This window comes from Schistocerca piceifrons, chromosome 3 (assembly GCF_021461385.2).
Source record: "Schistocerca piceifrons isolate TAMUIC-IGC-003096 chromosome 3, iqSchPice1.1, whole genome shotgun sequence".
In the NCBI taxonomy this organism is placed as follows: domain Eukaryota; kingdom Metazoa; phylum Arthropoda; class Insecta; order Orthoptera; family Acrididae; genus Schistocerca; species Schistocerca piceifrons.
In genome coordinates, this window is record NC_060140.1 from 745,740,590 (window position 1) to 746,317,305 (window position 576,716).

The 576,716-nt window shown below is 41.1% G+C and overlaps 1 protein-coding gene across 1 annotated transcript; it reads right to left on the bottom strand.

Moving 5' to 3' along the window:
• Nucleotides 1-31,196: 31,196 nt before the first annotated feature.
• On the bottom strand, nucleotides 31,197-417,011 carry LOC124789366. The gene is made up of 12 exons (XM_047256693.1): nucleotides 416,960-417,011; nucleotides 341,576-342,857; nucleotides 239,679-239,873; nucleotides 166,090-166,169; nucleotides 151,428-151,602; nucleotides 110,435-110,624; nucleotides 94,781-94,957; nucleotides 76,380-76,642; nucleotides 72,368-72,418; nucleotides 61,978-62,158; nucleotides 45,179-45,465; nucleotides 31,197-31,921 (listed from the first exon to the last, which is right to left on the bottom strand). The coding sequence occupies exons 1-12, from the start codon at nucleotides 416,961-416,963 to the stop codon at nucleotides 31,819-31,821; spliced, it is 2,988 nt and encodes a 995-aa protein (XP_047112649.1). The 5' UTR covers nucleotides 416,964-417,011; the 3' UTR covers nucleotides 31,197-31,818.
• Nucleotides 417,012-576,716: the final 159,705 nt, after the last annotated feature.

The window sequence follows — 576,716 nt, forward strand, 5'->3', positions numbered from 1 at the left end:
TCGTAAAGGAAAAATAACAAATATGGATAAATACAGGGGTAACATGTGCAGCACAGTATTTTAATATTCTGCTAGGCACTCCATCATATCTGTGAGACTCCTTAGTCTTCAGTGATTTAATTATTGACTCAATCTCCCCCTTGTCTGTATCACAGAGGAGTATTTCAGACATCAATCTCAGAAAGGCATTTACCAAGAGAGTTAATGATTCCCTGTAGAAACTAAATTTTTATTTAATTCACCAGCAATGGCCAGAAAATGATTGTTAAATATTGTACATATATTTGATTTATCAGGAACATAAATATTTTTAGTATGAGCTGACCTTATGTCGTCAACCTTGTGCTGCTGACCAGACACTTCCTTCACAACTGACGATATGGTTTTAATTTTATCCCGTGCATTAGCTATTCTGTTTGAATACCACATATCCTCTGCCTCCCTAATAACATTTTTAAGCACCTTACAGTACTGTTTATAATGGGCTACTGTAGCTTGATTGTGACTACTTCTAACATTTTGATATAATTCCCACTTTGTTCTACATGATATCTTTATCCCAGTAGTCAGCCACCTAGGCTGCCTTTTACTTCTAGTACCCCATTTAGAACGTTCTAATGGGCAGCAACTCTCTAAGAGCATGAGAAATGTGTTAAAGAAAGCATTATATTTGTCATCTATGTTATCAGCACTATAAACATCCTACCACTCTTGTTCCTTGATGATGTTTAAAAGAACTCTCTATTGCTGTTGGATTAACTTTCCTATATAGTTTGTAATTATATGTGAAAAATATTTGAGTACAAAAGCCTTTTAGTGTTAAAATTTGTGCATCATGGTCTGGAATGCCATTCACCCCTTTACTAACAGAATGCCTGTCTAGTAATGAAGAATGAATAAAAATATTGTCTATGGCTAAGCTACTGTTCCCCTGCTCCCTACCTAGTTGGAAAAAATACAGTCTGCATCAGATCATAAGAGTTTAGCTCTGCCAACATCCTTTTTCTTGCACCATCATATACAAAACTTATATTGAAGTCACATATAACTAATTTCTGGTACTTCCTATAAAGTGAATCAAGAACCCTCTCTAGCCTGAGCAGAAATGCTTTGAAGTCAGAGTTAGAGGACCTATAAACAACAACAATTAGAAGTTTAATTTCACTAAATTGATCTGTCCCTGCACAACATTCAAATATCTGTTCACTGCAGTGCCATTATGCATCTATGGACTCAAATCAAATACTGTTTCTTTACATATATGGCCAATCCCCCAGCCTGCAAGGAACTCCTTGAAAAACAGCCAGCTAATCTATATCCTGGTAAAGGAAGTCTCTGAAGTGTCAAATTATTTAAGCTCTGATATACCAATAATTTCAGACTCAACATGTATAAGCAGTTCACTAACTTTATCTCGAATATCTCTTATATTTTGATGAAATATGCCACCCCAATGCCCTAAAATCCCCCACTGCTAACGTTCCAGAACTTCTAAAACCCCGTACCCTGTCTCACCATCATTCCCCAAATCCTTTAACATGCAAACTAACCTTACATCCAAGGAAAGAACCGCAATCCCCCACTTAAAAACTGACCCTAACCTTATAATCCTACCTGCTGATAAAGGTTCCAGCACTGCTGTTTTGAATCAAAAGGACTACCTGATGCGAGGACTCTTCCAGCTGTCAGATCCATCCACCTACAAACCCTGCCATAGTGATCCCATTCCAGAAATCCAGCAGACTCTCCAATCTCTCCTCAAATCCTTGGGCCCATCTCAGGACCTCTCCCCAAAGTCTCCCTATCCCTCCCTCCCCTCCCCCCCCCTCTTTCTCTCCCCTCACTTCTACCACTCTCTGCACTCGTACCTTCTACATGCTTCCTAAAAGCCATTATCCCAATCACCCAGGCTGCCCCATTGTGGCCATTTACTGTACCCTCACTGAGAGAATCTCTGCTCTCATAGACTGACACCTTTAGCCTATTACCCACAACCTACACTCCTATACTAAAGATACCAACCATTTCCTCCACCGACTCTCCACAGTTCCTGTTCCTTTACCACATGGTGCCCTGCTAATCACTATTGATGCCACCTCCCTTTACACAACATCCCTAATGCCCAAGGCCATACTGCTATTGAACACTATGTTTCCCAATGCCTGGTGGATTCCAAACCTACAACCTTCTTACTAATCGCCATGACCAACTATGTTCTCACCCACAATTACTTCTCCTTTGAAGGCATCACATATAACAAATCTGGGGTAGAGCTATGGGCACCTGCATACTGCCATCCTATGCCAACCTATTCATGGGCCCTCAAGATGAATCCTTCCTGAACTCCGGAATCCCAAACCCTTCACCTGGTTACATCTTCATGATCTGTTTCTAGAGAGACGGTACTCTATCCACATTCCTCTAGAACCTCAACACTGTATCTCCCATTTGCTTCACCTGGTCCTATTCAACCCAACAAGTCACCTTCCTCGATGTTGATCTCCACTTCAAAGATGGCCACATCAGTACCTCATCCATATCAGACTTACCAACCACCAGCAATTCCTCCACTTCAACAGCTGCCAGCCATTCCACACGAAGAAGTCGCTTCCATACAGCCTAGTCATCCATGCCATCACACCTGTAGTGATGACCAAGGGTCTCACTGAGGCCTTTACAGACTGAAATTACCCTCTCAAACTTGTACAAAAACAGATCTCCCATGCTTTATCTCTCCAATCACCACCTCCCAATGTCCGACCATCCCCTCATGACTCAGTTTCATCCATGACTTCTGCTCCCAACCCCTTGCCTCATGGCTCATATCTCTGTAATAGACCTAGATGCAAGACTTGTCTCACACATCCTCCCATCACAACCATCTATTCCGGTCTGGTCACAAGCATCACCTATCCCGTCAAAGGCAGGGCTACCTGTGAAACCAGTTGTGTGATGTACAAGCTAAGCTGCAACCACTGTGCTGCATTCTATGTGGGCATGATAACCAATAACCTGTCTGTCCACATGAATAGCCACTAACAAACTGTGACCAAGGAACAGCTGGACCATCCCATTGCTGAGCACTGTGGCCAACACAACATTTTTCATTTCAATGACTGCTCTATAGCCTGTGCCATCTGTATCCTTTCCACTGATAGCACTTTTTCTGAAATGTGCAGGTGGGAACTCTCCCTGCCGTATATCCCACATTCCCGTAACCCTCCTGGCCTCAACCTTCATTAGTCTATGTCCTTAGCCTCTAGCCCCTTCTCTGTTCCCATTCCGGTACTACACAGTCCTCTATTCCACCAACACATCGACAGTCTTTTTATCTCTCTCCTTTCCCGCTAACCCTCCAGTGTCCTCCATCTAACCTCCTGACTGCACCTAGTTGCTGTACCCTCTATCCACCTCATCCTTGTATGCTCCCACTAGCAGCACTTTATTGTCCTCCACTCCTACCCTGCTATCCCTCCCCTCCCCATCCCAGCCTCCTCCTTAACCCCCACCTGGTTGCATCTCCCATCCCATGGTCGAAAGCTCATATTTTGACAGTCTTTTTGTTGTGCCAATCTGCAACTTAGCATCTCTGCTATATGGTTAGTAGCAATTCTCCTTTTCATAATATATTTTCATTAAGGAATAAATATATTGAGAAGGTGTAGTTATTATTTGAATAGGTTTCAGCATGCTATTCTTGAATTTGTACCAGAAATGAGTCTTATTACATACTTTTGTACTCTAAAAACTTTTCTCATTTTGTGGAGTTACTTCACAATACGATACCATATGACATAACAGAGTAAAAGTAAGCAAAGTATACACACTTCATACTACATTTATATCCTCATTGTCATGTATTCCAACGAGGCGTAATTATGCTATTGAAATTTATTGTGGCTAAATCTCCCTGAAAACACCCTTAAAATCATGGTCAGCATTGGCTGTCTCCCTTAAAATCACATTCGAAAGTTAGTCGTCCTGTGTATATCTATGCCATACATGTTAACAAACATCGTCTACACTTTGCTGGTAAGACCACTTTCTTTTTTGATATAATATCCTACAAGTTGAATTATTCAGGGCTATCAGTCCCATTTTGGTAGTGTGCTGCTGTGTGGCACTGCCTCCTGCAATACCAAATGTTCTGTTAAAACTAGAGTCGTCTAAGGCATATATACTCCTGTCTTCCAACCTCATGATGTGAAATGCAATTTGCTTCTAAAGATTAGATAGTATTCAATCATAGCAATAGAATCAGATGCATAACATATATTTCCCCATTGTTTACAGTCAAATAATTAAAACTATAGGCAGACAGAGCCCAGTTCATAATCTTTTCTCTTTCTTGATTATCTGGAAGGTGCACATTTAGACCAGTCAAACTTGTGTGTGTTCTTATTACACCAGTTGACTAACTGCAGAATGCCAGTAGTGCTATACATATGTTTTATATTCAAAAGGAGCCAATTCTAATTTGGAAATATTCATAATTTTGATGGTATTGTGGAGAACAACATACTAGATTGTGAAACAAATGTGTTTCTTCAGCTATAATATGAGACTTATACATCATAATACTTGGGTTGTCTAAGACTATAGACATGTATGTGAAGCCATTGCAACAGTCCCAGCAGTCACTCCATTTAATAACCCATCTTAATGTCAGCCAGTTCCACTTTGTAACAAGAGTGTACTTGTTTTTTTAAATAATCCACTGTAGTGATTGTTAACCATTAAACCATGGGATGCTGACAGGTGATCACTGGCTGTTAGATAGTGTCACCGGCAAGTCAGTGGCAGCAGCATAACCCACTGCAAGGTGGCAAAGTTGGGTACGCCCAGTTAAGTGTGATGTACCTTGGCAGGATTCCCGTGGACCATGGTGTAGATACCCCTGCATTGTTGGCCATCTCTGATGAACTCACTTTAGCACCTGAAAGTGTGTGTGTCTCTAATACAGTGTAAACTATGCAGAATATCCAAAACACCAACTTATCTTCTATGTCCATCATGCCCCAAGTATCATGTAAACTAATATGCATATAGTAAACAGCATCAAATAAATGACTTTTATACATGTATGCCACTCTCCTCCCAAATCTCACATTTTCATGTTGGAAGCAGTGAATTTTCAACCACTGAGATCAAAGGAAACAAATTTCTAAAATTGTGATAACTGACTTAAAATCACACAAACACTGAGCAATGTAGTATTTGTTGCTAGTCTAAGTCATGGAGATGAATTTATTAAAATATGTCTGGTCATCTGGTCATTTGGTATTACAACCTAGCTAGTGGGGAGAGGGGTGGGGGTTACTTTTTCTATGAATTCATTTGAATCTCCATTGTGGTATTGTAATGGAAGTAACCTACTTTTTGCTTTATAATCTAGCACACCCCCCATGAACCATGGACCTTGCCGTTGGTGGGGAGGCTTGCGTGCCTCAGAGATACAGATAGCCGTACCGTAGGTGCAACCACAACGGAGGGGTATCTGTTGAGAGGCCAGACAAACGTGTGGTTCCTGAAGAGGGGCAGCAGCCTTTTCAGTAGTTGCAAGGGCAACAGTCTGGATGATTGACTGATCTGGCCTTGTAACAGTAACCAAAACGGCCTTGCTGTGCTGGTACTGCGAACGGCTGAAAGCAAGGGGAAACTACAGCCGTAATTTTTCCCGAGGGCATGCAGCTTTACTGTATGATTCAATGATGATGGCGTCCTCTTGGGTAAAATATTCCGGAGGTAAAATAGTCCCCCATTCGGATCTCCGGGCGGGGACTACTCAAGAGGATGTCGTTATCAGGAGAAAGAAAACTGGCGTTCTACGGATCGGAGCGTGGAATGTCAGATCCCTTAATAGGGCAGGTAGGTTAGAAAATTTAAAAAGGGAAATGGATAGGTTGAAGTTAGATATAGTGGGAATTAGTGAAGTTCGGTGGCAGGAGGAACAAGACTTCTGGTCAGGTGACTACAGGGTTATAAACACAAAATCAAATAGGGGTAATGCAGGAGTAGGTTTAATAATGAATAGGAAAATAGGAATGCAGGTAAGCTATTACAAACAACATAGTGAACACATTATTGTGGCCAAGATAGATACGAATCCCACACCTACTACAGTAGTACAAGTTTATATGCCAACTAGCTCTGCAGATGACAAAGAAATTGAAGAAATGTATGATGAAATAAAAGAAATTATTCAGATTGTGAAGGGAGACGAAAATTTAATAGTCATGGGTGACTGGAATTCGAGTGTAGGAAAAGGGAGAGAAGGAAACATAGTAGGTGAATATGGATTGGAGCTAAGAAATGAAAGAGGAAGCCACCTTGTAGAATTTTGCACAGAGCATGACTTAATCAAAGCTAACACTTGGTTTAAGAAACATGAAAGAAGGTTGTATACATGGAAGAACCCTGGCGATACTAAAAGGTATCAGATAGATTATATAATGGTAAGACAGAGATTTAGGAACCAGGTTTTAAATTGTACGACATTTCCAGGGGCAGATGTGGACTCTGACCACAATCTATTGGTTATGACCTGTAGATTAAAACTGAAGAAACTGCAAAAAGGTGGGAATTTAAGGAGATGGGACCTGGATAAATTGAAAGAACCAGAGGTAGTACAGAGTTTCAGGGAGAGCATAAGGGAACACCTGACAGGAATGGGGGAAAGAAATAGAGTAGAAGAAGAATGGGTAGCTTTGAGGGATGAAGTAGCGAAGGCAGCAGAGGATCAAGTAGGTAAAAAGACGAGGGCTAGTAGAAATCCTTGGGTAACAGAAGAAATATTGAATTTAATTGATGAAAGGAGAAAATATAAAAATGCAGTAAATGAAGCAGGCAAAAAGGAATACAAACGTCTCAAAAATGAGATCGACAGGAAGTGCAAAATGGCTAAGCAGGGATGGCTAGAGGACAAATGTAAGGATGTAGAGGCCTATCTCACTAGGGGTAAGATAGATACTGCCTACAGGAAAATTAGAGAGACCTTTGGAGATGAGAGAACGACTTGTATGAATATCAAGAGCTCAGATGGAAACCCAGTTCTAAGCAAAGAAGGGAAAGCAGAAAGATGGAAGAAGTATATAGAGGGTCTATACAAGGGTGATGTACTTGAGGACAATATTATGGAAATGGAAGAGGATGTAGATGAAGATGAAATGGGAGATATGATACTGCGTGAAGAGTTTGACAGAGCACTGAAAGACCTGAGTCGAAACAAGGGCCCCGGAGTAGACAACATTCCACTGGAACTACTGACGGTCTCGGGAGAGCCAGTCCTGACAAAACTCTACCATCTGGTGAGCAAGATGTATGAAACAGGCGAAATACCCTCAGACTTCAAGAAGAATATAATAATTCCAATCCCAAAGAAAGCAGGTGTTGACAGATGTGAAAATTACCGAACTATCAGTTTAATAAGTCACAGCTGCAAAATACTAACACGAATTCTTTACAGATGGATGGAAAAACTAGTAGAAGCTGACCTCGGGGAAGATCAGTTTGGATTCCGTAGAAACACTGGAACACGTGAGGCAATACTCACCTTACGACTAATCTTAGAAGAAAGATTAAGGAAAGGCAAACCTACGTTTCTAGCATTTGTAGACTTAGAGAAAGCTTTTGACAATGTTGACTGGAATACTCTCTTTCAAATTCTAAAGGTAGCAGGGGTAAAATACAGGGAGCGAAAGGCTATTTACAATTTGTACAGAAACCAGATGGCAGTTATAAGAGTCGAGGGACATGAAAGGGAAGCAGTGGTTGGGAAGGGAGTAAGACAGGGTTGCAGCCTCTCCCCGATGTTGTTCAATCTGTATATTGAGCAAGCAGTAAAGGAAACAAAAGAAGAATTTGGAGTAGGTATTAAAATTCACGGAGAAGAAATAAAAACTTTGAGGTTCGCCGATGACATTGTAATTCTGTCAGAGACAGCAAAGGACTTGGAAGAGCAGTTAAATGGAATGGACAGTGTCTTGAAAGGAGGATATAAGATGAAAATCAACAAAAGCAAAACAAGGATAATGGAATGTAATCTAATTAAGTCGGGTGATGCTGAGGGAATTCGATTAGGAAATGAGACACTTAAAGTAGTAAAGGAGTTTTGCTATTTGGGGAGCAAAATAACTGATGATGGTCGAAGTAGAGAGGATATAAAATGTAGACTGGCAATGGCAAGGAAAGCGTTTCTGAAGAAGAGAGATTTGTTAACATCGAGTATAGATTTAAGTGTCAGGGAGTCATTTCTGAAAGTATTTGTATGGAGTGTAGCCATGTATGGAAGTGAAACATGGACGATAAATAGTTTGGACAAGAAGAGAATAGAAGCTTTCGAAATGTGGTGCTACAGAAGAATGCTTAAGATTAGATGGGTAGATCACATAACTAATGAGGAAGTATTGAATAGGATTGGGGAGAAGAGAAGTTTGTGGCACAACTTGACCAGAAGAAGGGATCGGTTGGTAGGACATGTTCTGAGGCATCAAGGGATCACCAATTTAGTATTGGAGGGCAGTGTGGAGGGTAAAAATCGTAGAGGGAGACCAATAGATGAATACGCTAAGCAGATTCAGAAGGATGTAGGTTGCAGTAGGTACTGGGAGATGAAAAAGCTTGCACAGGATAGAGTAGCATGGAGAGCTGCATCAAACCAGTCTCAGGACTGAAGACCACAACAGCAACAATCTAGCACAGTATCAGCTGAGCTATAATGGTCATACATCTTTATATTCCTTACAACAGCATTTTACCTCTCCACAGGTGGGTAGTGGCCTAAGAGGAAAGTGACTACAGTGCAGTAATCAATATCAAGTTTCATTATTCACTCATCAACCATATTTTTCCATACATTCCATATTTTTAAATAATTTGCACATTTTTTCCATATTCTATGCGTAACTGTGCAGGAAGCTTTATGCTCTCATTGCTTACCCTAAAAGGTTTTTTCACCATCCAACAGTGATTCAGATTTCCGCACCAAGCCGGAAATTCTACTAAGTCTCTACACAAGATCACTTCTTCCTGTTCTTCCAAATTTCCACCCAGAAAAATAAAGCCTTCCATCAACGCACAATGCTGACTGCCAAAGTCAACCCTTATATACACTAAAGCACACATGGACTGTGATCAAGTGCTGATGTTAGGTGTTGTAAAAATGTAGCTTAAGGTGTATCTAATTAATGAAAATACAGTTCAGAACAGCGATCAACCACAGCTACCAACAGTTTATTATAGATCATCTACCTAATGTTTATTATATACACTGATGGAACTGACTTCATCCTACTGTAAACACCTAGCACAACTGAATGTGTTGAATTCTCCAATGGCTACACGAGAAGAATGGGTGGATCCACTCATGTAATGTACAGGATAGTGTCCAGAGGTGGATCCACTCATTACAACCTGAATAGTGTTGGATGTGGTTCCATCAGTGTTAAGTCCAGATACAGTGCAGAGGTGGATGTGGATGCATTACATCCAGAATCTGTTACATCCAGAATAGTGTTCAGAGGTGTATCTACCCATGTTATGTCCACGGTAAAATTTGGAGGCTGGTCCACCACAAACATTCTTCAACATGTACATGCAGAGCCAAGGAAAAATACGGAAATTACATAAAATTTGGACAATGTGGTTGATGAGTGAATAACAAACCTTGATACTGATAAACACAATGGAATCACTTTCCTCTTAGGCTACTACCAGCCAGTGGAGAGATAAAACACATCTTTACGAGCTATAAAGATGTGCAGAAGTTATAGTTCAGGTGGCAAGGTCCTAGATTATAAAGCAAAAATTAGCTTACCTCCATTGAAATACTGCAACAGATTCAAATTAATGCGTACAAATAACAGATTACCATCTCCCTAAATAGCTACATTGTGATGACTGTACACATTTTGTTTACATTAATCTCCATGGCTTCAATTAGAATTAATATTATTGCTCAGTACTTTCCTAATTTTAAGTCAGTTATAATGATTATAGGCTTTTTTATTGTTGTTCTCTCTGGCAGTAAACTAGTGGTGGAAAATCCACTGCTTTTGACATTAAAATGACACAGTTCAACATAAAATTGACTGATTTTTGAGTAGAGTGATTGCACTTTTGTGTTTAAACAGAAATAATGGAATTGATGGTGTTTACTATACACAGATCACTTTACATGGTACTTTGGACATGAGTGACTTATAAGATGAGTTAGTATTTTGGGTATTTTGCATGGTTTATATTGCATGAGAGATACACATTCACAGATTCCGAGGTCAGTTCCTCAGAGATAGCAAATAATGTGAGGATGTCTCCAACATGGTCTACACAAATACCACCATAACAGATCACTCGTACTTGCACCCACAAAAGCACACTGCTATGCAGTGGGTCTTGCTGCTGCCCCTAACTTGCCCCAGCCACCCATGTTGAAATGATGAGCACCAGCCAGGATACCACGATTTAATGTTTAACAATAATTGCGGTGCTTTATTTAACAAACATATACACTCTTGGTACAGAGCGGAACTGCTCAATATTGAATAGGTGCTCTGTTGTTGTTGTTGTTGTTGTCTTCAGTCCTGAGACTGGTTTGATGCAGCTCTCCATGCTACTCTATCCTGTGCAAGCTTCTTCATCTGCAACCTACATCCTTCTGAATCTGCTTGGTGTATTCATCTCTTGGTCTCCCTCTACGATTTTTACCCTCCATGCTGCCCTCCTATGCTAAATTTGTGATCTCTTGATGCCTCAGAACATGTCCTACCAACTGGTCACTTCTTCTTGTCAAGTTGTGCCACAAACTCCTCTTCTTCCCAATTCTATTCAATACCTCCTCATTAGTTATGTGATCTACCCGTCTAATCTTCAGCATTCTTCTGTAGCGCCACATTTCAAAAGCTTCTATTCTCTTCTTGTCCAAACTATTTATCGTCCATGTTTTGCTTCCATACATGGCTACACTCCATACAAATACTTTCAGAAACAACTTCCTGACACTTAAATCTATACTCGATGTTAACAAATTTCTCTTCTTCAGAAACGATTTCCTTGCCATTGCCAGTCTACATTTGATATCCTCTCTACTTCGACCATCATCAGTTATTTTGCTCCCCAAATAGCATAACTCCTTTACTACTTTAAGTGTCTCAATTCCTAATCTAATTCCCTCAGCATCACCCGACTTAATTTGACTACATTCCATTATCCTCATTTTGCTTTTGTTGATGTTCAACTTATATCCTCCTTTCAAGACACTGTCCATTCCGTTCAACTGCTCTTCCAAGTCCTTTGCTGTCTCTGACAGAATTACAATGTCATCGGCGAACCTCAACGTTTTTATTTCTTCTCCATGGACTTTAATACCCACTCCGAATTTTTCTTTTGTTTCCTTTACTGCTTACTCAATATACAGATTGAATAACATCGGGGAGAGGCTACAACCCTATCTCACTCCCTTCCCAACCACCGCTTCCCTTTCATGCCCCTCGACTCTTATAACTGCCATCTGGTCTCTGCACAAATTGTAAATAGCCTTTCGCTCCCTGTATTTAACCCCTGCCATGTTTAGAATTTGAAAGATAGTATTCCAGTCAAAATTGTCTAAAGCTTTCTCTAAGTCTACAAATGCTAGAAATGTAGGTTTGCCTATCCTTAATCTATTTTCTAAGATAAGTTGTAGGGTCAGTATTGCCTCACGTGTTCCAACATTTCTGCGGAATCCAAACTGATCTTCGCCGAGGTCGGCTTCTACCAGTTTTTCCATTCGTCTGTAAAGAATTCGCGTTAGTATTTTGCAGCTGTGACTTATTAAACTGATAGTTTGGTAATTTTCACATCTGTCAACACCTGCTTTCTTTGGGATTGAAATTATTATATTCTTCTTGAAGTCTGAGGGTATTTCACCTGTCTCATACATCTTGCTCACCAGATGGTAGAGTTTTGTCAGGACTGGCTCTCCCAAGGCCATCAGTAGTTCCAACAGAATGTTGTCTACTCCCGGAGCCTTGTTTTCACTCAGGTCATTCAGTGCTCTGTCAAACTCTTCACGCAGTATTGTATCTCTCATTTCATCTTTATCTACATCCTCTTCCATTTCCATAATATTGTCCTCAAGTACATCGCCCTTGTATAGAACCTCTATATACTTCTTCCACCTTCTTTGCTTAGAACTGGGTTTCCATCTGAGCTCTTGATATTCATACAAGTGGCCCTCTTTTCTCCAAAGGTCTCTTTAATTTTCCTGTAGGCAGTATCTATCTTGCCCCTAGTGAGGTAAGCCTCTACATCCTTACATTTGTCCTCTAGCCATCCCTGCTTAGTCATTTTGCACTTCCTGTCGAACTCATTTTTGAGACATTTGTATTCCTTTTTGCCTGTTTCACTTACTGCGTTTCTATATTTTCTCCTTTCATCAATTAAATTCAATATTTCTTCTGTTACCCAAGGATTTCTACTAGCCCTCGTCTTTTTACCTACTTGATCCTCTGCTGCCTTCACTACTTCATCCCTCAGAGCTACCCATTCTTCTTATGCTGTATTTCTTTCCCCCATTCCTGTCAATTGTTCCCTTATGCTCTCCCTGAAACTCTGTACAACCTCTGGTTTAGTCAGTTTATCCAGGTCCCATCTCCTTAAATTTCCACCTTTTTGTAGTTTCTTCAGTTTTAATCTACAGGTCATAACCAATAGATTGTGGTCAGAGCCCACATCTGCCCCTGGAAATGTCTTACAATTTAAAACCTGGTTCCTAAATCTCTGTCTTACCATTATATAATCTATCCGATACCTTCTGGTATCTCCAGGATTCTTCCATGTATACAACCTTCTTCTATGATTCTTGAACCAAGTGTTAGCTATGATTAAGTTATGCTCTGTGCAAAATTCTACCAGACGGCTTCCTCTTTCATTTCTCCCCCCCCTCCCCTCCCCCCAATCCGTATTCACCTACTATGTTTCCTTCTCTCCCTTTTCCTACTCTCGAATTCCAGTCACCCATGACTATTAAATTTTTGTCTCCCTTCACTACCTGAATAATTTCTTTTATCTCATCATACATTTCATCTATTTCGTCATCATATGCAGAGCTAGTTGGCATATAAACTTGTACTACTGTAGTAGGCACGGGCTTCGTGTCTAACTTGGCCACAATAATGAGTTCACTATGCTGTTTGTAGTAGCTTACCCGCATTCCTATTTTCCTATTCATTATTAAACCTACTCCTGCATTACCCCTATTTGATTTTGTATTTATAACCCTGTATTCACCTGACCAAAAGTCTTGTTCCTCCTGCCACTGAACTTCACTAATTCCCACTATATCTAACTTCAACCTATCCATTTCCCTTTTTAAATTTTCTAATCTACCTGCCCGATTAAGGGATCTGACATTCCACACTCCGATCCGTAGAACGCCAGTTTTCTTTCTCCTGATAACGACAACCTCTTGAGTAGTCCCCACCCGGAGATCCGAATGGGGGACTATTTTACCTCTGGACTATTTTACCTCCGGAATATTTTACCCAAGAGGACGCCATTATCATTTAACCATACGGTAAAGCTGCATGCCCTTGGGAAAAATTACGGCTGTAGTTTCCCCTTGCTTTCAGCTGTTCACAGTACCAGCAGAGCAAGGCCGTTTTGGTTAGTGTTGCAAGGCCAGATCAGTCAATCATCTAGACTGTTGCCTCTGCAACTGCTGAAAAGGCTGCTGCCCCTCTTCAGGAACCACACGTTTGTCTGGCCTCTCAACAGATACCCCTCTGTTGTGGTTGCACCTACGGTACGGCCATCTGTATTGCTGAGGCACGCAAGCCTCCCCACCAACGGCAAGGTCCATGGTTCAATGAGTCAAATACCTGGACTGTTGTGAAAGCTTGATGTAAATGACTTTCACCTTAGATGACAAGTATTATATGTACGTGCCTTATTATTAAAACTGGAGCAACATATATTTTTCTAATCCGTGACATTGTTGTCCACAATACCATCGAAAACATGGATACTGCTGAATTAGGACTGGCTCCTTTCAAGTATATATGTAGCACTACTGTCATTCTGCAATTAGGCTACTGGTTAACAAGAACACAAAAAAATTTGACTAATGTAGATGTACACTATCCAGATAATCAAGACAGAGAAAAGTTTATCGGCTCTGTTCTGTGTGACTAAAGTTCTAATTATTTGCCTGTAAACTATGTGGAGTTTGTTAATACAGATGACATAAGTATTATAAATAAATGTTATATTAAATATTATGAAAAGGGTAGATTGCTACTCACCATGCAGTAGAAATGTTGAGTCACAGATAGGTACAACAAAAAGGTCATTAAACAAGGAAGATTTTGGCCTCCCTCTGAATTATAAAAACACACATACACACACACACGTGACCACTGTGTGTGTCGGCTGCTGAGAGACAGCAGTCATGTCTGCGAGAGTTCTGTGTGTGTGTGTGTGTGTGTGTGTGTGTGTGTGTGTGTGTGTGTGTGAGAGAGAGAGAGAGAGAGAGAGAGAGAGAGAGAGAGAGAGAGAGAGAGAGAATGTGGCAGAGGCACTTGCTCCAATGGAGAAGCACAAACTGTTATTGTAAAAATAAGATGCTATTGATTGCAAATGTGCAGGCATGGTTCACTTCAAACACTGTGTGTTTCTGGATGTATGTGGGTTTTACAAAATATCAACATTTACGGTAAATGACAATGGAATATAATCATATGTTGAAGTGCTCACAGAAATCAGTGGACGTTTATTATATTAAAGGATATATGAAAAATTTCTCTATAAACATGCACTCCTATTTGAATGAGCTTAAGAAGAATGTTTACATTGTTTCTAAATGTGTCAGACTGGACACTGTGCATCTTGCACCGGAAAACCTTTTGCAAAGTTAAGAACTGATGGAATAACTACATTTTGGGATTCATTAGGGAAAGTTGCAAACTTAAAGTTTTATGCAGAAATTTGACAAGTTCGTGGAACAGAAGAGCTGCCAACATAAACCAATGAAGACAATGAATGTTTTCAAAATAGTGCTATACAGGAAATAAGTGGCAAAAATCAACATCATGTGAATGCTCTTGGCTAGAAGAATTGCAAGAAGGAATACAGATAATTGGTGAAGGTATGAAAGAGATTCTGCAGGAAAAAAGGTAGATACCTATTAGAATTCAACAATATATCTGCTTTTTATCTGTCAAATTAGTTGTTGGAGAAAGATGATAAGGATGTACTTTTAAATTATAAGGAAAAAAATGAAGGTAAGCATTATTAAAACTACACCAAGCAAACCTAAAAAAAGAGTCGTTTTCTGTGTGTAAATGCACGTACAAAAATTAATAAAGTTTTTGTAACCACATATTTGCCTTCTTATTGCTACCTTTTCAAAAGAAAAAAAGCCCTAAAAAGGCTCTTATGTATGGTGATCTACAAGTGCCTTTTGTCTCATTACACTGCTAAGTAGTTGGATGTCCATTCCTAGAGTCATGTGAAATTGTATGACTAGCCTCTGCAAAATACACTCCTGGAAATGTAAAAAAGAACACATTGACACCGGTGTGTCAGACCCACCATACTTGCTCCGGACACTGCGAGAGGGCTGTACAAGCAATGATCACATGCACGGCACAGCGGACACACCAGGAACCGCGGTGTTGGCCGTCGAATGGCGCTAGCTGCGCAACATTTGTGCACCGCCGCCGTCAGTGTCAGCCAGTTTGCCGTGGCATACGGAGCTCCATCGCAGTCTTTAACACTGGTAGCATGCCGCGACAGTGTGGATGTGAACCGTATGTGCAGTTGACGGACTTTGAGCGAGGGTGTATAGTGGGCATGCGGGAGGCCGGGTGGACGTACCGCCGAATTGCTCAACACGTGGGGCGTGAGGTCTCCACAGTACATCGATGTTGTCGCCAGTGGTCGGCGGAAGGTGCACGTGCCCGTCGACCTGGGACCGGACCGCAGTGACGCAAGGATGCACGCCAAGACCTTAGGATCCTACGCAGTGCCGTAGGGGACCGCACTGCCACTTCCCAGCAAATTAGGGACACTGTTGCTCCTGGGGTATCGGCGAGGACCATTCGCAACCGTCTCCATGAAGCTGGGCTACGGTCCCGCACACCATTAGGCCGTCTTCCGCTCACGCCCCAACATCGTGCAGCCCGCCTCCAGTGGTGTCGCGACACGCGTGAATGGAGGGACGAATGGAGACGTGTCGTCTTCAACGATGAGAGACGCTTCTGCCTTGGTGCCAATGATGGTCGTATGTGTGTTTGGCGCCGTGCAGGTGAGCGCCACAATCAGGACTGCATATGACCGAGGCACACAGGGCCAACACCCGGCATCATGGTGTGGGGAGCGATCTCCTACACTGGCCGCACACCACTGGTGATCGTCGAGGGGACACTGAATAGTGCACGGTACATCCAAACCGTCATCGAACCCATCGTTCTACCATTCCTAGACCGGCAAGGGAACTTGCTGTTCCAACAGGACAATGCACGTCCGCATGTATCCCGTGCCACCCAACGTGCTCTAGAAGGTGTAAGTCAGCTACCCTGGCCAGCAAGATCTCCGGATCTGTCCCCCATTGAGCATGTTTGGGACTGGATGAAGCGTCGTCTCACGCGGTCTGCACGTCCAGCACGAACGCTGGTCCAACTGAGGCGCCAGGTGGAAATGGCATGGCAAGCCATTCCACAGGACTACAGCCAGCATCTCTACGATCGTCTCCATGGGAGAATAGCAGCCTGCATTGCTGCGAAAGGTGGATATACACTGTACTAGTGCCGACATTGTGCATGCTCTGTTGCCTGTGTCTATGTGCCTGTGGTTCTGTCAGTGTGATCATGTGATGTATCTGACCCCAGGAATGTGTCAATAAAGTTTCCCCTTCCTGGGACAATGAATTCACGGTGTTCTTATTTCAATTTCCAGGAGTGTGTGTCGTGGTAATAATAGCAGTTATTCTATACGAGTAACAACAAGCGATAGAAAGAGAAAACTAGCATTTATTATCAAAGGTGCAGCAGGAAGGCTTATTTGGTCATTGCTCTGGATAAATATTGCTGTGCCTCCCACAAATGTTCTCGCCATTAACAAACTATTGTCTCTGAGATATACAGCACTTCTCTTTCTGTATTTGGTACACCTCAATTCACCAATAACCAAGAGTGCATCAAAATTTCATACAGCATGTTGACATGTGTGACATCCAAGTAACTACAGGAAAGTAGTCTATTAAAAAGAGTGGAGCATTATAAGATGTTATAATAAGAAATGCGAAGGTTATATATGATGAATACATGTAGGGAGGCACTGTGTAAGGAAGATCCAATTGGGAAGCTGAGATGAATAGATTAGTGCTTTGCTATGTAGGAGAGCTGGTTAGTCTTCACGTTTTTAATGTTCCTGTTAACATACACCAATTAAATGAATACTGAATGACCACATAAAATATTTTTGCATGACTGAACACAAATCAATGCTTTCTGTTAACACCTGGTATCATATTTAAGATGTGTGAGCATTAACTTTTTTGGTCGACTCCAACTACAACCTGCAAAATACAAAATTGTGGATATATACCACACAACCTGTGGGTGATGACATGTGAACACTGTGGCTCTGCAGGTTACAGCTTGCTGGGTGTTACCTATCATGTGTAGGTGATTTTTGAAGGCTGATGGCTACTGTGACAGAGGGCACCCCAGAGGTCTTATCCCCCCAGTGGTGTTATGTATCAGATGGGTGGGTGTTCAACAGTTGGAAGTCTCACATTCACTTTGCCAGTGTGCCAAAGAATGGCCATTCTCCATCTTATTTGCACTCCAGTAGCATAACTAGCATTTTAGCAGGGGGAAGTGACTTCGGCAGCAATTCTGAGGTGGCTCAGAATGATGCACACAGACAGTGCACAGGCTGCGTGCACTTACTGAATGGATAATGGAAGATATTTATTGTTCGTTTTAAATAATGTGCATTCCTCTACCATTCTTATCCAATGCCAGTGGTGGTGGTGGTGGTAACTGCATAAACGGGGGACACTGTTTAAGGTGTAATATTTAACACAAAATACTTGTCTGTAGAAATAATACTACCACTCGGATTTTCCTGCCGTTGTTTACAAGTCTACTGTACTCTTACAGTTTCTACCTGCTCTAAGACATCCCATTAGTGATGTCATTGTTTTTAACACACTAGTAATGTAGGGGGTAAGATTCTTACAGTAAAACTCAGTCTTGGTATCTATCAATAGTTTATTTGTTTAAATAATGCAGTGTGGTAATTGTTAAAATTACAAGTTTTACATGTGGTCTTTGGGTAACAATTTTGAAAAATGTTTATCTGTAATACTGGGAGTGGGGGGATGCAATCAGTCAAAAATGTAAGGTATTACCACAAAATAGTGAATAGCAGTGGAAGATGGTCATATATTGAAGTGCTTACACAAAATGCCAGGACATCATTAAACTATAGTAATTCGGCCAACAGGACAACACACCCCTTTGAATTTCCCACAACTTTTAGGCACACACCGTAATGTCAAAAAGTCATAGGTAACTTATCTTCATGAATTACGATAATATTTACTGCCATTTTTAAGCAGTCTAAGTTTGCTGCTCATTCTTCGTGTTATGATCCTTTCATGGCCGTACAGACATCAACTGACAAGACTCATGTAATTGGCCTAGAGAGAGAAGGGGAAAAGGGGGTAATCTATTTCTCTGCCCTTTTTACGTCTTCCTATCGGGCTGGATCAATGAGGGGAGATTGATCTCAATTTTGGTCTAAGAACTGGCACAGTGGGTGGGTGATCTTCATTTTCCCATCATTTTTGTGTCATACAACTGACCCACAAGCATAAGCAGTGGAAAAGAGGGTGGGGTGTCCTGTCTTGACCCATGATAGGTGTCAGTTTACATCATGGCCTTGAACATACCACATGCATTTGACTACAAGGCGTGGGCTGGGTATCATGTTACAGCGTGACCTTCAGAGCAGATTGTTATGTGACATCATGTTGGTACCTACACCCTACTATTACGCTATTGCAAAACCCTCACTGGAAGCAGTCACATCCATAAAATATCTATGAGTATGTGTACAGAAAAATTTAAAGTGGAATGACCAACATAGAACAAATTGCAAGTAATGCAGATGCCACAAAAATTACCTGGAAGAAACCCCAGAAACTGTAATCCTTCCACAAAAAGAGGTTGCTTCCAAAATCTTGGTTTATCAAATACTTTAACATTGCTTGTCAGTGTGGGATCAGTATCAGCTAGAATTGGCACAGGAAATAGATAAGATTCAAAGCAGAGCAGTACACATTGTTAGAGGTTTATTTAGTAAATGCGGATATGCGATGGAGACGCTCAGCCAGGTCCAGTGGCAGACACTACAAGAGAGGCACCTGCACCATAATGTGATTTGCTGTTGAAATTCTAAGAGTCAACCCATATCCTGCTACCTCCCATGCATATTTCACAAAAAAAAAAGAAAGACAACAAACATAATATCAGCAAGATTCATGGTCATATGGAAGCTTACCATCCATCTTCTTTCTGAAGTAAATTCACAACTGAAACAAGAGAAGAGGAAAATGACAGTGCTACATGAAGTACCATCTGCTACACACTGTAAGGTGACATACAGTGCACCTGGTGTGCATGGTACATTGATTTCTCACTTTCACCAAAGACTTCAGGAAACTTCTCTGCCTCCTGTATTGTGAGTCGAGGAGATATTGCTCCAGTGCTGACAGTTTAACCCTGCTGGAGTTACAGTCCAGAATGCTGCTTTAAATAGATAAAAATATAGGTATATGTGTTGACAGATGGTCTGTGACACCACTTTGAAGTATAATATCCTTTAATATCTCCATAATAAATGAGACTTCCACAGACACAGTCCCATTTTCGTATGATACTTCTATACGTTATGACTTTTCATGTGCCAAGTCAGTGATACACACTCAAATGCATCTAAACAAGAGAATGGGATCCTTAAAGATGTGGTTCTGTATTTTCATTTATAGTAAATATCTTTAATTCTTGTATGATGTTTACATTTCTTATTTTGTCTCTAGGGGTATATCCAGACATTCTTCTCTGAAATATCATTTACAGTGTTCTGGTAATTCCCTTCTCTTCCAACATTCAATACTTGTGTGCACTTACTCTGTCAGCACCTGGGTGTGCACCTGTGGCCCTCTAGGAGTGAGTTTGGGACCTCAGTGCTCTTATAGGCACAACGCCACAGGCAGACATTATGAACCTTTCAGCAGTTTTCATTTTACAGCCACCTGCTCATTTCTTTTTGAGTGCACCTTATAGAAAACTGCTACTCATAATTATACTAAATAACAGAGCTCTTAATTTTATCACCAGCATAGCCAATGGCAGAATTCTTTTATAATAAAAACAATCTATGCTCCTAATCAGGAGGCAGCTGTAGACAGCAAGTGTTTAAACTTTAACTCCAACAATGAATAATTAAATAACAGCTTTATTTGTGTGTGTGTTTTTTAATCTGACTAACTTATGATTAAATAAAGCACTCCTAGAAGTGATGGTTTTAGACACTGCCTGCTGTTTCGTCCAAATAAAGTGTCTAAAAAGACCCTAAGCCTATTCAACCATTTGACTATAATTCCGACTCTTGTAGAGGCCATCTTGATTGCCCTTCTGGATCTAGGCAAGGGTCATACCTTCACAAAGAACTGTTTTTCGTATTGCTCTCGCCTATTTACAAAGGAGAGTGTTGAACATATAGTTAAATGGCCCATCACGTAGACACATGAATAACAAAAACTGATCAACTGGTTCCATTATGGATTTATAAAATATTCCTCATCCCCTGATAACCTTACCAGATTTGAAGTGGTTGTTCAAGAGGATTTCTTTTGTAAGCGGCATCTCATGGGGATATTTCTTGACAATGAAAGTGTCTGCAACTTAACGCTGAGGTACAATATCCTGAACCTATTTTAAGTATTTTGTAACATCCCTCAGGATCAATTAGTTGCCTCCTCCAAGAGTGCGAATAGTGATTTTTAGAGTGCGTTGCACGAGTCTTCATTATGGACAGCATAAGAAAGGCTGGACATGCTGTTTACAGACCTCTATCCACTGTGTTTACAAAAGAAAATTCAATATTGTAGTTGTGTATAGTATATCAGTGGCCATCAGTAAATGTTTTATAAACTATTACAACAACTGCACTTTCTGTATTTGTGTGTCATGTGTAAAGGAACTTAATAATTTTTTCTTATTGTTAAATGTATAGATAATTATTTGACTCTCACACCAAAGATCTACTTAAAAAGTATTTAACACTGACTGACAAAAGAAGCTTTACACTCTTCATTTATTAAGTTTTAGTATTAGTTACCTTTTGTTGTTCTCATGTCTTCGTGATAAGCTGTGCTGTGCAGTTACTAGTCAAATTGTGCTAAATAATGAAAGCAACTTCTGAAACAGAATGACTTTCTCACTTACGATACCATGGATCCCAGCTCCTTAACTCTGGAAGATTATTTTTATTTTTATTTTGTATGGAGAATTTAGATGGAGGTGATGATCCTCACAATGGCGCTGCTCAACAATAGAGGTACATGAATGTGTTCTTTCTCTTCGAGGCCACCAATGTCAATTTCAATAGAAAGGTCATATTTGCTGCGACATTCAAAACCTGCACTCTTTCTTTTCATTTAATTATGAAGTCCAATTATTTTCTTTCTTAGATGAATAAATGGATTTTAACCACACTTCTTTTTGCTCAGGCCTCAGGGAATGATAGTACTTAGAATGTACGTGCCTCTATCCTGATCGTACGTTCACACACAACTGCATGTGTATTGATGTAACTAAACTTATGACCCTTACAGTATTAATTTTTATTTTGAACCACTCACTCATGAATGTACGTGCCCTTTTATTTTGTGTTGTCAGTTGGGTGTATTCTTTAATAACTTTACTTTTAATATTCAGTGGCTTCGTTTCCACAATTGACCTTTGCCTGTGTTGCAACAATGCTTCACACAAAATATTTATTATGTGACATTCATACGAATTATCATTTCAAAATTAAAACACCGGCTGACTAAGAGTCTAACAGGGCGATTACACATGTCATCAAGGTAACCATCAGATATTCTGTATTAGTGACAGAATCAAGGAACATGAAACTGAACACAATTCAGCAAATATTCTATTTTAGAGAGACTTCTAAACTGTACATAATTATAATTCACAGTGAAGGTACTTTCGTTCTTGTATCGTGTTGCAAGATCAGCAGCTAACCATGTCACAGAACAATTACACGAACATTCATAAAAGTTATCACCGGCTTTTCTGCAGAAACCATTGTTAACTACTAACAGTAGAAATGATTATCTGGACCGTGACTTTCACATGATCGAGGAGCTAGTAAATGAACAGTGCAATTGAACAGCATGATGTGGCTGAAGTGCTAACTACATCTTACATCTGCTTCATTATTAAAACAGTCTGAACAGTGCAGCCAGGTCCTCCTTACATGTATGCTTCCCCAACCTGCAATTAAATAAGCAATTGCAGGACATGAGTCATAGTTGGTGGTTGCAGCAAGAAGAAAAAAGTGCCAAGTCAACCAAAGGTACATGTGATTGAGGCATATTGTCATTCTGATCCATGTGCCTGTGTATGTAACTATGTGAGAAACTATGTTTAGAGGGATGCAGACATTACCTTTTGTAAATCCTCCCTCCCAGGCCACTTACACTATTTCACAGCTAGGGCCTTTGTGGTCACTTTCTGCTTTGTTGCAGGACAGGCCTGTTGTTATCTGGTTGAGAAGACAGTTTCAGAATAACCTTGTTCAAAAATCTTGTGGTAAGCATAACATTAATCTAAGACAGACACATTTAATTTATTTTTTATAAATAACACATATTCCTCTAAATGGAAATGAAACATAGCTTAGTCCACAGCTCGTGGTCTAGTGGTTAGTGTTGCTGCCTCTGGATCACGGGGTCTCAGGTTTGATTCCCAGCCAGGTTCGGGATTTTCTCCGCCCAGGGACTGGGTGTTTGTGTAGTTCTCATCATTTCCTCATAATTCAGAATAATGGAGAGACTGGACAGTGAACAGATTGGGAATTTGTACAGGAGCTGACAATCATGTCATTGAGCACCCCACAAACCAATAGTCATCACTGTCATCAACATAACTTAACCTGTTACAAAGAAGAAAGATCCACAACCATCCAGTGATTACTGGACAATCAACGTTTTATGCACTGTATACGACTGTGAAACACTAATTAAGATAACTAATGAGATGGAATTTGCCATACACAGCTGTAATGCCTTGATGTTGACGTTTCTAGCCTTCAGCAAAGCATTTGATTCCATCAGCATTTTTTACTAGTAGAGGAAATATATTCCTGCTGTGCTCTGTGATAATTTCTCATTGATGATGAATGTGGTTGTTCTTTGGACTCCAACTTCTATATGTTGGAATTCAAAGGTTTCCTTCAGTAGATGGCATCAGCTGCAACATGGAATGAATAAACAATAATAAATTTAACTTTGTGATGTAAATGAAAAGTACATTTCAATCCATCAACTATGAAAGCTTCATAAACAGATACGTAGTGATTTTCACTGAGATAAACTCACACTGCAGCATTCTTCTTCAGCACGTGAATGTAGAATTGTGCACAGAATCACCTAAGTGAAAAATCCCTGCAATACACACCTTTATTCATAGATAAAAGCCATTTAGGAAATTTCCCTAGTGTGCAATCACATGTACAAGTCCATGTGCTGATTTAAACTATTCATGTTGCTTCTGCATAATCTTTCATTGATTGCATCAATACCCATTTGCATTGTGATATATTGTGAAATTTTGAACATTCGTGAGTGCCGTGATAAACCCTTACTGTTACCATCAATTGTAGGCTTAAACTAAATTCCTCTCTTCTGAAACTTGAGAACAGTAGGCCTGTCCTCATTCAAAACAATCATTCTCTAATTTCATTGTACAATTAAATGAGAAATAGGTTAGTCTGAGAATTTTCAGATGCTTCAAAACTATATTTTCATAAGTTTCCGGTATGAGTGTTCTGGATATAAAATTTATTTTGTAGAAAATCAGCATTTGTGGCTCACAGTTCAGTCAAAGAGAAGCTAACGTTGTCCTTTGCATAGTCTATGAGCAATTTGTAGCAAATTTCCATTTGTGATTTAGATACTGAAGCAAATTTTCTAACTAACATTTGTGTTACATATACTTTTCTGTTAAAGTAGAACAGCCCCATACATTATCTGCATTTATCATAAATTAACTCCGTTTTTGAGTTTGATAACAAATATAATTAACATGTAAACATTTCATGGAACTACCAATTTTTACCACTGGTTTTTGTGTTGCCTTAATAGAAATGTTGTTTTGTGTACTTGCTTCAATTCTTATAGGGAATTAGCAACTTTTTAGCTCAGCAGATTAAAAGACAACCAGCGGGTTTAATTTAAAGTTATTTGTTAAGTTCCTTGTAATACACTGCACCAAAAAAAATGCAGCCTCATTGTGAATGCTGTTCTCAAACACAGAACGAGTTGGTTGATGTTCATAAGCAGCTGGAAATCGCTCTGACTACTGTCAAACAATTGGCAGATGCTGCAAATTGATGTGTTGGAAGAGCTCCTGAGAGTCATGTACCTATGATACCTCTACCAGAGGTACCTCAAGTTGTGTCCTCCCCTGTGGATCCTGTCTTCTCTGCAGAAAATACAGGATCTGTCATTACACGTCCACTTGATTGTGAGTGGCGTGGCAATAGTAGATCTAGCTGTCTGGTGTTGTATCGATCCACCTAACTAACAAGTTTGAGATGATGTTTTTCACTGTAACTGAAACTGAGCCAGTGGGACTCACTTTACCCGTGTCTCCCTAAATACCGTATTTACTCGAATCTAAGCCGCACCTGAAAAATGAGACTCGAAAATGAAGGGAAAAAAATTTTCCTGAATCTATGCCGCACGTGAAATTTGAGACTCGAAATTCAAGGGGATAGAGAAGTTTTAGGCCGCACCTCCAAATCGAAACAAAGTTGGTCCATTGTAATATGAGACAATTTAGGTCAGATGAATGATGATACAGCTACTGTTGTTTGGTTCGAGTCGTAAGCTTAGCAGTTAAGCTTTATCAGGTAGCCATTGCTATGCGTCAGGTGCTCCGTTCGTATTTATACGGGTATCCTTCCTTTTTCGCATGCTTCATCTGGTTTGAATTGATTGCTTATTTTTCTTTGATCTGATAAGTGCCGTTCTCTTTGTTATAGGTGTTTACATCACTCGAAGCTGAAAATGCATTACTGTACTGTGTCGTGCATTGTTTGTCGCATTCTGATAATGAGTGTTTACGACCTGTCGCCGCTCGCGGCATGACCTGCTTTTGTGCGCGCTACTGCCGCTTACAATTAAAAAGAGAGAGGAATCGTCTCATTGGCGAAACGATGGCAAGAGACTGCTATTTGCTGTTACTTACACTGCTGCTTTCTTTGATAATGATCAACAAGAACCAAATAATAGACTGCGTATGATAGAAGATGTTCTGAATGAGAGTTTAGCGAAAATTTTTCTCTGTTCGAAAATCTTTGCATACGCCTCTTTAGTACATTACATTCTGCACGGAACTTAGAGACATCTTAGATTTAAAAATCTAGTCAGTTGCCGTGCTTCATTTCTGACTGTATCACTATTAGGCATAAGAATAATACGAATATAAATATGACATGATATGTATATTCTTCAGCGTTTGCTGTTGTCTGACTCTAGTTTTGTAGTTTATTAAGCAGAAAGGATTTAAATGAGATAGCAGCAAACACGAAAGGATACATGGCAAAATGTTTATATTCGTATTATTCTTATGGTAAAGAGAATACTGCATGTGATTCACAATTCATAAAAGTTCCTATTAGCAACCATCTCTTCTCACAGGTAGGAAAAAATTCAGAACGTAGTGTTGGCCATATTGACAAACATCCCGAACAGTCTTGCTAGTCGGATTTTCGTAGTACATTGAAATGCTACTACATTCGAAGATGAACAATACGGAATTTGTCTTTACTTCGTTGGATAATGTATGAAAATGCAGTGGTTGAAACTTGGGGCGGAGAAAAAAGCTGGTCTTCCACTTTTTTTTTTTTTAATTTATTTACTGACGCAGAGGTTTTGGCACCAGTATTTATCTTTGTGCCTGCAAAGCATGCCTGTGTAGCGCTGCATCTATTCAACGGCATGAGTTAGTTGTGGCGGCACCTACCAACATTTTTGAGAACTTCCGCTTACTTTGCACTCGATTCTAAGCCGCACGCAGTTTTTTGGATTACAAAAACTGGAAAAAAAGTGCAGCTTAGATTCGAGTAAATACGGTAAGTCAGGTGTGCACTACACATCAGAGGCTGTTGCTCAGGTAGCTGACGGTGTGTGGTATGTACATTAGATTAGGTGACACTCTGTCCAATCCATAACAATAGCTGTAGAGGAAACACAGAAGTATCGGTGTAAGATCGAAAGAAATGCATCCCTCAGGTTAAAGTATTAAAACCCTAATGATTAACTGCTAAAGCATTCGCAACAAAGTGCCAGTGTTTGAAGAGCTCATGAAACACTGTAAACCTCACATAATATTAGGTATAGAAGGCTGGTTGAAACCAAAAATTGAAAGCAGTGAGATTTTTGGGTAAAATTTAAGTGTATATCTAAAGGATAGGCAAATGGGAAATGAAGGTGGTGTATTTGCTGCGGTAGGCAGGAACTCATATCCATAGAGATAGAAATTGAAGCTGCATGTGAGACTGTTTGGGAAAGACGCGATATCAGGGGTGGGTGTAAAATGTAGCTGGATTCTCCTCCACCCACCACACTCATCTCCTGATGTAGCCAAAAACATTAGAGAAAACCTCAGTTCACTTGTACACATGTTCTTCAAGCATACTGTAATCATCAGTGAAGACTTTGATCATCTAACAGTTAACTGGTTGTGATAAGACAGCCTCTGGAATTTTACTAATTGCCTTCTCTGAAAATTACCTAGAACAGGATGGAAATATATTGGATCTACTGGTAACAAATAGACATCACCTCTTGCTACATCTACATGGATACTCTGCAAATCACATTTAAGTGCCTGGCAGAGGATTCATCGAACCACCTTCACAATTCTCTATTATTCCAATCTCGTACAGTGCATGGGTAGAATGAACACCTATATCTTTCCATACGAGCTCTGATTTCGCTTATTTTATCTTTGTGATCATTCCTCCCTATGTAAGTTGGTGTCAACAAAATATTTTCACATTCGGAGGAAAAAGTTGGTGATTGGAATTTCGTGAGAAGATTCCGTTGCAACAAAAAACGCCTTTCTTTTAATGGTGTCCATCCCAAATCCTGTATCATTTCTGTGACACTCTGTCTCATATTCCGCGATAATACAAAACGTGCTGCCTTTGTTTTAACTTTTTTGATGTACTCCGTCAGTCCTATCTGGTAAGGATCCCACACCGCGCAACAGTATTCTAAAAGAGGACGGACAAGCGTAGTGTAGGCAGTCTCCTTAGTAGGTCTGTTACATTTTCTAAGTGTCCTGCCAATGAAACACAGTCTTTGGTTAGCCTTCCCCACAACATTTTCTGTGTGTTCCTTCGAATTTAAATTGATCGTAATTGTAATTCCTAGGTATTTAGTTGAATTTATGGCTTTTAGATTGGACTGATTTATCGTGTAACCAAAGTTCAATGCGTTGTTTTTAGGACTCGTGTGGATGACCTCACATTTTTCGTTATTCAGGGTCAACTGTCACTTTCTGCACCATTCAGGTATTTTTTCTAAATCTTTTGCAGTTTGTTTTGATCTTCTGATGACTTTATTAGTCAATAAATGACAGCATCATCTGCAAACAACCAAAGATGGCTGCTCAGATTGTCTCCCAAATCGTTTATATAGATAAGGAACAGCAAAGGGCCTATAACACTTCCTTGGGGAACGACAGAAATCACTTCTGTTTTACTCGATGACTTTCCATCAATTAAATGAACTGTGACCACTCTGACAGGAAATCACAGATCCAGTCACATAACTGAGACGATATTCCATAAGCACGCAATTTCACTACGAGCCGCATCTTTGAGGATGTCCACATCAAAATCGTGTAATGGTTGTGGCAACAATGATTACCAAAGTACAAAGGACAACTAAAACAAGCAGAATGATACATATGTTCAGTAAACTAGATAAAAGTCAGTAGTGTCCTATCTCACTGAGGAACTTGAAACTTTCACCACAGGGCAGGAGCATGTAGATGAACTCTGGTTCAAGTTTAAAAGAATAGTTGATCATGCACTGGATAAATATGTACCCAGTACAACAGTTCATAATGGGAGAGAACCTCCATGATATCTAGTCACTGTAAAGAAACTTCTTAAGAAACAGAGATTCCTGCATAATAAGTGTAAAACAAAGCATAGAGCTATAGATAAGATAGAGAGATGCTGATTGAAACACATTTGGGTATCAAGAGCAATGTGTGATGCCTTCAATGACTACCAGAGCAGAATAGTGTCAAGTGAACCTTCACAGTACCCATGAAACTCTGGTCATATGTAAAGGCTTTTAGCAGCACCAAAGTTACTGTCCAGTCCCTAGTGAATGACGCAGGAAACGAAATTGAGGGTACCAAAGCAAAGGTGAAATGCTTAACTCCATTTCCAAATGTTCCTTTGCAAAGGAAAACTCAGGAGAATTGCTTCAATTTAATCCTCACACTACTGAAAAGATGATGAAATGAGTATCAGTGTCAGTGCTGTTGACAAACAGCTGAAATCATTAAAACTGAACAAAGCTCTAGACCCTGATGGAATCCCTGTCAGATTCTATACTGAATTTGCAGCTGAGTCAGCCACTCTTCTAATATAATCTATCACAGATCCCTTGGGGGGGGGGGGGGGGGGGGAACAACAAAACAACAACTGTGCCCAGTTTTTGGAAAATGGCACATCTACTACCCTTCTAAAAGAAGGGTAGTACATGTGATTTTCAAAACTACCGAACAATATCCTTGACATCGATTCATTGTAGAGCCTTTGAACATATTCCGAGCTCAAACATAATGAGGTATTTTGAACAGAATGACTTCCTTGGTGCCATCCAGCACGGATGTCGAAAACATTGATCATATGAAACCCAACTCACACTTTTCTCACATGACATCTGAAAGCTTCAGATTAAGGCAACCAGGTAGTTGGAGTATTTGTTGATTTCTGAAAAGTAACTGACTCAGTACAGCAGCTACAGCTATGCTTACTATCAAAAGCACAAACATACGGGGTACCAAGTGAAATTTGTGACTGGATTGAGGACTTTTTGGTATGGAGGACACAGCATGTTATCGTGGAGGGAGAGTCATCATCAGTTGTAGAAGTAGCTTCGGGTGCACCCTCGGGAAGTGTGTTGGAACCCTTGCTGTTCACGTTTTATATTAATGATCTGGCAGACAATATTAATAATAAAATCTGGCTTTTTGCAAATGATGCCGTTATCTATAATGAAGTACTGGCAGAAAGAAGTTGCATAAATATTCAGTCAGATCTTGATTAGATTTCAATGTGGTGTACAGATTTGCTCTAAATGTTCAAAAATGTAAAATTTTGCACTTTGCACAACAAAAATATGTTATGTCCTAATACTATGATATCAATGGGTCACAGTTGTAATCTGCCACCTTATACAAACACCTGGGTGTAACACTTTGTAGGGATACGAAATGGAATGATTACATAGGTTGAGTCGTAGGTAAAGCAGGTGGTAGACTTTGGTTTATTGGTAGAACACCAGGGAAGTGCTATCAGTCTACAAAGGAAATTGTTTACAAATCACTCACATGACAGGTTATACAATATTGCTCAAGTATATGGGAGCCATACTGGATAGGACTTACAGGTGATATTGGACTTAGACAGAGGTGGGCAGCACTAAAGGTCATATGTCTGAATTTGTGGGAGAGTGTCTCAGAGATACTGAAAGAACTGAACTGGCAGACTCTTGAAGATTGATGTAATCATGATAAAGTCCATTGATAAAGTTTCAAGAATCAGCCTTAAATAATGACTCTAGGAATGTACTAACCCCCCCCCCCCCCCCCTCAAGTATCACTTGCACAGGGATCACAAGGATAAGATTAAGCATTCAAACAATCATTCTTCCCTTGTTCTGTACATGAATGGAACGGAAGAAACTCTACTAATTGGTATAACTAGATATACCCTCTGCCATTCACAGTACAGATGTTGATGTAGATCTCATTAATGCTGTTACCGGTATGTAAAAAACCATTTCTATGCTGAAGACCTCCAGCTTTGCATGGGTGGCAGTCCTGAAGATATCAATACTGTAATTTCACACAGTTACCAGTTGTGTTCAGTACTGAGATGAGCTCAGAACCTGAGCCTAATATTAAAGATGAGAAATTATCTCCTGCTTTTAGTGTCTCATCAGAAGATGATCAGTTCTGAATTTTGTCAAGACTTATTGAGTATTCTGTTGGCAGTGCTATAATATCATATCACCAATCTGTGAAGAACTTTGATACACCTTTGAATGACAACCTCAGCTGGGTAAAAATCCCTGTTGCCACATCTAGGAAGTATTATGCTTCACTAATCCTTCTTAAATTACGGGAACAAATTTTGATACGACTGTTTAATAGGAATTATGCAATCAATCATTTCTTGAACATCTACAACTTTGATATAATCCAGCACAGAAAGAGAAGCAAGAACTCTTAGCAACTGAGTAACTTATTACAGGTACTCATGTCTGTTACATCTGCACATCCATCTGTTTGACTAGGTCCTGCACATCACTCTGTTTGACTGTGTCAGTATTTCATGTCATTTGATATACCAAATTTGAGTAGGGAAGTTACACAGAAACTTAACTCAAGGAATGCACAGCAAGACAGGCCAAAGGAATCAAGACAGGACAAAGGAATCAGTTATACATTTCCATCTTCGATTATGAAAAACCATTTTTTTCTTGTTCATAAAACTTTAACAACATATGGAGATAAGTTTTATGACTGAGGCGTTAACACACAAATAAATATAATTTACTTTCATAATAAATAAACTTAAAATGTTACACGACACTGGTATTTCAACAGGAAATTATAAAACACTTTTGGAGCCATACTTAAAATTTTTCTTTGTGTGAGTGAAACATAGCTACATAAAATTCAAACTTACCAAATAAAACTCAAACTTGTTACATCAGTTTCAACATAAGCACCATACAACTGAAGAAAAAATAAGACTGTAGGCTAGAAAGTACTGCAACTGTTTAGAGAGTGTTAGATCTCTGTGCTTATTATTCAGAGCAACTACCAAATGAACAATGAAGCACATTAAAAAAATCTCAGAGTGATATTTCACACACAGCTCACCACTAATTGAGCATTAAGCCACAAGTCCTTGAATAACTTAGGTAGTTATTTACAATGCATACATACATAGAAAATAAATATATTTAAATTATGACTAATGACAGATTATTCAAATACAAAATATACAAAATATTTGTACCTCTTAATTTTTTGTTTAATAATTCACAGTACCCCACAAAAGTGGAACCTTTTTTCATAACAAATGTCAAAAAACTGATTTATGACATCTTAGATAAGACTTGGAACAGCTTAGTATTTAAAAATAGTATGAATTTTGCTGTCTTAGGAACATGACATCATCTTTTATTTTAAAGAAACTTACTTAACCACTTCATCAGAACACTCTGTGATCACTAAGTTCTCTTAATTTTTTTAAAACAGTATCACTCAGCTTGGTCCTTGTGAGAATTAGTATGTCAACATGACACAATTTTTCACTGCAAACAGAAAAACAGGATATTTAACATGAACATATCTCTCATCTACAAAATCATCTTATCAATATGATTTTTCCTCTTTCAGTCAGCATCAGTTACAAATTTTAACATCACAACACTTAAAAATAAAACCTATTTCACAATACTATGCAGAATACCATGATTATTAATGTTGCAGCAGTACTATAGCTGCCATGTTGGAGGAAGACAATTTGTGATGTTCCTCTTATATTGGACAACATTTTATTGGCTAATTTTAATGTTTTATTGGGGTGCTGCAGTTAATAAGAGCAACTCACTTTCTTGAGCGGGACTACAGAGTGCTATATTGTCAAGTAAGGAGTAGTTCCCATGACCAGAACACAGGCAGTGATAAAATATTCACCATACGGCACCAGAGTACCCTTTTGTGTGAGTCATGATGTGCAAGCTGGGAGAGTGAATCCTAGTCTGAGACCGTAACACCTGGTACCCTCAGACATTTAGGTGTAAAGCTAAGACGTTTTTGTCATTGAATATTTATTATTAAAAGCCACTTTGAGCATATTAAATGCTAGGGGAAGCCTAAGCATCATTAAAACTGCACTGCTTCTGTGTCAATACATAGTAAACTACTTATATCGGAAAAGAAAAAGAATTTTTAACCCCTCGACAACATCCAAATAGCCCCAAAGTTATACAAAATGTACCTGAGATTTCTGATGCATGCTAAGCTGGTCAGTTGAATTCAGGGTTCAATTCAGTCCTAATCTCTGTGCAACCCATGCTCTCAATTCTTCATAATTTTGAAGTTATCTATGTTAACAGTGTCAGTGTTAACTATTTTAGAATGTCATCAATAAATGCACTGTAGTGGCATCAATAAATGCACTGTAGTGGCATCAATAAATGCACTGTAGTGGCATCAATAAATGCACTGTAGTGGCATCAATAAATGCACTGTAGTGGCATCAATAAATGCACTGTAGTGGCATCAATAAATGAACTGTAGTGGCATCAATAAATGAACTGTAGTGGCATCAATAAATGCACTGTAATGGCATCCCAGAATTCATTTGGAGTTGATTAGGTACCTGCATTTCCACTAACAACCACACAGATAGACTGTATGCAACTTTGAAAGAACCCAATAGCATTGCAAGAACTGCTTCAAGGGACTACATCAGTGAGAAAATGACACATGAAAGGTGGGGACGAGTTCTAAGCACTGGGTCTCTAAGTTGATCCAGGAAAGGTTAACTTAACTTTTGCAGTCTTACATGGGAAGGAGTGACTTTTATACAAGTTTAGTACCATTCTTGCTGTGTGGCATCTCTATGCTGAGAATAATTTGTTCAAAAACCAGTATTGTGTATAGGAGATGCAAACTGACATTCATTGATTCAGAATACCAGTACTGCAAACTAATAAGAGGAACAGTGTCAAAATTTAGTATAGATTTAGAATTGTGCTGGAAGTGAACTGTGAACTAAGAGTGACTGTAATTGTGGGTAGTAATGTGGTTGGTTGGTTGACTGATTGATTGATTCGGGGGGAGGAGACCAATGAGGGAGGTTATCAAACCCATTGGATTAGAAAAGGATGGGGAAGAAAGTCAGCCATGCTCTTGCAAAGTAACCATCACAGCATTTGCCTTAAGCGATTTAGGGAAATCACGAAAAAGCCAGAAATGGGTCTCAACTGTTGTCCGCCCGTATGCGAGTCCAGTGTAATGTGAGGTGGTATTATGCACATCACAGAGTGCAAAAAATATGCATAGCAGAATGTAATAACTTAATGTTGCAGAAACATTGAATCTGTGTCCCAGGATTATAAAAATTTTGTGAGTTAAATATAATGAATTATCATCAGAAAGACAATATGAGAAGGAAGAAGGAATATAGTGGCAGCAGACATGGTGAGGCTAGTGATGCATTCACAGGAAGAAACATCATGCTTGGAAAACATGTGGAAAGCAATTCAGTACACAGTGGAAGATGTAAGGGTGTACGCTTGAGATGCACACTCAAAGTCCAGAGTTCGGCACATGGAAGAGGTGCATGCACATCCTGCAACCAGTAACATCATTAAGAAGGCAAGTGAGCTTAAACAAAGAAGCAATGTCTCTCATTAGTTATAAGAAGAGGTTAATAATTAGTAGTAATTAAATATTGTGGTGTATGTTGCTCGAGATGACCTAAAATGAAAAGGCAGAGCATGGTAAGTGATTTAGCAGAAAGTGAACAGCCAGAAATGGTTCAAGAAATTTTAGGCTACATGCCAGACTCTGTTTAAGAAAGAACTCAGGCAGTAAGTAAATGGGGTGAAACTAATGAGAGTAAAAGTGTAAACTTTAATATGCAAGAAATGTTACAAGCAAAATAGAAGCACCTAAAAAGAAACCCAAAAAAAGTGGAGACAGCTATCACTGAAAAAAAAAAAAAAAATAGATCAATATCTCCTAGCATACTAACAGCAAATTAGAAGAATCTGCTAAGGCTACTAACAAAAAGTTTGGTGTCATAAGGAAAAATTCATGGAGAATAATGACAAAATGGAGGTTACTGTAATTAAAAAGATACCAACAGTTATTATGAATTCTAGCAAAGAATTTAAAGAAATGAATGAAAGAATTACAAGTTCCAATATTATGAGAAGGAAAGTTGCCACTCACCCAATAGCGGAGATGCTGAGTCACAAACAGGCACAACAAAAAGATTCTCACAAATAAAACACTTTCGGCTATTGGCCTCCAAAACACACACACACACACACACACACACACACACACACACACACACACACACCACTGCAGTCTCAGGCAACTGAAACCACACTGCGAGCAGCAGCACTAGTGCATGATGAGAGTGGTGACTGGGTGAGAGTAAGGAGGCCTGGTTACACACAACAGGCGAGAGAGAATTGCTTAGCACGCAGGTTTGTGTTAGACGGAGACTTTCATAGAGTGCAAGACAGAGGTATAGCGTCAGCTGTACTGCATTTTACAACTTCGCCTAAGTCTGCCGCAACAACACGTAACTCTGTTGTATGAACACCTAAGGGGCGAGTACGACAGATGAATCAGCAGTGTAAGTGGAACGAATGCGTTCATTACAAACGAGCATGATGTCAGGACATCGCTCGTGCTTCCTTTAAATACGCCAGTGTTGATAGCAACAAGGCACTCGCACTCGCAGTTAGACTTGCAGTTAGATGTGTACTGGGTCGCTGCGAAGCGCTCAGCTCGGTGATCGACGTGTGAACCTTTATTAAGGAGATGTTGCAGTAAGGATGGCCGATCCAGCAGCAGACGTGAGGGGACAATAACAGCTCTGGTCCTCTCTGCAGCCGCTGTCAATCATCAGCCCAGGATTAGCAGAAATTGTGGCAGACTCGCTTGCTGCCAATGCTGACCACATCAGTGAGCCATTGTCGAGATCGTGTGGGGCCAGGCCCTGTGCATCTGCCGTCACAACCGGGTGAGCCATCGACGCTGGGGGACTGCAGCCCGTTCCGCCCGTCCACTGCGGACGAGCCACCAAGGGGAGCAGGGAAGAAGACGGGGTGGGATAGAGTACACTCCGCACTACGAGAACGCTTCTGGTGCCGACAGCGCCGGGACTCCAACCCGGAGCCTTCCACGCGCAGCAGCTTGCTGTCCACAGCTGAGCCGCCACCCAGCCCCATTCCTCCACTACGTCACAGCACGCAGCGCTGCGCTAGCAAGACTGTGCGGCCCGGATCTGGTGTCATCGCTACGAGTCAGCGAGGACTCGGGGAAGGTCGTTGATATCACCAAGCCACATTGTACTCAGCAGGAAAAAAGGTGTTATGAATTAATAATGTTTCTTTGGCCTTTCTGACACTTCTACAGCCATTTCCTAGCATCCTGACAACTGTAGAGGTCAGAGCTCGGCCATCCAGTCCACCGTAGGCGACCGGGGCGCCTACAGCTGCAATGGGAACAGGGAAGTGACTGGATGGGTGAGCACAGTGACTAATGAACGTTGAGGCCGGGAGGGTTATGAGAACGTAGGATGTATTGCAGGGAAAGTTCCCACCAGCACAATTCAGAAAAGCTGGTGTTGGTGGGAAGGATCTATATTGCACAGGCTATGTAGCAGTCACTGAAATGAAGCATGGTCCACTTGTTTCTTGGCCACAGTGTGTCGGTGGCCATTTTTGCGGACAGACATCTTGTTGGTTTTCATGCCTACAGGTAATGCAGCACAGTGGTTGCAGCTTAGTTTGTAGACCACATGACTGGTTTCACAGGTAGCCCTGCCATTGATGCGATAGGTGACGTTAGTGACCAGACTGGAGTAGGTGGTGGTGGGAGGATGTATGGGACAAGTCTTGCAGCTAGATCTATTCTGGGGTATGGGACAAGTCTTGCAGCTAGATCTATTCTGGGGTATGGGCCAAGAGGTAAGGGACTGGGAGCAGGGGTTTTGTGAGGATGGACGAGTATACTTTGTAGGTTCGGTGGATGGCAGATTACCATTGTGGAAGGGGTGGGAAAAATAGTGGGCAGGATGTTTCTCATTTCAGGGCATGACAAGAGGTAATCAAAACACTGGCAGAGAATGTAAATCAATTACTCCAGTCCTGGGTGGTACTGAGATATGAGGGGAATGCTCCTATGTGGCCGGACGGTGGGACTTTGGGAGGTGGTGAGAGACTGGAAAGATAAGGCATGGGAGGTTTGTTTTTGTACAAGGTTGAGAGGATAATTACAGTCAGTGAAGGCTTCAGCGAGACCCTTGGTATATTTCACGACAGACTGCATGTCACTGCAGATGCGACGACCATGGGTAGCTAGGCTGTACGGAAGGGACTTCTTGGTATGGAACGGGTGGCAGCTGTCAAAGTGGAAGTATTGCTGGTGGTCAGTAGGTTTGATATGGACAGAGGTACTAATGTAGCTAACTTTGAGGTGGAGGTCAACATCTAGGAAGTTGGCTTGTTGGGTTGAGTAGGACCAGGTGAAGTAAATGGGGGAGTAGTAGTTCAGGTCTGGAAAAATGTGGATAGGGTGTCCTCAACTTTGATCCAGATATCAAAGATGTCATCAATGAATCTGAACTACGAGAAGGGTTAGGATTATGGGGTTTTATGATGGATTTCTCTAGATGGCCCATGACTAGGTTGGCATATGATGGTGCCATGCAGGTGTCCATAGCTGTACCCTGGGTTGGTTTGTAGGTAACACCTTCAAAGGAGAAGTAATTGTGGGTGACGATGTAATTGGTCATAGCGACTAGGAAGCAGGTTGTTCGTTTGGAATCTGTCAGGTATTGAGAAGAGTAGTGTTCAATAGTGATAACGCCATGGGCATTTGAAATGTTATTGTAGAGGCAGGTGGCATCAATAGTGCTGAGCAGGGCACCATGTGGTAAAGGGACAGGAACAGTAGAAAGTCCATGGAGGGGATGATTGGTATCTTTTATATAGCAGGGTAGGTTCCGGGTAATAAGTTGAAGGTGTTGGTCTACGAGAGCAGATATTCTCTCAGTGGGGGCACAGTAACTGGCCACAATGGGGCATCCTGGGTGGTTAGATTTATGAACTTTGGGAAGCACATAGAAGGTAGGAGTGTGGGTATTGGAAGGGGTGAGTAGAGAGATGGACTCTGGGGAGAGGTTCTGGGATGGGCCTAAGGATTTAAGTAGTGACTGGAGATCCTGCTGGATTACTAGAGCATGTCACTGTTGGTGGAAGTATCAGACAGCTGGCAGAGTCCTTCAGCCAGGTAATCCTTGCCGTTCAAAACAACAGTGGTGGAGCCTTTGTCCACAGGTTGTGATCAGTTTTTAGATGGTGGACTGCAGGTCGTTCTGCGGATGCAACATTAGTCTGTGAGTTGAGGGATTTGGGCAAGGTTTGAGGTTAAGAAATTCTGGAAAGTTAACAGAGGTGATCTGTGGGCAGTGGGGTGGATCATAGTTGGATGTAGTGAACTGAGTTAGGCAAGGTTCAATATTGATCTTTGGTTGAGTCCGAGTGGTAGGGTTGGTGGCGAAAAAGTGTTTCTACTGTACGGATCAGGAGGAGGAAGAAAGGTCTTCAACAAGTCCTGCATGATTGAATTTTGGGAATGGGGCAAACGGCGAGGCCTTTGGAAAGGAGTGATATTTCTGTGGCCTTTCCATGACTGTGTTGCAGGTCTGTTTAGGTTCTGCATTCTGTGTGGTGGTGGTGGGAGGGGTAAGTGTAGTGGGTCTATGAGGCAGGGTTTGTCAGTTATGAGGGGACGTGGGGGAGGTTTGGATGTCGTTGTAGAGGTGGTGGACAGTGGTACTCCAAGGTGGGAGTAGGAAGTGAGCAGGGTGGAGAGCTTTTTGAGATGGTATTGTGCATGTTGCTAAAGTTCCTGCAGGGCAAGACTTTAAATGTGTGTTATGGGTTCCAGGAATATGAGATTGCAGATAGAGAGAAGGTACTGCAGGGAGATTTGGGCATTATTGATATTGTTTTGCAGGACTATGTTGGGGTCAGCTAAAGATTGGCAGAATCTGAACAGGTGGGGTTCATTGTGGAAGGAGGGGTGGCAGATAGAGATGGGTACTTTGATGTTATGGCCATTAGGGGGGATTCCTTGCGTCAAGCAACAATGCAGGAACAGTATGTGGGACTGGCATCTGGCTAGGGATAAGGAAATTTTTTTGTATTGCTGGAGATGGAAGAAGCAAGCATCCACGGTGGTGGAAAAATGTGAAAAATTATGCAAATAATGTAGATTTATGTACAAACATTTTGCATTAATACACCCAAATACGTGTTAAAATTCACAAAAAGCACAAAATGGATGCAAAAGGGGGGAAGAAGATGAAATCTGCAGGAGAAAGTGTGAGGGGTGGGCAGGGGTTCGTAGGACGAGATACAATATCGCATGGCACCAGAAAGGTGTGGGAGTTGACACGCAAATGTATGGGACATGACACAGGGAAAGTGGTCAATTTGAAAGTATAGAATTAATTATATCGGTGGGAGTAATGTGGGACATAAGATGCTGCAACAAGAATCAGCGTGGTCTTGTAGCCATCTGTTGTGCGCAGCTGAGACAGTTGATACAGACTGGCTTGTAAGTAGAGTGTGCAGTGCAGTTTGTAAGGTGACAAGAGAAATGCAGGAAAGAATAGAAGGAGGATGGACACTGAGTATAGCGATGCAAAAGAAATTGGTAACAAAGGAAAACAGCATACCAAGAAGTCCCTTCCGTACAGCCTACCACCCACAGTCGTCGCACATGCAGTGATGAGCAATCCCTCTCAAAATATACCGAGGGTCTCACTGAAGACTCCATTGACCATAATTATCTCCCCAACCTTGTACAAAAACAAATCTCCTGTGCCTTATCTTTCCAGTCTATCACAGCCTCCCAAAGTCCCACAATCCCGATCGTAGAAGAGCATTACCCTTGTAACTCAGTACCACCCAGGACTGGAGCAACTGAATTACATTCTCCACCAGGGTTTTGATTACCTCTCATCGTTGCCATCCACCGAACGTATGCGATATACTCGTCCATCCTTAAACAACCCCTGCTCCCAATCTCTTACCTCACGGCTCATACCCCTGTAATAGACCTAGATTCAAGACCTGTCCCATACATCCTCCCACCACCACCACCACCACCACCACCACCACCACCACCACCACCACCCCCCCCCCCCCTCCCACCCCCCATTCCAGTCCCTAACATCACCTATCACATCAAAGGCAGGACTACCTGTGAAACCAGTCATGTGGTTTAGAAACTAAATTGCAACCACTGTACTGCATGAATGGCCACAGACCAACTGTGACCAAGAAACAAGTAGACCATCCTTCATTTCAATGACTGCTTTACAGCTTGTGCCATATGGATCCTTCCCATCAACACCAGCTTTCCTGGACTGCACATGTGGGAACTTTTCCTGCAATGAAACCTACATTCCCATAAACCTCCTGGCCTCACCTTTGTTAGTCACTGTCCTCACCAATCCAGCCCCTTCCCTGTTCCCATTCCAGCAATAAGGAGCCATCATTCCACCACCACATCCAGACTTTTTTTTCTCTTTCTTTCCGCTACTTCCCCTGCCCCAGGCTCCTCCTTACTCCCACCCAGCCACCACTCCCATCATGCACCGGTGCTGCTGCTTGCTGCGTGGTTTCAGTTGTCTGAGACTGCATTCATGTGTGTGAGTTGCGTTTGCATGAGCCAAAAGCTTAAACTGTGAGCGTCTTTTTGCTGTGCCTATTGGCGCTCAACACCTCCACTATTTGGTGTGTGGCAGCATCCTGGATTTTCCATTGTTTGATTTTTGCCCGACAGCTTTTCTTCGATCCTAACCCAGTGATGTTTTACTTTGCTATTATTTTCTTTTGCCTCACTATACTCAATGTCCGTCCTCTTTCTCTTTTTTCCTGCATTTCTCTTGTTGCCTTACAAACTGCACTGCACACACTACTTATGAGCAACACTGTATCAACTGTATCGGCTACGCACAACAGATAGCTACACAACCACACTGATTGTTGGTGCAGCATCTTATGTCCCTCATTTCTACCACCAATATAATTAATCCTATACTTTCAAACTGATCACTCTTCCAGTGTCATTTCCTGTACACACACACACACACACACACACACACACACACACACACACACACACACACTCTCTCTCTCTCTCTCTCTCTCTCTCTCTCTCTCTCTCTTTCTCCATTCTATGCCAGTTTGCACCCCCTAATTCCACCATCCAGTCCCATCTGTCATCCATCATCCCCTTATTCACACTTATCCACCCTCAGACCTGCTATCCACAGTGAAGATATTCTTTACGTTGACCCTTGTGACTTCTCACCAATTTTAGTGAGTTTTTGCCTTTCACTATTGTCGACTCCCTCAGATTTCATCATGTTTGCCCCTTTTTGCATCCATTTTATCCTTTTCATGAATTTTTCACATGTATTTGGGTGTACTTTTGTGAAATTTTTCGGACATAATTCTACATTATTTACATATACTTTTGCATTTTTTCCACCACCATGGATCCTTGCTCCTTCCATCTGTGTCAATACAGAAAAGTTTCCTTATCCCCAGCCACATCCCAGTCCCACATACTGTTCCTGCGTTGTTGCTAGGTTCAAGGAATCCTCACTAATGGCCATAACATCAAATTACCTATCTCTGTCTGCAACCCCTCCTTCCGCAATGACCCCCACCTGTTCAGATTCCGCAAATCCTTAGCTCATCCCAACATAGTCCTGTAAAAACAAATCAATCAAGCCCAAACCTCCATGCAGTACCTTCACTCTATCTGCAAAATCCCTGCTATGCAATCCCAATTTCCTGGAACCCTAACACACATTTAAACTCTTGCCCTGCAGGAACTTCAGCAACATGCACAATGCCACCTCAAAAAGCTCCCCACCCTGCTCACTTCCTACCCCCACCTTGGAGTACCACTGTCCACCACCTCTACAACAACATCCAAACCACCTCCGCATCACCTCATACCTGACAAACACTTTCTCTCAGAGCTACTACACTTATCCCACCCTCCAAAACTCCCTCCCACCACCATACAGAATCAATAACCTAAACAGACCCACAACACAGTCATGAACCTTTCCTCCAGATGCCTTAGCCCCACAGAAATATCAATCCTTTCCAAAAGCCTCACATTTTGCCCCACGCCCAAATCCAATAGTGCAGGACTTGTTAATGATCTTCTTTCCTTCTCCCGGTCCCTACAGTGGAAACACTTTTTCGCCACCAACCCTAACACTCAGACTCAACCAAAGACCAATATTGAACCTTGCCCAACTCAGTTCACTTCTGTGTCCAACCGTGATCCACCTCCACTGCTCCCAAACCACCCCATTAACTTTCCAGAATTTCTTAACCTCGAACTTGCCTCACCATCATTACCCAAATCCCTCAACTCACAGACTAACCTCACATCGGCAAAACAAGTCGCAGTCTCCCACCTAATAACTGATCATGACCTTATAATCCTACCTGTGGGCAAAGCCTCTACCACTGTTGTTCTGAACCGCAAGGATTACCTGGTGGAAGGACTCTGCCAGCTGTCTGATACTTCCACCTACAAACCTTGTCATGGTAACACCATTGTAGTAATCCAGCGGGATCTCCAGTCACTACTCAAATCCTTAGGCCCATCCCAAAACCTCTCCCCAGAGTCCATCTCTCTACTCACCCCTATCACTCCTCGCACTCGTACCTTCTGCGTGCTTCCTTAAAGTCCATAAACCTAACCACCCAGGATGCCCCATTGTGGCCAGTTACTGTACGCCCACTGAAAGAATCTCTACTCTCGTAGACCAACACATTCAACCTATTACCGGGAACCCACCCATTCTCCACTGCCCCTGTCCCTTTACCACATGGTGTCCTCCTTCCTAGTTGCCATGGCCAACTATATCCTCACCCACAATTACTTCTCCTTTGAAGGCATTACCTATAAACTAAGCCGGGGTATGGCTATGGACACCCACATGGCACCATCCTATGCCAAACTATTCATGGGCCATCTAGAGGAATCCTTCCTAAAAACTCGGAATCCTAAACCCCTCACCTGGTTCAGATTCATTGATGACATCTTTGCTATCTGGATCAAAGGTGAGGACACCCTATCCTCATTCCTCCAGAACCTCAACAACTTCTCCCCCATTTGCTTCACCAGGTCCTCATCAACCCAATAGCCCACCTCCCTAGATGTTGACCTCCACCTCAAAGATGGCTCCATCGGTACCTCTGTCCATATCAAACCCACTAACCACCAGCAATACCTCCACTTCAACAGCTGCCACCCATTTCCAAGCAGTCGCTTCTGTACAGCCTAGTTACCCATGGTCGTCGCATCTGCAGTGACATGCAGTCCCTCTTTAAATATACCGAGGGTCTCACTGAAGCCTTCACTTACTGTAATTATCCTCCCAACCTTGTACAAAAACAAACCACCTGTGCTGTATCTTTCCAGTCTCTCACCACCTCCCAAAGTCCCACTGTGGCCACAGAGGAGCATTATCCTCGTAACTCAGTACCACCGAGGACTGTAGCAATTGAATTACATTCTCGTCCAGTATTTTGATTATCTCTTGTCATGCCCTGAAATGAGAAATGTCCTGCCCACTGTCCTTCCCATCCCTCCCACAGTAGTATTCCGCCATCCACTGAACCTACAAAATATACTCGTCCATCCTAACACAACCCCTGCTCCCAGTCCCTTACCTGATGACCCATACCCCTGTAATAGACCTAGATGCAAGACTTGTCCCATACATCCTCCCACCATCACCTACTCCAGTCCGGTCACTAACATCACCTATCGCACGAAAGGCAGTGCTACCTGTGCAACCAGTCATGTGGTCTACAAGCTAAGCTGCAACCACAGCACCGTATTCCATGTAGGTACAACAACCAATAAGCTGTCTGTCCGCATGACTGGTCACCAACAAACTGTGACCAAGAAACAAGTGAACGACCCTGTTGCTGAACACGCTCCCAAACTTGATATCCTTCATTTCAATGAATGCTTCACAGCCTGTGCTACATGGATCCTTCCCATCAACACCAGCTTTCCTGAAATGTGTGGGTGGGAACTTTCCCTGCAATATATCCTACGTTCCTGTAACCCTCTGGTACCAACCTTTGTAAGTCACTGTCCTCACCCATCCAGTCACTTCCCTGTTCATGTTCAAGCACTACACAGCCATAATTCCACTGTCACACCCAGTATTTTCATTGGGGTGGGGTGGGGGATAGGTAGAGGGGGTGGGTGTGAGGGGGTGGGGGAGATGGAGAGGGATGGTGTGGGAGCAGGTGAGGGGGTGTGGGAGAGAATCATAGATAGAAATTAAAGAGGACTGTCAACCTGTAGTAAGTGCTGAGATTAATGGTACTGAGGCTTTTTGAGGAGATAATAAGCTAAAGAGATGTACCAGTATTACCGGTGCAGGGAGTCTAGGTTGAGAATAGTATTGAAGGTTAGTGCCATGGTGGTACCAGATGATGGACTGGTCTTGTCTACGTACAAATCTCTTTGTAAACCACACAGCTATTACAGATTTTGAATAGGGTAATATGACAATGATTGTACATGGTGCAAAGAATGAGATAAGATTTGTTCACAGTGCTAGTCCTCACAAAGTAGTACAGGGTAAATGCTACCTAAAGGTGAAACCAGTAAGAATGAAACAGCCTCACAAAAAGAAAAAGAAATAGTCAGAACAAGGTTGAAACTGAAATTTCAAATGATAAGATAAAGTGAATAATGTTAAAGTAATTAACCAAACTTGAGAAGGGTAGTTAGAGACTTTGCTTTTGATATCTAAAAAGGTGTTTCCAAACAAACCAGGTTCAATAAAAGGCGGGCCTTTCAAATTTGATGCCAAACCCAGCCAACCACGTAATTTAAACTCTGTCCAATACATTTCGCAAAATGGATGCTACCTTTGACCTTTGAAGGGAGGGAGGGGATCAGGAGAGATGTGAAAGATCTTTTTCTAAATAACTAATTAGCTCTGATCAACATTGTCACAAAGAAGACATCAATTTATCTTTGATTAGTACTGAACATGATGTCCATATTCACACTGGTGACATTGTCATTGATTTTGTGAATACTGAAGCTCAGAAAGTAGGTTTTCTGCAAATGTTTTTGTTATTTATAAAACTGAATGACAGAATTGTGTGTTTTGTGTGTGATGATAAATGAAACTTCTCCAAAATGTTTGTGTGTGGATCCAAAAACAAAATTAACATCCCCAATTTTTTAATACTAGGAGTGGATTAGCTAGTTGGCTTAACTTCATCATCTGGGGGCAACAAGGTAGTGCTAAAACCATGGCGACAGGTAGGCTACGTCCATTTCTTTTATAGACTATCAGACTCATCTGGTGCAGTGGACAATAGTGAGTACTGTGCTGTTAAATTTATGTTCCTCTTGTAAGAAGGGAAGTAAGAAAGCCCAATATATTCATGTCTCCCCGCATCTTCGACAGATAGGTCCTTCTAACCCTGAAGTGTGAGTAACCTGCTCTTCCTCTTTAACCTTCCCCAGCTTATCCCTCTCTCCTTACCAAGGAAGAGACAAATAGCTCTGCAAGCTAATCCCCTGTGTTACTTCAGTGTGCACCCATCGGCAGTAGCTAACATTTTGCCTCCTGAAGGTCAAAGATAGCCAGCTATTCAGCTTATCTTTTTTTTCTTTTTGGTGAATTCTCTTTCTGATACAGTTACGTAGTTTATCTGTTTAGTTATACTTACACATCAATAGGATAAATAGGAACATTCTTCCAGTTTCTTAGTGCAGTCCCCTTCTCAGGTGTGTATTTACTGTACACATAAACAGTGTCGAGAGCATCTCTTTCAGGTGCATGCCGAACTTTCATCTCTATTTTTTTGTAGATTAGGCTTTCTACCTGAGCATCTGTTAGAAGTCCAGTTTTCCGTATCATTTCTTTTGCATTTGAAACAAAAGATTTTAACAGTAATCTCTGAATTTCACTCTCATCTTTTGTTTGATTTCTTATTGACTGCATGCGTTCAGCAACCTGGGAACACAACATTACCATTAACGAACACAATACTCTAATAGTAATTATAATGCTTATTGGATATGCTGACAATGTACAGTGTATAGCTCAAGTCAAATTTGTTTATAAATGGAGAAATTATACAATACTACATCTAATAACTTGCATTAGGTAAACTATAATTACATACATCATAAGTCCTATGCCTACATCACATGACATCACAATTTTGCTTACGTCATTTATGCAACATTATATATACTTTCAGGGAATTTTGTTGTTAATGTAAACTATATTACATATTACACACAGTGTTATACTACAATCTGGCTTACACTTTATTGCATAAAATATCACATATTACAGAAAAACTTTATCAAAAATGTTTCATATATTTTTTTAAAAAATTTTTACATTTACAAGACTCCTTATAGGGCTTTTGATCCGCAACAACTTGCTTTTGCTTCAAATTTCATAGCGGTGTGTGCGAGATCATGGAAGCTACCCATAAAGGCATATACCAAATAGGGTGAATATCTTAAGTGCTTTAAACACCCACCCGGATTCACTCCATTGTGGGTTGCTGTCATTCTTATTTTTCTTTCCTGCAATTTGAATAGTCTGTTTTTATTTGTTTCAGAGGGGCTCCCCACAGAATTATACCAGAGCTTAATGCAGACTGACTTAGCATAAGGTATGTCATTTTCCTAATATTTGTGTTTTACATAGCTGGGTTTGTGCAGAGTATATAGATTTGTGCTGACCTTCATTTACACTTTCCTAAATTATCATGCCAATAGATTTTGTGTATACAGAGTTTTCTGGTAAGTAATTATCAATGCAAATGTTAATATCTATGTTTTACCAAGTCTTTTAGTCTGAAATTTAAACAAGGTGTTTTAATAATATTGCGTAAATTTATTTCTGAAAACCTTAATTATTTCCAAAATGCCTTTTACTTCTAGATTTTTCAGTCCTTATAGCGTCCCCACTGCCAAATTTTTATCATGTAGCCGTAAAATAATAATTTCTCTGTGTAGGTTTAGATTGCAAAGAAATAATTTATGACAGAATGATCTAAAGAGACGACAAGTTACACTCTTTTGTTAATTTTTTAGTCGACCTTTCTTCTTCGCTTGTCTTGAATGTGTCTAGAGGGGCATCTTGTGTGTGCTGACAAATGTAAGCATATTTGTATGAGTTAAACATATAATATAACTATTTAATATTATTGTGCACTTTTAATTTGTAAGAGGTGATCCCGATTTCATGTCCGCCTTCCTTGAATTAACCTGCATTCAAGTAATTTACAGCTCAACAATCGCATCGGCCGATGCAGCCAACGACGCCATTACGTGGCGATATTAACTTATGAAAAATTAGCGGAAGCGGAAAACTCGCCCGCTATTAGCATAATATTAATTTTTCTCCACAGCCGCACGAAGTTGCAGAAATACTTAGCTTTAAGATTCTTATTTTCAGTAGCATAGCCGAGACCCAGAGCCAGGACTCTGACTACAATACAATGGTTAACGGAGGTAAGAAAATACTCTCGCGCGTGTGTGGGCCGCAATAGTAATTAATAACTAAAGATCTTTTGCTTTAACGTCAACTGACTAGCCGAGGAAATTTATATGAAAAGTTTATTACATTGTTCAACTTAAATATCATTTTTATGAAGGCCCACCACGTAAGTCGGCAACAATCAAAAAATAATAATAACAATAATAATATATACATTAAATTACAACGGCCGACGGACGCGAGATTGGCGCCGCAACTTTGGGGCCTGATTAATATGATTCTATTGTAATGAATGTAATTATGTATGTGTCTAATTGTTGTAAAATATTAATGCTTGTATGAATTCTTTTACATGTACAACAACAAAACCACACCCTGAGGAGATCTGGAGAAGAAAAAGTGTAGAAAAGAAAAAGGATTGCGAGAAAGAAAAATAAGTAAGATAAGGCCTATTGTGCAAGCATCCTGTGTAGCTCTGTGCGGAATATCGAACCCATGTGCACATGAGATACCTTCGGTGTTTTGTGTATTTATGTGTTTATTTTTGGAGGGATAATTATTCGTTTTGTGTATTTATGTGTTTATTTTTGGAGGGGATAATTAATCGTGTGTGTACCAGTGTTAAAGATTCGTCAGTGGCTTAAAGTGAATTTAGTATGGGTAAGATAGGACAACCTAAAGCATCCGTACCAAAAGAACAAAATTCTGTTAATATGGAAAGTGAGGATCATTTGCAATACGTAAACGAATCCCAAGCCACCGCCTCGGATAACATAATTTCCGGAGCGGGGGGCGAGGATCTGTGGACGGTGAATGACGCTCCACAGCAGAATGGGAATAGAGTAACAACTCCACTGCCTGGGCAGGGGGGCCAATCGAGTGCTAGATTAAGCGGGGCACCAGTATGCTCACCGATTGCAGACCCATTTGCAGAATTTCTGCACAGGTTAGAAGAAAGAGATAGGGAAAGAGATCAGAAACTGGCTCAGATGCTCCATGAGCAAGAGCAACAAAGAGAACTGAAAGAAAGGGAAAAGGAAAGAATGTCAGAACAGAGGGAAAAACAAAGAGACGAAAAACTGGCTCAGATGTTGCATGAGCAGGAGAAAAAATTAATGCAAAAGCTCATTGAGCAAGAGCAGCGCAGTGAAGCAAAACTTGACAGTATCCAAAGCGAACTAGCCGAGATGCGGGATGCGTGCAAAGAAATACCCGATCTTGCGCAAAGCTTAGCCGGCGAAATGCAAAAATTACAGATATCGCAGGCTAGGCTTGAAGATAATGTCCAGACTTTAACCAACCGCGTAGATAATGTGGAGATAGATGCACGGAAAAGTATTGACGCATATTTGGAAGTGCAAGCTCAAAAAGTAGAAAAAGAATTAAATGAATGGCTAGAAGTAAAGGATCGCGAGATATCTGCAAAGATTGAAAGCGACGTAAAAACAGCTGTAGAACAAGCGACTGCGGCCGCGAGTGTAAATATTGACGCCAGCGCTGCCGCACTACATGCCGAATTAACACAGATTAAGTCCCGTGTGACTGCGGAGTTGCCAAATTGGCAACAGGAGGTCGCGCGGGGACTGTCTGCGTTGGAAAGCAATGTAAACAGTGGTGGACAGATCATGAATCCGACTCCACGTACTGATTACTATAATAACGCTGACGGTAGGCAGGGTGCGAGTGCGCAACCGCAACCTAATGCGAATTATGAGCACGAACAACACGCGATACCGTGCAGCGCACATCACGAAGTGATGAATGTCCCAGAATGTAGCAATCAGATGTGCAAAAAAGAGGACAATGTAATAAAACACAGGACATTCCAACCCTTCAATAGCGAAAAACGAAATGTCCACCCTGTTGTATTTATTAAGAGCTTCAGGAATGTGTTTCCCAGGACATGGACGGAAAGACAAAGAATACAGTTCGTGGTCTCCTTTATTCAAGGTGACGCGGCACTGTGGGCCACCGACGTGTCCGAAAAATGTCTAACGATGCAACAGTTTGAAGGTGCATTCTTGCAAAAATTCTGGTCCGATAGCGTCCAAGAAAGACTACGAAAGGAGTTGTACAGTCCAGAAATGTACAATCCTAAGATGGGAACGTTACGCAAATATTTCGAAAAGTATATAAACAAAACCAGGTACTGGGACGAGCCAATGTCCGATCGTGATATAATCAGATTAATAAAAATGAAGTTGCCCAGTGAAATTAAAAGATATTTCATCAATGTGCCGGAATACGATATAGAACAATTCATGGAAATAGTGGATTCTGTTGACTTATTGATCGAAGATATGAAAACCGAAAACAAGTGGAACCATGCAGGCTGTAATCAACAAAAAGCCGATTACAATAGCAGCTACAGTAATGGTAGTAACTTAGAACCAAATGGTAACGGGAATAGGCAAGAGCACCGGCAACAGAATCGAGGCACAAACAATGGCAATGGTTATAACGGCAATGGTTATAATCGTGAAAATCGAAAGAGACATCATGATGGACGCATGAGTAATGGCGGAACAACCGAAACCAGTGGCGTGGTCGTAACGAACCGACACCACAGTGGCAACAAAACACAGTGCCACAATGGAACGCCAACCCAGGTCCGTCACAGAACATGTCAGGGAGTTACAACCGACCACCACAAAACCAGAGCCATACACAATATCAAAATACACCATCGGGGAGGCAGGGCGGCCAACTCAGCAGTAGCAACAACAACAACCAGAACCACAATGTGAGGTTAGTGGAAGTGACAGACAACTGTCAACACACTAATGCTCATCCGTTAAACTAAAGACAGCCACAATACGCTCTCCGTTGTTGGCTGCAGGATGGTGTAGTGAGGGCACATTCACGGATGACAGCCATAAACTTTGTATGCTGAGATACAATGAAGGAACAAAAATAGAAAAGGAACTTGTAGACATACCGCAGACATGTAACCGAACCGACAAAAGTGTTGTGCAGGCTATATTGCAAGCAGATATGTATGGAGCACCAATACACATAATAGTCGATACCGGTGCGTCAACCAATGTCATGAGTGCAAATTTTTACAAGTACTTGAGTGAAAATAATAGAATACCAGTATTGCCAGTGAAGAATTGTCGTGTAACAGGTGCAATAGGTGCACGATCTCGTATCATAAAGCACCAGGTGCAAGTCGAGTTTACGGTAGGAAATGAAGCAATGAAAAGCTCGTTCCTAGTAGTTAAGGGATTAGGTGTTGCTTGCATCCTGGGGATGGAATTTTTACGCCAGAGGGACGCAAAAATCGACCTCTTGTGTGGGGAAGTAAGCCTTATGAATGAGGACAGACGTGTAATTTTGCCGTTGTTGAGGACACGGGAAGTGCACGGTAAATATTGCCGGAGCTTTCAAACGAGATTCGAAGGAATACAGGTAATGAATTTATATTCTGACTTAAGTACAAGACAAGCATGTTATAAGGAGTTTATTACTGAAGACAGAGAGGAAAAAAGGAAACTGATAGCCATGAAAGTTAGGGAGTCAGAACATTTGACTGAAGCACAACAAAACGAATTGACTCAGCTACTTACAGATTATGAGAATGTGTTTTCGGAAAAACCCGGTGTTATCGAGGGCTACACCTATAACATCGAAGTGGTACCTCACGATACCTTCTGTCACGCAAACTACACCATCTCGTGGTCAAAGAAGGAGGCAGTTACGAAGGAAACAAGAAAAATACTTACAAATACTTAAAGAAGTTCGCTCAGTAGAGCAACGTTTACATTTGTGTGTAGTAGGTTAAGTTTATAGTGTATTTTTTGTGTGTGTAAATGTTCCGATTTTAGTGTAACATTTAAAGACAATGAGGCACACAAGATTAGTGCGATTCAATTTTGTAGATGTTAAGGAATAATAGTATTTTTAAACAATTGCATTTTGAAAAAAAAGTGAACGTAGATTTAAGAATATTTTAAAAATTTCATGTTGAAAAAAAGCTAAAAAAAAAAAAATTAATTAAAAAAATTTCAATAGCATTTAATGACGAAAGAATTTTTCATTAGTGTGTCATGAATATTTTTGAACTGTAGTAGTAACGCAACTTATGAAATTTAATATTATAGTGTATATGTTGTTCTATGTATTTATGTCTATACCGATTTTGAAATATGCTCAATCATAATTTACTAAACAACATGAGTGCAGGGTGTACATCACCCAAGGTACCTCATGTGTTGTGGACAAAGTACAAAGCAAATCAGTAAACGCGACTACCGCTAAGCACTGTTAAAATATATTGCCATCTGCTAAGGCAGAGATTTGCACGAATTTGTAGTGTAAACAAAAGTCACAAATCTAACATTAATCTAGGAACTTGCACGCTAGGCCTAGATTATAAAATGTCTACAATAATGCGAGAGGCAAAGTTTTGTAAAGTCGAGCCTGGCTCTGGAGAGCAAGTACGCAATGAGTGGGCAGACATGACATGGGGACTTACCTCAGATGAGACGGAAATACAATTGTATAGTCAAAAAATCTGAAGGCAAGTACGACTCTAAGTGGAAAATAAAAAGAGATAATTAGTGCGAGAGACTGGTAAAATCCAGCACTAACCAAAATCCAGTTCAGACTGAATGAAATACATTAGTGTTTGTGAACTAATCGAAACAGTTACTTTAAGCAGTGTGAAAAACTGTGAAGGTGAAACTGTGATATGGACAGTGAAGTGCTAGTATTGAACGTTCAACAGCGGTGAGGACGCCAAACGCCAATATTACGCACGAAAAACTGTGAATTTGCTTATAAATGTGAACTGTTAACGTGAAGTGAACCCACAGTCAATATTTTTGGGACAGACTGTAATTTCAGTGAGTACAACAATGCGAGATTGGAATGCGATGCGTGGACTGTTGCAAAACAGCGACCGCAGAAACGGCGAATGTTTGTGCTAAACTCATACTGGGACACTCACCAGTGCCTGCGAGTGCGGCGAAAACATAAATAATTGTATCAAGACAAAAACTGACGTGTAATGGAAACAGTATTGCATCAAAACCGCATTCACGGGAGAAGGTCCATGTCATGTATTCTGCAAGACAGTGCTAGCTTGACACTTGGAAACTGGCGAAAACTTAACAACAACTGCCGCACTAATAAATGCTCCTTCCCACTAGCGTAACCATCTGCAGCGGGAAACAAATATTACGTTGGTTGTGTGTGTGTTTCATGTACTACGTCGGAGATGCGTAGCAGAGCTGACTCCTGCCAGCAAGAGCGGGAGGCGAATATCATCCCACTCCGCCACGGTCGGGCGAGACAGAAGCGCATCGCCAACCGTGCAGCCGATCAGCTGATTCTGACATTCCGCGACGGCGAGACACACGCTGGCGTCGAGCGGGCGTTGACCTCTCCGCAGCCGCCGCGAACGCCGAGCACCGAACACACCAACCGACGCCGTCGCGAGCCAAACGTCGCGGCGTAGTTCATCAACGACACCGCAATCAATTGTTTTAATGACCTCATTTTTTGCATAGTGCAACAAAAATATTTGTATGCACATCCTGTACTCCAATGACATTCCAGAAACAATTAAGTGAAAGTGACCAAAGCAGTTAGTCTGTCGCTCCGCGCTTGGTTTTCCCCAGGTTTCCCTACGGCCGCGCCAAATGGGGAGCGAACAGTTGACACCCCTGGGACTTCAAATATTCCGGACTAACTCGTGGTTGTATACCTTGAACTTCATCTGTATTACACTTTGTGTGCAACGCACCTCAGTAATTACAACATACGATGTGACATATGTAAACTGTGAAAGAAAAATCTGCGTGTGGACACTGTGGACATGAAAGTGGAAATATTTGTGTCAAAAAACACGAACATTTTTTATGACACAAACATTTCGGGGGGCAATATAGCGTCCCCACTGCCAAATTTTTATCATGTAGCTGTAAAATAATAATTTCTCTGTGTAGGTTTAGATTGCAAAGAAATAATTTATGACAGAATGATCTAAAGAGACGACAAGTTACACTCTTTTGTTAATTTTTTAGTCGACCTTTCTTCTTCGCTTGTCTTGAATGTGTCTAGAGGGACATCTTGTGTGTGCTGACAAATGTAAGCATATTTGTATGAGTTAAACATATAATATAACTATTTAATATTATTGTGCACTTTTAATTTGTAAGAGGTGATCCCGATTTCATGTCCGCCTTCCTTGAATTAACCTGCATTCAAGTAATTTACAGCTCAACAATCGCAGCGGCCGATGCAGCCAACGACGCCATTACGTGGCGATATTAACTTATGAAAAATTAGCGGAAGCGGAAAACTTGCCCGCTATTAGCATAATATTAATTTTTCTCCACAGCCGCACGAAGTTGCAGAAATACTTAGCTTTAAGATTCTTATTTTCAGTAGCATAGCCGAGACCCAGAGCCAGGACTCTTGACTACAATACAATGGTTAACGGAGGTAAGAAAATACTCTCGCGCGTGTGTGGGCCGCAATAGTAATTAATAACTAAAGATCTTTTGCTTTAACGTCAACTGACTAGCCGAGGAAATTTATATGAAAAGTTTATTACATTGTTCAACTTAAATATCATTTTTATGAAGGCCCACCACGTAAGTCGGCAACAATCAAAAAATAATAATAACAATAATAATATATACATTAAATTACGACGGACGCGAGATCCTTTAACAGTTGAGTTTTATCATCTGCATAACTAACAATAATGTTAGAATTAACCGTGTTTGGCATGTGACTTGTGTATAGCATCAAGAGTAATGGACCAAGTATAGTTCCTTGCAGCACAGAGAAATGTATTATTCTTATTTAAGATCTCTCCTGCTGTTTTTATAGCTTCTGTACATTGGCTCCTGTTTTATGAAACATAACAAGGTATAGGATTTCCTCTTGCCCCATGCACAACTAACGTTATGCTAATGTTTTATGGCCCACACAACCAAACACCTTTGAGATACCCATTAATAGTCCTACACTTTTTCTATTTCATGTCTAAGTTGTTTATGACATCCTCGATGAGGCTGTAGTTCCTTGCTACAGTGGCAGTAAAGGAATATAAGCCATACACATACAGCTGGTATAAGCAGTGATTTATTACCATGTGTAGAGCTTACCTAAACATGACTGGGGCAGTCCAAGTCTGAGGACAGACTTATTCCAAAGAGACTCCACAAAATATACTGCTGTTGGGAAGCAGAGATGTATTTTTCACTCGTGAGAGAGTGATTAGCTGAGTCCCCACAGAGCAGTTCATGTTCAAAGATGAATCATTTCCTTTGAGAATTAGACAGTTTCTGTGAGAAGAAATGCAGATGTTGGTTGTAATTGTGCAGTAAGTCCTCCCAGAATGACAGCAAGCTCTGTATTTCCCTTTTTCAATTTCTCATTCACAGAATTTTTCAAAAGACTACTCTATCACAACAAGAGAGCTCTTCTTCACTAAAGCACCTCCCTTCGCTCCCACATTCTGTTAATCCGTAATTTCATACCAGCCTCATCCATCCATCCATCCATCCATCCAACCCTAATCATGTAGTTGAACACCACCAACTGGCAGTATTTCGGACCATGTTTTGCACTTGAAAATGATCACTGGATAAAGTTTGGTACCGTAAGCACAACATGAAATGACAATAGTGTAGTGCATTTTTTCATGCCGACTTTTTTTATAGTTACAGTTTTAGCACACTTCATGGCAACAGTTCTGTTACTCGGTGCCTCAAAGGTCAGAGGAATTTCATCCACATTCGATAATTGGCTTAGTTCCATGTTGGGTTTCTTTGATGTTGAATAATAAAGCGATTAAAAGATAATATTTTCTCTTCATACTCTTGTGGCATTTTCTGAGATATTTTGCTTTTGGTTCACACCCTAAGTCATGACACTTCATAAACCTGTAGCACCAACCAAGTCCACCCTTAAAGCCTGTCATGTTCCACTGTAGCGCTGACTTACAAGCACGTATTTAAATCACTTTTGTGTTAATTCAAGTGCCACTTTGACAGTGTCCTTGGATCTATTTCAATACGTCATCGTGTAGTTTTGGCCATTTTGCATTCAGTCCTCTATATGCACATTTAGTTGTTTTTTTCAGTTTTTTTTACAAGCCCGTCATTGGTGGATGGCTGAAATGCTGCTCAGCTGCTCTGTTTTCATGTTCTTCAGCATAGGATGCTATTACTTTCAATTTACAGCCTGCATCACATGAATAGATTTTGCTTTTAACTACTAATAAAAATATTGTATTGTTACTGATAACACAAATCACTTTCAGTTCAACTTTACTAGCCCAGTAGACTGCAATGATGCAGCATAGGCTAGACAATGTTCTGGGTTTGTGATTGCAGGGCAGGAGGGAGACAGTGTTAGCAAACTTGTGAATCTCTGCAACTCATGTTCGCCACATTGGTGCACTACTGCCGCCCGTTGAATCCTTTGTTGCCAGGTAGGGATAGGTTCTCTGCAGCTTCAAATATATGGCCATTTCTAAGACTGTCGGGAATTTTAAATCAAACACTGGACATTTTTATATTAATTTTGAGCATAAGACACACCTAAATTTTTGAGACAACTTTTTGAAGAAAAAAAGTGTGTCTTTTAGTCCGTAAAATATGGTGTCTCGCCAAGATATGCAGAACAGAAGGGCAGTTCGAACAGGGTGCAATCAATAAGGTGCTGACAAGTTTGGGCTGTGTTTTAAAGCCACAGGGCATGAAGAGAAATTCAAAAAAGGCCAAATCGCATAACAACAGAGGCCTCTGGAATGTCCTCCTCCCTCTCAGGAATTTGTAATTATGCTTTCTTGCAATCTACCACACTGGAGATTGATGTGCCTGCAAGAGAGTGTGCAAAGTCTTGCACATTGGGAATTAGATAACTGTCAATTATGGTGTGCAAGTTAATAGCTCTTTAATACCCATATAAATGTCAAGTACCGTCTTTCTTTTAAGACCAGTTTAATGGGTGATGCCCATGCACTATGAGAGGGGTGGACAATTGCTCATTTTAATAGTTCATCTATGGCAGCCTTTGCAGCATGTAGTTTTTGGGAGAAGGTGTCGAGCAGGTGGACCTGAGGTGGTGACGATTCAATGTACAGTTCTGTTACAGACAGCACTGAGCAGAAGGGGTGGAGGGAAATATGAGGCAGGCTTGTCAGTTGCACTGGTGGGTTCATGCACAGTATCTTATAACAGCCCTTCACTAACCTTGGCATGATATCCAGTGGGCTGGTTGAGTCAGTCTGCAAGGTGCACAATGGCACTGTCAGGAGAGAGAATAGCGTCAATGGCTCATGGGTTGAACCTGATATAGACGGGGGTGCATGACAATGATATAAGCTGGTGAGATCATGCCATGCATCTTTCAGTGCAATAGCAACTGTAGCAATATGTTGCAAAGGTGGTTGTTTTTATGCCACATACAAGTGTTGGAGAGGCACATGTTAAAATAATGACTCATCAAGAATAGTAAGACTCAGAGAGGTGCTCATGAGGATTGATGGTGAGAGGGCCATCAGAGATCGACACAGATCCAGTTGAGGGGAGTTTTCACTGATGACGCCGATGATGGGTTGACCACTGTCCTGATGAAGTAAAACTCAGCGAACCAGGTCTGGTAGTGTAGTAAGAAGTTTGCACCAAGGATGGGTTCTGTGACATTAGTGATAAGGAAGGCCCACGGTAATGGGTTGTCAGAACCCAGATTGACATTGACGGTAGTTGGGTTGTACACAGCGACTGTAATGTCATTTGCCTTGTGAAGTAGAATGTGCGCTGTGACAGCAAGACAGGGTGTGCCTGTCAGGGGTGAAGTACTGACATCAGTGCCTGTATCAACAAGTAGGTAGTTTTGTGCTGTGCAGTCAAACAGGCAGGGGTGATAGCTGGAAGGTCTTGTCTGTGATGACTACGTTCTGTGCATGAAGGCAGCTTGACTGATGAGAGTTACCCAGTGCACCTGCTGCAGACTGCTGTTGGAGTTTTGCAACACACATGATAGCTGACAGTTATGAACCACATTCCTGAACTGAGAGTGAAACTACCAGGAGAGAGGGAGAGAGAGAGAGAGAGAGAGAGAGAGAGAGAGAGAGAGAGAGAGAGAGAGAGTGCGCGCGCGCGGGTGTGTGTGTGTGTGTGTGTGTGTGTGTGTGTGTGTGTGTGTGTGTGTCCTTCATGGTGACTGGTGCTGGAAATTCAGGTGGAGTCAGGTGAACTCTGTTGGCCTTGGCAGTGTCATAGCGAGTTGCGTGGTGAGGTGGTTGTGAGGCAGTGATTTGTGCACTTGTAGCTGGATAACTGATGCTTTGTCAGTGCTGGCTGAAGTAATGTATTCTATCAGTGAGCCATAATTTCACACCAAGGGGTTCCTGTTCATGCACAGAGTTGCACCTGTGAGGGTAGTTTAATGACCCACTAAGTTCCCAGAGCCTAGTCAGGCACTAGGTTTGTATCCATCAGGGTTCTGAGGTAGTGCCATAGTTGTAAAGGAGTGCTGTCAACCACTGGCTTCCTCATTAATAACTTGTCTGAGTTGCTGTTCTGATGTCTATGAAACTCTGGAGCAGCAGAGATTTGGCTGTATCATACTTGTTTGCTGTGGTTGGTGTGAAAGTAAGTGACTAATCAAATCCACCTGGTCCCCAAGGTAGTTCAGGAGAGTGGCAAATTTTGCACCGTCATCAATTATCCTATGTGCTGTCATGAATGCACTTACTGATGGTAGACTGCTTTGCAGGTGGATTGGCATGGAATGGTTGAAGCTTTAATGTTGAATAGACAAGTTGTCCCAAGGTTGTAGACGTGGAGTAGGCTGGTGTGTAAGTGGAACCAGTGTACTGAAACTCGCACCATAGGTACAGCAGCACATTCCAAGCCAAACAGACTGATATTCCAAAGCAAGGCCACACAATACACTGTTGCCAAGAGCCAGAATGTAATTTTTCACTCGAAGCAGCGGTGCTGTTAGTCCAGTCCCCACTTGATCTACGATTGCGTCTACAGTACACTGGTCTTTCTGGAACGCAAATAGGCTTTAACTTACTACCCCATGTTTCATCAGGAATGCAGTGGGTCTCTCTGTTCCGTTCATTCACATATTTTTGATATAACTGGCAGAACAGGTACAGTTCTATAATTTTCTGGTTTGTATTCATGAACCTTTTTATGCAATAGTTTTATGGAAGGAGAAGTGCTTTGAATAGAGAGTAAAATTTTTAGTGCACCAATAATATCTCTGTTTGTACCAAGCAGCTAAGTTAGATTCTCTCTGGTACCATACATTCACTTCTTGTACAGTGCCTGAGTTAATGTTGTGTGTATTTACAAAGCTGTAAATAAATATGTTCTAGCTCAGTATTTCTATATGCATCTTATTTATTGAGGCTAATGTACCCTAAACTGGTGACACTGAGAAGAAAAATGGATCCTAAAAAGGCACCTCTCTCTTATGTCATTACAAACTGGAAATACACTTACTCACAGCATGGCTGAGGAAGGGGACTGAATAAGTTACTGGAAAATTATGCAAGACTTCCAGAAATGCAAAATGGTAGCAGACACTGAGTATGAGCAGGAACAATAAAAACATTGTCACCTCATCCAAACCATTATATATCTCCAGAATATATTTTAGAAAATCTTTCACAGTTAAGGGTACCACACCCTGCCTATCTAATCCATGTTAATTTAAGCAAGTATTTGACCCATGTCTGAAAAAACTATTTGATGCAGGACCCTAATATTTTCGCTGTATGTTACATGATGCTAATAGAGTCAACTGTACTAAAATCTACTTTATCCATTTTATAGTTTTTAAGAAATACTTTTTTAAATTTATTAACAAAAAATATTAACTTTTTTTCTGCAGAAAATATTTTATGTGAACTTCCTAACGGGGTAATCCTAATGAATGTAGTACCAGAGGTGGCTTTTTATGTTATGCAGAGTCTCTGAAAATTTCATTCAGTTATCTATGATAATTTCTGATATAATGGGGCATATGTACTGAAAATTTTAATTTGCGAGAAACTGACTTTAAAGAAAAAAATTTTTGAAATTTGTTACTTACAGTTAATTAAAACTAGCCTGCTTCATAAGATGGCCATTCTTTGGCCTCTATCAGGTCTTCCAGCTTCTTTTTCACCTTCCTGGATGTTTGACTTGCTTTCTTGGCCATATTAGATGCAGACCTGTCTGCATTGGCTATCCTCATTTTATCGCAATGCTGCAGCCCAGTGATCATATTTTCACCAGGATTAATTCCCAGATTTTTCAGTACCCAACACTTTCCAACATTACCACAATTGAATGTAATAACAGCATCATGAACTCCTAATTTCATTGTATGCCTACAAATACAGTTTTAGGAAGGTGGTTCCAAATTATGCTATTGAAACGTTCATTTGGGTTGTGTGTCTCCCCATGCAGACATTTCCTTAGAAGGTCAGGATGAGCCAAGTCTCTGAAAATAGATTTAATTGCTGTAATAACAGCAGCAGGAAGAGAATGCTGGTGAGAATAAGATTCTCTAATTGCCTGAGCCCTATTGTATTTGCACCACGAATTTTCCCCTGATAGACACAATCCATGACATGGCTTATCAGTGGAGGACGTTAGGTATAGGCTTAACTTGCAGGAGCTTCTATATAAATAGCCATGAAAGAGGTGAGTATATTTGTAAACAAGCACTGCAAACTTAAGTATAACAACTACTCGCAATCACACTTGAACAAAACTAACCGCGTGTTTGAAAGCGTGTTGTTTACAAACAGCTGAAACAAAAGAGTACCGCCCATTGCATTTGAAGGATAGCCAACACATTCTGGAGTAAAAAAATCCCTAACATGCAATGTAGGGGATATGAAGATCTAAAATACATGCAGAAAAGTAGGTGACAGAAAAGTGGATGTGGCACATAAACACACGTGGTAGGAAAATGCTCTTTAAATGTTTGAAAAATTTTTTTTTCAGCAAAATCCTTTTCAGAGTACTTAAATAAAATCTTAATCTATCGAAATACGATGAAAAGCGAAAATCGATTTTTTTCGACCTGAACCACGGTGTGGTCCCCTTAAATGATAATTGCCTGGTTTCACAATCTAAGATAAATGCCGTAAGAGAAGAGAAAGGAAAGTACTAATCCTAAAAAATCTACTGGGTATTGCAAAGTGCAAATCTCCAACCGATTTATGGATACCAGAACAGCACTATGGCATCAAGCACAAGAAGTCGCACCACATCAAGAACTGTCATCCAGAAGCCTACAACAGTTCACTCAACAATGTGCAGCCAGTTTCCTGTTTGCCGATGATGACCTACAAGCACAGCACCTATCTTCCTTCACCAAAGGTGATGAGTGAGGTCAACAAACTGTACACCGCAGTTATAATACTGTCACCGTATCATCTCACTAGGTGATCCTTCGAGCTTCACAAACCACAACCACACTAGTCTGTACAACTGATAAGATGTCAAGTTCACTGCCAGTTCCCCTACGTTCCTGGAGCTCTGCTCTACAGCGAGCGAGGGGGGGGGGGGTGAGGGGGGGGGGGGGGAGTGAGGGAGGTGGCTGTGTGGGAGCAGGAGTGCTTCGAGTATAGTGTAGACACTGTGGTGGATATTATGCTAAGTAGCTAAGTTTAAGTTAATCTCTCATTGGTATCTACCACATTCACTTTGATTCACTTTGTGCAGTGTGTGAGGTAATGTTGTGTATATATATATTTATCAAATTGTAAATAAATCTCGTTCTGGTTCAGCATTTCTATATTCAAGTTATTTATTGTAACTAACAGCCCACACTTTAATTTTGCTGTATTGAAGAAATTTCTAAACATGATATGATGATTAATCATGTAAGATTTTTCTGGGTGTCCTTTATTATGATGAAATAATTTATGCCTATTTTTAAAGCATCATGCTCTGACAGTGCTGTCTCTAAAACAGCACTTTTGTATTGAGAGGCATACAGATGTGTATTCAGGAGTTTGTAGTTGTACATGTTGGACTTACTGTTGCCATGTTTAAGACATTTGCTTTCATTGTTTTAATAAGATCCCATACTGTTTTTTGAATTTTTCAGTGAATGTATGTTTAGACTGCCTAATTCTACACATTTACAGTTTTTGCTGAATCTGATATACAAAAGGTCTCCTACTTCTCAGGAAAGTGTCTACACATCCATTTGGCAGTCTGCAGACTACTAAAATTTATTTTCTGTCTTATTGCTTTTTCTTAATTTTCAATTTTATATTTTTTTCATTAGTCAGGACTATGTATACAGTTTCTGCTTATCTTATTATGGATTAACATTGCCACTCTCTCATTTTCCATATCACTTCTGTATGAGCTAGTTGTTATACAATCTGCTATGGGAAGATTAAATATTTCTAGCTAATTTAGTTCGTGTTCTGCAAAGCTAGAATATCTGGAGTTAGCTTATTTACTATTATTTCTAATTGGTTTACATTATTTTTCTTGCACTGCATACTCTGGTGAATTATTTTTATATTTGTTTGGCCTAGTACTTTGTCAGTAATTTTCCTCTGGGACTTTTGGATTCTGATTGTGGCCTAAAGTAAGTTTGTCTTGGCTCTTCCTATGACACCATCAAGAAATGTGTGTTTCCTTTTCTGAGGAATTTTCATTGCTTACATCTACAGCAAATTTTACAGATTTCTCCGTGGGACTTACTTGTTTCTCTTAATGAAGAATGGGAGTTGCGAACTTTTTGTCTTATCTGAAATTTGTCACATTTTTGATAATTAAGTAAACCTACAGAAAACCTGTTCTTACCTTGTCTATTTATATGCAACACATCCATCTCACATATACAATTAATTTTAATTCAGAAACTTTAACTCACTTCCATTGGAGCATGCAATACCAGACAGTAACTGAAATAATATATTTGAATGTACTTTCACACTTGAAAAATTCGGTATCCCGTTGTTCATGTGAAATTTATGACACATAATATTTCTTGGTGTAAAATTATTACCTCTGCTGGTGTTATATGTTTTAGACAGACAAATTCGTATATTTTTCTTTCACATATATCAGCAAGCAGTCTTCTTGAGGTTTCCAAGTATTCATCATGGCTGTATAACAAATTATAAAATATGCTGTCGTTCAAAGTCACAAATGCTCTTGCATCCTTATGTATCTCTGATAGTTTGTACCTGAAAGAATAAAAGGCATTATTATTATTATTATTATTATTATTATTATTTACTTTCTCAGACGTTAAGTCCGGTTAAAAATGGAAAGTGACGCGGACCTTGATCAAGGTATTTTATACAACATTTACACCATTTACTGCACTCTATAATAACACTACAGTCCCTCGGGAAACTGTGAGAGCACAGAATTGACAGAAATCATAAAATGTGAAAGTAAAATGTTGAATTTACTCAGTAACAAAATATGCTGAAATTCTGCCAAAAGTACTCACATCAGATAGGCAAGGAAATCATGTACAATAAACATTATTGCCATCTATTGGATAAACAGCAAGCTACAAAGTTTGGTGTGAGATGATTCAAGAGGTTAACACTGAACTGATGAAAATGTCATTTACAGTATATTGAAATGCTATTTCTTGGGTGAAGAGCAAGCAGTGAGGAGTGGTTACAGTCTGGCAGTAGTGATGCAATCACGAATACCTTACTCTTCACCACTGCTAAATGATAAACTGTTTTATAGCAGCCATTGCAGTCAAATGGTTAACAGCAAAATTCTTTGTTCATCACAGCCATCATAAAGACTACCTAGAGTGAAGCTGCTGTAGAGTTCTCAGTTGCAGAAATTCTTGGCTACATAAGTTGACACAGTAGATTTGGATAATAATACTATTACCTTAATACTTGATCTAAAAAGGGTGCCATTATCTTGCCTGAAACTATTAACGAGTGAAACAACTACAGAGCAGAATTTAAGCAAGCAACTATTCTTACTAATGGAAAAAATACTGTTTCTTCCCAAAAAGAAAAAGAAAACAATGACACTTGTGAAACAATTTTTGTTACATTTATTTTTGATGTTTTAAAACTTTGTATTTTGCTTTATAAAACCGAAAATACCTGCTAAATTTGTCTAGAAAACTTGTCTCAGGAGGGGTTGGAGAGGAACCAGAATTATTTGGTACACATGGAACAAACTGGCAACAGAGAAAAACATCCTGCTCTGATAAGGTGAACTTTACATTCACAAGAAGCTTTTATTTTGTAATGTAGTTGATTTGTTTAGTGTAAAATATACTGTATTTAGTGTAAAAACTGTACAGCTTCTCATGATCTCAAAGAAGTTGTCAGTTTAATTTTCCACCAGAAATAACACTGGAGTTAGTGTTATACAAACTGAAAGCAGTCTGTTGTACTGCTGATGTACAAGTATTCATCAATAAGCAATGCTCCACTTTTTCTCGAAGGATAGTTTTTTTTTCATGAATTAAATACATCATATTGCTCCTAAATTATTTGACTGTACATCACTGTCTTCAATGAAGTCTTCATTAAATTATATGGCCTTATGCCATGTGAATGGAAGAGCCTGTATGCCATCCTGGTACCACTCTACTGGTCTGCATCTCAGTGAACTTTTTGTTGCACCAATAACTCCCCCATCATTGCTATAGTCCTTTCCATGGAGCTCATCCTTCAGTGGGCTGAAGAGGGAGAAATCAGAAAGTGCGAGATCCAGGCTGTAGAGCAGGTGAGAAGGAATGCACATCTAAATTTGTAGTCTCCTCTTGGGTGTGCAGTCTCTTTTGTGGCCTTGTGTTATCATGGAGAAAGAAATGGCCATTTGCATTTTTGTGGTCACAAACAAACTGTAAACTTTTCTTCAATTTCCTAGAGTCTCACAATAGATTTCGAAGTTAATTATTTGACCATGAGAGAGACATCGAACAGAAAACCCCTTCAGGGCCTCGATGACTGTAATCACAATGTTATCAGTTGAGTGTACTGTTGCGAACTTCTTCATGAAAGGAGACGTTGTGTGGTGCCACTTGAAACAGGACATCCTCCTCTAGCATTAGTTTTCCTCAACAGTAGTTGTCGATAGCAGTATTATTTTTTGAATTGTGGACAGGTCAATATTATCTCAATTGCTTTTCTGAAAACTTATACACAGTATGTTACATTTCAAGCTAAAATGTATGAAAAGGAATTACTTTATAAAATATTTTAGTCTCTATAATCAATAAGTACTAATTCTGGATGTACAGTTGAAATTACTTTTTTAGAAACATTTGAATTTATTGGCACACTTAAAATTACTGTTCTTAATTATACAATCTTGTACAGTTTACTATGTTTATTTCTGGATTCATTTATGAAATAATGATCAAAATTAATAATGTAGCAGAAACCAATAGAAATTCATTCGTTAAGAAAATTTGTAAACCCTTTGGAATATTGTCATTTAGCAGAGGGTGGGAGTCATAAGCTTGCCTCTGATGTGATCGGATGTATTTTTGTATTCTTGTGTGAACAATATAGTTTCAGCTTTGTTAATGTGAAAAATCAAACTACTGTATGACGTACTAAAATGTGAAAAATATATTTACGTAGAAATTCAAACCAACCATGAGGACTTGATGTGAGATTTTCAGCTTCAAGAATCAGATCCTAGACAAGAATAACTTGAGCCATCTCAGTATGACAAGCTAAGTAAACCTGAAAGTTTATTGTAGTCTTTGCTCCCCTCAATTCTTGACAGAAGACTTTGCTTACTAATTACCTGGACTGGACATTTTTAATGTGGACAATAGACGTAATCAGGAAGAAGGGATGAGACTACACACTCCAATCAATGCTTCATTTCAAGCTCAAAGACGTAAATCCAGCATTTCACAGGAAATCATCATCATCAGACTCTTAACAGGCAATCAATTTGCCACAGATGGCCCTTCTTTCCTCTTTCTGCTCTTCAGCTAGGCTTCAAGAAACTGAGTAAGCACAAACCTCTGAATATACTATGCGGTGGACAATTGTGTCAGGCACTACCGACAGATTTCAAAGTGAGCACTGAGTTGTTAGATTGTTTTCCGATCAGTCACTTTGAATAAGAGTGTCCACATTTTGAAATACTGCAGGAATCACAACAGTATCGCCAGCCCAGTTCTGACATATTTCCTCTCCTTGCTCTGTTCATGACAGATGATTCGCTGAATGGTTTACAGTACTTTGAATTCACTGCCCAGTGTCTGTAGACATTCTATAAATACCTGTGAATATTTATAATGGTTTGCTTTTCTACCAAAAGAAATTCAATAAATACTCTAAGTTGTAGATGCCATTCTGAAGGCCAGTTAAAGCACTGCCACCCACTGTAAGTCACTGAAAACATACGAGATGAAGTGAAAATACTTAAGCAAGTCACAAACCAAATTACAATTTCTTTGAACAGCAATTGGCTGAGAAGGAAATATGCTGCCACTACTTATTGAACATCCCTTGCATGTATAAATGTGCAATCAGTTAGCAATTCTTTGAGACTGAAACAATTATTTGGTTACCATGAGAGCAGTAGAATATGTCAACTTCAAAATATTCAGGGTATCAGAATTCAACACACACACACACACACACACACACACACACACACACACACACACACACACACACACACTCGCGCGCACGCCACTACTTTCATATGTATGCAAGGAGAAAATCTGTTACTTTCAGAAATGCCACTTTTCCTCCTACAATACTCAGCTGTTGTCTCTATTTAATATTTCAAACAAGCATTTATTTAACTCTATACAGACCAGTATCAGCTGTCAATATACTGGAAAAGTCAGGAACTATAACAGTAATATTAGAGTTCTGCAGAATTTACATTCCTGAGTGCAAGTATTCCGATAAATTTCAGAAGGAGTGGCTCAAGAGATATTCTTTCACTTTGTTTTTGAATATTTAGGATTTTCAATTTCCTGCCTGATGTCCATTGCCAACCTGTTTTAGACTTCTACATCAAGATGTGGAGGAGGCTCTGAACGCACTGGGTGTAGCTGGTTGTAAACTGTTGCTCATGTTGACGGAAATGTTGCTTGGTCTTCTGAGGTCACACTCGTTTGCTTCTGTCTGCCAGCTGCATTTGAGAAGGAAGACTGCATGACATGTGGTGTGAAAGGTTCACCTCACCATCTGCAGCATTATGGCCAGAGAAGATCACTATTACCACTACCCCTTTGTGGTTGGCAGATAATGACTCAGATGTTTGTTGGTTTGAGGGATGTAAGAAGTCTTTATAGAAGTATTCCTTCTGTCCTTTCTGGTCTACCGGTTGTGTAGCAGGTGATTTTGCCACTGTAGGTGAAGATTTGGTGGCTTGTTTCACAGATGGAGGAGGAGGAGATAGAGATGCTACTGTGATACTGGGGGATTTGACAACTGCAGGGCTGAATGTGAGGTCACAAGTCTGTGTAGTTACGTCCTTCATCGAGCAAGGTGTAGCAAGAACAGTACTGTAAGAGCCATATGGTAAAACAGAGGGCTTTCGACTAGCCAACAGCTAGTGAGCGACAGGGAAAGGCATTTTTCCTTCAGCTGGATCTTCTGGATGGCCCCTCCCATCGAGATACACGGGACATTCTTGGGATGAGGCAGCATGGTCGCCATTGCAGTTGGTACAGCAGGGAGGAGGAGGAGGTAGGCAATCACCCTATGAGCATTCCTGCCACAAATAACACATTTGGCCATGTTTTGGCAGGACATTCCAGTGTGGTTGTAATGTTGACACTGGTAACAGTGCATTGGGTATGGAATGTACAGTCAGGATGTGATGACTTCATAATCTGCTTTGATCTTTGATGGAAACACTATACTATCAAATGAGGGAAAGAGAGTATGCAGGCATGAAGGATGCATCAACCTTTTTCTACACCCAACGGAATGCAGTGATGCCCTGATCAGAGAGCTAAGTTTGGATTTCTCCCTTGGTCAGACCATCAAACAGCCTAGTGTAAATAACACCACACAAAGAATTCAGCATTGGATGGGCCTTGACACTAACAGGATAGTTGTGGAGGAGCAAAGCTGCAAGCAGTTGTTTGCTTTTGGAGACCATTTGTGATTTTCAAGCCAAAGTGCCGTTACATAAATGAGAGCAGGATTTTACAGGGCCTGCAATTGCATCAACACTTTTCAGAATAGTAACTGGACTAACTGTTGCAAAGGAATGACTGTCTTCCCTACGTGATGTCATGAGGAACTGAGGTGCAGCTGGGAGCTTCTTGGAATCTTTAGCCTCATTTCATTTATGTTTAGGAAACAATAGTCCGAGATGGTGATGGGCTGATTGTGAGAAAATCTGCCACGAGTTCAATGGTGCACTCCTTCCAACTGGAGACCCACTCAGAGGGGGTGGGGGCTCACCCAACTTGTGATTGTTGAAACCTCCCAAACTTCAGACAGAGAGGCCAATTGGCAGTTTGGGACAGTCGCTGGTCAGGCAATCACCTCTCCCTGGGTCTGGCCCAAAACAGGGGGTATGTGCGAATCCTACCCACCAACCTGGGGCTGGGAATTATGCATTACCCAGTCACCTGTCAGACACATGGGCTAGCCTCCAGAAGTGCACAGGAAGGACATGTTCCCCAAGCATGAATTCACCAAAGAGTGGTGAGCCCCCCCCCCCCCCCCTCTCTCTCTCTCTCTCTCTCTCTCTCTCTCTCTCTCTCTCTCTCTCTCTCTCTCTCTCTCTGTGTGTGTGTGTGTGTGTGTGTGTGTGTGTGTGTGTGTGTGTGTGTGTGTGCGTGTGTGTGTGTGTGTGTGTGTGTTCTTCTGAAATCTTGTTTATGTTTTCTGTGGATTCCCTAAATTACTGAGGCAAATTGTGGGATGGTTCCGACTCCAAGGCCACAGTCATCTATCTATCTATCTATCCATTCATCCAATCCTTGGTAAATTAGACCTAGAAGAATGTAAATGCCTACGAATCATTTTTTATCCTTGTTCTTAATTTCAGTTCTATGAAATGCTCAATATCCTTGTACATTTAGAAAGTATTTTTGCCCAGCAAAAAATCACAGAGGACCAGGAGCAATTTACATTGATGGTCAGTAATTTGCACCAAGGAGCAACTGTCATTTCTCAAGATGGTGTTTATCATTCATTGCACCGAGTCCCCAAAACAAAAGCTTAAGCAGGTCCTGTATTATGAGCGAAGAGGTGAAAAACTCCATCAGAATTCTGGAGACACAATCTATAGTGGAAGTTAGTGTGGTCTTTTAAGAGTGGCTACTCCACACCTGGCAACAGCAGTTGCTTCTACAGGTGCAATTAACCCAGACAGTGCACGCGTAGCAGCCCTTTGATAAATTGTTGCGGGTAGCCAATCATGTCCACAGCACATTAGACTTGGCAGTTATAGCGGCTGCAGCACCAGCAGATGCTGACGGTAAATGTCACAGTCAGGCACAAAAGGCCTCAGAAGAATGCTGATGTTGTTGCGCACTGGAGGCATTTCAGTGAATGCTGAGTAAGACCACATCTCAACAAGATTTACAAACTATACCGCAAAAGATGGCTGGCTGACTGCAGGCATTCGAGCTTCAAATAGGTTGAGACAAATGGCAATGAGCACAACATTCTACTAATCTGCCAGGACTGCGGACAAGCTCAAGATCCTGCATTGACCATCTGCTGGTGTTTTAGGCAGTTTGGGCCACAGGCTTGAAGTGCATGAGGCTGAGTGATTACCAGAATGGTAATAGTGCTTTGCAATAGGCACCATGGACCATGGCATCATCGGTATATGAAACTTTTACTAGTAGTAGTTCCTGAACCACAGTGCAATATTGACATACCTGTGAAGAATACACAACCACCTGTCTTTGCAAATCAATTGGTCATTCAACAGAAACATGTGGGAAAATCAATTGGTTGCACATTGCTGACAGACGATCTGGGTTAGTATTTCTGGTGGTCACTCATTCATAAGTCAACAACCTGCCACGCATTGCTAGATGGACCTTCTGTGTTTTGTGGGTGCAGATTGAATTTCAGCATTGATTTGAATGACACATTTTCTCATGGTAATGGCTGGTTAACAGTAGCAGTTGTACGTGGTGGGAGTGGTGTCCCAAACGTTTCTGGATTGGAAAGCTTCGTCGACAGAGACATCATAGCCTACAAAACGTATCATGTTACCAAAAATGCTAATAAAGACTTCGGCAAATCAGCATATATGTCCCCTTCACCTTTTGTCCTGTATACCCGTAAGAGAGCTAAAATTAATGTAAATGAAAGTGTATTTATTTGGTGTAAAGGAAAAGGTGTTTGTGAATACATTAAATTCATTGGAGATTGTACACTGTATTTTCATAAATAAAGTTATTGATTGAGGTGACACATTGATCTGTATACAGATATGCAACCGACTTGGATTCCCTGGAGCCACTGCAGCTGTTAGGCATCAATAATACTAGTATGAGGACACTAGGTTGCATGGAACTGGCAACCGAGATGTGGTTCGCTACTCCTTCCAAGTGGATATTTGTAGTGGTATAAATTTCCCAACCTATCTTAGGAGCAAATTTCCCTGCACATTTTGCACTGCCTGTGGACTTGTCTAAGGCCTGGCTGAGAAGTCAATCCAAATGGCTCTGAGCACTATGGGACTTAACATCTATGGTCATCAGTCCCCAAGAACTTAGAACTACTTAAACCTAACTAACCTATGGACATCACACAACACCCAATCATCATGAGGCAGAGAAAATCCCTGACCCCACTGGGAATCGAACCCGCGAACCCGGGTGCGGGAAGCGAGAATGCTACCGCATGACCACGAGCTGCGGACGAAGTCAATCCAACAGTAGGAAAGTCTGTGGGGTTTTGAAGTTGGTAGGATGGTAGGACATTTCATGTCAGCAATATACATCAACAACCTGTTCTACAGGTATCGACGCTGCTGCAGGGCTTAAAGCACAATACTTTAAACAACTTACATACTATACCTGGACCACCAGTTGAACGGTGTGTCTATAGAAGTGCACCAGATAAAATTCTGGAAATTAAAACTGTTTTTGAAGAGATTGCATTCTGGTAGCCTACAGCATTCAGGTAACACCATGGCATCTCCACTACATATTGTCAGGAAGAAAGGTGGTACCTGGCATCCTTACAGGGGTCACTGAGGATTAAATGCCAGTACCATTCCAGACAAATCTCCTATTCCACATATTCAAGATTTCACTTATGCTTTGGGTGATACAACAGTTTTTGCAGACCTGGATTGCCACAAGGCCTGAAACCTGATTCCTTTAGCACCTATGGACGTTCCAAAGACAGCAGTGATCACATCTTTCAGCCTTTTGTTCTTGAGCATGCATTTTTGACTTAAAGGTGTGGTGCAGAGCTGGCAAGGGTTTATTGACAAAATGCTGCAGGGATTGCTGTTTCATTTTGTGTATCTCGATGACATTTTGGTATGCTCTGCTGATGCACAATTACATGCCAACATTTGGATGATGTACAGCAAAGGTTCCAAGACTACAATGTGGTACTGAAGTAAGACAAATTCATGGTGGGTAAAAGTGAAGTGACTTTCCTCAGTTATAGAGTTTCATGTGATATAATCACTCCACTGTCAGAAAAGTTGACTTCGTTGTGAGAGATGCCACTTCATGTGTTTCGTGCAGTTCCAATCTCCTAAGCAAGTGGTGCAGTTGCAGTCCTGAAGAATGACAACCTCTCTAAGGCACAAAAGGCAGATTATCAGCTGAAAGACTTACTGATGTATCAGTCTGTGAGTCTGTGACACCAGCAGGTTGAAGTACCTGGTTGTGGTGTCAAGTTGTGGTGCAATACCTCTTGGCAGGCACCACGACCCTATATCACACAAAAATTTTGCAAGATAACGTTTGACAGTGTGCACAATCTGGCACACTTAGGGATGAACACCATTGTTAAGGTAACATAACATTTGGCATTTTTTGCAAATGCATTCATCACATACTAGTTGGTGTGCTTCAGCTATTCCCTTCACATTGTGATAGATCAGGGCAGGCAGTTTGAGTCCAGCCCATCCAGCAAGCTGGCTAAACTGAGCAGATTCCAATACCGCCACACGACCAATTACCAACCATCCAGCAATGGTATGGTGGATAGGTAGGAAGAGGTAGCATCACATGCTGAAAGCAGTCCTCATTTGCCACCGGGAAAGTTGTACTGTTGGTATTGGTGTTGGTGTTGTAAACAGCTTATAAGGCTGATATCAGTCCTTCAGTGGCTGAGATGGTATATGGAGAGCCATAAGGATCATAGTGGAGTTTCTCACCTCTGCACTGCTCTTGGACCCAACAGAGAGACACTTTTTGGTATAGGGGATTTGGAATAACATGGCAAACATTTGATAAGCACTGGCTGTGCATCACAGTTACACCATGTTTTCTTGCACAAGACCCTAACAGACTGTTCGCATATCATGCTGTGCACTGATTCCGTGCAGACACCTCTTCAGCCTCCATATACAGGACCCAACCAAGTTTTGTGGCAACATAAACACATATTTGAGATTCTGCAAAATGGGAAGGCTAGTGACGTATCAGTGGAAAGACTGAACCCAATATGGGAAATTCAGACAACGAGGCGAGTAATGCGATGGAGAACAGGGACAACATTTCCACAACCATGCAACCAGCAGATGATAAACCTAGTCCTGGGCAATTCATGCTGGTCTCACAGGCACCTGTTCTACTTGCCAAGTCTTTGCAGCTGAAGACTGTCTGCACAAAAGCTGGCAAAGTTATAAAATTCAAGCACCCCTATGTTCCTAATATTCTCCACTTTAAGGAGAGTGCTTTATGGGAAAAGACATATCCCCAAGTGAAGTTCAATAGACACTCTTTGGAATATGCAGACAGTGAGCAGTAATTGTTCTTTGATTGCATTGTCATTCTGAGTGCTTTCTGTTGAGGACAAAGTCATGATATCTCATATGTAGGTACTGCAATTTGATTACTACTACTACAACTACTACTACTACTACTACTACTGAAGGGGGCATGGCAAGAGCCATAACAGAACAAGAGCAAGAAACAAAGAAAAAAATTAATAAAAAGTTAAAAGAAATGGAGGAATTATGAGAAGATGCTTTAGTGAATGTGTGGTCTAGTGAATCTGACAAAGAAACAGCAGATCAGAAATTAGAGACAGAAGTAGACATTAGAAAAATTTAAGGGAAATTGATCAGAGGCCTGAATGACAACCAACAAGATAAGCCTTTGCTGATTCATGTAGTGTATGTCAATGCTTGGTTTATCAGCGTTCCTTATAAGAATGCTTACAAATCTACTGAAATCAAACCATTTTCTGTTGACCTCTCATATACAAAAAGCCACACAGTAGCCAAACAGCATACTAGAAAATAGAGCTCACCCATTATGTGTGTATCCAACTCTGTCAGCTTCTCTGAATGCATCCAGCAACCTAATGACAAATTAGAACTGTTACACTTAATTTATTACATTTTCAATTTAGCACATTGAAACAGTATACTCTAAGTTCTACTAGATTTTGATTTTATAAAAACAGCATTATTTCTAAAAAAAATTAATCCCTGTAAGTAAGGCTTGCTCTTACTCACTCGCAAATGTCAATAAATTAGATATGTGTAATGTAATTTAACTGCAAAGGAGTCAATGGGTAAAAGGAGAATGACATCTTTGAATTCATACTACTCCATTTATTCATACATACTCCATAAATGCCATCATAGCTGAGGTCTTCAGGAATGTAGGTTAACAGGTAGAAGCAGTCATTGACAGCTACTACTATAAAGAATACTAACAACCAACTACGAATACTGTTATCTACTTAGATTCTTAACTTTAATCATTATTTCTAAATTAATTTTTTCAAAGTATTATGTATCAAGATATTAAGTGTATTAGTAGAAAAGGAGTTATTTTCATAACTTTTATGTTTTGACCTACTACTGCATACATCTAAATAACTTTACAGGTTTCTGATAGATCTATGAGCAGTCTATGCACAGGAAAAGCTGAAAGCTGAGATCTATTTAATATGAATATTAGAATTAAACAGAACTTATATTCCGGAGTTCAAATATTGTGAAAAATTATAGGACGAGTGGCTGATTTCTTTTTGTGTCATCAGTCTTCTGACTGACGAGGTGGTCGAGACATTGCAGCTCGTGCCTCTTTAATTTCAACTGTCTGAACATCATCCGGAAATACTGAAGAATGGGATACAACTCATCAGTTTTGACTGATAACACTGTATGTAAACCACAGAGGATATATGACAAAACACTTGAAAGCATAAACCAGAAACAAAGAAATGTAGGACAGAGAACAGAGATCACAGACGTACATCAAGTAAACCCATATTTGTAATGTAACCATATAATGTAACAAAACAATGAAAAATTGAAATATGTCACAGAGAACAGAGATTGTACATGTTCATTACAGAAACGCATAATTATAAAAGAACCTTCTGTAAAGAAAAAAAACAATAAGAAGAGAAAATGATTTATCGAAGTGCATAAAATAAATGAAAATGGGACAGACCTGGGAATTAGTGGGTTTCTGGTGGGCACAACCTAAAAAGAGAACTACAAACATAGCCACAATTTATCACACAACATAAAAAATATGACAAATCAGACATTGATATCCTGTTCTTCAACTGAGGAAGAGGATTCTCATGTTACTGATGAAGGAAAAAGTGACCAACCTGACATTGGTATTGCCAATGCTGAAAACAACAACATACCTAACATTGGTGTCCTGTTTTTCAGATGAGTTATGTAGGCCAGCTGAAGAATAGGACACTAGTGTTACCAACAGTGAAAGGAACAGCATACCTAACATTAGTATCTTGTACTTTAGTTAAACTATGTAGGACAGCTGACGGACATGATTGTAGTACTAGCCACACTGAACAAAACATATGATCTAACATTGGTATCTTGTTCTCTCGTAGATCTATAAATTACCTATTGTGGACAAAACTACTAATCTTACATAGGTATCCTGTACTTCAGTTGATCTATATAGGTGAGCCAAAAAATAGGATACTAGTATTACCCATAACAAAAAGAACAACAAACCTGACACTGATATCCTATTCGTTATCCATGGTGGATACATTAGTAAATTAAAATATGTACACCGATTCCTTAAAATAACGACCAACAACAAAATCGATACATAATTTCTTTCTTTCTTTTAATGACACAGTTATTTATCTATATTTATGGTTTTATGCTTTGCTTCCCAAGATAACAGATTTATTATCTATGGTTGAGAAGTAAACAAATTATCATCTATGACTTAAATATGACATCATTGGTCAAAGCCAATGAGTTTCATCCCATTCTTCAATTCACCCAATCCAATGTGGGAAGAAGTTTTTGGAGAAGACACACAGGATGTTTGGACTGGTTTCAAGCATACTCAATTGACATTTTGTCCAGAGATGTTGCAGGTAATTCCATCAAGTTGATTCATGCTTCATTGAAGAAGGTTTTCAGAAGGTCAGTGCACTGTGTTCATTAACAATCAGCTTGAAACATGGATCCATCACCTAAATATTGGCTCTTGGACTGGACAGCATGTTGGAGGGTCCTACAAAACACCTCAAATTACTCTTGATACTGATGGGAGGCATCCAAAATTCATCCAGAATACTGGCTGAAAATATGCCTGACCCACTTCCCTGGTGAACACATGAGGTGGCATGCCTGAAATGTACATTGGTACCAAGCCAACTTCACACTCTTCTACAACAATCATCAGACAAATCTGGCACCCATCTGTGAACAGAAACTGGCAACATTAATCTAGGTATCCTTCCAGGTGTTCCCTTGCTGACCCTCTCTGTGCACAATGACACTGGGCGTTTGTGCAATTGTTAAAAAAAAAAAAACTTAGAAGTTAAACAGATTATATGGGTCAGTTCTGTAGCAGCTGCGTTGACACAGCCCTTCCAGTTGCCTCTAACAATGCAACACACAGTTCTGTTGCATTTTTCTCAGGTACCTATGAGCCATAATTTACTGGAATCAGCCGTAAGTTTGAATTTTTGATGATCATTTTAAGGCAAATATTCAGCTTTTCATCTCTCACCATAGCAGCTGAATGTTTGAATGACATTGCTACATTGTATACCAACTTGCAAGCAGCTTCCTGTGCTAGCAACCCTCCTTGCCATAAAGAGATCTATGCCCACTTGGTCTATGCTTGAAAAGAGCCTTCAATACATGTCAACAGATTGAACAATCTACTCAAATCACGTTGTTCCATTCACAACTGGAAACATGGTGCACCCTAATGTGTCCCATTCACAACTGAAAACACACTGCACTCTAATGAACTGCACTGAGATTGCATGTTTACGTTTACTGCTTGCTAATCTCATAGCATGAACTATCATGTTTTGGAAGAGCACAAAAAAGGTGCATTCACAAAAAGTAACATTATGAGGAATCATAAATGGGGCTTCCAACATGTTATCCAGTTCCTACAGGCGGTACAAAAGTTCTGAATAATATGCACAAAATGAGACTGAAGTTCTGTAAGTGCTAGACTCAATCAATTCATGCTGTCTGCCTTATAAATCACAGGTAATTAATGTATAATTCATTTCCAGTAGCCATACTTATGGACTATAATTATTTTGAACCATCACTGTATGTATAGCTTGTCCATTTACTTTGTGAGATCACGATACAATGCTGATGTTTCATAATGTTAATGTGTTACTAGTGTCATCCTGAAAGTGGCACAAGTTATTAATTGGATGACTCTGCTGAATGCCAGTCTCTTAAAGGACCGCTAAATGTGGTCATGTACATAAAATGTTTTGTGACAACTTCAAAAAGACATTTCACTCATGTTTCTACCTTTTTACTTTGTTTCATTTTTCAGTGAAGTGATTATTCAAAATTCACTTCACATTCTTTGTTCTTTTTCATTCAACTAACTTAATTCACAATTAAGTAGTGGCCTTCAGAAATTTCTGTCTTTTACCTTCATAAGGGAGAGAGACTGCTTGGTGCCACAAAACAGGCAGCCTGTCACAGTCATTAAAATGACTGTGCAAACATTTCACTTAAGATGGACATTTACAACCATCAGATATCTCTCCTAAAAGTTAATGCTAGAAGATAAATATATTAAGCATATTAAAAAAATAAATATATTAAGCATATTAAGCAGTGACTTCAAAGAACATACGCATAGCAGGAGAGAAAGATAGATAGATAGATAGATAGGGAGAGAGAGAGAGAGAGAGAGAGAGAGAGAGAGAGAGAGAGAGAGAGAGAGAGAAATCAGGAATTTCACTGATATAAAACAGGTATTATCAAACTGTTGGTGCAATTTTAGCATAGAATGGTCTTGATTTAATTGTTTGTACTTACATTTCTTCTAAGCTGAGAACAACTCTGTGCTGATATGCAAAGTAATGCAGTTCTGATCGAGCTTGGAACATAGCAAAGACAGTAATGGCCTCCTTGTCTCTGATTATTATGTGAGCACGTTCATCACCTTCCACAAATCCAACTCTACAAAATTCAAAGAGACGTTTGCTTTGAAATGCTACTGGCACACCAAGCTGCGCTGCATCTCTTGCGAGGTATTCCCATTTGTCGACATCAATGTCATTAGTTTTATTTGATATTATCTGTCAACAAAATATACATTTAATAGTTCTTTATTTTCATAAAAGTTAAAAAAAAACTACTGTCTACTTTGTTATTCAACATGAAATGTAAGTCATTTACAAAAAAGCATCTGTGTTATTAAGTAAAGATTCAAGGTTACTGCATTATCTGCAGAGTAACAGCAAAAATATATTTAGAATTCTTAAATATTAACAGACTGAGATACTTCATTTAAAAGCAGAATTTATGCAACAACTGGAAGAAGTACAATCCGAGACTGAAGAAGTAGCCTGTCCAATGTATCCAGAAACACAGCTGCCAGTTACATTGAAAAATTAATTCTGCCAATTAAAGTAAGCGCATATAAAATAATGTGATGTAATACAAAGAATGACAAATGCGGAAACAGACAGTTCACTTTCAGGCTATACAAATTAAAATTTACAAGTAGCAAGTATTATCAATAAACTGCTTGTTAAATGTGGCAAAGTAAATGTATCCAAATGATTGTAAAGATAATGCAATACTCCTTGCATACATATTTTTCTGCATCCATGTGTGCAAGTGCACGTGCTGCAGGTTTCTGTAATTCTGTATTTGAAACTCTGTAATGGAGCCAGTGTGTCCAAGAGCATGGTTATCTCAGACAGATCAAAGTTCTTAGGAATGGATTCATCTGCAATATGGTTAATCACAATGATAATGTGATCCAATCACTCCTTAGACATACACAACGACCTGTGCCTCTACCCTTCATTCGATGCCTGCGAAACCTTACATTTCAGCAGGATAATGCACAACCGCGTGTTGCAAGTCCTGTACGGGCCTTTCTGGATAGAGAAAATGTTTGACTGCTGCCCTGGACAGCACATTCTCCAGATCTCTCACCAACTGAAAACGTCTGATGATATGTGGCCAAGCAACTGGCTCGCCACAATATGCCAGTCACTACTCTTGATGAACTGTGGTACCTTGTTGAAGCTGCATGCGGAGCTGTACCTGTACATGCCATCCAAGCTCTGTTTGACTCAATGCCCAGGTGTGTCAAGGCAAATCTATTCTGCAGTGTCTGAAAACTCTAGAGGGACTTATTTATATTGCTATCCACCTGAGTGATCTCATAATTTATGATGGTGATTTCAAAATAAAACATAGCGATTGTTTTATCTGGTGATTTTGAACCTACTTTTTTAGGTCTGATCTTATAGCAGGAGGCAGATTTTCCAACATGTAGGCAACTGTACACAATACAAAAATTAGATTTGTTTCAGAAATTTGGTGATGAGCAACTTACTAACTCATATTTATTTTACAGAAATATTACACGTTAATATCAAGAGCTCAGATGGAAATGTATCTTTACTAAATCAAGTACCAGGTGCAAAAGAAGGTGTAAACCTGAATTATTGAGTGTGGAAAATCATTTTGAAGCAGCAGCTATACAGTTGTATGAAATACAGAGAAAAGTCATAGTCACAGCAATATACAGACCACCTACTGGGAATACAGACATATTCATTAATCAATTAGAAGCACTGCTTAACATTCTTTTTACTGAAAGAGCCACTGTAGTTGTCTGTGGTGTTTTCAACATACACCTTACGAATGAAAGTAGGATAAAAAATCAATTCTTAAATCTATTATGTAGTTTTAATCTGTTTCCACACATACATGAATCCACAAGAATAACATATAATACAAGCAGTCTTATAGATAATATATTTCGAAATGTACAATCCACAGGAGTAGAAGTAACAAATAATGATTTGGGATTATCAGACCATAATGGTCCTGTCCTCAAAATTCCATCAAGGCCATTGCAAGAAAAAAAAAAGTGTACTCATGTATAAAAGAAAATTTGCCCCTGAAAACTGTAGAATTTACACATATCCTAACTAGAGAGTGCTGGGCAGAAGTGCTGTCCCTAACAAATATAAATGATGCATATAACACTTTTTCTTCAATTTTTATGGGATGTTTCAAAATGTGCTTTCCAAAGAAGCTGTCAAGACTCACATCACGTCACAATACAAAGCCAAGTTCTTGGACCACAGTTGGCATCAAAACTTCTTGTGGAACTCTAAAGAAACTAAATTCAAAATTGAAGGTATCTATAGATCCACACTTCATAGAATATAGTATATCAAAACGTAATTACCAAGGTAAAATTTATGAGTAACGACAACTTAATAAGACAGTCTGATAACAAATCAAAAGCCATTTGGGGCACTGTGAAAAGTGAAACAGGAAAGAGAGACAAAGGCCAGGATATCATTCTCAAAAACACAGAAAATGCCAATATTAAAAAAACAAGATTTGCCAAATTACATCAACAATTATTTCATAAGTGCAACAGTTTCATTAAGCTCTAAATTTACAACCCAAGAAAAAAGCTGAATTTCCAAAAGCTGCATGTAGCTGAGGATAAATCCAACAGATGAACATGAAGTGTTCAAAGTAATAAAAAGCTTGAAACCTAAAATGTCAGCAGGAGGTGCCTGTTTATATCATAACAAGGACAGCTGCACAAATTGCAAGGCCCTTGGCATAAATAGCCAACTGATCATTTAGTGAAGGAGTGTTTCCAGAAAGTATGAAAATGTCAAAAGTGAAGCCATTATTCAAAAACGACGACAAGCATAAGGTAGAAAACTATTGGTCAATATCCCTCTTTCCAGCATTTTCCAAAATAATAGAAAAATTAATGAAGTACAGAATCAACAAATATCTAAATGACCATAAGTTACTAAATAGAAATCAGCATTGCTTCCAGGGTGATAAAAATACAGAAACAGTACTAATGTGCTACATTGAACAAATAATCAAAACTCTAGAAAAAGACAACAGTGTAGTAGGAATAAATTTAGGTGGCTCCAAAGCATTTGACACTGTCAATCATGGCATTCTTTTAGAAAAACTGGAAGCATTAAGTATTCATGGTACAGGGAAAAAGGAGTTTGAAACATATCTACACACATTGCAGGACTGATGTCAGATTACTCCAACTACAAAATAAATTTAGTATCAGATGCAAGAAAAGTAGAAATAGGAGCACTGCAAGGCAGTATTCTAAGTCCCTTACTGTTCCTTGTCTACATAAATGACTTCCACACCTCAGGTACAGCAGCCACCAAGGCCATACTACTCGCAGATGACACTAGTGTGACAATAGGTGCACCGAAGCAAATGCTGCAAACAACTATTGATCAAGTAATAAAGAATGTCCACACTTGGTTCAATGCAAACCGGTTGACATTAAATGCAAATAAAACAAATTGTATGCAGTTTAGGAAAATATGCCAAAATGTAAATCTTGATCAGCTGTTGGGTGACAAGGTCATAGGCAGAGTGACATCAACAAAATTGCTGGGGATTCATGTAGATGAAAATCTTAATTTTAATGATCATGTCATGAAACTCATGCAGAAAATTTACTCAGCCTGCTTTGCTCTTAGAATTATTGCAAATGTTTTTACTGCAGAGGGTGCCAGGATGGCGTATTTTGGCTATTTTCTGTCTCTTGCAACATACGGAATAATATTTTGGGGTTCCACCACTTCCCGTCTAAAACAAATCTTTCTGTTACAGAAGAGGGCTATCCGAATAACAACTCACAGTCATCCATAGACACAATGCAAACCCTCATTCAACAAGCTTAAAGTTCTAATAATACCTTCCTTGTATATATATACAAATGTGTTTTATATGTTAGGGCCCCACCTTACAGATTTTCAGACAAATGCCAACTAGCATAACTACAATACTCAAAATAGCACAGCACTCAATACTCAGCGAACAAAAAGTGCACGCAAGAAAGCATGCACGCACACACAAAGGCATGTGAGCCATATTGGTAAGAAACTCTACTATATACTGCCAGCCAACATCAGAAAGTTAAGATGAAAACAGATTTAAAGTAGAATTTAAAGAATTTCTACTTGAACAATATTTTTATAAAGTAAATGACTATTTAGGCCAATAAATAATTCTGATAATGATTATATTAACGCCAAACTGAAAATCTTTACTGAATTATTGTAGTGAGTATAAGGGCTTCCTGTTTAGGGTACACAAAAGTAAAGCCTTAGGGAAAACAGACTATGCAGTTACAATACTGTTAGCATACATGTATAAAAAGTTGTATTATTGTGTCTTGTATGACCAAGTATTATTCTTTGTACATTTTTTTGCACAACTTTGTATTCTTTGTACTACTTAGTGTAAATCTGTCTATGATCCTTTTCACAAATTGTTTCCCATAAATTTACATGTACTTTTGGACAACATCCATACAATACTTATTGTTTACAGATGGTTAAATAAATAAATAAATAAATAATAAATAAGACATAAATAAAACATAAATAAATAATACAAGGCTGATGTACTTGAGGGCAATATTTTGGAAATGGAAGAGGACGTAGATGAAGATGAAATGAGAAATATGATACTGCATGAAGAATTTGATAGAGCACTGAAAGACCCAAGTTGAGACAAGGCCCAGGGAGTAGACAACATTCCATTAGATTTACCGATAGCCTTGGGAGAGCCAGCCCTGACAAAACTCTACCATCTGGTGGGCAAAAGTACAAGACAGGCGACATACCCTCAGACTTCAAGAAGAATATAATAATTCCAATCCCAAAGAAAGCAGGTGGTGACAGATGTGAAAATTACTGAACTATCAGTTTAATAAGTAATGACTACAAAATACTAACACGAATTCGTTACAGACGAATGGAAAAACTGGTAGAAGCTGACCTCAGGGAAGATCAGTTTGGATTCCGCAGAAATGTTGGAACACGTGAGGCAATACTGATCCTTATCTTAGTAGATAGATTAAGGAAAGGCAAACCTATGTATCTAGCATTTGTAGACTTGGAGAAAGCTTTTGAAAATGTTGATAGGAATATTCACTTTCAAATTCTGAAGGTGGCAGGGGTCAAATACAGGGAGCGAAAGGCTATTTACAATTTGTACAGAAACCAGATGGCAGTTATAAGAGTCGTGGGGCATGAAAGGGAAGCAGTAGTTGATAAGGGAGTGACACAGGGTATAGCCTATCCCCGAAGTTACACAATCTGTATACTGAGCAAGCAGTAAAGGAAACAAAAGAAAAATTCGGAGTAGGCATCAAAATCCATGGAGAAGAAATAAAATCTTTGAGGTTCCCCAATGACATTGTAATTCTGTCAGAGACAGCAAAGCACCTGGAACAGCAGTTGAACGGAATGGACAGTGTCTTGAAAGGACGATATAGGATGAACATCAACAAAAGCAAAATGAGGATAACGGTATGCAGTCAAATTGATGCTGAGGGAATTAGATTAGGAAATGAGACAAAGTAATAGACAAGTTTTGCTATTTGGGGAACAAAATAACTGATGATGATCGAAATAGAGAGGATATAAAATGTATACTGGCAATGGCAAGGAAAGTGTTTATGGCCAAGAGATATTTGTTAACATTGAGTATAGATTTCAGTGTCAGGAGGTGTTTTCTAAAAGTATTTGTATGGAGTGTAGCCATTTATGGAAGTGAAACATGGACGATAAATAGTTTGGACAAGAAGAGAAACGTGGTGCTACAGAAGAATGCTGTAGATTAGATGGGTAGATCACATAACTAATGAGGAGGTATTGAATAGAATTGGGGGGGAGGAGGAATTTGTGGCACAACTTGACTAGAAGAGGGGATCGGTTGGTAGGACATGTTCTGAGGCATCAAGAGATCACCAATTTAGTATGGGAGGGAAGTGTGGAGGGTAAAAATTGTTGAGGGAGACCTAGGCATGAATACACTAAACAGATTCAGAAGGATGTAGGTTGCGGAGATGAAGAAGCATGTACAGGACAGAGTACAATGGAGAGCTGCGTCAAACCAGTCTCTGAACTGAAGACCACAACAACAATGTTGTTTTGTCTCTACACTGTTCGTGTTATGATAATGCATTCCATAAAGGAGTAAAAAGTTAGAGATTGTCATCCAACTGATGTTATTTAATTTGAGCAGTCCAGTTCCACACATTGAGTGCAACCAAGGTTGTTCAAATTTCAGAGGTCTGATAATAACCATCTTCAGTATTTGCTCAACTATGATGACTGATGATTAGCTTCTCTCAACTATCATATGCTCTGATAATAGTGGCTTGCTATGAATTGTGTACAAATGTTAATTCATTGACTCTCCAGTTGTCAATTGGTAGAATTCTCAAGACTTGTTAGGGTGCTAATGCTGTATCTCAAATATTTACTAACTTTTATGATCAAACAATACAGTGGTGAGTGAAAAAAAAATCATATGTATAGTAGCACTACACAACATTACTGAACGCATTAATCACTTCGCTTTGGTAATCCTTATTCAATTCTTCCATCATCCATTGATCCATCCACTCCTGTGTTTGTTTGTTTACCATTTTCTGTAAATCACATTGTAAAGGAGAAAACTTAGGGATGTAGAATGTGTGTTACTTTTATGTGTATCAATCAGTCATAAAACTGAAGTCCCATTTATCATGTGGCTGCATTGCTTGATGCAGACGGCATTTACTCCCTATACATTCCTTGTTACCCTACATAATTCTAAATGTAGAGTGGAACTTTCTTCCTGATCTCCTCCTCCAATATGACTCAACCTCCACATTACAATGCAGCTTGAAAGTATCTAAATCTACAATACATCGATGACTAAACTACTTCAGTTACTCTTATTACATAATGTCCATTTTAGTTCAGCTCTAGGCATTTTTCTTTCTTTTTATGCTAATTTGTGATGGACAGTATTTATCAATATGAATTTTCAAAGGAGGCAATGTCAACAAAATGAACACTTTCATTTTTTTTTGGACTTATAATGTGTGACAGTAATGTCATGTGATACAGTGAATAGAGGTTCATTACCAACTTTTATACATTTAAAGGATTTACTATCAATGCTGGAAAGTGTAGTACTTGTATGGATGCTGTCATTCTGTTTTCATAATATTTTTAAAAGATGTGCATGTTTACTAATGACAACAAATAGGAAAGGTATTACACAAATTTTAAAACAATTAACTCCTTTGGTTGTTGTACTCGACACGATTTTCAATTTTGGAGACAGCAAATCATTAAAATTCATATTCTGATTGTTCATTTATTATTGTTTTCTGGTATGTTCTTCAGTCAAGAGCTCTACATTACAAAAAAGATCACAGTAACAACATAATGTTGTCACTATTCACGATTGTCAAATGTATATTTTTTTGAGCAGTTTTGTATAGTATAAACAGCTTCATAAGATGTGTGTATTTTATTGCAATATTTATCAAACATATTGTATCTCACCAGGCAAGTTACATACAAGATTTTTCTGTGTGCTTTGACAGTTTAACGATTAAGTTCCTTTCACATTTTTGTATTTAAGAGGTGTAGTCTTGCATTTTAGTAACTGTAAAGTGTAAATTTGTGTGGTCTGTATTGGAGTTGTTATTTGTCTCTTTTGAAAGACCAGCAACTGCTTGTTACAACTCAGTCAGGCTCCAGACTCCTATGGTGATATTTCAGAAGAATAACAAGTTACATATTTAGATTTCTCTCTGTCTTTCATAGTTTAATTCTTAAGTTAGTAGTACTAGTATTGATAGGGTGTTTGCGCGTTTTGTTTAGGTGTAGGACAAGCTGGTCACAGTTTGTGCACAGCCGAAAATGCTTTTGGCCATGGTCAGCCACCTGCAGGCTGCTGCCTTGTGGTGTAGCAATTGCAGATAATCTGGCACATTGCACAGGACACTTAGGTGTCGTTCATTTCACCCATGGGCTCTATCCTCACCCCAGCTGGAGTGATGGATTGTAGCACGTTCATGTTGCTCAAGGTGGAGGTCAGTATGGAGGCTGGCCATCTGGTCTTGACCATTCACCCTGTGAGTGGACAGACCTTCAGCAGGGTCCAAGCAGGCATGTGGGGGACAGGGGTCACTAGTTATTGGGAGCTCCAATGTTAGGCATGTTATGGGGCCCCTTCAGGAAATTGCATTCTGCACTGTAAAGAAGTCCAATGTGTGCTCGGTATGTCTGTCAGAAAGGCCTCATCTGAAAAGCAGTGGAGGCTTGATATCAAGGGTGCAGGGCACAGTTGCCTGCAAGCTGTGGCTCGCATTGGTACCAGTAATGTCTGTCACTTTAGTTGTGAGGCCACCCTCAGTTTGTATGGGCAACTGGCAGAAGTGGTGAAGACTACTCGCCTTGTTCATGGGGTGCAAACAGAGCTCACAAGTTGCAGCATTGTGCTCAGAGTTGATTGAGGTCCTTAGGTTCGGAGAAAAGAGGAGGGTCTCAACCAAAGGCTCCATCGATTCTTTGACAGTCACGGCTCCAGATTTAAGGGCCTGTGTTATGGGGTGGAGAATTGTATGACACCCCTTGATAGGTCTGAGGTTTACTAAACAAAGGAAGCAGATACACAGGTACCAGAGTTCTTGTGGAGTACACATGGGGCTTTTCTAGGCTAGGCAGTGGTTGGAGGTCCACTGAAGTCAATACACAATGAGCAAAATTGGACCACATACAAAGTAAACACACTTTGATTGCCAAAATTTTAATAGTAAACTGTATTGTTAGTGAACATCCTTAATTTACTGCCACCCAGGAAAATTATCATTCTCCAATTATTCTCAGATCCAAAGAGATCTGGCAGCAACATAAAGTAAAAAGCTACGAAATATTTAGTGAGACATGGAATGTATATCAAGAGGATAGATTAGATTCCGCAGGAGGGGGAGTGTTCACTACAGTTGACAAAAATAGTATGACTATTTGGGTTGAAATTGAGTCTAACTGTGAAGTTGTAAATAACTAGCCTCAGTGAACTCCAATTAATTACTGGACATTTTTACCAGCCATATGATTTTGATGTGTCAGTTTTGGAATCAGTGAAAGCAAGCTTTTGCTCAGTAATGCAGAAATACATAGGTCATGAAATACTAGTTGGAGGCGACATTAACCTACTGATTGTAAGCATCTGTGGATTCATTTCACGTCTTGTGAAGTAGTTTTGGAACAAGTTTTCCAAAAACTTGTTTTAAGCAGCTAGTTCGGCAGCCTGTATGAAATGGAAATGTTTTACAACTTGTATCAACAAACAGGAATGAGCTTATTGACAGTGCCAGTATAAACATGGATACTAGGGATCATGATAAAGTGACAATGGTTACTGGAGTTATTAAATCCATCAAGAAGGCTAGAAGAGTATTTTTACTTGAAAGAGAAGATAAGCGGTTGTTAGCATCCCACTTAGACAAGGAACAGACATTATTTATTTCCAATATGATCAAATTACGGGCTAACTTTAAATTGATTGTAAACCTTGCTCTCGATAAGTATGTGCTGAGTAACTGGATAAAAGACCCAATGTGGTTTAAAAAAATTGCAAAATTCTGAGGAAGCAGAGCCTATCGCACTCTCAATTCAAAAAATAATACACAAATGCCGACAGCCAAAAGGTAGTAGACATAAGTACGTTTGAATAAGATTCATGCCCAAATCAGACAACTTCCATCATCATACCACAGTAAAAGATCTTACCAAGAACACAAGAAAATTCTTGGCCCACGTAAAATCACTAAGTGGGTTGAAGGCTCCTACCCAGTCATGCACTGACTAGTCTGGTGTGCAACAGAGGACAACAAAAGGAAAGTTGAAGTTTTAAATTTCATGTATTAGAAATTATTCATGAAGGAGGACTGTATAAACATACAGTCATTTGACAATTGCACAGACTCCCAAATGAAAGACATAGAACAGGCATCTCTGGTGTAGAGAAGCAACTGAAGGAGTTGAAAACAAGGAAGTCATTAGATCTGAATGGAAACCTTATTTGGTTTTACAGAGAGTGCTCTACAGCATCAGTTTATTACTTAGCTTGCATTTATCATGAACCTCTCTTATTCTCTACATACACAAATGACCTGATGGACACGGTGAGCAGCAATCTGCAGCTGTTTGCTGCTGCTGATGCTGTGTATTGGTAAAGTGTCATTGTCAAATGATTGCAAGAGGATACAAGATGACTTAGACAAAATTTCTAGATGGTATGATGAACGGCAGCCTGTTCTAAATGTCGAAAAATTTAAGTTAATGGAGATGAGTAGAAAAAGCAAACCCATAAAGTCCAGATAGGACATTAGTAGTGTGCTGCTTGACAAAGTTATGTCAATTAAATATCTGTGTGTAACATTGCAAAGCAATATGAACTGGAATGAACACATGACAGTGCTAGGAAAGGCAAATGGTTGACTTTGGTTTATTGGGAGATTTTTAGGAAATTGTAGCTTATCTACAAAGAAGACTGCATATAGAAAATTACTGCAACACGTTCTTGAGTAGTGCTCAAGTTTTTGGGGTCCCCTCCAGGTCAGATTAAAGGAAGACATTGAAGCAAGGCAGAGGAGTGCTGATAGATTTGTTATGGTAGGTTTGATCTGTATGCAAGTATTACAGAAATGTTCCGTGAACTCTAATGCGAATAACTGAAAGAGGGATGATATACTTTTTGTGAGACACTGTTCAGAAAATTTAGAGAACCAGCATTTGAAGATGACTGCAGAATGATTCTGCTGCTGACAAGTATGTTGTGTAAGGACTACAAAGGTAAGAGAAATTGGTGCTTGTATGGAGGTTTATAGACAGTTGTTTTTCCCTCACTATTTTTGAGTAGAATGGGAAAGGAAATGACTATTAGTGGTAAAAGGTACCCTCCATCATGCACCATATGGTTGCTTGCGAAGTATATATGTAGATTTACATGTAGAAGACACAAAGAAATCATAAAAATAAGCAACAGAACTGTTCAACAAGTTTGTAATTGGCATAGAAAGGGAGAATTATGATTTGCTAAAACTTACTTCATATTATGCCTCACATGAAAGAACATCTGTGTTTACTTCCATGAGAATGGAATTTGAATGCTTATTGTAGTTCATGTATATTGTGAGAGCGAAACCTTACAGCAACTGCACAGAATTATCTCTGTGTGAAGTGAGGTTATACCTTAGAGTATGCAAGAGTAGGCATAATATGCCAACATTACAGATTTGTTTTTCTTCCCCAGAATGTATCGGGTGATAGAAGTGACTTCAAACAAAGCACGATTACAGTCGAACAGAAATTTCACATTTATTGTATGTACCCACGTTAGTCATGTTCTTGTGAAGTGAACATGCCAAAGAAGAACTAATTGTTGTTGAAGTAGATATAAGAAGTTAACTTATACAGACTACCACACTTTTTTACATTAAGTATACAAATAAACTGTCACAGAGTTCAAATAATGTATAATTCTTCATTGCAGTTCAGGCACAAAGACGAGTAACAGAATGATCCGTCAAGAATGACACGATATAGTTTTACTGGTTGTAGTAGTGTCCAAAGAATAAATGCATAACATTTACTATGACCATTTAAGTGCCACATTATGAACCATGATTCACCACTATATATAATCTCTTTCCACTAGCGGAACACACTGTTTGCACTATTACAATAAAATCAACTCATTTTTATTTTATTGGAGTGGTGTAAAAATACTGTGGGGTAGCGGAAATATATTTTACACATGGTGTGCGAATCAATTGGTTGTGTGACGGCCTGATGAGTATCAGGTATTTAAATGATTTGGATGTGTAGATCTGTGTGTGAAATTTGTTGGAGATTGTGTAATAGCCTGGGGCTGTTTACCATGGCACGGCTTGAATCCTTACTGTATCAAGATCACAAGCACCATTCAACAATGATTTGCTGAAGTTCAGGTAGATTTGCTGGACAGGCCTGCAACAATCCTTGAATTGACCCACACTCAATATCTTTTGGATAAACTTCCTGGCAGATTAAAACTGTATGGGATCCTGAGACTGTGGTGACTACCACACACGTCAATCGCAGCCGACGCGTAAAATTCGTGCCAACCACAGAGATTATTCTCCACAGTTCGCACGGGAGTCACAGAGATGAGAGCCGTTGACTGCGACTCTCATACCTACCTTTTTACTCTTTGTTGTTGATTCTATTTTATGTGTTCTCTTACTTGACAACCTGTTATATGTGATGAAATAAAAAGAAACTTGAGTTCAGACTCCGTTAGTTTCCAATTTCTAACTGTGTTTGCGTGGGTACACACCTACTTACGCAACATTGGTGACCCCGACTGCAAAACAAACAGCAGATACGGATATGGACACGGCAGCAGTATCAAGATTAGCGGTTCGCTTACCCCCCTCCCCCTTTTGGCCACACAACCCATCTGAAGTTCAGGATATCATAACAGCTCCTCCGACAGAGAATGCATATGAATGGTTAAAGACTGAACTGATACGATGCTTAGCCATTTCTCAAGAAGATAGAATCCGGCAAGTATTGACGCAAGAAGAAATCGGTGACCGAAAACCTTCGCAGTTCCTGCGCCATCTCCACAGCAAGGTGGACCCCGGCACGATTCCAGACAGCCTTCTGCGTACCCTGTGGAGTTCCCGCCTGCTACCGCAGGTAAAAGCAGTCATCGCCACGCAGAACAAGATGCCACTGGACGCGGTAGCAGAACTCGCCGACCGCATACTCGAAGCGATCACACCAAACTCACAGGTCAGTGTTGTAGACATTCCTGTCAGTGTAGCAGCTGCATCTACTACAGTGTCTCGGGCGAATTATGATGCACTAACCACCAAGGTCGATCTCCTATGCATACAGCTCTCGAACCTAATGTCGAATGGCATCATTGTCAATTAGAGAAGTCGTAGCCAACGACGACATGGAAGTTGTTCTGCATTGCAATCTACAGCCAACAACAGACAGACCATTTGTTGGTATGGAGAGCAAGCACGTAAATGCATTAGCCCATGCTCTTTCTCCAAATCGGAGCAGAAAGTGGCAGTAGACACTACCTCCTACCTTCCTGCATCTCGACGCCTTTTTATAACAGATCGTGCGTCAGGCAGGAAGTTTTTAATCGACACCAGTTCAGACCTCAGTATACTACCAAGACAGTCCTTGCATTGTTGCCAGCTGCACACTGCATTTAACTTACCCGCCGCCAACAATTCGCAGATTTCAACATACGGATTACAACAAGAGAATCTGAACTTGGGACTCCATAGAGACTTTAAATGGAATTTCACGGTAGCAGACGTCACAGAAGCAATACTACCGGAGCTGATTTCTTATCACACTTCAGACTTTTGCCAGACATGGCCAATGCTTGCCTGATAGACAGTCTCACCAATCTATCAACGGCTTGTTATTATTGTGACACAGATTGTACCAGTATTAAATTAATTCAAATGGCAGACACAGAGTACCGCGCAATCCTAGCGGATTTTCCTGAATTAACGAAACCGCCAGGGGCACCGCAGAAAGTGTTGCATGATACAGTACACTACATAAAAACCACGGATGGCCCGCCTGTGTCATGTCGACCTAGGAGACTAGCACCGGAACGCCTCGCTATAGCTAAAGAGGAATTCGAGCTAATGCTTAAAGAAGGATTTATATGCCCGTCATCCAGTCCATGGGCGTCGGCCTTACACCTCGTACCAAAAAAAGGTGGAGCCTGGCGTCCGTGTGGCGACTACAGAGCACTGAACGCCAGAACTATTCCGGATCGTTATCCTGTACCTTTGTTAATGGACTACAATCACGCGCTGCACGGAGCCACAGTCTTTAGTGTGCTAGATTGCGCAAAGGCCTATACACAAATTCCTGTAGCGGTAGAAGACGTACCAAAGACTGCCATAACAACACCCTTTGGATTGCTTGAAAGTAATTTCATGACGTTTGGTCTGCGAAATGCCGCACAGACATGGCAACGTTTTCTGGATTCTGTATTACGAAGATTTCCCTTCTGTTTTGCCTACCTGGATGACGTTCTCATATATTCCGCAAACAATGAACAGCACAAGCAGCATTTAAAAGAAGTACTCCAACACTTAGAGAAGTTTGGAATAGTGTTAAATACAGCAAAATGCCTGTTTGGCCAACCTGAAGTGGAATTTCTAGGTCATCGCATATCTGCTACAGGTTCAGCACCCTTACCCAGAAAAGTTGAGGCTATTCTACACATGCCCAAGCCTACTACGGTCAAAGAATTAAGAAGATACCTAGACATGTTAAATTTTTACAGAAGGCATCTACCAAAGACAGCTGAACAGCAGGCACCATTAAACGCATTATTAGCTGGCCCAAAGGTTCGCAGCAATGCAACCATACAATGCAATGAGGAATCTGATGCAGCATTCGAAGTGACACGTCAGAGCCTGGCTCAGGCCGCACTGCTGGCACATTCTAAACTAGAAGCACCTTTGGCGCTGGTGGCGGACGCTAGCCAGTTTGGTGTTGGTGCAGCCCTGCAACAATTGGTGGATGGCGCATGGCAACCTCTGGCATACTATTCGCACAAGTTGTCGCCAATACAACAACGCTGGAGTGCTTATGATAGAGAACTTTTGGCTATATATTTAGCAATCAAACACTTCAGACCACAAGTTGAAGTGCATGACTTCACAATTTTTATGGATCATAAGCCCTTGACTTACGCATTCAACAAGAACACTGACAAATGCTCTCTAAGGCAGTATTCTCAATTGGAGTTCATAAGCCAATTCAGCACAGACTTGTGCCACATCTCAGGTTTAACTAATGTGGTAGCTGATTGTTTGCCACGAGTATCCAGTATAACAGAGCCTGTAACTATGGCAGAACTAGCGCAAGTCCAGCAGGAAGATGATGAGCTAAATACCCTGTTGAGTGACGACAAGATGGCGTTGAAGTTACAGCTAGATGACGTGCCCGGGGAAGACGTATGACTACATTGTGACTTACAACATGGTCGATTACGCCCTTAGGTTCCAATCACACATCGCAGAAGAGTGTTTGATTGTCTCCACGGCCTATGTCACCCCGGTGTTCGAGCAACTACCAGACTGGTGTCCAAAAGATTTGTATGGCCAGGAATAGACTGTGATTGCCGTAACTGGACTAGATCTTGCCCACACTGTCAGCTATGCAAAGTAAGCAGACACGTGCACCCTCCAATCTGACAATTCCCGGATGTCAAGGCATGCTTCTCGCACATACATTTGGACGTCGTAGGACCTCTTCCACCATCAGATGGTAATTGATACCTGCTAACAATCATTGACAGGTATACACGCTGGCCAGAAGCAATACCTACCAACAACATCTTGGCGAAAACTCTGGCAATGGCATTCATGTCAACTTGGATATCTAGGTTTGGCTGCCCACTCCATGTAACAACTGATAGAGGACAACAGTTTGAATCAGAACTATTCGCTCAGTTAGCAAGATTCTGCGGGTACTGCCATCACCGCACCACCGCCTACCATCCGGCAAGCAACAGGATGGTAGAAAGATGGCACCGTACCTTAAAAGCAGCCTTCATGTGCCACAATACTAAATGGACGGAAGCATTACCCATTGTACTGTTAGGTCTTAGGATGATCTTTAAACCTGATATGGACGCCTCCCCGGCAGAGGTGGTCTATGGCGAAACAATACGTCTACCCGGAGAGTTCGCTGACAACTCAGTGGTACCGAACGCAGATGACCAGTCAGAATATTTACAAGGATTGAGAGAAATGATCAAGAAAATCAAACCTGCAAAAGCATCCAGACGTGGAGTCCTGGTTACATTCATGCACAACGATTTAAAAACTTGCACGCATGTATTGTTACGCACAGATGGCGTCAAACCACCACTACAACCGCCATACGCTGGACCTCATCTTGTGATACGCAGAGATGCGCACACTCTAGGCATAGTACTGAATGGGAAACAGGCCACCATATCGCTAAGTAGAGTGAAACCTGCTTATATGCTTCAAGACAGTCCGGCGATGTCAGTGTCGCGCAGCGATCCGCACAAGACAACAATGCAGAACCCCACTTCGCTACATCTGCAGTCAATAAAGCAGCAGCCTTGATGCACCACACGTTCTGGCAGACAAGTGCACTTCCCTGCCCGCTACAGAGAGGAACATCTGAGCTCCGCTCTCACCAAGGGGGCTCATGGGGCGACTACCGCACACGTCGATCGCAGCTGACGCGTAAAATTCGCGCCAACCACAGAGATTATTCTTCACAGTTCACACGGGACTCACAGAGAAGAGAGCGATCAACTGGGATTCTCAAACCTACCTTTTTACTCTTAGTTGTTGATTTTCTTTTATGTATTCTCTTACTTGACAACCTGTTATATGTGATGAAATAAAAAGAAACTTGAGTTCAGACTCCGTTAGTTTCCGATTTCTAACTGTGTTTGCGTGGGTACACACCTACTTACGCAACATGACTTACTGCAGCAGAACAATTGTTGCAGAGTGAAACAAAACCTATGCTGTGGCTATGACAGTCTCTGCAAATTCTAATTTCTCCGTAAGGTTAGGTTCAACAGCTGTAAAGTATTTTATAAAATACATTTTAACCATCAGCTGTTCATTTGTCCCATTAGTCATCTACTGGTTTCAGTTAATAACCACCATCCAGGATGTAGAGTACAAAAGATTATTTAAAAGCATCCCTTATTCCTTTGAAGCTGTACAGTACCGAAATTATCCAGTGAAATTGTACAAACACTTGACATAATTTGTCTCAGAATCCTTACAGTCATATCTCATCTCAAGTAGTCAGACATCACAAGGAAAAAGAAAAATTCTTCGTCTCTGGATTGCTAGTCATGCTATGTAGGTAGGAAAGCTTCTGTTGGGTTTTGAATATTGCAGCAAGGAACTGGAAGAGTTGAAGCTGTGAGGGCAGGTCATAAGCTGTGCACAGAGAATTCATTTAGTACAAGCATTGCCTGTGAAAGGTAAAAGCCAAGGTCCTAGTCCACTGTAGTTGTAACTTTGCCATCAGCCAGGTTACACTGGAGATTGAAAAATCCATTCTAGATCTTTTGGACGAGTTAGAATGTTGGAGGCATGCTAGATCATTTCACTCAAGAAACCAGTAACACCCATTCACTATGATTAAGGAAGAACAGAAAGAAATTCTGCTATCAGTTAATAAGAATATAATGGAAAGCTTTCCTACAGGTTAAGCCTGTAATGCTAACAATAATGGGTCCTGTAAAGAGATAGTTATAGGTCTGGCATCTTTTGAATGAGTGTCTGGGTTGAAACATATCTTGTATGAGAGGGCTTACTTTATTTTTTTATCATTTTATGAAGAAAAAAAATTAATCTGTAAGAGATTTATGTTCCAACATGTGTATGTATGTAACACAAATTAGAGAACAGATGTTAGACAGTACATACAATACACATTAAATAAACTCTAGTTCCATTCATTTTTCTGAGAAACAAAAGAAAGTGTAGGAAGCGTCAGTTTCTCTTTGTGCTGCTCACTACTGTTTTCACTGTCAAATGATTACAAGGTTCCTGTTTTACTGTCTGCATATTTTCTATTTTACTGAAAAACAATAATCCGTATATTTACAGTTAATGGTATCTGCATTTAATGTAGAAACCTTTCTCAGTAACTTATTGACTTTATGCTGATGATTTTGTGTGTTTGACACAGATGTATCATGGAGTTGTACAGTCACTGCTTGTAAGTGGAATGAGCAGTTGCTCACTGCATCTAGTCCTTTAGATATTGTATTCTCAGTAAGTCGGACCTGCAAACGTAGTTCACAAGGTTCGAATCACTATGCTTTACCACTTTTGAAGTGGAGTTCAAGATAGTATTTTCACTGTCAACAGACCTTCAATCAGTAATGAGGTACAATAGGTACCAGACCCTGATACATCAGTACATCATGATACCTAATGGTGAAGAATGTTAATGAATGTGATTCAGTACCACAGAAAACCTTATTACATCTTTATGTGTGAAATATCGTTATCCACATCATGCTGCTGCCCTTGCACCATGTCTTTTACAAGGTAAAACTTTTAACAGAATTTAAATATTTCTCTTACTTTTTTATCTGCCAGTAAGGAAACACACATTTCAGGAGACTTTTGGCATGATATTGTTTATTACAGAGAGATGCTATGATCAAAAGGGTAAACAGTGCAGAACATTAAACAATATAAATAAGAACTTTGTGTGTCAAGGAGAGGAAAAAAAAAAAAAAAAAACATTGAAAACATTTATCTTTCTGCTACATACCTCATATATAAAATACTTATCAGCACTCAATGACATAGGCTCACCCTCATTGAGTGGTTCTCCTTTGATCAGCTCTTTAATTAGTTTCTTCTTTGGGCTGTCTAAGCCAAACATTTTGAAGTCTTCATCAAAACGATTTGCTAGTTCATCAAATATTTCAAGTGTGCTAGTTTCATGCTGAAACAGAATTGGGTTTTATCTATTATAAAATGTCTGAAAATTTGTGACAGGAAAACAATGGCTTTGCTTTCATCACAAAAAAATGGCAGCTGACAGTCATATTTTTATTTATTTGATAAACCAAAAACTGAACAAATAAAAATTACTGCCAGCACCAACAGAAGATTTTGTATCAAAAATTAAAAAGATTGCTACTTACCATAAAGATGACATGTTAAGTCACAGATAGGCACAATTACACGACACTTACACAAAGCTTTCCCTGAAGCCTTCACCAGAAAAAGAGAAACACACACACCATTCATACACACAAGCAAGCACATAGCTCACGCAGACATGACCGCCAACTCCGGCAGCTCGGGGGAGAACGTAACTATCACATGGGATGGAAACAGCAATCAAGAGGGGTGGGGAAGGGATAGTTAGGTATAAGTGGGGGGAGTGGGGGGAGGGGGGGGGGGGAATGCTTTCTGCTGGAGTTTGCAGGGACTAGAATGCCAACTGGTGCAGCATCAGGTGGTTGTGGATCAGGGAGATGGGAAAAACAGATCAAAAAAGGAGTGGAGCTGGGAAAGATTGGTAGTGCATTGGCAGAGGGTGACAAAGAGGGTGGGAGATGAGAATGGGGAGGATATAATAGGACAGAGGGGGTGGAAACTGTTGAGTGGAGCGTGTAGGACAGTATGTTACTGTAGGTTGAGTTTGGGACAATATGAGAGCTAAGAAAGTGTTGTAAGGATAACTCCCAACTGTACAATTAAGAAAAGTTGGTGGTGGAGGGGGGGGGGGGGGGGGAGGGGCATTCAGATGGCTCAGGTAGTGAAGCAGCCATTTAAATCAAGCATGCAACGTTCAGCTGCATGCAACGTTCAGCTGCATGTAGTGCCATGGTGTAATCTAATTTGCTTTGGCCACAGTTTGGCAGTAGTCTTTCATGCTGGTGGACGGCTGGTTGGTAGTCATACCAACATAAAAATCTGTGCAGTGTTCTCAGCTGCAGTAATTGCAGCTGCTTTCACAGGTGGCTGATCCCTGATATGGAAGGATAAACCAGTGACAGGACTGGAACAGGAAGTGCTGGATGGGTGGATTGAGCAGGTCTTGCAGTTGGGTCTTCCACAGAGTTACAATCCTTACAATCCTTGGGGCAAGTGGTTGGGGTTGGGATTGAGATTGTGAGTGGCATAGGGATCGACTAAGATGCTTCCGAGGTTGCAATGCAACACTACTTTAGGATGGGTGGGAAGGATCTTGGATGGGATATCCCTCATCTCGGCATGATGGAAGGTCATCAGAGCCCTGGCAAGTGATGTGGTTCAGTTGTTCAACTCCTGGGTGGTGTTGTGTGATGAAGGGGCACTCCTTTGTGGCTGGTTCTTGGAGGTGATGGGTGGATTGTGGGTGTGAGGGGAAATAGTATGGGAGATCTGTTTGCAGACTAGATCTGGGGAATAGTGCCTGTCAGGCTAAAACCCAATCCCACATCCTATGTCTCATATGCTGCCTGAACCATATCCCCAAATGGCCTAAACATAAAAATTCTTCTCTCTGGATCCCATCCCGCCTTTCACAACAACCTCCACCTTTTTAGATTCTGCCAGTCCCTGCCCTAACAAAACTGGTACTGCAAAAACAAATCTCCATAGCACAGGCATCCCAGGACCACCTCTGCTCCCTCCACAAGATATTACCACTGTGCAATCCCTGCTTCACACATTACATATTTGAAATTGAATCCCTTGCTCTCCAGTACGTGGAGGAGCATTCCTGACACCACCTTCATAAGTTATCCAACTTGCTTACATCCCACTGGTGCCCTGCGGTACCACTATCCAACCCCTGTCCCCTGTCCTGGCCTAACAAAACTGGAACTGCAAAAACAAATCTCCATAGCACAGGCATCCCAGGACCACCTCTGTTCCCTCCACAAAATATTACTACTATGCAATCCCTGCTTCACACATTACATATTTGAAATTGAATCCCTTGCTCTCCAGTACCTGGAGGAGCATTCCTGACACCACCTTCATAAGTTATCCAACTTGCTTACATCCCACTGGTGCCCTGCAGTACCACTATCCAACCCCTGTCCTACCCACAGTGATCTTCCTTGTCCAACTCTCATAGCACTTAAATGCTGCCTAGCTGACCTTCATTTGCCACATCCTCCAAAGCTCCCTACCAGCACTCCACCAAATCCAGAGCCAAAACATTCCCATAATACTGTTGTCAATCCTTCCATCAAAACCCTCAGCTCCACAGAAGTTTCAGTCCTATCCAAAGACCTCACCTTTATCCCTATACCCAAATTTAAACATGCTGAACTTGTCAAAGATATACTATCCCTCTCCTGGTCCTGCAATGTAAGCACTTTCCTGCTGCCAATTATTTCAACCAAAACCAACCTAATTCCAACATTAAATCTTGCCTCTCCAGTTCATAGCACTATCCAACTGTGATCTCCCACCCCCTTCCAGCAATTCCTTACTTCTGACTTTGCTTCACTATCCTTCCCCATGTCCCTTTCTCAGAACACAAACTTTTCAGCAGAAGAAAGAATAGCCATACAGAACCTTAAAACAAATCCTGATCTAATCACCCTACCTGCAAACAAAGTTCCACCACTGTTGTTATGTATCGCAATGACTACCTGGCAGAAGGCCTCTGCTAATCATCTGACTCCTCCACCTGTAAACTCTTCCAGAGTGATCACATCCCAGAAAGTCAACACAATCTCCAATCCCTGCTTAAAGCCATAGGCCCTTCCCACAACCTCTCACATGATCCCATTTCCCTCCTCACACCTATGACACCCTGCCCCAAAATCCACAAATCCAAAAATCCTGGATGATCCATTGTGGCTGGTTATTGTGCCCCAACTGAAAGAATTTTTGTCCTCTATGACCAATACTTCCAACCAACTGCCCATAATCTAGCCTCCCATGTCGAAGATAGCACTTCCTTCATTGACTCCACCATCCACAGCCGTTTCCCTCTTGGATCCTACCCATCACTGTTGATGCCATCCCCTACACACCAACATCTCCCATGTCCTCCAAGTCTTTCATGTCAGCATGACTGAATAAAATCTTCTCGGTTTTCAAGCTGCATCAATTTGAATAAAATTTTCGATCTTTTGATGGCTAGCTTTGCCATCATTGTCAGGAGTAAAACTACTGACTGCCAGGGCAGGCACTATTTCCTGCTTATATAGCTACAATTACAGCCCCTGGCACCAATCAAAGAGGGCCAAAACAATGTGTGTGCAGAAGGTGAGTTGGGCAGCTCACAGCAGCTACGGCCTGCTGCGGGACTGAGTGACGTTGGATGGTATGAGAAGCTGGCGTCATGTTTGAAACTTCCACTCCCGCCTCCCTACAAGTGTTAAGCATCCATTGTAGCTTCCTTTTGACATCCAAAGCCTGCCCCCATGCCCTATTCAGTGTGTAACCCCAGTCTCTGTTGAAACTGTTGTTGTCCATTCTAATCTCAGCCACTTCTTTTATAATGGAGACCCAATATATTGACGCATGAGCTAAGACTGGCATGTTCTCAAACTGTATTTTATGTTCATTTTTGAGGCTGTGCACAGCTACAGTTGACTTTTCAAGTTCCCTTTGCTTGATATGTCTCTTATGCTCAGTACAATGCTCTGCAACTGTGTGAATTGTCTGGCCTATATAGATGCTGCCACACTCTCAAGGAACACTGTACACATGAAGAGCTATCTCGTCTTTAACAGAGTGCATCCTGTATCTTGAGGGTGGGCTGGAACACTGGTCTCAATCCATGTCTCCGCAGTACATGTCCTAACTTGCTGCTCATTGCCCCACAGTATGGCGGGAAAGCCGTCAGCTTGGCTGCTTCTGCTGATTCACAAAGCATCCTTCTTTGATGACACCCGAAAGCATTTGCAATGTCTCTTTTGCTGTAGCTATTCTCCCTGAATACGTGCCCAAGTGCTGCAATTCAGACTGCAGGCGGCAGTCATCAGAAATAACTTTAGCTCTGTGTAGTAATGTGTTCAGGACCGTTTTCTTGTGTACAGGGTGGTGAAAGCTACTGGTGTTCAAATATCAATCAGTGTGTGTTAGTTTCCTATACACTGAATGACCAAGCCAGCCTCCTGCCTTCCACTCAACTAAAACACCTGAGAATGGTAGCTTGCCCTCCTCCTCCATCTCGATGGTAAATTTAATGTTGGGTAGGACACCATTCACAAGATCCTTGAACTGCTGCAGTTTTTTTTTACCATCAGGCCATATCAGGAAGGTATCATTGACATACTAAGGAAGCACGACAGACAACACCACAAAGTTCAGAGCCTTCTCCTGAAAGTGCTCCATGAAGAAATTTGTGACTGCAGGAAACAATGGTGAGACCATGCTGTGCCATCCATCATGTCATAATATTTGTTATGGTACAAGAATTACGTTGTCAGAACATGACAGAACAACTTTGCAATTCCAGGTGGAAACCTTGGGGCCAAAAGATCCAGCGTGTCTTGTACTAGCACCACGTACATACTAACCATTATGTCATTTTGACCTATTTTCATTTTCCTAGAGCATTTCAACAAATGGTTGCAAGTTCACAACTTGCTGTTCACAATGATCCTGTTTTGGCGCTAATAATCCTGCAATATGTTTTGCCAGTCTCTAGATGGGTGAGCTGATTGCACTAACAGTGGGCCGAAGAGGAACATGGTCCTTACGTATCTTTGGCAGTCCATAAAGCCTGGGAAGTCTGGCAGCATGAGACAGTAATTTGTTCACCAATTCATCTGGTAAGCCAAATTCCTTTAATAATTTCTCTGTCTTCTTGACTACGGCCTGTCTCTGATCATGACTAAGCTTCCGGTATGCGTCATCATGTAATAAGTGTAGCATCTTCAGGCCTTCAGTGTTCAGAACCACAATGCATTTCCTTCGTCAGATGGCAAGACAACCAAGTCCTAGTTCTCATGCAATAAGCATAAGCCACATTGGTCCTCCCGACTAATATTTGATTCTGGTGGCTCAGATTTCGAAAATATATGGCTGGTGGTTAGTCTGACATCCTCAGCTGCATCATGCAGAGATGCCAAATGCACTGCTCTATTGCACTAATAATCTGCAAAATTGGCAGACATGGTGGGACTGTCACATAGCCATTGTTCAATCTTTGTTTGGAGAGATTAACAATTGTTCTGTTGACCTTATCATTATCCATGTCAGTTCCTCCACAAGTTAAGCAGTCAGACTTGTGACATTGCTTAGACATTGTCTTGCATAAACTAGCATGCTGTTGTGCTGCAGTGGCCACATCCACCCATTCCCAGTCAAATGGCAACAAAGTTGATGACAATCGAACAGGTTTGTGGCATTAAGATCAAGCTCATATCTTGTCTGCCATATCCACTGTCTCACAATGGCATGAATTGTCCTCTTCAAAATTCTGTACATTGCAGCAAAGCAAGGAATTACTTCCTTGTCCCAGTAGCATTGCAAAAATGCTAAATAATTCAGCAGATGTGATTTCTTTTTGTGCAGTTTTTCCAGCAGTCTCCCACTTGCTTGCCAACAAAGGAAATACCACCGGTGTTCTGAACACTGAAGGCTACCACCTGGAGGTGCTACATTTATTAGAAGATGATGCATACCAGAAGTTTAGTTGTGATCTGACACAGGCTATAGATAGGAAGGCAGGGAATTTATTAAAGGAATCTGGTTTACCAGATGAAGTAGTGAACAAATTAGTGCCTCACACCATCAGACCTCCCAGGCTTTATGGACTGCCTAAGATACATAAGGAACATGTTCCTCTTCGGCCCACTGTTAGTGCAATCAGCTCGCCCATCTAGAGACTGGCAAAACATATTGCACGATTATTAGTGCCAAAATTGGATCATTGTGAACACCAAGTTGTGAACTTGCAGCCATTTGTTGAAACGCTCAAGGAAAATGAAAATAGATCAAAATGACATAATGGTTAGTCTGTACGTGGTGCCACTTTATATGAGGGTGCCAGTACAAGACATGCTGGATCTTTTGGCCCAAAGGTTTCCACCTGGAATTGCAAAGTTGTTCTGTCATGTTCTAATGACAATGTACTTCTTGTACCATGACAAATATTATGAAATGACGGATGGCACAGCAATGGTCTCACCATTGTTTCCTGCAGTCACAAATTTCTTCATGGAGCACTTTCAGGAGCAGGCTCTGAAATCTGTGGTGTTGTGTCTGTCTTGCTTCCTTAGTATGTCAATGATACCTTCCTGATATGGCCTGATGGTAACAAAAAACTGCAGCAGTCCAAGGATCTTGTGAATGGTGTCCTACCCAACATTAAATTTACCATCGAGATGGAGAAGGATGGCAAGCTACCATTCTCAGATGTTTTAGTTGAGTGGAAGGCAGGAGGCTGGCTTGGTCATTCAGTGTATAGGGAACTGACACACACTGATTGATATTTGAACGCCAGTAGCTTTTACCACCCTGTACACAAGAAAACGGTCCTGAACACATTACTACACAGAGCTAAAGTTATTTCTGATGACTGCCACCTGCAGTCTGAATTGCAGCACTTGGGCACGTATTCAGGGAGAATAGCTACAGCAAAAGAGACATTGCAAATGCTTTCGGGTGTCATCAAAGGAGGATGCTTTGTGAATCAGCAGAAGCAGCCAAGCTGACGGCTTTCCCGCCATACTGTGGGGCAATGAACAGCAAGTTAGGACATGTACTGCGGAGACATGGATTGAGACCAGTGTTCCGGCCCACCCTCAAGATACAGGATGCACTCTGTTAAAGACGAGATAGCTCTTCATGTGTACAGTGTTCCTTGAGAGTGTGGCAGCATCTATATAGGCCACACAATTCACACAGTTGCAGAGCATAGTACTGAGCGTCAGAGAGACATCAAGCACGGGGAGCTTGAAAAGTCGACCGTAGCTGAGCATAGCCTCAAAAATGAACATAAAATACAGTTTGAAAACATGCCAGTCTTGGCTCATGTGTCAACATACTGGGTCTCCATTATAAAAGGAGTGGCTGAGATTAGAATGAACAGCAAGAATTTCAACAGAGACCAGGGTTACTCACTGAGTAAGGCATGGGTGCATGCTGTTGATGTCAAAAGGAAGCTACAACGGATGCTTAATACTTGTAGGGAGGCGGGAGTGGCAGTTTCAAAGGTGGCGCCTGCCCCTCATGCCGCCTAATGTTACTCAGTCCTTAGGTGGGCCATAGCTGCTACGAGCTGCCCAACTCACCTTCTGGGTATGCATTGTTTTGGCCCGCTCTGGTGCCAGGGGCCACAATTGTAGTTATATAAGCAGGAAATAGTGCCAGCCCCAGCAGTCAATAGTGTTAGTATTGACAACGATGGCGGAGCTAGCCATCGAAAGCTCAAAAATTTTATTCGAATTGATGTGGCTTGAAAGCCGAGAAGATTTTATTCATCCTTCATGTCCATGATCTTACCGCTATTGAACACTACCTCTACCAACTTCCTTCAGACTCCAGTCCCACTACCTCATCCCTCACACATCATTCTAACTTTATCCTAACCTACTACTATTCCTCCTTTGAAGGGACGTTATACAAACAAATCCACGGTACATCCATGGGCAGCCACATGGCACCCTCCTACGCCAACATGTTTATGCGGCATCTAAAGGAGACCTATGTAACTTCCCAAAACACCAAACCCCTAGTCTGGTTCAGGTTCATTGATGATATCTGCATGATCTGGACTCAGGGCCAAGACACCTTCACTTCATTCCTTCACAACCTCAATGTCTCTCCCATCTGCTTCAGCAGGTCCTCCTCAACCCAGCTGGCCACCTTTCTAGAAGTTGACATTTTCCTCTCTGATGGCTCCATTTGCACCTTTGTCCACATTAAACCCATCAACCACCAAAAGTACCTGCATTTTGACAGCTTTCATCCCTTTCACACCAAAAAATTGGTCCCAAGTAGCCTGGACACCAAGGGACAGCATATCTGCAGTGACAAAAACTCCCATGCCCAGTATGCTGAGGGTCTCACCAAGGTCTTTACATACAGGCACTACACTCCCCCCCCCCCTCCCCCTGCCCCCCATTCAGTCCACTAACGGATCTCCTGGGCCATTTCCCCTCACACCCCTAGTCTTCCCACAGCCTCCATGAACCAGCCACAAAGGAGTGTCCCCTTCATCACATAGTACCACCCTAGACTGGAATGCAGCACTAACACTTAGCCAATATGCACTGAAATTACCATAATATTTGTGGGAAAAGTATTATATGTCAACCTGAAATTGAAGCTACACTATGTACACACTCCCTGAAGTGGTGCTCCATTGCCCAACCTAACCTCCACAACATCATAGTTCTTCCCTATGCCACTCCCAGTCCCAACCCAAGTCTGTAGTGGCTGCACTTCAGTTTCTCTTTCAGTGTAGTGCAGTGCAAAGTAAGAGTTTTGTTGTGTGCATGCGAGTATCAGTATCGTTATTGTGCAGCTGTCAATCAGATTTCTGGGTCAGCCACCTGAGACGCTAATATCAGTGGTGAATATTCCGAGCCATTAGAGAGCTTTAGGATTTTTATGTGTGTTCTTGTGTTGCTCTTATCTTAGCAACGAGAGACAATTTTTAGTTCAGATACATTTTGTGTGTACAAAGATTGCTTACCGCCAAGCCATGCGCTTGCTATTTATTTGTAGATAATTCCTTAGGCAAATGCAATAAAGAGACAGTTCAGATATGCAATAATATGTCATTTCATGCATCTACAGGCTAGACAATGAACTGGTCAATGATGACTCTAGCAGTATGACCACAAGCCATTTTACATTCACATTACTCATTCGCATGTAAATATGGCTACACGTTGATCATCTACAATTTTTTTAGTACTGTTGTGAGGTAATAATTCCTACCCACCACTATTTCGTATTACAATAACAGACATTCTTCTATAGAATAGAAGGAGTTGCCAAAGAGAAACTTTTTTCATTTGTTTTCAAATTTTATTTTGCTGTCTGTCAGACATTTTATATCACTGGGTAAGTGATCAAAAAATTTGGCAGCAGCATTGTGCACCTCTTTTTGTGCTCAATATAACCTTAAAGTGGAGAAATGAAGGTCATGTTTTCTTATGATATAGTGATTGTGTACATCATTGTTCCTTTTGAATTGCAGCAGGTTATTTACAACAAACTTCATGATGGGCTAAATATATTGTGAGGCAGTAGTCAAAATACCAAGCACCTCAAGCAGATGTCGACAAGATGACTGCGTGTGAGAACCACATATTATTCTTAAAGCACATTTCTGAGCAATGGACACTTTCTTTCTTAAAGTTGATTTATCCCAGAACATTATTTCACATGACATTACTAAATGAAAATTTGCAAAATATATCAACTTCCTGATTTGTGTATCTCTCAGAGGTTTACAATGATTTGAGATGCAAATGTGGCTGAACTATGTTGTTTTAGGAGTTCCAAAATGTATTTTTCCAATTTAAATTCTCATTAATATGGATACCTATATTTTTGTGGCGTTTCCACCCTAGTTGTTATTTCCTTACTATGTGTTACACTTATCATTGATGTGGTAACTCTACAAACACAGAACTGAAAATGTTGTCTTTTTTTGAAACTGAGATTGAGGCCATTCACAGAAAACCATTCAGTAACACTTCAATCTTTATGATTTCTTCTGTTGCTATATGTATGTTTGGATGGATTACAATACTAGTGTCATGTGCAAAAATAACTAATTCTGCTTGTTTTATGTTAGGTAGAAAGTTGTTTACATATATGAGGAACAATAGTGGATATAAGGTTGAGCTCCCCCATCAGAAGAAACTCCAATACTTACATTGGTTGAGTTATTTCGTATAGCTTTCTGCTTTCTTTTAGTTAGGTATGACATTATCCACTGATTGACTAAAACACAAATTTCATAAAACATCCGGTTATTGAGGAGAATACTGTGATTCATGCAGTCAAATGCCTAAGATAGGTTGCAAAAAATACCAATTGGTAGTCTTTTGTTATTTAGTACTCCTGAAATTTGGTGATTGAATGTATAAATGGCATATTTAGTCGAGCAACTTTTCTGAAGTCCAGACTGTGATTTACTAAGGATGTTGTTGATTAGGTGGGATACTATTCTAGAATACATAACATTCTCGAAAATTTTGGAAAATGATGTCGGTAGTGAAATGGGTCAGTAGTTACTGACATCTCTCCTATCACCTTTTTTATAGAGTGGTTTACCAATGGCATATTTCAAACTCTCTGGAAAATTGCCCTCAGCTGGTAATTCACTACATATTCCAGAAAAGATAATGCTTATTGTATAGGAATTTCAGAAGCAGAAGTGGGAGAGGCCTCCATATGATTTTTCTCTTGAACTGTTTGTCCCCTATATTTTCTACTACATTAAAGAAATGATTATCAAACATATCTGCTATTTGTAACTGATGGCCAGTCATCCTGTCTCATTTTATTATACTCCATGTAGTCGTAAGTCTGTTGTCAGAAGCACTGATTTCTCACATAATGTGCATGTTACTTGATTTTTTAATAACTTATCTTCATAATTGTGAATACTTTTTGTAGTGTGCAACTATGGCACGATCTTTACTTGTTCTTATCAACCCATACAATTCCCTTTCCCTTTCAGAAGATACTTTAATCGCTTTACTGATCCATGGTGTACTACATGGCTATTTAATGTCCTTTCTGATTAGCTAATGTGGAAATTTATTTTCAAAAAGATGTGAATTTATCATGGAACAGATTAAATTTTATGTAAGTATTTGGCTCATAATAAATTTTTAAAAATGTTTCTCCTGGAACCAGTATTATTCTAATTAATTTGAACTGAGTATCTATACTCTAAGGCACTATTTCATTTATCATATCTGTGGATCATGATCAGAGACAATATTTGGTACGGGTATATAGTTGTTTTCTTGTTTTGAGGTGCATCAAAGAAAGTGTTGTCATTTAGGGTCCTACTGTCTTTAACCACCTATGTTAGAGAGTTAATTACTGGGATCAAATTTTAGAGTGCAAATAAGGTTTCCAGATGACTTTTCATATCAAAATCCCTTGGAAAAATCTACACTGCAATCACAACCTCTGGTTGCTGTCTGACAGAAAGCATAATAGCTCCATCCTGGATTTTCCATTGTTTGAGATAGCATAATAGGGAATCCACATTCCTCAAAACAGTTCAAAATTTCCCTGTGAGGATCTATACACAGTTACTATCAAAAGTGAACTTTTTTCAGTGTTAATTCACAAGCACATACTTCTCTGTGTGATCACTAGTAAATGTACTTGTGTCGATGTTTCTGAACTTGTATTCTGTCTCTGTGTAACAACTTGTTTCCCTATATTAGTTGTACATGAGTAAGATGTTATGGTGTGACCTTCTATCTTTAGCTTCTCCAATGCTTGGTTATTTGGAGCTCAAATAGGCACAGGATGTCTGTTTTCAGAGCTCTCCAAATCTTCCAAACAGACAAGATGCTCTTCTACCCTATTGGTCAATCCTGTAATATCCTGATGAAAAAAGCTAACCTTACTTTTCTGTGCATTCTTAAGCATTTTGTGGGTTCTTATGTTGTTTTACCTACTTTCACAACAGGGTGCCAAAATTCCTGACTCTAACCTAAGAAAGGTACCCTCCTGTCACCACTGACACCAAGGATCTTGCTTTGGATGTCAGTGTCCCTGTACATTTTCAGCAAGGCACTCAGCTAACCTATCTTTCCCACTATTTTTCAGGTGTAGGACATGTCTAGTATATCCCCATCTTGAAACTGTAGCAAAGGGTACTGCACTCATATGAGATTTCAGTTCAGTCACCAGCAGCCTGCTCAGCTGTGCTAACACAGCTCACAGCAGTGTTTACCCAGGGCCAGTCATGGCACTCTAGGAGCCCAAAAAAACTGACACTTTTGTGTAAAGTTTCTACTCCTTTTCCATCCAGGTCACCCCTAATGCCGTAATTTTTGTCTTTAGCCATGTTGTTTTCATTTAAGACTATTCCTTACATCCTCTGTCACTTGGCTTCACAAAACCTTGTCACCTGGTACCCTATTCCTAATTTGTCCAGTACAATCTGGTCTACAGCCCTGTCATTGCTACTACCAAGCAGCAAGGCTAATATCTTCCCCCATCTCTTTTGTTACCAACGTAAACTTAGTTCCTCTGCTTTAAGTCTGCTACACCCAACTGTGATCAACAGCTAAATGAGGGCTTTCCTCTTCTACTTCAGGTAAAAAGTGAAATTTACCCGATATTACAAGCTCATATGTGGTAGAAGAAGTTGGAGAGCTGTTTTCCTTCCACCCATTAGTTGTTACTTTTACTCAGTTCCAGTAATTTCCCCATCCACAAACTATCTGGTTCAAATTTCATGTGATCTAATTCAGCCTGAGGGACATAAATCTTTGCCTCCTACTTGGCAACTGTCTTGTCTTTTATTCAAAGCCTGCAGTTCCAAGGGAGATCCTCATTGAGTTCACCATTACATTCCCCAATACCATCATCCCAGTGGAATTTTAGCCCACAATACACACATGACTAGTAATACTGGACTCAAACTGACAATTATGGTAACTACTTCTAGATTACTTTTTATATGTACATAGGCAAAAAAAAGACAGACAAAAAAATCTTCTTACCAAGTGGCAGCAGAACACACACATAAAAGAAACTTATAATTAGGCAAGCTTTCAGAGCCAGTGGCTACTACTTGAGGCACAAGGGTTGAAGGGGAAGGAAGAGAGCTGAAGGAAAAGGACTGGAGAGGTCTAGAAAAAGGAGCAGATTTTGGGAAAGTCACCCAGAACTGTGGATCAGGGGAGACTTCCCGGATGGGATGACTAATTGTTGGGGACTGCATCGGATGAGATTTGAAAACCTGAGAGCTTAAAGGTGGAAGACAGGGTAGTATACAAGACAGAGATTACTGCTTAAACATCATGCATGAGTTAATAACAGTAAGAAGCTAATTGCATTGTATGTAACATAGTTGCACGGAGAGCAGCGAAAAATAGACAAATAAGACAATGAAATATGTAGAAAGCTAAAACAGGGTGGAGAAAAGAGTAGTTACTATGAAGAAATACTGAGACAGAAGAAATTAACATAAATTAAGGCAAGGTGGGTGGTGAGAACCAAGAACATGATGTAGCTCTAGTTCCCACCTGTAGGGTTCTGAGAAACTGGTGTCTGGGCGGAGAATCCTCATGGTGCATATGGTGAAACAGGCACCAAGGTCATGATTGTCATGTTGTAGAGCATGCTCTGCAACAGGATATTGTGTGTTGCCAGTATACATCCTCTGCCTATGCCCATTCATCCTAACTGATAATTTGGTGGTAGTCATGCTGATATAAAAGGGCAAACATGTTTACATAACAGCTGGTATATGATGTGTCATTTCACAAGTGGCTCTCCCTTTGATAGTAAAAGTTTTGCCAGTTACAGGACTACTATAGTTGGTTTGTAGGAGGGTACATAGGGCAAGTCTTGCATCAGGAATAGCCACAGGGATAGTACCTGAAGGGTAGGGAGAAGGGTACATACAGGAACAGTGCAGTGTTGACAAGAATATTGAAGATTTTGGGAGGGTGTCAAAAGGCTATTCTAGGTGTGGTGGGCAAAATCTCAGACAGAATGGATCTCATTTCAGGGCATGATTTTAGGGAGTCATGGCCTTGTTAAAGTGTGTTGCCAGTATTAATACATTCCAGACCAGGATAATACTGAGTGACCAGTGGTGTGCCCTAAAGTGATTTTTGGAGGGATCAGCAGTATCAGGATTGGATGTGATGGCCTGGGAAATCTGCTTTCGAACTTGGCTGGTGGGGTAATTACGTCCAGTGAAAGCTGAGGTGAAAATGGTGATGTATTGCTGTAAAGAGTCTGCATTGAAACAAATATGTTTGCCTCGAATGCCAAGGCCATATGGGCAAAGAAATGAGATGAACAGTTGGTATGGTACTAGGAGGTGCCATTAGATCGCAACTGTTATCAACTAAAAGCTTGCCGGCCGAAGTGGCCGTGCGGTTAAAGGCGCTGCAGTCTGGAACCGCAAGACCGCTATGGTCGCAGGTTTGAATCCTGCCTCGGGCATGGATGTTTGTGCTGTCCTTAGGTTAGTTAGGTTTAACTAGTTCTAAGTTCTAGGGGACTAATAACCTCAGCAGTTGAGTCCCATAGTGCTCAGAGCCATTTTTGAACTAAAAGCTTGCTGAACAACTACCAGAAAGCGTAGGAGGTGTAAATGTCATAAAATGTAGTTCAGTTTTCACATCCAATATCATCTTGTGATTAATAAAGTAGCGATGCACCTCTCCCAAAGTTACAACATAAATTTAAGGTGAATATTATCCGTCACAGCAATGAACACAAATGTCTTACAAAAACTTATCGGCTCGCTTGCACATTCATATTATTGAAGTCATTATTTTCTCTTGTGTTCTGGAGAGAGAAAATAAAGTGAAAGGATAACTGAGCTAGTGAGAGTTTTTGTTGCAACATGACAGACATTTTATGTTACTTCATCTTTTATTACAAATAATATTATATTTATAATAGTTATATAAACTCTAAAGGAATAAAGGATGATAGCTGGACAGCAGTGAAGAAACAGCAAGAGTCCAGAGCCTGCAGCAGTAGATGTTACAGTGTCAGAACAAGGTGGAGTGGAGTCAATGCTCTACATCAGAAGATGTGCTGGAGCTGGCAACAAGATAGCAAAATACACTATCAGATGGAGCACTAAAACGGAACACTATGTGTATGAATATTACATAAAATAGGCAACAGGCACAAATATGGACCAAAGGATAAATCTTCCTATAAATTTCCTGTATTAAATTTGTTTTTAATTAACAGAGAAGAAGAAAAATCATGAAACATCTGCCAATATGTTCTCGAGCTGGAAACAGCCTAGTGTTGTCTGTACATTATCAAAATTCTAATACTGCAATGTAGCGCTACATGAAGTTGGTCAAGACTCCAGTTTGGTCTAGGAAAAACAAATTTATGATGAAACTGTTATTAAACTTTGATTTTGTGTGTGTTAAGTTATTTGGTACTTAAGAGAAAATAGGTACCTTGAAATTATGCCAAATCACTATGATTTTGTGTGATATACATAACGGAGAGATGGTAGGGAAATTCATGAGAAATTGTACAGCTTTTTTCAGATCAAGAGGAAAGTCCATTTGGCTTTCTTGAAAAAACAGTATCTACCTCAGCAATTCTTTAGTGGCATCTGTACAGCCTACGCATAATGTAGTAGGACAGTTGTACAACTGACCATTAAGGTAGCTTTGCATATTGTCCACCTTAAGGATAACAACTAATAACTTTTCTTGCAAATCCTTGACAGCTTTATTAAGTAAATTGTTATTGGTACTATGAAAATTATTTATTTCAAGAAATTATTTAACTTTTGATAATAGATTACCTTCCATGATGGATCATAGTCACTAACAAAATGTTCCCATGTATGAGAAAATGGGCCATGACCCAGATCATGGCAGAGTCCTGCAATCTGAACACAAAGAGCTTCTTCTTCAGTTACAAGCCTCTCATTTGATGTATTGGTAGAATTCTGTTCTAATGCTTCAAGCATCCGACTTGCTAAGTAGCATACACTGAAACAGTTATACTGATTAGTAACAAAATATTGTACATTTCATTCTTTTTTTTATTCAGCCATATGAAACAAAAACACATTACAATTTCTATAGTTAAACGTATACAGCATCTGTCCCTTGTCACACATAGTTAAGTACAAATAAATAATTCTAATTTTATAATTTTTTTTGATCAACATTTTGTCAAAAGCAAATATGATGTAGAAAGAATACTATTTCTGTTCATTTCAGTCTAATTCATGAGGCAGAGGAGGAGAAGTAACAAAGAAAGCATGTTTAGCTATTTCTTAAAATGACTTAAATAACCACTCAAATCCGACATCAAGATAGTACATTTTTATTAGGAATCTTTTATGCCTCACATGAGTTACATGTCACAGACAGCGTAGTACATATCTCTGTGTTATAACAACTACTTCCATACTGCACAAACTAGACTATAGTATCAACATTTTTTTAAAAAAATCTTTTATTATTTCATATTTAAGAAAACTGAAAAAACAGAAAATTTAATTTTAGTGCCCATTAATATGTAAGTTTTGATTTTATTTTGACTGTTTTTGTTCTTTTTGTGTATTTCACATTTTGAATAAAACAATGGAAAGTACAGGTTGGAATATCAACAATGTTTTGAAAAAGATAGACTGCTACTTCCAGTAAAGATGATGTGTTGAGTTGCAGATGACATGTTGAGTTGCAGACAAGTATGAAAAAAAAGACTCTTACGTATGAGCTTTGGCCAAGGTCTTCTTTGGAAAGGAAAAACAAACACAAACAGGCACAAGCACACGCACAAAAGCAAGCACACTTCACACACATATGGATGATATTTCTGGCCACTCCAGCCAGGGGATGTAGTTGGGAGAACTTTGGGGATGTCATGGAGGCCTGAGGCTCTCTCTTGGAACTGCAAAATAGGCAATAGAAATAAAGTGAAAGAAGAGTAGAAAAGGAAGATCTTTGCCCTTCAGACACACATGGAAGTAGTGAGGAAAAAACTGGTGAGGATGAAGGAAGACAGATTGCAAGTGCCAGTTAGTAGGAAGGCAGAACAGAGGGGGACACAGTCAGAGTTTTGTTGTGCCTACCAATAACAGGTTCTAGCTATCACCATCAGAATTGAAGGGAATGGGAAAGGAGCACTGGTGCAGAGACACTGAAATACAGTGTACCTTGCTATCATAAAATGAATGTAAAAGCTGCTACTGCAGAACTACCTTCAAGGGTGAGGGGTCACATATTTAGAGCTGGAATGGCACTCATTTTAAAGCTGCTGAAGATCTGAACTCAAGTACTGTAGATAAAAATTTCGAATTGGCAGCTGCTGATACAACAACACCAGGTATCCATAAAAATTTAATCATTCTGTGCATGTACCATTCACCTAGTGGTAAGGTGAACACTTTCTTCAACAAATTAATTGAAGTCATGAAAAGGGTCACAGCCCCTGAGACTAAAATAATAATATAGGAAGGCATGAATATTAAAACAGGTTTTGGGGTTAAATTAGTAATAACTTCCTAAACACACTGAAAACTTCTGGCTTGGCACAAATGGTGAACACTGCCATTAGGATATCAAAAAGTTCAGTATTAGTATTAGAACATATACTTAGATATACAAATAGGGAAAACTGTATAGTATTTACAAGTCTTGAACTCCTTGGTCATTGTAGTCAGATAATAAAGCTAAAGACAGGCTTGGTAAAGTCCACAAAACTACATATCTACAAACAGATTTTTTCAGAATGCCAATTACATACTTTTCCTGGGCACTGGAAAAACTGACCTGAGATGAAGTGTAGTTACTAAGTTCTCTGAATTCTACACACGATTTAAATAAATTTTTAAGGAGGTATTTCTGAAAGTAGCCACTTTAACAGCAACAGCTAAGAAAAATAGGTGGATAACAATGGGTTTTAGAAAGTCCTCCCACAAACTTAAATTTCTCAGTTCTTTGCAAAAGCAGTACAATAACCCAAAATTCCCAAATTACTATCACAGTTATGGAAATATATACTGGACAGTACTGCTTGCAGCAAAAAATCGTCCAATGCAAAATACAGGGTGTCTCAAAATGAATATATGGGATTTTGCTACATTCAACCTACAATTACAAAAAATATATCAAATGAAAGAATAACTCAAATAGTTTTATTTGTATACCTGCATGCAAAGGGAGAAGTATGGATCAATCAAAAGTGACTGAATGTGCTGAATGAGGTAGAATCTTTCATCCGTAACCCCAAGAAATCAGTTCGGAAGGCTAGTCATGAATTAGCAGTGCCAGTGGCGTCTGTGTGGAGACTTAAGGAGCCTCTTACAATGTCCTTGTCATTTCCAATTATTACATGCTCTAAAGCCTACAGACTATGGTTTACGTAACAACTCTGCAAACGAACTTTGCTGCTCCATCTCTAGTGACATCGATGGCGACGGGACGTTAAACCCAGTCTTCCTTCGTTCCTTGTGAATGTTGCTCACATTGAACACTTGTAAGGAGTACTGTTTGAGCTTCTCTTTTATTTGACATATTATTTGTAATTATAAGTTAAATGTAATAAATACTACAAAGCCTTAAAACCTGTATATTTATTTCGAAACATCCTGCAATATACAATGCAGAAAATACATGTAGAACAGTCTGGTATGCCATAAAACATGAAACTGAAAGGATAAACAAGTACAGTACCATTTAAAAAAAAGAAAGATGAGTGTAGAATATTAAAAAATCTTCAGGAATTTGGAAATTTTGTAAATAAGTATTCTTCTGGTATTGCATAGAAGTTTCAACAAAATATTCTTAAAACACTTGTAGCAACTGCAAGGAATTACACTTCCGAAGGCCTACATAGACAACAAACTAATCTGCTTTCATGAATACGGAGTACGTAAAGTGTGCACAAGTTGTGCCCATAATAAAGAAAGGTACTGTGGAAATCACTGAAAACTACAAGTCAGTTTCATTATTGTCAGTGTTCTGAAAAACAAATGAATAAGTCATGAAAGAGACTAATGAGTTAAATGAGTAAGTCCAATCTTTTTAATGAAGCACTGCTTGGTCTCTGAAGTACAATATCAGCCAAAACATACACTCCTGGAAATTGAAATAGGAACACCGTGAATTCATTGTCCCAGGAAGGGGAAACTTTATTGACACATTCCTGGGGTCAAATACATCACATGATCACACTGACAGAACCACAGGCACATAGACACAGGCAACAGAGCATGCACAATGTCGGCACTAGTACAGTGTATATCCACCTTTCGCAGCAATGCAGGCTGCTATTCTCCCATGGAGACGATCGTAGAGATGCTGGATGTAGTCCTGTGGAACGGCTTGCCATGCCATTTCCACCTGGCGCCTCAGTTGGACCAGCATTCGTGCTGGACGTGCAGACCGCGTGAGACGACGCTTCATCCAGTCCCAAACATGCTCAATGGGGGACAGATCCGGAGATCTTGCTGGCCAGGGTAGTTGACTTACACCTTCTAGAGCACGTTGGGTGGTACGGGATACATGCGGACGTGCATTGTCCTGTTGGAACAGCAAGTTCCCTTGCCGGTCTAGGAATGGTAGAACGATGGGTTCGATGACGGTTTGGATGTACCGTACACTATTCAGTGTCCCCTCGACGATCACCAGTGGTGTACGGCCAGTGTAGGAGATCGCTCCCCACACCATGATGCCGGGTGTTGGCCCTGTGTGCCTCGGTCGTATGCAGTCCTGATTGTGGCGCTCACCTGCACGGCGCCAAACACGCATACGGCCATCATTGGCACCAAGGCAGAAGCGACTCTCATCGCTGAAGACGACACGTCTCCATTCGTCCCTCCATTCACGCCTGTCGCGACACCACTGGAGGCGGGCTGCACGATGTTGGGGCGTGAGCGGAAGACGGCCTAACGGTGTGCGGGACCGTAGCCCAGCTTCATGGAGACGGTTGCGAATGGTCCTCGCCGATACCCCAGGAGCAACAGTGTCCCTAATTTGCTGGGAAATGGCGGCGCGGTCCCCTACGGCACTGCGTAGGATCCTACGGTCTTGGCGTGCATCCGTGCGTCGCTGCGGTCCGGTCCCAGGTCGACAGGCACGTGCACCTTCCGCCGACCACTGGCGACAACATCGATGTACTGTGAAGTTGACCAGCAGAGTTGTAAGTATACATGTAGACAGGTTTGAGCTGAGATTTTCGGAGCTCTCTTTTAGCATCCAGGTTCATTAGACGCTTTTGCTCGAATTGTTCGATGCTCTTATGTACAGTTGATCGGCACTCCGATTGGCGCAATGCTAGCTCCTCCCAACGGTTGCTTGGAATGCCACAGGCTGCAAGGTGGCGTTTAATGGTGTCTTTATATCGCAGGTGTTGACCACCTTTCCTCCTCTTCCCGCACGAGAGCTGCGAGTAGAACACCGCTTTAGGTAGCCTACTGTCATCCATGCGTACTATGTGACCACTCCATCTCAGTTGATGTTTCATTATTAAAGCTTCAATACCAGCCAGTTTCACGCGGTGCAAAATCTCCGTGTTTGGGACATGGTCTTCCCATTTGATGCGCAGAATTGATTTCAGACATCAAAGATGAAATTTATCTAACTTCTTAATGTCAGCTTTGTAACAACACCAGGTTTCCGAGGCACAATTTTTGTTTGTAGTTTGAGATCATGTGATTTCCATACTCGGTCATTAAGGTTACCGAAGGCCGAGGCTGCGCTGGCTATACGTGCTGCGATTTCCGTTGTCAGGCTGTTGTCACTTCTAATTTGGCTTCCCAGGTATTTGAAATTTGACACATTTTGCACGGGTTTGTTATTTATCTCAATACTGGAGTCATCTGCATTAAGACCTCTAAGTAGCTGTTTGAGAACTTGCGTCTTAGTGATGCTAATGGCTAAGCCAAATCTTCTGCAGGAGGCATTTAGCAGATTTATGTAAGTCTGAAGAGTTTCGCAAGAATTAGCCATCATGCATACATCATCCGCGTAGAGAATCTCTAAGATGGATAGTTTGGTTACGTGACTTTTTGTTCTGAGGCGAGAGATGTTGAAGACACTTTTGTCTGTCCTTGTCTCGAGACTAATTTGATTACTACAGGCTTTGGTCATGTCTCTCATAACAACTGCGAAGTAAAGTGAGAAGAGTGTAGGAGCCAGAACAAAGCCTTGTTTTACACCACATGTCACGGGAAACTGTTCTGAGAGCTTGTCCTCATGGCGGATTTTTGCCATCATGTTTTCATGAAACTGCCGAATCAAACTGACAATTTTGTCAGGGCACCCAGTTTTCTTTAGTATGATCCAGAGAGCTTCCCGTGGGACATGATCAAAAGCTTTTTCCAGGTCTACAAAGCACATGAACAAAGGCCGATGTTGCTCTAAGCTTTTCTCTTGCATTTGTTTGACAACAAATATGGCACCCACTGTGCCTCTGTTTGGGCGAAAGCCACACTGGGTCTCTGGTAGCAGTTTTTCTGCAAAGTGTGTTAACCGGGTGTTAATTATGTGGGCAAGGACTTTTCCCGCTGCTGAGAGAAGAGAAATGCCCCTGCGGGAGCTGCAGTCTGATATGTCACCCTTGCCTTTATAGATATTGGAAATACAAGCATCTTTCCAGTCCTGTGGAATCATTTCATACTCCCAAATCCTTAAGATCAGAGCAAACAATGGTTTCTTGATGTTTGCCCCCCCCCCCTCCCCCCCATATTTATATAGCTCTGATGGCAAGTTATCTAATCCTGCTGTTTTGTCATTTTTCAGCTTAGCCAGTGCTGAAATGAATTCATCGTAGCAAGGGGCATCCGCAAGTTGTTCCTCAACTGGCAGGTCTTCAAGTGCTTCTATGTATGGAATATCAGTTGTCTGATGGTCGGGATTAAGAACGTCATTAAAATGTTCCGCCCACCGAGACAGGATGTCACTCTGTTGCGTCAGCCGACAACTTTTATCTTTGTTATAGACTGGTGCAATCTTCCCAACTCTTGGACCAAAGATAGTTTTCACGGACTCAAAGAATCTGCCCGTTTGGTGTGTGTCGGCATATAACTGTATTTCATTTGCTTTATTTGCCCACCAACTGTCTTTGAGAGCACGTACCTTCACTTTCAGATTGTAATGCGCTGCTCTATGCTTGTTATCATCAGGGGTGCGAAGAGAGGTTCTGAAATCATTAATTAGCTTTCTAATCTCTGAATCTGAGTCGTCAAACCAGTCCTGGTGCTTCTTCTGAGGCTTTCCCAAGACTTCTGAAGCACAGCCACGCAGTCTGCTAGTGTATGCACTCCACTGATCATCCACACGGGCAGATTCAGATATCAAAAGGCCATCGACACCAAATTTTTCATCCAGTTTTGCTCTCATAGTCTGATCATTGGCCAAGATTTTGCAGGACAATTTTGTTGGTATTTTTTGTGAAGCTCGGCGTGGTGCCTTCAAAGTTATCTTTAATTTGGACCTCACGAGTCAATGGTCTGTCCATCCCTGAGCGCCTCTCATTGCACGTGTGACCAGTACGTCACCAAGATCTTTTTTCCGTACTATCACATAATCCAGAAGGTGCCAGTGTTTAGATCGCGGATGCATCCATGTCGTTTTATATTTTTCAGGCAGACAAAAATATGTATTTGTCAGACAGAGTTCAAACTCGGCACATAGAGTTAGAAGATCCAAACCATTCGAGTTGCATCTTCCAATCCCATGGCAACCGAGGACTCCATTCCAAGCACTGAAATCATTCCCAACATGAGCATTAAAATCACCAAGTAACAGAAGTTTATCTGCAGAAGGAGTATGTCGGAGGTCTTGGTAGAACTTGTTCTTCTCTTCATCCGGAGATGGCAATGTAGGTGCGTATACATTGATCAAGTGAAGATATTTCTTGGATGCCAGGTGAAGTCTGAGTGTTATTATTCTGTCACTGATACTTTTTGGGAGTTATGTTAGTGAGCATGCCAATTTATTGCGTATGGCAAAGCCTACCCCACTTTCCGCCCTTTCAGTGGATGATTTTCCACTCCAGTAGTAGGTATAACCTCCGAGCGGTTCACATACCTGTCCAGATTCACTAAGATGTGTTTCACTTATGGCGGTAATGTCGATGTTATATCTAGTCAATTCCCTTGCGATAAGTCCTATCTTTCTCTCTGGGCACTGATTATGGTCGTTATCCTGTAAAGTACGGACGTTCCAGACTCCAACCATTAGATATTTAATAAGCAATAATTACACGTCTATTGTTTGAAACTGACAAAACAATATTTTACTCAAAATAATCTCCATTGCTATTTATATATTTTTCCCACCTCTCTGGCAGGCTATGGCTGTCACGCCAAAAAACAGCTCTGTTGAAGCAAACCAGTCAGCGAGCCATTTTTGTAGGAATTGAAGCATTGTTCAGCGAGAGTGTGACCCAGTGATGCAAATAGATGATAATCAGATGGATCCAAGCCTGGGAAATAAGCTGCATGCACTAGTATCTCCCAACTGAATGCCTCAATCATTTCCCTAATCTGTTTTGTTTTGTGTTATGGGGCGTTATCATGGAGCCATATGACTGTGTTGCCTTTTTCCATATTTAGGTCATTTTCCATGTAATGCTCAATTTAAATTGATCGTTTGTTTTTGGTAGAAATCAGAGTTAATGGTTTCATCAGGTTTTAGCAGCTCATAACAGATGACACCCTTTTGATACCACCAAACACAGAACATCGTCTTCTCTCCAAAGCAATTTGGTCTTTCAGAGGATTCATCCCCAATTTATAATTATTAGGATTCTCAAAACATTTCCATTTCTCATCACCTGTCACTGTTTGATGGAGAAACGACTTTCTTTTGAATCTGGCGAGCAGCATTTCACAAGTAGTCTATCAATTTGCTTGCTGTCTTTCATTCAGTTCATGCAGAACCCATGTTCCCACTTTGTGCACCTTTCCCATAGCTTTCAAATGGAGAGAAACTACTTTCTGCATCACATTTAATTATTCTGCACATTCCTATTGAGTTTGAGTATCACCTTCATCCAATAAGCCTGCAATTTGTTGTCTTCCAACTTTTTGGCGGTTTCTGGCACTTGTCATTTCTCACCTCAAAATCACCACGTTTAACATTTTGAACCTCTTGAAACAGTGTGTTTTCTCAAGAATATGTTTGCCAAAAGCTTTGACAAGCATTCGATATGACTCCACAGCAGTTTTTTTCAAATGATAATAGAAATACAATGGTGTCCTTAAATCTTAGTTCGTAGGCACAAAACTCAGCATGTTTACGGGTTTGAAACAGATACCAATATATGGAACTTGGGTTAATGTGTGTTGACATTCATTGTCAGCCATTACAGGAAGCAGATGGCACTATGGAAATTCTGGTTTCATACTTCCACACCTGGTACATTTCATGCAAGTACCATGAGATACGAGAAATTAGGACTCATATGGAGGCAGACACACAGTCATTTTTCCCTCACTGTGTTTGCAAGTGGAACGGGAAAGGTAATGACTAGTAGCGGAACAACGCACACTCATCGAGCACTGTATGATGGCTTATGGAGTATGGATGCAGATGTAGATGTAGATGTAGACGTAGGAAATACTATTACACCACAGGTGTTCATCAGCGTAGTGTATTAGGTTCAATATATACCAATGATTTTGTGGGCAATATAAGACATGGATATATAGTGTTTCTGCTGATGACAGCAACACCATAGTCATTCAGAACTCTTGAGAGAGAAAGCAAATGAAACCTTCAAGGATGTTAGAAATTGGACAGTACAGGATAAACAAACATTGAGCATATAGAAAACAAACGGCGTGCATTTCAGCACATTGCTGGGAAAAACTGTTGCTCTGAGTACAAATGATAAATCTATAGTTTGTGTGAGGTTGTTAGGTAAGATACTGACAAAAAGAACAATATATGCATCTTATCCTCTTAGTCTTGTGTGTTTTCTGCTGGAGTGTTCAATAAATTACTTTTGTTCTCTTGCATAATTATATGTACTGGTTTTATAGTGCTAAGCATACCCACAAGTGGTGACCATATAACAACAATGAACACCAAGCAGAGCATGAAATGAAGTGACAATGCTGGTAATAAAGGCCAACGTTCTACCAGGACAATCAGTAGGTGATTTGAACAGGGAAAATACAAATCTTCACCCTCAAACAGCTCCAATTGATGGAGATTCTCCAGTATTACTGGGCTGCATACATCCTATGAACATTTCATCCTTCAACTGCATCATTCCAACTGCACCACACAGCAGAGTGATGCTATTGCCTTATATGCTGCAGCAGCTGGACCTATGGTTCAAAATGATGGAACTTTCATTCACTGCTCATGACGTATGTGACAATGAAATGCAATTTATATTTACCATTGGCACATTGTTTGATTAAACTTTACTTTTATTGTTGGACATTACACTCATGTACATTGCATATATTAACACCTTACAGACAGTGCACTTAAATGAGTGAGTAAATTTCAAGAACTACACACACAGAAAGTTTTTGCCATTAAAACTGTCAAGATTTCCAACAATAGTTGCAATATGTCTTCACAGTTGGACATTGCTGACAAAAAGTACAATGATTTTCTAAATAACTATAAGGGGATGATGTTACAATACTGTCATGGTGTACCAGCAACAGATTCATCTGATGCAACTGGAGAGCAGCACCTTCCACTAGCAGAGCAGATCTTCATTATGCAAGGAAACAGAAAACAAAACTCTGACTCAGACAAGCTGGGTGGGCAATGGTAAGCACAGTAGTGTCAATAAAGGGACCCTGATTGGGTGTTGGTACTGTTGTGTATCAGCCACAGGCTGACTCTGTACACTGCCGGTATGACATCTCCACCCTATGGGTTTGCCTATCTGTCACCAGGAGGTGTCTTTCATTTGGTGACTATTTACCAATATCACACAGGCATCACATGTTATTGACACAATATGTAAACAAACAGTTTCATGATTCAACATTTGTTACAGACTCCACCAGGGGTCACCAGTCTTCCTTCCAAGCTGCATGCACACCAGCAAACTGGTGGCACTGCTATCCAAGAAGTAAGTACCATCCACACACCATGTGGTCATGCAGGTACTTCCGGCTGGTGGATACTTAAGGAAAGCACAACCTCCAGCAGGGCTATCAGTTGCTCACTTAGTTCTAGGCCAGGCACCAGACACACTATTAGCCCATCAACTGGAACTAACCAAGACCAGGCAGGATGCTCTGCTCTATACTGCACCATCTCCACATTGCTCCACATATCATGGCACCCACAGATTCCACCCTACAAACCACTAAGGATACGGTTTCCCTCTGAATTGCAAACACATCAGTAATTTTATTACTATTATTTTCAAGTGATCACAAATGAATGTACAGTTGTTACTGGAAACAACTTATTTGTGAAATTTTGCCATGAATAAAGTGTTCTTGACTTCTACCTTGTAATCATCATTTATAATGAATGGTATGCACCAAGAAAAAGGAAAAAAAAACATTGGTGGCAAGTCTGTTTCCTACATGTGTTAATGTGCAATTTGAAGACATCTTATCTCACCTTGTCTACCACAAATAACAGTGGTGGTGATTCTGTTTTCATGTTTATAGCTGTGTGCGCAAACAAAGCTAGAGTAGCATTCCTTCTTTGCTCACTTGTTCAAGCAGTGTTTGATGGCCAGAAAGAGGACTGGGTCACATATTGTCAACAGTTGGAATGCTCTTTCTGGTATACGCATACAAGGCACACAGCACAGCAGTCCCTTTATGGAATGTTTGGGTACAAAAGTCTTTCACTTATATTGTCAATTTTTCCCAGATCTTTGTCCGGATCACACCAACAATGAGTTATTGGTGGAACAGTTAGATAAGCATTTTTATAATGACAGTTGTTTTTGGACACACCAAATTGTACCAATTTTATGGTTAGTGACAGGCAGTGTTTCACACAGTGTTTGAGAGAGTGTGTTCATGAACAGTAATCATGGCTGGGCACCCAAGCTGGCCCCCTACAGACTGGTTGTTTGCAATGTTGTTTGTTTCTTGTTCATAGAACTGTGTGGCGGAAGTCCCTCTACTCTCACCGAGCCCTTGCAAGGGTCTTCTTTGGATGCCGACCCTTGTGGCATCCCTCCTGCCATCACTGGCCCTGTCACAGCCAGCCCTATCATGGCCAGTGTTATTGACTCAAGCTTCTGTAAGTGTTGTCATCACTGGTCTTATTACAGTTAGTTCTCTATACCTGCAGCAGCAGCAGCAGCAGCAGCACCACCCAGTGCTCCCCTCCCCCCCCCCCCCCCCCCCCACCAATTGGTCCATCAGCATTTTTCAACACCCCATTGGTCATCAGCATTGCTGTGCTCCTGGCATTGCATTGGTCAAAGTTCCAGGCTCCCAGTGCTATCACTGTGACTGCTGGTGCTTTCATGTACCACACCGGGTGAATGTTGGGTCACCAGGTCTGCATCCTGGAGTTGCTACACCACTCACGCTTGACTGCTGTCTACACACCCGTGTGTTCTCCTGCGTTCTCTTTTCACAGTGCTGTCCAGCTCTGCCAATCCTGGACAGCATCTGCTTCAGAACCTCTAGTCCTGGGTTCCTGGGACTGGATGACAGCTGCCACAAGCTCCCCATTCCGTAGACTTCCATGTCACGAGGGAGAAAGTCCATTCCAGTGGATGTCTGTTGGTTCCACACTCCCTCTATGGGTTTGCCACCACTCCTCACAGGAGTCAGGATGCAGGTTGTGTGGACTTCTCCATAAGAGGGAAGTGGTGTGCGGAAACTGGCAGCATTGCTATCGAGGAAATGAGTATTGTCTGCTCACCATGATTCAGGATGTACTCCCACCTGCTGGACACTTAAATGTCAAATAGAACTTCCAGCAGGATAGTCAGTTGCTCACTCAGCTCCAGGCCAGGTATCAGCTACACTCTTAAGTCACCAACTAGAACCTGCAGAGACCAGGTAGGATGCTCCACTCAATACTACACCATCTATGCACTGCTTCACATGGCATGGCCCCCCCATGGACATCATTCTATAAACCACTCAGGATGATCCTTGCCTCTGAATTGGCATCATGCAAGTGAACTTTGTTTCTGTTACTCTCAAGTGATCACAAATTGCCTTTCATTTGAAACTTTTGAAACTTCCTGGCAGATTAAAACTGGTGCCAGACCGAGACTCGAACTGGGGACCTTTGCCTTTCACGGGCAAGTGCTCTACCATCTGAGCTACCCAAGCATGATTCACACTCCATCCTCACAGCTTTACTTCTGCCATTACCTCATCTCCTACCTTCCAAACTACACAGAAGCTCACTTGTAAATAGAACTAGAACCCCTGGAAGAAAGGATATTGCAGAGACATGGCTTTGCCACAGCCTGGGGGATGTTTCCAGAATGAAATTTTCACTCTGCAGCAGAGTGTGCACTGATATGAAACTTCCTGGCAGATTAAAACTATGTGTGCAATGTCGTCAGTCACAATGCTCGGGCGTCCACTCTTCTCTTCATCATGAACAATTGTTCAGCCATTTTTAAACCGAATACACCATTTCTGGATGGACATTCACTCATTATGTTGTTTCCGTACACTTTGCACAGTTCATGATAAATTTCTATAGGTTTTAGGTTTTTTCCCAAAAAAAACCTTATCACAGAACGCACCTCACTACTGGCAGAATTTTCGGCTGCAGCAAACATTTCAAATTCGAATATCGAAAAAACCAGATGTGCAGAGACGCTCCCGCTGTCATGGATGGATGCCGACTGAGCTGCTAAGCATGCACATACCAAAATATACACGATTGGCGCATGCCTAGCGGCGTCAGATGGAAACGTTCCCTTCTTTCTTAATAGCCCTCATAAATTTGCTGAGCTGTAGTAATTCTTGGATATCAGCACTGTCTTTGGTTCTACTAGGACTACATGTGAGGGCAATGACAGGTACTGGCACCTCTTTGACTTTAATCATAGCTTTTTTACATATCAATAAGAGCTTTCTCAATAGGATTCATCAATCATCCTTCGAAAGTAAATAATGTATTTCTAAATTCTGTCATCTGACATCTCCTCACACAGCTACAAATATCTTTGGTCATAAAGACCTACACACTTGTTATCATGTAATATTGTGAACCGATTGAGATATAGTGCCGTTACAACCATTGCACACTGGCCCATATCTGATCTTGGGTCGTGGTACGAGATGAGCACACACTGAAAATCCTACAGAATGGTGAACTCACTACAGAGTCATTAGAGCCTGCCTATCTGTTACAAAGACTATACTTCAACTCTACATAATGACCATCCCCTATTGCCTAAACCAATTAATGCACTTAATATGGAGTGTGCACAATCACCAACAGAGCCTGCATCTTCTCTTGATGCTATTTCAGTTGCACACAATCTGTTACTGATTCATATCGGGGCTGGTAACGTAGTGCACTACAAATACCCTAAATACCCAGAGCTTTGCTTGACCAGGGTGGGGCACAGAATGGTGACAAAATTAGTCAGGGAGCTAAAATACAGTCACTGAGGGATACTAGTGATATCTTTGGATAGGTTAACCTTTGCTTTCAGTTCTCTTTGTTCTTCCCTGTGGTTGGTTGCTATTGAATTGTGCTCTGTTACACGTTTCCTGCTGAAATCTTTAGTAAACTACTTTTGTTCTCTTACATCAGTATAAGCACTATTTTTATTGTGGTTAATGTACTCACACATATGAAGGGTTCATTACAATTCAGTGATTTATGATGAAACATTGTGTTTTTTATGGTTATCTGCAACACCAATGCTGAAGTAAAGTCACAAGCTTTCATGTACACACTGCCACATCTGCTGGCACGTGTGATGGTGATGGTTCACATGGATACTGACATCATAGCCACAGTTGTTGATTGTTGTAAACACAACCAAATACACAAATGTGACTATCAGTGGTACATTCTATGTGTAATTAATATGGAAACCATTTTGACAGTGACAAATAAGCCCTAACTCACATTTGAGGATATGGAAATTCAAATCATTAAGGAAAAATCACTATCACTAATAGCAAAACAGAATAGTTTTAAAGTGTATAGTACAATCACCAAGGCACTGTGTCTGAAACTGAAGAATGGGACCATGAGAAGAACCTAACATGTTCCAGCAAACCAGATGTCACCCCCACACAGCACTCCCTTGCAACACCACTGAAAAAAAGCAAGAGGCAGCTATCTCACATTTTCTTCACCATTAGCAGGGGAGACTTTGTAGGAAATATCAGCCACAGTATGGTGTGAACTACAGTTAATCACATGCAATGTGATAAAACTAATGTAACTTTATTCACAGAGGAAACTATACATCCCATCATCTTTAACATTAATCTAGAACACAGTCTTCTCTTTCACTCTGTCCAAAGATGGTCCACTCTGTACTGGTCAGATACATTCAAGTCTCGCATGGAATGTCAATATCCTCACAGCTGACCACTTAGAGTTACACTGTGAGGAAGACAGTTTCTTTATGAAGAACCAAAGTGGTTGTGGCACACTATCTACCACCTGCAGAAACACTGCCCCTACCGCAGTGTTGCTCCTATCAGTCATGAGCGCAAGTTGTGCTTCAGGGTGAGGACGTGTTGAAGTAACAAATTGTGCTAAACAGTTCTTCATCCAATGGAATGCTTCTGTCATCTCTGCAGTCCACTCAACTTTCTAATTGATGTGTTTATCTTTGCCAGCCAAGACATTCATGAGAGGAGACTGCAATGCAATTGCATGGGGAAGCTGTCGCCAACAGAAGTTAAGGATTCCAAGAAATCAATGCAGATCATGAAAAGTTTCTGGCAGTGGAAGGTTTTTCACCATGTCCATGTGTTCCATATTTGATTTGATATGCAACCTAAACAAGTCACCTCTGTTTGTTGAAATTGTGACTGTTTCATTACTGACATCACCACTTTGCCACAGAACTTGTTCCAGATGATGCAAAAGTTCATCACAGGTGCTGAAGAATATGGGTATGTCATCAAAGTAGATGCAGCAGTACAGAAATTGACAGAGTAGTCCATCAATGGAACACTGACATGTTTGTGTGGTGTTCTTGAGGCCTTATGGCATGAAGAGATATTCTTCCACATCAAACGGAGAGGTTATCGCCATTTTCAGGATGTTGTCTAGGTACAATTGGCATTAGTAAATAAGCAAACTTACAGTCGGTAACAATGAATACTGCTGCACCGACAAGCACGTGCATACAGACCTGAATGTTAGGTATACAGTAACTGTAATGTAAGTTTCTGGAACAGAGTACTTTACAGTCTCCGTTAAGTTTGACGGAATTGTCTTCCTTAGGTATGAGCTTGATTTAGGAAGCTCACAGATTGTCTGAGGCTCAGACAATGCCTATTTGCAAAAATTTTTGTGTCATGGTTTTAGTAGCCCGCAAGCTTACAGGGCACAAATGGCAAGGTTATCAGGGGTGGAGGACTGTTGATGGTCAAAATTTGATGCACAGTTGCATCTCGAATCACGCATGTGTGAGCCAAAGTTGTTGTCAACGGCTGATGGTGTGCACTGTGCCAAGCTGACTGTTGTGTGCAGAATGTAGCTAGGTGGAGTGGGTGTGACTGGAAGTGGCACACCATGTGCTGCTGCTGACTATTGAGAGTGTAGATTGTGTAAGTGTTCGTGCACCAAGGTGAGCACTGCCTCTGTCTCCCTGTTGCAATGCTTGAGGTCTGTATTTTCGATGCACAGGGCCTGTGATTGTGTTTTGCAGTTGACGTATCATTGGTGTGTAGCAAGAATGTCATCTAACAACTGGACACATTTGTGAAGAGCATTGGAAGACGAGTTACTAGTGTAAGGCAGTCAGGCGGATGGAGGCCAATAGGTATAGACCGAGCAAAAACTCCCTTGATGTAATTCCTAGTAGCACGGTGCATCAGTGCTGGAAGTATCACATAGGATAAGTGCTCAAAGAACTGTAGAAAGCCCATGCCAACGCTTGGTTTGCAGACACCTGTTATGTAGAAAGTACAGGACCACTGTATGTTCAATGACGATAGCCCTGTACGCTCGTGAAGTAAGAGTGACAATATCGATTGTAAGTTTGATGTGCTGCTGTATGATAAGGAGCTGATGTCAGAGCATGTATCTGCTAGAAGATACTGTTGAGTAATAAGGTCAGGCATGAAGAAGCCTCCTTATACGGTTGTTGCGGAGGCAATGTGGATTCACACTATGTGTAGATGAGGTAGGTGACTTTACTTGTTGGACCAGGCCAAAGCACATATTTCCATTCAATGACGTCATTTGGGACCTCTAAAGGAGCATGACATTTGCAAGGGGCATGTCCAGATTGACTGTGGAGTCATCCAATCAATGACTGTGTGCCAGCTGCAATGGTAAGTGTCATTGCTCTACATTCCAGCTATCTGTTGCCAGCGAGGTGTGACGTCAATCTCGTTTTGTGTCAAACTGACCCAGCTAAAAACAATGTCATGTGGGGTGGCATCCTATCTGTCTAATATATGCTGCTGGCCTATCACCAAGGACATGTGTCTGCTAGCACGAGTTGCTTTTCTAGAGGTTCAGACTTGGGTGATCATTGCCAATTGGAATGTGGTTTGGCAGCTTGATTCGTAGGCACAAGAGTGCAATGGATAGTTGTGCAGAAGCAATAACAAAGTTGTGAGGGTGTGGTGTTGTGGAGATACTGCTCGAGATGATCTCCTGTAGCTGCTGTTCTGGGATTTGAAAAAGTCTCAGCAAAATAACAGCTTTTGCTGTGCTGCACTTGTTTGTGTGCAACAGTGACAGGATAAGTCACCAATTAGTTCATCCTGTCCTGCCAAATGGCAGAGCAAGTTAACACATGTTGAATGATCATCAAAAATTCTGACTGCTTTAAAAATGCCATCCACTCTCATGACCCACAAAGACAGCTGTGCAGGTTCGAACTGTGGTAAGTGAAGTTTGGGCTGAACCTCGTGAAGGGGGGGGAGGTGGGGGAGGGGTGAGGCTGAAGAGGTAATTTTGGCATTGTTTGGTATAGGAGGCAACATAGCTACCAACTGTTCATGGCACACAACTGGTTACGACATTGCCATAAGCCATAGCTTGTATCCAGTTCATGGCATGGGAGGCACGATAGACGTGAAGGTGGCATTACGATCTTCTTACAAACCTTTTTGGGTAAAAGCACTGTCTGTGGTATAGTTAGGCCTGTTATGTCTGTTGGTATATGGAGCGAACTGTCAGTGCACTCTGTTTTCACTATTGTATTTGCACAATGATGGCACTGCACATCCTGCACTGCAATCCTGTTGGTGCTGTAATCCAGATGCAGTATGATGGACCATGCACTGTGTAACAGTCACACTGACACGATGTAATAACACTGGACCAGATTAGGCGAAACAGCAAATTTACTGCAGATTTCAAGACAGACACAGGATCACCAGTGTAGGAAGTGTCAGCAATGGTGCAGTTGGAACTACTTCCAATGATACACAATACACTGAACCTAATGTAACTTTATTCACCAGAGCAACTATACATCTGTCCATCTCTAACATTAATCTAGAATGCATTGTTCTCTCTTTCACTCTGTCCAAAGATTGTCCACTCCATGCTGGCCAGAGATGTTAGAGACTTGTACAGAGGTCAGTATCTCCTCAACTTTATAGTGATACCACACATGGTTCCTTCAGCATAGATTCCACTCCACCAAAACCAAAGGGATTGAAGTTATATAATATTGGGGTAAGTGGAGAAATCAAAAGCAAAGTAGACGAAATACTGAGGGCCAGTCTATGGACCACAGCATCAGAAACAGCAGGCAACAATAATATAGCTATATCAGAGCAAGAAACAGTTACAGTTTTTTGTTCTGCACATAAATGTGGTTCATATGCTGTATCTGAGGAAAGTAAAGACAAGAGCTTGAGTGAAATAAATCGAATAAGCTCTTAGCTCGAATTACCATTCATTCATTCAATCACATTCCATAAACCCATCACGAAGGACAACATTTGGGGAACAAGTCAAGTTATAGATTAATGGACTGCTTCTGTGAAGTTACTATCAACACATTGTAACTAGTGGTAATCTACTCAGATAATTATTGTCATTTCTTCTAATTCAACTGATTTATGTGCATAACAGAGATGTTGAGTCACAGATAGGAACAAAAAAATAAAGCTTTTGGCCAGTAAGGAGACACACAGGCACACAAACCCAACTCGCACACAAACCCAACTCGCACACAAACCCAACTCGCACACAAACCCAACTCGCACACAAACCCAACTCGCACACAAACCCAACTCGCACACAAACCCAACTCGCACACAAACCCAACTCGCACACAAACCCAACTCGCACACACAACTGCAGTCTCTGGCAGCTGAAACCACACTGTGAGCAGCAGCACCAATGCACAATGGGAGTGGTGACAGGGTGGATGCAAGGAGGAGGCTGGGGGGGGGGGGAGGGGAGGTATAGTACGGTAGGGGTGGCTGACAGTGAAGTGCTGCAGGTTACACAGAGGGCATGGGAGAGGTGGAGTGGAGGTGGGGGGGTAGCAGAAAAGGAGAGAAGTAAAAAGACTGGATGCAATGGTGGAATGAGGGCTGTGTTGTGCCGGATGGGTGAGGACAGTGACTAATGAAGGTTGAATCTAGGAGGGTTATGGAAACATAGGACATATTGCAGGGAAAGTTCCCAGCTACACAATTCAGAAAAGCTGGTGATGGTGGGAAGGATACATATGGCACAGACTGTGAAGCAGTCATTGAAATGAAGCACACCATGTTTGGCAGTGTGCTCAGCAACAGTGTGGTCCACTTGTTTCTTGGCCACAGTTTGTCAGTGGCCATTCTTATGGACAGGCAGCTTGTTGGTTATCATTACCACACAGAATGCAGCACAGTGGTTGCAGATTAGCTTGTAGATTACATGACTGGTTTCACAGGGAGCCCTGCCTTTGATGGAATAGGTGATGTTTGTGACCAGACTGGAGTACGTGGTGGTGGGAGGATGTATGGACAGGTCTTGCATCTAAGTCTGTTATAGGTGTATGAGCCACGAGGTAAGGGATTGGGAGTGCGGGTTGTATAGGGATGGATGAGTATATTGTGTATGTTCAGTGGACACTGGAATACCACTGTGGGAGGAGTGGGAAGGATAGTGAGGAGGACATTTCTCATTTCAGGACACAGTGAGAGGTAGTTCAAACCATGGCGGAGAATGTAATTCAGTTGCTCCAGTCCCAGATGGTACTGAGTTACGAGGGGAATGCTCCTCTGTGGCCAGATGGTGGGGCTTTTGGAGGTGGTGGGAGACTGGAAAGAAAAGGCACAGGAGGTTTGTTTTTGTACAAGGTTGGGAGGATAACTACAGTCAGTTAAACTCTAGAAAATATGGTAATTGCTCATGACAACCAGGAACTAGAACAGGTGCATTCCACTAAATTCCTGGGGGTTCACATTGACAGTAGGTTTAACTGCGAACAGCATGTGTCCCTTAATCTAAAAAGGCTTTCATCAGCAACTTTTGCTCTAAGAATCATTACTCATTTTGGGAACATCAATATTTTAAAATCAGCTTACTTTGGATACTTTCATTCATTAATGAGTTATGGAATAATCTTATGGGGTAATTCCACAAACATCATGTAGAAAACTTTTCACACAGATAGGTATACTGACCACAACATGTCAGTACATATACTCTCTGATGAATGTAGTTAATAAAGACTATGCTCAGTATGAAACAAATTGTTCGTACCATAACTACAATACTAGAGGTAAAGATGATCTACATGTTGAACTAAAAAATTTATCACTTGCACAGAAGGGAGTAAAGTATGCTGCTATGACTTTTAATGCATTGCCTAATTATATTAAATGTACAAGAGAAAATGAAATGCTGTTCAAAGGTACGTTAAAAAAATACCTGCTTGACCATCCACTACTCCTTAAATGAAATCTTTTCCAGAAGTAATGCACTCCCTTAATAATAGATGTATTTAGCCTCATAGTTATTAGATGGACGATACAATATTATGTTAATGTTATAGTTATAATGTTATAGTTATAATGTTATAGTGTGAATTGCTATACTAGTTAAATGACAGCTTGTAAATGATAAAAAGTGATACTTATTAATATCTATATCATTGTATTATATTACAATTCTGTAGCATTAATTGTATTTGTACAATTGTATTGACATGTTCCACATCCACGCAAATTGCTCGCATGTATGGATCCATGGAATAAGCATACCAAATAAAAATAAAGAAATTCAGTGAGACCCTCAGTATATTTTGAGAGGTACTGCTCGCCACTGCAGATGTGACAACCATGGGTGGCTAAGCTGTATGGAAGGGGGTGTGTGTGTGTGTGTGTGTGTGTGTGTGTGTGTGTGTGTGTGTGTGTGTGTGTGTGTGTGTGTGTGTGTGTTGCTTTGAGGTTTTCGGGCGCTAAACAGAATGGTCATCAGCACCCAAACACATAGAAACAGGAACACATGCGGTGAAGGGACGAAGATGGACAGCGAACAAGGAGAATGGCTAAAAGACACAGACCTGACGCAGTTCCAAATCCTCACATACAGAGACAAAAAAGAGGAGAAGAAATGCACTAAAAAAAGGAAAGGAAACACAAGGAAAGAGAACAGAAATCGAAGTGAAACAAGTAGGTAAACGTGACTGGCAGACCTCTTACCTAAAACCTGGGTGAGCGAGTCACACAGCAGCACATTAAAATCCTCTCCCTAAAATCAGAGGCAACAAATTGGACAGGACACAAAACCGTAAGACCTTAACCACAGTTGCTGCATCGTCTTGCAAAATAGAGGGCAAATCCGGTGGCAAGGAAACCACCGCCCTCTGGTCAGAGAATAAAAGACAGTCAAGTAAAATGTGACGGACAGTAATCTGGACGCCACAAGCATTGCAGATTGGGGGGTCCTCCCACCGGAGTAAAAAACCATGCGTTAAGGGACTGTGCCCGATGCGGAGGTGAGTGAGGAGAACCTCATCCCACCTGCATGACTGGTAGGATGTATGCCATGGCCGCGTGGTGGCCTTGACCAGATGCAGCTTATTTTCACCAACTGCCAGCCACTCCTCTTCCCATTGACGCGTAACATGAAAACGCAAAAGGGAGGTAACAGCATGGAGGGGGACGGCACATTCAACAACGTGAGGGAGGGAACATGCATCTTTGGCAGCCACATCCGCCAGTTCGTTTCCCCTAATTCACACATGCCCCAGCACCCAGCAGAAAGAAACCTCCTTCCCCTGCCGTTTCAGGTGGAGTAGGGCATCTTGGATGTTCTGGATGACCGTATCTGCTGGGTACAAGTGTTGCATGGTCTGAAGGGCACTCGGGGAGTCAGAACAGATGAGAAACTTAAGACTGGGAACACATCTCATCTGCTCCAATGCCCGCTAGATCGCAAACAATTCGGCATCAAAGATGGTAAATGCGGCAGGAAGCCATAACTTGATGACTTGATCAGGGAAAACAACAGCACAACCAACAGAGTCCGCCCTGTTTAGAGCCATCCATAAATACTGGTACATGGTCGGGATGCTGGATTAAAATATCGTAAAATAAGGAGGTAACAACAAACGCAGGATTGCAGCTCCTCCAGTACTCTGACAAGTCTAAAAGGACCAGGGAGACAGGCGGGTAAAACCCTGGAGTTGGGGTGCCACACACTCCACACCAAGGGACTCAAGCAAATGCTTGGCACGAATCCCAAATGGTCTCGTTGCCCTGGGATGACTGGGAAAGAGACGTTCCATAGGCGGTCGGGCAACGGTAGGGTATGCAGGAGAGAGAGGACAGGTAAGGAATTGATGGAATTGACACACCCGTCGCACCATGAGAAGTTTCCGCCGGATGGCGAGCAGCAGTTCCCCTGCCTCAGCAAACAGGCTGGGGATAAGACTGGTACAGAAGGCACCAGTGGCCAGCCTGATACCATCATGGTGTACTGCGTCAAGAATCTTCAGATACGAAGGCCTCGCTGACCCATACACGATGTATCCATAATCAAGACGCGATCAGACGAAAGCCCTGTAAAACTGCAGCAGACACGCCCGATCTGCTCCCCAGGACCGATGGCTCAGACACTTCAAAATATTCAGTACCTTCAGGGCCCACACCTTGAGGTCTTTAAGGTGCAGCAACCACTACAACTTGGAATCAAAAGTGAGGCCCGGGAACCTCACAGTGTCGCTAAAAGGAAGAATGGTGTCCCACAGACGCAATTCAAGGGAGGTAAAAAGACGTCGAGAACTATTAAAATGAACACACACACATTTGTCTGCAGAAAAGGTAAAACCCGTCTTCGCAGTCCATGCCTCTAATTGCTTTATCATAAGCTGCAACTGCCGACTAGCAGTGACAAGACCAGAGGAAGAACAGAAAACAGCAAAATCGTCCACAAACAAGCAGCACTGTGCAGGACTCCTGATAGTGGACGTGATACTGTTAATGGTGATGGCAAAGAGGGTGACACTTACAATGCTTCCCTGAGGAACACCATTCTCCTGCACGTACAAATCAGATAGCACATTACCAACCCGATATCCAAAGAGGCGGTGGGAAAGAAAGGACCGAATGAAGATGGGGAGATGGCCACGAAAGTCCCACTGATGGAGTTGATTGAGGATAAGGCGGCGCCAAGTAGTGTCATACACCTTGTTAATGTCAAAGAATACACCAAGACAATGCTGGTTACATAGGAAGGCCTGCTGGATGGCCGCCTCAAGCAGGGTCAAGTTGTCTACAGTTGAACGACATCTCTGAAAGCCACACTGAGAGTGGCTAAGGAGCTGCCTGGTCTCAAGCAGCCAAACCAGGCAACAGTTGACCATACATTACAACATCTTCCCAACACAGCTCGTCAAAGCAATACTCCGATAACTACTGGGATGCATTCGGTCCTTCCCCGGTTTGAGGAGGGGAATCAAAATCACCTCCCTCCACGAGTCAGGGAACGTGTTGGATAACCATATCATATTAAAACAATTCAGGAGAACTTCCTTGGATGGCAGCAACAAGTGCTGCAGCATGCTGTACCAGATTTGACCATGACCGGGCGCAGTATCATGAGCCACAGACAGCGCCAAATCCAGTTCCCACACTGTGAAGGGACAGTTGTAGGGTTCACAATTTGGAGACCGGAAGTCCAAGTGACCCCTCTCGATGGCAGTGCAGTAGTGGCAGAAATCTGGATCACAGTTAATAGTGGCGGTAGATACCGCAAAATGCATGGCCAGTGTCTGGGCAATGTCTCTCGGTGCTGTGAGGAGACATCCCTGATGCAGCAATGCTGTGACAGGTAGTTGGCTGCGTTTCCCGGAAATCCTCCCGAAGGCTTCCCATACTTTCGTAGAACTAGTGGAGCATGTACAAATTCAACCATTTTAATGAGTATTTATGATTATAGAGAAGTTATTGTGTATGTTAACAGTGATTGCATAACATGCCTCCATAAACAGTCAACCCACTAAATTATACTGAATAACTGACTCACACAAAAGTTAATATCACTTGATCACTGATACAGCAAATGTCATCAGGTAAATACACTAAGTTCATCTTAAATAATTAATATGCAGTACAAAAATTAGTGGCCAACTTAAGTATTTTGGATCTCCTTAAATAAAAATCACCCAGTGAAACCTATTTGTTCACTAGGACTGTTTTCACTCAGTATTCACGTAAACACTCCTATTTTAGACGAAAACCAATGTAATTCTTAATAATTCATGTTACTTACTTATTTATGCAAATTAGACTATTCAATTGACAAACTTCTAAAAAACAGCCTTTTTGTAACAAAGAATTATTCTGTCAAGTCAACAAATCTGTGTCATTTTAATAACCTGTTAAATTATGTCACTCCATATAAATTAATAACTTCTCCGCACAAATTACGATAACAAATGTACAAGTGACTCATAAACTATATCTCTTTTTAGTAGTTCTTTGACAAGGTTATAAATACAAGCAGCAAGAAGGGTCGGGAGCGGAGTCTGAATGTCACTTTGGTAAAGTGTATGTGTGTTATTGTTCGAGGTGGATAAACATTGCAAAGAACATGTAAAAGAAGTGCTACTTTGTGTTGTGTCATTGTCTTTGGTGGACAGTGGAATTAAGATGGCCACCAGAGTAATAAATATTTGAAGTTTAAATATTTGTTGGTTTCGCTCATTATTTATCATCAAAGGCACATCAAAAACACGGGACCTCATCTTTTTACCCCTAGACAACCAGATTTAGAGCCAGCATTAGCATCGAGACACAGCAGCGATCCAGCAAGCAGCAGCGATTACCACAATGCATTTTAATGGCGCCAACCTAACATCAAGTGCTAACAAGCTCCATAAATGGGAGTGAAATAGTGCGATTATAGCAATATCTACGACTAGGCGACCATTATAAGCGGGAGATGGAGTTCAAGAATGATTGCCATGACCGTCGTTTGCTCTCTTTAATCACTCGCCGTGTCTTTGCCCTTGGCACCCGAAAGGCCGCAAGATTGTCAGCTGAGGGACGGCACTTGAAGCGGTGCAGAACTGCATGGAGGACTCGGATGGCTGAGTGGCACTCAGTGGTCCACCAAGGGACAGGACGTCTCTGGGAATGATCTGAGGACCTTGGGACCGACAATTCAGCAGCATGGGAGATCATGGCTGCAACATGGTCGACCCATTCATGGATGCTGGCACGGTTTTCCAAAACAGCTGAAAAGTGTCCAGTCAGTGCTGCAGAGGTGCCACCTGGGCGACACTGGTAATGCCACAGCCTCATCCAGGAGGCGAATCCAAAGGGGGAAGTGGTCACTAGAATGGAGGTCAGCAGCAACCTCCCACACAGCAGAATCCACGAGTTCTGGAGAGCAAAAGGAAAGGTCAATAGCTGACGACGACCCAGAAGCAGTACAGAAATGAGTGGGAGCACCAGAGTTGAGGATGCACAGTTCTTCGGACATCATGAGGCTTTCCAGAACGCGACCCCTGGGGCAAGTAGTCATAGAGCCCCATAAGACATTATGTGCATTGAAGTCCCCCAGAAGGAGAAATGGGCGGGGGAGTTGGCTAATAAGGTCTGTGAGAGCCTCAGAGTCTATTGCATCCTGAGGCGGTAAGTAAGCAGACTGTGAGCCTCCGGCCGACATCAATGTCCATCAGTTCCAATGACGACCCAAGGGAGATGTCAGACAGTACGATGGCCTCGTCACTGGACTGACCCTGACCAGTCTCCTCAGGTGGCAAAACCTTCACCTTCGGCATCTTTGTCTTGGGGGGCTTAGAATGCAGAACCTTGTCAACAGTTGGAGCTTTACTCGCCTGGGCAGAAGGCACCATATGGGGAGAAGCAGGAAGTACCCCAATGTCAGCAACCACAGCCTTGTCCGACGTTTTGGGGAGAGCTGCAGGTTGCAAAACAACCGCAGCAGCACAAGTGCACTGGCAAACGCAGGTATTAGTGCTGACACTAGCAACCTCCATTTGTGTAGCAACCTCCATTTGTGTAGCAACAGTGACCAACTGTACCGGTTTCTTCAGAGCGGAAGCAAAAGATGTTGTAAACACAGGAGGCTGCATGGCCTTAAAGAGCTTCTTTGCCTCACCATAGGGGATGCGCTTAGATGTTTTGATCTCCTGTATCTTCTGTTCCTCGAGATAGATGGGGCAGACCCGGCTCCAGACAGGGTGACTCCCAGAGCAATTCACGCACTTCACAGGCAATGAACAATCGGCTCCTTCATGGGCAGGCTGACCACATTTACCCCAAGTGGCTATCCCATTGCACCCCAACGTAGTATGCCCAAAGTGCCGACATTTAAAACAGCGCATTGGGTTGGGGAAATATGGCCGTACTGGCAAACTTAAGAAACCTGCTTTAACATGTTCTGGGAGTCTCGGGCAACTGAATATGAGAATAAACGAGTCGGATTTGACTAGGTCCCCACCGACTCGTTTCATAATATGCTGCACGTCAACAATACCTTCGTCAGCCCACTCAGATTTCAACTCTTCTTTGGGGATATCCACCAAGTCCCTACATGTCACAACACCCTTACTATAGTTCAAAGTGGGGTGGAGCTCGGTCTCGATAGCGTACTCTCCGAGACAGGTTGCTTTCCGAAGAGAAGTGACTTGACGGGAACTAGAAGTCTCAACTAACAGAGTCCCATTGCGCAGTCGCTTCACAGATTTCAGTGATCCTGCAATTCCCTCAAGACCCTTGTGGATGTAAAAGGGAGAAATCCTCTCAAAGCTACCCTCTTTCCGTTTGACAGTCAAAAACACATTCTGGTTATCAGCATGTGCTCTGTTATGACAGTCTGATAAATCTCTAGTAACACCAGGTGCTGGAGGACTCGCAGCATGAAGTCACTTTTTCGATGGGGTGTGTTTTCCTACCAGTGGCCCACCCAATCCACTGGTAGGGGGAAACGTAGAGGTTAAAGGGTCCATTGCAGCCCCACGAGCAGCTAGGGAACTAAAGGTCCACTCGGACAGAGCCCCGCGTGCCTGAGTAAGCCTTATACAAGTGGGGTGCGGCAGGTGCCCCAGAGGTTGCCCGTTTGCGACCGTTCCACCCCAACAGCCATGCATCTTATAGGCACACAGCACACCGTAAGATTGAGGGGTTTTTATAGAGGCTGACCTTCCTCGCAATCCAGGCGGTCAAGCCAAGATTACCATTCCCCGAAGCACACAACATTCCACCGCCGCACCATACGGTGGTCGCTGAAGCATGTCCGGGGTTTACGGTGACTGGCGGCGCTGACCAGTCCCCAGCTCAGGACCCTGGGGTCACCAAGCCCGTACTCAGCAAATGGAGGCTGTACAGAAGGGGCTTCCTAGTATGGAATGGGGGCAGCTGTCAAAGTGTAGGTATTGCTGGTGGTTAGTAGGTTTGATATTGACACAAGTACTGATGTAGCCAAAGATGTAAGACCTGTCCCATACATCCTGCCACCACCACCTACTCCTGTCTGATCACAAACATCACCTATCCCATCAAAGGCAGGACTACCTGTGAAACCAGTCATGTGACCTACAAGCTAAGCTGCAACCACTGAGCTGCATTCTATGTGGGCATGGCAACCAAAAAGCTATCTGTCCACATGAATAGCCACCGATAAACTGTGGCCAACAAACAAGTGGACCATCCTATTGCTGAGCACTCAGCCAAACATGACGTCCTTCATTTTAATGACTGTTTCACAGCCTGTGCCACATGGATCCTTCCAACCAACACCAGATTTTCTGAACTATGCAAGTGGGAACTTCACATGTAATACATCCTACATTCCCACAACCCTCCTGGCCTCAACCTTTGTTAGTCACTGTCCTCACCCACCAGCCGCTTTCTTGTTCCCATTCCACCATCGCACCCAGTCATTTTACTTCACTCCTTTTCTGTTACCCCCTCCCCTGCTCTTCTCCTAACCTGCAGCACTTCACTGTCTGCCACCCCTACCCTACTATCCCTCCTACCCACTTCCTTAACCGCACCTAGTTGCCACTCCCATCATACACTGGTGCTGCTGTTGCATTCGATCCTAGATTTTCCATTGTTTGATTTACATGTATATTCACATTTACGAAAAGACAGTTTACTTTGGGAAAAAAAACTGCTGCTCCCCCTCTTGTACAATTTGTTGTTGTCTTCAGTACTTAATACTACATACTGATGCAACTGTACACCAACCAGTATGAGCTGTCTATATATCAGTGAAGGTGAAGATGATTATGATTATGATTACGATGATGATGATGATGATGATGATTTGTTCATTTATTTGCTGTCCATATAACAATCAGTTTCTGGACACTGTCATAGATTTTAGTTCATATATATGAAGCTTTAGTTAACATACCTAAGTGCACGCATAGAGATAAATAGTGAAGGTCAGAAATAATTTTTTTGTCGCAAAAACAAACTTACACTCTATACACTGTTTTACATACAGACTTTACAACTTGAAATATAAATGCATGCATTGGCGTAGTGTGTGAAGATAAGAAATTATCGTTTTTGTGTTGCAAAAACAAACTTGTGCTATAGATACCATTTTACAAAGGAATATTACAACTTGAACTCTTCTACTGAATAACAGCTTTTCTCTATTACTAAATGCTGAAGTTTGTTCTTTGAAGTGTTTAAATTAGCTGTCTTGAGGTCACATGGAAGTTTTTCTTTTCAATTCTGTGAAAATTTACCATTCCCCATGTATTGTACCCATGCACACTCTCCTGTTTACCTTGGCAACCACTCTTATTGCCCTGTATTATGATGATGATGATGATGATGATGATGATTGGAGCTTATGGATGCTCAACGGTGAGGTTATCAGCACCCTTAAACTTATTAAAACAAATGAATGTGGCTAAAATTTCGAAAATTACGCACTTGAAATGACCGCACAATCAATTTTACATGCTCTAAGACAATGGAAAAAGAGTAAAAGGAGCTGTACATGAGATTAAAACACAAGTAAAATGACAAAGGAGCTAAAAGAAAAGCCCAAGGAAATGTCATGTCACTGGCTGAACACTTACAAAAGTTCTGAGTGAGCCAGTCACCACGTTAACACATTGAAACCATCTCCCTAAAATCTCAGGTAAATGTTGGACAATTCACAAAACTTTAAAACTAATTACATTCATCTGAACATTTCTTAAAAGAGAGGGCAGATCCATTGGCAAACTCACCATGGCCCACTGGTCAGAAAATAAAACACTTTCCAATAAAATGTGGCACACAATTATCTGTATGCCACAAGTACCACATATTGGAGGGCCCTCTCACTGGAGCAAGAGGCTATTTGTCCTAGGGCTGTGGCCTATACAAAGACTAGTAAGGAGGACATCATCCCGTCAATATGGTTGGAAGGAGGTACATCAAAGCTGTGTTAGGGCTTTACTAGACAGAGTTTACTGTCTGTCTTATCCAGCCACTCACCCCACCCACCAACACAAGACACTGGAGCTCAACTCAACAGTGACGTTACAGCATGCAGGAGGATGGCACACTGAAATGCCTGAGAATCACAACACCACCTTGGATGCTAGATTCACCCTTCTGTTCCCCACAAGTCCCATGCCCCTGGTACTCAGCAGAAAAATGCCTCCTTCCCCAGTCATTTAGTTGAAAGAGTGCATCCTGTCAATCTAGACTACTTTATCTGCTGGGCATTACAAACATTTCAGAGAGTTAAGGGCACTCAGAGAATTGGAATAGACAAGAAACTTAACAATGGAAGACTATCTCATCTGCTCTAGTGCCTGCAAGATCGCATATAATTCAGCATCAAACACAGTAAAATTTTGAGGCAGTCCAACCTTGAGGACATGAACCAGGAGAACAACAGAGCAACCCAACACTCCTCACATTTTAACCTATCCATAAAGAGAGCTACATAATTGTGGTGCCCAGATAAAATGTCAGAAAATATCATATGGTAAACAGAAGTAGGTGTGCACTCTCTCCTGTACTGCAACTAATCTAAAATTATTCCGGACCTCTCCAGTAACCAGGACAGCAGACGGTTAAAACCTTGAGTAACTCCAGCACACGCTGCATGCAGATACGAACCAGCATTGTGGCTCATCGATGGTTGGAGAGAAGACATTCTGGAGGTGGATGAGTAACAGTATGTTACGCATGTGAAGCAGAGCTGCAAGGAACTTTAATGCCTGACACGCCAGGACAAGCTGCTGCTGGATTTTAAGAGGCAGTTCCTTGGCCTCTGCACACAGACTGGGTATCGGACTGGTCCTATAAGCATCCGTGTCCAGCTGAATTCTCTCATGGTGGACAGCATCAACGATCTTCAAATAAGAAGACCTTGTTGACTCATGCACCAGAATTCCAGTCTCGAACACATGAAAGCCTCTAAAACTGGAACAGATGTGCTGTGTCCACTCCCTAAGACCTGTGGATAAGGCACTTCATGAAAACTGAAATTCCATCTTTGCAGCCCACTACTCTAACCTCCAAAAGGTAAGTTGCAAATGATGGCTCACTGTAGCCACACCAAAGGAGAAAAGAGAACAGCAAAATCATCCAGAAATAAGGAGCACTGTACAGGACTCCTTACCATAGATGTGGTACTGTTTACAGCTATGGCAAGGAGGGTAACACTTAAAAACACTGCCTCAATGGATACCATTCTCCTGCTCAAATCGATCTGACAGTGTGGCACCAACTCAAGTCCTAAAACACTACTGGAACAGGAAAAACTTTAAGAAGATGGGAAGGCAGCCAGAAAAGCCCCATTGATGCAGTTGCACGAGAATACTGTGTCTCCAAGTAGTGTCACATGCCTTACTGGTATCGAAGAAGATGCCAATACAGCAACGTTAACGTAGGAAAGGCTGCCAAGTAGCTGTCTCTGGCAGGTTCATCTTGTTAACAGTGGTCCAAAATCTCTGGAATCCACACTGAGAGTGGCTAAGAAGTTGCCAGATCAGACGACAGTTAACCATTCATCCCAGGGTCTTTCCTACATAGGTCATTAAGGTGATACTCCTATTACTACTGGGAGATGTGCAGTCTTTTCCTGGTTTCAGGAGATGTATGAGAATTGCCTCCCTCCAAGAGCTAGGGAAGTTGCCTGTCTGCCAGATACGATTGAAACATTTGAAAACAGTTTCCTCTGATGCCTCTGGCAAATGCCAAAGCATGCAGTACCACATTGGGTCATGACCAGGTGTAGTGTCACGAGTCTCCATCAGTGCTGAGTCCAGCTCCCACATGGAGAAAGGGGAATTGTAGGACTCAGAACTGTCATATCTGAAGTCCAACTTGCCCCTCTCTACAGTCGCACAATAGTGACAAAATGCTGGATCCTGGCTTGCATTGCCAGTAGTTTTTGCAAAATGTTCTGCTAGCAGCTGAGCTGGTGTTGTCTGGAGACACACCTGTATCAGTACTGCTGCTATTGGTAAATAACTGTGTTTATTGGTAATCTTCTGGGTGGCATCCCGTGCTTTTGTGGAACAAGTGGAATATTACAGAGTCCAGGAATGCTTGCCATGACCTTTTCTTGCTCTCCTTAATTACACGTCGACCCTTGGTTCCCATGACTCTAAAGGCTAAGAGGTTGTCTGCTGTAGGACTGCATTGAATCCGAAGTGTGTCCACCAAGGTACAGGTCACCTTCTAAGATGACCTGGGACTTTGGGATGGATTGTTTTTACTTCCTCTATCTTCCTTCTTTCAAGAAAGACACTGTAGTTCCTACTCCAGACAGCGTGATCCCTCAGAGCAGTTGACACACTTCACAGGATATGAACAACCAATTCCTTCATGGTTGGTGTTCCCACATTTGCCACAAGCGGCATTTCCCTTACCATCCAAAAGTAGTGTGCCCAAAGCACTCGCACTTAAAATGATGCACAGGGTTTGGGAAATAAGTCCGCATCCTGAGGCAAAAGAAACCTGCCTTGATATCCTCTGGAAGTTTTGTGCTGTTGAATGTAAGTATAAATGAGTCCAATTTCACTAAGTCACCATCCATCCTTTTCATTATATTCTGTACATCAACAATACCTTCTTGGCCCCACTTTCAGTTCTTCTCTGAGAATGCCAACGAGATCCCTGGAAGTCTTTACACACTTGCTGTAGTTCAAGGTGTTGTGCAGTTCTGTCTACTTCATACTCCTCAAGAAATCTATAGTTTTTTGGAGGTCAACTGCTTGCTGGGAATTATAAGTTCCCACTAGCAATGTTCCATTTTGCAAGCACTTGACTGACTTTAAAGAGCCATAAATCCCCTCTATGCTCTTTCAGAAGTGTGAAATCTTGTCAAAACTACCCTCTTTCTGCTCGATTATAAAAACCACATTCTGGCGAGCAGCTTGTGTCTGTTACTATAAATACCTCCATCTTCAATAAGTCCAGAATCAGGAGGATTGATTACACAAGCCCCCTTGTTTGGGTGTTGGTACCTACCAGCAGCCCACCCTTTCCACTGGGAGGAGGAAGAAGAACTTTGAGGGATGTATCCTGGTTCCACAAACAACTAGGAAAATTAAAGTCCACCTAGACAGAACCCTGCGTGCCTATGTAAGACTTATACAACTGAGATGTGGCAAGTTCCATAGAGCTTGCCCACTAATGACTGTTCCATCTCAACAGCCATGTATCTCATCAGTTTGCAGCACACCGTAACATTGGTGGGTTTATTGTAGAGGTTTTTACAATCCTCATGATCCAGACAGTCAAGCAAAGGTCCCCATTCCCTGTGACTCATGCTCCACCATTGTGCCACACAGTGGTCTCTGAAACGTGCCTAGAATCTACAATGATGGGACTAGTAGTCCTTACCAGTCCCCAGTTCGGGAACCCCAGGATCACCAAGCCCGTACTTGGCATATGAATACTGAGACCCTGAGTGCATTGTGAAGAAGAGATCATTTAGTATCAATATTAGGTTTATCTATAATTTGCATCTTTGAATCCAAATAGTCTAATCAAGTGTAGGAAGAGTGGCAAATGAGGTAGTTTTTTACTTTGTTATTCAATATCTAGGGATTTTCTATTCCCTGCCTTATGCTTACCAGCTAACTGTTACATACTTCTGTGCTAGAGTAAATAAAACTCTATCCTCAATCTTACATAGGTATGCATAGTATATGTGCAAATTTTGTTTAATTCTAGTATTCATGCTAACTTCTCTCTTGTCATTGACCAAAAATACCACTGAGTAGTAGGTGCAGTGAGGTGCAAGTGTACAAATGCTTTGGTACCTGCAAACAGTTCTGTAAAAACACAATACTCTTACTGTTCACATCTGTAGAATTAATATGTTTTTGAATTTTGCTGCATTGTCCCACAAGATTATACTATAGGGCAGTAATGAGTAGAGGTATGAAGTATGCCAGCCCTTCTGCAGATCAACAGTCAGAGAGAATATTTAAGTGCACTGCAGGAGAACTAAGCTTTTTGGTTAACTTATCCACATTCTGGTGGCACCTCAGTTAATCATCCACCCGTGTGTTCATTCATCTCTACTTCTGGTACCTGCAGGTCATTCTAATATGTTAGGGATTGCACAGCACGAGTCTTTGTAAGATTAAGTCAAACTGTTTGCAGTGAACCAGTTGTAAGCTTGTTCTATTATTCTCCTGGTTGTGTCTGGTATGAAAGTATTTGGACCTTTTATCAGTTGTCTCGTGTCATTAACAAAGGTACTCCAGTATGTGATCTATGTGTAATAGCTCCTCTATATAAAATTCAGTTGTTTCAGTGGCTTTTTTTATTTGCTATTTTACACGTAATGTATGTGCCCTGAATATACAAAATTACTAAATTCTTATCCACACCATGTCTCATGTATTTTATTACTCAGAATATCGTTTACAGACTTTTTACGACAATAGTGTAAATAGTTCGTGTAGAAAAAAAATATTTGGTGAAATATTCTAAATTTACTATTCACAAAAACCATTTTATCTTCAAAATTTGACCTTGCTGATAATTATCAATTTTAGGGTTGATATACCTTCAGAGTAAGTCCCCACTCTCCTCTTTCAAACAAATGTTTTGCTTTTTCTGAAAACTTAATGTTTAAAAAGTTGTACTTTCAGAATTCTCATATTCTGGAATGTTAATCTTGATCTTTTCACAATCTCATTGTTATGGTTTTGCAGACCCAGTTTTTCTGTTTCCAAGAATGAGTAACTTTTCTAGAAGAACATTTTAGTTTTTGAAATATTTAAGTTAGAAAATTCATTTTTCCAGAAAATTCTTGGCAGGCTTTGGAATTACCAATGCACACTAACATTTTCACCCAATAAAATAGTATAGATCTTTCTGCGACTTTTTGATTATACATTTTGTAGTCAATCGAGACAATTATATTGCTTATGGCATTCTTTCGCTTTTCGTGTTTTTTGTTAATACCTAAAATGAAATAGCTTTGTTTCTTAACTTTTTTTAAATTTCTGTACTAGATGCATCTTTATGTATGTGCCATACACAAAACCAGAGTCAGTCATTGCCCACCACTCAATATGTGACTGAACATCTATGTTAGTCATGATGCATAGTTACCATACTGGTCTTTGCCACTTTTAAAATTGTTTGAATCCATAGTTTGTGTTGTGAAACTTATATTAATACATTACAAGCAAGTTTATGACTTTAACCAAGTTAAGGAACAATAAATAGGGAGAGAATAGAAAGGTAAATTTGACAGTGTTGTGTACAGCTAATTAACAGCTATTTACAATACCAATTTATCATAGGAATAAGATTTATGAAGGTGAACATTCCAGATATTTAAGAGAGACAAAAACATGTCATTAACATTCCAAGACCAAGCACCAAACAGTGTGGTACACCATATTTAAAGCTTCTTGACTCTGAATTAAATCATATTCCTGTCGTATCATTTGCTAATGTGACATTCTGTATCCTAATGTTAAGATATGACCCCATCCATGGAAGGGAAAGACCTGTTATGCTATACAAGTTTAATTCCACGAACAGAATTTTATGAACTACACAATCATAAGCCTTGCAAAAACACAAGAAATGTCAACAGTGTGTTTGTTTGGTTTTACAAGAACTGACGACTTTGTCAGATCACGTATTTGCCTTCTCTGTAACGATACCTTTTTAGATGCCAAACTGGGTTTCTGTTGAATTATTATTCTCAGAAAGGTTGTGAAATATTCCTTTTCAAATTACATTCTCCAATTTTTTTGAGGAAAAAAAAAAAAAGGGAGGAAGGAGAGAGAGGGGTCTATAAGAGGTTACTTGATTGTCTCCAGTTTTACAAATGGGTATTACTGCTACAACTTTCCTGAGAACAATGATGATTGTCATAAACGCAGCAATTTACAGAGAAATTCAGAGTCACTCAGGTAACACTGGAACAAATTTATGATGCAAAACATTTTGTGTTATATGTAATATAAAGTAAGTGAATTGTGTATGAGAGAGTGCTGAAAAGTAATGCCTCATAATTTTTCTGTGAAAACTCTTAAAGCTTTTTTAATAAAACAAATGTTATTAACATTCTACATCTTCATTCTTCATGTATACATATTTATTTCTCAACATAGTCACCCTGGCAATGAATACATTTCTCCCAATGAGAGTACAGTTTGTTGATACCATCAATGCACTATGTTTGACTTTGTTGATGGGGCCACAACCTCACCTCTGCTTGCAACACTTCATCACTGTCAATTTGTAGTCCTTGAAGGTGTTCTTTGAGTTTTGGAAACAGATGAAAATCGGATGGGGCCAAGTCGGGACTGCATGAAAGATGATCAATGACAGCTAATGTAACGTGTTGGATTGTTGCAGATGTCACAGTCCTTGTGTGTGGCCTGGCAGTGTCATACTGAAGAGGAGGATGCTCCATGTGTGGACAAATCCTTCGAATTTGAAACTTGATTATAGCATGCTGTCTGCCACACACTGACATAGTTACATTACACACCACCATGTTACATGCTGCAATTTGGAGCCCTCTAGTGGCTGAGGGCTGTAAGTATGTAGACATGAAGAATGAAGGAATCAAGATTTAGAATGTCAATAACATTTGTTTCATTTAAAAAGCTTTAAGAGTTCACATATGAAAATCTGAAGGCATTATTTTTCAGCACACATTCATAATTTGACTGAAACCTACAGCAAAATAATGTGACATACAGAAGAGTACCAACAAGTAAGTGTTTGTGTGTTTGAAGTTACAAGAAATATTAATAATACTTGTAAACAATTTTAGAGGCTGTATGGACTTAATTTTAAAAGCAGGTAAAAACATGTACACCACAGCTACAACACAGAACATTTCCACTGATGAATCAGGTATGCCCTTGGGCTTCCCATTCTGAGATTGTCCTTTTGTTAGAATTTCTACCAGCCATGATCTGCACTGTGCTTAGGCCAACATCTGAAAATTTAGTGCCCTTCATCAATGTGGCATTAGACATTGCCAGATTAGGCAATATACAGCAGAAACTGCTTTTATCAACGTAGAAGATGTGTAAGTGCCATACCATAGAAAGAGGTTACTGAGGCAGCTGAAAAGTACTTAGGAACCCAAAATACAATACCATCAAGTGGACAGACATGTGCACAACTGCACCATTTACATTTTTCATAATGAAGTGGCAGCATACAATATGGTCCCATGCTGAGGGGCAGGAGTGAGTCAGTTTTGTTCAGTATCCATAGTGGGTGCTCATATTTGTGAGCTAATTATGACAAGTAGGCTCATACGGAATACAGTTATAATTGAATAATGATTTTATTCTGGATGTAAATGCACTGTCCAAACCCCTGTTTAAAGCCATATTTCAGGTGAGTTATTTGAGGTTACAGAATACCAGATGAGCAGCAGTATACATATGGTGCTGAAGTAAACTGAACACTAACATTTGAGAGCAAGTAACAATAATAAAGGAAATTCCTGGGTGGAGCAATACATAAAGCATGGGAAATGAAACCACTCACCTAAGCTTGGAGGATGAACACGTAACACAAAACATCATTCACACTAGCTTTTGAACACGAGATCTTTTTCTAGCAATAGTAAACACATTAACACATACAACTACACAGGCGTCCAAACACACACTCCCGTGGCACAAATTCATTTTGCCAGGGTCACAAGAGTGCATTTGGGTGTCTACATGGTTCTGTGTGTAAATGAGGATATTATTTCTTGAAAGAGAGCTAATACTTGAAGGCTAGGGTGAATACCATTTTCTGTTGTGTGTTTCTGTAATCCATGCACTGATCTGCTACAACTGAGTGGCTGTTTTTCCCAACTGATTTATCTGCCATCCAAAGACAATGCTCCCTGGTTATGGCTCAAATATATAAATTCTCAACTTGACATCAGGTGCTACGGTCAGTCAGAGATAACACATTAGAAGATAAGCAGCTATGTTCACAAAATCTGAGGCTTTCTTAGTTATCAGCTGTATCTGAAACAGCAAACTGGATACGTCTGTTCAGTACCTCAAAACACTTCCTGTGGTACTCTAGTGGAAACAGAAAACTAAAAGCTATGCTAGTTTGTACAGAAAGTCAGAGGATAAGTTGAGTTATATATTTTCTGAAAAGGAAAAGGAAAAGCAAAAGACCACACCGAAGTGCCACAGGTAAGTCAAAACACAAGCTATGTTAGATGTTTCTGCTAGGTGTTCATATTTGGTCAAAGTCCTGTATATGGATTGTGTGTGGGCACTCACCTGGACAAATTATTGAGAAACTAATCAGTAAGTACTAATCAATATGTGAAAAATTTAACTATGGAAAATATAATGACATAGCAATATGAATGAGGACAGATTGCCACTCACCAAAGAGAGCAGACAGGTACATGTAGAAGTATACTGTCACATATTTGTTGGCTACTGGACAACATCCTTCATCAGAGGAAGGGAAAAAAACGAACACAAACATTATTTTATCTTAACACTGTGGCCCCACTCAACTGAGCAGCAATCTCAGTTGGGCTATGTATAGAGGATACAGAAAAGGCATGGGGTGGAGAGGGGGAAGAATGGCTGGGTAGAGGTGGAAGGAGATGCTGTAATGCTGCCAATGAGAGAGTGCATGGGACTTGGAAGGGACAAGGTAGTGGGCTGCTAGGTGTAGCATTGGGAGTGTTGTCCTGTGGTGTAGGGGAGTGGGAGAATGGAGAAGAGAGAAACAGAGAAAGGGAAATAATTAGTGCATGTAGGTGAGCTGGGGGACATGTAAGGCTGGAGCAGGATCAGGGAAGGGGATAGAGGCAGTTGGAAGACCTGCACAATTCAGAAAAGCTGCTGTCACTGGGAAGGGTCTTGATGGCATAGGCTGTGAAGCCAAGTAAACAGTGTTGTACAGCATGCTTGGCAACTGAGTGGTCCAGCTATCCCAAGGCTAAAGTTTTGGCAGTGGCAATTTATGCAGACAGGCAGCTTATTGGTGGACATGCCCATGTAGAAAGCCACAGAGTGGTTGTAGCTAATTTGGTAGACCATATGACTGCTTTCACAAGTTTCCATGCCTTTAATGGGGTGTTAGGAAATGCCTGTGACAGGACGGGAGTAGATGGTAATAAGGTCAGATCTTGCCTCTATGCCCTTGATAGGGATATGGGCTGTGGGGCAGATTCCTATATGATATGGACTGAGAGTGAGGACACCCTATCCACATTCCTTCAAAACCTCAAGACCTTCCCCCATTCACTTCACCTGGTCCTTCACAGCCCAATGAGTTGTCACCTCACAGATGGCTCCATAAATACTTCTGTCCACTTCAAACATACGAAACACCAACATCTCTATTTCAAGATCTGCCACCAATTCCACACCATGTTACAACCTTGCCACCTGTAATTGTCACATCTACAGTCAGAAACAGTCCTTCTACAAGGATCTTGCTGAGAAGCAAGACTGAAATTATCCTCCCTACCTTATCCAGAAACCAATCATCTGCATCTTATCTCCCTAGTCACCTACTTTCCTCCACTTACCCATGGACTGGCCGTAGAAGAGCATCCCACTCATGACTCGGTACCACCCAGGACTTTTCCATTACCTGTTGTCATTCCTTGAAATAAGAAATATCCTCCCTACTATCTGCTCAACCCCTTCTGCACTGCTATTCCACCACCCACTCACACCACACAACATCCTTGTTTGACCATATTCCAGCTCTGTTCCCAACCATGCCCCATGGCTTATGTCCCAGTAAAAGACTAAATGCAAGACCTGTCTTTTACATCCTCTCACTACTCCAGTCCTGTCAGCCATTTCCTACCCCATCAAAGGCAGAGCCACCACTGAAAGCAACCATATAGTCTATGAATATATGTGCAACCCAGTGCAGCTTTCAAAAGAGCTCATGACTGCTAACAAACTGTATCTCGGTATAAATGGTCATGTTCTCTTGGTCATTCCCATGGACACCACCTTTTCTCCTTCTCCTCCTCCTCCTCCTCCTCCAATCTCCGATCTCCCCCCCCCCACCCCCACCCCCCCAATCCCCCACTGGTGTATGTGTGTGTGGGGGGGGTTTCTAGTATTAAATGTGTAAATGTGCCTATCTGTTGGTCAACACAACCTCCACTTGGTGAGTAACAATCTACTCTAATTCAAATTGTCATAAAGAAATATTTACGGTAAGATACGAGGGGGGGGGGGGGGGGACCCAAAAATAACCGGAATTTCTTTCTAGAAAGCATATACTTTATTGTTTTCAAATACAACCTTCATCTCCTTCAAAGTACTCTCCATTAGCATTAATACACTTTTCCACACATTCATTCCAGTGTCCAAAGCACCTTTTAAATTCGTCCTCTTTGATACCTGCTAGCACTTTCATGACATTGTGTTTCACATCTTCCACATCCGCAAAACGCTTCCCTCTCAAGTCTCTTTTCATCCTCTGGCATAGGAAGAAGTCCTAGGGTGCTAAATCTGGTGAACAGGGCATATGGGTCAAAGTGGTAGTCTTTGTTGAGGCCAAAAACTGGTGAATGCTAAGAGCCGTGTGCGGGGGAACGTTGTCGTGATGCAGGAACCACACGTCAGAATTCCACAAAGCTGGATGTTTTCACGACAAATTTTTGCAAAGCCATTTCATAACCTCCAAATAGAATTGTTGCTTTACTGTCTGGTTTTCAGGGACAAATTCAGAGTGTACGGTCCCTTTGACGTAAAAAAAAAAAAAAAAAAAAAAAAAAAAAAAAAAAGCCAGATCAACATTGTTTCCACATTCGATTTCACTTGTCGAGCTTTTTTTGGTCGAGGTGAGCCAGGTGACTTCCATTGTGATGACTGTTGTTTACTTTCTGAATCGTACTCATAGCACCACAACTCATCACCTGTAATGATTTTGTTGAAAAAATGTGGATCATCTTTGAACGCATCCATTATTTCGAGACAGGCTTGAACGCGACGATCCCCTTGATCGCCAGTAAGAAGCTTCGGCACAAATTTTGCTGCCACTCTTCGCATCCCAAAATCGATGGTCAAGATGCACTGAATTGAGCTCCAGGACAACCTGGACAAGTTCTCGAGTTGGTCGATTGTCCTGTGTTGATCTTCACTGATGAGATCACGGATTATGTTGATGTTGTCTTCATTTCGAGCAGTTGAAGGTCGACTGGAATTGGGCTGATCTTCAACCACTATTTCTCCCCTTTTAAATCGAGAAAGCCATTCATACACTTGCATTTTACTAAGAGCATGGTCTTTGTAGGCTGTCTGAATCATCGTAACAGTTTCTGCTGCGTTTTTGCTGAGCAAGAAACAAAACTTCACTGCCGCACGTTGTCCATAAGAACTAGCCATTTCCTCGTGTCACGTCTGCACTGTACGCACACTAAAAGAACTGCCAAAGAAACCACACTTCTCACTGTTGGGTGATGCCGCATGACAGAATGACTCAGCAGAGCTCTTACTGCAACCCTCTGGCGGCGCAACCTGCTACTACAAGTACACGATGTGCAGCATTACGATTCCGGTTACTTTTGGGTTTCCCCTCGTATATTACTGATATTCTGCTAGATGACCAGACACTGAAAGATCAACAGAACACTCTAGAATATTGGTAATAGATGTTTAACTATACTATCAGTATGTGTTCAGTACACCCACTTTGTGTAACGAAGGTAACCTAAAAAATTTATAATGCACATTGAACATAAAATAATAAAGTTAAAAACAGTGCTTTCTGTATTTTAACCTTTCATCTACTGCTGCAGCTGCTTGGAACTTACCCAAGGGAATGTTCAAAACGATTGTGGCCTGCACCTGGGTACACTAGATATGCGAGGCCCAACTGTTTTATGTTACGAAGCCTCTGGAACTCAAGTGTGTCAACAAGTTTGACACACAGTGGATGCAGCCACATTGATCCATGGACACAATCATGGAAGACTTTCCCTGGAATACCTGCAAATGAACCACTGTACTTCACCTGGAAATAACTTTTGCACTTACATCAAATAATACGAGGGCCGTTCAGAAAGTAACCTCCGGTTGATTTTAAAAAATACACCAAGTTAAATAAAAATATTTTAATATATACATCTTACAACTACATCTTTGCACTATTTTTCTACATAGTCTCCATAGCGATTGAGGCACTTATCGTATCTCTTCACAAGCTTTGAAATTCCTTCTGCATAAAAATCACCCGCTTGTGCCTGGAGCCAGCCTGTGACCGCATCTTTGAGCTCTTCGTCGTCATCAAACCGCTGTGACCCGAGCCATTTCTTCAAATGCATGAAGAGGTGATAATCATTTGGCGCCAGGTCTGGGCTATAAGGTGGATGGTTGATAACGTCCCACTTGAAGGACTCAAGAAGGGCCGTTGTTCTGCGAGCAGAGTGAGGACGGGCGTTATCGTGCAAAAAAACGATACCGGAAGTCAGCATACCACGGCGTTTGTTCTGTATAGCCCGTCGTAACTTTTTTATTGTTTCACAGTACACGTCTTGATTAATGGTCGTACCACGTTCCATGAATTCAACCAACAACACCCCTTTGGCATCCCAAAACACCGTTGCCATCAGTTTTCTGGCAGAAAAATCTTGCGATGCTTTTCTTGGTTTGGTAGGCGAATTTGAATGTGCCCACATCTTTGATTGTTCTTTTGTCTCAAGGTTCACGTACTTAATCCAGGTTTCGTCACCGGTCACGATTCTGTTTAACAATGGTTCTCCTTCGTCCTCATAACATGACAGAAAGTCTAATGCAGAGGCCATTCTTTGAGTTTTGTGGTGGTCGGTAAGAATTTTGGGCACCCATCGTGCACAGAACTTACGGTAACCCAATCTTGCTGTCACTATCTCGTACAAGAGAGTCTTAGAAATCTGTGGAAAATCAGTAGACAACTCCGACATTGAGAAACGTCGATTTTCACGAACTTTTGCATCAACTGTCTGAACGAGTTCGTCAGTCACCAATGATGGTCTACCACTCCTCTCTTCATCATGAACGTTTTCTCGTCCACTTTCAAATAAACGTACCCATTCACGGACAACTCCTTCACTCATAACTCTTGGTCCGTACACGGCACAAAGCTCACGATGAATAGCTGCTGCAGAATATCCTTTGGCTGTAAAAAACCTTATGACAGCACGCACTTCACATTTGGCGGGATTTTCTATTGCAGCACACATTTCAAACTGCCACAAAAACTAAACTAGCGCAGGTACGACGTTCACTCGACCACGGCTTGATGCCGACTGACCTGTTGAGTGCGTGAACGCACAGATGGCGTCGCTACTCCCCCCACAACCCGCACTGTGACCAATCGGAGGTTACTTTCTGAACCGCCCTCGTATATGCAATTTTCACTTTTCAAACTTAACCAGCCTCACTTTATGGTATGACTGTTAAAATATTGATTAGCTAGACTAACACATGTGTGATCATATTTTTTAATTTTGAGTGTAGCTGTTTTAATATAGCAACATAGTGACAGTGAAGTTAGTGGTCATTATTATTTCATGATTTTCCCCACAAGACTTCAATACCATATACACCAGGAACAGTCAGCACGTAGAATGCTGCTTTCTCGGAAACAGATAAAGATAAAGAAAATTCTGTAGTTCGTTCGAGATCGGTTTTAAGACCCAACCGATTTGCTTCATTTGCCTAAGCTGGAGAAAGTGTGTAATATTCAAACTCTGACACTGTACTGTAGGATAGTTACACTAAGATGATCCTTCTGTTGGATACACAAATGGTCACTAGCCCAAGGGCTATCCGAAGCACTTGAACCTACTTTTCTATCACCAACAGAACCCAATGTATAAGCCCAGTGAAAAACTCGTCTTTATGTGCGGAGTTTTGGAACGTATTAGGTAGAGCATGCTTGCAAATCGGTTTCAAGTTGTTGAGCCTGTGGTACAGTTCGCACTGTCAAACTCACCGGCTATGCTGTCACTGATGCTGTGCTGGCTGCAAGGGACGTGCCTTAATACAGAATCTTTGTGAATCACCAGTAGTATGAGCACATTCTGAGAAAATCTCTCACATCACAAATATTCTAAGGAGTCAGAAAATCTGTGACTGCTCTTATTTTCTCTGTATAGGGAATGCCTCCATCACCATTCACTAGTGGCACCAAGTTTTTATTTCTTGAGTGATGAAGAGGCACTTGTCTGTATTCAGACAGAGACCTGCAGTCTGAACATAGATCAACAAGGTTGTCAGGCAGCTTAGTCATTCTTCAAATATCTTCGAAAATATGACAATGTCACAAAGCCAAGTTGTCCATTTAAGACATTGAAGCAGGTTGGTGGAAGGTGGCTGGAGTGTTACACAGAGCAAACGGACTAACTTGAAGTCATAGAGGCCATGAGGAATTATGAAATTAGTCTTTTCTGGTCAGCCTTGTCAATCTTGATTTTCCAGTAGCCTGCCTGCACGCCCATGGTTAAGAAATACTGGGCTCCTTTTAATCAGTTGAGGGTCTAATGAATGCACAGCAATGGATAGACGTCTTTCTTCAAGAGTGTGTTTTGTCAGTAGTTGCTGCAGAACTGCCATGTATTGTCCTCCTCTACAACAAATGCCAGAGAGGACCAAGGACATACTGAAGCTTCAATGGCATCATCTTACAGCATCTTCTCTACTCCCTCCCAGATGGATTATCTTTTGTTCAGCCAGCGACACCTTACACAAGTTCTGGCTAATTAAAGGATGATCCTTAGTTCTGGCCTACCTTTTCTCCACACCTCATTTGAAAGCATCCAAAAATTGATGCAAGACAGCTAACACACTTTGTTGTTCTTCGGTCAAATCAGATCCTATTTGCTGTTTGATAGTAACTTCCACACCTGTACTGCATATGGTGGTAGCCATGCATGACTCTGTCGTTGATGCTAAGCTGCCCTTCCTTGACTGGTTCAGCTGTACATATGCAAGTATCTTTAGGGATGAGTTGTTACTACTCGTGACAACTAGTGATCAAAAGGTCTTGACCACCAGAAATGTTTAGGACTGTCACTGGCATGCAGATTTCTTTTGAGCACCTGAGTAGCTGTTAGAATTAACAAAATCTTCATAGTTGAACTGAGCATATCAATTGAAGACTGGAACTCACGTTATTGATGACAGTGGTACATCATCTTCAATGGCAAACAATCGCCCAGAGCAACATGTTACCTATGCCTGTTGGAATAGCTTTGTCAATTTGGAGCTCTTATCTTTCACAGTCAAACTGCTTGTGATGGCTGCAAGAAGTCCCATTACACTTAACATTATGGCTACAGTCTGTTAAAATGAAAATTCAATGGTCTGCATTCTGCCATTGATAATTATTCTTGCAATACATGTTGCTGTCAGCTGAGCGGATTTTTGAAAACTTTCCATTTAGCTGACAATTATAAGTATCTGGCATAATGGAAAATGACGCCCCTGAATTGACTAGCCCCCAGACTGATTGGCTGTCAATGAGATTTCCTAATGGTGACTGTAATCCATGGGGTATTTTCATTAGTGCTGGCTTCACCTTTTTCAGTTTTCCTGAATAAACAGCTGGTACATTTGTACAGTGACGGGTAACAGCCACAGCATCTTTGGGAGTGACCCTGTCCAGGATATGGTAATTGGCTTCATCCCACAGGTTGACTACAATTGCCTGCAGTTGACTAACGTAATTACGACTGTTGCATTAGATGACATTTTGTGGCATAATATTTGTCAACACTCATTCTCTCTCTCTGCAGTAGGGTACAACCTGTCCAGGGTGCTCACGGGGAAAATGTTTTGGAATGTTGTTCTCCATGTTCACTATATTTTCTGGGGGGCGTTGTACCTGGTGGAGGAGTCAGTCAGATGCTGGGTTATCATTTGACCATTGTGGCCTAAGTTTGAGTAGGCCAAGTGTGTACTTCATGGTGCATTTGACTAATGGTAGATACTGGTGTTGAAGATCAATAAACCTCTTCTTAGACATTATTTATTACCTCCTGATGTATCGAGCTGACATTTCTGGCTGCTGTACACTGCTTTCTCTTCCCCTACTGCCTGGCGTGAGAGAGAGATGAGCTCATGGTGGTCTCCCACAGCTGCTATACATTTGGCAGTCAGTCATACTCTTTCATTTGATATTTTTCTGTTGCATTTCCATGATTTGCTGGCACCACTTGGTGAATTCCTCTGTCGTACATCTATTCTACGACTGCTTGCATCAAGTGTGAGATTTTGTTAGCTTCTGACATTCATATGCATGGTGTGATACAGGGCCAAAAACATTCTGCATGTATATCTACATTGCTTTCCCATGACAATGGGCTCTGTTATTCAATTGTTTTTCCAATAAGCAGACTTGCTGCTGATTGTCACCAAACATTTCCTTCAGTTCAGCCTAGAATTTGCCCTGCTACTGAGCTTCTCTGCATTGTTCTCAAAACACTGCTGGGCTGTGCTGTGCGAGTAAAAGTACACATTTGCCAAACATTGTTTCATCCCACTTACTGTATTTGGTGACTCAGTCAAGTCCTTTCCACCATTTCACATGGTCCTGAGCAGTGTCTCCAGAAATTTCTGATGGATGCCTGATGTGCAATTGACTAACAGTTGTTTTGCAAGCCATCGTCTCCACTGGAAAAAAATCCCTGTGTTCTTCATCAAAAGCAGAGGCGAAGATACAGTCTCAAAATTTCTATCAAAGAAGTGAAGATTTGTACACACTCTCCAGCATTGCTTCAAGAAAAATCATTACTGAAAGTTACTGCTTTCTGGGAAGTGCTCTCTAAATGCTAGATCACAGAGAAAGCGACAAAAAGGGTCCTGAATTTTTGTTTAATATTTCAGTGGAGAACATCACAATAGTGGAGCATCAATGACAACCTGCAAGTCACCATTCTGAAACCCTGCTTGACTTTCACTGTTTAAGAGCATAATAATCCTCACTTACACCAGCACAAATTTTCAAAAAGTAACTATAGTGAAATCAACTATATATCCACAACAGCTGTTATTTTGTTTTCACAATATAATAATCTTCACTTACCACCACGATAACAGTCCCAAGCATATTTCACTTAAGCATGAATAAATCTATACAGAATTTTTAACTGTTCAACAAATTTATTATTATTATTCAACACACTTCCTGCTGAAACAACCAGAAAGGGAATAATGATTAATCATATCATAATATACACTTATAAATCATCAGATTACAGTACAAGAGACATGTCAAAAACTTATAATACATTTCACTTACATACAACTGAAGCTACTAAGATGGCACAGAACTCTTAAGTTAATATCTTTTTTTAATTATATGTATGGAGAAAGTTGCTACTCACCATATAGTGGAGATGCTGTGTCACATATAGGCACAACAACAAGGCTCTCACAGTTAAAGCTTTTGGCCATTGGCCTTCGTCAACAATAAACACACATCCGAGAGCGCACACTCACGCACCTGCACCACTGCAGTCTCAGGCAACTGAAACCAGTTCCAGCTGTCAGACTGCAGTCCTGTGTGAGTTGTGTTTGCCCGAGTGTGTGTATGTGTGTGTATTGTTGACAAAGGCCAATGGCCAAAAGCTTTAATTGTGAGAGGCTTTTTATTGTGCCTACCTGCGACTCAGCATCTCTGTTACGTGGTGAGCAGCAACTGTCCTCCTCATAATATTGTTATTTTCCATTCTTTGGTGTAAGGAGAAAGCACAGACATGAAAAAGCAATTTGTCTAATATTTTTAATGCCCTGCCATCTCAGTAAAATTAACTGTGACAAACAAAACTAAACACACATTTGCATCACACAGTGCAACATTTTCTTTCTTGCAGTTGGTTTTAACGGAAAACCTGTACAGTATTGTGAGTTGATTCTTTTTCAGTAGACCTAGCTAATGCCCATAATGTTTGTATCTTTCGGCCCGTTTAAGATTTTCATTCCCATATATTGGGGATTCTGAGGATGTAATTTTAAATGATGGACATTAAGCTTAAAATTATCTTTATTCCCCATGTCATGCAAATGATAACAATCATTTTCTGTGAATAATTCTGGATTGCTATATACTAACATCATTTCATACATGTAGAGGGAGAGTACTATTAAATAGTATTTTAAATAAAAGCTGATATGAATCACTTTGTAGGAATAGTTGTCCAGAGTGTGGTAGGAACTATTTCCAATCATACGCTTCATTTATGAGAGCAACTACACATACATACATACATACATACATACATCTTTAACATTATTCTAGAACATGGCTTATCAACTGGCCGGTTTTGAGTGCGAGTACTCGCGTCTGCTCAGGCACGTGCTCGCGAGTAGGTGCAAGGTCGCGGAGTAGGGAGGGAGGGGAAACGCGCGCGCACGTTTGGATAGGGCCGCAGCGTGCCTATTGAATTTGTGCTGACTGTGTAACATTTAAAGCACTACAATCAGCTCTAACAGTCACTTCGCTGGTTGAGAATCATGTCAAGTCGCCGTTGTGTAACCCCAACCATGCTTTCACAGTTCATCCCCCATTGGGAGGAACTGTATCTGTTTACAGAAAAAGATGATGTTGCAATATGTTTAGTATGTCACAAAACGCTGAATTCTTTTAGGAAATTTAATTTGCAGTGACATTATATGTCGTAGCACGCGAAAGACTACGGAAGTGGAAAATGTGATGGACCAGATCGTGCACAGGAAGTTATTAAACTTAAAAGGAAGCTATCCGAAGAAGATCTGGATGACGAAGAAAAATCAACTGAGGCAGCTCTCAGAGTGAGTTACAAAATTGCTTTGCTTTTAGCAAAATCCCTGCTCCCCATCACTGATGGCGATTTAATAAAAGAATGTTTGGTAGTTGCCGTGGAACATTTGTGTCCATCTCAAGTTGAACTGTTTCGGATTGTGCCATTATCTAACATGACCATTATGCGTCGCATACAGGACATGGCAGACGACATCCAGAGCCAGCTTGCAAATATCCTTAAAGATTTTATGGCGTATTCTCTATCTCTGGATGAAAGTGTTGATATCACAGGAACAGCGCAGCTTACCATATTTATTAGAGGTGTTAATAGAGATCTTCAGGTGAGGGAGGAGCTCCTCGATGTAGTAGCCATGAAGAACACTACAACCGGAGGTGATATTTTAAGTAGTGTTGAAGAAAGTGTTGAAAATATAGGATTGTCATGGAATTCTTTAGTTTCAGTGTCTACAGACGGTGCACCAGCGATGACAGGGAAAAAAAAAAAAAAAAAAAAAAAAAAAAAAAAAAAAAAAAAAAAAAAAAAAATCAGGTTTCGTCGCGCTGTTGAAGGAGAAAATGCAAAAACTGACCGTGCCGAATGAAACATGTGGCGTTCACTGGCTGATCCACCAGGAAAACTTATGTGCAAAGAGTATCACTCTAAAAAATGTGATGAGTGATGTTTTTCGTACAACCAATTATATAAGGAAGCATGGGCTACAACACAGGCAATTTAAAAGCTTTCTTGAGTATGTAGAAAGCCAGTATGGTAGCCTGCCTTATTACAGCGAGGTCCGTCCGCTGGCTTAGTCGTGGCGAATTATTAAATCGATTTTTTTGCCTATTAGACGAGATAAATATGTTCATGGAAATAAATAATATGCGTGTTCCTGAATTGAAAGAGCCTTCATGGAAATGTGATCTCGCGTTCTTAGCAGATTTAATTAGCCATCTGAATCTTTTGAACATTTCACTACAAGGTAAAGATCTGCTAATTACTCATTTCATAGATCGAATACGAGCTTTTAAAATGAAATTGACACTTTGGGTGAGTCAGCTGGAAACAGGAAATCTAGCTCATTTTCCTACATTATCATCCATGCAAGATGTTCACAAACACTGAACGTTATTCACATGCCCTTAAGGAAGAATTTGATCAACACTTTCAAGATCTGACAGCATTAGACAGTGATTTTGATCTGTTCTCCTCTCCATATTCAGCGAATATTGAAGAGATTTGTCCTGAGCTGCAACTAGAAATTATTGACCTGCAGTGTGACAGAGAATACAGAGACAAATTTCAGAACAAGAAAAACATTTTGGAATTCTACAGAGGCTTTCCTCAGGATAGATTTCCTCGTTTGCACAAACTGGCGGCTACAATAATATCAATGATCGGTTCCACGTATGTTTGTGAACAACTGTTCTCTGCAATGAAATGTAACAAGACGCGCCTGAGAAACGCATTGTCTGATCGAAATTTATACTGCACGCTGCGCTTACAATGCACAAGCATAATTACTCCGAACATAGACGCAATTGTAAAGGGCAAAAAGTACAAGATAACCGAGAACCCCACACTTCAGTGACACCTTTTATTGTGTAACAGTTCACAAATTAATACGAATGTAGAAGCATACACTAAGCTAATAAAATTATGTGGCACGTGTACATTATCCTTCATTTGTTTCATTTGTCGCAGTAATAATTCGTGAGTGATATCCCTGCAGGTGGCAGTGGATTTACATTGACTGGCGGCAGCTGTTGTGTGCCCCACGTGACTCTCCCCACTCTCTGCTCTGGTCCGGTAGTGGGGGTAGCATGCTCGCGCTGCTCCGTGCTCGTGCCTTGCTGCTCACAACTTGCTCCGCGAGCACGTATGTTGTGAAGCCCTGTTCTAGAACGTACTGTCTTTCACCGGGTCCAAAGTTTGTCCACTCCGTGCTGGGCAGAGACGTTCAACTCTCATGTAGAGGTCAATATCCCCACAGAGCTTTCTGCTAGGAGTACAGAGCACTGTGGCAAGTGTGTGTCGGCATACACAGATGCACTTTATCATCTGTATTGTGGTGGGCACTGAGTGAGGCATGACTGGACTGTTTCTCAGAGAAGTGATGCGCAGATGTGCGTGACAGAGTGCTGGGGCAGGCAAGCGTCTGAAGCACAAATGAGCCATTTCTCATGGTTCTGTATGGCTTTGTGATGTTGTACAAAGTGTGGGGTGTATCTGACATGGCTGTATTGCAACTCAGATGGTGCAATGGAAGGAGGCAGTCATGGTGGAAGCTCATCGAAGTCCTGGATATCTCTGGGTGTATCCAAGGGTGGGGTAGATGTGAGTGATGAGTGTTGGTCATCATTCTCATTAATCAGTGTGTTGACAGCTGGTTGAGTGGAGGCGGATTTATCCTGGAGTACCCAAGTGGGTTTAAGTTGGGTGAGTGAGACGGTCGTAGGTTTGCCATGCACTAGGGTGTTAAATTTCTTTGAACCACATTTAAGCACCCTGTTTGGGCCTGAATAAGAGGCTGCTGAACTGCTTGTACAAAATCATCTCACGTCATTACAAAGTTGCAGGAGACAAGATTCTTGCATATAAACACTTTTGGATTGAATGAGATGAGGGAGGCAGAATGTCAAAGTCCCAGACATGCTGCTGAAAATGATGCGCTAGCATAGGTAAGTACATCTGACTTGTCATGTCCACAGGCTGTGTGAAGTGTGCACACAAGACCAGTAGCTCTCTGTTGAACAACTCTGCCTGCAATGCTTGTAGGTCATTCTTGTAAACTGACTGAATGCCGAGCAGGGCCCACAGGAGTGCCTTGGCCCAGGAACTGCTGCGACATATCAGGACCACTTACATGGTCCTGTGCCACCTCCCAACAAGGCCATTACTTTGTGGATTATATGTGATAGTACACATGTGAGTGACCCCCACAGAGGCAACACAGGGTGTTGAAGAGGTACAATTCTAGTTGACAGCCCTGAGCAGTAGGTACTAGTTTGGGTATGGCAAAGGACGCAATTCAAACCACAACGAGTGCATGATCAGCTGTGATGTCACAGATGATTACAGCTTCTACCCATCATGACATCCTGTCAGGCACTGATAGGTGGCAATAAAATCCTTGTGACTGTCAGGGGTCTGACGATGTTGATGTGGACATTCTGAAACGGAGTCTTAGGCATGGGGAAGCATCCAAGGTGAGGCTATGCTTGTCAGCCTCTCTTACTACATTGGCATGCAAGCCGGCTTTGTGCCCAGTGATGACAGTCTTATTTGATACTGGCCCATATGAAGACCCAACATGGATGTGGTGCATGTCTATGAAGTGCTGTGCAATAAGGTCTAGATGTCTGTTGTCAGCATAGGCCGGTGTCCTGAGATGGTTTCTTGATGGCATCCACCAGCAGTTTGTGATCTGTGTACATGGTCACTTGGCAGACCTCTTCAAAGCATCTGACTGACACGTATACAGCAAGGAGTTCTCTAACAAAAGCTGACCACTTAGACTGTGAGGAAAATAGTTTCTTTGCAAAGAACCAAAGTGTTTGGGGCACTCCACCTACCACCTTCTGAAGCACTGCCCACTTCTGTCAGTCATGAGTGAGAGTTGTGCACCAGGATGAGCGTATTTCAAAATAAGAGCTCATACTAAACAGTTCTTCACCCAATTGAAAGCTTCTGTCAATTTCGCAGTCCACTTGACTTCCTTTTTCCCTGTGCTTATCTTTGTCAGCCAAAGAATTCATGAGAGAAGAATGCAATGTTGTTGCATGGAAAAGATGTCACCATTGGTAGTTAAGGATTCAAAGGAATCAACACAGGTCATTGAAAGTTTTTGGAAGTGGAAGTTTTTCACCACATCCAAGTGTTGAGTGTATGGCCTCAAATCATCATCTCCAGCTGCTGAGGTTCAGACTGTTTCATTAATTACAACACAGTCTTATTGTAGTGCAGCTAGAACTTCTTGTAGATGATGTGAATCCTCATCATGGATGCTGGAGGATATGAGTTTATCATTGAAATATGTGTAGTAATATGAAAATTGCTGGTGTAGTCTGTGAACAAAACATTGTCACATTTGTGTGGCATCCTTTAGTCCGTACAGCATGAAGAGATATTCTTACAGTTCAAATGGACTGAAGATGACTGTTTTCAGGATGTCACCTGGGCGCATTGGTATTTGTAAATATGCCTGCTTACACTCGATAACACTGAATACCATTGTGGCAGCAACAATGTGCATAAAGTTCTGGATGTTAGGAATAGGGAAACTATCATGAACTGTTCTAGAGCTGAGCACTCTATAGTCCCCATAAAGTCTGAAGGAATCCTGTTTCTTAGATATGAGCTAAATGTGGGAAGCTCACAGGCTGACATATGGTCGGACGATGCCCACTTCCTGAAGATCCTATACTGTGTTCTTAGTAGTCTGCAGGTTTTCAGATCTCAAATGTCAAGATTTGTGGTGAACAGGAAGACCATCAATGGACACAATTCACTGCATAGTTCCTTCTCACGCTGCATGCATATGAGCCCGAGTTCAGGAATTGGGCGGGTCTGTTTCACTGTTTACGAACATTGCACAGTGTGCTGTACGAACTTTGTGATTGTTGATGGCCACTATTGGCATGCACTGTGGTGAGGTGACTGCTGTGTGTGGAATGTGGCTGAGTGTAGGAGTCGTGGTTGGAGGTGGTGCACTGATGGGCAGTGAGAATGTCATCTAACAACTGGGCACACTTGCTGAGTGCATCAGAAGAGGAGTCGTTAGTGGTGAGGTGTTCAGGTGAAGCCGTCCCAGTAGCATGGTCAGAGTGGAAAGTCCCTTTATGTGATTCGCAGCAGCATAAAGCATCAATGGCATTTGTACGATGTCAGGTGAGCACTGGAAAACTCTATAAAGTCCATGCCAATGATTGGTTTACAGACACCAGTTATGTAGAAAGTCAAGGTATGTTCATCAACACATGAACAGTGCATGTAGTAGTTCCGTAGACTGGTAACTGCATGTTGTTCACTCAGTGAAGCAAGAGTGATGATGTCAATTTGAAGTTTCCAATGCTCCCCATTTGGGAATGAGGTGATGTCAGAACCCATACTGTTGTGTAATGAGGTGGGGAATAAAGAGGCTTCCTTGTGTGCCCATCATGGAGGTGACGTGGAGTTCGCACTATGTGCAAATGAGGTAAGCAACTTTGCTCACTGGAGCATGATGAAGCACCTTTTTCTGTCCATTGATGTTTGGGAACTTGCAAGGAGCAAGACATCTGCTAGAATCGTATCGAAATTTACTGTGGAACCAGCATATCAACTGCTGTGGTCTGGCTGTAACAGTACCTGTTTTATTGGTTAGTAGTGCAGGTTAGGTGGCATGTGATGGCACACAGTCAGCTGCTGAGACAAAGGGACATCACCGTTGTGTTACATCAAGCTGGTTCACCTGGGAATGGGTGGCATGCGAGATGTCCTTGGCGCATAATATGCAGGGTGGCATCCATCTGTCTGTCTAATAGATGTTAGTGGCCTATCACTGAGGGCACTTGATCTGCCAACACGAGTCTTTTCCTAGACGTTCAGATTCATATGCAATCATCACCCTGTGCAACACTGTTGGTAACTTGAAGATCTACAGCAGCCATAAGATCATATCTGGCATGAGAGTATGATCAACAGTTGTGCGGAGGTGATGCCAAAGTTGTGAAGGCACGTTGTCATGGAGATACTGTTGATAGACAATCTCCTGTAGCGGTTATTTCAGGGTTCGAGAAAGTCTCCACAGGAGAACTGTCTTCGCTATGCTGCACTTGTTTGTAGGTGGCAGCAACAGGATAAACTCACTGATTAGTTCTGCCTGTCCCAGCAGATGGCAGCATAGGTTAGTGTATTTAGAATCATCAACTAAAATTCCCTTTGCTTCAAAAATGCTGTTCACTGTCACAAACCACAAAGACAAGTGATTGGGATCAAATTGTCTTAGCTCGAGGTGCAGGGTGAACCTCAGAGGTGGTGATGACAGGTAATTGCAGCATTGCACAATAGAGGAGGCAATATTGCTACCAATTATTCATGATACACAACAGGTTGTGACACCGCAGTAAGCAGGTGCTTGTATGCCCTATGTGGTGTATGAGCTGTGGAAGTAGCATTACAATTATGTTGCAAATGTTGTTGGTTAAAAGAACCATCTGCGGTAGCATTGCCCTCAAAGACCAAGAGTAGATTCATTGTTGGCTTCCACTGTAGGGCATAGTTAGGCTGGTTCTATCTGTAGGTAAAAGGTGTGAATTGTCAGTGCACTTGGTTTTCACTGTTGGAATTGCACAGTAATGACACTGCACATCCTGCACTGTAATCATTTTGGTACTGCAATCCAGGTACAACATGATGGGCAGCGCATTGAGTAATGGCCACATTTTCATGACGTAATGCACTGGACCAGAGTACACAAAGTAGCAAATTTATTGCATGTTTCATGACAGACACAGCATCACCACTAAAGGAAGTATTGTCCACGGTACAGTAGGAACTACTGCTAGTCACACACAGTGTGATAAATGTAGTGTAACTTCATTCAAGAGAGTGCAACTATACATCTGTCAGCACAAAAATTAGTATAAGAACATGCTGTCTTTCCTTTCACTCTGTCAGAAGATTGTCCACTCTGTGCTGATCAGAGATGTTCAAATCTCGCTTGGAGACTGATACTTCAAAAATTCTGATGTGAAGCACACTTTTCTATTATGTGTTTCTGGAGTTTCAGTATTCATGATATGTTTCTAGTACTTCTCCAGGAAACAATGCCATATCTGATTATGGATTTAAAATAACTGTGGTATGCAATTTTCTGTGTGTCCACATCAGAGGCACTGGATAATACTTGCACTGCAAATGCAAAGCCGCATAATTTACCCGATTCATGTCTATATTTAGTCACAGAAATCCGAACATTTCCTCTCCTATGTCCTTTTTACAATTTACTTTTCCTGAAATTCTGAATGTTGGGTTCTGAATTGTACTGTGTGTGTTTTTACAGAGTTAAAGTGTTTAGATGCAACCTTGTTTCTAACCTAGCAAGTGTATTAATGTTGCAGTCATTGATTTTTTTCCCCGACTCTCGATTTTCAATTAGTACAGACACATCATCTGCTAACAAAACTGATGGGGTATTGACACTGATGGGCAAATCATTAACAAGAACAGGAAAGGAACTGGACTGAGAACAGAGCTTTGAGAAACACCTTCTGTCACTGATCTGAGTTCTGAATGATAATTTGTTGCATTCGAGGATGCCATTCCTCTTTGCATTCTGTTACATAGGTATGATGTAAACCGCTGTAGCACACTGCCCTCTGTCTCATACTTACCTAGTTTGTGAATTAGCAAGGTGTGGTTGATGAGAGTTTCAAAGGTGGCATTAAGCAACAACTAACAAGTGTGGGGAGGAGGGTGATCAATAGAAGTGGAATGGGTAGCTTTGAGAGGAGATATAGTGAAGGCAACATAAAAATATCATTATGTTCATGTAGTGTACCTGAACAGAGATGCCAGTTAATGTGTAACATGCCTTGATAACAGGGGACAACCCAATATAAACGAGTCTCTCAATAGTTTGTATAAATGTGCATTTGTTTTTGCAAATTAATATTTATCCCAATATTACATTAGAGAAAAAGGCATACACCCTAAAATTTTGTTGTCTTACCATTTGGAATTTTTGGCATCGGTGAAGCCCCGTAGTCACTTGCGTCGTCCGTGAAGTACTCCTCACTCAGCTGTGCTATGCTAGATAGAACAATAAACAACAGCATTGACTATGTGTAAACTATACTCATACATGGAAAATACAATGTTGATTAAAACTGCAATGCCAAGAACACCACAAATAACTGTACTGAACTTCAGAGCATATATTAGTTACATGACAGTACACTAACCAATAGATTTACAAAACCGGAAATGATCTGTTACTGAGAATTCACTATTGTGTGAAGTTCTTGTGCCCTGGAATTAGAACCTCTAAAGGCCCTGTGGCATGGAACTGAAGGGGGACACTTTATGATTCTCAGGAATCTCCTTCCACAAGGTTTTTACATGACACAACCATCTATCAACAGTTTCCAAATGCCTATATCCCAGACGTGTGCTCTGGGCAACATGTCAGGCCAATGTGCAGGACAAGAAAATAGCCACATCTTGTGCTTGTCTACTGGGCTGCTCAACATTACAGGCTACCAGATTGGGGCCACTTTTATACTGCTCATTTCATATTCTGCAATCACAACAAGACAATTGAAACACATATCATATGAAAACAACCCACTGTGTCACTCAGTATGTCAGCAAGGTGTTAACATATTCCTGGAGAATTGGGCTAATGCTGTGGATAAAGCTGCATGTTCTGTTACAAATGTGCAGCTGACATGGCAGTAATCCCATGCTGTGGTTGCAATGTGTGGGTAAGTACACACTCTTAACTGAATATGCTAGTAACACACATGCATCAATACAGTGAATTGTATGATGTAGTGTCACAATATGACAGGCTCACTTGCCACTGAACGTCAGCCCACTCCATTTGAACTCATGCCCATGTTGAAGCCATTCACTCTGACAACAATGAAAATACTGGAAGTAGGGCAGATGGACAGCTCCTCACAAAGTTAGCTTAGATAACACTGACAACACTGAGCTAAGGATGGAGTGGACACGCCACCTCTGCAATTTCAAACACTTCTTAACAGTACACTGTTTTACAAATTGAGGTTTCTCAAGCCAATCTCTCTGTATGTTGCAATTTTCACAAATGTTAATGTATTTAAAGTATCTCATGTATACATTTGCTTGTCAAGTCATTAGGCATCTGTACAATGTTTATCAGTAAGGCCAAAGGCAGCTGGCAACTTCATTTGGCAGGAAGGAAAAGATAGTGAATGACAGCTCAGTAATGAGCTGTACAGGTAGTTACTTTGTCCAAGATTACTAGCAAAAATATAATATGCCATATGCTATCTCAGTTATTCCACTGGTAGTAACAGTAACTTATTTGCAAATGCAGCTGTTCTGTGACACCAACAATTCAGAATATGACCAAAGTGCATTGCTAACTATCAGGGTATCACATAGAAACTGCAGTTGACATCATGTTGAATTTGTGTTTATTATACACAAGAATTAACAGTCATCACTTATATTTTGTTCACGAAGAAGGAAACAGATTTTATCTTTCCATCAACACCAGGAATGTGAGGAGAAGATGACAGCCAATTGTCCTTCCCATACTGGTCCAGTCTAAGTTAGATCAAAAACCTCCAGATTGATGTTCGTGTCAATTTCTCAAAGAAGTTCAATGACTTTGCAGTACAAAAGCAACATTACACTGTTAAATAGTTCCTAACAGGGTGAAGTGGGGTAAGTGTAACCACATTTTGGCATAGTTCAACTTTGACACCAAATTGCCAACTTGTTATTGAAGATATGATTTTGAAATTTTTCATGCTTAAAGTTTAACTTATTGACTTTTAAACAATCTACATTTTGTTTTTGAAAAAAGAAATTATATGGTCAATTAATTGTTTTCAAAATTTTGTGTTGTGAGGTTACACTTGCCCCATGGTTCGGGGCAAGTGTAACCCCGCATTGTTGTACCCATACAGAGCATTGTAAAAGAGACTTGGGGTAAGTGACCTGATTACCCAATTTTTACTGAACTTGAGGATTTTTAAATTATTAAAATATCTTAACTTTTACTCAGGATATGAACTTTTTTGCACACGCCTCTTTGTATATTATGAAATACACAGAAAATGTTGGCTAAACTAAAAAATAAGTGTTAGCTTAAACCATAAAACACTGAAACAGAATGCTTCATAGATGATTTATTTTTGTTTTAGGCCAGTAATTTATTAGTTTAAATTCTACAAAAGTAATATTTTTTCTTTAGTAGGCAATTTAACAAAAATAATAAAATATCTAGTATCAAGAGAAAAGAAAAATTCACTTTATAAGTTCACTTTCTATTATTTTTCATGGTAATTGAACTCAAGTTGTTGGCAATTTGTGTTTAACACTAAAGTGCCCTAATTCAACTTATTATATTAACACTTAGGCCCTAACTGTTATTTAGTCACTGAATCTTGTATGAATAAAATGTAACACTAAATGTCAGGTCTCCCCTGCGACTCAAAGTAGGCTCAGGCAGCACTGGAATGACGTCAGAGGATGGAACTTCCGTCTCATCTCTTCTATCAGGCCAGTAGAATGTGGTGCCATGCTTTGTCTTATTTTTACATCTGAGGAAAATCACTTCTGGATCTCCTAAATCACTGATTTTGGTAACATGGCCAATAAAATGAACCTTCTTACATTTTGTTGCAAAAGCTACCAGAACATAGTTTCCAACTGTAATTTTATCTTTGGCTTAAAAAAAGTTTGCCTCCTTTTCTTCTTCACAGTTTATCATTTCTTTCCTGAGATCGTCCAGTGTTATTATGGTCCCATTTTCTTCATCACCACAATCAGGACTGCATACGACCGAGGCACACAGGGCCAATACCCGGCATCATGGTGTGGGGAGCGATCTCCTACACTGGCCGTACACCACTGGTGATCGTCGAGGGGACACTGAATAGTGCACGGTACATCCAAACCGTCATCGAACCCATTGTTCTACCATTCCTAGACCGGCAAGGGAACTTGGTGTTCCAACAGGACAATGCACGTCCGCATGTATCCCGTGCCACCCAACGTGCTCTAGAAGGTGTAAGTCAACTACCCTGGCCAGCAAGATCTCCGGATCTGTCCCCCATTGAGCATGTTTGGGACTGGATGAAGCGTCGTCTCACGCGGTCTGCACGTCCAGCACGAACGCTGGTCCAACTGAGGCGCCAGGTGGAAATGGCATGGCAAGCCGTTCCACAGGACTACATCCAGCATCTCTACGATCGTCTCCATGGGAGAATAGCAGCCTGCATTGCTGCGAAAGGTGGATATACACTGTGCTAGTGCCGACATTGTGCATGCTCTGTTGCCTGTGTCTATGTGCCTGTGGTTCTGTCAGTGTGATCATGTGATGTATCTGACCCCAGGAATGTGTCAATAAAGTTTCCCCTTCCTGGGACAGTGAATTCACGGTGTTCTTATTTCAATTTCCAGGAGTGTATATATGAATTTACTGCCTTAAGGTATTCTTACACGGATCCTCTATTGAGTATGTTACAAGAAGGTTTTATGTGAGTTTCCACTGTAGGGAAGCATGTACAGTATAACCCCGTTTTATGTTCCCGAAATTAACGTTTTCCCAATGTTTACAACATTTTTTACCTCTACTGTCAAATTTTCTTTGTCTATAATGTTAATTTGCACCTGATTTTGTGTCGCCACATTGATAACTTTCTCGTGATTTCTGCATTACGAAACAATGTTCATGGAGTAAAAATTACAGAAAATGATGCTGGCATGATACTGGCCATCAAGTAGTGCTCACAAACATTATGTGGTTAAGTTTCTTGACACCACGGCACACAGGATTTGAACTGGTAAAAGTTGGAACATTTGGTACCGTATCTCCCTCCGCTGCGAAGCTCTACTCGGCTTCACTGAAGGGAGTATGTATGTTCGTTCAAATAAAGACATCAGGTTCGTTTAAGCAGCTGGTAGACTGCTACTTTCAAGTGCTAAGAACACGCTATAGTGCGCATGCACAGCTACGATGATGTAGAAATCTGTGTCTGGTCTTTCCACTGCCTAAACACTTCTAGCCCCCCTTTCTGGTTAGATTCCTGCGCATAGTGGTGGATAGGCAGAGCAACTAACAATGAAGTGTAAACTTGAAATAGCCGAATGTGCAACATGCAATAGCTCCAACATGACTGAAAAACACGCCACAAACAAAATACACGTCACGTGAAGTGTACCCCCACTAACTCCAGATGGCTAGGATTTTAACTGCTCCATGTGAATAAATATACCAGACAGTTGTACACACCAAAAATAACATTGGTAATTATTGCACAAACAGCTCTGTCCATGACCATGGAACAAGAGCTAGACTCAACTTACATTTACCAAGAAAAAATAAACATAAAACTCAAAACAACATTTTCTACCAAGGAATAAACCTTGGCAATAAATTACCGAAACAGACATAAAAAAATTGCAAAAATACACTTATTTAAAATGGCAGCTAAAAAGTACCTGTTAGGCAATACATTTTACATACTGAAGGATTACTTAGTTGAAACAGAGTAGGGGTTCATTCCATGTAACACCTTCACAACATGTTCTTTTTCCCTTCTTTTTTTCTTTTATAGAAAAACTTACTCCCAAACTATGCATAGCACAATACTAACACCCCTTCCTCTTTCTGAGCTCAATGTCTCACTTATTATAGAGGGATGCTGACTCAGTTTTTCAGGATAGCTAATTGGAAGTTGTCATACAGAAAATGACTAACATTTTGCGGCCCTGTCAGCAACTATATAAATATTATTAATAATTTTAATTTTAATAATCAATGGCCTCAGTTGCACCGTTTACCTAGAATTTACCTAGGTTTCAGTCGGGATAACCCAACCTTATTCAGAATAACAGTATCCACCGTTTGTCCATAGTGGACACCATCAAGCTAAAACTACAAATCCATAAATCGTCAGACTATAAAACTTATCTGGAACTGGCTCAGCCCCACTTCGCGACTGCAATGTGGCAGCCATAAGTGCTGTACTTGAACTCATGGCTGTCACATAGCGGTCGCTAAGTGTGGCCGAGGCAATTCTAGATAAGTTTTATAGTCTGACGATAATTTATGGATTTGTAGTTTTAGCTTGACGATGTCCACTATGGACAAACGGTAGTTACTGTTATTCTGAATAAGGTTGGGTTATCCCGACTGAAACCTAGGTAAATGGTGAAACTGAGGCTGTTGATTATTAAAATTAGTACAGAAAATGGCCCAGATATCACCAGAGTGTGAGTGTGAGTGTGTGTGTGTGTGTGTGTGTGTGTGTGTGTGTGTAGTCACTTTCGACTTTCACGGCGACCCATAATGATGCCATTCATTGGCTTGGCGTTTCAGTTTTGGCTCGTACGATGTGGCCCATGTCTCATCCAGTGTTACGATGTGGCATAAGAAAGCCTCTGCTTTGCACTCATAGTGCGTCTGAGCAGCATCATAAAGCATCCATTACTGCATTTCCGTCGAGTCATGCAGAACCCACCATGATGCAATTTTTCGCATGCGCAGGCGTTTCTTCAGGATATGAAGCAGTTCGCATGCGCTAATCCAGTTTCATGGGTGAGCTCACGAATCGTATGGCACGATCACAGTCCACTAACAAGGCAACAGCATGCACTACTACTTCAGAGATGCTAACCTACCCGACACATGACAGCCACAGTTTTCTGATCTTCGTTGAAGGCTTTTACCCAACATGCCACTGTTCTGTATTTGCAATGCCGATTCCCTGCACACCTCTGTAAGACCTTGATGACACTGTCGTGCTGCATGACCCCTGGCACATTCATTCTTGATCCAACCCTGTTGTTCCTGTTTTGAAAACATAGTGACACCATTACGTTAGACCACTTGCTCACCAGTGACTGTGTTTCCCTTGATTATGTGCCGCCGGTGACGTGGGACAGGCTTGTCCTATCAGCGACAATAGTAGATTCCATTGTACAGTGTCTCCACAGCAGTGTTGCCACTAAGTTCCAATCCTCGTACACCAAACGGGCACACTCCAAGTAACCGTAAGTGCGAAGAGGCACCTCGTATACGTGATTACAGCTCTGTGCGCATGTTCATCAAACAGTCTGGCAGCTGCTTAAAGGAACCTATCATGACTAATCACAACAATTTCCACGCTGTATCTACTACGCATATGCAGTTTTGCGATTTTTGTGTTCGTCGTGACAATTTTATCAAACTATATATTTAGCACGTTTCGACGTTGGGCCACTTGTAGCGCTAGTTGACACAACTCACTCACTTAGCGTTGCTCAAATGTTTTTCGCGTAAAGTATGTATTTTTTAATGTGTAACAAAGTGTCTCGAGAATTTATTCTTGCTTCAAGTGTAGTATTTACATGTGTATTTTTTTGTGACGTTACACAGACAGACAATATGAGTGACAGTTTGCGTGTGTGTGGTTTTGTACGTAACTGAGGAGGCATAGTACCTGGTAATCTCAAGAAGATGAGTGCAGTGCAAGAGATGCAGAACAAGGCAAATGCAAACACCACTCAAAATACTTATGCACATATTTTCAATTGACAACGAGAAAAAATTCTCGGAACGTGTTACGCTAAGCAAGGAAAAATACTTAACTGGTGCGGTGTTTCATTATTTAAATAATGAATGACAGTTGCAGGCTTTCCAGAAATAATGATTGTGATGTGTGAAGTTGAGTCAAACGTATCTACTTCGCAGACAGTTATCAATTCCTGTTACACCAGCAGCTTTTCTTAGACAATAAATAAGTCCCAGACAAGTATTTTAATGCTTATTATCTACATATATAAAGTGCGAAAATGCAAGAGGGCGTCACATACATAACTTTTACAGTTTAAAACATTATTTCCCACATTTCACATTTTCCTGTATTTTACACCATTTATTTGAAGTCCCTTGAAAAGCGTAAAAGTGGGTTTTCACTGTGATTACACAAATAGTTAAACTCTATCCGCATATAGCCTACTACACCATAACGAATCAACATGTCACACTGGTAACTTATAAAACATTACAATTTATACTTCTGTACAGACCCACTTTAGAACTCCAGGTTCACATTCTTCAAATTTCTGCTCTATAAAAAGTTTTACCTTTTAGCCATTTTATCACTACACTTAAATAAATTCAGGGTCACTGAATGCGCATTTTTAACTAGTATGTTAAAATATGAGACCAAGATATTTATAGCTGTTATGGACCTATGCTATCCTGGAATATGCCTTGTCAATTGCATGTTTATTTCTTGTGTTATGGTGGTGTATTGATATTCTAAAGTTAAAGTTATTCAGGTTTTTTTGTGTACACAAGGTAACTACACTTCCAATGAAAAATGCTTTGTGACATGTTACAGTGGGTCAAGTGGTAGGGGGCAGATGCCATGCAATCTTAGTTCTTTCTCGAGCACCACACGCATGCTGTGTTTCCTGTTTTGTAGGTACATGGAGCACTTTGTGAAGCATTGCTTGCTACACGCTCAATACACTGCCCTCCACCCCCTCACGCCATTGCAGTTTGTCAACCACACAAAGTAATTGTAATTGGAGTGTATAAAATAGGGACTGTCACAATATTCAATTCTTTGAATTAGTGTCTAAATGAGTCTTACAGTGTGAGTCCTGCAACATACATTACAGGCTTTTTTGCCATTTAAATACAATATTAGATGTAGATGAGTTTCTTATAGCAAAATTACATATGTCAGATGGGAATTTAAGACAGCCAAGTATGCATATTGTAGGAGAGTGAATACAATGTTTTCTGTTTTGCTAGTATTTATGCAGGCAACGTTTGTTAACGTGAAAAATGCACAGTTGCAGCGTGGTTCAGAATCCACATTAAACTGCTTGCTGGTCCCCCTATAACTGGATGGGTAAATTGGTTCAAAGGTGATTTATTTTTTATTTATTTATTTATCTCTTGTTCCAGTGATCCATGTTGTGACAGTATCACAGGATATGGAACGTGTCAATTTTACAAGCTTTTGGCCAGAATTTATGGTAATACATAAAACAAAACAAAAACAGTAAACAGTAACTTAGGTCCCACTACAAAAAAAATACATTTTAGATATAGATAGAGATCACAAAACAAAAAACAGTAAACAGTAGAGGTAGGTAATGGCATACCAGCTCCAACAGGACAATGGCTGGTAAAGCACTGTCGTGTTCAAAACAGTCTTCAGATTGATGACTGTTTTACTTTCTTGTATGTACCAGTAATGCATTAGCCTCAACCCAGGGGGTACATCTATCGATTACTACTGTTACATTCCATTACAACTCATGCAGATTGTTATTCTGAGCAGTTAATGTGGTGACCTCTGCAACGGTACAGTAGAGTCTCACGGGGAAATATCGAATATAGATCGTATATAATTAACAGTAATGATACAAGAACAAGGCCCTGCGGCACTCCTTATGTGTAAGGTAAAGGGCCAGATTTTTGCTATCTCCATGCACTGGTTCCTATTGCTTAGATATGACTGCAGTAGAATGAGGGCATTCTCCATGGAGGTAAGAATACCACCATGGCATTCTCCCTTGCTTCATAGTGCTGTAGCTTTCATAGCGATCCCCCTACCCACCAAAACGAATGCACAATAGTGAACAAGAATTCTCTCTCAAGTAAACGTTGGGCGAATAGCGAGTGGTGTTCTGTCGTACGTTGGTCGCATCCCCTGGTGTTCGCTTGTGATTCGCTGGTTGTCTGTTTTGAAACGAACCATCAGATGTTGACGCCCCAAGCGACCGCTTGTGTTGCTTGGGCCATGAATCGGTCCACCTGATGTCGAGATTTGAAGAGCTGATGATGATAAATCAGACTCATCTTTACCATTAATTTCGTTGCAAGACGAAGATGTAATAACATTAAAATTTGTTATGGCAACAGTTAATATAGAAATAACGACTGGTATTCTCGTTAATTTTTTTCGAAACATAAGTTTATTTAACCCCCGCTTTGCGTCTGATATGTCTGCAGTTACAAAGAGGGTAATTAATTTAAAATCGCTGTATTTCTCTTTAAGAAATCTCATTTACGAAGATGTACGAAAATTGTTATATAACATCCTTGAGCTACTACAATGTATGACAATCAGCCTGCAGAGACTCACGAAAGTCGTGGGCGAACAGCTGTTGTTGCACACATGGAGGTAAGACTTATTCTTACCTCCATGGTTGCACAACATATGCTTTCAGTTACAAAATCTTTGAACATTTGCTGAAACTACTGGAACGTGCACTTCCATATTTTTCTTTAGCTTCAAACGCGAATCTAAATAACCGACACAACAATACCGATATTTCACAAATGGACAATACATTCGATACAAATTTTCATTTTTGTTTGTTTCAATACCAGTAATAGTAAAAATTCACAACACCAAGTGATGTGACAAGGACAATAAGCAGCTGAAACAAATTTATTTTCATCATGTACAACATTTGTGAATGTAAATACAGCTTTTACTGTAATTATATTGTTAGCTTGTTGATGTTTTTAACACTGACCAGGTATTACAAATGCGCTAAAGAAAGTAATAGCAGAAAATGACGAGCATCTCTCAAAATTTCTAATTCACGTATGTGGCGAAAATGTTTTGCCCCTACTGACATGGAATCTCTGCACACCCCAGTAAGCAATTCTTATATTCCCAGATCCTGGTTGGAAGGCAGTAGTAGTCACCCAATCATAGTTTGTATTAACACTGGCTCGCACGATGAAATGGCTCTGAGCACTATGGGACTTAACATCTGTGGTCATCAGTCCCCTAGAACTTAGAACTACTTAAACCTAACTAACCTAAGGACATCACACACATCCATGCCCGAGGCAGGATTCGAACCTGCGACCGGCTCGCACGATGAATGACGGAAACTGTGTAAGGATAATTGATCATTTTATATCACATGATTTGCTATGAAATGTACAGTTCGGCTTTAGAAGTCGTGTAACAACTGAAAATGCTATATTATCTTTTCTCTGTGAGGTCCTGGGTGGGTTAAACAAAAGGTTCCGAACGCTAGGCATATTTTTTGATTTAACTATGGCGTTTGATTGTGTTGATCACAACATATTGCTCGAGAAATTGGACCATTATGGAATATGGGGAGTGGCTCACAGTTGGTTCAACTCTTACTTTAACAATAGACAGCAAAATGTCATTATCCACCATAGAGGTATACCTCCATGTTATCCACAATGTTGAGAATGGTACGGTCAAGCGGAATGGGAGGGGGGGGGGGGGCAGGGATCAATACTGGGGCCACTACTGCCCCTTGTTTATATAAATGAAATGCCTTCTAGTATGACGGGTAAATCTAAAATATTTGTTTGCTGACGACACTAGCTTGGTGGTAAAGGATGTTGTGTGCAGCACTGGCTCGGCTTCAAATATTGCAGTACATGACGCAAGTTCATGGCTTGTAGAAAATAAACTAATGCTAACTCACAGTAAAGCTCAGTTTTTACAGCTTCTTACACAGAATTCAACAAAACCTGACGTTTTAATTTCACAGAATGAGCATATGATTAGTCAAACTGATCACTTCAAATTTCTAGGTGTTCAGATAGATCGTAAACTGTCGTGGAAAGCCCACATTCAGGATCTTGTTCAGAGACTTAATGCTGCCACTGTTACTATTCGAACGGTATCTGAACGTTCGACAGGAAAGTTAGTCTACTTTGCTTATTTTCATTTGCTTATGTCGTATAGTATTATATTTTGGGGTAACTCTTCCCATTCTAAATGGACATTTTTGGCTCAGAAACGGGCGGTTCGGGCAATTATATATATACTGTCGTTCCTTGTTAACAATAGCTTATTCCCAAGAATAACACTCAGTTAATACTCAGCAGAAATGCAACCTGCATTTGGATCGGATTCGGACTTCCTTAACTCCTGGGCAGAAAGGTGTGGGAGTATACTGCTGCAGCCATTGTCAATAAGCTACGGTAACACAACAATACAAAAATCTTAGCAGTAACCCACGTGCTTTCAAAACCGAAACTGAAGAGTTTCCTCATCGTTCACTCCTCCTAAAGTTGACAAGTTCCTTGAAAACTTAAAACTGATTCTTATGTTAAACTGTTGACTGTGTTTACTTAAACTTACGGCCTGACTTTGCGGGTTCATAAACATTTTATTTTTATCTGTTATTACTTTTATGTTGTAATTTCATGTATTGACACGTTCCATGACCTTGGAGATTCGCTCCTCAATTAGGTCCTACGGAACTTGACGTGTAAATAAATAAAGTGGAGGAGCGGTGTGTAGACCATTAGCGTCACACACGCTTACAACAGTACAGCAAATCTGCTGTTGCAGAACACTGCTTTGGAACGGTCATCCTATGGAATATAACAAAGGTTTTGGCGTGCACTTCCAAGTATTGGGACAGTGTTATCAATGAATTAGTTGAGATTAAATTAGCAAGTTATCTTGCAAACAGAGAGGGAGCTTGTTGCTTAAATTGTGCCTGATATCCTGCTCTCTCTCTCTGGACAAACAACAGAGGGATAGAATTAATGCTACTTGCTCGTCCGATAGTACTTTAGATTCATTATCGATGACTTACGACATAGAGCATCTTTGGTTGTTTGGTGGCGGTGGCTGTTAACGGTGGAGGGAGGCAGGAAGGGAGGGGGAGAGATGGAGAGAGAGTGTGTCGTCTTGTGGTTCTTGGTCGGCGTACCCCACCTACTGAGGGTAAGAACATAATGCATCTACGACCTCACATACATTAAAAATTAGTAAACTCGAGTTACTTTCACTGTCATTTGTTTTTGAAATTGGACCTATCTTCCTTCTTTTGTACTTCTGAATAGCAAGCTACTATTCCCTCCAGCGCAGGCGGATGTTCATCTGACAAGAGCACGATACTTGTTATCTACATCCAGACTGGTGAATACGTTGCGCATCCTGTGCACATCGACAAGTTCAGCCTAGTTGCACATGAAGCAAGTGCGTGGCTGGCCTTCGTTTACACCGACAGACCTGTCTTCAAAACGTTCAAACGTGTGTGAAGTCTGATGGGACTTAACTGCTAAGGTCATCAGTCCCTAAGCTTACACACTACTTAACCTAAATTTTCCTAAAGACACACACACACACACACACACACACACACACACACACACACACCCATGCCCATGCCCATGCCCGAGGGAGGACTCGAACCTCCGCCGGGTTACATACAAGGAAATGTGTGTAGATATCTGCATTTTGATAATTCTGACACCGTTCTTCTTTTACTGTACATTTCCTTGCTGTTCATCCATCACTCGATGTATCAGTAAACTGTAGAATGCATTTCACTAATAATTTCACCGATTTCAAATGGTAATTCAAACCTTTTATGTGTCTTACGCCCATTCCTACGTTTTTAACTGTGGCGCAGCTGACGGCTATCATTGAGTGTCAGCAATTTTCTATAATTTTATTGCAATATTTTTGACTATTCGATCTTACAAATACACAATTCTAGAACAAGTCCAACTGACTTCGTTAACATCCTTACGTGCAAGTATGACTTTGTTGAACAGCCATGCAAAATTTAGTAGGCCAAAGCCCTAATAAAAGTTTTTAATGAAGGAGACTTTGGCTGCCCTGAGTCTCCCAATCGAGTTGCGCCAATGCAGTGACTCACATTGTTTTGACAACATTCAGACAATACAGCTGAACAGCAAACCTTTTCCAGCAACCGACAACAGCTCTCCAGCAGCTCCTCTGCAGTGCACTAACCGACGTCAGCGTGTAAACTTTTAGATGGCAGACCTCTCCCTAGTCCTGAATCGGTAAAAGTCTGTAAACGTCGGGAGGTTTCGGTAGGCACACAGTTTAGACTGCTGCCAACATTACGTAGCTGACTGTGTTGTACAAGATAGCCATTGTCGTCTGCTCCGTCATTGTTTTGCGGGTTTTTGTTGTGCAGTTGTGCTAAACATTATCAAAATGAGTGCAGAGGCAGTTGCTGGCCCATCTCGGGAGTCGCCAACAACCCGTACCGGTAGGCCTACGGTTAGAAGGAAACCAGTATTACGTAGCGATGCTCGCAAAATTATATTGCGTGTGATTGAATGCTACGAAAGGGAAAGTGAGCAGACAAAATTGCTTCACCCCATTTACAAATCTACAGTAACAGCTGCTACATACACAGGACAAAGCCTGCGTAGCATTGGAAGATGCTAACAGTTTTCCAATAATCATCCTGGCGCATCACCACAAACGCCTGGCAACAAAAGGTGAGGTTCCATTTCAGATATTTTGTTCGCGATCACTTTGAAGGAGCCCCCTATTTCGTCCGAATTACCTTATATTTCATTTCTCCTTGCTACCATATTGCTTTGTATGGAAACACCACTGATTACTGTATTATTTCGAAACACATTCATATTACTGTACATTGCAATCGGATGAATGGTTTTTGTGCGCATGGTAGACATATATATATATATATATATATATATATATATATATATATATATATATATATATATATATATGTGTGTGTGTGTGTGTGTGAGACGAGTTCAGTTTCGTTTAGGAACAATTTTTAAAGCGAGTTTTACTTCCAAGCCTTTCGTCTACTTTCGTGTAAGCATGACGCGCAATTTGTAGTGCCAGCACTGCAACTGCTAGGCGTGCCTTGTCTCCTTCCCCCCCCCCCCCCCCCCCCCCCCCCCACCTTAACGGCTCCTCTCCACTCGCCAGCCAATGCTTGCTTCCTCCTCTCCCCGCACTCCACTCACAACTCTGCCGTCTTACAGTTAACACACTAGAGATGGGCAAACTGAAACACGTAACTGTTTCGAAACAAATGAAACAGTACAATGTAATGTTTCGATACGCTGTTTCGAAACAGTTTGTGTTTTGTAATCTAATAAACGTACACAGTTTATCATCTTGACTGTCTACTGTGTAAGTATGACCACATGAACACAAATGAGGTGCGAGAGCGCTAATCTTATCGCAGAAAGTGTGAAATTATCACTTAGGCGTCTTGGCAGTTTCGTATTTCCTGCAGCAAATGCGTTGCTTTCGTGGCGTGTGACTTTCATACTTTTCAATCGGCTGAGGACAGCCATAGCTGAAGACAGAAGAGCCATAACGAACGGGACTGGAGGTGGGAGCAAACTGCAGAAACAACGGATATACTACTGGGATTCACTCATTATATTAGTATGGGTAATATACCCATCCTGTTAATTTCCATGCACACAAAGGGAATCATTGAGGATAATAGGCACGGTGACTAAAGACTCACAAATAACGCCAAATAATTCAAACAAATATCAAAATATAACAGAAAAAATTTTGTCTTTCAAGGTCTTTCGAACCGTTACAATAAATTCACCATGCTTCCTAGCCCTTCCTGTTCACCATTACACTATCAGTGATACGTCAAACAGATGGCTTGCAATTATACGTACATCAAATTTATGTATATGTCTAATAATTGCCACTCTACGCCTTTTTTTATTCAAACTGTTGTAGGCTTACTTGCGTTTCTTAATATGATTACTGCACATGAAAAGAGAAGCGTATGTTATCAAAAAGTGTAATTTAACTGAATGATTTTCACATATTTATTATTCTGAATGTGAATAGTTTGTGTTGTTTTATTGTTTGGTTAGTGTTTACAAAGCAGATGTTACGCCATTTCAGAATATGACAGTCAGCTAGAAACGAAGCTTTATTTTCGGATATCTTAAGCTTCATGCTATTGCTTGTCAAAAAGATTTCGACACTCTTGAAAGTGTTTCATGAAGTGGTATGTTAAATGTGTTTCAGTATCTGTGCCGAGCCCGAATCTCGTCCGACACGGAGGGGAATGAAACATCACTGTTTCGATACAATTAGTCCAAGCACGGGTGGACTGAAACAGCCTTATTTTGAAACAACGATACAGTTTTTGTTGTCTGGCTCGAGATCGAATCTGGTCCAGTTATCCGAGGCAGGGGCGGAATGAAACATCACTGTTTCGAAACAGTGAACCGTAGCCGTTCCGAAACACTGAAACAGTTCCACGTATCGATACACTGTATCGAAACATAGAAACAGTGACCAAGTCTATAACACACTGTAGTGAGGCTGCCACGTAAACACATCCGCGCTCTACCACAGCCGTAATTAAACTGCCGTTAGGCTATCTAGTGCGCCTGCCAACGGCCTTGCGTCGTTGAATACTGTGGTTCTCGTCACGGCACCGAAGTTAAGCAATGTCGGTTATAGCCAGTACTTTGATCGGTAACCGCGCGGGTGCACCGCATGCTGTTGGCAGCTTTCCCCCTGCCTTCACGACAAAGTGGGGAAGGGGTGATGGCGTAGAAGTTCTTGATCACAAGACTTTACGCCAATGTCCCTGATTAAATTCCATCTCTCTCCGCAGTGTATCACGGTGAGGGGCATGTGACACTGTTGATGATCATCCGTTCGTCGGAAGGGGATGTAAGCTCGGCGGCCATCTATGTGTTATTCCAGAGGATTTGGCTATGTGCAGCGACCAGGTTTCACCCTTTCCTTTATGTCATCATCATCATCATCATCATCATCATCATCCAAAGTAAACATGGCACCATACTCATCGAAGTCCCTACACTTATCAGACACACTTAAACAAACGCAACCCCTGCACTTCGCGAAGGAAACGTGCCATTGTGCGCAAAAACCTTTCCATTTATGGGGCTGAACCTGCCCTTTGGGTCTCCCAGCCAACAACGTCATACGACTTGAGATTAGTTTTTATCTAGCACGCCTCTAGACGTGAATGGAACGTTGTTACTGATAATTATTTTATTTATCAGGCTCTATGTGAGCCACAGCTACTAATCATGGATTGTAGTTGATGGAACGCCGATAATTAAAAAAAAAAAACTTTGTAAACAGAAGAAATCATAGAACTAATAACGCACGAAAAATATGAAACATACCTTCACCGAGGAGTCAAGCAACATATTGCTCCCTCCTACGTATATCTCGCGAAGAGACCATGAGGATAAAATCAGATTAGAGCCCACACAGAGGCATACAGACAATCCTTCTTTCCACGAACAATACGAGACTGGAATACAAGAGAGAACCGATAGAGGTACTCATGGTACCCTCCGCCACAAACCGTCAGGTGGCTTGCGGAGTATGGATGTAGATGTAGGAACACGATACAAATAAACAACATATGACAGAAGAATTCTTAACTACAGCAAGGAACTTTCGCGGAGACCACAATTCAAATTTCACGACTTGACGTTTATCGCTCATTTCTGTTCTGTTGGAAGCCTGTTTAACACGAAACCTGCTGTATACTCCAAAACTTTCTGTACAATCTTTTAGGAAGTGTTATCCATAAGCAAATCGTTCTTCCAGCTAGTGTTGGCTGAATCTATGTTACAGTTGGTTCTGAATGAGTCAGTATCGTAAACAATAAATTTCATAATGGGACATATGTACAATGGTTCAAATGGCTCAAAGCACTATGGAATTTAACAGCTGAGGTCACCAGTCCCCTAAACTTAGAACTACTTAAACCTAACTAACCTAACGACATCACACACGTCCATGCCCGAGGCAGGATTCGAACCTGCGACCGTAGCAGCCGCGTGGTTCCGGACTGAAGCGCCTAGAACCGCTCGGCCACCGCGGCCGGTCATATGTACAATGATGAGAGAGTTAGAATTCCAAGACACATGAGCAACGACCTACACGAAGTTTGAGAAATGACCGCCCTTTTCCGAGATAAGAATGGTCTTTGTTAGTTTCCCCAGAAGATGATACATAGGATATATGTTAGAGTGCAAGTAAGCAAAGCGTTTCAATGCAATGAGCAGTAGGGATCAATCTTATAGTGAAGATAACAGCATTCACTTTCTGCATAAAATTTTTAACGTTACACTTCTAAGAAAGCTTTTCATCTATCCTTAGACCTTTGAACGGTCGTCTTTACCGACAATGTGTCCACCTTGAGGCACTATAATTTCCGAATCAGAAACTCTATGCATTGAATTTTGCTGCAATTAAGTGTTAATCTATCCAAATAACTTATGGGAATGCGCCCTGAGTGAACGCACTGCATACCTCTCTGCTGTGAAGTCTGATTTTGACTGGATTGAACAGAAGCGAACGATCATCAGCGAACGGGTCTCCCTCGTGTAAACGGTACGTCCGCGTGTGTGCTATTTTGCTTGCAAATTAGCCTACTTTTGTTGTTGACCTGAGTTGTATGAGGAGCTATTGATTGGTCGGAAGAAAATGGAATGTGTAGACACAAAAATATCGATATTATACGTCCTTGTGGAATCCAAGCGATCCACAGCACAAATGTCGAAGAAAATATGATTGGTAAAAAATTACCAAAGCACTCAGAGGTCCAACTGTGGACGTGGGAAAGACAAATTCTATAGACGTACATTTAAGTGCGAATGAAGTGAATAAGCACTAGTGTTTTATTCCTTTTTATTGAAAAAAAAACAGCGCAGTACATTTTCTTGAAAGTAACAATATAGAAATATGTAGCTGTTATGCTGATAACAATCAAAAATATACGACAGACTTGATTATTAATTTCCATCATGATCATGGCTGCCTTGTCACTTTAGTTCGGATGTTTTGATGAAATAATCAAATAAATAAAAATCGGTTTCCCGCGATCATGCCTTCTCCACTCTAACAAACTGCACTCATGTTCATAAATTAAGGATAATTGCAGAATGTGGTGCCACACAACGTGACACTACACAAAACTGGCGCTAATAGTATAGGCACATAGGGAACACACGCGACACAGATCTGTAAGTCCACGGTATTGGTGATAAGTTGAGAAAACAGTCCCGAAACACATGTGCTACAAAACGCCACTGTTTCCTGCGCATGTACCCCGACATCAATATGGGATATGATCATGCACACGTACACAGGCCGCACAACGGGTTGGCATACTCTTTATCAGGTGGTCGAGCAGCTGCTGGGGTGTAGCCTCCCATTCTTGCACCAGTGCCTGTCGAAGCTCGGGTTTGAAGACGTGCAGCGATACGTCGACCGAGAGCATCCGAGACGCGCTCGATAGGGTTTAGGTCTGGAGAACAGGAAGGCCACTCCATTCGCCTGATATCTTTTGTTTCAAGGTACTCCTCCACGATGGTAGCTCGTTGGGGCCGTGCGTTATCATCCACCAGAAGGAAGGTGGGACCAACTGCACCTCTGAAAAGGCGGACATACTGGTGCAAAATGACGCCCCGATACACCTGACCTGTTACAGTTCCTCTGTCAAAGCCAAGCGGGGGTGTACGTGCACCTATCATAATCCCACCCCACACCATCAAACCATGACCTCCATACAGGTCCCTTTTAAGGACATTAAGGGGTTGGTATCTGGTTCCTGGTTCACGCCAATTGAAAACCCGCCGAGAATCACTGTTCAGACTATACCTGGACTCGTCCGTGACCATAACCTGGGACCACTATTCCAATGACCATGTACTGTGTTCTTGACACCAGGCTATACGGGCTCTCCTGTGACCAGTGGTCAGTGGAATGCACCTTGCAGGTCTCCGGGCGAATAAACCATGTCTGTTCAGTCGTCAGTAGACTGTGTGTCTGTAGACAACTGTTCCAGTGGGTGCAGTTAGGTCCCGGGCAGGGCTACCTGTAGTACTCCGTGGCCGTCTGCGGGCACTGATGGTGAGATATCAGTGTTCTTATGGTGTTGTACACTGTGGACGTCCCGTACTGTAGCGCCTGGACGAATGTAGGTCCCTCCCAGCTCAGACAAGACAAGTATATAGCGCTATTTGCTCACTGTCTGACTTTGGTCAAGTTCACGACACTGTGGTGCGTATGTTGTGAAAAAGCACGATACAATGTTCCTGCAACATAAAAATAAAATGTATCCCCTGTACGGGAATAACATGAATGGGATTTAGGAGAACAGATATGGCACAAGGACGACATCTGGAAGTTTGGGTTCTGGCCGTGAGTCGCGCTCGGATAGCCGAAGCAGTTAGACAGCTCGCGTAATGCGGGAAACCCGGGTTCGAGTTCGAATCCGGCAGAAATTTTCATTGTAATTCCGTTATACAGTTGGAGGTGGTTCACATTCTCAACTGCGAATACATTTCATGTATGCCAACTTTGAATGTAAGTTTTATTTTATTTCACACGTCTAGTTCCGTAGGACGATATTGAGGAACAGGTCTACAAGGTCATGGAACGTATAAATACATGAAACAACAACATAAAAGTAATAACAGATAAAATAAAATGTTTACGAACCCAAAAAAGACAAGCCAAAAGTTTATGTAAAAGCAATCAGCAATAAAACACAGGAATCAGCTTAATTTTTAAGGAACTTTAGAAGGAGTGACCCATGAGGAAACTCTTCAGTTTCGATTTGAAAGCGCGAGAATTACTGCTAAGATATTTGAACTCGAGTGGCAGCTTACTGAAAAAGCATGCAGCAGTGTACTGCACACGTTTCTGCACAAGAGTCAAGGAAGTGCACACCAAATGCAGATTGGATTTCTGTCTAGTATTAACTGAGTGAAAGTTGCTAATTCTTGGGAATAAGCTCCTGATGTTAACAAGAAACGACAGTAAAGAATATCTATTACATTGAGAGGCCAGTGTAAGAATACCCAGAATAGTGAACAGGGGTCGACCAGAGGTTCGTGAACTTTACCACTTATTGCACGAACCGCCCGTTTCTGAGCCAAAAATATTCTTTGAGAACGGGAAGAATTATCCCAAAATATAATACCTCACGACATATGCAAATAAAAACAGGCAAAGTAGACTACTTTTCGTCTCTGACTACCACTTACTTCAGGTACCGTTCTAATAGTAAAATTGGCAGCATTAAGTCTTTGAGCAAGATCCTGAACATGGGCTTTCCGCGACAGTTTACTGTCTGTCTGACAACTAGAAATTTGAACTGTTCAGTTTAACTAATCAAAGGCCCATTCAGAGAAATTAGAACGTCAGGTTTTGTTGAATTGTGTGTAAGAAGATGCAAAAACTGAGTCTTACTATGATTTAGCGTTAGTTTATTTTCTACAAGCCATGAACTTACGTCATGAACTGCCAATGTTACACACAACATCCTTCACTACAAAGCTAGTGTCATCAGCAAACAGAAATATTTTAGAATCACCTGTAATACTGGAGGACATATCATGGTGTGGCCCCAGTACTGATCCCTGGGGCACCCCCCATTTGACCATGCCCCACTCAGACCCCACATCATCATAGCCATTCTCAACATTGTGGATAATGACCTCCTGGTGCCTGTTGTTAAAGTAAGAAGTGAACCAACTGTGAGCTACTCCCCATATTGCATAATGGTCCAATTTCTGGAGCAATATTTTGTGATCAACACAATCAAACACCTTAGTTACACCAGAAAAAGATGCCTAGCTTTCGAAACCATTTGTTAATCCATAAAGTACGTTAAAGAAAATAAAGCATTTGTAGTTGTTAAGCCACTTCCAAAACTGGACTGGACACTTGATAACAGATTATGTGAAACGAAATGATCAATTATCCTAGCCTTTTCAGTAACTTTAGCGAACACTGATGGCATGGAAATAGGTCTAAAATTGTCTACATTATCTCTTTCTCCCCTTTTATAAAGTGGCTTTACTCCTGAGTACTTTAATCGTTCAGGAAACTGACACTTCTTAAAGAAAAAATTACAAATGTGGCCAATTAGAGGGCTAACATGGGCATCAGATAATACGAATTTAGGAGATCTCCCAGCATCCTATTTCTTGCACAATAGCATATAAAATTAATTCCGAAGTCACCACATATGACTAATTTTTGGCATTACCTATAAAGTGAACCAAGAACCCTCTCTAGCTTGAGCAGAAATGCTCTGAAGTCAGAGTTAGGGAACGATAAAAACAACAACAATTAGAAGTTCAGTTTCACTAAATTCAACTGCCCCTGCACAACACTCAACTGTTCACTTCAGTGCTGTGATACGTCTACGGACTCAAATGAAATAGTATTTATTTATTTACTTTTTATACATACTCGCCGCCCCCCCCCCCCCCTTCTCATGAACATGGACCTTGCCGTTGGTGGGGAGGCTTGCGTGCCTCAACGATACAGATAGCCGTACCGTGGGTGCAACCACAATGGAGGGGTATCTGTTGAGAGGCCAGACAAACGTATGGTTCCTGAAGAGGGGCAGCAGACTTTTCAGTAGTTGCAGGGGCAACAGTCAGGATGATTGATCTGACCCTTTAACACTAACCAAAACGGCCTTGCTGTTGTGGGACTGCGAACGGCTGAAAGCAAGGGGAAACTACAGCCGTAATGTTTCCCGAGGGCATGCAGCTTTACTGTATGATTAAATGATGATGGCGTCCTCTTGGGTAAAATATTCCGGAAGTAAAATAGTCCCCCATTCGGATCTCCGGGCGGAGACTACTCAAGAGGACATAGTTATCAGGAGAAAGAAAACTGGCGTTCTACGCATCGGAGCGTGGAATGTCAGATCCCTTAATCGGGCAGGTAGGTTAGAAAATTTAAAAAGGGAAATGGATAGGTTAAAGTTAGATATAGTGGGAATTAGTGAAGCTCGGTGGCAGAAGAAACAAGACTTTTGGTCAGGTGAATACAGGGTTATAAATACAAAATCAAATACGGGTAATGCAGGAGTAGGTTTAACAATGAATAAAAAAATAGGAGTGCGGGTAAGCTGCTACAAACAACATAGTGAACGCATTATTGTGGCCAAGATAGACACGAAGCTAACGCCTACTACAGTAGTATAAGTTTATATGCCAACTAGCTCTGCAGATGACGAAGAAATTGATGAAATGCATGATGAGATAAAAGAAATTAGTCAGGTAGTGAAGGGAGACGAAAATTTAATAGTCATGGGTGACTGGAATTCGAGAGTAGGAAAAGAGAGAGAAGGAAACATAGTAGGTGAATATGGATTGAGGCGAAGAAATGAAAGAGGAAGCCGCCTGGTAGAATTTTGTGCAGAGCATAACTTAATCATAGCTAACACTTGGTTCAAGAATCATGAAAGAAGCTGTATACATGGACGATCCCTGGAGATACTAAAAGGTTCAAATGGTTCAAATGGCTCTGAGTACTATGCGACTCAACTTCTGAGGTCATCAGTCGCCTAGAACTTAAAACTAATTAAACCTAACTAACCTAAGGACATCACACACATCCATGCCCGAGGCAGGATTCGAACCTGCGACCGTAGAGGTCACGCGGTTCCAGACTGAAGCGCCTAGAACCGCACGGCCACAACGTCCAGCTACTAAAAGGTATTAGATAGATTATATAATGGTAAGACAGAGATTTAGGAATCAGGTTTTAAATTGTAAGACATTTCCAGGGGCAGATGTGGACTGACCGCAATCTATTGGTTATGAACTGTAGATTAAAACTGAAGAAACTGAAAAAAGGTGGGAATTTGAGGAGATGTGACCTGGATAAACTGACTAAACCAGACGTTGTACAGAGTTTCAGGGAGAACGTAAGGGAACAAATGGCAGGAATGGGGGAAAGAAATACAGCAGAAGAAGAATGGGTAGCTTTGAGGGATGAAGTAGTGAAGGCAGCGGAGGATCAAGTAGGTAAAAAGATGAGGGCTAGTGGAAATCCTTGGGTAACAGAAGAGATACTGAATTTAATTGATGAAAGGAGAAAGTATAAAAATGCAGTAAGTGAAGCAGGCAAAAAGGAATACAAACGCCTCAAAAATGAGATCGACAGGAAGTGCAAAATGGCTAAGCAGGGATGGCTAGAGGACAAATGTAAGGATGTAGAGGCTTATCTCACAAGGGGTAAGATAGATACTGCCTACAGGAAAATTAAAGAGACCTTTGGAGAAAAGAGAGCCACTTGTATGAACATCAAGAGCTCAGATGGAAACCTAGTTCTAAGCAAAGAAGGGAAAGCAGAAAGGTGGACGGAGTATATAGAGGGTCTACACAGGGGCGATGTTATTGAGGACAATATTATGGAAATGGAAGAGGAGGTAGATGAAGATGAAACGGGAGACACGATACTGCGTGAAGAGTTTGACAGAGTACTGAAAGACCTGACTCGAAACAAGGCCCCCGGAGTAGAACCAGTGACAGCCTTGGAAGAACCAGTCCTGCCAAAACTTTACCATCTGGTGAGCAAGATGTATGAGACAGGCGAAATACCCTCAGACTTCAAGAAGAATATAATAATTCCAATCCCAAAGAAAGCAGGTGTTGACAGATGTGAAAATTACCGAACTATCAGTTTCATCAGTCACAGCTGAAAATACTAACGCGAATTCTTTACAGACGACTGGAAAAACTGACAGAAGCCGACCTCGGGGAAGATCAGTTTGGATTCCGTAGAAATATTGGAACACGTGAGGCAATACTGACCCTACGACTTATCTTAGAAGAAAGATTAAGGAAAGGCAAACCTACGTTTCTAGCATTTGTAGACTTGGAGAAAGCTTTTGACAATGTTGACTGGAATAATCTCTTTCAAATTCTGAAGGTGGCAGGGGTAAAATATAGGGAGCGAAAGGCTATTTACAATTTGTACAGAAACCAGATGGCAGTTATAAGAGTCGAGGGACATGAAAGGGAAGCAGGGGTTGGGAAAGGAGTGAGACAGGGTTGTAGCGTCTCCCTGATGTTATTCAATCTGTATATTGAGCAAGCAGTAAAGGAAACAAAAGAAAAGTTCGGAGTAGGTATTAAAACCCATGGAGAAGAAATAAAAACTTTGAGGTTCGCCGATGACATTGTAATTCTGTCAGAGACAGCAAAGGACTTGGAAGAGCAGTTGAACGGAATGGACAGTGTCTTGAAAGGAGGATACAAGATGAACATCAACAAAAGCAAAACGAGGATAATGGAATGTAGTCGAATTAAGTTGGGTGATGCTGAGGAAATTAGATTAGGAAATGAGACACTTAAAGTAGTAAAGGAGTTTTGCTATTTGGGGAGCAAAATAACTGATGATGGTCGAAGCAGAGAGGATATAAAATGTAGACTGGCAAGGGCAAGGAAAGCGTTTCTGAAGAAGAGAAATTTGTTAACATCGAGTATAGATTTGAGTGTCAGGAAGTCGTTTCTGAAAGTATTTGTATGGAGTGTAGCCATGTATGGAAGTGAAACAAGGACGATTAATAGTTTAGACAAGAAGAGAATAGAAGCTTTCGAAACGTGGTGCTACAGAAGAATGCTGAAGATTAGATGGGTAGATCACATAACTAATGAGGAGGTATTGAATAGAATTGGGGAGAAGAGGAGTTTGTGGCACAGCTTAAGTAGAAGAAGGGATCGGTTGGTAGGACATGTTCTGAGACATCAAGGGATCACCAATTTAGTACTGGAGGGCAGCGTGGAGGGTAAAAATCGTAGAGGAAGACCAAGAGATGAATACACTAAGCAGATTCAGAAGGATGTAGGTTGCAGTAGGTACTGGGAGATGATGAAGCTTGCACAGCATAGTGTAGCACGGAGAGCTGCATCAAACCAGTCTCAGGACTGAAGACCACAACAACAACAACAACAACAACAACAACAACATACTCGGCCACTTCCCCACCCCGTGAAGAACTCTTTTTAAAACAGCCAGCTGATCTGTGTCCTGGTAAATGAAGCCTCTGAACTTGCTAATTATTTAAGTGGTGCTCCAATATACGGAAAATGTCAGAGTCAACATCTATAAGCAGTTCACTAACTTTATCTCTAATACCTCTTATATTTTGATGAAATATGTTAATTCCTTGACTACTTGAACAACTGACCTCCTCTGAAGGTTATTCTTTTGTGTGAGAGACTTTCCTTAAGCAGGGATACTTACCAGCTGACTTCAATCTAAAAGGGTGCAGCTTTAACACAAGCTACTACAGGAATTTTTCCATCAATGATCCCACCACCGCCCACTACACTGTCACCATAAGCTTTGCCAGCCTCCCCCTCCCATAAGTATTGAGGTTCAGGCCATGTCTACTGAAAATGGATCTATTGATAGACTCAACTGGCACCACTTCAATGTGAGCCTTGCATACGCTGCTTTTTGTTTTCCCTAACTGACTTAGTCCCCCCCACAGAGGATTTACGTTGCCATGCACACTTACCTCTCGTTTCATCTGTGCCATGAAAATGACATGCGTTCACCTATGGTGATACTGACGATCGCTGAGAACGTTACCCAGGTACATTTCTGTAAGTTACTTGAACGTTTGTTACGCCGAAAGAAGCTCATGTTTCACAAGCGCTAATCTGTACGCTGAGAAATAATTGCTGATGGCAACAGACTATCCTCTTAGCTGGATTATTTACATTACGTTACATGTCTTTCACAATAACACTTTTGCCACCAGCAAATGGATTTTTTTTGGAATAGTGCACCATATACAGTGGCAAATCATAGATACGAATCAAGGAAATCAACGGACACGTAATACAATCCTGTGGGCGTCCTCCGCTAACAACATCCTAGTCAGGTTCAATTCCTTTCCCTGTTTGTTTACACTGGAAGACAACATTCTGCCTCCTACTGCCCAGATACTAAGTGAACCACTGTTGAGGTCCTTTTCCTGATTCCACGGCGTTCCAGCTTACGTAAAAATAACATGTAGTTCACACAGTCATTTTTTTTCTCTCAAAGAAAATACCTACTGCCCTATCGCATAGATCTGCTAGTGCCTCACGACGAAAGAACAAATTGAATTTTATGTGCATACTCCTTACCTCAAGCCAAACTGCATGTCTAATAACAAATTATTTTTCCACCCAAAATATCTCTGGAACAATAACTGCTATTGGAAAACGACTTTCACCGGTATCAATGTAGGGCTGGGGCCCATGAATGTACATATTTGGAAACATTCTAAAACGAAAGCAGGTGTGTTTTTTAACACAAACTTGTGTTTTTTTAAATTGACCTATATTTTTTCTTCAGCAATCCATAGCATGACAAAGCACATACACAATGGCGTTGATTGCGTCGCAATATTCCCATTACATCCCGAGATATTAAGACGCGAAGTTGACGCTTGAAACACCCGACATGCGCTGCTAGCGCACGTCCTGAGGCTCAGGCGTGAACCCCATGCTGCCCGTAATCGCGATGTGATTGACGTGCGTAATCACACTTCCATACTTATCAAGAGGTCCGAAACGAATAATACGGTCTGCTGCCATCCTGCTGCGATTACGGGCAGCATGGGGTTCACGCCTGAGCCTCAGGACGTGCGCTACCAGCGCATGTCGGGTGTTTCAAGCGTCAACTTCGCGTCTCAATATCTCTGGATGTAATGGGAATATTGCGATGCAATCAACGCCATGGTGTATGTGCTTTGTCATGCTATGGATTGCTGAAGAAAAAATATAGGAGGTCCATTTAAAAAAACGTAAGTTTGTGTTAAAAAACACATATGCTTTCGTTTTAGAATGTTTCCAAATATGTACATTCTTGGGCCCCAGCCCTACATTGATACCGGTGAAAGTCGTTTTCCAATAGCTTTTATTGTTCCAGAGATATTTTGGGTGGACAAGATAGCTGGGACACCCTGTATATATATATATATATATATATATATATATATATTTTTTTTTTTTTTTTTTGAGAGTGAGAGCTATACAAAATAAAAATACAGTAGTTACTCTCGTAGACTTCAAGGAAGCCTACGACTCAGTTGACAGACAAACGCTATTCCAGATACTTTATGAATCAGGGATAGATGAAAACACCAGAAGAGTTGTTGAACAAACGCTCACAGATACAACATCAAGAATTAAGTTTCAAGGCGAAATTTCTGAACCATTCAAAATTAAAACAGGAGTTCGACAAGGAGACGGACTGTCCCCAATTCTCTTTAACTTGGTTTTAGATAATATAGTAAAAACATGGGAAAACACATTAAAAAACAGAGGCACAAAGGGCATAAGCATGGGCCAAGCAAAGAACAAATTTGAAGTGAAATGTTTTGCCTTTGCAGATGATATGGCATTGATAACTGAAAACCGAACAGACGCAACAGTTATGCTTGATCTGTTACACGAGATTGCTGAAAAGACTGGGCTAAAAATATAGTACGAAAAAACCGAGTATATAGAACACAAACATAATACAGGAAAGTTTATGAAACCAAAGTATGGAAAAATTAAAAGAGTTGATAGATTCAAATACCTGGGGGAGTGGATCCAAGCCAATGGACCGGATAACACAAAAAATAAAGAACAAAAAAGTTAGAATTTGCATATAAATTAACACAAAACTACTACAATAAGGAAGATTAAACATTGTAATTCAGTTATTAGGAAACAAGCTACGTATGGATCAGAGTGCCTAACATTGAATAAGAAAGGCTAATTAGGAGAACTAGAAAAAAGAGAGAAAAACATTAAGAAAAATTCTAGGTCCTGAGAAAAACAAGGAAAATAGGTGGATTAAAAGGAGAAATGAAGACCTATACAAAAATACAGAAAAGATCACAGATACAATGAGGAAGAGACGGCTATAATTTTATGGACATTTAAAAAGAATGGAAGAAACACGGATTACAAAGAAAATTTTTTAATTACGTTAGTAAGCTGAAAAAACTGTAGGATGGATAGAAGCAGAAAAGAAAGACGCCAACAAAATAGGTGTTACAGAAGAAATAATACGTGACAAGAATAACTTAAGGCTACTTATAGAAAACGCAAACTATGAAGACGATGAGCCAAAACCTCGACCCAAGAGTGTGGACAGATGAGCAGAGACGAGCAGTTGGCGAGAAAATGAAGTAGTATTGGGAAGAACGGAAGAAAAAGAAACATCATAAGTCTTAAGTTGTATGCTGTCCATAGCTGGCCAAATATATACACTCCTGGAAATTGAAATAAGAACACCGTGAATTCATTGTCCCAGGAAGGTGAAACTTTATTGACACATTCCTGGGGTCCGATACATCACATGATCACACTGACAGAACCACAGGCACATAGACACAGGCAACAGAGCATGCACAATGTCGGCACTAGTACAGTGTATATCCACCTTTCGCAGCAATGCAAGCTGCTATTCTCCCATGGAGACGATCGTAGAGATGCTGGATGTAGTCCTGTGGAACGGCTTGCCATGCCATTTCCACCTGGCGCCTCAGTTGGACCAGCGTTCGTGCTGGACGTGTAGACCGCGTGAGACGACGCTTCATCCAGTCCCAAACATGCTCAATGGGGGACAAATCCGGAGATCTTGCTGGCCAGGGTAGTTGACTTACACCTTCTAGAGCACGTTGGGTGGCACGGGATACATGCGGACGTGCATTGTCCTGTTGGAACAGCAAGTTCCCTTGCCGGTTTAGGAATGGTAGAACGATGGGTTCGATGACGTTTTGGATGTACAGTGCACTATTCAGTGTCCCCTTGACGATCACCAGTGGTGTACGGCCAGTGTAGGAGATCGCTCCCCACACCATGATGCCGGGTGTTGGCCCTGTGTGCCTCGGTCGTATGCAGTCCTGATTGTGACGCTCACCTGCACGGCGCCAAACACGCATACGACCATCATTGGCACCAAGGCAGAAGCGACTCTCATCGCTGAAGACGACACGTCTCCATTCGTCCCTCCATTCACGCCTGTCGCGACACCACTGGAGGCGGGCTGCACGATGTTGGGGCGTGAGCAGAAGACGGCCTAACGGTGTGCGGGACCGTAGCCCAGCTTCATGGAGACGGTTGCGAATGGTCCTCGCCGATACCCCAGGAGCAACAGTGCCCCTAATTTGCTGGGAAGTGGCGGTGCGGTCCCCTACGGCACTGCGTAGGATCCTACGGTCTTGGCGTGCATTCGTGCGTCGCTGCGGTCCGGTCCCAGGTCGACGGGCACGTGCACCTTCCGCCGACCACTGGCGACAACATCGATGTACTGTGGAGACCTCACGCCCCACGTGTTGAGCAATTCGGCGGTACGTCCACCCGGCCTCCCGCATGCCCACTATACGCCCTCGCTCAAGGTCCGTCAACTGCACATACGGTTCACGTCCACGCTGTCGCGGCATGCTACCAGTGTTAAAGACTGCGATGGAGCTCCGTATGCCACGGCAAACTGGCTGACACTGACGGCGGCGGTGCACAAATGCTGCGCAGCTAGCGCCATTCGACGGCCAACACCGCGGTTCCTGGTGTGTCCGCTGTGCCGTGCGTGTGATCATTGCTTGTACAGCCCTCTCGCAGTGTCCGGAGCAAGTATGGTGGGTCTGACACACCGGTGTCAATGTGTTCTTTTTTCCATTTCCAGGAGTATATATATATATATATATATATATATATATATATATATATATATATATATTTTCCTTTTCAGATGGTAGTTTCACTAGCGACTGTTTGAACCTGTCAGGAAATTGGTCACACCTGAAAGACATTGCACTGGTGACTGTGTATACCATTAATTTATATTGTATTCCATCATAGTCATGGGAATTTGTACACTTTAGTGATGTAATAACTGATTAAATTTCAACTTTGGTAGTTTCATGTACGTGCATATGAAATATACTTATATCGAAACATCAGGTTTTTAAGAGAGCTGTGCCAGTAAACTTTTGATTTAATTTGCACACTATTGACAAGAGAGACATAGTGTGTTGAGCACTCACTCTGTGCCCGGCTATCTCTTCCACAATTGACCATATACTCTTACACTGTTCTGCAGAACTTAATAACGAGATAGGAGATGTAATGTAACATATTAACTACTCGGTGGAAATGAATGGAATCGCGGCAGTTTCTTGACAGAGGTTTCCCAGTCGTGCACAGGAAGTTGGATGTCATATGGCGTGAGGTCAGCGTCACTACAGCTCCCAATAGAGACGGTCCCGCAACACGAGGCAGTTTAAGGGACAGGAAGAGACACTGTCAGTCAGTGAGAGGTTACGTTGCACTGTGGTGGTGATCTTCGTTACAACGGGGAAGAATCGTTGGGAAAATGGAAGGAGAACTACGTGCGACGAGTGTAGCCCAGGAGTTTGGCCTCGCTGACAGCACTGTTTCACACGTATGAGAGCGTTCCAAAACACAGGCTCTGCTACCCGAAGGAGAGGAGGTAGCCGACCAAGGTCAACCACAGTAGCAAAATGACCTCTTAGAGTGTGCAACAGGCAAGATGGGACCCAGGTCAGACAGCGGATGCAATTTTAACCACATTTAACAGGACTATAGGAAAGCAATTTCACGCTCCACAGTGGCGCGGCGTCACGGCGACAACATGGGGTGCCCTCTCTGCTCGACTACCAACACATTGTTTTCATTGACACCCGCACGCGGGCGGCGCCGTTGGGGATGTTGCAAAAAGGACAGACTCGACCAGTGAGGATGAGAGCAAATGCAGTTTAAATACCGATTCTTGACGTACCCTCACATGGTGAGAGGTGGGTCTTTCCCATCCCTTAAAACCTTGCTCGGCACACATTTGTATAAAGAGTTTTCAACAAAGCTTCTGAATTTTGTCAATTTGTACTTCTCACCTTCGTCCTCAGAGTTGAACGTTTCTATTTCTAGATTTCCGGAAAGCTTTTGACACCGTTCCTCACAAGCGACTTCTGATCAAGCTGCGGGCCTATGGGGTATCGTCTCAGTTGTGCGACTGGATTCGTGATTTCTTGTCAGGAAGGTCACAGTTCGTAGTAATAGACAGCAAATCATCGAGTAAAATTGAAGTGATATCAGGTGTTCCCTAGGCAAGCGTCCTGGGACCTCTGCAGTTCCTGATCTATATAAATGACCTGGGTGACAATCTGAGCAGTTCTCTTAGGTTGTTCGCAGATGAAGCTGTAATTTACCGTCTAGTAAAGTCATCCGAACACCAGTATCAGTTGCAAAGCGATTTAGAAAAGATTGCTGTATGGTATGGCAGGTGGCAGTTGACGCTAAATAACGAAAAGTGTGAGGTGATCCACATGAGTTCCAAAAGAAATCCGTTGGAATTCGATTACTCGATAAATAGTACAATTCTCAAGGCTGTCAATTCAACTAAGTACCTGGGTGTTAAAATTACGAACAACTTCAGTTGGTTGGGTTGTTTGGGGAAGGAGACCAGACAGCTATGCTATTGGTCTCATCAGATTAGGAAAGGACGGGGAAGCAAGTCGGCCATGCCCTTTCAAAGGAACCATCCCGGCATTTGCCTGGAGCGATTTAGTACTTCAGTTGGAAAGACCACGTAGATAATATTGTGGGGAAGACGAGCCAAAGGTTGCGTTTCATTGACAGGACACTTAGAAGATGTAACAAGTCCACTAAAGAGACAGCTTACACTACACTCGTTCGTCCTCTGTTAGAATATTGCTGCGCGGTTTGGGATTCTTACCAGGTGGGATTGACGGAGGACATCGAAAGAGTGCAAAAAAGGTCAGCTCGTTTTGTATTATCACGTAATAGGGGAGAGAATGCGGCAGATATGATACGCGAGTTGGGATGGAAGTCATTAAAGCAAAGACGTTTTTCGTCGCGGCGAGATCTATTTACGAAATTTCAGTCACCAACTTTCTCTTCCGAATGCGAAAATATTTTGTTGAGCCCAACCTACATAGGTAGGAATGATCATCAAAATAAAATAACAGAAATCAGAGCTCGAACAGGAAGGTTTAGGTGTTCGTTTTTCCCGCGCGCTGTTCGGGAGTGGAATGGTAGAGAGATAGTATGATTGTGGTTCGATGAACCCTCTGCCAAGCACTTAAATGTGAATTGCAGAGTAATCATGTAGATGTAGATGACGTAGCCTGCTCGGAGATTTTACGATTTGTACCCTGTCAGCCTTGGTAAGCAAAGATATTTTCCTACCTTTCATTACATTTCTTGTAATAAACAATCTTATACTATCACCCACGAACACTGTCGAACATGACCGTTTTGGTAATCCTAATGCTATGACGTGGGGAGGCATAATGCGTGGGCGTACTGACCTTCAAATCTTTGAACGCGGTACTCACCGCTCAATGCCGTTGTGATGCTGTACACCTTATAACAATATATTTACTTTTGTGCGTTAACATACAGCTATAATCGGCGGTGGAAATATATTTGCAGAGAAAAGCACGTCATGATATACATTGTATTTTAGGCCAATAGACGTAACTAGTTATTGTAGTGGTTTTGAATACCTTTACTGGTCAGGGTTAAATGACTATTGAAAATATAATTGTCTTTGGATAGCTCAACATGAATTTCCTAAGAGACCGAAGTTTAGCATGCATTTACCAGTAGAATAAGGTGCGGAAAACTATCTCGCCGTATGCAACTTCCGTCCGATTTCGACGAAACAATTTGTGACTCTGAACCATCGAAATTTGCAGAAACATGAAAGAAAATTAAATACGTACGGTCATGAAGTAGTGAGACATAGGTTCTATACTAAATAATTAGTCCATACACAAGTTCCATTTAACTTTGAATTTATGGCAGTCGATATATAACGAACTTACATCTTTTAACGTTTCCAGATACACGTCGCACAATATAGCTTCTCACATGAATTTACTGCTATCCAGTATGGCACTTTCACATTACACTAAAATAATATTTTTTAAACAATAATAATACGGTGGCAAGAAATGAGTTCAAAATGAGTCAAATGGCTCTGAGCACTATGGGACTTAACTGCTGTGGTCATCAGTCCCCTAGAACTTAGAACTACTTAAACCTAACTAACCTAAGGACATCACACACATCCATGCCCGGGGCAGGATTCGAACCTGCGACCGTAGCAAGAAATGAGTGTCAGACACAAATTACGAGAGACCGAAGAATGAGTAACTGTTCATCGAGAATATCTCGTACATCAAAAGGATGTGTAAAAATGCTCTTCTTCTGTCCGCCTTTCACGCAGCAGCTTTCAAAGTCAGTAGCTCACTGTATCTCTGACGGCGCTTCCACAATAAACACGTCAGGTCACAGGACGTTATTTGCTAACTGTAGTTGTTGCCGAGCGACTGCTCGGTTAGTGAATGATTTAAAATGGTAGGCCAATCACATAATGTTACAACCTTCCCCAAGTGCGTCTTCTCAGGGGTGCATTCGGTCCTGACTTAATAGTTGAGGATGACAATGCGTGATCGCATCGAACAGTGCAAGTGGAGCACCGCTTGGAACGAGAGGACGTTCAGCGAATGGACAATCCTGCCCGTGCCTCCGACGCTCATCGAGCACGTGTGCGATGCGTACGCCCTACTTATACACTGCTTTATTCAGTGTTCATTATTCTATATTAAATGTATAGCCATACAGAAATCGTACTCACTTTATCCGTGCACAGGATAATAAGCTAGAAGTGCTGCTCTGGCGTCATGTTTCAAATCTCTGTGTATATAGCCTTTAGTGCTGCCTAGTCAACACCGCAACGCCAAGTTCGTGAATTACAGCCCGCACGAAACATTTTTAGTGGAATAAAACCTTAATTATCACAGTTTCATTGTTTCAAAATGCTGCGCTATTTATTAGGACTTGTTATGAAGACTGAATAGAAACCCATTTAGCGCTTCCATGGGATCGATGAAAACTTAAGCTATTTACAGTGCTATGAACTTGACACTAAATATCCATAAATAAGTTTCCATCATTTTTGAAAAGCTCTACGCCACAAGATTTTTTCATTTTTCCATCGAGCATACATAGGGTGATAAAAACGTATTCCGTGTTTTCAAAGGTAGTAGCGTGGGCCAAAATAAGAAAAAGACAAAAAAGATATATAAGATGGGCTCTAAAATGCATACCGTAAGAGCGACGAGCACTTGTTCGTCTTCGCTGTTGTGAAACATCTCTTCTATTTCTGGGTACCTAGTATTATGAACTACCTATAGAATGCTGTAAACAAGTGATACATTCCTCTGTTATTGACCATGGATACAGCATGCAGTACGCACCTGTTAGTGTTGTTACTCTAAACCGTACTCATAGTTATGAGTAAGTAGGCTGATAGGCTTTCATTGTGACGGTCCATGCAAATATAAAACCGCGTCGTAAAAGAATTTCACAGACTTAGCAATACAAAAACTGGTTCTGTTAGAATTAATGTATATGCGGCACTTATTCGGAACAGTGAATACTATTTGAGTAACACCACTAACAGATATTTACTGTATGCTGCATCCATGGAAAATAACAGAGGAATGTCTCGTTTGTTACTGCAGTCATAATAGCAAAGTAGTTGCAGCAAAAGAGAGATGTTCGACAGCAGCGAAAATTAAGTGCTCATAGCTCTTAAGGCGTGCATTTTGGTGCCCATGTTTACTGGACATTTGTCTTTTCTGTTCCATACTACTACTTCTCAAAATATGGCTCTTTTTACACCGTGTATTTTATTTGGTACTTTTTCGTTAAGAGGGATACTTTGATTTGTAATCGTAAGGTTTTAAGAGAAAGGGCTATGGAGAATCTCATACAACTTCTACGGCGGACGCTACAAGAGAGGCGTCGACACTCGCAGACCACTTTACGGTGTGTGGCGGAGGATACTTCTCGTCACAATCTTAGCCCTTCACAATTCGAGAATGGCGCATGGCAAGAATGTGTCGATAAACCATCGTATTAGCCAAAGTAACCTGGTTTTCTCATTGTGAGCACTTCCCGAGACGTATGTGGGAGGAAGTAATACGCTACTCGACCTAGCAAATTTCTAACGCTGCCATTAAATCGCGGTGGATCTTCCCCATCTCTTAAATTATTGCTCGGCACATATCTGTATAAACGTTTTCAACAAAGCTTTTGAACATTTTCAATTTGCACTAATCACCTTCGTCCTCAGAGTTGAACATTTGACGTAGCCTGCTCAGAGATTTTGCGATTTGTCTCCTGTCAATCTTGGTAAGCAAAGATGTTTTCCTACCTTTCATTACATTTCTTGTAATATCCGTAGCCTTATGCTACCACAGTCTTGTGAGCACTGATGCCCTTCTCCAAGATAAATGATTTGAGAAGTTCCGGTATGTTTACTGCTAGTTTCCCGATTCTTTAATTAACTGTTCGAAGTAATTTTCGGATAAGACATTCAGAATAATCTCACATGAATCCATGTCTTTGGCACCAGCTCTGATTGTATGACTCTCCCACATACAGCTGACAAATCGAATTCCCTTTCTACTATAATATAATGATCAGAAGTACAATGTTCTGCAAGTTGTTTCTGACGCCCTCTGCCAGTACAACTCCTGACGCATATAATCTATAAACGCATACAGCTGCCATATTTGACACACCTGTTGATGCTTAACTTTATGTAGATTATCTCTCTTTCGATATCAGTGATAACCTCGCCAGATACTACCTAATTTTATATATTATATAATATACTATATATATATATATATATATATATATATATATATATATATATGTGTGTGTGTGTGTGTGTGTGTGTGTGTGTGTGTGTGTGTGTGTGTGTGTGTGTAATTAGAATTTGTTTGCTATTTACTGCCGCTTTCGACAATATACTGTTCCCAGATCGTACGTTCCTAGAAGAGTTAATCAATATATTGCCTCTTCCTACACTTATCTCTCGAAAAGAGAATGAAGGTAAAATTACAGAGATTCGAAAGCTTACAAACAGTTGTTCTTCCCGCGCACCACTCGTAACTTAGAAAGGAAGGGGGTACACCAAAGACCTTCCTGTCCACACCAGTAGTTGGCTTGCGGAGTGTAGTTATAGAGGGAAAAGGTGCGCACAAAGATCTCGAAATACGTTACAAATAAAATACAGTCAAAATAATTCCATTATCTTGAATTGCTCTGTATACAGGGTGATTCAATGTAGTTCGTCACCTCAAATATATCCCGGGCCGTTTAGGATATCGCAATTCTTTTCTGGTTCAAGTGATTTGCGAAGAGGTCCGCACTACACGACATGTACAAGGTTATTATAAATGACTGAAGCTATTTTATAAATTCATCAAAGCTTCATTAACTGACACATTGTCAAAAATGTTCAAATGTGTGTGAAATCTTACGGGACTTAACTGCTAAGGTCATCAGTCCCTAAGCTTACACACTACTTAACCTAAATTATCCTAAGGACAAACACACACACCCATGCCCGAGGGAGGACTCGAACCTCCGCTGGGAGTAGCCGCACAGTCCATGACTGCAGCGCCTGAGACCACTCGGCTTATCCCGCGCGGCGACATAGTCACAGAACTCAACTCACACACAAAAACTCTTAAATTTTTTTTACTGTTGCAGCCGCACTTTAGATGTCTGCCAGGAGAGCGAAGCAGTGAACAATTCGCTAAGATGCGACAGGCGCCGAGAAAGCGTATGCATTCACATCAGTCTGCCGCGAGAGAATTCAGAACAAAGTTCAACAAAGATCTGCGATCTCTATTGGGCAATCGTATTCGCAGTGTAAAGCTTCAGGATGTCTCTGCAAGGGGAAATCAACGATCGGCCTAAAATAGTCTACATTATCCTTTTCACCCTACTACTGAGTACTTTAATCGTTCAGAAAACTGGCCGAGGGGACACTCCACCAATATATGGGATACCGTCAGTCTCGCTCCACAGCCACATTGTGAGGGTGGCTCGTTACGCAAGAGAAAACAATGGATGAGCTTAGAATGACCAATGCGAAGACGGCATAAGGTTAGGTTAGGTTCAGTGGACTCCTTCCGAGAGGATCGTAAGGTAGAGCGCCAAACTGCGGTAGTCTCCTTTATTGTGCGCAGCTCATTACTGAAAGCAGTAGCGCACTACATTTTTCAGCAGGTTGATAGGGGCGTGCTCCGCCGAACGTGGGAAGAACTTCGTTACCGACTTGACATCTGCAGAATCAGTACGGGGCGCACATGAAGCCCTTGCAATATGATAAATGAAACAGTTTTTCTATGTGTGTGCAAAGCCTGTAACAATGTGTCAAATAATAAAGCTACAGCAAATCTGTGAAAGCGCTTCAGTCATTTATAATTATCTTGGATACTCCTCTTAGCTACATTAATTGCGAAGATATCTCTTTTTCAAGAGGGGCTTGAGTAATTTCTGCTGCAGTTACCGAGTTCTAAAAGAAACTAACTGAACGGCGTTTCAATCTTGAGAATCAGATTAATACTTAAGTAGAAATTGAAATATTTGGAGCTTAGGGTTTATTTGTTTTGAGTGTGAAACCTACTGCAGTCTTATGCGGAAGTTCGTGAATTAATAAGGAACTGTCGGAAGACGCTGGTCAGACGCTCCAGCTTGATGTAACTAAGAAAAACGGAATCTAACAGAAACCTAATACTTAGCACGCTTGGCTACATTTGATTGGATGAACATAGTACCAGCTAAGCGGCAAAGGACGTAGCATCTAAGGATAATTCATCATTCAACTGCTGTAAGTGGAGTCTGTGCTGGTATCACCCTAGCGTTTCTTTTATAAAAGGTGTCCCAGGAGGAATGGCCAATATTACTGTGTATGACAGGAACGATCATTTGAAGCAAGAAAATTTCGTATGGGCATAAGCCCTATTCTGAAAGATTCAGAGACAGAACCCATTTAATATACATGTTTTTTCTATTATTCCGAAGCCTACAGTGCCAGGTTTACACGTGTGTGTTAGTTGATAAACTTTAGAATGCGCGCTTTACAAAGAATCAGCTGAAAAATGTATGTTTTACACACATTCACCTCGAAGCACAGAAAATCGCCGAGTGCCTGTAGCAGGACTGCGTTGCACCGTTTCAAAAATGTGCAGCTGTCCCTACACAGGTTTTTGAACTACATGCTCAGAAGAAAAATGGGACCTTTGAGAAATACCTGTTTCACGCAATGTGGTGTAAACCCTACGATCGGAATTTGACGTGTCGGAAAGCGTCGACCGTACCCGTACACAGCGGCGGGAGAACTACCATCGCAGAAGCTGCGAACATACTCCATATCTGAATACTCACTAGCGTTATCAGCGCATGTACACATTTAACCAATGTTCCTATCTGATAACCTCTCAATCCCTCTGATTACTTCACTCAACATACCACGGACAACTGCGCGTTCAATAGGTTAGTTTAATGGCAGAAAGACATTCCTAGGAAAGAGATTGAAAGCAACGAAGTAGGCTGAGCTTGAATAAAACTTCACTGGATTGCGTGGGTAAGACATACGTGCGTGCCACTAGCTCAAAAAACAAATGGTCATTAAATATGTTGTATATGGCTCTGAGCACCATGGGACTTAACATCTTAGGTCATCAGTCGACTAGAACTTAGAACTACTTACAGCTAACTAACCTAAGGACATCACACACATCCATGCCCGAGGCAGGATTCGAACGTTCGACCATAGCAGTCGCGTGGTTCCGGACTGAAGCGCCTAGAACCGCTCGGCCACAACGGCCGGCCAATAAGTTGTTTATCTCTGAAATCATTCAGAATAGGGCATACGTCGATATGAAGTTTTATGTTTCAAATGAGCCTTCCTGTTATAACTTTAGATCCAGAATGAGATTTTCACTCTGCAGCGGAGTGTGCGCTGATATGGAACTTCCTGTCAGATTAAAACTGTGTGCCGGACCGAAACTCGAACTCGGGACCTTTGCCTTTCGCGGGCAAGTGCTCTGCCAACTGAGCTACCCAAGCAAGACTCACGCCCCGTCGTCACAACTTTTAATTCTGCCAGTACCTCGTCTGCTACCTTCCAAACTTTACAGAAGCTCTCCTGCGAACCTTTCACAACTAGCACTCCTGAAAGAAAGGATATTGCGGAGACATGGCTTAGCCACAGCTGTGGGGATGCTCCCAGAATGAGATTTTCAATCTGCAGCGGAGACAAGTCCGTAGATCTTGCTGGCCACGGAAGTTGCTGCACGTCTTGGACAGTGCGTTGAGTTTCGCGGGCATTGTGTAGGCGAGCATTATCCTGTTGGAACTACGCATCACATTCCTGTTGCAAGAACAGCGAAAACACGAGTCTAATAACATTCTGCACGTACCGAGAGCTGGTTAGTGTCCCCTCAAGAAACAGCAAAGGTGAACGGGAGTTGCATATCGCATCCCACTACCCCACATAGTGCCTGTGTGTCTTGGCCGAATGCATTCTACGGGACAGCGCTCACAAAGTCTTCGTCGTGGACACAACCAATCACCACTTGCGTGCAAGCAGAATCTGCGCTCATCGCTGAAGACCATGGCGCGTCATTCCATCTTTCAAGTGATTAAATTTGTCTAATAGTTTTTTTCTGCATCTGGGCAACTTATTTTATTATATTCAAAGTCCTCTCACGTAATGCTTTGTTACCCAGCGATGAAAATTTTTAACAATTTCTTTACTGTCTCAAGGTGGAAGGTGCTCATATTTTCTTCTGTAATAATGTTTTTGCGCCTTAATTGTCGTGAATCTACTAGTACAACATATTTTCAGACGGTCTGCTATGATTTTTCAAATGGTTCCCTACATTTTCGCTACGCTACAGGCGTCTGGAAATTGTATTTTTTGGTCTCTTAAAGCTATCATTCAACTCAACTACATTACTAAAATCAGAGATACTTCTATGATACAGTTCAGCAAAATTTGTTGACATTTTTGAAACAGCAGTCAGATTAAACGTAACACGAAAAGATTCTGAAATTAATATCTTTTGGTTTAGGGTAATCGAATCGATCGATTTTATATGGTTTGGGCCGTATTGTTATAATTAAAAAATTCTGATCGTAGGCTCTCGTAGTAATGGAGATGGTACGGTCCTGTCGCCTTCTGATTTGTGAATCACCTCACCTATCAAGTAACTGGGCAATCTAAAACTGATAGTGGAATATAGACTGCTATACGATGTAGAGTTTCCAGGTTCACAATTTATTTTAGATAGCAGTACGAAGAACCAGGAATCGTAAAGTGGACCACGATTATTAAAAAATAATTCTTTCATCGATACATTTTTCTTGTTCGACAATTACTTACAAAACTAATAAAAATAAAATGGTGTTACGGCACGTTAAATCATTTACAGTTTAACGTTTCAACCTTACTGTTGGGATTTGCTCCCAGGTTTTAGCCGTTACGCTGAAATGTCGAGGGGAAAAAAAAAGAGTGTCATGGTATAAAAGCATGTAAGACGTTACATTAATGGAAGCATGTGTCCTCACAAGGAATAGTCAATTTTCATTGATATAAGACGAACACTTATTTGAAGCATGAAACTTCATGTGGACATTGCCATGTTGCGAATGGTTTCCGAGATAGAACACTTTTAACACACATTTGTTTTTTGGCTAGTCTTACGCACGTCTATGTCTTACCCACTCACCCTCTTGGATGTCCTATTCCAGCCCTTCCTACGTCGTTGCTTTCAGCCTCTTTGCTCGGGATGTCTTTCTGTTGTTAAAGTAGCCCGACGAAATCGCAGTTATCCATGGTGTGTTGTGAATGAAGAAGTGCGTGGGACTGAGAGTATATCAGAGAGAAGTATCAGTTAACTGTTTGTACACGCGCTTGCCAAAATGCCACACATCAAAACTAATGAAGAGTATGCACGTATGATGTGTGTTCGCGGTTTCTGCGATGGTAGTTCTCCTGCTACTGTCGAAAAGTACCGTAGGCACTTTCCGACACGTCGAATTTCTCATCGTAGAGTGTTTACCAGTTTTCAACACACTGCGTGAAACACCTATTCTTCCAAATATCCAGTTTTGTTCTGGACATGTAGTTCACAACCTGTGCAGGAAAAGCAACACATTGTGGAAATGTTACACTGTAGTCCTATTGCCAGCACACGGCGACTTTCTACACGTATCAATGTTCCACGAACACGTGTATTCAACAGATGCTTTGTAAAACCCGTGTTGTAATGTTTACTAATTGTTGTACATGTCTACATCTGACAATGAATTGAGTAATGCAGAAAACATAACAATCCACATTGCATGTATTCTACCTAGGAAACCACTCAGAATAGAGCACATGTCCATATGAATTTTTTTGCTTCAGGTGGTCGGTCTGTCATCCATGGATACTGCTTATTCCTCCCGGGACACCCTGTATAAATGTACACTCAAGAAAATATCGCTTTTGAAGTCTTTGCGCATTTTGATGCGAGTGCAGAAACCCACTATGATGAGCAGCATTACTGAAGCGGAAGCCACAAAATCTTATACAGTTCAAAAATATTTGCGGTACGAACAGCAATCTTTTTCCAGTCGTATTCTCGCAACTCATTTTACACGTCAAAACAGAAATAAATGAATAAATGCTCAGTTTAGGGTACGAAGTTCACCTTACGCGATTGGGATTAGCAGAACTGCACCAGTTGCTTGCGTTTCATTGCTTGTTGTTCACACAGTGTCCGACGTAAGGCGTGTGCAGGCACCTTACGATCAGCCGCCGCCTCTGGATGCTATCGCGTGCGTCCCCGATCCACTAACTACACGAGTGCACTAAAAATACCCGCTAACAACACGACGGCGACGGCAAACGGGAGCTGGCACGGTTGCAATGTCTTTGAGTTCCACACTGGCTAAACTTGTGGCGTGATATTCGCTACCATTACAAAAACCTATACGTAAGGCACACGCAAGACAGTCGTTTTGCAGTTTGAATAAGGCAAGATCCTCTCAGGTTTAGATCCCGCTATACGATCTAGGTTCTGTAGATTATGAGCTTATGAAAGGCAAAAACTCCTTCACAGTATATTTTCCATGCCTACACAACACAAAACGGTGTAACAATACGATTCGTTGCGTCGCAGTAAAATAAAATCTTAAGCAACTGAATTATAAGCATATAATGGAGGCTTCCACAGCCAGTATTTAGATTATTTGCGAAAGATTTTTTTTTTAGCATTAGACAGTGGTGTAAGCAACGTTTGTGCGGCTAAGTCTCGTCGCCTAAAGCTGGAGACATCCTCAGGTGATACAAAGACGTAGTTACTAAATTATTAAAAGTGCAAATGTAAACTTGCCTAGCTAGCCGTAACTTCCTATTTGTTCGTTAGCAGCTGCGAAGCAGCTGATGCTCATTTTTATAATAATGAGCTTAGGATGGATGGATGGATGGATGGTATGGTATGGTATGGTGTTATGGGCGCTCAACAGTGTAGTCTTTAGCGCCCGAACGGAAACAACAACGGACGAGTGTCACTAAAATGCAGCAAGTGCAAAAATAATACTTAAATTAAAGGTGACAGTCTACACAGGCAGTGTTGCACGTCAACAGTAGCAAAGTGGAAAGCAGCACGTAAAGAGGAGAACTGCAAGAGAACGTAGGGGAACGGGTTAAAATGAAACACATAGCACATGTTTGAAACTGGCGTATTACAAGAATAAAAAGGAGCGGTCAGCCACTCGACAACACACTAAAAATTCCAACCTAAAATTTCAGGCTGAAGCCCAGAAACATCACAGTACCTTAAAACTTTCTTGACACTCGCCTCGTCATCGGCTAAAATCGAGGGCAGATCCCCACTAATATCAACTTCCGCCCCGACAGAACGATGTAAATCACACTCAACTAAAATGTGGCGTACAGTGATTCGTACGCCACAGGCATCACACAGTGGGGGTTCCTCTCGCCGTAGTAAGAAAGCATGCGTAAGAGGACAGTGTCCTATGCGAAGACGTGTAAGGGTCACTTCGTCCCGCCTAGGTGACCGGCAGGAGGAACACCACGGCTGGATGGTAGGTTTCACCAACCGCAGCTTATCTTCCCTCACCGCCAGCCATTCCTTCTCCCACAATTGCATAGACTTCCGCCGCAGCACAGAAACGACACCTTGCAAAGGAATAGAATATTGTGTCACCTCCGGTAATCTGCAGGCGTCCTTGGCTGCTCGATCAGCTTGTTCATTTCCCTGTATGCCCACATGCCCTGGCACCCAGCAAAAGGACACTTGCTCGCCCTGGTCGTAAATCAGCTGTTCCAACTTCTACGCTGGGTACAGGTTCTGCAGTGACTGTAATGCGCTCAATGAGTCAGAGCAAATTAGGAAGTGTTTGCCCTGAGTACACCGTATCTGCTCCAATGCCTTCAGGATCGCGTCAAGTTCTGCGGAAAAAACAGTGTATTCCTGGGGAAGGCGAATCTTGATGACACGTTCGGGGAACACTACCGAGCAGCCAAGAAAATCCCCCTGTTGGGATCCATCAGTGTAGACTACTGTAAAATCATGCCTATCTAAAATGTTAAAAAACAAAGATTTGAAAGTAAAATCTGATGTACTGTCTTTCTTAAAATTTGCCAAATCTAAAATCAGTCTGGGCCTCTGGAGGAGCCAAGGTGGATATCTGCTCCAACCTCGACGTGAAACATTAAAACCGGCCACACCCATCTCTAAAATGCAATCCTTTGCACGAATAATTAGCTTAGTAGAACAAATGGAAGACACTGGTAAAATAAATCCAGACTATGTTTCTGTAACTGATACAAACATAGGGAAGTATAAAACCTTTTAGAAATTATCGCTGTGCGAAACCATAGTGACACAAAATTTCGATTTATGTTCCTTCAACTCTCTGGAGTGTTCTCTAGGAAAATGTGTATGATATTTAAAACATGATGAGCTGAAAATTACACGAAAGTATTTATCCAACAGGTGAACGCTTTAATTTTATTATTAAGAAAGGGGTGTTTTCATAAGAGTATTAGTATGTAAATGAAGAATCTGTTCTGTTCGATGAACATCTGCCGCCAATTGAAACGTTCCAAAGACTGCTCACAACTGAAACAAGTATCAAACAATATGAATACAAAAGCACACGGGAAGGTGTGGTGCTTGCTTGATAGACATTAGAAGACAACTAGGACATATTTTAACATCGATGTCTTGCCACTGGTCGATGTATTTGAAATTTTCCGCACTCTATATCAAAACGTTCTAAATGGATCACAAGCCATTAAGCGATTTCACCTGGTTTCACGTGGGTGCTTTGCTAAAAATCACTAACCAAAAAATTGCAGCTTATTACGAACATAACAACCAGCGAAAAACCGTCCTATCAGGGCACGAAAAATTCGAATATGCTCCTGTTTAAGAGACTGACTGACAAATGGGTTACCAACTGCCTCATTCTACCTTGCTCAGCACCTTTCAAAATTTTCCCAAACATTTTGGTATGCGAACATATTTGCGCTCTTTTTAACTTGCAAACTCCCCTCTCACAAGCTCCCGTAGCTGTAATTCGCTCACACATACTAGTCCACTGTAAGTCGCCAGTATCTGTCCTACACTCCCACTTGCCCATTTAGCACAACGTATAGTTCTTATCTCTTTGTGTTTAACTATCATTGCCTCCTGTCTCATAGCCCCAGTCTCCTTGGTTCTGTCCAACTACTACTGTCTCCGCTCAGTGTAACTGTCTCTCTCTCTCTCTCTCTCTCTCTCTCTCTCTCTCTCTCTCTCTCTCACTGCTTGCTGCTTGTTTCTCATTCATCCCATCCAGTTGCTGCTGTGTCCTCTCACTGTCACTATCTCTCTCGTCCTCGTTGTCATTGTCAGACTGTTTCTCATTATCACTGGCTCTTACCCAATTTCACTTTGCCATTTCTTCATTTCTCTCCCACTAGCACTATCTCACTCTTTTCCTAGTACTGTTCAGTTACTGCCAACTATGTTCCACTGCCTCTTTGTCACTCTGTTTCTCTCACATTGCCTTTGTCCTTCGCTCTTTCTATGCCACAAGCAATGTCTACTGTCTTCCAGTATTAATTACTTTTCCGTCTCTTTACCACTGCCACCGTTTCCTCCTATCTCGGTCTTCAAAAGCCCGAATATGTTCGCATCAAAATAATTTTTGGGCACATTTAAAAGGCGCTGAGAAAGGTAGAATGAGGCAGCTGGTACCTCATTTTTCGATGAGTGTCTTCTGAACATGAGCATATTCACCTTCTTATACTCCGATAAAAGCATTTTTTTCGCTGGTTCCCTTCTTTTCCCTGCCACAGTACAGCATGTTGTTTATGTGAACGGAATTTTGTGTGTCAGTAACATTTTGATAGTTTGCTTACGAGAAACTGAAATAATGCAAACAACGTAACAGACCGGATTGTATGTGCACACAGAATTTTTGTATGTGCTTCTACATCTACATTGATACTCTGCAAATCACAATTAAGTGCCTGGCAGAGAGTTCATCGAACCACTTTCACAATTCTCTATTATTCCAATCTCGTATAGCGCGTGGAGAGAACGAACACCTGTATCTTTCCGTACGACCTCTGATTTCCTTATTTTATCGTGGGGTCGTTTCTCCCTATGTAGGTCGGTGTCAGAAAAATATTTTCGAAGTCGGAGGAGAAAGTTTTGTGATTGGAATTTCGTGAGAAGATTCCGTCGCAACGAAAAACGCCTTTCTTTTAATGATGTCCAGCCCAAATCCTGTATCATTTCAGTGACGCGCTCTCCCATATTTCGCGATAATACAAAACGTGCTGCCTTTCTTTGAACTTTTTCGATGTACTCCATCAGTCCTATCTGGTAAGGATCCCACAGCGCGCAGCAGTATTCTAAAAAGAGGACGGACAAACGTAGTGTAGACAGTCTCCTTAGTAGGTCTGTTACATTTTCAAGTGTCGTGCCAACAAAACGCAGGCTTTGGTTAGTCTTCCCGTAACACTTTCTATTTAGTTGAATTTACGGCCTATAGATTCGACTGGTTTATCGTGTAACCGAAATTTAACGAATTCCTTTTAGCACTCATGTGGATGACCCCACACTTTTCGTTACTTAGGATCAACTGCCTATTTTCGCGCCATTCAGATATCTTTTTAAGTCGTTTTGCAATTTGTTTTTATCTTCTGGTGACTTTATTAGTCGACAAACGACAGCATCATCGGCAAACAACCTAAGACGGCCGCTCAGGTTGTCTCCCAAATCGTTTGTATAGTTAAGGAACAGCAAAGGGCCCGTAACACTACCTTGGGTAACGCCAGAAATCATTTCTATTTTACTCGATGACTTTCCGTCAATTACTTCGAACTGTGACCTCTGTCAGGAAATCACAAATCAAGTCACATAACTGAGACGATGCTCCATAAGCTCGCAGTTTCACTACAAGCTGGTTGTGTGGTGCAGCGTCAAAAGCCTTCCGGAAATCCAGAAATACGGAATCGATCTGAAATCCCTCGTCAATAGCACTCAACACTTCATGCGAATAAAGAGCTAGTTGACTGTGTGTCAATAGACCGGTTTCTCCAGGGTAATTCATAATGTCTGAACACAATATACGTTCCAGAATCCTACTGCATATCGACGTTAAACGTAAAACAGAACTTATTCTGGCGTTCCCTAAAGTAGTGTTACAGCCCCTTTGCTGTTCCTTATCTATATAAACGATTTGGGAGACAATCTGAGCAGCCGTCTTCGCTTGTTTGTAGGTGACGCTGTCGTTTATCTACTAATAAAGTCATCAGAAGATCAAAACAAATCGCAAAACGATTTAGAAAAGATATCTGAATTGTGCGAAAATTGGTAGTTGACCCTAAATAACGAAAAGTGTGAGGTAATCCACATGAGTGCTAAAAGGAATTCGTTGAACTTTGGTTACACGATAAATCGGTCTAATCTAAAAGCCGTAAATTCAACTAAATACTTAGCTACTACAATTACGAACAACTTAAACTTGAAGGAACACACAAAAAATATTGTGGGGAAAGGTAACCAAAGACTGAGTTTTATTGGCAGGACACTTAGAAAATGTCTCACACCTACTAAGGAAACTGCCTACACTACGCTCGTCCGTCCTCTTAGAATACTGTTGCGCGGTGTAGGATCCTTACCAGATAGGACTGACGGAGTACATCGAAAGAGTTCAAAGAAAGGCAGCACGTTTTGTATTATCGCGAAATACGGGAGAGAGCGTCACTGAAATGATACAGGATTTGGGCTGGACAACATTAAAAGAATGGCGTTTTTCGTTGCGATGGAATCTGCTCACGAAATTCCAATCACCAACTTTCTCCTCCGAACGCGAAAATATTTTGTTGACATCGACCTACGTAGGGAGAACGATCACTACAGTATAAGAAGGGAAACCAGATCTCGTATGTAAAGATATAGGTGTTCGTTCTTTCCGCGCGCTATACGAGATTGGAATAATAGAGAATTGTGAAGGTGGTTCGATGAACCCTCTGCCAGGCACTTAAATGTGATTTGCAGAGTATTGATGTGGATGTAGATGTAAGGGGTTTACAATCTTATTCCCCCATCAAATAGCTGCATTCTAGGTTTTAGATTGAATGCTCTATGAATATGTTACGGAGAAAATCCATCCAAAATTTTATTTGAGCGGCTGCATGCCTGAAATTTAATGGATTATTCATTGCGCCGCGAAAAGTTGAAAATGTATTACACGGATGTTTCCCAACGTATATTTAAGTAACTTTGTCCTTATTCGTGTACTAACTATGTCTAATGAATGAATTTAAAAAAATTAATGGAAAAATTATTTAAAATTTATTCGATGAATCCTCAGCAATGTTAACGACATTTCTTTCCGGATTAAGGATCATACAAAGGAATGTCGCTGAGGCAAACCTACCTTCACGCGATGCTCGTGGTGTTCGGAATTTCTGTGTCTCGAACGTTTCTATCATCATCTAAAGGAGTACACTAAAACTTGCTGAAGAATATATGAATAAAATATAAGAACTGAGAAGTGATACAAGAATAGAATATGAGAATTTAAAAAGACTGTAACAGCTGCAAATCTCTCTCTCTCTCTCTCTCTCTCTCTCTCTCTCTCTCTCTCTCTCTCTCTCTCTCTCTCTCTCACACACACACACACACACACATGCGCACACGCACAATGCACGCACAAGTTATATAACAAATGTGAAACACAGTAGCAATTTTACAATTAACATAACGCCGTTGTATCCTATTGCAGTAACATTCCACGCACATAGGTAGATAAATGAAGAAAATAAACTAAATAAAACAATAACCGGTTTCCGAAGACGGGACGCAGAAATGAGAGACCGCGACGCAAGCCACTAGATCACTAGTTTTGCCGAGCACATCTCGCGCATAACGGCGTATTTATCACATCAAAAACTTTGATCCTTGTTTCCTTTGATCCTCGTTTCCTCAGAAACGGTTGAGTATGTACGGGTAAGCCGTGACTGGTGTTCGGCTATTTAGGCTTCTCTTCCACTGAGTAAAGTTTCTGGAAAATCTGGTTATGGCAATGACCGTGCTCTCCACTGCCATGTCGGCGAGAGTAATCTCCTGACAGCAAAGCAAATGGAATTATGCTGCATGTCACGTGACTGGGCGTAATAACACCTTGCACTGGCCGCCGCCAGGTCAGTAAAGTACAGAATGCGCAAAATGCGTGATATGAGCGCATTTTGGTGCGCCCAGATCGTGGGTGCCAAACACTGTACGAACACACAGGCAGTCTTCTTGAGCGTAGTCCAAAGATTGGCAACTGGGTTTGAAGGTTCAGAAACGTAGAACTGAGCACTCCAAAAAACGAAAATACGTGACTATATTAAAGAGTCAACTAAAATCTGTCAATTCATACAAATACTTGTATGTAACAATTGTAGAGATATGAAATGGAACGATCACGTTGGCTTAGGCGTAGGTGAAGCAGGTGGAAGACTCTTTGCTAGGGTACTGGGAAAATGCAATCAGACTACAACTAATCTCTTCGGGCGACCCATCCTAGAATATTGCTCAACTGTGTGCGACCTAAGTCAGGCACAATTATCATGGAATGTTAAATGTATACAAAGATACGCAAAAACATATGGTCACACGTTCGATCGACTCGTGGGAGAGCATTATGAAGACGCCTAAAAGCCTGAAGTGGCAGACGCTTTAAGACAGACGCAAGCTATCCCGTGAAAATAAAGCTTCAGGAACAACTGTCAAGTGAGGAATCCAGGAATATTAATGGTGGAAAAGTTCACCACTTCACTCTGAGTTGGGATAAGAGCAGAAATAGGGTACACTATTTGCTGCGAATTATCTTCATATTTCTCAGACGAAAAACAGGGAGAAAATCCTTTCTTAAGTTTCCATTCCAGTCGTTCACAATTAAAAATACAGTGGGTTACAGGATTCTGGCAAAATTGCAGCAGAATTCGCGATTTATTTTTGTCAGAATTGTTAACGATTTCTAATTTGAAGCAGCTTCATCATTTATGAGGAATGGCTACATTTTACTTGTTGACAGGTCTAATTTTGCTTTTTTACCAAAATACAGTATAAATTGCACAGACTCACCTTGCAATAGCTATTGCGATAGAATCTTTAAACAGAATGTCTTATTAAACTAGCAATAGGCGACCAGCGTGGCCAATACCTGATGGAAACCTCAGTGTGTCGGTTTGCTGTAACATAACGTAAGAAATTTCAAGTTTATTTTCATACTAGCAATTTCTCTATCCAATAGCTGCCAAAGACTCTTAAAAATTTACAGTACTGGAACTAAAAAATAAAATACCATACCTTCCGCTATATCGCCGTAGGTAAGGAAGTTCTGTGCGTTGACCATACAGCAAAATACTATCTCCTCTTTGCATGCTATCACTTGCCAAAATCTCGTACGGTTTTAGCAGATGCGTCGGAAGTGTACATGCTACATAATTTCATTTTCTCGAGATTGGAAGCAGATTGAGACCTCCTCCCAAGTCTAAATAAAAATTCAATACATTAGCTAATTTCAATTCGGCAACATTTGGTGTACTATACACCAAACGCAATATCATGTTGACCCACATTTTTTCATTGCAAAGTTTTCGAATTTCGCGCATGGACTTATTTAAATGAGAATATCACAATATGCTATTTGCCAAGAGATTTTCACTTAAATCGCTTACGATCTCATGAAGGAACTGCTCAAGCTGGATTCATTTGATGGATACAAGCGGGGAAAACTATTGATTCCTACATAGTTGTTCTGTCTCCAAACAATTCATCACACGCGAGCACATATATGTTCTATAGTTCTTCTAGAAATTGACGTCAGTCAGGGAACTCTGTATAGCTTTACCTCGCACCTCGTTCTTGCTACCCTTCTTGTAGGCTGAAACGACTGCACCATGGCCGGCCGCGGTGGTCTAGCGGTTCTAGGCGCGCAGTCCGGAACCGCGCGACTGCTACGGTCGCAGGTTCGAATCCTGCCTCGGGCATGGATGTGTGTGAAGTCCTTAGGTTAGTTAGGTTTAAGTAGTTCTAAGTTCTAGGGGACTGATGACCACAGATGTTAAGTCCCATTGTGCTCAGAGCCATTTGAACCATTTTTGACTGCACCATTTTTTCAGTAACTTAGCGCACTAGGTTGTTCCAGCAATCTACGGTTTCATATATGAAACATATCAGCGCACACTCCGCTGCAGAGTGAAAATATCATTCTGGAAACATGCCCCCGGTTGTGGCTAAGCCATGTCTCCGCAATATCCTTTCTTTCAGGAGTGCTAGTTCTGCAAGGTTCGCAGGAGAGCTTCTGTAAAGTTTGGAAGGTAGGAGACGGATACTGGCAGGAGTAAAGCTGTGAGTACCGGGCGTGAGTCGTGCTTCGGTAGCTCAGATGGTAGAGCACTTGCCCGCGAAAGGCAAAGGTCCCGAGTTCGAGCCTCGGTCGGGGACACAGTTTTAATCTGCCAGGAAGTTTCATATCAGCGCACACTCCGCTGCAGAGTGAAAATCTCATTCTGGAGAAATTTGTAAGTCAGTAATAAATCACAAGGTAGACCATGAAATCGAAAAGTTAAATAAGAGTTTGCAGAATCAAAATGGGCTAACACAAAAAACAATCGATGGAATTAGTAATGCAAGACAACAGCAAAGCAAAGATTTCAAAGCATGTAATGATAAACGTAAAATACAACGTAATTCACAGTTTCATAATTGATGATGAAACACAGGGTGTTTCAAAAATAATCATCCAATTAAAAAAAAAATCATAACTATTATGTTCTTCGAGAAATGTTCGTGCCCAACGTAGTGTTGGAAAGAGCAAATTCTCGAGTTTCACATGGTTCCCCTAGGTAGCAGCAACGTGCGCCCACTTCATTTCTAATAAAAATGCTGTCGGGACAACAACGCGTTTTGTGTCCTACGTTGTGCGCAGTGCGGGTCAGTAATAACTGTTTAGTTTGACTTTCGTGCTAGGCATGGCATGGATCCTCCTGCAGCACAGAAAATTAGTCGATGGCATGAACACTTCCGAGAAACAGGTTGTTTGTGTAAAGGCAAATCGTCGGGCCGTTCCCGAGTGTCTGATACAGACGTCGAACGTATCCGCGACAGTTTCACAAGGAATCCACAGAAATCTGTTCGCCGTGCAGCTCGACAGCTCAACGTGCCCCCGAGGTCCATCTGGCGTGTGTTGCGTCGACGTTTACACATGAAACTACACAAAATGCAAGGTTACAGAAGACATCGTGTGGAGTTCTGTAATTTCGTTCTTGGCAAGATGAAGGATGGCACTTCACTTCTACACTTAGTGTTTAGTGACGATGCAACATTCCATTTAAATGGAAAGATGAACCGTCATAATATGATAATATGAGATACCGACCAGCCTCACGAATTTGAACAAGAGAGACTCTCCAAAATTTAACGTGTTTAGTGCAATTTCACGGGAAAAGATGTATGGTCTATTTTTCTTTGCCGAGAACACAGTTACAGGCAGTACATACCTCGATATGCTTGAGAACTTTCTTTTCCCGTTGTTGGAGACTGATTCGAACGATGTCATTTACCAACAGGATGGGGTATCGCCACACTGGCGTCTGGAAGAGCGGGAATTTTTAAATCAAAGAATTACTGAACGATGGATCAGTCTCACTGGAGCAAATGATTCAGCCTTACATTACTGGCCTCCAAGGTCACCAGACTTGACTGTATGTGATTATTTCTTGTGTGGGTTTATAGAAGACACTGTGTGTGCCTCCGTTACGAACAACAGTGAATGAACAGACAACAGCAGCTGTGGAAGCAGTTAACTCAAGACATGCTAGCTGCAGTGTGAGAACAATTTGAAATACCGCACTGACATATGTCGTGCAACTCTAGGGTGACATACTGAATACCTTTGAAAAGGAGTGAAAAAACTGAGTTTACCGTTCATCAAAAAACAAAATTCACTGTATATGTTTCATTAATATAGACGTGGCAAATCAGATGATTCTTTTTTATTCACCCTGTACTGAGTCGTAATATTTCACATTTAGAATCCTCTTGTAAAGGCAACACAGGTGCGATTCAGGGTAAACTGAGACAAACAGAGCAAAAAGTGGTGCAAGACAAAATAGAAAATGAAGTTAAACAAAAAGTCGAAATTGCCGTGAACAAGAAAGACAGATATTGTCCACGTAAGTGATGCAGCAAATCATACTAATGCATATACATTCGATCACTTCTCTAGTGAGGAAACTACACATCCAGTAGCCTTCCTTCATTAGACAGTCTGAGGGCGTCAATTCTGAAAACAAGAAAGAACAACGAAAAATGAAATTCGTGGCCAGTAGAATAGGAGAAAGAGTACCATGAGGAACGGGGGTCAGGAACACATGCAAAACATATAAAGAATTTATTCAAGCGTTATTGAATCAATACTGGTCTTGTAGCATACAAAACAGAACGAGAGGTGACGTAATTGTGGACAGAAGGTTTGATTGTGAAAAAGTCATTATACCACAAATCACTAGAAATAAGGTATTAGAAGGTCCTGTACCGAATGGCGTCAAGATATCAATAACCACAGACTTCACAGCCAGCTTCGGTCAGAGGCCACAAGCAGAAAATGGTTAAAGGTATACCGGTACTGCATTCGACTATAGGAGACAAAGCTATCAGTTCAGTTCTAAGCAGCATCATATGGGGTAGATGTGCCTACCACGGAAATACCGCCACAACAATTTGATGAAATGATAATCACCGACATGAAAAAATATTACAACTATTGAACCTCAGGGAGCAATAACGTTCTTTGTATTGCTAGGTAATTGACGGTTACCAGGTGCCAGAGTTAACCATCAGTACACTTCATTTTCTTTTCCTGCTGTTAGTTCTTCCCCTTCTTTCATTCAGAACTATATTGGTCTGTTTTAACGTTCTTCACTACCAAGGCTAAGATGAGAAAATTTCCTTACATTGAATGCGTCAACAAAGAAACAAGCTATAACAGAAACATAGCAACCCAACAGAATAAACATCTGCAAAACACAGGTGAAAGACATGACAGAATACACGTGGGCAAGCCCAGCGGTGGATTTACATATAGGCCCAATAGGCACCGGAGGTACCGTAAGGGGGGGCGACATTTTTTGCTCTGTACTCATTTTAACCTTTTACGTTTTAAAATAACTGCGCTTACAAACTACAAAATTTTTTTAATATTGTTAAACTAATTGCTAGTTTAAATAAGCCTTAAGAACGAAATGTGACAATTCAAGCTGGAAATAAAGGGTGTACGTAAAGTCCGGGACCACTTTCGATTATTTATTGCATAAGAACCAAACATTGAACACATATCATACATACGTCATTTTTAAGAGAAACCCTGGAAGGTTTTTTTTTCTTCATGTATACCGCCACTGCATAGTTTGGTAATTTGCCGATAGTCAGCGCTAGTCGCAAACATGGCAAATTCAGGTGCGGAGCGAGCTTTCTGTGTGTTGGAGTTCGACAAAAAACAAGTGTGCTACAGCTGTTCAACGGATGTTTAGAACCAAGTACGGTAAGAAGCCACCAACAACGAAGGCCATTTACCACAGGCACAACAAATTCGTTACGACGTGTTGCTTGTGCCCCGCAAAGAGAAGCGGACGTCCCAGTGTGAGTGAAGTGAATGTGGAGCGCATACGAGGGACATCCATAAGAAGTTCAAAGAAATCGGTGCGTCGTGCATTCCGTGAACTCGAAATGGCTCCAATGACAGTGTGGGAAGTCCTGCGACAGAAGCTGTCTATGAAACCATTCAAACTGTAGCTAGTGCAGAAGCTCAATGACGACGACAAAGAGAAGCGTTTTGAGTTTTGTTCGCAGTTGCACAAACTGAATGAGGATGGAGATGGCATTGTTGATCGCTTAACTTTTAGCGTCGGAGCCATTTTTCCAGTAATGGCAAAGTGAACACGCATAATTGTCGAACCTGGGGTACAAAGCATCCACACGAATGCACTGAATTTGAACATGATTCCCCAAAAATAAATGTTTTTTCTGCCTTGTCACGTCGAAAACTGTACGGGTCATTCTTCTTCGCCGAGAGCACTGTCACTGGATATTTCTACTTGGACATGTTGCAGCAATGGCTGATGCTTCAAATGCAATCTGACTCTTTGTTAATCTTTCAACAGGATGGGGCTCCACCCCATTTACATCGTGAAGTTCGTCGGTACCTGAACACGGAGCTGCCGCATCGATGCATCGACCGTGCTACAGAAGGGGACAGCTATTTAATGAAATGGCGTCCCCCATCACCATATCTCACTCCGTGTGACTTTTTTCTGTGGGGACACATTAAAGATCTGGTGTATATGTACCGCCACTACCACGTGATGCAGCAGAGTTCCGGGAGAGAATACGGGAAGCGACTGCCACAGTCGACGATGCCATGTTGGGACGGGTATCGCAAGAATTCGATTACCGTATTGACGTCTGCCGGGTCACTCATGGTTCGCATATCGAATGTTTGTAATAAAGCTTTCAGACTTTCTCTTCAAAATGCAATCTGTATGACATCTTTACAATGTTTAGTTCTTGCGCAATAAATAATTGAAAGTGCTCCCGGACTTTATGTACACCCTGTATACATAGTTTACGGACAGGAATTTTAACATTGGGTTTCTGTCTGGTATCATCTTCATGATTGTTCAAAATATTTTGAAGTAAGCTGTCAGGACGGCAATCTACATTTCAATGTTTGAAACATAACTCCGAGAATGTTGTCGGCTTCTACTTAACCATACCATATTTTCCCCGTGAAAATACCGGGAACCCTGAAAAGCTGTGATAAACTAATCACCAGTTTCTTAAATACTTTAACATGTGTGGGCCTCAGTGTGTAAAACACGATTCTACTTAAAATTTATTGTGGAAATTATGGGGAAGTATCAAGTCAACCCTCCATTACTGTAATTAATGTGAAAGCTATGTGGTCTTCAATAGCTGAGCTTTGATTTAATGATACACCTTTAACAAACCATGTTGATACTGGGAAGATTTTACATTTTTAACACATGTTTATACGAAAAGAACGTAAGCAAAATATCCAATAATGTGTGAAATACACTTCACAACAGTTCAAAAATTTTATTTATTTATTTACTTCGTAACTTTTTTCGCGAAAAAAGAAGAACAACCCAACTTTTGTTTGTCTCGTTTATTGTGCTACAGCTTGCACGATATCAAAGTTTCCACTCTGTGCAATCGAATAGTACGTGGCATTGCAAATTTTATATTAAACTTATTAACTAAGCTTTTTTTCTTCGAGGAAAGGTTTTTTATGTTGGAACAAAAGGTGCATTTGCGTGTAGACATAACAGCAGTGTTCCCACAAATGAAAACACACCACATCAATTGGCAACAAGACTACTTAAACTTTGTAGCCTGTCTTCTCTGTTCACAGAAACCGCTAAAATGTTATGAGAATTTGTGGGATAAGAGTCGATCCAGCACACCTCACAACAAGAAATTGCAAAAATTATTTGATTTTTAAATTAGAAAGTCAGTGTCACCAATATTCAGAACATATTTGCGTCCCTGCTAAAATTCTGGCGACGCGGGAAACGGAAGCCAAAAACGGGACTGTCCCGTTTTCTTTACGAGACGCATTCAATCCGGCAGGTGTGCTTCTACTGTTTACTGACAATAGAGGAACAGGCGATGAAATTCAATTATTCTCCATTGTCGTTCTTTCATAATACAGTAACGTCGAGTAAACATTGCTCCGTGTAAAGGAAAAATCTTTGTGCTCGTGCGCCGTGTATGACGTAAAATGCTTTGTGCTCATGTGCGCTGTAGTACGATTGGAACTGGATACCGCCTTTCTTTCTTTCCTTTTACAATTTTTTTCTTTTGTTTTGACTGTTGGTTGACAATTTTGTAAGTGCCTTAACACGAATAACAGTGAAAAAAAAAGCAAACGTGCAAAATTAAACGGGGCGGCATTTCGGAAATTATCGAAGGAAAGGCGAGGACGAGAAGCCAATGTTCTAAAAACGCTTGGCAGAGTAGATAAATTTTTCGCAAAAAATGTTGCTGGTTCGACTTCAAGTAGTACAGATGATATTTCTGTCAATGCAGCTGTTGTAAAAGAAGTATATACAGACGAAACAAAAGTAAAAAATGAAGAATAGCAAACTGTTCCCGAGTTTTTGAGTTTCAGAAGAATTAAGTGTCGAGGCAAACATTACAAAAGAAATAGCCTGGTTAGTGATGATCCTGCAGAATGGTGTGTCAATGAATCAACAATCGACATTCTCTTACAATGTGGCATTAATCAAAATTGTAACGGTGATTTTTCTAATTCAAGATCAATAGGCGATACAACCAGATATTTAAACAAAAATGTATTTTACCATAAGCTTTTAAATGGTGAATCGACTTTGCGTGATTTTCTAGTATTCTCCTGTTGCACATGTGCTGTTTTTTGTGCACCATGTAAATTCTTCGGAGATAAGGCTGCCATTGCTGCTAATGGTATTGCAGATTGGAAAAATATTTCTAATATTTTATCTCATCATGATAATTCACTTGAACACAAAAATTCTGAGTTATCGCTCTTAACAAGAAAAAGTCACTTGGAACAATAGATAACCATTTCAAATCATATGTTGAGACAGAAAAACTGCACTGGCACTGTGTGTTGAAAAGGGTGTTTGCAGTAGTGAAGAAGCTAAAAAGTCGTAACTTCCCCTACGTGGACACGTTGAAAGATTCCATTCATTACATAATAGTCAGTTTATGATGTCTCTTGAACTTATAGCCGAGTTTTATCCATTTCTCGCAGAGCACATTAAATGATATGGAAATCCAGGGCAGGGTCATACAAGCTATCTTCAACAATCTGTGATGAAATAATAAGAGCTTCTTTCTGAACTAATAAAAAGGAATATCATAAGTGAAATACATCAGGTCAAATATTTTTCTATAGTAGTAGAACATACTGCAGGTATTTCACATATTGATCAATTATCTTTCATATTAATATGTGTGAACGAGAATGGTGAACCTGTTGAACGTTTCGTTCTGATTTTACCAAACCCGAGACAAAAGTCCGAGAACTTAGCCGAGGCCGTACAAAAAGTCCTGTCTACAGATTCCATTGATATTACTGATTGTAGAGGCCAGTCATATGACAATGCAAGCAATATATCACGAACCTACACTGGTTTGCAGGCACGCAATAAAGAACGAAATCCTAAAGTGTATTATGTGCCTTGTACGGCACATTATTTCAATTTAGTCAGTACTAGTGCTGCAAGCTGTTACCGGGAGGCATGTTCATTTTTCAGTGTAGTGCAAAATCTTTGTAATTTTTTCTCTGTTTCTACACAGCGCCGGGATAAACTTACTTTCATGAAACCAGGAAGCAAATCGGTAAAAAAGTTTATAAAAGCACGTTGGTCAGCAAGAGAGGAAGCATGTGTAAGTCTGTATGAAAACTGGGAAGGCGTTATCAATGCCCTCACACGTATTGCCAATAATACGTCTGAAAAACCACTTGTGCGAAGAGGCTTCAGCTTTATTGAATCAACTCAGCAGACTAGAAACAGTGTTCATGATGACAGTTTCGAAGGACATACTCCAGAGATTTAATAGTGTAAATCTGAAATTGCAAAATGTAGATACTGGTACTAAAATAGTGCATGAATCATATGAATCACTTCTAGGATTTATTGCATCTATTCGTGGCATGTTCGACTATTATGAAAATAAATCCATGGAGAATGTGACTGATATAGACTATGAATGCACCTAGAAAAGATCACGAAAACGCAAACTTCATGATGACGAACAAGCGGAATCTGAAGAAGTTGCACTCTGAAGTTTTGCTGACTAAATTTTTCCCTCCCAGTCAGAAAAACAGAGTCGAATCATTTCTCCCAGTACTCGACAACTTGTGCGCTGAATTAGTGAGGCGGAAGGAAAGCTATAGAACACTCTTGGACTCCTTCACAGTTTTCAGTAACCTTAAGAAGAGTTCACCTGACGATATTGCTGAAAGTGCAGCAAAACTCCAAGCATCATATGATAGTTTGACTAAAGTTCAGTCTTGATCACACCATTTGTGTTTTAATGATATAGGTAACCGGTTTCGGTCCTTTTTACAAAACCATCATCAGACCTGTGGATAAATTTTAGGAAATACTAGAAACCAATCATTAAATAGAATGAAAGTGTCTAATGATGTCAAAATTTAACAAGATAAAATAAAATTAATTATACCCATGGCTCCCTTAGGATGGTAGGCGCAGCTCTCCTCGCTGCTACGCAGTCAACTGATGGTTATGAGTGCTGAGCACGAGCTTAAATATGCAGAGGCTCCGCCTACTTCCTGTCACACTACTTCACAACTGCCAATCAGCGTTCATAATATGACGCCATCGTCAAAGTATAAAAGTAGGAAATACACTAATAACATAAAATTGATTCATTTAAATGTCTGATTAACAGATAGTTAATATGTGTACAGCTTATTTATATTTTACACAAAAACAGTAAACTACGATGTGTAATAGTTGTGCCCTCTATGGGCAACCTTAATACTATTACAGTGTCAGTTACATCAAAGATGTGAAAGTCCTTGGAGTTGTGGTATATATCGATTATACCGAGTCGCCTACATCACAATTGCATCTTTGTTGGATGCTGCAGAATCGTCTTACTTTAACTGTATTTTTCATAGCAATATTCTTTATCACAGTAGGGTAGCAGCCAAGAGTACGTTCCGCATTATGTATGTCTGAATAACTGATGAGACAGCTGATTAATTTTTTTTTAAACTTATCGATCTAATAGTTTTTATAATAATCAATGTCAATTTAATAAATTTTTATATGTTGTACAGCATATTTTACATACATAGCTTTTGCCATGGGTATAACTAGTCTTATATTTTAAAAACAAAAGAGTAGATGCTTTTATTATAAAATTTCGTCAAAAAGGGCGTAATAATATTTTTCGCGAAAATCTAATTGTTCATTGAGCAGCATTGATGATTTGGTTTTCAAATGAGCATATATCTCGATTTCTTCTAGGATATTCGTAAGTAAGCCTTTATTTGCATAATGAAGAACATGTAAATTCTGCTCTACTGTCCCCTCAGCATGATTATTGAATGCTATATGATGGCCGAATACAGACTTTGTTCGTGAGGTACCCGACGTATGTTCTTTGTACCTTACTGCAAAATTTCGACCTGTTTGGCCGATATATATTTTCTCACAGTCTCTACATTGGATCTTGTACACTCCTGATCTGATAGATTTTCCATTATCTTTACTTACAGTATGTCTTAATTTTTGTTGTAAAGTATTGTCAGTTGTAAATGCTATTGTTATTCCAGAATTTTTGAATAAATTAGTAATTCTATCTGATATGTTTCCCATATATGTCATCTTCACATATTTTGGATTACCTATTAGTGGAGTACTTTGTGATTGTTGCACTTTATTAAAAATGATATCTACCTGTTGTGTGTCGAAAGAGTTGGTTTTTGCTATTTGTTTTAAGATGGTCATTTCGTTTTTGATCTCATTAGCTTCTAGCGGTAATTTTAGTATTCGGTGTATCATAGACTTAAAAAATGCTTTTTTATACTTGTCAGGATGACATGATGTGGCATTAATAATAACATCAGTGGTTGTAGGGTTCCTGTATATGGTGAAGAAATGTTTCCCATTGTTATTAGTTATAGTGAGATCTAGGTAGTTAATAGATTTTCTATTTTCATGCTCAACCGTAAATTGTAACTTCGGATGCATAGAGTTTAATTTTATAGCAAGTTTCTCAATTTCATCTTTTGAACCATTATAAAGCAATAATGTATCATCTACATATCGCTTGTAATATATGATTTTATTTGCGATATCAGGGTTATTTTTCAGGAATTGCGTCTGAATGTGGTTCACGAAAATGTCTGCAACTGTCCCAGCCAAGGAGTTGCCAATTGCTAAGTCATCTTTCTGACAATAGATTTTAATATTAAAAGAGAAATAATTATAATCTAAAGTGCATTCAAGCAGTTCTATAAATTCGATTATTTCGTCTTTAGTCATATTTTTGTTTTGTACTAAGTTATGCCTAATTATATTAATCGTCTCATTAATGGGTATATTTGTATACAAATTTTTAATATCTAATGAGGCGAAACTTGCACTAGTTGGAATGTCTATATTGTGGATTTGTTGTGCTAGTTCATAACTGTTTTCGATACTGAAAATACTGTCATATTTATAGAATGCTTTCAAAATTTTATTAAGTTTCATATTTAGTTTATATGAAGGACTACTTTTGTAGTTGACAATAGGTCGTATAGATTTCTCTTTTTTACGCAGTTTAATCTGTGATCTTAATTAAGATCTTAATTAAGAAGTTACAAGATCTTAATTAAGAAGTTACAAGATCTTAATTAAGATCACAGATTAAACTGCATAAAAAAGAGAAATCTTTACGACCTATTGTCAACTACAAAAGTAGTCCTTCATATAAACTAAATATGAAACTTAATAAAATTTTGAAAGCATTCTATATATATATGACAGTAATTTCAGTATCAAAAACAGTTATCAACTAGCACAACAAATCCACAGTATAGACATTCCAACCAGTGCAAGTTTCGCCTCATTAGATATTAAAGATTTGTATACAAATATACCCATTAATGAGACGATTAATATAATTAGGGATAACTTAGTAGAATACAAAAATATGACTAAAGACGAAATAATCGAATTTATAGAACTGCTTGAATGCACTTTAGATTATAATTATTTCTCTTTTAATACTAAAATCTATTGTCAGAAAGATGGCTTAGCAATGGGTAACTCTTTGGCTGGGACAGTTACAGACATTTTCGTGAACCACATTGAGACGCAATTCCTGAAAATTAACCCTGATATCGCAAATAAAATCATATATTACAAGCGATATGTAGATGATTCATTATTGCTTTATAATAGTTCAAAAGATGAAATTGAGAAACTTGCTATAAAATTAAACTCTATGCATCCGAAGTTACAATTTACGGTTGAGCATGAAAATAGAAAATCTATTAACTACCTAGATCTCACTATAACTAATAACAATGGGAAACATTTCTTCACCATATACAGGAAACCTACAAGGAAATATACCTTATCGGAACATATGCTCAGTTGAAAGAGTGTTAATAAATAATGTAGTTCAGTTCTGTCGATATACAGGGTTATTACAAATGATTGAAGCGATTTCACAGCTCTACAATAACTTTATTATTTGAGATATTTTCACAATGCTTTGCACACACATACAAAAACTGAAAGTTTTTTTAGGCATTCACAAATGTTCGATATGTGCCCCTTTAGTGATTCAGCAGACATCAAGCCGATAATCAAGTTCCTCCCACACTCGGCGCAGCATGTCCCCATCAAGGAGTTCGAAAGCATCGTTGATGCGAGCTCGCAGTTCTGGCACGTTTCTTGGTAGAGGAAGTTTAAACACTGAATCTTTCACATAACCCCACAGAAAGAAATCGCATGGGGTTAAGTCGGTAGAACGTGGAGGCCATGACATGAATTGCTGATCATGATCTCCACCACGACCGATCCATCGGTTTTCCAATCTCCTGTTTAAGAAATGCCGAACATCATCATGGAATTGCGGTGGAGCACCATCCTGTTGAAAGATGAAGTCGGCGCTGTCGGTCTCCAGTTGTGGCATGAGCCAATTTTCCAGCATGTCCAGATACACGTCTCCTGTAACGTTTTTTTCGCAGAAGAAAAAGGGGCCGTAAACTTTAAACCGTGAAATTGCAAAAAACACGTTAACTTTTGGTGAATTGCGAATTTGCTGCACGAATGCGTGAGGATTCTCTACCGCCCAGATTCACATATTGTGTCTGTTCACCTCACCATTAAGAAAAAATGTTGCTTCATCAATGAAAACAAGTTTCGCACTGAACGCGTCCTCTTCCATGAGCTGTTGCAACCGCGCCGAAAATTCAAAGCGTTTGACTTTGTCATCTGGTGTCAGGGCTTGTAGCAATTGTAAACGGTAAGGCTTCTGCTTTAGCCTTTTCCGTAAGATTTTCCAAACCGTCGGCTGTGGTACGTTTAGCTCCCTGCTTGCTTTATTCGCCGACTTCCGCGGGCTACGCGTGAAACTTGCCCGCACGCGTTCAACCTTTTCTTCGTTCTCTGCAGGCCGACCCGTTAATTTCCCCTTACAGAGGCATCCAGAAGCTTTAAACTGCGAATACCATCGCCGAATGGAGTTAGCAGATGGTGGATATTTGTTGAACTTCGTCCTGAAGTGTCGTTGCACTGTTATGACTGACTGATGTGAGTGCATTTCAAGCACGACATACGCTTTCTCGGCTCCTGTCGCCATTTTATCTCACTGCGCTCTCGAGCGCTCTGGCGGCAGAAACCTGAAGTGCGGCTTCAGCTAAACAAAACTTTATGAGTTTTTCTACGTATCTCCAGTGTGTCATGACCATATGTCAATGAATGGAGCTACAGTGAATTTATGAAATCGCTTCAATCATTTGTAATAGCCCTGTATAAGTAAAAACTTTGCTAATACCATTAGACAGAGCTATAGTGAGAGCTTCAAACGTTACCTATTAGCTTATAAAACAAATTTGATTTTTCCACTCTAGTCTGTAAAATTATGTAACAGCATATCCAGTTCTGTGTGTGTTCGTCTGTATTTAGTTATTAGTTCGTGCACCGAAATCTCCATTTCATTTTCATTTCTTACGATATCCTATAGATTCACGTATTAATACCGAACGTGTTTTTTTTATCTGCTATACATTGAATTTATTAGATAGTAAAACGACAGTTTAATTTTAATTTATTTCTGTATAAGTACATATTAATTTCTAATGTACGACACGTTCGCTTCAATTTTTAGATCGTAACAACATTTTTTAATTTTCATTTTCAACTGTTTCGTGTAAAAGAACATATTAAAACTGAATGTATAACAAAAATCCGTTGTCTCCTACAGCTCTGCTGAATGTTTAGGCAATAAAAGTAAAGTTATTTTCCTTGTGTTCGTTTCTGTTGCCTTTCGACAAAAGAATGTGTTAGCAAAAGTTTGTTCTATCCGCTGCCATACACCAAGTACAGTTCAGGAACCATATTACATTTTGATTGAGAGCGACTAGACCGCTGACGCGTCTTTCAGAACAACGAATAGTAGAGTACGGAAACAGCTCACAGCGCTCCCACCCAAAACGGCAATTGTGAAGTGATCGGATAATAGTTATTATTTAAAACCTGTTTTTTTTGGGGGGGGGGGCGGAGGCGCATATAATATGGTGAGCCTAGAGGCGTTAAATTTTTAAATCCGCCATTGCAGTTATTATAAATTTGATATTTTACTTTAAAGAAATAAAAATTCGACCCACAGAAGATGACACAATTGTCGAAACATGTCTGGGTAAATACGAAAATAAACTAATTGTGTTTGCACGCCCTAAGGCTGATCTTCAAAATAACCCAATTTTTAAGATTAAGATATTTAGCCCACGCATATCAAAGTCACATAATGCTCGTATATAAAGGTAAGTAGAAAATACATAATAATTACATAAATACAATTCCACTAGCATGGTTTGTAGTAATAATGACACTCAAGTATAGAAGGAACGACATCCCGTACTGTAGAATGAAGCAACAATTTGGTAAACGAGTGTGTGTGTGTGTGTGTGTGTGTGTGTGTGTGTGTGTGTGTGTGTGTGTATGTTATGTATTATGCTTGAAGCAAGATTCTAAAAGATTTCCTCAATGTATCTGTGAATCGAAATTGTAATCGGTATGTTAGATTTAAAGAGCATATCAAGGACGCCGGGCATCGGCGTAATTACCGAAGCGGGTCAGTAGTAAGATAGTACGGGCGAGCACGGAGCTCTTACGAATGCGAAGGGCATTGCCCGAGCCATATGTAAACAGTAGATACAGCTGCGATAGAAACAAAAACAATGATGAACCACTCTCGTGGTAGGATGTAAACATTGGCATTGTTTATTAACAGCCAAAATAAAATACAAAACATTACATTTTATTTATTTATATTGTTACAGTGTAAGAAAATGTGTTTGTTTAACAATTGGCTAAACTAATTAGGAAACTAAATTAAGGCATTTTGTTTTGTTATGTGGGATTACGCTGGGGATTCAGTTTTACAATGCAAGACCACATCATGGACAACAGAATTATCAATACGGTTTGTTGTTGTGGGCTTGTTGCGTATGTTCTAGTAAAAAATTGTGAGTGTACTAATATTGCATTTTCACGTATTTGTGAAATATATAGGTGCTGTGTTTGTTTTATTTGTAACCATGTGAAGTGGTCGTCTTTATAACGCATTCAAACGTATGTAAGTACAGAACGGCATTGTGCCGACAATAGTGAGGAAAAATGTAAAGAACAGCATGATGACAGCTTCTGAAGATGCAAATGTTTCATCGAACTGAAAGGCCGATAAGGCGCAGATAGTAGTTATGTAACATGTAACTTCTTAGGGCAAATAGATGGTCAGTTTAAAGAAAGGCAATGGGACGATAGTAGTGGTAAAGCGATTTAACTTCATGAGAAATATTTTGTTGAATTTAATGAACAGCAGTGCGCCGATAGTAACTAACAGCAATGTATAATTTTGTGATTGAAACTTGGCTAGGAGATTATGGACTGCTGTAGAGTATTCTAGCAGAAAAGATAAATTGTAAGTTAACAGAATACTAACAACATGAAGGTGCAGACTATGTTACTTAAAAAATCTTTATTATTAAAAGAACAATATAATTGCTGTAGAAAGTGTAACTAAAGATTAACGATTTCGGGATATAAGATTATATACGAATTTATCGTGGGTAATTACTAGTTTTTAATCACAAAATAATTAAATCTATGATTATATAAATTAGTTAATAATTTGAGAATGAAAGATATATAGGAGATTAAAGTTTTGAAAAATAATAACGAATCACGAGTATAGTGGAATGGTATAGCTCTTGAGAGATAACTGAAAAGTTTATAAAAACAGGGGAAAAATTTATTTATTTGCAAAACTGATTGTTGTCTACGAGAACATCCCAATGTTTAGAAATCTCAGAAGGAAGGGGGACGTGTAATATTTCTGGCTTTACAGCCATCATAGTCAGCAAAGCAGTTCTTAAAGTTGAGAAGGCAGCAGTCGGAAGATGACGTAATGTGATGTGTAGGACTGTGCAAACGATATTCATGTTCGAACAGGCTCGAGATTTCCCAATACGCCGCAGCGTTCGATACGGTATCGAGCGTGTTAGAACAATCACGTGACATTTGAATCACGTAGCGCGAGTGCAAGGGATAAGCAATACGAATATGTTTTCCTCCAAAAAAACTATTGCTTGACTGAACCCAGTATAATATTTTTTTTATTTGGTAAAGAGAGGCGGTAATGATTGACCTAGTTTGCAAATGAAGAATACAATCCTTGTTCACGTATTTGAATAGCAGATAAAAACTTTATCAGATTTTAATCAGTTTGAAACAAGGTCTCATCAGATCGCGGTACGATCGAAAGCTCAAGAATTAACAGAATAATGACTGCAATCTTGCATTTGCATATTAGTTTCCGTTGTTTCGTGTGACCTGCGACTTAGAAGATATTTCAGTGCGTGTTTCACAGTTATTTTTATTGTTAAAAGCCATAGTGCGTTAATAAAGCAAAGACGGGTCGTTATGACAGTGCCAACAAAAGTCACTAGATAGCAGACCGATCAAAGATCGAACAGAACCCGAAATTTCTCTAACTGTGACGTAAACTGTTCGAGTTGTGTTCAAGACACAGCCCTAGTTGTTTGAGGTACTGGTGACAGATGGTTTATTCGTACGTATTTTGTGAGAAAGACAGCATAAATTGAGGTCTTTTCCGCGATCGGCTGCTGTGTTCGGAAGTAGCGCCCCAATAGGATAAACTTCTGTTATTTATAATATAAAAACAAAACAGTGAATTTACTTGCATTTCATAAAGAAACACCTCTCAATAGCAGTCTATCATTCCATTATTTCAAAACTGTTGATTACCACCAGAATAATAAACAATTGCTGGACGAAAAGACAGACGAAGCACTTCGGAGATCTTCGGATCGAACGGGCGAGGTGGTTCGATCGTAAGATTAGTGAAGGAAGGTGGTTTGATCGTAAGATTAGGGATCGATTGGCCGTTTATGAGGACAGACATGTCTGCCGCGACCGGTATTGGTTAAGAATTTAACTGGCAATATCTGGATCTTTGGACACGTAATTGAGAACTAGTGTGATTATAATTACGTAAACGCACGAATCATTATTTTACTTCCAGTGAAAGTGTTTAGGAGGGTAATTATATGTGATTCATAAAATGGACTATAATTATGCTAATAAAAAGGGAGTAGCATCCCGTTTAAACAAATTAATTCAGAATTTAATTATTCATACAATACCAGTTCCTCGCTAATAGTTTATTACAGCCACAAGATAACAGATCCACGATCTACGCGCTGTTTTCTGCGCAGGGGACAATGACTATAGAAGACTGCAGGTTGGCGAACATTATTGAGAACTTAGGCATTCCACCCAGGGCGGTGGAAGCAATTAGGCACCTCGTGTGTACTGCAGTCTTAGTAGAAATGAGATCAGTGACAAGTCATATGTGGTAACACGGAGGAGGTATGACGGCAGAAAATTTTCGAGGGAAGGAATTTATCATACGCACTTATCTCTTCCCTCCCCCCCCCCCCTCCTCCTCTCTCTCTCTCTCTCTCTCTCTCTCTCTCTCTCTCTCTTTCTTTTCCCCACTTGCCGTAACTTCAAGGTGGTATTCCCAATTCGTTCATTAACTAAAACCGGGTACTTTGGTTAAAATGGCAGGTACTCTGAATCACAAAATCTACTGGCCAACAGCAAGGATGGTAACGTCACCAAGTTCTACACTGCAGGACGGGAAAAGTCGCATCCTCCATGATAACGTGGCTTTTAGCGAACAAGAACATTATGGAGCAACTTTCAAGCATCTGAACTGGCCCGAAACCTCTCAGGATTTCAACCCTATTTGGATCTTTTGGCATCTGAAACAATTCGTCAAATAGAGGCAACATCCACACAACATTGCGACGTGCCCGGGTTGTTGTAGATCGGTTTATCTTGACATTGATATGTCTTACACTTAGAGACTTCCTCAGACAGGCCAATACGGATCTTAGGTATTATTGAAATTCCTGGAGGTGTTGCTAATATTCATTAATTTAGGTATAGGATAGTTTATTAAGGTGTTAGGTGCACAACGATTAAGTACTTGCCGCGCTCTCAACAATAGTTCCGAAACTGTGTTTAGCTTAAAAACCGTGTCATATTTCAGTCCGAAATTTGTAAGTAATGAATCATCAAAAAGCATCAAAATACTGGTCTGAAAATATTTGCTTCTGGTGCGTTTATAAGGGAGCTACGTGCGGACTGCCGCCTTTAGCTATAAATTACGAGTCCACAGTTAACATCTTTGTTTTTCATAAACACGTTCCAAGTATCTAAACATGTCACCGAATATAACAAGAAAGGAAGAATCATGTTAACTGATTCTTCCGTCGCTTCATGGTAAAAGAAAATCATCATAAAGTGACAAACAATACTGCGGATAAGGCCACAGTCAGACGTTAAGATAAAATGTTTAAAAATCAGCAACCTGTGACGGTCCCTACTGCACGATATAAACCAATGGTACAAATAACAGTACCAGCATGTAACTGCTCATTGAAGCTGACGGCTGTTTACGCTTACTACCCCCTGAGTGACTCGCAGGCGCCAGAGAAACTATAGGAAATCTATAAAAACATAAAGAGTTGAAAAGCTGGGGGTAACTGATATGAAAATAATACTAATAATGAAGGGGCCCTATTAAATGCTAGAAAAGTAGAGTCATGTTGCTACCTGTCAGCCTCCGTAGCGTAGCGGAAGCATTACCACCTACCACGCAGGGGGCTCGGGTGCGATTCCCGGCAGGGGACTGGGTGTTGTGTGTCCCTCATCATCATTAACTCGCAAGTCGCCGATGTGGCTTCACCTAAAAAGGACTTGCAATACGGCGGCCGAACCCCCCCCCCCCCCCCTCCCCAATGGGGCCTCCCGGCCAACAATGCCATATGATCATTTCATTTCATGTTGCTAGCTTATTAGATTTATTAGTCATCAGAATATGTACTGATATGCTGCTAAAACACAAAGATATGCCCGCAGAAACAATTAGAACTACAATATCTAATTGAAATATTCTGTGGTCTACTGATTATAATGTGAAACTGTGGGAAACAGCAAATAAATGTTGTAATATAACGTTTTCGATCAGAAGCGTGTAACTCTAGAAATACAGGATTCGTTTATTGGTAAAATGAAACACTATTTAAAAAAATGATTTGATCTATAGCTACCTTAGTAAATAATTAAGAACAAGCGAGAAATGTGTAAATCGGAAAGCCTTCGTCCGTAGATTGAGGTTTTTTAAGGAAAAGTTGGAATTCCAACACTAGAAGCTGATAAAATTATCGGTGTTGCTCCTCTTCGGTCTGATAGCATAACAAATATAATATGCTGTTTGCTTATTCAAACTGATTGCTGTATGCTACGAACGTTATGCTAGAAAAATGGTAACAATACCCCAATCACAGTTTGCCTACAGATTTCGTAATCCACAGTATAATTGTATTCTCTGCCAATAGGATTATGAAGGTAAATCTTTGTCCATTATTGAGACGTAGCCATTGTAGGTGCGAGCTAATGTTTTCTGCAAAAAAATGAATTATAGTGTGGACATTTGAGTGAAGCGTGTGACAGCGGTAGAACTCAATTCTGATGTAGTCACCAGGGGAAACTTTGTACAACTTTCTTCCATGTTTTGAAAATACAGGGTGCAATTTCACTTACACATCATAGCAGAGACGTAAAACTTTAGATTTATGGTTACTGAGCGTTTGGGAAAGTGAAATGGAGTACTAATTATCTCCTTTTAAAGTAAAATTTTAATTTTAATACCGTTACAAAGTTACAGAGTCAGTCAGATTTTTAGATCAGTCTGAAACGTAGTATTTTCCGTATGCTCTGGGTAACTTTAGACCACGCCAAAAGAAAATCAGATGCTCATACGATGTAAAAACACACGGTGTTAATTCAGTATTGCACTGTTCAGCTGATATGACTATCGTCAGAAGCCAATGCAATGAAACAATAATCAGAGGCCAAAGAGCCTGTAGGAAGGTGAAAGACAACTGAAATACGAGCTAGAAATCACAGAGAAAATAAAACTGTTACTTGTAGTACAAAATAATGCAAGTAGATCGAACATCAGCCGTTTGAAACAAATATAGTAAGTAGTACAAAGATAACCTGGCTGGTAAAATGTTACTCTGATTGACTGTATCCACAGAGGCATAGAATTGTTACTGTTTTACTGGAAAGTAACGATTAAACAACCGCAACGGCGAGGAACACCTCAAATCTTAGCGTATAGACTGTTTGCAGTCCTGCATCGGCGTAAATGAATTTTACGAACCACGCGTACGAACAACATGGCCGAGAGCGGCTCATTTTAACTATGCTGGCGGGGTCATTTGCCCATTGTACAGTTCAATTTGAAACATGGACGATAAATAGTTTGGGCAAGAAGAGAATAGAAGCTTTTGAAATGTGGTGCTACAGAAGAATGCTGAAGATTAGATGGGTATATAACATAACTAATGAGGAGGTATTGAATAGAATTGGGGAGAAGAGGAGTTTGTGGCACAACTTGACAAGAAGGAGGGACCGGTTGGTAGGACATGTTCTGAGGCATCAAGGGATCACAAATTTAGCATTGGAGGGCAGCGTGGAGGGTAAAAATCGTAGAGGGAGACCGAGGGATGAATACACTAAGCTTCAGAAGGATGTAGGTTGCAGTAGGTATTTGGAGATGAAGCTTGCACAGGATAGAGTAGCATGGAGAGCTGCATCAAACCAGTCTCAGGACCGAGGACCACAACAAGAACAACAATGCCGTGCCTTTCACTTTCACCAAACGGAGCAAAAGTAGTCAGCATTCGAACCTGATAAATGGAGGCGGCGTAGCAATGGATCTGAACATCAACATGACAATCAGATTATTTTTTTTTTTTTTTTTTTTTTTTTTGAAGATTCCTTTTTTTCTCATGGTAGAATGAGACGCGCAACATCCAATTGGTACATTTTCAACTACAAAATTTGTAGTATATTTAATATACTCTGCAAGCCACTGTACACTGCATGGCGGAGGGTAATAACGCACTAATTTTATCGACTGTTAGCCCAATTGCATTAGTGTATTGAGTGACAGAAGAAATGACCGTCTTTGTACATCTGTACGCACTGTAACCTCTCTTGTATCATCCTCGTGAGCCCCACGCCAATATACTGGGTGTTTGAAAAAGAACTCCGTAGTTTTAATGTGTCCTAGAATCTGTACAAACTGACACACACTATTCTAGTTTGTGATCTCTGATTCATCTACTCTCCGAGCTTGGCTCCGCTGCATTTGTCAGGTCTACTTGACCTTGAAACGGCACAGTGCTGTTTTTCTCCGCTGTTCCCTCAGTTCAGTCTAGGTGTGCGTGCAGTACAGTGCAGTGCAGTTCAGTGCAGAGCAACTCAGCAACAACGTGTACTCCGCAACAAAAAGCGCAGTGTGTTATTCGGCTCGTGAAAACTGAGTTACAACAGTGCAACGTAATTTTAGATGCCAGTATGGTGGTGAACCACCTACAGCAAAAACTATCCGTGACTGGCTAAAGTCTTTCAGGGAAACCGGTAGTGTTTTAAAAGCAAAACCACCAGGTAGACCGAGAACTTATGAAGATGATTTTGAACAGATCCGTGTTTCGTGTGTTCGGAGCCCGAAGAAGTCATTGACCAGACGTAGTCTACATTTAGGAGTGCCTAAAGGTACTGTGTATGACGTGCATGAAAGACTTGAGTTGCGCGCCTACAAATTGACCACCACGAAGCCCAGACTTCTGGGACCACATAAAAAATGTTGTGTACAGTGAAAAGATCAGAGAGATCAATCATTTACAGGATAACAGGAAAGAATCGTCGCGGCGGTTGCGACAGTTACACCTGAAATGTTGGTGAACAGGTGGCGAAAAGTGGAATATCGTCTCGACGTGTGTAGAGCAACAAATGGATCCCACGCTGACGTCTACTGACATCAAACAAAACTTGAAGGAATTCTCTTTCATGATATGTATTCACTGATGTAATTTTTCATTAATTTCCCCATTTAATTTTTACTTAAAACTAGAGAGTTCTTTTCCAAACACCCTGAACAATGGTGGCAGCAAAATGGTCGCAATGTCGTCTTCGAATAGAGGTATTCCGTGACAACGTCGCCGTCGTTCCAAAGATTTCCATTTAAGTTTCCCGGCACTTCTGTTGCACTATTCTGTCCTGTTGCGTCACCGCATGCGTTCGAGGTCTCTTAGCATTCCTACTTGATAAGGACTCCAAATGCATAAGAATTTGTCACAGTCATCTTTTGCATGCAGTTTCCTATACGCACGCAAGAGTCTTTGCCACAACCCTCAAACAAATCTGAATCTTCCATTTGCCTTCCGCAATATTGATTTCACGCGGTCATCCCATTTCAGATCGCTTCTTAGCATTAGCCTACCTCTAAATATTTACCCGGTATGATGTGCGTAAGATATTTACCGCTTCTCGTAGAATCAGGTAGTGTCTTCTCTGTGTTTTGTTTACAACATTTTTCAGATTTAACCAGAATTTTTCTACGTTTGCCTAGTGTGAAGTGCATGTTCTCTGTTCATCCTTTACGTAAGTTGATACTGACAATCAGTTCGTCCAAAGAGAAATACTTCCCTAGCTTTCTTGGCAACCTTTTTGCCTCTGGCGACCATAATTCCTGTCCATTTTTGTCACTAATCGCTCTCTCATCGATGACACACTCGATGAGATAACGTTTGTTTGTAGTCAGGTGGGCTTTTGTTTGCAGTCAGGTGGGCTGCAATAATTCTTTCACCTGTAGATTGTCGGACTACTTGTTCTGGGCTATTGCTAGACAACCTCTTTAGTGTTATTTCGCATGACTATTTGTCCTTACCGCCGGTAAAGTATGCGTAGTTTTCCCAGCTGATACTGGGCAGGTTAAACTCGCCACGTACTCTTATCGAGTTTAGGCGTCTCTGAGTAACTCTAAAAGTGATTGCGTAAATCTTCTGGACGCTAGCAACATTCGATTACTGATATATGTCCATCGGCTCCCGTTTTTCTATCCTCATATTCGTTCGCAGGACCCAATGTTTCTGCTTCTCATTATAAACACTCCAGCTCCTCGAGAGTTCAATCTATCTTTCCGATACACGTTCCACGTGTCGTCATAAGACGTAGACTACGAAAGGAATTCTTAGAATTGTGAATACAGAGGCAACAGATATACAACAGACTGTCAGCCGTAAAATCGGGAATTAGATCCAGGACGAGAACATTAGAGGCTGAGGAGCGAAGAAGGTTGCAAAGTGTGTGAATGAAAGAATGCCGATCCTTGTGAATTATTAGTGGGCTGAAGATACCTCCGTGTAGTTTACCCGTATAAAAGCAGAGTGAGAGTGGCTCATTTGCATTGCGATGTGACATGCATGGGAGTTACACGAGAGTAAGCAGTACACGCGCTCCTATGTTTTACGGATGCATATAGTGACGTATGTCTACGCAACAAACAACTCACACGCACCGTCCGAGCGGCGCTAGAATTCCCTCTCCCGCAGGTCTGTGCTCTTCAAATGGCATACGCAGTGCAGATGTTTAAGATAACACGTATTACCTTAGCTTACATGATCAAAAAAATTGGAGAGATTTGTCTGTGGTGCATATACGTCGTGTCAGCGGTATTTCAAAGACCACGTCAAATGAATGCCGTATGCCTCCCAGCTTGATACAAATCTTTGGTTATGACGCCACGTCGGCGGTTTGCGTGTCAGATTCACGCTGCTTCTTTTATCAGACAGCTACTGATTTGGTCTCATAATGCTGCATGGATCCCATTACAGATCTTAACACCATAGAAAAATATCTGAAGTGTTCATGTGAAGTTTGTTTACTTTTATGAGAGTAGGATGCAGACAAGTTCTTCGTTCTGAAGTAATAAATTAATGGCATTATCTGATGACTGCTATTATTCTATTTATGCATACTGCAGTGTCTTGTTATAAATCCTAATGTCCCTGAAAAACTAATCAGTGCGTTTAAAAAAAATTCTTCTTTATTCCTATCCTAGATATTTTTTAGTCAATGCCACCGACTGAAACACTCATTTATTCATCTAGAATGGACTAGCATCTACTGGAAACAAAATTAGGTATTTCACAGGGTGACAAACGGAATTTTGTTTTCCAGACGTGCCGGAGGCAGTAAAATCAAACTTTCTGATCCAGTCGTTAAAAAGAGCTCGAACGTCAGCACTTACCTCTCACCCAGAGATTCCGCCTCCTCGTCGTCTTCGTCTTCAGCTATCGCTTCCTCTTCGTCTTCGACCAATTCCTCTTCGTCGTCCACGTCCTCTACGTCTTCGACGTCCTCAATTTCTTCCTCTATTTCCTCTGGCTCGTCGTCAACTACTTCCGTCTTCACTTCAACAGGTGGACTTTGTTTCTCCCCTGGCCTGCAAGAAATTACAAATAAAAACATAACTCTTAAGTTGGTAAAAATGTTTTAACAAAATCTTCGTTTCAGCCTGTCACCTCTTTCCACCCTAGCTTCCAACCTCTGATGCAATCTTGTATCCTACAACAGCTTAAGAAGTATACAATCTTCCATCCTATAAGCGCAAATTTATAGCTAATGATTTATCTCAATGCTCGAAATTCGATAAGCTTAGACCCCCTATAACGCAATGACAAAGTAGCAAGTGGAGCGAGATCCCTTATTTTCAGATAAGAATATTAACTGCAAGAACCATATGCGGCAAAATAAAGAGCCAAAGAAACTGGTACACCTGCGTAATATCGTGTAGGGCCCCCAGGAGCACGCAGAAGTGCCGCAACACGACGTGGCATGAACTCGACTGATGTCTGAAGTAGTGCTGGAAACAACCGACACCATGCATCTTGCAGGGCTGTCCCTAAATCCGTAAGAGTACAAGGAGGTGGAGATCTCTTCTGAACAGCACGTTGTAAGGCATCCCAGGTATGCTAAATAATGTTCTTGTATGTGGAGTTTGGTAGCCAGCGGAAGTGTTTAAACTCAGAAGAGTGTTCCTGGAGCCAATATGTAGCAATTCTGGATGTGAGGGGTGTCGCATTGTCCTGCTGGAATGGCCCAAGTCCGTCGGAGTGCACAATGGACATGAATCGATGCAGGTGATCAGACACCAGTCAGAGTCGTTTCTATACGTACCAGGGGTCCCACATCACTCCAACTGCACACGCCCCACACCATTACAGAGCCTTCACCAGCTTTAACAGTCCCCTGCTGACATGCAGGGTCCATGGATTTATGAGATTGTCTCCATACCCGTACACGTCCATCCGCTCGATGCAATTTCAAACGAGACTCGTCCGACCAGGCAAGATGTTTCCAGTCATCAGGAGTCCAATGTCGGTGTTCATGGGTCCACGCGAGGGGTAAAGCTTCGTGTCGTGCAGTCATCAAGGGTCCACGAGTGGGCCTTCGGCTCCGAAAGCCCATATCGATGATGTTTCATTGAATAGTTCGCTCGCTGACACTTGTTAATGACCCAGCATTGAAATCTGCAGCAATTTGGGGAAGGGTTGCACTTCCGTCACGCAGAACGATTCCCTTCAGTCGTCGTTGGTTCTGTTCTTGCATGGTCTTTTCCCGGCCGCAGTGGTGTCAGAGAGTTGATGTTTTACCGGATTCCTGATATTCAGACTCGTGAAGTGGTCGTACTGGAAAGTCCCCACTTCATCACTAACTCGGAAATGCTGTGTCCCATTGCCCGTGTGCCGACTATAACACCACGTTCAAACTCGCTTAAATATTGATAACCTCCCGTTGTAGCAGCAGTAACCGATCTAACAACTGCGCCAGACACTTGCTTTATATAGGCGTTGCCGACCGCAGAGCCGTTTTCTGCCTGTTTACAAATCAAATGGCTCTGAGCACTATGGGACTTAACATATGAAGTCATCAGTCCCCTAGACTTAGAACTACTTAAACCTAACTAACCTAAGGACATCACACACATCCATGCTCGAGGCAGGATTCGAACCTGCGACCGTAGCAGCAGCGCGGTTCCGGACAGAGGCGCCTAGAACCTCTCTGCCACAGCGACCGGCTGCCTGTTTACATATCTCTGTAATTGAATACGTATGCTTATTCCAGTTTCTTTGGCGCTTTAGTGTAATATAGTCGCTAACATCGACTGTTACAATCAGCAATTTGTGTTCATATTGGCGGTGTTTCGCCATTGTACCTAATGTAATCACCGTTACATACACCGATGTAACTGAAAATTAAAACAGCAAGGAGAATCAACTTGACTGGAATCGAAGATGTGGTAGATGACAGTACAAAACGGATTCGAATCAAACAAGTGTACTTAGCCCATAATGCCTTCTGAGATCCCGCTCAAAACATTGGCACCAATTAGATCTTATTCTAATTAAAAGGAAAAATCTGCGTTACTTTCTTCATACACGTTCTTTCCTTATTGCACACTGTGGCACGGATCATGCAAAAGTGCGCTTTGTGATTAAAAAGTTCCACTCTGCCAGAACAGCTCGCAAAACAAAAATTAATCTTTGCCAAACAAGAAACACTGCTGCAGTGTAAGTATTTAGTGGCGAGATACGAAAAGAGATGGCTCCCTGGGACACAGCCGCTCATATTTCTGGAGACTGGCAGAAAATAAAATCGCTTCTTACCGTTACGGCTGTAAATATGTTCGGTAATATGGAAGCAAGATCCCAGGATTGGTTCATCGAGAACGTAGATGCTCAGAAACCTATCCTTGAAGCTAAATGTCAGGCCACTATCATCTGGCATAAGAACCATACAATTCTACACGCAGGGAGCTAAGCAAAGCAAAGGCAGCTGTTCAGCGCACTGTCCGCAACTGCATCAATTCCTATTGGGGGCAACTTTGCACTGGCATACAGAAGTGTTTCAATGCTGGCGACATTGGTGGTGTGTACCCGGGCATTAAACGGGACATTGGACCCATTCTAAAGAAGAGAGTACCACTCAAGGAAATAGAGGAAAAGTCATCACAGATCGAAATCGTCAATTGCACCGCTGGGTAGCACATTACTCCAGCCTCTACTCACATCCCATCAACAGTAGTCCAAACGCAACGGATGATGCTCCTCAGATGACACCTTACCATGACTTGGATGCCACGCCTCCTATGGAGGAGCTTCAAAGAACAATTGCACAGCTCAAATGTGGGAAGTGCCCTGGCAAAGACAACATCTCCACAGAAATTGTAAAACTTAAGTCATTTTTTCCACTGTTTTTCAACCTCTTACTGAAATGTTGGGCTGAGGGTACTGTGCCGCAAGACATGCACGATGCCAGTATCGTTACTTACACACAGGTAAAGGTGATCACGGCAATTGCAACTGTCACCGTGGAATTTCACTTCTGAGTATACCTGGAAAAACATTTGCCCGTGTGGTGTTGGGCAGACTTCAGAAGCTTGTCGAGAGCATATACCCTGAGGAACAATGTGGGTTTCGTCCCCAACCATCTACAGTTGATATGATCTTCACACTCCGGCAAATTCAGGAAAATTGCCGCGAGCAGAAAACCCCTCTGTTCATTGCCTTTACCGACCTAAGCAACGCTTTCGACAGAGTTAGCAGAGAAGTACTGTATGCGGTACTTTTGAAGACAGGGTGTCCTCCAAAGCTTTTAAAGATGATCAAGGCTGTTCACGAAGATATGGAAGGTGCTGTGGTCTTCGACGGAATAACATCTGACCCTTTCGCTGTGAAAAGAGGGTTCTCGTCAAGGCTGCGTAGTGGCTCCCACTCTGTTCAATGTTTTTTTCTCAGCGCTCCTCAAAGTCGCTTTTGGTGAAACTAACCTAGACATTCATCTGTATACCAGAGCTGATGGGAAGCTCTACAACATTTCTCTACTCAGATCCAAGCGCTTTCGACAAGATTTGTTTGTAAATAGTCTAATTTGCTGACGATGCTGCATTTGTAGCGCATACTCAAGACGATCTGCAAGAGCTTGTGGATAAATTCTCTACTGATGCAAGCTCTTCATGTCTATAAACGTAAAGAAGACGGTTGTCATGGCACAAGGATACACAGATCCGCCTGTCATCAAACTGGACGGTTCCTTGTGGAAGGTAGTCGATAAATTCTGCTATCTTGGTTCAATAACGAAAGAAGATCTCTCCCTGGATGACGAGACAAATTCAAGAATAGGAAAGGATGCCAGCACTTTTTGAAAGTTCCGCACACGAGCATGGGACAACAAACATTTTACATTGTCAACAAAAATGCTTGTGTATCAATCACGTGTGTTGAGTACTCTCTTGTATGGAGCGAAGACTGAAGTCGTATGCCAAACAGGAACGAAAGCTCAACGCCTTTACCTGCGTGCTTACGGAGCATCTTGGGAATATCATGGAAGGATCATGTGACAAATGATACGGTTCTGAAAACTGCAGAACAACAGAGTATCACTGCCACGCTCAAGCAACGTCTCCTGCGGTGGTTAGGATACCTGCATCTTATGGACGGACTACTCACGTCTGCTCAGGCGCACATTACTCAGTGAAATAGCAGAAGCAAAGAGACCTCGTTGAAGGCCTTCACTACGCTTTAGGGATTGCGTTAAGCGTGATATGAAAGCATTTAATATTGGCAGTGACAAGTGGGAGCAACTCGCTGACTATCGCAGCAAATGGAGGAAACTGCGGATGGAAGCAAGACGCATGACCAAGTATGGCTAAACAACTTAGCTGCAAAACGACCGCGCAAACATGACCTTATGACCAACTCTCCTGCTGGAGACACTCATATTTGCCTCGCCTGTGGGCGACAAGTCAGCTCTCGCATCGGGCTTTTAAGTATAGGCAACAATACGTAGAAGTGAAGGTTTTGGAGGTGGGATGCAATATTATTTTTGCCTATTCATATGTCTAGCTTAGTGAATGGAAAAACCGCTTAGACCGATTTAATACTTGTATTATTTACAGTAATTTGACATGATTTTTTTACGATTTATTTAAATTCAAATTTTGAAACAAATGGATTTTCGTTTCGAAAATGTAAATGTATATGATTAGACAAAGACAAGATTCCACTCCGCCTATAAAACTTAGCTCTCTACCTACTGACGCCGATCTTAATGATGACAACGTACCGGGAAGGCTATGTCACCTCTTACAGCAGGTGCATTTAACAATTGTTTTATTACTATTTTATCGTCACATACATCGACAGATGAGAATTTTTGTAGACTCAATGAGAAAATATTCTTAAGGCATTACACACGTTTTGCCATCTGAAATATTTATTACATATTTGAACTTCATTACTTCGATGAATTTATTATTTCTGTCTATGAAACTGGGTTGATGAAACTGAATGCTCGATCAGTTGTTTATCGTGTCTCGTAAGCAGATTCTCAATAACTTCTCTTTGTTTTCTTTTGGATTTCTGAGATTGTGTGTGGAAAAAGTCGCATTTCGCTTACAAACTTCCTGTTGTAAATGTTAAATAAAAACGTGTGTAAAACTAAAAATTTATCAGAAGTCAGTAAACCGAGTAAGTTAGGCAGTTAACAGGCATGACTATCGTTCTGCTTGACAAGGAACATAAAGAGGAAAGAGAAAGTTGAGTCCACGAATTCAACGCAAAATTTGTCCAAATCGCGCAATCAACAGAGGTGCTACAAATCAAGGTAAGAATCACTTGGAAGAGTATGGAGTATCTATTTGTACCTCCAGTATTTGCAGAAGACTCATTACCGCCAGCCTTCTAGTACGATGGCCGAAAAAGAAAGCCAAATTTAACGTCTGGAATGGCTAACAAGAGATACGATTGAGATGAAAATGTTAAAAACTGTTTGGGGGATTATTGGAGAAATATAATGAAACCTATTTTACCGCTTCTTAAGAATCTCAGAGTAAAATGAGATTAGTGGAGACTGACAATTGTATTGAGGCCACTTCTATTTGATACCATGTGCTTTATTCTCCTGTTTCTTCCCACAAAACAAAAACTTCTGTTTCCAGGCGTCCCCATTCTCTTGCTTCAGGGCAGCGTGCTTATTGGACGGCACATATCCACTGAAACGAGTAAGTGTGTCTCGAAAATTTGTATCGACTATGTGAAGCATTCTATTGGCACTACTCTAGTAGAACGTCTTCCTTCAAAGTGAAATAACAACATACACTACTGGCCATTAAAATTGCTACACCATGAAGATGACGTGTTACAGACGCGAAATTTAGCCGACAGGAAGATGATGCTGTGATATGCAAATGATTAGCTTTTCAGAGCATTCACACAAGGTTGGCATCGTTGGCGACACCTACAACGTGCTGTCTTGAGGAAAGTTTCCAACAGACTTCTCACACACAAACAGCAGTTGACCGGCGTTGCCTGGTGAAACGTTGTTGAGATGCCTCGTGTAAGGAGGAGAAATGCGTACCATCACGTTTCTGATGACTTTGATAAAGGTCGGATTGTAGCCTATCGCGATTGTGGTTTGTCGTATCGCGACACTGCTGCTCGCGTTGGTCGAGATCCAATGACTGTTAGCAGAATATGGAATCGGTAGGTTCAGGGGGGTAATACGGAACGCCGTGCTGGATACAAACGGCCTCGTATCACCAGCAGTCAAGATGACAGGCATCTCATCCGCATGGCTGTAACGGATCGTGCAGCCACGTCTCGATCCCTGAGTCAACAGATGGGGACGTTTGCAAGAGAACAACCATCTGCACGAACAGTTCGACGACGTTTGCAGCAGCATGGACTATCAGCTCGGAGACCATGGCTGCCGTTACCCTTGACGCTGCATCACAGACAGGAGTGCCTACGATGGTGTACTCAACGACGAACCTGGGTGCACGAATGGAAAAAAGTCATGTTTTCGGATGAATCCAGGTTCTGTTGACAGCATCATGATGGTCGCATCCGTGTTTGGCGACATCGCGGTGAACGCACGTTGGAAGCGTGTATTCGTCATCGCCATACTGGCCTATCACCTGGCGTGATGGTATGGGGTGCCATTGGTTACACATCTCGGTCACCTCTTGTTCGCATTGAAGGCACTTTGAACAGTGGACGTTACATTTCAGATGTGTTACGACCCGTGGCTCTGCTCTTCATTCGATCCCTGCGAAACCCTACATTTCAGCAGGATAATGCACGACCGCATGTTGCAGGTCCTGTACGGACCTTTCTGGGTACAGAAAATGTTTGACTGCTGCCCTGGCCAGCACATTCTCCAGATCTATCACCAATTGAAAACGTCTGGTCAATGGTGGCCGAGCAACTGGCTCGTCACAATACGCCAATCACCACTCTGGATGAACTGTGGTATCGTGTTGAAGCTGCATGGGCAGCTGTACCTGTACACGCCATCCAAGCTCTGTTTGACTCAATGCCCAAGCGTATCAAGGCCTTTATTACGGCCAGAGGTGTTTGCTCTGGGTACTGATTTCTCAGGATCTATGCACACAAATTGCGTGAAAATGTAATCTCATGTCAGTTCTAGTATAATATATTTGTCCAATGAATACCCGTTTATCATCTGCATTTGTTCTTGGTGTATCAGTTTTAATGGCCAGTAGTGTATATCTTGATATGAGGTGGCAGGTGCCATGAAGATTCATTACAAGAATTCAAAGGAAGTATAGCTGATTCACAAATGAAGTTCCTTGTAGAATTCTCGTCCGATTCAGTCCTGATTATTCTTCATAGATCTGCTAGCCTTACCACGCAGTATTAGCAAATGAGGCGAGAACGTTTAAAAAAGTGGTGTGGAATTTCTCAACCAATTCCAGTGGCAAATGTTGCAATAGAGGTATTGTACATCACGAAGAGGCATACTCTTAACACTCCGAAAGCATTGCACTACAATGTGAGTGAACAAAGATATTGCTTGCTGCATAGTCTCATTTCGCGTTATGATTATGCCGTTGTCATCAGAGGAACTCGGGCGTAGTGACGATAAAATGAGGATGGTTTACAACACAGACAGTCCACACTATAGTTGCCACCTGAACAATCTGTGCGGCGGCCTGTAGATTACCATTTGTGCATAGCTTTCAGAGCGGTGCTCCTCGGTATATGCAGCATTATTTGGTGGTAAAATGTCAGTTTGCTGTATCTGACCCGATTCGGTTATTTATTTATTTATTTATTTTATTCATACTGAAATTGTATTATTGTACTAAAGGGGCACCAACCAGTGACACGGGCTGTGTGAACTTTATTCCGATGAACTGTGACTGCATTCGAGCATTTCTTTATACGATTTACAGTTTGTGCCGATGCTTCATGTATATAGTCCGCGCCCTGGTTGCAGTATATGCTCGACTGGATTATTAATAGCAAAGTTTGATAGGTAAAGTCAAAATGAAGCTGGAATGAAAGTTACTTTCAATATCGATGAAAATTACGTGAGAGTTCTTGTGTAAGCTGTTCGTTTCCAATACAGGCGGCAGATCTAACTGCTACCCACGTCACATCAGGACCAAAGTACGCTCAAGTTACGTTGGAGTGACGCACATATTCACCGGGAGAGTTTCGCTTTAGAGTGGTATTCGTAATCTAAGAGAGGTGCAACATAGCATTGAGTTGCATTGGAACTGGTCTTTTATAACAGACAAGCCTGCTGAGCTACAAATACCATTCGGAAAATGAGGCTCTTTTGATTAACGTGAGTATACTACATAGAAATAACACGTAAATCGGTGTGGACCACACATGAAGAACCACATAAGATGGACGCTGCAGATAATAGTCTCCACGTTTGCGCAGCATTGCCTGCAAAACTAGAAACGGATGTGTTGTAGGTGTAGAAATTCTGTACTCTGGGTCCAAAGGACAGACACTGTCGCTGTAGCTGTAGCTGTCTGGAATACCGCAAGAACCAACCTGAATAGTTACTGAACGCACAACACCATCTTCGTGAGTACGGCTAACCAATAGGCTAATAATTCTAAACCAAGGTAGCAAAAATAAGTAACTACTTAAACAAGTGGTAAATAAGTGCGTTTTTCCCTAAGTGAAACACCTTTTCGTGACTTCCACCAAACGTATCGATTGTACTTAAATACTAGTGCGACGTGTCAAGCAATGAAATGTGCCACTAAATTGAATGAACAGCTTAAGTGGTAAGTCTAACGCAGTTTGCAATAGATATTCACTTTACATCTCGTGATTCAGTGTAAGAAGACCAGTCTAGAATGTACTGCAGATTAAGCGTGTAGCATTCATACGGAACTATTACAATTACTGTAAATCATAAGAAATGGACAAGCAACGTTCAATACTGATAACAGTTTAACGAAATATAATTCACCCTGAACATGTTGCCGATTACTGCGTTTTCGAACGAATTTACGTTATTAAAATCATGGAATCCTCTATCCCCCATGGGCAATGTATTGTTTGTTTATATTGTATAGTATTAATATTCTACGAACGAACTGAGACAACTTATCGTTAGAATATTTAAGAAAACCTGTACACCACACAGAAATTACGCATAGTAGTAAGTTAGGTTTCCACTGATATAGCGGCAGTATTGTAAGAGTCTTGACTCCGGCCTACAGTTACCTGACATTTCCCTTCTGCCCAGTGGATGGCGATATGTTGCCATCGAATGAAGAGAGTATCTTTTTTCCTCACTGCAATAGCAAGAAATGCCACGAATGTACTTCGTGTCTTACTTTGCAGTACAACAGTGTTTTCAGCAATACAATGCCCAGGTGGGAAAGTGGGAGACACCACCACCTTCGATGATCCACATCTGGTGATGCGTCCTCATGAAGATAACAGATCCTGCTCAAAACCCAGTGACATCATAAGCTTATACTTCATCGGCCATACAGGAACGTAGATGATAATCGATACTCTGCAATGAAGTGATCCAGTCATTCAATCCTATTTATTATGGCGAAATCAACGTCTGAGCATGCTTAAACGGAGCTTTCTGATCATGCAGGGAAGAAAGCAAACCCAGACAGTTAAGAGATGCCTTATACCAAGGCTACAATCAGAGAGGTAAGAAGAAAGCTGAAGGTAAACCGTAATAGAGGACCGAATTTCGCAAAAAAATTTTATAACAAAACATTTACTGAAGCACTTTTACAATGTAAGGTCTTATTCCTACTGAGAAATTATTTAAAATAAAAGTTGACAAGTAAAGAGGGCCAAACGGAATTTTATGAAGCATTTTTATTGCTATTACAATTTTATTTGCGTGTTGAAACTTTGTCTGATTTTTAAGTGGCCACAATTCGTACTCCTTTCGCATTTTTCTCCTTGCGTGTTTCTTTAGTTTACAGTTTAGTTATTGCGAATGGCGCGATGCAGTAACGAAGCATCGCAAAATCAAGAATCCATTTACTTGACCCTTATACTGGGAACTTACGTCGCACGAGTGGTTCCTACATAAGGGGCCTATATTTCTGCTTCATGCAAGGACTTCTCGACTTTCGACTCTTTAAGTTTTGTGAGTGGACTCTTAAGATGTTTTGTCTCCAGATGAGCTCAAAGTGCTTACGGTATACGGCTGATGTCGCTGATACATATTTAAGTTTCCTATGTGTTGTAATTTTCCAGACGATGCCTTTTTACTTCTGGAACGCGCCTTTTGCCTATAGCACGTTCAAACAATTGTTATTGGGCAAAAAATATTACACTGTTTTTAATTTTCTACTGTTTCTCAAAGCATTATTTAATAATGGAATATTTTACCCCTACTTTCTGGGGAAAAAAGGTTGGTGCGATCACCGCTTTTTTATTACTTTTTTAATTTTTGCCTATACTTTTGTCCATTACAAGGTCAGCTTTTGGTATAGTATTTTACTTCCTTACAAAAACAGCTAATAAAAGTTTATTTCACTAATTTAAGCACTAGTAGACGCTATGCACATTTATTTTTGGAGCAATTTCTGGCCAACATAGCTAATTTTGACGTTGTTACAAAAAACGGTCTAGGAGAGACGACACTCTCCACTGCAAATAAAAACCACTGCTTCACAAATCTGTAATAAAGCTTTCGACAACTAGCTATTGAGGCTGTGTGCATACTGAAGCTGGAAATGGAAAGCCTACTCTTACTTTTGTTTTCAGTACGCATGAAAAGTGAAATGACCACAGTTTCAGGTTTTCACCATGGGCAAACTGTCTCGAAATCGGTTATTAAGTTTAGAGTTTGATAGTAGCTTCACTCTATGGTTGTGGTGAAGGACTAATTTGTAGCGTAGTCCGTCTAAGTCAGATTGTGAAGTCCATAATCTGTTACAAGAAATAAAGGTTTTGTTAACAGATTGATCCGTAGCGTGCCCCGATGAAAAAATTGAAAGAGAAGCATCTTTAGTCTACATCTGAAAATCTTCTGCTATCTGCCATGCATTTTATTACTACGGGCAGATTGCCATAGTTTTAAAACAGCCTTGATTCATCCCTTTCTGTCTCAAAGTTGGCTTTCTTGAAAGGAAATGGCGATCAAAGGTGGTTCTGCTGTTGTACAGATTATATTATATTAAATTCAGTTTTCGTTCCATAGACCCAAAAATTAGGTGATTCTCGTCGGTGTGGAACATTTCAGAAAGTATAACATAAAAAAAATTGACTACAGTACTTGCTAGCTTGTTTATTTGTCAGGTGATTGTCAAAATAGGTGAATACATCACAGTAAACTGAAACTGCTAATATTTACAGAATTAATATACTGCCATAATAAAACATTGTTACGCACCATTAATAAATTTATCATACACAAAATACCTAATCTTGACTGTTGCGACCAAGTGCTGTAAAAACTGCAATCTAACAGACATTTTTACCTAAGCTTGTCTAACAGTCCCTATTACGATATTCATCTCAGGAGGAGGAGTTGCCTACCAAAAAGCCTTTCGGGCTTTATTTAAACCGTGCTTTATCTGGAACCAAGTTTTTAATGGTTGCTGGCAATTTATTGAAAATGTTTGTTCCCGAATATTGGACGCCTTTTTGGACTAAGGTAAGTGATTTTCTGTCTTTATGTAGATATTATTCTTGGATTGACGCTATGTATTGAGCTACTGGTTGGAAATAGACTTATTACTTGCAACGAATTTCGTTAAGGAAAAAATATAATGAGAAGCGGTAGTTAGATGGTTCAAATGAGCACTATGGGACTTAACTTCTGAGGTCATCAGTCCCCAGAACTTAGAACAACTTAAACCTAACTAACCTAAGGACATCACACACATCCATACCCGAAGCAGGATTGGAACCTGCGACCGTAGCGGTCGCGCTGTTCCAGACTGTAGCGCCTAGAACCGCTCGGCCACTTCGGCCTGCCGGTAGTTAGAATACCATGTTCCTTGAACAGGTTTGTCCATGATGTTCTCGAATTTACGCCGCGAATGAATCTTAATACGTGCTTTCGCACGCAAAAAAACTTTTGCTCAGTTTGATGAGTTACCCCAGAATATGATCCCATATGACATAACAGAATGGAAGTGCGGAAAGTATGCAAGTTTTTTATATTTATATCTTCATCTACATGGATACTCTGCAAATTACATTTAAGTGCCTGGCAGAGGGTTCATCGAACCACCTTCACAATAATTCTCTATTATTCCAACCACGAACAGAGCGGGGAAAAAACGAACACCAATATCTTTCTGTGCGAGCTCAGATTTCCCTTATTTTATTATGGTGGTGGTTTCTCCCTATGTAGTTCGGCGTCAACAAAATATTCTCGCATTGGAGGAGAAAGTTGGTCATTGGGATTTCGTGAGAAGATCCCGTCGCAACGAAAAACGCCTTTCTTTTAATGATGTCCAGACTAAATCCTGTATCATTTCAGGGACACACTCTTCCCTATTTCACGATAATACAAAACGAGCTGCCCCTGTTTGAACTTTTTCGATGTACTCCGTCAGTCCTATCTGGTAAGGATCCTACACCGCGCAGCAGCATGCTGAAAGAGGACGGACAAGCGTAGTGTAAGCAGTCTCCTTGGTAGGTAGATCTGTTACATTTTCTAAGTGTCCTGCCAATAAAATGCAGGCTTTGGTTAGCCTTCCCCAAAACATCTTCCCTGCGTTACTTCCAATTTAAGTCGTTCGTGATTGTAATTCCTAGGTATTTAGTTGAATTTACGGCTTTTAGATTTGACTGATTTATTGTGTAACCGAAGTATAACGAATTCCTTGTAGCACTAATGTGGATGACCTCACACGTTTCGTTATTTAGGGTCAACTGCCAATTTTCGCACCATTCAGACATCATTTCTAAACCGTTTTGCAATTTGTTTTCATCTTCTGATGACTTTATTAGTAGATAAACGACAGCGTCATCTGCAAACAAGCTAAGACGGCTGCTCAGATTGTCCCCCCAAACAGTTTATATAGATAAGGAACGACGAAGGGCCTATAACACTACCTTGGGGAACGCCAGTAATCACTTATGTTTTACACGATGACTTTTCACCAATTACTACGAACAGTGACCTCTCTGACAGGAAGTCATAAATACACATAACTAAGAATATCCCATAAGCACGCAATTTCACTATAAGCCGCTTGTGTGGTACAGTGGTCAAAAGCCTTCCGGAAATCCAGAAATACGGAATAGATTTGAAATCCCTAATCAATAGCACTCGACACTTCATGCGAATAAAGAGCTAGTTGTGTTTCACAAGAACGATGTTTCCTAAACCCACGTTGACTGTGTATCAATAGACAGTTTTTGATATGGGTCTGTAACTAAGTGGATTTCTCCTACTGCCTTTCTTCAATATTGGTGTGACCTGTGCAACTTTCCAGTCTTTGGGTATGGATCTTTCGTCGAGCGAACGGTTGTATGTGATTGTTAAATATGGAGCAAATGCATCAGCATACTCTGAAAGGAACGTAACTGGTATACCGTCTGGACCAGAACACTGTTTTATTAAGTGATTTAAGTTGCTTCACTACTCCCATGATATTTACTTCTACGTTACTCATGTTGACAGCTGTTCTTGATTCGAATTATGGAATATTTACTTCGTCTTCTTTAGTGAGGGCATTTCGGAAGGCTGTGTTTAGTAACTCTGCTTTGGCAGCACAATCTTCGATAGTATATCCATTGCTATCGCTCAGAGAAGGCACTGATTGTTTCTTGCGGCTATCATATGTCACATACGACCAGATTCTCTGAATTTTCTGCCAGGTTTCGAGACAAAATTTCGTTGTGGAAACTGTTATAAGCATCTCGCATTGAAGTCCGCGCTAAATTTCGAGCTTCTGTAAAAGATCGCCAATCTTTGGGATATTGCGTGTTTAAATTTGGGATATTTGTTTCGTTGTTTCTCTGCAACAGCGTTCTGACCCGGTTTGTGTTAAGGAGGATCAGCTCCGTCGTTTGTTTATTTATTTGGTATAAATATCTCAATTGCTGCCTATACTATTTCTTTGAATTCAAAGCACATCTGGGCTACACTTACGTTATTAATTTGAAAGGAGTGGAAGTTCTCTCAGGAAGGCGTCAAGTGAATTTTTATCTGCTTTTTTGAATAGGTAAATTTTTCGTTAATTTTTGGAGGATTTGTGGATTACAATATTCATCTCGATACGACAATCCTGTGTTCAATATACTGGTGAGTAACTCTGTTACTCTCAAACTTTGATGGATTGTTGGTGCACAGCGACTCCAGAAAGTAAGTTATATATGTCGCCCCACGCAAAGACAACTGCATAAAAAGAGTGGCGCATTGTCAGAAATGAGTACATGTTTCGGGTTTCGGTGCAGTAGAGGACAAGATGAATGGCGCGGTAACTGGGAACGTGAACCAAAGTTGAAGTATTAGAGACAGCACGACTCTTGTGGGCAAAACGTCTAAACTGCGAACAGATTCATCGTGAAATGCAATGTTCTGTGCAGCCGCAGTGAAAAGCTGTGCACACAACGTAAGTAATGCTGATCGCCAAGTCCACATCTTGCACCTTTCGATTTGTGTATTCCTGGGAATTGAAAGAAAATCTTATGGGAAACAGATTATCCAGTGACGAGGTTGCTTACACAGCGGTTCTCGACGAGGTAACCAAAGAATTGAACTATTGTAGAATATTCCTAACGTTGTTTACAGAAGCTTGTGGCTATGGTGAAATGGCTCAAATGGCTCTGAGCACTATGGGACTTGACTTCTGAGGTCATCAGTCCTCTAGAACTCAGAACTACTTAAACCTAACTAACGTAAGGACAGCACACACATCCATGCCCGAGGCAGGATTCGAACCTGCGACCGCAGCGGTCGCGCGGTTCCAGACTGCAGCGCCTAGAACCGCTCGGCCACCCCGGCCGGCGCTATGGTGAAAAACCGTGGAACTTTGAAGTGTAGTACAGAATTCAGTAAAAGTTACTTGGCTTATCATAATGAAGTTTATCTTAGTTTTTACGTTCCCTCCTAACAAATTTCTTGTTGTGAGCTGTGGATAATATTTTCAGCTGCTTAAAGACTGCCTGCAAGAAACGTAATTCTCATTACTTTCGTATGTGCAATGAATTTTTTGCTTAGTGTGCAGTTACTCCGGAATATATGCTTACCTATTTTTTTCCACCCGTCTCGTTTTCATTTGACTTCCCCCCCATAGTTTGCATATTCTCATTCAGTATTCTCAGTTCTAATGTTGATGCTATAGCACATTACAAGTGATACTGCAAAATATTAAAGACTGTAATACGGACATCAAAGCAAATATATTACAAGGAAAAGATAGTCATATCGGATAACAAAATAAAGACAATGTGGGATATAGTGAAGGAGGAGACCGGTAGAACCAGGCATGAAGAGGGACAAATAGCATTAAGAGTATATGATACATTGGTGACAGATGTGTATAGTGTTGCAGAACTTTTTAACAAAAATTTCATAACTGTTACTGAAAAGATGGAGTTGTCAGGTTCTGTAGATGCTGCTATGGAATACCTCAGACCAGACATTTCAAGTAACTTCCATAATATGAATTTGACTCTCACTACCCCAGCAGAAATAATGTCCATCATAAAATCTTTAAAATCAAAAACATCTAGTGGGTATGATGAAATATCAACGAAGCTAATTAAAGAATGTGATTCTAAGTTAAGTAACATATTAAGCTATCTGTGTAACTAGTCATTTATCAGTGGAATATTTCCTGAATGATTAAAATATGCTGAAGTTAAGCCACTGATTAAGAAGGGAGATAAAGAAATAGCATCAAATTTCCGTCCAATTTCACTTTTGCCAGCGTTCTCAAAAATTTTAGAAAAAGTAATGTACAATCGGCTTTATAACCAACCATCTTATCTCAAATAACATACTGTCAAAGTCACAGTTCGGATTTCTAAAGGGTTCTGATATTGAGAAGGCTATCTACACTTACAGTGAAAATGTGCTTAATTCATTAGATAAAAAATTGCATTCAACTGGTATATTTTGTGATCTGTCAAAGGTGTTTGACTGTGTAAATCACAATATCCTTTTAATTAAATCAGAATATTATAGTGTAACAGGAAATGCTGCAAAATGGTTCACATCTTATATCTCTGGCAGGAAACAAAGGGTGTTATTAGGGAAGAGACATGTATCAAGCTATCAGGCATCATCAGCTGTGAACTAATTACATGTGGGGTCCCACAAGGTTCCGTTTTAGGACGCTTGATTTTTCTTGTGTATATCAATGACCTTTTATCAGTAACATTACGAGATGCCAAGATCGTTTTGTTTGCTGATGATACAAACATTGCAATAAATAGCAAATCAAATGTAGTCTTGGAAAGAGCAGCTAATAAAATATTTGTGGACATTAATCACTGGTTTCTAGCCATTTCCTTGTCACTAAACTTTGAAAAAACACACTACATGCAGTTCAGAACTTGTAAGGGGTGGCCCACGAGTATATGCCTAACATATGATGACAAGCAGATAGAAGAAGTGGACAGTGTTAAATTCTTGGGATTAGAGCTTGATAATAAATTCAACTGGGAAAAGCACACCACAGAACTGCTGAAGCGTCTTAACAAATCTCTATTTGTAATGCGAATTGTGTCAGACATAGGGGATATAAAAATGAAAAAGCTGGCATACTATGCTTACTTTCATTCCATAATGTCATATGTGATTATTTTTTGGGCTAATTCATCAAGCCAAGCTAAAGTTTTCCGGGCACAAAAACGTGCAGTAAGAGTTGTATGTGGTGTGAACTCAAGAACATCCTGCAGAAGCCTGTTTAGGGAACTAGGGATACTAACTACTGCTTTTCAATATATTCTTTAATGAAATTTGTCATTAAAAATGTATCACTTTTTCAAACCAACAACTCAAATCGTGGAATCAATACTAGAAATAAGAATAATCTTCACAAGGATTTAAAGTCACTAAGTCTTGTACAAAAAGGTCTGCATTATTCAGGAACACACATTTTCAGTAACTTGCCAGCAGCCATAAAAAGCTTCACAACCAATGAAATTCAGTTTAAGAGAAGCCTAAGGGATTTATTGGTGGCCAACTCCTACTCCATTGATGAATTTCTCAGTAAAACCAACTGATTTGTAGCACAATTTCAGTGCAGTAATGTGTTCAATGTAAATAAGTATTATAGTAGTTGTATTACACGTTTATTACCTTATAAATAAATAAAAAACTTTATTTTAAATTCAGTGCATTAGTATCAGTAAAATGATTCTTTCCTATAGTGTTCGTTAAAAAATGACCATCATTCCACTTGGGACCTGTGGAATGGTACCTTAGCTTATTTGTTTGAGTTGTAAATATCTGTCATGTATTGTTGTTTTTGTGACATGTTCTACATCCTGGAGGACCACCTCACTACGGATCAATTGGAATGAAAGTAAATCTAATCTAATCTACCTCTGTGCGTTTACTGTAGCGCCGTGTTCCAGAAAGTCAATGAGCAGTAGGCACTTACAGTCAAAGAAAAAAGTCAACGTGACCTTCCTGGAACTGATGCGCTCGCTGTTTCGACTACGCTGCAGAAGTTTCGCTGGGAAGCCTTAGACATCCTCCATACAGTCCGCTCTTTCCCCATGCGATTTACGTATTTTTGGAGCTCCAAAGAAAGACCTTTGTGGACGTCGATTTGTTTCGGACGAAGATGTGCAAGACTGGATACAATCTTGGTTCCGAAGCCAAACGCAAACATTTTTCGAGGAAGGCATTGATCGTCTTGTCTCTTAAGTGTAATAAATGTATTAACCGTTATGGCGATTTTTTCTTAAATAATAAGCCGTCTATTTGATAACTTTATCTTGGAATTCTTCCATTAGGTCCGTGTTTGCATAGAAAAACAATGTCGGAATTTTGAGTCCGTCTGCAAAGCACCTTGTTATTTGGTTACTTATTTATTCAAAAATGGTTCAAATGGCTCTGAGAACTATGGGACTTAACTTCTGAGGTCATCAGTCCCCTAGAACTTAGAACTAGTTAAACCTAACTAACTTAAGGACATCACAAACATCCATGCCCGAGGCAAGATTCGAAGCTGCGACCGTAGCGGTCGCGCGGTTCCAAACTGTAGCGCCTAGAACCGCTCGCCACCCCGGCCGGCGCACTTATTTATCCCCAAAACTAGATTCGGCGATAAATATCACAATTATCAGTGGGTTCTTTAAATCTAAAACACGCAGAAAATAATATAGTTATACAAACACAGTAACACAATTTTACTGTTCGTTTTTTGAAATATAGTTTTCTTTAGATGCTTTCATACTACCTTATTTATTGTATGTTACAGCTTGTTTTTAAGAATTATTGTCGCCGTTTGCGGCCTATTTTCTGTGCTTTCTCTGTTGCCGTTTTTTCTTAGCGTACATAATGCCACCTGCAACTGAATGAGCGGCTGTCAGTAAACAAATGCCAAAAGGTGAATTTACGTATGTCAGCATTATACACTTGGGGTTGCGGTAGTGTTACGGAATACAGTTTTGGTGTGTACTAGGCTGTTAATTATTTGTGTACCTTAGCATTCTCGCAACGTGCGATACATATCACATTCCCTTAATGTCGTTTACTTAATTTTTTCAGCTATCTCTTTTTCAGTTGACTGCTCCTTATATGTTGACTTAGTCGGAATTATTCTAATGGCAAAAGCAACTGAGCCTGAAAGTTTTATCAGATATACTACTTGGTTTTCCATATTAAGCTTTTATCAGTATGAACAACCAACAACTTGGAACTTTCTGTCCTGTTTATTATCTCCTGTTGGAATACTACATTAAAAGTAGGTGGGACGTATTTGACACTACAAATTGTATGAGCTGTGTTTCTCTAAAGCTCAAAGCTAGCCCATTTCTACAAAACCAATGAAGGACTTTCGCGAAAAATCATCATTTACCATTTTCTCTGCCGATTCAGCTCTGCTTGGCTTCACGACAATGCTTGTATCATCTACAAACAGGGCTAAATCTTTTCCCGATGAAAATAAAATTGTAGAACATTAACATAATGCTATTTTTCATTAGCGTACTAAATCTACGAGATAAGTTCAGGTAAGCTGTATTGCATACTAGGAAAGTACTCAGTAAGAACTTCCTGAGTATTATGTACAAATAGCGTGCATCAGTGGTGAAAAATACCACGAGTTCGGGTTGGGCGTAGAACTTCGAACTGTTCCCGGTTATAGATTACCAAGAGTCACATCTAGATAGGAATGCATCGTACTGTGAACTTGAAATTTAGAACTTTTACTGAACAAAATTTAGCGACACACTCTATAGATGTTTGCTACAAAGTAACACATCGCGACAGACTTAATATACGTAGTACTGAGAACAACTTAACACTGCAACATTCGGCGGGAGAACCTGAGAACACTGGCGTGTCTGAGTTGGACTGAAACATGGTAGACAATGAACTGTGAAGACACAGGGTGCCTTAATTCATTAAGTTATTAGTGAAGTGAACATAAAGCAGGATTCCAGTAAAAGCGCTAAGTGAGCTTGATTAGGCCTATCACTGCACTGAAAACTTGGCAGTATTCACTAAGCGGCATAAGCGGTTTACTGTGAGGTTGTGGGCATACACTATTTCCAGTATACAGAGTGAAACGCCTAACCCTTTCAGTGTAAATTACTTCTGCCCCGTTGAAGGTATATCTGTAATCTCTGTTCACCTAGATTAATAGTGATCAGGGCTCATGAATCAAACAGCAATGCGGTCTCGCAGTGTCGTTAATAACCGACGTATGGACTTCAAATTACAAAAATATTTGCAACTAAGGTATCTTTCCCGTCATATTGCAGATCTCAATGAGACAAATTCAACAATTTATCTCTTTCGTAGACCTAACAAGAAATCACGGAGTAAAAATGTATTGAATACACCGATTTTTGTGTTGTTGTTGCGGCCGTGAGCTGGCCCGCTAGTCTCCAAAGAAAGTTGGACAACCGGGTTAAGTCCCTGTGTCACGCTTGTGCGTTAGATTCTTCAAGGGTTCAAACATGTTCTGCCCCACAGAAAATATTGTATCACTGGAAAGTAATTCGACTGACGTTAACAGACAATTCACTTTTTTATCTCGCACAAATGGTCATATTTTCACGAGAACATTTGACGCCTGAAAATGAATGTATGTTACCGACAAAAACATTAAAATTTCGATGTTAAAGTAGTTCTCTTTTTCAGAATTTTTTTTTGCTATTGTCAGTCAGCATTTTATATTGTCTATACTTCTGTAATCATCAATTATTTTGCTGATCAAATAGCAAAGCTGATCTACGGCTATCGTACTTTTAGAGTCTGATTACATAATGTAGGTCTATTGTATCAGCATCAGTTGGTCTAGCCAGATTACATGTCATTAGCGTATTTTACTTTTGTTGACATTCATTTTAAAATCCTTTTCCCAGAAACTATCAGCTCAACAGCTCTTCCAAGTCCTTTGCCGTCTGACAGTATTACAATGTGATCGGCAAACCGCAAAATTTTTATTTCGTCTCGCTGAACTTTAATTCTCTTTCTAAATTTCTCCTTGGTTTCCTTTACTGCCTGCTCAATGTACAGACTAAATAGCATCAGGGATAGCTGATTAATCTGTCTCACTCCCTTTCCAACTACTGCTTCCCTTTCATGTGATTCGACTCATAACTACAATGTGATTTCTGTACAAACTGTAGATAACCTTTCATTCTGCTACCTTCAAAATTTCAAGGAATGTAGTCCGGTCAAAATTGTCAAAAGGTCTCTCTTAATCTGCAAAATGTCATGAAAGCTGCTTTGCCTTTCTTCGAGTTATGTTGTAAGATGTGTTGTAGCCATTGCCTCCGATGTTCCTACACTGTTACAGAAACGAAAGTGATCTTGCCCAAAGTCAGCTTCTAACAGTTTATCTACACCTGTGTAACTAATTCGTGTCAGTATGATTTATTAAATTGCTAGTTTAATAAAGTTCACATTTATCACTTCTTTTGAAATGGAATTATCGAAACTGCTAATGGTTAATTTGTGAGGCGGCGGCCTGCTTCAGGCTTTCCCCTCACATTTTATCGTATTTGCATACTGAATTCGCATACGAGACTTTATTGCTCAATTTACTTTTTGTTTCAGTTTGGACGAACTTTCGCGAGTTCCGGAAGAGCTGTCTGTAACTTAGAGGACAAGGTCTCACGACGCAGGGTCGCATGGACATTTTCAGGGATTATCTTCTTGACTCGGCTTCCACGGACAACGAGTGGCGGAAAGGAAGACTGGAGTCCAACAGCAGAATGGGAAACCACAGGTCGAGGGGATGAGAACTCTGCTTTGTTAGCAAACTTCGGCTGGAGTCAGCTGCTCATGTCAGTCTGCCGCGTGCTGTCTCCAGACACGTTTCCTCAAGCAAAATATATAGCCACTTGTGTGTCAGCAAATTTCCAAACTTGACTTTTCCCGAGGGAACGGTGTGCGAAGCCCAACAAAATTTCCAGAGTTTCCAACAAACAAGTCGGGAGGTTGGAACGGGACGACACTCGTCTCCCATTTCCATGTACAGGTATCTCATTGCTGGATACTTTTAACTTTATGGTGGGAGCTAGGGAATGGACTTTCATATCTCTGGCTGGAAGAACACATTGGCCCCTTTGGGACTGGCTAGAAAAGATTGTACGGGTTGCCTTTCCAAGGTCTGAAGGAAGGCTACCAAAATGGAGAGAGGCATTCTTAGTCGGTTTCGGATTCGCATGGGTATTCTGATTCCAGCTTCTACTTGGCGAGGCTACGCGGAAGCGTTTTTCTTGATTTCGCCCCTCTGCCAAGTTTCGAAGGTTCACTTTGAACTTAAGCAAATCCACAGCGGGTAATAATGAGGACGATGAGATCCGTGATTCACTATCTCATCCCATTGCCTTAGCCCAGCAATAGTTAACAGAAGTCGCAGTTCGGCGCACCCCGCCTTATCGGCAACCACCTCAATGGCGGTCACGGTAAAGTCGCATTTGCAATGCACTCTCCCGCCTTCGGAAATCGCGATATATTGAGAGATGAGGTGGTCATTCCTTTTTTTTCTATTTTTTAGTCTTCCTAACTTGATCTACGCCCTTCACGTTTTTCTGTAATTTAATTCTTCCTTCAAAAGGGTATTTTTCTCGTTGACACTCATGTTTGTTTTGCTATCGAGTTAACTCACTGGAGCTTACCCGTCTAGTGATGTTTCTTCCTAATGCTTCCTTTCTTCATTGACCTGTTGCAGGCTCTGTTGGAATTCATACCTTTTTTTCTAATTGCAATCACTGTTGAAAGCATAATTCGTATCCTTTGTGTGTTATGGCACCATCTCAACCACAGTTGTGCAGCATCATGTTTATGGCGAACCTAACAACCACATTTTCTTACCATTCTTCTATTTTCATTATATAAATTTATTCTCAAGTTGTTTTATAACCTCGACGATTGTGTGTCATGAGTAATTTTTACACACTGTTTGAATAAATGTTTTACCAGATAAACTCTTTCATACAGCAATCATTAAAGTAATTATTGTGGTGATATGTCCGGGACCTCCAACCTTAAGCAGTAGGCAAGGGCCCCGATGAGTTCAGGAAATAATCAACGTTTTCCTATGTGGTCGGAAGTTGATTTTTTTCCATGTAGCCTACTAGCTTCATGGGGATATCTATCATTTTGTGTTTTCTGGGGTAACAGATTAGGCATCAGTTTAATTTCTATGCCCAACCCAAGCAGGGTACAGGAATCTTGGTTGCCTGCCCATCTTCCCGCTGTGCTATGCTACGCAGCAGTTTATTCTGTACACTTTCATTGTAGTGTTATGAATACGGGTTCACAAGTTGATGAAAATACTCGAGTATCACAAGACGAGGCTCAAAGAAACATATTCATTGTGGGTCATTGTAGGCCAGACACTGGTCCTCTTTCCCCTTTCTGTGTACTTCGAAAAATGGTTCAAATGGCTCTGAGCACTATGGGACTTAACATCTGAAGTCATCAGTCCCCTAAAACTTAGAACTACTTAAACCTAACTAACCTAAGGACATCACACACATCCATGCCCGAGGCAGGATTCGAACCTGCCACCGTAGCAGTCGCGCGGTTCCGGACTGAAGCGCCTAGAACCGCTCGGCCACCGCGGCCAGCGTGCATTTCGGGCTTATTTAATTATTTACTTCGGTATGAACTGTTTTCTCTAGAACTTCACACTCTTTCGACTAGTCCACTCTATTCCCAAATCGAATCATCATAAGGTCACCTCCCATAGCTACGTGACTTTTGTAGTAATGAAAACCGTCTCTGAAAGTAAAGATAGTTTACACATAAGAACCTGACGATGTCTATTATAGTGCAACGCCAACTAAAGAGAGGTTTTAGAAGTCTAGTTCTTGTAATCTTGGTGTGTCCGATGAAATATGATGCCACTTGTTCTAGTTTTAATTGCTTTTTCCAAGATGCGTATTGCGGATTCACTGAATTCATTCTAAGTGGCCGAAAAAGTTCACTCTGAATTCCCTAAATGCATTTTAGCAAACACGAAGTTCGTTTTTCATATTATTCATTAATCTAAAAAGTGCATGTCTTTTCTTTCATACTAAGCTTTCTTTGCAATAAGTTTCATACCATCAGAATATGGTTTTTAATATCCACTGAGCCATATTTTTCTCTGTTTGAATCAATGTTTGCCCTAAATTTAGAAAGTCCGTATACTGTCGAACAGCCAACTCCTTAGCACACATTTCCACACTCTTGTCAGTCACTAAGTCTTTGTCCTCTTTCAAAATATTTATGAAGTGAGGATTTACAAACATGTCGTAATATACTCGAGGTTCCCAAATGAGTGATCAGTAACTTTTTACACAATTTTCGTTGCGAGACACTTACCGATTTATTTGAAGCCGCCTCACAAACACACGATAACTTTTTCCCTGCTGGTCTTGCGCTGTTTTGTGACTGGTATTCATTCCTTAATCCTCAATTTTTCTACAGTCTGCTTCAAGTTTGTTTATCTTGATACACCGACCGTTATGATAAATGAGCTGCAGTGAAAATTCTTAGACCAAAAGCGCACCCCTTGTCAGGTGCAGCAGGCTGAAAGTTTTCCGAGAAGCTTGCCAGGCTAAAGGAAATCCATGCTCGCCTGCTTTGACTGTGCTTCAGTACACGTGTGCTCTTGTCTCCGTTGCGGCAGGCAGGTTGAGCTGCTTTAATATTTGCTTCGGAGATAGGGGCAGGCAGAGGTAGTGAGGAGAATTTACACACCTACGGTTCACGTTCACAGCACACCTGGCTTCTGGGGAATACTCCTTCAAAAAATTTGGCAGTGGAGCTGCGGGGTCTGTGACAGCCCAGGCCCGTAGCATGTACTGCATGTATAATCCGGCTGCGGTCCATGATCAACTTGGTGTTTAATGACGGCGCTGTGGACGCGGCGTTATGCCCGTGGGCGCCACGAAGCTTCGCTGTGCCCGCCTCCTCGTGGCCGGACGTAAACATGGAGGCGCCACCCAGCAATGGCGGCCCTGCGCAGGGGCAGCAGGCTACGGAGGGTGGCGCTGGCCAATCAGGCGACAGGGGGCGTGGCCTCGCGCTGAGGGATGGAAGCACGTGTTGCCTGCCGCGGCCCCCCTGACAACAATAACCCGTCCATCATGCGGGTGCGCGTGTAAGCAAGCCCGGCCTGGAAGGAGCGCGCGCGAAGAGATAGGGTAGCACTTAGGAGTGCAAGCCGAGGCACACACGAAGGTGCGGTCGATAGACGTGTTCACAGACGAGACAAAGGCTGAATACCCAACACTACAGACGCTCTCATCGATATTCGGTCCCGCACTCTTTTGTAATAATTCTTCTATGTCTCAGATATGCGACTGGATTCGTAATTTTCGGGGAGTAATGTCACTGTTCACAGCAGATGACGGGAGGTGGTCTAGTGAGACAGAAGTGATACTTGGGATCCTCACACGAAGGATTTGAAGGCCCTCCACTATTCTTAGTTAGGTCCTTACATATTCCATACGTCAGTTGAACGAATCTTTTATCGAAATGACGTGGAACTAGTCAGTTTACAGGAAATGCGTAATAGTGGTACATGGTGCACTCTGCCATGCACTGCACGGTGGCTTGAGGAGTATTCAGATATGTAAGGATATGTAAGCGTGGCTAGTGTTAACTTCAATGAACACATTATTTGTAGTCCAACCCATGCTACTGCAGTTTTGTTACTGACCACCAGTTTTTAAGTAGAAATTCATGAATGAAATAGGAGTTGCCCAGAAGAAATGATTTTCGATTAGGTTTAAAACTTGCTTCGCTGTCAGATATTTTATGTTATTGGGCAAATGATCAAGAATTTTTGTTGCTGCATGTTGAATTCCCTTCTTAGCCACCGACAGCTTTACAATGGCTAAAAAGGTCTTCTTTTCCTAGTGTTGTAGGTATGGACGTCAGTGTTCTCAAATTGTGATGGATTACTTTTGATGAATTTCATTAGATAATTTATTTATTGTGATGGCGCAGTGAAATTGCCTAGTTTCTTGAAGAGGTACCTACAAGACGTCCGTGGGTGAACACCACATATTACACTTACAACCTTTGGTAAAATAGTCCCCCATTCGGATCTCCGCGCGGGGACTACTCAAGAGGATGTTATCAGGAGAAAGAAAACTGGCGTTCTACGGATCGGATCGGAGCGTGGAATGTCAGATCCCTTAATCGAGCAGGTAGGTTAGAAAATTTAAAAAGGGAAATGGATAGGTTAAAGTTAGATATAGTGGGAATTACTGAAGTTCGGTGGCAGGAGGAACAAGACTTCTGGTCAGGTGAATACAGGGTTATATATAAATACAAAATCAAATAGGGGTAATGCAGGAGTAGGTTTAATAATGAATAAAAAATAGGTGTACGGGTAAGCTACTACAAACAGCATGGTGAACGCATTATTGTGGCCAAGATAGACACGAAGCCCACGCCTACTACAGTGGTACAAGTTTATATGCCAACTAGCTCTGCAGATGACGAAGAAATTGATGAAATGTATGATGAGACAAAAGAAGTTATTCAGGTAGTGAAGGGAGACGAAAATTTAATAGTCATGGGTGACTGGAATTCGTCAGTAGCAAAAGAGAGAGAAGGAAACATAGTAGGTGAATATGGATTGAGACTAAGAAATGAAAGAGGAAGCCGCCTGGTAGAATTTTGCGCAGAGCATAACTTAATCATAGCTAATACTTGGTTTAAGAATCATGAAAGAAGGTTGTATACATGGAAGAACTCTGGAGATACTAAAAGGTATCAGATAGATTATATAATGGTAAGGCAGAGATTTAGGAACCAGGTTTTAAATTGTAAGATATTTCCAGGGGCAGATGTGGATTCTGACCACAATCTATTGGTTATCAACAGTAGATTAAAACTGAAGAAACTGCAAAAAGGTGGGAATTTAAGGAGATGGGACCTGGATAAACTGAAAGAACCAGAGATTGTACAGAGTTTCAGGGAGAGCATAAGGGAACAATTGACAGGAATGGGGGAAAGAAATACAGTAGAAGAAGAATGGGTAGCTCTGAGGGATGAAGTAGTGAAGGCAGCGGAGGATCAAGTAGGTAAAAAGGCGAGGGCTAATAGAAATCCTTGGGTAACAGAAGAAATATTGAATTTAATTGATGAAAGGAGAAAATATAAAAATTCAGTAAATGAAGCAGGCAAAAAGGAATACAAACGTCTCAAAAATGAGATCGACAGGAAGCGCAAAATGGCTAAGCAGGGATGGCTAGAGGACAAATGTAAGGGTGTAGAGGCTTATCTCACGAGGGGTAAGATAGATACTGCCCACAGGAAAATTAAAGAAACCTTTGGAGAAAGGAGAACCACTTGCATGAATATCAAGAGCTTTGGTGGAAACCCAGTTCTAAGCAAAGAAGGGAAAGCAGAAAGGTGGAAGGAGTATATAGAGGGCCTATGCGATGTACTTGAGCACAATATTATGGAAATGGAAGAGGATGTAGATGAAGATGAAATGGGAGATATGATACTGCGTGAAGAGTTTGACAGAGCACTGAAAGAGCTGAGTAGAAAGAAGGCCCCCGGAGTAGACAACATTCCATTAGAACTACTGACAACCTTGGGAGAGCCAGTCCTGACAAAACTCTACCATCTGGTGAGCAAGATGTATGAGACAGGCGAAATACCCTAAGACTTCAAGACGAATATAATAATCCCAATTCCAAAGAAAGCAGGTGTTGACAGATGTGACAATTACCGAACTATCAGTTTAATAAGTCACAGCTGCAAAATACTAACGCGAATTCTTTACAGACGAATGGAAAAACTGATAGAAGCCGACCTCGGGGAAGATCAGTTTGGATTCCGTAGAAATGTTGGAACACGTGAAGCAATACTGACCCTACGACTTATCTTAGAAGAAAGATTAAGGAAGGGGAAACCTACGTTTCTAGCATTTATAGACTTAGAGAAACCTTTTGACAATGTTGACTGGAATACTCTCTTTCAAATTCTGAAAGCGGTAGGGGTAAAATACAGAGAGTGAAAGGCTATTTACAATTTGTACAGAAACCAGATGGCAGTTATAAGAGTCGAGGGGTATGAAAGGGAAGCAGTGGTTGGGAAGGGAGTGAGACAGGGTTGTAGCCTATCCCCGATGTTATTCAATCTGTATATTGAGCAAGCAATAAAGGAAACAAAAAAAAAGTTCTGAGTAGGTATGAAAATCCATGGAGAAGAAATAAAAACTTTGAGGTTCGCCGATGACATTGTAATTCTGTCAGAGACAGCAAAGGACTTGGAAGAGCAGTTGAACGGAATGGACAGTGTCTTGAAAGGAGGATATAAGATGAACATCAACAAAAGCAAAACGAGGATAATGGAATGTAGTCAAATTAAATCGGGTGATACTGAGAAAATTAGATTAGGAAATGAGACACTTAAATTAGTAAAGGAGTTTTGCTATTTGGGGAGCAAAATAACTGATGATGGTCGAAGTAGAGAAAATATACAATGTAGACTGGCAATGGCAAGCAAAGCGTTTCTGAAGAAGAAAAATTTGTTAACATCGAGTATAGATTTAAGTGTCAGGAAGTCGTTTCTGAAAGTATTGATATGGAGTGTGGCCATATATGGAAGTGAAACGTGGACGATAAGTAGTTTGGAGAAGAAGAGAATTGAAGCTTTCGAAATGTGGTGCTACAGAAGAATGCTGAAGATTAGATGCGTAGATCGCATAACTAATGAGGAGGTACTGAATAGAATTGGGGAGAAGAGGAGTTTGTGGTACAACTTGACTGGAAGAAGGGATCGGTTGGTAGGACATGTTCTGAGGCATCAATGGATCACCAATTTAGTATTGGAGGGCAGTGTGGAGGGTAAAAATCGTAGAGGGAGACCAAGAGAGGAATACACTAAACAGATTCAGAAGGATGTAGGCTGCAGTAGGTACTGGGAGATGAAGAAGCTTGCACAGGATAGAGTAGCATGGAGAGCTGCATCAAACCAGTCTCAGGACTGAAGACCACAACCACAACAACAACAACAACAACAACAACCACCTATGGTTAGCCAATACTTTCTTTCTAAGTGATGAGTTACTCCCAAAAAGTTATTCTGTAAGACATTATCGAGTGGAAATATGCAAAATATGTTTCCAAGATAATCAATTATACGAAGAGCAAAAGTAGCGGAACTGAACTGACAATCTCGGTAATGTGCTTCTTTCAGGTCCAGATTTCATCAGTATGTACACCCAAAAATTTGGAGCACTCTACGCTATTTACTGACTCATGCTCATGTATTACATGTATTGGTGGTATAACTATTTGTTGCAGAGAACAGAAAGCGCTTTTTTTTACAAACTTTAGGAAAAGTCCATTTTCGGAGAACCATTTAACCCTTTGTAAAATATCACTTACAAACTGTTCTGTTGATTTTCTGTATTTGGACCTATTGTTACACTAGTATGGTCCGCAAAAAGTTGCTTGTTGAATGTTAAGTGGAAAGTCATTTAAATATACAGGGAACAGGAGTGGACCCAAAACTGAACCCTGTGGGACTTCCTTTGTGACCTTTTCCAGCACAAAAATTTTCTACCTTTCTGACACTTTCTGAATTATTCAACACAATTTTTTGGGTTTTAAATACTGAAATCTGCACCAATTACTTATTTTTTTCGAAGCTTTTGAATTCTTTGTGTTATGTATGATTCGAACCAACTGTGCGTAAAGCCATTAGTTCCATGAAACTTCTGTTTTTCTAGAAGAGTAACATGATGTACACAATCAAACTCCTTGGGAAGCTCACAAAAAGCACGAACTGGCGGTATATTATTATTTAAGGCTTGTAATATTTGGTGAGTGAATGTACAAATAGCAATCTCAGTCGACAACCGTTCTGAAATCGGAACTGTCTAATGCTAAATCAGTTATTTCCATTTAAGTGTGCGACGAAACTGGACGGTAATTGTTTCAAACTGTTTGTCACTTTTCTTATGAAGTGGTTTAACAACTGAACATTTTAACCTGTCTGGAGAAATTCCCTGTGCCAGAAATGCACAGCATATTTCACAAAGACATTTGATGTTAGCCATTAGAAACTGGATACACATTAATTGTTTCAGTCTGAGAAATGTCTACAAAAATGTTATCAATCAGTGTCCCACTATTTTGCTGCGCCTGAGTTGGAACATGGGCTACTGAAATTAGATTGAAACACCCAAATGATAATTCTAGTTCAATTTTGCCGTCCGTATCTTTTAAGAAATCTATATTGAAATCTCCACAAACTACAAACTGTTTTTTTACTGTCTGACGGTAATTTCACATATAGCTGCGAGTTTCCTAGAGGGATCTGTAGACTGTTAAAACTATCCTAAGTATTCTGAAGTAACAACTTACAAGCACACGCTTCTAGGGACAGATCAATAGAAAAACTATTTTTTTCAATATTTTTGACTTTGTGTCCAACTTTTACATATGTTACAACCCTATAACATGATTTAAAAGACAGAACCTTCACAGAAAAACAAAAGACTGCATTCCAACGAGGAATAACAGTTTGAAAAAAATTACTTGCAGTAAGTGGGAAGCAAATGCTACTACCCTCAGAACAAATGTCCAGAGGAGGAAATTTGATGGTATCTTCAATGAAAAATGTTATTCAGCAACTACCGTAATGGGCCGTGCACAGAGCAATTTTCCACTAAGATGAAAATTCAGAATCAGCTTTATGAACAATGTTGGCGTAGAACCTTGCGATCGTACCCACCACAAGGACCTGAACCAACAGATATCCAACTACAGTGGAAAACCCCAGGTTTCTCAACAGATTAAGAACAGGCGTTGCACGGCTAACGACAAACCTATTGAGTCGGGGGCTTCAAGATGACAGTCACACTATCTGCGATGGGGGCGATGCGCAGGATATGACCTACGACTATTTTCCTATCAGCCCTTAACCATGTCCCTACTAAAGGGACGTATGCGTCCCTCGACAGGGTATCAAAGAATGAGTGAGAATTTACTACGTGTTATTGCTGTACATCAATGTTCCACTGCTAAAGGGAAGCCTGCTAATGGTCTGCAGAATTTTTGCAATTACAGACTGCACCTGTAGGTTGTTCTGTCTCAAGTTGCATTCTTAACTCACTACTACCAGTCGTCGCATCGAATTCGTTTGCAATTGCATACAGGCAACCAAGTGAACAGAAATGTAAAGCTGGCAGCCGTCACACCTTCCCACACAATTCGTGTCAATGCATTGCACGCACGTATTGGCGTTTGCCACGTCAGGAAGTGCCCATACTGAACACCTACAATATAAGTTAAAAATTCGGAGTTACTCTATCCACTGATGTGTGTGTGTGTTTTCTGTATGTCTTGCAGTTTCTGTGCAGTTATCTGAAAAAACGAAGGTACTTACGAATAACCCTGTATGCCCCACCCCTCCCAGCATTGAAAAACTAAACAGCGAGAAATATTTTTTTCATATTATCTCTTATGACAAGGACATTAATAAAAGTAAGCATACATCAATTAAAGTGCACCTTCGGATAGCCTGTCTACGACTGGAAAACAGCGCAGCTATTGATATAGACTAATACTGGGCTGAAAATTTTAGAACGGATGACAGGGATCAAAGATCAAGGCTGAAAACTCTCCCAGACAGGAGAAAGTAAAGTACACAATATGAGCAGCCCTCGGACTGTTTGCAAATGATGACGTCGTTCGCCGTCTATTAGTCATCAGAAGATCAAAACGAAGTACCAAATATCTATATGCTCGGAAGAAAAAACACAGTTTTGAACCAGTAGCCACTATGAATTAAAACAAAGGAATTTCCGATGTTGGCTGCATGTGGGCGTAGATTTTATCAACGGGGAAGATTGAAAAATTTCTGCTGGACCAGGATTCAAACCCAGGTCTCCTGCTTACTGGGCAGATGATCTGACCATTTTTTTTTTTTTTTTCAGTCTCATTTTGTTCGCTTTCGTTCGTTGCATCTGCTCGGGGCGGACGTCGTAAGACATCCGTTTAAGTTCGTTGTTGATCGATTAATTCAGTTTTTCTATTACAGAGGGCAGCTAGCCCTCTGACCGAACACGCTGAGCTACCGTGCTGACATACCACTGAACCATCTGCACACAGTGGACCCCGCATCTGCACGGAATACCCTAGTACGCCTCCCGTCAGACCCAAATTCTCAACTTATCCACACACTACCAATGTAGTGCTCCTGGCCCGGTATTTCGCCGATTCTCACGATGCCTGGTGTGCATCCGCACTGAAGAGATCATTGGCGATCTTCGTCTTAATTATGGTGGCTGTTTTTTCGGACGTGTCCACAGAAAAAGGCACAATTTTGATAGATCGGCCGTTATGAATTAATATGCGAAGGAATTACAGTTGTTGGCTGCTATGGGCATTTATTTAGATAAACGGGGAAAGTTGAAAATTTTTGCCAGATCGGCATAGTGGCTGCTGGATCAAAATGGTGTCTTATTTCGGACATGTCTGAAAGAACAGACGCCACATATAAATCATTAAGGCGGAGACGACCAATGATTTCTTCAGTACGCATGCACACCAGGCCCGAACTCTGATGGGAATCAGCGAAATGCTGCGAGTGATGTGGATAATGGGCTAGGGGCACTACATCAGTAGTGTGTGGTAAGTTGAGAATTTGGGCCTGACGGTAAGCCTGCTGGGGTATTCCGTGCAGTTGCATGACCACTGTGTATGGATGGCACGATGGTCAGAGCATCTGCCTAATAAGCAGGAGGCCCGAGTTCGAATCCTGAATCAGCATAAACTTTTAACTTTTCCTTTTGATTAACATCAATGGCAACACGTAGCCAGCGTCTGTAATTCCTTTGTGTCATAATTAACAAATATGAGTACGATATCGGATGAGTGCGAGTAGTTTCATTTCCAGTTATTTGTAACACAGTTTTTACAATGGAGAAGGTATTAATGCCATAAAATTCGACAATAACTAAAAACTTACACCACATTTGTCTTTATTTTTCTGAGGATGCTGAGAGGTATTAAACGATACATTACAGAACAGTTTATTCGCATTTCTCTCGTGAACTATAGATATTTATTGAAGTTTTTTAGGAACAAAAAACAGTTATAAAAAAACGGAAGACCTGACATTTTGCAGACAGACTTCGTATTTCTACTCAAAAACATGACCTTTTTGTTCACAATGTTCAATACCGGTCAAATCAGTGAATGGGGAACGCAGGAAACTTGTATGGAATGCAATACCTACATTATGTAACGTACCACGTAAGCTACCTCAAATGTAACTCCACCTCAACTGTAACAGAATGGAAAACTACACAGACCTGATTATAAAACGTGAAAAGTAACAAAATTATTGCCCAACAAAGAAAAAAAACAATTCTGTTGTTGGCACATGTGAGACAAACGGCAAGAATCTTCAACACTTTCGCTTCTGAAGCAAAAATAGTTACAATTACAAAAATATTCGTGCACTGCAAAGTCTAGCGAACTGTTATAACGTGCGAATCATTAGACTTAATACAAAACTTTTGGTGTCAGAGGAAATTGCCTATCATATAAGAACAGACAACAAATAATGTTTCTCATGCATGAAATTTGTTTACATTTTCTTGATCTGAGCGGTAGAAGTTGCATTTATACAGATATTCGAAAGTATTGCTTCATGAATAAGTTGCAGCTTATGGCAAAGAATCATTGAGATTCGGTTTTCACATTTATTTGACGATAATTCATGTCTCTCGATTAAATTACTAATGTTCCCAACGCAGATACACGTAAATATATCGCTAATTAAATAGGAAAATATTAAAAAACTAACGTTTCTGTAACCTTACTGCGGTGTCCTTGCCTCTAGGGATGCTAGCGTCGTTCCAACTATCAGACTGTAACAATTTTTACAGCTGTTAATGTCGTGACTGTTTATGTTACACTGTGGTAAAATTTTAATAACCCAGCAGTTGGCTACTCTGCGGGGCACGAAACAACTTCTGTGACTAACTCTCTGTTCCGTAGTTTAGCTGTTGCCTGGCGCTACCGCTTACATACGCAAAGGTTTTACTTATTTTTATATAAAATTTTGTGTTGCGAAAATAAGGTTTATAGCAGGCAGCAATGAACTTACGAATTTTACTTCATACCACCGTGTGCTATGAAGCATTGTCAGTCTTGTATTGTATTAACTCATCGACATTCCTAAAAAAGCATTTTCAGGTGCAGACGAAAGCCGCAGTCGCGTAGCATGAGGCAAGTTTACGCGTTGCAGGTGGCGTAAAATGCACAGTGTGTAATCTTACCCCTTCCATTATAATTATCAGCCTTTTCGTTGATACGAAGCTAGAAATTTTTTTGAATATAACAGATGGATATCATACACTCAGGTAACGAAAGTCATGGGATAAGGGGTGTGCACATACACGGTAACAATTACCGAACTACATGAAAAAAAACCTTAAATTAGTTACAAACTATGACGTGCCGCGCGGGATTAGCCGAGCGGTCTCGGGCGCTGCAGTCATGGACTGTGTGGCTGGTCCCGGCGGAGGTTCGAGTCCTCCCTCGGGCATGGGTGTGTGTGTGTGTGTGTGTGTGTGTGTGTGTGTGTGTGTGTGTGTGTGTGTGTGTGTGTGTGTGTGTGCGTGTGTGTGTTTTTGTCCTTAGGATAATTTAGGTTAAGTAGTGTGTAAGCTTAGGCACTGATGACCTTAGCAGTTAAGTCCCATAAGATTTCACACGCATTTTTTGAAACTATGACGTACACACACTTTGCTCAACATGTAAACGTCACTACATACATTCGGATTTAGGTTATGACATGTTCGATATGCTTGCCATCCTTGGCGAAGATGTACCGCAGACAAATAGCGAAATTCTGCATGACCCGCTGAAGTGTCAGAACATCGATGCTGTCAGTGACCTCCTGAATGGCTGTTTTCAGCTCAGCAATGGTTTTGGGGTTATTGCAGTACACCTTGTATTTAATACAGCCCCACAAAAAGGAGTCGCATGTATTCAGATCTGGAGAATATGGCGGCCAATTGAGGCCTATGACAGTGCCCTCTGGGTATACCAGAGCCAGAATGCGGTTCCCGAATTGCTCCTTCAGGACATGGAACACTCTCCTGCTTCGGTGGGGTCGAACTCCGCCTTGCATGGACCACATCTTTTCGAAATCTGGGCCGCTTTCGATAATGCGGATGAAATCATCTTCCAAACCCTTCACGTACCGTTCGGCAGTCACGGTGCCATCAAGGAATATCGCACGGATTATTCCGTGACTGAACATTGCACACCACACAGTAACCGTTTGAGGGTGAAGACTTCTCGATCGCGAAATGTGGGTTCTGTCCCACAAATGCTCCAATTTGGCTTACTGACGAACCCATCCAGTTGAAAGTGGGCTTCGTCGCTAAACCAAACCATACATGCGCATACTAATTCCCATCATGCCCCGGGGCCAACCGTGCAGTTTGAACGTCCTAACGCAAACCGTTCAGAGGTTCCGATGATTTTATTTCTTATAGTTCAATAATTGTCACCCTGTACACAGATAGCCGTAGTATCGCATTACACAAGATATAAAAGAGCAATGAATTAGCAGAGCTGTCATTTGCACTCGGGTGATTTATGTGAAACGGTTTCCTATGTGATTGTGACCACACGATGAGAATTAACAGACTTTGAACGCGGAATGATATTTGGAGCTAGACGCATGGGACACTCCACGTCGGAAATCGTCAAGTAAATTCAATATTACGAGATCCAGTGTCAAGAGTCTGCCGAGAATACCTAATTTCATGCATTACCTCTCACCACGGGCACCGCAGTGACCGACGGCCTTCACTTGCAACCAAGAGCAGTGGCGCTTGCGTAGAATCAGTACTAACAGACAAGCTACACTGCGTGAAACAACCGCAGAAATAAATGTGGGAGGCATGACGAACATATCCATTAGGTCAGTGTGGCGAAATGTGGCATTAGTAGTCTATGGCAACAGATGAGCGACGCGAGTGCCTTTAGTTACAGCACACCGGGTGCAGCGCTTCTTATAGTCTCATGACCATATCGGTTGGACCCTAGACGAATGGCAGTGACCTAGTCAGATGACTAATTTCAGCTGCTGAAAGATGATGGTATGGTTCGAGTGTGTCGCAGTCCCCACGAAGCCATGGACCCAAGTTGGAACTGTGCAAGCTTATGGTGGCTCTATAACGATGTTGTTTACATGGTATGGACTGGGTTCTCTGGTCCAGCTGAACTGATAATTGGCTGGAAATAGTTATGTTCAGCTACCTGGAGGCCAATTTGCAGCCGTTCATGGATTTTTTTGTTCCTAAACAACGATGTCATGTTACAACGATACAGCCTTCCTCAAAATTCATATGAAATGTCTGATACCACCTTTTCTATATGCATTCGGATAGTTATCGGGCAATTAAGTGCTTCCTAACGCCTTGTATGTGTGGCTTTATATGTATCATTCTGTCCTATTTGATAAAAAAACTAGATATTAATTGCGAAGGCGTGTGGAATGTTCTGGAAGGACGTGCGTTGTCATAATTATCGGTGGATTGTTGTCGTTGATAAAATTATGTACATATACTAAATTAAGTAACTAATCAAAAAATTGAAGTAATCGGTCCTTAGCAATAAATAACTAGAGACTGTAGATATGTTAGCATGGAAAATCAATGCTTCTAATTAACAAAATGAGACTCTAAAAATCCAGTAACAGAAGACTTCACTATCTTGAGAAGCAGCTTAAACGCTATTACCAAGCGATGTATTTTCATTTGTTATTTATTTTTATGTCTTCCTCTGTAATTAATATTCCTTGCAATTACGCTTCTCACAGTTTTCCAATTTCCAGAATTTGAGGCCTTATTTGTGCATTTTATGTATGTAATCGGATAAAGCACGAGCTCTGTACTACCACTGAATATTAGTAAGCAAACCCAAGTTGTAATTAATTACGTAACTAAAATAATACGAGAGACACTATTGTAATTAAAGTTCAGAATGATTTTCTATGGAAAACTAAAGATATTACTATAAAAGATTGTCATTGAATACTGCATTTTATACCTTATTCAGCTGTAACATCAGTTTCTTTATGGTTCGAATGGCTCTGAGCACTATGGGACTTAACATCCGAGGTCACCGGTCCCCTAGACTTAGTTAAAATTAAAACAGTGTAACAGTTACACGAGCGTCGATGGAACTCGTCCAGCAGTGTCCATCCACCGCTCTGGAGTCTGAAGATGACTATGAAAGAGTCGAAAACGGTCACACACTCCAATAAATAAAAAAAATGCGATCAAGACTGTTTTAAATTTTAATTTTAACAAATTTGAAGATCGCTGACTACGTTTTCAAAAATTTCAAAAACCCTAGACTTAGAACTACTTAAACCTAACTAAACTAAGGACATCACACACATCCATGCCCGAGGCAGGATTCGAACCTGCGACCGCAGCAGCAGCGTGTTTCCGGACTGAAGCGCCTAGAACTGTTCGGTCACAACGGCCGGCATTTATGTTTCGTAAATTTTAATTGTAACATCAAAATTGTACAAAATTATTAATGCTTTATTTTGGAAGTTATTGTTAAAATTTTATAGAGGATGTTACAAAAAGGTACGGCCAAACTGTCAGGAAACATTCCTCACACACAAAGAAAGAAAATAAGTTATGTGGACATGTGTCCGGAAACGCTTACTTTCCATGTTAGAGCTCATTTTATTTTCTCTCTTCAAATCACATTAATCATGGAATGGAAACACACAGCAACAGAACGTACCAGCGTGACTTCAAACACATTGTTACAGGAAATGTTCAAAATGTCCTCCGTTAGCGAGGATACATGCATCCACCCTCCGTCGCATGGAATCCCTGATGCACTGATGCAGGCATGGAGAATGGCGTATTGTATCACAGCCGTCCACAATACGAGCACGAAGAGTCTCTACATTTGGTACCGGGGTTGCGTAGACAAGAGCTTTCAAATGCCCTCATAAATGAGTCAAGAGGGTTGAGGTCAGGAGAGCGTGGAGGCCATGGAATTGGTACGCCTCTACCAATCCATCGGTCACCGAATCTGTTGTTGAGAAGCATGCGAACACTTCGACTGAAATGTGCAGGAGCTCCATCGTGCATGAACCACATGTTATGTCGTACTTGTAAAGGCACAGCAGCACAGGTAGAGTATCCCGTATGAAATCATGATAACGTGCTCCATTGAGCGTAGGTGGAAGAACATGGGGCCCAATCAAGACATCACCAACAATGCCTGCCCAAACGTTCACAGAAAATCTGTGGTGGTGGTGGTGGTGGTTGTGGTGGTGGTGGTCGTGTATTGGGGCTTATGGGCGCTCAACATCGAGGTCATCAGCGCCCTGACACACATTAAAAGGAACGAATGTGGACAGACCTAAGAAAACTAAAGCACACACTCAAACAAAGCAGGAAAAGAAGGAAAATGCTACCTAAGAAAGTAAAACCTAAGGAAAGGGGAAACATAGCAACAAGAATGTCGCAGGAAATTGTTATTGGCTGGCCACTTACATAAAATATGGGCGAGCTTGTCACACAGTGAGCAAATTAAAATCCTCTCCCTAAAATCTTTGTAAAAACATTTGACAGGGCACAGAACTTTAAAACTTTAGCCACATTCGTCCGAGTGTTGCCTAAAAGAGATGGCAGGTCCGCTGGCAAGTCAGCCGCGACCCGCTGGTCAGAACATAAAACGCAATCCAATGAAACGTGGCGCACAGTGACCTGGACGCCGCAAGCACCACACATTGGAGGGTCCTCTCGCCGGAGAAGGAAGCCATGCGTCATAGGGCTGTGGCCTATTCGAAGCCGAGTGAGGAGAACCTCGTCCCGTCGATGGGGCTGAAAGTAAGTACACCACACACGCGTTGTGGGCTTGACTATACGGAGCTTATTGTCAGTCACTTTCAGCCACTCATACTCCCACCGACGCATGACCCGTGAGCTCAACAGCGAGGTGAGTGCGTGCAAGGGGATAGCACACTGAGATACTTGTGGGGCAAGACACGCCTCCTTGGCTGCGAGATCTGCCCTTTCATTCCCAGCAATGCCAACATGCCCCGGAACCCAGCAGAAAGCTACAACTTTCCCCAGTCGCTGTAGTCGGAGGAGGGCATCCTGGATGGTCTGGACAATTTTGTCTGCCGCATACAAACGTTGCAATGAGTGAAGGGCACTGAGTGAATCGGAACAGACAAGAAATTTAGGAGAGGAAGAATGTCTCATGTGCTCCAGTGCCCGCAAGATCGCAAACAATTCTGCATCAAAGACAGTAAAAGTCTGAGGCAGTCGGACCTTGAGGACACGATCCGGAAAAACAACTGAGCAACCAACAGAATCCCCTTGTTTCGACCCATCCGTAAAAACAGCTACATAGTCGTGGTGCTCAGATGAAACGGCAGAAAATGCTGCATTAAAAACGGTGGCAGGAGTGCAATCTCTCTTGTACTGCAATAAATCTAAAATCACTCCGGGCTTCTTCAGTAACCAGGGTGGCAGGCGGTTAAAACCTTGGATTTGGGGTTTTACAGACTCCACACCGAGGGACTCTAGTACACGTTGCACACGCATCCCAAACGGCAACGTAGCCCGGGGACGGCGGGAAAAAAGGCGGTCCAGAGGTAGATGGGCAACAAGATGGTGAGCAGGCGATCTGGGAGCTGCAAGAAACTTACAAGCCTGGCGCACCAGCAGGAGCTGCCGCCGGATGGTAAGTGGCGGTTCGCCAGACTCAGCACAGAGGCTGGGTACGGGACTGGTCCGATAAGCACCCGTGGCCAGTCTGATCCCAGCATGGTGAGCAGCGTCAAGGATCCGCAAATAAGATGGCCTCGCTGACCCATATACTGTGCACCCATAGTCCAGCCGTGAACGCACAAAAGCTCCATAAAACTGTAGGAGACGCGCCCTGTCCGCGCCCCAAGACCTGTGGCTGAGGCACTTGAGGATGGTCAGTGCCTTCAGCGTTCTGGCTTTCAAGTCACGTAGGTGTGGCAGTCATGACAACCTGGAGTAGAAAATCTGTGTTGATGACGTGATTGCACAATTGCGTGCGGATTCTCATCAGCCCACATATGTTGATTGTGAAAATTTACAATTTGATCACGTTGGAATGAAGCCTCATCCGTAAAGAGAACATTTGCACTGAAATGAGGATTGACACATTGTCGGATGAACCATTCGCAGAAGTGTACCCGTGGAGGCCAATCAGCTACTGATAGTGCCTGCACACGGTGTACATGGTACGGAAACAACTGGTTCTCCCGTAGCACTCTCCATACAGTGACGTGGTAAACGTTACCTTGTACAGCAGCAACTTCTCTGACGCTGACATTAGGGTTATCGTCAACTGCACGAGGAATTGCCTCGTCCATTGCAGGTGTCCTCGTCGTTCTAGGTCTTCCCCAGTCGCGAGTCATAGGCTGGAATGTTCCGTGCTCCCTAAGACGCCGATCAATTGCTTCGAACGTCTTTCTGTCGGGACACCTTCGTTCTGCAAATCTGTCTCGATACAAACGTACCGCGCCACGGCTATTGCCCGTGCTAATCCATACATCAAATGGGCATCTGCCAACTCCGCATTTGTAAACATTGCACTGACTGCAAAACCACGTCCGTGATGAACACTAACCTGTTGATGGTACGTACTGATGAGCTTGATGCTAGTACTGTAGAGCAATGAGTCGCATGTCAACACAAGCACCGAAGTCAACATTACTTTCCTTCAATTGGGCCAACTGGCGGTGAATCGAGGAAGTACAGTACATACTGACGAAACTAACATGAGCTCTAACATGGAAATTAAGCGTTTCCGGACACATGTCCACATGACATCTTTTCTTTATTTGTGTGTGAGGAATGTTTCCTGAAAGATTGGCCGTATCTTTTTGTAACACCCTGTATAAAGCGATGCAGCGATGCTGCGAGGAGTCAGTTTTGAAGTTACTTTGGAAGTCAAAGAGATCAGCTAAGTCCGTCCGTATTTTGTTTACATGACGAGTGTGCACTTCGGATGTCAATTAATGTGAATAAATTTTGTGAAGGATGAAAATTTCGCATTCATTCATCAATGGACCAGGCAGAAGAAACTTAAGTAAAATTCAACATGAATCGTTACGTCACTGGGCCACAATTGTTCGAGATTGGTTTGAAGACGATTCTGGACAATTGAAGCGAATGATTTGGCCATCCAGATCGTTTGACATGAATCCCGTCGCACATTTATGGGGCGTAAGTGAGACGTCAGTGCGCACACACAATCCTGCAACGGCAACACTTTCGTAATTATGGTCGGCCATAGTGGCAGCAGGGGTCAGTATTTCTGTAGGGGACTTCCGACGACTTGTGGAGTACATGTCACGTCGAGTTCCTGCACTGCGCCGCGCAAAAGGAAGTCTGACACAATATTAAGGAGGTAACCCATGACTTGTCACCTCAGTGTACACCGATACCGTTATTCAATGAGATACTTTTTCTATATTACCGTCTATGAAAGAAAAACGTAACGGAAGGGATGCACTCCAGAAATGCTGGAGGCTGGATAGGAGGGCCTGAAAAAAATGTGGAGTCTAACTTACAAATTTTTGCTTTTAGAAACTGTTACCTTCTTAAAGATACGCTTAAAATTAATACTCTTACGCCTACATTTTTTCGGGTTTTGAGGTAAATGCTAAACAGACGGGAAAGATTTGGAAGGACTGTTAATGGTAAGCAGGAACTGGCGGAACACTGCAGGTCTTAGGACGATATCACTGTGCTGCGACACTGAATGACTCCAGAAGATTATTCTGAGAATAATAATACAAAAACTAAATTAGACAAAAATCACCAAAATGGCCGGAAAGGACTGGGTTTGTGTTTTCTTGCAGAAACGAAACCTTAGCCATCGGATCCCACAGGAAACTACTCTCGGACTAGCAAACGAGCATCTTCGATACTCTTTCAATGCTAATGGAGAGGTAAATTTGAACCTCATTGCATATTTAACATCGATGACGCTGGGAGTACAACTCTTTCCAACAACGTTCCGGAAGTGATTGCAATATGCGGCAAGAAGCACCTAGGCGAAATTTTATCCGGAGAAATAGGTCAGTTTACAACGTTGTATGTTGTAGGAAAGCTGGGAGTATTGGGGAGGGGGGGGGGAGACACATCCCTGCAGGAATAATATTTCCTTGGAAAAGTATGAAGGAGAGTTCGAAGAATGATGCCCCTCCTGGGTAGCTAATGATATGTTCGGGCCCTGGATACATCAACTCTAATCTGTATCCCACACGGTTACATCAGTTTGAGAAAAAGAAACACACACACACACACACACACACACACACACACACACACACACACACACAAGTCGAAAATCATCCAGCTTCGTTAATTTTGGACACATTAGGGTCACTTTAGAGTCACTTTAGAGTCAGAAAGATTCCTCCACCCACTAGTCACAATCCGCAGCCACTGGATCGTCGCTTTTTCAAGCCGCTGAAGGACGTTACGCACAAGAATACTACTAGTGGCTCATTAACCATTCTGGATATCTAACTACGCAAGGATTTATTGCTGAATTGTTTGGAACTACTTATCAAAGAGCGGGGAATATACCGAAGGCAACAAAGACGTTCACGATATGCGGCACTTATCAAATCGATCGTCACGAATTCACAAGGAGAGATTTCCTGCCTTCGGCTGTTGCAGACCAGAGTAACAATTTTAATGAAGCTTCCAGAGCCAAAGTTCACATGCCTCTACAAATGAACCAGAGGCAGGACCAAGTACCTACGTTTCACCGAAAAAATAATTCCTTTGTTAAGAAGAAAGGTTTGCCAAAGAAGACAGGAGGAAGGGAAGAAGTTAGAAGTGTTATCTGGGACGCTATTCAAGAAACTGGAACACCAATTAGGAGAACAGGAAAGGAAGAATTCAAAGAGGGAGCTCTTTGATTCTGGCCAAGCGAACCAAACTACGTCGACAGAAAATCCACAAACTTTCGACTGTCCAGGCTGCACTAACAAACACAAGAACCCACCGACAGGAATCTGGAGTCAATGTCTGAAGTGCGAAAGGTGGTGTCATGAATCCTGCTCTTGTTATGAAGGTATGGACACCATTTGTGATCTCAAACAGCATTTCATACGATTAGAATATTTTCGCCTTTTTTGTTCGCATTAACTATTATATGTTGAGAAACAAGGTTCACATATGCTATAAGGTAAATAAAGAACAAGAATTTAATGGCACCTATGTTTTCCTCATTTTAAAAACAAAGCGCAAATTTACCCCTCTAGAAATGCTCTCTTACCAAGCAATCACATGACCACTGCCCCCCCCCCCCTCCCGCGCTCGTGTGTGTGTGTGTGTGTGTGTGTGTGTGTGTGTGTGTGTGTGTGTGTGTGTGTGGTGTGTATGTATGTATGCATGTGTGTGTGTGTGTGTGTGTGTGTGTGTGTGTGTGTGTGTGTGTGTGTGTGTGTGTGTGTGTTTTCTGAAGAAGACTTTGCCCGGAAGCTCACGACGCAGCTCAAGGTGTAATCTTTACTGTGAGTAGCGATCTATTCTTTTCATAATACTGTTGGACTCCCTGATATAACAGGTAACAATCAAATGATATGCCAGTCAAAATATAATTGTAACTGATGTTTCCTTCAGTATATCGCTAATGAAACCGTAAGTGTGCTACCTTGTCCCGCTTTACTAACTACTGATGTGAAATAATTATGATTACTTTACCTTTGGAAATTTTATATATTTTATTTTCATTATTATTAAAATCCTAGGCACCTGTTGCATGCTAACTGTGTTGTGTGACGATATATTTGGGAAAGGGGTCTGTGAAAGGAGGGGGGGAGAAGACGGGAGAGAGAGAGAGTAAAACAACTGTAACACGCCATGCGAATCCTGTATAAGCGACTGGGTGCGAAAACTGACAACTGACACTGCATAATAAAAAATGTGAGATACTCTAGATGAGTACCAAACAATTCCGTTAAAAATCCGTTACACGATATATCACAAATTTAAAGACTGTAGATTCAGCTAAATACCGAGGGATTACAACTACGACCAACGTAAATTGGAACCACCATATAGAAAATGCTGTTCGGAAGGTGAACCAAGATTGCAATTTATTGGCAGAAAATTAAGAAGATACAAAAATGTAATAAAAAGATGCAGTGGTTCGTCCTCTTCTAGAGTGCTGCAGCGCGTTATGGAGTCTTTACCACAGGAGATCGACGGAGGACATCGCGAAAGTTGAAAGAAGTGCAGCTCATTTTGTATTATTGCGATATGAGAGAGAGCGTGTCTCGTACCTGAAAAGTGAACTGGAATGACAACTATTACGACAAAGGCGCTCTTCGTTGTTGCAGAATCTTTTCACGAAATTACTAGCACCAACTTTCTCCTCAAAATCCGAAAATGTTTTGTTAACGCCAAACTTCGCAGGGAGAACTGATCATCGTAATTAAATGACGGAAATCAGAGCTTACATCGAAGGAATTATATGTTCATATTTTACCCTGTGTTGTTCGCGAGTGAATGGGCGAAAAATAGTTTAAGAGTAGATGTAAGAACACAATACCAAGCATTTAAGCGTGAACAGCTGAGTAATCATGTGGATGTAGATGTCAATCGAGTAAAGCTTCGGATCATTAGAGACATCTGTTAAATGGAGGGTTCAGTGTTGAAGTGAACCAAGTCCATTACTGGCTGTTATCAAAAGAGACCAGCAGTGTATCGTAAAAGAGTTCTTTTCCCGTGTGGCATCAAAGCAAGTTCACAGTTAAATATTCGTTCATCAGCTAGGCCTACGCCTCTTTCCCTCGGAAATATTGTGTCAAAGTCAAAGATCGTTCATTTTTAACCCTAGAACACTAAATCTGAGGAAATGTTAACAATGCCGCTCAAAAGTTTACTACTCCACATTTTTATTCAAACGAAGCAATAATTTATAGGTTATGCAGTAGTTTATTACAATTATTGTATCTCCAATGGCATGTTCCATACCACACGAAGTACAAAATGTACTGTTTTATACCGTAATGCAAGCGTCAATTTTATGAGGCTTCAGTACTTTAGGTTTAATGTCATACAAAGAAGGAATCCACTCTCACTTAAAGGTGAGCTCTTGTCACCGTTTACAATGTTGTGCGCTAGTCTACTTTCGGTTGATTTCCGTAAGAGACGGTCCCAAAAATGGTTCAAATGGCTAAGCGCTATGGGATTTAACAAACGTTCAAATGTGTGTGAAATCTTATGGGACTTAACTGCTAAGGTCATCAGTCCCTAAGCTTACACACTACTTAACCTAAATTATCCTAAGGACAAACACACACACCTATGCCCGAGGGAGGACTCGAACCTCCGCCGGGACCAGCCGCACAGTCTATGACTGCAGCGCTTTAGACCGCTCGGCTAATCCAACGCGGCATATGGGACTTAACATCTGAGGTCATCAGTCCCCTAGATTTAGAACTACTTAAAACTAACTAACCTAAGGACATCACATACATCCATGCCAGAGGCAGGATTAGAACCTGCGACAGTAGCAGCAGCGCAGTTCCGGACTGAAGCGCCTAGAACCTCCCGGCCACAACGGCCGGTCCCAGTAGCGAAACACAGGGCAGCTTTGAGTGTCTCGTAACTCATCATTCTGTGTCCCCCGGTTAGACAGCGCCCTGCCACTGCAGATTTATCAGTTTGTAGTAACTGTATGTGGCGATGGTGCTCATCAGATCTATACTGAACTGTGCGAATTGTCATGCCAATAAACGTTTCCCCACGATGGCAAAAACCGCTCTAATCTTCGCTAGCGGACGAGTTACATTTTTGATATTACATCTTTTCAAAATTATTCCTATTTCCGAAGATCTGCATCCCCCAGGATATGGTAGGGAAGAAAGCGATCCATATAGACCACATCTCCTGCCAATTCTTGCGATGGTCCAAAATCAAAGACATGGCGGATGTGTGTGTCAGTGTAGCCCTTTTGCTTGAACATGAGGTCAAGATGTTCTAACTCTAGGTTCAAGCTTTCAGCGTCCGAGGTGTAAGTCCTTGCTGCAACATCCTCAGACTGCCGCGGTCGGTACGTTGGACGGCAACTCGTTGCATGTAGATACTGGTCCGGACGCGTTGGAATACTGTAAACACTGTATCCTCGTATACATCGTCCTTTCTATAGTCCAACCTCCAGAAATTCAAGCAATGCAACCTTTTCTATCTGCATCATGAACTTGATGCTGGGATGAAAGCAATTAAAATGACCTACGAAACTGTTCAGAGCATCTAACTCATATGACACTACCATGAACGTATCATCTACGTACCTCCCAAAATAGGTTTTAGAAAAGCTGTCCTCAGCGTTTTATCTACAAAATCTTCCATAGATAAACTGCGACAACGGAGGATAATAGACTTCTCATAGCCACTCCGTCAGTTTGTTCGAAATATTTGTCATCGAACAGAAGTAAGTCGATGTCAGCAAATGACTGCAACGTTTCGTCATATTTTCACTAACATCAAATGCGCCTCTAGAGTAACACGGGTAGAAAGCTCACAATAAGATCCGAGGGACGAAGAAACACATACTTCAAATGCTGTATGAAAGTCATATAATTGGAAGTATGGTGTTCAAATTCGTTCGCACAGAAAGGACCGGTATTTACAGGCACTGAGTTGCCATAGACCGTACCAACGCAAGGGGATGTGAGAACGTCGGCAATGATGGCTTACTCTATCTCGGATTCTGAAAGCCTGACAACAGTTAGAACACCTTAAGCTCGGATTCAAGTAGGACAGAAACACTGACAAACAGATCCTTTGTGCCTTCGAGATTGGACCTTCACCGGTACCATCAGAAGAGAATATACGAGTAGATTGGTTGTCTTCCTACTGTATCTTGGGTGGGATATCTTCAGAGACAGGAACGATTTTATTAATACATATCTAATATTGAAAGTGTATTTCGTCCGCCAGCCGAGATTAGAGAGGTCATTGGCTAGGTACAATATCATGTAGAATTGAGGAAGTACGGCGTTTACAAAATCTGTTACCGTTATGGGAAAGCATGTATTGTCGCGCCGTTCGCGACAGGTGTGTTGGGCACCGTTCCCACACACCATTACTTCAACTTCAGTTATCTGCAGTGGTGGAGCACTGTCTAACCGACGGAGCCACAATGATGTATGATGAGAGAGAAATAGTTGCATCTGTGTCTCGCTGATGGGACTCTCTCGAAGAAATCAATCGAAATTACACTGTCAGACGACATTAAAAGTGGAGACAAGAGCTACCCTTTACGTAAAATGTGGAATCCTCTCATCTGACACTAAAAAGAACCGTCTCTGACTCGGATGGCAGAACGTCTTAACAAAGAGGTACTCGATAGCTGTTCACGGATGCTGTCAACTTTCAGATCTGGGGCGCTGTACCTTTGCTTAAGTTCAGCAGAGCGGCAGCGACGATTTCTGCCGCGAGCGGTGTTGGTCTTCGGCAGGCTACAACGGGGTCGCCGTTCACGGTATGAGTCAGTTCCGGTGAGATTAGCTAACAGCTGAAATGTTGTGCCTAGAATCTATGTAACTGTATGATCCGGCTGCAGACCTGGCAAGTATAACATCAGTTAATACGCCGGTGAAGTCTAAGTAGTCCCAGACAATTCTTTTCAGAGTAATGGAGAACCAAGTCCACAACAGTCTTGTTCGACTACACATAGTTAGGGTGGATTATTGTGGTTTAAATTCTTGATAAATTAACAGAGAAACGTTCACCTGATTTTTACTAGTTTGGTAAAGTGGGAAAAAAAGCAAACATAATTAAAGAGAGAGTGCACGAAACTACTAGCACCTCATTCTGATCATCAGACTCGTCCGCTGGACCAAATTAGAAAATAAAAATGGACAGACTCCTATTTAAACAAGCTCAGTTTCTAGAACTGCAAACATCAACTATATATTTGAATTTCCTGGAGTCTGGACGTTCGTTCATACTTGTCTAACGATGCTGATTTCCAAATAATAGTAACAGCTAGTAAAAATGAACAATAAATCTAGCTACGTGTCAGAGGATTGGATCAAAATAATAAAATCAGCAAAGAGAAATAACAATATATTCACAGATGTTTTAGCATCCGGAAATTAATTTCTCAACACCAAAATTTAGCAAAACGGCTTCAATACAGGGAAGCGGACACAAGAAGACAGCCTTTCTGTTGGGGGGAGGAAACTGTAACTGAAATTTGAAAAACAGTCATCCCTCTACATCTACATGGATCCTCTGCAAATAATATTTAAGTGCCTGGCAGAGGATTCATCAAACCACCTTCACAATTCCCTGTTATTGCAATCTCGTATAGCGCGCGGAAAGAACGAACATCTGCATCTTTACGTACGAGCTCTGATTTCCCTTATTTTATCGTGGTGATCGTTTCTCCCTATGTAGATCGGTGTCAACAAAATATTTTCGCATTCGGAGGAGACAGTTGGTGATTGGAATTCAACGATCATTTTTAACTCCAGAACACTAAACGGGAGTAAATGTTAACAAAGCCGCTAAAATTTTTACTACTCCATTGTTTATTCAAACGAAGCGATAATTTATAGGTTTTGCAGTAAATTACAATTATTGTATCTCCAATGGCCTGTTCCATATCACACGAAGTACAAAATGTACTGTCTTATACCGTAATGCAATCGCCAATTTTATGAGGCTTTAGTAATATAGGGTTAATGTCATGTAACGCAGGATTCCACTTTCACTTAAAGATGAGCTCTTGTCTCCGTTTACAGTGTTGTGCGCTAGTCTACTTTCGGTTGATTTCCGTAAGAGACGGTCCCAAAAATGGTTGAAATGGCTCTGAGCACTATGGGACTCAACTTCTGAGGTCATCAGTCCCCTAGAACTTAGGTTAGTTAGGCTTAAGTAGTTCTAAGGACATCACACATCGATGCCCGAGGCAGGATTCGAACCTGTGACCGTAGTAGCAGCGCGGTTCCGGACTGAAGCGCCTAGAACCGCTCGAACGCCGCGGCCGGGTCTACGGCAACAACACACCATCGTATGGCACAGTAGAGGTGGGCCGAACTGTTATTTCAGAGTATCAGTTATTGTGGTTATGGTTGTTTTTTATACGAGGTACTTTCAACTGGTATAAATAACTGCCAGTTATTTGTACTGCGAAGAGGGGTACAGTTAACTCTGAGCGCCCGCGAAACGCGAGCTGCTAAAGTTCCCTCAGCTCGCGTACGCGTTAACTGAATAATTATTCTCCACTTTGTTTCTTATGGGCGGGACTTTAATTTTAGTCGCCAAATCTCTAAGCAGTCTGGTATCTTAAGGTAGCCAACTAACTGTGCCTCGTCACGCTAGTCCAGCTGTGTGACGTCACAGCCCATTTTGAAACTTAGTTTAATTAACAATCAGTTTTTTTTGTTTTACAGTAATCCTTAGTTTAATCTCCGAAAAGTACGATGAGATATTTCACTGGTTTTATTTGATTTGGTAGTCGTGCAAGTTTATTTCGGCGCGCAAAACCAGGCTAACAGCTACAGTACGCAAGTTACAGCAACTGCGTGTCTCAGAATGTGGATCACGTTATGGGCAGTAACAATTCAGTAGTCTGTAACCTCAGTGGAACCCCCTGCCAGCCGACAGTTATTTCACTCCAGTATCATCGTCTGCTACGAAGTAGTGTAGTCCAGGTCACAGTTATCAACTTCCAGGTTACCTGTAGTGGTGCCCGTAACCTCCATAGAGAAAGAACTGAGCGAAAAGTAACAGCCACAGAAGAATAACTTACAGGTATACTCATCTACTGACGGTTATTTTCATAGGCACACGAACAGATGGCGCGTAGTCTGAAAGTTATTTCCATGAGCCATAGAATACCTAATAGAGGGTCGGTCTCTCTGTCCTCTTGATTTATTCGTGGTCAGATCTCACTTGTCAGATGATACGGAAGCGTAGTACGCACTTTGGTAAACAGATGGCACCGTTATTGGCAGTTATTTTAATAACTGCTAGTAACAGATGAGTGGTTATTACGGTAACCACCACTTTTTAGTAACTAGTTATTTCTATGACTTAAGTTATATTTTGCCACACAGTGGTTAGGTGGCGCAGGGAAATCATTCCCCTTTAGAAACCCCGCCGAACGGAGGCAACAGTGGAAAAGGAGGCAACAGTGGAAAAGCTGCAGCCCTGTCAAACCAAGCCAGATCACTTCTTTAGCCACATTATCACCATTGACGAGTCTGCGTGTGTCACTACGAAACCGAGACAAAAGAGGAAAGCAAACAGTAGAAACACTAGGTTTCGCCACCACCAGAAAGGGCGAAGATCCAGCAAGCATCTGGCAAAGCTGTTCTTAGCGTTTTCTTGGGACTCCATAGTGTGGTGTTAACGGAATAGTGGGTTAGATCAAGAAATAGAGGTAATTTTTTAATGCCCCTCGGATATAATACACTAGTACCAGCGCTTTTTCCAATCTTGGAAGCACTTCTGGAACTCGCTTTTCGTTACGCTGTTCAGCTCCTTCAACGATTCTTTTTATCTCGCCAGTTGTGGCAAAACGGCGTCGTTCCATGGTTCTCGTCAGCCTCGAGAATACAAGTCGCAGGGAGCCATTTCCGGCGAATACTGTGGCTGAGACAACATACCGGTTTTGTTTTTTCCAAAAAATCACGAACGAGCTTTGAGATGTGAGCGGGACCATTATCGCGATGCAATTTCCAAGCGTGGTTTTGCCACAAAACTGGTCCTTCTCTTTGGGTTGCTTCACGCAAATGGCGCGTAATTTCTAGGTAGTATTCCTTACTGACTGCACGGCCATAAGTTAAGAACTCAAGATGCATTGCCCCACTGTAATTGAAGAAAACAGAGAAAAGGATTCACAAGTGATCGAGCCTGTCGATTTGTTTTCGGTCTTGGTTCTTCAAGCAATTTCGACTGGCACGATTGGGCCTTGGTTTCGGCGTCATACCTATATATCCATGTTTCGTTACCTGTTATAGCCGTTTCTTTTACAAGTTCTTAATCGTTCTCGACTGGGCGATGTCTACGCGAACTTGTTTTGGGTCGAAATTCACCAATTTCGGAACAGACATTGCTAATACACGCTTCATGACCAAAAAATCCGAAACCATTACTTGGCATGACCGAACCATTTTCTTAACTTCGTCCACACTGCCGTCACTAACAGTTGTGCTCGAACGTCCAGTGCGTCTTCAACGTCTTCTCACACTCTTTGAAAAATTTATACCACTCAAACTCTTTTCTTACTAACAGTAGATAAGCCAAAAACCACAGTCAACGTTTCGAATGTGGCGCTGCACTTTATTCTATTTTCAAATAAAAGTTAATATAAATTCTCTGATTCATCTTTTTCAGAAGTAAAAATTCACCGAGCACTCGAAAACACGTATGACCTTTGCGACTTTCGACAGTAAACTAAATATACAAAACATCTGAAAATGCAAACATACAACAAGAACATGTTTACCAACAAGATAAAAAAATCGAAAATCGGATGTATAAAGCTCGTATGCTCCTAAGGCGTAAAACGTCCATAGGAGCATACGACCTGAGGTGGTTAAAAAAAGCTATCACAACGAAGCATCCAGGGAACCTGTCCAAGGGTGTGCTTTTGCTCCGTGACAAACCACAGGTCATTTTGCGCAGAATCGGGTGACACACGCTGCTTCTTTGAGCTACCAGATTTTGCCAAACCACCGTATTCTCCTAGCATGGCACCACTCCATTCCCGGATGAAGCGACCATTGCGTGGCAGACATTTCCAGAATGACGACGATGCGTTTTAAAGATCTAACGTTTCTTGGACGGCTTTTGCAATCAATGTCTCTGCCAAGTCATATATCTTAGCCACCAAATGTCGTACTGAAGGCTGACTATGAAGAGGAGTTGACTTGGTTACTAACCAGTGTGGCGAGTATAAACTTACTAAAAATAAACCGCAAATTAGTACTAGTGTAGCGTTCCCGTATTGAAACAGCCATTTGCAGGGCAACCCTATGTTTGCACTTAGTAAATAATTTCAAGTATATGACAAAGCGTTGCATACATAATGACTTCACGGATGCAAATAACTTACATAAGAACTCTGTGTCCCTGTTAGAAAAAGTTCAAGTTATATTGGAGGTTATAATTATTCACTCCAAGCTAGTTGAATGAAACATACGATAAAATTGTGGAAAAGATGGTAAATAATATGCCATACAAAAATAAATTAATGACTGAAAAATAACCGCAAAAGACAGACGCAGAGAGTGTGCCAGGAAATATTAAACAGGAACTGAAAGCGAAAAACTTAGTGAGATTATTCTATCAATCACCATCTGCTACACCGTAACTATCTTGACGTACTTTCGCTCATACCTTTAAGAAACAAACCCTGCTTTCTAGATCAGATATTTATAACTTCACGTCTTTTTATGGAGAGCTCATACAGAAAACTAGGAAATTACATTCATTTAAGACAGATTTAATTACTCAGTAGGAATTGTGAAGTAAACATATTTGGCTCTGAGCACTATGTGACTCAACTGCTGTGGTCACAAGTCCCCTAGAACTTAGAACTACTTAAACCTAACTAACCTAAGGACATCACACACATCCATTCCCGAGGCAGGATTCGAACCTGCGACCGTAGCGGTCGTGCGGTTCCAGACTGTAGCGCCTTTAACCGCTCAGCCACTCCGGCCGGCAGTAAACATATTTCATTTCGTTCTTGGGATTCTTTACGTTGCCTAGCACACCATTCAAATCTTAGGCAAGTATTTTCATTCGTCCCTGCAAATCGTAGTCTGCAATTTTTCACTAAGGCGTGGTAGGGGCTTCGTGGCGAGCAACTAGCAGTTCACAGAGAGATGCGTCAGAATGTCCCTTCTGCACGGAAAGTGCGGACAGGGCAGAGAACATGAAGTCACTATTAGACGGCAACTAACAGTATCTCTCGTAGCGAAGACGAGGATGACGATTCGTCGCTCTTCACTTAAGAGAACATGACAACAGTCATCAAATCGCTGTCTAACGTGAAGGCCCTAGTTCACGTCCAGCTTGCCAACGGATTACTAAAAAACGTCCCCCCCCCCCACCTTCCTCCCAGTGCGTTAACGAACCTTGTGAATGTGTCCAGCATTTAGCGATCACAGCAGTTTCCAAAGCGGAGGAAATACGTCGCGATCGCGAAACCAGAAGAAGACCCCGTTTCCGCGCAACACTACAGACCTAATGGTCTACTGCCAGGCATCAGTTAAGTCTAACAGCGCCTCCTAATGGTGCCCATCAATGCAATACACCGAGAGAGGAAGTACTGCCATACTTCGAGTTCGTATTTGGTCACAACACATCGCCACACAACAAATTATAAAAATAGTTCAAGCAGCCAAATACAGCTACAACAACTAAGACCATTCCTGGGAAATGCTACTTGATGAGGCCGAAGCCTTCGATTGTACATGGCACACCGGTCTCTTATATATAAGGGGGTATTCGAAAAGTTTCCGTTCGAAGGTCGTACAGTCGAGAGTCGATATGCCAATGAGGCAAAATCGCCGCGAGCATTGAGGCAATCATGCACCAAAGCACAAGGATGAAGACACCCGTTTTGTGAAATACCTTGTCCTGCTGCATGAAGAAGTCCCTAACTGTCTGCTGTAAGTCTCTTCCCACAGGAGTCGTCAACCATTCAAGGCCTTCTTTAAGGGATCGAAGGCACGGTAAATCCTTGGGGAGACATCAGGACTAAAGGGCGGATGCTCCAGCGTAACGTTTGCGGTATGGGAACGTGCGCTATCAAGGACACATTTGCGATATGGAGAAGTGTGCTGTCATGGAGCAGCAGCAACAGCACCCCTTGTCGCGCAGCATTCCACAACGATGGTTTTTGACAGACATGCTGTTCTACACACATTCTTCATTCTCGATGGATGTCTACCGATGTTTATCCTTTGGCAGCCAAGAACACAACAGCAGCACGTTAGTCTTGTTTGGACGCATTTGGTAATGACGTCGCCATAGTTCTTCACGTTTCCGCATTTACTGCGCGCTCGTCGGAAAGTCACAAACGTTACACTAAATCCTTGCCTACGTATCTATGCCTATATAACCGCATCGGAGTAGCGCTACGTTGCATATACGCTGCAAAGACGCCCTCAAACGGAAACTTTTTCCTTGCCCCCTTATGTATTATGCACCCAAGGCTTCCCTGAGAAAATAGTAAACATCATCCAGAACTACATTTCATGTTGCAGCTGCTTCGTCAAAATATGACCATCAAAGCCCCCAGGAAGGTATACCACAAGAATCGGCATTAGACCCTCTACTCTATAGCTTGTACAGTATTGATACACCCACAGAACTCAGGCGCACACAATGCGATATGCAAAGGACACTTTCTTCATCTGCTCCAAGAATTAGAATGTAGTGAAGAGGCGTCTGCAAAACGTTTTGAATAGAACGGGAAACTGCACAAAGAAATAACGCATCACAATAAATTCCGACAAAACGCAAGCCGTTCTGTTCACTAGGTGTCTTGGAAGATTATGTCCCGTGCAATGATCCATTCTACTGCTGAGACTCCATAGGCTTTATCTTCCCCAGAGATAAACAGCAGTATATTTAGGAATAACCCTTGACATAGAAGGAATAGAGGTAGGAGAAATAGAGGTAGTTTCTGTTTTTCTTAAAGAATCTTTATTTATTTATTTATTTATTTATTAACACCAACTTTGTCACCTTCAAAGTAGTACCCCTCGGATACAATACACTAGTACCAGCGCTTTTTCCAATTTTTGAAGCACTTCTGTAACTCTCTTTTCGTTACGGTGTTCAGATCCTTCAACGATTCTGTTTTTATTTCGCCAGTTGTGGCAAAAAGGCGTCCTTCCATGGTTCTCGTCAGCCTCGAGAATAGAAGTCGCACGGAGCCATTTCCAGCGAATACCGTGGCTAAGACAACATACCGGTTTTGTTTTTTCCAAAAAAATCACGAATGAGCTTTGAGATGTGAGCGGGGAAGCAGTAACGTGATGCAGTTTGCACGTGTGGAACTTAGTCAGTGGTAGGATTGAAATGTTTTTTGAGTCTTTAGTCTTCTGAATTATTTGATGCGCCCCGCCACGAATTCCTCTCCTGTGCCAAACTTTTCGTCTCATAGTAGTACTAGCAACCTACATCCTCAAGTATTTGCCGGATATGTTCCAGTCTGTCTTCCTCTACAGTTTTTACCCTCTATAACTCCCTCTAGTACAGCTGAAGTTATTCCCCCATGCCTGAACGTACGTCCTACCATCTTGTCTCTCCTTTTCAGTGTTTTCCATTCTTTCCTTTCCTCGCCGATTCTGCGGAGAACATCTTCATTCTTAACCTTAAAACCGGCCGTGGTGGCCGAGCGGTTCTAGGCGCTTCCGTCAGGAACCGCGCGATCCCTACGTTCACAGGTTCGAATCCTGCCTCGGGCATGGGTGTGTGTGATGTCCTTAGATTAGTTAGGTTTAAGTAGTTCTAAGTTCTAGGGGACTGATAGCCTGAGATGTTAAGTCCCATAGTGCTCAGAGCCATTTCAACCAGAGCCTAACCTTAAAGGTCCACCTAATATTCAACATTCTTGCGTAGCATCACGTCTCAAAAGCTTCGAATGTCTTTCCATAGTCCATGTTTCACTATCACTACCATACAACGCTGTGCTCCGTACATACATTCTCAGAAGTTTTTTTTCCTAAAATTAAGGTCTGTGCTTGATACTAGTAGATTTTTCTTGGCTAGGAATGCCCTTTATGCCAGTGCTAGTCTGCTTTTGATGTCCTGCTTGCTCCGTCCGTCGTGTATTATTTTGCTGTCTAGGTAGCAGAATTCCTTAACCTCATCTACTTCGTAATCACCAATCCTGATGTCGTTTCACTCTGTTCTCAGCCTGCAACTTCTCGTTACTTTCGTCTTTCCTCGATTTACTCTCAGATCCACATTCCTTTCCCATTCCAATCAGCAGATCTTTTAACAATTCTTCACTTTCACTGAGGATAACAATGCTATCAGCGAATCTTATCGTTGATATACTTTTACCTTTAATTTTTACAGTCATCAAGCTTCCTTTTATTTCAGTCATTGCTTGTTCGCTGCACAGATTGAACAGATGGCGCGAAAGACTAGATCCTTGTCTTATACCCTTTTTGATCCGAGCACTTCGTTCTTCGTCTTTCACTCTTATTGTTCTCTTTTGGCTCTTGTACATATTATATATTAGCCGTCTTTCCCTATAACTTACCCCAACTTTTATTAGGATTTCGAACATCTTGCGTCATTTGACAGCTCACTATCGACATCGATAGGTGTGCGTGTCTATTGCAGTCCTATTTTGGACTATGCTAGCCTAGTACGGGCATACCCAGCAAAATCAACGCTACTAACGGTGCAGAATAGATTACTTCGTCGTTCTCTGTACATGCCCCAAAGATTCTTGCCGGCGGACATATACACCGTTCCCGACGTTGAAACCCTGATCACCAGATTCCGAAGTCTGGAGCGCATTTTCTACGAAACTGCTACGGAGTCAGATAATGATCTCGTCAAAGACGACATGCCAAGTACGAAAGACCCAAACTACTACTCGATTAACAACAAGAGTACAAAACGCAACTAAATCAAAACAAGACACATCTAAAAGCAAAATTTAACCAATATCACCTCCGAATCTTGAAGAGGAAGTAACGCAAGACGAAGCCTTCGGTAAAACCATTTTGCTGAAGAGACAGACAGAAGCAGCAGCAGCATAAACATATCAGTAACTGTATTGCGCCAATGTGGACACTACGATCGTCTAAAACCTTAGAATCTAAAAAGAATTGGTGGTAGACGTATGCTGCAACAGCCGGCTAAGCTTTATTCAGTAGTAAAATTGATCTTTACATGCGTGTATTTCGATGTAACCGGGGTGAACTGTTCCTCATTTCAAGGTTAGGTGCAGTTTTTACTGCACCCATCTCGAGAATATGTGCGGTTTAATTATTCCTATCGCCTATCAGTATACTCGAGGCTTCAGTGTAAAGAAATTCATTAGATGAGTGTTGCAACACTCGAGACTTTGATTAGAAAAGTACAGTTTGATTAGAAAAGTTCAGTTTGATCAGCTGTTAAAAAAAAAGAACAATTGCGGCTATAAATAATACGTTTTGTCATCCGTCATTAACTGTTGCTAAATAAATCGTTACTGTCCGTTTCGTACTATGCTACTAAAGGGACAAGAATGATCGGCCGAGTGCAGAAACTCATGTGGGGAGGAGTAACGTATCACTGCTGCTAATATCTTCGTAGCGGTACTACTGTCTGATAAGAAATGAGGTGGTTCTTCGGGGAATCGGTGAGGAAATGGATTCGTTGGAAACACTGACTAGAAGGAGAGAATGCTAAGACATTATCGATTAATTTCCATTGTTCGAGGAGGAGTCAGACTCAAAAACTGTAGAGGAAGACAGATTGAAATAGGAGGTGTAGCTTTAAAATGACGAGACTAATGCCGTCACAGAATAAGTACGCATGCGCGTAAGATAAATGACCAATAGCTGTGAAACAGGAAACCTTCTCAGTTGAATGCTTCATCTCTCGTGTCTGTATACAAATCAATGCGGCCGTGGCCTTCGTTCGTGTATGAGCTGCTATTTTGCTTTGCCGGAAAAATGGAAAGTGTAATAATTAAGAAACGAATTTTCGTGTAGTTCCAAATGAAACTTGGAAAAACTGCTACTGAAAACTATCTTTTACTAAAAGAAGAGTGTGGCAAAGAGTGTTTATCACGTAAACGAGTTTTTGAGTGGTTCAAGCATTTCCATGATGGCTGATGATGATTCCCGGCCATTCAAAAACGGATGGATACATCGAAAAAAGTAGGTAATTTGATTCGATCGGACAGTTGGTTGAGTATTCGATAGATTGCTGAAACTGTAGGAACTGACAAAGAATGTATAAGTCAAATTTTACGTAACCAGTTTAACAAGAGAAAAGCATGTGTGAAACTGGTGCCCAAAATTCTCACGATCGAAAAAAAGAAGCTCGTGAAAATGTTTGTACCGACACTTTGAATACCAGTGAAAATTATCATAATTTCTTGAGAAGAGTGAGAACATGTGACGAATCTTGGATTTTCACTTTTAACCTAATAATTAAGCGCCAGTCTATGCACTGGAATGGCCCAAATTCACCGAGAGCGATAAAAGCTCGAAAGAGATTCGAAGCGATGATGATTTTTTTTCGATATAAATGGAATTGTGTATCTTCACTAATTCGTGACGGTCAAACTATTAATCACATTAACTATCTTGGGGTTCTTGCTCAACTGCACGAGAAAACATAGAAAAAAAACTCAAATTGAGGAAGAACAAGTCATGGGTTCTGAACGCACCGGCTCATACTGCACTGCGTGTTAAGAGGTTTTTAGTGAAGTGCAGCATCCTAGTGTTAGGATTGATTGCTCTGAGCACTATGGGACTCAACTGCTGAGGTCATTAGTCCCCTAGAACTTAGAACTAGTTAAACCTAACTAACCTAAGGACATCACAAACATCCATGCCCGAGGCAGGATTCGAACCTGCGACCGTAGCGGTCTTGCGGTTCCAGACTGCAGCGCCTTTAACCGCACGGCCACTTCGGCCAGCATCCCAGTGTTAGGCCACTCATCTTATTCGCCTGACCGAGCACCGTGTGACGTAGCTATTCCTCAAGTTCAAATCTGCATTAAAAGGAGCAAGATTTTAGTCCGTTGAAGCAATGGAAGAAAAAGTGGCAACCGTCATCAAGGAACTCACTGAGCAAGAAGACTTCCAGCACTGTGTCCGTCTATGGAAAACCCGCATGAGGCGTTGTAGAGATAAAGTAGTGTGAGAATAACTGAATTGCATGTTTTTGAAATGAATTGTTTTACTGCAATAGTCCCCTTATGTATAGCCACACCTCGTTCAGGTGTTACATTCTCGTGTGAAATAATAGGCTGGTAAGTGCAATCATGAAACTTCAATGTAAAAGTATTTCACAAACTTATCAAAACACAAACTAATATATGCTTCGCATTTGCCCAGAAGTGTCAATACCGTTTACAGAAAAGTACTAACAGATATTCAGTGCATGTTGCATTAGTGGATAATAAAAGGGGAGTGAGTCCTCATTTGTTTATTGCATTTTGTAGGTCGGTAGTAATAGCAAAGTGCTTGCCTTAAAAGAAATGTTTTTCACAGTACCGAAGATGAAGCAGTAGTACTCTCAGTTCTTAAGGTACGACATTTATAGCCCATCATTAATCGACATTTTTGCCTTGTTTTGGTCCCCACCACCACTTCTCAAAATATGGAATACTATTTTGTAACGTATCTAATCCGCTGAATTGCAGGCCAACATCGCTAACTTCGATTTGCGGTAGGATTTTGAAACAGATGCAGTGTTCGAACATTATGGGTTACCTCGATGAAAATGATTTATTGACAAAGAGCCAACACTGATTCATATAATTCTTGTGAAACACAATTAGCTCTTTATTCTCACGAAGTAATGAGTGCTAGTGACGGGGGATGTCAAATTGATTCCAATTTTTAGATTTCCAGAAGGTGTGACACCGTTCATCACAAGAGGTTCTCATCAAATTGAGTGCCTATGGAGTATCGTCTTAGTTGTGCGACTGGATTCGTAATTTCTTGTCAGAAAAGTCAAAGTTCACAGTAACTGATGGAAAGTCGAGTAAAACTGACGTTCCCCAAGGAAGCGCTATAAGCCCTCTGCTCTCGTAAACGATTTCGGAGACAATCTAAGCAGCAGTCTTAGATTGTTTACGGATGATGCAGTCATTTACCGTGTTGTAAATTCATCAGACGATCAATACACATTGCCAAACGAGTGAGACAAGCTATCTGTATGGTGTGAAAAGTGGCAACTGATTTTAAGTAAAGAAAAATTTGAAGTCGTCCACATGAGTACTAAAAGGAATCCGCTAAATTTCGGATAAACGATAAATCAGATGTATCTGACAGCTGTAAATTCACTAAATATTTCGGGATTTCAATTACGAATAACTCAAACTGGAACGATCACGTAGATAATGTTGTGAGGAAATCAAACGGAAGACTGTGATTTATTGGCAGAACACTGAAAATGCAACAGATCTACTAAAGAGACTGCTTACACTACGTTTGTCTGCCATCTTCCGGAGTATTGCTGTGATGTGTGGGATACGCATCAGATAGGCTTGACGGAGAACATCGAAAAAATTCGAAGAAGCATATTTTGTATTATCGAGAAATAGGGGAGAGAACGCCAAGGTATAATAGGCGAGCTGGGATGGCAATTATCAAAGCAAAAGAAATTTTCTTTGCAGCAGGATCTTTTTAAAAAATTTTAATCACCAAATTTGTTTTCAGTGAGAAAATATTTTGTTGGCGCCCACCTACATAGGGAGGAATGATCATAATAACGATAAAATAAGAGAACTCGCAGCTCTCACGGAAAGATTTAAGTGTTCGTTTTTCCCGCGCGCTATTCGAGAGTGGAACGGTAGAGAAACAGCTTGACTGTGGTTCGATGAAGCCTTTGCTAATCAGTTAATTGTGAATTGCAGAGTAATCATGTACGTGTATACGTACGAGTATATTCGACAAATAACTGAGGATAGGTGGGAGTGCTGCTATGAGATAAAGAGTTTTGTACCGGATATTATCATGTCACGAGCCGCATCGGACCAGTCTGAAAACGAAGAAAAATATCGGCATGTCCGTTAAAATGAGGCAGCACGCTGGCGTTGAGAAAATGGCTGACATCGATGCTCAAATCACACGAAGGACCATGACAGAATTCCTTACCACTGGGTGAGGAATCCCCGATTTTCATCACCGGAAGACTGAAGAACGTTTACGGGGCTGCTAAGGTGGACATTACCGGTGTTCGACTCTAAGGTAGCCTCTAAACGGGTACTCCAGGGTAAACGACGCTGGCTGTTCAAATGCAGCGCAGCCTAGGTACTACTGTAAGAACTACAAAGGAGATTCAGCGCCTAGCGACATCATTTCTGTTCACTGCCGCCCAAAAGGTAACAAAACAACTTTACTAGTGATAAATAAAGCGTCATTCACACTACTGACAAACTGAATTTCGCAAATGGTTTCTTTACACTGGCTACCGTGGATGCTGGCCGATCCGACTAAAGTAGAAGGGAATTAGTGGCCACTAATTCATAGCACCGCTTTAAAATGAAACGAGGTTAGCTCTTTCCTGAGTTCCTCCTTCCGAAATTCGGTGAGTTTTTAACGACATTGTACGACAACACAAATCTTCAAGCTATTGCTCAGATTGTGAGAACTGGACAGAAACTCTTACCACATTCAGCGTACACTATCAGTCTAGCATCACTAGGCTACCATCAGTTCGGACCACTAAGATCACCGTGGTCTGAAAATGCAGACTGTACAATTCCGCGCGGCAATGATCGACCAGCGGGGAAGCCGCTCGTACAGCTTAAAGCACAGCGTATTAGTTTTTGAGGCACAGATATGAGATCCGAATGGAATATGCGCATCGGATTAACGACCGTTGGTCTGGACACAAGCCGGACATGAGGTTTTAGGCAGTTTTCACTGTAGTTTAGTTCTTCGCCTCAGAAAATACAATAAACACTCAATATACAACACACACAATAAAGTTTCGACGACTCACAGACAGTGCACAGGGCCTCCCACGTTAGCGTAAGAAACAACTGCGTGACTGGAATTGCCGTAAAATAAATTTGCCAAATCAGAGGCCCTAAAGAACGGGTCCAAAACTATGAAATCAAGAAACCTTCAATAACGGATGTGCTATTTTTATCGCATGGGAATACATGCAATGAGTTGAGGAAAGTCATTAGATAGCGACATGCAGATATGCAAATGGCTGTAGTACTGCGTACACAAGGAATAAAATGGGCAGTGCATTGACAGAGCTGTCATTTGTACTCGAGTCATTCCTCCTGTGCAAAAGGTATCCGACGTGATTATTGCCGCAAGACGGGAATTAACAGACTGTGAAGGTGGAATGGTACTTGCAGGTAGACGCATGGGACATTCCAGATCGGAAATCGTTAGGGAGTTCAATATTCCAAGATCCACAGTCTCAAGAGTGTGCTGAGAATGCCAAATTTCGGGCGTTATCTCCCACAACTAACAACGCAGTGGCCGACAGCCTTCACTTAACGACCAAGAGCAGTGGCTTTTGGACTGTCAGTGCTAACAGACAAGCAACACTGCACGAAATAACCATAAAAATCAATGTAGCACGTAGACGAACGTATCCGTTAGGACAGTGCGGCAAAATTTGGCGTTAATGGGCTATGGCAGCAGTTAACCGACCCGAATACCTTTGCTAACAACACGACATCGGCTGCAGCGCCTCTCCTGGGCTCATGACCATGTCGACTGGAACCTAGATAACTGGAAAACGGTTGTCTGATCGGATAAATCCCGATTTCAATTGGTAAGAGCTGATGGTAGGGTTCGAGTGTAGCACAGACGCCCACGAAGCCATGGACTCAAGTTATCCACAAGACACTGTACAAGCTGGTGTTTACAAGGAATGGATTGGATCCTCAGGACCAATTGAATCGACCATTAACTGGAATTGATTATGTTCTTCTGTTTGCATCCATTCATGGACTTCATGTTCCCAAAAAACAATGGAATTTTTATGGATGATAAGGAGCAATGTCACTGGTTTGAAGAACTTTCTGGGCAATTCGAGCGAATTATTTGAGCACCCAGACCGCCGTACATGAATCATGTTGAACATTTGTAAGACACAATTCAGCGTCAGTTTGTGCACAAAATCTTGCACCGGCAAGACTTACGCAGTTATGGACGGCTATAGAGGCAACATGACTCAATACTTCTGCAGGGAACTCCCAACGACTTGAGTCCATACCACGTCGAATTGCTGCACTAAGCCTGGCAAAAAGAGGTATCCTATGACTTTTGTCACCTCACTGTACCTTGCTCAAAAGAGGATAAAAACTGTTGAAAATAACGCTGACTTTACCGTACCGTAAAACAAAAATTCTCCTATGAAGTTTGTGGCTGCAGCGGCCGGGTGAAAATTTTTCGACCTGGCAGTGTAGTGTCTGTAATTCGTTTAATTGCAACACAGTATTTGGGGATGAATAAATGTGAGAGGTTACAAACGTGTTTCGAACTGGGGTTCGAACCCAGATGCCTGTATTTCGCGTGCAGTTACGTCCACTGAGCATGATCACTGACCGACTTAATCATCCCAGCAAATACCCTGCTCAGAGGAAAATAAATGATCATCAGCGACAGACCTAAGGCTGTGAATAAGCGAAAGTGCCCACTGCATCACCTCCAGTCTCACAGAAACATGAGAGCGCCTCTGCAGAGTTTGGAAGGAAAGCTGAGTCTTGCACTAGATTCGGAAGGCGTGCACAGAGTCACTCAGTTACCACGAACAGCAGATGTTCACTTTCTTGTAATAGGCAAGAAATTGTTATTTTAGGGTAGCAACTATTGTGCGGTAATTGTTGCAATTCTGGTATTTAATTTAGGTGTAAAACCAATTCACATAATATAGCAACAGAGCACAGAGGAAATATTCTACAGAAGCTAAAATAAATTTATGTTGTTTCAATAAAACCACATTCTTGGGAATAAAAATGTACAATAATAATTTAATTTTTTTTAAATCCTTGTTTAATATAAATACGAGTGCAGTTCAATAAGTAATGCAACACATTTTTTTCTGAAACAGGGGTTGTTTTATTCAACATTGAAATACACCAGGTTATTCCCCAATCTTTTAGCTACACAACACTATTTTTCAACGTAATCTCCATTCAATGCTACGGCCTTACGCCACCTTGAAATGAGGGCCTGTATGCCTGCACGGTACCATTCCACTGGTCGATGTCGGAGCCAACGTCGTACTGCATCAATAACTTCTTCATCATCCGCGTAGTGCCTCCCGCGGATTGCGTCCTTCATTGGGCCAAACATATGGAAATCCGACGGTGCGAGATCGGGGCTGTAGGGTGCATGAGGAAGAACAGTCCACTGAAGTTTTGTGAGCTCCTCTCGGGTGCGAAGACTTGTGTGAGGTCTTGCGTTGTCATGAAGAAGGAGAAGTTCGTTCAGATTTTTGTGCCTACGAACACGCTGAAGTCGTTTCTTCAATTTCTGAAGAGTAGCACAATACACTTCAGAGTTGATCGTTTGACCATGGAAAAGGACATCCAACAGAATAACCCCTTCAGCGTCCCAGAAGACTGTAACCATGACTTTACCGGCTGAGGGTATGGCTTTAAACTTTTTCTTAGTAGGGGAGTGGGTGTGGCGCCACTCCATTGATTGCCGTTTTGTTTCAGGTTCAAAGTGATGAACCCATGTTTCATCGCCTGTAACAATCTTTGACAAGAAATTGTCATCCTCAGCCACATGACGAGCAAGCAATTCCGCACAGATGTTTCTCCTTTGCTCTTCATGGTGTTCGGTTAGACAACGAGGGACCCAGCGGGAACAAACCTTTGAATATCCCAACTGGTGGACAATTGTGACAGCACTACCAACAGAGATGTCAAGTTGAGCACTGAGTTGTTTGATGGTGATCCGTCGATCATTTCGAACGAGTGTGTTCGCACGCTCCGCCATTGCAGGAGTCACAGCTGTGCACGGCCGGCCCGCACGCGGGAGATCAGACAGTCTTGCTTGACCTTGCGGCGATGATGACACACGCTTTGCCCAACGACTCACCGTGCTTTTGTCCACTGCCAGATCACCGTAGACATTCTGCAAGCGCCTATGATTATCTGAGATGCCCTGGTTTTCCGCCAAAAGAAACTCGATCACTGCCCGTTGTTTGCAACGCACATTCGTTACAGACGCCATTTTAACAGCTCCGTACAGCGCTGTCACCTGTCGGAAGTCAATGAAACTATACGAGACGAAGCGGGAATGTTTGAAAATATTCCACAAGAAATTTCCGGTTTTTTCAACCAAAATTGGCCGAGAAAAAAAAAATGTGTTTCATTACTTATTGAACTGCCCTCGTAATTTGGAGGATGAGTTGATAATGCTTAAGCCTTGCACCAACGTCTGTACCACGCTGTAGATCAGTGTATTGTAGTACAATAAACGACTTATCTTTTTATTATTTTAAGGCGTAATTCGTAGCACACTGTTAAAGGCAGCGATCTGTGTTCGAATACCAAATCAGCACAGAGCTTTAACTATTCACAGACCATTTTTTTTGGACAGAAGTTCACTTATTATTAGGCGTAGTCCAATTTTACAGCAGTGCACAACGTCCTGCTTTTTTCTGCAAAATCTCTACACTGGATTGAAAACATTTTCCAGTCGGAAATATCTTTAGATGTCGGACTCAGAGGGTGCGAAATTTTGTGAAGACGGCGTATGTTCCAGTATGTCTTACTTGAAATCATTCAAATTTCCGATCATTAAAGCACCTCAGTGTGGAAATGCTTTGATTTGATGAGAGATTATTATTTTTCTTGGCAACTCAAGCCTCTTGGGCGTATTTTTCCATCTGATTGTTCCAGAAAACAAACAGTTTTGTACCACTGCTCTCATCTCTCACCGCATTCTTCCTGATTGTATCGGTTCTCTCCCTCCCCCAATTCCTCCTCCACGTTCTCCTCGGTCATCCTATTGTGGAATGTCCTGAGGATTCCAAAACAGGGCGTGTCGTCCTATTGCTGCCTGATTTTTGTGCAGCTTGTTTGTTACCTTGATCCGGATATGCAGAGCCTATGTATAGTACTTGCTGACAAACCCGGCATCGTCCGGCTATTAATTTTGCCAATTTTCTATTAGAAACGATAACAAAAAATGAGTTGTTGAGCTGGTGCGTTGCTGGCGCCAGTTTCCATCGATTGTCTTATCATCGTTGAGTCGACTTTGATGCTTATTTGTCTTCTTCACATCTCTGGCGGCGGGGGATTTTAACCGCAGTGCGCGCGCACTGCTGGTGACTGGTGAGCGGGTATCCGCAGTGTGAGGTGCAGTGACGTGTGTGTGTGTGTGTGTGTGTGTGTGTGTGTGTGTGTGTGTGTGCGCCCAGCACGGCGAGAGGCCAAGTCTGCATGACGAAGGGGCGTGGCCAGCCGCTATTGCGAGTTTAACCATTACAATGCAGATCTTCTGTCCATGGTGATGGGGATTTCCTCGAGGTTGGAAGGACAAATTCCGCCGAGTTGGTTACAAGTTAGACAGGCCGAATGAATTGGAGTCGCCGAGTTGCTTCGGTGGGTGGTGTTCATATGAACTAAATATTCCAGTGTACTAAAAATCGTTTGGAATTGTTCCAGTAGCTTATCATTGAATTCGGTGTCATCACTTGATACCTTGACGGCTGTTAAGGAAGTGTAACGACGCCCACCAGACAGAAACGAAGCATGGCTAAACACTTAGCTAGAAGGGTAACTAAGTAGTGCGTAAGTCTGTGTTTGGCGTTCCAAGCTGCGCTCAAATATCTTCCAATTCTGCCAGTTATGTCATTATTTTAGTCTGACCTTTAAATGTGCGCCGAGATTATTCTTGCTATTCTAACTTTTATGCCATTATTTTAGTGATGGTTTTAAGGGATTGGCTAACCAAATTTTAAGAGCCGTGAATGACCAAGTAAGTCGCAGAGGTTAATTCGGTCGGTTTCATGTGTGGAATATATCATTGAAAAATACTGATAACTAGTTGTGCATTTAGGACTGTGTATCTCATACCTCAGAATATTGTCTGCCGCTGATGTGTTTTATGTTGCAGATAAGCGGCAGTGGTTGACGCGAGCAAACTGGAATAGGACTACCATGGTGGCAGAGTGATATTTAAGGCCCTGCCCCACCCCCACATCTCGGGTTATGTTGTTACTGTCCTGTAATTCCATCCTTTCGGTGGAGAGTATGGTTTCTCAATCGCAGTGCAAAGTTGAGTACCTTTTTATTTCATTTTCTGTCCCGTGGATTTCTTGTATTGGATAAAATCTTCTGGTGTGCTCGCTTCCATCACTAATTCTCATGTAGAATGGAAGCGGCCACTATTACGTTTTTCTTGGGAAGATGTCGTTATAGTCAGGTACTGAAATTATACGGACCTGGTATATGCAAGTAGTAATGTTCTAATTAACCTTAAGTTGGCTGAGTAAACTTTTAAAAACTTTGGGGCTTGTTGAGCTCAGAACTTTGATGTGAGTCAGTTATGTTACTCATATTTCATGAATCAGGATTTTATGAAAAAAATGTCTCTGAGCACTGTGGGACTTAACAGGTGCGGTCATCAGTCCCCTATAACTTAGAACTACTTAAACCTAACTAACCTAAGGACACCACACACATCCATGCCCGAGGCAGGATTCGAACCTGCGACCGTAGCGGTCGCGCTGTTCCAGACTGAAGCGCCTAGAACCGCTCGGCCACAACGGCCGGCCATTAATTACAGCCTCCAAGTACAAGAACACCAAACGTATCACTCCAGTAGGTACCTTGAGGGCAAGATCAGACTAAATATACTACTGGCCATTAAATTTGCTACACAAAGGAGAAATGCAGATGATAAACGAGTATTCATTGGACAAATATATTATACTAGAGCTGACATGTGATTACATTTTCACGCAATTTGGGTGCATAGATCATGAGAAATCAGTACCCAGGACAACCACCTCTGGCCGTAATAACGGCCTTGATACGCCTTGGCATTGAGTCAAACAGAGCTTGGATGGCGTGTACAGGTACAGCTGCCAATGCAGCTTCAACACGATACCACAGTTCATCAAGAGTAGTGACTGACGTATTGCGACGAGCCAGTTGCTCGGTCATCATTGACCAGACGTTTTCAGTTGGTGAGAGATCTGGAGAATGTGTTGATCAGGGCAGCAGTCGAACATTTTCTGTATCCAGAAAGGCCTGCACAGGACCTGCAACATGCGGTCGTGCATTATCCTGCTGAAATGTAGGGTTTCCCAGGGATCGAATGAAGGGTAGAGCCACGGGTCGTAACACATCTGAAATGTAACGTCCACTGTTCAAAGTGCCTTCAATGCGAACAAGAGGTGACCGAGACGTGTAACCAATGGCACCCCATACCATCAGGCCGCGTGATACGCCAGTATGGCGATGACGAATACACGCTTCCAATGTGCGTTCACCGCGATGTCGCCAAACACGGATGCGAACATCATGATGATGTAAACAGAACCTGGATTCATCCGAAAAAAAGGACATTTTGCCATTCGTGCACCCAGGTTCGTCGCTGAGTGCAGGCGCTCCTGTCTGTGATGCAGCGTCAAGGGTAACTGCAGTCAAGGTCTCCGAGCTGATAGTCCATGCTGCTGCAAACGTCGTCGAACTGTTCGTGCAGATGGTTGTCGTCTTCCAAACGTCCGCATCTGTTGACTCAGGGATCGCGACGGGGCTGCTCGATCAGTTACAGCCATGCGGATAAGATGCCTGTCATCTCGACTGCTAGTGATACGAGGCCATTGGGATCCAGCACGGCGTTCCGTATTACTCTCCTGAACCCACCGATTCCATATTCTGCTAACAGTCATTAGATCTCGACCAACGCGAGCAGCAATGTCGCGATACAAATCCGCATTCGCGATAGGCTACAATCCGACCTTTATCGAAGTCGGAAACTTGATGGTTCGCATTTCTCCTCCTTACACGAAGCATCATAACGTTTCACCAGGCAACGCCGGCCAACTGCTGTTTGTGTATAAGAAATCGGTTAGAAACTTTCCTCTTGTCAGCACGTTGTAGGTGTCGCCACCAGCGCCAACCTTGTGTGAATGCTCCGAAAAGCTAATCTTTTGCAAATCACAGCATCCTCTTCCTGTCGGTTAAATTTCGCGTCTGTAGCACGTCATCTTCGTGTTGTAGCAATTTTAATGGCCAGTAGTGTATGTAGCGCTCAGAGGTGTTTAAACAATGATTCTTCCCGAGCTCCACCTGTGAATGGAAGAGGAAAGACCCTTCGTAACTGGCACGGTGGGCAATACCCTCTGGCATGCATTTCACAGTGATTTACGGAGATGCATAAGGACCTGGTAATTCCTGCAGAAGAGAAACGGCAGTCTTGAGTTTCTCTGTAACCGCACAGGGAGATGCACAGGAGGAGACTTGGCAGCAGAGCTCTGCTAAGCGCCCGCTCTAGGCTGGTCTGGTACGTGTCTGTCTCCCCACTTGGGAGAACTACAGCCCAGACGGCTTGCGTTGCCTCTGGACGTTTCCCGCAGCGCGCCGTACCACGCCCTCTCGCGACGGCAGCGGCATTAGGATCGCGGGTCTGCGGTATCCGCAGCAAGATTAAACACGCGACGCGCGAACCGCCACTGTTCTACCGGCGACGAGGTGCCGGCTCATTATTAGTGCTTAAACAGCGCGTAGTAGAATGTACGCATTTTCGGCTTTCCCGGTATTTACTTTGGGAGACCTAACCTCATACGTTTAAGACATATCAAAAATAGTTTCTTTCTGCATATTCTTTTGAGGGTTCTGTACCTCACTCGGTAAGAACGGAACCTTTATACGCGCACTTTGTTGTCCATCTGTCTGTCTGCGCGAATGTTAAGATCCATTTTTTCCCAAGAAATTTTTGTACATACTAATGTCCTTCGTCCCGTGGCAGTGTAAAAAATCTAAGCTGCTTCTAAGTCAAGAAAGTAAAACAATACGGCAATTTATTACTCGCAGATTCATTCATCAAAAGCTATAAGGTAAGTTCTACTTCCCGTTAACATACTCGTAGACTCAAGAACACTGACAAGAAGAAAGGTCTCGCAATACAAGTAAAGGAAAACAATCAGGAAATTGTTAATTTGTAATCATATCATATAAAAATATTTTGTATGCCATTACCAACTTACTTTGCATTCGGAGTCCGTCAAAAATCTCACGAACTACTGTGGGAATTTTGATCCGAACTTTAGTATGGGTAGAGTGACTCACGACGAATGGTTTTGTGCATGATTTACTAATCTTTTATGTTAAGTAGCTAATCTAAGAAGAAATTAAGTCCCCTGCCCGCTGTCTAAATCATGCCTTTGCCATCTAGCAGTGTTAGGCGAAACGCAGCCCGAGTATCGCACTGACAGTCTGCGCCTACGACGCCTACAACTTCCATTATGTTTCAAAGTAAAATACGAGGTGCATTCAAGTTCTAAGGCCTCCGATTTTTTTTCTAATTACTCACCCGAAATCGATGAAACTGGCGTTACTTCTCGACATAACCGCCCTGCAGACGTACACGTTTTTCACAACGCTGACGCCATGATTCCATGGCTGCGGCGAAGGCTTCTTTAGGAGTCTGTTTTGACCACTGGAAAATCGCTGAGGCAATAGCAGCACGGCTGGTGAACGTGCGGCCACGGAGAGTGTCTTTCATTGTTGGAAAAAGGCAAAAGTCACTAGGAGCCAGGTCAGTTGAGTAGGGAGCATGAGGAATCACTTCAAAGTTGTTATCACGAAGAAACTGTTGCGTAACGTTGGCTCGATGTGCGGGTGCGTTGTCTGGATGAAACAGCACAGGCGCAGCCCTTCCCGGACATTTTTGTTGCAGTGCAGGAAGGAATTTGTTCTTCAAAACATTTTCGTAGGATGCACCTGTTACCGTAGTGCCCTTTGGAACGCAATGGGTAAGGATTACGCCCTCGCTGTCCCAGAACATGGACACCATCATTTTTTCAGCACTGGCGGTTACCCGAAAGTTTTTTGGTGGCGGTGAATCTGTGTGCTTCCATTGAGCTGACTGGCGCTTTGTTTCTGGATTGAAAAATGGCATCCACGTCTCATCCATTGTCACAACCGATGAAAAGTAAGTCCCATCCATGCTGTTGTTGCTCGTCAACATTGCTTGGCAACATGCCACACGGGCAGCCATGTGGCCATCCGTCAGCATTCGTGGCACCCACCTGGATGACACTTTTCGCATTTTCAGGTCGTCATGCAGGATTGTGTGCGCAGAACCCACAGGATTGCCAACTCTGGAGGCGATCTGTTCAACAGTCATTCGTCGATCCCTCAAAACAATTCTCTCCACTTTCTCGATCATGTCGTCAGACCGGCTTGTGCGAGCCCGAGGTTGTTTCGGTTTGTTGTCACGATGTTCTGCCTTCATTAAACTGTCGCACCCACAAACGCACTTTCAACACATCCGTAACTCCATCACCACATGTCTCCTCCAACTGTCGATGAATTTCAATTGGTTTCACACCACGCAAATTCAGAAAACGAATGATTGCACGCTGTTCAAGTAAGGAAAACGTCGCCATTTTAAGTATTTAAAACAGTTCTCATTCTCGCCGCTGGCAGTAAAATTCCATCTGCCGTACGGTGCTGCCATCTCTGGGACGTATTGACAATGAACGCGACCTCATTTCAAAACAATGCGCATGTTTGTATCTCTTTCCAGTACGGAGAAAAAAAAATCGGAGGCCTTAGAACTTGAATGCACCTTGTAATACTCGTAACTAATGCAGGATTGCGCTTCCATTGTTTGGGATGAGGTTCATATCCCTTAAAATACCTACTGAAGCGTTCCACAGAACAATTCGACATTTTCGCAGCAACAACAGTCCTATGGCCGACTATACAGTCTTCTTCTCTGGAGACTTCCATCGAATCGCTACAGCAACGAGTGCACACGAAGTTATCCCATAGCAATTGCCATTTAGCACAGCATGTTAATATAACTCCAAAGTTATTAAAATAAATGAAAAATTACAATAGTAAATGTGAAATTAAACAAAATTTTTAAACTTAACACCTGAAATTAAAACATTCTTTAAAGTCTTTGAATTCCCAGAACTGATATCTTGCCAGTATCTATATCGAGGTCAGGCAAAATTTGTCAATATTCTGGATGCCTAGGATATATGAACCATCTATAGACCTATACATAATTAAGTTTGTACAGAACCCACAGTGCGTGATTCCTACTCGGACTTATCCGGATTTTTATTTGTTGTTATTAAGAAAATTAATGGGTACTGTTCCAGCGTCTTTTGTCAAACGAATTCGTAAAATAATTATTTAAATAAACTTTAACATAGTAGTTTTTAAAACGGACTAAAAAGTATAAAATTTCACCTAACCCCTTACAGATTTCTAATCCTACATAGACAGTGCTGAAAATTTGTTCTTGTGATTTTTTAATAGCTGTGACATTACACGTAAAATTTAAAACGAAAAACATGGGGCGCACGCAATACGTAATTAATGCATGAATAATTCACCTAAGTCACTAATTATTTTAATGCACTGTAAATGATATGATCTCTTTTTTGATTTTTCTCAACGACGCTTACTCTATATTCATTACTCTTATCTACTGAACGCGCTTCATGTTTTTCTTTAGTTTTTACAAGCATTATCATAGCTATTAAAAATCTACAAGCACAAATCTTCAGCACTATCTGTATTGGGTCATGAATATGTATGGGGCTAGGAGAAATTATTTTATACTTTTTAGCCCATTTTAAAAATATGTTGCTTCCTCATTGTTTCTTCCGATAAGACTGAAGCGAAAAACTGGAGAAAATCGAGCTGACTCAGACTTATCAGCAAAGGTTCTTGCTTCTAAAGATTCGAAACTGGAACAGGAAAAGTAGAAAACATCACTGGTACACAAATTAACCTCCGCCAAACACCAGACGCGAAAGCGAATGAATATTGCATTGTCATCTAGTTCTGAGCTATGTTGAAAGTTCAAATGGCTCTGAGCACTATGGGACGTAACATCTGAGGTCATCAGTCCCCTGGAACTTAGAACCACTTAAACCTAACTAACCTAAGGACATCACACACATCCATGCCCGAGGCAGGATTCGAACCTCCGACCGTAGCGGTCGCGCGGTTCCAGACTGAAGCGCCTAGAACCGTTCGGCCACACTGGCCGGTCTATGTTGAAAGTTTCAAGTCCCTAGTTCATTGGGAAATTAGTTTAAAAATCAATTGCAGAAGTTGCACCTGAACAGAGAAGCCTGAATACCCACGGATTACTGCGAGACGTGCAGGAAGACAGTCAATGAAGTTCCGAGAGGTACCGACAGAGATATGAAGCCATACCGAATTCAGAGCCATGGCCAGCTACGCTACATTTCCCCGTTGAGGATCCTTGACACAAAGAACCCGATCCAGGTGGTCCCACAGTTTATCGACTGGGTTTAAATCCGGGGAGTTTGGTGGACAGGGTAGTACCGTAAACTCATCCTTATGCTCTTCGAACCACGTACGTACACTACGAACTGTGGGACACGTTGCATTGTCCGCTGGTAGAGGTCATGGTACCGAGGAAAACGAGCGGATTGTAGAGGTGGACATGGTCCCCAAGGTTAGATGCAAAACTGTGTTGATCCATTGTGTCTTACAGAATGGCAAGAGCACTCGGGAAATGCGACGAAGACATTCCCCCCAGATCGTAAGGCTCCTGCCTCCAGTCTGGACCCTCCCAACGATTGTTGCAGGGTGTTTGGTTTCAGACGTTTCAAGCCGAATCGTCTGAAAAGGTCACCTGTCACTACCCAGCGGACGTCCAGTTGCTGTATTAGTGCGCAAATTCTAGCTTTCGTCACCGATGAACAAGTGTCAGCATGGGCGCATGAACCAGACACTTGCTGCGGACGTCCATACGCAGCAAACTTTGGGGATGGGTTGGGTTCTTTGGGGAAGGAGACCAGACAGCGAGGTCATCGGTCTCATCGGATTAGGGAAGGACGGGGAAGGAAGTCGGCCGTGCCCTTTCAAAGGAACCATCCCGGCATTTGCCTGGAGCGATTTAGGGAAATCACAGCAAACTTCGGTGAATTGTTGATTGAGGAGACACTGTTGGTAGCCCCTTGGTTCCCCTGAGCAGTCAGTTGTTCAACAGTTGCACCTCTATTCGCCCATGCACATATCCGCAGCCGTCACTCTCTCACTCACTCACTCATTCATTCATTCACGTACTTAGTTCCTCATCCTAAATGCCCTGAGTTTGAGCAGTTTTGATGTTTTAACTTTTTTCTGCATTTTCTCAGTCTATGTGTATATGTTTGTGTCCTAGCGTGTGGGGTATATCTTTTGTGTCACTGAAGTGTGTGCGTGTGTAACCCATGTTTGCTTCGACACACACTACATCTTGTTGGTGTAATCACTATCAAAACAGGTCGGGCCATGTCGTGACCCCTCTCCTATACCTTTGGTTGCCCAGAATGGAAATCAACCCATTTTCAGGTTGTTGCGACACACTAATAATCACCATTTTGTGACCCATGCTTCCAGGACGTCACGTGCCATTTGTAAGCGGCGTCGGAGAACATTACCTTTATGCATCTCGCGCACAGCTCGTTATCGTCAGCATAAAGGGCCAACGACACTCCTTCTGGTTTTGGAATGTTGGAGGCATACGAGGAGTGCAGCAGGGGATAAAGGACGGACTCCTCCGGCACTCCTGCTCATGTAAGCCCAGCACTTGATAAGCCATCTGCGGCACGGACGTAGAAAGTCCTGTCACGCAAGTACGACGCAATGAGCACCACTTGTGGTGTCGGGACCCCCAGTACAAAACGTTTGTAAAGGAGGGCCTCGTGCCATACGCTGCCGAAGGCTTTGGAGACTTCAAGGAGTACCACCCCCTCATACCCCCTACGCCCGATGCGGCCATCGCATCCTCTAGAAGTTGTAATAGTAGTAGTTGCGTGCTATGCCCGCGCCAAAAACTGTTCTGGCAGTATTATGTTTTCTTGGCTGACGACCATCCAAAGACTCTTCATGTAAAGTTCGTTCGAAGACTTTAGAGAGTGCTGGAACGTCGTTCACCCGTGTCGTCGTGTTTCAGAGCTGCCTTGCCATTTCGTCACGCACAGTATACATTAACCGCGGCGGCACACGAACAGTTTACGAACTTAGCCGTTTCGGAAACGCATCCATCCTGTCCCCAAAGGCAGTTATGTCCTTTTGGACGTCTGATGAACAGCTGCACTTCCGCATTACGACAACGACTGCACTGTTTTACGTGTCCCTCCAATACGATTTATATGCCCTCCACTGCCGGTGCTGCCACATGTCGTCTGAGTGGTTCTTGCACGTTGACGTCTAACATAGGCGGCGGTCACAATGTGTCTGGACCGAGTAAAATCGTGTTTAAAAAGACAAATATTTGTAACTTTGAATTCGTTTTGACACGTTTAAGGTGGGGCAGTCATGATATTCGCACGCCAATGTCGCAACTCTACGTCCGCTGAGTGACAGATGGCCTTTACTCCTTGGGATACGATTCATCTAATTATCACCTCAAAAATTAAAGTTAGGTCATAATTTTTTTGATTGCTTGATGGTTCATGACTATAGACCTGTCAGACGTCATTGCTGCGCCACATTACCGAGGCACGGCGCTTAAGGTGCTGAAACGAAATGGCGCAGCTTAATGATAAACTGAAGTATTGAACGGTAATACGTTTTCTGCCTCTGAAAGGGGAACAGTGCTACAGCAATCCATGTTGAGTTCGTGACAGTATATGGCAACAGTTATTATTAAATGACAGTGACCAAGTGGCGCAGTCGCCTCCAGTGTGGTTGCTCAGGCAGGTGTGAAAGACGAAAACCGAAGTGACAGACCATCTCCCCGTGAAGAACTGGAAATCGCAAGGTGTGGACGCCCTGTTGTTCGATGATGGGCGTATCGCATCGAGGCTATAGTGGAATATGTGAAAGTCAGTCACTGACAAGTTTTCGTTACCTTTCATGGTGTTTTGAACGTCGAAGGTCACATCCATTCAAAAAGTCCGCCGAACCGAGGCAACAAAGGGAAAGTTGAACTTCTGTCAGGCCAACTCAGATTACTTCTTTGGCTGCGTAATCATCATGGAATCACTTTCCCAAAGGTGTAAAGTAGGCAGTGTGACACGTGGGTTCACCACCGCCCAGAATGGTAAAGACCCAACCGTCATTGTACAAGGCGATGCTGAGTGTTTTGGGACTGCCATGGTGAGTGTGAACAACCAATGCTCTTAAGGGGCCAAACTGTCACAGGAACATGCTACCAAAATTTCGTGGCGATGTTATGGGAGGCTGTCCGTACGAAACGTCGTGGAAAGCAGTACATGGGGATTTTTCCTTCCAGGACAACGTCCCGTCATTCTAGCAGGGCGCTATCATAAATGTTGCTCCTTTGGACTATCAAATTTTCCTGGCCTTGAAGCTGAACGTTTCATGAACAGTCAAAATGCAGACATCGACAGACAAAGTCTACGCTAAATCAATCAACTTTGACAAAAATGCCTTACACTGAAGGGTGAATATGTAAAAATCAATGACACCTGCACGAAGTCATGGTTGCAGACTGATTTTTTTAAAAATTTCATTGTGATAATTAAAACTGCATGAGCGCTACTGGGACATTACCGGTTTTACTTTGAGTTAGCAATGTCGAGAACTTCTCGATTGTTCTACGAACGATACCTTGCAAATGGTAGATGCAGGCAAACATATAAATTCCATACTCGTAAATTACGTGAAAATGTTCGACATTACATCACACAGTAGGCTGACGACACAGTCGGTCGTGGAAGCCCGAGAAGTAAGTGATCAAAAGAATTTCATCTGCTGTCGGACACTTCGTTAGCCGTGGACATGTATTTAAAGCGAAGTTTGAAACGCTGACATTGACCACAGGCCACGGTGGTTTAAATCTTACAGATGTATACAACAAGCACAAGCGCTGTGAATGTTTAAAATATACAAACAGGGGAAGAAGTCAACTAGTAAAAACATGATGGCACCACTATTAAATGAAATAGCACCGGTAACATTGGCCCCTTTCCACAAGTAGATGTCTACCACATTCGGAACGAATTATTCCATCTGAAACACTTACTATAAGAATATAGTTGTACTAAAATGAGGACTCCTGAGAAAAATGTTCTAAGATGCGGTGATCGTAGTTGTGCAATATTAAAGTACCGTGATCGGAAAACGTAGTGAAGCTCGCTATGCAATCATGCGAATTTACTCTTAAACGGTAAAGAAACAAGTCGCGCAACGGATAACGTCTTACTAAATCTGAATTTAACAGGGATAGGCCCACTTTTTAAAAGTTAATGGCCACGCATAAAGTACACAGACCAACCATGACACGACGCTACATGTTAGTTAAGGGAGACATCTAACTACTGAATGACAATGCACGCTTATAAAAGATGTTATTTATTTCCCTTAATGTGCATTCAAGTGGCAAAACCTTCAACAAGATGCCAATGATTAAGTAGTAGTTAAAGAAATAATTATGTTTAAATCTGATTTTGGTACCAATTTTGGGATAGCGTAATGAATATCGCCAATGGTCAAGCGACAAGCATATCAGAAAGTGCTAATGGAAAAGTAAACTCTGGAAGAGCAAACACCGTTCGAAGACGCAAAGTGAATCCCGCAAATCAAACAACCAACTGCAGTCATCAAATACCGAAACGACGAACTCCACAAAGTTAGCAAATATCGTGCCCCCTCTGAATTACACCACGGAAAAGCGCTGCTTCCCCAGCCTCACCACATAACTTCCAGTACTTTTGACTGCTTGTTAGCCGGTCGCGTGCGGCAGTTACCGGCGTTCGAGACAAACCGTCGTGTGTGCGGCCAGCGTGGCTGCAGGAAAACGGTCGTTTTTGGAGCCAGAAGGCAGACACTATCTTAACCAAAATTCTAACTTCTCTCCAGTTTTGGAAAAGCTGCAAATCATCCACCAATGACTACTGATTCCGAGCGCCGGCCAAGCACTAGATGAGTTTTGCCAATATTGAGTACGAAATTTAAAGATTTCGACAGAGCGTCTACATGAGGTATACTATTTGTTTCACTTTTTGACTGGGACAAGGGCACAATCTAACAGTCATCTTAAGCCACGTTCGAAAGTAACCGATGAGACGCTTTTTCTTTCAGTTCCCACGGTAGGCTCCCAACCCTCACTTTTTTCAGTAAAGGTGACATTCCTTCCCGTAGCCCTCGAGACTGCACGAGCACTTGCTAGCCGGCGTACGCGCTACCTCCCGGCGCGTTAACATGACCAGCCCCGATCCAGGGGAGATAGTGTGGGTGGAGCCAGCTCCGGCCCTGAAGCCCACTTTTAGCTACACATTTATGTTGTTGTTGTTGCCTTCAGTCCTGAGACTGGTTTGATGCAGCTCTCCATGCTACTCTATCCTGTGCAAGCTTCTTCATCTCCCAGTACTTACTGCAACCTACATCCTTCTGAATCTGCTTACTGTATTCATCTCTTGGTCTCCCTCTACGATTTTTACCCTCCACGCTGCCCTCCAATGCTAAATTTGTGATCCCTTGATGCCTCAGAACATGTCCTACCAACTGGCCCCTTCTTCTTGTCACGTTGTGCCACAAACTCCTCTTCTCCCCAATTCTGTTCAGTACCTCATTAGTTATGTAATCTACCCATCTAGTCTTCAGCATTCTTCTGTAGCACCACATTTCGAAAGCTTCTATTCTCTTCTTGTCCAAACTATTTATCGTCCATGTTTCACTTCCATAAATGGCTACACTCCATACAAATACTTTCAGAAACGACTTCTTGACACTTAAATCTATACTCGATGTTAACAAATTTCTCTTCTTCAGAAACGCTTTCCTTGCCATTGCCAGTCTACATTTTATATCCTCTCTACTTCGACCATCATCAGTTATTTTGCTCCCCAAATAGCAAAACTCCTTTACTAATTTAAGTGTCTCATTTCCTAATCTAATACCCTCAGCATCACCCGACTTAATTCGACTACATTCCATTATCCTCGTTTTGTTTTTGTTGATGTTCATCTTGTATCCTCCTTTCAAGACACTGTCCATTCCGTTCAACTGCTCTTCCAAGTCCTTTGCTGTCTCTGACAGAATTACAATGTCATCGGCGAACCTCAAAGTTTTTATTTCTTCTCCATGGATTTTAACACCTATTCCGAATTTTTCTTTTGTCCCCTTTACTGCTTGCTCAATATACAGATTGAATAACATCGGGGAGAGGCTACAACCCTGTCTCACTCCCTTCCCAACCACTGCTTCCCTTTCATGCCCCTCGACTCGTATAACTGCCATCTGGTTTCTGTACAAATTGTAAATAGCCTTTCGCTCCCTGTATTTTACCCCTGCCAACTTCAGAATTTGAAAGAGAGTATTCCAGTCAACATTGTCAAAAGCTTTCTCTAAGTCTACAAATGCTAGAAATGTAGGATTTCCTTTCCTTAATCTATTTTTTAAGATAAGTCGTAGGGTCAGTATTGCCTCACGTGTTCCAACATTTCTGCGGAATCCAAACTGATCCATTCGCCTGTAAACAATTCGCGTTAGTATTTTGCAGCTGCGACTTATTAAACTGATAGTTCGGTAATTTTCACACATGTCAACACCTGCTTTCTTTGGGATTATTATATTCTTCTTGAAGTCTGAGGGTATTTCGCCTGTTTCATACATCTTGCTCACTAGATGGTAGAGTTTTGTCAGGACTGGCTCTCCCAAGGTTGTCAGTAGTTCCAATGGAATGTTGTCTACTCCGGGGGCCTTGTTTCGAGTCAGGTCTTTCAGTGCTCTGTCAACTCTCCACGCAGTATCGTATCTCCCATTTCATCTTCATCTACATCCTCTTCCATTTCCATAATACTGTCCTCAAGTACATCGCCCTTGTATAGGCCCTCTATATACTTCTTTCACCTTTCTGCTTTCCCTTCTTTGCTTAGAACTGGGTTTCCATCTGAGCTCTTGATATTCATACAAGTGATTCTTTTCTCCAAAGGTCTCTTTAATTTTCCTGTAGTCAGTATCTATCTTACCCCTAGTGAGATAAGCCTCTACATCCTTACATTTGTCCTCTAGTCATCCCTGCTTAGCCATTTTGCACTTCCTGTCGATCTCATTTTTGAGACGTTTGTATTCCCTTTTGCCTGCTTCATTTACTGCGTTCTTATATTTTCTCCTTTCATCAATTAAATTCAATATTTCTTCTGTCACCCAAGGATTTCTACTAGCCCTCATCTTTTTACCTATTTGATCCTCTGCTGCCTTCACTACTTCATCCCTCAGAGCTACCCATTCTTCTTCTACTGTATTTCTTTCCCCCATTACTATCAATTGTTCCCTTATGCTCTCCCTGAAACAATGTACAACCTCTGGTTTAGTCAGTTTATTCAGGTCCCATCTCCTTAAATTCCCACCTTTTTGCAGTTTCTTCAGTTTTAATCTACAGTTCATAATCAATAGATTGTGGTCAGAGTCCACATCTGCCCCTGGAAATGTCTTACAATTTAAAACCTGGTTCCTAAATCTCTAACTTACCATTATATATTCTATCTGCTACCTTTTAGTATCTCCAGGATTCTTCCATGTATACAACCTTCTTTTATGATTCTTGAACCAAGTGTTAGCTATGATTAAGTTATGCTCTGTGCAAAATTCTACCAGACGGCTTCCTCTTTCCTCTTTTCTGACATTTATAGCCGTGCCAAAGGCCGGGCACTTCCATCCCACCGCCGTCTATCTTCTAAGCTGATGTGACGAATAGACGGGGAAATACAGCTTCTCGCATCAGATGTGAACAGCTAATTCAGTTCCTAGCCTGACCGTAGGCAATGTGTGAAATTGCACATGCATTTTACAAGTAGTAAAACGAATTATGAAAAAAAACATCTCAGTTACCATTAATTATGTTAATAGACATGGGGAGTAATATGAGAGCATGAAAATGTGAATAAAAATATGTATGTGGGGCTACATGAATAATTAAACAATCTTACAATATCAACAAAGTTAAAGAATGTACAAGAATATGACGCAAAATAAAAATAGGAGCCACGCGGGGTAGCCGTGCGATCTGGGGCGCCTTGTCACGGTCCGCGCGGCACCCCTCCCCCTCCGTCGGAGGTTCGAGTCCTCCCTCAGGCATGGGTGTGTGAGTTGTCCTTAGTGTAAGTTAGTCCAAGTTAGATTAAATAGTGCGTAAGCTTAGGGACCGATGGCCTCAGCAGTTTGGTCCCATAAGACCTTACGACAAATTTTAAAAAATAGGAATGCCACGGAATAAAGTATTTCAACTGGCACAAAATTTGGAAGAATATACACGACCCGCTGTTACCCACCAATCCAAGGGCTAAGTGGTGCTACGTTATCACCAGAAAATTCCGAACGAACTGAAGACTACACTCCATTCATCTGGCAGATTATCCGCTGTGCGCCCTCTGCAGTCTAATTGGCACCGAAGAACATCAATTTATCAGTGGCACATGTAAACAACTTACAGCTATCAGAAAAACATTAGCCATGACAGCACCGATGAGCCTTACCCCAGAATGAAGAAACCGTTTGAAGAGGGAAGAAACAATGGTTTCCAGAATGTGTGGACAAGGGGCAGAAACACTAAGTAACCTGCACGCCAATTTTATAAAGAAAATACTGTTTTTAATCTAAAACAACCAAAGATGTACAAACAGGCATGCAAAAAAGTATTCATACATAGTTGTTCATGGACAATAACAGTATTTCTTAGAACTAGACATCAGAACCAGAGGTGTTCTTTGGTAAGCTAATAGTATGAGGCTTCCTTCATAATCTGTGCATTTAGAAGGGTTAACTATAAAGCCTTCTGCAAAGAATAGACAAAAACTCTGTACCAGCGGGCTTCACACAGCGAAGAAAAAGTATTCATACACTACAAAAAATGTAAATATACGTAGAAAAGACTAACGAATCATTTGCAGCAAGGAACGCCTTCTGTGGCAAGCTGCACCTCACGCATGTTGCTTCTGATACCTTGTGAATAACAGCAAAATGGGCCGCGAAGAGTAGGAAACAACTGTAGAGGAAAGAAATTTTTTATCTCCCAATATACGGAGGTAAAATTATTTTCAGAAATGGTTGATATTATTGGATGAAGACGGGAAACTGTGCAGTGCATAGCGTCGCGATTTAGAGATAAAAAAAATCCTGGTTAATAGCGAAAGAAAAGGACCGCAGAAGCTAATGCAAGGAGAACGAAATATGTTAATAAGGGTGGTCAAAAAGATTCTAAATTGATACATTGTCTGCGCTTGTTACAGATTAGTTCGGGAAGGAAACAACATCAAGGGCTGTTCTCTATGTTTTAAGTAGTGCAGGTTATGGAGCTAGGGTACTTAGAAGAAAACCATACATCAGCAAGAAGGGCAAGAAGTTGAGACTTGAATTTGCTCGAGAGCATATAAGCAAGAACACAAGTTTCTGGGACAAGGCACAGTTCATGGATGAAAGTAAATTTAAATATTTGAAAACGATTGCAGAATTTTGGTGCGGAGACGACGAAACAGTGGGCTGGACCTCAAACACACACGACCCACAGTAAAGGACAGTGACGAAGGAATTACGATATGCGGATGTGTGGCTACATTTGGTGTTGCACGACTCGTTTTTATTGAAGGTAAAGATGGATAGGTTTCAGTAGTTAGGTATCCTAAAGTAAAATCTGCAAAAATTTGTTGATAGCTTGAGTTTAAGCACAGATTCCTACTTTTAAGAAGACAATAGCCTCCAAGGATACAGCGAAATTGTTCGTCTGTGGTGGTGGTTGTTGCATACTCCCCATATTCTCAAGTTTCCAGCTGACCTTAAACCACTTGAATATCTATGGAGTAAGCTGGAAAGAATGGTCAGAAAACATGATACACGAGGAAAGACTGCTCTAAAACAATGTCTACAACAAGAGTGACAAAAGATAAGCTAGAGACTAGCAAAAGTCTTTTTTTTTTGTTTAACAAACGTATTCGCCAACCAGCTGTGTTTGTCGAGAAGTTATTTTATTTTTCTACCGGTTTCAGAAATTCAATATGCCATCTTCAGGTCCCACACGCACTTCTCAAAAATTATCGACATTGGCATAGGGGGCACATATTGAACTGCCGAAACTGGTAGCGAAAACAAAATAAGTTCTCACTTTGCACAGCTGTTTGGTGAATATCTTCGTTGAATATTTAACCAGCCGGCTGCAGTGGCCGAGTGGTTCTAGGCGCTTCAGTCCGGAACCGCGCGACTGCTACGGCCGCAGGTTCGAATCCCGCCTCTTATGGATGTGTGTGATGTCCTTAGGTTAGTTAGGTTTAAGTAGTTCTAAGTTCTAGGGGACTGATGACCTCAGATGTTCAGTCGCATAGTGCTCAGAGCCATTTGTACCATTTGAATATTTAACCAGCCGCTGCCCCACGTCCACAATGGATCAACAGCGACATTACCAGAAAACTCGTTCATGTCATGCCAAAGACTTTAACAGAAATGATATATAGGAGACGTGTTTAATATTGTCATTATATTTATGTACAAATGGCTCCGAGCACTATGGTACTTAACATCTATGGTCATCAGTCCCCTAGAACTTAGAACTACTTAAACCTAACTAACCTAAGGACATCACACAACAACCAGTCATCACGAGGCAGAGAAAATCCCTGACCCCGCCGGGAATCGAACCCGTGAACCCGGGCGCGGGAAGCGAGAACGCTACCGCACGACCACGAGCTGCGGACTATTTATGTACAACGTAATTTTATTTGTATGTGTGAATTCTTTTCCCCCGCTGTGTGCAGCCAGCTGATAAAGAATTATGTTCTTTTTGCAGAAAGCTAATTTGTTAGTCAATCCTATATGTACAGATTAGGAAGGAAGCTCCATACTGTTGGGTTACCAAATAACATCTATGGTTGCGATCTTTAGTTTCTTTAGTTCTAACAAATAATATTATTCTGCATGATCTACGGTGTATGAATACTTTTTCCATGACTGTATGTATTCATATTCGCAGAATGATCGCGGGGGACGCTTTATAACAGAGTGAGACGCGTCTGGTATAAAATTCTCTTTAACCAATTACAGTAGGTTTAAGACGGAGACACAATGACAACTGATTTAACAGCAGCTGCGTAAGATGACAATGCAAACAAACATGTAACCTGTACAGTTCTTCAGTAGAGCTACAGTAGTGGTTTGATGTTTGTGGGATGTGGCCCTGACGGGAGCAGCAGATAATCTCGCCGGCCTGTTTACCGTGTTGGATGTCGTCGTAACGTCGCTGCTATCACGGGCAGGTCCTCGCTTCTTCCAGACGCCGGGGCCTTACTGCGCAGTAAACAAGCTCGCGCACGAGCCTCTCCAACCGCCGTGTCGCTCCCACTGCCGACAGCTGGCCCCACTCTGACCTCGCCTGGCGCTTCGCTCACTTCCGCGCAGAGCTGTCCTTCCATTTTTTGTCCTGTCGCTGGAATTCTCTGCCTTCCACCCACTGCCCCTAGATGGCACAAGGGTGGTTTAGGGATGACTCCAAAGGCAGAAAGACCAACAATGCTACATGTTTGCACAGGAGGAATAGCGGTTATCAGCGAAACAACCGGTTTTCGGTTGGATTTTTTTTTTCAACGCCAGTTTAACCGGACTGTTAAAACTGCTCGAAATAACCAATTTTCGGTTTTTCCAATTATTTCATGTAATGAACTACAAATCGAACAAAGATTGAAACATTTTGACACCCTCAGTTTCAAGATGAAAAGAATTAAAATATCCTATAGGCAAATAAAAGAAAATTTAGTCCGCCCACCGATACTTTTCTCGAAATGATGTAAGTGGTTGACAACTATAAAAAATTACCAGTATTCTCCTATTGATTCTGAATGTTGGAAACTCTGCTCAAAAATCATATTGTAATTGGGGACGATGATGATGATGATGATGATGATGATGATGATTTGTGGGACGCTCAACATCGTGGTGATCAGCGTCCACACAAGTTCCAAATCTGTCCATTTCCAGTCTCGACACTTCGCGAATGATGATGAGATTCAAATTTGGCGCCGAACTCTCTGGTGAACAAATGAACACTGACTGGGCTGGGACACGCAACAAACCACAATCACACTGTGTTTTGGTGAAGTGAAAAGTGTTTTTACTATGTTATTTGTGGAAAATACTTGTTATAGTTACGTGTGCATCACAACACCTCAGCATGATGCAGGCAATGGAAGTGCTTGCCACACGAAAACTTAAGAAAAAACGAATATAGGCGAGAAAACATCGCGACAAACTAAAATACATTCTAGAAAATAGGTTAACGCCCAGCAAAAAAACTTTCTCATCAACATCGTTGGCGACGGAACGTCCTTACAAAGAAATCTCTTACATGCAAATTAAGCAAGGAGGGTCAGAAAGCCAAAGGGTCAGTGATTCAAGCAATGAACCCGTTAAGTGCTCGCAATACGTATGCCATTTCAGTATGGACAAATAGGATATTAGACAGCAGATTCTTAGATGTCGTGAACAATGCAAAGAAATTCGGACAATGCGAAGAGCAGAGCTCTGTCGCATACAAATTTGCTTCGAGAAGTGAAGGAACTCTTCGAAGGCACTTAAGTGTTCTAGCGAAAAATAATACACTGGAATTTAATCAGCAAGTGGTTTATTTGTCGATAAGTACATTCCGGCGCAATACATTTTGACTAAATGCTGAAAAAATAACGATGTGAGATTAGTACTGTGGAATTCTTGTGATGCCGACGATTGCACATGTTTTGTTTACCGATCGCCCTGCACTTACTTGTTACAAAACAAAAATTTGTCTTCTTCAGCTACGGCAGTAAAGCACTAGCGAATGAAGTTCGTAGAGAACCATCTCACTTCATCGTTAGCTCTTAAAAGTAAATTCTGGCAGAGAAAAGAATTTCTTTCTTGCGTGAAGCTGGGCGTGGAGCTACGTTGGTGTGCAAAACTTAAAAACAAAAGTACACTACTGGCCATTGAAATTGCTACACCAAGAAGAAACGCAGATGATAAACGGATATTTATTGGACAAATATATTAAACTAGAACTGACCTGTGATTGCATTTTCACGCAATTTGGGTGCATAGATCATGAGAAATCAGTACCCAGAACAACCACCTCTGGCCGTAATAACGGCCTTGATACGCCTGGGCATTGAGTCAAACAGAGCTTGTATGGCGTGCACAGGTACAGCTGCCCATGCAGCTTCAACACGATACCACAGTTCATCAAGAATAGTGACTGACGTATTGTGACGAGCCAGTTGCTCGGTCATCATTGACCAGACGTTTTCAGTTGGTGAGAGATCTGGAGAATGTGTTGATCAGGGCAGCAGTCGAACATTTTCTGTATCCAGAAAGGCCCGTACAGTACCTGCAACATGCGGTCGTGCATTATCCTGCTGAAATGTAGGGTTTCCCAGGGATCGAATGAAGGGTAGAGCCACGGGTCGTAACACATCTGAAATGTAACGCCCACTGTTCAAAGTGCCGTCAATGCGAACAAGGGGTGATCGAGACGTGTAACCAATGGCACCCCATACCATCATGCCGTGTGATACGCCAGTATGGCAATGACGAATACACGCTTCCAATGTGCGTTCACCGCGATGTCGCCAAACACGGATGCGACCATGATGATGCTGTAAACAGAACCTGGATTCATCCGAAAAAAAAACGATGTTTTGCTATTCGTGCACGCAGGTTCGTCGTTGAGAACACCATCGCAGGCGCTCCTGTCTGTGATGCAGCGTCAGGGGTAACCGCAGCCATGGTCACCGAGCTGATACTCCATGCTGCTGCAAACGTCGTCGAACTGTTCGTGCAGATGGTTGTTGCCTTCAATCGTCCCCATCTGTTGACTCAGGGATCGAGACGTGGCTGCACGATCCGTTACAGCCATGCGGATAAGATGCCTGTCATCTCAACTGCTAGTGATACGAGGCCGTAGGGATCCAGCACGGCGTTCCGTACTACCCTCCCGAACCCACCGATTCCATATTCTGCTAACAGTCATTGGGTCTCGACCAACGCGAGCAGCAATGTCGCGACACGATAAACCGCACTCGCGATAGACTATAATCCGACCTTTATCAAAGTCGGAAACGTGATGGTACCCATTTCTCCTCCTTACACGAGGCATCACAACAACGTTTCACCAGGCAACGCCGGTCAACTGCTGTTTGTGTATGAGAAATCGGTTGGAAACTTTCCTCAGGTCAGCACGTTGTAGGTGTCGCCACCGGCGCCAACCTTGTGTGAATGCTCTGAAAAGCTAATCATTTGCATATCACAGCATCTTCTTCCTGTCGGTTAAATTTCGCGTCTGTAGCACGTCATTTTCGTGGTGTAACAATTTTAAGGGCCAGTAGTGTATTTCACTGAAACAGCGAAGTAGTTTGGACCATATTTGGAAAGAAATTACAGTAATACAGAAGGTAACAATAGGAATGTCGTTTCAGTTTGCCTCTTTGCTTATTTCTTTCAAAGCCAATAATTACACCCAGGTCACAGTATTTGTGATTATCTGCTCGACATTACAAATGGTCATTAGTACGACGCGTGGCTACCACGGACAGCAGTGCATGGCTCGGCTACGCACTCTCGTGCTGCCCGCAAGGTTGGTAAGGCTTTCTTGTGGTAGGGCGTTCCCTTCCTCCACCAGCGTAGCTGACAACTGCTGCATGGTCGTCGCTGCAATACGTCTCCCCAACGCATCGCACACGTTCTCGGTGGGATTTAATTCCAGAGAACGGGCACGCCAATGACTTCATCGATATCCTGTCGTTCCAAGGGCTGCTCCACCTGCGCTGTGCGATGACGTCGCGCGCGCATTGTCACCCATAAAAACGAAGCCAGAGCCGAATGCACTCCTGAAAAGACGCACATGGAGAAGGACTAGAGTGTCACAGTAACGATGACCGGTTAATCTTCCAAGATTTGGAGGTCAATAGCTCCCATACAACGTCGCGAAATTGCGTGCTTATGGAATATCGTCTCAGTTATGTGAGTGGCTTTGTGATTTCCTGTCAGAGAGGTCACAGTTCGTAGTAATTGATAGAAAGTCAGAGTAAAACAGAAGTGATCTCTGGCGTTCCCCAAGGTAGTGTTGCAGGACGTTTGCTGTTCCTTATCTATATAAACGATTTTGGAGACAATCTGAGCAGCCGTCTTCGGTTATTTGCAGATGACGCTGTCGTTTATCGACTAATAAAGTCATCAGAAGATCAAAACAAACTGCAAAACGATTTAGGAAAGATATCTGAATGGTGCGAAAAGTGGCAGTTGACCCTAAATAACGAAAAGTGTGAGGTCATCCACTCAAACTTCGGTTACATGATAAATCAGTCTAATTTAAAAGCCGTAAATTCAACTACATACGTAGGTATTACAATTACGAACAACTTAAATTGGAAGGAACACACAGAAAATGTTGTGGGAAAGGCTAACCAAACACTACGTTTTATTCGCAGGACACTTGGAAAATGTAACAGACCTACTAACGAGACTGTCCGTCCTCTTTCAGAGAACTGCTGCGCGGTGTGGGATCCTTACTAGATAGGACTGACGGAGTACATCGAAAAAGTTCAAAGAAAGGCAGCACGTTTTGTGTTATAGCGATATATGGGAGACAGTGACACAAAAGATACAGGATTTGGGCTGGAAATCGTTAAAAGGAAGGCGTTTTTCGTTGCGACGGAATCTTCTCGAGAAATTCCAATCACCAACTTTCTCCTCCGAATGCGAAAATATTTTGTTGACACCGACCTACATAGGGAGGAACGATCACCACGATAAGTAAGGGAAATCACAGCTCGTACGGAAAGATATAGGTGTTAATTCTTACTTCGTGCTATACGAGATTGGAATAATAGAGAATTGTGAAGGTGATTCGATGAACCCTCTGCCAGGCACTTCAATGTGATTTGCAGAGAATCCATGTAAATGTATAACGTAATGCTTCATCAAATCATCTAAACCATCATGTCCGACAGTATTGAACTTACCGCCGTATGGTGAGAAGTGGAAGCACGCAATGCACCCAGTAAAAATGTCGAATATGCTAATTTTGGTGGTAAAAGCGTTGATGATGTTAGGAGACATAATGTTGCATGAGCGTATTGACAGTGCACACATACCGGTCGACGTTATTGCGACACACTGTTCCTCACCCGTGTGTATCTCTTCAGGTCGAGGGTGCATTTCGCCCTGACTTCGTTTTTATTGGTGACAATGCGCGACCGCATCTAACAACGCAGGTAGAGTGGCTATTGGAACGAGGGGATATTCGGCAAAAGAATTGGGAAGACGTTTTGCAGCGTGTTTACACACACACACACACACACACACACACACACACACACACACACACACTTGTCGACGTCTCTGCTGGAACGCCATACCACAAGAACTCATGATCAACCTTGTAGTTAGCATGGGAGCCCGCTGAAGAGCACGCATTGTCGTCCGTGGTGATCACACGCCCTATTTAGAACTAGGCTATGTCCCGCCCTTCGTAATGTCCGGGGGACCATCATAAAAAAAAAAAAAAAAATGGCTCTGAGCACTATGGGACTCAACAGCTACGGTCATCAGTCCCCTAGAACTTAGAACTACTTAAACCTAACTAACCTAAGGACATCACACAACACCCAGTCATCACGGGACCATCATAAATCACTGACTTAAGTGTAATTAACGCCTTTGAATAATAGCGTCATGTCTGACGTTTCAATGCATAATTCTTTCATTTACCTTCTATATTATGTTGTAGCAGTTATCTCCTTGTATCGACCAAGATTCATCGACCTATGTTACTTTGCCGTGACGCGACAATTATTTTCTTCCTGAAGTTTTTGCACACCAGTGTATCTCCAAGCGAATTCAGGAATTGTATGTTCACTTTCTGTGACGAAACGTAGTTGTGAAACCGACAGAAAATAGTTCATCGCCGAATTAAGCCCCCTTAAGACGTGTTCAGCCACTTCCGCTCGTGAGGGACGAGCACTGGAAACATTCGAAAATCAGAGTTCTTGTCGTTTTCCGGACACACTTGTCACTTAGGACGCATTATACAGGCAAGTAGTCACAAAAGAGGCATGGAACAACTTTACGGTGTCTTCGTATCTTACTGAAAATTAACACTCTCGGCTATCTCTTACCCAAGGAGCTACCCGCACATAGCTCGTTCTGGCGAACCCACAGTTTTTTATTTTAATAGCGAGTGACCGGACATTTTAGTGCTTTCCACATAAGGAAAGAATTACTTTGCGTGGCACGAGATGTGTCACGAAAATTCCAGGAACCCATCACAACTGGAAATCAAAACATTTGAATAAGATTTGCTTTCTCCAGGCAACAAGGTGCTTTTAGCTGTCATTATCAAATGTACACATCAAAAAAAGTTTTGCATCACCTCGGTTCCGAGAGTTCCGGAACCTGTACAGAAAACTGAAATAGACATCAAGATAAACATCATTTCCGCCCTTTTTACTGCTCCTGAAAACCACACATTACATGTTGTACCACCATACGGCGAGACCTTCAGATGTGGTCCAGATTGCTGTACGTACCGTTACCTCTAATACCCAGCACCGCGTCCTCTTGCATTGATGCATGCCTGTATTCGTCGTGGAGTACTATCAACAAGTTCATCAAGGCACTGTTGGTCCAGATTGTCCCACTCCTCAACGGCGATTCGGCGTAGAGCTTTCAGAGTGGTTAGTGGGTCACTTCGTCCATAAACAGCCCTTTTCAATCTACCCCAGGCATGTCCGATAGGGTTCATGAGTGGAAAAAATGCTGGCCACTCTAGTCGGGCGATGTCGTTATCTTGAAGGACGTCATTCACAAGACGTGCACGATGGGGGAGCGAATTGCCGTCCATGAAGACGAATGCCTCGCCAATATGCTGCCGATATGGTTGCACTATCAGTCGGAGGATGGCATTCACGTATCGTTCAGCCGTTACGGCGCCTTCCACGATCACCAGCGGCGTACGTCGCCCCCTACATAATGCCACCCCAAAACATCAGGGAACCTCCACCTTGTTGCTCTCCTGTGCGACACTCATCGGTGAAGAGAACGTGATGCCTATCCTGAGTGGTCCATTCGGCATGTTGTTGCGCCCATCTGTACCGCGCTGCATAGTGTCGTGGTTGCAAAGATGGACCTCGCCATGGACGTCGGGAGTGAAGTTGCGCATCATGCAGCCTATTGCGCACAGTTTGAGTCGTAACATGACGTCCTGTGGCTGCACGAAAAGCATTATTCAACAGGTGTCGGTGCTGTCAGCGATACTCCAAGCCATAATCCGTAGGTCGCGGTCATCCACTGCAGTAGTAGCGCTTGGGCGGCCTGAGCGAGGCATGTCATCGACTGTTCCTGTCTGTCTGTATCTCCTCCATGTCCAAACAACATCGCTTTGGTTCACACCGAGGCGCCTGGACACTTCCCTTGTTGAGAGCCTTTCTTGGCACAGAGTAACAATGCGGAAGCGAGCGAACCGCAGTATTGACCGTCTAGGCATGGTTGAACTACAGACAAGAGCCTTCCTGGTGGAATGACTGGAACTGATCGGCTGTCGGACCTTCTCTGTCTAGTAGTAGGTGCTGCTCATGCATGGCTGTTTACATCTTTGGGCGGATTAGTGACATCTCTGAACAGTCAAAGGGACTGTGATCCACAGTCAACGTCTATCTTCAGGAGTTGTGGGAGCTGGGTTGAGGAAAAACTTTTTTTTATATATGTATGTAACTCTTGAGATAAGAGCAGCAGAGGCATTAGTATTTAGAGGAGTAGCGCCCGAGTATGTCGTGTGCCTGTTGGAATCATAAAAGAAATTCCAACTTTGTTTTATTTCCTTCAATTCATCTCTCTTTTTATTCAGAGGCATTACAAATTGAGATAAAATTTAGTTCATTTCACTGAAAACATCAATTACAAGTCGAACACTGTGCAGCAATGAAAGGTCATAAGTACCAATACTTAAAGCAGTGCGATTTAAAACGATAGGCCAAATAGAACAAATTTTAAAAGACTTCGGGATTTGTCCATGACTTGTGATTGGAACACAGAGACAAATACAATTTAAGTTCGTTACCGATATTGCTTTAACAATGGTACAGAAGTATTTTGTGCTTTGTGAATAAAGAAGTTGTTCCATGACCCTTCCAACATTGATATTTGGCTCGAACGAAACAATGTCTGTATAACAAGTATGGTATGATATCCTGGCGATATTTAGAGGGCAAGAAACTGAGTGTATAGATTGTTCGCGAAGTTCCAGACCAGTCCACTTTTTACTCCATATTGGGATTTACAGACATAGGAAGAGATATAAACTTACTTGCTGGCTTCTCAACTTGCCAACAAACGATATGGATGACCTGATGAGGTGGAAATGGCCTCTGTATTTCACTGCCCCTGAAACTATGAAAAGTACAAGGTAATTGTCTGTTAGTAGTTCGACCTCTTATGGTAAGCGGCTTTAATTGTGCAATTGGCTCCTGAACTACACTGCCGTCCAGCGAATAAAATATTCTGGCTATCCCTTTCAGACAGTGTGCTCTGATGGTTTGGGAAGTAACAGGGTTAACCCTAAATCTACAGGCTAAATTTCGAATGTTGTTCGCCACTAGCCTACCGTGGTCGAAACACAATTTTGTTTCATTTGATTTGTTAGCTTCACTTATTTTTGTCTCGACTGCACTATAAATATCTGCAGAACAGTGCAAATGTAAGCGCTTGTTTGGAAAAAAACTTGTTCCTTTCACTCACGATATCTGCCGTTAACAACTGTAGTGGCCTCTTTAACTATTCCTTCTCAAGTTCGTATCTGGTACTGCTGTGTTCTATCTCGGGCTTGTAATTTCCAACAGTGTTACACGTCAACAGTGATATGCAACAGTATGGATCGGTTTACTGATTCAGAAATGGTCTATATGCACCTCCTGCAGGCGTTCGCAGGATGCAATGGAAGGCCACATCAGTCATTTTTCCATCTGCAGTTTTCCGATGCTACAAACATGTAGGTTAAGAGTGAAGTGGGCGTTAATATTCTGAAAGCATGTACTGTGGGGTAGGGCTGGCAGTTATCGCCGAAACAAACCGGTTTTCGGTTACACCGGATTTTTCGTTTCTGGTTTAACCGGACTTAAAAACGCTCGAAATAACTGGGTTCTGAAATGACTGATTTTCGGCTTTTTATTGCTATTATTTCCAGAAATAAACGAATCTCTAACAAAGCTTAAAAAAGGTAATGAAGTTGGAAGAGGAGGAGAATTAGAACGATATGAGATCGAGGTTGTGGCAGAAGGTGAAAGTGAAGGAAACGGTCAGCTGCGACGGAGAGAGAGCGAAAGGCCAAAAGACGACAAATTTCCTGCATCGCCACTTTTGGATAGTATAAATTTTTTACCGTAAAGCAACCACAAAATTAAAGCAATAAACTTTACCGAAAGCCGTATACTTCAGGTTATTTTATTTTATTACTGACGAAACCAGTTTTGGCAATTCATTTTGTCATCTTCAGGCCCCATACACATACGAAAGTGTGACCCCAACTGACTGAGTTCAGGTCACGCTTTCGTATGAATCAGTTGCACAACGATTGGGATTCACGGTATCCAGTTTTATGGCACTATACGATAAGCTCGTTGATTCGAAAAAAGGCGTATGAGGCTTGAAGATGGCAAAATGAACTGCCGAAACTGGTTGGGTTCGAAATAAAATACTCGTAGCTTAAAGTATACGACTTTCGGCAAAGTTTATTGACTTGAAAAAGTACGTACCTTCCGATGTCCCCTGGCCATAACGGACCGACAGAGAGAAAATTAAGGGATCAGTTATCCTATGTTTATAACACGTCAGTTAATAGATATATCAGCCAAATTTACCTTTTTTTCTGACGCACATTGTGAATTTGTTCTTCTTCTTTGATGTCGAAAATATACTGTGCGTCCTGTCGTTTTTAATCTTTGAAAACAAATGGAGCATTGTACTCCACTGCTTCCGCGCTTCGCAAAATACGTACAAATTAACGTGGTTTCATTCTGCGATCAAACCGTCTGAAGGCGACACGAGAAAGTACCGAATAATGGCTCTGAGCACTATGGGACTCAACTTATGAGGTCATAAGTCCCCTAGAACTTAGAACTACTTAAACCTAACTAACCTAAGGACATCACACACATCCGTGCCCGAGGCAGGATTCGAACCTGCGACCGTAGCGGGCACGCGGTTCTAGACTGAAGCGCCTAGAACCGCATCGCCACACCGGCCGGCGAAAGTACCGAATAGACGAGGCGGAGCATATCTAGTTCAACACGCGTACCGTGTAGTAGCCCAGACCACACAGCAACAAGTACGTTGTCGTCTCAGCAGTACTGTACAGATTCTTATGTCATGTGTTTGTTGCTAGTTTCCAACTGTTTGTGTTGTTGCTGAAATAGCATTGATGGTATTTCCCATTTTATGTAACCGCCCATTATTTAAATTTTAAGAATAAGCGTCACTCATTTGTAGTAAAAATGTTACATAAATTGTTTATTTAAAATCAAAAATTTTTCCACCTCTGATTTGGAAAGTTAGATGCCATTTTGTTCCCCAGTTATTAGTAAGAAATTTAGAAAACTTGTCGCTGCCGAGACCAAACAAATACCGAAAAATACCGGTTATTCAATACTGAAGTACCGGTACGGTTAACAGGTCTGTTTGCCCCATCACTGCTGTAGAGGAATGGATTAAGTTTATTTCCAAATAACGTATCCTGCAACGAGCCACCGCAGACAACAGGTTCCTTATATCAAAATACGAAATACCCCTGAACACACTCTGAAATGATGTTGATGAGGTTCAGGTCAATATTCATGGGTGTCAGCAATGATCACTCGAAGCAAAAAGTCATGCAACTATGGGCTCTAAAATGCGTACTGCAAGGGCGATGACCACTTGTTCAGTAGAAGAGATCTGTTTCACAGTAGCGAAGATGAACAAGTTCTCGTAGCTCTTAAGGTATGTATTTTAGAGGCCGTGTTTGCTAGCCTTTCTTGCTTCGAATTAACGTCCGTGTTATATCTCTGAAAATTGACAAATCCACCAGCGACATCCTGTATACAACATATTATGTTCAATAACTGCAATTAAAACACGCCGCAGTCAATGCTTTCTGGTGGTTTACTTTAGTTGAAAGAAATGCCAGAACTGTACATTTCATTTTAAACTTTCCCAACCGGGCTCCTCTATTCTACACCTAGCTCACTGTGTTTTTACGTTGGGCCGAGCTCTAAAACAATAAACCCTACCCACTTTCACGGAGAAACAAAAAAAAAAAAAATGTTTGAGTCATGTGAGCCTCCAGTAGCCAGCTAAAGACATTGGGTGAAGTCTGGTTATCCTTGAGGCTAATGTGTTTGTTCAATGGCAAAACTAATCTGATTGTGGAAATAATTTTTTCGTTCATTGTGACAATACTTTGAAATTTCCGATGTCACCAAACTATGTTTTTCGTCACCATTTCAAAAACGCGCGCCTCCTAACTAAATCGTGAACTCAGAACCCTTGCAATGACCCCAGAACCCTTGGCGTGCGTTCACTACGTCAGTTAAAACTACTTTCATGGCTCAGACTGGATATTACCTGCATATTTTACGTGCGTAAGTGCGATAACTTTCAACTTCTGGATCTCGGTAGCGAATAGTGATACTGAAAAAGTTTCAAGTTCCCTTGAGAACAACATCTTAAAAGCGTACGGTAAAAATTTCGACGATCGATCGTGACCAGAAATTATAGGCCATAACCCAAAAATCATAGCTTTTTCCAAAAATCGCCCATGAACAAATGGTGCTCTTAACTCATCTAAGGTCCACCCTAACCATACCTAGTGCAAAAGAACCAATTGCTGAATTTGTCTGGGCTGGAGAAAGTGTGTAATACAAAATTTTTAAGGCTTTTGTGGCCACTTGTTGACAAACTGCCTACTGGCTTCTGTCTCAGGTTATACGGCCGACGTTCATCTAATGATTTTTCTGACGTTTCGCCAGCACGAATGGCTGGCATTGTCAAAGCTTCACCCTCCATTGCCGGTGGTGAACTGGAGCCGAGCACGCGGCCGCAGACTATATGTACCTGGCGCGCCAACGTCCGAGGGCTTCTCCGCGGTCATTTCCGGTGCGGTTCTCCTCTTGCTACCTGCGGATGACGTTCGCTGCAGTACGGGAAGCAAGGATCCGTTCACCTTAAGGCTTTCCAGTCCCTGTGCTTCGAATTTGACTTGGAGACTTGCAAACCTAAGGTGTGGTACAGATACGTCGATGATACTTTCGTTGTGTGGAGCCATGGTGAAGAACAGCTCGGTTACTTCCTAAGACACTTGAACAGCCTCCATGCCAACATAAAATTTACCATGGAAGTAGAAAAGGACAAAAAACTGCCATTCCTAGATGTGCTGGTCACAAGGGATGGCGAAAACCTGGGACACAGCGTGTATCGAAAACCGATACACACGGACCGATATCTACACAAACTATCAAACCAAACCACCACTCGAGCCAGAAAAAGAGGCATGATTAATACGCTCCTATCGCGAGCAGAACGAATATGTGAGCCGCAGCACCTCAGACGCGAAATGCAACACCTGGAAAGTGTTCTGAGGAGCAATGGGTACTCCACAAATTATGTTAGAAGTGTAACAGCGCCAAACATTCGGCGAAGTAAGGAATCAGAAAAAGAAATGTCGGATACGGCCTTTCTGCCACACATTCCCAGAGTGACGGACAGAATCGGCCGTATACTGCGCAAACATGGCGTAAAGATGATTTTCAAACCGACAAGGAAGATCAAAGAGTGTCTTAGATCGGCAAAGGAGAAAAGAGACCCACTTGAAATGTTGGGAATATACCGTACACCGTGCACATGCGGAAAAGTTGATGTCGGAATGACAGGACGATCAATCAACACCAGGATCAAAGAACAGAAGCGTCATTGCATGTTGTGGCAGGCAGAGAAATCGGCCGTGACAGAGCACGCACTGAGTGAGACCATCCAAGTAATAAAATTCGCCGACACGGAAGTTCTGGCTGTGGAGAAGCACTATCACACACTCTTGCTCAGAGAAGCTGTAGAAATACAAAAAAACGCCAACGGCTTCAACAAGAAAGAGGAAATCCTTAAGGTAAACGGATCCTGGCTTCCCGTGCTGCAGCGAACGACCTTCGCAGGTAGCAAGAGGAGAACCGCACCGGAAATGACCGCGGAGAAGCCCTCGGACGTTGGCGCGCCAGGTACATATAGTCTGCGGCCGCGAGCTCGGCTCCAGTTCACCACCGGCAATGGAGGGTGAAGCTTTGACAATGCCAGCCACTCGTGCTGGCGAAACGTCAGTAAAATCATTAGATGAACGTCGGCCGAAGAACCCGAGATAGAAGCGAATAGGCAGTTTGTCAAAGTGTGTAATGTTTACAGAATGAGATTTTCACTCTGCAGCGGAGTGTGGCTGATCTGAAACTTCCTGGCAGATTAAAACTGTGGGCCGGACCGAGACTCGAACTCGGGACCTTTGCCTTTCGCAGGCAAGTGCTCTACCATCTGAGCTACCCAAATTTTTAATTTTGATCCTACTGCATCATAGCTACGGTATGGCCGTTTTTCCAATGGGAATGCTAATGGCCGCTACGCCAAGGACTATCTCTGATAAATAGAACCCAAGATATGGCCCTCTGAAAAATCATTTTCGCGCGGCGTTTTGGAACATATTGGTACCATCCACGGACCTATATCGGGTGAGGCCACTTTCTCCCGAGTGTCTACATGTTCAAGTAGAGCGAGTTGCTCACCGACAAGCTTTGGACAAAATAACTGCTATTCGCAACGAGACTATTCCAGAGAATGAATATGAAAGTTATTTACTGTTGCTTGAATTTTAATTTTCCTTGTAAATCAGCAGACTTATTTAAATATGGGCAAGAGACGTTTAATGACGATTTTTGTTTTCGCATTCCACCTAGAATCTGATCGCTATAAACGGCATTTCAATGTTTTATTAAGCATGAATGCTGCAGCAGTCCTACGCATTTCGCTGAAGGGGACGAAGATGGAGATACGACTACGGCGACGACATCATACTGTCAAGACTATCAGATTTCTGTGTTGGAAGTCATTCGGAGCCTACTCCTGTATACTGATGCCATATCCGAGGATATTATTCAGTGTGTCCACGAATGACTTGCTCACAGTGCTTGCATAGCAAGGAATATCTAAATCTGGATGACGGGACGGGGATCGTAGTCCTGCACTTCCTATAGTCCTGCTTAACCACTACGCCAACACACTAGGCGAGAACCGTCAGAGTTTACACGTGGAACGCCCACAGCTGAGCCTAGAGTATCGCTCCACCCTACTGCGACAACATTACCTTGACCAGAGTTATTCATCCACTGCGTTTACGTGAAGTTTGATTATATGCGTGCAGACCCATGGTATTTGCCCTACTACCAATTCGCGCGGTGTTGTATGAAGACGAAGTGGAATAATACTGTGGATAGGGGCACAACGAACGACATGATTTACAGAGTTTTTGGTGAGGTTTAGGAGGACTATACGAACGAGGTCGACAGTTCCTTCTTTCCTTTAATAATCGAACGATTAAAAAAGATGAACTGATAACTTGATCTTTGCGGGATTGTGTGAGGCAAGGAACTGCGTAAATGCAGAGGACTGGAAAGATAACTTCAAACGGATCAGAACGATTGGAGCAGCGTTTTATAGACCTCGCCTTTTGCTGTCGATCATGGCGGCCACGCGTTTTTACGAAGACAGCGTGGAACCAGAAGCAGGTGAACATTTGATCTGGCGTGTAGCTTAAAATGAAAAATTGTGGATGCTCTAAACTCGTTATTCTGAAGTACAGGAATGTCCTCTTCTGACATCTGATTTGACAGCCTGGCGTTATGGCCGATGCTTTCCATTTCATTAATGTTCATGCTCGTACTCATAGCGCTGTAAGTTTGCTAATGACACGACCAGTATGCTTTAGCGGCAAATCCTTTTCAGTAAGCGTTTCATTCTCTTGGAAGACACATTTTAACTAAGCTAATACATCACACGACTATTGCACAGCTGATGATAGCTGTTCTCGAAGAGCAGAAAAAAGTTGCCAAGGATCTCATCAATAATCTCATGAATTCAGACGGGACGCAGTGTTGGTCGTTCGTGGTGACCGAGCAATGTAGAGACGTACATTAATTACAGTCTGCTACACTAGTAGGAAAGTTTCATTATGTCTTAGTATTTACAGTGCAATTATACAGGGTGAAAAGTATTTAAACCGACAAACTCTGGTAGGTTGTAGGGGACATCAAAACAAATATTTTTCCCTAATGTAATTTTTTCTTATGAGGAGTATTTAAACCGGTAGAGGAAGATTTCTCTGGCAACAAATTAATTAAACCAACAAAAAAGTCCAGAAGGGACAATCTGGGGATCGAGCAGACCATGGTACAGGACCACCTATGCCAATCCACGTTTCTGGGAACCGTCGGTCCAGGAATCGACGCACACGACGACTGAAATGTGCCGGCGCCCCGCCATGTTGGAACCACATGCGTTGTCTTGTAGGGAGCGAGACGTTTTCCAGCAATTCTGGCAATGCTCTGGAGAGGAAATTGTAATAGTGCCTGCCATTTAATGGCCTAGGTAGCAGGTGCGGCCCAAGTGAACAGTCCCCAACAACACCGACCCACACATTAACGAAGAACCGCACTTGATGAGCGCTAGTAACTGTGGCATGTGGGTTATCCTCACTCCAAATATGCGAATTGTGCATGTTGAAGACTCCATCACGCCCGAACGTTGCTTCATCGGTAAACAACACAGAGGATGGAAATGTAGGATGCATTTCACAGTGTCCCAGGTATCACTGCGAAAACTGTGCTCTGGGTGGATAATCAACTGCTTCCAGGTTGTGGACACGCTGTAAGTGAAATGGACGTAACAACTGCTCTCGAAGGACTGTTCTTACATTCGTCCGATTCATCCCCATGTTACGTGCAATTGCAAGAGTGCTGATTGAAGGATCCCGCTCCACATGCTGCAAGACAGCTTCCTCAAATTGCAACGTACTTACTGTGCGACTGCGTCCCTGTCCATGTAATTTGCTAAATGACCCGGTCTCACGCAGACGTTGGTACACAGCACCAAAGGTCGCATGATGCGGGATACGGCGATTAGGATATTGTTGTTAAACCCGCTGTGCAGCTCGTCCGCTGTCGTGCGCTACGTAGTACGCACCAAGCATTTCAGTGTACTTACTTCATGTGTATCGCTCCATTAGTAAACAGAGACAATGCGCTACTTCACTGGTGGACAGCAGCTGCCTACAACTGAAGAGCGTAATACGGCCTCCACCGGTTTAAATACTCCTCATAGGGAGAAATGACTTTGGGGAGAAATGACTTTGGGGAGAAATGACTTTGGGGAGAAATGACTCTGGGGAGAAATGACTCTGGGGAGAAATGACTCTGGGGAGAAATGACTCTGGGGAGAAATGACTCTGGGGAGAAATGACTCTGGGGAGAAATGACTCTGGGGAGAAATGACTCTGGGGAGAAATGACTCTGGGGAGAAATGACTTTGGGGAGAAATGACTTTGGGGAGAAATGACTTTGGGGAGAAATGACTTTGGGGAGAAATGACTTTGGGGAGAAATGACTTTGGGGAGAAATATTTATTTCGATGTCCCCTACAACCTCCCAGAGTTTGTCGGTTTAAATACTTTTCACCCTGTTCACACTATGTGATCAAAAGTATCCGGACACTTGGCTGAAAATGACTTACAAGTTCGTGGAGCCCTCCATCGGTAACGCTTGAATTCAATATGGTGTTGGCCCAACTTTAGCCTCGATGACATCTTCCATTCTCGCAGGGATACGTTCAATCAAGGGCGGGAAGGTTTCTTGGGGAATGGCAGCCTATTCTTCGCGGAGTGCTGCACTGAGGAGAGGTATCGATGTCGGTCGGTGAGACCTGGCACGAAGTCGGCGTTCCAAAACAGCCGAGGTGTTCTATAGGATTCAGGTGAGGACTCTGTGCAGGCCAGTCCGTTACAGGGATCTTATTGTCGTGTAACCACACCGCCACAGGCCGTGCATTACGAACAGGTGCTCGATCGTGTTGAAAGATGCAATCGCCATCCCCGAATTGCTCTTCAACAGTGGGAAGCAAGAAGATGCTTGAAACATCAGTGTAGGCTTGTGCTGTGATAGTGCCACGAAAAAAAGCAAGGGGTGCATGCCCCCTCCACGAAAAACACGACCACATCGTAAAACCACCGCCTCCGAATTTTACTGTTGGCACTATACACGCTGGCAGATGACGTTCACCGGGCATTCATACCCACACCCTGCCATCGGATCGCCACATTGTGTACTGTGGTTCTTCGCTCCACACAACGTTTTTCCACTGTTCAATCGCCCAATGTTTACGCTCCTTACACCAAGAGGGGCGTCGTTTGACATTTACCGGCGTAATGCGTGGCTTATAAGCAGCCGCTCGACCATGAAACCCAAGTTTTCTCACCTCCCGTCTAACTGTTATAGTACTTTCAGCGGATACTGATGCAGTTTGGAATTTCTGTGTGATGGTCTGGATAGACGTCTGCCAATTACACGTTAGGACCGTCTTCAACTGTCGGTGGTCTCTGTCAGTCAACAGACGAGGTCGGGCTGTACGCTTTTGTGCTTCACGTGTCCCTTCACGTTTCCACTTGACTATCACATCGCAAACAGTGGACCTAGGGATGTTTAGGAGTGTGGAAATCTTGCGTACAGACGTATGACCCAAGTGACACCCAATCACCTGACCACGTTCGAAGTCCACGAGTTCCGCGGAACGCCCCATTCTGCTCTCTCACGATGTCTATGACTACTGAGGTCGCTAATATGGAGTGCTGGGCAGTAGGTGGCAGCACAATGCACCTAATATGAAAAACGTATGTTTTGGGGGCGTCCGGACACTTTTGATCACATAGTGTAAATTTATTTCAGTATATTGTATTTTATTTAAAGGAATATTTTGTATGATGTCAGTGTAAACGAAAAACTTACTTTTCACTGATCGTCTCCCTTAACAAGGAATTCTCGAGTGTCAGAGAATGTGTCATTCACAACAGTCCGAATTATTTGCATCTTAACAGTAAAGAAGTGGTGAGAACATACTTGTTCACTCAGTGAACAGTTAGCGCTAATGCAGGTCTGTCTTCTTTCGTGAAGTCATGTAGAATTGTAATTCATGAGAACAGTATTATTATAGGCTGAAAAGAAATTTATCACATACTTGCTTAAATACTTACTCGGCTTGACCTTGCCGAGTATCGCAGTGGTTTTCCTGCTGCTGTTGCTGCTTTTTCTGTGACACCTGTTGTGGAGTCTGCTGGTGGAGCTGAGAGGCTTGGTGGTGGTGCTGTTGCAGAGGCAGTTGCTGATGGGGCGACGGAGGCGGTTTCTGCTGTTGCTGCTGCTGCTGGTGCTGCTGCTGCGGCGAAGACTGTTGGTGATCCTGTGGTGGTGATTTGTGATGCTGTTGATGTGCTTCTTGGGTATTTGGCGAAGACTGCTCGTGGTATTGAGAGGGCTGCTGTTGATATGGTGATGGTTGATGGTGGTAAGGGGATGGGAGCTGGTGATAAGGTGATGACTGCTGGTGGTGTGATGACTGTTGGTGATAAGGTGATGGCTGCTGGTGATACTGTAGGCTCTGTTTCTGAAGTGGCGATGGCTGCTGACGGTTCTGTGGGGCCTGTGGGGGTGATGGGAGTTTGTGATCCTGAGTGTCCTGTTGGTTAAGTGGTGATGACTCTTGGCACTGTTGTAGTGTTGATGGCTGCTGGTGATGTTGAGGAGCCTGTTGGCTAATTGGTGATGGCTGCTGGTGATGCTGAGGGGTCTGTTGCAGTGGTGACAGTTGTTGGTGATGTTGAGGGGGCTGTTGGTGTATTTCTGATGGCTGGTGGTGGTGTTGAGCAGCCTGATGATGAGGTGGCAGCTGTTGGTGATTAAGTGGGGACTGTGGATGTGGTGAAGCTGCTTGTTGGAGATATGGAGATTTCTGATGGGGTGAAGGTTGTTGGTGGTGGTATGGGGACTGCTGATGTGGTGAAGGTTGCTGGTGATGGTATGGGGACTGCTGATGTGGTGAAGGCTGCTGTTGATGGTATGGGGACTGCTGATGTGGTGAAGGTTGCTGGTGGTGATATGGTGACTGCTGATGTGGTGAAGGTTGCTGGTGGTGATACGGTGACTGCTGATGTGGTGAAGGTTGCTGGTGATGATATGGTGACTGCTGATGTGGTGAAGGTTGCTGGTGGTGATATGGGGACTGCTGGTATGGAGAAGGCTGTTGGTGGTGATACAAGGGCTGCTGATGAGGTGAAGACTGTTGGTGATGCTGAGTGTGCTGGTACTGCTTCTGGGGTGGTTGTTCTTGCTGATCTTTTTGTTGTTGCTCTTGTAAGTGGTTCTGCTGCAGTTGCTGTTCTTTCTGTTCCACTTGTTGTTGCCAGTGCTTTCTGTCATCCACTTCAACATCCATTGGCCGTCGTTTAGCGCCGTTCTTTTCCTTTGACCCGGAAATTCCTAAAAGACAAAATGATTCATTTTACTAACCATGATACATCATACCTGTAAATATAGAAAGTGGGAATCGAAAGTAAAATCTCTCTATGATGTTTATCATTAGTATTTTAGAGCTACTTTTAGTACTGTTCCACGTGACAGGACGCAGGACGAATAAGGCAAATAATACACAATGAAATCATCATACAAAATGAAAGAGAGGTACTTTTGAAATGCTTTATAGTACATATTAATTCCGCAGCGGACCGGCACTTACTCGTGCAAGAGTTTCAGTTATTTCACAACATCCAATCGAAATTTCTAGAAGTGTAAAAAAAACAGAACTCAGCGTACACGTCAGAAATACGTACTTTTATACTTTCTTTCCAGGCTATAAATAAGTTCCTGTGATATTCTGCGTGGCGACGATGTTCTTACTTTCTTTGTCGCTTTCAGTTCGGATTTTTCATACCTTTTAGGTAAATCTGAGACTTAGTTCGTAACTACTTATTAAGAAAAAGTTAATCTTTTCTGTGACTCATTCATTAATAGTATAAAAGGTCGCACAATACGAAGCACTATTTCCAAAAATCACATAGTTGAAATTAAACATTTTACTAACCGATTTTTGCCCTGCATACTACTCAGATCGGATAATGTACGAGGGTCATTTAATAATGAGACACACAAACTGGTCTGGAGAAAAAAAGTTTGTTTCTCCAAAACAATACTTTTTCTACTTTTCAAAATAATCCCATTGAACATTTATGCACTTGTTCCAACGGGTTGCAAGCTTTTTTATTTCGGCTGCAAATAATTCTTTATCTTTATGTTTGAACCAATTTCCCACAAACTTTTACAAGCCCTCGTTATCCTGGAACCCCTGTCTACGTAATGCACCAAACAAATGGAAATCACTAGGTGCTAAATCAGGACTGTAAAGGGGATGAGGCAGTATTTCCCAGCCCATTTTGTCGATGGTTTCACGGGTTAGTTGTACAATACGAGGATATGCGTTGTCTTGCTGGAGAATCACACCTCTCCTCTGATATCCAAGAAGTCTCTCTCTCATGGCTGGCTTCACCTTGTTTAAAAGCAAACCCGAGTAGTATTGGCTGTTCATTGTACGCTGCTCTTCGAGATAATCACAAAAATACGGATCTTCAGCATCCCAACACACCGTCAACATGACTTTCCCTGCTGATGCTTGGGTTTTTAATTTTTTCTTGACAGGTGAGTTGGTGTGCTTCCACACCATGCTTTGTCTTTTTGATTCTGGCTCAAAATAGTGAACCCAAGTTTCATCAAAAGTTAAAATTTTGCTGAGGAAGTGCTCACCTTCTCTTTCATAACGCTTCTTTAGCTCTGTGCACACTCTCAACCTTGTTTCCTTGTGTAGCCGCGTCAACTCCTTTGGGATCCATCTTGCACATGTTTTGCAATACCTCAGCTTGTTACAGATAATGTTACGAACTGTACCAGTACTAATTGAACCTTATCAACTAGCATCTCCAGTCACATGGCGGTCGGCCGAATAATGTCGTCAATACGACTTCCAAGTGGGGGCTTGAAACTGCAACTAGTCGGCCAGAGCGGTGTTCGTTAGTCAGTGAGTCGCGACCATTTTTGAACTGCTCTACCCATTTGTAAAAAAATTACACGATTCATAAAACCTTCACCACAAACTTTAGACATTGTACACTATATATTCACTGGTTTCTCGCCTACAGCAAGTAAAAACCGAAGAACAGAACGTTGTTCAACTAATGTGGACGTTTCAAGCGGACTCGCCATCTTGAAATGTATTTTTGAGGTTATAAACAAAACAATGTTGATACATCAGCTGATCAGTGCTCGTCCCTAGTGATGCCCACTTAAAGCCATGAAAGTATCAAGCTTGCCTTGCTAACAGTCTTTTCCTAGGACAATTTGTCTCTTAATTATTGAAGGACCCTCGTACTTATCGAAAAATTTCCACAGATAGATAGATAGATAGAGAGAGAGAGAGAGAGAGAGAGAGAGAGAGAGAGAGAGATTTGACATCTGTGTCGCTTTACTGCGTGTTGGTGCGTAATGCTTTACAAAAGTCTTCAACTTTTGTTTGAGCAAGCAGCAAAGAATATTTGTAATAATGACCAATGTTTGTTCGTGGGAGATTAAATTCAAGGATGGAAGTATGACATGGGTACGAACAATCAGGAAAATACTGATTGGAAAGTTAAAACGGAGATTTCCACAACGCTATGAGTTTAGGAGCTTATGTCTTCGATGGTGAATGTTCGGAACAAATAATCAAAGAATTATACTTAAATCGAAGCAGCACAACTTATCAACTTAAATGAAATAACACTGAAAGAAACAGAGTGGAACTCCTACGCACAATGTTAGAGTCGCTACGTGCAGTGATACGTTTTCATTGATCGGACTGAAAGGCAAGTTAGACAGCCAAACGAGAAAAGAGTGTTGTGAGAGGTACGCTGGACATGGAGGAAGACGACGTCTGTGGTGAGCATCCACGTTTCCATGCTTCGGTCATGGATTCGTTTTCGGACGCCTCTTTTGGAAAGAATGAACGAAGTTCCTTTAAATCGTTGAGATTTGGACCAGATGGAGCAGTAAATCGACGGTGACCTGTTCAAAAGCAACTTTCTGGCGTTTACCGGTACTGGCTTCGGGAAGCACGGAAAGAAGCCTGGTTGGCCGGAGACCTCACTCCTCCCGAAATGGAGTCAGTGCCTTAACAAGTTCGTGACTGGCGTTCAAGATCGTCAGTATGAGCCGAGAGGCCGTACGGCTGACGCTTTTAAGCGGGTGAATTCTTGTGCTGAACACTGCGAATGTTTTCAGCTAAGAAAACATGTTTACATTAGCAATTAAAAAAGTCTAAAGACTCATTATCTTGCCTTCCAAATTATCTTTTCCTTGGTTTTTCGCAATGTGCATTGTTTGAAATGACGGCTAAATGACTATACTGGGACCTTTTCACGTGAAGAAGAGCATAAAGCAAGAAAAATTGATGGACCCGTAGTTATTGATTGTACTTTACGAACGAGTGTAAGTTCGGTGGCAGGAGGAACAAGACTTTTGGTCAGGTGAACACAGGGTATAAATACAAAATCAAATAGAGCTAATGCAGTAGAAGGTTCAATAATGAATAAAAAATAGGATTGCGGGTAAGCTACTACAAACAGCATAGTGAACGCATTATTGTGGCCAAGATAGACACGAAGCCCACGCCTACTACAGTAGTACAAGTTTATATGCCAACTAGCTCTGCAGATGACAAAGTAATTGAAGAAATGTATGACGAAATAAAAGAAATTATTCAGATAGTGAAGGGAGACGAAAATTTAATAGTCATGGGTGACTGGAATTCGAGACTAGGAAAAGGGAGAGAAAGAAACGTAGTAGGTGAATATGGATTGGGGGTAAGAAATGAAAGAGGAAGCCGTCTGGTAGAATTTTGCACATAGCATGACTTAATCATAGCTAACACTTGGTTCAAGAATCATAAAAGAAGGTTGTATACATGGAAGAATCCTGGAGATACTAGAAGGTATCAGAAACATTATATAATGGTAAGACAGAGATTTAGGGACCAGGTTTTAAATTGTAAGACATTTCCAGGGGCAGACCACAATCTATTGGTTATGAACTGTAGATTAAAACTGAAGAAACTGCAAAAAGATGGGAATTTAAGGAGATGGGACCTGGATAAACTGAAAGAACCAGAGGTTGTACAGAGTTTCAGGGAGAGCATAAGGGAACAATTGACAGGAATGGGGGAAAGAAAGACAGTAGAAGAAGAATGGGTAACTCTGAGGGATGAAGTAGTGAAGGCAGCAGAGGATCAAGTAGGTAAAAAGACGAGGGCTACTAGAAATCCTTGGGTAACAGAAGAAATATTGAATTAAATTGATGAAAGGAGAAAATATAAAAATGCAGTAAATGAAGCAGGCAAAAAGGAATACAAACGTCTCAAAAATGAGATCGACAGGAAGTGCAAAATGGCTAAGCAGGGATGGCTAGAGGACAAATGTAAGGATGTAGGGGCTTATCTCACTAGGCGTAAAGTAGGTACTGCCCACAGGAAAATTAAAGAGACCTTTGGAGAAAAGAGAACCACTTGTATGAATATCAAGAGCTCAGATGGAAACCCAGTTCTAAGCAAAGAAGGGAAAGCAGAAATGTGGAAGGAGTATATAGAGAGTCTATACAAGGGCGATGTACTTGAGGACAATATTATGGAAATGGAAGAGAATGTAGATGAAGATGAAATGGGAGCGACAATACTGCGTGAAGAGTTTGACAGAGCACTGAAAGACCTGAGCCGAAACAAGGCCCCAGGAGTAGACAACATTACATTACAACTACTGACGGACTTGGGAGAGCCAGTCCTGACAAAACTCTACCATCTGGTGAGCAAGATGTATGAGACAGGCGAAATACCCTCAGACTTCAAGAAGAATATAATAATTCCAATCCCAAAGAAAGTAGGTGTTGACAGATGTGAAAATTACCGAACTATCAGTTTAATAAGTCACAGTTGCAAAATACTAACACGAATTCTTTACAGACGAATGGAAAAACTGGTAGAAGCCGACCTCGGGGAAGATCCGTTTGGATTCCGTAGAAATATTGGAACACGTGAGGCAATACTGACCTTCTGACTTATCTTAGAAGAAAGATTAAGGAAAGGCAAACCTACGTTTCTAGCATTTGCAGACTTAATGAAAGCTTTTGACAATGTTGACTGGAATACACTCTTTCAAATTCTGAAGGTGGCAGGGGTAAAATACAGGGAGCGAAAGGCTATTTACAATTTGTACAGAAACCAGATGGCAGAGCCGAGGAGCATGAAAGGGAAGCAGTGGTTGGGAAGGGAGTGAGACAGGGTTGTAGCCTATCCCAGATGTTATTCAATCTGTATATTGAGCAAGCAATAAAGGAAACAAAAGAAAAGTTTGGAGTAGGTATTAAAATCTATGGAGAAGAAATAAAAACTTTGAGGTTCGCTCATGACATTGTAATTCTGTCAGGGACAGCAAAGGACTTGGAAGAGCAGTTGAACGGAATGGACAGTGTCTTGAAAGGAGGATATAACATGAACATCAACAAAAGCAAAACGAGGATAATGGAATGTAGTCGAATTAAGTTGGGTGATGCTGAGTGAATTAGATTAGGAAATGAGACGCTTAAAATAGTAAAGGAGTTTTGCTGTTTGGGGAGCAAAATAACTGATGATTGGCGAAGTAGAGAGGATATAAAATGTAGACTGGTAATGGGAAGGAGAGCGTTTCTGAAGAAGAGAAATTTTTTAACATCGATTACAGATTTAAGTGTCAGGAAGTCGTTTCTGAAAGTATTTGTATGGAGTGTAGCCATGTATGGAAGTGAAACATGGACGATAAATAGTTCGTACAGGAAGAGAATAGAAGCTTTCGAAATGTGGTGCTACAGAAGAATGCTGAAAATTAGATGGGTATACCACATAACTAATGAGGAGGTATTGAATAGAATTGGAGAGTGAGGAGTTTGTGGCACAACATGACAAGAAGAAGGGACCGGTTGGTAGGACATGTTCTGAGGCATCAAGGGATCACAAATTTAGCATTGGAGGGCAGCGTGGAGGGTAAAAATAGTAGAGGGAGACCAAGAGATGAATACACTAAGCAGATTCAGAAGGATGTAGGTTGCAGTAGGTACTGGGAGATGAAGAAACTTGCACAGGATAGGGTAGCATGGAGAGCTGCATCAAACCAGTCTCAGGACTGAAGCCAACAACAACAACAACAACAACAACAGATAAATGAAAGTGAATGAGAGAAAGATGGCTGGAAACTAAGACTTCAGGTACTTAGCACTTGAATCACAGCATAGTATCATGGGCACAAATGAGTTTTGTGACATTGCAGTATCGTAAAAGGTGGCCAGTATGATGATAAATATTTGCTAGTCAACAATGGCAACAATAAACAAGCCACTGAAATTTTCGTCCTCTTAATAACAAACCAGTGGATCTCCTCAGGCTACACTTGGAACACAAAATGCTTCAGCGCGTAGCTGATAAAAGAAAGACAGTTCAGAGAATATTTTTCTAAACGAACATATAAAAACAGGTCTAGAATCCACCGCTGGGAACGTGGAAGCATATAACTACTGAAGATATCTAAAATTTGTCTGTCCAACAACAAGAAAATGTGTACTTTTGTCACCAAACGTGTTTCGTTTTATTGATATAGTGGTGGTATTTTATGTCCGATTTTCGTTCAAATCGAGGAGTGTTGTCTGCCTGCACATTTTTTGGTATTTACTCATGGCTGTTCTTTACTTAGTCCCACATCGCTTTGCTGCATTATACATTTGTTGATGTGAAACGTGACAAAATATGGTACCACTACTGTTAGCACGCAAATTAAGAACGTAACAATTCGACTTTCTGAGAATTTCTTTAAATGTAAGAATACCGGAAAAAATCTCTTGTTTGAAAATTCATAAAGGATTACAAGTTTGGGCAAAGGAAGTTATTACCATCGTATGTTCATTCCAGCTAGCTAAGAACCCCGCCATCTAACTACCCAAAACTTAATATTTAAATTTGTTGTATTAACTTTAATAGTTCGTAAGTAACACTACCATGTAGAATATTTGTGAAACAAAATTATGAGAATCAAATTTTCTTTTACAAACGCTTATTTTTTGTCAGGTTATCTTCCATTCGGAAAGTGGATGCACTCAGCGACTCTATGTGAATCATAAATTATAGGGTGCAGCAATCAGTCATCCTTTTTAGATTTTATTATGCAAATCCAGATTTCGGCTAGTAGCTAGCCATTTTCAATGCTAAACATACAAGAAGTACATAGTCAGATGCTATAATAAAAAGTTACAGCTAATGGCATAACATATGGTTTATATATTACATACCGCTATTTTTTATTCTCAATGCATGTAAGTCCCTCTTGTTCGGACGTCTGTCACAGTTCTTCGAATACTACTGTATGTAGAAGGCAGGCTGTGTGGAGAACACATCGGTTGGTTGTACGGCGCCCTCTATATGAACTACGTATATAATATTTAAGGGAAGAAAGACACTTCAAATTTACATGGGAATTTCATAAAATAAAAACGTAAGTAAAATTCTTATTTTGCTGTCCGACTTATTTCATATTTGCCGGTAAATATAGAAAACATATATAAGAAAACATCAGAAAATTTCCGGGTTCCACTCCTTATGAGTCAGCTGTTTTATTCTTGAAACATCTAAGTAACATCAGATGGGTAAAACCCTTTTTTAAAAAAATTATTTATAAGACACAAGAAGGCACATGCTATATACAACAATTAGAGTTGATTTGATTTAAATTTCTATCTTTGACCCAGGGGGAACGAAGTAGCTCCTACTGTCTTGCCAATATGTAGCAGCCTTTAGCATAATATTGTACGGGTATCACGGTTATAAGTTTGAACCTACAGAACTTTCTCCATGGTATGTTAGCTCAGATGCATGTACATTGTTATTAACAGCAATTCAGTGTGTTGGTTTTATTGTATTTATAAGAAAAATCGGTTTGAAGTGACAAAGAGGCTAGTACCCTCTACATCTGTAACGGAATAGCCCAGCTACACCAACCAACCATCTGGGTGACATTTGGCGCCATCTATGAACTATTTAGCAAATAAGAGGAACAATATACCTGTTATGATGTTTTAATAAAGAGAGAAAAATAATACGAAGATAAAAACATTTTAATCAGATCAACTGTAATAGTTGTATATAACATGTGCCTTCTTGTGTGTTATAAATAGTTTTTTAAAAAAAGGATTTACCCATCTGACGTTACTTAGATGTTTAAAGAATAAGAAAACTGACTCACAAGGAGTGGAACATGGAAATTATATATATATATATATATATAAACGGCAAATATGAAATAAGTCAGAGAGCAATGTAAAGAATTTTACTTATGTTTTTAATTTATAAAATTCCCATGTAAATTTGAAGTGTTTTACTTCCCTTAAATATTATGTACGTAGTTCATATAGAGGGCACCATACAACAAACCAACGTGTTCTCCACCTTCTGCATACAATAGTACTGTGACTGACGCCCGAAGAACAGGGACTTACATGCATTGAAAATAGCGGTATATAATACACAAACCGTATAAATTATGCCATTGGTTGTAACTTTTTATTATAGCATCTGACTCAGTACTTTTGTATTTTTAGCACTGAGAATGACTACTAGCCGAAAACTGGATTTGCATAATAAAATCTAAAAAGGACGACAGATTGCTGCACTCTATAATTTATAAGCTTATTTTTTGGTGATGTCTCTTTGTCACGCCCTCGAATACTCTAATACAATCTGAAGCACATACTGGTTCCCTTTCTCGTTTTTGTATACTAGTGATTGCAGTCCTGCTTGTGCGTGGTGCCTCTTCCTGGCGTAAAGTTTACAACATTCAGTTAAAAAAAAACTTAAGTTTAAACATAGGACTGAAGCCCCCATTCAGTAACGTCCACACACAGCTGTAGCCAGCTCTTTTCCAGTCTTATATCGCAATGGCAGCACTACAAGAAGTTGGTCAATAACAGAAATTCAAATAATCACAGGAGGTCTCGCTACCATATTGTTAACTCTTAAGGGGCCCCGGAACGGCTCAAAATCATGAAAAGTTCAATTTTTACTTTTTTGCGTTTTCTGAATCTGCAGACTATTACCTTTTAATAGTTATATAATTTATTCAATTCCGAAGACTACAACTATTTTTTTTGAAATGTGTTCTACATGGGCGTGACCCACTGTGGCGCTGTTAAACTGCTGTCAAATGGTGTTATTATTAAAGTCCGTGTTCATCAGGTACATTTTAGTGATGTGAGATAAAGTATGTGTTGTGGCTAACCTGTGATGGTTCAATATATATCGCTGGTGTGATTGTCGATTGTTTCATGTTTATTTACTCTGTCGTTATCTCGAAAATATTCGTAATTAATTCTGTTTCTTGAGTATCTGTTTTGTTGAAGTATAATAATGAGTAAAAGTAAAGTTATTAGAAATCCTCTGAAGCCTTTTAAGAAAAGGAGAAATGTTGGAAAGCCAAAGGTATGTGTTATTACTGTAAACAATAAAGACGATAACCAAGTGAGTGAACCTAACCTCTTAAGTACACCTGCCCATAGCAGTCAAAGTGGGAAAGAAAATACTTCACAGAAGAAGCTTGGTTCAATGAGTGAAAACTATGAATGTTTTATGGGCGAATCGAATGTGAATGAAATATTTGATATGTCGGTTCTCAAAGGAATTTTTTCAAACTGTGTAAGATGTATTCATTGTAGTGAAGTTGGTCTGGAACTCTCCATAATAAAGCACGTAGGACTTGCTAGTGAAATACAACTGAAATGTGATAAGTGTTCATACATGACCACCTTTTGGAACAGTGTTGCAGTAACTGCAACTGAAGAAAATGGTAGCAAAATCTACGAACACAACATTAGATTTGTTTATTCCTTGCGTTCAGTTGGTAAGGGTGCTACTGCAAGTGCAATTTTCTGTAGCATCATAAATCTTCTAAATCCCCCAACCAAGTTTACGACCTATAATAAATTAATAGGGTCTAAAGTAGAAGATGTCTGTATAGAATCTATGAAGAACGCTGTGGAAGAGGCAGTAATGGAAAATAATGGTAACAGAGATTTGACTGCGGCGTTCGATGGTACCTGGCATAAACGGGGACACACATCTCTTCATGGTGTAGAATCTGCCACCAGTATGTATACAGGGAAAGTTTTAGATGTAGCAGTAATATCAAAGTATTGTAGATGTCCACAAAAATATAAAGGTACACATGAAAATAATTGCAAAGCTAACTACAGTGGCAGTAGTGGAGGAATGGAAGTGGCTGGTGTTGCCAGTATATTCCAGCGTTCTGAGGCGTGTGATAAAGTGCGATATGTTAATTACCTTGGTGACGGTGATTCTAAAAGTTTCAAACATGTTCAAGGACTGAAGCCCTATGGTGGTGATGTTGTAGTGCAGAAATTTGAGTGTATTGGACACGTATAGAAGCGAATGGGAACGAGACTTCGGCGACTGAAAGCTTCGTACAAAAAACAAAAACTCAGTGATGGTAAAGGGTTGGATGGGAAGGGAAGGTTAACTGACAGTGTAATTGACAAAATACAGAACTATTATGGAATGGCTATTAGGCAAAATACACAAAGTGTCGACGAAATGAAGAAGGCTGTTTGGGCTCTTTTTTTTCATACTTCTTCAACCGATGAAAATCCCCAACATAGCTTGTGTCCCAAAGAAGAAGTTGGTGTAAATATAACAAAGGATTGCTAACTGGTGAAGTGTACACTCATAAGCATAGTCTGCCTCATGCAATAATGGAGGTGATAAAACCTATTTTCAGAGACTTAGCAGCACCTGAACTGCTGAAAAAGTGTATTCACGGAAAAACTCAAAAACCCAATGAAAGTGTAAATAGTGTTATATGGTCGAGAATCCCCAAGACTATTTGTTGGAATAGAAACACTTCACTTTGGTGTGTATGATGCTGTTGCGACTTTCAATGATGGCAACATTGTAAGGTGCAAGGTATTTAGAAATATGGGAATGAAGATAGGTTCTAACATGGTACGAGCGATGCTTGCTTTAGACAAGGAACGCCTTCGGGCTGCAGACAGGGCTGTAAAGAGTCTAGAAATACAAGCAAGAGTAAACAAGAGGAGGAACAAGAGGAAGCTGGAGGAGGAGTTTGCAGAGGATGAAGATAATCCATCCTATGGACCTGGAATGCACTAAAAAGTTAATCCAATCTTTGTCGCTCGATTCCCAAAACTTTTATTTCTCATACTAATTACACGTTTTCTAAGGATCTTCCAAACATATTTGTTTCAAACTTTCAGTAAATGTTACACAGTACCTTCTGTATAATTTAACACAGCCTTTTTCCAAAAAACTGTATATTTTTGAATATATAAATAAAAAATTGCAAAAAAATGTTGTGAATTTTCATTACAATTGAAAAAAATCATCTTTAATAACTGAACTAAAATTTTGTAAAATCCCTGTGTTAAGTTGTAGCCCATATTCCAATAAATAATCTGTAAAAAGTTCAACTTCCTTATTTCAACATTGCAAGTATAGGGCGTTCCGGAGCCCCTTAATGTTGCTAATAATTTACGATCCCAATTGATGTTAGCAGCATGCATTTTCTTATTCTTAGCAATTAGAATGTGAAATGATTCACTGTCACTGATCGTTCATCTACCAGCGAGCTTGGAAGTCATTACTGTGTGACGTCATCTTCTCTTTTTTACTTTGTGGCAATGGAATTTTTGGTACAGTGTTAACGGTCGCCGATCCTGGAGGTTCCCCGAAATCACGTTAACTCTAAGCATTTCTTGAACTTGAATTTGGTGACTTCGTAGGTGCACTGAAAAAAATCTGCTCATAGCAATTTAAACGACCGAAATAGCAGTAACATTAACGGCACTAAATGTGCAATGCATTCATGTTTTTAAATACACTGAAAGGAAAAAAAATCGCAACGCCAAAAATAATGTGTACAGTAAGGAAATTACCGCCTGAATGTTGAATGCAAGTATGCAAACGTGCATGCATTGTGCTGCACAGGTACCGATGTCAGTTTGTGGGATGGAGATCAATGCCTGTTGCACGTGGTCAGTCAATACAGGGACGGTTAGTGGTGTTTGTGGAAGACGCTGAAGTTGTCGTCCGATGAAGTCCCGCACGTGCTCGATTGGAAACAGTGCTGGTGATCGTGCAGGCCAAGGCAGCAAGTCAACGCTCTGTTGATGGTTGGTTGGTTTACAACAGCGGCATGTGCGCGAGCGTTATCCGTTGCGAAACACCCCCCGGAATGCTGTTCATGAATGGCAGCACAACAGGTCAAATCATGAGACTGACTTACAATTTTGCAGTCAGGGTGCGTGGGATAACAACGAGAGTTCCTAGATGACAGAACGCAGCATGTCATTCTCAATGGAGAGAAGTCTTCCGAAGTAAGAGTAATTTCAGGTGTGCCGCAGGGGAGTGTCGTAGGACCGTTGGTATTCACAATATACATAAACGACCTGGCGGACGACATCGGAAGTTCACTGAGGCTTTTTGCGGATGATGCTGTGGTGTATCGAGAGGTTGTAACAATGGAAAATTGTACTGAAATGCAAGAGGATCTGCAGCGAATTGACGCATGGTGCAGGGATTGGCAATTCAATCTCAATGTAGACAAGTGTAATGTGCTGCGAATACATAGAAAGATAGATCCCTTATCAAATAAAATAGCAGGTCAGCAACTGGAAGCAGTTAATTCCATAAATTATCTGGGAGTACGCATTAGGAGTGATTTAAAACGGAATGATCATATAAAGTTGATCGTCGGTAAAGCAGATGCAAGGCTGAGATTCATTGGAAGAATCGTAAGGAAATGCAGTCCGAAAACAAAGGAAGTAGGTTACAGTACGCTTGTTAGCCCACTGCTTGAATACTGCTCAGCAGTGTGGGATCCGTACCAGATAGGGTTGATAGAAGAGATAGAGAAGATCCAAAGGAGAGCAGCGCGCTTCGTTACAGGATCATTTAGTAATCGTGAAAGCGTTACGGAGATGATAGATAAACTCCAGTGGAAGACTCTGCGGGAGAGACGCTCAGTAACTCGGTACGGGCTTTTGTTGAAGTTTCGAGAACATACCTTCACCGAAGAGTCAAGCAGTATATTGCTCCCTCCTACGTATATCTCGCGAAGAGACTATGGGGATAAAATCAGAGGGATTAGAGCCCACACAGAGGAATACCGACAATCCTTCTTTCCACGAACAATACGAGACTGGAATAGAAGGGAGAACCGATAGAGGTACTCAAGGTACCCTCCGCCACACACCGTCAGGTGGCTTGCGGAGTATGGATGTAGATGTAGAGACTGCTCCTGGTGCAATACGAAACCGCACCTTCTATCATTACTCCACGCGTAGGTCCAGTGTGTATAGGCTACAGACTGACTGGTTGCAGGCTCTCACCTAGCTTTCTCCTAATCAACACACGGCCATCACTGGCACCGAGGCAGAACCAGTTTTCATCAGAGAACACAAGAGACCTCCACCCTGCCCTTCAGTAAGTTCTCGCTTGACAACACTTAAGTCGCAAATGGTCGTGGTTTGGGCTCAATGGAATGCACGTTACAGGTCGTCTGGCTCGTTGTCCTGAAGCAACCGATTTGTAACAGTTCGTTGTCTCACTGTGGTGCCAACTGCTGTTCAGACTGCTACTAGAGATGCAGCACGATGCGATCTGTAACACGATCGTCCTCCCTTTCGGTACTGCCACGTGGCCACCCACAGCCCAATCTCCTTGCAACTGTATATCTTCGTAATCACCATTGCCGGCAATCATGCACAGCGGCTACAGTCCTGGCATGTTTTTCCGCAGCATCGCAGAAGAAACATCCATCTCTTGTAGCCCTATTACACGACCTTATTCAAACCGAGTGAAAAGTTGATAATGGCGTCTTTGTCGCCTTAGGGACGTTCTTGACTATCATCAACACACCACGTCCATTCTCAAAGGTAACTAACGCTCAAAACCCTCACAGCGTGTATTGAAAGCAGACGTGATTTGGATCCTTACAGTGGCGCTACTAGCGCCACTCTTATGCAACTGGCGCGAAATCTGAATAGACATCTTTCAGATGTAGAAACATGCCTACCAACTTTCGTTTATGTCGCACAACTCCTCCTTGTTGTTGAGATTTTTTTTCCATCACATAAAAATATGTTACATAGTCAGAAACAAATGACTTACAGTATTAGTAAACTTGATATTCATTTCGTTCTCGCCTCTCTCCATCTGAGTAATGTCTTCAAGTTTGGTCAAAATCTTGTTTTTTTTTTCGCTTACGTACGTACTACGATCTTCCAGCTGCCTCGATTGTTCCACGCACTCTTCATCTCTGCTTACTGTATTCATACCTTAGCCTCCCTCCACAATTTTTACTCCCCGCACTTCCCTCCAGTACCAAATTGGAGATTCCTTGATGTTTCAGAATGTGTCCTAGCAACGGATCCCTTCTTTCAGTCAGGTTGTGCCACAAATTTCTTTTCTCCGTAATTATCTTCAACACCTCCTCATTAGTTACACGATATACCCGTTTAAACTTCAGCATTCTTCTACAGCGCCATGTTACAAAAACTGCTATTCCTTTGTTATCTGAATTTATTTATTTATTACACATTATTTATTTACACGTCAAGTTGCATAGCACCATATTGAGGATCAAATCTCCAAGGTGGTGGTGGTGGTTAGTGTTTAACGTCCCGTCGACAACGAGGTCATTAGAGACGGAGCGCAAGCTCGGGTTAGGGAAGGATTGGGGAGGAAATCGGCCGTGCCCTTTCAAAGGAACCATCCCGGCATTTGCCTGAAACGATTTAGGGAAATCACGGAAAACCTAAATCTGGATGGCCGGAGACGGGATTGAACCGTCGTCCTCCCGAATGCGAGTCCAGTGTGCTAACCACTGCGCCACCTCGCTCGGTTAGTCTCCAAGGTCATGGAACGTGTCAGTACATGAAATTAAAACATAAAAGTAATAACAGATAAAATGTTTATGAACCCAAAAAAAGTCAAGCCGTAAGTTTAAGTAAATGCAATCAACAACATACGAATCAACTTAATTTTCCAAGCAACACAACAGAATAGTGTGTCCCCCGGGGAAATTCTTCAAATGGCTCTGAGCACTATGGGACTTAACATCTATGGTCATCAGTCCCCTAGAACTTAGAACTACTTAAACCTAACTAACCTAAGGACAGCACATAACACCCAGTCATCACGAGGCAGAGAAAATCCCTGACCCCGCCGGGAATCGAACCCGGGAACCCGGGCGTGGGAAGCGAGAACGCTACCGCACGACCACGAGCTGCGGACGGGGAAATTCTTCAGTTTCGATTTGAAAGCGCATCGATTACTGCTAAGATTTTTGATTTCTTGTGGTAGCTTATTGAAAAAGAATGCAGCAGTATACTGCACACCTTTCTGTGCAAGAGTTAAGGAAGTGCGATCCAAATGCAGACTGGATTTCTGCCCAGTACCAACTGAGTGAAAGTTGCTAATCTTGGGAATAAGCTGATACTGTTAACAAGAAACGACAGTAAAGAATAGACATATACTGAGAGGCCAATTTCCAGATGAAGAGGGGTCTACAAGACGTTCGCGAACTTAAACCATTTACTGCCCGAACCGCCCGTTCCTGAGCCAAAAGTATCTTTTTAGAATGGGAAGAGTTACTCCAAAATGTAATACCATACGACGTAAGCGAATGAAAATAAGCAAAGTAAAATAATATTCGTGTCGAACGAACACTTACTTCAGATATCGTTCGAACAGTAAAAATGGCAGCATTAAGTCTTTCAACAAGATCCTGAACGTGGCCTTTCCACGACAGTGTACTATCTGTCTGAACACCTAGAAATTTCAACTGTTCATTTTGACTAATCACATGCCAATTCTGTGAAATTAAAACGTCGGGTTTTGTTGAATTGTGTGTTAGAAACTGCAAAGACTGAGTCTTACTGTGATTTAGCGTTAGTTTATTTTCTACAAGCCATGAACTTATATTATGAATTGCACTATTTGAAACAGCCGATGTTGCACACAACGTCCTTTACTACCAGGCTACTGTCATCAGCAAACAAAAATATTTTAGAATTAGCTGTAATACTAGAGGGCATATCATTTATATAAATAAGGAACAGGAATGGGCCCCAACACTGATACCTGGAGCACCCCCCCCCCCCCCCCCCCATTTGACTGTACCCCACTCAGATCCCAAATCACGGCCATTGTGAACTTTACGAATACTGACCTTTTGCTGTCTGTTGTTAAAGTAAGAGATAAACCAATTGTAAGCTACTACACGTATTCCATTATCGTCCAACTTCTGGAGCAATATTTTGTGATCAACACAATCAAACGCTTCAGTTAAATAAAAAAAGTATGCCTAGCGATCGAAACCTTTTGTTTAATCCATTCAGTATCTCTCAGAGAAAAGAAAATACAGCATTTTCAGTTGATAAACCACGTCTAAAACCGAACTTTATATTTGATAGCATATTATGTGATAGAAAATGATCAATTATCTTTGAAGTTTCACTTCCATCCACGGTTGCACTGCACACACTATCTTCAGAAAAGACGTCCTTTAATCTGTAATCGATGTTCAGAAATTTATCACGTTCAGTAACGCTTTACTTGCCGCTGCCTTTCTATATTGCATATCCTCTCTTCTTCGGTCATTATCAGTTATTTTGCTGTCCAAATAATGTTAGCTCAGATGCATGTACATTGTTATTAACAGCAATTCAGTGTGTTGGTTTCATTGTATTTATAAGAAAAATCGGTTTGAAGTGACAAAGAGGCTAGTATCCTCTACATCTGTAACATAATAGCCCAGCTACACCAACCATCCATCTGGCTGACATTTGGCGCCATCTATGAACTATTTAGCAAATAAGCATCGCCTCATTTAATTCGACTACATTCAATTACTTGCGTTTTACTTTTGCTGATATTCACCTTACAATCTCGCTTCATGGCACTATCTACGCCGTTCCATTGCTGTAACACGTCCTTTGCCGTCTCTGACAGAATTACTGTCATCGACAAACCTTAAAAAAAAAAAAAAAAAACGTGTATGTCGAGCTTGTTGCATGGCCGAGGGACTTCAGCTGATGATGTATGTGAGAAAAAGTACCACAAGAGCTGTATCTTGAGAATGTCTTTATTGTCTTACACGACTGTGGGATCCTTGTTACTAGCACAAGTGGGCTAGCTTTCATCAGGATTCTAAAGTCGACAACGTGTTGTCTCCAATGCAATGGGCATTGTCTCCAGTGCACGGGACAATCGAGACACCACGGTATGAAAGCTAGCCCTCGTGTGCTGGTAACAACGATCCGACAGTATATGCGCCAAGGAAATCAAATACTCTTTTGGCAGTGGTGGGGCCTGAGGATGGCGGTAATTTGCCGTCTAAACTAGTCGTGTGATAGAACAAAGACATTCTCAAGATACAGCTGTGGTGGTACTTTTTCTCGTACTCAAATTTTTTGTTTCCCCTCCCTGAACTTTAATTCCTACTCCCAATTTTTCCTACGTTTCCTTCAAAGCTTTCTCAATTTATTACAGAATGAATACCGTCAAAATTTCAAAGACTACTTTCCAGTCAACACTGAGAAAAGCTATAAGTCCACGAAAGCTATAAATATATTTTCGCCTTTCTTTAACCTCTCTTGTAAGGTAAGTCGTAGGGTCAAGTATTTTACCTCTAGCTTTCCTACTTCTCTGGAGCCAAAACTGAGCTTCTCCGAGATCAGCGTCTTCTGTTTTTCCAGTCTTTGGTAAATAATTCGTGCCAGTATTTTGCAAACATGATACATTAATCTGGTAGTTCGGTTATCACACACTTTCTTTGGATGGGAGTTGTTATATTCTTCTCTATGTCTGTGGGTATCTTGCCTTTCTCACGTACCTTTCGCCCAAGACGGAACTGTTTCATCATGGCTAGTTCTCCCACAGTCCTCAATAATTCTGAGGGAATACCTTCTGCTCCAGGGGCCAGTTTTCCACTTTGATCTTTCAGTGCTCTGTCAAATTCTCCTCCCAGTGTCACATCTCCCTCCCATCTTCATCTACTTCCTCTTCACTTTCAACAATATTGTCTTCGTTCCCATTCAGACCAGTTAATTTACACTTCCCCACGTTGCACAAGAAAACCTTTTAGGTTTGTTTGACAGACAGCGTTTGTTTCCAATTCTTTCATGGATGTAATATCCCAGTAAATAAATGTTTTCGCACAATCAGACTGAAGAAGGTCCTGTTCATCGCTACGACTGCTGCTTTCCCTAGAAAGTTACAGACTGCTGGGTGGTCCGGGTAGGGTTGTTAAAAAGGAACGACTGGGCTTGTACTACCACCCTCCCCCTCCCCCCCCCCCACCATGTGAACTGACATGGGAACGCATCCTGTTAAGTGGTACGAGGTGAACAAACTGTCTACATTGAGTACTGAACCCATTTATCAATCACTATGGATTTTCCGATTTTGGAGGCCTAGGTGCACCTGTTCCCCTTATCTGATTGAGCCTAAATTTCCCACAGATCATTTTTCACTTTTACATCGAATGGGACTGAAAGGCGTGGGGCGGGGGGGGGGGGGGGGGAAGCGTGATAGACCAAGAAAAATTACAAGAAACAGTGCCGTGTGTGGATTGTCGCACGAAACTTTCTTGATGATGGAGTTCACAGTATTTTGACGATATATCGATTAGCAAAGAAATTTCAAGAGAATGGATTGGTGTCCTACAAACAATTATCACCTTATTTTAACTAACAGAATATATGAAGCAAACATCTTTGACAAAATTAATTATATATATTCCTCAAACCGTTTCAATTATTTGTAAGATGAAGTTCAAATTTCGGTGATAATTGTTGCGGTTGTTAGTATATATCTTAACTGCTATGAAAAGCTCTTTGGATGGTGAAAAGGTTTTAAAATACCGCTACCAGTCACAAAATTCGTTGATAACTGAATTATTTATTTAGTGGCATCTTTCGAGGTGATACCTTATTAGGCTATATTGGCATTACAAAAAACATTTAACACACGTGTATAGAGATATTAAAGTTTCTTTACAAGCATTCTGTGATCATCCTGGAAGAGAGAGAGAGAGAGAGAGAGAGAGAGAGAGAGAGAGAGAGAGAGATAACCTAGTAAGAGGCGACGTCTCTGTCTTCTGGTCTTCTGTTCACATGAAAATTTTATGAAACAATCCCTCACTTTGTTATGGCGTGGCAGATTTCTTGCGATGTGTTGAGGCATCGCCGTTCCCGTAACTCTTTTGGACTTCTTCACCAGTGTTCACAGACTTCACATCGTTTGAAGTCATGGAAATAGCTATGCCTCAACACATCACAAGAAAACTGCCACACTACAAGAACAACGTGACTGACTGTTTTATAAAATTTTCATGTGAACAGAAGACCAGTACACAAAGTGACATCGCCTCTTACTAGGGCATATATATATCCAAAGGATGATCTTGTAAAGAAGCTTTAATGTGTATATAAACATGTGATGGTTTTTTTTTTAATGGCAATATAGCCTGATGATGAGGTATAATGTCTAAACATGATGCTAAGTAAGTAATATAGTTACCAACAAATTTTGTTACAGGTAGCGGTATTTTAAAACCTTTTCATATTGCTGAAACAGTCACGGTCGATTAATAGTCAATATGGCTTCAAATTAAGCTATTTGTCTCCCTTTCTTTTTCAGCGAGAATGTTGTGGATACGAAAACATTTCTATTACCGGCACTCCACATTATGTTGGGTTTAAGGGAATATTTATGAAAGCCTCAGCCAAAGATGGAGACTGTTTTAAATGTTTATGGGAGAAGTTTCCTCCTTTATCAAGAACTAAACGGAATTGAGATGCGTTTGTTGGACCTGATACCCGAAAAAATGTTGGATTCCATTAAAAAAAAATGAGTAAGAGGGAGGACTGAATGTCATTCAAGAACGTTGTTAGTCTACTATGTTCTTAGGCAGGAAAGTGGGTCCATATCTAACTTTCGTGTAGCCCCAAGAGGTTAGGCTGTTTGATGATCCCCGAAAATCCACGTTTTAAATGGTTATCTGAATGTTTTCCCCCTGAAAATTTGAGTGCTGACAGTGAGGAAAAAGATAAATGATTTCAGCAGGGCAAAGCGATGAAAAGACAGTTTCAGGGACGCCGTGACACTTACATGATGGGAAGACTTCTGTTGGGCACTTTACCGTCAAGTACCCCAGGAAATACAGTTTCACTGAATTTCTAATTTATAACGATATCACATTAAAATAAAAAATGATAAAACCTGAGGTCAGATATGGACTTAGTGCCCTAAAAGACGTGGGATTAAACCATCACCCAAAAAATGTTATGAAAGAAACATTAGTTTTACGTTTGGCTGTGGTGGTTGAATGAAAGGTTTATCAATAAAAAGATAACGCAAAAAGAACACAACTGCAGCTTCTTATACTACAGTGGAATGTTATTTTATGTTAAGCAAAAGAAAATTAATTTAGATATTTTAAAAACATTCCTGAGATTAGTGTTGGAAACTAAAGTCAAAGCTTATCTTCCTAAAAGGTATTGCGATTAATAAAGGTAAGTTACTTAAAATGTTTGCAAATTATAGGGTGGCCTAAAAAAAGAGCGAATTAAGAAACAGAAGACTATGAATATGGGCAGATGACTATTTTTATCGATACGTTACAAGAGACTAAAAAAAAAGGAAGCAAGACAGGAAATTTCAGCATCATAATCCGTCAGAGGCATTACCCTTCTGCCTGAAGGTAAGGGAAGTTTGGAAAAAACTTAACGATCAAAGTCAAAATACAGGCAAATACGTAAGATACGAGGAAATTTTCGCTTTCTCGGAAGCAGAAGGATGCAAGGGAGTAAAAGTGTGACATGTACGAAAATCACGCAATTTCAAACCATTGTATCTTTCATTAAAATCGACTGCTTCGAACGGTGGCCCGCATTTCAGGAAGGGATTACAAAACTGTTTTGAACCACAACCCTCTGTGGAAGTGAAATTTGGTCTGTTGAAAGAAATTGGAAATATTAAAATTCTAGAGTTGGCTACGATTTCATGGAGGCTACTGTTCTACCTAAAGAGAAAACACAACATGCGATGAAAATGTTCTTGGGATGATGATACCGGAAGGACTGAGAAGTAAATAAGAGTCCAAACTGAGCCATCCATGAGGAGTTAATATTTTAGTTGAGGAAGTTTGAGAATTTAGAAAAGCGTAAGTGAAAATAACAGTAATATTAATTAACACTTTCGTATTGCATCTTAAACTGACATATTACTCCTAGACTCAGGCGAGCACAAAATCACAACAAAGATGGGCGTGGACAAACAGAAGATAAAACAAGTGTCTAACAATTATCTAGAAGTTCTTGTGAATTGCGGAAACCTGGAAAAACCTGGTCAGCCAGTGCAACTGACCCAGTCTGGCATTGTTGTATTTTTTAAGACATGTATCATAGCTCAATAAGATGAAGGCGCTGCTTGCAGCTTTCTCCACACATGCACAGTTCGCACATTTGCTGTAACACACTGGTCGCTTTTAAATGTCTCACTTCCATTGTAACATTTACTCGGGGAATGTGTAGGCCTGTTTCACATTCGTCTGTAGTCCATATCGTATGCAGAATCGTTCTCAAGGTGGATGTTTCTCATTTACTCTGTCAGGTATGGAGGGTGGGTGAGGGGGAAGGGGTTGAGACTGGAAATATTACGCTTACGTTACCGGCGGTAGAAAGAAACATTCTTGTCAGGTAATGCTAAACACATAATTGGACAACTGTCTCTAAAACAACAGCCCACGTGTGAAAGAAACAGTTTACACCACCTGCCTACGCGCTGACCTGATCGTTTACAGGGAGTCATGAAAGACACAGGGATTGGGGATCTTTTAGAGACACTTATGAAAGGCAAAACGTCTTCATGAAGACTACTGGAATATTAGTGTTTGGTCGAACTAATAGCCACAATCTACTTCAAAGAAGAACTGAGAAGTTTCGGTTCAAAACCGACAGACGCAGAAAAGCTATGACCAAAGATCAAACGTCTCATAAAGCACTCTAAATAAATGCGTGCGACATAATGTAATAAGAAACGCCGAACCCCAATTTTTTTTAATGTTTGTGAAACGGTTTGCTGTACACATACTGCAAAAAAAAAGTCATACTGAAAACTTCACGGTAAGCTGGATAATAGTAAGAAGGGCTACACATCACGCCTGAATAGTTTCCACGCTCAGATCCTGGTGAAGGTAAATCAGAAAATTTCAGATCATGTGCACACTGAAGGAACATATCGGAAGTCTTCCATCTAGTTTCTCGTGTATCGTAATGTAAAACAAACAGAACGCAGAAATACTTAATCCATTCTTTTAAAAATTTATTCATCCATGTGGAGACTGAATAAAAAAGCGAAAGTTACGACTTCGAACGGATGTCCAAATTACAGACCAATATTCCGCAAGTCCAATTGTTGCAGGATACTCCAATATATCCTAAACTCGAACAGTATGACTTTCCTAGAAAAACGTTAACAGGTAGATTCTGTATTCCCAGATTTCTTGAATCCGATCGACGCTGCACCACACTGTTTGCATTGAACCTGAGGTGGTAACACAATTTTTAGTGCCAAACTGTGTGTGAGTAGATGTGTATAATATGTTAAACAAATGATTAAAATACTAAAATATACACCTTCTTTCATGTTGTACGCGTCTATAGAACTTTGATACCGTTGCGAAGATAACGAGTTCAAAGCTTTACATAAATTAATGTTTTTAAAGAAATTTAGAAGTTATATTACAAATAATAAAGCACAGTCAAGTTTTTTTCATAACTATTACAGCTTCTCCTAGTTAAAACTTATCTAGCAGAATTAAAGTAAATATCGTAAAGCACACGGTCTCTCAAATGTTTCTATGTTTTTATTTCGTGGACTTACACTGCATTTATGTCCCATCATCCGGCACGTAATTACAATATTATTTGCAGTGAAACATTAATTTTCGGTGTACAATAGATCTTAATTTATTGCCAGAGTCCAACTATCGTGTTGCTGTCTCTGCCCCATCTTTAGAGGCAGTTGTATACGTCTCTTGACGGTGTAAAATCTTTTACTACTTGTTATTATTTCATTCGAAATATTTTTGCACCTGAAGAAGTGAAGCAGCTACAAAGGATTCCATTGTGGCACTCCACGCGTAACTTTATAAACAGTTACTTCAACCTACATAAGCTGTCTCTTAACGAACTACTTCGTCATTGCTGAAACTTCAGCTGACATTCCTGATACTGACATCAACAAACGCTGTCCAGGCACTTTTAAACTCATCGTACTCACCTACCAAATATAGCGGAGCTTACAGAAATTTAAGGTAAGTTAAGATTAATTTTCAGTGTACGATACACCGTTCAACGGTAAATATAACTGTACGGACACATCAGGTGAGGCAGGTATCTCCGAACACGTGGCACAGTACTAATTACATGTCCTACGTAACCGTGTGCGGTCATAAGAAAAATGCCGCAGTAAAATATTTATGAGTGTGTGTGTGGATTCTTCGGAATATTCTTATTAATGTGCCGAATGTACGGTTTCCATATATTTTTCAAATTTGTGACACCAAAACTATGGTCAAACAGAACATCCGGAGAATTTTACGGTAATACTGATACAATGTAACCGTCTAAACAAATGATATCGTTGTGTGCTAATATTTTTTACAGTTTCTCAGATATATCGTCCATGTGTGAATCTGACAAAGACCGTTGGGAAAACACCAACTCCAGCGTACGGCAAACGATGAGGCTGCATTAGATTTTTATTAACATAGCTTATGCCTTGATGTAAAAAAATTTTTAAACATTGACGACCACTAGAATATTTCACTGATGTCACTAAATTGCCAGTCAAGTAGTGCATTAGCTAAAAAATTTTGGATTTTTATTCTTCTTCTTCTTCTACTACTACTACTACTACTACTACTACTACCACCTAAATGCCGAATTTCTCCCAAATACGAATTAAGTTGGTTGATTTAAGTGGGGGGGAGATCTACCAGATAACCAGTAAGGTCAGCAGAAAAACATCATTGGTAATAGCAATAAAATGCCACATCATCATTACGCTGATACTATAAAAATAAGTGTAGCGAGCGTCTGCCATTACGTAGTATTGTATCGCGCGTGCGTTGTCAAACATTTCGCGACAGACTCTTTATATGTGTGTTTTGGTTTTGTTTAATCTTTGATTTATACTTTTTACGTTTCTGTTTCTTCTGTGCCTCGTTTTTATTGCATAGCAAGGGGGCAATTTGAATGTACTGTTCCTGAAGGATTAAAATTAAATTGTGATTTGTATTCTCAGAAGCTGTTATATATCTTCGCCGTTTCTTCAGTGACCGTATTCAGTAGAGTTTGTCACTGGTTGCACAAGTGAGTTTTTCTTGTAGTTCAGTTTCGCCGCGTTGAGACACCAGTATACACAGGATTTACATCGGCTTGTACTGGACATTAGCAAAGCAGTAAGCAATTTGTGGTAACTTAATTTTGGGGTCTGTGTCAGCGATCACAATTTTAAATCTAGCACGGCATCGTATGAAGACTAAGTTACCTCAAGTAATGAACACGAAGCATTGTTGATATTCCGTTTCTATCTAATAACATTACAAACTGGGTTTCGGTTACCAAGCACTGTGCAGGCAACAACTATCGTAGTTTAAAACTAAAGCATGCATTAACAATCATGAAAATAATTTTTTACACTCTACCACTTCTGTAATACGTAGAATATTCGTACTGCAGATAAAACAGTGGTAGCGTTTCGGAGTGAACAGACGTAATGAGTAAACATTAAAAGTACGGGAAAAATCCCCACACTCGTGTCGCATCAGGAAACTACCTGTAAAATTATAGGTTTTCACATTATCGTCTTCTCGTATGGCAATAAAGTAAGTTTCACATTTAGAACGGCTTTGCAAGCCGAAAGCTGTCCTATTAATTCATTCAATTGCGCAAGAATGATCACGGCTGTTTATTTTCATATTCATATATGAATTTGTTCTGTTAACGGGAGAAAGAAGAGACCATTAATGTGGCTCAGTTGCATGTCACGTAAGGGGTTTGTTTTTTCTCGCAACACGGATATTTCAGGCCTTACCTTTAATCTGCCGAAGTTTATTTCATCAACCTCGCTTTACGAATAGCGGTAAAACGAAAGAAAAATGTACAGTAAGAAGAAAAAAATTCAGTAATAATAAAAGCATCAGTGCTACTGCTACTAATGATCCGATCATGATTATCATAACGACGATGACGACGTGTGTCATATAATAATAATAATAATAATAATAATAATAATAATAATAATAATAATAATAATAATAATAATAATAATAATAATAAAAAATAATAATAAAAAATAATAAAAAATAATAAAAAATAATAAAAGACAATAACATTAACTAGCTTTTATCGAAGCCAAACCCGCACTATTAAAAAAAACAGGTTTTTAAAAATGATAAATTCTGATCTCTGGCCGTGACAGCGGTAGAACAATAATGAAGACTTCATTAATAGTTAACCGAAAATATGACCAATAAAGAGAAAGAAAAGAAAAAATATCGGTGGAAGAGAGAACAAAAGATGACGAAAAACAGTTTGAGGGGAAGAACGCCAAGACTAATATTGATTATGCGACCCAAAATCAGTTACGCTATTTCTTGTGAACACTGCAAAAATTTACGAAGAGGAATGAAACAAAACTAACAATCAAAAGCTCGTCTAGTCGCACTGAAACAGGTTAACAGCACAATTTTCTTACAATTGAAATAAGGAATCTGTTTCTTTTATCGAAATTTCCAGTAAAACATTTCCAAATGGACAGTCGTCGTTGGTACGAATGCTTGAAATGCCGCAACTAAAAACCATTCGCTGCAATCCGTATATGCATCAGTATAGAAACCGAGCAAAAATTATTTCCATTGTGGTAGCTTTTAATCTACAAATATTAATCTACATTACTGAGTAAGTGGCTGTGTTCTGATGGCAAAAAACAAGTCTGAACAACTGACAGTTCTAGAAAAAACGCTTTAAATTAATATTCCTAGGCAAAGACAGCACGAGCTATAGATCAACAGCTTTATTTTCGTTATTAGAGCATTATTGCTCGATTTATATATACACACACGGATGTCTATCAACGTTCATTAACGTAGGGGCGTAGTTGAAACTACAAACAATTAAATCCTCCAAAATAAACAGATGTTTACACCAATTATACGACGTAATTGTACAAAAAAAAATCAAAAACTAGCAAACGCGCGTGCCACAAATAAAGAACACACAACGTAGAAGAGTCATAAAATAAACATATAGTTTCGAAGAGAAAATACAAAATTTTGATATAAAATTATGACTACGGACGAAATTGTATTCGCACATAGAGAAAAAAATAAATATGTCCACAGACGTAGTGAGGGCTGTAAGAAATTAAAACAAAACAGCTCGCAAAGAGTATAGAGATGCACAAGTGTGCACGGAAAGTATCGTAAGGCAGCACAAGATTTCAGTGAATCGCTAAACTGTGCTAAAAACATGCAAACAGATAAAAATAATATTGCGAAGACTATCGAAGGTTCTGAGCATATAGAAAACCACAGAAGTCTATAGATAACAGCATGAAAACTAGAACCGGCGGACAGAGTACACAAATTAGCGAACTCGTACGGCGCGGCATGCGCGCTCCTGCAGCGCTCTTAGCGACTTTTCAGCGAACCTTCGCAAAATGGCGGTCTGCGCAAAATTTACACAGCGAGCTGTATGATCAGTCTAATATCGAAATAGAGAAGAGAAAAAGTGTACACAGTACACTCCGCCCACTTGTCAAACTGGAAGGGTGGCATCAAGAAAACAAAGCGTCAAAGCAAACCTTAGTGTTTTTACAAGAAAAGGGGCGCCACCGCGCAACGGTCCATTGCGCATGCACGAAAAACTTGCCTCGAATCCAGGCGTGGCGCTGAGCGCGGAGAGCGTCGTTGGAGACTGCGGTGCTGGGTTCGACTGCCGCCAAGTCCTAGGGGGACTGCTCGGTCGTCGGAAGGGACACGACAGGGTATTGATTGCTTAGGTCGCGCGCCGCGTGCTGCTTAGTGCCAACATAACACGTCTTGAGGCAGAGCGAGCGCAACCCGCGGGCCGACCACAACGCATCCGTGGTGCTCTGCCAATATTTGACAGCCTTTCCAACGTACGTGTCCATTTGCTGATACGAGGTAATTTCGCAGCTACTAGCAGTTAAGCAACACGGAATTAAAATCGCGCACCCTTTCAACAAAATTTTAATCGAGATTTCTTTTGATATTAATTATCCTGCTATGACATGACAGTGCAAGTGTGAAAGTTTCTTCAGCTTTTGTAGAAGCCCATCTCCCTCCCCCACTCCCCCCCCCCCCCCCCCCCCCCCCACCGACCACATCCCTCCGGAAACGCCCCTCACGTGTTCGAGCGCTGAACCTCAGGCGTTGAAATAGTGTCTAGGAGTACGTTCACTGTTTCCCATTCATAGTTAGCGGGCAGGCGCTCCGATCAATTCTATCTTCCTATTCAGTTAAGGCATCAAGTTCGTAACGCTTTTGTTCCTGATGACAATGTTGATAGAACACTTTTTTCTCTCTAATGCGTCACTACAGTAACTGGAATAAGCTCTGACTTTCGCTACTCTCAAATGTTTATGGTATGTGTGAATTAAATGATTATGTCCTTTAATTCACACATAGGAATGAGGAAAATCAGAAACTTAAAATACGTGATAACTTTTGTAGATTTTGAAAAGACGTATGGCTCAGTTGACAGAAATTCGCAAGTCAACGCTACAAAGGCGTTCGACCTCGCCAATAAAACAACAGAAATAATTAAAGGAACATTAACAAAAACAATATTAAAAGTAAAATCTATGGAGGAACTGTCAAAAACATAAGAAATAAAATCAGGAGTAAGACAGGGAAATGGTTTATCACTCCTACGTTTTAAAAGTGCATTAGAGAAGGCAGTGAGACAATGAAGAAAATCCATCAATACTACAGGTGTTTAGCTAGGAAGAAACCCAAATAACATCACCACAGATTGTCTAACTTTTGCAGATAACATGGCGCTAATTAGTGACTAACTGGATAGTGCTAAATAACAAATTACAGAACTGCAGGAACCAGCAGACAAAAATAGTACTAAAACCATCATTTGGAAAAAAAAAACATTTCATGACAAATATCTCTGACGCCCCTCCATATCTTCAAATTCATAACAACAAAACACCTAAAACAAACTGTTTTAAATACTTAGGGAAACGTATACAAGCAACACAAAAGAAAAGATAGACATAAAAATTAGAGTACATTGAATGGAAAGGGCATTCAAAATTACAAAAAGGCCATATATAACAAAAAACTTGCTCCTGAAACTTAAAACTAAGACACTATCAAACAGTGGGAAGGCCTGAAACGCTGTATGTAGAAGAACCAGTTCAATTAACAAGATTTGGGTATCTTGAAAAATGGAAAAAGTTGAAAGACGAGTTCTAAGGAAAGTACTGAGACCTGAAAGTAACAGTAATGTTACTGCAGGATTCGAACCTGCGAAGTGGCGGCCGCGCGGTGCCGGCCCTAAGCGCCTAGAACCGCTCAGCAACAGCGGCCGGCTGTTGAATACAAATTAAGATCGAACGGAGATCTATTTGAGAAAAAAAACTAACGAGGAAAAGAAGACTACAGTTTTATGGACACCTACACCGAATGGATAACAATAGACTAATCAAGCAAGTCTTTAACTTATCCAAACCACAAGGTTCCCCGAAATTTGCGAAGATATGGAAAAACACAGGAATTAAAATGGATATAATAGATAACACAATATCTTTTAGCGAAGCAACACAAAAGAAAGAATTTCTGGAAAGAAAGGGTTTTGCAAAAGGAAGAAGGTGGACCAAGGAAGAAAAGGAATGACACTCTCGAAGGATGAAGCAAGTCTGGGAGCAACGAAAATTGGACACAAAGAAGTTCAAATGGTTCAAATGGCTCTGAGCACTATGGGACTTAACATCTGTGGTCATCAGTCCCCTAGAACTTAGAACTACTTAAACCTAACTAACCTAAGGACATCACACACATCCATGCCCGAGGCAGGATTCGAACCCGCGACCGTAGCGGTCACGCGGTTCCAGACTGAAGCGCCTCTAACCGCACGGCCACACCGGCCGGCACAAAGAAGTAAAACCAAGTTGTTTTACTGTACCCTCCAAAAGGGTTATTCTAATAAATGAATGGAGGACACTTCGCCATTTGAAAAAACTCCCGATAGGTTTTTTAGTAGAAGTAGAGCAACTTAATTACAAAATATAAAATTCAGCTCTAGTTGTTTCAAGTCGTGTCTGTTACGGGACTCTGAGTACAAAGAGACCGTATAAACACAAGCAAAAGCGTATGGAAAATAATTTTATGCTTAATTAACGGAAAGGCCTTGTGATTACTAGTGAAAAATTTTATTACACACTATATGCAGATATTCGACCTAATAGGCTGGCAGACGATGGTTCAAATGGCTACATGCACTATGGGACTGAACATCTGAGGTCATCAGTCCCCTAGACTTAGAACTACTTAAACCTAACTAACCTAAGGACATCACACACATCCATGCCCGAGGCAGGATTCGAACCTGCGACCGCAGCAGCAGCACGGTTCCGGACTGAAGCGCCTAGAACCGCTCGGCCACAGCGGTCGGAACGCAGACGATGGTGATAAACAATTTTGAGGCGGAAAAGGCGAAAACCACGTCCACTGTGCTAATGTCTATGCTTATTAGGTGTCAATCCATCGCTGGGGAAGTACGTTTTCTGAGTCAGGCTACCGAATGAATACGCATCAATACGAGTACAGCATTTTTCAAAACGGCTTGAGAGTATTGACGTTTCAAAAGGAATAGAGGTACATTGTTAATACCAAAATACTTAACCATTACATAACTGTCCAGTCATACGTGAAATATGGACAAAATATTACAAAATCTGTGTATCGCAGATGGATGCACGGCAAGAAAAAGTTTTTGTTGTTTCACAGAATAAATCTGAGGTGAATAATCTTCCATATTCATTAAGATAACTGTGGTCTGACAGAGACTTTCTGTCCACTTTCATACATCGTGATTCACCCAAATCAATATTAAAATTAACGAATGTGATCAACTTCCACATTTTTATTTTGTGCAAAGAGTTAAAAAGTTTTGAATATTACACAGTTAATTTTTGAAAACGCCGAAAGTTTGGTAACCCTTTTATTATAAGCGAAATTAGGAATATAACAAAAAGTGACGACATTTATTCCCAACATTAATTATCACGATGCCTTCGGTTCAGTACTGAAGTGGAACAGATGCCTCAAGTGCTGCTCCAGTACGATAAAAAAATTTATGTCGTGTAGCTAGGGCCTCCCGTCGGGTAGACCGTTCGCCGGATGCAAGTCTTTCGATTTGACGCCACTTCGGCGACTTGCAGCTACTTTTCAATTTGATTTCTTGAGGACACCATGGTCCCTCAAACTTTCACCTGTTCCGTTCTGTGTCCCATGATCTCCTGGCGAAGTTAATACAGAAACTTCTTTTCAAACTTGGCCCTACGATTTTTCTGATTAAAATCATCAGATTCCCTCAAACGCAGGAACCATTATTTACTACTGATTAATATCTGATCAAACGACTGAGAAATTTGTGTTATAAATACATTAAGGAGAATTTTTGGGAAATAATTAAAAATAAGCTGAAAATAAATTTTAAAACCCAGCAAGAACAAAGTGGCTTTACAGGTGGTAGATCATGCGTAGACCAAATTTTCACATTACGACAGATATTAGAGAAACAGAGGATAATCAAAAAACCGAGGATTAATTTTTATATATTTAGAAAAAGCATACGATACTGTCCCGAGAAAACTACTTTGGAGAGAATTACATTCGGCAAACAAAGAGTCCTTTAAAATAATACAAGAAATGTATAAAGATAATATATATGAACTGACAATTGGTAGCACACTTTCACAGAAGTTTAGAACAAGCAACGGTCTGTTACAAGGCTGCCTCATGTCACCAACATTATCTAAAACCTATATAGATATCAGTCTTAGGACATGGTGTCGTAAATGCAATTGGGTGAGGCTAGAAATCAAGGATAAAGTTTATTTACATCATCTACTATTTGCTGATGATCAAGTAGTTATAGCACCAGACGGGGAAGATGAAAATTATGTGTGTAACCAATTAACACTCGAATACAGAAACTGGGGTTTGAAGATTAATTACCAGAAAACAGAATACTTCACTAACCACCCAGATGACTTATACTTACAGGGAAAGAAAATTAAAAAGGTCAACACTTTCTGTTATTTGGGATCTATTGTAGAGTTGCAGGCAAAATCAGAGGCAGAAATTAATAAAAGAATTAGCAGTGGAAGGAAGGTAACTGGGATGCTCAACTCAATCTTACGGAGCAGAGCCAAAAAAAATCATATATAAATCGATACTAGAGAGCTTAGTTATGCATGGAGTGGAGACTTGGACTTCAAATCTGAAACACCCAAAATACTGCAAGCAGTAGAAATGGACTTTTGGAGAAGATCAGCAAGAATTTCTAGAAAAGAGAAAGTAAGAAACGACAAAATAATAAATAGATTAGAAAGAAAAGAAAGAAAAACATGACGTGATGGATAAAAGGAAGTTACAATGGTACGGGCATGTAAGAAGAATGGAGGAAGCCAGAATTCCGAAAATACTCTGGAACGGGAACCAGAGGGAAAGAAGAAAAGAGGAAGCCCTATGACCACCTGGCTCTAAAATTTACACTTAGAAATGAGAAGACTTGGCGCAGAGAAAGAAGATAGACAAGATCGAAGCACCTGGAGGGACATCCTGAGGAGATAAATGAATATTTTACGTAAAAGATGTAATAATTTCCGCGTATTTGATAGGTAGGAGAAAAAGCTTTGTATAGGGGAAAATCTAAATGAATAAATAAATAAATAAATAATAGGAAACTATCCAGCATACAAATTTACTAATAGAAATGGCACACGACTCATTTAATTATGCCAACAAAACAATCTAAAAATTGTCCACCCCCGGTAGCTGAATGGTCAGCGTGTCAGCGTGACGGATTGACAATCCTCTGGGCCCGGGTTCGATTCCCGGCTGGGTCGGGGAATTTTCTCCGCCTAGGGACTGGGTGTTGTGCTGTCATCATCATCATCATCATCGTCATCGACTGCAGGTCACCGAGGTGGCGTCAAATTGAAAGACCGGCACCCGGCGAAAGGTCTGCCCGATGGGGGGCCCTAGCCATACGATTAATAATAATCTAAAAATTATGTCAACCTCACTTCGGAAACCTCCCAAAAAACAAAAAAATGTGGCTATCACCCATCCATCATTTGGGAGGATTTCAGATTGATCATGTTGCAATATCATGTGACTACCAAAAATAAATACACGATGTGCAAGTACGCAGAGGTGCAAATATTGATTCGGATCATCATTCAACAAGAATGAAAATTAAATTCACACCCAAGAGGAAATTCAAAAGAAGAACACCGCTGATCCCAAAATTTTATCTACACAAAATAAAAGACTTCAAAATCACTGATAAATGGGAATAACAACACGCATAAGATTGGGAGAAATTTCAAACAAATCATCAGAACAGTAAAAGATCTGATCTCTCTTCACAAAAAACCAAAACACCCTTGGTGGTATCAACGCAAGAACGCACTAGAAGAAAGAAGACAGAAGAAAAGCATTTCAAAATTACAATTGCACGAAATCAGAACGAAAACATAAGAAATTTTACGAAATGCGCCAACAGACTTCTAAGATTTTAAGACAAATTAAACCAAAATATGTCGGTGAGCAACTGCAGTCGGTCGACGAAAACTTCAAAAACTACAATACACACGATATCTATAACAGCTTCGCCACCCAGATCAAAGATTACTATCACAAAACCTTTGCATTCGAAAACAAGATACTAAACTGGCCCTGACAAAGAAAATTGGCAAGTACTAGCCACATATTTTCCACAGCTTTTAAAATGTCCAGAACCCAAAGAGAGATTCCCGAAAGTGCAGCCAGAAATCTCACCACAAAATTGTCACCACCAACATAAGAAGAAATGTATGCGCATATCGAGAAACTTAAATAAGGCATCAGGGGAGGACGGAATTGTAGCAGTACTCTTGAAGAATTTAGGTCCAAATTCACAAAGAAATTACTCAAATAATTCAAAACATCTGGCAAACCGAAAAAATCCCAGATGACTGGAAGATTGCTCTGATTCATCCGATGCGTAAAAAAGGTAATAAATCAGATGTAAACAACTATAGGGTAGTCTATTACCAGTCACCTACAAAATTCTATCAGCTTGTCTCTTGAATAGAACACAACAGCAATTAGAACCCAAAGTTGCAGAATATCAAGCAGGATTCAGACGAACCGATCGTCCGAAGCAAATTTTCAATCTCAAAACCATATTCTAAATTCGAACACTCAGACAAGAACCTGTAGTATGCACATTTGTAGATTTAAAAAAAAGCATACGATTCAATAGATGGGCCCTCACTATTCCAAATCTTAGAAGAGAGGGAATTAAATTCCAAAACACGAGAAATCATAAAAAAAACACTAGATTAGATTTACTTTCTTTCCAATTGATCCCTAGTGAGGATGTAGAACATGTTAGAAAAACAACAATACATGACAGATATTTACAACTCAAACAAATAAGCTAATGTACCATTCCACAGGTCCCAAGTGGAATGATCGTCATTTTTTAATGAACACTATATGAAAGCATCATTTTACAAATACTAATCCACTGAATTTAAAATAAAAAAAGTTTTTTTTAAATTTATTTATAAGGTAATAAACGTGTAATACAACTACTATAATACTTTTTTACAATGAACACATTACTGCATTGAAATGGTGCAGAAGTATATATAAACACACAAATCAGTTGGTTCTACTGAGAAATTCATCAATGGAGTAGGAGGAGTTGGCCACCAATAAATCCTTTAGGCTTGTCTTAAACTTAATTTCACCGGTTGTTAAGCTTTTTACAGCTGCTGGCAAGTTATTGAAAATGTGTGTTCCTGAATAATGCACGCCTTTTTGTACACAACTAAGTGACTTTTAATCCTTGTGAAGATTATTCTTATTTCTAGTATTGATTCCATGAATTGAGCTGTTGGTTTGAAAAAGTGATATTTTTAATGACAAATTTCATTAAGGAATAAATATATTGGGAAGCAGTAGTTAGTATCCCTAGTTCCCTAAACAAGCTTCTGCAGGATGTTCTTGAGTTCACACCACATATAACTCTTACTGCACGTTTTTGTGCCCGGAAAACTTTAGCTTGGCTTGATGAATTACCCCAAAAAATAATCCCATATGACATTACGGAATGAAAGGAAGCATACTATGCCAGCTTTTTCATTTTTATATCCCCTATGTCTGACAATTCGCATTGCAAATAGAGATTTGTGAAGACACTTCAGCAGTTCTGTGGTGTGCTCCTCCCATCTGAATTTATTATCAAGCTGTAATCCCAAGAATTTAACAGTGTCCACTTCTTCTATCTGCTTGTCATCATATGTTAGGTATATACACGTGGGATGACCCTTACAAGTACTGAACAGCATGTAGTGTATTTTTTCAAAGTTTTGTGACAAGGAATTGGCTAGGAACCAGTGATTAATGTCCACAAATTTTTTATTAGCTGACCTTTCTAAGACTACACTTGATTTGCTATGTATTGCAATGTTTGTATCATCGGCAAACAAAACGAACTTTTCATCTGGTAATGTTACTGATGAAAGGTCATTGATATACACAAGAAAAAGTAAGGGCCCTAAAATGGAACCTTGTGGGACCCTACCTGTAAATAGTTCCCAGTTGGATGATGCCCGATAGCTTGATACATGTCTCTTTCCTAATAACACCCTTTGTTTCCTGCCAGAGATATAACATTTGAACCATTTTGCAGATTTCCTGTTACACTATAATATTCTAATTTACTTAAAAGGATATTGTGACTTACACAGTCAGATGCCTTTGACAGACAACAAAATATACCAGTTGCTCGTATTTTTTTATCTAATGAATTAAGCACATTTTCACTGTAAGTGTAGATAGCCTTCTCAATATCAGAACCCTAATTGGCACGAAATCTAAAGTAAAATTATGTGTAAGATCTCAGAACGCTTCGACATTCAAACAGGTGTGAGTCAAGGTGATGGAAACTCTCCTATTCTGGTCAACTTAGTTCTACACAAAGTTAGGGAAGAATGGGAGAAAAAATTCAAATGTGGGGTTTGGAAGCTAATTCGACTGGGTGTTGCCAAAATCAACCTCTACATACTGTTAAGAGGTATGTGCTGCCTGCGATATGTAAGCTATAAGGGAATCTGAGACCAAAGAGCAGTGTTGACTGCAGTACGAACTGTGTAGCAGTAGCAGTTAAGTTGTTGCTAGCGAGCAGTCGCCTGTCTGCGCTTGTCAGTCGAGTCTGATGTATCATGTTGGCTGGACCGGTCGCGGTGCAGCGATGCCAGAGCCTGAGTATTATTGTATAAGGTAAAAAGCAGCCTCGTGCATATCTAGTAACATTATGTAAACTCACATGTAAATCTTTTAAAAATGTCCTAATAATAATCTTTGTCTAATTTCTAACAAGCATTCATTTCCATTTAAAGAATTTAATATTTTTTTAATGCATGATCATTCAGATTGTTGCAAAAGAAAAATCATTTGCTTCCTTTCATAAATAACAAATGTATAGGCCAGCATTGCACAGAGCTGTGCCGGTAAAGAGCTATTGTAAGAGCAGATAGTTGCCGACTTTATCGAGGTGAGAATTTTTGCTTTTTATTCAGAATGATCTTACAGGGCCATGACGCAGCACTGCTGTCGTCCAAATTTTACCAGGTTACTGAATTTATTTTTTATTACGAGGTTTAAGAATTTTTCTGTTTCGAGCTTATATTAAATGAGAAAAGAATTTTGTGAGTACATTAAATGGGAACCAATTTTGTTCAGAGGTTACACAAAAAATAGAATCATTATTATTATTATTATTATTATTATTATTATTATTATTATTATTATTAAGTTTTTTTGTGAGGTTACAAAAAATTAGAATCATTAACCAAAAAATATTTAAAAATATTTCGTGTGGGGAGGTTACACTTGGCGACAACCGGCCAGGATCGGATTTCCTTTGTGAATTTCTGAGAAGTAGTCATATATCTGCTCTTATTTACTTAAATGTAGTTTGCATCTGGCGCAACGCATTTACTAATTTTTCACACTTTCTTTCACAGATCATCGGCAATTTATTGCTCTTTGTTGTAATTGTTTCATTTTGCTTTGTCTTTCTTTCATTTTTGTGCTTAACTTTGGTTTGTGAAAAAATGCCGCGAAAAACTGTTAACAGTACATCGCAATGTGCAATGAGTGAAATTGCCGACTATTAATTTGACCGATAATACTTGCGACACTCAGTGTAATGGCGATAATCCTCCATTTACAGACAATCAGTGCATACCGATCACTAGTAATGATTTTAATGCTAATGATGAGGGAAAAAATGCAATTATGTCCAGAGTAAATGTAACAATTCATGACGTGGCACGTTCCGATACAATGAACGCTGCTCAGTTTGACACACCCGGTTTGCAAAATTTGCATAGTGAACAGATAAATTTTTCTCACGAAGATGAACAATGTAGGCAAAACACGTCAGATTTATTTGATTCCGAGGTAGTGACCCACAGTGCACATCCGATTGGCAAACCATTTCGAGAATCACAGAATGACTAAATGGTTACACAAAACGTGACAATTGCAGGTACGCCATCAAACAGCACAGAGAATAGAGTAGGTAATATTGGCATGGATCAAGTTATGGCATTATTACTACAAATCAATGAAAAACTAGACAATCAGCACAAACAACTTAGTGAAAATCTCAAACAATGGAATGAAAAACTAAACAACAGTTTCAGACAATTTAATGAAAAACAAGACAACAATTTTAAACAACTTAATGAATCGTGCAAACAATTTAATGAAAGTTTCAAACAGTCGAACGAAAAACAGGACAACCTTAATGAACAGAACGAACAACTTAGTGAACAGATTACAGCCGTTTCCGTGCAACGTTATGACACTAAGGAACAATTATGTGAGGAAAGTAAGGCTTATGCTAGGAACAGTAATGAAGAAATTAGATCTGTTGTACAAGAGTTAAGTAGTACACGTGTAGCCACAACGAAATTACTTAGAGATGAAATTAATGCAGTCACTGAACAATGTTCAGAAAACGCAACACAGATACGCAATGAGTTTAAATTAATGTCAACAGTTGTTTCACACACTCTGGATACGGAAGTCGATAAATTTGAACAACAGATCAGCCAAATTGACGGAAGTATTAAAGTGACAGAAATGAAAAATGTTTCAATCACTAACACCTCACAGCATACGCCACATTCCGAACATTTGTCACACTCACACAGCCAGTGTAACTTAGGTAATTTACAGAGACTACGTGACTTAGAATCCGAACAGAAAGAGACAAACAGATTGTTACACAAACCTGAACCTGTTCACACATTCAGAGACGATAACGTTGATTATAAGCAATTTTTATCCGTGAGAAAATTTAAGGTATTTAAAAATGATAGAGCACAGGTATACGCTTTGGACTGGATACGACAATTTGCTTTGGTATTTTTATCAGCATTGCCTGTAATGCAGAAACTAGAATTGGCCTGGATACAACAATTTGTTTTTGAATTTTCACCGCCATTGCCTGTAACGCAGAAACTAAAATTTAATTGTAGCGCGTAATTGACCTCAGGGGATTCATTACACATTGATGAATATGTGCCGTAGCGTGCACAGGGCCCCGAGCTGTAGTAGTGCTATTTCATCTTTAGTTTTCTGCACTGCTGCCTTCTCTTCTACTATCCTTTATATCTATCAAAACAGCTCTTCAACTATCGATCTATCTAGAATTAGGAATGTGTAAAGTGTGGTGTCACCGCCAGACACCACACTTGCTAGGTGGTAGCTTTAAATCGGCCGCGGTCCATTAGTACATGTCGGACCCGCGTGTTGCCACTGTGTGATCGCAGACCGAGCGCCACCACAAGGCAGGTCTCGAGATACGGACAAGCACTCGCCCCAGTTGTACGGACGACGTAGCTAGCGATGCACACTGACGAAGCCTCTCTTATTTGCAGAGCAGATAGTTAAAATAGCCTTCAGCTAAGTCAATGGCTACGACCTAGCAAGGCGCCATTAGTAACATTGCATGTATCTAAAGAGTCTCACTTGTATCGCCACAATCTCCAGATGTACCAAAAGGATGGATTAAAGTTAAGTATTCCAGAAGCTACGTACTTTTCTTTATAGCATTCATTACGTACCCTGTTTCAGACCTCACGCCATCCTGCTTTAACTTAGCGCGTGCCTTTCGGCTTCCTCTCATTGTGTCTAGGCTGTCTTGTCTAGACACAACATAAAGAAAACCAGATACGACAAGTTTTACATGAAAGTGATAGTTTCGTTAGACACTCCCGAAATGACAATCACGAGAACTTTAATACCAGACAAAAAATTTAATCATCAGTATGTGTAAAATTATCAGCAACAGCAAAAGCATTTTGGTAACAATAGAGGTTTTTCCCAACAACATCAACAAAACCATCCGGTTAGCATACCTAACCAACAATGCAGTCTGCAAGGTCAACCAAGCTTTAATGTTTCGCCGCCTACACGTATAGCGTCGGCCACACCAAATAGTAACGCACAGCAACAAGGAAATCAGTACGTACAGAAAATACACCATTTCAACTCATATTGCAATGCACCATATAGAAATGACTATCATGGCAGACGTAAAAGTAATGAGCACAATTTTCAGCGTACATTTAATAACAGTCGGTCTTACCAGCAACAAAATCATCCGGAACAACTGATTATCACGAATGAACCAGACAGTAGATATCATCCCGAACATAATACGTCAGGACGAACTAACAGAACAGTGCAAATAGTCGAAATGCCACAGCATCATCCCGGAAATAACAGCACGTCAGAAAGAATTTGACTAGATACAGTACTGGTTGCATCTTCCTGCAACGCAAGCAATACTTTTGACACACAGTAATTTGTTCGCGAAAATGTTATTACTTTTGACGACATCCGAGACACTCTTTTGCAGGAAAGACCAGTTATTCAAAAAACCATTTCACACCCTGTCATTGAAGTAAAGATTGGATCATCCAAATTTTCAGCAGTAATAGATTCTGGATCACCTATGTCAGTTATAAATGAGGAAACTTTCAACGAATGTAACAAAGAGAATACCTACCCTACGTTACCATTAGGCAAATCTAAAGTAAAAGGAGCAGTATCTGGTAAAGGAGTAGATGTAAAATTACAGACACATTTATCATTTTGTATTGCAGGTCATACATTTCACTCAAATTTTGGATTGTTCCCTTATTGACAACAGACGTTATTTTAGGTACGAATTTTCTGGTACAGCACGACGCAATTATTGACTTTCAAAACTCCTATTTAATGTTAAAGGATGAAAATGTACAACTGGCTTTAGAATTTCAGCACTCTTTATCTGTAGAACAAACAATTAATCGTACAGAGGTCATTTCCGCATCACGTAACACAGACTGTCATTCCACATTGTTCACAGATACGTACGTACACAACTATAATACTCCAGACGAAGCCGACTATGACGGTATACAAATGATTTCTGATAAAGTTAAATAGAGCAGTGCAAATACAGACGACTAACGCACGCAACTACGCAAAATTCTTTTACAGCAAGCTCCAGTTTTTGACAACGTCCCTGGTACTATGTCCGGTTTTATGTATGAATTTCAAGTTAAACAGCACGACACATTTAAAGCCAAACATTATCCCATTCCGTATATTCACAGAGAACAAGTTAAGAAAGAATTGCAAGCTATGCTTGACCAAGGAATTATTGAACCGGCAGTTAGTCCGTACATAAACCCGCTCCATATTGTTAAGGAAAAGGATGGTTGACTTCGTCTCGTACTTGATTCGCGTCAGATTAATGACATTATTATTATGAAACAGATCGCCCACAGACACTAGAAGAACTTCTACAGAAATTTCATGGTACTGCTATTTATTCCACGTTAGATTTGAAATCGGGATTTTGGCAAATTCAACTCCATCCGAACTGCAGAAAGTACACAGCTTTTCTCTGTTTTGGTGACATCAGTTTTGTAAATTACCGTTCGGTTTAACTATTTCTTCAGCGGCATTTATTCGCGGTTTGAATAGTATACTTCCGACAAAACTTAAAGACAGAATCACAACGTATGTAGACGACATTCTTATTGCAGAAGCTAACTGGTCTGAACACAATCTGATTCCTGAACAACTGTTACGAACTTTTCGTGCATAAGGACTCACAGTTAATCTCAGTAAATCGCACTTTCGCAAAACTTCTATAAAATTTCTTGCCGGCCGGAGTGGCCGACACGACTTCACATATTCCTCCGTTACATCCCATTGTACCTGTTAAATTGAGACACATGGCCGCTGTAGACATTTTTGGTCCGATTCCCAGAACTAATAGAGGTTTTTGCTACATCTTTGTCGCTGTTGAACTCACTTCAAAATTTGTTACCTTCACTCCGTTACGCAAAGCTACTGCTAAATCTGTTTCGAAAGCATTGGTGAAACATTTTTTTTTTCATGTAGGGCATGTATTGAAAGTAATTTCCGACAATGGACCACAATTTCGATCTGCTGTATGGACACTTATGTTACGAACAAGAAACATTTCTCCAATCTATATATCCAAGTATCATGCTTCTTCGAACCCTTGTGAACGATTAATGGAAGAAATTGGTAAACTGTGTATAATATACTGCCATAAAAGACATATTGATTGGGACACACAAATACTCTCATTCCAGGATGTAATTAATTCCATACCAAATGAATCTACTAAGCTATCTCCGACTGTTATACTGAAAAATGTTGAACCACCTAACAAAATTAAAGAATTAGTATCCTTTCCTACATCTCGTCGACTACGACACCATGAAATAATTGACATTGCGCTGAACAACATCAAACGTGCCGCAGAGCGCCGGAGAAGACAGCAAAAACAGGTTTGTACACGCCGTGACTTTGACATTGGACAGAAGATATTAGTGCGTACACACTATTTATCTAACAGAGGAAAGAGTATATGTAGTAAATTTGAGCTTCTATACGCAGGTCCATATAGAATTCGCAGCATTCCTCACCCCAATGTAGTACACGTCGAACTCTGAGAACCAGAAAAAGTAAAGGCAATCACCATGTCTCCAATATTAAACCCTTTATTGAATGAACATACTTTACGATTTATCACACTGTAATGCCATTTCTTGATTTTTATATGACCACTTATACTATTATATTTATATGAACAGTTACTGATGATTATCATATTTTTTTCTTGGCAAGTGCCCGGCAAGGTAAGGTTAGCAGGTCTCTTTTCTTGTCGTTACACATAAGACCGTGCACGTTTTTCTAGATAAACTTACATATTTTATGAACAATTATGCAATTCTATCTAGTGACATTAATTTTATCAAATTCTCTCTCCATTAAAGTCTTCAACTCTCGCCTCTATCAACTACACAATACACAAGCTGAACACAAAGAAAGTCATTTCTTGTCGTTATATATCAGACCATGCACATTTTCCATTTTTTATGTATGTATGATTGTTTTCCTGTTTCTTTGTATGCACTATGAAATCTTTAAGATATAACAAACACCAGTTGACTTTGACATTTTTGCCTTATGATATCTCAACATCGTGACTATTTTACATTTTTTTGCTACTACATTATGATACTATGTGTACATTTTTGCACCTGCACACTGTCTGTGTTTTTGACATATTACGTTTTCCGTCATGCTATGCTGTATGCTTAATTATATCATTAGAAACCAGTTTTTATTTAATGGGTATATGATTTAAATGCAAGACATTAATCATTGTTCATCATTTTCAGAAATCAATAACGTGTAAAAGAAATAAATGAAACAAACCACAGTGGATTACTATGAAATAGGAATTTCACCTTCGGAATGAACGAAAGAAGATGCAATACCTCGTCATGACGAGTAAATGGATCAGAATTAACATACACATCGTATGGTAGCAGTCTTAACTAATTATTTTTCTTTCAGAATACGAGGCGATTGATGCAGGCTGTTAAACAGAACTACACAGCTTAGTTTTAGTGATGAAATATGCTAGAAATAAGGAACTCTATACTATGAATAGTTGTATGAAGTAAATGGTAATATGAATAATGAATAATGAAGTGTCTTTTTGCAGATGATAATGAATGATGATGAACAGTGATGAAGAATATGGTAATATGAATAATGAAGTTTTTCTTTGCAGGTCATGATAATAATGAAGTTATGGTGATATGAATAATGAAGTTTTTGTTTACAGGTGATGATAGTGATAAATTTTATATGGCCACTAAACGCACCACTTAAGTTTTTCTTTGCAGATGAGAATAATGATGAAGTTTATATATTTACTGTTGGTTAAGAAATGCTATGTAGTTATTTAAGTATTTGTTGCAGTTTGTTTTGACAGTATGTCTTATGTCGCATGGTATAATGACTGAAGGTTTTGGAAAGGACAGCTAGAGTACATATATATTGAGTACACATTTCATTACCTGTTAATTCGAAGTTCACTACTTTTCAGCATAATATGCGTTTCTTCTTTCAGCTTAATAATCCATTTTGTATTTTTTCTAGGAGAAGCTATTCACGAAATTAATATGCTATAAGCAGTTAATCATTAAACCTGTTCTAGTACTTGCATTCTTTTTTTACCCATGTGTGTGTGTCATTCATGAATGTGATCACATATACTCTACTTGTTTCATAACCTTGCTACAGCTGACTCATGACGAGTGACGTTACCTATCCTCATTTGCAGCAATAAGTCAAAAGCTAATATTTTCATGCCCCAGCAATTAATTATCGATCCCAACACAATGCATTGCTAGCAAAAAAAAAAAAAAAAATTACCAGTCCCAAATAATGCTACCAGTTTAAGAGAATTCTGAGGAATACTGAATGATGTTTTCTAGTCACAGACCTTGAATAATAGTTACAGTATGTTACATTTTCAATATGTCCTATGTCACTGGAATGATCAGTTCTGAGTAATACTGAATGATGTTTTCTAGTCACAGACCTTGAGTAATAGACAGTGTGTTACATTTTCAATATGTCCTATGTCACTTGAATGATGAGTTCTAAGTAATACTGAATGATGCTTTGTAATAATGCATAAATACTATGCCAATAATTTCTGTAAATAATATTTTTGTTATACTCTATAAATGCTATGCCAATAATTAACTCTCATTTTGAATGATAACTTCTGAATAATACTGAATAAGGTTTTATAAAAAATATAAGAATACTTTGTAACTGGCCAATGAGTGCCAATAATTATTTTAAATATGTTGTATGTCACTTGAATGATGAAAAATGTTTTGTACTATTCAATACTTGCTATATGTTTAGTAACTGGCCAATGAATGCCCTGTTTCTTATTTTTAATTTTGTATTATGTCACCTACATGCTATTATATATGAATACCAGTAGCTTGATGCTACACTCATTAGCTCCTGTTTTGAATGATGACTTCTGATGGTTTGTAACTGGCCAATGAGTGCCAATGATTACTATAACTAGGTGAATTATGTTAATACTATTCCATTTATCAGCTCCTGTTTTGAATGATGACTTCTGATGGTTTGTAACTGGCCAATGAGTGCCAATGATTACTATAACTAGATGAATTATGTAAATGGTATGCCATTAATTAACTCTTGCTTTGAATGATAACTTTTAAATAATGTATAAAAATGGTTTGTAACTGGCCAATGAGTGCCAATGTTCACTGAAATCAGATGATTTATGAACATTATTCTGTAATACTTCATACATAGTACAGAAGTGTTCAGTAACTAGGCGATGAGTGCCAACAATTAGTCAAATTGGTTGATAGACTAGTGTAATTCTCAATTATGACTAGCATGAGACTTAATGTCCTTCACCTTCTGACCTAATTACCAGAAATTACTGCAATATACGTTTGTCCTGTCTATCCTTATGATCACGGAGCACTATATTTGGTTTCTGCACTAATTCTACATTGGTGAACGAGTGTGGTGTTGACACATCATCGTGTCCGCCACCTTGAACAATGGAGATGTTACTATGGTTCCACTGTTTGGCGTACCTAATGTACTACCAAAATGATAACATTTCAGTGTCTTGGCTACACTGATTAATACTTCAGGGAGGAGAACTTCAGATTGTCTCACTTGGTGTTGTGCTTCTGTAGAAAGATATGGACTTTCAGTGCAGCTACGTGCAACCTAATGTGCTACAACCATGATGCAATCTTTCCCTTTCCTATCCTAGTTCTAGTAAAATGGTAACAAAAAAAATACTACAGTGTGTATGCACTTTATGTCATTTGTTAATATGTTTTGTACTCATTGCGTATACATTTTGCCATTGCTTGATATGTTCTGTACTCAGTGCATGTGCACTATATTTCATTTCATGTTATGCACTTACATATATGTATATACTCTGTGACTGTAAACTTAGTTAATAAAGAAAAATTGCGTATATATTTTGTGATTTCTTGATATGTTCTGTACTCAGTGCATGTGCACTCTATTTCATTTTGTTCTGTAATTATATATTTGTATATACTCTGTGACTGTCAGCTTAGTTAATTAAGTAGATTTTAGAAAAATTTGTTGCTCATGGCAAGTCCAATTGACTCACCATCACTGCCAAATTTTTGCTCCCCCAGTGGAGGGTTATGTAAGAGGTATGTGCTGCCCGCGATATGTAAGCTATAAGGGAATCTGAGACCAAAGAGCAGTGTTGACTGCAGTACGAACTGTGTAGCAGTAGCAGTAAGTTGTTGCTAGCGAGCAGTCGCCTGTCTGCGCTTGTCCGTCGAGTCTGATGTATCATGTTGGCTGGACTGGTCGCGGTGCAGCGATGCCAGAGCCTGAGTATTATTGTATAAGGTAAAAAAAGCAGCCTCGCGCATATCTAGTAACATTATGTAAACTCACACGTAAATCTTTTAAAAATGTCCTAATAATAATCTTTGTCTAATTTCTAACAAGCATTCATTTCAATTTAAAGAATTTAATATTTTTTTAAATGCATGATCATTCCGATTGTTGCAAAAGAAAAATCATTTGCTTCCTTTCATAAATAACAAATGTATAGGCCAGCATTGCACAGAGCTGTGCCGGTAAAGAGCTATTGTAAGAGCAGATAGTTGCCGACTTTATCGAGGTGAGAATTTTTGCTTTTTATTCAGAATGATCTTACAGGGCCATGACGCAGCACTGCTGTCGTCCAAATTTTACCAAGTTACTGAATTTATTTTTTATTACGAGGTTTAAGAATTTTTCTGTTTCGAGCTTATATTAAATGAGAAAAGAATTTTGTGAGTACATTAAATGGGAACCAATTCTGTTCAGAGGTTACACAAAAAATAGAATCATTATTATTATTATTATTATTAATTAATTAAGCTTTTTTGTGAGGTTACACAAAAATTAGAATCATTAACCAAAAATAATATTTAAAAATATTTCGTGTGGGGAGATTACAATACCACATATTGTATTTACGGACGAACTGGCGACACTAACAGAGGAAGAGCAGACTACAGTCAAACAGCTGGAAACAGTCACAGAATATGCTGAAAAAGTAGGTTTACAAATTTTATTTGAGAAAATTGAGTTCTTTTGTTCAAAAGCAGAAACTGTAAGCTTGAAAACGAAGTATTGTCAAATTAACAAGGTCCCATACTTTAAATACCTTGGAGAATTCATCGAAATGACAGTTACTGAAAAAATCTCACAGCAACCCTCCAAAAAATTAGAAAGGGATTAGGGTTAACGCAAAATCTCTACAACAAAAATTCTGTGTCAGCCGGGGCAAAAATTGGACACTACAATACTGTCACAAAACAAGCAATCCTATACGCAAGTGAATCACTAACCCTTAACAGAAAACAACAACTTGAAGACATCAAAAAAGAAGACAGAAAGATCAGGAAAATTCTAGGAGGAAGACATTCCCACGATGGTAATAGGCTACAATCAATTAAAACAACAGAAAAGTTTTCAAACATCGAAATTGATATTAGGAAAATGCGAATGAAATTCTTTGGGCATCTCAGCCGACTGCTAGAAAATCGATTGACGAAGAGAACAATAGATTATGTAACCCCACTTAACAATTCTACACCTTGGCTAAATGAAATTCGAAACGACATAAATAATGCAAACATAAGACCAGCCGACAGTCTAGAAAGAGACATCTTCAGACACAAAGCAGACAAATGGGAAGTTATACCAGAGCAACCCAAGGGAAGAAAGTACAGACTAAAGTAGTAGGATGAGCGTAAGCAAGACTTTTCGAAAATAATGAAAGCCTATTGCAAGAACAACTTAAAGAAAAATTGATCGCGTTATTTGCTTAACGTCTTCCATTTCTGCGGAGAATTCGCGAATAATGATAATAAATTTCGGTACGGACAGCAAAAACACTGTGTTGTTGTGGTCTTCAGTCCAGAGACTGGTTTGATACAGCTCTCCATGCTACCCTATCCTGTGCAAGCTGCTTCATCTCCAGTACCTACTGCAACCTACATCCTTCTGAATCTGCTTAGTGTATTAATCTCTTTGTCTCCCTTTACGATTTTTACCCACCACACTGTCCTCCAATATTAAATTGGTGATCCCTTGATGCCTCAGAACATGTCCTACCAACCGATCCCTTCTTCTAGCCAAGTTGTGCCATAGACTCCTTCCCAATTCTATTCAGAACCTCCTCATTAGTTACGTGATCTATCCGTCTAATCTTCAGCGTTCTAATATAGCATCACATTTCGAAAACTCCTATTCTCTTCTTGTATAAACTATTTATCGTCCATGTTTCACCTCCCTTCCTGATTACACTCCATACAAATACTTTCAGAAAAGACTTCCTGACAAATCTATACTCGATGTTAATAAATTTCTCTTCTTGAGAAACACTTACCTTGCCATTGCAAGTCTACATTTTATATCCTCCCTACTTCGAGTAACATCAGTTATTTTGCTCCCCAAATAGCAAAACTCATCTACTACTCTAAGTGTTTCATTGTCTAATCTAATTCCCTCAAAACATCACCTGATTTAATTCGACTACATTCCATTATCCTCGTTTTCTTTTGTTGAGGTTCATCTTACCCTCCTTTCAAGATACTGTCCATTCCGTTCAAATGCATTACAGTGTCACCGGAAAACCTCAAAGTTTTTATTTCTTCTCCATGGGTTTTAATTCCTACTCCAAATTTTTCTTTTGTTTCCTTTACTGCTTTCTCAATATACAGATTTAATAACATCGGGGATAGGCTACAACCATGTCTCCCTCCCTTCCCTACCACTGCGTCCCTTTCATGCCCCTCGACTCGTATAACTGCCATCTGCCTTCTGTACAAATTGTAAATAGCCTTTCGTGTCCTGTTTTTTACCCCTCCCACCTTCAGAATTTGGAAGAGATTATTCCAGTCAACATTGTCAAAAGCTTTCTCTAAGTCTACAAATGCTAGAAACATAGGTTTGCCTTTCCTTAATCTTTCTTCTAAGATACGTCGTAGGGTCAGCATTGCCTCACGTGTTTCAACATTTCTACGGAATCGAAACTAATCTTCCCCGAGGTGGGCTTTTAACAGTTTTTCCGTGCGTCTGTAAAGAATACGCGTTAGTATTATGCAGCTGTGACTTATTAAACTGATATTTCGGTAATTTTCACATCTGTCAATACCTGCTTTCTTTGGGATTGGAATTAATATATTCTTTTTGAAGTCTGAGGGTATCTCGCCTGTCTCATACATCTTCCTCACCAGATGGTAGATTTTTGTCTGGGCTGGCTCTCCCAAGGCTATCAGTAGTTCTAATGTAATGTTGTCTACTCCCGGGCCTTGTTTCGACTCAGGTCTTTCAGTGCTCTGTCAAACTCGTCACGCAGTATCATATCTCCCATTTCATCTTCATCTAAGTCCTCTTCCATTTCCATAATATTGCCCTCGAGTACATCGCCCTTGTATGGACCTTCTATATATTCCTTCCACCTTTCTGCTTTAGCTCTTTGCTTAGGACTGGTTTTCCATCTGAGTTCTTGATATTCATACAAGTGGTTGTCTTTTCTCCAAAGGTCTCTCTAATTTTCCTGTAGCAGTATCTATTAAAAACTTTTCATTTAACTCTGTAATATTCTTAGCTGTCATATGCAAACATATTGTGAGCACAAAGCGTAGCGGCGGAATTTTGTTATCACGAAGAACTGTTGATTATTGTAGTTCTTATTCTTTTTGAAGTTTGAATTCTGCTTAGTACTATTCCTCCCCCCTCTGTTCGATTCTATTGCGCGGAAAAAAGTTGTGTGAAGTTTGGGATCTATAGGAAAAGGGGAGCTCGGTCGACCTTTAAATTTATAAAAAACTCATATCAAAGTTTTTAATGAATTGAACAGTATAGATCACGAAACTTTCTGGCACATTAAAACTGTGTGCCGGACCGAGATTCTATCTCGGGACCTATGGCGGAAGTAGAGCTGTGAGGACAGGTCGTGATTTGTGCTTGGGTAGCTCAGTTGGTAGATCACTTGTCCGCCAGAGACACAGGTGCTGAGTTCGAATCCCAGTCCGGCACACAGTTTTAATATGCCTTGAAGTTCCGTATCAGCGCACACTCTACTGCAGAGTGAAAATGGCTCTGAGCACTATGGGACTTAACACCTATGGTCATCAGTCCCCTAGAACGTAGAACTACTTAAACCTAACTAACCTAAGGACAGCACACAACACCCAGCCATCACGAGGCAGAGAAAATCCCTGACCCCGCCGGGAATCGAACCCGGGAACCCGGGCGTGGGAACCGCGAAGGCTACCGCACGAACACGAGATGCGGGCACTGCAGAGTGAAAAACTCATTCTGTAGTCTAGATCACGTTTTTATTAGTTGCTATTGGCTGTTTTGGTTGAATCGAGACACCTTCAGATTTAACACTAAAATTTGTGACTGGTACCACCAGGGTGACCAGTAAAAACATCAGATAATGGCCGATATTTGTATAGAATATTTATTTTCGGGGATCTCAGGTTCATTGGTGACAGTTCCCCTGGGATGTACAGACTAAGATACCAGTATTTTTCCTTAATGCCTTAAGCAATTTCTACCAAACTTTACACACGTATCAGTTACTACCTTGAAAACATTACTGTGACAGTAAGACACCTCAGGCACCCATATGTCTGAGGATTGGGTAAAAACGGAGACAGAAGCGTAACCCACGAACACCTGGAGAAATTTCAGCCAGATTTGGTATATACATGACTCATTTGCATAAACATAACGTGGGTGTAGGATACCATACTAACTCTAGGAGTTAGGGTGAGTGTGGAGATGGAGAGGAGTAACATGTAAAAATGTTCGATAACTACCTTTCCAGTATTTTACTTGGAACACTAATGATAGTATACAATTTCTAAAGTAACAGCACATGTATGTAAAACAAAGCTTAAAGTATGGACAGCCAGATGCACCTTTACAGATGTTCCTTAACAATTGAAGATACAGGAGTACTGATCCACTTCAGTTCTCGCAAAACTGCCAGGACGAATGATGCAGATATTCGTGTCAGTGACATGAAATCACTAAAACGGAACAATGTGAGATTCTATACAATTTAACCACAATATAACGTAGTTCCCAGAACAACAAACTTGTCCAGTAGTTGGAAGAAAGGACAGGTTGCACCCGTCTACAAAGAGGGTTGCAGAAACGATGCACAAAACTACCGTCCAGCATATTTTTCATCGATCTCTTGTAGAGTCTTGGAACATATTATGAGCACAAGTATATAGTGATATCTCGAACATAAATACGACCTCTATGTCAACCAGTATGGATTCCGGAAATATCGGTCATGGGAAATCCAAGTAGCGCTTTTCTCACGTATCCTCATAACCTCGGATCAAAGCAATCAGGGGGATGTAGAATTTCTTGACTTCCATTAGACTCATTACCAGACTTTTAGATAGTCTGATCATATGGGCCATCAAATGGTGTTTGTGACTGGCATGAGGAATTCTTGGTGATGAGATTGCAGCATATTTAACTTGGATGGAGAGTCATCAACAGAAGGAGACTTAACTTATAGCAATCCAGTGAAGCCTCGCTGTCCGTATTTTATGTAAATGACCTGGAAGACAATATTAACAGAATTTTTAAAGATGTTGCAATTACGTATCACTGAGTACGATTTGAAAAAAGCTACAGAAATATCAGATTTTGAAAACATTTCAAAGTGGTGAAAAGACTGACAACTTTCAACTTACTTTAAATGTTCAGAAATGAAGAACTGTGAACTTCACAAAACGCAGAAGTGTAGTATTCCAATGACAACAATACTAGCAAGACACAATTGCAATCAGTCAATTCACACAAATGTTTGCGTCTAACAATTCGTGGCGATACAAAATGCAATGATCACATACGCTCAGTCGTAGGTAACGCTGGTGCCAGCCCTTGGTTCATTGCAATGATACTATGAAAAGTCAGTGAGTCTACGAAGGTGATTTCTTATAAAACGCTAATGTAACCCATTCTATAAAATTACTAAAGCTGTGGGACCCATACAGAGCATGACTAACGGAGAACATGTTTGTCCCCAAGGGGGAGGCTCACAGAAGTGTTGAGAAACTTGAAGAAGCAGATGCTTGAAAATACAAGCCAAATGAAAAGACACGCTCTTTTAAGAAACGGTATTAAGTGTAAAATCTAGGAATATACTACAGCCAACTACTAACTATTCTCCTGGAGGGACAGCGAGAAAATAACTCAGGACAGTTTTTGCAAAACTGAACATCTAAAAAAATAAAATTTACAGGAAACACTTTTTATTTAATAACTTTAGTAATCCTCGGAACAGAAATTTAAACACACATTTGTTTTTTGTTCCTAGTAACGAGCAAAAAATGTGTCACATCCAAATAATATTTTTATATAAGTATAGCAATGAAATCTACATTGAAATGATACGTTTTTTTTTTTTTTGCAAAACTGAACAAATACAGTAACACCATTCTTTAAAACATTATTGCTTCATTAAAAGAGAAATTAGAATACTTTACTACTTTCTTTCCATCTTCATTTTTCCTAGCATTGACTATTTTATAATCTTAGCAATTCCTTTATCCTCCGTTTCTCCGAGGTAGTTGACTGGTGACCGTGCTTTTACTTATTGAACTGCACGAGTTTGAGAAAATTCATAACAGTCTCCGAATCTTAGCTTAATGATGTCTCTTCTCCAAATTTATTAAAAAGCATTTTACATTTTGATAGGCTCCATGTGACGTGTGTGTTTCGAGCAATGTGTAATGTCAAGTATTTTACTTTTCTCCATTTACCTCCATTACTGTACTATTATATATCCAAATTTGTCTTAGGTAAAATATCTGCCCAACAGACGGCGTTGGGTGATGCTGTTCTGCTGGCAATCAAAACATACATTGATGGTGTGTACAACACGGCATATCATGATAAACTTTGCTTTAAAGTGGATGCAAAACCGAATGTCGTGTAGACGTTAAGTTTTGTAAAAAATTACAATATTTTACGTGTGTTTGATTCAGTATACATTAAGTTTTTTAAAATTTTAACAAGCGCAATCGATTAATCTCATTTCAAAATATATGAATTTGTGTAGTCCTATTTCTCGAAATCGACAATTCTGTAAATTTTTAGTTTTGCAAAACCGGTTTTCAATTATAGCATGCATAGAGGAATTTAAGTACCCGTTATCCCGCTCTCCATACGCAAGTGAAACGGAAAGAAACCATAAGACATTGTATAATAGGAAGTATCTTTTGCTACGCACTTGACAGTAACTGGCGGAGAATGGATATAGATCTATTGGTCATATGACACCAGTAAAATTCCAGGTATAAAATGTAACTGCATCAATGTCCCCCACACTTCGTAAATTACTAAACGTTACAGTTATGTTCTCTCCTGTAAATGATTACGGTCTATCTTTGTTTCCGTTTAACCGTTAATCGCGCGATATCGCTGAGCCCTTCTTAGCCACTTTCCAACCGGTTGTCTGTCTGCGTGCTTCTTTGGTTCTTCGGTCGAAGACAGACAGCTGTTCCTCTGAAGTTTCGCCAGTTTGAGAAATTGGCACTACTAAAGGCCAATTCGCATTCCACAGCAGAGCTCATGCTTATCTCAACAAATATGCACGGTTTGTCTTCTGCAGCTAAAGTAACTACACTGATGTGGCAAAAGTCAAGAGATACCCCCTAATATCGTTCCGGACCTCCTTTTGGCCGGACCAGTGCAGAGTGTCGACGCAGCATTGACTCACCAACTCGTTGGAAGTCCCTGCAGCAATACTGAGCAATGCTGCCCCATAGCTGTCCATAACTGCGAAGTGCTGCCGGCGCAGGATTTTGTGCGCAAACTGACCTCTCGATTATGTCTTATAAATGTTCGATGTGATTTATGTAGGCGATCTGTATGGCAAAAATCATTTGCTCGAAATGTCCAGAACGTTCTCCAAACAAATCGCCGACAATTATTATGACTCGGTGGCTTGACGCAAGGTCATCCACATAAATTCTATCGTGGTTTGGAGAAATGAAATCAATGAATGGCTGCAAACGATCTCCAAGCAGCCAGACAACCATTTCCTGTCAATTATCAATTCTGTTCGACCAGAGCACCAAGTGCTTTCGATGTAAACACAGACCACGTCGATATGGAGCCACCATCTGTTTGCACCGTGCCTTATTGGTAGCTTGGGTCCGTGGCTTCTTGGGGTTCGCACTACACTCTAAACCTACCATCAACTCATACCACCTGAAATCGTGACTCATTTGACCAGGCCACGATTTTCCTTATTGCTTGCTGTTAAAAACATGCACTTCGGAGTTTTCATCATATATTGGATATACAGGGTGTTACAAAAAAGGTGCGGCCAAACTTTCAGGAAACATTCCTCACACACAAAGAAAGAAAATATGTTATGTGGACATGTATCCAGAAACGCTTACTTTCCATGTTAGAGCTCATTTTATTACTTCTCTTCAAATCACATTAACCATGGGATGGAAAACACAGCAACAGAACGTACCAGCGTGACTTCAAACACTTTGTTACAGGGAATGTTCAAAATGTCCTCCGTTAGCGAGAATACATGCATCCACCCTCCGTCGCATCGAATCCCTGATGCGCTGATGCAGCCCTGGAGAATGGCGTATTGTATCACAGCCGTCCACAATACGAGCACGAAGAGTCTCTACATTTGGTACCGGGGTTGCGTAGACAAGAGCTTTCAAATGCCCCCTTAAATGAAAGCCAAGAGGGTTGAGGTAAGGAGAGCGTGGAGGCCACGGAATTGGTCCGCCTCTACCAATCCATCGGTCACCGAATCTGTTGTTGAGAAGCGTACGAACACTTCGACTGAAATGTGCAGGAGCTCCATCGTGCATGAACCACATGTTGTGTCGTACTTGTAAAGGCACAGCAGCACAGGTAGAGTATCCCGTATGAAATCATGATAACGTGCTCTATTGAGCGTAGGTGGACGAAATTAAAATGAGCTCTAACATGGGAATTTAGCGTTTCCGGACACATGTCCACATAACATCTTTTCTTTATTTGTGTGTGAGGAATGTTTCCTGAAAGTTTGGCCGTACCTTTTTGTAACAACCTGTATAAAGCAGTCTTGAATGCATACGTCAAATTGAAAACGACGTCAGCCTTGGCCAAGCTCATCACAGCCGTATCTTTTCGCCCAGACAGTATGGTCCAGAGCATACCTTATGTCAAGTCCAGGAGAGAAAAACTGACAGAATCGAGCCTTTCAGCTGGCTCGGATGCTCATTCGTTACACGTTTTGTATACGAATAGCAGAGATCTGAGTTACAATCATGTTTTGACAAATACCTTTTTGTCGATAACTCTTCTTAGAATTCCCCTGTTGACGTAAACCAGCTTGCCGTATTCTACTTGTCACTATACTGTTTAGGGTTTTTCCTGTGCCACTAAAGGCTGTCGAGCGAGAACAGTAGTTTCGTATATGCCTCTGAGAACACGCACATAAAATACTAATACCAAAATACGAGAATTTAGCAACGAGTTTGCTGTGGCAGTCTTCACCGAGACATTTCCTTATGGTCACACTATCAGTTGCAAACTGGGGCCACTAACTTAAGGGGAATCCACCGTAGGTACAGAAATATGCCTACTCTCAGGCTGACACTTGTCGGGGCCGAGGACGAGTTTCGTGTCTTCCCACCTTTCGTAGCATATTTTTTTCTCCACTATTAGTGTAGCTGGTAAGAGCGTTCGTTTATTTCAAGTTATGTAGTGACTTTTTTAATACATTTGCAACTAAATACACACGAAATTTTAATGTTTCTATAGGCACTCGAAAACACACTAGAAAATAATTTATTTCGTTATTACGAATTGCCAAGTTCTCCATTCCTTGTGTTTGACAGGGTGTCTGAGGAGGCATTGTCGGTCTTCAGGGATCTGTCAGGAACAAACATTCCAAGCAAAAAAGTCTAGTAAAATGGGCTGTAAAAACGCATACCTTAAGAGCTGTGGGCACTTGTTCATCTTCTCTAATTTGAAACACACCCCTTTTACTAAAGAAGTGTTCATAGCTCTGAACGTATATAGTATATATTTTAAAGGCCATTTTTACTAGACTTTTTTGCTTCGAATGATCATTCCTGAATACTGGCCATTCCCCCCGAGGAACACCTTGTACAGTGTTATTTATGATCGGTCTTAACCACAAGACGACGGGTCATAAAGCGGGAAGCAGTAATCTGTGAGAACAGCGAGTAGTTTTCTTTTCACGACACGCGTGAGATCACAAGACAGAGATTTCTTCCATCAAAATAACGTCTCAGAATTTGTAAGCTGTTTCTTGCTATATTTTAGATGTTTCTAGATTTTCTGCTATATCTGAGATTTTTCAGCGCTTCCGTGTGTCGAAAGGTCTGTTATACAAGTACATGTTCCATGTCTCCAAGTCCAACCTCACATGGATCCCACACATTCAGAGGCATTTAAGCAACTGCTGCACTAAAACATGCAGTAGGTGCGTACTGAGGTTATTAAGTTAAGGAAAAGTGTTCAGGTGGTGTAAGACTCTGTGCCTATTCTCAGGCTGACACACTGTTTCGTACAAAATGTGCAGTATACTAGTATCCTATCAATAAATCTTAGACGCGATTTCATTTATCCGTAAGTGAACATGATAGACATTTCCACTTCACAAACCGTTGTATTCCCAGGTATTCATAGGACGTGACTGATTCCAGAAGTGCTTAGATAATCTTGTACTCGAAATCTAAGTTTACTACCTTTATATTGCGATCTTTCTTTAGATTTCAAGATTTGTTGCGAGCTCTGAAACAGGTGATTTCCTGTAGAGATCATACAGGATAATTACTTTTCGTAACTGTTCCTCACATACAACTGTGCCATCTGCGAATGTATGATATTTAATCAGTTTTATGTACCGGATTTTCTAAATTACTCTTGTTTGGAGGACCGTCCGCACATAATAAATGCCTCTTGACATACCATCAATAAATTGCAGACTTATCCATATGAGAGTATTTCCTTCCTTAAGAGGTGTTGCTGTACTGATAAACTGCTCTGTCATCAAGCAAAATTGGTAAGTGCGAACAGGCCTCGCGCTCTGAGGGCTTCGTGCAATCTTACTTATGCATACAGATAGTTCTTCCATCCCAGGAATCGAGAATCTCTACGATCTATACATGTTATGAAGTTCGATACTAACAAGGTACTAGTCCCGGGAATTCCTAGACTTTCGAGAATTTTTTGTGAATTTGTGATATAATAACAGATTAACAATTTCATTTTGCCTTCACTTGTACTGTCAAACCTTTCTTCTTGTAAAATTTCATGATTATGGGTCAACGGGAAGTACCCTACAGGTTTTGAACAGTGAGTTTTCGAGTATCAAAACACGTCACAAATTGTGGTATCTTTTGACTGCATCGACTTAGAAACTCAAATATTTTACATTGCTAAAGAAATTTGGATCAAATTTGATCTTCATACGTCCACCTGTACCTGAAAAAAAGGGGGTCTGGACATACAGACAGACAGACAGACAGACAGTCAGTCAGTCAGTCAGTCAGTCAAAGTCATCCTATATGGGGTTTCGTTTTTGCCGACTGAGGCACAGAACCCTACAAATGATTGCATCTGGTTACTTCAAGCGATGTGTGAATTGAATTTGCCTGAGCATCATTTTATGGCTGTCTTGGAGAAGGCTACAAGGCTGAGTACGCCATTATGTTTGAGCTCTGAACATGTCCTGGAATTCTATTACAAATAGATGAGAGCGACTTTCGGCAGTCTTATTATACACACATGAAAGAAAGTTTTGCATCACCCTGTTTCCCAGAACTCCTGAAGATAGACGTTGACTTTGGACACAGTCCCTTTGACTGTTCATAGATTCACTAAACCCGCCCAAAGATGTAAACAACCATGCATAAGCAGCACCTATTAGACGGACGGGGTTCGACAGCCAATCAGTTCCAGTCATTCCACCAGGAAGGAGTTACACGGCTCGTGTTGGCTGTAGTTCAACCATGCCTAGACGGTCAATACCGCGGTTCGATAGCGCCCGCATTGTGCTTTGTGCCAGGAACGGCCCTCAACAAGGGAAGTGTCCAGGGGACTCGTATTGAGTCAAAGGGATGTTGTTCGGACTTGGAGGAGACACAGAGACCCGAACTGTCGATGACATACCTCGCTCAGGCCGCCCAAGGGCTACTACTGCAGTGGATGATCGCTACCTATGGATCATGGCTCGGAGGAACACTGACAGCAACGACAACATGTTGAATAATGCTTTTCGTGCAGCCACAGTACGTCGTGTACGACTCAACTGTGCGCAATAGGCTGAATGATGCGCAACTTCGCTCACGACGTCTATGGCGAGGTCCATCGTTGCAACCACGACACCATGCAACGCGGTCCAGATGGGCCCAACAACAACAAGCCGAATGGACCGCTCAGGACTGACATCACGTTCTCTTCACCAACGAGTGTCGCATTGCCTTCAACCAGACAATCGTCGGAGACTTGTTTGGAGGCAACCCGGTCAGGCTGAACGCCTTAGACACACTGTCCAGAAAGCGCAGCAAGGTAGAGGTTCATTGCTGTTTTGGGGTGGCATTATGTGGGGCCGACGTACGGCGCTGGTGGTCATGGAAGGTGCCGCAACGACTGTGAGATACGTGATTGCCATCCTCCGACCGATAATGCAACCATATCAGCAGCATATTGGCGAGGCAATCGTTTTCATGGGCGACAATTCGCACCCACATCGTGGACATCTTGTGAATCCTTAAGGATAACGATATCGCTCGACTAAAGTGGCCAGCTTGTTCTCCACACATGAACCCCATCGAACATGCCTGGGATAGATTGGAAAGGGCTGTTTATGGATGACGTGACCCACCAACCACTCTGACGGATCTACGCCGAATCGCCGTTGAGGAGTGGGATAATCTGGACCAACAGTGCCTTGATGAACTTGTGGATAGTATGAGAAAGACGAATACAGGCATACAGCAATGCAAGAGGACGTGCTACTGGGTATTAGAGGTACCTGTGTGTACAGCAATCTGGACCACCACCTCTGAAGGTCTCGCTGTATGAGGCTACAACATGAAATGTGTGGTTTTCTTGAGCAGTAAAAAGGGCGATGTTTATGTTGATCTCTATTCCATTTTTTTGTACAGGTTCCGGAACTCCCGGAACCGAGGTGATGCAAAACTTTTTTTGATGTGTGTATTACAGATATATGAGAGCGACTTTCGTCAATGAGGAAGTTGTGCTGGCGCTTTTTTGAACCAGCATCACCGGCATTCTTCCAGTAACAGAACAGTAGGTCGCGAATGAAATGCTCTCGTTTCACACGTTGAGTATGTTTTTATCTGAGAACCTATTATCAGTCGAGCAATCTGTTGGGTGGTGATCTCAATGTTACGTGAACACACCTACTCTGCAATGAAGTATTATTCATGACAATAGAAGAACCACAGACACACACAGTATATCAAATCGTGCATTAAAAACGGTATGAGTAAAGTGCTGTTAGTAAATATTTCGATATCAGTTTGACCTGTGAAGCTGGTATTACACTGCTACAGCGATCGCTGATGTGAAATAAGACGTTCTTTCTGTAAATAAGAGAGGCACGATTCGCTTTCTATATATTCTCATCTGTTTATCATTTAATCATCCTTCTAATTGCACATAAGTGGTTTGGTAATAATAATAATAATAATAATAATAATAATAATAATAATAATAATAATAATAATGATTCAGAAACAATAGACTACAACAATTACCGTATCTTTAAAAGTAAAACAGACAAGAAAATTGGCAAAGGAGCTGCAATATTTGGCATGGCTTTTATTGTAAATAAGGACACCCTTGACTCTGTTATAGACATGAATCAAATCAGTAACAGACTAATGACCATGCGAATCAAGCACACCAACAAAATATATACATTTATTAATGTTCATGCACCTACCAACATTGCCAACAAAAAAGAACCGGAGAAGACAGAAAAATTTTGGGAAAAACTCGAAACTGAAATGTCCAAAATTCCAGAGGAGGATGTAAAAATTCTTCTAGGGGATTTCAACGCGCAAATTGGCAAAGAGAGGAAATATAAAAAAACAGTCGGTAATTACCCTGCACACAAATTCACAAACAAGAACGGCATGAGACTCATCGAGTTATGTCAGCAAAACAACCTAAAAATCGTGACAACATCACTTCGAAAAGACCCCAAGAAACAAAAAACATGGAGATCACCAAACCTTCAGCTTGGTGAATTTCAAATAGACCATGTTGCGATCTCCTATGACTTCCAGAAAGAAATACACGACGTTCAAGTCCGCAGAGGGGCAAATATAGATTCTGACCACTACCTTACCAGAGTTAAAATTAAATTCACTCCAAAAAGGAAACGCCAAAGGAAATCACCACTAATTCCCAAATTTGACTTGAAAAATATCAAGGAATCAGAAATTACAGAAGCATGGGATAAACAACCAACAAACAACTGGAAAGATTTCCGAACGAAAATTATACAGAAAGCAAGAGATTTGATTCCGTTAAAGAAAATATGCAAGCATCCATGGTGGAATTCGAATTGTGATAACGCATTAGAAGAGAGACAACAAGCCTTTTTAAATTACAATTGTGATAAATCAGAAACCACACAACAAACATTTTTCAAAGTGAGAAAACAAACAGCTAAAATACTTAGACAAACTAAAAGAAAATACCTTAATGAACAGCTAAACACAATTGAAGAAAACTTTAAGAACCACAACACTCAAGATTTTTATAAAATATTCGCAAATCAAATCAAAGGATACACTCCACAAAATCTCTGCTTCCGGAAACAGAATGGAAAATTGGCACTAACTAACAAAGAAAATTGCCAAGAACTAGCTAAATATTTCTCACAACTCCTAAATTGCCCACAACCAAGTACAAGATTCCCCAGATTACAACCAGAACACACGAATGAGACTTCACTACCACCATCTCAAGAAGAAATTTATAGTCACATTAGAAAACTCAAAAATAATAAATCATCGGGAGAAGATGGAATTGTAGCTGAACTACTGAAAAACCTTGGTCCAAATTCGTTAAAAGAGATCACTAGCATCATCCAAGAAATTTGGCAGACAGAAAATATCCCAGAGGAGTGGAAGTGTGCACTAATTCACCCATTGCACAAAAAGGGAGAGAGATCAGACGTAAACAACTACAGAGGCATTTCACTTTTACCAGTTACCTACAAAATTCTATCTGCATGTCTCCTAAAGAGGGCACAAGAACAACTAGAACATACAATTTCAGACTACCAAGCAGGCTTTCGTCCTAATAGATCATGCCCGGAACAGATATTCAACCTTAAAACTATTTTAAAGATTAAAGCAATCAGGTCAAAACCAATAATCTGCACATTCGTTGATTTCAAAAAGGCATACGATTCCATAGACAGTCTCTATGTCACATTCTCGAAGAACGAGGCCTAGACACTAAAACCCGAAAACTAATTGAACAAACACTAACAGAAACCAAATCAAAAATTAAATTCAGAGGGGAAATTTCGGAACCATTCTCAATTAAAACAGGAGTAAGACAAGGAGATGGGATCTCACCACTATTATTCAATATAGTTTTGGACAAAGTTATGAAAGAGTGGGAAGTAACACTAAGGAAACAAAGCTTTTGGAAGCCAATTGAACTAGGAAGAGGTAAAGGAAAATTGAACATCCCTTATTTAGCGTTTGCAGATGACTTGGCAATTATAACTGACAGTGAAGAAACAGCAGTAAAACAAATTGAGACACTTAAAGAATGTGCTGAGAAGGTTGGCCTGCAAATCTCCTTTGAGAAGACAGAATTCATCTGCTCAAAATTAGATATTTCGAAACTAAAAACAAAGTATGGTGAAATAACTAGAGTCAAGCACTTTAAGTATCTCGGTGAAGTTATTGAACCAACAGGACTTGAGAAAATAGCACAAAAAAACCGATTACAGAAAATCAAGAAAGCATTCGGACTTATTCAAAATATATATAACAAGAAATGTCTATCAAAAGGCACTAAAATCAGACACTACAACACAGTCATCAAACCAACAGTCACATATGCAAGTGAAACACTCTCCCTGAATAGAAAATTAGATTTACACGAAATTAAGAAAGTAGAGAGAAAAATTATTAGAAAAATCCTAGGACCACGATACACACAAGATGGATACAGGCTGCAGACTACCGAGACAACCGAAAAAATATCAAACATCGAGGCAGATATCAGGAAGAGGCGGATGAAGTTTTATGGACATATAGACAGATTACCTGGAAACAGGTTAACTAAACGTCTATTGGACTATATGACATCACTTAAGGCAACAATACCCTGGGTAACTGAAGTTAAGAAGGATTTGAAAAAGGCAAAAATTGACATAACAAACACATCAGACCGGGATACATTCAGAAGAAAAATCGACAAGTGGAAGTTTACTCCAGAGACGGAATCTAAACCTTTCCGACCAAAGTGGACCGAAGAAAGGAAGAAGGCCTTTGGGGAGGCAATGAAGAAATACTGGGAAAATAAGAAGAACATTAAGAAATGTTAATCACCTGCTTATCGTTTTCCCATGGGGACATTCGCTAATAATAATAATAATAATACTAAACATAATAGTAATTACTGCTTATGTCCATGTTTTATATGTATATCATCGTTGTCACATTTTGACACTAAAAAAAAAATTTTCTATTTCAGTTTAACTGAACTTGTAAGAAGATCAGTTTGGTGACGTGTCGATTTGCACAACAACCAACTGCCATTACGTGCAGATTTGCACGCAACAGGAAAGTCGAATCTTTGCAAACTACATTTATTTTACGAAGTCAGATTTATGTTATTCAACATTATGCTAAAGTATGTTTCATTGTATTTGATACAGGTATGTACCACCATCACCAAACTTATCTGCTCGCTAACGACGATTCTGAGCCTGATACGCAGGTAAACAAATTAATTGTAACTGACGATTTGTAGTGGAAGTTGCAATACGTCGATATTACTCCGTTCAGTTATGATTTTCATATTTAATTCCCGCGGTGCTCACTGTGACTCATCCCGACTTCATAACAGTTTAGGTTCGGAATAATGCTAGATCAGCAATTTTCTCAGTTCTTAAAAGAAGTTTTAATTAGTCTATAAGGCTGTTTTTATCGGTTGAGTCACACTGCAGGGGCCACACAGCCCCCTGTGTTTCTTGATACTCGAATTAGATGCATAAGGAAGGAGATGGCATCAAAATTCACAGGAGCGGGTACTAAGGGTAAATAATTTCTGAACATTAGACTAGTTTAAAAAGGTACGAGTTCTTGTGGCACTGGTTAAAAATGACAGTTTCTGCTTTTATGTAAATTAAGAAAACTAAACATTTCTCAAAGCCATGGATCAGATATACACGGAAATCGCAATCATTTGTATACTGATATGTATCTAACCTGTGATATAAAGTTCATTTTACTCGTATCTGTGTGTTTAGAGCTGCGCACTAAAAAAAGTTCGGTAATTTTAGTGCACAACATAAATGACTTAGTCAATGGTAGGATTATTGGTAGTATTAGCAGCATTGGTATGGAAAGAAACATAAATGAATGTTCAAGACAACAAGCGCGAATCGACGTTTTTTTTGTCTACTTGGTTGCTTTGCACGTAAGTAGAACCACACACAATTTACTATTAGCCCATTGTGTATTTTATGTCCTTACAGAATATAAAATGCATTTTATGAATAAGAAGAATTAGTTGATCGCGTAACTTCTTCGATTTTATATAACGAAAGCAGTTACTTTCGATGCAAGTACAGTTTACGTGCACCAACATAAAAATACGTATAATTAATTGTTATTTTTTACTCAATAGGAAGTTCTTTCTCATTATCAAAGGCAAGAATTTCTTGTTATTACTGACAAATGCGGAAGTTGTTTATGAATAATAGAAAATTTTTTTCTGTGCTCGATGAAGTATTGAAGCGATATCTTTTTTTTGCGTCTCATCTTTCTGTTGAGAAAATTGCGTTTTGCAGCACTGTATGATAAATCTGTATTTTTTCTTCATTTTTACTACAGTATCCCTCTGTTTGACATTACAAATCAACAGTTTTCGAATAAAACCTTAATTAAACAGTGAAAGTTTCAATTTTCCTACAAGTACCGTTTACACTTAAGTAACAGACAGGAGGACAACTAACAAGGGAACCTCCCCATCGCACCCCCCTCAGATTTAGTTATAAGTTGGCACAGTGGATAGGCCTTGAAAAACTGAACACAGATCAATTGAGAAAACATGAAGAAGTTGTGTGGAACTGTGAAAAAATAAACAAAATATACAAACTGAGTAGTTTATGGGAAGATGTGCAACATCAAGGAGACTGGTAACGCAATAGCGCCGTGGTCTCATGGTAACGTTACCAGCTGCCGAACGAAAGGTCCTTGGTTCAAATCTTCCGTCGAGTGAAAAAGTTTAATTTTTTATTTTCAGTTTATGTGACGAAACTCTTATGTTTTCATAACTTTTTTGGGAGTGATTATCACAGCCACAAGGAAACCTAAATCGGGCAAGGTAGAAGAATCTTTTTACCCATTCGCCAAGTGTACAAGTTAGGTGGGTCGACAACATATTCCTGTCACGTGACGCACATGCCGTAACTAGTGTCGTATAGAATGTATCAGATGTGTTTTCCTGTGGAGGAATCGGTTCACCTATGACCTTGCGATCAAATGTTTTCGGTTCCCATTGGAGAGGCACGTCCTTTCGTCTACTAATCGCACGGTTTTGCGATGCGGTCGCAAAACACAGACACTAAACTTATTACAGTGAACAGAGACGTCAATGAACGAACGGACAGATAATAACTATGCAAAAATAAAGAAAGTAAAATTTTCACTCGAGGGAAGACTTGAACCAAGGACCTCTCGTTCTGCAGCTGCTCACGCTACCACGGGACCACGGCGCTTCTGAGCTCACTTTGTCCTTGATGTTGCTTATGTGGTCCATGGACTACTCAGTTTGTATATTTTGCTTATTTTGTCACGGTTCCACACAACTTCTTCCTGTTTTCTCAATTGATCTGTGTTCAGTTTATCAAGGCCTATCCACTGTGCCAACTTATAACTAAATCTGAGGGGGGTGCGATGGGGAGGTTCCCTTGTAAGTAAAACAAAAATGACCCTTAGGTTACCGGGCTCCTTATATTTATCCTAACTCAGTTTCTAGACGGTTCACTGCTTCCTGGTTTAGGGGAATCTAGTAAGACATTGATCGCACACGTAGATAAAGCAATTGTTATCGCCCTCATAAAGAAAGCGATCGTTACAAGGGAACGCCTGAAGGTATGCAACACACAGAAATGTATGTAATACAGGTGCGATCTTAACAGACCAAAGCTGCCAGGAAAACTACATTAGTCTACGCTTACTTTTAACAATCTACAGTACCGTAAGACAGTTTTACAACTATTTATAAATTCCTTCTCTGCAAGATTGTACTAATAACCATCAAGAAGTGGAAAAGTAACAATGAGAATGTACACTAATGACCACCTGCTCATAGCGCGTTGCTCCACATTCGGAATGCAATACAGCAGGTACTCTGCACAACAGGGATTCTGAAAGACTTCGTAGATTTCCGACGGTATGTCGCACCAGATAACTACGCTACAGTCACGCAGTTCCTGTGAATTACAGGTCGGTGGTGTGTGTACGCAGAGCTGGTGACCATTAGCGTACCAGATGTGTTCCGTCTTGCTCAGCTCAGGCGAATATAGTGGCCAAAACAAAAACACGAGTTCCCTGTCTTGTTCCTGACCACTGTAAGACGATTACGGTCTTGTGACACGGTCAGTTATCCTGCTGAAACGCTGTCGAGTTAGACTTCAAGCGTGAAAGGATGCTGGTGGTCCAGAATAATGTTCACATAATCCATAGCTGTCTTTGTACTTTCGATTACTATCAGAAGTCCCACGGAGGCATTAGTGAATATTTCCCATAGCACACCACTGTCCCTATTGGACTGAGCCCGTGGCGTGGAGCGTGTTTCGAACAGCTAATCGCCTGGATGGCGGTGTATCCGAACGCGACCATCGACCAGATTGAGAAAAAAACCTGATTCATCCGACCAGACGACACGTCCCCCTTAATCCGCTATCCTGTCTCTCTGATTTTCTGTCCACTGCAATATGAGTTGACGATGTAGTTGGATCAGAATGAGAATATGCGGCGGTCGCCTGCTGCGCGGCCTCACATTCAACAATGCGCACCGAAACGCTTGCGTTTACGCCTGCATTGCTCTCTTTTATCAGATCCATCACAGATCGGTGTCTATCATACTTTACACCAGGCAAGTGCAACCTTTGTTAACCAACGGGTCTGATCCTATACGCAAGTCGCGGGCTGCACGTTGACGTCACGCGACAGTAGCGCTCCTGGCGCATGAATTGAGAACTTTAACGTCCTTGACTTAAATGTTTATGGAGCAACGCAGCAATACAAATGGAACGCTTTTGCTGACACGACACGCTAACAAATTATGCCTCAAAAAGAGGCTTTTTGAGAGTACTTTCATTTTATGTTCACCCCATCTTCAGATGTTTATAGCTGTTTACGTGTCGTGAACTTCCGTTGCAAAATTCTGCAACGACTTTTTCGTTTTACTAATGCTCACGACATGTATATAAATGTTTACATCTGACGGTGGGTTGCCAGGCATCTTGAAATATCATGGAAAAATAAACTCATATAGACTGAGGTAACGAAAGTCATGGATTACCTCCTAATATCGTGGCTGACCTCATTTTACCCAGCGTAATGCAGGAGTTCGACGTGGCATGGACTCAACAAGTAGACGGAAGTCCCCTCCAGAAATACTGAGTCATGCTCCCTCTATAAACCAACTATAATTGCGAAGTGTTGGCGGTGCAGGATTTTGTGCTGGATCTGACCTCTCGATAATGTCCCATAAAAGTTCGACGGGATTCACATAGGACTATTTGGCTGGGCGGATCATTCGTTCGAATTATCCATAATGTTCTTCAAACCAATGGCGAACAATTGTGGTCTGGTGACATGCTGCAGTGTCATCCATAAAAATTCCGTCATTGTTTGGGAACATGAAGTCCATGAATGTCTGAAAATGGTCTCCAAGTAGCAAAACATAACCATTTCCAGTCAATGATCGGTTCAACTGAACCACAGGAGGAAGTCCATTCCATGTAAAAGCAGCCCGCGCCATTATGGAGCCACCATCAGCTTGGACAGCGCCTTGTTGACAACTTGAGTCCATGACTTCTTGCGCCTTGCGCCACAATCGAACCCTACCATAAGCTCTTATCAGCTGAAATCTCTGACGAGACAAGGATTTTCCAGTCGTCTAGGATCCAGCCGATGTGGTCACAAGCCCAGGAGAGGTGCTGCAGGCGATGTACTGTAAGCAAAGGCACTTGCATGGGTCGTCTGCTGCCACAACCCAGTAACGCCAAATTACGCCGCAGTGCCCTAAGGGGTACGTCGTCGTGTATCCCACATTTATTTCGGCTGTTGTTTCACGCAGGGTTGCTTGTCTGTTAGCACTGACTACGCAAACGCTGCTGCTCTCGGTTGTTAAGTGAAGGTCGTCGGCCACTGCGTTGTCCGTGGTGATGGGTAATACCTCAAATGTGGTATTCTCGACACGCTCTTGGAACTGTGGATATCGGAATATTGAATTCCCTAACGATTTCCAAAATGGAATATCCTGTGGTGTCACCGCCAGACACCACACTTGTTAGGTGGTAGCCTTTAAATCGGCCGCGGTCCATTAGTATACGTCGAACCCACGTGTCGCCACTGTCAGTGATTGCAGACAGAGCGCCGCCACACGGCAGGTCTAGAGAGACTTCCTAGCACTCGCCCCAGTTGTACAGCCGACTTTGCTAGCGATGCTACACTGACAATTACGCTCTCATTTGCCGAGACGATAGTTAGCATAGCCTTCAGCTACGTCATTTGCTACGACCTAGCAAGGCGCCATTACCAGTTTATATTGAGATTGTTGTTAATTTACCGTCAAGAGCGATGTACACTAATTATGGATTAAAGTTAAGTATTCCAGAAGTTATGTACTATTTTTGGCTACTATAATTCCTTGTCATTTTCCAGACCTCACGCCAGTCTGCGTGAGCTTAAACGGGTGCCTTTCGGCTTCCTCCAAACTCCGTGAATTGGCTCCTGCCAATTCACTACATATCCCATGTAGGACTACTAATCCGCGTCCTAAGTCTTAATTCCCGTCGTGCGGCCAAACGTTGGAAACCTTTTCACAAGAATCACCTGATTACAAGTGACAGCTACAGCAATGCACTGCCCTTATACTTGTGCAAGTGATACTACCGCCACATGCATATCGCTATTCTATTACTTCTATCACCTCAGGATAAAAAGCAACTGGTTGCGGCTAATTCATTGTAAATTACCTTCGATTTCAACAGTTTAATACGTCCATAAATGTTAATACGAGAGACAATAGAAAAAATACGGCATTGATGTAGGTAACCCCAACAGACAAACAATTAGGAGAAAGCAGAATGAGATTTTCACCCTGCAACAGAGTGTGCGCTGATATGAAACTTCCCTGATATGAAACTTCCCTGATATGAAACTTCCCTGATATGAAACTTCCCTGATATGAAACTTCCCTGATATGAAACTTCCCTGATATGAAACTTCCCTGATATGAAACTTCCCTGATATGAAACTTCCCTGATATGAAACTTCCCTGATATGAAACTTCCCTGATATGAAACTTCCCTGATATGAAACTTCCCTGATATGAAACTTCCTGGCAGATTAAAACTGTGTGCCGGACCGAGACTCGAACTCGGGACCTTTGCCTTTCGTAGGCAAGTGCTCTGCCATCTCAGCTACCCAAGCACGACTCACGACCCGTCCTCACAGCTTCATTTCTGCCAGTATCTTGTCTCCTACTTTCCAAACATCATAGAAGCTCTTCAGAAGAGATATGTTGCTAATTTCTTCCGCGGGCCGGATTGAAACGGTTGGGTAATCATCCGATGTCCAGTTTCTGTAACGAGACGTCAGTGTCCAACGCGTTGTTGCCAACTCGTGGTTTCGCCATCGTTCAGGCAGTTTCCATAGACACTCTTGACTGTTGCACGAGAACAGACGAACGGCTTCGCCTGTTTGAGATGCTAGTTCCCACGCGCCGGGTCACGACACTTGATCCTTTGTCAAAGTCGCTCACGTCAGTTGATTTTCCAATATGCGGTCTGTATCACTGCTATAATGGTTTCCCATTCACCTCTGCTCCGCTCGTATTTTCCTACGGCAGCAAGTGCCCGCTACGTCACCAGAGACACTCAATTTCGCAATGGGTAGTGGTTGTAATGGATTGACACACCAGTGTGTTGTAACAAGCAAGCTGCTGATTGTGCTGCTAAGGGGATATACGGAATTTTTCATATGAATCACTAAGGTAATTTTCTTTTTTTTTTTTTTTTTTTGAATCTGCTGGAATTCTCAGTTTCGCCTGATGTTTGCAGGCAGCTCATTTAATAGCATTGGTACAGAAAACTTATCACTGCAAACCCGTGACGAGGACGAAGAAAGCTATGATGAAATTATTTTTAAGTCTTTCACCGAAATTTATATATTACAATAAAACAGTGCCAGGAAAGAACAGTTCCTTCTCTCTTGGTTTCGACTCATTTTAATGCCCGTGTTCTGGAAGAGGTATAGCACAGAGACAGACCAGCAGTCTGACCTCAGAAAGCGCAGAAACTGTCCTAATAAGCAGAGGGGTCGCCGCGCTTGTCAAAAGAAAGCTCTGGAAATTGTCTCTTGGGTTTCATGAGTCGACGGCAAACCGACCGGTGAGGGAATAGGAGGGAAGACAGATATTTTGTGCAAAGCGGCGTCATACAAGTCTATGACCCAGAGCCTACATCCCACGGAGTACAGAGGGTACCCTGCCCAAAAAGATATTGTTTGAAATTTGTGGTTGACGTTTTAAGGTTTCCAGTTTATTTTTTGTGTTTAAGGAACTGATGTGAGCTCTACATTTTTATTTGACGTGTCATACTTTACATCTGTACTCTGGATATTTTTCTGGATCTTTGTTCAAAAGTGAATACGGTACTTTTTGAGAAAGTTCTCTTGAATGCCATTTCTGAAAATGTTTCAGAGAAAACTTCAGTTACAAAAACTCCTGTTACAGGAATACCTTTTGTGGAAGCATTGTTCCAGACGAGCTTGCATCCGTCCCTCATTTACGGTAATCACCTTAAGAATGGTAGCAGAAGAAAGGTACAGACTTTCTGTAAGAAAAACAAATGATTAACAGACCTGAATCACATGATACACGCAAAACGAAGTGTGGAAAAATAAGGAAACCGAAAATTTTGAGATGAATTTGAGTTAATTTTTGTAACTGAAGTGGAATTCTGTATTTGAAACTATGAGCACATGTGAGGAAACGCATAAATTGTCAGGCCTAGGAAAAAGTGTAAATACTTTATTTACGTGAAACTCTTACTACGTTAACTGTTTTAAATCTATTCATAACAGAGATAAAAACAGAACTGTACAGAAGTGTAGTAAAACCCATTGCCTTTCATGTAAAAGGCGAAATGGGTCTCTAAAATTAAATACTATTATTTCATCAACAGCAAATTCTCCATTTCATGTAAGATCGTTCTTATTGCATACCGTCGAGCCGGTGGTCTAAATGTAAACAGCGTGCCTGGAAACCGAGAAGTGGTGGGATCAAATCCCGGACCGGCCGGGTTAGGGATTTTCTTTGCCCTGGGACTCGGTGTTTTGTGTTATCATCATCATCATCATCATCATCATCATCATCATCATCATCCGTCCGTGACGGTGGATCGATCGGACTGTGTATAAAATTGAAGTGTGTAAAAATTTGGACTTTGCACGGGCGCTGATGACCGCATAGTTGAGCGCCCCACAAACCAACCACCACCACCACCACAACAACCACCACCACCGAATCCCGGAAATTTTGTGTGTGTTCTGAATCTAGTCTTCACCTCTCAACGATGTGAGGAGTCGCCAGTAACACTGTTGGGATTCCACTTTAAATCGTAGGTCTCCTTTCCTCTACTGGGATAGATTAGGTACACGAAAGTCGCCAAAGTGGCACTCAGTTCAAAGGCTTCCATCCTTGCGAAATTATTATTATTATTATTATTATTATTATTATTATTATTATTATTATTATTATTTCTTTCTTTCCTCAGACGTTATGTCTGGTCAAAAATGGAAAGTGACGCGGACCTTGATGAAGCGTGACTTCCTTTTAACTGTACGGTATATGTTATATTGCATTTAGGAACTTTCGGGTGATTGAACATGTATCAATAATTAAGGATTTCTGTAGTTGTATATATACGTTTGGATGTAGCTGTATTGCATTGATGTACTGGTGGATATTGTGTGGTATGACTCCTGTAGTTGATAGTATAATTGGTATAATGTCAACTTTATCCTGATGCCACATGTCCTTGACTTCCTCAGCCAGTTGGATGTATTTTTCAATTTTTTCTCCTGTTTTCTTTTGTATATTTGTTGTATTGGGTATGGATATTTCGATTAGTTGTGTTAATTTCTTCTTTTTATTGGTGAGTATGATGTCAGGATTGTTATGTGGTGTTGTTTTATCTGTTATAATGGTTCTGTTCCAGTATAATTTGTATTCATCATTCTCCAGTACATTTTGTGGTGCATACATGTATGTGGGAACGTGTTGTTTTATAAGTTTATATTGTAAGGCAAGCTGTTGATGTATTATTTTTGCTGAATTGTCATGTCTTCTGGGATATTCTGTATTTGCCATATTGTACACCCGCTTGTGATGTGATCTACTGTTTCTATTTGTTGTTTGCAAAGTCTGCATTTATCTGTTGTGGTATTGGGATCTTTAATAATATGCTTACTGTAATATCTGGTGTTTATTGTTTGATCCTGTACTGCAATCATGAATCCTTCCGTCTCACTGTATATATTGCCTTTTGTTAGCCATGTGTTGGATGAGTCTTGATCGATGTGTGGCTGTGTTAGATGATACGGGTGATTGCCATGTAGTGTCTTCTTTTTCCAATTTACTTTTTTCGTATCTGTTGATGTTATGTGATCTAAAGGGTTGTAGAAGTGGTTATGAAATTGCAGTGGTGTAGCCGATGTATTTATATGAGTGATTGCCTTGTGTATTTTGCTAGTTTCTGCTCGTTCTATAAAGAATTTTCTTAAATTGTCTACCTGTCCATAATGTAGGTTTTTTATGTCGATAAATCCCCTTCCTCCTTCCTTTCTGCTTAATGTGAATCTTTCTGTTGCTGAATGTATGTGATGTATTCTATATTTGTGGCATTGTGATTGTGTAAGTGTATTGAGTGCTTCTAGGTCTGTGTTACTCCATTTCACTACTCCAAATGAGTAGGTCAGTATTGGTATGGCATAGGTATTTATAGCTTTGGTCTTGTTTCTTGCTGTCAATTCTGTTTTCAGTACTTTTGTTAGCCTTTGTCTATATTTTTCTTTTAGTTCTTCTTTAATATTTGTATGATCTATTCCTATTTTTTGTCTGTATCCTAGATATTTATAGGCATCTGTTTTTTCCATCGCTTCTATGCAGTTGCTGTGGTTATCCAATATGTAATCTTCTTGTTTAGTGTGTTTTCCCCTCACTATGCTATTTTGCTTACATTTGTCTGTTCCAAAAGCCATATTTATATCATGCTTAATACTTCTGTTATCTTCAGTAATTGGTTGAGTTGTTGATTTGTTGCTGCCAGTAGTTTTAGATCATCCATGTATAGCAAATGTGTGATTTTGTGTGGGTATGTTCCAGTAATATTGTATCCATAATTTGTATTATTTAGCATGTTGGATAGTGGGTTCAGAGCAAGGCAGAACCAGAAAGGACTTAATGAGTCTCCTTGGTATATTCCACACTTAATCTGTATTGGCTGTGATGTGATATTATTTGAATTTGTTTGGATATTAAGTGTGGTTTTCCAATTTTTCATTACTATGTTTAGGAACTGTATCAATTTAGGATCTACTTTGTATATTTCCAATATTTGTAGTAACCATGAGTGGGGTACACTATCAAAAGCTTTTTGGTAATCAATGTATGCGTAGTGTAGCGACCTTTGTTTAGTCTTAGCTTGATATGTCACCTCTGCATCTATTATCAGTTGCTCTTTACATCTTCATGCTCCTTTGCAACAGCCTTTTTGTTCTTCATTTATAATTTTGTTCTGTGTTGTATGTGTTATTAATTTCTGTGTAATGACTGAAGTTAATATTTTGTATATTTTGGTAGGCATGTTATGGGGCGATATTTAGCTGGGTTTGCTGTGTCTGCTTGATATTTAGGTTCAGGATAAGTTATTCCATGTGTAAGTGTTTCAGGGAATGTGTATGAGTCTGCAATGTAACTGTTAAATAATTTAGTTAGATGTGAATGTGTTGAGGTGAACTTCTTTAGCCAGAAATTTGCTATTTTATCTTTTCCAGGGGTTTTCCAATTGTGAGTAGAATTAATTGCTCGGGTGACTTCATGTTGCAAAATTATCACTTCAGGCATTTGTGGTATCATCTTGTATGCGTCTGTTTCTGCTTGTATCCACTGTGCATGCCTGTTATGCTGTACCGGGCTTGACCATATGTTGCTTCAGAAGTGTTCCATGTCTGTTATGTTTGGTGGATTGTCTATTTTAATGTGTGTGTTATCTATTGTCTGGTAAAATTTCTTTTGGTTTGTGTTGAATGTTTGGTTTTGTTTCCTTCTATTTTCACTTTTTTTGTATCTTCTAAGTTGTTTGGCCAGTGCTTGTAATTTCTGCTTCTTTTCATCTAATTGCTCTATCGCTTCTTGCTGTGATATTTTACCTAACCTTTTTCGCTTTTTTTTCTGGTATTTCATTTCTTATAAATTGTGTTAGCTATCCAATGCCTTTTATCAGTTTTTCTATTCTTATTAATAGCCTGTGTTGCCATGCTGGTTTTGTGGGCTTCTTCTGTGTGTTTGTTGGTTATGATCTATGCCTAGTGTGTATATTTAGTGTAGTGAGGGCTCCTACATACACCAGTAGTTGTAACTCTTCCATAGTTGTATTTTCATTTATTTTGTTGTGTATGATTGTGTTGATAGTTGTTATTGTTATTTCAACTTGTGGGTTATTTGGTGGTCTATGCAAGAATGGTCTAATGTCTGTATTTGTGTCTTTGTATTCTATATATGTCAACTGAAATTTTTCTTCTATATCTAACGTGTGTCACTTCATGTTCTATTTGTGCTTGTTCTGGTGGCTGTCTTAAGATTTCGTTTTCCTCTGTTTAATTGATGCGTGTTGTTCTTTGTTTGTTTGCTCTGGGATGTTTGAGTCCATTACTGTATTTTCTTCTTCTTCTGATTGCACATTATTTTGTTCCAGTATTTGTTGTACTTGTTGTTTAATGTTTTCTAATTCTGACTGGGGTATCCTGTTATTTTTGATTATTACACGGATCTGATCAGCTAGTCGTTGTTCTGTTAAAAATTTTAATTCCGGGTATCTGGTAATAAATGTTGTGTATACTTGTGATCTGTATCCAGTTGTGTTGGTTCCTAAGTATGTTGCTTGGTAATAACAGAACATGAGGTGTCCGTTAACTTCATCTGACCATCTCATCCTCGCCTTTGTTTTCCTTCTAGAGTGGTTGCAGGAAGCATATCCTGCAAAACACCTCTATTTGGATTTAAATCATTTGCCATGTGGCTAGCAGTGTCGTTACCATTGTGGACGGGTATAGGGTTCAAGCGTCGTCCCCGACCATGACAGCACTTGTCCGAGGCTTCATTAGTTCTGTCCTGAACCAACTAATCACACTAAAAGGGGGGGTTAGCCCTATTAGTGTATTGATCTTTTCGTCGCCTTTTACGACTGGTAGAACATACCGGAGTCCTATTCTTTTCCTGGGCCTCCACGGGGTCTATTATTATTATTATTATTATTATTATTATTATTATTATTATTATTATGGGGCAACAGTAACAGCAACAGAAGTACTGCCAGTATTAACTTTATTAGTTCACAGTAAGTATTATTTACTCAATTGTCACCACACACACGGATAGGTTTAATACAATTTGTTATATTAAAAGTGTTATTTCTTATGTAACCATGATGCAAAAAAGTTACTAATGTATATGTCTAAACACTAATCCTATGGTAGAGAAGGTCTGATGGCCCTAATCACATCACGTTACATAAAATAAATAGTTTAACAATAATATGTGTAGCGGCTCTTATGATTGAGAAACTCTTTTGTGTGCCATATGATTAATAATAATATAGATGGGTCGGGAGACATCGCAATGACAATCATATGACAAAAGAATAGCGTTTTTTGATTTACTTTTGGAAAAGCGTCACAATAAACGAGATTATTTGTCTTTATTTTTATTACATACCCATTGAGAAGGCGAACCAAGGACTGTGACTGTTTGAACTTTCTGCCAAAGTGCGTCTGAAAAAAAGAAAATATTGAATCTGTAAGGTCTTTATCATCTTTCATATACTATATCCAAGTACAGCAAAATCAATAACTATCACTTATAGAAACGTTGAAGGAGATTTATTCATATTTCAGAACCTCTATTTGGTGTAAATAACGGCAGATTGCTCGAAATGTAGAAAAATTTAAATTAATGCAGTTGAATAGGAAAAACAAAGCCGTAATTTTCGAGTACAGCATTGATAGTGTGTTGCTTGACACAGAGGCGTCGATTAGATATCCAGGTGTAACGTTGTAAAGCGATCTGAATGGAATGATCACTTAAGGGCGATAGTAAGGAAGGCCAATGGTCGGCTTCAGTTTATTGGGGGAATTTTAGAAAAGCGTACTTCGTCTATAAAGGAGGCCGCCTGCATAATACTTGTACGTCCAATTACCGACTGTTACTCGAGTGTTTGGTATCTCCACCAGCCGGCCACTGTGGCCGAGCGGTTCTAGGCCCTTCAGTCCGGAACCGCGCTGGTGCCGCGGTCGCAGATTCGAATCCTGCCTCGGGCATGAATGTGTGTGATGTCCTTAGGTTAGTTAGGTTTAAGTAGTTCTAAGTTCTAGGGGACTGATGCCCGCAGCAGTTAAGTCCCATAGTGCTCAGAGCCATTTTTGAACCTGGGTCACGCCATAATCCAATATATTCATCAGCTAATACTCACTAACATAATTTGATAGCCACGTCAGGGAGAATGAAACTACGACGACTCGAGACCAATGTTGCTGTTATTGTTGTCATATGCCCGTCTAGTCTTAATACTCATCACGTGTCCGAAAGAACACACCTTAGGTTCTCGATTCCTATTAGTCCTTTTCTCGCTGGCGCGCGAATCTAGTTAATACTGTTGGTGAATAGTAAGTGATGAATGTTGTGGACTGTGGCGTAATGACGTAGACAGTGTGACGTATGGTGGTTTTGGTTGGCCCGGGGAGCGTTCGCAGAGACCCGAACAGGTTAAGGCGACCGCTTACATAAACGGTAAATCCGGATTCGAGTCCCGGGTCCTGCCCAAATTGTCTGTCACTAGCAGGTAGCACAGCTATAGCCAGTATAGCCGATGTCAAAGAATTCTCAATCGCCGAATAAATTTTGAACTATTTCGTACAACTGTGGATTGTCACCAAGGTCTGTTCCTTAAGACATGCAAATAAGTAGTACTGAGAAAATTTAGAGAAGAGGCATTTGCGGCTGACTGCAGGACCATTCTACTGCCGCCAACGTAAATTTCGATTTCGCATTAAGGGCCACGAGGATAAGAGAAATTAGGGGTCGTACGGAGGCCTATAGACAGTCGTCTTTTCCTCGCTCCATTGCGAGTGGAATAGGAAAGGAAATAACTAATAAGGTTGAAGAACATTACATTATAACAGGACAAATCTTAACAATTATCTACTTTACATACTTCTTAATTAATGTACATGTTGCAAACGCATGAGATAAACTAATTAAGGAATAATAAGTTAATTAGCTTAGGAAAAGCATATGTTTTGAAAACATAAAACTAGAAGTTTAACTCTTCTATTAACTTTTCTTAAAAAATTTCACTAAATAAATGAAATAAATAAAATCTTTAAACCAACAAAGAAAATAAAAAATTTAAAGATAATGGCAAAAAACTTTTTCAAGCTAAGTACATTAACTTATCATAACGAAAATGTGGTAATGTGCCACGAACTCAAATAAAACCAAAGGACATAACAGCAAGCTTAATAAAAAATATAAAAGAATAAAAGTCACCACCTAAAAAAATTAAAGCCAATAATATTCTTATAAAAACAATTCTAGTATACTCAGCTAAAAAAATTAAAGTAAAACCGCCTGCACCATATTCAATATTAAAACCTGAAACTAACTCAGATTCACCTTCGGCAAAGTCAAAAGGAGTACGGTTAGTCTCAGCTAAACAAGAAGCAAAACAAGCTAAAGCTAAAGGAAAAGAAATAATAATAAATCAACAATAAAGCTGATAATTTATAAAATCAAACATGTTAAAACTACCAATTAAAATAATTAAAGATAATAAAATTAAAGCCAAACTAACTTCATATGAAATTGTTTGAGCAACAGAACGAAGAGAACCTAGTAAAGAATAATTTGAATTAGAAGACCAACCAGCAATTATACCAGTATAAACACCTAATCTAGTACAGCATAAAAAAACAAAAATCCATAAGAAAAAGAACATATATAAGTTAAGTAAGGGAAAATCACTCAAACAGCCAAGGAAATTATTAAATTAAAAACAAGAGAAAAGTAATAAAGTAAATAATTAGATATAATAGGAATTGGCTGCTCCTTACAAATTGACTTGATAGCATCACTAAAGGGTTGAGGAATTCCGACAAAACCTACTTTATTTGGAAAGATTAAATAATATAATAAATATATCTTATACAATTATGTAAATTAATGTAATATGGTACTAATATAAAATTAACTTTATATTAAGTTAACTTAAATATTAATTAGTTAAATAATCTAATTATAGATAATTTATTAAATTATATTATTATAATTAATATAATTATTTATATTAATATAAAATTTTATATTTAATAATATTAATTATATTTATTATATCCAATTATAATAATATTTAATATTAATTTACATATTATTATATAATTTATAATATAATAACCTATTTTAAGCTAAAAACGTAAGTAGCTATAATCCTAGGTAAATAAATGTATTAAAATAATCATGGTACCCTCCGTCCTACACCGCATGACAACTTTGTGACTGTCTGAGGTCGTGCTGAAAAGTAATGATTCCAAATTTTTTATGCAACAACTCTTAATCCTTTTCAAATAAAACAAACATTATTAATCCGCTAAGTCACTATTCTTCAGTTCCCAGAATGAGATTTTCACTCTGCAGCAGAGTGTGCGCTGATATGAAACTTCCTGGCAGATTAAAACTGTGTGCCCGAGTTCGAGTCTCGGTCGGGCACACAGTTTTAATCTGCCAGGAAGTTTCATTCTTCAGTTCGTTCATCATATTAGATATTTCAGGAACTTCTGCAACTGCGTCATTCATGATTCAAATAATGAAAACTGCTACAGTTACTAATGTTTTAATGCTTATCACAAGGTGTTTCGATAATTTATTCTTTATTTTCAAGTGCATTTGTTTACATGAATATGTTTGGTGATGTTTACATGTGTGATTTTCTACTTCTCTCGCATCTTTTTGCGGTTAGACTGCATGAGAGGCAGAACATCCCACATGCAAACATCACCAAATATACTACTATAAACAAATGCGCAAACACTCGAAAATGAGAATAAATTCTCGAAACGCGTTGTGGTATGCGTCAGAACACAAGCAACTGGTGCAGTTTTCATTATCTACAATATTCTTCAAGTCTACATATTTATTTCTCTACATAGTCACTCTGGTGACTCACAGATTTGTCCCAATGAGACCAGTTTGTTGACACTGTCACTGTACAATGTTTGGCTCTGTTGACTGAGCCACAACCTGATCCATGCTTTAACCGCTTCATGACTAGCAAAAAGCAAAGTCCTCGAAGGTGTTCTTTAAGTTTTGGAAACAGATGAAAATCGGATAGGGCCAAGTCGGGACTGTATGGGGAATGATCAATGTCAGTGAATCCAAGGCGTCGAATTGTTGCAGATGTCGCAGCGCTCGTGTGTGGGCTGGAATTATCTCGCTAAAGGAGAGTGCATGCTACATGTGTGAAGGAACTCTTCAGTTTCGAAACTCTACTACAACACGCTGTTCCTCACGCACCGGCACAGTTATATTACACGCCGCCATGTTAAACGCTACAAATATGTAGAATGAAGTACGAAGATGTATAATGTTAATAACGTTTGACTTATTTAAAGAGTTTTAAGAGTCTTCACATTAAAAAAATTGGAAGCACTACTTTTCAGGATGCCCACGTATACAGACACAGATCAATTATTATTGATTTCTCCATCTTTAAGCTTATTGCAACAAGTTACAGATGCTATGCAAACAGACGATATATTGTATTCTTGGTTCTCGAGTAGATAGGCAAATAACTGACGTATATTACTGACATACAACATATCTAACATATTAAATCAGTTTAGGAAAAGAAGACTGTTTCTTATTCACAACAAAAATGAAACATCCAAACGGTTTATGTTATGCTTAACATAGTTATACCATTACTTTTTCAAAAACTTGGATTCCATTTTCAAATGAATTTATGGGTTTTACGTTTCTTGAATAGTGAGAAAAAAACTAGTTAAACAAAGATTTTTGGTAAATGATTCTTCGCATCGGAAATTGAGAAAGTAACGTCCTCGATGGTGAGTGTTCATCGGAGGTGAGGGTATCACCTTGAGTGCCCCAGGGAAGTGTGGTAGGTCCGCTGTTGTTTTCTATCTACATAAATGATCTTTTGGGTAGGTTGGATAGCAATGTGCGGCTGTTTGCTGATGATGCTGTGGTGTACGGGAAGGTGTCGTCGTTGAGTGACTGTAGGAGGATACAAGATGACTTGGACAGGATTTGTGATTAATGTACAGAATGGCAGCTAACTGTAAATATACATAAATGTAAATTAATGCAGATGAATAGGAAAAAGAATCCCGTAATGTTTGAATACTCCATTAGTAGTGTAGCGCTTGACACAGTCACGTCGATTAAATATTTGGGCGTAACATAGCAGAGCGATATGAAGTGGGACGAACATGTAATGGCTGTTGTGGGGAAAGCGGATAGTCGTCTTCGGTTCATTGGTAGAATTTTGGGAAGATGTGTAGCATGGAGAGCTGCATCAAACCAGTCTCAGGACTGAAGACCACAATAACAACAACGTCGTTCATCTGTAAAGGAGACCGCTTATAAAACACTAATACGACCTATTCTTGAGTACTGCTCGGGCATTTGGGATCTCTATCAGGTCGGATTGAGGGAGGACATGGAAGCAATTCAGAGGCGGGCTGCTAGATTTGTTACTGGTAGGTTTGATCATTACGCGAGTGTTACGGAAATGCTTCAGGAACTCGGGTGGGAGTCTCTGGAGGAAAGGAGGCGTTCTTTTCGTATATCGCTACTGAGGAAACTTAGAGAACCATCATTTGAGGCTGACTGCAGTACCATTTTACTGCCGCCAACTTACATTTCGCGGAAAGACCACAAAAATAAGATAAGAGAGATAGGGCTCGTACAGAGGCATATAGGCAATCATTTTTCCCTCGTTCTGTTTGGGAGTGGAACAGGGAGAGAAGATGCTAGTTGTGGTACGAGGTACCCTCCGCCACGCACCGTATGGTGAATTGCGGAGTATGTATGTAGATGTAGATGTAGATAATAATGCCACAGCTTCTCCCATTAAATGATGCTTAATGGGCACAAGTTTGAACTAATGGCTAAACATTATTGGGTCCAATGAAATATTCTATACTTAATGATTGTAAGATTAATCATTATCACTCCAAACTGGAAGCAAATAATAAGCTAGTAAGCTTTCTAGCAGACGGTTCCTATTCTTTCAGGAGGTCTTTGCATCTTTTGGTAATCAAGGGCATAACTATTGAAGGAGACTTACGTTAATTTTTACTTGTATTATAAAAAATCTTATTTATCCGTGCACTTAAACGTGAAAGCTTCAAGGAAAAAAATCACTAATAATACAGTATTATTTTCCTAAACGGGAGCCAACCCAGGAATCGATCCCTGAGAGAACAAGAAGCAAAACAGGTCTTACGTACATATGGCCGGAAATGATTTCCAAGGTAAATACACCCACTTTAATGTGGAGATAAAAGATCTCCGACAGTGACCTAACGTATCAGCATCAGCCAGGTGGTCCAGCAGCGTGGGGAAGCCAGACGACCACGTGGAACATTCTCCGTACTTGACCCCACGACTTACAACGCCTGCAGGCCTTGTTAAGTTACGGAATTCCTCCGCAGCAACGGTTTTGTCGTTTGTTCGTCGCATAGACAATCGCGGTGCTGGGATTTCTCTCACTCACCTTATTCACACAATAAGCTGCCTTTGTGAGGAGGTGAAGTCGTCAATCTTCACAACACCCACCTACATGTACGTGGTAAGGTCGCAGCGAATCATCAGCACTGGTTCAGCCTCAGTGTTTGGGCGAGAATTATTGGCAACTACATCGTGAGACCAATCATCCTTTGACAACGACTCGGAGACGAAGCATATCTGCACTTCCTGCGAGCGACGCTGCCTCCCTAGGTGGAAGACGTGCTTTCGGTAGTAGGAAAGGTGGGTTAAGCTGCCCTGTTTTGGAATAGCTAAGGTAATCTAAGTATACGGTTGGTTAAAAACAAGCTGAAAGCCCCCGAAAATGGCGTGTTAAAACCAAATACATTTTGGTTATATATAAATCTTTTATGGCTGAAGTTAGGGGGTTACATTTCATAATTTATGTTAAAGAAACCTGTTCATTTTTAGAGTGAAAGAATATTGTTTTAGTACAAAAAGTAATGTTGGGATATTCCAGTTTGAGTACAATAATGATACACGTATAACTACGCTGAGACTATATTTGCAGTTTTCACATTTGTCCGTATTCGAGCCATGTTTCTCAGTCGCAGCATGCAGTTCATGTACCCAACGCAAACATCCTAAACACATTATCCGATCTTCTCCAGAATTATCTTCTTGGTGTGGTGCAGAACAATAGATGCATCCCTCATCTGTACTCTCTTCATTATCTGTCGAGACAAGGGAAACAGTACTTTCAGAATCCTCAGCAGACGACAACTCAAACGGCGATTTTCTTTGTCGCCTTCTCGTTTCCGCCACCTTTGTTGTTTTCTGGCTGGCCTTTGGGGTGGATGTTTTGATGTTTTCCCCCTTTTGAAGATTCTCATAGTTCCTCTAAAACTGTCCTTTTGCATTTTAACTTGTCTTGTGCTGAACGCTCTTCCTAAAGCACATTTTCTACCTATCCTAGAGTCCAGTTTCTCTTCCAAGTTTCCTGCTTTTACACGTAAGCTAAAAGTGCAGATTTTGGCACTTTAAACACTTTGGACACCTTTAAGAATTCCTTTTTTATTTCTAATGGCTTCCATTGCCTTACTCATATTTTCCTCTGCCTAACACTATACTTTCTTCTTCAGCCACCTCCTTAAAAAAAAAAAATGAAAGCGAAATCAATAAAGGGGCGCATTTGTCAGATGGCCGCCAATAGGCAGCCTAGCAGCATCCGAGATTAGGCACCTCTGCCACTTGACAAACATGGCCGAACTTCCGAAACATGTAATGAATTACTAAATTAAAAAACTACTCAAGTTTTATTAAATATGATATATCGCTAATAAATAAAATATCGAACTACTCACTAAGCAGCTGTGAAGCTTACGCTGTGTCTACAAAATGTTAAATTGAAATGTTAGATATTACGAAAAAAAAAAATCAAGTGCGAGTACGGAAAGCGACTGATGCGCTCGGCAGTTAGCAGGTCACTAAAACAGCGGAAGCACAAGAATTTCGGCTAGTTTCCACATCGGCAGCACTGTCCAGGGAGAAAAATATCCATCTATCCGGAATTAGATCACCATCCGAAAATCGGGCACTTTACCCTAATGTGGTTACTTATATGATTGTGCTCCGGATCACTGCTCTCTCAAACGTAGAGCTGAAACACTAGTACAGACAGAAAATTCTAACTTGCCTGGTGTATTCTCATACATGCTTTCAATCAATGAAATCCATCTTCTCAAAGATCTTTCACCTCCACGTCCAAGTGGTTGTACCTCCCTTGGAATCCATTTCCAACCTTATGTACATCTGACCTTTACTTTATGTTTATTCTCTCAGGGATCGTTTCATGTAGTTCATCGATCGACCATGGGATTATATAGCTCCGAAATTGATAACATACTCTAGTTCTCCTCAACGCTTTCCCGTTGGGACGGCTCTGCTTTCGGGCCAACGCACGCCATTTCTTACGGTATAATGCTTCCTGTGGATTTAGGCTTCTTTACCTTAGATCTGTGTTCATAACGCCAAGCCACCGTAATTTACGTCTTCCACGTTGTCTACGGCCCTTGACAGATGAGTGACTGAATTGATAACAGAAGTCGGCAGTGTCCCTATGACGTGCCCATACCAACGAAGTCTCAATTCTTGCATCTCATCATTGATTTGGGTGACTGACTACTTGTCGGATCGTTCTGTTGTTGATGTGGTCGAGCAGGGAAATGCTTAATGATCTTCTCAGTGTCTGCATTTCCAAGAAATGGAGTGAGTGTTCATCACACTCGGTTCCATATAATGCATCTGGCCTCACCATTGCGCAGTGTAACTTCGATTTTAGGTGGAGAGGCTTCTTATCACAAAGAACGCCAATGTTGTCTCTGGAACGCATCAATGTCGCTTTGTTTCTTGCTCGCATACCCACATTCACATTGCCGTTAGTCTGTAGTTGGTAAGAGCAGCTCACGTACTCTACATGTAAGCAGCAGATATGAAGATAACAAATTATTAAACACAAATAAATGTCCAAGAACTCCATTTGTCGATCGGATAACAGGCACAAGGTTTTTCAACAGTCTTTGTGACCTTTTACTGTTTCTATAAACTGCTAAACTTTTGTCAAGAAAATATAACGTGGACCATTTAGAAATAATAGTTTCAGACCACAACGATTTTTACGGGAACGCCTTTTATGTCCAATAAATGTGTAATACAAACACGACTGTTTAAGCGAAACGTTAACGTACGCCCACAAAAATTGTTTTAGTTATCTCCAAAGATGTTCGGTCTTATGTCTGCGTTCCAGACATACATTTTAGAATATGACTAAGTAAAACAAAACTGTGTGTTATCTTCAGCCTAATGGCACACAAGTCACAGGATGGCATACAGGAATATACGCAGAGTAAGACATCGATATATCTAGTTCAAAATGGCAAAAAAGTCCGCTTTATTTCATACGCTTTATACCGTTTCTGGAACTTTTTTCAAGTTGAAGGAGGTCTATTGTAGCAGGAGAGTAATGTGATTTGATAAAACAACCCTATTTATCTGATTGCCTACCATGTTGTTGTTGTTGTTGTGGTCTTCAGTCCTGAGACTGGTTTGATGCAGATCTCCATGCTACTCTATCCTGTGCAAGCTGCTTCATCTCCCAGTACGTACTGCAGCATACAGCCTTCTGAATCTGCTTATTGTATTCATCTCTTGGTCTCCCTCTACGATTTTTACACTCCACGCTGCCCTCCAATACTAAATTGGTGATCCCTTGATGCCTCAGAACATTTCCTACCAACCGATCCCTTCTTCTACTTAAGATGTGCCACAAATTTCTCTTCTCTCCAATTCTATTCAATATCTCCTCATTAGTTATGTGATCTACCCATCTAATCTTCAGCATTCTTCTGTAGCACCACATTTCGAAAGCTTCTATTCTCTTCTTGTACAAACTATTTATCGTCCATGTTTCACTTCCATACATGGCTACACTCCATACAAATAATTTCAGAAACTACTTCCTGACACTTAAATCAAAACTCTATGTTAACAAATTTCTCTTTTTCAGAAACGCTTTCCTTGCCATTGCCAGTCTACATTTTATATCCTCTCTACTTCGACCATCATCAGTTATTTTGCTCCCCAAATAGCAAAACTCCTTTACTACTTTAAATGTCTCATTTCCTAATCTAATTTCCTCAGCATCACCCGACTTAATTCGACTACATTCCATTATCCTCGTTTTGCTTTTGTTGATGTTCATCTTGTATCCTGCTTTCAAGACACTGTCCATTCCGTTCAACTGCTCTTCCAAGTCCTTTGCTGTCTCTGACAGAATTACAATGTCATCGGCGAACCTCAAAGTTTTTATTTCTTCTCCATGGATTTTAATTCCTACTCCAAATTTTTCTTTTGTTTCCTTTACTGCTTGCTCAATATACAGATTGAATAACATCGTGGATAGGCTACAACCCTGTCTCACTCTCATCCCAACCACTGCTTCCCTTTCATGCCCCTTTACTCTCATAACTGCCATCTGATTTCTGTACAAATTGTAAATAGCCTTTCGTGTCCTGTACTTTACCCCTGCCACCTTTAGAATTTGAAAGAGAGTATTCCAGTCAACATTGTCAAAAGCTTTCTCTAAGTCTACAAATGCTAGAAACGTAGGTTTGCCTTTCCTTAATCTTTCTTCTAAGATAAGTCGTAGGGTCAGTAATGCCTCACGTGTTCCAACATTTCTACGGAATCCAAACTGATCTTCCCCGAGGTCGGCTTCTACCAGTTTTTCCATTCGTCTGTAATGAATTCGCGTTGGTATTTTGCAGCCGTTACTTATTAAACTGACAGTTCGGTAATTTTCACACCTGTCAACACCTGCTTTCTTTGGGATTGGAATTATTATATTCTTCTTGAAGTCTGAGGGTATGTCGCCTGTCTCATACATTTTGCTCACCAGATGGTAGAGTTTTGTCAGGGCTGGCTCTCCCAAGGCTATCACTACCTACCGTATCACCTAACAGATTTAACAAAAAGCGCTGTTAAAAAGTGTCACGGCAATGGTATGTCCATTTCCAATGGGGGTCGGCAACGAGATTTATGTATTTTATTACTTTCATCCGTGGCGATTTCGTTGCAGAATAGTATTGGCAGAATTAATCCTTACTTGGCTAGCTTCGTCGTGTCGGGCGTTGAAGCTGCATTACGTGTACACTTTGTTTTTATGTAATACACTTTTTACAGGTCATACTGACTCCTATTCTACCCCTCACCGCGACTAATTTTTTTAATGCTTGTCTCTCGTCTCGAAGGCAAGGCTGACCGCCCACCAGACAGTATGGAGACGAACTCCGTGCAGACGGCACCACTCCTGCGGCGTCGCCCTCGCAGATATTTACGTGGACCCACCCTTCGTGCGACCAGCAGGCAATGCCGTCAACAACCATAAGGCTGGCTGGGACATTACACTGTATTACACAGCTGCAATACGCCGCGACGAATGCCGGACTGTTGCGACCGCGGACATTTGCGGTAGCCTGGGTGTGCCGGACACTTGCGGTCTCCCCCTCCGCCACGTAGTTCGAGCAGCGGTCCATCAGGCAAGGGAGGCCCTTCCTCGTACTCCTCGTGTCTCTTTCAAGCCAGCGTCTCCGCATTACCGACAGAGGTGGTGCAGTGGTTAGCACAGTGGACTCGCATTCGGGAGGACGGCGGTTCAAACCCCGATCCGGCCATCTTGATTTACGTTTTCCGTCATTTCCATAAATCGTTTCAGGCAAATGCCGGGGTAGTTCCTTTTAAAGGGCACGGCCGACTTCCTTCCCCAACCTTCCGCAATCCGATGTGACCGATGACCTCGCTGTTTGGTCCCCTCCTCCAACCGCCTCTGCATCTTACCCGACACAGTCAGTATATAAGGAACCTCCTTCTTCGATATCTTGGCTTCTTGAAATCACGTTGCCAAATGAAAATACTGTTATAATTATTGACGCCGCCCACTTACATGAAGGATTTTAGATACAGTAGTTGCACCTAATACCAACGTATTTCCAGCTAGCGTTCCATTGTACAGTAACACAGAACTTCTTTTCAATACCCGGAAATCGAAATATTTAAATCATTCGGAAAACTAAAGTAATATCATAGACTATGTTAAAATATAATAAGTTCTTCCAAGCATAAATATAGCCCCATCCTCCCACAGCCCATTGCCATGGGAGGAACAGGAAACGAACTGTTTAAAGGAATGTGAATATTCGCTGATCATTTTGAACGTGTTTGTGGCTGTTTTAATGACAATTCTTTCTACATGAATTTAATAATATAATCTCACACGGCTCGTTTGAATTAATGTGGAAAGAAGAATTTGCTGGTTGTGACGTCACTAACAAGGGACCCCCCCCCCCCCCTTCAGTGCGAGGTCGCAAGTTCAAACCTTACTAAGGCTCATTTGAAAGTTTTATGTTAAGAATTATGAAAAGAGAAATTATAGCTGCTAACGACTCCTCATGTGCATCAGGAGGGCGAGAGATTTGGCGTTGGCTCTGAGCACTATGGGACTTAACTTCTGTGGTCATCAGTCCCCTAGAACTTAGAGCTACTTAAACCTAACTAACCTAAGGACATCACACACATCCATACCCGAGGCAGGATTCGAACCTGCGACCGTAGCAGTCGCGCGGTTCCAGACTGTAGCGCCTAGAACCGCTCGGCCACTTCGGCCGGCAGGGCGAGAGAAAATGAGTGTCCGCAAGGTGCAAAGATCAACCTACTATGGGACGCATGTGTTATAGTCACAAAATGGACATCGTCGAGATTCAGGAACTGTTCAAAACAAACCATTAACTTGCACCATGCGCACCAAATAAAAAAATTACGCGCCTCAGTGATCACAAAGCTTCGCACCATCAAAAACTCCAACCGTGCAGTACGTTCAGCTAGATATCCACTCTTCAAAAATAGGATCATACTGCTGTCACGGGGTGATGAGAGCCGATGGAATGTGATGACATGCAACTGAACACGAAACAGTTTATCGTGGAGCTTATCGTATAACTGGCTATCCTTTAAGGCTTAGCTGCAGATAGTGCGACAATATGTTTTATAGGCAGGGAAAAAAAAAACATCCAGAGGCTGAATCTTTCCAATGTTTCCCGGAGGTACGAATTGCAATTTGACAGTTTTCAGGGAGCTCTGAAGGAGTGTGGTTTTTATACGCAGACCAGGAATGAAGCAAAAGCAAGTTATCTTGACCAGCTATTGGCAAAAAGCAGTGCTCATACCATAATTGTACTTATCTTACGCCTATTTTCCCACTCTTGCTTACTGTGGCGCAAATATTCCGTACTGCCCTTGCAAGATCACGCACACGAGAAAGAATCGTTGGGGACAGAGCACCTCCAGCTTCTCGCAGCACAGTAAATAACTTTCTAGCCAATTTATCACCAAGATAGTCGGAATAATTGTATACTGATGTGTTAAGGCGTTAATGTTAGTTGATGTTTTATTACTTTCTTGGTACCTCTAATTTCCGGTGTTCCTATCAAATGAATTTCCTCCGCAAATCCCGAATGGTAGGAGATGAAAACGAATTCCTGAATGAACAGTGGGATAATTTTGTTTATATAATCTACAAATTTTCGGGCCGATTCAGCAGTTCGCCAAGTTGACTTTTTGTTTGAAATTTCGTTATTTCGTGTCTTCCAGTTCTGTAGCACTGTTTGAAGTCACGCAACCATCCACTGTTTCCCTTGAAATCACTGAAATCTCTGTCGCGTGGACTTTCATGTGCATAAGTAGTAGGTCACTGCCGCGCACATCCTGTAAATCGTATCGAGCTTCCTTGAAACACGCGAACACTACTGTTTGTAACCAGTGAGCCCCGAAGTCCCTTGAATATCCGTAGTTTTTATTATGTACTACACTGTTATATTGCTGCGGACTTATTCGAAATCTGTTCTTTTTTGTTTTCGTTTTTTTTGTTTTTGCTAAGCAGCGGATAGTTTTACACGTACGTAATTAAGTATAATACCCGCTCCTTGGACAACGATTGTCCCTTGCTGCGTTTCACTGGAGACGAGATTTGAGATTCCCTGTCCAACAGGGATGATTAACTACATTGCTCGAGATCTGTTTTAATGTCACTTTCGCTTGTTAATCACGTATCGTCGTCATTGTACTCGTCATGTACATTGTCCGCATAGTCGAGGGTATAATACGACAGCACACATTCCACTGACTCATTTTGCAGAAACCCTAACATTTCATCGGCCTCTTCTTTTCACTCTGCGAAATTCCTTGGGTTCCTTTCTGACGAAATGTCAACTTTAGCAAATGTTGTTCTAGATATAATGCAAAATTTGCTATGTTTATCGTTGCCATTGCTCTGCTTATAGTCAACGCCACTAGCACTGTAGTACTGTCGTGATTTACTCGTCGACTAAGCAGTTCAACTACGCTTCGTAGCGTCATGCTGTGCTCACCATTGGATACTTCCTGTCCCAACCTCCTGTTGCCATTAGCAGCAAATATTGTGGTTGATTGGTAGACAATATGTGGGGCGCCGAATGTCGTAAACATCTCGCTCTTAATGGGTTCATTGGAAGTGACGACGTTCTGCCGTTTACGATAATTTATGTATAATATCTTACAACCAAGAGCTCTCCAAGAGGTGCTCTGATCTGTCTAGTAACTTTAGAATTTAATGTTATCAGCCATCATGGTTACAAGTGAACAATGATTTTTTTGTGATTTCTGTGTAACAGAGTTCAGACGTCGACTTCATACTGCCATGATTAATGATAGCAGAACAGTTAACACCAGAACTCAGTTATATCCTCCTTGCATTCCACCCTGTTGGGCATCATCAATTGCTGAAACAGTGGCAGGAAATATAGTTTTCAGCAGCTCATTTTACGATACCCCTGTTACAATATGATTAATCTCATGTTCCATCACTTTGAAAGGTAATTTTTTATACTATTATGTACATTGGAATAAATTGAGTACAGTTATTTCTACTAATTTAAATTTTAAGAAACATTTTATGACGCACAGAACAAAGCGATTTATCGTTCAGAAGAAATGTGATCTGTGTCAGGTGCATTGACTACTTCTCTAAATAAAATGACAGTTTAATTATGATTACCGAAATCACTGGTCTTTTATTAAATTAGCTTTGGGATCTCAATGAAAAAAAAACTGGCAACAAATGAGTACTATATACAGATTTTACTAGTGAATATTGCAGTGAATTAGAAAAATAACCAGCCCTGAAAACATGCCAAAAGTAATTTAATGATTGTGAAATGTAGATAGTACTCTACGTTCGATCTTGTTCTCGAGTCTGAAACCGGACAATGTTGCTGACATTGGTTACTATCTCAGCCTTTCTGAAAACTGAAGAAAGCTAGATCCACAAGCAACAAATTCACCTTCCTGATGAAACATGTAAGCAAACATCAGTCCCGCTGTTCTGAAAGTCTTGAAAATTCCCTTCCAGTGGAAGTCCTTACCACCTGGCCCAAGGCACCGAAGAATCGCTTTCTGGATGTCCACCAGCGCCTCGTAGCGTTCACGGAACAGGAAAAGACGGCTGTCAGAGAGTTTACACCGGTTCCTGTCAAGTCACTGAAGTTAAGCGGTATCGAGCTTGGCTAGCACTTCGATGGGTGACCGTGTTGTTGTTGATGTTGTTGTTGTTGTTGTTGGTGGTGGTGGTAAGTTCCTACGGGACCAAACTGCTGAGGTCATCGGTCCCTATCCGACCGTGTCTGCTGAGCGTTGCTGGCAAGCAGGGATGTTCTCAGTTCTTATGAGGGTAGTTCAGGAGGTACTTGAATGAGAAGTAGCGGCTCCGGTCACGAAAACTGACAACTGCAGAGAGAGCGGTGTGCTGACCACATGCCCCTCCTCTATCCGCGTCCGGTGACGCCAAATCTGAGGATGACATGGCGGTCGTCTAGTACCGTTTGGCCTTTAAGGCCTGTTCGGATGGAGATTGTGTTTTGTTTCATTCACTTGTCGTCTTTAGAGTGTCTCCGGCGCTGGCTCCTCTCATGCTGTGAACGGAACTGACTTTTTACGCACGCACCTCGTACATGAACGCCAGAGTATTGTTCTTTCCGTTAAGTTTCCCCGCAAGACTGATAGTACACGAGTCCTGTAACGGGCATTATTTTTGTCTTGTCCACCGAGATTTCGACGTAGCTCTCTCTCCCCCCCCCCCCCCTCTCTCTCTCTACCTGCCTCAAGAATCGGCCATTAAACAAAAGGCCCTCCCGACAATCGATCGAGAGACATATGTCACCAAATGTAGTGCGTGCTGTTTCTCCCATGCTCACGTCAACAAAAAAGGAGCAAACATATTTATAAATAGATGACACTGTCTCAGTATCACAGGCCCAGCTATATGATTCATAATTTTCTTATCATTTAAACCTTACAGACATACCTTTCACTGTGCCCTTTTTTCCTAACATTCCCTCGAGTAAGCAGAAACTCGTGGCTACTGGTTTCGTGTGAAAGTAATGCAACACTGCGTGCTCTAAACATGGAACGCGAATTCGACGGCGCCGTAGTCTCCCAAAGCCCTCGATTCGCTCAGAGAGCGCTGCTTCGTGCCCTGCATTAACTATCATCTTCCGGCAGCGCTGGAGTGGCGTGTGGTCAGCTCACCCATCGGCCGGCAGTCAGCGCAGTCCCTCAACGCTTCCTCACCGTGCTGAGTGCACCGCTTTTTCGTTCTACCACAGTAAAAAATGAAGGCAGTTTCGGGCGTTGATCCCCGGACCACAATGTTGCAGTTACATAAAGGAGAGTGCATTCAAAAAATAAAATAATAATAATCAGTCTTCAAAAGATGAACATATTCGTCTTTTTTGTGCTCTCGCAGTACGACTTCTCCGCTGGTCCCCCTCTTTTCCCTGCTACCGTAGGGTGTGCTGCTTATATAACAGAAATTCTATAAGACAGTGAAGTTTTAACAATTTATTTATATACTGCGACGCCATCATACATTTTAACACATATAAACAACAAGTACGCATAATACACTACTGGCCATTAAAACTGCTACACCACGAAGATGACGTGCTACAGACGCGAAATTTAACTGACAGGAAGAAGATGCAAATGATTAGCTTTTCAGAGCATTCGCACAAGGTTGGCGCCGGTGGCGACACCTACAACGTGCTGACATAAGGAAAGTTTCCAACAGATTTCTCAAAACGTCGTTGTGATGCCTCGCGTAAGGAGGAGAATTGCGTACCATCACGTTTCCGACTTTGATAAAGGTCGGATTGTAGCCTATCGCGATTGCGGTTTATCCTATCTTGACATTGCTTCTCGCGTTGGTCGAGATCCAATGACTGTTAGCAGAATATGGAATCAGAGGGTTCAGGAGGGTAATACGGAACGCCGTGTTGGATCCCAACGGCCTCGTATCACTAGCAATCGAGATGACAGGCATCTTATCCGAATGGCTGTAACGGATCGTGCAGCCACGTCTCGATCCCTCAGTCAACAGATGGGGATGTTTGCAAAACAACAACCATCTGCACGAACAGTTCGACGACATTTGCAGCAGCATGGACTATCAGCTCGGAGACCATGGCTGCGGCTACCCTTGACGCTGCATCACAGACAGGAGCACCTGCGATGGTGTACTCAACGACGAACCTGGGTGCACGAATGGCAAAAAGTCATTTTTTCGGATGAGTCCAGGTTCTATTTACAGCTACTCTTGATGAACTGTGGTATCGTGTTGAAGCTGCATGGGCAGCTGTACTTGTACACGCCATCCAAGCTCTGTTTGACTCAAGGACAGGCGTATCAAGGCCGTTATTACGGCCAGGGGTGGTTGTTCTGGGTACTGATTTCTCAGGATCTATGGACCCAAATTGCGTGAAAATGTAATCACATGTCAGTTCTGGAATAATATATTTGTCCAATGAATACCCGTTCATCATCTGCATTTCTTGTTGGTGTAGCAATTTTAATGGCCAGTAGTGTACAAAGTTAACACAAAATCATTTGCTTAACATTTTTACGGATACTTTGATTTGTTCATCGATCACAGTTCGCCGACCACTCAGCTTATGATCTGAACCTTTAAAGAGTAAAAATGATAAACTTTTTACGGGATTTGTAGTCTTTCCAGTTTTACATACTCTCTGGCAGTCACTATGTTCTCATCAGGGATGTTAGCACTCTTTTTTCGCTCATTTTTCTCACTGGAGTAGTACTTTGGGCATATTTTTAAAGAGGTTTAGTGACCATTATACAGATACAGCGACCGAGCGAGGTGGCGCAGTGGTTAGCACACTGGACTCGCTTTCGTGAGGACGACGGTTCAATCCCGCGTCCAATCATCCAGATTTAGGTTTTCCGTTATTTCCCCAAATTGCCTCAGGCAAATGCCAGGATTGGGTCCTTTGACAGGGCACGGCCGACGTCCTTCCCTGATCCGATGAGACCGATGACATCGCTGATTGGTCTCTTCCCCTCCAAATCAACCCAACCCAACTCACACACGGAGAGACAGCGCGTCAAAGTTTTATTGATGAAAAAATGCTGACTAAAAACAGTCTGATGACTACCGGAACCTCGCATAGGCCCTTGCCTTGTATTCCCTACGTCAGTTGAAACTACATTTACGCCTCAGAGCGGTCATTACGTGCATAAGTACGGTAACTTTGAACGTCTGACTCTCGATAGCGGAGAATGATATCGAATAAACTTTCCAAGTTCCTCGAGAATGTTATCTTAAGAAGATACGGTAAAACTTTCGACCATCTGCCATGAACAGGAATTACAGAAGTGGCCATCTCCACAATTGGTGCGCTTGGGAACCAAAAATCGTTGGTTTTCCGTGTTTTCTCAGGAACTGCTAATGAACAAATGGTGCTTTCACCTGTATAAACCGGCCAAGGTCCTCCATAGACTACCATTAACGCGAAAGAACCAACCGATTTGCTGTAGTTGCCTGCGCTGGAGAAAGTGTGCAATATGTAAATTTTGACCCTGTACCGTAGGATAGCTACATTATAATCGTTCTTCCTATCGATCTACAAATGGTCGCTAGACTATCCAAAACACTTGTCCTCTTATCTCTGATCAATAGAATCCGAGATATGGCCCTTGGAAACTCGCATTTTCGCCCGCGGCTTTTTGGGACGTTTTGCTACCGTGCACTGAAGTGCACGGACCGATTTTCCTTACATACATACATCAACTACAATCGTTTAATATTTCTCCAAATGAAAAAGAAAAAACAAGCAAACAAGGTAGCGCTTTTATCAACCCGAGAGCTGGTTTAACATCCAAGTATGTTTTCGATACGTTTCTGCACTGTATATATTTGGTCAGTATGCAATAAAGTGACATTGGTCATATAGAAAATCCAATGCAATGAATTTCAATTTGAAGACAGAAAATGACGCTGCTGTATTGAGTGTAGGTGGGTACCTCTGCAGGCTTGTTAACAACCACCAAATTTCGAGGAATGAATATTGATTCTCAGTTCAAGTGATGAGAACACGCAAAAATAATTGCAAATAGAATGCAGTAAACATATTATGCCCTTAGCGCCCTCTCATCAGTGTGTGACAGCAGTGACTTAATTGCTTACTATTCATAAACGGTGACTATTATCGAACTGTATGAAAAAAAACGTAAATTAGTTACAAACTATGGCGTGCACACGCTTTATTCAACATGTAAACGTCACTACAGATATTCAGATTTAAGTTACGACATATTCGATGTGCCTGCCATCCTTGGCGATGATGTGTCGCAGACGAATAGCGAAATTCTGCATGACCCGCTGAAGTGTCAGAACATCGATGCTGTCGATGACCTCCTGAAAGGCTTTTTTCAGTTCAGCAATGGTTCTGGAGTTATTGCTGTACACCTTTTGTTTGTTTAATACAGCTCCACGAAAAGGAGTCTCACGTGTTCAGATCCGGAGAATATGGCGGCCAATCGAGGCCCATGCCATGGCCTCTGGGTACCCCAGAGCCAGAAGCCGATTCCCAAAGTGCTTCCCCCAGGACATCAAACACTCTCCTGCTTCAATTGGGTCGAGCTCCGTCTTGCATGAACTACATCTTGCCGAAATCGGGGTCACTTTGGATAGTGGGGATGAAATCATCTTCCAAAACCTTCACGTACCGTTCCATAGTCACCGTGCCATAAAGGAATATCTCAACGGTTATTCCGTGACCTGGACATTGCACACAACACAGTTGAGGATGAAGAGACTTCTCTATCGTGAAATGCGGAATCTCAGTACCAAATGCTCCAGTTTTTCTTATTGACGAACCCATTCAAATTATAGTGGGCTTCGTCGCTAAACAAAACCCTGCTAATTCCCATCATGCTCCGTGGCCAGCAGTGCAGTTTTGACGTTCTAACGCAAACAGTTCAGAAGTTATGAAAATTTTATTTCATATAGTTCAATAAGTGCACCCTGCACGTACACTCAGTTCATAGAAATGGAGTTATTCATCGAGGAACAACTGCACAAAATATGATCACAGTTTTCAGACTGCTGAAGAGGGCCATAAGCGCAATAGCCAGAAATAGTAATCGAGCTCATTGCAAAGATCTCTTCAAAACACTGAGGGATTGTAACTGCACCATGTGAGTACAACACTTACCAATCAGTTGTGCACATTAAAAATAACACTGACAACTACTTCACAAAGAGTTGTTTCATGACCATGGAACATGATCTTGACTGAACTTACATTTACCAATACAGACAACACATAAAACTCTGAATAGCATTTTTTACCAAGTTATAAAACTGTGCAGTAAATTACGCAAGGAGACTGACGAGATTATTAAAACAAACTTATTTAAAAAGACGGTTAAATTGTACCTTTTGATCCATACGTTCCCACAGTGAAAGTTTACTTGTGTAATAAAGAGTAGAGGTTTGGAAAAGATGTAAGAAATATAAAATAATGACGATAATAAAATGTCATTTCACGTAACACTTTCACACAATGTTTTTCTTCATTTTCTTCTTTTCTGGAAAACCTCACTCCCAAAGCTACGCAATGCGTAATACTAACACGTTATCAATTTCTGAGCACAACATCTCACCAGTTATACAGGACTGCTGACTCAGTTATCAGGCTAGCAAATGGAAAGTTACCGTACAACAAATGGAAACCGGGCATCGTCGTTGTTCTCATGACATCAGCAGACAGTGTATGTGTAATGTGATCTTATGAACTGAGTGTGGGCGTGAGAAATGAACATTGTATCACTAGCCATTTACAGCATTAATTAATTTCTTTGCAAAACAGTGTTTTATACTATGGGTAAACCGAATGAGGTAACCCCGTTTTAAACTGATTGGCTTTGTTTTCGAAGAGTGTGCAGGTCAGGACCTCCTTCCGGCCATTGTGATTTCGGTTTTCCGTGTTTTCCCTAAATTACTTCAGATAAATACCAGGATAATTCTTTTTATAAGTCCACGACCGACTACCTGTCACATCCTTGGCAAAGTAGACCTTTTGGTATGTAAATGCCAATATATATGAATTATGTTATTTTTGTTGTTCTTAAATTTCACTACTACGACGTGTCCGATGAAGTGAAAAGTTCCTTGGAAATAGAAAACGGTGTGTCATTCTTAATGGAGAGAAATATTCCAACTTCTAAGTATTCCATCGTATCCCAAGGAAGTGTTATAGGCCAACACCGTTCACTGTGTACAGGGTATCCCAGGAGGAATGCACAATATTCAGGAATGCAATAGGAACGACGATTCGAAATAAAAATTACACGTAAACATGGGCTCTAAGATGCATATTTTAAGAGCTATGAGCACTTCATCATCATCGATAGTGTGAAACAAAGGTCATCTACTGCTAGCTCTTGGTTTTCCATATTTCTGGACAAGGAACCATGGATAAAAGCAAAAAGTCGTCTAGTAAACATGGGCTCAAAAACGCGTGTCTTAACAGCTATGAGCACTTTTTTTCAGTAGGAGAGATACGTTCCGTAGTATTGAAGATGAAGAAGTGCTCATATCTCTTAAGGTATGCTTTTTAGACTCCATGTTTACCAGACTTTGCTTTGAATGATTGTTCCTGTCATATCCCTCAATACTGATCAATCCTCCTCAGAAATCCTATGTCTAAACGACCTAGAGAATAGCGTTGGATGTCCCACGAGGCTTTTTGATCTTATTGTACAGAAATGTGGCAAGGCTAGAAAAGTTTAGAGAAATGCAGGAAGATGAACAGAGGATCAACGATTGTATGGAGATTCGTAGTTGACTCTGAACACAAACAACTTATTGGACATCAATTGGTGGCAAGGCCGGTGTTTCTGTGGTTACATGATTGCCGAATAGGCATTGGAAGCAGTGACATCCATTACGTATCTGGGAGTAAGCCTATAGCACGATTTATTGTGTAATGAATACAAAAAACTAATCGTAAGAAAGGCAGATGCCAGGGCAGATTCATTGGAAGAATCGTTAGGAAATGTAGTCCGTCAACAAAGAAGGTAGCTTATCCGTATCAGATAGGATTGATAGATAAGTCAGAGAAGATTAAAGAAGAGCACTCCGTTACTAACTAGGTTCGTGTAACAGGCTTCGTTTAAAAGGTCAAAGCACGAAAGCGCAGCGGTGCTATTCACGTAAATGGTGTGGAAGAAGATACGCGATAGTCACTGTGCGTCACGATGTAGTTTACTATTAAAATTCCTATAACATTCGTTCCTGGAAGAGTCATCCAATATCCAGGATGATTCCGTGATGTTACAAACTTACAGGGATGACGGAGGAGGGTAAAAGTATAAATTTGAGGTAAGGGAACCTGGTTCGAAATGACCGAATTGAAATTTATAAGCGAAAATCGTTCCGATACTTGTGATAGTGCAATGCATGTACCAGTACTGTTGTAGCTACGATTATAGAGTAGGCAACTTTCAGGGGTGGTAGCATGGACGGAAAGAAATAAATGTCTAATAAACATGGGCTGTCAAATGCATACCTTACGAAATATGAGCACTTATTCATCTTTGATACTGTGAAACATATCTCTTCTACCGCAAGCTCTTTGGTTTCCGTATTTTTTGAAGGAGACAGTATGGACCGAAACAAGAAAAAAATTCCAGAAAATATGGGCTCTAATACACTCCTGGAAATGGAAAAAAGAACACATTGACACCGGTGTGTCAGACCCACCATACTTGCTCCGGACACTGCGAGAGGGCTGTACAAGCAATGATCACACGCACGGCACAGCGGACACACCAGGAACCGCGGTGTTGGCCGTCGAATGGCGCTAGCTGCGCAGCATTTGTGCACCGCCGCCGTCAGTGTCAGCCAGTTTGCCGTGGCATACGGAGCTCCATCGCAGTCTTTAACACTGGTAGCATGCCGCGACAGCGTGGACGTGAACCGTATGTGCAGTTGACGGACTTTGAGCGAGGGCGTATAGTGGGCATGCGGGAGGCCGGGTGGACGTACCGCCGAATTGCTCAACACGTGGGGCGTGAGGTCTCCACAGTACAGCGATGTTGTCGCCAGTGGTCGGCGGAAGGTGCACGTGCCCGTCGACCTGGGACCGGACCGCAGTGACGTACGGATGCACGCCAAGACCGTAGGATCCTACGCAGTGCCGTAGGGGACCGCACCGCCACTTCCCAGCAAATTAGGGACACTGTTGCTCCTGGGGTATCGGCGAGGACCATTCGCAACCGTCTCCGTGAAGCTGGGCTACGGTCCCGCACACCGTTAGGCCGTCTTCTGCTCACGCCCCAACATCGTGCAGCCCGCCTCCAGTGGTGTCGCGACAGGCGTGAATGGAGGGACGAATGGAGACGTGTCGTCTTCAGCGATGAGAGTCGCTTCTGCCTTGGTGCCAATGATGGTCGTATGCGTGTTTGGCGCCGTGCAGGTGAGCGCCACAATCAGGACTGCATACGACCGAGGCACACAGGGCCAACACCCGGCATCATGGTGTGGGGAGCGATCTCCTACACTGGCCGTACACCACTGGTGATCGTCGAGAGGACACTGAATAGTGCACGGTACATCCAAACCGTCATCGAACCCATCGTTCTACCATTCCTAGACCGGCAAGGGAACTTGCTGTTCCAACAGGACAATGCACGTCCGCATGTATCCCGTGCCACCCAACGTGCTCTAGAAGGTGTAAGTCAACTATCCTGGCCAGCAAGTTCTCCGGATCTGTCCCCCATTGAGCATGTTTGGGACTGGATGAAGCGTCGTCTCACACGGTCTGCACGTCCAGCACGAACGCTGGTCCAACTGAGGCGCCAGGTGGAAATGGCATGGCAAGCCGTTCCACAGGACTACATCCAGCATCTCTACGATCGTCTCCATGGGAGAATAGCAGCCTGCATTGCTGCGAAAGGTGGATATACACTGTACTAGTGCCGACATTGTGCATGCTCTGTTGCCTGTGTCTATGTGCCTGTGGTTCTGTCAGTGTGATCATGTGATGTATCTGACCCCAGGAATGTGTCAATAAAGTTTCCCCTTCCTGGGACAATGAATTCACGGTGTTCTTATTTCAATTTCCAGGAGTGTACACATACCTTACGATCTACAGACAGTTTTTCAGTAGAAGAGATGAGTTTCACTGCCACGAAGATGTACAATTGCTCATAGCTTTTTCAGTATGCATTTTTGAACCCATATTTACTGTAGTTTTTGTTTTGTTTTGGTCCACACTGGCACCTATGGAAGTTGCCTACCCTAAAATCTTAGCAAGAACAGTACCGGTAGAGGTATTCCACTGCCAGAGGTACAGAACGATTTTCACGGAATTATCCTGTATTGCTTCTAACTACGTATATTTCAAGGGAAGCCCATGAAGGCAAGACCACAGAGATCTGAGCTCACTCGGAGGCTTGCCAATAATAGTTCTTCCATCGCGCCTTTCGCGACTGAACAGTAAAAGTGGGCGAAGTGTCAGTGATACACTGAAATACCCTCTTGTCGTACATCACAACGTGAGTTGTGGAATATAGATGTTCATGCTGATTCTTAAGTGTCATAATGGAGATGTTACATATCCATAGACGCTTGAATGCTTCCTCAGTACCTCTGCCACACTTGTACAGAGAATCCGAAAAACTGTACTGAGAAAATTATGCAGATGGCAGAGAATTCTAAAGTATTTCGAAATATTTAAGTTTTATTGACATAAACAACTCCCATCTCAGAGCAGTTCATAGCACGGAAGTGGCGTCTGTCACTAGTAACATTAACAGTTTTTAACACTTGTCTTAGCTAACTGAGTGGAATGTAATTGCCGGTTGGAATTGGTGGCATTTCGAGACAGATACGAGTCCGTATCTCAGGACAGGTCGAGGAATAGTCGACTAGTCCCCCTTTTCGAATTTCCCAAATTGCGCTCAAGCAGAAAAGCGCGTTTTCCGCTGATCAGCTGCGTCCGGTAGGTTCACCTCAGTATCAGGGTATCCTGTATTTGTCGCCAGAAATGAATGTAGTAATGGTGAATCTAGCGCCGAGAGAGCAAGTTCATGAAAAATACTGCGTAAAGATTGTTGTTACGGAGCGGTAGGGAAATGATTGGGCTCGGTTGATTACGTGCACTATATTTCACAATATTTATTGAACACAGTACTGCGATCTAATTTTTCCAGGAGTTTTCCTAACTCCCAGTATTCTCGGCTGTCCGCCTGGTTCGCGATATTTATATCTGCTTGCTCTGTTCTGGTTGGTGTCCTATACGAGTTGACCGTCACCCCTTCTGTCGCTGTCTGAGCTGCCGCCGCTGTGTGTGGCGGCAGTGGCGTGGTCGGCGACGGCCACTGTGAACTGCGGTCCTCGCTTTTCGCACTGTCGCCGCCGGTTGGGGACGTCACTGTCCACTTTGCTTTCTCTAAGGACAGTGTAGAGTTCCACGCCTGACTAATTGTACGCTGCCACCTTTGGTAATTAGACCGTCTCTGACCCTAATTTCAATGGTCTCCTTAATCATGCAATTCCAGGAGGAGATTATTGTTGTTGTGGTCTTCAGTCCTGAGACTGGTTTGATGCAGCTCTCCATGCTACTCTATCCTGTGCAAGCTTCATCTCCCAGTACCTACTGCAACCTACATCCTTTTGAATCTGCTTAGTGTATTCATCTCTTGGTCTGCCTCTACGATTTTTACCCTCCACCCTGCCCTCCAATACTAAACTGGTGATCCCTTGATGCCTCAGAACATGTCCACCAACCGATCCCTTCTTCTACTCAAGCTGTGCCACAAATTTCTCTTCTCTCCAATTCTATTCAATATCTCCTCATTAGTTATGTGATCTACCCATCTAATCTTCAGCATTCTTCTGTAGCACCACATTACGAAAGCTTCTATTCTCTTCTTGTACAAACTATTTATCGTCCATGTTTCACTTCCATACATGGCTACACTCCATACAAATAATTTCAGAAACGACTTCCTGACACTTAAATCTATACTCGATGTTAACAAATTTTTCTTTGCAGAAACGCTTTCCTTGCCAGTGTCAGTCTACTTTTTATATCCTCTCTACTTCGACCATCATCAGTTATTTTGCTCCCCAAATAGCAAAACTCCTTTACTACTTTAAGTGTCTCATTTCCTAATCTAATTTCCTCAGCATCACCCGATTTAATTCGACTACATTCCATTACCCTCGTTTTGCTTTTGTTGATGTTCATCTTATATCCTCCTTTCAAGACACTTTCCATTCCGTTCAACTGATCTTCAAAGTCCTTTGCTGCGTCTGACAGAATTACAATGTCATCGGCAAACCTCAAAGTTTTTATTTCTTCTTCATGGATTTTAATTCCTACTCCGAATTTTTCTTTTGTTTCTTTTACTGCTTGCTCAATATACAGATTGAATAACATCGGGGATAGGCTACAACACTGTCTCATTCCCTTCCCAACCACTGCTTGCCTTTCATGCCCCTCTATAACTGCCATCAGTATCTGTACAAATTGTAAATAGCCTTTCGCTCCCTGCATTTTACCCCTGCCACCTTCAGAATTTGAAAGAGGAGGAAGACTGTCTAAATATCTTTGTTTTGCTGTTTATAGTAGAGCTAGTTTTATAATATGGTCGGCCACAGTGGTCTGACGTAAATCAGTTTGAGTTCTATGGCATATCTCTTCTACCGTGCCCCTTGCTTCAATGGCAGGAGATTTGATAGATCCTTGGTCTGAGAAGCCCCGTAGCAGCCTTTACTGAATCTAGTAGTGTCAAGCGGGTCCGCGAAATATACGTTCGTTGTTATGTAGCTCCAAGACAGCAGAACCTTGGAGTGTCACAATGTCAAACGTGTATTTCGTTCATCAAAAAATGGTTGAAATGGCTCTGAGCACTATGGGACTTAACATCTGAGGTCATCAGTCCCCCAGAACTTAGCACTACTTAAACCTAAACTAACCTAAGGACATCACACACATCCATGCACGAGGCAGGATTCGAACCTGCGACCGTAGCGGTCGCGCGGCTCCAGACTGAAGCGCCTAGAACTGTTCCGCCACACCGGCCGGCATTTCTTCCATCCTCTAAGACCTTGTCACTACGAAGCTCAGTAAGCAAAGATATACGCCTTCACAAACAAGGGGTCTTCCAAGTCCACTGCCAGTGCCGCAAGGCATTCATTGAGGAAAATGTACGCACGGTACGAGAGAGAAGCCGTGAACATGGACATCACACTGAAGTACACAATGGCCGACCATAGTATAAAAGTTGGCCATAAAGTGGATTACAACAGGGTGGACAACCGGCGACCCGCGGACTGGATCTGGCCCGCGACTGGTTTCAATCCGGCCCGTGGAACAAATTCGTAGGGGAGAGAGAGAGAGAGAGAGAGAGAGAGACGCTAGCTTTGTAATCCGTCCATAACGCATTTTCGGATATTTCCCATTTTGTTGTTCGAATTTTCCCAGTTTGTCTTTTGTATAATACAGCCGATGTACATTATGTTCAAGCGATTTAGGTTTTTAAACTTCTTAAAATGAACAGAAAAATGATAGCTTAATTTAATGTTACGGAAACAACGGACGCCTAGGCAGTCACTCGCCAAACTATTTTTGGACAAATATTTAAAAAATTCTTGGTAACAGACTTGTGGATACACATTAAATTTTAGAAATTCCAGTGACCTGCCTGTGGCCAAAAATAGCGAAGTTACTCCTAATTGCTTCTTTCTATTCTATCTGGTATTAACTTTAGTAAATAATTATTTTCCATTGTAGACGTATTAGATTACTGCAAACTTTCAAACTGGTAGTAACTTATAATGAATTACCTGCAAAGAGCTGCTTTCATAGGTGTTTATTTTTCCGTAATGACATTTCAAGATGCTTGGCAATACTTCATAAAACCTTTACATTTATGTATGTGTAGTGAACATTGTTTCTTTACCAACGGCGTTACTGAAATTTGCAATGGTAGTTTTTATGACAGTTATTGTAAAAACCAATCGCGTAAGTAAAAAAACAATGTTCTCGATACGTAAACACCTGAAAATGAGGTGAATATAAAATGAATATTTAAAACCGCGAGTTTTGAGGCATGATCTGTCGGCGTAGCATATCGAGAATGGGGTGCCATTCATATCGGTGGGTCAGCCCGTAAACATTAACGTCACGGGCGCTATATTATTGACTTATGCGCTAGGAGCGCTGCTGTCACGTCACTTGGCGAGACGGTCCGCGAGATTAAGTATGTGAATCAGGCAGACGGGTCACCAAAGGTTGTCCATGCGGCCCACAACAACAAAAATGGATTACAAGTAAACAAAGAAACATATGCTACCTTCTGTCTTCAGGGATTGCGTGTTTAAAGATGTCAGTGAAATTAAGGCTCAAAGACGGTCTAATTCACAAACATAGCAGCCTACACCGAGAAAGGCTCGGAACCCTGCACTGAGCAGAAAAAAAGCAAAGCGCTCCCTCACAGTGAAGCTCGCATCCGGCAGCGATAGCGTGGGAAGTGAGGGCCGCAGTTAGCAGTCGCGTGTCGCCATCCCCACCACTGCGACCGCCACCACCCACCGCGGTGGCTGCATGGACAGCCATGGTAGCAGTGTCGCGGGGGTGGTGGGGGGATGGAGGGGGAGGTGGGGGAGGGAGGAGGGGTTGGGGGAAGGGAGGAGGAGGGGGCGTAACGGCCAAGCATATAAGACAGCGACCCCCCCCTCCCCCCAGCAGAGCAGATCACATCAGTAGTCATCGGGAAACACCTGAAGATAGTCCGCCTCTGTAGCGTAGCGGTAGCGTTACCGCCTACTACGGAGGGGCCCGGGTTCGATTCCCGGCAGGGTGTTGTGTGCCCTTCATCATCATTGACTCGCAAGTCGCCGAAGTGGCGTCACCTAAAAGGGACTTGCAATACGGCGGCCGAACTCCCCCGAAAGGGGCCTCCCGACCGACAATGCGATCCGATCATTTCACATGAAGATAGCAAAAAGTTTGTTTACCAAACTATCGTAGAGAACTTACGATGTGACCCAGAGGGACAGCCAAAAACTTTATAAAACTTGATACTTCTTGACACACAAAAAGTACCAGCCGCTGTCACCACCACCACCACCACCACCACCACCACCACCACCACCTTTTGCATCAACGGACCTTCAAGGCGCACAGCCGGCCACGGTGGCCGAGCGGTTCTAGGTGCTTTAGTCCGGAACCGCGTGACTGCTACGGTAGCAAGTTCGAATCCTGCCTCGGGCATGGATGTGTCTGATGTCCTTAGGTTAGTTAGGTTTAAGTAGTTCTAAGTTCTAGGGCTGTTAAGTCCCATAGTGCTCAGAGCCATTTGAACCATTTTAAGGTGCACAGTAGAAAAAAGAAATAACCACACTGCAAAAGGAGAAAAAACAGCAGTATAAAAAATTATAGACCAACACATTACAAAAAAAAAAAAAGGACATCAGTCACAACAGAGGAGATACCTAACAGCAGATGGCAGTCGATCGTTTCAGGTCTCTAGCTTCATCTTTCATCACTGTCGGCTCCACTTCTTTGAGGTTTGTTTAACACTCGATACTTCCATGGCGTCTTTGAACGTCCCCTTGGCGTTTTCCAGCAGATTGAGACTGGAGGACTTCGTATGGGAGGATTTATCAGCTCGAAGGATATGGCCAAACCCCCTGTGGCCGCTTGTGCCCTAATATTCGACTAATGTGTTGCTTTCCAAACCGCTGGTAGAGGTAGTCTTTCGATCTTCGTTCCCATTTATCTTCCATGGTGTTGCAGACGGGTCCACAGGTTTTTGAAGCACGTTCCTCTCGAAGGCACGGACTGCTTCTTCAGTTCTTGCTGATGTCGCCTTTCACAACCATGAGAAAGTACCGGTCGTATTAGTGTCATGTATAGCTGGATCTTTTCCTTCTGTGACATCAGCAGGGACTTAAATAAATTGTTCAGAGTAGAGAACTTGCGATACAGGCGCCAGGTAGATTCCGTGTTCCTTTACTGCCGGAAGGCATTCGATACAGTTCCGCACTGCCGCCTAAAGAACAAAACACGGGCGTACGGAATATCGTTCAGCTCTGTGACTGGAGTGGAGAATTTCTAGCATAGAGTACCGATTGCAGCATGTCATTCTGGACGCAGGAAAGTCTTCAGACGTGAAAGTAACTTCAGGTGTGCGCCAATGGAGCGTTATAGGACCATTACTTTTCTATTCACACTATATATAAATGACGTAGTAGATAACGTACGAAGTTCCACGAGGATTTTCGCGGATGATGCTGTCGTATACAGAGAAGTCGCAACGCTAGAAAATTGTAAAGAAATACAGGAAGACCAGAAGAGGATCGGCGCGTAGTGCAGGGAGTGGCAATTGACCTCCAAAATAAAGAAATGTAACGTACTGCGAATAGATCGAAAGGAAGACCCTTTACTTTATGTTAACACAATTGCAGATCAATCACTGGAAGCAGTTACTTGCATAAAATACTTAGGAATATGCGTACCAAGCGGTATGAAATGGAACGACCACAGAATAGCAATTGCAGGTGAGGTAGATGCCAGATTGATTCATTGGAAGAACCCTCAGGAAATTTAATCCATTAACAAAGGAAGTAGCTCAAAACACTCGTTTGACCGATAATCAAATATTGCTCGTTATTATCGGATCTGTACCAGACAGAACTGATGGAGGAAACAAATACGAGGGTCACTCAAAAAGAAATGCACACTATTTTTTTTAATCCATCTTTTATTCTACATGTTTGAAAGTTTTACAGTGTGTAGATACATCCTTTAGGAACAATATTTTCATTTCTGCACATAATTTCCATCTCTCTCAACTGCCTTTCGCCATCTTGGAACCAGCGCCTGTATACCCGCACGGTAAAATTCTGGACCAACCTGTTGCAGCCACAGTTTGGCAGCGTGCACAAGGGAGTCATCAAACCTTGTTCCACGAAGAGAGTCTTTCAGTTTCCCAAAGAGATGATAGTCACATGGAGCCAGGTCATGATTGTAAGGCGGGTGTTTCAGTGTTGTCCATCCGAGTTTTGTGATTGCTTCCATGGATTTTGACTGACATGTGGCCGTGCATTGTCGTGCAACAGCAAAACATCCTGCTTTTGCCGATGTGGTCGAACACGACTCAGTCAAGTTTTAAGATTCTTCAGTGTCGTCACATATGCATCAGAATTTATGGTGGTTCCACTTGGCATGATGTCCACAAGCAAGAGTCCTTCGGAATCGAAAAACACAGTCACCATAACTTTTACAGCAGAAGGCGTGGTTTTGATTTTTTTTTCTTGAGTGAATTTGCATGATGCCACTCCACTGATTGCCTCTTCGTCTCTGGTGAAAAATGGAGCCATGTTTCATCACCTGTCACAATTCTTCCAAGAAATTCATCTCCACCATTCTCGTACTGTTCCAAAAGTTCCCTGCATACCGTTTTTCTTGTTTCAATATGCTGCAAACACTTCCTTCCCCTATCCCAACGTAGTGTGACAATTCGTTCACTGTGATGCGTCTGTCAGCAGTCACCAATTCGTTAACTCTCTGCACCTTGTCTGGAGTGTGAGCAGTACGAGGCCTGCCGCTGCGAGGACAATCCTCAATATTGCCGTGCCCGCTTTCATCACGTAACCTGCTTGCCCACCGACTAACTGTACTGCGATCGATAGCAGCATCTCCATACGCCTTTTTCAACCTCTTGTGAATGTTTCCCACTGTCTCGTTTTCACAGCACAGGGATTCCATGACAGCACGTTGCTTCTTTCGAACGTCAAGTGTAGCAGCCATCTTGAAGACATGCTGTGACGACGCCACTCACGGGAACAGGTTGACCTAAGTTTGAAAACAAGCGGGGAGAGTGTATCTACACACTGTAAAACTTTCACACATGCAGAATGAAAACTGTATTTTTACAAAAATAGTGTCCATTTCTTTTGGAGTGACCCCCGTAAGATCCAAAGAAGAACGGCACGTTTCGTTACAGGTTAGTTTAGTAAGCGCGGAAGCGTCACGAAGATGCTCAACTAACTCCAGTGGCAGACGCTACGAGAGACGCACTCCGCATCATGTTATGGTCTACTGTTGAAATTCCGAGAGCGTACATTCCGAGAAGAGCGAACCAGTATATTGCTACTTGTTATGAATATCTCGTGAAACGGCCATCAATATAAAATTAGAGGTGTTCAAGCCCACACGATGGCTTAGCATGAAAAGAGGAAGTGAGACTAGTATACGAAGTACCCTCCGACACACACCGCATGGTGGCGTGCGGAAAAGTAGATGTAGAGAAAATCTCAAGTGTGTTGCATGTTGCGAAGTTCGTGTACTTGCGGTAAGGGAATTTTTGAGTAAGTTGCAGAATTAGTGTGTTGAGCAGCTAAAGCTTGCGTAGTTGGTGTGATCCACCATTTCCGGAGGGGGCAGGGGAGAGAAAGAAGGGGAGATCATCGATGACAGTGTCGGTCATCATGCGCGAGAGCGCTCGTACCACTCCCCAGACGGAGGATTTTCGCATAGCTTATATGCAGGATATTCCGAATTAAATGCGTTTGTCCCCACGTCTTGCACACGTTTATACTGCACATTATACTGAGTGCACTATCCGAAAATTACCTCGAGCAATTAAACAGAGAACCGACTCGAGGAGATAACATATTGGACCTACTGATAACAAACAGACCCGAACTTTTCGAATCTGTATGTACAGAACAGGGAATCAGTGATCATAAGGCCGTTGCAGCATCCCTGAATATGGAAGTTAATAGGAATATAAAAAAAGGGAGGAAGGTTTATCTGTTTAGCAAGAGTAATAGAAGGCAGATTTCAGACTACCTAACAGATCAAAACGAAAATTTCTGTTCCGACACTGACAATGTTGAGTGTTTATGGAAAAAGTTCAAGGCAATCGTAAAATGCGTTTTAGACAGGTACGTGCCGAGTAAAACTGTGAGGGACGGGAAAAACCCACCGTGGTACAACAACAAAGTTAGGAAACTACTGCGAAAGCAAAGGGAGCTCCACTCCAAGTTTAAACGCAGCCAAAACCTCTCAGACAAACAGAAGCTAAACGATGTCAAAGTTAGCGTAAGGAGGGCTATGCGTGAAGCGTTCATTGAATTCGAAAGTAAAATTCTATGTACCGACTTGACAGAAAATCCTAGGAAGTTCTGGTCTTACGTTAAATCAGTAAGTGGCTCGAAACAGCATATCCAGATACTACGGGATGATGATGGCATTGAAACAGAGGATGACACGCGTAAAGCTGAAATACTAAACACCTTTTTCCAAAGCTGTTTCACAGAGGAAGACCGCACTGCAGTTCCTTCTCTAAATCCTCGCACAAACGAAAAAATGGCTGACATCGAAATAAGTGTCCAAGGAATAGAAAAGCAACTGGAATCACTCAATAGAGGAAAGTCCACTGGACCTGACGGGATACCAATTCGATTCTACACAGAGTACGCGAAAGAACTTGCCCCCCTTCTAACAGCCGTGTACCGCAAGTCTCTAGAGGAACGGAGGGTTCCAAATGATTGGAAAAGAGCACAGATAGTCCCAGTCTTCAAGAAGGGTCGTCGAGCAGATGCGCAAAACTATAGACCTATATCTCTTACGTCGATCTCATGTAGAATTTTAGAACATGTTTTTTGCTCGCGTATCATGTCATTTCTGGAAACCCAGAATCTACTATGTAGGAATCAACATGGATTCCGGAAACAGCGATCGTGTGAGACCCAACTCGCCTTATTTGTTCATGAGACCCAGAAAATATTAGATACAGGCTCCCAGGTAGATGCTATTTTTCTTGACTTCCGGAAGGCGTTCGATACAGTTCCGCACTGTCGCCTGATAAACAAAGTAAGAGCCTACGGAATATCAGACCAGCTGTGTGGCTGGATTGAAGAGTTTTTAGCAAACAGAACACAGCATGTTGTTATCAATGGAGAGACGTCTACAGACGTTAAAGTAACCTCTGGCGTGCCACAGGGGAGTGTTATGGGACCATTGCTTTTCACAATATATATAAATGACCTAGTAGATAGTGTCGGAAGTTCCATGCGGCTTTTCGCGGATGATGCTGTAGTATACAGAGAAGTTGCTGCATTAGAAAATTGTAGCGAAATACAGGAAGATCTGCAGCGGATAGGCACTTGGTGCTGGGAGTGGCAACTGACCCTTAACATAGACAAATGTAATGTATTGCGAATACATAGAAAGAAGGATCCTTTATTGTATGATTATATGATAGCGGAACAAACACTGGTAGCAGTTACTTCTGTAAAATATCTGGGAGTATGCGTACGGAACGATTTCAAGTGGAATGATCATATAAAACTAATTGTTGGTAAGGCGGGTACCAGGTTGAGATTCATTGGGAGAGTGCTTAGAAAATGTAGTCCATCAACAAAGGAGGTGGCTTACAAAACACTCGTTCGACCTATACTTGAGTATTGCTCATCAGTGTGGGATCCGTACCAGGTCGGGTTGACGGAGGAGATAGAGAAGATCCAAAGAAGAGCGGCGCGTTTCGTCACTGGGTTATTTGGTAACCGTGATAGCGTTACGGAGATGTTTAATAAACTCAAGTGGCAGACTCTGCAAGAGAGGCGCTCTGCATCGCGGTGTAGCTTGCTCGCCAGGTTTCGAGAGGGTGCGTTTCTGGATGAGGTATCGAATATATTGCTTCCCCCTACTTATACTTCCCGAGGAGATCACGAATGTAAAATCAGAGAGATTAGAGCGCGCACGGAGGCTTTCAGACAGTCGTTCTTCCCGCGAACCATACGCGACTGGAACAGGAAAGGGAGGTAATGACAGTGGCACGTAAAGTGCCCTCCGCCACACACCGTTGGGTGGCTTGCGGAGTATCAATGTAGATGTAGATGTAGATGTTATGAAAGCGGTTTAACTACTAATTTATCAGTGCTCCCCACGCACTTTTCTCCCACGAGTACCTACCACGGACTCCCAAACGAGTCAACTCTATCTTCTCAAATTATGCTATTCTTTGACAAAAAACTCCGTCGTGGTTTGGACAACGCACTTTCTCGTACGTTTCTAGCCACTTCGACAGTTTCCTTCAAACAGCATGGTGCCCGTTGAGAAATATTTCTCTGCACATTCCTTCAGCTTTCTCTACATTTCATTCTGCTGCACCATACATTAAATAAATGTCTCCAAATTCCTGGAAGGGACAATGCTCCACCTTAGACAACCAGTCGTGAACTGTAAACGGTGATGAAACCCATCGTAAACAGATCACACCACATACGACCGTTTTTCAAGGAATCGTTACCAACGTTGACGCAGCACGCGGCCGACCAGTGTGGCCAAGAGGTTCTAGGCGCTTCAGTCTGGAACCGCGCGACCGCTACGGTCGCAGGTTCGAATCCTGCCTCGGACATGGATGTGTGTGATGTCTTTAGGTTAGTTAGGTTTTAGTATTTCTAAGTTATAGGGGACTTATGACCTCAGATGTTAAGTCCCATAGTGCTCAGAGCCATTTGAACCAACTTGATGCAGTACGCAGTTGGTTCCTTTGAAACACAATCGATATACCAAAACAAGTTTCAAACGTATAGTTCATTCAAAACCTCGTACCATATGAAGTATCTCTTTCCGACAAATTACTCCCCTGTTAAGATTCTCTACCGTCTGCGTAAGTTTGAACCTAATGACTTAGGAACACCCTGTACTCAGTAAAGTAATCTAATTCGGTACTGTAACTAATCTGCTTTACTGACTAACAAATGGTTCTGAGCACTATGCGACTTAACTTCTGAGGTCATCAGTCCCCTAGACTTAGAACTACTTAAACCTAACTACCCTAAGGACATCACACACATCCATGCCCGAGGCAGGATTCGAACCTACGACCGTAGCGGTCGCTCGGCTCCAAACTATAGCTCCTACTGACTATCGAATTGTTTCGGCGCGACTGATTATTTTCGATTCCTGAACGAGATTACGATTCTGCAAAACACTTGAGCGCCTGACTAAATTCACTAAGCGATACGCAGAACAATGAGTCACGTATAATTTGACATTGAATTGTTCCGTTCCTTCCTTTGGGGAGGACGCATTTCATTTTCTTTTGAATGGCATGCCGCAGCTCTCTTAGACTTTTATCATTTGTGTCAACCTCTTCATCGTATACTTCGGTAGATAAGACAATAGCTGAAGCACAAAGAAACGCATCCAAAATCGAGTTAGTCTTACACTACAGATATAATGCATAGATTGAAAATTATATAAATGAAAATTATTATAAAACAACCAATCATCAATGCATTTAAAACGCTGCAAAATCCTCACAATCATCATCTAAGAAAATCAAAAAGAAAACGAGTCTCATTCTGTACCTTGTGAAATGATTTGCGCTTTGTCATCAGTATCCCACAACAAATCGTCCTCAATACCATGTATAGCAATGGAAATCCCACTCTTCTTGAAGGATTTGATCACTGTTTCCGTTTTCACTTTTTCCCACGATTTGGTCACGAAATCACACAAAACATCATGTGATGCAGCCCGCATAGTTCCACCTTTCGTATACGACTTTTCGCCATTCATCATCCAGTTGTCCCATTGTTCACGGATGTGATCTTTGAATAGTTTATTCAGAGAGACGTCTCAAGGTTGTAGCATCGATGTCAAATCATCCAATATAACCGAGGTCGTAGTGTTGCTTCGTGCTATGTGATGTTTGGTACGCTCAGTTATGTAACTGCGAAACAAATCCCATACAAACAAGCTTGGTTGATTTCGTAGAGCACCTGGTCGCCTCTGCCATACATTTTCCATCTGCATTTTACACAATTCTCGTCCATCCACCCCTTTTCGTGAAAATTTACAAAATGCCTGGTGGAAATTTTATTTTAGGAATGGTTTTCCCCTTGAAAGTGACCATAGGTTTCAACTTCGTTCCATCCGCCAAACATGTTAATACTACTGTAAACCTGGTCTTTACATGGTCTGCGCTTCTGACTTTGTTTAACGCCTTTTGTTTCCACAGTTGTACTGTTTATCGTATCGAAGTTCATCGGTGTTTCGTCCCTATTTCCAATATAAGATAGTGGAAAGTTGTGTGTTTCCTCGTGTGAATAACAAACTTATTAAAACTCAAATTTACGATCAAGATCCTTCGGTAATTTCTGCGCAATTTTTGTTTCCTCCCGTTTTACCGGATTTTTTCGTGAAACAAGTGCACCAACCTATAATTGCTTTAAATTCTTTGTCGTGCTCTGGATTGGCTCGTGCCTACTTCAATCCATAAGCCCTAATCATATTACTTGTAACAACATAACAATTCTTCCCCTGTTCTTTTACCTATTGCCGAACGCTTTTTTTCTGAATCTGGCCAGCAAGCTATTCTTTTCCTCATAGAACACTTTTCATTGGCATTTTTTTACATAGCATTTTCAGTCTTTCGTCAATCTATTACCATCTTCTCTGTTATATCGAAACCCCTTGCTGCAGTACAGTTGTTCGATTCTTTATCGATTCTTTAACTTTTATCTTGCTTTGTATTTCCTTGTTTTCGTTGGTTCCATCATTAGGCACATCCTTTACATATTTTACGCCGATCACACTTCCAGTACAAACTGTTTCGACACACAACGCAACTACAACAATGCTTGTTACCTGTGCGTATAGATTTGTTATTCGGCACGCGCTTCTACAGGCAAAACACTAACCATTCTCAAGGAGGCTTTGGTTTCATGACGTGTGCAACCGTACTAATTTTTTAGTAATACAGAGCGGTAAGCCCGCAAGACTGCAATGCTTTTATAAGCACTGAAGTTCATTCCTCGAATTAGTGCGCGTATTATTATCCAGGTGATCATTGTTCTAAACTAAATTTACAGGCCGCTGGTAGTTTGGGGTCGCCTTATATCTTTGACGAAAATTTACACCTTGTCTTATCTGAAGGTATTTGCTGGATATATTACAATCACTGTCTTCCCTGTAGTACAATGAAAGTAATTCTCTGATATCCTTACACATGTCCCACCATCATACACCCATAACCCCCCCTTCCCCTCCCTGGCCACACCCAGTCAACGTTTCTCATGTATTCCACTCCCTTGCGATTTTGTTATGAGTCAACTCATTTCTTATCAGTGTACCTAATTTTTAACCTCCTTCTGCAGCATCTCAAACTACGTAATTCACCTCCCACTGACTTTAATATGGTGTTCAAAATTTGTCATGGTTGCTGATGCCATTCGTCTAGAGAAAATGTGAGACTTTTTTGTGACAGCCCTTTCAGGCGTCTACCACAACCATTCACGTGGTGCAGTTTTGTTGAAGTCTCTAGGGTAATGCCTGAGAGTTACGTTCTAAGCCACTACGTGGTGTTCATTCAGTATTATGACACATTTTCTTCGTGTGTTTGCGTGTTTTTGCATACATTCTGCGAACTGTAAGAAAGAATTTCTCGGCGGCTGCCTTGAAATAGATTCTTGTGGCGCAGCCTAATGGCGATTTGGGAAATAAGCTGCGATGAAAGGCCATGCACGCAAATTTGTCTAGGGATGATGTACGCGTTTACTTCGAAAGGGTAAGCGACAACGGTGGTGGTTCAGTACCGGCAGCAACCTAATCTATACAGTGGCAGAAGTGCTGAAATGCTCGACAGCGACGGCAACGACAAGGAAGAGAGGGATGAGACTCAGTTCAGCTGGAAGAGATCGTGTCGTCTAATAGCTATTAACGGCTGTGGCGAAAATCCAGTTACGCAGCATACAGATATTAGGGCAGAAAAGACTGCACGGCACTAAGAAAGTTAATTGCTTCCCTGTCGGAAAGCAGTCTAGGCAGATCATAAATATTTACTTCATATGGAAAAGAGTCATGAATAAAGTTGTAACGAAAGTCTCAGACAATGTAATGTGGAAATACCCTTCACTCGCGATGCACTATACGTGAAACCGGCGAATTTATTTATTTATTTATTTTATTTATTTATTTTACATGTCAAGTTCCGTAGGACCAAATTGAGGAGAAAATCTCCAAGGTCATGGAACGTATCAGTACATGAACTTACAACATAAAAGTAATAACACACAAAAATGTGTTTGACGAAAAAGAGGTTAAAGAGCGCCATGGACGGCCCATAGGGTTCTGAGACAGGTGCAGACGCTTCAACGAACAATGGTGTAATTTAACAGAGCAAGTTTTAGACAGGCCTGGTAACCAATTGTAATTAGACAAAGATACTGCACGATCAACACACCGTAAAGAAAATAGCACACTTTCAACAGTGAACGACAGAAAAACACACTGTTCGGTTTGTGTGTTTAGGGCAGATGAAGCCCGTATATGGATGGACGGCAGAAATAAAGAGAAGAGTTAAAATGAACTGGACTGCTTTTTGTAAGCAAAATAAATTTTTCGAAAGTAAACCTACAGTGTGCCCGAAAGAGACAGTTTAGAATTAATCCATGTGTTAACTGGTGCCACGCGGGATTAGCCGAGCGGTCTTGGGCGCTGCAGTCATGGATGGACTGTGCGGCTGGTCCCGGCGGAGGTTCGAGTCCTCCCTCGGGCATGGGAGTGTTTATTTGTCCTTAGGATAATTTAGGTTAAGTAGTGTGTAAACTTAGGGACTGATGACCTTAACAGTTAAGTCCCATAAGATTTCACCCACATTTGAATATTTTTTGTTAACTGGCTCGTCTTATGCTAGTGGAATATGAACTCTAAATATGAAAAGCCATTCAAAACCCGTGATGGTTAAGCGAGCAGTGGAGACACACATGTTGATAACCATTATCAAAGACTACATTGATCTGTTCAGAATGACGTAATTCTGAATCGTATGCGTTCAGGACGAAGCGTGTATATCTATATTAAATCGATCTCTACTCATATTGTGCTTAAAACCGTGTAACCACTAGTGGAAACATTTAAGTGATTTTTTGGTGTTGTCTTAGTTTTGTAAAAACTGTAGTCACAAATTGCCACTTCGTAATATACCTGTGTACTCTAATCAGGACCAGAAGTAACCTGAAGTTAAAAAACGATGTAGACCCACCAAGCACCTGAAGATGAGCCACCAGGGCTGGAAATAGATCGTGTATTGAAAAAAAAAAACGCGATGTAACTGAAGGCGATTGTTTTTTATTTTGCGCGAGAAATACAGTCATGGAAGCAAGAATGACAGTAATACAAATGATAGAGCATAGCAATCGGTCGTCTTTTTTGGCAGGTTTTATTTGCCAAAGACAGACGATTGAGTGCTGTGCTCTATAAATTGTAAATCATGTCACAGTCGCTGAGTGCACTCACTTTCCTAATGAAAGGTAACCTAATAACAGTAATAGATAAAATTAAGATCATTTATTGATGGCTCAGAATGTATGCTGTCCACCAATTGGTTCTTTTAGTAAAGTTATCCTGTAAATTTCTTTTCTCCCAATTCGATTCAGTAACACGAGCTGCACATCTAATCTTCAGCATTCTTCTGTAGCATCACGTTTTTCTTTTAACTACTTGTCGTCCAGATATCACTTCCGTAACAAGGATACCCGCTAGACAAATACTTTCAAGAAAGATTTCCTAACATTTAAATTTATGTTATATGTTAACAAATTCCTCTTTATCTGAAATGCTTTTCTTGCTACGGCCAATATGCTTTTGTATCCTCTCTACTTCGGCCGTCACTAGTTTCTTCCCTGTCCAAATACCTTAATTCACTTTAGAGGTTTTTTTCTGATCTAATTCTCTCAGCATCGCCTGAGTCGAGCCGACTACATTCAATTACCCTTGTTTTACTTTTCTTGATGCTTATCTTGTAACCTCTTTTCAAGACACTATCCGTTCCGTCCCACTGCTCTTACAAGTCATTTGCCATCTCTGACAAAAGGAACTTTCTCTTTCAAAATTTCTCCTTCGCTTCCTCCATAGCTTTCTCAGCGGACTACAGATTAAACACCACCGTGGTAAACTACAGCCGTGTCTCACTTCTTACTCAACTATCACTTCCCTTTCTTGTCCTTCGACTCTTAACTGCAATTTGGTTCTGTACATGTTTTACATAATTTTTCGTTCCGTTTATTTTATGCCTGCTACCTTCAGTATTTCGAAGAGTGCGTTCTAATTAACACTGTGAAAAGCTTTTTCTAAGTCTGTAAATGCTACAAACATAGTTCTGCCTTTCTTTAACCTATGAGGGGACTTTAAACAGTTACATATTATTACAACTGCCCAGCAAACATTTGTTGAATACTGTACTCAAGATAAAGTGAAACAGATACACAACGCTATTTTTCAGCATAGTCACTAAAAATCTGCAAAAAATGGTAGGAATGCTGTACCAGTGATTCACTTCATCAACGACAAAAATCCGCTCCTTGACCATGGAGCCATTTGAGAACCTTTGTTTGAATGTTCTCAGCACTGGAAAATCTCTATTTCCCCAGAAGTTATTTCGGTATACCGAAATGATGGACATTACGTGGTGCAAGATCTGGACTTCCCGATCAGCATCACACATGTCTGCACGGCCCTGGTCAAAATGTTACCATTCCACTACAGTTTGACACATCACACTTGGTGCATATACTGTCAGAATTTGAAGGTGAATCTGTGCGCAGTTTACACATTTTGCCCGCAAGGATCTCACTGTTGCGCGTACTTTCAATTTGACAGTTCGTTAGTAGATGCAGCGCCATTTCACTCCATGTGATTCACCATTCCTCTGCGCAGTATTAGACCTGCGTCTACAGGAAACTCCCTACTGACAATAAGCCACTCTTCTTGTGCCATGGTCGTAGCGTGGAATGCCATGTTTAACTTACTTTCCGAAGTTCCTACGTATCTTGGTAGACAAGTCGTACGTTCAGTATGGTTTCATATGTTAATACATATCTCCGGAACCCAAACTTATCTCCACCGAAGTTTACTACTTCTACCTGCTTTTGCATTTTTCTGTAAATAATTCATGTCAGTAATTTGCAACCATGATCTCAGTAATATTCACTCATGTCAGCACTGCTTTCCCTGGAATTAGAATTATTACATTCTTCTTGAAATCTGAGGGTATTTCCCCCGTATCATATCGAGCCAGCCGGTGGAATAGTTTCGTCATGGTTGATTTTCCCAAGGATCTCAATAATTCTCAGATAGTATCATCTACTCTAGTGGTCTTGTTTCGCTTAGATCTTTCAGTGCTATGTCAAATTCTTCTCGCAGTATATTATATCGCATCTCGCCATCTTTTTCCTCTTCCCTTTCTATAATATTGCCTTGAAGTTATTTTTCTTGTATAGCCCCTCTAAATATTCCTACTTTGCTTACCACTGATTTTCCATCTGAGCCCTTGATATTCAAACAGCTACTTTTCCTTTTTTCCAAGGAATCTTTATTTTTTCTGTAGGCTGTAGCTATCTTCAAGTTATACATGCTTATATAAACTTCCATTTGTCCTCTAGTCATTTTGCACGTCCTACCCATATCCTTTTTTAATCGTTTACATTCCATTTCAACCGTTCTATTTGCTGCATTTTTACATTTTCTCCTTTCACAAATTAAATTGAATATCTCTGGTGAAATCCAAGGATTTTCAGTACATATTGTGTAATTAATCCTTTGTTATCTTTATTATTTCAATCTATCAAAGCTACCCATTCGTCTTCTACGATATTCCTCTCCCCCGTTTCAGTCAAATTTTGCCTAATGCTCCCTCTGAAACATCAACCTCCGGTTCTTTCAACTTATCCAGGTCCCATTTCCTAAGTTTCCTACTTTTTTGCAGTTTCTTAAGTTTTAGTCCACAGTTCATAATCAACAAATTGCGATCATAGTCAACGTATGCCCCTGGAAATGTCTAAGTTTTAAATATGGTTCCGAAATCTTCGTCTTAACTTTATACTGTATAATCATTCTGAAACTTTTCTGTGACTCCACGTATCTTCCATCTATACAACCTTCTTTCATGATTCTTAAACCTAGCGTTAGCCGTGACTGAATTATGCTCTGTACAAAATTCTACCAGGCGGGTTCATCTTTCATGATTTTACCGCAATCCATAATCTCCTATTTGTTTTCCTTTTCCTCCTCTTCTTACTACCAAATTACAATCGCTCATCGCAAATTTCTCTCTCTTTTAGCTATCTGAAGAATTTCTTTAACATCGTCGTACATATATCCAATTTCATCATCATCATCTGCGGGGCTAGTTGGCATACGAACTTTTACTACTGTGGCAGGTGTTGTCTCCGTGTCATCTTGGCCACAATGCTGCTTTTATTAAGCTGTGCATAATACTTTATCCACATTCTTATTTTCTTATCCACAATTAGACCACTCCTGAATACAGCTATATGGTTTTGTGGGTGACCAGAAGTTCTGTTCTTCCTGCCATCGCACTTATAACTATAATCTATCCATTTTCTGTTCATATTCTCTAACTTGCCTACCAGCTAAAGGGATCTACATTACATCATCCTGAGTTGTCCCCGCCCAGAGATTCGATAGGGGGACTATTTTACCCCCAGAATATTTTATGCAAGACGATTCAGTCAGCATTTAATGATGCAGTAGAGCTGAATGCCCTCGGGAAAAAAAATGATTGTAGTTTCCCTGTGCTTCCAGACGTTCGCAGTATCAGCTCGGTAAGGCCATACTGGTTGATGTTACTGTCAGCCATCCAGACTGTTGCCCCTGCAACTGTTGAAAAGGTTACTGCACACCTTTAGGAACAACATGTTTGTCTTTTCTCCACACATACGGCTCCGTTGTCATTGCAGCTACGGTACGACTATCTGTACCGTTAAGGCACGCAAGCCACCCCACCTAGGCAAGGAGCATAGCTCATTAACATAAATAAAAGGCCATTTACATGGCATGTTTCCCAAACTGCATAAATATGAACAACTTCTCTCTCGTCTGATTATTATTGTACTTGTTTATAGGTGTGTAAAAACACTGCCAAATAATATACCATCATAAACTACTAAAAAGTAAAACTTAGTTGCGATAGTCTCACCTCGGGTGCATAAACGGGAGCTAACTGATTTCCACACGGACACAGAATTTTCTAGTAGTATTTCACTTTGTAAATCTTTAAATTATAAAATGACTTATCAAAAAGAGTTGTCTACCACTAATATTCTAAATTAATTTTCATCGTAATATCAATTTAAAGACATGTGGTCTTTCATCGTATTACTGTAATGTAAAATGTGCAACAGATATGGTACAACTAGACTAAAAAACTGAAATCACTGAACTTTTTATATGTATAATCATGAAAAAACATGGTTGGCTGTGTGAAGAGAGGTGCGCGATGGCTTTAAACGTACAGTTTTTTTGTGATGACAAATTGAAAAATAATTCATAATTTATTGTTTTTATTTGCCACAGACTGAATATAATCCTAAAATGTAAGCTTAGCTTTAAACTAATCATTTTAAAAAAAATATTCTTGAGTGGGGACCAGAACTGAATAAAACTTTATAAAAGAAAATGATCGCCTACGACTTTATAAGTCCACCGTATCTTTGGTTGCGAACAAGACGCTGGCATTTTGCGCTGCCGTAAAGTTATTAATCGGTTTCCAAGAACTAATTTCGTCTAAATTACGTAGTAAATAATTATATTAGTACCTGAGCCAGTCCATTATAAAAAAATTCAAATTTGCAGTCATATTACTGAAATATGAAACGTTCGTACGACGGTAAACAGAGTGCTTAGCTTTTGTTCACAACAAAGAGGATAAACGTTTTGATTCATTAGTCCGCGTTTCTGTTTTATGAAAAAGACAGTTTATCGAAATTCTTAGTGTTTATTAACAAGAATTCAGTGTTAGAAGCCTCTACCAGTAGGTCTAATTTTGTTTACGCTTATCTGCGAGTATGAGCACAACTGTAAGAGTTCACTAATACGTAAAACCAAATATTGGTGTAATTATTTATTGCAGAACATGAATCTTAGCCACGTCATGCGCCACGGTCTAAACACAAACCAATAGAAGCGAGATGACTTACTGAAAATCAAAATGACAAAATTTATCATGCCGGTAAAATTAGTTTCTTACGTTGCGGTAAGTGTTAACTCACAGCTTTTAGCCATCAAAAGATTACAATACGGTCGGTAAATGTTCTCTTCTCTTCTCTAATCACCGCTGATTCCATCAAAAATATCATTGGAGTGAACTAACAAGGAAACCTCCCCATCGCATCCCCCTCAGATTTAGTTATAAGTTGGCACAGTGGATAGGCCTTGAAAAACTGAACATATATCAGTCGAGAAAACAGGAAGAAGTTGTATGGAACTATGAAAAAAATAAGTAAAATATACAAACTGAGTAGCCCATGTGAAGAAAAGCAACATCAAGGAGAATGAGAGTTAAGAAGCGCCGTGGTCCCGTGGTTAGCGAGAGCAGCTACAGAACGAGAGGTACTAGGTTCAAGTCTTCCCTCGACTGAAAAGTTTAATTTTTTATTTTCAGCTTATGTGACAAACTCTTATGTTTTCATCACTTTTTTGGGAGTGATTATCACATCCACAAGAAAACCTAAATCGGGCAAGGTAGAAGAATTTTTTTACCCATTCGCTAAGTGTACAAGTCAGGTGGGTCGACAACATATTCCTGTCATGTGACGCACATGCCGTCACCAGTGTCGTATAGAATATATCAGACGTGTTTTCCTGTGGAGGAAAATGCGATCTAATGTTTTCGGTTCCCGTTGTAGAGGCACGTCCTTTCGTCTACTAATCGCACGGTTTTGCGGTGCGGTCGCAAAACACAGACACTAAACTTATTACAGTGAACAGAGACGTCAATGAACCAACGGACAGATCATAACTTTGCGAAAATAAAGAAAGTAAATTTTGCAGTCGAGGGAAGACTTGAACCAAGGACCACTCGTTCCGCAGCCGCTCACGCTAACCACCAGACCACGGCGCTCCTGAGCTCACGTTCTCCTTGATGTTGCTTATCATGCACATGGACTACTCAGTTTGTATATTTTGATTATTTTTTTCATAGTTCCACACAACTTCTTCCTGTTTTCTCGATTGATCTGTGTTCAGTTTTTCAAGGCGTATCCACTGTGCCAACTTATAACTAAATCTGAGGGGGGTGCGATGGGGAGGTTCCCTTGTAAGAAACGCCTCCGCCCCGTCCTCGTTTCACACCGGGTTTAGTTTCTGTCCCAAATGCTGGAGATGGTTTTAATACGATCGATAATATCAACGTACGACTAGCCTAACGGGTAGCAAACCAGTAAATACGATCCGTTCTTTCATAGAGCCATATTTTATTTCTCCACTTCATGGTAGATAGCATAAGATCATAGCAACAAGAGTTCTCGCTAGTGGAGATAATATTATAACAATTTTTTTGTAGAAGTTTTGTTTTTTGAGCAACAGTGACGGCGGCAGTGGCAGCGGCGCCGGCAGCAGCGCTAGTACAGAAAGAAATAATTTGCGAGAACTGGTATCTAGCTTATTGTTACACTATTTTGGATAAGTTTTTGAAAAATGCAGAATAAACATGCAGCGCTGTTGTGCAGAGAGGAAAATACAGGCGCGTAAATTTAAACAGCGCGCAAGGAAAATTTAAAAATTAATTTAATCTGGGGTAACAGTGGTAACGTTAAGTGAAGAATACTTTAAGGATGATGATGATGATTATTATTATGATTTAATTTGGACTATATACTACTAATATTTGTATTATTGGAGTTGTAACTGGAATGAGCAAATAAAAAGTCCCATTTATCGCCTTAATAACAACAATAATACTAATTTTAGAAGATCGTTATACCGAGACATTCACTTATTTTTATGAAGGAAGAGAGATTATCGTTTGTGGTATATAATCCTTAACTGAGCGTTACGGCCAGAAACTGACAGACGTTTAGAATCGTAGCTACTATTTTACTACACCTGCACGTCCAACAATCACGTCTCTCTTCAAGCGTATCAGATGAACATTTTACCTCATCACAATCCCTATTTCACTGACACTTACTGATCTCTGTGGAAGAGAAAATAAATAAGAAATTTCATTAGACGCATATTTATCTTTCTAATCTGCAGCTCATGTCCTTCCTTTCCGCATTTGCAGTTAAATTATTGGATATGGGTTTCGCCATTTTGCAAACTTTTTTTCTTTTTACCAAAACAGGTTTCAGCTCCTCTGTCCCGTCATCGGTGGGTTTCTGTTTATTGAAAGGTGTAAAAAGTGGAAGTATTTTACGATATAACTGATTAAACAAAGTGATGCCTAAAGAAAGTTTTTGTTCGCTTTGCTTCTCACCGTTATTTTAACTTATATGGTTTTGCAGGGTCTAGTGTATGGTGTCCTGCACTGATGGCTTGTCATCTGCAAACCGCGTCGTTTGCAGATGACAAGCTGTCCGTGTATGTTAACCAAAAAGATGTTCAAATATTTGTGGGATTAGAACTCAACAACTAGTTCGATCCACGAAGTAAAGAAGGATTTAGGAAAAAATATATAAAAGATGACGAAATAAATTAGAGAAATTTTCAGGTGGTGGTGCCCCACAGTTTGTAGATATTTCAAAAGTGAGATGATTACTGCCTTGAGCTGCTGACGATATCTTTAGGTAAACAACCACTTTCGGTCGACTGACTCACCATGTTCTTAAAAGTATTTACAGCATCATAATGCGCGAATATATCATCATTACTTACTTACTCCTTGGCGCTGAAGGCCGTGTTAAGGCCTTGGCCTCCTGGACAATCTTCGCTCACTCTTCTCTGCTGGCTGTCTTGGTTCACCACCATATATCTCCCATTCTTCTCAAGTCCTTCTCCAAGCTGTGTAGCCTTCAGGGCCTTGGTCTGCACCTTATACGGCGTACACTTTGTTTTCAGTTTGAGAACTTTGACTGTGCCGGTCTCCACCATTCTTTCTATATGTCGCAACCAACGCAGTCTATTATTCTTTATTTCTGTCACGATATCTGGTTTGTTATACAACTCTCTGATCTCGTTGTTATTTCTGATTCGCCAGAACCCCATATTATCTTTCTTTCCTGTCCCTGCAACAACTCATCATTTTGCGTAATTGTCCAAGTCTCCGAACAAGTCTCACTACTGTACGATACACAGTCAACTTCAGATTCCTAATACAGCTTCTTGCTTTAAATACTTTCATCAGTGCAAAGTAACTCATCCGCTGCAATCCTTGCATGCATTTTTCCCCTCATATTATTCTCAGTTACCAGTGACCAAAGATATTTAAAGCGCTCACAGCTTTCATATTCGTTCTCCTTCACAATACGCTCTCTTAGATGTTAACTTACACTTGCTCTTTGACATTGTCAGCCCCGTCTCCGCTCCATGTCTTTCTAATTTTTCAAGCTTTTCTTCCAGGTCCTGTTTCCTCCTGGATAACAAACCAAAATCATATGCATATGGAAGACCATGCCGCTCTGTGTATTTCGCATTACCCTCTCCAGGAGACATTAAACAGAATAGTGGAGCGCACATCACCTTGCCACAATTCTTGTATAACTTCAAATGCCTTTAATATAGCGCCCTGAACCTTTATTTAGCACACTGTTGCTCTGAAAGTCATTTGAACCAATCTTATCAGTTCCCTGGATACTCCTGCCTCTTGCATTGCCTTCCAGAGTTGATCCCGTCTGATACCATCACAAGCTTGTTTGGAATGAATTAAGAGCTGGGGACACCTGATGATGTAACATTTTTCAAGGATCTATCTGATAGTAAACTCTTATCTGTATTGGAACTAATCGTTCTGAAAGGACACTGGTAGTCTCCTAAATACTCTTCATATTGCGCGCCTGTATTATCACTGACGTTTGATGATAAAACCATGAGTTTGTCACTGTAGTCACATTCTAATATAGATTACACCGACAGTATGTAAACTGTGCTGGGCAATGTACGCCTTCGTGTTACATCAGCATGTGTCCTGATTGGCAAGTAGTCGTTAGTTGGTTCATCCGAAAAAAAAGGACTGTCTTGACGACAATGACACATATTACTGAACAACATGCACCGAAATGACAGACAAAATTAATTTCATGATACCAACCCCATCGGTGTACCGTGTTTTGCCATTTTTACCTTGTCCATGTAGACGTATTCACAAAGAAAACAGCAACTTTTCAACTGTTGGCTGCTATGATTTTTCTTCAGGAGTACGCACGGTGTGATACAATACCTGAAGTACTTCACTGATATGTTTGTGAAATTTGCTGAAAATTGGCGATTCGATTTGAGATTCGTTCAGGGTTGACGTTCGTGCAGTGGCAGGAAATTAAACTTTAATAGTTACAATCATAGGCCGCAACATAAACGATAATCAATAGGACGAAAACTCACATTCCACACTAGCAACAAAAAATAAAAATATAAAATAAAAAATTCTATTTTCATGGTAACTAATTTTTATGGCAGAAAATTACTACTTGTCGTCGACGTGTTCTTGGAGGGCAAATTGTCAAAGTCTATGTCTACCGGAAAAAGTTTCAGTAACTACGTCCAGGTAATAAAACAAACAGAAATACGTCGCACAACGTCGGACTGCAGTTCCCAAGTGCTATATACGAACTGTTTCAGTTTGGTTGATGTTTTGGTGCATCCATCGTACATAAACGATCTCACATAGACCGATTCATTTTTTCCAAGGCTGAATGAGTAAAATACATGAAAGGATGTTTGTAGACGACTGTGCCAACGATAAAATCGTGAAGAAAGCAGACTGTTCACTATTCACTTCTGAAAAATGGTATTTTTATATATTACGGCATTAACTTACGGGTATTTTCGTTTAACTTAGATGCCATCGAATACTTTTTTCCTGTCAAGTGTCGTATATGAACGCGCGTTCGTGCGTTAAGAAATAACCCCTCTGCCTGTGTTTTCCACTGGATTTTTTTTCTGTTAAGCGTTTAACGTAATATATCGCATAAGTTAGGTTAAAAGATATGTAACAAAGAAAAAAGTAATTAAAAGTATCACAGAGACGTTCGACGACTTTCTTAACACCAAAATTGAGGAACTAAATTATAACTTTATGCTTATTCATTACGGATATTTTAGAACGAGTTACTTAACGGAATGTAAATAAGTTACATAAAACTGCAACCATCACTTTTTTCGAATAATTATTTTTTATTCCATGAACCGGTTATCGAACTTTTTCAGGTTCATCTTCAGATGGTTTCTAGAAGTCACATCATTACTTCTAGCATACTCCTGGGTGATGGCTCTGACACAAGAAGAAGCGCCTTCCATTTTCTTGTCACGGAGCCAGCACCCAGAATTATGTTATAAATAATGATATAACTTCCAGAAACCCTCTGAAGATGAACCTGAAAAGGATCGAAAAACCGGTTCATGGAATAAAACATAATTACTCAAAAGAGTAACTGGTTGCAGTTTTATGTAACTTATTTACATTAAATTATAAAGCAAGGTGGCAGACGCAAGAAGATATCGGAAAGCGATTGGCCGAGGAGAAGAGCTATACATCTACTGAATTCTAACATCGACATAAAATTGCGGAACACACCTGTGAACCTCCACGGTTGATGTACATTGTCATATGAAGTGAAATAAAAACTGTAGCAAAAGAAACAGGTCTGTTGTTTGAGATTAACTGTTACAGAGTGAAGTTGATTATTATGTAAACTGTTAAGGTTTATTCAGAACAGATACTAGAAAGAATATACGCATATAGAAGTTTACTGAACCCTGTACCGGAGTAAAGGACAACTTAATCGAAAATGCATCTACAAATAGTTGACTTACCCGGAAAATACGAATACAGGGGAAACGTTTGTAGGGACAATGAAAAATTGCAATGTTAAAGTTACAGATAACCTAGTGTACGATATTTAAAGAGATGACACTACTTTCACAGTTTAGGAAGCTCGGAGAATGGCGTCAAAGCAGTGAAATACTGAATGTTAGGTAACGAATAGTTGGTAGTAAAAGTGAGGCACGAGATTTTCATCTACGGCACATGGATAATTGGAAGGGAGCTAAATTAATTTTCCGTGATTTCCAACATTTTTGACTAGACGTCTATAATATAATCTCAAGCGTTCGACTAGTGCTCGGAATTTGCACTTGACGTAGTAACAGTAACTGCTCGGTACTTCAAACTTCTTCTCTACTTTACTTCAATGTTTCACGCCGAGCTATTTTTCTGTCATTATGGAAGTTGTATTGGCAAACGTTGAAGTTTCATTCCACTGAAATTAAAACACAACCCTTCGCAGTGCTTGTGCACAGACAGTGCTCCTGTAAGGTTAAATAGAAAAAGAATATTCACATTTAGAAGTAGTTCGAAAAATATTTCGGAATACATGAGCTGTGAATGGAGCCTCCGGAGACAATTTTGAAAAAATATGCAAATATTAACTTCATACGGCGCTAACTGTTTTCGTAGATTACTTTATGGCAACCAAGTTACTTGTGAGAAACACCACTCACTTTTCCACGAGCATTTCATCGACCTAACTTGTCTTCCCACCCACCCACCCACACACACACCCACACACACACACATATATATATATATATATATATATATATATATATATATATATATATATATATATATATAGCTGCACTTTCACCTGCTAGAATCGTGTATATTTGGCTGGCAAAGAGAGGTACCATGAAAGAGAGGATTATCCGACAGCCTTGGTGGAAATGACGGGGCCCGGGGGGGGGGGGGGGGGGGGGGAGTGTGTGATGGGGGGACAGAGGGAGGGGGGCGGGTGCGGCGGCCGGGGGGGGGGGGTGGGGGAAAGGAGGGTGAGGAGGGCACTTGAGGGGACAGACATCCCGGTAGCTTTGCGATGAATGGCGAAATAGTTTTGAGGTTTATTAAAGGGCATTATCTAAAAGAAAGTTTTGATGTGTCACAATAAATGGTTCAGCGTACACTTGCTACTACAAGTCCGTGTCCATTACACGTTATTACCTCCTTGAAACTGATGCCTCGGTGGATGCGAGAACGAACTGCGATTTTTTTTTTCCCCCCTAGGAAGAGGGCTGGCAGCATTTCACCCCTCTACTTCCCCCTCCCCGCTCCCCTCTCTGGGTACACCCATGAAATTAAATGAAAAACTTAACTAAATACCTCCTCCCAGTGCATCCTAACTGGGAGTCCCCTCCCATACCACTCCCAGTTCACTGGGATATGACTAAAAAGAAACGACAGTTCTGCAACGGATCCAAGCCACTCCCTTAGTGTTTGTTGATACGAAACTAGATCAGGCCACAGTCGTGGCGCTGAAAGGACTCTGTTCTTCGAATACAATGTGAGAATGCTGAAGGCAAGGGGTACTACAGCATTAGAGGTATAAAGGACATTCACAGGAACGCTCGTCTTTACAGGTTCATAGCTTCCTTATTCCACAGACAAAGTGGTTTCATAAAGTTCAGGTTTTGGGAACATTACCTAAAGAAAAAGGTTGGGCGGTAACATCCTATTACCAAGTGAATTAAATTCACTGAGATAAATCGAATGAATGAAGAAATCAATTAACTGTAATTACATGTAATGACAGTATTTAAATTTGTTCAGAGAATGTGAACCCGCAGTGTTATGGGACAAACTCAATGTAACTCATGTTTCCTGCTTAAGAGTCCCCAAAACTGCAATTACTAAACTTTCATTAATTTCGTACCCACTGATTTCATACCATCCATTTCATTATAGCAATTTTTTATTCGCTGGTTGTACATCGTTCGGCGTATAAACCACTGGCCTCCGTTCCTCTGGTGGTATTCTTCACGAAGGGAGAACAGTAGTTTATTTGGAAACATAGGTGAAAGACGTAGGTGACATTGCAGATTTGCTCGCTAAAACCAGGAGAATACAGTTAAGAACCCGGTCTGTCGCAAATTTTCATTCATAGCGACATATTCACGAATCCAGTTAATCTGCGTAGGAAAAACGGCGCCACAGCTGATATATAAAAAAATAAAAAACTGGAGATACTTCAATTGGTCAAATACGATGGGGATTGGGAAATGAACTAAAAATAATTTTTGATTATGCTTGTGGAAAGCAATCTTTATGTCAGCGTGTGTGCACAGGAGTCGTGCGCATGGTTGCGAGGAGGATGATCTGGCACGGGCGGAACTGTAGTAAAATATTTCAGCTAGGCACCACTTTAAGAAGATTTTGAAACTACATAGCATTAGCATGGCAACTAACGTGGCCTACCACTATTATAGTCGAGTTCTACACGTAGCCAGCTAAAAACTTACTTTTTTGTGATCATAGTTCTCACTCGCTGTGCTGGATGGATACGGGCGAAACTCTACTCTGCCGAGTACTGAAATGTTCGCTGCGGCCTGGGCTATTGAGTGATGAAGGGTAGGCGGAGCCAGAGAGAGAGAGAGAGAGAGAGAGAGAGAGAGAGAAAGGAAAACAACGCGTCAATTTAAGGGGTGTGTACGTGCGCGCGCACGATGCTAAGGGTGGGAGGGAGAGAGAGACAACGGCGTGCATGCGCATGGCTGTGGAAGTGTACTCTGGTGGGGGTGGGGATAATGCCAGTTGTGTCTTCAAAGATAGTGTTTTCTCCCAATTCTTTACAGTATCATACTGTTCGCAACGGTCCCGTACTGTAAAAACGTGATTCTCATTTTTGTGAAAACAAAGCTCACACAGAAAATATCTAACTACGAAAAGGAATACTTTCTGAGAGGTGAACTCAGATTTATTCTGTGATTCGACACGAACGTTGGACTTCAACCTGACTACGTAATATTAAATATTCCCTAACCGAATCAGATAGTGTTTTTCTACCTCTCCTGTAGTTTGTGTCCAGTACCGTCAATCAAACGCCGAACAGGTTAAATCTAAACTCTTATCGAAGTTAATAATTTTTTTTCAACAATACATCAGTCCAGATAGGTTTGAATTATTCATAAAACGTTTCCGTAATAATAGATATTTTGGTATCACTTATTTTTGTAGTTGAGGGACGTAACTGCCTGTAATGAATTACAAAAAGTTACTATCTTTGCTAGCTTTCTTTAACGCATACTGATTGTCTACTACTGCTTAATTTCACTAAAACATTCAACTGTTTTGCACACTTGCGTGTCATGTATTTGCCGCAATACATTTGAAGTCGGGTATTACGGATTCAACATGAGCAAAAATATTAAGAATATGTGCAAAATATTCAATATTGAAGTGTAAGCGGAAATTTCAACCTGTGGTGACGTGAGAACAAAATTAGGATCAACATATACAAAGGAAAACTAAGCCTCTAATTCGTTTACTTATAACTAAGGACGTTACTGCTTTGAATCTGTAAGTAATGTAAAATCAGGACATGAAGTATTGCAGCAGCTCGTCCACCGTTAACGTTTTCTACATAAAACCAGGTCGCATTTGAATTAACGAGGATTTACTGTAAATGAGAGAATTCAAAATGGTTGTTTACTATTTTAAAGAAAAAGTATAATTTTAATAGCCAAGGGCTAAATGGCCACTCAGACTGACGTATTAGAAGGTACGTTCTACGCAACTCATTCTTCGTCTTAACGACAAAAATGCTGACGACTTCCCAAAAGAAAGCTACTAACTGTCTAAGAAAGACGTCGCAGCGAGGAAACCCTAATTGCAAGCTGCGTAGTGCAAAAGTTATGTGATAACTAACTAAAAACACGTACATAATTTTAAAGTTATTCGCAACTTTGTCGCCCTCATAGTTTAACGGCGTATACTGATTACAGGTTTTGTGTAATTATTTTATGATACTTTGTACCTGATGTTATAGAGTTCTTTGAAGACGGCCAATGGTTGAAACGATAAGAAGTAGTTAAACAAAATAAATTGGCCTCATTAAATGACAACTGCGTTATAGAAGTGAAACTACGACAGCTGAATCACATGTTACTTTTATGCAACATGTTTCGTCCCTATCTGTCCCCGTACAGCCTATCTTCTAAAAGGAAAAACAGTTTGACGTTGGAAAAAATAAAATTATCAATAAGGCAAGTGAAGTGATATTCTAGATCCATAAATGTAATAGATACATTACAACGTGGCCATTACAATTTCGTACTGAATTTGAGTCTCTTCTAATGCTCGTGTAGAGTAGACGTTTACGCTTTTCTGCATGATACACAAATTTGTTGTTTAGTGTTCAAGCAAATGCGGCGACGTACGAAAAACTCGCGTGTAGCCTATATTCTTCGTTTTATTTAAAAACGCAATAACATTTCAATCTTCTTCTGCTGGCCATTTTCACAGCAGCTGTATATAAATTAAAATGATTCAAAATAAAAAACGCGTTTTGCATGCTGCACATAAAGCTTATCATCTTATATTTCGTCTTAATTACAAGGCGTCTTCAGTGGGTGTCCTGAAACACCACATGATCTTTTTCGTTCACATGAACAGGTTATTGCCTGTACTTGGAGGTTGTAGATTTGAAACAGATCGTTGAGATTTTGCAATGAAAAGGAGGAGTACTTACAGATCAGCGTCTAATACATTTTTCCTAAGAAAAATAGCTTTCTCTTTCGTGGCAAACTGGATGACAGTTTGCACTTTTTCTTTTGTCACTGTTTTCAACGTTTAGCATTTTAACTGTCACTTTTGTGTGGATAGTGTCATTTGTTTCTGTAAGTGTTGCCATCTTTCTCAAGTATTGCTTTGAACTGTTTTTCTGTGACAAAATATGCTGATGTAAAAAGTTAGTTTATGTACGTCACGCGCGCGCGCACTTTTATTTTACTACTTTAGTTTTTCTTTTTTCTTTTTTGTTTTATTTATTTTTTTATACATTTATATTTTTGGAAGAGAAACTGGATTTTGTGATCAGCTATTGGGATTACTCTCTATTATATAATTAATCAGTGTAAACAGCTAGCAGTTAGTCATATTCACTTTGTCATTTGGTAGTACCTTCCTTCCAGTTTTTGTTGTGTGTATATGATAATTTTCTTGTAAGGGTAAGAGGTGTCTCATTTATTCTAACTTGCATAGATTGCTTTTACTCATCAAGTGAAATGATTTATAGAAGACGTGTCCAATAAATCTAGCAGCAAAAAGATTCTAAATTCATCTGCAGCGGCAACGGAAAGTGTAATAGGTTAAAATATAGCACACACAAAAAGGAACATGAGAACATTATATAACGATCCTTCAGAACAGATTGGTTACATATCCAACCAAACAAAAAGTATGAAACAGAATGCCCCCTCTGGAGATAACAGTGATTCGCATCAAGCTTACGGTAGTACAAAACGGGCTGAAAGTTTGACACACATTGCAATAGTTGTCTGGGAGATTTTACTCTTAGCTTGAGGCCAGAGCATGTATAAGTAAATATCTGCAGAAACATGTCATTGTTTTACTGTGTGCTATGCCGATGTATAAACCAGCAGTTCACAATTTGTTTTGTTCCTTGTCCGATGATTAGGCTGCGTTTCGGCGTTCAATACCGGAGTAACGGCGCACAAATTTCTTTTGGTAAAACACTACCTAAAACTGAACAATATTGTTGGATTCTAAATTGCTTCATAAAGGCAAATACAAGGGGGAATTAAAAACAAACAAACATAGAAAGCATATGTAGATGAATACGAGGTATTGAAATCTAGGATTATCGTCGAGAGATACTGAAAAAAATCTGAGATGTTACAAAGGATACAAAGTTTAAGCAACTTTGTATTACTCCGCCTTTCTAATTCCACTGCAGACCAAATGAGTAAACGTTTGCAAGAATAATAGCAATATTAGCTTTTTTACTATCGTCTCAGCACACAGATGAACACATGAAAATTTTTATACATTTGTCGAACTATACAAGAAGGAAGAAACAGTGTACCTGGTACGGCAACGCCAAATATAATTGGGATGAACAGATTTTAGAAACAAACACATCTACAGTAGGAAACAGGTGGTCAATACGAGTCTTACAGGCGATGGGTTTTCATCATTTAAAAAATAATAAAGTACTATACGGGAAGTCATCGAAGTACAACATGTACTCAAATTCGTTTACCGAGACCAGCTGTCTCATGTAATCATCAGTAACTAACATGATCATCAGTAACTAACATGCTGTCTAGAGCGTGAACAGGCCACCCGGCAATAGATAAGTATATTTTAGAAGCCTAGAGGCATGGATATTTTTCTCTCTATCAATACGTGAATGGAACAGGAAAGAAAATAGATAATATTGGTACGATGTACTATACATTGGCTTGCGTGATATATGCATAGAAATGCAGTTAGACTGTACAGACTCTTCCACGCCCACTCAGGCAGCTCAATTTGCTTCTTCATCTCATTACTCTACATCTGCGATGAGAATCACAGGTACAAACTTTCTGTTCGCTGTGTATGAAATCACTTATCAATACTTCTTTTTAGCCAATAGCATAAATATAGTTTTTTGTATACGTATCAGCAGATGTTTTCACAGAGACTAATCCCACAGGGTCGGAAAATTAATGTTACGGGTGCTAAACGGCTAAAGGGAGCGCCGAAACAACAGGATGGACGTTCAGATGATTCAACCACGGCCTACGTCAACCAGAGCATTTGCCGGATCGACGCCGGGGCGTGTGCTCCAGTAGTTCTACAATTCACCAGAAAAAGCACGCGCATTGTAGGCGGACTTACCTTGCTGTCTTCCCCTGTGCGGCGATCACGCCAACGCAGTAAATAAACCGATGAACCCATAGTGCTGTGTGACGTCCACTCGGCATAGGCACTTTTCTTTGGAGTGTACGAGGAGCGTCACAGGTGAAAATAACAGAGTCGAGAAGGTGATAAGAAGAGTTCCGCATCGAGCTGGTTTCCCTCATTAGCCACACTTTCACCGCCCTCCGAAAACAGTCAACAACCGCGGAACACGGCTTCCCGTACGACTGCATTGCGAGATCTACTCGCCGCTAGTTCTAGGCAGCTGCGCCGGAAACGACTCGCGCGTACTGGCACGGCTGTACTAGGCTACGCTACAACTGGTTTCTATAGAGCGAGCGCGCCTGCGACCGGTTCAAAGGGCTAGATTCTTTCCGCGTCTATTGAAGGCACACTGGCCGCTTTCCTAGTGGCCGGTGTTACCGTCCTAGCGGACACGTCCCTCGGTCAGCGAACGCAGTCGCTAGCCTCCTACGAGGGACAGCTCTAGTATTACTGACCCTGCTAGTAACGAGAAGAATCGACGTTACTGTACGTCGCGATCGAAAGTCACGTGGACCGGATTTATCAGGTGACTATATTTTAAGAGACAACTGGTGATGATCTCGCGTAGATCTATATTTTCTTCTTACAGCATTGCGTAGTTCGAAACTTCCTACATCTTCAGTGTGATGTAGTCACAGTAAGCTACAGTGCAAATTTTTGTTTCGAAACTTGCGCTGAGAGAAAACACTGGGCCAATGCTACGACTTTTAAAACTTCTTGCATATTAAAAGTGTGTGCCGGACTGGGATCCGAAACTGGATTCTTCGCCTTTCGCGGGCAAAAGCTCTACAGATTGAGCTATTTTTTCCGTCATTGTTCTCGGCATTTGGTCCGGGCGGACATCACACGACGCCCCTTCAAGTTCATCATGGAATACTTCACTCAGTGTTTATTACAGATGGCAGCTTTCTCTCTGACCCAACACGTTGATCTACCGTGCTGGCACCTAGGCGCGATTCAGGACTCGTCCTCACAGCTTTACTCGTACTTCCGCCAGTACCTCACTCGTGCTTTTCAAACTTACTTTCTTCCAGGAGTGCTAGACCCGCAAGGTATGCAGGAAAACTGTGAAGCTTGGACGATAGGAGGTGAAGTACTGGCGGAAGTAAATCTGTGAGAGCCTGTCGTGAGTTCTGCTTAAGTAGCTATGTCGGTGCAGCATTTATCCGCGAAAGCCAGAAGTTCCGGGTTCGTGTTCCGGTCTGGCAGACAGCACATCAGCCCACGCTGCGGTGCAGAGGGAAAATTCATACTGGCTACGAATTCGATCCATTGATTACGTGAGGGGTTTTCTTTAAAACTAGAACTCCTTCACCTCTCCCCTTGGTGAGATTTGTTGAGAGCCCTCACCCCCAATCCTAAACGTGAGGTTTACCCCGTAGTCGGATAAAAATAAATAAAATGAGTTTTTTTGTTTTAAGCATTGATTAAAATATTTTAATAAAATTATATATTATTTAGAAAGTGTTTTCAACATGTGAGTAAAAACACTTTAAACATGCCAACCCTGCTTAGTATTCAGACGGACAGACAGGCAGAGACAGACGCACAAGATGTCTCCACCAAAATGGTATTAACAGTTTTGACGAATCCCAAAAAAATTGACATTTTATTAGCGTATTATATACACTAAATGTCACGGAACCTTTTCTTACTTTGCAGATTAAAGACAACATTGGTAGCACCCTTCTTTTGAACCGAATGATTACATAGCTTTTCAGTCTCTTGATTTATATGATCAGGAAGAGAATTCTTGACAGTGAACTTCAGTTTACCTTCCTTCCACAGACGATTAACTCCTTCCTCGAACGTGTGTTTTGACTTGTCGGCACGCCGTTTAACACACGCACTGGAAAAGTTTTGATACAAATGCATGCTGAAACAAAACATCGGCTTTGTATGTGTTGTAGAATACAACAACTGTCTCATTGATTGACACACAGTGCTTTCAACCGGCACGACAGAGAACTCGCTGAATGAAATCTGACACTTGCGCGGCACTTGTTTCAAATCGGGGAATCCATGACATTCACACTTGTAAAGCATTCAGTTCAATAGAGAGAGGCGATAAGGATTGGTGGGAACTTTAATATTATTTATGCTTGGGATTAATATTATAAAACAATATGTTATCCGTTACTATAACGTATAGTCTCTGATTTAAAAGTTATCGAGAGATTTTTCACTGCCTCCCCTCCTCCCCCCCCCCCCCCCTCTTTAAGGGAGATTTGGTGCCGTATCGCTCCTTCCTCCCTTTCTGAACACCCGTAATTGAAGGAGGGCCCCATACGAGATACATATAACAATTAAAAACTCAACTTGCATTTCGTCAAATACTTTCGAATCTTAAAGTAGACCTATTTCCCATTTCTTCAGAGGTTGTCTCTGTCTACATTACTGGACGGACGTCCACCAGCCGTATTTGCCTAGTTGCTACGAAAACTATGATACACAAACTTCTTCAATTTAAATGACGTGTGACGGTGAATTATCGGAAATCTTCCATTTTCAAGTGCTCATCTCTTATTTTAAGCGAAAGGAGTACACTCAAATATATTTAAGTAAAATTTGATACATAAATATTTTTCCTGTATTGGATGCAAAATCATAATGAAAAGGAAATAACAAAGTAGTTGCAAAAAGTAAAAATTTGAGGAATTAACGATTTATTTAATCTTAACTAGAATACTTGCGGACCTTAGACCGTCTTCGGACGGAAGCAAACATTTTTATACGAATTTGGCTAACCACGAGCCTTCTTGTTATTATGATTACTACACAGCCATCTTTTTCTAGTTCGCATGAAATATTTTAGCGCTAATAAAAGCCATTAATCTGTTACTAAATAGCACGCTGAGATACGAGCTACGATCACACATTTAAATGTAATAATCACTACAGATATGTAAACTGCCAATTTACAATTAAGCATTGAGTTTGACATTAAGAAAGACTGACGAAGAGATCGTTAGAGAACAAGCACAAGCTCAAATAGAACAAGGATAATTAAGATGATCAACTGTGCGTCTTTCAAAGCAACCATCAAAGCATTCTCCTTAATAGATTTAGGGAAACCACGGCAAATCTAAATCTTTACGACCGACAGAAATTTGAGCCCTGTGTCTACAGAATATCTTACACCACTGCGCCATCTGTCTAGGCGAATTTGATAAAATTCGAATAATAGATCACTCAAGACATATAAAAAAAAATTTTGAGCGAAACAGAGAAAATAACGTAAGGCGAGTAGCAGTTATTGTGCGTCATACAGAATTCAGTTCTTATAGAGCGACGGGACAGACGGTCGATTGATCCCATTGAGCAAAATCGCTTTGTACCACAAAACAGTAGAAAATAAGCAAGAAGGTGGGTTGACATCATTTCTCACGTCCACTGACGATGTTTAATTACAAGAACTAACGAAATGTCTTTCAAAGTTGTCCACTGAATTACGGACACATTTGTCAGTATTGGATAAGTATGAGGAATGAACGCTTAGCTTAGAAACTCTGGTGAGTTTGTAAAGTGAGTTAGCGAACTCAACTTTTTACGAAGAGTGGGATTCGAATTTCCGCCCGGTCATCTACCTTTAGATTTTCCAGGGTTTCACTAGACAACTTCATGCTAGTGTCGGCATGGTTACTTAATATCTGAAGCAGTTGATTTCTTGTCTAATCGTTGCCTATCCGATCCATTGCTGCTAGTGACCGCGTTGTCGACGGGGTGCTAAATCAGTCTGTAAATTACCGAGGGAGTGTAACTGTGTCGCTGTGGGAAAAAATTAACTCGTATTTACGTCAATTAGGCGAGGAAAGACAATGGAGTAGAGACCAAACCGTAATCTGTCAAGTAACCAGTGCAGATGGCTCGGTGAGTCTTAGTTGATGACTGATATTGAACTTAGAATTATATATTAATACCTTCAGGTGCTGACGGGCGTTGATATATATCAACGGGGACAGGTGAAAATGTGTGCCCGACCGGGACTCGAAGCCGGTATTTCCTGCTTACATTATTTCACACCAAATGGACGAATTCCGCACTGAAAAGTAAGAGCTGGCATAATAGGAAACGTGAAACACCTTGTAATTTAAATGCAACTCATCTGAAGAATCTCGAAAGCTCACATCGCACGCCACGCGAGCATAAAATGGAAAGACTGTGTAAAAAGCGGTAGTAATTGTAGAAGCGACAGCATAAGGCCTGTAACCACAGGAAATATTTAGCGTTGTAAATACAAGGTGTTTATTTCTTACTTTCATGTAACGAAACAGACTGAATTGGTTTTTCAGATGTGCGACTTCTACATAGGCTTGTATTTTTACGATTCCTGTGCTGTATTTTCAATTTTTTGTACTGGTGTTAAGAAATTAACTTTGTGGAATTGATCCACTAATGTTAGCACTAAGGACATTTCCCCTGCAGCCTAAAGAAGTTTGTCTCATGACGTTATTTGCACCTGGAAAACACATTTACTTAACACCAATCCAGTCATTAGTCGTCAGACGAACTTACAAGGTCGAGATATCTGTTTTTAAAAAAGAATTTGCGAGTATCACACAATTTACTGATGCACCACATCTTGTATTGCTAACTTTTTGTATTTCACGTGAGCAGTAATTATAACAATAAGGGAACTATCGAGATGCGAATTTCCAGTACAATAATTTGCGGACGAGTAAGTTGAAATCCTCCGACTGCCTTTCGAACGTCCCGTGTTTCGGTGCTATATCTGTATCAGTTCAAATATCCGTTCGACGATGACGTCATTAGACGAGAAGCTGACGCTCAGCTTGAACATGTATGTGGAAAGAAAGTGACTATATCCCGTTAGATGGAATCCTCTCGGCATTCATTTTAAGCAATTTACGGAAACCAGGTGAAACTTATATCAGGATGACCGGATGGGGATTTGAACTCAGCTCCGCGCGAATCCGAATACTGTGCCTCAGATACTGCACCGCTTCGCTTGGTTTTGACGAATTAAATAACAGGCAAAGCAAAATCACGAGTGTTTCGATGTTTTAAACGGTTCAGAAAATATTGTGCGTTTTCCTGCGTTATTAATCCAGGGCATTAAGGATATGTTGAACTATGTCGACAGTGTCAGACACTTTTAATTTTGGTTGCAATGTGCTTTACGAATATCACCGTACCAAACTAATAAATATTTATAAAAGCTTTCTATGTCTCAGAATTAATGTTTCCTAATTATTTATTTATGGTTTTAGTGTTGCTATAATAAATAACAGCAGATGAGACGCTTCTAGAATTTCTGTATTAACGTATCGGAAACCAGAGCAGTTTAATTCCAAATTTCTGCGCAATACCATGATATGCGCGCGAGTCAAGTCAGCAACACACCTTTTTCAGAAAAGCTTGATCATCAGCCAATGTGGATATACCAAAGGATGTGCCATGGCTTTCCACTCATTTAGTATTCTCAAAAATTCGTGTGATGTTTAGTTCATAGTTTACACCGAGTTATATCGAATAAAATAAAATTTCTGTATCATTTTTTTCGTACTTGACCGCGAGCCGCATAAGAGGGTTGTATGTTCAAATTTAATTCCGTTTCTGGAAAAAGTGATCTAATCCAACGCAGTTCTGAGCGGGAGGAAACGTATCTTTTACTTATAATTGTGGCCTTAGAACTAGGAAATACGAACTATACGAACGCCGATACATACAGTTTCTAGCTGAATGATTTTACATCCCGACGTCATCGAAGGTTCCTTGAAAGAATCAATCCGGTAGTCCTCTGAAGTGATTTAAAATCACCGCCTGAAACCTAAATCGGGAGAGCCGTTTAGGGCTTTGAAGCCAGTTTTTCGCGAATACAAGTCGATTGCAAATTTAGTCATCTCGGTGCCCTACAGTAGCAACGCCAGTTATGCTGACAAACCATTTACCGAGGTAGAGCTAGGCAGAAAACTCCTGGAAGAGCCACATGCAGATAATAAGCGTCTGAAATGAAATAAACGCTAAAAGTTTATTTCATTTAATTATAATGTAACCACAGATTTCTTTATATCTAAGAACCAAAATTCTTTATTGTAACTCGACTTTATTGTAACAAGACTGGGAAGACTCATACTTCCATTATTTGAAAACCTTACTATTTGTTTGGCGCGTAAGTTCGTAGCGTTTTTGCGTTGCTTGTTGGTATTCCGGTGGCTGTTGGTTTATTTATCGATTGTCACTTTTTATTTTTAGTTTACTTTTGCTATTTGAGTTGAAATATTGTCATTATGTCCTTTGGAAGTAGTGAGTGAAGCTGTGGACGCTAGAAAATGGAGAGCCAAGTGGAGAAATCGGAACGTTTCTGACATATTCTTCTGTTTGAGTTCAATAGAGGAGTGACAGCATGCGGAGGCACCCACAGACATTTGCGCCGTGTTTGGGGATAATGCCATTGGACAGAGCACGGCAGGAAAATGGTTTTCTTTTCTCGTTTTAAGGAAGATCTTTTTGAGATTAGTGACTCTCCACGTTTAGGAAAACCTTTGGAGTTCAAACGCATTAACCAACAATGATCCACCTCAGTGTACTCGAGACCTGGTAAATGTGATGAACTGTGATCATTCCACCATCGTGCGGAAGTGTGGAAGGTTCAAAAGCGGGTGTATGGGTACCGCATGCTCTAAGCCAAAGTCACGAAAATCAGCGGGTGGTCAAACGTGCATCTCTGCTTGCTCGTCAGCAATGGACTAGTGAACAACACCGATCATTCCTATGCTGTGTCGTTACTGGTGGCGAGAAATGGTGTCTCTATGGTAATACAAGGAAAACAAAGGAATGGTTGACCCCAAACAAAGCAACACCTCCAAGACCGGTGCGCATCCACAAAAGTTTATGTTGCCTGACTGGTGGAATAACGACGGTGTGGTGTGCTACGAATCGCTTGCCCGAGGTGTAGCCATCACTGCTGACATTTATTGTCAACAACTGAGACGTCTTGCAGACGCAGTCCAAGAACAACGACCTCGAAGACTGCGTGAAGTGATGCTACTCCGCCCACGTTATTCTAGACACAAAAAACACTATACAAGAATTGGCTATGGAAATCATTCAGCACCCACCTTATTCACCCGATCTTGCGCCCTCAGATTTTCACCTTTTCCGCTCTCTATCGAACAGCCTTCAAGGAACTTCCTTTTCAGATGGAAGTGCTGTCTGAACGTCGCTCGACAGCTTCTTCGTCTCAAAACTACGTGATTTCTACAGTCGAGGAATCGAAAAGTTACTCCAGCGTTGGCAGACTGTTGTAAACAGTGAAGCAGAATACTTTATTGAAGACTACAGTGTCTTTTATATGGATCTGCTGTGTTTATTTAACTCGCGGAAAAGAAGTTTCTAGCTAATGCACCAGCCCAATAAATAGTAATCTAAGTGTACATTATTCTGAGTGCAACGAAATAACACCAGCAATAAAAAATTATGTTGTTTTACATTCATAATATATCATAATAAGGAGAAAAGATATTAATAGTACCCTGACTAATGTCGACTGATTGACGCATACACTAAACACAAACATTTTAGGGTCAGGTCCGCTGCGGCTACGTGAAGATAAAGTAGTAAAGAATTAAACGACCTTCAGCTTGTGGTCATATGTATTTTACTTATCGTCTGTTGTGGACGTCTTCTGCGGGCAGCCTACTTTGTGTATAAATTTACTGCATTATTTGTTCTCTTGGTTTTGTTAGGTATATAGCATTTGTTAAACCTCTCTGACAGGAACCTTAAATATTGATGTGTAACTGGAATATACAACGGATAATAGTTTTGATGAAAACAAATACATAATGGCTTTGTAAATATCGCTATACTACAGACCGTATGTACAGGCATGGACATGGGCTCAAAAAAACAATACTTGAACTATGGTACGCTTACGTTTATTGTTAACTTGATAAACTGACATTTTTGCGACCGCATGCCGTGACTGTAACTCTTGGATTAGGATATTCAGTAATACTAAAATTTCTCCAGTCACTGTTGTTTACTATTTCTCTTGTGTCCGAAGAGTTTCGGACATGAAATTGTGTTCTCAAGGAGTACCTTTTATCCAGATTACATTTGCTTGATATATTCATCTATCATAAAAAAGACAGCTTTTAATATTTCCAAAATGATTTCGCAAATGAAACAGGACGTATAAATTTTATTTGTTATCTTTGCCTTGCTCCTTATTTTGCATATTTCTTACCTTTATCGCTGGAAAATCTCCCTATTTGTATTCAAAAATAACGAAAATTGACATCATTTAAGGTGTTGCACTGCTGAAATACTAGCTCATGGTCGGCTGTTTCTAACTGTACGTACATCGGAAAGTATTTAATACGTAATTACGTATGAAAATGGTTGGCAGGTGTCAGACGGTTGTGCTACGATCCTTGATTTCCGGAAGGCATTAGGAATAGTTGGGCACTGTTAATTGATGATCAAAATATGAGAGAACAGAATATCAGACCAGCTACGTGACTGGTTTGAAGAGACCCGTCAAATGACGGAGTGAAACCTTCAGAGGTAAAAATAACTTCGGCCATACCCCACGGAGTGTAATAGCACATTTATTTTTCACAACTGCTGAATCTTCGCTGGAACCATCACATTGGTTAAATATCTGGGAGTATGCGTACGGCGCGATTCAAAGTGGAACAATTTCTTAAAACTAAGTGATAAGAAAGGCACATGCGACCTAATTTGATTGAAAGGACTCTCAGAAAGTGGCTGCTCACCCATGAAAGAGGTAAGTTACTGAATCCTCGTTCGACAGATAACTGTGGCATGTAAGTAAATAACGGGTTAAGCGCCAAAAAAGGAAAATTTGAGCTATGGTGAAATTCCGCTGTAAATGCCACGGCCAATAAGATAAACTGCGCCTGGATAACCGGAAACAGTGTTTACAGCTGTCTAAAGATGGCACTCGTGTCTCAGACCAACATCGATGTTCAAATAGTGAGTCAGGCGCCAAATCTCTGTTAGTGTCTTGGCGTGCACTTTTGTGAATTTCTGACAGTTGAAGTAGCTCTTGAGGTTTGTTCGCAGCAATGAGGCATTGCTGAAGTAATTATTACTTGTAAACATTACACAATATTGCAAAATTGTTAGGAAAACTAGACCAAAACGGAGGAAGTGAGGTGGAGGTACTGCTGAAAATGAAGGGAAGAATGTAGGCAGCGAAGGAAAGAAATATAATCGAAAAGGCAATATTATGGTTCCAGCTAAACAGGCTCGCAAGCACCAGGTAGACCTTGACTGTCGTTTTCACATTTGTTATAAGAGTGAAGCCTGACATGGCCAGGGGGGGGGGGGGGGGGAGACGGCGGTCTTAATGTGGTTTATTAAACAAACATTTTTAAAAGTAAAAACTTTTAATGCGTGGACCGCATTATTGCTATCACACCTAAAGTTTAATAACTAGTTTCGGTTGCTATCTGCAACCATCTTCAGATCGTTTAAAATATGAAAAGACGGTGAATCATCATATCTTTGTAAACAACGGTCGGAACGTCCAACCAGTTGTTCAGTTCCTCGACGACAGAAAGCCGCCTTTTCATATTATGAACAATCTGAAGATGGTTGCACATAACAACCGAAACTAGTTACCGAATTTTAATCGTGATAACGGAAATTGCAGTCTATGCGTTAAAAGTTTTTACTTTTAATAATTTATTTAATTTATTATAAGGCTTTGAATCAACGTACGGAGTGTTAACATATTTTAATGCGTTTAATTTATTATTGAAAGGAATTTCGCGTCGACAAAAATCATCATTCTGATTATGAGATTATAGTTAACTTCTTGCATGGAATCATTTACTTATCTAACAGAAAAAGATTACTTTAGGGAAATAGAACACAAGTTTTTGGTGAAAGGGCAATCTTTTATGTCTTGCGATCGTGAATTTGCTCACATTGTGAAGCGAAAGAGGCCTACTGTGTGTGACGTCCCGAAAGATTTAGGTAGCCTCATCACTGAATCTACGCGCGCAACTCCATCCACAATTACTGTTACGCAAGAAAAAGATTTTTACGACTTTGTCAGCTGCCGAAAAAATATTAATTCCACCAACGTGCATATTTTGAAAGCATAGTGGATATGACTGACGCTAGGGCTAGGGATACTACAAGTTCAGTCAACTCTGAAACTGGTTGAAGAACTGAAGAAACATTACATTTGAAGAGGAACCTGACGTTCATCAGGTGCAGCTGGCAACATTACACTGTGAACCTAGGTTGTCTGAAAAAGGGAGAAGGGATTTAGCACAACTTATTCCATTTGTAAAAGAGGGTAATAATTGTGAGATGGGTGAAAATGCGTATGATGGTACTTGTATCTTTATTTATATTAAAACCACTGCATACAGAACGTTTCATTTTCTTCAAACGTTGTACTATTTTTTTCTTAAACCTGCTGGGGTACAACAAAAACACACAGATGACAAGAAACTTGAACAGTTGTGTGTGTGTGTGTGTGTGTGTGTGTGTGTGTGTGTGTGTGTGTGTGTGTGTGTGTGTTGTCGCGATTCCCTACCTTTATACTATACACATTTTGTTGATTATGTCTAACAATCAGGTTTTTGACGCTTGGCCTATATTTACTTGCATGCCACAACTGGATATTGCTCATCATTTGCACAGCACCAGAAAGTAACTAAAGAAAATTCACAGAAGAACAGTGGTTTTCGTCACAGGTTCGTTTGGGAAGTGCAATAAAGTGTCATGCAATGTCGTGTCCAGGCGCACGAAAATAGCGCCAGCAATTTGACCAAGGGCGCAAAGGCGTGTCACGGTGGTCGGGAAGCCCAGATCTCGCACCATGCGATTTTTATCTTCTCGGAAAGCTGAAAGGACATCTGGCGGGAAAGAGAAGATGCAACAATGAGGACATTCACGCAGTGGTTCACGAATGGCTGTGTGACCAGGGATCGGCGAGGAAGTGACAATTGGTAGGTCGTTCCGACCTTGGTTTTCAAAGTTATGGTGACTATGTTGAAAAGCTGTGTCATGTACGCGTGGCACTTTGGAGTGTAGCGCAGCATTCAATAAAAGTCACTTAGCCTGCCATAATAATGTATAACTTACTTTTTGAAGACCCCCTCGTAAGACAGTTTCGAGCTCACACGGAGGCTTACAAATAATCGTTTTTCCTGCGCGCTATTCGCTACTGGAACAAAGGTGGAAGTGACAGTGGTACACGGCATTAGGTGGCCTGCGCAGTACTGATGTAGATGTAATTGCCAGGTCAGCATCCCAAAATAATCAGGTAAAAGTTTTTGCAGGTTAAAATCACTAGGCCGAGCTGATCCTCCATTTATTACAAACAGTTCCATAAAACAGCAACAGGGACGAGTGCTCTGTCATGTTCTCGGACGCTTTGCTCATTTACAAATTGGCAGCAGGGTATATTTTTGTAATTCCCTTCTCTGACACTGTCATGTGTTACATATACATCTACATGATTACTTTGCAATTCACAATTAAGTGTCTAGCAATGGGTAAACCAGATCACCTTCAAGCGTTTTCTCTACCGTTCCAACCTCGAACAGCGCCCGGGATAAACGAACACTTAAATCTGTCCGTGCGATCTCTTATTTCTCTTTTCTTGTTTTGATGATCGTTTCCTCCTATGTAGCCGGCCGCAGTGGCCGTGCGGTTCTGGGCGCTACAGTCTGGAGCCGAGCGACCGCTACGGCCGCAGGTTCGAATCCTGCCTCGGGCATGGATGTGTGTGATGTCCTTAGGATAGTTAGGTTTAATTAGTTCTAAGTTCTAGGCGACTGATGACCTCAGAAGTTGAGTCGCATAGTGCTCAGAGCCATTTTGAACCTCCTATGTAGGTGGACACCAACAAAATATTTTCACACTCTGAGGAGAAAGTTGGTGACGGAAATTTCCTGAGAAGAGCCTGCCGCAACGTAAACCGAAGAGAATCATAGAATTCTGTTCATGACAACTGAACCACTGTCATCACCGTAACAGTTCCTCGCTTCTGAATGTCAGGCAGGTACCTCAATGGCTGATATCGTCAGTATACATTTCTTCCAGTCAGAAAACCATACGCTAAGCACGCTTTTCTCAACCGCATTGCTTTCGACACTTTGGTGTGTCGCGAACAGGTGTCAGGCGCGTTGCGAGATTTTTAATGTCTTTTAATCTTCCGTAGATAAAACATCTGGAACACAAAAAATGTATCGCCAAATCGTTTCTTCAAGTAACCCAGCTGGGAAGAAGCCGCAGATTATTAAAAGTGATTATATGCATAGTAACAAAAAATTTTTTATGTACTTTACGTGTTTGCTTATTTTGCATCTAGGGATAAAAACCATATATATAGGGAGAGATTGATGAAAAGACTGGGCTAAAAATATCCTATGAAAAAAGCGAGTATATAGAACACAAACATAATACAGAAAAGTTTATGAAAACAAAGTATGGAAAAATTAAAAGAGTTGATAGATTCAAATACCTGGGGGAGTGGATCCAAGCCAATGGACTGGATAACAAAACAAATAAAGAAAGAATTAAAAAAATTAGAATTTGAATATAAATTAACACAAAACTACTACAATAAGAAATCAATATCCATAAAAGCGAAGATTAAACATTATAATTCAGTTATTAGGACACAAGCAACGTATGGATCAGAGTGCCTAACATTGAATAAGATAGGCGAATTAAGAGAACTCGAAAAAAGAGAGAGAAAAATACAAAGAAAAATTCTAGGTCCTGAGGAAAACAAGGGAAATAGGTGGATTAAAAGGATAAATGAAGACTTATACAAAAATACAGAAAAGATTACAGATACAATGAGGAAGAGACGGCTAATATTTTATGGAAATTTAAAAAGAATGGAAGAAACACAGATTACAAAGAAAATTTTTAATTACATTAGTAAGCTGAAAAAACTGTAGGGTGGATAGAAGCAGTAAAGAAAGACGCCAACAAAATAGGTGTTACAGAAGAAATAATACGTGACAGGAATCACTTCAGGCTACTGATAGAAAACGCGAACTATGAAGAAGATGAGCCAAAACCTCGACCCAAGAGAGTGTGGACAGATGAGCAGAGACGAGCAGTTGGCGAGAAAATGAAGAAGTACTGCGAAGAACGGAAGAACTGGAAACACCATAAGTCTTAAGTTGTATGCGGTCCATAGCTGGCCAAATTCATAAAAAAAATTTAAAAAATAGGAGAGTCGCGAAAATTTGAACCGTACTTTGGTGAGCCCCAAACGCTAAACCATCATTAGTTAGTTATTAAAAGTTTTATATTGCTCTATCTCGTGGAGGTTTCGCTTAATACGACATTTGGATGCCGCCTAGAACTTTTACGTTTTGCAGTCTTAGTCGTCCGCGGCACGCTTACAGCACAGCGGTACGTCGACGACATTCTACGCCCCGTTTTGTTGCCCCTCGTGGCAAGACAGCCTGGGCTTACATTTCATCAAGATAATTCCTTTCTGCACACGGAGAAAGTTGCTACTGTTTGTTGCTTGGTTGGGTTGTTTGGGGGAGGAGACCAAACAGCGAGGTCATCGGTCTCATTGGATTAGGGAAAGAGGGGGAAGGAAGTCGGCCGTGCCCTTTCAGAGGAACCATCCCGGCATTTGCCTGGAGCGATTTAGGGAAATCACGGAAAACCTAAATCAGGATGGCCGGACGCGGGATTGAACCGTCGTCCTCCCGAATGCTACTGTTTGTCTTCGTCCATGAAAAACCACACCTTGCTAACAAGGTTGCCGCATCTTTCGCCAGTTAAGAACATTTGGAGCATTATGGGAGAGCCCTCCAACCAGTTTGACGATCTAACGCCTAATTGAACAGAACCTGGGACGGTATCCCTCAGGAGGACATTGAACAACTCTGTCAATGAATGCCAAGCCGGATAACGCCTAGCAAAGGCAACAGCTCAATTTGTGAAGCTCGTTCTCTTGACTGAATGATCCAACTATTCTGAAACTGCACATGTACGTCACATCTACCGATGTCCGTCCCATTCGAATAATTCCTCCGTGACGTGTCGCTTTTTTTGTCTTACAGTGCAGCAGGAAAATAAAAATGTAACTTCGGAGATGCAAAATGCAAAGATGCAGGTGCAAAACTGCCACTGAATGCAGAAGATAGGGAGAGACATGGCAGCAGTACATCATAGGCCTCTAGAATATACAGGAGCTGTGTTGAAGTGCGATAGAAGGAAAAGAGGTAGTTGACGTGACAGACATAGGTAAATCAAAAAATTGGTGGATTTCGACAGATCTCTAAACGATTTGAGCTCAAAGAAGGCCGCATAAGTCGATGATATACCTGCAAAGTTGCTGAAATTTGTGGAAGATGCAGGAAGTAGTTACTTGAGCTACTATTTTACTTTCCGTGCCAGGGCAAGAACGTCTCTTCTTTCAAAACTCTACAGGTATGGCAGCCTTGTCATCGCATAGAAAGAATGGAAGAAACACAGACTACAAAGAAAAGGCGCTGGTGGCTTACTGAATCGTACGCAGCAGAAATGTCGACAAATACAGCAATACGTATTAATTTCCTTTCGAAATCGTCTTCAAATTGTTGAGTCAGATAGAGTATTTGAGTACAACACGATTTCTATGATCTGAAGCAAGATTCTTCAAGAATAAGTTTTGCATCGATTTTCGTTGCTATGCTTGATAGAATGATTCTCTGGAATAGCTTATATAGGTGGTAGGTTAAGGAAATAGGACGGAATTTCTTTGTATCAGTCGGCTCTTTGCCAGGCTTTAGTAATGCCAGAACTTGTGATTTCCTCCACAGTTTGAGAATCTGAATGTTTCCCAACATCTGTTCATCACTAACCATGCAATAGTTTTTGGACCAAATTGCCTTATTTGTTTACTTCATATTTATCAAGGCTTGCTGCGTTATTTTCTCTCGGTCCTCGGGCTGCTCGTTCCAGTCTTTCAGGTGAGAATTGCGCTTCTGGATATTCGCTGTATCCTTCTATGTTTCCTGCTGGATTCAGTCTAGTCGCCTTGTCTCATGTCTTACCATTAAGCAGTAGCTAGGGAGCAATCTGGTTCGGAGTAACGGTTGTGCTTGACGGCGGAGTCATAGGACCATTGCTAAGATTTTTTACTAGCTTTTAGGCTCTTCGTCTGTTCTGTTTGATGTCCCCTTCTTTGAGTTTATTGCCAGAAATCTATGAAACAGGCAAATTATTATCAGAGTTTTAAAAAAAGCCTTGTCATCACAATGCCAAAAATGGTAAGAGCAGATAAATGTGGCGACTATCGGACGATAAAATGCTGACTAAAACAGTCTGCAGAAGAATAGAAAGAAAAAAGGAGACGTACAGGACGGAGATAATTTTGTTTTCCGAAAAGGGAAAGATACCCGAGAAGCAATTCTGAAATTTCTCTTATTAATGGAAGGCAGATTTCACAAAATTCAGGACCCCTTTTCAGCATTTATACACCTAGAGAAAGCCTTCCGTATTGTAACGTAAAGTACGGTGTTCTCAATCCTCAAAAGACAAGACAAATCACCTACAATTGTAATAATCCCGTTCCGTCCATCGTACTCATTTCTCACCGGCGTTGCTGCGTTCCCGCCATACTTCAGAAGAGTGAATGTACTCGCACTGAGGCTATCTTACGGCCGTCAAGCCGTATATATTGTATATTTATATACATTCTTTCGGATATGTCCGAAAGAACAGACACCGCTCATGATCCTGCAGCAGTACATATACATAAAATGAAATGAAATAATTTCTGACTCGAATACGACTATACATTGAACGAAATTCAATGCTGACAAGTGCAAATTTGTGCCAGACCTGGAGTCGACCAGAATTTCCCGCTTCTCGCGTACGACCGCCTGGACTGTCCCGGCTATCCGGACATGACTCCCGCCCAGAGACGTGAATTATGTGAAATACACGTACCTAAAATACAGATATTTGGTATTTGTAAAATGCAGAATGCTTCTCCTAAATTTTTTTACTTCATATTTCGTAGTTTCCGTTCATTTAAGGAGCCATTTTTGTAAACAAAAGTACTTCCACGATTGATACAGATGGCACAATAAGTGCCTGTCAGTTGGATATGACAATGACCCTATTTAGTACGAGAGGTAGTAAGACTAGTGTACACTTTATATTATTACGCTTACTGTTTGTTTAAGTATGCCGTACCGAAATCATCTGATGATAACAAAGGAATTGAAAGGAGGAGGGAGACGGGTCTCACACATTATGTTAATAGCTTCAAGCGATCTTCAACGTAATTACTACAAAAAATTTTTTTGATGCAGCAATGTCAAAATATCATGCAATTTGGAATCTATGTTGAAGATCTCCTAAAGCTCGTGAAGACTATTTAGAATCAACTAGCAAGGAGCTACTTAGCAGGTTTTAAAGAAACTGAAATATGGTTTCTTAATACATAAGCGGCTCAGAAGTATAGAAGGGGGCAAAGATACCTAATATGGATGTTTTCTGGAAGAGCTAGTAAGAATGAAAAGAACGCTAAGCTGCATACAAATCGATAAACCTACATACAGTGGTGTGCTGATAGAAGTTATTTAAAAAATCTTAATAGGCATTTTGAGAAATTCTGTAAATTAAAGGAACCAGAAGCAAAGGATGGTGTGTTAGCATCCGTACCTAATATCTTTTTAGAAATTACAATGTGTACCGAATGCTAGCAGAGAATATATTAAAGGACTGTTTATTTGAGAAGTGCGGAAGATGAAACAAGAAGAAGAAGATGGGAAAATCTCGCAAGTTTCTGGTAAAAAAAAGGTTGAATCTTATTATATATTGTTGAGGACTCTGTTTCTTCTGTAGCCAGTGATAGTGCCAGCATTACAATAGATCTGCAAAAACTATATAATTTAATGGGATAACGACAATAACTCAGATTTCTTGAACAGATATCCAACAGCAAAAAAAAAAAAATTTTTTTCCTTAAATATAATACTTCTTTACCAAGTTCTGCTCCTCTTGAACGACCATTTTCCTTTGGTGGAATAATAATGAAGGCCACATAGGCAAAGATGAAAGATCAAATATTTGAACAATTATTGGTGTTAAAATCAATGAAATCAATGGCATATAAAAGGTTCACTGAGTAAAGGTGTTTTATTTGAATAACAGTATTTTGAAAATATATATTTTGCGTTTTGTATATAAATACTTTTCTTTAAAACCATTTTGTATTTATATTTGAAATAGATAAAATAACCAAGTATTTGTATTTTGAATTTAAATGCTTTTGATAAACTATTTTGCGCATGACTGCTCCCGTCCCACAGAACTTCCCATCTTGCCACACACTACCGACGTAGCGCCGCCTGTCCATCGTACTCGTTGCTCGCCGGCATTCACTGGATTTCCGCAAGAGTTCAGGAGAGAGACTGTATTCGTACTGAAGAGATATTATGCCTGCTAATCTGTGTATACAGGACAGGGGGCGATACGTCAGAAAGTGTGCGACAAGATGGGAATTTAGCTGGGGTGGATGTCCGGATAGCCGAAGCAGTCACGGCTATCGTACACGAGAAGCGGAAAATCCGGAACGCGTACTGCGTTTGAAATCATTCCACTGCCTAATTACTGCCGAGTCAGAAATTATTTCACTTCAAATAATCTACAATTCCTACAAAACCCATGTGGGAGTAATAAAGGCGGAAGGTTTAAGGACTGGTTGCAGCTAATCGACACTGTTATTCATCTTGTAGGACGAGGAGACAATGAAGGAGATGAAAAAAGTCGGAAGAGGAATTAAGATGAAAGGGGAACAGGTTCCAATACTAAGGTCAGCAGACACAAGCTAAAGCACTTCTGACCGCAGATACGGAAAATGTAGAAAGAAGAGGACTCCCGACTTATAACAGTAATGGCTTACGGATAAACAAAGCAAACACAAAGGTCATGAAGAGTAGAAGAAAGCTGAATAATAACTTACTTAACATCAAAATGGGAAACGACGCACGAGTGAAGATAGTGAAATAATTGTCGTACATAGAAAGCAAGATGACACGAATGGTCGAAGCAAGGATGGTGGTGATGATATTTGGTTTGTTGAGCGCTCAACTGTGTGGTTATCAGCGCCCGTACAAAGTCCCAATCATTTCGCTGTACAGTCTCGCCACTTTTCCGAATGATGAAGAAGTGATTAGGACAGCACAAGCACCCTGATCAGTACAGGAATCGAATCCGGAACCCCGTGATCCAGAGGCAGCAACGCTAGCCACTAGACCAAAAACTGCGGAGTCGAACCAAGGAGGGTACCAGGTATAGAATAGACAAGCGAAGGAAGCACGCTTTAAGAAAAGAGCTTTGCTGATATCAGATGTTGATATGGAACTGAGGAGAAGCACTGTATGGATGTGAAATGTTGGGCTATCGGAAACCTGGAGAAAAAACAACCGGACGCATTTGAAACGTGATGTTAATTAACAGGCGAAGACAGGATTACGCAACAGGGGTTGTAGGGTGCAGAAGTTACGTACGGATGAAAAGATTGGCAGAAGACAGGAAAAGAATGAGGACAGCACCAGAACAATCGAAAGACTGACGACAAAAAAAAAACCCACACTTTTTCGAAGTAATAAGCATTCGGTTCGTAGCTATGGGACGCGCTCGGGAGGTGTTCGAGGTGTTCAGTCGAACAATTAATTTGATCAGTGTTCAGCTCGCTCCAGCGTCATCACCAGTGTTAGTGGTTTTCTGATGATGTTCCTGCTGCTGTATTAGTAATGTGGCGCTTAAATTGGAAAGTGGGCAGTAGCTGCTGATTCACAAAAAGGTCTTTGGTGTCATCTAACATCAATTTTACACTGCAGTTCCCTTTAACGTTGTACACTAAAAAATAAAAAGTGCAGTAAACGTATTATGGTTGAAGTCATGCTCTTGCAGCCGATGCTGAAGCAACCATGCTTCTCCCTCCTGCCCCTCCCCGAAAACCGCTTGACGCCATTTTTCATGCTCCACCATAGTGGATACGAGGTACAAGCAGGTCTTTCTAGTCGTCTCGCTAGTCTGTGGAATCCCAGAGTGCACGGATAACCGAGAAACATGGATAATCCAGGACATACATATTTTTAGCGAAAATTTCTATTTAGTTTTATAGGCTTGTTTTTCTGTCTGTTGATCGCTGTATTCTATTTAAAAATGTCCGATTTCGAGCAATATCACTCAACTTCAGGTCTGTTAAACAATAAAATAACTCACAGTTGTGTTCTAAGCCTATCTTTACAATACTTATACATTATTTTTTTTTTTTGTAATCTAATTACAGTACAAAAGTTGTATAACATACCATATGTCGTTGCAGTTTTGTAAAGATAGGATTAGAACACAATTAAAATTTATTTTGTTGTTTAACAGATGTGGAGTTGGGCAACAATGCCCGAAATCGGTCACTTTGGCCGGCCGGAGTGGCCGTGCGGTTCTAGGCGCTACAGTCTGGAGCCGAACGACCGCTACGGTCGCAGGTTCGAATCCTGCCTCGGGCATGGATGTGTGTGATGTCCTTAGGTTAGTTAGATTTAATTAGTTCTAAGTTCTAGGCGACTGATGACCTCAGAAGTTAAGTCGCATAGTGCTCAGAGCCATTTGAACCATTTGAACCGGTCACTTTGAAATAAAAAGCAACTCTAGAGAGATAGAAAAGTAAGGCTGTTGTGTATAAATAAGGATTGCGGATAACTCCCTCGTCACAAATATGTACAGTTTCGCTAAATCTATTTACTGTAGTGACATAAAATGCCTTATACCACATTTGAATACCTCCACTGTATTACTCAATAATTGTCTCAAACAAACTCAATAATTGTCTCAAACAATGAGATGGAAATTATCGACCTTCTGTTCGTAAGGAAAATCCCAGTCAAAAGTATAGAGAGTAAATCGACCGCGAATATGCTATAGTGGTAGAGTCGATTTACCTGAAGATGAAATGGTAACCAATGGAAAAATATTTCGTCAGTGTCCGATGATGAAACTGGAGTTCCCATCGTCTGTCGACGGAAAACATGAGTCATGTACATTACACTGTGTATTAAACGAAATTATTCGTTATGATTATAGCAGATTATTTGAGGCTTCGTTTTTTATATTTTTCAAAAATCACCGAACTGTGCAGCATAACCCATCCACCTGATTGCGCAGTAACAGCTGTAGAATCATTCAATGAGAATCTACGCTCAGTAGCGCGAAAATACGCAGTTTAATTGGAGCCAACTTCAATGTAGGCTACCGAATGCTGACTGGGACTTCTATGGACTCACTGTACGTGTTACGGACGGTAAGTCTTCTGATGTACTTTTGATCACTTTTTCCGAAAACTGCCTTCATCAACTAGTTAGACTACCCACACACGACTAAATTATTTTAGACCTTGTAGCTACAACAGGCCTGATCTTATCGGCAGTGTCAGTATACAGAGACGGATTGGTGAACATGATATTGTAGCGACGATGGTTACTAAAGTTAATAAATTCATCAACCCGGCTAGGAGAGTATTTACGCTAGAAAAAGTAGATAAGCAGTTGTTAGCATTCCACTTACGCAATAAATAGACATAAACTGTTTGTAAATCACGGTCCGGAGACCTATGTGCCAAGTAAGTGGGTTAAGGACGCGAAAGATCCTACGTGATTTAATAATCAAATTCGAAAAATGCTGAGGAAACAAAAATTGTTGCACTCTAAGTTCAAACAAGAACGCGCTATTGTCGACAAGTTAGTAGAAACTCGTACGAAAGTAAGAGGACCAATGCGCGAACTTCCAACCTCATACCATAGCGAAAGATCTTGCTGAGAATTCCAGAAAATTTTGGCCATGCACAAAATCACTGAGCGGATAGAAGGTTTCTGTCTAGTCATTCGTCAACCAGGCTGGTGTGGCGATAGAAGATAGCAAAAGAAAGGTGATGTTTCACAGTCCACGATTAAGAAATCATTCGCGCAGGAGCACTGTACAAACATACCGTCGTTTGAACGTGCGACTCCCGCATAGATCTAGGCATTCTTAGCAGAGAGGAGCATCTGAACGAGTTCAAAACACGTAAGTGGCCAGGTCCAGAGGCAATCCCAGTTCGGTTTTACAAATAGTTCTCTGCGGCATTGGCTGCTTACATAGCAAGCATTTATCGCGAATCTTACGCCCAGCGCAAAGTCCCAAGCGTCTGGAAAAAAGCGCAGGTGATTTCTGTATATAAGAAACTTAAAGGAAAGGACCCGCATAGTTACAGATCAATATCTTTAACATCGATCTGCTGTAGAAATATTGGAGACATATTGAGTTCGACCATATTACATTTCCTTGCGGCAGAAAAGCTCCTGCTCACAAATAACCACGATGTTTGAAAGCATGATATCATATTCTTCAAACAACGGACGAAGGACAACAGGCAGATTACATAATTCTAGATTTCCGAAAAGCGTTTGACACTTTGACCCACTGCAGACTGTTAACGAAGGTACGAGCATACGGAATAGGTTCTGAGATAGGTGAGTGGCTCGAAGACTTCTCAGGTAATAGAACCCAAGTACGTTCTCCTCAACAGCGAGTGTCCATCGGAGATAAAGATATCGTCAGGAGTACCCCAAGGAAATGTGGCAGAACCGCTGTTATCCTCTACATACATAAATGATCTGACGGACAGGGCGAGCAGGAATCTGCGGTTATTTGTTGGTGATGCTGTGGTGTATGGGAAGGGCTCATTGTTAAATGACTATAGGATGATACAAGGTGACTTAGACAAACTTTATAGATGGTGTGATTGACGGCAGATTGCTCTAAATGTAGAAAAATGTTAATTAATGGAGATGAGTAGGTAAAAAAAAAGGTTCAAATGACTCTGAGCACTATGGGACTTAACTTCTGTGGTCATCAGTCCCCTAGAACTTAGAACTACTTAAACCTAACTAACCTAAGGACAACACACACATCCATGCCCGAGGCAGGATTCGAACCTGCGACCGTAGCAGTCGCGCGGTTCCGGACTGAGCGCCTTAACCGCGAGACCACCGCGGCCGGCAGGTAAAACAAACCACTTAATGTTCGAATATAGCATCAGTAGTGTGCTGCTTGACACAGTCAAATGGGTTAAATACCTAGACGTTACGTTGCAAAGCGATATGAAATGGAAAGACCATGACATTGTATGGATAGTTGCAGGGACGGCGATGGGTCGACTTCGATTTATTCGGATAATTTTAGGGAGGTGTGGTTCATCTGTAAAAGGGATCACGTACACAACATCAGTGCGACCCATTCTTGTGTTCTGCTCCGGTTTTTGGATTCCCCACCAGGTCAGATTAAAGGAAGACGCTCAAACAGTTCACAGGCTTGCTGCTAGATTTGTTACCGGTAGGTTCGATCAGCACGCAACTATTACAAAGATGCTCCGTGAACTCAACTGGAAATCCGTGGAGGAAAGACGATGTTCTTTCCGCAAGGCAGTATTGCGCAAATTTAGAGAACCAGCATTTGAGGCCGATTGCAGATCAGTTCTACTGCTCCCAACGCACATTTCGCGTAAGGTCCATGAAGATAAGATGAGAGAAATTAGGGCTCCTATAGAGGCTTCTAGACATTCGTTTTTCGCTCGCTCTCTTTGCGAGTAGAACAGGAAAGGAAACGAGTAGTAATGGTACAAGGTAACCCCCGCCATGAACCGTATAGTGGCTTTCGGAGTTTCTATGTATGTAGAACTGAACAATCCGCACCCGGGTAGTCAGTATTTTGCTGTATTTAAACGCGCTGAATATTGTTAATAACAACATTTTCTAGTAGAAGCTCCGCAGTTTGGTGCTGTACACTGTGCATATTAGAATCAAAAGATTTACCTCCTGCCAAGGCTAGCAGCTAAAAACAACTGTGACAAAGGAACAGCACTGCAGCAGAATGATCAGCGAGATTCTCGCAGTAACAACAGCGGCTTGTATTACCGAGACAACCACAGTCGGCAGACACACTTCGACGCAAACGTCACTGATCATACCACGTGTTACAACTTTCAGCAGATACTCTAACAAAATGTAAGTCTGGGGACAGTCTTTCAAAATGACGCTAAAAAAATAATGGGAGTGTTAATTACGGGAGTCGCAACCACGCGCTTCCCATCTTCCATCATTTTGTCTTAACCCGGTAACTTTCCTGGACGCCTTTGCCAGTCATTGCTTTATACACACTTTCCTGAAACTTTTGCTTTTCTAAGATCAGCTCCGTATTTACTTTATTTATTTGGTTCGTTTCGAGCCTTCAGGATCACGGATGATTTATCCAGCATGACTTCTTTTTTCCCAATACCTGTCCATTATCTCACTCCTCTTGGTTGTGTCTGCCTCTGTGGTCTTGGTTTTGATTCTGGTCTATGCCCTTCCACCGCATTCCTACAGTTGGATGTATCCTGTACTGCTGTGTAACGTTTCTTTCCGCTGATTCAGTTCGCCCTCCCTCCCCCCCTCGCCCCCTCTCCCCCCGAACTTGTTTCATCCAGTTGTTCCGTTTTAAGCAAGTTGCTTTCCATAGCGTCTTGGTCAATATGTTGTCCTCGATCCACATGCAGGCTGCAGTGGCCGAGCGGATCTAGGCGCTACAGTCTGGAGCCGCGCGATCGCTACGGTCGCAGGTTCGAATCCTGCCTCGGGCATGGATGTGTGTGATGTCCTTAGGTTAGTTAGGTTTAAGTAGTTCTAAGTTCTAGGGGACTGATGACCTCAGAAGTTAAGTCCCACAGTGCTCAGAGCCATTGGAACCATTTTTTCGATCCACATGTTGTGCCAGGTAAATCTCAGTCTTCTCTTCCGTATCATGCTTGACATTGGTTCAACACTCTCAATCAGCTCCTTTGTTGCTCGGTGTATCCAGAATCCATCCTTTCTTATGCCCTGATGTCTCTCAAGATCTTCCGTTCCTCTTCCTCCAGACGTACGCGGCTTCTCTTGCCCAACGCGGTCGTTTCATACAATGTGGTATTTCTTATTGTTCACATATAATGCCTCAATTTGGCGTTCCCGGACAAGTTTTTCTTTCCACAGACTGTCGTTGCAACATATCGCAGTTTCTGTGGTTCGCCGATCATCGACAACTTCACGCCACCCATCAACCACCGCGTGGACGGTGCCTGTCAACGCAGCGTCGCCAGCGGCCCGTATCAGGACGAGGCTTGAGCCACGCCTCTCGGAGCTGCGAGGCGCCACCGCCATGCAGAGGTTAATGAAATACGGCCCCTTGGGGCAAGCGAGGGGGCACTGTTTCAGCATACCGTGGATGGAGTCGTCGAATCCTCGCTTTGCCGAGCTCACGTCACAGTAGAGTACACTGAGTGCTGGATTGTGTCCTGCGGACAAGAGTTAGTAGCAGCTGCACTTAAATCATTCAGAATTCTAGAGCTTCAGATTTTCTACCTCTCACAGCCCAGTGTTTTTGGCTACTTGTTTGTGTACTACCAAGATCTATATCTACATATTCCAACGCTTGTTACTTTCAGCCACAGAAGATAGGAGAGCTGTAAAAGTGTTCTATCATTACTAACTAAAAAATTGCGTTTATTGACTGTGCGTGTGTGTTAATCGATCGACTGTTCTCTGTGTCCAGTTGTGTGCGGAAAAGGAGATTTAACAGTTTCTGCAGCGTTTGGGACCTGTCTACTACATTCTTCTTGCTTTATAGCTGCCTGTTGTGTTTTTCCCCAGGCAGTGGAAGCTGTTCACATTCTCGGTTACTCGACCTACATTCCGGCTGGTCTCTGCATTCAGAACTTCGGTATTTTTGTGCATTATTTTCAGGTCAGCTTTTACTGCAACTGCAAAAAGATTTTCCAGTGCTATGTTTACATCTTGTTAGTTCTCATGTAGCGATGCCACATCATCGGCCAAGGCTATGCGATTCACTGCGGTGTTAGGTTTCATTTTGTACTCAATCTGTACAACTTGAATAGCGATGCTTTTGTTAAACTGTCTGTATTCCCTTTATCGTCGATTCACTCCAAATAGCAAAACTACAGCTGTTTTGTATCTGTCACTTCAACCGTCATCCTCTATATTCCATCAACGTCTTCTATCGTACAGTTTGTGTCATGTCCGGCCTTAGAAACACCTGGGTCTGTTATTTTTGTATCTCGATGAGAGAGAGTTTAACTTACTAATGCCAAGACAATAAGGTCATAATCGTGTTACAGAGTAACAGAAGGATGGAATCTCTTGTCTCTGAAGCTGTACCAAGTGTTCTAAGTTCCTCGATTTCTCATTGGGAAATAAAAAGAATATTTTACTCACCGCGTCTGTCTACAAACAATGACGTACCATTGGGGAGCTTTTGGTTCAAAGGGCGTTCGAGGAAACACCTACGTCTCACTGCTCCTGAAGTTCCCAGCACAGCTTGTGGCTTTCAGATGCTCTACAGCAGTCGTCCGCTAACGAATGCAATTAGTCTTCCGCAAATGTAACTAGAAATTGTGTAGCAGCTGGCTTCACACAGTGGGGAAAAAAGTATTCGTAGATACAAATAAAATTACAATGTAGATAAATTTAATGACAATGTTAATACTGGGTAGCATTACTTTTTATGTACTGCTTTTATTAACCCGTTTGGCATGAAATGAACCAGTTTTTGGTAGTCTCCGAGGTAATATTTTGCCATTCCTTTAGACGTTATTCAGAGCAGTCTTGCTTCGTATTCCATGTTTTCACACCATTCTTTCAAGAGTACCCCACAGATGTTCAGTTGGGTTAAGGTCTGCGGTCTGTGGTGGAAACTTGAGAACATGGGGAGTATGGTACAACTACAGGCGAACACTTTCCGCTGTAAGCTTTGGATCATTGTCTTGTTGAAAGTAGTAATCTGTGCCAAATCGGAGATGTCATTGCACATTTCCCTTTAAAATATTTCAGTATTGAAATCTATCCATGTTACTTTGTACAAAAGCAAATTGCCCAACACCAGATGTAGCTATGCAATCCTCATGTCATAATTCTTCCACCAGCGCGCTTTACTGTGGATCGAATGTGTTTGGCATCCAGCTCAGTATCTGCTTGATTCCACGCCACAATACTACCATCGTTTACAAATGTTTAAATTTACTTTCATCTGTGAACAGCGCCTTGTACTAGAAACTTATGTTCTTGTTTTTATGCTCTCGAGCAAATTCAAGTTTCGATTTCTTGCTCTTTTTTCTGAAATATGGTTTTCTTCTACGTACAATAGCTCCCACTACTTAAAATTTAGCTGACGCCCCTTGGCGTAAATTCCTCCCCGACTGATCATCAACATGCACAGACAATGCAGTAGCTGTCACTTCAGGATCTTTTTTGACCATCCTTATTAACATACTTCGTTCTCTTTGCGTTAGCTCCCGTGGTCGTCCTGTTCTTTCACTATTAATGAGAGCATTTCTCCATCTAAACGCGATGTTATGGACTGCACAGTGGTGCAGCTTCTTCCAATAATATCGGCTATTTCTGGAAGTGATTTTCCCATTTCATATTGGCAGATAACTACTTGCCTTTCCTCTACAGTTATTTCGTTCCCTTTGTGGCCCATTTCGCTGTTGCACGGCATTCACCACGTTTCAGAACCAATATGCACGAGGTGCAGCTTGTCACTGAAGGCGTTCCTTGCTACAACTGGTTCGTCAGTCGTTTTTATGTTTACATTTTCGGCCGCGTATGAACACCTTTTTCACCACCATGTGAAGCTAGCCGGTACAGAATTTTTACTTACTTTTTGCAGAAGGCTAATTTAGTTAATACTTTCCTATGTACAGACTAGGAGGGGAGCTCCGTACTATTAGTTTACAGCCGGCCGAGGTGGCCGAGCGGTTCTAGGCGCTACAGTCTGGAACCGCGCGACAACTACGGTCGCAGGTTCGAATCCTACCTCGGACATGGGTGTGTGTGATGTCCTTAGGTTAGTTAGGTTTAAGTAGTTCTAAGTCTAGGGGGCTGATGACCTCAGAAGTTAAGTCCCATAGTGCTCAGAGCCATTTATTAGTTTACAAAATAAACATCACTGTCTGTGATCTTTAGTTCCAAAAAATGCAGTTAATCTACGTGAACAACAGTATGTGAATATTTTTTTCCATCACTGTATTTTTTAAATACATCACAATACGCACGGCAAAATACATTATATGAATTTAACACGTTGGGCTCTAGCTAAATGAATAATCCAAAGGTAAAATTAAAAACAAACTTTTTCTTATTTAAAATCAGGATTACGGAGGGAAGTTCTTAATCATTGCACGTCATATTGAAGGTTCGAGAAAACGATTCTATAAGTAATGTTTGCAGCACAGCTTTCAGGACTGTGAGATTTTTTTCGGTTACAAGCAAAATGCTGGAAGGGCATTGTGTCTAAATGCAGGATTCGAGTGAGGAACGGTAGATAAATATTGGTGTTGGCGGTATCCAGGCGACAAAGGGACATTAAGCGATGGGTCGGATTGAGGTTTGGTAAGTGAAGAGTGTAATGGAGAGTATTTTATTTCGTTAATGCTTCAAGATGTAGAAACGAGGTTCTCTACAAATGACAGGAAGTGGTAAAATTTGGCGCTGGCGATATCCTGGCAACACAGGGATATTAGGCGGGTCGGGTTGAGGTTTGCTAAGTGTAGAGTATGATGGAGGGTATTTTCGTGACCGCTTCAAGATGTCGAAACGAGATTTCCTACGAATGATAGTAGGAAGAAGGGCGCTTAATTTTGTTGCATGATTAATACTCTTAGTTCATACATCAACCGAGAAACTGAAGAGAGCACGTTTTTTTAAAGAAAATGTCCTTAGCTGAGTGGTCAGCACGTCTGACTGCCATGCGACAGGCCCGGATTCGATTCCCGCCCGGGCCGGAGATTTTCTCCGCTCGGATACTGGGTGTTGTGTTGTCCTCATCATTATTTCATTATCGTCGACACGCAAGTCACCCAATCTGGCGTCAACTGAAAAGACTTGTAAGTCGAACTTCTTCCGGTCATGAATGCCATACGAACATTTCATTTAATTTCACTAGCGCTCTGAGGGTTCCAGGTTATGTACATAGACAGTTCATCCACCACAAGAATCGATAATCTCGAAGATTTTTGCCTGTTACCGACACTGTAATTAGCAAAATATCGGCCGGCCGGGGTGGCCGAGCAGTTCTAAGCGCTACAGTCTGGAACTACGCGACCGCTACGGTCGCAGGTTCGAATCCTGCCTCGGGCATGGATGTGTGTGATGTCCTAAAGTTAGTTAGGTTTAAGTAGTTCTAAGTCTAGGGGACTGATGACCTCAGATGTCAAGTCTCATAGTGCTCAGAGCCATTTGAGCAAAATATCGGTCCTAGGGATTCCAAACCTTTCAAAATGTTTTTATTTTAAATTTGAAGTCGGATAACAAATGACAAAAGTAAAACTGTTTCCGTGTGATATAATTTAAAGTTGACAATTTTCTGATTTTTTTTTCCTTTACGGGTACTGTGAAATCGTGCTTCTTCCCAGTGATTCTATGTCAACCCCATAGGTTTTACTTTTGTCATTTGTTATCCGACTTCAAATTTAAAATAAAAACATTTTGAAAGGTTTGGAATCAATAGGACCGATATTTTGCTCAAATGGCTCTGAGCACTATGGGACTTAACATCTGTGGTCATCAGTCCCCTAGAACTTAGAACTACTTAAACCTAACTAACCTAAGGACATCACACACATCCATGCCCGAGGCAGGATTCGAACCTGCGACCGTAACAGTCCCGCGGTTCCGGACTAAGCGCCTAGAACCGCTCGACCACCACGGCCGGCTAGGATCACGGTCTAATTTCTACAAAAGATATGATTAAAGTGCCTCTGTAGACTGTCAAACATATGATTAAAGTGCCTCTGTAGACTTTCAAAGATTTTATCGGATTTTTTTATAAAAGATATTTGAAGGAAATCTTTACAGGCTAAAAATGGGCCTAACCACGCCACGTTACTGACAGCCATTTGAGTCGGCAGACAGAGAAACTAGGACGACGGGAATATTCCCGTCCGCTGAGGGATGACAAAGTACAAATTGTATGATTACATAAGTAATATAAAGAGATATTATAAAAGAAAAATAATAAAAACTGCATTTAGCTCTGGGCCTAGATGCTTACTCAGTGCCTAACTAAGAGAACAGTACTTAGGTTCTTGGAATTTATAGTAATCTTATACATTCGATGTACCATTGTTCGTCATCCACTCACAGAAATACACTCATGGGCCAAAACATTATGACGACCTGATTAATAACTTGTTTGTACCTCTTTGGAACGAAATAAATCAGTCAGCTTGCTTATCAGGAACCCGACAGTTTCTTGGTAGATTTGTGGAGGTATGTAGCATTAGATGTGTACGCACAGGTCATATAATTCGCGTAAATAACGGACCGCTGATTTGCGTACGAGTTGATGGTGCCCGTTAGCAACGCAGATGGGTTCCATAGGATTTCGATCAGGTGAACTTGATCACCGAGACATCAACGTGAGTTCACTACAATGCTCCTCAAACCACTGTAGCACGTTTCTGGCTACGAGACACGGACGATTACACTGCTCAAAGATGACGTCGCCGTCGGGAAAGACATGAAGCATAAAGGGATGCACGTGGCTCGCAGCTATCAACGTGTCTTAGATTACTGTCTAAACTAACATGCAAGTGCAGCTTTCTACTACTCCCAACAGCCTGTGTCCGTGGCGCGCTTCACGTTTCGAGCCGCCGTTCTCATGTATAATGGCGTTTATGGAGACGACCATCGACCTAGTGTAGCAAAAATGTAATTCACCTGAAGAGCAGACACGTTGATTGACGGTCAAATTCCGATGGTCTTGCGCCCACTGCAATAGTAACGGACGATGTTGGGGGTCAACGTGTGAACACCTAGGGGTGGTCTGCTTCGGAGCTGCATGTTCAATAATGTACGATGAACGGGGTGCTCCGAAACACTTGTGCGTGCATCAGCACTATGTTCTTTCGGGAAAGATGCCTCAGATCATATTTTCACCATCTATCCTACTTTAAAGAGCAGAAAAGCCTCCGAACCCCACGTTCTGTGAAGAGTCGTGGACGTCCAACCATTTAGTGCCTGGTGGTTGTTTCACTGTCATTCTCGTTCTTTCAGTAGATGCTCATGACAGGAGAACGTGAAAATTCGACCAGCTTCGCCGTTTTCGAGATACTCGTTCACAGGCTCTGCGTAATAATAAACTGCCCTTCGTCAAAGTTGCTTATCTCAATGTATTTCCCCATTTGCAGCCAATATCTTCGCTAGGGTGATCCCCCGTCCGCGTCTGGTTCGCTTACATACTTTTCTTACCGCATCACGTGCCCGCAACATCACCAGGCAGTATCCAATGTCGCGGTGTGCACTGGTCATAATGTTTTGGCTTATGAGAGTATATGTAACTTTGCATAATATTTGTTGGCATTCCAACTATTATGAGAGAAAAACTTTACACAATCGAACTTTATTAGGTGGTACTGCCGCGCGGAATAGCCACGTGGTCTTGGGCGCCTTTTCACGGTCAGCGCTGGCGGCTCCCCTCCGTCGGGCATGGATGTGTGTGTGTGTGTGTGTGTGTGTGTGTGTGTGTGTGTGTGTGTGTTGTCCTTAGCGTAAGTTAGTTTAAGTTAGATTAAGCAGTGTGTAAGCGTAGGGACCGATGACCTCAGACGTTTGCTCCCATAAGACATTACCACAAATTTCCAAAATTAGGTAGTACTGTTGCCCAAAGTCTACGTTCAAATCGGTGGTAGGTGGAAGCCATCGTAACTTAATTGACTTCCTAAGACAAAGCACGATAATAATATTTATGTATCTCTTTATTGTGCGTGAAGTACATATAGTGGAGCAAATATTTTTAATATTCATGGGTTAGGTCTGAGTATACCGATACCTTGTCTATTGCCAATTACTGAACCGTAATTCATTGTATAATGACATTGCTAGTGCGCTTATTTACATCTCTGTACTTTCATAGGCATGTAAAGCTTACAAATACCTAATATACACTAGCAACTAGCACTCGTAAAGATAGTATCAATTATCATGGTCACAGTAGTAATGCTCCCCGAGGTCTAGGTTACACCAGGATTTAATCTGTAAACTCTGCTACAATATTATGTGCAATTCTGAAAGCTGCTCTACGTTGCTAACATGAGAAAAAAAATCTGTTTTATATCTCAGATCTGAAGATGGCTAGATTTTTAGCCGAAACCAGCAATCCATCAAAGCAAAGAAGATTTCATATGCTATATTGACTTCATGGGTTTTCAATCCCTAATATAAACAAAAAAAAATGTTACAACAGATCGCGTATCTCCTGGTTGACAAGATCAACAAACTTGAGATTCCATTTGGTTATCTGTGCTATTATGCTCTAGGTTGTGTGGGACACTAATGAAACTTACTCACATTATTATCAATTGACTGACTCTGTTCGAGGATAGGCGCTGAAATTCAAGTGCTAGTTCCTTATGTTTCGTTTATTTTCTTGTGGATTTTACCCATTTACAGATACTAGGCTCTGGCGATTTAAGCTATATTAATGTTTGATGACCACTAAATATCGTAACTGTAGAAGTGTTAGCTGTAGCTTATAGCGAAAAAGCAAGGCGGCCAGTATCGGCTCTTGCGGAGTAAGCTGAGGCTCTCATGCCAGGCACCGTCGTTGTCTGCACCAGAGAGGCCTGCAATACTAAGTTAAAACGTGCCTCCTCTTGGTCTTACTTTGTGGAAAACGAGCTAGGATTGTTGTAAAGGGAATTATATGCCAACTGCTGGTGTGTGAGAAGGACTTAGGAGAATCATTTATGAGTTATGTATGCTGACAGACACATATTGAAGTGAACAGCTTTAAGGGAAACGAGTAAGGAGTCCAAAGGCTTCACAAACGCGAAACTTAAAGAGCACAACTGAGCGGCGTTCACACAACAATAGCCGTTCTGTTCGCCTTGCCTTACAATTGTACCACATTTCTCGGATATTTTTGCGAACAATTTCAACGTCAACACTAACAAGTGTTGCATCACTGTACTCATGTTTTCAAGAGCTTTCGCATGGTGTTAAAAAGTATAGTGCTCCATTAAACAACATATACTTCCTTAAATATCTCGATCGATAGAAGAGTTGTCTTTCGAACAAAATTACGCGTTGGTCTCCCTACTATTATTTGTTGAAAACCTCGTTTCGATGTATTGAACAGTTCGTGAAATACAAAGTGCGAAAGTTTTAGGCCTTTCACTTTGTACACTTTTAATTTTTCACCTGTAAAGGTAGAGCAGGCTGTTCGACGTCTGATTCCTTATACAATCTTTTCTGCTAAATGTGAGGCGAACTGGAATTGAGGCACAGAGAGTTCCAAGTGGAGAATATTTGGTAAGAGATTTCCTATCCCGCACTTGCCTTAGAAAAGAAACTTCCGAAAACCTTAGCCAGGACCGAAGTATGAACACTACTTTTCACTGTCGCAGACAAAAATGTCAGTGCTTAGTGTATGTGTAAATGTATATTTTTATGTGTACATAGAGTAAAGTTGATGACTTACCAACTCTTGCAGTATACATATGTCGCTACTGATCGCAGCCGACTACTAGACATGTACTTGTGATTTGTGCTTCCTGACTTACGTAGATGCTGTACCTCCAGCCGAAAATGATCGTGTCTTGATGTATTGTGTGTCGATTGTTTGGCAGGACCAAGGAGGAAAGGACGTCGACTGCTTATTGCAATGTATATTTGATGTTAAATTTTATTGGTTGTTTGCTGCGAATCAGATGAAAGTAGCCATGCTGCCGTAGCGTTGCTGCTGTATTAGTCTGTGATGACACATCTGTCGTTGCTTCCTTTTACCCGCAAAGTGTTTACGGCACGCGGCGGTCGGCTTCACAATTGCGATCACAATTTTATCTTTTGCGAAATTCTATAGAACTATTCAAATTTTGCACTGAGAACTATAGAACTACAGCATACCTAAAACTATCTCTGAAAAAAATGTATGTCTCTCGAAAGTCGGGCGCCAACTTCACAAGTGGTCAAAATAGATCCTTCATTATTGCAATTATCTCATGAACTATTATCTGCAGAGAAAATTTTATTAGGGTTTTCTGAAGAACTCTTGGGGAACTATTCAGAACGCTGATCACGGTTTTTTTTCACTGTTCACAAGCACGGTCGACCCGCCGACCTGCAGCAAAAACTGGCAACCAAGACGGCCAGGGGTCGTACGCCTCTTCACCCTTCATGTTAGTCGGCCGTTTTGCTAGCAAGATGACCGTTCTGAATTTTCTCGTACAAGCAGACCAAACGGACTACTTTTCTTAGCATTTTATTGATACCCCATATGTAGGATCTGAAAGTCACTGCCCGGACGTCAGTTTCCTAAAGCAGTTTGCCGCAATTCTGAAAAAAAAGCAGCAAAATTGCCTTTTAAAGTTAGACGATTTCAAAGCATTGTTGACTCATATTCTACATCTACATGCTTACTCCGCAGTCCCCAGTATGGTGCGTGGCAGAGTGTACCATGTCATTTCCTTTCCTGTTCCACTCTCAAATAGATCGAGCGAAAAATGACAATCTGTTGTATATGCCTCCGTAAGCGCCTTATGCCTCCGTAAGAAGCCTTATTTCTCTTATGTGTGTGATCCTTACACGATTGTACGTTGGCGACAGTAGAAAAGTTCTACAGTCAGCTTCAAATGGCGGTTCTCTAAATTTTCTCAGTAGTGATTCTCTCGAAGGGAACGTCGCCTTCTCTCCAGAAATTTCCATTTGAGTTCCCGAAGCATCTCCGTAATACTTGCGCGTTGATCGAGCCTACCAGTAACAAAGCTAGCAGCCACCCTCTGAACTGTTTGGACGTCCATCATTTGGATTTGCAGCTCCTTGTGTTTTTCATGCTTGCAGTTAAAATTGTTGGATGTAAGGTCCGACAGTTATGCAAAACACCGTTTTTTCCAAGTTTACAAACATGTTTCAGCACCTCTGTGCCATTATCAGCGGGTTTCTGTTTTATTTAATATTTACATTCGAATTGCATGGTTTTGCAGGACCACTTGGATTATTTCTCACATGTAGCATGTCATGTTTTTGTGTGCAAGCCCCTTTTTGCCCGGCAACCTGATGCGGTGTTGTGAAGCACACGTAAATATAACACATATTTTCATAAATATGGTCGTAAAAGCACTTCACACTTCACCAAAACACGCAAGTGGTCCTGCAAAACCATGCAAACCGAATGTAAAGACTAAATAAGACAGAAATCCGCTGATGATGGCACAGAGGCGCTGAAACACGTTTGGGAACTTGGAAAAAACGGTGTTTTGTATAACTGGCGGACCTTACATCCAACAATGTTTGGATGTCTTCCATTAATCCGACTTCGTGGGTATCCCAAACACTCGAGCAATATTCATGAATGGCTTGCACTAGTCTTCTTTACAGATGAACCACACTTTCCTAAAATTCTCCGAATAAACCTTCCTCTACAATTCTTTCATGCTCGTTCCATTTCATATCGCTTTGCAACGTTACGGCTTCATATTTAATCTACGTGACTGTGTCAAGGAGCACGCGTGATTTTTTTCCCCTACTCATCTGCATTATCTTACATTTTTCTACATTTTGAGCAAGGTGGTATCCATCAAACCAACAAGAAATTTTGTCTAAGTTATCTTGTATCCTCCTATAGTCACTCAATGGCACCTTTTCGCACACCACGGAGTCTTCAGCAAACAGCCACAGATTGCTGATCATCCTGCCCGCCAGGTCGTTTATATCTATAGAGAATAAGAACGGTCCTATCACACTTCGCGTAACACTCTTGAGGATACCCTTGTCACTGATGAACAATCGCTGTCGAGGACAACGTACTGGGTCCGCAGCTCGTGGTCGTGCGGTAGCGTTCTCGCTTCCCACGCCCGGGTTCCCAGGTTCGATTCCCGGCGAGGTCAGGGATTTTCTCTGCCTCGTGATGACTGGGTGTTGTGTGATGTCCTTAGGTTAGTTAGGTTTAAGTAGTTCTAAGTTCTAGGGGACTGATGACCATAGATGTTAAGTCCCATAGTGCTCAGAGCCATTTGAACCATTTGAACAACGTACTGGGCTATGTTCCTAAAGTAGTCTCCGAGCTACTTACATATCTGGGAACCCAAGCTGTATTCTCGTGCCTGCGTTATTAGTCCGCAGTAAAGCACCGTGACAAGCGCTTTTCAGAAATCTTGGAATATGGAATTACCCGTTGCTCTTTGTTCATGGTCCGCAGGGTAGCGTGCGAGAAAGAGGCAAGCTGAGTTCCGGACGAGCGATACAAAAATGGTTCAAACGGCTCTGAGCACTATGGGACTCAACTGCTGAGGTCATCAGTCCCCTAGAACTTATAACTACTTAAACCTAAGGACATCACACACATCCATGCCCGAGGCAGGATTCGAACCTGCGACCGTAGCGGTGTCGCGGTTCCAGACTGTAGCGCCTAGAACCGCACGGCCACTTGGGCCGGCGAGCGCTACATTTTAAAATTGTGGTGGCGTGGTGGTCTAAGAACAGACGCTTTTCCATTTCAAAGAAATTTACTGTATTCAAACCGAGAATATGGTTCAAGAATCTGTGGCAAATTCATGTTAAGGCTCCGTTGTGTTACCCTTCTCCTACGCAGGGTTACCTTATAACACCATAACACATTGTCCCATAATTTTTCAGTTAATTAATTCTGTAATTTTAAAGTAATTTCTTGTAAATGTGTGTACTTTATTAAGTTCATCAGTATTCAATATTAAACACTGTAATATAATTATTAAATAACCATTAACAAAAAATAATGTAAAAACTTCGTAATAGAAACAGTGGCGAAGTCTGAGGAGTTCGTACTGCAAAGAATGCAAAGGATCTGTATCAGACTTGACAATAATATGGTTGGCCGCGAGCGTGCGCAGGTTCAGTAGCAGAGGGAGAACTGTAAGTCTTCTGTGGTGAAGTATGGACGCAAAGTGGTGGAGGGCGTAATGGAAACTGTTCTCGAAACGTTGTTTTCGGCGTGACAAGGCATTGTGAATGGATGAGAGAGCACATATCTGGGTACAGTACAAAGCGAACTACTGTAGAAGAGCTGGTAAATAACGAAGAGTACTGTGTGGCCAAAATTATTAAAAATTGCTCGTTGTTAAAGAACAGCCTATTCCTGGTAACTGTCTTTACAAGACGCATTACGTTGCACCACCTACAACTCGCCACAAAGTAAGATCAAGCCTGTTATTTTTTTTAGTTATGTACACAGCTTGCCAGCGTCGTAGTTTCAGCACTTCGAAATGAATTATTGTGAGTGGTACTGATTATCCCAATCCATTAAATATCAGCAGGGTCCTATCATTTCATCATTATTACCGATACAGTAAGAAGTGAAAAAGATAAAGTTATTTCAGTGCAGAGGAAATTAACAACATTTACAGTTAACTAGAAACAAACATTGCATGAAGCCAGATGCAGTAATATTTAATGTTCTTTGTGCATTGTACTGTTTCTACAGCAACCAATCAGCAACTAAGAAAAGACAGTGCAAAGTAAAAGGAACATCAAGTTCAAATGTTCAATTGGCTCTGAGCGCTATGGGACTTAACATCTGAGGTCACTAGTCCCCTAGAACTTAGAACTACTTAAACCTAACTAACCTAAGGACATCACACCAATCCATGCCCGAGGCAGGATTCGAACCTGCGACCGAAGCGGTCGCGCGGTTCCAGACTGAAGCGCCTTGTACCGCTCGTCCACACCGGCCGGCGAACATCAAGTGTAGATAAAATAAAACGCATATTCAGTTTTGACTAAAGTGACTTTCATAATTTTTGCTGTGCGTCTGCAAATGTTTCACATGTTTGTGACTTTCGTAATACTGACATTGCAAAAGCGTTCGTTATTAGTTGTTGAAGTCATTACGAGCTTTTCTAAAGCAACATTTATTACGAAAAAGTGGTTAGTCGTGAGTATATGCTTCAAAAACCTGTCAAGAGATAGCATTAAATTGAGTTACGTATCTCAGTAATAATCATGTCATATATTACTAACAGATAATCAGTACTGGATTTCGTTAATTACAATGAATTCCAGTTCATTTCTAACCAACTTTTAATCATTTTGTCATGGGTGGCTTTTACAGTGAAGTTCGTGCGTGTGCATTGTGTTCCGATACTGCCATTCTACGCACTTTTAATTATTCCGTAGCCGGCAAATGTGCCCGAGCGGTTCTAGGCGCTTTAGTCTGGAACCGCGCCACCGCTACGGTAACAGGTTCGAATCCCGCCTCGGGAATGGATGTGTGTGATGTCCTTAGGTTAGTTAGGTTTAAGTAGTTCTAAGTTCTAGGGGACTGATGACCTCAGATGTTGGCTCCCATAGTGCTGAGAGCCATTTGAACCATTTAGAAACACAAATTAGGAATCGCTATTCATTGTCAGCCACCTCACTTGGTACATCGTAACACACCGCTTCAGTATGAACTTCAGAACACTTGTACAGTACACTTGTAAAGAAACAAAAATTTCGGCCTTATTGACTCAAGTCTTCCATTTGGGAGTTTGATATTGTATTTTTTATATCAATGGGGACTAGATAACTACGGTTATGAAAGCTTTCGATAAGTTCTTGTTGTATTTCACTTACGAAAGAGCATCTCAAATAACAGAATCGGTATCCTCCTTTCGTGAGGTTAAGGCTGTATCACAAAATTCAACTGAGAGGCTTTGTATCCGAATAGTAAAGTGAAATCAATAAAAAAAGTGTAATACTTCTGCCGAAACGTTTGTAACCCCTCAGATGGATTACTGCAAAGCTAACTGAACATAACGTTCACAATCGTCCTACTTTATATGTTGATTCCAAAATGAATTAAGACATTAATTAGAAGAACAAATATAGAAATGAATTATAGACGGATAGGCATAAATGAAGAAAGAAAATTAAATTTGGTGTAAAGTTTTGGGGCCCGCATCTCGTGGTCGTGCGGTAGCGTTCTCGCTTCCCACGCCCGGGTTCCCGGGTTCGACTCCCGGCGGGGTCAGGGATTTTCTCTACCTCGTGATGGCTGGGTGTTGTGTGATGTCCTTAGGTTAGTTAGGTTTAAGTAGTTCTAAGTTCTAGGGGACTGATGACCATATATGTTAAGTCCCATAGTGCTCACAGCCATTTGAACCATTTTTGAAAGTCTTGGGTTATTAGAAAATATAAATGAATTCTACGATGGGGAATAATAATAATAATGATTTTAAAAGTTTATATTATCTTTCGTGACGACCAATGGGAAACAGATTTTCTGTCTGTATAGGGTAAAACAAGTAATGTTACGCCGCAATTACCTTTCGCCAAGTGAACAGTGCTCGTAATCTTCCTTCACCCGAACGAAAAAGAGGTTCATAAATTTATGATGAACGTATTTTTGAAACTTGATTAACCATTAAGATGAAGATAAATTTTTTTCATGTAACTGCGACTGTTTGAGAGTCCCCACTGTGACAAATTCACTGATACATGTACATTATTTCGTAGAGCAGCCAGGAAATGTGTAGAGGTAGATGTAGAGTACCCGAAAATGCATTTAAAGCTGAACTAACTCTCTCGCTCTTGCTTGGGATTAGAAATGCGCATCATCCGGAAATTAATGTCCTCCTCAACTGAAACATGCGTCACCGAGATAGGTAATACTTCAGCAGCTGTATATTGCCCTTCCCAATTTTTCAATTAAGTGCAGTGAAACTACAATATAAATTTATATAGTATGTTACGAGGTATGTAAAAATTAATTCCATTATGTTATTCCGTAAACATTACCATGTCGAACAGTTATTAACTCGCAAATTATTATGGAAATACGATCGTTAATTAATATTAAAGATTTGCTCGCATTGTATTAATTGGACGGAAGGTCACCTAACTGCCTACAAAGCAGTATAGACGGTTTATCCACGTGGCGCATGTAACACAAGCTGCGGGCACCGCGCGTTCAGTGGGAGAACGTTAACCATTAGCAATTTTGAACTGCAAACAACACTATTTAGCATTATACGTACATGACTCCCGGAGTCTGAAATCCATTCGTTCCATAATTTAGTTCACTTAATGATTTTTTGTTACCCTGCTGTACCTTTTTTTCAATAATCTTGAGCTCTGGCACGGTGCGTCTTTGCAGTATACTTGTCTAGTATGCTCTAAGGCGTTTACGTAAAGTTTTCGTAGTTCTTTCCATTACGACACGCTTTTGTTCTCATTTCCTCCCGCCCACCTTCCACCATCAATCGTGACATAATTAAGGCTTTTCCAGACGATGAGTCATGACGTTTTCCTGCATACCATGGAACTATTGAAATTATGTTCTATCAGGAAGTCTAAACTCTACAAGTTTACAATACGGTACATTTCACGCTTTAACGTGAACTGTGATAAACAGCAATCCGTTTAGAGACAGCCTGCACGCAAGCCCCTGCAATTGCTGCTAATTCAGCGACGGTAAAAGTGTGTACCGCCTGATGACTTCGTCCCTTCGGCCCACGTTTGTCGGATGATTTATCTATTTCGCGGGCCGGGTGGCTGGCATGGCCAAAGCTTCACTTTCCATTGTTGGTTGTGGACTGGAGGATGACTGTTTCACGATGCCACCCAATCTGACGTCTGAAACGTCAGAAGAGGAAACAGTCGGTACGTCCATGAGCGACTGCGAAGGCCTCAACAAATCTATATTTAACAGTGGTTACCCTACTCTTTCCACTTACTGAAGGCAACAGTAACAGCGCCCTGGCCTCTTTCTGATTTGCAATAAAGTAGAGGGCCCTAATTTCGTCACCTTAGTGGGTTAGGACCTGTATAAGCCCTGGGAGGTTACGGAAAAAGACTACAAATTGGTATATATATGTTACGAAATTTATTCTCCACTCGTAGGCAACTTATAATTTAATTGTTATAATATGCTAAAGCCAGTGTTTATCATAAATGTTATCCCAGTTAAAACAGGAATACATAAAAGTGTTTACAATTTCGTTCCCCGTAAAAATTCTCAAAAATACAAGTAATCAAACATTTTACTATTATAACATTGCCAAACACTTTCACTACTATAAATCACTTGAAGCCCATGAATGAACAATGTTTTCAAATTGTTTACGGACTTCTAAACAAATGTCGTATATGAATTTGATAGTGTGGGTGGATGAAGAGCATGTTTCGTGTTAACAAACCAAGCATTTTGTGCAACGAATCTATTTCTCCCCGCTTGTCTTTTTCAATAAGAAAAAAATAAAATAATCTCTGTAACAATTAAAATGAATTCTTAATAACAGTTCCAAGTTCTGTCCTTGAGACGAAAATAGGAACTGCAAGGGGGACTAAATTACCAACATCCGAGTGATTTAGTACAATGGCCGCTAGAGCAACACACACCTAACCGTTAACAATAGCGATTACACGCCAGAAACCTCAAGACATGACTGACATAAAGCCCAATGTTCGAACACAAACCAGTGCTCACTCTAGGAATAGCAGACTGTTAATTAGACTTCTGCACTAACTCACCTGAGTGTAAAAATATAATATTGCATTGCCTGTGTTACTCCGATAGGAACAGGCACAGAGGCTACTACAGCCATTATGAAATACATTAAATGTGTTCGCAATTGCGAATATGGCCAAAAATCAGAGGTATAATGCAATGAAGACAAAACGAGGTGCATTCAAGTTCTAAGGCCTCCGATTTTTTTTTCTCCGGACTGGAAAGAGATAGAAACATGCGCATTGTTTTAAAATGAGGCCGCGTTCATTGTCAATACGTCCCAGAGATGGCAGCACCGTACGGCAGATGAAATTTTACCGCCAGCGGAGAGAATGAGAACTGTTTTAAATACTTAAAATGGCGACGTTTTCTGAATTTGCGTGGTGTGAAACCAATTGAAATTCATCGATAGTTGAAGGAGACGTGGTGATGGAGTTATGGATGTGTCGAAAGTGCGTTCGTGGGTGCGACAGTTTAATGAAGGCAGAACATCGTGTGACAACAAGACGAAACAACCTCGGGCTCGCACAAGCCGGTCTGACGACATGATCGAGAAAGTGGTGAGAATTGTTTTGGGGGATCGCCGAATGACTGTTGAACAGATCGCCTCCAGAGTTGGCATTTCTGTGGGTTCTGTGCACACAATCCTGCATGACGACCTGAAAATGCGAAAAGTGTCATCCAGGTGGGTGCCACGAATGCTGACGGACGACCACATGGCTGCCCGTGTTGCATGTTGCCAAGCAATGTTGACGCGCAACGACAGCATGAATGGGACTTTCTTTTCGTCGGTTGTGACAATGGATGAGACGTGGATGCCATTTTTCAATCCAGAAACAAAGTGCCAGTCAGCTCAATGGAAGCACACAGATTCACCGCCACCAAAAAAATTTCGGGTAACCGCCAGTGCTGAAAAAATGATGGTGTCCATGTTCTGGGACAGCGAGGACGTAATCCTTACCCATTGCGTTCCAAAGGACACTATGGTAACAGGTGAATCCTACGAAAATGTTTTTAAGAACAAATTCCTTCCTGCACTGTAACAAAAACGTCCGGGATGGGCTGCGCGTGTGCTGTTTCACCAAGACAACGCACCAGCACATCGAGCTAACGTTACGCAACAGTTTCTTCGTGATAACAACTTTGAAGTGATTCCTCATGCTCCCTACTCACCTGACCTGGCTCCTAGTGACTTTTGGCTTTTTCCAACAATGAAAGACACTCTCCGTGGCCGCACATTCACCAGCCGTGCTGTTATTGCCTCAGCGATTTTCCAGTGGTCAAAACAGACTCCTAAAGAAGCCTTCGCCGCTGCCATGGAATCATGGCGTCAGCGTTGTGAAAAATGTGTACGGCTGCAGGGCGATTACGTCGAGAAGTAACGCCAGTTTCATCGATTTCGTGTGAGTAGTTAATTAGAAAAAAAATCGGAGGCCTTAGAACTTGAATGCACCTCGTAAAAATTTGTGCCGTACCGGGACTCGAATGGACGCCTTACCATATGGCTATTCGTGCACGACTCGCGCTTAGAGTCGAACTTCCAACCTGAACTCATACACTCATTATGTACATTTCCGTACAGGCGGGACACTTTATTTGAAAGTCGCTCGCCCGGTCTCAGCGGATAAATACGATACGACAGTGCCAGTGTTTATTCTGATTTACGATGCAGTGTTCCTTTGGACATGCATGCATCGCAGTTCGAGATAACAAATATCGAGGGTGCAAGTACATGTACAGCATCTACTTTCTTATTATTGGCCAAAATCAATTTCAATGTCATTATCCGATCTCTCAGTTCGCACTTGGAGCTTTGGAATCAGAGCTACGAGGCGAAGTAAGTACCGTTTTGAAATTAAAAACAGACGTGCTAAGATATCTCAATAATTTTATTCTTACATGAAAGCCTGTACCTTAATCTACTTTTCTACATAATTTCCGTCAATATTGAGGCACTTGTCATAAGGTTGTACCAGTTTTTGAATACCCTCCTCATAGAGGTCTGCCGCCTGACTTGTTAACCACTGCATCACCATTGTTTTGACTTCGTCGTCGTCTTGAATACGCTGACCGCCCAGGTGTTTCTGCAAGTGCAGGAACAGATGGTAGTCGCTGGGCGCAAGATCGGGGCTGTACGGAGGATGACCTAGAGTTTCCCATCGAAAAGATGTGATGAGATCTTTGGTCTGATTCGCCACATGCGGACGGGCATTGTCTTGCAGCAAAACGATGCTCTTGCTCAACTTCCATGGACTGTTGCTTTGATTCTGGTGTGACGTAGGCCACCCATGTTTCATCGCCAGTAACAATTTGGCTTAAAAAAATCATCACCGTCGTTGTGGTACCGATCAAGGAAAGTCAATGCACTCTCTAAACGTTTGGTTTTGTGAACATCTGTCAGCATTTTCGGTGCCCAACGTGCGCACAGTTTTCGGTAATACAAGTGCTCGGTCACAATGCCACACAAAACACTACGAGAAACATTAGGAAAGTCATCCCGCAAGGAGGAAATCGTAAACCGTCTGTTTTCTCTCACCTTATTGTCCCCTTCCTGCACCAAACTTTCATTAACGACTGAAGTACGCCCACTCCGTTGTTCATCATGCACATTTGTGCGGCCATCTATAAAAGCTCTCACCCACTTTCTTACCATTCCATCACTCATAATGTTTTCTCTGTAAACTGCACAGATCTCACGATGAATATCGGATCGCTTTTAACGCCTTTAGCACTAAGAAATCTTATAACAGCCAGTACTTCACAGTCGGCGGGACTCACGATTATCGCAAGCATCTTAAACACTCAGTACACAACGTGAACAAGGACGAATCAGACTCTAATGGCGTCAGTGCGTAGATTAAGGTACAGGCTTTCATGTAAAAATAAAATTATTGAGATATCTTAGCACGTCTTTTTTCAAGTTCAAAGCGGTACTTACTTAAAAAACACGCCTCGTATATTCGGCGTCAATTCAACTCATACTTCGTAGAGGCCGTTAGTCAAACATTTCAGATTCCTAATTTTGCCATAGTTGTACTACCTCATGAGATTTTTGGTTATTCATAGAGACGCATTCAAAAGAAACTTAAAAGATTTATTCGGTCGATAAAAGGCAGACAAAATAGGTTTCCTGGAACGGGAAATTTAACCACTCTCTATTGAAATGTTTAGAACTAGATCTTTAGCAACTGTAGGAATTCAAAAATTTATTTGTTTATTTACAAAAACTGCTCTAACAAACGTACAGTTGTATTTTCCAGTTGGAACAATCATGCATGCCACATTCAAGTAAAAAGCCTCCGCTCTACCGGAATATACATGATGAATGTACGAGTACAGATTGTAGACACACCGTTGACGACATGTGGGTGTTTGAGTCTGGCCGTCAGTCGTGCACGGATAGCCATGTGGTAAGGACACAGTTCGCGATAAGCGGGAAATCAAGATTCGAATCCCAGTCCAGCACAAATTTTCATTGTCGTCATTACATTCTACAGCTGATGCTTGTCCATATTAGCAAATGCGAATACATCTAATGAGTTTTAAAAGATGAATTCCCTCGTATACGGAAGCTAAATGAGCTGCACCAACAGACACTCTCAACAAAGCTATGGATTGAGGTCACGCATGCACGTTGAACATTTCTTACCAACAGTGGAAACTGGAAATTCCTAGGGGACAAAATTAGGAGCAGCGACGATAATTGGGCCTGTTACCTTAAACTTATGGCATAAGTAGCTTCAATCCGAAGTCGTTATTCCAATTTTACGATTTTTTCCTTCCTTTGCAAATGAAGAAACGGACAGTTTTAGTGTCTCCAGAAATGTTGATTACATTTGTCAGATGATGCATCACAATTAGGGTGCACAGCTTCGGCCAGTTTATGAATTATTAAAAGAAAATATCACTAGAGGTTCGTTACGTTCACGTTTTAAAAAAAAATATGAGTGGTCGTTGCTGGAAAGAGCTGCAGACCGCATACAGAATGACTTTCTAGTCTAGTGTATCGTGTTTATAGTGCAATTTCTGTAATGATAGAGATCGTGTTATGAAACTGTAGTATACTTTCTTTTTTATCTAGTATGGCTTGTCATAGTCGCTATACGGCAAACCTTATATACGATGCCAAATAAATGAATAAATAGCGTATGCTGTTCAAATCGTACCACGTTCGTCACGATGTTAAAGGACTTCGCGAAATTTGACTCCTTTGTAGATATATAAATAACTTTAAGTTGAAATTCCAGTATTACGATATTGTTTTCACACTGAACAATACAAAAAGTTCCACTGAAGAGAGCACAAGAAATTCTGGAACATGTTTGGGTAAAGAAAAACAAACAATATCTTGCATAAGTAGAACAACCCTCCAGTTTTTCTCGACCAGCGCGGAAAGAACGCCAACATCCAAAAAGATGATTACTATATATTTTACTTTGAGGATGAATTGAAAATATTTTCAAGATAGAATAAGGAACCCTCATTTTTTGCAAATGTAATAAATCTCAATGTCACAGATCTTGTATCAGTCAGAACAGTATACAGTTTAATACTCACGGATATAACATCTCTTGTTTCATATTTCGCTATATCATGTGTTACTTACTGTTTAGGCTTTAAGGTTCAGGCTTTCATGTAAAAACAAAATTATTAGGATATCTTAGCACGTCTTTTTTTAATTTCAAAACGGTACTTACTTAAAAAACACGCCTCGTATAAGAGCCAAGAGGGAACAATAGGGGTAGACCAGGAACGAAGTTCTCGGGTTAAAAAGGGTGTAAGAAAGGAATGTAGTTTTGCCCCTACTGTTCAACCTGTACAGCGAAAAAGAAATGACAGAAATAAAAGAAAGGCTCAAGAGTGTAATTAAAATTCAAGGTGAAACGATTTCAATGGTACGATTAGCTGATGACATTACTATCCTCATTGAAAATGGAGAGGAATTACAGGATCTGCTGAATGGAACGAACAATCTCATGAGTACAGAATAAAACTGAGAATAAATCTAAGAGAGACGAAAGTAATTAAAAGTAGCAGAAATGAGAACTGTGAGAAATTTAACATCAGAATTGGTGATCAAGAAGTAGAAGAAGATAAGGAATTCTGCTACCCGGACAACAAGATAGCCCATGACGAACGGAGCAAGGATGACATTAAAAGCAGACTACCTCTGGCAAAAAATGGTATTTCTGGCAAGAGATGTCTACTTATATCAAACATAGGCCTTAATTTGAGGAAGAAATTTCTGATAATGTACGTTTGGAGCACAGCATTGTATGGTAGTGAGATATGGACTGTAGGAGGACCGTAATGAACAGAATAGAAGCATTTGAGATGTAGTGCTACAGGAAAATGTTGAAAATTAGGTGGGCTGATAAGGTAAGGAATGAAGAGGTCGTCCGCAGAATCGGCGAGGAAAGGAATATATGGAAAACACTGACAAGAAGAAGGGTGGTAGAGCATGTGTTAAGGGATCAGTTAATAACTTCCGTGGATCTATAGTGAACTGTAAGGGGTAAAATCTATTGAGGAAGACAGAGGTTGGAATACATCTAGCAAATAATTGAGGACGTAGGTTGCATGTGCGAATCTAATAAAATGAAAACGTTGGCACAACAGATGAATTCGTGGCGGGCTGCATTAAACCAGTCACAGGACTGATGACAAAAAAAAATCTACGAAAGTGGTTAAAAAGAATTATCACTTTCGTAGATTTTAAGAACGATTTCAATGGTAAGATTAGCTCCTAGTTAAACGAGTCTGTGGTTGACATAATGTTAGTACACTGAAGAACCATGTACATCAGTGTTACAGCTTCCTCTAGCCTTGCATAGGAGAGGAGCTGAACGTTCTTTCTCACCCCCTTATCTCGGAGCTTCCGTAGCCTTGTGCCAATTTCCACTGGCAGCCGTGGCCACAGTCCATGCACAAGGACGAGGAGGAGATCAGTGTTTAACGCCCCGTCGACAACGAGGTCATTAGAGACGGAGCACAAGTACGGATTAGGGAAGGATAAGGAAAGAAAGCGGCTGTACCCTATCGAAGGAACCATCCCAGCATTTTCCTCAAGCGATTTAGGGAAATTACGGAAAACCTATAGCAGGATGGCCGGACGCGTGTTTGAAACGTCGTCCTCCCGAAAGCGAGCCCCGTGTGCTAACTACAGCGCAACACAGCTCATAGTCCATGCGCTCTTAGCGCTATCTGGTGCGTGAGCGAAATCACACGATGGATTGCTCCGAAGACTTCCCCAGGAATATTTGTTGGTTTACCCAGATTGTTTCTGTGCACTACGTCACATACAGTGTAAATCTAAAAACGGGCTTCCAGCGTATCTTTGACCACCGATACAAGATTAAAATAGTAACTCCTTCTATGCCACTAATCACTGATCTGTAGTAATCCAACTGATTTCAAAAGATTTCAAAACACAACCACTGGTGCACCGTCTCCACCTCTCAGCATCTACATCTACATGATTACTCTGCATTCACAATTAAGTGTCCGGCACAGTGCTAATCGATCCACTTCCAAGCCCCTTCTCTACCGTTCAACTCTCGAAAGTCGCACGGGAAAAACGAAGAATTTTCCGTGCAAGCTCTGATTTCTCTTATTTTACTGTGATGATCATTTCTCCCTATGTAGATGGGTGCCAACAATATATTTTTAGATTCTGAGGAGAAAGTTGGTGATTGAAATTTCATAAGAAGGTCCTGGTGCAGAGAAAAAGTCTTTGTTTTAATGAGAGCCACCCCAATTCGGGTATCATATCCTCATATCCGTGCAATCTCTCCCCTATTGCGCGATAATACAAAAGGAGCTGCCCTTCTGTGAACTTTTTCGTGTCCTCCGTCACTCCTATCTGATGCGGATGCCACTCCAGAAGAGGGTGGACAAGCGTAATGTAGGCAGTCTCGTTACTAGAACTGTTGCATCTTCTAAGTATTCTGTCAATGAAACGCAGTCTTTCTTTTGCCTTCCCCACAATGTTCTCTATTTGTTCGCTGCTACTTAACTTATTGGTAATTGTAATCTCTAAGTATTTCGTCGAATTGACGCCCTTTAGATTTATGTGAATTATTGTGTAATTGAAATTTGGCGGATTTCTTCTAGTGCTCGTGTGGATGACTTCACACTTTTCATTATGTAGAGTCAATTGCCCTTTTTCGCACCATATAGATGTTTTTTTCTAAATTATGTTGCAACTGGTTTTGATAATATGATAGTTGTACTAGACGGTGAACCGCAGCAAACAATCTAACAGAACTGCCCAGATTGTCTACTAAATCGTTTATGAATATTAGCAATAGCAGAAGAACAATAACGCTACCTTGAGGAACGCGAGATATCACTTGTGTCTGACTCGATGACTATCCGTCAGTTAATACGAACTGTGACATTTCTGACAGGAAATCACGAATCCAGTCACACAAAAGATAAAATACTCCATAGGCACGCAATAGGATTTGAAGTCTTTTGTGAGGAACGGTGTCGAAAGTCTTCTGGAAATCTAAAAATGTGAAATCAATATGACATCCTATATCTATAGCAGTCATTACTTCCTAGAATAAAGAGCTACTTGTGTTTCTCAAGAATAATATTTTCTGACTTCCTTGCTGGCTATTTGTCAATAAATCGTTTTACTCCAGGCAAGTCGTAATGTTCGAACACAGTATATGTTCCAAAATCCTACTGCAAATCGACGTAAGTGATATGGGTCTGTAATTAAGCGGATTACTGCTGTTTCCTTTCTTGGGAATTGGTCTGACTTGTGTAACTTTACAATTTTTAGCTGCGGATCTCTCGACGAGTGAGTGGTTGTACACACATAAAAAAAGTTTCGAAAACTATACATTGCATGTTGTACCACCATACAGCGAGACCTTCACAGGTGGTCGTACAGATTGGTGTACACACCGGTACCTCTAATACCCAGTAGCACGTCCTCTAGCGTTGATGCACGCCTGTAATCGTCGTGGCATACTATCTAAAAATTCATCAAGGCACTATTGGTCCAGATTGTCCCACTCCTCAACGGCGATTCGGCGTAGAACCCTCAGAGTGGTTGGTGGGTCACATCATCCATAAACAGACCTTTTCAATCTATCCCAGGCATGTTCGATAGGGTTCATGTCTGAGAACATGCTGGCCACTCTAGTCGAGCGATGTCGTTATCCTGAAGGATGTCATTCACAAGATGTGCATGATGGGGGCGCAAATTGTCGTCCACGAAGACAAATGCCTCGCCAATATGCTACCGATATGATTGCACTATCGATCGGAGAAAGGCATTCACGTATCGTACAGCCGTTACGGCGCCTTCCATGACCACCAGCGGCGTACGTCGGCCCCACATAATGCCACCCCAAAACAGCAGGAAACCTCCACCTTGCTGCACTCGCTGGAAAGTGTGCCTAAAGCGTTCAACCTCACTGGATTGCCTCCAAACACGTCTGGTTCAAAGCAACGCGACACTCATCGATGAAGACAACGTGATGCCAATCCTGAGCGGTCCATTCGGCATGTTATTGGGCCCATCTGCATCGCGTAGCATGGTGTCGTGGTTGACGTCGGACGTGAAGTTGCAGCCTATTGCGCACAGTTTGAGTCTTAACACGACGCCCTATGGCTGCACGAAAGCATTATTCAACGTGGCGGCGTTGCAGTCAGGGTTGCTCCGAGCCATAATACGTAGGTAGCGTTCATCCACTACAGTAGTAGCGGTTGGGAGGCTTGGGCGAGGTATGTCGTCGACAGTTCCTGTCTCTTTGTATCTCCTCCATGTCTGAACAACATCGCTTTGGTTCATTCCTGGACGCCTGGATACTCACCTTGTTGAGAGCCCTTCCTGGCACAAAGTAACAATGCGGACGCGATCGTACCACGGTATTGACCGTCTAGGCATGGTTGAACTACGGACAACACGAGCCGTGTACCTCGTTCCAGGAGGAATGACTGGAACTGATCGGCTGTCGGACCACCTCCGTCTAATAGTCGCTGCTCATGCATCTACATTATTACTCTGCAATTCACACTTAAGTGCCTGGCAGAGGGTTCATCGAACCATTTTCATACTCCTTCTCTACCATTACATTCTCGAATGGCGCGTGGGAAAAAGGAAAACCTAAATCTTTCCGTTCGAGCTCTGATTTCTCTTATTTTATTATGATCGTCATTTCTCCCTATGTAGGTGGGTGTCAACAAAACATTTTCGCCTTCGGAAGCCGAACGCCGTGGCCGAGCGGTTCTAGGCGCTTCAGTCTGGAACCGCGGGACCGCTAGGTTGCAGGTTCGAATCCTGCCCCCGGCATGGATGTGTGTGATGTTCTTAGGTTAGTTAGGTTTAAGTAGTTCTAAGTTCTATGGGACTGATGACCTCAGATGTTAAGTCTCATAGAGCTCACAGCCATTTGAACCATTTTGAGCATTCGGAAGAGAAAGTTGGAGACTGAAATTTTGTAAACAGATCTCGACGCAAAGAAAATCGCCTTTGTTTCAGTGACTGCCACCCCTCGCGTATCATATCAGTGACACTCTCACCCCTATTGCGCGATAACACGAAACGAGCTGTCCTTCTTTCAACTTCTTCGATGTCCTCCGTCAGTCCTATCTGGTAAGGATCCCACACCGCGCAGCAATATTCCATAAGAGGACGGACAAGTGTAATGTAGGCTGTCTCTTTAGTGGGTTTGTCGCATCTTCTGTGTTCTGCCAACAAAGCGCAGTCTTTGTTCCGCCTTCCCCACAATATTATCTATGTGGTCTTTCCAATTTAAGTTGCTCGTAATTGTAATTCCTAGGTATTTAGTCGAATCGACAGCCCTTGGATTTTGTGCGATTTATCCTATACCCAAGATTTATCGGATTCTTTTTAGTACCCATGTGGATGACCTCGCACTTTTCTTTGTTTAGTGCCAATTGACACTTTTCGCACCATACACAAATTCTCTCTAGATCATTTTGTAATTGGAATTGATCGTCTGATGATTTTACGAGACGGTAAATTACAGCGTCATCTGCAAAAAATGTAAGGGGGCTGCTCAGATAATCACCTAGATCATTTATGTAAATCTGGAACAGCAGAGGGCCTATGGCACTACCTTGCGGAACGCCAGATATCACTTCTGTTCTGCTCGATGATTTACCGTCTATCACTACGAACAGTTACCTCTCTGAAAGGAAATCACGAATCCAGTCACACAACTGAGACGATACTCCGTATGCACACAATTTGATTAACAGTCGCTTGTGAGGAACGGTATCAAAAGCCTTCTGGAAATCTAGGAATATGGAATCGATCTGAGATGCCTTGTCAACAACACTCATTACTTCATGGGAATAAAGAGCTAGCTGTGTTGCACAAGAACGATATTTTCTGAATCCGTGTTGGTTATGTATCAATAAGTCATTTTCTTCAAGGTGATTCATAATGTTCGAGTACGGTATATGCTCCAAAATCGTACTGCAAATTGAGGTCACTGATATGGGTCTGTAATTCAATTGGTTACTCCTATTTCCTTTCTTGAATATTGGTGTGACGTGTGTTACTTTCCAGTCTTTAGGAACAGATCTTTCGTCAAGTGAGCGGTTGTATATGATTGCCAAGAAAGGCGCTATTGTGTCTGCATACTCTGAAAGGAACCTGCTTGGTATACCATCTGTACCGGAAGACTTGTCTTTCTAAGTGATTTGAGTTGTTCCGCAACACCTAAGATATATACTTTTATGTCACTCATGCTAACAGCTGTTCTGGTTTCGAATTCTGTAATATTTACTTCGTCTTCTTTCGTGAAGGAATTACAGAAAAGTGTATTCACTAACACCGCTTTAGTGGCACCATCATCGGTAACATTTCCATCGCTGTCGCGCAGTGATGGTATTGACTGTTTTTTGCCACTGGTGTACTTTACACACGACCAGAATCTCATTGGGTTTTCGACCATATTTTGAGACAATGTTTCATTGTGAAAACTATTAAAAGCATCTCGCATAGACGTCCGAACTAAATTTCGAGCTTCCGTGAAACTTAGCCAGTCTTGGGGATTTTGCGTTCTTTTGAATTTGGCATGCTTTTTTCGTTGCTTCTGCAACAGTGTTCTGACGTGTTTTGTGTACCATGGTGGGTCAGTCCCGTCTCTTACTAACTTATGCGGTATGAATCTATCTATTGCTGTCGATACTGTATCTTTGAATCTGAGATATATCTGGTCTACACTTACATAATTAGCTTGGAAGGAATGGAGAGTCTCTCTTAGGAAGGTATCAAGCGAATTTTTATCTGCTGTTTTAAATAGATATATTTTGCGTTTCTTTTTAGAGGCTTTGGCTGATATGGTTTTGAGCCTCGCTACAATGACCTTGTGTTCACTAATCCCTGTATCCGTCATGACGCTCTCCATTATATCAGGATTATTTTTGGCTAAAGGTCAAGTGTGTTTTTGCAACCATTTACAATTCGTGTGGGCTCATGAACCAATTGTTCAAAGTAATTCTCAGAGATAGCATTTAGTACAATTTCGGAAGATGTTTACTGTCTAACACCGGCTTCGAACATGTATTTTCGCCAACAAATCGAGGGTAGATTGAAGTCTCCACCAATTGTAACTGTATGAGTGGGGTACTTGTTTGTAACGAGATTCAAGTTTCCTTTGAACTGTTCAGCTATTATATCATCTGAATCGGTGGGTCGGTAGAAGGAACCAATTATTATTTTGGTACGGCTGTTGAGTATAACCTCTACCCATAGTAATTCGCAGGAACTATCTATTTCAAAGGCTATGTACTTGAGGACAATATTATGGAAAGGGAAGAGGATGTAGATGAAAATGAGATGTGAGATATGATACTGCGTGAAGAGTTTGACAGAGCACTGAAAGACCTAAGTCGAAACAAGGCCCCGGGAGTAGACAACATTCCATTAGAACTACTGACGGCCTTGGGAGAGCCAGTCCTGACAAAACTCTACCATCTGGTGAGCAAAATGTATGACACAGGCGAAATACCCTCAGACTTAAAGAAGAATATAATAATTCCAATCCCAAAGAAAGCAGGTGTTGACAGATGTGAAAATTACCGAACTATCAGTTTAATAAGTCACGGCTGCAATATACTAACGCGAATTCTTTACAGACGAATGGAAAAACTAGTAGAAGCCGACCTAGGGGAAGATCAGTTTGTATTCCGTAGAAATATTGGAACACGGGAGGCAATACTGACCCTACGACTTATCTTAGAAGCTAGATTAAGGAAAGGCAAACCTACGTTTCTTGCATTTGTAGACTTAGAGAAAGCTTTTGACAATGTTGACTGGAATACTCTCTTTCAAATTCTGAAGGTGGCAAGGGTAAAATACAGGGAGCGAAAGGCTATTTACAATTTGTACAGAAACCAGATGGCAGTTATACGAGTCGAGGGGCATGAAAGGGAAGCAGTGGTTGGGAAGGGAGTGAGACAAGGTTGTAGCCTCTCCCCGATGTTATTCAATCTGTATATTGAACAAGCAGTGAAGGAAACAAAAGAAAAATTCGGACTAGGTATTAAAATCCATGGAGAAGAAGTAAAAACTTTGAGTTTCGCCGATGACACTGTAATTCTGTCAGAGACAGAAAAGGACTTGGAAGAGCAGTTGAACGGAATGGATAGTGTCTTGAAAGGAGGATATAAGATGAACATCAACAAAAGCACAACGAGGATAATGAAATATAGTCGAATTAAGTCGGGTGATGCTGAGGGTATTAGATAAGGAAATGAGACACTTAAAGTAGTAAAGGAGTATTGCTATTTGGGAAGCAAAATAACTGATGATGGTCGAAGTAGAGAGGATATAAAATGTAGACGGTCAATGGGAAGGAAAGCGTTTCTGGAGAAGAGAAATTTGTTAACATCGAGTATAGATTTAAGTGTCAGGAAGTCGTTTCTGAAAGTATTTGTATGGAGTGTAGCCATGTATGGAAGTGAAACATGGACGATAAATAGTTTAGACAAGAAGAGAATAGAAGCTTTCGAAATGTGGTGCTACAGAAGAATGCTGAAGATTAGATGGGTAGATCACATAACTAATGAGGAGGTGTTGAATAGGATTGGGGAGAAGAGAAGTTTGTGGCACAACTTGACCAGAAGAAGGTCTCGGTTGGTAGGACACGTTCTGAGGCATCAAGGGATCACCAATTTAGTACTGGAAGGCAGCATAGAGGGTAAAAATCGTAGAGGGAGACCAAGAGATGAATACACCAAGCAGATTCAGAAGGACGTTGGTTGCAGTAGGTACTGGGAGATGAAGAAGCTTGCACAGGATAGAGCAGCATGGAGAGATGCATCAAACCAGTCTCAGGACTGAAGACAACAACAACAACAACATTTATTTCAACTACAAGATAAACTACTACCAACAGACACAAACACACCACCACCTGCTTTATTTAATCTATCCTTTCTGAACACGGTTTGCGCCTCTGTAAAAATTTCCGCAGAATTTATCTCCGGCTTTAGCCAGCTTTCCGTTCCTATTCCGATTTCAGCTTCAGTGCATGGTTGTTTACATCTTTTGGGCGGGTTTAATGACATCTCTGAACAGTCAAAGGGACTTTGTAATACAATATCCACAGTCAACGTCTATCTTCAGGGGTTCTGGGAACCAGGGTGATGCAAAACTTTTTTGATGTGTGTATATGATTGCTAAGTACGGGGCTATTGTAGCAGCATACTCTGAAAGAACCTGACTGATATAAAATCTGGACCGGAGGCCTTACTCTTATTAAGTGCTTTAAGCTACTTCACTACTCCGAGAATATCTATCTCTAAGTTACTCACTCTGGCACTTGTTCGTGGTTCAAATTCTGAAATATTTACTTCGACTTCTATGTGAAAGAATTTCTGAAAACCGTATTTTGTAACTCTGCTTTAGTTGCACTGTCATCAATAACATTATCATTGTTATCGCGCAGTGAAGGTAGTGACTGCGTCTTGCCGTTGATGTACTTTTCATACGAGTAGAACCTCTTTGGTTTTCTGTCAGATTTCGAGAGAAAAGATGCCACATTCAAAAGAACGCAAAATCCTCAAGTTTGGCAAAGTTTTACACAAGCTCGAAATCTAGAGCTATCTTCAATGCAAGGTGCTTTTAATAGTTTAGTTGTGGAAACTATTAAAGGCACCTCGCATTGAAGATAGCTCTGGACCCCGATCTTTTATGACTGCCAATTTTGGGGATTTTGCGTTCTTTTAAATTTGGCGTCCTTTTTTCATTGTTTCTGTAACAGTTTCCTGATCGTTTTATACATCATAGAAGATCAATACCATTTCTTATTAATTTATTTGGTGTATTTCTCTCAATTGTCGTCGATACTATTTCTTTGACTTTTAACCACATCTGATCTACGATTATATAGCCGGATTTGGAGCAGTGGACACTCTCTCTTAGGATAGTGTCAAGCGAATTTTATCTGCTTTTTTAAATTTTGTCCATAGACAGAACGGGGTCACCATCGTAATTTAAACGGGAGGGCACACAAAAATACATAAGTTTCCAAAGGAACAAATGAAATTTACGGGTACTGTTTTCTGTAAGACCTGTCCAAGCCCGCCTCGTTTTTATGGAAACCTCCAGTGAGCTGATGCCTCCGCATTCTAATGTTAGACGTCTGTACACCTAACAAACGTTCTCAACTTACGTTGCACTCTTTCTCACAAAAACCGGAAAACAACTTCATTGATCACTGAGAATTATTCATTCCCGACTGCATACACGCAACACTTTTAAAACCTTAGCTATGCCGCACAGCGCCCATTCTGTCCTACTCTTTTCGACGGCTGCTGGGTGACTCCGTTTGCGCAAACTACCAAAAACGGTTCCATGAAATAATTCTATCACGGATACGTTTCGGCGAAATAGACTTCAGTGCTGACTATAGTTACGTAAACTGCGGATGAGTACAAAAAACGAACACGTAATGTTCTCCTACAGCATCAGCAGTGTCCTGCCTGACACAGCCAAGTCGTTTAAACATCTGGGCGTAACAGTGTAAAGCGACATGAAATGGAACCAGCCTGTGAGGACTGTGGTACGGTAGGCGAATGGTCGACATCGATTATTGGGAGAGTATTATGAACATGTGTTTCACCTGTAAAGGGGGTCACATATAGGATGCTGGTGCTGTTCTTGAGTACTGCTCGAGTGTTTGGGATCTGTACCAGATCGGATTAAAGGAATACATCGAAGCAGTTCAGAGGCGGGCTGCTAGATTTGTTACTAGTAGGTTCGAACAACGCGCTAATGTTATGGAGGTGCTTCCGGGAATCAAATAGGAATGCCTGGAGAGGGGGTGACGTTCTTTTCGAGGAACGCTATTGAGAAAATTTAGAGAACCATATAAGATACTAGGAATTAGGGCTCATACGGGGGCGTGTAGACATACGTTTTTTCCTCGCTCTGTTTGCGAGTGGAACGGGAGAGGAAATGACTAGTAGTAGTACAGGGTGCCCTCCGCCACGCAACGTGCGATAGCTTGCGAGGTGTGTATGTACACTACTGGCCATTAAAATTGCTACACCAAGAAGAAATGCAGATGATAAACGGATATTCATTGGACAAATATATTATACTGGAACTGATAAGTGATTACATTTTCACGCAATTTGGGTGCATAGAGCCTGAGAAGTCAGTACCCAGAACAACCACCTCTGGCCGTAATAACGGCCTTGATACGCCTGGGCATTGAGTCAAACAGAGCTTGGATGGCGTGTACCGGTGCAGCTGCCCATGCAGCTTCAACACGATACCACAGTTCATCAAAAGTAGTGACTGGCGTATTGTGACGAGCCAGTTGCTCGGTCACCGTTGACCAGACGTTTTCAATTGATGAGAGATCTGGAGAATGTGTTGGCCAGGGCAGCAGACGAACATTTTCTGTATCCAGAAACGCCCGTACAGGACCTGCAACATGCGGTCGTGCATCATCCTGCTGAAATGTAGGGTTTGGCAGGGATCGAATGAAGGATAGAGCCACGGGTCGTAACACATGTGAAATGTAACGTCCACTGTTCAAAGTGCCGTCAATGCGAACAACAGGTGACCGAGACGTGTAACCAATGGCACCCCATACAATCACGCCGGGTGATACGCCAGTATGGCGATGACGAATACACGCTTCCAATGGTGCGTTCACCGCGATGTCGCCAAACACGCGACCGTCATGATACTTTAAACAGAACCTGGATTCATCCGAAAAAATGACGTTTTGCCATTCGTGCATCCAGGTTCGTTGTAGAGTACACCATCGCAGGCGCTCCTGTCTGTGATGCAGCGTCAATGGTAACCGCAGCCATGGTCTCCGAGCTGATAGTTCGTGCTGCTGGAAACGTCGTCGAACTGATCGTGCAGATGGTTGTGTGTTGCAAACGTCCCCATCTCAGGGATCTCAGGGATCGAGACGTGGCTGCACGATCCGTTACAGTCATGCGGATAAGATGCGTCATCTCGACTGCTAATGATACGAGGCCGTTGGGATCCAGAACGGCGTTTACCCTTTCTGAACCCACCGATTCCATATTCTGCTAACAGTCATTGGATCTCGACCAACGCGAGCACCAATGTCGCGATACGATAAACCGCAATCGCGATAGGCTAGAATCCGACCTTTATCAAAGTCGGAAACGTGATGGTACGCATTTCTCCTCCTTACACAAGGCATCACAGCAACGTTTCACCAGGCAACGTCGGTCAACTGCTGTTTATGTATGAGAAATCGGTTGGAAACTTTCCTCGTGTCAGCACGTTGTAGGTGTCGCCACCGGCGCCAACCTTATGTGAATGCTCTGAAAAGCTAATCATTTGCATATCACAGCATCTTCTTCCTGTCGGTTAAATTTCGCGTCTGTAGCACGTCATCTTCGTGGCGTAGGAATTTTAATGGCCAGTAGTGTAGATGTAGAAGGTAACAGCAAATGTTGAACGAAGTGTACAATTTGGTCATTTGCTGCTAGTACTTTATATTCTGTAAGGCGCTGCCTACTTTCAACCGTTTCAGAACTTTCTTTCCCAAATTGTGTCAGGAATTACCGACTATCCCGCAAAAATCCCTCGCCTCTTAAAGCAACATGGTACGTCCACACAACCACCCATTTAGTCGGATTAAGGAATGACCAACCTACTGTTTCCAGACTGGAGAACAGTCCCCGTTCCCGGAAACTGGAAAATCGGCGCTGGGTTCACAATAGCGACCAGCAATAGTTATTCAACAACATCCAAAACATCTTAAAGTAAACGATTGTTCATTTCCTACTGCTGGACAGATGATATTGCGATTGCACAAGCAGAACAACAGCTAGAAAAGCAGAACAAGAATAAATATAGAGCAGCGCCCAGGAAATTTGCCACTGATGATGCCTTGAAAACAATAATTCGAAATTAGAATGGTACGAAAATTCGTTTCATTCAGTCGTAAATTAGAGGAACCCAACGTGATAAATACAACCATAATATTGGAATTCATGCAAATGAGGATGCCGGGAGAATATGGTGGGAATTACTAGGAGAGAGCCGGCCGGTGTGCCCGAGCGGTTCTAGGCGCTTCAGTATGAAATCGCGCGACCGCTACGGTCGCAGGTTCGAATCCTGCCTCGGGCATGGATGTGTGTGACGTCCTTAGGTTGGTTAGGTTTAAGTAGTTCTAAGTCTATGGGACTGATGACCCATAGTGCTTAGAGCCATTTGAACCATTTGTAACGAAGCAGATAGATGCTAGGTGCACCAACTAAGCGTTTTGCTTGATTCTAAAAGATAATTTAAAAAATTCGGATAAGGGCTCGTAGGACTCGCGCACCGAGCGTTTCATGCATACTTAATTACGTATACGTATAGAGACTTCATCCATCCCTGGAATCGAGAATTTCGACGAATTTTGCCTATAATCGATATCGATATTGACAAGATATCAAAATATGTGACACAAAGGGCCGTGTCTTTTGATTCCATTGACTTATAAGCTTAAATTTTTTACACCGCCAAGACACTGGGCGACTTTAGTGTGTGACATAAATTTCAACTTGAAACGTATACCCTTTCCTGAGAGAAACCGTTCTTAACAGACGCGCGGACAGACAGTCGGATAACAGATGACACAAAATTTTTCTCGTGTGATATAATTACAAATTATCTACTGTCTGATTTTTTCCTTTACTTGTACTGCCAAATTTCATGATTCCTGGTCAACAAGAATTGCATTATAGACCATAGTATGCAATATAAATTTCATACTCATACGTCTACCCGTTTATGAGAAAAAAATGTTCTTAACAATTGGACGGACGGATAGACAGACCGACAGACAGAAGGTCGTACAATAAATTGATCCTACAAGGGTCTTTTAACGACTGAGGTATGGAACCCGAAAAAGTTAGAAGACCACCTAATGGATGCTGGGGTGACATTAAAAAGTATCCAGCAGCAATGTGAATGTCTACAGCTGAAGAGTGTAAATGGAAATATCTGCAGGAGGCTTTCTCCAGCAATGTATGTCAAATGTCTGTAATGACGAATACAACGACGACGATGATTATGATTACTGTTTGTGGGTCTAAAGCGATTTCCCCAGACACAGTGACCACGCTGACTCACAAACCAAAGGTTCCAGCAATATGTCTTGAGACACATCTTCAAAAACTAAAACCTGTGTGTCATTAACAAATATGAGTACTACATTACCAGCATCACATGCTTTAGAGGACAACGAAAACTAAAATAGCTCATTCTTTCTACACGATGACACGTAGTTCTGAAAGACACATTTTCTGCAGTCACGATATTTTAGAAAAATACGTTTTTTAAAATTCTGTATAATAATGTAACACTCCTACATGTCTTCCCATCTACTTAGGAAACATATATTTTCGGTGAGCAGGGCATAAACTACGAGATACTTTATCATTCTATTCGTCATGATATTAAGAGATAAACTGTCAGTTTAATAATTGTCATACCTATGAAAAAGATGTGTCATGAATAAGTTTCACAGAGAAGTACTATTATACAGTCAGAAACAGTATAGGCCTACTACAAAATATAAAACTGTAGTCTGATTCTTGATGGTTAATATGCAGACGAAAATCTGTAGGTCATCATTTCGTAGTCCGCTTCTGATCATTCGTTTCAATGTTAAAATAGTGTCCGAAAGAAAATGGCACTCACATCAACACATATCACTAACATTTCCACAAAAGTCGACAGGGAAAAGGTAAGGTACTAGCTATCAGATCACTAATTATATTACAGGTTAAGAATAAAAAGAACATAATTGATGTAGAACATACATTTACATACTTACAAGTCTACTTTGATACTGATGGGATAGGTAGTCGGCCATGGCCTTATAATAAAAACCATCTCGGCACTGTCTAAAGTAATTTAAGGAAACCATTGGAAACCTGAGCCAGGCTATCCGGATGCAGATTTGAATCTCCATCCTTCTGAATACAAAACCAGTCTGCTTAGAACAGCGTAATCTCATTTTGTTTATCCCTATTGTACACGAAGCCCACGCCTACTACAGTAGTACAAGTTTATATGCCAACTAGCTCTACAGATGACGAAGAAATTGAAGAAATGTATGATGAGATAAAAGAAATTATTCAGGTAGTAAAGGAGACGAAAATTTAATAGTCAAGGGTGACTAGAATTCGAGAGTAGAAAAAAGGAGAGAGGGAAACATAGTAGGTGAATATGGATTGGGGCTAAGAAATGAAAGAGGAAGCCGTCTGGTAGAATTTTGCACAGAGCATAACTTAATCATAGCTAACACTTGGTTCAAGATTCATAAAAGAAGGTTGTATACATGGAAGAATCCTGTAGATACTAAAAGGTATCAGATAGATTATATAATGGTAAGACAGAGATTTAGGAACCAGGTTTTAAATTGTAAGACATTTCCAGGGGCAGATGTGGACTCTCACCACAATCTATTGGTTATGAACTGTAGATTAAAACTGAAGAAATTGCAAAAAGGTGGGAATTTAAGGAGATGGGACCTGGATAAACTGACTAAACCAGAGGTTGTACAGAGTTTCAGGGAGAGCATAAGTGAACAATTGACAGGAATGGGGGAAAGAAATACAGTAGAAGAAGAATGGGTAGCTCTGAGGGATGAAGTAGTGAAGGAAGCAGAGGATCAAGTAGGTAAAAAGACGAGGGCTAGTAGAAATCATTGGGCAACAGAAGTAATATTGAATTTAATTGATGAAAGGAGAAAATATAAAAACGCAGTAAATGAAGCAGGCAAAAAGGAATACAAACGTCTCAAAAATGAGATCGACAGGAAGTGTAAAATGGCTAAGCAGGCATGGCTAGAGGACAGATGTAAGGATGTAGAGGCTTATCTCACTAGGGATAAGATAGATACTGCCTACAGGAAAATTAAAGAGACCTTTGGAGAAAAGAGAGCCACTTGTATGAATATCAAGAGCTCAGATGGAAACCCACTTCTAAGCAAAGAAGGGAAAGCAGAAAGATGCAAGGAGTATATAGAGGGTCTCAATAAGGGCGATGTACTTGAGGACAATATTATGGAAATGGAAGAGGGGAGTAGACAACATTCCATTAGAACTACTGACGGCCTTGGGAGAGCCAGTCCTGACAAAACTCTACCATCTGGTGAGTACGATGTACAAGACAGGCGAAATACCCTCAGACTTTAGGAAGAATATAATAATTCCAATCCCAAAGAAAGCAGGTGTTGACAGATGTGAAAATTACCGAACTATCAGTTTAGTAAGTCACAGCTGCAAAATACTAACGCGAATTATTTACAGACGAATGGAAAAGCTGTAGAAGCCCACCTCGGGGAAGATCAGTTTGGATTCCGTAAAAATATTGGAACACGTGAGGCAATACTGACCCTACGACTTATCTTAGAAGAAAGATTAAGGAAAGGCAAACCTACGTGGCAGGGGTAAAATACAGGGAGCGAAAGGCTATTTACAATTTGTACAGAAACCAAATGGCAGTTATAAGAGTCGTGGGGCATGAAAGGGAAGCAGTGGTTGGGAAGGGAGTGAGACAGGGTTCTAGCCTCTCCCCGATGTTATTAAATCTGTATATTGAGCAAGCAGTAAAGAAAACAAAAGAAAATTTTGGAGTAGGTATTAAAATCCAGGGAGAAGAAATAAAAACTTTGAGGTTTGCCGATGACATTGTAATTCTGTCAGAGACAGAAAAGGACTTGGAAGAGCAGTTGAACGGAATGGACAGTGTCTTGAAAGGAGGATATAAGATGAACATCAACAAAAGCAAAACGAGGATAATGGAATGTAGTCGAATTAAGTCGGGTGATGCTGAGGGAATTAGATTAGGAAATGAGACACTTAAAGTAGTAAAGGAGTTTTGCTATTTGGGGAGCAAAATAACTGATGATGGTCGAAGTAGAGAGGATATAAAATGTAGAATGGCAATGGCAAGGAAAGCGTTACTGCAGAAGAGAAATTTGTTAACATCGAGTATAGATTTAAGTGTCAGGAAGTCGTTTCTGTAAGTATTTGTATGAAGTGTAGCCATGTATGGAAGTGAAACATGGGCGATAAATAGTTTAGACAAGAAGAGAATAGAAGCTTTCGAAATGTGGTGCTACAGAAGAATGCTGAAGATTAGATGGGTAGATCACATAACTAATGAGGAGGTGTTGAATAGGATTGGGGAGAAGAGAAGTTTGTGGCACAACTTGACTAGAAGAAGGGATCGGTTGGTAGGACACGTTCTGAGGCATCAAGGGATCATCAATTTGGTACTGGAGGGCAGCGTGGAGGGTAAAAATTGTAGAGGGAGACCAAGAAATGAATACACTAAGCAGATTCAGAAGGACGTAGGCTGCAGTAGGTACTGGGAGATGAAGGAGCTTGCACAGGATAGAGTAGCATGGAGAGCTGCATCAAACCAGTCTCAGGACTGAAGACCACAACAACAACATTGTACTATATAGTTTTGTAAACAAGTTATTTAATCATGTAAAAGACTATTACTACACTGTTCATTCATTTCTCAATGCCAATGACTGCACACATTATACACTAACACTGCACGATTATACACTACCAATGCACAAACTATCAGCTGACATCAGAGCCATGGCGACGATATTTGGTTTCCATTTTGTGTATCGCCACTTGCAATATGCTTGCCTGAAAAATTTTTAGCCTCCCTTCGGAATGAGTGAGGTGCTGAGATGAGAAAGAGGAAAAGGTGTTAGTATTACATATTGCACACCTTTGCGAGTACGGTTTTCTAGAAAAGAAAAGGAAAGTGAATATACATTATTGGGCGAAACAGTTGCGTGAAATACCAAGACATTTACCATTATTCTTATTATTATACTTTACTGTTATCATCTACATCTACATGGATACTCTGCAAATCACTTTTTAAGTACCTGGTAGAGGGTACATCGAACCGCCTTCACAATTCTCTACTATTCCAACCTCGCATAGCGCACGGAAAGGACGAACACCCGTACGAGCTCTGATTTCCCTTATTTTATCGCGGTGATTCTTTCTCCCTATGTAGGTCGGTGTCAACGAAATATTTGGAGGAGAAAGCTGGTGATTGGAATTTCGTGAGAAGATTCCGTCGTAAAGAAAAACGCCTTTCTTTTAATGCTATTTTGTCAAAAACTGACATTTTAAAGATGTCCAGCCCAAATCCTGTATCATTTCAGTGATACACTCTCCCATATTTCGCGATAATACAAAACGTGCTGCCCTTCTTTGAACTTTTTCGATGTACTCCGTCAGTCCTATCTGGTAAGATCCCACACCGCGCCGCAGTATTCTAAAAGAGGACGGACAAGCGTAGTGTATGCAGTCTCCTTAGTAGATCTGTTACATTTTCTAAGTGTCGTGCCAATAAAACGCAGTCTTTGGTTAGCTTTCTCCAAAACATTTTCTGTGTGTTCCTTCCAATTTAAGTTGTTCGTAATTTTAATTCCTATGTATTTATTTGAATTTACTGCCTTTATATTTGACTGTTTTATCATGTAACCAAAGATTCCTTTTGGCACTCATGTGGATGACCTCACACTTTTCGTTATTTAGGGTCAACTGCCAATTGTCACACCATTCAAATATCTTTTCTAAATCCTTTTACAGTTTGTTTTGATCTTGTGATGACTTTATTAGTCGATAAACGACGGCGTCATCTCCAAACAACCTAAGACAGCTGCTCAGATTGTTTTCTAAATCGTTTATATAGATAAGGATCAGCAAAGGGCCTATAACACTACCTCGGAGAACGCAAGAAATCAGTTCTGTTTTACTCGATGACTTTCCGTCAGTTACTACGAACTGTGACCTCTCTGACAGGAAGTCACAAATCAAATCCCGTCTTTGAGTAATCATCCACTGTTTAAAATGTGTTGCTTGAGAAGTACTTTTTAACTGCCCTTTTAAGTAAGTTCGTATCTGTAATCTCTTTAATTTGGTTGGACAATTTATTGTACAATCTTATTCCTTCGAAGCAAATGATGTATTGTGTTTTTTGTTATTCTTTCTTGCTACGTGTAAGGTCATTCTGTTCGATGTTCCAGGCTCATGGACAGAACTCTTTAGTGCAATAATTATCGACCTTGTTGATTTGCGTAACTGACTGGTAAATGTACTCGTATGGTGTAGTTAAAGTCCCCAATGTTTTGAACAGACTTTTACAATGACACCACATATGGAAGAGATAACGACTGAGAAAGGGAAAGAAAAACGAAGACTCGCTTATCTTCCTCATGTCGGCCAAGTCTCAGAAGGCTCAGACGGTAAGCAAATATTAAGCAAAGATCAAAAAACTAACATACGTAAGAATATATAGAAAGGCTATGAAGGAAAGGGATAGATTTTACGACAATAATATATATTTGGGAAGAGGAAATAGATAAAAATGAGAATAGTTTACAGACGACTAAAAGACTTTTAAGTCGAAACAAGGGATCTAGAGTAGGCGACATACCACCTTCAGTATTATTGAGATCTTTGGGAGAGCCACCCCGTGATCAAACCTTTCCGCATAGTGTGCAAGATATATGAGACAGGCTAAAAGCAAACAAATGATATTATTGGCAAATACAAAGGCATGCTTTCTAAGGCAAACATAATGACCGTTTTGTAAACCAAATTATTTTATCGTATCTCTGCATTCTCGGATCACATAACTTTACAGCTTTCGACAACTTTGGAAGGTTTCACAGGAAAATTTCATTACAATACCCTGTAACTCGTCAAAATTATGAAGTACGTGTACCGAAATGCCGCACGCACTCTTTTCACGAGTTACGATGTATCATATTCAATTCATCTGTGTATGACTTTCTAACAATACCGTCGGTGTGACGTGAAGTTGGAAAGGTAATAAAAGAATGTTCATTATTGATAACTACTTAAATACGTCGCCGCCAAGAAAAGAAAGTAAGCAAAGCTACGAAAATCACAGATACTCTATAAGTTAGACATGACTCGTATCGTATAAATAGTGGATGGAGCAATCGCACTGACTAGTGGACCGCCCCTGCTCGTCATCACCGATGTCGGCCAAAGTTGCGGTATATGCAGGATTTGGCCAGAAGTGAAAGTGACAGAAGTGTGAGCTCTAGATGGCCTCGCGTTTAGTGTCAAATAGCACTGTTTTCGCGGACTGGGTGAGGCATGAGCCATTTCTGTTAACGTAAGGGATGTATGTTGGAATGTATTTTGATGTAGTCTTCTCGGGATGCAATATCTTATTCTTTAGTACCAGAAATGTTCCGCCCTATTCAGTAGTTACGATTTTTGTGTGCCGTTGATGCATCCATTTGTTGTTCTAAATGTGCTAAATGCACATGGTATAGGTTTCTTTTCCATTAACTGTTTCTTTGCGTATAACCTACACTGTGGAAAACTGCACATACTTGCACCGCTCTTGGTCAGATGTTTTAGAGCTGACAGTGTCACTGAAGATGCCTAACATGAATAGGCGAAACATGTCTGGTATTCGACAGTAAATTTCAGTTTCAAAAGCCAGAAGTTTTCTTATCTTTGTGATAAAACATAGTGAAGATATTATAAGAAACTGAGAAAAATGGCTGCAAAGATGAACAATTTTGATTTAGAGTAATTACCGGCAGCGGTTGGCGCAGCGGGAAGAGCACAGAACAATAAAGTGAAGGTCGTGGGGTCGAGACTCTCTGAGGAAAGCAATATTTTTAACTTTCAATTTTTATGTTACTTAGGCTGCAATAAACCGAGATAATGCTCAATATATTGTATTTGTTAGTATTTTTATTAAAGGCTTGATTATGAGAGGCAAAGGAAAATTTGGGATTGTGTGGAAATTTCCAGGAATGGATTGTAAGACGTACACGTGAACTTTGTATACAAAATTACATAATTTTATGATTTTACAGTTGATTTACACATGCTGGGGTAATATTCACCGAAAAAACCGGGGAAACAGTAATTGTCTTGGCATCTACCACGCGTTCAAACGTCGCATTTTTATTACTACATGGTTGTTTTAAAGTTGTACAGATAAAAGTTCTCCCTCATCGCACAGTTTGGCGACAAACTACGCGTTACGCATGCTTTCTGCAAATACTGACGAGGATAGCTCGTGATGTATAGTGGAATGTATTTTGATGCAGCCTTCTCGAGACGTAATACCTTTTTCTCTCTCGACTGTTTATTTTACCTGCCCCGAGAACCTGTTGTTCGCCTGCATATGCAGAAGGCTGTTCGACGATCTAAATGAAACTAACGCTTTAATTTGTTCCTTCTTGGAAAATATTTTCAGAGTCCTCGTGAACGTCGTAAGTACAATTCTTTCTTGGAAATTTATTTGCAATTCCAGTGTTGCCTTTGGTTTCCCTTTCATGGCTTTTATACAAGTATTAATAAATGCAATGTATTCATCATTATTTCGGCTTATTTACAGTGTAAGTAACGCAAAAACTGAAAACAAAATAAACGGTTTACTCAGAGCGTTTCGACCCCATCAACTTCGGGTTACTACTCTGTACTGCGGTCTTTCCGCTGTGCGAATCGCTGTTTGGCAACTACCCTAACATAAATCACTCATGTCAGGCACGACCCACGTCAAAAATGATATTTTTTCCTAAACACTTGACCAGCTGAAGCACCCACTTCTGTCGCTTTGATTTGTGACCAAGCTCTGCATACAACACAAATTTGGACGACATCGGTGATGACGAGTAGGTGCGACACCTAGTGAGATCTTTCGCTGGCTAGGTTTGAATAATGAAATACAAATTAGCTAATGGAATTTTAGAGATTTGGATTTTGAACCTCATGTGACAGTTTTGAGACTGACTGAGAAACCGGAACAAATAATACGATATTGCAGAGCATATGTTGTTCAGAATTACGATGCAGTGTTCCTTCGAACATGTGTGCATGCGATTGTGAACACAAGCACTGCTCTATCGTATTTATTCGCCGACACCGAGCTAGCGACTTTCCATCACAAGTCTCCCCTCTTAGGGAATATGCATTATGAATATAAGAATGCAGGTTGTAGACACATGGTTGATGACATATCGAAGTTTGGATCTGGCCGTGTAGCGTGCTCGGGTAGCATGATGGCGAGGCGACAGCTCGCGATAAGCGGGTTATCCGGGTTCGAGTCCCAGTCCGGCGCAAATTTTCATTGTTTTCATTCCATTATACAGCTGATGGCTTTCCATTTTCGCAACTGCGAATACATTTCATGTATATGGCAGAACTAAAATTATCTGTTACGTATTTATACGGAAACCACGAGTGAGATTTTTAATTCAGTACAAACGACCGGACTTCTAAACATAATCAATTCTCTGTTGGAGGAGATGAGCTATGTTAATTACGTTATTAATAATGTATCTGCTGAAATCATCTTTTTCAGTGTGTTTATACCTTATCTGTGAAGGTACAACCGAAACCTGTAGGAGCGTTATATTACCTGAATGTTTGTGTAACTGGTCTGCAAAGCAAAACGAGGATAATGGAATGTAGTCGAATTAAGTCGGGTGATGCTGAGCGAATTAGATTAGGAAATGAGACGCTTAAAGTAGTAAAGGAGTTTTGCTATTTGGGGAGCAAAATAACTGATGATTGGCGAAGTAGAGAGGATATAAAATGTAGACTGGTAATGGGAAGGAAACCGTTTCTGAAGAAGAGAAATTTTTTAATATCGATTCCAGATTTAAGTGTCAGGAAGTCGTTTCTGAAAGTATTTGTATGGAGTGTAGCCAAGTATGGAAGTGAAACGTGCACGATAAATAGTTTGGACAAGAAGAGAACAGAAGCTTTCGAAATGCGGTGCTACAGAAGAATGCTGAAGATTAGATGGGTAGATCACATAACTAAGGAGGAGGTATTGAATAGAATTGGGGAGAAGAGGAGTTTGTGGCACAACTTGACCGGTTGGTAGAACATGTTCTGAGACATCGAGGGATCACCAATTTAGTATTGGAGGGCAGCGTGGAGGGCAAAAACCGTAGAGGGAGACCAAGAGATGAATACACTAAGCAGATTCAGAAGGATGTAGGTTGCAGTAAGTGCTGGGAGATGAAAAAGCTTGCACAGGATAGAGTAGCATAGAGAACTGCATCAAACCGGTCTCAAGACTGAAGACCACAACAACAACAATATGTTTAATAACATTATCTATGGCTTCCTTGTTTTCAGGCGGCTCAAATTAATTTACATGCTTTGATAAACGTGGTAATAGCTGGATATAAATTAATAACTCAGTAGAGTTAAAGTTATCATGTTGTTTGCTGTTTTAAATTTTTACAAAAGTACAGATTTAACTTCGATACATATCACTGTCTGTTGAAATTCTGGCATATTGGACTTGGACTCTAACAATAATCTATTGAGGCAATGCGATTCTAAGGCACTGGAGGCTGGACTTCTGTCCGACCATACTGATTTAGGTTTTTACTGGTTTTCTTAATTTCAGGCAAACGCCAAGATGGTTCGTTCTACCAACATTACTGGCCACCTGTCCTGTTCTCACAAAAACTTCTTAATTTACCGTATTTTTATTGTTTTATGATGGCATATCCTGTATCATTGTCAGATGATCCCTGGATGAATAAACAAATAAATAAATAAATCTGTCTGGCTTACTGTTTTTTGGCGAGCATAGACTATTACATGCCATATAGCAGTAGTGTCCAATACCCAGAAACAGAAAATGATAGTCTACAAATTTTTGAAAAATACCAAAAATTCCAGTTTCCACAAATGCGCCCATAGCATTTTATAAGAAAAATGTTAACTCTTTAATGTTTTCCGTGTAAGATATAAGGAGATGCTTATCGGTTACTACTGTAAAAACGTCCTTCATTCCCACACGGTAGGAAATCCGCACAGTCTAAGCCGCACAGTACTCAAGAATGAATAACACAACAGTTCCCTAGTCGGATAAAATACGCCTATGCCATCAAAATATTTAATTCAATTCGATGCGATGACAATAGACCGTGAGACAGACATTGGAAACGTAGTTCTAGGAGAAGTTACCGATTCATTTCACAGTCAAGCTGAGGATACCATTAGATTACGCATCAGTGTCTCGCCTAATTACCAAACTTTGGTTAGTGTACTTCTCACAGTAACGTAATATAAATAATGAAATTTAATACAGTTAATAAACTCGCAATTAATAAGTGGCAACACTGTTGTAGTCTAGGTATTGGCTTACGGATATCTAAACTGCTTTTCGAACACGATCCCTGGTGCATAAATTCTATCAGTCTGAGATACGCTTGCACGTCATTATTACATTGCACAATTCCTTTTACTTTACATTTTATTATAGTTTTCTAATACTAGCAGCTCTAAATGAATTTTTCTAATCTTCTGAATGGGAAAACAAAGAAGGAATACGGGTTAATGAAACATAGGGCCATTTGAACCACCTTCATTTCAAGTGCATATAAACAGCGGCAATTAATGGAAAAAAAATTAATGTAGAAATTTTGAAATTAGCCTGGAAATTTGTTAAATTAGACAAAAATAATGTATAATTAAGACACTGAAAAGAAAAAAAGTACATATTCATACAACCAGTTGATTTTTTTATGTGTATAAAGGGCATCTAAAGATAACTGGAAGGATAGCAAAATAAATAGACAGAAGGGTAAAAATGGCAGAATGGCTTTTTGTAAATTAAGTTTGGAAAATAAAGCTTTCAATCTGCGGTGGACTTTGTTAATGAAAAAACCATTAGAAAGCTGATAGTCGCTCATCGAGCAATGCTGTGTTGCGTGCTGTGAATTATCAGGAGAAAGAAGGAAGGAAGGAAGGAAGGAAGGAAGGAAGGTCATGGTTTACCGTCCCGGCAACATCGAAGAAATTAGAGGCGCAGCACAAGATTGGAATATTTCGAGGATGTGAAAGAAAATCGGCACTGACCTTTCAATGGAACAATCTCTGAATTTGCCTGGAGCGAATGAAGGAAATCAAGGAAAAGCTAAATGTGGATGCAAAACGCGGAGTTTAACCGTCGTCCTCGCGAATGTGTATGCAATATGCTAACAACTGCGCCACTCGCTCAGTTATTATCATGACAGTCTGGAGAACAAACAATCGATTAGGGAACAAACAGAAATAAAAGACGTAATCATGACTGTTATGGAGATGGGTGGTTGGCACTTAGAGCCAGATGAATTGATAGTGTATGGACCAAGGAAGATCTTTGCTGGATTCGAAGATATAAGGGGAAAAAACGAGACTATGCCCTAATAGAAGATGGGTAGGTAACATTAGAAAACATAAATAAATAGCAAAGTCTAAAGGAGGCCTTTATCGAGCAGGGGATGTATGATAGCTGTTGATATACACTACATGTTGTGTGGAGAGAAACCTCCTGACATCCCATATCATCACTACACCGGTGAGGGAACAACTCCATGTTCACTGAGTGACTATCATAGAGTTCTCATATGTTAGAAAGAGATTTATCGGTGCGGATTTAAGAAGTGCGAAAGTAGTCCACTAGTTCCACGTTTCCGCCAGAGAAGCATAATAAAGATTTTCCTAAAAACTCTTCCACTATGAGTTTATTGCATTTGATAACATTACTATTCAGCTTAATTCCTACTGCAAAATTACCAACTGGGGCGGCTAATTGCTCAAAGCAGCCATTGATAATTGTTTGGACACAGGTATAATGAATAAAATTGTATTATAAAACCAATTGTCAATGACTTCTCATACCACGATATGAAGTTCCTTATTTTCAATTTGATACTTACCAGGAAATGAGATTTTTAACATGTAGATACAAGAACAAATGAAAAGACCATACAAATTTTACACAAAATATCTAAAGGACGTACTATGAATATTTTGGAAGAATTAGAGATATATACACACAAATGAAAATATTTCCTAACGGCTTACTCAATGAACAAACTGATCTAACACACAAGCCCTACTTGTAAAATTTTATTGAAATTTTCGATCACGAGAAAGGATAAACGTATGAATTCAAAGATAATACATGTACAAACAATTTTAACCAAATAATATCTGTGCAACAAACATACCATCCCTGATTCCCAAGGATGAAAAATATGTAAACTACAGACATATATTACTAGACTGGCAAAGACGCAGCTTTTTTTCCCTTTTTGTTGGCTTCTAGTAAACAAACCTTTTAGCCATCACAAATAAATGTACTGACAGACATAACAAGGTAACATTTTTTTCTTCGTCATACATAATGTTTAGGGCATACATTCATATGTTTTCAGATCAAAATTATCGTAATCAGATTACAAAACACAGTTGACTGCTAAAAATGTATTTGTTAATTAAGTTCTTCAGTTCAGTTCAATTCATTTTAGATTATTATGTCTTCTTTCGCTAGAAACCGGAATATGGCATCATATGTACCCCTGGGTGTGTCTCCGAGAATTGGGATCGTGCAAAGCGGCTGGCAGCGACCAAGCCTTGGGCTCCTGTAAAAATCTGACTCTGCCTTTCTCATAGCGTGTACACTGAAATAAGATGTGATTTACATCCCCAATTGTTTCTTCTTCGCAGTGACAGTAGGGTGTCTTGGATACGCCGATTCTATGTAAGTGGACAGTGATTGAGAGGCATTCTCACAATGGACGCTATAATTTTCCTTGAATGTTTGAAGTTCGCAAACCGTGTCTGTCTGGGCATGAATGTCTGTTTACGTCCATAGCTTTTATCTCTTGTTTGTTGGCTTTCATTCCATTCTTCCTGCCATGAGAGAATAGCTTTTTGTTTTACTTTTAGGAGGTATTCTGTGTATGGGAGTTTAATGTCCATAGGTCTTCCACTGTTAATCGCATTTCTCGCTAGTTGATCTGCTTTGTCATTGTATGGAAAGCCGGAATGTGATTTGACCCATAAAAATTCTACAATTTGGCCAGTCTTCTTAGCTTTGTGATAATGATCCTGTAGGCCTATCCCGAGGGTGTATTTACTAGTTCTTTTGTCCCAATTCCTGTAACTAATGGATTTCAGAACGCTTTAAGAGTCGGCGATTATTACTGCCTTTACTGAGGCCTGACATTTGGTAAGGTAAGATGGCGGCGTCGGGAAATATGCGTATGATATTAATACAAGTTTCTGAAACGCAATGGCTCTTAAGCTTTACGAGATATTTCAAAGAAATTCCGCAGTTGAACAAATATTTGCGTACTGTTTCAGTTTAACGCATACACTGTAGAATCGTGCTACGAGAAGAACGTCAAGTTACACATATACACGTTTAAAGAAGACGGTAGTTTTCGGAAGAACACTCAAATGAATAATGATACTTATTGTCAACGACAAATAGCACGTTGTGTTTGTAGGAGCACTTTTATAAGGAGCATACTATTCGAATAAAATCCGGAGTTGATTAAAGCTGGCTAAAAACACATCATTGAGCTACGCCTGTTAATACTAGATTATTAAACCCCTTAAAGTATACAAAAATATTTAAACATTGCCGGTTTTTCGGATAAGACAAAATGTAATGCAATTATCTAGGCTTATATACAGTTTAAAAGCAAAAATACGTAAATATTTCTAGCTATGCTTGCTTTGAGACATTTTCCTTTGCTTGAACGTTCCGTCTGCTGCACGAAAAATTACAGCCAAACACGACGCATGTATAGATCATTATGTCAAAACTCTGAAGGTAACGTACCAGTTAACGTAGTTGTATCAGTTTATTCCCATTTCTTACGACTTTTTTTGTCGGTAAATAGACATTGTTTACACTCGCCACCATATTTCTCTTCTAAAATGCTGGCTACAGTGATATCAATGATACTGTACATGCCATTGCCACTCTAGTAATATATATCTTTGATGTAACCATACTGCGTCTAAGGAACCCAACTGTCAAATAGCTGCCACACAATTATCACGAAAAATTTGGTGTTATAAAAGCCTTATGATTATAATAATACTGTTACATTACAGACAGCTCACAATTGGCCGCTTAATGTCATATTATCCTCAACTTCACCTAGACGTATCTAAAAATGTAATTTATAAAAATAATGTTAATGATCATAAAACTTAAATAAGATCCACTATTCACAACACTCACAGGTGCACTAGAAAATGGCATTGTAAGTCGAAACAGGCTAGCTTGTTGTTCATAAATCTCCAAATAAAAGCAAATAAAAACTGCATTGCAGCTACTTGAGTTGACTTCTTATAAAATGTCGTATATTGACTTAGATCACGCTGCAGGTCCTACTGAAAAGAAACTTTATCTGGCAGTACGAAGCAACTCTGATATTGATGCTATACGTCCATTAGAAGGCGTATTGCAAAATACTGAAGATAGTAATATAGTGCGTTGAGGAAAAGGTAGTCACATCAGGTAAAACACGAAAGACAGTATGAAATTGAAAATAACTTCAGTAAATGAATATGATCCTCACGACACCAGGAGAAGCAATGTCCGCCATGCAATCTTTCAAATCAAAAAACTATAGTGGTTTTAATACAATACCAAAATATTTCTTCTGAATTTAGTTACACGTTAAGGTATTTCTCTAAGCAGTCGTTTGTCACAGGAAAATATCTCTGCTGACTGAAATACACTGTCCAGGAACCTCTTTATGAGAAAAAGAGATAAACAGGTACCTTCAAACTTCCATCCAGTTTCACTTTTGCCACCAATTTCGAAAATTTTAGAAATAATAATGTACAAGGGGCTTTTTAACCTTGAGACTATAAATAATACATTGCGAAATTCCCAGTCTGAATCGTTAAAGGTTTACGATACTGAGAATTCTATTGGTTCGTACAGCGAGCATATACTTAATTCATTAGACAGTAAATTACATGCTACTGGTATATCCTTTCTTCTGTCAAAGACAGCTGACTGTGCAAATCACAATACCCAGGCAGTGCCGCAAAATTGTTCAAATCGTGGGCGCTCTCTTTGGCAGGAAACAACGAATGTCAATAGGAAAGAGTCCTGCATTAGGCTATCAGTCATCATACAACTGAGAATTAAATGCGTATGTTCTCCCACAAAGTTAAATCTTAGACTCCTTACTTTTTGTTGTGTATATTAATGAATTTTCATCATTAACATTATTAGCGGTTTACAGTCTTCGTTTGCAGATGATACAAAAATTGCAATAAATCTTAAATCAAGTATATGTTTAGAAAGATTGGTTAATGAAATTTTCATGGACATTAATAAATGGTTCCTAGCCAATTCTTTGTCATTAACCTTCAAACGTTTTGTGATGTGAACTCAAGGACGTCCAGCAGAGGTCTGTTTAAGGAGGTGGGCAATCTAACTAATGTTTCACAATATAACTATTCCTTACTAAAATTTGTCACAAATAAAATATATTTCTTTATCAAACTCACATGTCAGTTCACGGAATCAATACTAGATATAAGAATAATTTTAATAAAGATTTGAAGTTAATTACTTAGACCCTGAAAGGAATCCATTGTTCAGAAACACATTTCTCAACAACTTAATAGTAGCCATGAAAAGTTAAAGCGTATGCTAATAAAGTTCACATTAATAGGAGCCCAAAGGATTCGTTGGTGGACGACTCCTTCTATTCCCAGGACTAATTTCTTATCAGCTCCCAACTGATGTATCGTTTTTTTAAATAATATTAAAAATGTGTTACGTGGAGTCTGACTTCTGTACTTGTTCAGTGCAGCAGTGCGATCGCTGTAAACAAGTATCATAAACTGATTTTCTGTTTTACCATGTGTGATTACAATAGCCTAAGTTATTATCATATGCACTTAGATGTTTAGTGACAAATTTTTTATCACCTGTTGAATGAAAATGTTTAAAATTTCTAGACTTATTCCAAAATCATGAGGATCTTACGATTAGCGGAAGGTAAATTAGCGTATCTCTGTTTCTTTTATAAATATGTATTTTATAATTTTGTTTTTTGACATTTTCTAAATGCTTGAGGGTTTCCTCACTATGAATCCATGGAACAATTGAAGTTATACGTACTTATCCATCATCATGTGGTTTCAATCTATCGCAGGGAATTGATTCCTGGTCACTAGTTTTGGTCACTGGAGTAATGTTCCCTGATTGTCGATAGGGCGCAATTGGCGCAATTTGTCAAGAAGCATTGAAGTTCTTGTTAACCTTACTTTAGGGCAGCGTACCAGAGCTAAGGGTTGTAAGGGGACACCCTTTTCTAACATTACCTTTTTTATAGAAATAACCGATACCATTTATACTATCTGTTGTTGTATAGGTGAACATTATCTCAGCTGTTTAACTAAAAGTATTTCATATGATTTTGTATGCAATGTATTCTATTTCAGGCTAAAAAGTATAAAAGTAAATTAATTTGGTAGTACTATGTGCGTACAGCTACTCTTCTTTTTAAAATATTTGAAATTACGAAATATCTGGCATATTTAAAATTAATATTATTAATTGCAAAATCTAATGCTGAATTATTAAATTTATTTCTGGATTCATTTACAAAATAACGATATAACTGGGTGATGATTCTTCTTTTGTCAAGAAAGTACGTAAATTCTTTTGCTTTGTAAACTCTTTGGAATATTGTAAGTACAGCAGGATGTTTGTAGTAGTGAGCATGCCTCTGATGGAAACGCACGTGTTTTTTAATTTTGTCTAGAACAATGTTGTTGATGGTTGTATGAAAATGGAGATTGTGAAGTCAGTGTGATATAGAAGAATGGGATAAAATAAAATCATGGCAACAGATCAGTTACTTAGTCATCTGGAATCCATTAAGTCAAAATTGTAGCAGCAAGACTGTACGCCTAGACGCAAGTAACGCAAGTGCTGGAGCCAAAAACAAGAGAAAATGAAGATAAGTAAAAGTTTTTCTTTTGTATATCTGACAACTCACGAAGATTTCAAAACTTATGCAGAGACAGACAATCTTAACAGTGATGTGTTGAAGGGTAAGATTAAAGGGTAAAGCATTTTTCGCATATTAAATACAGTGATACACACATGTTTTTGGGGTGCTCTAATGTTGTAATGAGTGTGGAGCTGTATTATTGTAATCGGAGTATTTTCCCAGAATGTCGACGAGACTAACGTGTAGTTACATTTCTGGGAAATCAGAGAAGCTGAAGATGACGGATAATTATTGTCGAAACCGGTCACGAGATAAACTATTTCACATCAAGCGAGCCTAGCTTCTAATATTACGAAATACAGTAATATTAACAAAAGATAGTACTACCCGTTATCAATTAAGTGTATAACGCATTTTGTGACGAACAAAAATAGATATTTAGAGTGACGTGGCTTCATAGCGTACATCTTCAAATGATTTTATTTCGTCATCACCATGTCAGGCAAAGAGTTTTAGCATCGTGACATAGACTGTCTAAAAAGTTCCGTATAAAACTGCGCAGTCCATTCAGTATTATAATTTCCACTGCCGTCGCACCTACCGAGGGCGCAGTGCGTAAGACGCCAGACCTCGATGCCCGTCCACCTACCCTGATACACGTTTCTCTAAATAATTTCCATCAAACGACGAGTTCGTATCTTAGGCTGGGCCACAGCTGCTTCCATTTCGTGTCTTTCTCTAGCTGACCTACTATGCCACCAGTAATGATTTCGCTGTCGACGAGATGTTAACTCTAACCTTCGCTCTTCCGCAAGTTGAGGTACAAGCCATTTCTTGAGATATCGACAGATGCAGTAGTCACTGGAAACGACACGGTGATTAGAATACGACCGTGAAAATTTTTTTGCTGTTTGTTATGCTGCGCAGAGTTAGTAGCATGGAAAGCAAGCTGCAGTTTCGGAAGGGCTCCGGGATACACTAGCCATGCTACATTTCTCTGTCTGTGCTCTGCGAGTGCTCCTTAGTACTGTACACGCGCTTTATTATGGAACAACTTGTCGGCCACAATTCCGAACAGTAAGCGGCGTAAGGTGTCTAACAAGGGCAGAGCAGGAGATTATACTGGCCGATTTTCGCCGTTCGTTTTTTTATGTGTTGAGAGAATTAACTGGTAACGCCAAGCACTGTCTAGACGCTGTTGTTAAGCAATCGCAGTAGAAGCTGGTCACAAAAAAGGCACGTCAATGCAGAGACAGTAAGCCTGATACTTCATCCTGAGAGCAGCAAAGTCAGAAGATTTATGCAGGTTAGAGTGTTACAATAGCTGTCCCCACTGACGAAAGACCTCTGGGCGGATCAAGTGATGTAAAACACTGTTGTTGCTTTCAGAATGAAATATTTTCACTCTGCAGCGGAGTGTGCGCTGATTGAAACTTCCTGGCAGATTAAAACTGTGTGCCGGGCCGAGACTCGAACTCGGGATCTTTGCAAAGGTCCCGAGCTCGAGTCACGGTCGGGCACACAGTTTTAATCTGCCAGGAAGTCTAACTGTTGTTGCTGGCCATAAGAGGAAGGGCAGTGACGTTCAACTTCCAGGTGAACGCTGTTGCTACCAAAGTTAGAGTTCGCTAATTCAAAGGCCAGAGGCATGCCTAACGAGTAGGAGGAGGGGAGGAATCTGAGCGTGGTTGGTCAGAGGCACGCTGGGGGTGCAGAGCCACTCCTCACATTGGCCGAAGCCTGTAAGGAGCCGGTGGATTGGCGGGCCAACTATAGGAAGGGTGAAATTGCGCGCCGCGATAATCTTTTGAAAACCCATGTTTTTGTATTGAGGCAGAGTTCTGTCAGATCGTTGTGATACCAGCTCCGTGTCGCTCGTCGGCAGTCTCGGGTAAGCTCTGACAAGTCTGTTTTTCTCACTTGGAGTGCTGCACTCACCGTTTGTTCTTAAAATACTGCTAGTGTTCGATACTTCTGTTAGCGCTAAAATCAAGGATTCAGCTCTGACTTGTTGTGCAACCAGTTGCCTTCTTTGCTCTTTCTGATGTTCGAATTAGCCTTCTGTGTAGTACTTCGTCTGAATGGAAATAAATAGTATTAATCAGACCCTTGCGATGAGGCCAAGTCCCATCCTGGGATGTAGTGCCAATGGAATAACAATAATAATAATAATAAGAAGAAGACCTTTGAGTATCCTTAAGTCTCCTGCTGCGAGTATCGTACCGAGTCTCAGACCCGCCCTCCTTTCTACGTCCCGTGTGACAATGCTTGGCGCTGCTGCAAGCAATCAACCTCCCATCGTTGGAAACTTGTCTTTTTCTTATTACTCCTAACTGTTTGGGAATTATGGACCGACCTGAGATTCCCTGTCTTCCCTCTCTCCAGTGTTAGGACGCGACAAATAGCGTAAGTTGTAGGCCTAACTCAACGGGTAAAGTCGTTGTTATAAAGATACATGCTAATGGCGAGGTAAATACGTTAGAAAGCTCAATTTCTTAACGATCCCAGTTTAGTAAATGCGGGAGCTTCACGGAGATGCTCACATATCAGAACAAGCGCATCGAGCCACACGCTGTACATCGCAGAGAGGTTTACTTTCAAAATTCCAAAAGCCTACGCTACGAAAAGAGTCAAGGAGTGTGTTATTTCCTGCCTCATATATCTCCAGAAACGACAACGACGGTAACTCGGAGAGCTCTTCCAGCTCCAACAGAAGACTGCCGACAGTCGCCAGAGTCGTTCTCCCCACACGCCAGTCATGAACGGGACGACATGAAAAATGGAATTGGTACACGAAGTATCCTTCACCACATACCATAAGGCGGTTTGTGGAGTAGAAGCATACGTATAATAGACTGTTATAAGACAATGTCATGTACCAGTGGAGTATTGTAACAAAACGCACTACGACTTCCATAAAATCAAACTTTGGTGCAGGGATCTCTATCTGACAATCGATATGAACAAATGAAATCTATTGCGCCTAAACAGGAAACAGTCGAAGCTGTAAATGTGTAGGGTTGTGCTATGTCAGTTGGAATGTCCACATAGAAATAGGGGGTGCCCAAAAAGTCTCTCCGCAGTGCCGTATGATTGTTAGCCGCGAGTTCCGTATGCCGCAGTGCATATACCGAAATGAAACTCAGAGAAATACAAATTATTAATTTATTGAATATTCATTTTTGCTTACAAATTTTCACATTAAACGTTGAAAGGGTCCCCCCCCCCCCTTTTAATGAATACGTCTAACCATGTTTCCAAACACAAGCTATAACATTTCTTCCGTAACAGAAGCAGTGAAAATGAATATTGCAGTTTTCAATTCATCGATGGATTTAGGACGGTTTTAATAGACAGTTGCTTTCGCTGCTCCCCAGAAGAAAAAGTCAGGTGGTGTTAGGTCAGGAGATCCTGGAGGAAAAAGTCCCTGTGAAATTATGCGATCACCAAAAACATTAGCAAGCAGTGACATTGAAACGCGAGCTGTATGCGCGGTTGCACCATCTTGTTGAAAATAACCGTTCAGTATTCCACTTAACACAAGTTCTCCTATTAAAGGCTACAGAATATCACTGCAGTATCGTTGCGCGTTTATTGTTTCGTTGAAAAATATGGGACCCACAAGCCGACGTCTAGAAATTGCAATCCAAACTCCCGTTTTCACAGAATGAAGTGGTTCGTCATGAATATACAATGGATTTGCAGTACTCCACATAGGAAAATTTTGCGAGTTCATGTAACCGGATAGATGAAACCACGCCTCATCAGTGAAAAACGTTTCATTAAGAATATCCCTTCCATTTTGTTGAACGAAATTTTTGAACCATTGACAATAATGAAGTCTCTTGCCATGATCAGTATTTTTCAGTTCTTACACGACTGTCACTTTTTGTAGAGGAAAAGTTCCTATTTTTTCCTTACAACTGTGTGGGCCGTTCCGACACTAACACTGATTTCCTGGGCGAGTTTTCTTACTGACTTGTTCGGACTCATGTACATTTTATCGGAAATATCCTAAGACAAAGCGCTAGGACGACCACTTCTCGGTGCATCTGTCACTGAAGCCGTACTTCGAAATTTGTTAGTCAAATCTCGCACAGTATCGCGATGCGGGAGTGTTGTCTCCGGGAAAACTGAATTAAATGTTTGACGAACTGAAACTGAGTATTTACCGCCAGCTTTGAATACTTGTTCGACTAAAAACACACGTTCTTCAATGATACGCATTTTAAAAGTGACAAAAACGAAACAAACGAACAAAGGAACTAAACTTTTAACGTTCACGTCAACACGTAACAGACACATAGCAACGATACTACCGACGCTGGCTGAGATAAACGAAACAGTGGAATGTTGGGAGAGTCCACGTGAAGAGAAGTAACCCAGTCAGGCGAACAATGATACGGCACGCGCGGCTAACAATCATACGGCACTGCGGAGAGCCGTTTGAACACCCCGCAGTTCTAAAAATATATTAGACCCATCACAGCCTTCGTACTTTCGGTTCTTGAGCATTATTAAATGACTCCATATCGTGTTCAACTGCGAATTTTCAGGCACCCTGTTCTCAATTTTTACAAAAACGATTTAGATCTTCAGTATATCGTTTACAGTCAAATTTAAAATCAGTTACTGAACAGAACATAGGATTTTTTATACTGTATTTTTATCATCACACAGTTCTGACAACCAAACACACAACGATTTTATGTACTAATTTATTGCATATATCATCATCTGTTTTCTGTTTAGTCACTACTGTGTACTTGACCTATCAACGATAGTAATTGTACAAGTAGCCGCGCTCTTGTTTAGTGAGGGTGAAAACCAAAAACGGAACCTAGAACAGCTAAAATAGATGAAAGCAAATAAGTCACCAGGGTCGCATGCAATCCCATTCCGGTTTTATAAAGAGTACTCTACAGCATTGGCCCCTTATCTAGTTAGCATTTATCTCGAATCTCTTGCCCAGCGCAAAGTCCCAAGCGACTGGAAAGAAGCGCTGATTACTCCTGTGTATAAGAAGGGCAAAAAAGAACGGGCCCGCAAAATTACAGACCAATATGTTTAATATCTGCTTGTTGCATAATTCTTGCACATATTCAATTTCGAATACAATGAATTTCCTCAAGACGTAGAAGCTTATGTCCACGAATCAGCGCGGTTTAGAAAGCATCGCTCGTGCGAAATTTAGCTTGCCCTTTTCTCACATGATATGCTGCGATCTACGGATCAATGGCTAAGGCAGCTTCCATATTTCTAGGCTTCCGAAAAGCATTGGCAATGTGCCTCACTGCACACCGTCAACGAAGCTACGAGCATATAAAATAGGCTCCCAGATATGTGAGTGACTCGAAGACTTCTAAGTAACAGAACAGAGTACGTTGTCCTCGACGGCGAGTGTCCATCAGAGATTCGTGTATCGTTAGGACTTCCCCAGGGGCGAGTGATAGGAGCGCTGTTATTTTCTACATACGTAAATGATCTGACAGGGTTGGCAGCAATCTGCGGCTGCTTGCTGATGGTGCTGTGGTGTACAGGAAGGTGTCGAAGTTGAGTGACAGTACGCGGATAAAAGGTGACTTACACTTATTTTATAGTTGCTGGTAGCTGGTAGCTATAGAAAAATGAAGGATAGTACGGACGAGTAGGAAAAACAAACCCATAATGTTCGAATACAGCATTGGTAGTGTTTTGCTTGACCTAGCCACGTCGTTTAAATATCTGAGTGTAACGTTGCAAAACGATATGAAGTGGAACGAGCATGTGGGGACTATTGTAGAGAAGGCGAATGGTCGACTTCGGTTATTGGGAGAATTTAGGGAGAGTGAGGTCCATCTGTAAAGCAGACCGCGATTAGGACGCTAGTGCGACCCATTCTCGAGTACTGCTCGAGTGTTTGGGATCCGCACCAGATCGGATTAAAGAATGATGTCGAAGCAATTCAAAGGCGGGCTGCTACATTTGTTACCGGTAGGTTTGGACATCATACAGGTATTCTGTAGACGTTTCGGGAACTCAAATGGGAATGCAAGGAGAGAAGGCGACGATGTTATTGAGGAACACTCTCGAGAAAATTTAGAGAACCGGCATTTGAATCCGACTGCAGACGGATTCTACTGCCGCCAACATAACATTTCGCATAAGGGCCACAAGATAAAATACGAGAGATTAGTGCTCATACAGAAACATACAGTCAGTCCGTTTCCCCTCTCTCTATTTGCGAGTGGAACAGGAAATGAAATGACTAGGAATGTTACAGGATACCCGCCGCCGCGGACCGTATGGTGGCTTACGAAGTATGTATGTAGGTGTATTTTTTGTATAATCTGTTAACAAGGTACTTGAAAGTGACTTACGTCTGAAATCGTGCAATAGGACATTAATAAACTGAAATTCAACTGTTAAAAGCGAAAAACAACAATATCAGAGATTGAGTCCGCCTTGATGCAAAAGACCTTGTTATTCGTTTATTTCTTTATTTTCCCAAACTAGTTTCGGCGACAAATATCACCACCTTCAGTGGATTTTTTAATCTAAAACATCAGTTAATAGCATGGTTATACAAACACAGTGGCACATCATTACATTTTTACTATTCGTTTTTTGAAATAAAGTTTTCTATGGATACTTTCATACTACCTTATTTACTGTATGTTACAGCATGTTTTTGAGAATTATTGTCGCTGTTTGCGACATATATTATGTGCGCTTTTTTTTCTTGCCGTTTTTACTCAGCGAACATCATGTCATCTGAAACTGTGTGAGCGGCTGTCAGTAAACAAAATACTAAAAGGTGAACTTCTTATGTCAGCAATATACACTTGGGGTTGCGGTAGTGTTGTGGAACCAGTTATTTTGTGTGTACTGAACTGTTACTTAGCTATTCGTGTACTCACATTCGTTGGATGGTATGTAGCTGATTCTATACACACAAAAACAAAACTTTCGCACTTTGTTTATCATAAAGAATATTACACCATCTTGCTGTTCGCGGGCGAGAAGTGTATCGCATATGGCGAGAAAGGCTATGAAAACTGTAACGCGAATTACGACGACTTCTGTTCCTTATTTACGTCTCTGTGTATTATGGGGAAGTGATTCTTTTCCGTGTGTTTGCTTTCTGTTCTGCGTCCTTGATCAGTTCTCTCAGAGCGGTAAAGAGTGTGTTGTTGCAAAGTGTTTTTTTTCGTTTATTACATTTTTCCCTTCGACTATAGCCTTTTGTATGTAGTAATTTTCTTCTATTGTTAGTTGTCGGTACGGACTGTTGTTGCTTTTCAGAATGTGTAGGCCTAGATCATTTCCGATATTAGTGAGGTTATGGTTTCTGTCCATTAGATGTTCTGCAAAAGTTGAATGTGTGCTAATACTCTTTACAGTTCTCATGTGCTCTGTGTACCTCGTTCGGATGTTTCTGCTTGTTTGTCCTATGTATTGGGCCTGACAGGAGTTGCAAGTGAGTTGTTATATGCCAGCGTTGCTGAATTTGTCTGAGGTTTTTCTGACTGGTCTTAGTCTTTTCTGAACTGTATTGTTTGTTCTGAATGTTATTGGGATCCCTTGCTTTTTCAATATGTTTCCTATTCTATGGGATATTTTATTATTGTATGTTTGTATGTACCATCTCTCTCTTCTTCCTGAAGTGGTGTGGTCTGCTGTGTTGTCTGTGTGTACTGCGTGTTTCAGTTTTACCTTGTTGTTGAGTTTGCTTATGATGTCTGTTTTGTAGTCGTTTTCAACAGCAATTTGTTTGATTATATTTAGTTCCTGTGTGTAGTTTTCTGGTTTAAGAGGTGTTCTGTTTATCCTGTGGAGCATGCGTATGAAACTGGCATATTTATGCACTGTCGGGTGGTTGGATCAGCTGTGGATAACAGTGCTTGTGGATGTGGGTTTTCTGTAGATGGAGAATTCATGTTGGTGGTTGTTTCTTGTGACTGTAAGATCCAAGAAATTTAGTTTCTTGTTTTTTTTCTATTTCCATTGTGAATTGGATTTGTGGGTGTACTGTGTTGCTCTTCTATCATGTTATGTGTTTCATCTACAAGTCAGATTATGTCACCCACATATCGGTACCAGTAGATTATTTTGTACCCTCCTTGTTTCACAATGTTATTGAATATTGTGTTCTCTATATGGTTCAAAATGGTTCAAATGGCTCTGAGCACTATGGGACTTAACATCTATGGTCATCAGTCCCCTAGAACTTAGAACTACTTAAACCTAACTAACCTAAGGACATCACACAACACCCAGTCATCACGAGGCAGAGAAAATCCCTGACCCCGCCGGGAATCGAACCCGGGAACCCGAGCGTGGGAAGCGAGAATGCTACCGCACGACCACGAGCTGTGGACGTTCTCTATATGGTCCAAGAAAATGTTGGCTAAGATTCCACTGATGGGGGGACCCCATGGGTAGCCCCCCTTGTTGCAAATAGAAGTTGCTGTTGAAAGTGAAGTAGTTTTGTTCTGTGATTAGCCTAAGAATGGGTGAGATTTCATTTATTTGTATGCCTGGGAATTTCTTGCATTTTAGCTGGTGTTCTATAATGTATATAGTTTCTTTAAAAAAATGTTCAAATGTGTGTGAAATCTTACGGGACTTAACTACTAAGGTCATCAGTCCCTAAGCTTACACACTACTTAACCTAAATTATCCTAAGGACAAACACACAAACACATGCCCGAGGGAGGAACCGAACCTCCGCCGGGACCAGCCGCACAGTCCATGACTGCACCGCCTAAGACCTCTCGGATAATCCCGCGCGGCTATAGTTTCTTCTGTGGGTATGTTCGTGTATATGGATGTAATGTCAAAATGCAACTGCGGACCCGAATTCAAAGTGAATCTTGAATACCAGTAATAATTGTACATATAACCGCATTCTTGTCTAGTGAGGATGAAAGTCTCATGGAGATACGGAACCGATTCAGTGGCAGACGCTACAGCAAACACGTTGATGCACAAGAGGTACGACTGATGTTAAACTTCTGAGAGCTCACTTTCCAAGAAGGAAAAAGGAAAAGGGTTTGACGCCCCAAACATCGTTAGAGATGGAGTACTAGTACGGAAAGGATAAAGATGAACAAAATAGGCTGCTTTCTGTCCAAAGGAACCATACCGCCATTCGACTTAATCGATTTCGCGAGATCACGGAAAATCTAAATGAGAAAGGGAATTTGAAGCTTGTGAATGTGAGCTTCAGCCACTGCGTCACATCACTCGATCATTTCAAACAGACTCAAACAACTGTTTACTTTCTCTCGCTTATCTTTGTTACTGAAGGACTAACCCTGTGTGCCGGCAGGGGTGGCCGAGCGGTTCTAGGCGCTACAGTCCGGAACCGCGCGACCGCTACGGTTCTGCCTCGGGCATGGATGTGTGTGATGTCCTTAGGTTAGTTAGGTTTAAGTGGCTCTAAGTTCTAGGGGACTGATGACCTCAGAAGTTAAGTCCCATCGTGCTCAGAGCCATTTTTTGAACTAACCCTGTGCACTGTCATAAGGCCACAGTTATAGGTTGCGTATCTACCGGCTTCCAGGGGCAACAGAAATTTGGTGTTCAATATTTCAAACGGGAGAACGGGTACTAAAGGCCCATATAACGTTTGGAGCAAAATTTGTAGGTTTCAACGATGAAAAAAATTTTTAGAAAAAATAAGAACCGTTTATTCAAACATTTTTGTAATAAAATTTGCAAATGAAGATAACATAAAATATTTTGTTTGTTATATCAGTAAACTAAGTAGAGTATTTTAGTCCGTCCCGACTCTGGGTTTTTTTTTTTCGATGACACATGTTACAAGCAAGCTGTGCTTCATCGTCCTCAATATCTATGTCAGCAGACGAGTTATAACCCCATTGCTTGCACTGCTTCTTGACACTTAAGGCAGGATGGCCAGCCAGAAATCCAAGGACCCAGTTTCTCCATCCATTTGCGTTGCGTTGTGCAATGGGTGCAGACGTCCGTTTCGTTTGCGAGCTGGCTCGCTGATCTGCGCAGTTCATTCATAGTCATACCAAAACGTCGCATTTGCAGATCCTTGACATTTTTGACAAGCTCTAACTCGTGCTCCTTATTGAAAACACACTGATATTTTCCGCGGATATTGTCAGGGACACTTTCCTTTTTCATTTTTGTGTATCGTTTTAAAGGCACGACAAATTACTTCGATGCTTTTTCGGGGGTCATCGTTTTCTTAATTAGCAATTCAACAGCCTGTTCTATTTTTTCGTGGGCAAATTTTGTTTCTCCGTTTTCTGTGCATGACATACCAGCTGCAAACAAGAAAGGCAAACCATGCAGTGGAACTCGTCAAATGAAGAGTAAAAAGCGACCGTGGAGGAACGGAATATATTAGCACACCATTCCACCCCAAAATGCATATCTATTGAGGAAATATTCGGTAACCACCGTAAACAACTTTTTCCAACTGCATTATATACAAAGACAGCTAAAAACGTGCTGACGTAGGTGGATTAAACGTCGTTTGTGAATAAAAAAATATGACACACTTACCATAGTTCGGAAAGTTACAACAGCGAATTCGCTCACTTTTATAGGAAGACTACGCAACTCGCGCGCTACAACAGATGTAACCTTATTAAACCATAACAGACATCAGTTTGTTAAACAGTTGTCAATCTGAGCGCACGCTAGCTCGACTAGACGAAATTAGACAACCGAGACCGTTCTGCCCGGGTAGTCCATTCCGTCCCGCTCTCCCCTACAGTTATTACCGTATTTAAAAATTTAAAATGCTGATTAAGAGTGCAGTGTTATGTTAAATTTTAACACATTAAGTGAAGTATTACAGTAAGATTGGATGAGCAATTCCGCCTTATGCAAGACACCTTTGGAATTTTGTTTTACCCAGACATGTTTCAGCACGTTTTGTGCTGTCTTCAGTTGGTTACTTTATTTGCTTCCCGTAAAATTGCTATTACATATTAACGTTTAGAGAGGAAACATTTGGTGCGAAATATTTACATTTCTTAATGGAATGATTGTCGTCAACTATTATACAAAGACCGGATTTCTTGCTTTATCCACATTATTTCAGCCTTACGTTTTGTCTGTTGTGCTGAAGAAAACATGTTGTTTACAGTGATGACAGCTGCGTACTATTTTATAGGGCTAACATAATATGTTGAATTTTATGTTAAGTATGGTTTTATGACATCTGATGGTTGTGCTCTGGGATTTCTTGAAGATCTGCGAAGGAAATACCTGGCTTGGCGTAGAAATAATCATCTTGTGTTGTTGCGGTTTTTCTTATTTTCCAAATAACCTATAAAACCAGAACTTTAGACATATTGTAATAAACAACATACCATGCATCAGCCTAGTAACACATATCTCGACTGTGAACTGAAAACAAACCATGTTCAATATTTGACAACAATCTCTTCCTTCACAAATGTAAATATTTCGTACCAAATGTTTTCGCTCTAAACGTTAATATGCAATAACAGTTTTATAGAAAGAAAATAAAGTAACCCACTGAAGATAGCACAGAAAGTGCTGAAATATGTCTGGGTAAAACAAAATTCCAAAGGTGTCTTGCAAAAGGCGGAAATTCTCATCGAATTTTCTTAGTAAGCACGGAAGTAAGAACTGCAATACCACAAGATGATTCTTACGAGTACGAATCTGTGTACTTAAAGTCTTGAGGTAGCGTAACTTCCCGCCGCGCAAATACCCAGACTACATTCAGTCAGTATCTGAGAATGGAGCACTTAGTGACATGTAACAAATGATTAACATAATTTACAAACCTAACGAAACTTTTTCGCGCTGACACACCCCAACAAAATCACTAAAATATAAAAGTTTATCGCTTACTACATTTTCGCTGTTCGTAGAGTAAAACTGCTGCATGAAGCATGACGTTTGAATGAATTGAGTCTTTAATACTACCTCTATTCGCAACTCATTTTGCAGAGAGTAGCCACCTATACCACTGGATGTAACTGCAAAATTACATGATTGTGCGACACGTAGTTCAGTATATATGACGTCATAGACATAGAGATGCGTGAAAAACTAGCTTTTGCTTAAAACGGAGCTCAAATTACCGACACTATACTCATCCAGTGTTTCATACTGAGAGCACTTCCCAACTTCTAACTCACTTTAAACATCATTCCAAACCTTTTCCAAACTTTTTCTCGCTTACATGCTTAACGTCAAATATATATATATATATTTTTAATGGCTCTGAGCACTATGGGACTTAACATCTATGGTCATCAGTCCCCTAGAACTTAGAACTACTTAAACCTAACTAACCTAAGGACATCACACAACACCCAGTCATCACGAGGCAGAGAAAATCCCTGACCCCGCCGGGAATCGAACCCGGGAACCCGGGCGCGGGAAGCGAGAACGCTACCGCACGACCACGAGCTGCGTACATCAAATATTTAATACAGTAACTCATTTATAAAGGAATCAAAAGTTTGAAGCTTTTTCATACATGGAAGTTCGATTCTTTACAGAATCAGGGGCTTACTGCCAACTCTGTGACTGTGACAATAAAATCAGAAAAACTCGGGGGTACATACAGGTTTGACAGCTGTCGTTCTTTGTCGCACCGTTGACAAACCGCCATCAAATTGCGTAATAAAAATCTAATTTGGAATGCTAGGGATAAAAATCTTCTTGATCGAGCATGTTCACGCGCTTTCAAACTTAACTTGCGGGAAAACTACAATTGTCCAAGACAACGACTATTGTGCAAGTGCTTAGTGATTAAGACGATACGTTTGCTGTTGCTCTTCTGTTCTCGTATTCTGGTAATCAAGCGGTTGAAAACAATATACGAACATTATAATTTAAGCAGCTGTAATCAGTGTATACAGTTTGGTTTAGCGGTTACATTTACATGGTACTGCTCCCTTTGTCCTCGCGGTAACGTCTGTCTGTCTTGTGATGCGCTATCTCAGTGTATTTCTCGACTAGAGAACTTCCGGGAAAGAATACTTACAACTTCCGGGAAAGAATACTCAGCAGTGCGGTGGTTTATTCAGAAATGCATACTGCTGGAAAGAGATCAGAAAAGAGCTACGTAAACTGCCTTTAAACTAGCCGGCAGGTCCTATGACGTCATCTCCGAATCCGTCTCCGTGCGCTCGGAGATTCGAGTCGAGAGTCTCCGCGATGCCCGTTTCACTTGAGTCTGCTGTCGTATACAGTCTACTAAACAAGCGTGGGTAGGAGAGGAAGTACACGTGTCCGCAAGTAAAACTGAGGATTTGCGGCATTGCCGCTACACACGAAACCATTGGGCATGCCGATTACCTATACATATTGTAAATTGAAGTCACCGTCGCGTTTTCCTGTCTGTATGTGAAGGCCAATCTCAAGAACTACTATAGCGATTTTTATACGGTTTTCACTGATAGACTGATTCATGAGGGAGCTTCCTGTGTACAGTTTGTTACCGCTGCACTACCGAAGTCATCCGGCTGTGGATACATAGTGCAACCTGTGCGAAACCAGAGGGATTCGCTAGTTACCTAATATGGAAGGGTTAGGTAAGAGTGTGTGTGTGTGTGTGTGTGTGTGTGTGTGTGTGTGTGTGTGTGTGTTTGTGTGTGTGCGCGCGCGTTTCGATAGAACTTTTCGGAAAATTACTGTTAATTTATTTTAATATATGCTCTTTGCTAGTGATTAAATATTTAAATAAATTCACCGCCGTTTTCCGAAAAATTTCAGAACCGAATGATATTCGCTATTAACCTGTAAACACTTGTTACTGTGACAAAAAGAATGCACAGTCTGTTGCACTTGGCCGGCCGAAGTGGCCGTGCGGTTAAAGGCGCTGCAGTCTGGAACCGCAAGACCGCTACGGTCGCAGGTTCGAATCCTGCCTCGGGCATGGATGTTTGTGATGTCCTTAGGTTAGTTAGGTTTAACTAGTTCTAAGTTCTATGGGACTAATGACCTCAGCAGTTGAGTCCCATAGTGCTCAGAGCCATTTGAACCTGTTGCACTTGACTTATTAGTATACATTAGTAGTCTCTTTCCATTAATGTTTTACACTGCAGTCTACCTTGCACAACAACAGAAGTTCCCCTGAAAGGCTGTTCTTAGTTTCGTGGGTGAATGTCCAAGTTATTCCGAATTTGAGCTTTTTCATAAGTTACTGACCGAACATTTCTTCTGTTGCTTGTTTAATAAAACAATATTTTTTGTGGTAAGATCCTGAGGAACCTAACTGCTGAGGTCATCGGTCCCTAAGCTTACACACTACTTAGTTTAACTTAACTTACGCTAAGGACAGCATACACACCCATGACCGAGGCAGGACTCGAACCTCCGATGGGTTCAAATGGTTCAAATGGCTCTGAGCACTATGGGACTTAACATCTATGGTCATCAGTCCCCTAGAACTTAGAACTATTTAAACCTAACTAATCTAAGGACATCACACGCATCCATGCCCGTGGCAGGATCCGAACCTGCGACCGTAGCGGTCACGCCGTTCCAGACTGTAGTGCCTAGAACTGCACGGTTTCCGATGGGGGAAGCCACCCGAACCGTGACAAGTCGCCTTAGACCAAGGTATATAGAAAAAGCGGAAAAAGCCCCTAGACTGCGCGTGTTGGCAAAAGACGCCGATTTTAACACGGCAACAAGAGAAGTGTAGGTGTTATTCAAAACTCGCCACTCATGAGACGCTCCTGCACGCTTCAGTCACGAGTCGACGAGTATGATGCAACCGCGGCGCCACCCTTCTCAGGTTCGTCATTCTGGCGAAGTTACAGACGAAGGAGAGAGGCTAGTGTAGCACTGACGTAACAGCTGCGCCTTGGTTGGTATGCTAAGCAACCCCCAAAATTCAACTCACACTCGTTCTGTTTCTGATCTCTACATCTGCACTGCAACAGTAGAGAAGATAGCAGAAGTATTTGGAGTAATGGGAAGATCCCTGTCACCCCTAATCTTTATTATGCGGTGAATTTCCCACCTTCTAGTGTAAGGGCAGTAGAAATAACTACGATTCAGAGCCTCAATTACAATAACAAGACAAGACAGTGGTCTAACGAAGGAAACGCAAGCAGAAGTTTTTCTGTGTGTGCTAGAATTCTGTGCTGCAAGCGTGCACATACTCATATCGACATGTTCTCTGCCAAAACTGTCGTCAGTACATAAAACGAAGAGGAGAGGCTTTGGTGATGACAACAAGAATTCTACAAATTGTGAAGGTATGGACGTTATGTCTGTGTCTACTGCTGAAGAACTTCACGTGTGAATTCTTGCACGACGGAATGCCCACTTTTATCCACCACCTAGCTTACAATAAAATGTTAAATCTATATCTGCTTTATATCCTTAACTGCATACTCTTTACCCGAAACACCAGTACAAATAATCTCAGATATGTGATTCATATAGCATAAAAAGTCAATAACAAACAAATTACAGGTATTTAAGATAAAGTATCAGTTAAAAGTGAAAGTAAATAAAAAGCATGCTATGCTTGGAGACCACCGAATTTAAATTTTAAAATTAGTTTCTGAAATATGATTAAGTGTCTGTAAACATATTTACCGTTTCATGCCAAAAGACATAGAATACAAACAGGAAAGTATATTTCCAGTCCTTTAAGTTCATGTACAGATCTTCCCTGTCTCTCGCGTACTTCCCACATAGAAAAAATTAACATCTCCTGTTTCTCAGTCGCAAATATTGTGTGAATCTGCAGTAGTTAAATGACATTCGAATAACTGATGTAATGGCTCGTCGACGTGCTTATCTGTTGCAATAGCAGGACTGTAGCGAAATGTTTCGTTGGGTCGAGGCGTAACGCTGATCTTTGAATTTATTTGACGTCTCCCAGTTTTTTCCATGTGTTTTTAATATTGGTACACACGAATTGCAACAGATTGGTAAACAGCACCTTGACATTAAGAGGCCTCTCAGATGTAACAGTCTGCCTTGTCAAACTATCCAAAGTTTCACTATTGCATATAGCTACATGTATCTTGATACAGATGAAATAAAAGTATTTATTCCTTGGGAAAGCACCGTGAGCCGCGTCCATATATCCTTCACGTATTTACTGGTACGTTCTGAACAGTTTTACTATTCGACTGGAGTGCACTTCTTGCCTCTGACAGTATCGAAAATATATCGTTATTTGAGCAGATTTGTAGGGCGTTACCTTCTACATGGCAATACATTCAGACCTGTAAATGTATGATGCTGGACGAAGTCTGAATTTCTCCTTTTCCGTGTGTCCAATTGTGTACCACTGGAACGCGCAGTCCACAACAGCTACTATTCTACTGTTGGATCCACCAGTATAAAATGTGGATGCAAACGTAGGCGTAGATTTCCATCTACGTAAGTTGCAGCCCGCTGGTAAATGTCGTTGCGTTATGAGACTACACACCGTTTCACCCAACTTGACAACGAAACAGAGGCTTCCAAGTCCGTTACTTTTATGACAGAACGTCAGAACAGCAGACTGTATTTGTGTAATACTTTAAAACAGCTACGATGCTAGCACGACCTTTTCGTTATCAGTGTGAGAGGCTACCCTCTTTCTAACGAAATTACTGAATATTGGTTTGACTACTACAAACATTGAAGCCGATGGTTCCTCCAATATTGCAACCATGTGAAGGATAACAAAAAGTCGCCTTTTGACGTGGAACGTACACATAAATATGTTTACTAACAATTAGATAATAATCTGCATGTTTCACTTGTAACTTTCAACATTATTCACTGTTAAACATATTGCATCAACTGAATTGTTCAAGTAAATACTGGGCTACATGCCGGCCGTTTGCACAATACCTTTCATTTAAATCAACATTACATTAATTCCAGTTTTATTTTTATTATTATGTATTGGCTAATACACACAAGGTCTTATTACGAAAGTTTATTGCTTTTATTATCTTTCGACGCGTTTGCTAGACGGCAGAGTATTTTAAAAGCTGCATAATTTGCCTGTTAGTGTCTCGTAGCCAGATCATGTCATAAATAGTTGTCAATTTTGCTTTATACTCTAACGTTTTAAGGTGGCTTCTGCTGTTTCCAGATTGCAGCTGACTCGCTGCCTACTAACGACTAACTGCACAAAGGAACGAAGTACATTTGTTGTTAGTAACATTAATTGCTTAAGCAGCTGTTCACAAGAGGTTTGAATCTGTTCTATGTGGTCTGACGTGCACTTTGAACTTTCTTTTTTACTTGACGTATTTCCTTCTTACTGATGAAAGTACACCTTGACTCGTGCAGAGCTGTATTCACGCTGCTTTTCCTAAATAAAAAGATTTCCATATCCAGAAAACTAATTAATAACTCGTGTCGAATTTTCATTTATACCGCTTCAGTAGCTGTGTGTCTGATGCATATATTTCGTTTTCTTACGCCATTTATCGGGTAGCCAGGTCATAGGATTTTAAAACAGAGTTCGTTGATTGGAGCTAGTGAAGTGCGGTGCCAAGAAGAACAGGACTTTTGTTCAACACGAAATCCGGAATACGTCTAACAATGAACTGAAAACAGGAAACCGAGTAAGCAACTACTGCATGAACAGCATAGTGATCTCATTATTGTGTTAATGAGAACAACCAAACGGTAATAATTGATTCAGTCAGTTGCAGTTAGGGTTGCATTATTATTCCTCCATTTCTTTCGAATGAAAAGAGCAACGGTGTATGACAACAGTTAACACAGTCCGTTGTTGTTTTGGAAATATTAAATCATTTTTGTTGAGTGCACTTTGCTATCGCCTGACGCCACTGTTATTGTCATTCGGAGATTTGCTTTTTATTGAGTGCCAATAAGCAGCTTTTAGTTCAGTTTTTTGCCTTTGTATGTGAATAGGCGTTTCCTTAATTGCGAATTTTGTGTCTGTATCAAAATGCTGAAAAGATCAGTGATGTGGGAAAGTAGTGTATAAAAAGTGAGCCTCAAGATAAATCCAATACGATATACAGAATATGCAAGGACGATTCATATTGAATTATGTTACTTCAAGAAAGTAAGAAAAGTAAATGATGACAAATATTTCTCGCGAAAAAAGACAAAAAATGCTTCCGGCAAGTCACGGTATATATTTAAAAAGCGAGCGATTAAATCATTATAAATTAAAAAAGTACCTTATATGTTTTCTGTTCAAGTTACCTCAGTATCTGCCGAAAGAGAATTATCTCGTTGATGGTCGGCACCTGCGGGAAGAGACGGAAACAGCTTCAATAAATTTACAGAAAAAAGTAATTTTAATTTTCAAATAAATTTTTAATGTAGTGCCAGTTGATAACTTTTAAAAACCAAACAGAAATTCATATTTAATGCCAGAAGTACAAACAATTCGTATTTAAGTAAATAAATACATAAATTCTGAAAATACTTCATTTGTACAAATATACTTATTATTACTTGAAACAAGATACATCATTTGTCTTTAAAAAATTGTTAAACACAGTCATGGTTAATGAAAAGTCTGCAAAAGTATTTAAGAGAAATCACTCAAACCAGGAGAATAAGTGAAAAACATTCATACAGCTGAAGTCCCCGCAGAGAGTAGCTTCGTTTGGTTGTTCCTACCGACGGACAAACTGACTGAATGAAAAGAAAGAATCGACTGGCCAATCGATTGTTAAAACTAGTCGCATGTCCAATCGCTACATTATTGTAACCGTGGTAGATACAAAATAACACCCTCCACCATAGTACAATTTTGTATGCCTACTAGCTCAGTTGATGAACAGATTCAAAAAACATATTATGAAATAACAACAATTATTCAGACAGTTACAGGAGATGAAACGTTTAATTGTGATAGGCGCTGGCATTTGATAGTAGAAAAGGAAGAGAAGGAAAAACGTAGGAGAACGTGGACTGGTAGAATATGGCACAGATAATGATTTAATCATTGGTGATACTTGGTTTAAGAATTATGAAAGGATGTTGTATACGTGGAAGGGATCTGGTGACACTGAAAGGTTTCAGATATATTACATAATGGTAACACAGAGTTTTCGAAACCAGATTTTGACCTGCAAAACTTTTCCAGGGGCACATGTGGACTCTGATGATAATTTATAAGTTATGAAATGCACATGATAACTGTAGGAACTGTGGAAAGGAAGGCAGTTAAGGAGATGAGACCTGAATAAGTTAACAGCACGGAAGTTACCGAGAGTTTCAAAGAGAGCATTAGGAAACAAGTGATTGGAAATCGGGAAATAAATACAACAGAAAATGAGTGAATAGCTTTGAGAGACGAAGGAGCAAAGGTAGCAGAAGATCTAATACAGGGCTTCACAACATACGTGCTCGCGGAGCAAGCTGTGAGCAGCAAGGCGCGAGCACGCTACCCCCACTACCAGACCAGAGCGGAGAGTGGGGAAAGTCACGTGGGGCACAACTGCCGCCAGTCAATGTAAATCCGCGGCCACCTGCAGGGATATCACTCACGAATTATTACTACAACAAATGAAACAAATAAAGGAGAATGTACACATGCCACATAATTTTATTAGCTTAGTGTATGCCTCTACATTCGCATTAATTTGTGAACTTTTACACAATAAAAGGTGTCACTGAAGTGTGGGATTCTCGGTTATCTTGTACTTTTTGCCCTTTACAATTGCGTCTATGTTCGGAGTAATTGTTCTTGTGCATTTTAGGCGCAGCGTGCAGTTTAAATTTCGATCAGACAATGCGTTTCTCAGGCGCGTCTTGTTGCATTTCATTGCAGAGAACAGTTGTTCATAAACATACGTGGAACCGAACGTTGATATTATTGTAGCCGCCAGTTTGTGCAAACGAGGAAATCTATGCTGAGGGAAGTGTCTGTAGAATTCCAAAATGTTTTTCTTGTTCCGAAATTTGTCTCCGTATTCTCTGTCACACTGCAGGTCAATAATTTCTAGTTGCAGCTCAGGACGAATCTCTTCAATATTCGCTGAATATGGAGAGGAGAACAGATCAAAATCACTGTCTAGTGCTGTCAGATCTTGAAAGCGTTGATCAAATTCTTCCTTATGGGCAACTAAACTGTGTGAATAACGTTCACAGTTTTTGTGAACATCTTGCATGGACGGTAATTTAGGAAAATGAGCTAGATTTCCTGTTTCCAGCTGACTCACCCAAAGTGTCAATTTCATTTTAAAAGCTCGTATTCGATCTATGAAATGAGTAATTAGCAGATCTTTACCTTGTAGTAAAATGTTCAAAGCATTCAGATGGCTAGTTAAATCTGCTAAGAACGCGAGATTACATTCAAACGTGCGCGCGCATTTCCCCTCTCTCCCCACCCTCCCTACTCCGCGACCTTGCACCTGCTCGCGAGCACGTGCCTGAGCAGACGCGAGTACTCGCGCTCAAAACCGGCCAGTTGTTAAGCCCTGACCTAATAGGTAGAAAGAAAAGACCCAATAGAAATTCTTGAATAACGCACGTGATATTGAACTTAATTGACAAAACGAGTTAATTTACAATTTCAGCAAATGAAGCAGGTAAAATGGGAAAGTACAAAATAGCTAAGCAGGAATGAGCTGTGGAGAAGTGCACAGCTGTAGAAACATGCTTGACTATGGTAGAGATAGATGCAGCCTGTAAGAAAATTATAGGGACTTTTGATGAAAAGAGAAGTGCCTGTAGGGGTACTAAGAGTTCACATGGCACGCCAGTACTACGCAAAGAAGAGAAAGCTGAAGGGTGGATGGGTTATACAGAAGGGATCTGAAAGGAAAATGTGCTTGAAGAGAATATTACAGAAAGGGAAGAGGTAGCAGTTGAAGGTGACAAGGGATATTAAGTGCGAGAAAATTTAGACAGAGCACACAAGGATCTAAGTCGAAGCAAGGCCACTGGAGTAGACGAAATTCCCTCAGAATTGTTGACATCCGTCGGAGAACCAGCTTTGACGAAACTATTCCACCCGGTGTGCAAAATATCTGAGACAAGGAAAATACCCTCAAGCCTCAAGAAGGTGGTAAAAATTCGAATTCCAAAGAAGGCAAGTGCAGACAGGTGTGAATTTTACCAAGCTACCAGTTTAATAAGCCATAGTTGCAGAATACTGCTAACTATCTACAGAAGAATGGAAAAATTGGTAGAGGCAGGCCTCGGGAAAGATCACTTTAGGCTCTACAGAAACGTTGGTATTCGCTATGCAATACTGACTTAACGACTTCTAAGACATACTGAAGAAAGGCAGTCCTACGTTTGTAGCATTTCTGGATTTACAAAATGATTTTGACATTGCTGACTGGAATATAATTTTAGAAATTTCAAAGGTAGTGGGGATAGAATGCAAGGGACTAAAAGTTACGTACAAGTTGTACGGAAACCAGACTGCAGTAATTAGAGCAGAAGGACATAAAATTGAAGCGCAGTCGAGAAGGGAGTGAGACAGAGCTGTAGCATATCCATGGCGTTTTTAGATCTGCACAGTCAGCAAGCATAAAGGAAACCAACGAGAAATTTCGGGACAAGAAGTAAAAACTTTAAAAATTTACCGATAACATCGTAATTCGATCAGAGACGACAAAGGACTTGGAAAGACAGCTGAAGAGAATTGATGGTATCTTGAAAAGGAGTTATACAATGAACATAAATTAAAGTAAAACAAAGGTAAGAAATTAGTAGAATTAAATCAGTTGATGCTGAGGGAACTATATTAGAAAATGAGGCACTAATAGTAATAGATGAGTTTTATTGTTTGGGCACCAAAATAAGTGACGATAGCCGACGTAGAAATAATAAACTGCAGACCGGCAATCACAAGAAAAACATTTCTGCAAATGAAAAATGTGTTAACAGCGAACATAAGTCAAAATGTTATGAATTCTTTTCTGTACTTATTCGTCTGGAATGTAGTCTTGAACGGAAGTGAAACGTGGACTATAAACAATTCAGACAAGAAGTGAATAGAAAGATTTGAAATGTGTTGCTACAGGAGTGTGCTGAAGATTAAATGGGTAGATTGGTTAAATAATGAGAAGGTACTGAATCAAACTGGGTAAAAAAGCATTTTATGACACAACTTGGCTAGAAGATGAAGCTGGTTGATAGGACACGTCATGAAGCTTAAGGAATAATCAATTTAGTAATGGAGGGAAATGTGTGTGTGTGTGTGTGTGTGTGTGTGTGTGTGTGTGTGTGGGTGTGTGTAAAAATTGTAGACTGCTTTCAAGGCTGGAGTTCGGTAACTGGGTTCAAAAGGATATAGGCTGCAGTAGCTTTGCAGAGATGAAGAGTCGTGCACAGGATAGACTACCGTGAAGAGCATCATCAAACCAATCTTCGAACTGAAGACCATAACACCAAGAGGCCATTAGCAGAGGCAATTATTCCCTTTTAATCAACATTAAGATGAGGAATTATTTGTATTCAATGTGGGTGCTCCTCTCAGTTAATGAAAGCTAAATCATGCTGATACAAGACGAGTGTGTGAACCTCTGTTATTTTCACAAGATAATTGCGAAATGTACGAATATCTGGCCACTATGCGCAAGGACAAGGCTGGCACAGTGAAGTTAACGAATTCGGTATACAACAGATCACATTTATTTTTGATGAGCCGCCTAACCAAGAAAAGTTTTAGCACAAGTCAAAGGATCTTGATATTTAAGTCAAATCTGCATATTACAGGAGTTTATTTTCTTTACGTGTTTCATGAAATTAATAACATATTGACAGAGACAAAATTATCTAACTATTCAATTAAACGACTAAAGAGACGCTAACACTGTGGCTGGTACCAAAATTTATCTGGACTTGATGATGTCAGAATTTCAGGAATGTTGAAGCTGCTGGCATCGAAATATAACAAGTACAGTTGCCTGAGCACCGGATGTTGGCGTCAGCGATTGCAGGAACGCTGATTGAGAGCTGAGGATCCTGATGGCAGCGAATTTCTGGCCAGAACTCTTAATGATCACCTATTGTCCACTTAGTCACAAGCAAGCGGGAAAACTAGTAACTACAGCAGATTTCCACAGACATTCAATTCCATTGTTATGCACTGCCTGACCAAAAACGTGAAGAACCGATACGGCGAGGAGGAAGCGAAATGAAATTTCGCATTTTGAGAGGGTATGTGATATTATTTAATTTAAGTTTACAAAGAACTTTGCAATATTAGCTAACTTATCAGTGCGACGTTGGACCACCTCCGGTCTGAATGCATGCACCGATTCTATTGAAAAGGGTGATACAAAGCCGTTGTACCCTCTACAGAGGTAACCTGGCCCACAGCTTATGTATGTGCTCCTTGATATCGTGGATACTGCTACTGAGATGGTCTTGATGTCCAAGATGGTCCCACACAAATACTATCGGAGCTGTAGGGATTTTGTTGACCAGCGGAGTACCTCTACATCACGTGGATGGTTCAGAGCGATACATGCCATGCGCGAAAGATCATTGTCCAGTTAAAAAATGACACCGCGATATTGTCACATGAAAGACAACACAGGAGGACGCAGGATGTCACTGACGTCCCTCTATCAGCACCAGCCATGACCTGAAGTCATACTCAATGGCTCCCCAGATATTGATGCCAGGAGTACCACTACTGTATCTCTCCGAAACACTGGAAGAATGCTATTAAGGCTTTCACGATCGGATGTTTCAGCTGCTGAGAATTCTTCCCGGTTGTATGGCCGTGGTCGATGGACCCGCAAGGATCTGTCTTAAGTGCCTACCTCTTTTTAGCTGCAATTAATGGCTCGCTGCGGCGGCGGGGACGTCTGTCTCAGCTTCCATGTATGCTGACGACTTCTGCCTCTACTACAGCTCCACCGCCATTGCAGCTGCTGAACGGTGGCTGCACAGCACTATCCGCAAGGTGCAGTCTTGGGCTGTAGCGCATGGCTTCCAGTTTTCGGCTGCCAAGACCTGCGTTATGGATTTCTGCCGGCGTGGCACTGTTCATGCTGAGCCACGGCTGTATCTTGACGGCGAACCTGTTGCAGTGGTGGAGACGCATCGGTTTTGGGAATTGGTTTTTGACACGTGGTTGACTTGGCTCCCTCATATTCGGCAGCTTAAACAAATGGCGGCAACTTAACGCTCTTCGTTGCTTGAGTCACACCAGCTGGGGTTCCGATCGGTCTACCCTTCTATGGCTGTACCAGGCGTTAATTCAGTTCCGTCTAGATTATGGGAGCCTGGTTTACAGTTCGGCATCACCTTCCGGGTTGCGGTTGCTTGACCCCATCCTTCACAGCGCGATTCGACTCGCCACTGGAGCTTTCCGGACAAGCCCTGTCAACAGGATACTTGTGGAGGCTGGTGTCCCTTCACTGCGGATCCGGCGCCACCAACTACTTGCCGCTTATGCTGCACATGTTTGTAGCTTACCCGGACGTCCCAAATACCGTCTGCTGTTCACAAACTCGGTCGCCCATCTTCCGGAGCAGCGGCCCCGGTCAGGGTGTACGATCGCGGTTCGCGTCAGGGCACTTCTCTCTGGGCTTGAGGTTTTCCATCTTCCGCCTCTTTTCCGGGCCCCTCTACATATACCCTCGTGGTGTGTGTGCCCCGCCCATGCCTTCGACTCGATCTGGCACAGGGCCTGAACGACTCAGTCCCTCCTGAGGCCCTCCGCGGCCGCTTTCTTTCAATATTTGATGCGTTTCGAGGATCTGACGTGGTCTATACCGACGGTTCGATGGTTGCTTCGTCGCGTCGGTTATGCTCCTACTCTGGGGGGATCATTATGAACAACGCTCGTTGCCAGCTGGCTGCAGTGTTTTTACTGCACAGCTGGTCGCCATCTCTCGCGCCCTGGAGCATATCCGCTCCTGCTCAGGTGAGTCCTTCATTATCTGTAGTGACTCCCTGAGTGGTTTACGAGCTATCGACCAGTGTTTTCCTCGCTCTCGTCTGGTGATGGCTATCCAGGAGACCACCCATACTCTGGCCCGTTGCGGCCGCTCAGTGGTCTTTGTGTGGACCCCGGGTCATGTCGGCATCCCAGGAAATGAACGTGTTGACATGCTGGCCAAACAGGCTGTCGGTGCACCAGCCTTGGAGATTGGCCTTTCCGAGAGTGACCTCAGGTCAGTTTTGCGGCAGAAGGAACTTGGCACCTGGGGTGAAGAATGGCGCATCCTGCCTTCACCCAACAAACTTCGGGCCGTCAAGGAGACTACTGGTGTGTGGCGCCGCTCCTCCTTGCGAGCCTCCCACAAGGACTCAGTTGTTCTCTGCCGGCTCCGCATTGGCCATACCTGGCTGACACATGGTTCATCTCTTGCGCCTTGAGGACCCACCCCTCTGTCGCTGTGGATCAATGTTTACAGTGGTCCACATCTTGTTGGCCTGTCCGTTTTTAACTGCACTCAGGCAGACGTTTGCGCTGCCTAATACGCTCGCTGCACTTTTATCGGATGACGCTGCAATGGCAGACCTAGTTTTGCGTTTTATTGGTGCAGGGGGCTTTTATCGCTCGATCTAAGGGTTTGTGTCCTTTCTTGTGTTGAGTCTGGCCTTTGGCCTACGGTTTTAGATGGTGGTTTTTAGTGTGTTTCTTTGTGGTTCGTTTTTCCTTTATTGTTTCCATGGTCGGCCAACCACTGTCACACTCTGTGTGATTTTAATTCCTTTTGTCTAGTCTCTGTCTGTGTCTTTCTGGTTCTGTGTCATCTTGTGGGTGTTTAAAGTTCGTGGAACAAGGGACCGATGGCCCTTGTAATCTGGTCTCTTCAATCCCACAAACCAAGCAACCAACCGTGGTCGATGGATCTCTTCTATCCCTGACGTTTCGTCCAAGGCTGCGTTGGATATCTTCGGAGGTACTCCTGGTCGGCAAGACTCAGCACAACCAGGAGTACCTCCGAAGATGTCCAACGCAGCCCTGGACGAAACGTTAGGGATAGTAGAGATCCATGGACAACGGCCATACAACCCGGAAGAATTCTCAGCAACTGGAAGAATGAACCTCTCCCAGGTCGCCACCATAGTCACCGACGATGGTCGTACGGGGGAGTGCAGAGCCATGATTCATCGCTGAACCCAATGTGACGCCATTCATCAGCGGTCCGTGCCTCCCGGTCATGGCACCACACCAAACGCAGTCGTTCGTTTTGTGGTGCCGACAGCAGCCTACGCGTGCGATGGTAATTCCGTAGTCTGGCCGCTTCTGGTCTCCGATCAATGGTGTGGGATGACACAGAATGTTTCAGGGAGTGCATTCCTTGTTTTCGGAT

Bases quoted from the DNA above. Each gene is read 5' to 3' on its own strand.
- LOC124789366 (XM_047256693.1), bottom strand. The intron at 239,874-341,575 runs GTAAGTATTTAA...AATTTCTTGCAG, and splicing joins ACTCGGCAAGGTCAAGCCGA to GCCAGGGGAGAAACAAAGTC. The intron at 72,419-76,379 runs GTAAGTACAAAC...ATTTGTCATTAG, and splicing joins GTTCTCAGCTTAGAAGAAAT to GTTGCTGGATGCATTCAGAG.